This window comes from Manis pentadactyla, chromosome 5 (assembly GCF_030020395.1).
Source record: "Manis pentadactyla isolate mManPen7 chromosome 5, mManPen7.hap1, whole genome shotgun sequence".
Classification (NCBI taxonomy): Eukaryota; Metazoa; Chordata; class Mammalia; order Pholidota; family Manidae; genus Manis; species Manis pentadactyla.
Window position 1 is genome coordinate 131,254,086 of NC_080023.1, and position 487,587 is coordinate 131,741,672.

At 40.6% G+C, this 487,587-nt stretch overlaps 1 protein-coding gene across 5 annotated transcripts; it reads left to right on the forward strand.

The window, feature by feature from the left end:
* Positions 1-77,276: 77,276 nt before the first annotated feature.
* On the forward strand, positions 77,277-486,256 carry RALGAPA2 (Ral GTPase activating protein catalytic subunit alpha 2). Of its 5 annotated transcripts, none has more exons than XM_057502677.1 (40): positions 77,277-77,575; positions 127,512-127,622; positions 133,192-133,244; positions 179,058-179,115; positions 190,400-190,443; positions 192,652-192,829; positions 193,622-193,737; positions 196,819-196,957; positions 198,632-198,831; positions 219,845-220,072; positions 222,087-222,254; positions 223,284-223,421; positions 226,224-226,372; positions 232,158-232,269; positions 238,012-238,249; positions 241,149-241,313; positions 250,753-250,890; positions 252,386-252,483; positions 257,846-257,933; positions 259,279-259,452; positions 276,712-276,905; positions 277,715-277,813; positions 278,048-278,203; positions 313,469-313,597; positions 319,372-319,500; positions 320,293-320,351; positions 325,327-325,435; positions 328,095-328,205; positions 329,553-329,621; positions 329,887-330,024; positions 345,902-346,085; positions 351,172-351,943; positions 352,778-352,849; positions 357,143-357,266; positions 358,739-358,894; positions 365,303-365,461; positions 394,262-394,389; positions 454,327-454,448; positions 476,355-476,394; positions 485,962-486,256. In XM_057502677.1, exons 1-39 carry the CDS (start codon positions 77,470-77,472, stop codon positions 476,357-476,359), a joined length of 5,616 nt encoding a protein of 1,871 aa, XP_057358660.1. In that variant the 5' UTR covers positions 77,277-77,469; the 3' UTR covers positions 476,360-476,394; positions 485,962-486,256. The 5 variants fall into 5 exon arrangements, with proteins under 5 accessions (XP_057358660.1, XP_036748179.2, XP_057358661.1 ...); XM_036892284.2 differs by lacking the exon at positions 485,962-486,256 and adding an exon at positions 479,174-482,528; XM_057502678.1 differs by lacking the exons at positions 454,327-454,448; positions 485,962-486,256 and adding an exon at positions 479,174-482,528 and having other exon boundaries at positions 394,262-394,462.
* Positions 486,257-487,587: the final 1,331 nt, after the last annotated feature.

The window sequence follows — 487,587 nt, forward strand, 5'->3', positions numbered from 1 at the left end:
TGAGGCATTCCTTGTCAGAATGTAAATCAGCACCGATGATACTATCAACCACAGATGGACTGATTCCTGATCACTTTATGTGCATCTCATTTAATCCCCACAACCTTGCCACTTTATGAAGAAATGGACGTGTAGAAAGACACGTTGCCCAAAGTCACACAACTGGCAGGCTCAGGGCTGTCACTCCAGCCTTACTTTAATCAGCAGGCTGTCCTGTGTGTCCTCCTGATCAATTAAGCTGTTGTTAAGATGTCTGCTTGATGCTTGGACACCCACGATCCAGTGACACCAGAGTTGGAGCTTCTTCCTTCCCTCAGCTGTCAGTCATTCAGCAGCAGCCCTGCGATACTTTGTCCCAAGTGTGGTCTGTGAAGAATGAAGTCTCCTTCCCAAGGAGCTGCTCTGGGGTTGGTCAGCATGCTGGGTAGAGCCACCAGGGTCAGGGGCTCTCAGGGTAGAAGGGAGACTTTTGTTCCCTTGGAAAAAAGAAGACTGCAGAAACAGGCAAAAGGGATTTAAAACAAATACCAGGAAGAAGACACAAATAGAAGAAAGGGAAGAATTCACCATTGCTATTCTAGTGTCTTTAGCCTTTTAGGGCTGCCACAACAAAGTGCCAGAGACTGCAGCTCAGAAACAAGCAGCAGCTGAATTCTCGCGGTCTGGAGAATAGAAATCTGAAATCAGGTGCCAGCACAGTCCCAACGAGGGCCGTCTTCCAGGTCTCCCACTTCGCATCCTGTCCTCACATGGTGGAAGGGGGAAGGGAGCTCTCACAGGTTTGTTGTTTCTCAGGGCCCTGAATCCATTCATGAGGTCCCACCCTCATGACGCGGTCATACCCCCCAAAGCCCCACCCCCTAACGGAGGATTAGGTTTCAACACGGAAATAAGTATGTGGGGAGACATTCAGAGCATAGTAACCTCTAGGTCAGTGGATCTTCTCTGGGAGATAATGTTGCCAGCTGGGGGCTGTTCAGCAATGTCCGGGAACATCTGGATCACAAATACAGGGTGAGGGGTGCTGCTCTTGGCACCTAGTGGGTGGAGGCCAGGGACAGCCCCCACGACAAAGATTTACCTGGCTCTAAGTGTTTATAGTGCCGAGGTTGAGAAACTCTGCTGGAGGTGATAGAAGGGGCTTCACAAACACTGGTCAAGCTCAGGATATTTGGGCCAGAACTGCAACTTACTACCATCTCTAGAAAAGCACTCTTCACTTTCACCTGGCCCTGTTTCTCTGTCAAGAAAAGAATGGGGATTCATAAAGGTGCAGATTCTCTTTGTTCCCCATGCCTGAATCTGGACATAAAAGAAAAGTGGGTCCCGATGGTGACGTGACCACTGGCCCCACGTGCCCTGACAATTATTGGTGAGGCCAAGACTCTTTTACTCTTACTTACAGAAGAGAAAAATGTTAACCTGGAAATTGTAGGAAATAAAGGAAAATAAAAGGAAAAAGTCCAGAATGACTTTTTAGGGGCCACCTCACTCTAAGGTACTTAAAGTAAAAGGTACCAATTAAAAAAAGAAAAGTGAAGCAAGCACAGGCCCAGTGGACACAAGTCAGGGGTACTGGTTTCACAGGCTGGGACTTTTGCAACCTGCCCTCACAAGCTGCGAAAGGGCAGTGCCGTGCCAACCCAGTCGCGAGCCCAGAGCAGGGACTGCCAGTGAGAAAAGCCCCACCCTGGAGGGAGGGCTGGGCCCTACATCCCCACCTTGTTCAGCCTTTGGCCAGGGGCCAGCTCAGAGTAGCGCATCGCCAGCCAGCCACACTCCTGGGCAGCATCTTCTTCCCTAAGTCAGGGAGGTGTTGTGTCTCGGGCTGGGTCCCCAGAAGCATACCCTGAGACAGGGATTTGTGTGAAAGGGATTATGAGGAAATGTTTCCTGATTTTTCCTGGCTCTGGCACAGTGGACCAGAGAAGGGGGGAGGTTAAGCAGGAGAGATCTCAGGCAAAATCCCACTGAGGGGATTGGGCCCAGCCTGGGGATGGGCACGCTGGAATTGATCAGTCAGGGTGCTCAGCGGCAGTCTATACCCATGCACCACCTGCGCCCACAACCAGGTGAGTGATGGGTCAAGGCTTCCCAGGAGGGGCACCTCATCCCCTGGCACTTCTGCTCTGTAGGTTAAATACAGCCCTGACCTGGTAGGTGGTGCTAACATCCCAGGGGTAGGTGTGCTTGAAAATGTGAAGGGCCTGAGGCCACATGGGCGCGCTCTGACAGCCCCTTCCTCTCAGGGATTTTGAGGGTTTAAATGTTCAATATGTCCAACATCCTCAGAAAAGATCACAGAACCTAAAAAATACTTTATGAATGCCCCTGTTATTATCACCATAAGTGTTTCGAGGAAGAGCTCTGTGGTATGACTAACATCTTAAATGATAATTTTGGAAGCTGAAGGCAGGAGATTGTTATAAAGTTTACCGTAGAAATTCAAGTGAGGGTGGGGGGCAGGGGGCAGGCAGGAGAGAGGAGCTAAGCAGCCAGTGGACATGATGGGATGTGAGAAGGGAAAAGGAAAGTTGAGAGTAACACCTCACTTTGTCCTGACCAACCGAACTCCAGGACAGTGGTGCCCTTTACCAAGGGTAGAAGACTAGGGGATTTGCTTGGATTAATCCTGAAAGCAGAGCCCGCAACAAGGACTTGGGGTGCCCAGAGTTTCTTTGAAAGGTGGTCCCAGGAGGCTGGAGTGAGGGATAGTGATCTGAAGGAGAAAAGCCAGTGAAGCGCGTGTCACTGGACAGGTCATTAGGGTCACTGGACTCAGTCCCTCTTGGACCCTCTGTGTAGGACATGCCTGAAAGTTGTTCCTCTGAAGGGTAGAGGTTGGAATGTTGCCCACCAGCCCCCCCTCCCTCCAGTGGAGGAGTGCCTCTGGAGGCATGAGCCCCCCATCCCCGCAAATGCCTGAGGTCCCAGCCCTTGCTATAGACTGTGTGGGCCTCCAGGGCCATGGGACACAGGTGGGATGCTCCCGGTGTGCCCTGCTGCTGCGAGCACAACAGTGGTGGACAGAGGTGCCCCAAGGCAGCCATACCAAGATGGATCAGATTTTCAGGGGAGGGGCAGAATATGAATCAAGGTCTTTTCATTTTCAATTTAATAATTATTTATTGAGGGTATATTATACATAGTGTATTCTGCCTGGGTGCATGGGAGATAGATATGGGATAGGTAGCAAAAGGGGTAAACACATGTTCCCTTCTCTAAGGGAATTACATCTAGAAAAGTCATGTCATATCATGGCATGTAATAGAGCCCTAGTTTTTGGAGTCACACACATCAGGTTTCAGTCTTCCAGTTTCTACCTAGATAGATTGAGGACATATTTTCAACCTTTCTGAGATTGTTTCTTCATTTGTAAAATGGGATAACATTAGTTCCTCCCTCAGAAGTTTATTACTTTAGAGTAGTTCCATGAAATAATCCACACGAGGTGTCTAACACAGGGCCTGGTGAAGGAAACACTATTAGCTTCGATCGTTGCTGTTGTTAAGCAGAGAGATAAGATATTTGCCATAATCATCATAAGGCAAAATGTTTTCATAAGAAGGCAAAAGCATTATCTCTCAACCCTTTCCTAGTTACTTCTAGAATTTTGAGGAAGACAAACAAAAATAGGCCTAATACATGGGTATCTAATAAATTATTTATGGCTACAGAATGGTCACCCCAAAGGAATCATTTAGAACTATTTCACACTGTTCAGTCTTATCTCTTTCCAACTTCAGAATTTAGTCACTATAACTTTAGAATCACACATTTATATAAAAAAGTGGACCATAACACAATTTTTTTTCACAAAACTGTAACCAATACTACCATTATTTAATTGCCCTGATGTCCTCATAGGTTGTCTCTATCATTTTTAGTTTTGCCTCTATAGATTGAAATCAGTGACTCTTAATTTGGAGAATGTATGTCTATGTGTATGTGTGTGTGTTTAAATGGGTGTGTGTAAATGTGTGTGAGACAGAAAGGGACAAAGAGAGGAGCTTTATCAGTTGTCTACTGTCATGCTAATGCTGCATAACAAACCATCACAAAACTTAGTGCCTTAAAACAGAAAGCTATTATTTAGCTCATGTGCCTGTGGGTCAGTGATTAAGGCTTGGTTAGGCTGGACACTTCTGATTCAGTGGGACCCACTCACAAGTCTGGGAGACAGTTGGTGCTAGCTGCTCAGAATGGACATGAACTTGGCTGGGTTGTCTGGGGAAGTTGACTGGGCTTCACACTCAACCTCCAGCAGGCTAGCTCAGGCATCTTTTCTTGGAGAAGGCAGAGGAGCAGGGCAGGAAGAGCAAATGGAAAAGGGCCATCTCACACCTCCATATGCATCGTATCTGCTGACATCCCTTGGCCAGAGCCAAATCAAAGGATGAGACTTACCTCTTTAGTGAAAGAACTGAAAAGCCACACAGCAGAGGGCCTAGAGAAGGGTGGAGAATTGAGGTCATTCATTCCATCTGTCACGGAATAGGTATCAGAGCTACTTTGGGAATGTGTTCTAATTCCGCACACACATGCTCTCTCTGCCACAGACTTTGACACGCTCTGGTCCCCCCATTACCCACGGTGAGAACCACTTCCTCACCAGCCCTATACAAACAGACCTGTCTCCCATGTAGGTCATGGACTTCCATTAATACAGGAATGTTCAACTATAATTTTAAAAAAGCACTTACTGCACAATCTGCTAATTCTGGGGATCCAGAAATAAGTAAGACACTGTCACTGTCCCCAGGGCTCCTGACTGGTGAGAGGAACAGTGTGACATTAACCCTGAAGCAACAAAGCAGGAGATAAAACAAAGGAAAAGGCCAAGTTCTGTAGTGGCTGCAGACCTGGGAGACTTTTATTCATTCATCTGTGTGTTCTGCTGCTAATTCAGAATGCAATTTTAAAAAATTAACTTCAGTTTCTTCAACTGAATCAATGAAAAAAAAAAGAGAGAGATGGAGGGAAAAATCTATAGATTAAAAGAAATTTGGGAGACTCAGAATAGCAACCTGACCACTGTGTGAACCATGCCTGGACTTGAGATTCTGGGCACAAACACAGGCATTTTCAGGAGGCAAGAGGGGACTGCCTGGGAGTAAAGTGTCCACTGCAATGTATTTCATATCAAGGAAGCACAGACTCTTGTTTCTAAAACAGCCACGGATTCTCTCATTTTTCTTGAAACACATGGCTTTCTGTATCTATCATTTTCCCTCAAGACGTGGGCATAAACATTACTTTCTTCCCTTCTTCCCTGCATGTGAAATAACAGAGCAAGTGAATTGATAACTGACACCTTTTACTCAGCCTAGACACAAGGAAGGGGGTGGGGTGGGGTGGGGACTGAGCAAACTGGGAATGTTGTATTACATGTTGTCAATGATAAACAAAGCCAGACACTGGTTAAGGATAAGGACAGATTTTAATCACTAATAACTACTGCAACAGGAAGAAAAACTCGAGTGTAAACAGAACTCAGCTTTGATTAGTATGGAGATGGCTGGAACTTTTAAAGGACTAGAGAGGGTGATGTAAGTAGGTCCTGGTAGAGTTAGGGAAGTGAAAAATCCAAACAGTGGGATGCAAAGGGGTTGGCCCATGTAAAACTATCTTGGTTTGCTAGCTGGTGCTTAGTGAAGCTAGCTAGGCTCCTGCCTTCCCACAGAGGCTGGGACACGGGGCCCTGTCCTCAGCTGTTGGCTGGAGCAAACAGGAAGTTCCTTGCGCAGCTTGAGCTTTCCCAGGCAGGCACTTTCAGGGAGGAAAGGGTCATCCTAGGGATGTGACTTTGAGCTGTTAGAAACTGTTGGTGTTGTTCAAGTCTTTTAGGCCAAGGTGAGGCCGAGTTGCAAAGAGGGCTCAGAGGAGGCTGGCTGGTGGTGGGCCCAGGGGCAGTGTCTGTCCGGCTCAAAGGTATGTCCATGCTCAGTTCAAACAGGTCATTGTCCCTGGGCACCCAGCATTGCCAGCCTTCCAGTCGCTGAAGGACAGCCAGAAATGCAGACATTTGCATGAAATCTTCCAATTTTTAAGTGATGGTAACTTATTCCAATACAGATACATATTTTTAATATGGGACAGACAAAAGCTGCCCCTAGATGAGCTCTGGCCCTTGGGCCCTGGTTGGCAGTCTCTGCCTTAACCAGTGGGAGAGGGGAGGAGGATTACCCTTGGTCTTCATTCTTTCCTCATAAAAATGCCACTCTTTGGCAATAGCACGTTCCCAAATCTTTATTTTGTGTTTGATTTATTTGTGAGGCATAAATAAAAATGCTCTCTGACCTGTGGATGTTCATTTCCCAGGCAAAGTAGACAGGAACATTTTCCTATTTCATTGGCTTATTTCTATGGCTAATGAATTCTTGTCCTTTAAGAACTTGCCTTTATCTCATTCTTTTGGGCAACAAGCCTTCTTTGCTGAGAAAATTTGGCCAAAGAACAGAACATATTCAGAAAAGTGTAGAGCCAAGCCAGTTCCCCTCTCAGCTGCTCTGAAACCTATGCCCCACAGAAGCAGGAGCCTCATCCTGCCATTCTGCCTGCCCTCCCGAGGACTTCTTATTAAACACATAATTGGGTACTTCAAGCTTGTATGCCTGAGAGAAGTTTATAAGCACAAGTTTAAAAGGACATAATAAATGCCTTTTTGTAGTAATTGGAATGGCCCAGTTTTATTGTTACCCTAGATACCAGAACATTAAAAAGAAAGGATTTTATGAGGAGGAGAAGGAAGAGTTTGGCTCCTTTTCTCCAACCTCATCTGGGCAAACAGTTCATTGCTTATCCCGATCTCCTTGCATCTACCTACTTGTGAGCAGACAATATATGCTGTCATTCAAAGTGCTTTATACTTTTAGCTTCAAGGAAAGCTCCTTGGCCGGACTGTCCCCAAGTGACAAGGGTTCACTCCTGGGCAATACGAGGAACAAGGGCAATGGGGATCTCTGGGGCTCACAGACAGCTCTGCACAGCCAGGGACTCACAGGCACAGAAATGTAGGGATTGTGTCTGGACCCAGTCCCATTGGCAGGGCACTTGACCCCCAGCCCTCAGGAGCGGTTCACCTGTTCCTCACTTCATAGGCACCACTGACTTGTGCCCCCACCCTGCATTCATATGCCAGTCTTAACCTCCAGCACCTCAGGACAGGACCTTATGGGAGGCAGGGCTTTTAATTACAGTAATGTGAGGCCATTAGGGTGTGTTCTAATCCAATATGACTGGTGTCCTTTTTAGAAGAGACAGACACAGGACACAGACACAGATACACATGGAGGGAAGACCACGGAGAGACACAGAGAGGACGGCCATCTGCAAGCCAAGAAGAGGGACTTCAGAAGAAACCCACCCTGCTGACACCTTGTTCTTGGGCTTGCAGACCTACGGGAAAATACACATCTATTGTTTAAGCCCCTCAGTCTGCAGATCTTTGTGACAGTGGCCTGAGCAAACTCACATATGGGGCTCAGCCTCAGCCACTCTGCCCCTTGTTATTGTCCTCACTCATCACGTAACCCTCAAGTATCTCTAGAGCATTGTGCTGACCCACAGCTTCTGCTTAGGGATAGCAGCTGTGTCCTCACATCTCCTGCCAGGCAGAGAACTCAAACTAGTGCTCCTACAGGCTGCTGGGTCAGGCCCCCTGCCCTCTTGCAACGCTGTGGCCAGGAGGTCACAGGATGTGCTGCGAAGCTATAATGCTATTCACCTTGGTGTGAGCTGCAGGAGGAGTCCCCTGAGAGTGTGTGGACTTGTGCACTTGCGTGCACATACCTGTACATGCCCATGTGTGCACATGTGCATGTGTTCAGGCATGTGTGCACACATGAGTGAAACACGTTTAGATTTGGCCCCTTGGCACATTCATTTTTTTCAAAACCTGTTATTTTAGAAAATACAAACTAGTCTGTAGTGACAATAAAGTCAGAGGAGAGGGATGACTGCAATGTGGTCTGAAACTTTGTAAATGTAGAAAATGTTTTGTGTTTTGATTATGGCCATGATTTCATGGATGTATTTATCTTTCAAAAACTCATTAAATCCTATTCTTTGCAACATGGATGATGTAATAAATTAAACCTAAATAATTAAACTTCAAAAAAAAGTTGTTGTTTTTAAAAAAAGCCATTTTAAGAGGTTAGTTTCCAGCTATTTGGCACCTTTGGATATGACTAAGAAGCCTGAAGGCTTAGGCCAAGCTTAGCTCTACAGAAACCTCTGTCTGTGATGTGGAAGTATGATTTTTTTCCCTTCCCTGGCCTGACACACAGTGAAGTCAACAGCCAGGGACTGGCTGTGTTGGAAAATGAGTGAAGATGCAGGGTCACATGGAGGTCTTGAGTTACCTGAATAAGGAAGTCTCCACTGATTACAGTGATTATTTTTTTCACAGTGTTCCAGAAACCTCTGATTCAGGGAGCCTAAAAAATACCTGCTGGTCTGAGTCCTACTTTTGTTTAGCCCCCACTTGGTTCAGGAACCATTTTCTCAAAATTCTAACATTTCTAATCCAAACATGGTTCAGTTTCTACTTGGGTGTGCAGCCTTTGACATCTCCTCCAGCACAAGCATTAATGCAGTACTGTTCCAACACAGCCTGAATGGATCCTGCTACAGCCTTAAGAAGGGAAGGGATGTGCCCAGACCACGTCCAAGGCCTTGCCTTGCTCTTGCTGGCTCTACTGTAGGCTGAGGTGTGCAAGGATAGAGGGAACCACTACCTCCCTGCTAATTCAAAAACAATAGAGTCCAAAGTCACGATCAAATTTTAAGAAAAACATTTAAAAACAGAGAGATTATGGGCAGAGGAGCTGAAAAGACAGTTCTCCAAAGAAGAAATTCAGATGGCCAACGGACACATGAAAAGATGCTCCACATCACTTGTCATCAGAGAAATGCAAATTAAAACCACAATGAGATATCACCTCATACCAGTAAGGATCGCCACCATCCAAAAGACAAACAATAACAAATGTTGGCGAGGTTGCAGAGAAAGGGGAACCCTCCTACACTGCTGGTGGGAATGCAAATTAGTTCAACCATTGTGGAAAGCAGTATGGCGGTTTCTCAAAAAGCTCAAAATAGAAATACCATTTGACCCAGGAATTCCACTTGTAGGAATTTACCCTATGAATGCAGCACTCCAGTTTGAAAAAGACATATGCACCCCTGTGTTTATCGCAGCACTATTTACAATAGCTGAGAAATGGAAGCAACTTAAATGTCCATCGTAGATGAATGGATAAAGAAGATGTGGTACATATACACAATGGAATTTTACTCAGCCATAAGAAAAAAACAGATCCTACCATTTGAAACAACATGGATGGAGCTAGATGGTATTATGCTCAGTGAAATAAGCCAGGCAGAGAAAGACAAGTACCAAATGATTTCACTCATATGTGGAGTATAAGAACAAAGAAAAACTGAAGGAACAAAACAGCAGCAGAATCACAGAACCCAAGAATGGACTAACAGTTATCAAAGAGAAAGGGACTAGGCAGGAGGGGTGGGAAGGGAGGGATAAGGGCAGGGAAAAAGAAAGGGGGCCTTACGATTAGCATGTATAGTGTGTGGCGGGGCATTGGGAGGGATGTGTAACACAGAGAAGACAAGTAGTGAGTCTACAGCATCTTACTATGCTGATTTACAGTGACTGTAATGGGGTTTGTGGGGGGGGACTTGGTGAAGGGGGGAGTCTAGTAACCATAATGTTCTTCATGTAATTGTAGATTAATGATAATAAAGTGAATATAAAAAAAACAGAGAGATTTTCATGAGATACTACTTTTTAATACACCTTGTATTGAGATACAGCATATACAGAGAAAATGCACCAATTTACAGAACAGATGGATGAATTGTCACAAACGATATACACCTAGGTGAGCATCCAGATGAAGAAAGAGAACATTACCACCATCCCAGAAGTCCCCTTACACCCCCTCCCAGTCACTGTCCACTCCCCCAACCACACACAAAGATAACCACTATCTAGACGTCTAACAGCATTAAATAATTTTACCTCTCCTTGGCTTACATATAAATGGACTTACACAAGATGAATTCCTTTGTGTCTGCCTTAGTTTGTTCAGAATTGTTTGCAAGACTCATCTGTATTTTTATTTACAGCTGTAGATGTTTAATCCCATTGCTGTATAATAAGTACTCTGTGATTATACTGTGATTTATTTATACACCAACTGTTGCATTTGGAATGTTCCAAGTTTGGTGCTGATAAGAATAATGCTGCTACAAACATTTTAGTACATTGCTTTAGATAAATACATGTCCATAATTCTGCTGAGTGTTCCAGTACTCAACTGAAGCTGAATTGTTGGCTCAGATGTTCAGTTTTCATAGAGCTGCCAAATAATTTTCTAAGATGCCTATAGCAATGCTTCCTTCAACCACGGGTGTGAGAGGCCTGTTGGTCCTCCTCATTGCCAGCACTGAGTTTTTAGTCTTTTTCATTGTTGCCATTCCAGTGGGTCAGAAATTGTTTTAAGAAGAACAAAAATTATAAGCTGGGAAGCAATAGTCACCATAATATGATCTCAGCATTAGGCCAGTTTTGTTCCTTACAGATTTAAGTATGTAGAAAAGTTCTCTGGCCTCATAAAATCAACTGTGTATTTAATATCAGACTTCCAAATGTAATTACACTACAGTCTCAAATGTGTTGTGTGAATAATTTTGTGATATGGTGGGAGGAATGCAAATGGTTGCAGCCATTTGTGGGGGTAATTTGGAACATCCACCAGTTTTAAATGTGCTCTGATGTAGCAATTCTCCCTCAGGAATAATAATACAGAAATTCCTAAGTATACAAAAGTTTTTATACAGATATGTTCCTTTGCTATTGTCTGTGATAGCAAAACATTTGAAACCTCCTAAATGTCAGCATAGAAGGGGTTTAATATATTAAGGTGTGTTCATAATATGGAATATTGTGCAGTCATTAAAAGTAATGACATAGATACTGTATACTCCCACGGAAAAATGTCCATAATGTATTGTTAAGTGGAAAAATTACATGGTATGACTTCATGCTTGCCTGAAAATAACCACCATTGAAAATAGTCTAGAAGAAGACATTAAAAACAGTTAACAGGGATTTACCTTTTGCAAGTAGGATCAGAAAATTGGGAGAAAGAGAGATGTACAACTTTAATCTTTTGTATTTTTGCTCTTTTTGAAGTTTTCACTATGAGAAAATACTATTTTACAATTTTTAAAAAGTGTAGTCCTTCCTGTATAAGACAATACTAATGGGGGGCATGGCTTTGATATGCCCTCTTCCTTAAGGTGATGGATCTTATAAACCAGCCAACCACAGGAGAGTGTGAGATGCTTGTTTATTGTCGTATGCCACCAAATTTGTTTTGTTTTGCAGTAGTACTGTGTTGACAACTGAGACATTCACTAACAATTTTCTTGATTTTTGCCCCATTGTCATAATTTTTTTAAGTGGGTTCACTTTTTAACACTTAATTTCCTATTTTAGCTCATATTTTTAATTATGAAATCATAGGTTTTATGTACTGGTTATATATTAAATACACTCTATATATACATAACTATTAAAATTTTCATGGTTGATATTTCAGATTTATTGACACCTAGAATTATTCATTCTACTGCCAGTAGTATCAATACTATAGTTTCAGAAATATTGACATAATCCACAGATACATTTGCTCTCTTCTCTTATTTAGTAGTTATAGGGATGTGTATGATGACAGTAGAGTCTATGATTCTGGAAGGAAGCATTTTTGACTATCAAAAGTGGAGACAAGCCTCAGTGTTTAGTATTTTTGACTATCAAAAGTGGAGAAAAACTTTAATGTTTCTAGCATTCTGTGGGGAATTCCTGGGTTTACCAACCCTAGCTGTGGGCAGTGCAATACACTGTAATGGGAGCCATTAGTTAATGGTCAATGTGCGGTGTGCACTCCATGTTTCCTTACGCAAATAAGTCAGTCACATATACTGTATTTAAACTCAAGGTTTTGTTCTGTGCCTGGTAGCAGCATACAGTCACCCTGAAAAGAATGGAAACAGCAAAACTTAGCCAACCCAAAAGCAGAACTATCTGAGCAAGCAGCCAAGTGTCAATATGTGGTAAATGATGGCTGGGAAGCAGTTGAGGATCCCAAAGAGGCCTCTAATTGTTCAGCTGAGCAAGCCATCACTGAGCCACTGTTCCTGTTCAGATTTACTCTTGTAGTTTGACATCTAGAATTATCTTGCCCATTATCAGTAGTATAAACACCACACTTTCACAAATACTGTTCATAAGTAATGTCTTCTTAGCATCTTGAATTCTTTGATATAGTTACTCAAGGATAGCTTGCTACTGCTGGCATTCTCAGTAATGGCAAAATTCATGAACTCAGACTTTTACTTAGCTCATGTTCAGTCTTGGCTGGGAATTCCTGAGGTCTAAGATAGATGCCATGCTTCTCACTTCATTCCAGTCTTCTGTGAATGTATTCAAATATTAGGCAAAGTTCCTGTTCTATTTGCCCCCTAAAGAAATACTATTCCATACTTAGAACAAAATGCTTTCATGATAAATTCATAAATGAGGCCCTTTCCTAACTGTGGGTTCCACTGGAAAACAACCACTGACACTTTCTCATGAGCATACCACTAGAACATGGAAGAATTCCTCAGGAGGTCATAGTTTTCAGTCTCTTTTCCTCCAAATCTGCAGGCAACCTTGGAGAATACTCTCTTTCCTCTAAATCAGAGCTGGCTGACCATAGGCTCTTTGTAATCCTGGGCTTCCCAAAAGAATTCAAGGACAGGATTACAGTGCTTGAGCTCTTCAGTACATGTCTGATTTCCCATATGCAGGAAGCTTTCAGATACCAAATGATATGTGAATTGCCTGTATTTTGCAAAAAAATTAAAAATACATCCTGGGAGCTTTCTCAATTTGATAAAGGGCACCAGCAACTAACATCATACTTACTGGTGAAAGATTGAAGCTTTCCCCATTGGGTCAGGAAAAGATGGGGATATTTTCTCTTGCCCCTTCTACTCAACATTGTAGTGGAGGTTCTAGCCAGGGACATTCATAAAGAAAAAAAATGAATTAATGGTATTTCAGACTGGAAAGGAAGGAGTAAAACTATCTCTCTGTGTAGGTGACACAATCTTGTATACAGTAAATTCTAAGGAATACACACACACAAACACATCTACTAGAGCTAATAAACAAGTCATTGTACACTAAAAGCTATAAAATGTTATTGAAAGAAATTAAAGAAGACATAAATAAATGGAAAGACATTCCATGTTTGTGAGTGAGAAGGCAATAGGTTCCCATGTCCAAATGTTTCTTCCCAGCTTAATGGACTCAGGTGAGGCCATGGAGGAGGCTGATGGAAGAAGGTGAGACCAAAAGCTGTCAAAGCACTTGAGATCTAGGATTGGAACTTGCAGGTAACTTCTGCCACATTCTATGGTCAAAGCAAGTCATAAGGCCAGCTAAGAATCAAGGGGAGGGGAAACAGACTCTAGCTCTTGATAGATAGATGGTAGATAGATGATAGATAGATAGATAGATAGATAGATAGATGATAGATAGACAGTAGATGATAGATATAGATGATAGATAGATAGATAGTAGATGATAGGTAGATAGATAGATAGATAGATAGATAGATAGATAGATAGATAGATAGATAGATAGATAGATAGATAGATAGACATTTAACCTAGATAGATGCTGTGGCACTTCTTTGGAGTTCTGTGATTAGGGGGTGTGGGGAACAAGGTCAGGCTGCATTTAGGTGCCATACCTGCTGTGGCCCCTACTCTGGTGGGTGGACTGAGGCTCTCATGAAGGTTTCACTAAGGGGGCACTGAAATAACCAGCAGTATTAGACCAGGGAACAGTATTTGCAGCCAGACCTCCCATGTTTCAAAGGTGGGGAATGAAAGTCTGAGGAGATTCATACATTACATCTTGTCCACAGGCACGGATGGTAAATGTTGATTAAGTTGGAAGGAGTGTTGAGAAGCCCCAGAGTATGATTTAGGAACTGGAGAGAGGGGTCTAGGAAGGGAGGAGGGCACCAGGTAGGGCACTCAGTACAGCCTGAGATGCGGACGCTGGAAGCCTGGCTCATTACAAGGAGGACAAGGACTCCTGTAAATCAATGTTTCCTGCCACCTCATGTTTTTGCCTGATGCTGCCCCAGAACAGCATACATCTGAGCTCAGCCAAAGTATCAGTTAACACATTCTTTAATTCATTTCATCATTAGTCTTTCCGTTTTTATCATAATTGCCATGTTAAACAGACTTTCAGGTTTTGCGTTAATCTTAGCCTCAGCTCCTCCAGAAGAGACCCTAAGACAAGGATGAGTGGGTGACATTTATTTTTGAGGTGACATTAGGAAACACTGGTAGGAGAGAAGGGAAGAGAGACAGGGAAGGAAAACAGCTAATCGAGGCTGTGTTGTTGAGCAGATTAGTGAAGCCTGCCCTGGGGCTCACTCTGCCTGGGAACTTCGGGAGACCTCATGGGGGCACACCTCAGAGGTACCTGAACCAGTGGCCAAGGTTGCCAGAGCATTTCTTTAATTGAAATTAAATTTAATTATACTGGTTTCAGGTGTACAACATAGTGATTTGACAATTATATACATTACTGAACGCTCACCATGATAAGTGTGGTTACTATCTGTCAACATACAAAGGCATTACACTATTATTGTCTGTATTCCCTATGCTCCTTTATTTTATAATTGGAAGTCTGTACCTCTTTATGCCCCCACTTATTTTGCCCATTCCCTCCTCCCCCTCTGCAGTGGCAATCAATCACTAGTCTGTTCTCTGTGTTTGTGAGTCTATAGTATCTATTAATCAATTTCCACCATCCATAGGTGGAGGGCTCAAGACGCCCCAGGAGGTCGTCGGTAGCTTACAGCTGGAGGCTTTTGGGTTGGCATTCCCAGAGATGGGGGACACTGAGGGAATATAGGGTGTTGGGAAGGGGAGACACCAACATTGTGAGCTCTAGTGGCCATCTATGTCTTTAGAAACATACGGTCTATGAAAGACCAAATCTGTACTTTTGCAAAACACTACTACCTGCATAACTTCTTTCCATACATTTCCATCCTTCCCAAACCTGAATCTCCAGAAACACAAATTACCAAAAAGTAACTCTAAAACCATAGCTCCTGTAGTGCCATGAACTGAAGCAACACATAATGGGGATAGGTAATATTTTGCTCTAGGCTGAAATACTAAATTCTTGTTCAATAACAGAGAGTTCATATAGCAGTTGGTTCATAATCTCTCCTTATATCATCAAACATCCACAGAGCTTTCTGGCTTGGCAATCCTAGCTTAGATGTCATGAGAAGATGCAAACTGAGGCCCCCAGGGCAGGGACGGCCTAAGCTCACCAACAACAGTCAGCAAACACGAACAGGACTCACAGACACAGCCTTGCCCTTGGCTTACTGACTTCTCGCTGAGCTGCCTTTCGCTCTGCCTTTCCAGCACTGCCCCTTTGTCTGAAAGGCAGCTGTGCCAGTTTCTGGAGGCTGCTCTGGCATGGTTGTCAGTAAGCTGAGGCTCCCACAGGCAAGGAGATCACATTTTACCTTGTCTGATTATGTGAATAATGTCCCAGCCCCTCTACGGCCTCCCAATGGCTTGAGGTGCAATTCTGTAAAAATAATCACTTGGTTTTTGCCAACACACCATTTGCAATCATCTAGGTGAGCTGTCATTTCAGAGCAGGAAAGAAAAGGGACAGGGAAGGGAGAGAAGAGAAGAATGTTAGGGTTTAGAAACCAGGATAAAAGAAGGAAAAGGGAGAGAGGGAAAACGAATTGAAATTGGTAGGAACAGAGGTTTACATGAAAGTGTACCTTGGAGCCACTAGGCTGGCACAGATAGATAACCTTTTTGAAATGGAAATGGATATTGTCTCTGTCTGGATTCCCTCAGAAGGTGATCCTAGAATAAACATTGGAGTGCAAAGAATTCATGTGAGAATTGAAGGTAAGGGAACAGCAAAGTGATACAGGATGGCAAGGCTGCCGATCAAAGTTGTCACAGAGAGCCAACCTCCAGGGTGGGCAGTGGGGCTTAGCCCTCATGTGAAAGACCCATCTCAGAGTTATTCCCACCCAAGGACAAACGAATTGATCTATTTATACACCAATTTATGGAAACCATTGTTTGAGGGTGCTCCTGAGGGGTCTTAATTCCCCTGTGCTTCTGGTCTGTTGCAAAGAAGTGCTTAGTGGAAATGCAGTGGCTGCCAATTGGCAATGAAACCAGTGGGCATGGAGTAGGAAAACTGAGAGGATGGTGCGCAGGGCACCCAGTGTAGCCTACAGGTATCTGTCCCACTTTCCTTTTAGCCTCTTCCTCTTATAAACCTCTGTTACTGGCATTTCAAGGGAAAATGATGACTTAAATTTGACTCCACCTCTTTTTTATAACCAGTTCCCAAGCCAGGGTGACCTGCTGAATCCTCTCACTGGGAGCTACTCTCCCACTGGGAGAGCAAAGTTGGGGCTGCCCACCTGTGGGGATGTAGCCGTGGTCTCCTAACTTTTGGTAAACTGGCCTCAGTTTCAGTTCTCCTAGAGAAAAAAAAAGTAGCTATATGGATTTCATATGAATGTCAGAAAAAGTTCTCATAGCTTAAAGTGACTCACTGCAGACAGATTCTGCTGTACTAGGCAAATAAAAGCAAAGAATGGAAGCTTTAAAAAATTCTTTTTCTTAAAGAATAGGCTGTGGATTACTGGTTGTATTTTGGGCCATGGCCAATGAAGTTCCATTGCTGAAATGATCATAGCATCTTGTACAGTGGTCTCACTTAAAAGATGGTTCAATGGCGTGGATTTTGAGGGTAAGTTCAGTGTTTTTCAAAGTAAGATATGACCCAGTGGCAGTAAAAAAATGTTGACTAAATCACTTGTTTAAAATATTTGTTCACTTAACACATACTTGTTGAGAATCTCTGTGGTCCATGCTGGGAATATAACCATGAGCCACACCCACAAAGACCCCCTACTGTGGTGAAGCTTGTCATCTAGTTATGCAAAACAGACAATAAATGAGCAAGATACAGAAGGTGTTATATGATGATAAGTGCATTGGAAAAGGACAAAGCAGAGCAAAAAGTGAGGTGGAGTAGTGTTGCAGCTGCAATTTTAATCGGGTGGACAGAAGAGGCAACACTTGAACTGAGTCTGAAGAGAGGAGGCTGGGAGTCAATTTCACCTCCTGGGAAAAGACTTCCAGGCAGAAGGAACAGTATATGTTAAAGTCCTGAGGTGAGAGTGTGCTTGATCTGTTAGAGCTGCAGGTAGGTGCTGGGTTGGCTCCCAATAGGTCATTGCAGAGATTTGATAGAGGAGGGTGTAATACAAATTCTTTTCAACATTGTCATTAGGCTGGGGTTGGAGAGGGGAGTAGTAAGGGTGGGGCAAAGGCAGGAATAATTTAATCGCCATCCTTGAGGTGAATCCTTAGTGTGCTCATAACAGAAGGAACAGCTGGCTACAGGTGTAATTCAGAAAGAGCCAAGGACTCCTTCACCTCAGGAACACATCCCACAAATGCTCCTTTGTGTTTGGTGATTCTAGTCAACAATCATGGCCAAAGAGAGGAAGACATTAACTTTGAAAGGCTGAGTCTGATTTAAAAATGAGCCCAAGACTTTAACAGAAACCTCACCAGAGAAGATATACAGATGGTAAGTAAGTATATGAAAATATGTTCCACATTATATGTCAACAGAGAAAGGCAAATTGAAACAATAGTGAGGTACCACTTCACACTTTTTAGAGTGGCTAAAATCTAGAACACTGACAATACCAAATGCTGATGAGGATGTGAAGCAATAGGATTTCTCATTGGTGGGAATGCAAAATGCACAGCCATTTGAAAGGCAGTTTGGTGGTTTGTTATAAAACTAAATGTACAATTCAGAAATCATGCTCCTTGGTATCTACACAAAGGAGCTGAAAATGTATGTCTACATAAAACCCTGCATATCAGATTTTACAGAAGTCTTATTTATAGTTGCTGAAATTTGGAAACAACCAAGATGTCTTTTAGTAGGTGAATGGGCAAATAAACTGTGGTACACTCACACAATGGAATATTACTCAGTACTAAAAAGAAATGAGATATCAAGCCATGAAAAGTCACAGAAAAACCTTAAATGCATATTACTAGCGACAGAAGCCAAACTGAAAAGGCTACATCTGTGATTCCAGAACTGTGGTGGCAGTAAAAAGATCAGTGGTTGCTAGAGCTTAGGGGAAAGGAAGGGATGAATAGGGAAGCACAGAGAAAACTTAGGGAAGTGAAACTACTCTGTATGATAGTATAACAATGTGTACTTGTCGTCATTCATTTGGCTATACATATAGAAGGTACAACACTGAGAGTGAACCCTATTGTAAACAATGGACTCTGCGTAATCATGATGTATTAATGAGGTTCATTAATTTTAACAAACATACCACATCAGTGGGGATGTTGGTAATGGGGGTTGCTATACATATGGGAAATCTCTGTACCTTCTGATCAATTTTGCTGTGAACTTATAACTGTTCTTAAAAATGGTCTATAAAATAAATAAGAAAATAGAAGTAGGCTGACTTGCATATGTCAAACCTCACTAAAAATGGAGTTGGGAAGCCCTGAAGGGGAGCTCTTGTGCATTATCACTCACCATAAGAAGCATACCTCTCTATCTCCAACTTTACCTACCACTTCAGGGAAAGGAAGAATTCTTTTTCCCCAGCAGCAGCCAAGGCAATGAGAAACTGCCACACTCAGCCTATGAGAAGCCACTACAGCCCTTCCCCTCTTCCTCTTTTCCCCTATAAAAGTAAGCTCCTGTGGGGAAGTTGGGGTTCCTATGGTCAGGATCCTCACTGAACTTAAACCACCTGATGATGTAACTGGCATGTTGCTAGGCTACTGCTTCCACACCTTTAGGCAATAAGCTATTATTGCACTATATAGAGAGGTCGGCCCAGTGCTCTGGGCAGAGGCAGAGATGCTAGTGCTCAACCTACCACCGGGAGAACGAGCCGGGTAATAAACCCTTTCACCCCAAGAAAGTTTCGCTGTCAATTTCTTTGGTCACACTGAATCCATAGCAAACTTGCCCGGGGCTGAAACCCATCGGCAAGACAGCTCCTCTCCTGTTTTCTAGACTTGACTGTGATTGGCCATAGTTTGCTTGTCTTGAGCATCAATTCTCTGCTATTCCTGAATGAACTCATTTTACTGGTAAAAGCCTGGCTCTTTTATTATTTAAGATCATGTCTTACAGGAGGCTTCAGTCCCTGGCAAGTTCACACTGGGCTCACTGAGATGGAATCACAAAAAGGTACATTGGGGGTAAAAGGGTTTATATCAACCTTTACCCTCATGGTGGTAAGTCAAGCACTAGAATCCCTTCTGCCATCAGGGCAGTCTGCATACAGCAAGACAGTCTCTACCTCCAGGCCTCTCTGCCCCCACAGCCATCTCAGTCTCTGTTCTCATAGCTGCCACTATTACAGCCTCTGCTCTCCTACAGTCTTGCAGCCCAGAGCAATGGGCAGAGCTCTTTATATAGAGAGTCAATAATAATTCATTGCCCACACTTGTGCAAGCCTGTGCTTGTGAACATTGCACATGAGCAGTGGGAAAGCAGACCAGGGACAGGTGAGAATACTGGCCTTAGAAACTTTTCATTTTTTCTACAAGTCGACATATACAAAATGTCCCCATTAATTAGCATGAAGGGGGAAATTGGCATTGTGCCACTCTGTTCCATTCACTGGTGTCTGGTTGCCATCAAAGCCCTTTGGGGGGTAAACAGCTATTGATACTCTGACTCATTTTCCACCCAGCCCACCCACAATTCACCAGTCATTGGGTGGGAGGTAGATCCAGCTGGTTGCAATGGAACTCTTTTTTAGACTTCCACCAGCCTGGCTCCTTCTGGCCGACTACAGTAAAGTTCTGTGCTTGAGACTGGGGCAGATGGAAAGGTATGCACTGAATGGATCATCTGTGTAATAAATTCTGTGAACCCACTCAGTGGAGTTTTTTTTTTGTATCATTAATCTACAGTTACATGAGGAACATTATGTTTACTGGACTCCACCCATCACCAAGTACCCCCCACAAACCCCATTACAGTAACTGTCCATCAGTGTGGTAAGATGTTGTAGAATCACTACTTGTCTTCTCTGTGTTGTACAGCCCTTCCTGTGAACCCCTGCATTATACATGCTAATCACAATGCCCCCTTTCTTTTGTCAGCCCTTATCCCTCCCTTCCCACCCATACTCCCCAGTCCCTTTCCCTTTGGTAACTGTTAGTCCATTCTTGGGTTCTGTGAGTCTGCTGCTGTTTTGCGTCTTCAGTTTTTTCTTTGTTCTTATACTCCACAAATGAGTGAAATCAAATGATATTTGTCTCCGCCTGGCTTATTTCACTGAGCATAATACCCTCTAGCTCCATCCATGTTGTTCAAATGGTAGGATTTGTTTTCTTTTTATGTTTGAATAATATTCCATTGCGTATATGTACCACATCTTCTTTATCCATTCATTTACTGATGGACATTTAGGTTGCTTCCATTTCTTGGCTATTGCAAATAGTGCTGTGATAGACATAGGGGTGCATATGCCTTTTTCAAACTGGGCTGCTGTATTCTTTGGGTAAATTCATAGGAGTGGAATTTCTGGGTCAAATGCTATTTCTATTTTGAGTTTTTTGAGGAACCTCCATACCACTTTCCACAATGGTTGAACTAATTTACATTCCCACCAGGGGAATGGAGGGTTCCCCTTTCTCCACATCCTCATCAACATTTGTTGTTGTTTGTCTTTTGGATGGTGGCCATCCTTACTGGTGTGAGGTGATATCTCATTGTGGTTTTAATTTGCATTTCTCTGATGACTAGCGACATGAAGCATCTTTTCATGTGTCTGCTGGCCATCTGAATTTCTTCTTTGGAGAAGTGTCTGTTCAGCTCCTCTGACCATTTTTTTATTGGATTATTTGCTTTTTGTTTGTTGAGGTGCATGAGCTCTTTATATATTTTGGTGTCAACCCTTTATTGGATCTGACATTTATGAGTATATTCTCCCATACTGTAGAATGGCTTTCTGTTCTATTGGTGGTGTCCTTTGCTGTACAGAAGCTTTTCAGTTTGATGTAGTCCCACTTTTTCATTTTTGCTTTTGTTTCCCTTGCCCATGGTGATATGTTCATGAAGAAGTTGCTCATGTTTATGTCCAAGAGATTTTTGTCTATGTTTTTTTCTAAGAGTTTTATGGTTTCATGACTTACATTCAGGTCTTTGATCCATTTCAAATTTACTTTTGTGTATGGGGTTAGACAATGATTCAGTTTCATTCTGTTAAGTGTAGCTTATTCTCTTACATCCAGTTTTGCCAACTGTTGAAGAAGCTGTCATTTCCCCATTGTATGTCCATGGCTCCGTTACCATATATTAATTGACCATATACATTTGGGTTAATATCTGGACTCTCTATCCTGTTCCAGTGGTCTATGGGTCTGTTCTTGTGCCAGTACCAAATTGTCTTGATTATTGTGGCTTTGTAGTACAGCTTGAAGTTGGGTAGCGAGATCCCCCCTGCTTTATTCTTCCTTCTCAGGATTGCTTTGGCTATTCAGGGTCTTTTGTGGTTCCATATGAATTTTAAAACTATTTGTTCCAGTTCATTGAAGAATGCTGTTGGTATTTTGATAGGCATTGCATTGAATCTATAGATTGCTTTAGGTAGGATGGCCATTTTGACAATATTAATTCTTCCTAGCCAGGAGCATGGGATGAATTTCCATTTATTAGTGTCCTCTTTAATTTCTCTTTAAGAGTGCCCTGTAGTTTTCAGGGTATAGGTCTTTCACTTCCTTGGTTAGGTTTATTCCTAGGTATTTTATTCTTTTTGATGCAATTGTGAATGGAATTGTTTTCCTGATTTCTCTTTCTGCTAGTTCATTGTTCGTGTATAGGAAAGCAACAGATTTCTGTGTATTAATTTTGCATCCTGCAACTTTGCTGAATTCAGATATTAGTTCAAGTAGTTTTGGAGTGGAGTCTTTAGGGTTTTTTATGTACAATATCATGTCATCCACTCAGTGGAGTATTCAGAACCACTTAAAATAATGGCTATGATGATTATGCAGCAATATAGGAAATACTTTTGGGAAAAAGAAAACAAAATAGAAAATTGAATGCATGCCACAGTTACCCATATACATTTTAAGAAAATAGATGAGGGGCAAACTAATCAGGAAGAGGAGCATAATGAAAACGGGGAATAGGGATCGTATTTCAAAAGTGTAATAGGGTTGCTATCACTGTGAGTATATTTTTTTCCTCAATTTTTTTGACTTAGCTTCCTGATTTCTTCTTTGCTACCAAAAAAGTCCAGTTTCAGAGAACTGAAAGTTTTAGAGACTTTGAATGTCAGGACAGCTGAGTGGGCCTACTTTCTCCTCCTCTGTGCCTGGAACCAAGACTAAAGTCTCATTTCAAAGGCTCCTCAGTCCCACGTGGGAGGCCAACCTTTGAGTCACTCTATCCCTTTGAAAGTTCCTGAGAACAATATAACAATTTCCTGGCAGTAATCACCAGCCATCAGCAAATTAAACTAACAAAGATACACGATATTGTCTTTCCTCCTTCCTTCTCGCCCTTCATAAATTTAGGCAAACCGGAATTTAGAAGGTCACCTCTCTTCCCACGTGATTGTAATACCCTTCTCTCAACCTCAGACACTTTTTGCAAATTTAATGAATGAACAATCCCTGCTATCAAATATCAGTGGAGGAAATTGAAGTTTTGTGTTTTAGCTAGAAAGGGGTGAGTAAAAAATATGATTTATAAAGAAGTCTGAGTTAATATTCAGAATAGAAGATTGAACATACTTAAGAAGACCACATGTTTATGCCTATGCAAACAGCTGCCATCTACTTCCAAATATTTCAATGTATATTTTTTGGTAAAGTAATATAAACAGTCATTCAGGAACTTAATGTTTCTTTCTATAAGAATTTTTAAAATCTCGCTAGTCCAAAAAGACTGCTCTAGTGGTGCAACAGGAACTGTGGGTGTAGTCAGAGTAGGGTGAGGGCCTCCGGAAAAAGCAAGGCAGGATATTTGCAGTCAGAGCAATGTAACTACATGCAAGGAAACCCCCTACTAAAACTCTGTGTTAAACATTCAGCTCTAGAGTCATTCTTCAGTGAGATCAGTTAATATACCCCAAATAAAGAAGAGTAGACAGGTTTTTATTACACTAATCATCTATAATCATGTGTAAGATTCACTTTAACATGCTAAAAGGCCCAGGCATATGTGCTGTCTTTCCTCCTTCAGATCTGATGAAGTGATTTTGCAAACAGGGCAAACTAATTTAGCAACTAAGCCCAGGCATAAACAACACAATAAAAGGCAAGAAGGATTCCACCTTAAAGGTAAGATTGCATTTTAATACCCAAGAAGTTAAGATGTTAGAAATTCTTAACTTACTTTAGCAAACAATACCTCAGCCCACCTTGGGGGCTGAGCAGGTGGCCTTGTTTCGTATGCCCCCAGACCAAGGATGCTGGTATCTCAGGGAGAAATCATCAGAGCAGGAAGTTGCTTGTGTTAAATTAATTCTAAATATTCTGGGACCACTTAATAAATCCACACCACTAAGCTTTTTTACATGTTCTCAAAAATCCTCAACTGCCTATAAAACCCCCTAGACAACTCACCACCCGGGACTCTCTTGTCCCCTCCTGGCATGAGCCAGGAGCTCTGTCTTCTCACTTTATCTCTAAATAAAAGCCTCTACCTTGCTCTCCTACCTTCAGTGTTTGTGATGCTCATTCTTCGGCTTCTCGAACAAGAACCCTGGCATCAGTAGCATGACAATGATAGTTGTTGAGTATTCACAATACCAAAAGATTTTTGATCCACTAAACAAGTTCCCACAGTGTCCCAAATGCATGTAAAGGATTGGATTTATGAAATTTTTATTTTCTACATAAATATCTAGAATGCTCCCACATAACAATTGTGGATTTTTATAGCTGTTTTCTCTTTCCTCCCTACCTCCCTCCTTCCATGCTTCCCTCTCTCCCTTCCTAACTAAAGATTAAAATAATCATTACTCACTTAGGCTCATACTACTACTATATTTTTCATAACACCTAAATTCTTGAGAGTATTTAACTGGCAAAGCTTTTTCTTAATTTTTAATAGATAAAAATACAATTAATTATACTCTCCAATTTAGTTCCCCCTGGCCTCCCTCTGCTGCCTTGTTTTTCTTACTTTGCCTTTGTCTTCTTGCAAATGGAAATGTGGGAAAACTACACCAAGATCTGGGGGAAAGTATAATGAGACTCCATCACTAATTAATGCTCTAATTAAAGTGGACTTTCGAAGTGTTCTCCTAATGAATGCTGTGACCTCACTCATTGATGTAGCTGTTGTATGGCTTTGCTTCCATCCTTAGCTGTGCAAATCAGACCTCAACATAAGCTGGCATATGAAGCTTCCTATAGAAGCTTCACAGTTCTTACTCTTCTCTGAGCCTAGTTAGATTGTCTTTCCTTCTCTGGTTCTTCTTTCTTCATTCCCTGGTTCTGAAGTTGGACATGTCTGGCATGTAGATGGCAGTGATTAAACATTTCTAAGAACTGTCTTCTACAAGATTTGGTGTCTCAGTTGCTACCCCAGCTTCACTGTCATAGGAAACCTTATCATTGCACCATGAATTTTTCCTTCTTTAAGAATTTTTTAAAACCTGCTATCCAAAAAGTTCTGAGTGCCTGCCTCTCACTCTGAGCCTGAACACAATTTCTTTCAGACTTCCTCCTGTCCAGTGGTGATTTCAACTCTGTGGCAGAGATACTTTAGCTCTTAATACTTCTTCTAAAAGAAGATATCTGAGCCCACCCACATCTTCACCACCTCGTATACAATAAATACAGCAGGAATTGTATAGGCACATCCAATGAGCAAACCAATTTTCACTGGCAATGGACATCCAGAATTTCTAAATAGTGCAAATATGTTGTAACTGGATTCATTCCCAATAATGTACTGGTTTCAATATAGCCATGTACTTGCAACAACGCTTACCATAAGATTTGAAACACACAGATGTTTGTGAGAGTAAAAACATGGTGCCTCTGTTCTTGAGAAAGCAGCCGGTGCAGGACATCACTGTGTCAAACAGTGTGTATATATCAACCCTCTTAGGGTCCCCAGCTGGGTCTGAAAATTAAATTAACAAATATCAACAGGACAAAAAGCATATAAGTTTGTTTAATATAAGTTTTATGTGGCATAGGAGACTTTATATGGAAATGAAGCTCCCAAGGAACAGTTATGGGTAGGTTTCTGCTAGGTTTGCTGAGGAGTAGAGGGTCATGGAGATGATCCAGCTAAGTAAGGAGATAGGTTAAAGTAAACGTAGTGAACGGTGGGAAACTTACAAGGCCTGTTAGGATTCTTTTTGTTGTCTTTTTGTCTCTGGAGATAAGCGTGCTCCTTTCCTCTGGGTATAGGAAGGGCACCCCTGACATAAGGGCTTATCAGGGAAGAAGGACTACTAGGAAGAGGTCAGAGTGACTTTGCTTCTGCCATTTCTTCATACTCCTTCAGCTTAATATATTCAATATGCTAAAATGCTATATTTTGGAGTAACATGCCCTGATCATGTTAATCCCATTAAAGCCCCATGCTGATCTTTTTTTTTTTGGTATAAGTAATCTACAATTACATGAGGAACATTATGTTTACTAGACTCCCCCCATCACCAAGTCCTCCCACAGACCCCATTGCAGCCACTGTCCATCAGTATAGTAAGATGCTGTAGAATCACTACTTGTCTTCTCTGTATTGCACAGCCCTCCCTGTGCCCCCCCCACATTATACATGCTAATCATAATGCCCCCTTTCTTCCCCCCCACCCTTATCCCTCCCTTCCCACCCATACTCCACAGTCCCTTTCCCTTTGGTAACTGTTAGACCATTCTTGGGTTCAGTGTTTCTGTTGTTGTTTTGTCCTTCAGTTTTTTCTTTGTTCTTATACTCCACATATGAGTGAAATCATTTGGTACTTCTCTTTACCTGCCTCGCTTATTTCACTGAGCATAACACCCTCTAGCTCCATCCATGTTGCTGCAAATGGTAGGATTTGTTTTCTTCTTATGGCTGAATAATATTCCATTGTATATGTATCACATCTTCTTTATCCATTCATCTACTGATGGACATTTAGGTTGCTTCCATTTCTTGGCTATTTTGAATAGTGCTGCGATAAACACAGGGGTGCATCTGTCTTTTTCAAACTGGGCTGCTGTATTCTTTGGGTAAATTCCTAGAAGTGGAATTCCTGGGTCAAATGGCATTTCTATTTTGAGCTTTTTGAGGAACCTCCATACTGCTTTCCACAATGGTTGAACTAATTTACATTCCCACCAGGGGAATGGAGGGTTCCCCTTTCTCCACATCCTCATCAACATTTGTTGTTGTTTGTCTTTTGGATGGTAGCGATCCTTACTGGTGTGAGGTGATATCTCATTGTGGTTTTAATTTGTATTTCTCTGATGACTAGCGATGTGAAGCATCTTTTCATGTGTCGGTTGGCCACCTGAATTTCATCTTTGGAGAGCAGTCTGTCCAGCTCCTCTGCCCATTTTTAATTGGAATTTTGCTTTTTGTTTGTTGAGGTATGTGAGCTCTTTATATATTTTGGATGTCAAGCCTTTATTGGATCTGTCATTTATGAATATATTCTCCCATACTGTAGAATGCCTTTCTGTTCTATTGGTGGTGTCCTTTGCTGTACAGAAGCTTTTCAGCTTGATATACTCCCACTTGTTCATTTTTTGCTTTTGTTTCCCTTGTCCAGGGAGATATATTCATGGAGAAGTCACTCATGTTTATGTCCAAGAGATTTTTGCCTATGTTTTTTTTCTAAGAGTTTTATGGTTTCATGACTTACATTCAGATCTTTGATCCATTTCGAATTTACTTTTGTGTATAGGGTTAGACAATGATCCAGTTTCATTCTCTTACATGTAGTTGTCCAGTTTTACCAACACCAACTGTTGAAGAGGCTGTCATTTCCCCATTGTATGTTCATGGCTCCTTTATCATATATTAATTAACCATATATGTTTGGGTTAATATCTGGACTCCCTATTCTGTTCCACTCATCTGTGGCTCTGTTCTTGTGCCAGTACCAAATTGCCTGATTACTGTGGCTTTGTAGTACAGCTTGAAGTTGGAAAGCAAGATGCCCCCTGCTTTATTCTTCCTTCTCATGATTGCTTTGGCTATTTGGGGTCTTTTGTAGTTCCATATGAATTTTAAAACTATTTGTTCCAGTTTGTTGAAGAATGTTGTTGGTATTTTGATAGGCATTGCATTGAACCTGTAGATTGCTTTAGGTAGGCTGGCCATTTTGACAATATTAATTCTTCCTAGCCAAGAGCATGGAATGAGTTTCCATTTGTTAGTGTCCTCTTTAATTTCTCTTAAGAGTGTCTTGTAGTTTTCAGGGTATAGGTCTTTCACTTCCTTGGTTAGGTTTATTCCTAGGTATTTTATTCTTTTTGATGCAATTGTGAATGGAATTGTTTTCCTGATTTCTCTTTCTGCTAGTTCATCATTCGTGTATAGGAAAGCAACAGATTTCTGTGTATTAATTTTGCATCCTGCAACTTTGCTGAATTCTGATATTAGTTCATGTAGTTTTGGAGTGGAGTCTTTAGGGCATTTTATGTACAATATCATGTCATCTGCAAATAGTGACAGTTTGACTTCCTCTTTACCAGTCTGGATGCCTTGTATTTCTTTGCCATGGCTAGGACTTCCAGTACTATATTGAACAAGAGTGGGGAGAGTGGGCATCCCTGTCTTGTTCCCGATCTTAGAGGAAAAGCTTTCAGCTTCTCAGTGTTAAGTATGATGTTGGCTGTGGTTTTGTAATATATGGCCTTTATTATGTTGAGGTTCTTGCCCTGTATACCCATTTTGTTGAGAGTTCTTATCATGAATGGATGTTGAATTTTGTCAAATGCTTTTCAGCATATATGGAAATGATGATGTGGTTTCTGTCCTTCTTTTTGTTGATGTGGTAGATGATCGATGGGTTTTTTAGTGTTGTACCATCCTTGCATCCCTGAGATCAATCCCAGTAGATCATAGTGTATTATCTTGATGTATTTTCGAATTCGGTTTGCTAATATTTTATTGAATAGTTTTGCATCTATGTGCATCAGGGATATTGGTCTGTAATTTCTTTTTTCATGGGGTCTTTGCCTGGTTTTGGTATTAGAGTGATGCTGGCTTCATAGAATGAGTTTGGAAGTATTTCCTCCTCTTCTATTTTTTGGAAAACTTTAAGGAGAATGGGTATTATGTCTTCTCTATATGTCTGATAAAATCCAGCAGTGAATCCATCTGGCCCAGGGGTTTGTTCTTGGGTAGTTTTTTGATTACCAATTCAATTTCTTTGCTGGTAATTGGTCTGTTTAGATTTTGTGTTTCTTCCTTGGTCAGTCTTGGAAGGTTGTATTTTTCTAGAAAGTTGTCCATTTCTTCTAGGCTTTCCAGTTTGTTAGCATATAGATTCTCATAGTATTCTCTAATAATTCTTTGTATTGTCGTGGGGGCCATCGTGATTTTTCCTTTCTCATATCTGATTCTGTTTATGTGTGCAGATTCTCTTTTTCTCTTAATAAGTCTGGCTAGTGGCTTATCTATTTTGCTTACTTTTTTTCAAAGAACCAGCTCTTGGTTTCATAGATTTTTTCTATTATTTTATTGTTCTCAATTTTATTTATTCTCTGATCTTTATTATGTCCTTTCTTCTGTTGACTTTAGGCCTCATTTGTTCTTCTTTTTCCAGTTTCAATAATTGTTACTTTAGACTATTCATTTGCGGATGTTCTTCCTTCCTTAGGTAGGCCTGGATTGCTATATACTTTCCTCTTAGAACTGCCTTCACTGTGTCCCACAGAATTTGGGGCTTCATGCTGTTGGTGTCATTTGTCTTCATATATTGCTTGATCTCTGTTTTTATTTGGTCATTGATCCATTGATTATTTAGGAGCATGTTGTTAAGTCTCCATGTGTTTGTGTGCCTTTCTGTTTTCTTTGTACAATTTATTTCTAGTTTTATGCCTTTGTGGTCTGAGAAGTTGGTTGGTAGAATTTCAATCTTTTTGAATTTACTGAGGCTCTTCTGTGGCCTAATATGTGGTCTATTCTGGAGAATGTTCCATGTGTACTTGAGAAGAATGCATATCCTCCTGCTTTTGGGTGTAGAGTACTGTAGATGTCTGTTAAGTCCATCTGTTGTAGTGTGTTGTTCAGTGCCTCTGTGTCCTTATTTATTTTCTGTCTGGTGGGTCTGTCCTTTGGAGTGACTGGTGTGTTGAAGTCTCCTAGAACGAATGCATTGCATTCTGTTTCCTCTTTTAATTCTGTTAGTATTTGTTTCACTTATGCTGGTGCTCCTGTATTGGGTGCATATATATTTATAAGGGATATATCCTCTTGTTGGACTGACCCCTTTATCATTATGTAATGCCCTTCTTTATCTCTTGTTACTTTCTTTGTTTTGAAGTCTATTTTGTCTGATACCAGTACTGCTACACCTTCTTTTTTCTCCCTATTGTTTGCATGAAATATCTTTTTCCATCCCTTGACTTTTAGTCTGTGTATGTCTATGGGTTTGAGGTGAGTTTCTTGTAAGCAGCATATAGATGGGTCTTGCTTATTTATCCATTCTATTACTCTGTGTCTTTTGTTTGGTGCATTCAGTCCATTTACATTTAGGGTGATTATTGAAAGATATGTACTTATTGCCATTATAGGCTTCAAATTTGTGGTTACCACAGATTCAAAGTTAGCTTCTTTGGTATATAACTTTCTAACTTGCTTATTAAGCTATTATATGCACAGTCTGATGATTCTTTATTTCTCTCCCTTCTTAGTCCTCCTCCTCTGTTCTTTATATGTTAGGTGTTTTATTCTGTGTTCTTTTGAGTTTCCTTTGCCTGCTTTTGTGAGTAGTTGATTTTAGTTTTTGCCTTTAGTTAGTATTTGGTTGGTCTACTTTCTTTCCTGTGATTTTATTTTCTCTGGTGACATCTATTTAGCCTTAGGAGTGCTTCCATCTAGAGCATCCCTCTAAAATACCCTGTATAGGTGGTTTTTGGGAGGCAAATTCCCTCAACTTTTGCTTGTGTGGGAATTGTTTAATTCCATCTTCATATTTAAATGATAATCGTGCTGGATACAGTATTATTGGTTTCAAGGCCCTTCTGTTTCATTGCATTAAATATATCATGCCATTCTCTTCTGGCCTGTAAGGTTTCTATTGAGAAGTCTGATGACAGCCTAATGGGTTTTCCTTTGTAGGTGACCCTTTTTCTCTTTCTGGCTGCCTTAATACTCTGTCCTTGTCTTTGATATTTGCCATTTTAATTATTATATGTCTTGGTGTTGTCCTCCTTGGGTCTCTTGTGTTGGGAGTTCTGTGGGCCACAGGCTCACATGGGCCCCTCCCAGGCCTCTTGGCCGCCACCGCTGCTGGCTAGTGCAGGCAGCTCCTGGGCCCCTCTGGCACCGCTGCCACTGCCTGTGTGTGTGGGCCACTCCCAGACTGCTCAGCCGCTGCTGCCACTGGCTTGCTCAGGCTGCTCCCAGGCCAGTCGTCCACCGCCGCCACCAGTGCACGTGGCCGCTCTCCTGCTACTGGGCCAGTGTGTCGGGGTCTGCACCAGCCAGGGTAATGACTGGCAGACTGCCTATCACCATGAGGGGCTTCAGAGCTGTGCTGTCGCACAGGGAGTTAGGTCGCCTAGAGTTCCCCAGTATTCCCAGCTGCTGGGCTTAGTGTGCCGGGACAATTTCGTCCAGCTCTGAAGTCCCTGTCCCTTTAAGACTTTCAAAAAGCACTTGGTTTTCTTTTGTCCCAGGGGAGCTGGTTGCGGGGTCCTGCTCACTGGTTTTGCTTTTTTGTTTCTCTAATATCCAGCACACCATGCACCGTGTGTCTGCACTCCTGGTGTGAATTACTAGAGTTGGTTGTTTAGCAGTCCCAGGCTTTCACTCCCTCCACTCTCTGACTCCTTTCTTCCCACTGGGCCTTGGGGGTGCGGTGCACACTTGGGTCCTGCTGGGCCATGGCTTGTATCTTACCCCCTTCGTGTGATGCTAAGTTATCACAGATGTAGATGTAACCTGGCTGTTGTACTGTATCCACTGGTCCCCCTTTTAAGAATAGTTGTATTTGTTGTATTTTCAAAAATATATATGTTTTTTTTTCTTTTTTCTTTTTTTTTTTTTTTATTGAAGGGTTGTTGACAACAGTATTACATTACATTAGTTTCAGGTGTACAACACAGTGATTCAACATTTATATACATGATAATTCTAGGTACCAGCTATCACCATACCAAGTTGTTACAATATTTTGACTATATTCCTTATGCTAAAAATTATATATGTTTTTAGGAGGAGATTTCCACTGCCCTACTCATGTCTCCATCTTTGCTTCTCCCCCATGATGATCTTTTGAATATCAGCTATTGACATTGCATTTTGCTTAAAACCATTTAAGGTGACATTTCTATAGGACTTAGATGCCATCATTGCTAGAACTAACATGTTATGTCCTTTTAGGTGGTTGCTAGAGTATAGATTTTAGGGGGAAAAGAAGGTTTTGTTGACATATAAAAGCATTTATTGAAGTATATTTAAAAAGAGTACATATGACAAAAATAAAAAGTTTGCTGAATTTCTCAAACTGAACGCATTCTTGTAACCAGCACCCAGAACAAGAATCAGAATATTCCTAGGCCCCCCAAATTACCAAACTCCCTCCTAGACACTACTCTCCAGCAAGGGTAACCACATCCTCCTGGCTTCTAATGGAATACATTAATTTTTCTATTTTTGCATTTTTTGAGTATTACTTCTTTCACTCAACATCCTATTTGTGATATTGATATGGTTGCATGTACTTGTAGGTCATTTACTTTTATTGCTGTAGAGATTTGCATTTCCATAATGTAAATAGACCACAATTCATTCCACTATTGCTGGGAATTTGGTTGTTTTGTTTTAGTGGTTACAAATAGTTCTTCTGTGAATGAACATTCTGGTCTATGTCTTTTGGTGCACACATGTGCTCATTTCTAATGAGTATACACTTCAACCAACAGTTTGTAAGATTTTTACATCCTCACAAACACTTGGTATTATCTATGCTTTTCATTTTAGCCATTCTGATGGTGACTGTAATTTGCATTTCCCTGATGACCAGTCAAACTGAGCATGTCTCACATATTCACTGGCTATTTGGATATACTTTGGAGAATAGGTTTTAATATTTCTAAGGAGTGTTTGCTTGTGCAATATAAAATAAATTAGAAGAAACCTTCTCCATTAAAAAATATAAGTATGCCTTTTGGCCTGTCTTTTGGTGCACATATGTACTCATTTCTAATGAGTATACACTTCAACCAACAGTTTGTAAGATTTTTACATCCTCACCAACATTTGCTGTTAAGAATCAACCTAATTTAAATAGGGAGCTCTGCCACTCACTAGTTCTGTGTCTTTGAGAAGAGAAATAACCTGAGCCTCACTACCCTCATCTGCAAAACTAACTTTTCATTCTCACATAATTTTTCATCCAGGTGTACAAATACAGGGTTACATCAGTTTACAGTTAAGAATCAACCTAATTTAAATAGATCAATGAAAGGACTTCCAGAGTGGGGCAGGCAGGACTACCAGGGGACCAAGAAGCACCCAGGGGTCCACAGCAGTGGGAAGGCACAATCACTGAGAGGCAAGGAGAAAGTACAGCATCCTCAGAGCCCAATGGGACCTGCTCCTGGAAGCAGGCCCTCCTGGCAGAAACCCTGGTTGTGGAGAGATCCATCCACTGCCAGAGAACAGTGCCCAGAGCAGAGACGATATGAGGAGTAGATACCTCAACCTTTCTCTGCCCCTGCCTTCCCCTCCCCTGGTGGTCCAGCCATTGGCTGAATCCAACCCAAGTCCAGAGGAGAAGGGAGCCCTGATGAGGCAGCCCAGGGTGCAGAGCAGGGACACAAGGAGCATGGAAGGGATCTGTGAGGGCTGGAGGGTAGCAGACAGATTAAGCAGCACACAAAGGGCCACAGTGTGGTGGGAAGAGTGCAGTGCCAGAAGCTGGGGGCTCTGCCACTCACTAGTTCTGTGTCCTTGAGAAGAGAAATAACCTGAGCCTTACTACACTCATCTGCAAAGGGAGGCTCTGCCTAACCAGTCTGTAAGGTTCCTTTCAGTCCTGAGACTGGGTTTTGTGAAAATTGTTACTCATTGAGTAGCTTCTGCTATCTTCATCAAGATGGGCTAGACTGGTCCCCATAGGTCCCCACCACTTCCTATTGTGTTCTACAGCCAGGGCCTAAGATTTCTAGGAAGAATAAAATCTCAATGAAAACCCTCTCCTGGGTAGACTTATCCTTTTAGCAACTGTATAAGAGAAATAGCTGTTCAAGCATGCTATGCTCTCTGATCCAGCAATTTCACTTCTAGATATGTCTCCTAAAGAATGTTTTGCTTAAGCTAACATGAATTAAGTGTGATTTTTATACTTATTACCTATTCTGTGTGATCAGCATTACTTAGTTGATCAATGATTTATTTTGACACTGTATATTTGGATATTTTTCTTGAACTTCAGAGGTGGGCTTGATTTCTGCAGTCTGTTTGAATGTTTTCATTAAGAGTTGTGCCTTCCAGAGAAATTCAATTCGAGGAAGTGTTGCCTGATAGATAGAGGGCCAAAGGGAAACCCAGAGGGCCAACTACCTCAGCCAAGTCCTCTACAGATTGCTGACAGACCTCGGGTAACATTGCTAACTGCTCTTGTTTCTCTTATCTGTGCCTGCAGCCTTTCACCCCAGATCTTGAGGTCACTTTTGTTTATAAAGAACCTCAGAAAGACCTTAGGTCTTTCTTTGCTTCACAACAGATGAATACCTTTGCACCATCTAAAGTGAATGACATATCCTTTTATTAACTGCATTTGAATTACTGGTGTAAGAGAAATAACGCTTCAGACATCAACCCATGGAAACTGTTAAATGAAGCTGAAGTTAAATTGGCATTTGCAGCCTCAGGCAAGCCAATGAATTTATGTAATGAAAACATTATTTAGCCATATAGCTTTTCATCTGTCTTCTGGTTTGGAAGTGGAAATACAGTCAGACTTAATAATTGACAAATAGAGAATGCAACTGAAATTACAAGTTCAGTTTTTCAAAATTATTATAGTCTTACAAAACATTACATTTCCTGTGACAACTTGAGGTGATGGGATTTTTAGAGCAAGTAAATCAAGGTATGGAGTTTTAGCTTAGTTTCAAGTTTCCAATTTTGTCTAATGCAAATGATGAGACTTAATTACCAACGTGTTTTGAGGTCTTTAAGAAGAAACTGTATAGGTAAGTGAGAAACACAGATTACACAAACACAATATTAAGCAAGAGAAATAAAACACAGAAGGCTATACACTGTAGGATTCCACCTGCATGAAGTTCAAACAGACAAAACTGATCTATGCTGATAGAAGTCAGACTAGTGGCTACTTCTGGGAGTTACAGAAGTACATGAGATGGCCATCTGGCTTTTTGAAATATTCTACATTTTGTTTGTTTGATGGTTATAGACATGTGCAAAATTTATCAAGCTGTATACTGGTTACTTTTGCCCCGTGCTATATATAAATAAAAAATAAATAAAGTAAAATTTTTATGAATTGAGCAAAAATGCACCTGGCTCACAGTGGAAGTTTAGGACTACTATTTTACAAATAATCTATCTTTAATTTAGAATTATTCTTTACTATTTAAGAGACCATAAAAACAAAAAAAGACAATCTACAAATAGTTCAATCTGTATTCAGAAAACAATTGATTTAGGTAATTGATAAGTTAATTCTGTATATAAATCTCTCAGAATGAACAATAATGAAGAGATATAATCTTTACTAAACCTGATTTATTTCCCAGCCATATGGATAGTAATCTCGGTGTCAAAGTTGTTTGATTTCAATGATTTGGATCATACAGAATGTTCTATGATGTAATATATTTTAATTACCTTATTGTCCACATTGTCTGCACATAATTACAAATAATTATCCTGTAATATTTGTTTGTATGTATTTGTTCAGACACTATTTGGTGAGGAACAGGTTGAATAACATTTTTCTTTCAATGTGTTTTCTAAGGTTTTTACACAGTTTTCCTCAAAACATCAGCTGTGTTGCTAAAAATGAATCTCTTGGTTATGTTCTGCTGGTCATTGGATAGAAAAAAATGCTGACAAATTATTAAATTAATCTTAAAGCTGTAATTATTATGATTTCCTTTGCAGCATCCATTTGAAAAGAAAGCAGTGTCAAGTCCCTAAATCACTAGCAAACTAAGAACACTTGTCAATAAATCCTATATACAGAGCATACTGACAGTTTTATGTTTATTTTCAATTGCATGCACAATTACAGATCCAGTTTATTTTTTTAACTTCTGCACTAGAGACCTGACACTAGATAAAGCTCAAACACACAAGAAAACAAGAAAGTGACCCATAAAAATCATGTCATAGACTCCAGAGCTAAGCAGTTTATGCTGTCCATAGAGATCATACAAATTCTTACTCATGGTCATTTGCACATGAATTCCATCACATGGATGGGACAAGCCCCCATCTGCCTAAGCCACAAAGTTAGGCTCCTAGAAGCTGAAGTGACCTAGGAGACACTCTTGGTACTCTGCCCACATACCCTTGCATGCCTTTCGTGTGTTATATGCCAGCCTCAGCACCCCGCACCAGCCCCTCAGACTTTGATGTGCTTTTCCTCCAATAACCTGACTTACAGTTCTTCTTTGGAGGCATGTTCTTTAGCTTTTGGAAACATTTTGCCCGAATGTGCAGATAGTCTGGATTCTTGGGAAGTCACCTCCCTCCAGTAACTGTCGGGTGTGGGACTATGAAAGACCAGCTCTCTAGTCTCAGGTTGGAATAAATCTAAGTGTAACTTGCCATCCAGCGCTCCCTGCACTGTCAGGCTGAAACCACTGTCTGTGGGACTGCCAAATTCTGCGTCCTTGCCTGGTTTCCTCCCTTCCCCTTTCTGCTCCCAGCACTGCTTTCTCCTCTTCCTTAGAGTCTGCAATGGGGATGTGTGTAGGGGGAGGGTACTTTCTTAATCAAACACTTTCACATAAATCTTCACTTTAGGGTTTTCTTCTGGGGAGCCTAAACTAAGGCATGACTCAAACCCTCTGTCACCCGCAGCTCGGATTTCACAAATGCTGCATCGTTATTGAGATTTGAAGGGGCTCAGGAGCTGAAGTCTGCTCACCATTACTGCTTTTTCTCCACTCTTTCCAGTTTTGCAAGCATTCAGTTCTGACTCCTACATATGCCCTTCTACACATTCAGCACTTTTGGGTGGTCAACTTAACATTAGCACCAAAACATATAGAATTGCACATTAAGTTGTGTGTAACTTCAAGAAAGTTTTTAGTGCAAAACTGATCGGGCTACAAGCTACTTACCTAATTTGCTTCTGGCAGGTTTGGGGTATAAACAATCCTTCCAATCAAGGTCTTAGAAGTCCAGTGTTATAAGAAAGTATTGTTATTACAAAACAGCATAGCTAGTTGAAATATAAGGCAATCCTTAAACCCATGCATTTAAAATATATGCAATAAAGAAACAAATGAGATCTATAGCCTATTTTTCATTCCATGTGCATAATTGCAAAGGTAAGAGCAAAAAATACTTCAACCATTTTGGAGAACCATGGTCCAACATTTACTCATATGAAGTGATCCTAACTTCACAATATTCCTTAATATATAGATGATCAGCTACCAAGTTGAGCTTTATTAAGCCCAGGAGACCTTATCCAAAAATCTTGTTTGTAATTTCTAAGATCAAATATAATTCTTACCTTTATAATTACTTTTAAAATTTCCCTGGAATAATGGAAAGGAATAGCTGGAAGAGTATTAATGTAAATAATTAAACTTCTATTTTTGTCAATATGTTTTAAAATAGTCAACCAATCAAGTAATAGGTAAGTCCCTAGGATTATAGCAGATGTAGCATGCCTAAAAATAGGATGTGAAAACAGAGCCATTCTCCTCAACATAATACTATTTTTCTCACAATTCAAGGATTAATGCAGAACTAGTTAGTTGGCTTATTAGTCACTGCTACAAACTGTTTTTTTGAAAAGTGAGTACTCAATAATTTAAGGGCAGTTCTAGTCCCTATTCCTCAACACTGGCCATGAAAATAGGGTAACTGTGATGTCAAAGCATGGAAATGACTGGCCCAATAAGCGGTCCCTGGTTCTTGGCCTTTATGGCACCTTGTTTTTACCCAAGAGCTTTGGACATTGGAATTCAGGAATGGATGGCAGAGTTCTACCACAGATGTCCTCAAGTTTCTTTCTATATTGTACATGTCTTCTTTGAGAAGGGTGTCTGTGGCTTTTACCAGATTCTCAAATGGCTTCATGCTCAAAGTTTAGTTTAATATCCATGCAGTAGAATGTCCTAGTTTTGCTCACATAAGATACAAACTTCGATCCACCCCCTCCACTCCCATCCTGACCTAGCCTCTTGCCATGCCAGCCTCAATACACCAGATGAGGGATGCTATTGTTCACCTTGCTACAAGGCATTAGAGGCAGCTTAGGGACTGGAAAGGAAATGGCAGTAGTTCTGAAATACATATACCATGCAGTCGTGTTTTCCAGGTTGTTCTCAACTTGACTGTTGCAATTATGGCAGAATGAACAGCAGCAACAAAGACAGAGTTCTAGCATCAAGTCAAAGAAAATTAGTAATTGTAAGAGGCTGGACCAGGACAATAGAAGGAAGACGCAAAAAGTGGTCAGATCCTGAAAGTATTTTGAAGGAAAGCCAACAAAGTCTGCTAATGAGTTGGTGGAGGTTTTGACAGAGAAAGGGAAGTCAAAGACCAGGTTTGAGCATTGTCAACTGGCAAGATGGAGTTGCAATCAACTGTGTAGGGAAAACTAAGAATGAAGCATATTTGAGTGGGAAGATCTGGAGTTCTGTTTTTGATACTTTAAGTTTGAAATGCCTTAGACAATCAAGAAGTGATACCATGTAGGCAGTTTGTGGGAGAGGTCCAGTCAGACCTAAATAGGAATCATTAGAATAAGGTGATATGTAAAGCCATGGCGCTCTTTGAGATCACCAAGAGGGAGAAAAAATAAAAAAGAGAAGTTCAAAGACAGAGAACTCTGTGGATTCCAAGTTTAAGGAGTAGAGAAGATGAAGAGGACTCAGGAATCATGGTGAGAAGGAACTTCTAGCAAGATAGGGAGAAGCCAAGGACAATGTAGTGTCCTGGAAGCCAACTGTGGTGGGTTACCTATTCTAAAGATGACCTCAGTGCTGTCTCCTCTGCAATGTGATGTTAATACGGCTCCACTGAGAGCTGAGCTGTGACTATGTCAAAAGTGAAACTGTATGATTTCCAAGGTTAGATAGTAAAAGGCAAGGATATACAGTTTTTATCTGGCCTTCTCTCTCTCAGGACATGTGCCTTCCGAGGCCTGAGAAGGAAAGAAATACGGGTACTCTGAGGTTGAAGCTACCATGCCAAGGAGACCACAGAGAGAAACAAGGACAGAGAAATGCCCAAGGAGCCTAAGGGTTCCAGATTTGGTCTTCCCAGCCCAGGTACCAGGCTTGTGAGTAAATGAACCTCATATGGTTCCAGCCCGTGGACTGTGAGTCTACCCATCTGACCCAGAGAGAAAAAGAAATGAGTTATACCTACCAAATCCTATCCAGTTTGCAGATTCCTGAGCTAGATAAATGTGGTCATTGTTTTAATTCAGTAAATTTTGTCATAATTTGTTATGCTGCCCTAGTAACAGGAGCTCCAAGGGAAGATGCAAGTTCTCACTGTGTCAAAGGTAGCATAACAGTGGATGAGAACTGATGGCAGGATGAACAATGGAAAAGACACAGGACACTGAGAAGTCATGAGGGCAGAGCTGGAATGGAGTGGGTTTAAGGAAGAATGGGAACTGAATTATAGTCAGTAATAATAACTCTTTCAAGGACTTTTGCTAGCAAGTGGATTTGAGAAATAGGGTAGTGCCGGAGAGGAAGGCAAGGTCAGGAGAGAGGCTTTGGTGGATGTAGGAGACAGGACAGTATGTGTGTTGATGGGAAAATTCTGGTAAAGAGGGAAAAATGGATGATACAAAAGAGGAAGGAGTGAATTGCTGGACTAGTTCTAGGAGAGTTAAGAGGGTTCTATGACTCTGTGACATAGGTGGAGGGAGCTAATGTTTATTCACAGTTTATTCATGGTTATTCATAGTAGATTCTTTGTGTCTACAGCACAGCTGCAGGGATGCGGGGTGTGCGTGTGGGTGGAGACAAGTATCTTCTTATCTGTTTGCTTCCATTTTCTGAGTGGGAGAGCAAATGGGCCGCCCTATCAGGGGGGTAAGGGGCTTGTCCAGCAGCTGCGGGGGCCCAGGTGGGGTTCATAATCACAAACTTAAAGGGAGACCAGGTGGTGTGGTTCTCCAGCTTCCCTAGCAGTGAGAACACCTCCTTTCACTGCCCAACTTCTGGTCAGAAAGAAAGAAAAGGAAAAAGCAATCAGTGTAGATAATCACCATGAACTCCAAACACCAGATCTGGGAAAATCTCAGGAACCCTTGTATCCTGAAGCTTGGCTCTAATTCCTGTGTGAAATTACGTTATGTGCTTTTTGAAGATTCAGGGTTGTTGTTATTTTTTTTTTGAAGGGGGGAACCAGTACTTTATTAAGTTCTCTTTAGAATAGGGATGTATACAGGTGTCGAAACAAAAGCTGGAAGTTTCAGCCTATCTTTTGTGACAGGTGGTACATGCATCCTTCCCTGCAGAGGTGTTTCCTGCAGCCCATGGAAGATTTCGTCAGAGGAAGTCTGTGCTGTACTAACATCACAGACCCAATTGTTTAAAGTTTCTATTACAGCCAATTAATTATATTGAGAACCAGGGGCCTCTCTGTTTCAGTCCTGATGAGATGCTTTGACCAATGGCATCATGCCCCAGTTATGAGAGGATGTTTGTAAGAGGAAGTTTTGTAAGAGGAATTTGACAAGGCTCTCATGTGTATTATGCCCTCAATTGTATTTGCAATATCATTTCCTATTGTGTGTCCTGTAATTCTGGTTGTGCAGCAACTCTGGCGTTGGTAATGTGCTTATTTCCAGAGGAGGCAGTTTGGGTGGGGAAGGAGATAGCTTAGAGGTTGTTCATTATGAGTGTAAAAGGATCCGGTTAGCCTGAACATAATTATCTCTTTCTTTTTGCTGGAGAGAGAAAAAAAAATGCATAAGTTCTATGATCTAGGAGATGAGCAATTTAAAATAATTTGAAGAAAATTAGGTCACTCAAAACCAAAATAAGGTTGTAAGGGAAAGAGAACTTTCTATAAACCATTGCTCAGGCCATATTTCTTCCACCTTGCCCCATAACTCCACCCCCACCTCCACCCCCTGCCAATACTTTATAAATACTGACCCATAGCACAGAAGAAAGCATAGTTTTAACCTCAAAAAGGCCTGAGTTTTTATCTAAGTTCTAACTAATGAGTAACCTTGAGCCAGATCAGGTTCTCTCAGCCTCAGTTTTGTCCTCCATAAAATGGGGATGCTAATGCTTACCTCACAGGGTGGCCTATGGGGCATAAATGAGGTAAAGTATGAAAAGCATCTGGTTGCTCACCATTAGCACATTCTGTTGCCTTCTGTTCCTTACCCTGTTTCTTCTGAGTCTGAAGAATCTTCTGATTCTTCCCACCACATCGTCCTTATCTTTGTAAAGAGTGCTTGGAATGTCTCTACAGTCCACCTAATTTGATGTGGCCTCCTTCCTGTCCTTCCTTCCTTCCTTCCTTCCTTCCTTTATAGGCCCCCAAGTTCCAATTCCCCAGTAAAGCCTTCCAACTATTTGAAAATACAGTTTACATATCCAGTTTCCCTTGAATCCATGACTCATCAAACACTTACCATATCAATCACACGTTTTTCATTCATTTATTCATCCAATCATTTGATTCCTGTGTGGTTTCAACATTTCTCTTTTTGTTTGTGCCTCTCTCTATGTTGGTGTTGTATTTTCAGTTGGTATTGATGAAATCTTATATTTTTATAGTGTTTCATAATTTGTTTCCAGTGAATTTATCATGTTATCTCAGCTATGAGATACATCATATGTTATGAGCTCTATGACATCCTGTGTGGTAAGCAGGACAGATACTGTCATGATTTTCTATGTTTATAAATGTGAAAGCAGGTTCAGCAGAGTAGGTGGCTTGCCTACCCACTCAAAGTCACCATGCTGGTTTCTGAGCCTGTCGTAGGCATCCTGAGAAAAAGCATGCTCACGCCCTTAATGAGCCACCTCCTGCCTTGCCCTATCTGTCCTGTGCTGTGCATGACCCTAATTCCATCGGTGGGATTCTCTGGCAGCAGAACCTCAGGAACAGCAGTATCTGTGTCTCTACCTGCTTTTTCCCAACTACACGAGGGCCTGTTTGAGGTGCCCTCAATGTCACATAAATCGCCATTTTGCTTTAATCTGAAATTTTCTGAAGTGCTGAGGAACCATAGATATTGACTTTGATTTTCCAACAGTTTGGAGCCATCAGGAATGATACTTAAGGTGAGGAAAGAAGATCCCCAGCAAAGCATTAGGTTTCAGCTTCAAGAATTAGCAAGAATTCGGGCTAGTTCTTTTACCAAACACATTCGACCCTCCCTAATTATAATTTGTAAGCTCAAAGGTATGCTGATTTTTACTGCAGCAGAACCTGCTTGTCCCTTACCTTATACACAGCTGCAGTGTGTGTACATTAAGTTGATCATTGTTCTTTGAACTATGTCTCAATCCTTATCATGCCTAGTCACTGAATCACATCCCCATGAACCAAAAATTCCGATGCTTCTATATCTCCAGTATAATAACCATCCAATTATATTTGGATTCCAGGAGATTTGAATGGCCTCAGATAAATCTGTGGAACGTTGATGACCTTGTTTGTGTTGTATATGGCCCCACATCAACCTTGAACCTCACCATGAGGCACATGTACAAAGAAAACAAATGCAATACTGAAACTACATTCAGTGTGTGAAGATTTTATTTGTTAATAGGTATGCTGGCATAAATAAGTCCAAGATTCCTTTCTGAACCAGTTTTTGACTCATATGTCATGGGCCATTATCTATTTTCACTGAATAAAAGTGATCTTGTTTTCTTTCAAATGATTTTGACAAATTTTAAATATTTTGTATATCTATTTGTGGTTTTGTTTTTTTATCTCCCATGGATGTTTTAATTGTTAACCTATTACACATAAGGCTGACTGAAGGTGGATATTATCTCTTGGTCACTTGAGTTAGATTTCAAAGACAATCCCACATGGATGAAGGAATATTTGGAAATGAACTTTCAGCTCAGCAATATGTGTTGTATGTTTACCTTGCAATAGCAATGGGAAAGAAAAAAAGATATAAATATGGGCTTGTTTTTAGAGTTTTTTAGAGATTATGAAATGTGCTGATAAAAACAAAGAAATATTAAATTTAATTCAAAATAAATGCTAAATGGAATATAACCAACTAATAGATGAGATGATCTATGCTACACCTAGAAGGAAAGACAATTATTAATATAATACCAAGCCACTGAGAAATTGGTGCCCCAAAGGGGCATGCCAGGCACCTTACCTTCTGGATTCCCAGTACACCAGATGTCATGAATGATGGCTAAGGAAAGTTCTTATCAGGAGCCAAGAAATTTACTGAAACTGTTTTAGTTATATATTGCAGAAAAGCCACTTCAAAACTTAGTATCTTAGAAGCAGCCATCATTTTATTATCTTTCCAGTTCTGTGAGTTGACTTGGCTCAGCTGGGTGGTTCTTCTGCTCCGTATGATGTCTGCTGGGACTCTAGTTGATTCTGTGGGGACTTGCCTGAACTGGGTGCTGGGTGTTGGCTGGGAGCTAAGCCTGAGCCCTAGAATGAGCATCGTGGCTCTCCACCATGTGGTTTGGGCTCCTCACAGCATGGTGACTGCATTCCAAGAAGAAGGAGGTGGAAGCTTCTGGGGTTCTTAAGGCTTAGGCTCAGAAGTCCCCAAACATTACTTTCCTTTATATTATGTTGACCAAAGCAGACACAAGGCTAGCCCAGAGGCAAGCGGAGGAGGAATGAACACCACCTTTCAGTGGCAGAGTGACATGTGCATAAAGATGAGGGAAGGAATTTAGAGTGGCCATTGTTGGAGACTAGCTACCACAGAGATCAAGCAAATGCACAAGGCGTGCAGGGCAACGTAAGACCTTTGTGTTGGTCAACCTGCCAGAGCTGTTGCGCCAGCTCTGTTATAGTCTTCTGTCTTCATCTTCTTCCCTCCTGTTTTTCCCTTGTGTTAACTGGATGTCTTCCAAGCTCAGGAGGCCTGCATCTTTCTAGGAATTAAAAGTCTGTCATAGACTTATATCCCAAGCTTGCCTCTCTCCTGCATGCCAGTCCCAGAGAACTAGTCTTAGTGTAATGGACTATCTCAGGCCTGTGTTAGGGCCTTGATGCCCAGTTGCCTCTGTGGGAATTCATGGACTTTTAGTCCCAGCTAGCTGACCATTTGGAATGTGATCTGCTCCCAACACTCTGGTTCTACTACTGACAGAGCATGGGATGGAATGGAAGTAGCCATGAAAGATCCATAGATCTGAACAAATCAAACAGATTTTGACTGAACAGAGGATAAGAGTCTGAACAAAGCTGTAAAATTAAGGCTGAGCAGAGGATGTGGAGGGAACAGAAGAGGAAGAGGGAAAGAAACTTGGCTTGGAAGAGGAAAAGGGAGGATGAGGAGGGTGGAACTGAGGTGTAGGGCCAGATGAAGTTTATATTTGATGTGATAAGAAGTGGTAAGCCACTATGCATTCCTAAGCAGAGGTGTGGCCTGGTGAAAGATGTTTAAGAAAGATTAGTGCCATGGTAGAATGTAGGATAGAGTATAGAGCCTAAAATCAAGGAATCTACTAGTTAACAAGTGCTAGGAATAAGGGGGCTACAATGGAAATGATGACAAAAGAATGGATATGGGACACTCTGAAGGAAACAAACCTACAGGGCAGTGGCTGCTTGGGTAGATGGGAAGTTAAACTAAAGACAACCAAGAAGTGAGTTCATGAGATGGACAATGGCTTCTGTGAGCTCTGGTGTGGGGTGAGAAGAGTTGGAATGATTGACTGCCATGTGCAGAAAGCAATGGACAAGGCAAGGCCAGAGTAAGAAAAAGATCAGGTAAACAGTAACAATGTCCTGTCCTCATCTAGGCTGTTGGATGCTGAATGAAGAGGGCCGACTCAGAGGAAATTTCAGAGGCAGAAGAGATGATCTTTAATTAACATTGCAATTGAGAAGAAAAGGAGAAAGGATAAAGTAGAAGTGATTTATTTGGGAAAATTTTGGAGTCATTGGCAGAAGGAAGGATGTGGTGAAGGAAGGTCAGCTGGGGAGGAAAGCTGAATATCATACAGACTGAGTGTAGTGTACCACTTGGCTCTCTGGTAGGAATATCTAGAATGGCCAAGAGGTGGGGTGAGAAGTTAGGTCAGATAACATTAAAAAGTAAGTCCCTTGCTCAGAGTTGAAATCTTCTGCCAGGGCAGATGTGGTACCATCTATATTCTTGGACAACTTGGGTTTGCTCTTCCCCATCATGAGATATGGGTAAAATGGCAGCAAAGAAAGGCAGGTGGTACAGGGATGGTATGGGGAGCCCTGAGATTTCAGCTCTTGCCCTTATTCTGAGTTTTACAGTGGACCCCCTTACTGCATGCCTGACCTATATCATCAAGGATGAGCTGTTCTGGTCATTAAGTCTGAGGAAATGTGGTTACATTACTGAGGTACCTTTCAAGTATGATTCACATTGCTCAGCCCCAAGTGAATGTGAAGCCATGGATCCCAGCCATGTCACAGGTGGAAGGTACAGGCTGACAGCTTTGCTACCCTTTATGCACACACCTTTTGGTAACTCTGGACCCGAGTCCTGAGGGGGGAGTTCAGACTGATTCATTCCCCTACTTCCTTCCTTTTCACATGAGCCTGTTGCATCCCAAAGATGTCTTAGGAGGAGCAAGGCTGTCCTGCTCTCATCTCTCTTCTCCTTAGGACTTTTCAATGTAGATACAACTCCCAGTTTGTCTATTTTCCTGTTCCATGGGATTTGGGTATCTGCTTTTTTCAGCCCTGTTCTTTCAACTTGCAGACTGTATCTAGAAGGTTCCTTCCTTTCCTCTTCAGCTGATGACAGGATTTTCCAATCTATTTTTCCTTTCCTCTCTCACCCTCTCTCTCTTCTAAACCTTCTGAAGGTAAATTATATATTTCATAGCCTTTCACTACTAATGGCTCACTACATATTGTCTAAGAATAGATATTCTCTTAATAACCAGTGCAATTATCAACTTCAATACTGCCTTTATAAATAGAATATTTCATTATACATGTTCAGACAGAAATTCACTATTTAAAAAAATAACAGATGTAAACATAAAGCTTCAACCATCCCCTTCTCCAGCACTGGCTTCCTCCAGCTTCCCAGAGCTCACCATTACTGTGAGTGTGGTTTCCATGTTCCCAAAATTTCATTTTATTTCTTAAAACAATGGTACATACATAACAGCCCAATAAAAATCTAGGCAAAATATTTTAACAATAAAAAGGAACTATGGTTATGACAAAGCCATAGTATCAAGATAATTTGGTACTGGCACAAGAACAGAGCCACAGACCAGTGGAACAGATTAGAGACTCCAGACATTAACCAAAACATATATGTCTAATTAACATACGATAAAGGGGCCATAGACATACAATGGGGAAATGACAGTCTCTTCAACAGATTGTGCTGGCAAAACTGGACAGCTACATGTAAGAGAATGAAACTGGATCACTGTCTAACCCCATACACAAAAGTAAATTCAAAATGGATCAAAGACCTGAATGTAAGTCATGAAACCATAAAACTCTTAGAAAAAACATAGGCAAAAATCTCATGGACATAAACATGAGTGACATCTTCATGAACATATCTCCCCGGGCAAGGGAAAGAAAAGCAAAAATGAACAAGTGGGACTACATCAAGCTGAAAAGCTTCTGTACAGCAAAAGACACCATCAATAGAACAAAAAGGTACCCTACAGTATGGGAGAATATTTTCATAAATGACAGATCCGATAAAGGGTTGACATCCAAAATATATAAAGAGCTCATGCACCTCAACAAACAAAAAGCAAATAATCCAATAAAAAAAAATGGTCAGAGGAGCTGAGCAGACAGTTCTCCAAAGAAGAAATTCAGATGGCCAACAGACACATGAAAAGATGCTCCACATCGCTAGTTATCAGAGAAATGCAAATTAAAACCACAATGAGATATCACCTCACACCAATAAGGATGGCTACCATCCAAAAGACAAACAACAACAAATGTTGGCGAGGTTGTGGAGAAAGGGGAACCTTCCTACACTGCTGGTGGGAATGTAAATTCAACCATTGTGGAAAGCAGTATGGAAGTTCCTCAAAATGCTCAAAATAGACATACCATTTGACCCAGGAATTCCACTTCTAGGAATTTACCCTAAGAATGCAGCAGCCCAGTTTGAAAAAGACAGATGTACCCCTATGTTTATCGCAGCACTGTTTACAATAGCCAAGAAATGGAAGCAACCTAAATGTCCATCAGTAGATGAATGGATAAAGAAGATGTGGTACATATACACAATGGAATATTATTCAGCCATAAGAAGAAAACAAATCCTACCATTTGCAACAACATGGATGGAGCTAGAGGGTATGCTCAGTGAAATAAGCCAAGCGGAGAAAGACAAATACCAAATGATTTCACTCATATGTGGAGTATAAGAACAAAGAAAAACTGAAGGAACAAAACAGCAGCAGAATCACAAAACCCAAGAATGGACTAACAGTTACCAAAGGGAAAGGGACTGGGGAGAATGGGTGGCAAGGGAGGACTAAGGGTGGGGAAGAAGAAAGGGGGTATTACAGTTAGCATGTATAATGTTGGGAGGGAATGAGGAAGGCTGTGCAATACAGAGAAGACAAGTAGTGATTCTACAACATCTTACTGTGCTGATGGATAGTGACTGTGGTGGGGTTTGTAAGGGGGTCTTGGTGGGGGTGGGGACCCTAGTAGACATAGAGTTCTTCATGTAATTGTAGATTAATGATAACAAAAAAAAAAGGAACTATGGATACCTGAAACAATATGAGTGAATCTCAAATACAGTAAGATAAGAGAAAGAAGCCAGATTCAAAAGACTATATATGGTGTTATTTAATTCATACAACATTTTGGAAAAGGCAAAACTTTAAGGTCAAAAAACATATTGGTGGTTATAGTTGCCTTTTCTTTCAACTATTTATTTTAGATCTCTCCAGGTTGATATGTAGGGTTGTAGCTCATTCAAACAACCCAACTGTCCACCAGTAGGGGACTAGAAAAATGAAAAATCACACACACACACACACACACACACACACACACACACACACACACACACATACAGCTCATTCCTTTTTCACTAATGTATAGTTTTATTTATAAATAAATAATATATATATTATATAAATAAATCAATTTATAAATAAATACTATACAAACTACATAGCAGAGAACAAGGAATGAGCTAGATATAAATATATACATATATGTCATTTTTCATTTATCTAGTCCCCTACTGATGGACATTTAGGTTGTTTCCAAGTTTTTGCTAATATAACAAATAGCAATGAATATCATTATGAACATCTGAGTGAGTTTATCTCTGATGGATATGCAAAATCAGAGTTGATGGGTGGTAAAAAGTCTGCATTTTCAGTTTGAATAGTTACTATCAAGATGCCCTTTAAAGAGGTCTTATAAATTTGGACTCCCACCAAAATGCTATTAGAATGCTCATATCCCCACCATACCTTATAAATAGTCATCCATTTGCTACTATTATACTTTCTAAAACATTTAAAATGACAAAGTTTTATTTTCGCACAGACTGCTTCAGTGCCCTGGCTGGGGTGAGATGGAACCTGTACAACCAGGGGGATCTCTATGTATCAGAGTTTGAGAGCCTTAAGGGTTTTGTGCTATTAACTTTGCATATGGATGAATTCACTTAGCACGAAAAGACTGGAAAGCTTAAGCTGGATTTTGGGAAATAACTACTTTCAGTTCTGGGAGTAAAAATAAAAGTGGGTGAGAAACAGAAGAAGTGATCAAAGACATAAGAAAAAAAACAAAGAGCCAAAGAAGCCATAGAAAGAACTGGCAAGCAGGAGTTTGTGGGCAGGCGGATCATATGGGGGAGCCTGGTGGGCTTATGTCTATTGAGCCCTTTTTCTGTGCTGGATTCTGCACTAATTGCTTTGCATGCATATTCCATGTAATCTTTAATTAACTTTATGAGTTACTAACATGGACATAACTCTGAGGCATGTTCTACACTGTTCGTCAGTGTTCCTAAAGTGGGAGGATTAAGGCCCAGCTGCCCACAGAAACACAGAAGCAATTTTCTTGAAAATGCAAGCTTTAATGGCTTCTCCTTTCCCTCTATACTTCTGTACTCCCTACCAGCACCACCTTCCAGATAAACTATTTGCCCTCACAGCCTTGGGTCAGGATGCCTGCTAAATGGGAAGAAGTAATGACCACTCAGAGGCTGGGGTGAGTGCTCGGGCAGCAGGCTGCTGGAGGATTTAACAGGGCTTGTCAGACAGGCAAAGGGGATGCAGACCAGCCAGAAGAAGGTGGTTGGCATTCCCGTGGGCATGAGACAGACCCGAGTCCTCCAGCCACAGTCTGCGGCCCCAAAGGCCAGCAGAGTGCTCAAGAACCAGGGCCACAAAGGTCCCTCATCCCACCAAGGAGCAAGAGGAAACCATAGCCACGGGCCCCAGCTCTCCCTCCCAAACCTCAGAAGCTATCTTGCAAAGGATTCTGAGAAAGAAGTGGAAGAGAAAGAGAAATCTGAAAGACTGAGTCTTGCTTCATCAGAACAGGAAAATGCTCAGATTGGCAGAATTAAATTTAATTGTTTTCTCTCACTCACAGGTGGAAGGAGTCTCAGCATCAAGGTCAGATAATAAGAGGAGCTCCTGCTGAACTGTGTCATGCATTAATGTGCAGTTTCACTGAAGCAGCCTGTGCGGCTGGTTTGTGAGTGTTCAGCTGGAGAGCAGGTACCCTTAGGATTCAAACACCTTGGAGGAGTATCATGCCACCGCTGGTGGGTAGAGACAGGAAACAATTCACAACATCTTCTGAAGCCATTGGATTTGAATTGATCTCCTTTCAACCCTCACACACTTTTAGGGATGCTCTTTTTTGTTTTAAAGTACCTCTCCTCCCATGAATTCGGTCCCTCCAGGAAGAGGATGTTACACAATTAGGCCAAGCTATCCAAGGGGCTCTCCTTCCAGGAGGGTATCAATTAATATGCAAAAGGCACAGGTAGTCCCTTATGTTTTGTTTTTGCTGGATGGCTCTTTCTGCAATCAACTAAGACAATGGCTGGCCTTACTCGGCTCACTGGGACCCACTCCAGCCCCTCTCAGCCAGGTTTGTGGAGGCGCAGGTTCCCCTGCAAGGCTGACACACAATTGCTACTGGGGAGCTGCCCACGAGGTAAAGGACAGCACTTAAGCCCTAAAAAACTCGAGCTTTTGGCTAAATAACACAGATATGATTATGTCATTATAGAGAAAATAGGAGGATGCTCTAAGGAATTTACATGGCATTTTGTGTTGGCAGGAGTTTGATTATTCATTCCCAGCCAGCCAGATCACAAATGTTCAGCTGACAAAGATTCAGCCCTTCTTCGTGACCATTAGAGGAAGCAGTTTGAACCGTGTTCCCTGAGTAAACACACAGTAAGTACTCTTCCCTATCCAGAAAAACATACGAGAACAGGGCTTCAGGCCATTTCCTTTGCTGGCAGAATAGTGACTTTTTCAGAGAGATAAACTCAACATGTAAGTCTTCAGCCAACATGCAGCATTGGGGGACAACTGTACTGCAAACCAGAACACCACCAATAGGAGGGATTATGGGTTGAGCCCCTCGGACATGCCAGGCCACATGGAGCATCCTCCCTGCCCCCAGAACAACCCTTCTTTATCACTGTTCCTATGTTACCTTTGGAGGGAACTTGCCTCAGACTTTAATCCTACAACCACGAAGTGACTGAGCCAGGAAACCAGAATTCCAGTCCAGGTCTGCTCACTAAACTGCCTATATTCTCGGTCATTCTCTCTCTCTCTCATCTTTCTCCATGGAACTATTTTCAAAACCCAAATCAACAACCAAGACACATGGTGGACGTATTTTTTCTCCTATGGTTTAAAGTCAAATTACTTCATTCATGACTTTAAAAATAAAAGGATATTCCCAAATTCTTTATTGGCTCAGAAAACTGGGTGTTGTCACCTGTCATGAGTTTGGTTTCCTTCTTGACACAAGGTAGGCAGAGTATGTGGGCCAAAGCTTTCCACCTTTATGTAAATGATCTTTTGCAGTAGAATCTTTGTCCACTTTCCCCTCACGTTGGCAAACAAGCATGGTGACCTTCCTTAGAAGTCTCTAGGGTGCTGAATCTTCCTTTACAGAACAATTCCTCTTAACCTCCTAATATGACTCTTGCACCAGTTACAGAAATACAGCTGAGAAACAAGGAGGTCTTTAGAGGTGTTCCATTGAGTATATTTTCCTCTGTCAACATCCCAGACAAGGTTAATGAATGTTAAGTTGTCTGTATCATTTTTAAGTTAGTGAATTCAAATATGCCTCATATCCTACAAGTTGTACCTGTGGTTTGGCTTCAGTCATATCAGTTTTATCTCACATGGCAATCGTATTGCAAATATATGCACATTCCATACCAAGGAGTGGAAAAGATGGTGACAAGGTGACTGAATGTGAATTTATTTTCTGTGGTCCATTACTCACTGAATGTCTCTGAGGATGGTTGCTTCATACATCTTTTTGCTAAGCATCCACTATTACCACCCCGGACCACCTCCCAAAATGGTTCTAAGTGATTCAGTTGATGTAACAAGGTATTATTAAACTGTTTGTATATTTTAGGGAGCAAAGCCATGCCATTGCTTGATGGGTTTCTGCTACATTTTTCACCACTCCAGAGTAAGAATATAGACAAAATGCCTCTAAGATATTTGTTAAAAGGTAAATTTTAATCATCTCATATGGGCCTTTCTCATATGATTCTGTAATATCACCGTTCAGGTTCCCAGTCCAGGACAAACTGTGTTTGCACTAGTTGCTCTCGACTCAATGCCTGGAGTGCCAGCATAGCACTCCCTCCAATATCCACTTTAATCCTGCAGAGCTCGGTTTTTGAGATCCTATGTTTCAGCCCCATTTACAGCAGGATGCTCCAGAGCCCCACCCTCCCTCACTGCCTCAGAAAGCAACTCTGCCTTTGCCACCAGCCAGTGAAGTGAACAGATGCTGTTGGAAAAATGTTGATGATAGATGTGCATGATGCAAAGTTGCCACAAACTATGTTTTATAAAAAATACAGTATCTGTGATGTGCCATGAAGTGGAGCACAATAAAGGGAGGTGTGCCTGTCCTCTGAATTGGGTCAGAACTCAGGTGTCCAAGGCAATTATGGGAGGAAATGAGAGTTCCTATGGACCTTTTGCCTTATTACTGCCAAATGGTACTTTTGAGTTTGGAAGGCTATAGCCACCCTGCCTGGGAGCTTACATTGTCTCAACGATCCCAGTGCCTTTTTACTTCAGCCTTATGGGGACTCACTTTCTGTAAACCACAAGAAACCTGGGAAGATGTCACACAGCTTTTTGTGGCAAATATGCTTTAAAATCCTGGTTCCTAGGTCTGGGATATTTTGACTGACAAAATAAATACTGATAATAATGTATCATAACCCATAGAATACAATAACTACCTATGAGGTCCATACTGATATAAATAAATAAAATAATTGAATAAATATGTAAATAGGGAAAAAGGGAAAGCTTTTCATGACAGCAGAATTCCAACGAATAAATGTAGATGAAATTATGGAATTAGAAAAATCACCACTTGGAAAACACCACAGACAAGATTGTCATAATCATTGTTCCAGACAAGAAACATCAACAGAAAACAAAAATGATGCCAATAATACGAAAGCAAATTATTTGCATGGTCTCAACTGGCCTTCCTACAAGATGACTTTTATTTCCCTAGGGCAAAAATAGTAACTTTCCACTGTTTTTGTCTATTCTCTACATGATCAGTCTCTTCATTCCTGTTTGCTCTATGGAAGTAGATTTCACCACTATTTGCATGACAATACCTTGAAGACTCTCCCTCTCTGCTTCTCAGAGATAATGCCCTGTGTTGTTTTTTCCTTTCCCATACCTTTCCCATCCTTCCCAATCAAAATAGTTGGATGCATGGGTAGATGGATGGACAGACAGATAGAACTAAAGACCCATTGACAGTTGGCTCTTGGGGCAGAGCTGAGGCCCAGACAGAGGAAACTAGGCCAGGGGAAAGGAGCTGTTTGGGAGGAAGATTCCAGGAGCCCAAGAGGAAAGCTGATGAGGATCCATTGCCAGCTCCCAATCTCCTGCAAGGGGCTCTCATTTGGAAGCAAAGCAAGGCCATCTCAAAGAGCTTAGTATATATGGTGTAGCTCTTGAGGGCAGAAACTAGGGGCACAGGTGCCAGTGGGATCACTGCAAGGTGGCTGAGGTGCGGTCTGTCATGGAGATGTGTGCATCTCCTCTGGGTCACCTGCAGGTAGCTCCTGCCCTACTTCCTGCATCTTGGTGGCCAGGAGGGTGACTAACCAGCACATGGCAGTTTTCAAGTACGAGGGATTTGGAGTTAATGCCCAAGGCCCAGGCTTCACCCACTGAGGGATGGGAGTCCCAGCTTCCTGCCCCTCAGTCAGACCACAGAAAGTTGGGCACCACACATTTCCTCAGAGGGTCTCTAGTGGGATTGAAGGCTGATGCACCTTCTGTGGTGGGTCCTCCCTTCCCTGATCATGTTCCCATTCCTTCACTGAGCTTCTGGGGATCACTGTCCAAACCAACTGCTTGCATCTAATCCTTGTCTCTGAGCCTGCCTTCAGGGAGAACCCCAGCTAAGACTCTGGAAAGGAGATGCTCCATCAATTGCAGTAAACAAATGCCTTGGACTCTCTCTCTGTCTCTGGTGGACTGGGCTGCGTGTAAATCTATAGTTTCTCTCAGGCTTCTGCACACAGCCCTCTGCGGTCGGCTCATGGCACTTGATCTTGTTTACTTCCACCACTCCTTAAATTTGAGAAACAGGCCATTGGATCCTCCCTGAGTCTGGCACCCCCTAGCTCATCTGTCACAGGTCCACACAGCTCAGATGCCAGATAGGTGTTCACGTCACCAAACATGTTGAGGGAGGCCTGACAAGCCACCCTGGACAGCCTTTGTGATGGCGACTCCTCAACTCCCCAGAGAGTGAACCCTAGAATACAAGCCCAGCCAGCCCAGCCTAGATTTCAGGGGCAATTACCACAGAGGAGGAGACTAATTACCCTTTCAGAAGTTAATCATGACACCTCCTGTCAGCAGCGATTAATATAAATCTTTTAACATCCATTTAATTTCTCCATTCAGCTGTTGGAAATGTTTAGTTTACTTCATGGACCTGTATAGGCTTGAAAGTGAAAATATTTTAACAAAGAAGTTGAATAATACTGGGAGAAAGTTGCCAAGTTTACTCTTATAATAATTTTGTTTCCTTGAGAGAATGCCACTGAAGTTCTCATCTGTTTTATTTTAAATGACATTTTCCTGGTTGTCAAAAGTAATATATGCTTAGGTAATGAATCTGGGAAAGCACAGTGTTGAAAAGAAAAGTCATTGTATAAAATCCAGTTTAACATGTTGGGGGTCTTGTGATTTCTTTTTCCTATTATATAGAATTGTAGATGCACACATGTGTTTACATACAGCTATACAATCTGTAATTATATTGCATATACAATTTTTATTCTTTCTTTTTTTATCTAGCATTATAATATTCACATGGTACCTTGTCATGTAAGCAATCTGAGTGGCTATCTACAAGACATTCCACTGATGAATATACTATCACCTCTTATTTTCCCACTGCACTCTTAGCTACCTATAGTTTTGGGTGTTATTAAACAAGGGTATGATATGTGTAGAAAAATGGTGCTGTGATGGGTATCTATGTGCATATTTTAATTTTTCTATTATTTCCTTAGGATGCTTCTTACACGGGGAATTATAGGGCCAAAGAATGTCCATGTATTTAAGGCCAAATCTCTTATTACAAAGGCTCTTCCCATTTATACCCACACCAGTTATGTCTTATGTGCTCATTTGCTCATTTAAAAGCCACTTTGCTGACATAGGAGAAATATGACATCCCATCATTATTAAAATTGTCCCAAAATTAAAATTTTTAAAAATTTTTAGTGCTTTATTTAGTAGTAAGATTCATATGTTCTTCTGTGAGTTTTTTGTTTATATTCTTTGCCCATTTTTCTATTGCAATTTTGGTGATTTTCTTATCAAGTAGTAGGAGGTCTTTATGTGCTAAAATAGAAACATTTGGTATCTCAAATTTATTGCAAATATTTTTCTAACTTGTCATCAGACTTTAAACTTACTGTGCTTTTTAGTCATTTGCCCATGTGTATTTCTAGTTTTTGAAAATGACTTCAGTGTGTACATTTAATTCTTTACCATCTCCAGGATTTATTGTGATATAAATGGTCTATTTGTATTTTACAAATAAATTAAGTTTAACAACCATTTAGTTAAGTATTTTCGGTCAAGAGTACTAGAGGTTTTTTTCTTTTAACTAGTAGCTAAAGTTGTACCTTGTTCAAACTGAAAACAAAGAATCTGCCCATGTGCTTGGTTTTCAAAAAACTGTATATGCAGAGTTTGGAAAATGAATGACCACAAGGTATTTCAGAAGGTTAATCATTTCTTAAAAACTTTCATGGGATGTGTAAAGGTGTGCTTGCCTCTTCAGGTAAGTAGAGACACTCTAACGCCCTGGTCTGGGGATTTTCCAGCAGCCTGTGGAAGCTTTTAGGCTGCCTGCAAATGCCACTTCGGAGCATCCTTTCCATAGGTCTTGGCTGGGGTATAATCTGGGAGGTTAGGGACTGGAGGAGGCCCCTTTCCACCAGGCAGTTGTCAGTCCAGACTGTTTGCACTCCCTGGAATGAAGTGATGATCTGCCTGTGGGAAAGGGGAAGCATGAGGCATGATGAGCTTGTTTGCTACTTCTCTGTGGCAGGTTTTAGATATTCCAAAAGGAAATGAAATTTAAAACATTCCTCACACCAAAAGGGCCTCAGCCCACCAATTTGGAGGTAGTTAGTTGCTATCAATAAATATATTTTCTTGGCACACAGTAGAGTGAATGGTGGCATTTAATCAGCCCCTAGGAGCTGGACTTCGGTCGATCATTTTGTTCTAATACAGTGGCCTTTGGGGGAATTTTGTTCCCCTTCCTGGTCACTCACTATGGTTCTCATGACAGCCCCTGATTTTCTTTTGGGGATCTCTGATCCTTCACGCTCTCACATGTGGCTAGGTTTTCCTCCATCTACCAGCTGCAGTGATTGGTGGGGGCCTAACAAGGGCCAGTCCAGGCCTTTTGCTTGAGCCCTGATCCTCCTTGGCCATCCTGCTATGGGAAGGGCTCATGAACAAGCCAACAGAGAGGAAGCAGAAATGGAGCAGAGAGCTGGGGAGGCCCAGTCATAGGTCACCCTTGAACCCTGAAGCCAACTCCATGCCTGGACTTCTCAGCTGCATGAAATCATTAATTCCCTTTTCTTTCTTTCACTAGCCTGAACTGGGCTGATTCAGAGTTTCATCAGAAAAAGGTCACTCCAATCATGTTGTGCTGTTTTATCCAATTACACTCTGGCAGTTCTAATTTCTCCTTACAATTAAACATATGTATGGCTTTATTTCATTGTTTTACCTTGGGATTGTTGAGAATGGGCTTGTTAAAATAACTTTTTTTCTACAGACAAAAAAATGCACAGTTCTTAAATATCCAGTTCACTGACGTTTGACAAATGTATACACCTGTGTAGCAACTGCCCAAAATAAGAGAAAATGTTTCCCTCTCATCCAGAGATTTCTCTCCTCTTTCTGGTCACTCCACACCCTACATGAAGAACCACTTTCTGATTCTTATAACTGAGATTAGCATTCCCTGTTCTAGAACTTGACAGAAATGAAACCATACAGCATGTGCTTTTTGTGTCTGGCTTCTGTCATGCAACAAATTTTCGAGGTTCACTATTCTCAGGGGTCCTTTTCTCTTCACTGCTGAGTGGTGTTCTGGGGTTTCCATGGGCGGTTTGCAACTCCTTTTTTCCTCTTGGACATTTGCGTTGTTTCAGAGACCAAATTTCATTTTATATTCATGTTACACAATACTCAGGAGAGCAGTGTGACCCCTATAACATCATAGACGTGAAAACTCCTGTGCCTGGATCTGGTGTCTCCAAAGATGTACATTGGAGGGGGTGGACCCAATAAATATACCACAGGGGAGCGTGCACTAATTGGAAAAATGACAACCTTCTGTGCCTGAAACAGATGGAGTTAATTCAACACACATTTATTTAGTGCCCACTACGTGCCAGGCACCCTTGACAGCATTAAGGAAAAGGAGACCCCAGCCACCACCGGACTTGGATTTTGAGGGAGCGCTTCCCTTACACAGATCCGCGTATACTTGAACGAGATCATTTCAGATGGCAGTTGATGGTAAGGGCATGCAGGAGGGCGAGGCATTCCTTTACTCCAGGGGCCCTGGGAAGGCCCTGGGCTGGTGTGTTGGAGTGGAGGTGGGGAGAGCAGGACTCATCCACATGTACAGCTGGGGCCAGTTTCCAGGCAAGGTGACAGCAAATGTAAAACCATGAGGTGAGAACCTTCAAGGGAAAGAATGGTATGGACTTAGTGGGAACAGTTGAGGGAGAGAGTGTAGGAAAAGAGGCCTGAGAGGTCAGGGCACTCCACACAAGCAGGATTTTTCAAGCCCTAGAGTGGTGCTTACTGCTTAGAAGTTCCTCGTGAGCAGAGGCAAGACATCCCAGGATGTGCAGCCCACCTGGTGGCCCCTGCATCCACCTGCCCTCACCTGGCTTCCTTCTCACAGGCCCATTTGGGAAGAACAGGAGACTCCAGCTCTGCCCCCACAGGGCTCCCTCCAGACCCTGGCTCTGCTCCAGCTCTGGCTCTGTACTATCTACCCTCCAGAGACCTCAGGCAGAGGACTTTAGGGAACCTGCCCTTTACTTGCATTCAAGAGTCTGACTTGGAAAAGTTCTACAACTGTTTCAAGGCCCTGAGGGTAAGTCCTTGCTAAATCTGGTGCCAGAGGCACCTCCCACAGGCTGATTTCCTATCTGCTGCCCACACTGGGATTTTACCCAGCACTCCTCCTCTGCTACAAGTCACACTTGCTCATGTTAAGAGAGCTGGTGATTGTGCTGGAGAAAAGTATCATTAGAACTTAGATTCTTCAAGTATGTTATTTACAGCATCCACTCCAGTGGCTCACTTAACTTTTATTGTCTTTTTGCTCTAAAGACTCTGGACTCTTTCTAACTCCAAACCACTCAAGAGCAGCTGATAATTTTTTATTTCTGGGAGCATAAGGGCATGTCTTACCTCTTTCTTCTAACTTACTAGATCTTTAGATGGCTCTTACTGCTGCTTCAGGTCAGAGCCTTTATGTACATAGAATTTATGCCCTATAATTTTATTATTTTAAACTGTTGGCTAGTACCTCAGAGGCAGCCTAGTAATTGGGAAAACTGGGATTCTTTATGAATTGCTAATAATTTAAAGAACGACCTTGAGTAAGGACTTAAGACTGCTATTTTGTTTCTAGAAGTGTAGTAATTAACATCTAAGACTTCACAAGAAGATGACCTGGATTAAAGCCTTGGTCCCACCATCCGACAGCTGTGTGACCATTTGTGAGTTGCCTCTCTTGGCCTCAGCAGAGCAAAGGAGTCAAGAATATGAAGTGAAGAGCCAGACTGCCTGGATTCAAATCCTGGTTCTTGTACGAGCTAGAACTAAGGTTCATTCCCTAACCTCTCTGTGCCTCAGCCCTCTCATGTGAACAATTGGAGTAATAGTAGTATAATGGGAATAACATATTGTGTGGATTAAATGAGATCATGTAAAAACAACCATTCATTAACCATGCCTCATACATATTATATGTTTTATGAATCTTAGCTATTAGTATTTTACAGTATTATTTCTACTGAGCAGTTAAGATACACTATTGATGGCCTGATACTTGCTAGCACAGAAGTGCCTTGAGGTTTCATTAATATCTTAAAACACTTTGAGATCCCTAAACTAAAGGAGACACTCAAAAAGAGAAAGATTTCATTATTTAGGATATCATCTCTAAATAGCAGCAAAGTCGTGGCTGCCCTGATTAGATAATCAGTGCCCGCAAAAGAGCTGAATCATAGCCCGAGTTCCTTCTAATGGAAACTCACATCATCATTGTGCTCACTTTCTATTTTTGAAATATACCTTCATGGATAGAAGTTTTGGTGAGGAAGTGAGAAAAAAACAGGGCTCTCTAATTCAGAAATCTTGTGTGCAATCACATCAATTTGTTGAAAATAATTTTTTGCTCAGTTAATTGATTTGATGTGCGAAAGGAATGCTAGTTATTTTATCTAATTTCTAGCAAAAATAAAGAGGTAAAAAGAAATGAAATAAGTGAAATCAACCTGCTATTATTTTAATCAAGTAAGACAGAGCAAGCCAAATCCTGAGTCACCTTCCTGGCCAACTATTTTTATTGACTTGAAATAACAAAGAATGAAAGCCTGAAATGACCTAGATCACTTTTCTCACAGAGCTGCTTGGTTTCAGTGCCCAGTGGATAAAGCACATCCTGGAATTCCCCAAAGGTGAGGACTATTTATGTAAATCAACATCTGAAAGTGGATTTTTTGTTAAAAGTGGGGGACAAAGGAAAAACTAAAGTCAGAGAAAAACTTCCTGTTAGGCACAGATTAAATAATTCTCTTATTTCTATTTATAGATTTGCCAACTTGGCACAGACTGATTCCATATGTTTTTAGTACATACTTCTTGTATGGATCAGTAATTTTTGTGCTTCAGAGAGGTTTTTAACAAGGCAACAAAGACAAAAAGCCTATCTAAAGCCACGTAGGTTCATGTATTTTCAAATTATGAAGTGCATTTCAGACATAAAAGACATGCAGGCATGATGAGATCGACACCCATTGAACTATAATACTCCTTCCAAGGACTCCACTCTCACTGTGCCTACCACAGAGGTGACTACTGTTGTGGAGTTGGTGTTTCCATCCAGCAAGCCTGACCCCATCCAAAGCCTCATGCACATGTGCAGACACACACATGTGCGGACACATGCACGCACACAGGCAGGAATGTTTGTCACAGCATGAGCTGCAATCCTGAAGCATTAAAAACAGTCTGAAAATCTACTGATAGGAGAATAAACCAGTGAATTGTGCTATATTCATAAGCATGGACTACTATGAGGCCATCAAAAAGAGTGCTTATATCAATATTGAAAAAAACTCAGAAATATGATCTTGAGCAAGAAAAGCAAGTTGTGAGAGGAGCCATGGAGAATTCTGTTGTTCTTTATATAAGGCTTTGTGTAGCTTCACACAGATAGGTGGTAGAGGCTGAAGACTACCTTTCCTCAAGTGTGCAGTTTGCCAGCCTCTGGCCCCCAGGCTAAGGCCTAGATGGATAGGCCACACTTTCCTCTGTTTGTCTGTCTACCTGTCACCCACCTAGGAGCCCTGGGATTTGCCTTGCTTGAATCTCATAAACTCAGTTTTTTTTCATTTAGCTTATAATACTGGTTTCTACCTTGCTGAACTCAACATTGGCAAAGAACAACAGCGAGAATCTTAGGTACTATCTTGCTAACACCCTCAGCTTATTATTTTGACTGTGTTCCCTTGTGAGCCTTGGTACTGTTTTGTGTTGAAATTCAGATTTTAGAGCAAGTAGTTGATTTGGGAGGCAATCCCAGGAAACCCTGGAAGGGGAGTGGGGGGGGGTGCGACAGGGCAGGGAAAGAGGCCCAGTGGGGTTCATTATCAAGAAGGTAGCCACTACCTTCTTCAGAGCTATTCCACTCTAAAAGTGAGGGAGGTAGGATCTTTATCCATCAATTAGAATTAGCTGAGGGCTACTTCTGAGACTCTCTGGTATGTTCAGCTTGCCCTGTGCATGGACCAAATATGCTCCCACAATGATTTTAAAAAGACTTGAGGCAGAGAGTCAGTTTTCCATAATAAGTGGCCTTCAGGTGCAGAAGGGGTTGGGTGGGACAACAAGAACATCTGTTCAGGCCTCTGGAGTGGGAATTACTGGGGAAGTTTTACATCTGTCAATATTTTCCAATCAAGTTCCAACTTATCATGTGGTCAACCAGAGCCATTTAAATACTGTTTCTGTTTGCTAGGATTTCACTCTCCAAAGCAAGAATCATATAAACAGAATTTATATTGCATTGAATGCCACAGTTTTTACTGGAAAAATTCCTTTGTGTCAGGACATTGTACACTTCTGGGGATCAGAGCTTCTAGAAGGTGAGGGCCCTATGGCTATAGACTCATCTAATGTAGTGTGTTCTGTGGCTAAAGAAATGTCAACTGGGGAGGAGGGTTGCTGTGCCAGAGGGCCTCACAAAGTCCCAATTTATTGGCAGGATCAGCATGAGTCTAGGGTCTGGAGTTTGGTTATGCACGTCCGTGTTATCATGTCTGCCTGTGGTTTTCAAGCTCTGGGTAACTAGTTCATGCCAAACAACCCAATTCATCAAAGACTTTATGAACTCAGACAGCCTCAGAGGAACAGGAATTGGCAGTTCTTGAATGGTTACTCCCATCTTCGAGCAGATTTCCTCTCAGTAACCATTAGTTATGACTGACAGGTGCTCAGTTTATCTCCATTGGGAGTCCTAGATCAACAGGGGCAATGTCTTACTATCTAATTTGCATTCTGATCCATCATCCAGGTCACCTTTATTTTGTAATAGATAAATAGTGCAATATAATTAAATCTGTTGCATCATTCTCATTTCAACAGTTCCTTCCTGGGAATACACCTGGGTCTCTTGACAGAGATTTGGAAAACCACCAGTATTGCAATTAGTGCGTTTATTTCCTATCTGTCAGGACCACGCCCTTTCTCAGACTCCAAAGTCCAATGGTTCCTATGTGCCTTCAAAAAAGAAGGTGATCTTGAAAGATGGTCATAAAAGGATAGTCATATGAATGACCAGGCAGAAATATGAGTTCCTTTAATGCCAGTAAAGGACTGAGGGTCACCCAGAGCAGCAGGAACTCTTTCTTGAAGGGGCAAGTGTCCTTTGCTTTAAGTCACCAGAGGCTAATAATAACACTGCCTAATCAGATACATGGTCCTGATAAAGCCTTTGAAAAGCTCCCTTTGTCCATTTTTAAAGCTGATTTTTACAAAATAACATCCATGGTAGATTGGTTAATGGTCATAATTTTTAACCCCACTTTACAACCATTCCCTTTGCAATCCTCCTCTGATTGTCAGCTCAGCCATGTGAGATGCTTTGACCAATAGGAAAATAGTAAACACATCACAATGAGAAACTTAAAACTGCTTGTGCAGTTGGGTTTACTCACTCCTGCATTTTGTCACTGCCATGAGAAGGACATGACCAGGTGAGTCCACTGGTCTCAGGACGAGGAAGAGAAAACTAGAGACCAGAGCCAAGTAATTCTGGCCAAGGCCACCATAGACCAGCCAATAGCTAGTGAACTTCTAGAGATGTTGGCAGTCTCAGCCAAGATCAGCCAAGCACAACCCCCATCAGAGGAACCCATAGACTTGTGAGCTGAATAAATGCCTACTGGTATATAAATGCCCACTGGTATATGCCACAGAAATTTTGTATACCCTATTCCCAACTCTTCTGGAGATTCCATTCACCTTCCTATCTGTTCATCATCTGCAAGTAACTAGTTACAAGCCCAGCAAATTTGTAAGCACTTCCTGCAATACTAGATTGAACAAAAATCAATTTCTCAAGTCAATTTCTGTTGATCTGCCTGCTTCAGGAATGCCTGGTGCTTTTCCTATGAATGTTTTGTTAATTAGTCTATCAATCCCCCCAGTGTCCTCTATGGAGTCAAACTTTTCATTTTCTTTCCTTGTTGTCAGCATCCAAACTCTTGGAGCTTCTTTTTTGGTCTGCCTTTACCTCTGGGAGACCATTCTCCCTCCCTTCTTATAACCTACATTCCTACTCCTTTGTGGGAAAAGCAATTCCTGTCAGGCCAGACACGTTCTGGAGACAAAAATCTTTTTGTCATGTAGACACCAGGCTTGTTTGAGGCTATAGGAATGAACCAGGAAAGAGTCACAGCTCAAAGAATTTTAGGACCAGAGGAGTGAGAGATAAGCCATTGATTGGGCACAGTGTTTGGCTTTGTCCAGATGAGGAGATGAGTCCTTGAGATTTGTTAGTAGATCCTTGGGGCCATGAGCAGATACCCTGTTTCAGCTACTTACTACTATGTAAAAAGCCATCTCTAAGCTTAGTGGCTGACTACAGTGACCATTTTGATTTTTTGGGGTGAGGCTTGGTTGGGACAGTCTGCTCTACATGGCTGAGAGGTTTGACTGGGTGGAGGGTGCACTTTCAGGATGAATTCATTCCCATGGCTGGCAAGTTGGTGTTAGTTGTTGGCTTGAAGTTCAGCTGAGTCTGCCAGCCAGAGGCCTCAGCTCTCTTCTGCATGGCCTTTCCACATGGCTAGATTAGACTTCTCAAAGGGTAGCAGGCTCCACATAGTCAACCTTTTTACATAGGGTGGTTGGCTTCTTCCAGAGTACAAAAATGAAAAATGCCAGGCCTTTTTAAGACTTGGAATTGGCATCCTATCACTACCTCTATGTTCTATTGGTTAAGGTCACAGAATCAGCCCATATTCAAGGGGAAAGAGAAAACCCTTTTATTTTTATAAGGGTATGAATACTGGGAAGTATGGTTCATTGAGAACCACCATTGTAAAAGATCAGCCCCATATCCTTCCAGCTTTTACTAAAAATTGAGCTTGCACTGATCTTCCCAACCAGTAAATTATGTGGTTAAGTGAACACTGGCCTAGGAGTTAGGAGTCCTGAACTTTTTACCCAGTTTGACTATTAATTAGCTTTAGAGACTTGGAGAAGTCACCTGACTGAGGTTTCTTGTCTGGCTGAAGTTGAAAATAGCCCCTGGATCTAAATGAGGAGTCCTAGGTCTTGCTAGGTTTCCAGTTCCTAAGTGAGGCTTTTTATTGTCTTTCAAGAGCCTCTCTTACTCTCTCTGAACTGGTATATTTGATTTCCATCTACCAGGGTTTGAACCAAATCATTTGTTTACTTCTTGTGGTCTGCTTTTCTAAGCCCTCCTGATTTGTCTTTTGACCTGCTTCTTGTGAGCCAGATAACCTTGAGCCAGTCATAAAACTTCTCTGAGTCTAGATGACATGGGGATAAAGACCCTAGCTTCTTAGCTGTGGCAAGGATTATGTTGGAGAAGGTGCATGAAGCTGATTTATGAAATGGTACACAGCTGTGACGGCTTTGTCCAGCCCTGGTAATGGCTGCAGAAGCACTATGTCAGAGTCAGTGTTTTGGTAAAAACCAATCATTAACCAATTTCAGTTCTTACTTTTCCTCTTTATAATGAATGAATACATCTACTTGTCACATTTTACTCCCAAATTTTTCTGATTCCAGGATTTCCTTGCTAATAGCTCTTGACAGTTATTTAACCTATATTTACAGATGGCAGTATGTTGACCAACACTGGGATGGCGTGAGGCAGAATCATACAAAGGCAAAGCAAATGATGGAAATTGAGGCTGGCAGAACTGAGTCATCTGCTTAAGATTACACATCCAGTGAGCGGGAAGGACTGCGAATCAGAGCTTTTGTTTTTGTCATACTAATCCTGCCTTCCACGGATTCAAAAGAAGTTTACTTGTTTCTTCCCACTTTGGCATCATCACCTTTTACTATCATTTGATCCCACTGTTTTTACAAAGTTACAAGAACATACATACATTTCTGCAACCCCTACTGTATGCTGAATACAACCGTAAGCCCGCAGCAGACTGCTTCCTATGATCTTCATACAACCCATGCATCTACTTCCTTTCCTTGCCTGGGGTGCGTTCAACTACTTGCCCCAGTTCAGGTGTCACTTCCTCCAGGAAGTCATCTCTGAGCCCATCGTCATCTCTACTGCCCAGTCCTTCCACATATCTCCCATAATGCCCTACATGTAACTGTCATTAATCACTGATTTCTAGTTATATATCTGTCTCCTATATTAGACAGTGAGTTCTCCAAGGTCAGGGCCACATCTGTCTCCTCTGCTAGGCTATGACTTCTCTGGGGGTTGAGGCTATATCATCATTATATTTGTAATTTCATTGCTGTGCATAAATTAGCACAGAGTAGTCAGTTACGTCCCCTGACTAGATGAAAAAGATTACCAAGAAGGACAATAAAATGAGATAAACATTCATGTGGCTCATAGAAGTGTACTTCAATTCAGAGAGAAGAAGAAAAATAAGAACATATACAAAGAAGGATAATATAAAGGGAGGCTCTTAGCAATGTTCTCTGTGGCATTTGAATTCTTATTTTTGGTTAAGCAGAAACAACAATATGATTCAGTTCTTTCCAATTATTAATTATGATTATTTTAATAATTGCGTAATTCATATGCTCCCTTTATCTAAGTGACATCAAAGGTTTCCTAGTTCAAATTTAGGAAAAAACTATCAAATTAATTCTTCCTTAAAAGATTTACTGAAAGCAGTAAATTATGTCTTAATCACCTTACTAAAGTTTAATTATAAATCAACCCTATAGGAGGTTTCTGGTGCATACACTAATTTATGTCAAGTGAATCATAAATAATGATGATTCTATTCCCTTTATTGCTCTGTGGAACACGTACTGACTTATTATGGTTGTTGTTTTAGCTATTCAGTATCCAATATCCTCTCTCCAACAAAGCACTCTATTGTTTTTGGGGGTAGATATCCTATCCTGGATAGTCTTGGTAGGAGGTAGTGTCCACCTCCTACTTAAAAAGAGAGCTAACACCTCAGACTTTATGACCCAGGGCAGCCAGGGGGTGGACACAGAAACTGGGCATCAAAGGCTTAGCCAATTGGATGTTCATGAGGATTTGAACTTGAAAATATGAGGGATGACGGAAGGTTCTTTGTTGTCACAGAAGCTATAGCAGGCTCTAGGACATGTCCAGCCTCCTAGAGCTGCCTTGGTATCTAATTCTCTAGTTATTTTCCAAGTCTGGTTCTCTAACCTTCCACTGAGTTTTGTGAGCCTATCATTCTTTGAATCTTTGAATGACTTGTCTTTCATTGAAATAGCCAGTACATTTCTGTTGCTTATAGCTGAGAATCCTAGTCTGAAATACCAGATAACAACAGTCTCAACTTAAGACATATATTCATATGTTGATTAGTAAAAGAATTTGTGTTCTTGTATTATGTTCTCCAAGAATTATTTTAAGATTTGTTTTTCTAGAAAATTACAGGAATTTGTAAGTAAAACAAACCATACGATGAATTCCTTTATCTCAAATGAATAGTTTTTGTTTGTATTCTATAATATGTATTTGTTTTTAGAAACTCGAGCACCCAGTTCTAAATTAGGTAGTAAATCTGGTCTATTATTAAAGATAACGGTGGCATTTGGTACTGGGGGCAGCTGGGAGGTAATGAACACATTTTCACAGGCTTATCACCTTATGTAACTTCATCTTTAGCTTTCTGCAACATCTTCTATTCAAGTTTTATTTGCTATCTAGTTTCCATGATTTGTGATTTTTACATTATCATTCAAAGATGTGCTTTCTTGAATCATAGAAGTTCCATGGTACTTATTTATGGGCTTATATTTTTCTAATGTTGATGTGCATCCTTTATTCAATACTGAAATAATACTGTTTTGATGATTTTAAAAAATGCAAATATATCTACAGCAGATGACATCATGGTTGAAAAGCACAGCTGTGAAAACACTGGCTTGAATAAGTTTAGAAAAACAATTAGATTTCTTTCCCTTAAGGCATTACTTTCTTATCAGACATCCATCAGACATATCAAAATGGCTAGTACATTTTCAAAAACTTTTTCAAGTCTGTCCTGGAGTGAAATTCTCATATAAAATGATTTATAGTCAAGTTTAAAGTTAGCATTAAATCTCCTTACTTGACAGATATTTGGAAAGAAAAGAAACTAATAGTTTCCTACTAGAAAAGAAACTAATAGGAAATATTTTTTGAGGAGAAAAAATATATATATTCAGTATATATCATAATATATCATCTGGAAAACAGAGATTGGATTTCTTAAGCATTGAGTGTGGCATTTATTCTTATGAAGGGTCATCAGATCTTTCTTAGGAATCATAGGTAAGTGTAGATTTTCAGGGGCAATTCACACACTGAACGAATGTTAAATCAACATTTTAGGGCGAAAGTTGACACAAGAAAGAAACTTGAACTTAGTATATTGTAGCTTTTTTTTAAAGAAAATCAGAATACAAAGTGTTCTGTGATTGATAAAAACAGCCTTTGTATCACAGGGGTCAGCCAGTAGTTGGCTTTTTGGGCATCCGAATAGTGGTTCACAGGATGTCTGACATACTAGAAGAACTTACTTCCTAGGACAGGCACAATGAATCTAATAGGAAAATTTGTGGCTAAAAGTCATATTTCTTTTTTACAATAAAATTTTTACATTTCCTAAAATGAACAGAATATTCATGAGAATTAGGGTTAATGTACAGGTGCAAGACATTATAGTCAATGTTAGAAAAACAAATCCTTCCAAACTGAAAAACTCTGATGAATGAAACATTAGGAAAATAATATATTAACATTCAGGTTCTCTGGAAATTACACACTGGCAGGTCTGAGCATCTAGAATGATTTCAACCATGAAAGTTAAAAAGGCAAACAAATTGTCTCTGATAGCAATGACTCGTTTTGGGGCAAGACTAAATTAAATGGGGAAGGCCTAGCAGGCATTTCTCCTTCGTTGCTAGTAGCAACGAAGTTCCTGCAGTTCAGGAGTAGATGAAGGAGGCCAGAGCTGGCAGAGTGGGAGGGTGATAGATTTTGGTTTCATAAATGATGAATAATCTGGTTAAGAAGACAGGGACGACTGAAAGATTTCTGAGAAAAGACTAGAATTGTAAAATCTCAGTGCATAGTACATTAGTTAAATCGAAAACATCATACTAAACAACACTCCCTAATTATATGGAGTAAGATATTAATGAAGGAATGAATGCATGTGTTCATTCAATTGACTGACTGCTGACCCTGGCCTTCTGTTGGACACAGCCTGGCAACGATGGATTGTAGGACTGTTTGATTAAATATTTAACATTGATGATGACAGGAGTGGTAGTTTTCATGCAGGCTCTTCGAAGACCAGTTTTCAGTACAATGGAAACAAATGGGAAAGTGCAAAACTGTGGTCACCACAATTTAGATATAGTAATTGTTTAATAAATATTTGTGGGTTTGAATTTATATAAATGAATACAAAAACAAAGAAATCTAAAATTTTACTCCAGACAACATCGGGAATTGCTGAGTGCTGCTCTTTATTCCTTGGGCCTTCTTGGTCCCTCATCTCATTTTTCTTAGTTTGTGGTGGTCACTTGGTCACTGTCCTCCTGATCAACAGAATCCAATTTGGTATCATCAGGACAACAAGATGCTTTTCTGGAAAGCAATGAAGGAAGGGAATTAGGAAGCTCTGAAGCCCTTCACTCTCCCTGGTAAGGATCTTGAAACACACACCCACTTCGTATTGAGTCCCCTGTTTGTTAACTAAGGAAAGGTCTTAATCATTTGAGGGCTCTTGAATTGTTTTTGTAAGCATGCCCCAAATCATCAAAGGTGCAAGAAATTTCTTCTACTTGAAATGTTCACATACTACCATACCTTGAAAAAAATTCTTTTGAATATCGTTGTGGAATCCTGCACTTTTAGTTATTCAAAGTTTTATAATCAATAATAGTCATTAGTCTTTTGGATGATCAAGTTTCCCACATTTGGCCATAAGAAGCCTCTTCAATCTGGCTGTTAGGTTTTAGAGAATTTTCACTGAGCTTTGAGCACAGTCTTATATCCATGCTGTATTTTCCAGGCCCAGACCTGGAATTAGCCATTTCTCTAATGATCCCTGATTACTCTGGGTAGGGAATGAGATTTGGAAACCAGGATCCAGGTGCGAGGTGTGTTTGCTGCCAAGGGGTGCCACTGCTTCTATGTACTTTCCAAGATTAGAAGAATTAGGAATAAAGCAGATTTAAAAAAATAAATACATAAGTTGATTCTAAAATTTATATGGAACTGGAAAAGATGTAAATAGACAAAATAATCTTGAACAAATAGAATATACACTATTTGAAATGAAGACTTACAATAAAACTGCAGTAGTCAGGACAGAGGGACAGTGGTTTACGGTTAAAAAACCAGATCAATGGAACAGAACAGAGAATCCAGAAATAGATACATACATATGCTTGACTGATAATTGATCAAGATACTAAGTTAATTCATTGGGTGGGAAAGGAAGGTCTTTTTATAAATATTGCAGGAACAACTACATATAGTATGGAAAAGAATGAACTGTGACCCATGCATGTATTCTTAAATCATGAGTTCAAATTGGTATCTCAGGGTAAAATTTGGCTTTACAGAGTTTTTACTTCCTTACTTTGATTTTGATATTTGAATGTCTCCTTTTCTTTCTATGGAAAATCTTAGTCCTAATAACAGTTACTATTTCTTTGCAGATCTTTTTGCCCTAAGATTACATCCTTATTTTCTCTATATAGTTATATTGCCAATTAGATATATGGTTGGGTTCATTTATTTCTGTCTGTTTATTTTCAATTATCAGGTTTGTATTTTTCTTTTTCTTTTGGTTATTAAGAATATATAAAACATTGAAATCGTTCAAAAGTTAAAACTATATAAACAGGAGGACTCAGAGAGGACCCTTTTGCCACCTCTTATCTGTCCCACCCCATCCTCCATCCCAGTTAGGTAGGCATTGTTAGTTTTTGAATTATCCTTCTAATGTTTCCTTTTGAAAAAACATAAGCAAATAAATATGTATTTTATGTTCTTTCCATTGTTTTTAATACATAACAATATATTTGAGAGATAGGTCAAATGAATACATAGGAAATTTTCTCATTTCTTGCGATCATGGAGTACTTGCATAGCACTACATCATGTGGATGTTCTGGATTCAATCAGCCATCTTAGATGTGTATATACACACCATATCTAATCAGATCCTGATAGACAATCACACTGAATTCTCTCCAGTATCTGGCAGTATTCATTTCCTAGGGCTACTGTAACAAATTACCACCAAATAGGTGACTTAAAACAACAGAAATTAATTTTCTCACAGCTTTGGAGTTCAGAAATCAAGGTATTGACAGGGTTGGGCTCTCTCTGGAAGACCCCTGGGGAGAATCCTTCCTTATTTCTTCCACTTTCTGATAGCTCCAAAAGGTTATTGGTTCGTGGCTACATGACTCCAACCTCTGCCTGTTTTCACAGGGCCTTGTCTGCTTGTCCATTTTTTTCTCTTCTGTCTCTTATAAGAACTCATCAGATTTAGGGCCCACCCAGGTAATCCAAGATGATTTCACCTAGAGATCTTTAATTACATCTGCAAAGATCCTTTTCTCCAAAAAGGTCACAATCACAGTTACCGGAGAATAGGGCATGGATATTATCTGTTCAACCACCACATTGGCCACTATAAATAATGCTGGAAGGAAAAACCTCCATATGTGGCTTTTTATTTATGGAGTTATATCTTCAGAGTAGATTTTTAGAAGTAGAATTTCTGTGTCAAAGGGCAAATAATATGTAATTTTGCCGAATTCCCCTCCATTGACATTATACTATTTTACAGTCTGATCAGCTGTTTTTCTCTAGGTTTGGTATCAGAATGTGTTATCAGACCTTGGTTGTTTTTTGTTGGTGGTGGTTTTCTGTTTTTTTCTAATTGGAAATGGTATTTCAGGGTAGTTTTAATTTGCACTGTAAATCTTTAACTCTTGATTTCATTTTCTTTATTTATTGATGCAAGTGGGGCCTTTACTCAATAACATTTAAGTGTCTGCAAAATTCTTGGCACTCTGAACCTCTCGGGATAAAGAATTAGTGACAAAGAAGGTGATGTCCTCAGGGAGTTCACAGTCCAGCAGGAATGATTTTGGAGAGCAACAGACAGTGAAAAGGATTTTTATTTTTACTTATTTTTATTTCATGTGGAGCATATATTTGGATGAAAAAGCATCAAAATAATAATTTATGTTTCTTGTTTTTTTAGAGAAGACTGAAAGTTCTACATTTTCATCAGTAAGTAAAAGCTAGATATGATGAATGAGATAAATGTATAAGCATGGATGCCTGTTTCTAGTATTAGCTAGTTTAACAGTGTTATGTGTTCACTGTTCACCATTGTTTATCTCTTCATTTATCCAGTTGATCTGCCCCTCAACTAGATGGGAAGCTTTGGAAGTCAGGAGAATGCATCTTATTCATCTTCTTATCCCCAAGGTTTAGACTCATGCTCTGCACATAGCAGGTGCTCAACAGATGATTGACAATGATGACAGTTGCTTTGCAATAGAAAAATGGAATTCCCTAAGATGAGTACATGCTATTTTTTCAACCAATGTAATATAAGGTATCTTCTTCTAAAGGAATGGGGAAGCAAAAATTGTGACTATGTTTAACCAAGGCTAAATTGCTGTAACAAACATGTCTTGAATTAAGAAAATTATTCTCTCCTGTAACAGTTTTGGAGGGTTTGTGGCCCCAATTGACATGTCATCTGGGACCTAGGCTGGTGGACAGTTCTACCATCATCTTGAGTGTGGGGCTTTCATCTCTGGGCCTAAGATTTCATCCATGTTATTGGGTTTATAAGTAGTCCATTCCTTTCTGTAGCTGAATAATAACTCTTTTTATGAATATATACTAGTTCTATCAATGGGATTTTGACAACTTTAAAAATAGGGGCTCTAAAAACTGTGAGATATTTTTTTGTATGCCTGGATGAAATAAGTAGGACTATTTTAGTTTTTTATTCCATTTTACTTAATGAACTTTTATTGAATGTTTCTATAGGCCAAATAGTGTGCTGAGTGGTAAGTGTAAGGTTGGAGGCACCAGAGGGAGGGGTGAGCACGTTGGACACTGATGACGTGCCAAAGTCCCCGGCTGCTGCCCCCTCCCAACCTGAAAAATATGCTTTAGGCTAGCCAATCCTTGTGCCTCTGTAAATCTAAGCTCTGCCTCCCCCTTCCTTCTTTAAAAACTCCCCACTTGTCTGGTTGCGTGTGACTTCTCCAGCCTGTATTTACGCAAACTGGTGAACCTTGCCCAGGATTGCACTCAAATAAACTGCCTGGCCCTTTATTGCCTCTCGTTGCCTGCTTATTTCAGTTAGAATTTATCTTACATTTGGCGCTGAAAATACCTGGGAAGGAGCATGAGCGCTGGGCCCCAACTGGCCATCGGCGGCCCTGCTCCCTCCTTCCCTGACCTGGGACCTTAGTCTGCTCTCTGCTGCGTGGACTATTTTCCGGTGAGTCCCTCAGTTTCCCCTGGTCTGTTTCCCTTCCTAACCTGTTTTCACCTGGTCCATTCGAAATCGTAGCTATGTCCAGGTTGGGGCATCTGGCCCCTTGGGCATCTGGTACATCCACTGTGGGCATCCAGCTCTGCCCTGGCCCTGTGGTGTAGGAGACGTCCCTCACCCAGGCTCCCAGGACGTCTCCCCTGACTTGGGGCACTTGGGATGCTGGGTGCTCCTCTCAGCGGGATTAGTTGGGGAGTGGCGCAGACATGGGGAACCAGCCCTAGAAAGCAGAGGCTCAGACCCCGCTGCAGTGTCTCATTTCTAATTTGGCTACTCTATATTTGTCCCAGGAAGTTCGCAGATGGAAGCTGGTCTTCCTTTGCTCTCAGGCCGGGCCTCAGTATCCCTTGGACAACCAATCTCACTGGCCCCCTGAGGGAACTTTCAATTTTGGCCTCCTCACCAACTTGACTAATTATTGCCACCAGAGCAGAAAGTAGGGTGAAATCCCATATGTGCAGGCTTTTTGGACATTGCGCTCCCACCCAGACCTTTATGTTAAGTGTTCAATGACCCAGGTTCTCCTGGCCTTTTCTCCAGTTAAAGATTGTCAGCCTCTTACTCTGCCTAGTCCTTCTTCCTTTTCAGATCCGCCGGAGAACCTTGGTCTCCCACCTCTCTCAGCTCACTACCCCCACCCCTCTCTGCCACCATCTTTAAGTTCTTTCTCCTCCCCCGTGTGGCTGACATCTTAAAGTCCTGCATTCTCAACCATGCCGTCTTCCTGCTCCTCTCCTCTTCCGGTGGCTGCACTACCCCCTCCCCCTCTCCTTCCACCTTCACCGCCCTCTTCCCCCACCGGAACACGCTCCTCCTGCCCTCTGGTTCCAGAAGCCACAGACAAGACTCCTCACAGCACAGACCTGCCTCCTTTCTCTCCCGACCCTACACCCCTCCCCACATCCGCCATTTTGTAAGTGGTCTGGCGTGGTTGTTGGGAGTGGGTGAGCTGGGCATAGCAAGTAAACATCTTAGTGATTGTGTATTGCAGTGTGTGTGCCTGCCTGCAGCCTGAAAATTTTTGTAGTGACCTAGAATCTTAAAGTTTTGCCAAGTTAAGTAGACATATTTTGTGCTTAGAGATTATGCTATAAAGCACATGGTGTCAGGAATTATAAAGTGTGTTCATGAATTTGTTAACCTAAAGAATGCTAGTGCAATAGTTTGCAATAGCCCACTTCTCAGTGTTCACTGAAAATTAAAGTTCCTAATGGTTTTGAGGTCTAATTAAAGCTATTTAAAGAAGAGAACATCTCTACTTGCTAAAAAGATATGTGTTTTAATAAGAGAAAGTATAAAGAATGGTAATTTGTTTTGTTGAGGGTAAAAGAAAGTAATTGTTCTAAAGTACAGCTATTTATTTAAAGAGAGAGAACACAATGTAAAAGGAAGTTGTAGAAAGTTTGTGGAAGAATTGATATGGTCATGCTATATAAAATTAAAGCAAGTGAATCTCAGTATCAAGTACACAGCAAAATTAGATTTTGTTTTCAGTTAAAAAGACAAAGTTTTCTTAACTGTTAGTCTGCTCTCAGTGTTGAAAGATTGCAAAGAGTTCTCTATTTGTTTTATCGAAACAGTTTCTCATGCTTAAAGTCTCAATGAGTTGTCTGAATATTTAAGATAATAAGATCTTAATATGAAAAGACTAAAAGATAAGCCTTGCTAATAACTGTGCAACCTTCTGTATTTGCCTTTAAAATCTTTTATTGTCATTCTAGTTAAATAGATAAGTATTGTTTCATAGTAACTTATGAATCTATTTAGACAAATGCCTTAAAAAAAAAACTTTAACAGCTTCCCAAAATCAAATTCAAAAAGGTGCTTTTACCTCTAGTTAACTCTGATATTTTCCAGAGGGCCCCTGGAACATGTCAGAGGAATTTTTTCTCATTAGAGAAAGTATTTGGCCAATTTGGCTTTTTTTTCTCATTAGAAAAAGTATTTAGCCAATTTGGCTTATTTATCTGATATAAAATTACCTGCTGAATAAGCACTGTCAAAGAGAATAATGCTAAACTTTGTTACTGAATGTTTTGTGTTAGAAAAATATCCAAATTTCCTTATGTCAACTGTCTTACAGTAAGCCCTCATCAGATCTTTTACCATTGTCATTTGTAAGTCTTTTGTCATTTATAGTCACTGTTTTATTACTCCTAAACTAGTAAAGAACTAGATTTCACCAGAACAAGTATTAGTTACATAAGACGTAAATTAAAAAGGCAAAAGAGAGACCCCAGACTCCACTCCGTGACCTGGTAACCATGGCCTTTAAAGTTTTTAATACCTGTGATAAAGAACATGAGAGGAGGACAGTGTCCCAAACCCGAGCCTCCGTGGTGGCCCTGTGGCCGGCAGAACAGGGGTCTCATCACACCAAAGACCGGCCCAGAGCTCATGAGCCTCCAGGATCCTGCTTCCGGTGTGGCCAAGAAGACCACTGGGCAAAGAGATGCCCCAACCCGACCAGCAAGCCGACTAAACCCTGCCCAGTTTGCGGTAAGAGAGGTCATTGGAAAGTATAGTGCACAGTTGGGAAAAGTCATCCCCCCACGACAGAGTCTCGTGGGAGGCAGGCCACCCACCCCTGAGGGACTCCCCTCTGGACCTGCTGAGCCTACTCAAAGACTGAAGATGCCTAAACTCGAACACCCCTATCACCCTTGCAGAACCAGGGCCACACTGTGGGTAGCGGGTAAGTCCATCTCCTTTTTAGTAGTCATGGAGGCTTCCTACTCTGTTTTACCTTCCTTTCATGAGTGTTTACATCCTTCCCAGGTCTCGGTCATGGGTGTCATGGAAACCCCCTCTAAGCCTCTAGAGACAGGTCCGGTAGCCTACACGTTTGAGAGCCATCCTCTTACCCACACATTTCTAGTCATCCTGTCCTGTCCCATCCCTTTGTTAAGGAGAGATCTCCTCTCCAAGCTTGGTGCCTCTATCTCCCTGCCTCTTAGTCATCCGCAACCGAGCTCACTCATCATCTTAGCCAATATAAGTTGTAGCCCTGAGCCCTCCACAGACCCTCCTGTACCATTGACTGGTGTTAACCTAATAGACTGAGACACCTCTACTCCTGTAGTGTCGAGCCATCACGCTCCAGTCCTCATCTGCCTCAAAGACCCATCCTCCTCTCCTTCTAGACCCCAATTTTCTATTTCCCAAGCCCATCACAAGGGCATCCTACCTATCATTAACCATCTTCTTTCCCAAAGGCTTCTGGTACCAACTAATTATCCCTGTAACACTCCAATCCTTCCAGTCAAGAAGCCATCGGGAGCCTACCAGCTTTTTCAAGACCTGCAGATAATCAACAAAGCTGTAGTCCCTCTTCACCTGGTCATCCCTAACCCTTATACTTTCTTATCTCAAGTTCCCCTGGACACCTCTCCTACCTACCTTACTTCTCACTCCTAAGAAACATACCCCCTTGTCCCGCTCAATGCTCATCTTTCCATTCTTTCGTCCAAGCTGCCTGCTACAAACAAGCCTCAGTCTGTGTCTCATGGTCCGGACTACAGTACTAGATGGGGCAAAGCCTGGGTGATCATGCTAGACCTATCTGTCCTGAGAGAGGAAGACAACATATCTGCTAAAACCTCCAGCCACCGATAGAGAGGTCAGACAGTAGAAGTGCACAAGACCATGTGGGTACATCAGTACTCGCCCCTTCCCTCCAAGCCGCCTCTGGCCTCCCACCAGCCTCAACGCGACCCATGCCGCCCCTCCTCAGCTAGAAGTAGCCAGATCGAGTCGGCTCCCATTATAACCAAAAGGCTGGAATGTAAGTTTGGAGGCACCAGAGGGAGGGGTGAGCACGTGGGACACTGATGACATGCCAAAGTTCCCGGCTGCTTCCCCCTCCCAACCTGAAAAATATGCCTTAGGCTAGCCAATCCTTGCGCCGCTGTAAATCTAAGCTCTGCTCCCCGCTACCTTCTTTAAAAACTCCCCGCCTGTCTGGTTGTGCGCGACTTCTCCAGCCTGTATTTACGCAGACTGGTGAACCTTGCCTGGGATTGCGCTCAAATAAACTGCCTGACCGTTTGTTGCCTCTCATCGCCTGCTTATTTCAGTTAGAATTTATTTTACAGTAAGGATACAAAGCTGTGTAAATGTCTAGTTCTTTCCCAAAGTTACAGTTCAGCTGAATGAGAAAAAGACAGCTGCATAGTCCCAATTTAATGAAAACCACAATTTTAAACAACCTATGTTGTCAAAATTTGAAGCATCAAAGGATCTAGATGCCAGTAAACAGTCCTACAAATCTCTTGCAATAAACTTCCAGACCATCTTCCATCTCATTCTTGCCCCAGATTACAGGTTCTTAGCCTGAAAAAGCACACCGACCTGAGAACCAGGCTCCTCAGGTTCTATTTCTGGTTCTGTTGCTGGATCCCTATGTAGCCTTGCATAACTACAGAGATCTTGCACTTCCTACAAAGCAAGTGGCAAGATCCTACGGAGCCCTCTGAGCAAGGGGCTTCATATCCCAAGAGTTTGGGTCCCAGGAAGTCTCAGGAACCAAGGGTCCGGCTGGACTCCCCACCAGAGCCTAGGCATGACCTTCCCTGCTGCCAAAGCCATTCATTTTTGGAGCTCCGATTTTGGAATAGTCAAAAGACTTTAACTCGCTTTCTGGTGTGAATCCAGAAGCCGAAGCTGAGAAAGGTTTGCTTTTAAAAGCCTTGAAACTTTTGTGGTTCGCGATGCATCAGAGGGAACTGGGGTGGACACACAGACGATAGAGAGAAGGCTCGGGAGCCCTGGGCCGCCGGCTGCAGGGGGTTGGCAGATGGTGGCCGACAGCCCGGGGACTCCGGAAGGGTTGCCTCAGCTCCCCCTCCCGGAGAACTACATTTCCCTGGAGCACTTGCGGCCACGGCGCGTGTGCGCCCAGGACGTGATCAGGTCGGCCCAGTGACTCACAGCATGCCCAAGGCACGCCCGCCTGATTGGACAGCTCTGTCGCGGTTCATCCCGGGACTTGTAGTACAGCGTGTGTGTGTTGGGGAGCAAGCTTCTTTGTGGTTTGCGGCGTCCGCTCGGCGCTCCGGGCGCGTCCCCGCTCGGCGGGTCCGGGCCACGCACGCGTGCGCCGCGCCTGAGGGCCGGCCGGCACCTCCCGCTGGGCGGGGCCGTCCGTTCCGCGTAGATACCGCCTTCTTGCCCCGCCTTTCCCCGTTCCCGGCCCGCCCCTCCTTCCTGGAGCCACAGCTGAGGCGGCAGCGGCGGCGGCCCGGCTGGGGGCGGTGAGTGGCCCGCGCGACGCGCACCGGCCTGAACCCTATGCGGTGACTCGCGCGGCGCAGGCGCCTCCTGCCCTGCCGGCGGGGCCCGGGTTTCCCGCGGCCTGATGTTCTCCCGCAGGAGCCACGGGGATGTGAGGAAGTCCACCCAGAAGGTGCTGGACCCCAAGAAGGACGTGCTGACCCGCCTGAAGCACCTGCGGGCGCTGCTGGGTGAGGCGCGCGCCGAGCGCCAGGGTTGGGGCACCTGCCAGGGCGCTGGCCGGGGAGGGTCGAGGCTGGGATGCAGAGGGTGTCGCTGGGCAGGGTCGCGCGAGACCCTACTCTCCGCTCCGGGCGTTGTTCCCGAGGAGCCGGCAACCTGGCTCTCGGGCGCCTACTGCCAGGTCGCTCTCGAGTGTAAACTTACTCCAGATTCTCACCGGGTAACCCGGAGGCCGGCAGAGCCGTGACAGTTCCCTTCCCAGCAAATACTGGTCTCTGAGTGCACTCGTCATCGCACACTTGTCATCGCCTCTCCCGTTTTTTAATTTTAATTTTTGACTCTCAGACCCTAAGCACAGATTTAAATGAACTGTCATCTCTTTTGCGCACCTCCCCCACTTTAATTTTATTTTTGCTTTTGAGTCTGAGTCCCCAAATAGCCTGAGACTCCAAGTGGTTCCAGGGTAAAAGTAACTCCTCCCATGGCCCACTTCTAAATTTTATTTTTATTTTGGGTCTGGCTGCTTCAGTTTCTTTGTGTCCTTGGTTGAAGGAGACTCCTCGCGTCTGCTCGTGTCTCCCCCCAAGAGAGGTGGCTTTCCTGGGTTCAAGGAGGCCACTTCTCCTTTATTGCCAGCATGACAGTGACGGTTATTTGCTGCTTTCTGTTTTTGTGGAGATTCTGCAGAGCCCACAAGGGCCTGCAGTTGACTTGTGATGAAGTTCATCCCTGTGGGTGCGAGCTGTCCACAAGTCTTCCTGTCACCTGCTGCCTGTGATCTGTAGCTGGTTTGCTACCCTATACTTTGTTTTCTATTTTCTTACCTACCTAGTAGTAACTTTTGTTTAGGACCAGAACTCCTTTGTCTATAGACAGACTTGTCTTTGTGTATTTGGGGGCTGAGAAAAGGACAGCTTGTGTTTCTTGTAGCTTGTTCATGAGATTAAAAGTTGCTAAAAATTTCTATTTCTACTCTGTGAAATATTTCTAAGGGAAACACACACACACCGACCTAGTTTTGCTGAGTGAAGTTAACTCAAAAACTTGGTTCCTTGTACTTGGAGATTGTACTGTTTTGTTCAGTTTGGGGTGAAATGTAGATTAGCTACTGTTAGACGGATTTGTTTTCAAGCATTTGAGAGTGAATGTGGTATTCTTGGTAAACTGAATTTTCTGCTTCCTGTAGTAAAATACCACGCACACACAGGTTGCATTGTGTGGAGTTCTTAGTAGTGACTGGTTAACACCTATTGCAGGGATATTTTTTATAAAGGACTGTTGAGCAGTATTTTAAGGCATTTGATACTTTGGGACTTATTCTGTGGTAGAAACTTGAACTTTTGTTGTGTCCAAGTGTACAGAATTAAGTTGGCTACATTTTGTAAAGGCAAAATCAGTTAAACCCAGATCACTTTGGTTTCTTAGAGAGACACAGTACCTTGTTACCATTCTGAGAAAGTAGTTTTCAAGGCTGAATAGTTGTGGTTTCACTTTAAGGTGTGTGTCTTATTTTGAGGAACTTTCTTTTATCATATCTTTAAGCTCATTGTGACCTCAGTTTTGTAACATAGAGAGCTTCTTTGGTATTTCTTTAGGTGTATGTTGTTTTTTATTCATGCACTTGTTTGTGGAATGACCCAGTTTACTTTATTGCTGTAACATTTATCCGTAGGGACTAGATTTTTGTAAATATGTTTGAGGAATTCTTGTCATAATGTTTAATGTAGATTTTCACTTAGAACTGTGAAATAGTTCATAAATGCACTCGTTCCTATGGGATCATGTGCCCTATGTGTTTGCTACTTTTAAGAAAAAGTCTCCTTAGAAAAAAGGCCTCTTGATCTAAAAGAAGAATTAGCCCAGATCAAGAAAACTATTTGAAGGAAATGAACAGAATTACTGTCTTTTTATTTGTGCATTTATATAATACTCTTGCTTTTCACATATTTTATTTTTGTGATAATAAAGATGTTATTTTTTACATACAAGGATGATAACCACTGACCTGGATTTGTAGTCTGTAGCTGCATGTCTTTGGGCTACCTAGCCTGTCTTTTGAACCTCAGTTTCTTTACTCTGTAAAGTGGGTATGGTAATATCTGCCTTGTAAACGTTATTGTGAGTGTGATGTATGAACAGTTTCAGCCTGGAGTAGGCATTTAGCAGTATCTTCTCCTATTACCTGCTTGTTTTCTATTGTTAATAGGATAGGATAAGTATTTTGATAGGTGATTCCCCACTTTCTTATTTTGATATTTTGATAGATTTGGTCTCTCTTCATAAAAATTAGTCTGTATTTAAGAAACCTGGCTGAGAAACACACAATTAGCTGTGAAAAACAGTATAGTATTTCCTGGTCTCAAGGTAATGACTCCAATCAGAACTTGCTCAACTGCTTTGATCTGGAAATATATTGTAGATTGGCCTGATATTATTAACTTTATTTTACAAGGGGCATACTGAGGCCCAGGCAGGTGTTACAAGGGGCTAAGCCATGTACTAAATGGTCTATATGTATTATGTTAATTAGAGAGAGAACAAACAGCTGTTAGGTCCCCTGACTTCCAGTTCTCCCTACGTTGTTGAAATCATCATTGGCAAAGCAAATGAGTAACTCAAGGCAAAAACAAACAAAAAACCCCCATACCTTGTGTTGCTATTTTGCTCCAGCAAAGATTCCATATCTAATTAAAAGTGAGTCCCAAAACAGCATATAGAAATGGTACTGGTATAGGAAGAAGAATAGAGATAAAATAATAGTAAATATTTAGTAAAATACATAATTGGTGGCTTGTATGGTAGACTCCATTATAGGATTTCAAGGGGGTAAAAAAGATAATTAAGAATGTCACAAAGATAGGGGCACCTCGAAAGAAGTCTTACTCATGCTGAGGTCTGCAGAATGGTTAGACTAGCTCTGTTCAACAGAAATATAATGTGAGTCACATGTGTAACTTTGAATTTTTTAGTAGTCACATTTTAAACAGTAAAAGGAAACAGTTGAATTTAATTTTAATAATATATTTTATTTAACCGCATAGATCTAATATATATTATATCAATAGGTTATGCATATATATCAGTCTAAAATATTAATTTTCTTACATTTGTTTTCATAGCAAGTCTTTGAAATCCATTGTATATTGTATACTTACAGCACATCTCAGCTCAGACTACCTGCATTTCAAGTGCTCAGTAGCCATATGTGGTTAGTGGCTCACACACTAGACAGAGCAGGATTAGAATTTGAAAAAGTAGAGGGGAAGGAGGAAATTCTGACAAGAGGAAAATGGAAGAACAAGCTGGGGGTGGACATATACGTGGCAATGATGTAAGAGAGTGAGGAACGCCAGCTTGCCTGTTCCTCTGTTCAGTGGAAGCAGGGAGCGTAATGTTTGGCATGAGGATAGGATGCTAGAACCCTTGCCATCGGGGCATTCACAGTGTCACGTATGTGACTAGAGCACTGTGTGGGCCAGGGGTAGAGGCAGGACCGGGAGCTTTTGGGGGAGGATAGGACAGGTGGGCTGACCTGCAGAAGCTGAGGCCGATTGGGGGTCAGATCAGAAAGGTCCTTGTTATACTGAGTTAGAAGCTTAGATCTCTTACTGGAATAAGAGGCTCCTCCTTAGAGAATTCTTAGTAGGTCAGATGGTAAGCTGTGAGAAGTGCCTTTCTGTCCTCAGGCCCAGGAAAAATGGATTCAGGGTGATGCAAGAGGAGGCACTGAAGACAGGAGGACCGGCAACGATGGAGCTGGAGCGATGAGGAGGGCCTGAATAAGCTGCTCAGGGAATGGAGAGGAGGGGCAGGACTAGACAGGACCAGTGCAACAGGCACTTGTGGGTCTCGGAAGGAAGTTAGGAAAATGAGGTTTGCAGAAGCTAGGCGAGGAGTGAATAGAATGAGAAGAGGCCACAGACAATTCAAATCAAGTGAAGCCAGGGTTTGGACCAAGTATGTGGAACCAGAGAGGAGTTAATAGTCTCTCACAAATGCTTTATACAGAACATTGTGGTATATTTTCCTTAATGCATCTGTTGCTTTAAGGAGGGACAAGTTCACTTAAAATTTTTTAAATGTTTCCTTTTAAACTTGCTTTATTATTAGCATTTCCCTATATTTTGTTCCTCCCATTTTTTAAACTACAAATATTAGTTGAGACTTTGTACCATAATTTAGTTCTTACCATTTCCTGGATGGTTTTGTTTCCTTCCTTCCTCTTTTGCTTTCTCTCTCTTTCTCAGATATAAATAATACTGCTGTAAACATCTCGGGAAGCAGCTTTTTCTATATTTTGCATTATTTTCTTTGAATAGATTCCATTGAAGTCAAATTCAAATGTATTTATGACTCAATGCACATGCTTTCGTGTTACTCTCATGGGCCCTGCCAGCAGCAAGGAGTCAGACTACCATTTCCACTGTAGTCTGACTAGCAATAAACACATTGTTGTAATTTGATAATTGGCAATAGGCATTTAGGAGAATGGAGTGTCAGAGACAGAGGCAGAGAGTTGGGAGGAGATCTGGCTAATGACAGGGGAAGATGAGCTTGATGTTGTATGTGTTGAGTTAGAAAATAGGGCAAGATCGTACTGAAAATGTCTCGGAATGATTGGACATGAGGTCTGGAGCTTAATAAGAGGATAGAAAGCTATGATATGTTTATTACTGTCATGAATTCACTGAATCTTCCCATGACCTATGATGAAGGTAGTGTTCCTATCCCCAACCTACAGATGAGGAAACTGAGCCCAGTGAGGTTAACTACTTGTCTACCAGCTCCCAGCCAATAAAGTGGCAGAGCTGGGATTCATGATCATAAAGCCCATGTTGTGCCTCTGCTAGTTACCTGACTCAAAAGCATATTTACATACCAGAAAATATATTTACTCACAACAATGAATATTAACATATACACAAAAGCCCAACAGGTTTTGCATTACTCTAAAAACTAGCTTTGACCTGCGCTGCTCGCTTCCTGGTCTTTTACCATATTCTAGGGAGACTTGAGGCTCTGTTTGATTTCAGCATGGCAGAAGATCACAAGACTCCCCTATATTTTCATGTTCATTGGCCTCTCTGTGCCCTTTGGAGGCTAGCAGGTGGTACAATACTTGCAGGGACGTTAGTGCCACGTGGACATTCTATAGCCAGAACAAACCTGGGCGGGGTAAGTTCAGGCTCTTAGGCAGTCTTCGTATGGCCTTTTTCCCTTGACCTTGTTTGAAGCAAAGTGATTTTGCTATAATGCTCCCTTGGCTCATTTTTCATCAGTTACTAATATTTTATGTCTGTAACCTCTGGAAGGTAAAATGAACATTGGACATGTATGTGTAACACAAATACATCATCCCTGCTTCCAGGGCTTGAGAATGTCTAGGCTTCTGGTGTGAGCAGGGTGAACCTAAGCATAAAAGTCTGATTGAGCTCAGATGTTCAGTTGGAGATAACTGATAAAAGTTGGCTTCCACCTATCTGGGAAGAGAGAAAATTGGTAGGTCAAGAATACTTTGATGTAAATTTTTATAATTTGTATTTTTATTTTGTTTGAAAGTGCTTTATTTGTGGATGGGCATACATACTTTTACAAGCCATTTAAAGTACTGATCTTTGGTCTCCAAACTGTCTACCATAAATAAAACTGTATAGAATTGTTCATTATTTTTTTTAAACGTTGACTTTCAAAATAGCAAGTTGATACAATTTAAATTTTACAACTACTTATAAAAGAAGGAATATAAGTCACAGTACTGTAAAATTAAGACTACTATGTAAATGTAGTAAACAACTATCTTTTCCTAGAATTTTTTTAAAAGTTCAGTTTCACATACATTTTTCAAGAGAATGTGTGTTTGTGTCTGTGTGTGTCTGTATGTGTGTGTGTGTCTGCTCAGTAGGTCTGGATGCTCAGAGATTAATAAGGCACAAGCCCAGGACCTATGCTTTGGTAGATGAGACAGATAAGTAAACCACTCTGTTTGCCGCAAGGGTCTCAGTTCCTCAGTGGAGTGGGATGAAACTGTAGAGGTGGCTGCAAGGTGCAGAGGCGCGGTGCAGAAGGCCTCTTGGGGAGGTCACTCACCAGTGCATCCCAAGGGAGGTCAGGTCTGAGGTGGGTTCAGAATAACGAATAGGGGAATTTCCCAGGTGTACAGCTTGAGGACAAGAAGATTGCAGAGAGAGGAATTTGTGCAAAGGTAATGATGGTGTGCCCACCATGGAGATAAGCGTACAGTGGCTTTTGTCTTGTGGTGTGGGTAGCTGTTGGAATCTCGGGAAGAGTTTTAAGCAAAGGAGGAGCCAAATCTGGTGTCTTTCCTTGGTGAATGGTCCAGGAGTCCCAGTCTCCCTGAGACTTGACACATAGATATTGGGAGAATGAGAGCTTCCATTCTTTTGAATTGCAAACCATGAAGATGTAGCCCAGGCTGGCAGTGTTCATCTTTCCCGTATTGTGGAGAGCACCTGCCTCAGATTGAATTCACACTCAGAGGGAAACAGGGCAGAGAGATGAAGGGTGAGAAGGCCAAGGGTTCAGCCACATCCATGCCATCTCCACCCCCTCACTCCACCCCGAGCTTCCCACTTGCAGGAGCCAATAACACCCTGTTTTTATTTTAGCTAGCTTGAGTCATATTTCTGGGTCTTGAAATGGAAGGAATACAGATTAATATGCCAAGAAGAGAGGTGGAATTCCCAGACCAAGGATATGTGTGTGTGTACAGATAGGATTTTAATGTTTTTTAAGACCTAGGAGAATGCGAATTTATATATATTTAGGAGAAGGAACTAATAAAAGGGCAAAATTGAAGAGAGAGTACAGAGAAAGGAAATAAAAATGGAGAAAGTTGTCTGCAGTAGGATGGGGCAGAAGATCAGGCTTATCAAGAGAGACACCTTTTCCCCTAAGGCCACTGGGAGGAAGCAGGAATGAGGTGCTGGACATAGAGGGGGCTCTGGCACTGGCTTCGTTTTCTCCGAGAAGGGAAGAGGTGCAGTCAGCTGCTGAGCCAGTTTCTTGCTAGTGTAGTGCTGAGCATGTCTTGCTCTTTCTTCTGTGTCATGTATATCTTTAAAATAAAGGAAATAGATCTGTAAGACTTGTGGTTGCTCTTACGTGGAATGATCTCACAAATGTATTTAACTTACTTGCTTGGCCAGAAGGGGAGAAATAAGTATATATGTCAAATGAGGATGGTTTAAGTGGTGCAGATGTTGCCTGCCCTTCCACTCAGAGACTGTGTGTCCCAGAGTGGCATGAGGTGGGACAGGAGAGATTGCTGTGTTCTCAGTGGCCTTCATTCCTTCAGGCCTCTCACTGTGGGAGCATCTCCACAGCTGGGTGTGGTTCTTGTGTTTAAGAGTAATTTTAATTTCTCCATCTTTGCCTTTAATGTGACTTAAGCTCACATAAGATGTAGCTCAACTGTATTGATATCTCATATCCAAATAGCAGTTTAAATTTTTGCAGAATGTGTTCTCATATTCTCATTTGATTAATTTGTCACCTTCAGCAGCCAGTTCATAAAAGGTACCTTCTAAATTCTTGGTAGAGCTTTGTTTCTGAGTTAGTTCTGAATCCTCATTTCAGGGTTTTAGCTTTGATTTTTAGAAAAGAGATGTTTCATAACCATTTTTATGTCTTTTATATTGTTTTAGAAACTGAAAACAAATCTGGAAAATAGTGTAATTTAAAAGTAGTTGTAATCCTTAATAGTAAATATGTAATCTCACAGTTTAGTTTAAAAAAACCATTTTTGTGAAAGGTAAGGAGCTCATTGGTGTTGACTTAAGTAATGGTACATACTCACTGAACTCAACCATGCTTTCAAGGACACATAGAGTACTAGTGACGTTGTTTGTGTCCAACCGATCTACTGTGGAGAGCAGGATTGACTGATGGGCCCAGCTGCTACCCTCTGGATTCACCACCATTTTCTAACCAAGGCTGAGCTTATCTTGGACTACTTCCAGCCAGTTACTGAGCAAGCAGAAGTATCAGCGAGGCTCATTCCTGCACACTCCTGATGCCTCTGAAGGGTGACTTTGGCTTGAGGACTCTCCGTTGGCCTGGCCAAGTCCATCTCAGAACCGTGTTGAAGACTGAGACTCTTCCTCCTGGGCCTTCTTCCTTCCCCCACTTCTTCACAGGGGTCAGACCTGCATTGTAGTCTGAGGCCTCTCCCTCTCTTCTCAAGTCTTTCCCCTTTATACTCACAGACACATCCTGGCATCTAAAATTCATCCAGGATGCAGCATAAGCATGTTACATCTTAAACATAAACTTCCTTCATCCCTCTGCCCTGAATGATCTTCCCTCAGAATTTTCATAGCATTTTGTACCTCTCATTTAGCATTTATAGCCTTTGGCTTTATAGTCTACTTATTCTTGTTCTGCCTGACCTCCCCCACTAAATAAGTATATTGAGAACATGAACAGTGTCTTGTTCATCTTGATCTCTCTTGGTAGCATACTTCCTTATTTGTAATAATAATAATAATAATGATCAGCATTTAATCAGTACTTTCCACTTGCCAGGCACTGCTAAAAATACTTTTGTACACATGAACTCATTTAATCCTCCCAAGTGGGAGAGGTAATATCATTATCCCCATTTTACATACGAGACACAGAAAAGTTAAGAACCTTGTCCAGGGTTACACAGCTAATAAGTGACAGAGTCAGGATTGGAACCCAGGCAGCAGGCTCCAGAGTCCTCTTATTTATTTAAGCTATTTTTTACCCAATACCAACCATGTGCCAGGCATTATACACAACATTGGGGATGCCAGAGCTTGCAATCCAAGTCTGGAATAAACAAGTATTTAAAAAAATACCAAAAATATGATTTCCAAATAGGTGCATCTAAGGCTGTAGAGAAGTAGCATTCACCTGTGTGGATGTTTTGAAAAATTTCTAAAAGTCTTCCGGTCCCAAAGATTGTTTTCATCAGCCAGCAGTTCCCATCACTAAAACAATGATTCAAGACCATGATTTAATGTCTCCAGAAAGAGTTCACTAACCTTCTCCCGGACCCATGCCTTGCATCGCAAAGGGAATAGCTATAAGAAAGGACTATTTCTGGGGCAAACAATGTAGGATTTTATGTCTGATAAGATGAGGATATGTTTGCATCAGGCTTAATGTGATAGAGCTTATGCTGAAGTCCTGGAGTGAAAGTAAAAGATCACCTAGTCTTTCGGTGTGTGCATATTATATTTCAGATAAATTTTTGAGAGAATGGTTCCATTCCTCTTTTCCTGCTTCTAAAATAAATGAATATACCACTAGACATGTTGCCTTTAACTGAAGTAAAAAGAAAATAATGAACTGGAAAAATATTTGAAACTTAAAGGAAATAGTTATATACATCCTCAATACATAAAGAATTCCTGCATATTAACAGAGAAATTATAATAAACAAATGCTCAAAATACATACAAAGTCACAAATAAAGAAATGACAAAGCCTGATGTTCTAAATGTAACTCTTCGCTAATAATCTAAGATACATAAACTTGGAGGTTAAAATGCATTTACCTGTTAGCAAAATTGTTGGTTTTCTAATGATAATACACTGTTAGCTTTTCAACACACCTTTGATGGAACTATAATTTGGTAAGATTATTCTGGAAAGTAATTTGCTAATATGTATCAATAGTCTTCAAAATGTAATTACCTTTGATCCGATTTCCTCTTCCATGAAATTATGGTAGATATATCTAAAGACTATTAAGAAATGCACTGCAGCATTGTTTAATATGTTTAAAAATTATTTTACTGCAGTTAACTTTACATAATGTAAGATGAACCATTTTATAGTGAACAATTCAGCATCATATAGTGCATTTACAGTGTTTTGCAGCCACCATCATCTAATACTAAGAAATGTTCATCACCCTCAAGAAAACCCTGTAGCCATTCAGCAGTCACTCCTCTCCTTGCCAGCTCCCAGCAGCCACCTGTGTGTGTGTTTAACCAGCCTGGATGTTTTCTGCTTTTGTTAATTATTCTGCTCCACTAGGATGGTCCTGCATGTTGAGCATACTTGTACTAGTCAGGACTTTCGCTTGTAAATGGCAGACAACCAGCTCAAACTAAGTTAAAAAGGGATTTAATGACACATGCAACAAGTCTAAGGGAACACTGGACAGTAGGTAAGCTTCAGGTAATGATTATAGAACCACGACGTTTATAGGAATGTGTGTATTCTGATCTAGATAGCAGGGCCAGGGAAGGCCTCTCTGAAGAGAGGTTGAGAGCCAAGACCCGGGTTAAGGAGAGAGTGGCTTTGTGGTTGTTTTGGTAATAGTGTTCCAAGCAGAGGGAACAGTAAGTGCAAAGATTCTGAGGTGTAAACTGGCTTGGGATTCCCATGGGAGTCAACAAAGTTGGAAAGAAGCAAGGTGAGAGGAGGTAGGGTAAGACAGGTGGGGCTTGTAGATCTCAATGAGGACTTGGGGTTTTTCTCTAAGTATGATAAGATGTGGAGCTCAAGCAGGGCTAAGAGCCAGGAGTGACCTGACTTGACCTTTAGGTCTGCTCTTTAGGTATAAAGGAATCACTGTGGTTCCCACCTGGAGAATAGACCTGCTTGGTTAGACTACCAGAGATTGGTTTTTTTGACCACAAGCTTTCATTGTAAAGAAAGATGTCTTTGGCTTACTTTATAAAAAGTCAGATCCTTTGCCCCACAACTGAACAGTGACTGGAGACAGAAAAGAGAAGAGGGAAGAGAAAGAAGTGGTGCTAGAAAAGTGAGTGTTTGTGGAAGCCATGGTAGGCACCTGTTTTGAGGAAGCAGCAGTGAGTGTGTGAGAAGACAGGCTAGGGATGCTGTGCTCCTGGGACAGGAAAGCTAGTGTGCAGCAGGCTACTTACTGGGGCCCTCACTGCAGCCTTAGCTGGTAATAATATGGAGGTGGGCTTGCTGTGTTGTCCCAAATCCCAGTAAGAGGCAAAGAGCAGGTATATTAGAAAGTGCTCGTGATGTTGACAAAAAATGGAGATATGCCAGGGGATGAAAAAGAATGGGCACAGGAAAATGATGGGTCAGTACAGTGCTAATCTGTCTAACCGTAGAAATGTCTGCAAAAGGCAGTCAGCTCTGCAGACTGGCTCGTTTCAGGTACACAGCTAAATTAGGACCCCATTTCTACTTTGTATTGTGTTTCTCAATGGAGAGGCCTGAGGGAGTCTTGATCTTTGCCTCAGTGTTAATTGAAAAGACATGATTTTTATGAACCACTGTTGCTAACTCCACTGAAGGAGATTCTGTTCTGGCCGTTCATAGTCAGTGCCAGGTTTAAGCAGAACAAGGAGAAGTTGGTTTAACATGTGCTAAGGCTGCCAGATCTTGTACATGAATCCTATCATGAGTGGAATTTTTATCACCCTTTTGTCTTCAAAGGGTGTCACACATTTGCTTTGTTCCTACTCAGTGCACGTTATTAATGGCTGGACAGAGTCAATTTCTTCCTGCTTGGCTCTGTTATTTTTCTACACTTAACAGCAAACAACAGTTAGGGAAACAGCTTTCCCTAAAGACAGCAAAAGTCCTCTATAACTAGACCATGACAAGGCTTTATATATAATATATGTGTCATATATTGTATAGGAGACGTTTAATTACAATGTTGGATAGAGGAAATTTAAGTTATTTGCTATTTTTAGGACATTTTAGTCTTGGTAAAGATACTATTTTGTTGAAAAGTACAAGTTTGGAGATTATGGCCTGGTGTCATGTCTGTTGAGTTGTTTTATTTTGTTTGGTGAATCGTCAGGCTTTGAAAGAAATCCCCTGCCAAAACACTTCGGCGGTTTTTTTTTTTTTTCTGTAATGAAAAATAGCTTTATAGTTTTTTTTCTTTTCTTTCTTCAAACACTCCTCAGCCCCCTCAATAAGCCTGAATCTTATCTCTTTTTCTATGAGTTTTTCTTGTCTTTTTTTTTTTCATTCCCCATGTGAGATCATACAGCATTTGTTTTTCTCTCTCATTTCACTTTGCATAATGCCTTTAAGGTCCATCCATGTTATCACATAGAGTTTTTTTGGTTATAAAATTTTAATTACTAATTATAAACATTTGAATAGTACAAATAAGCAAAAAATAATTTAAGTATGAAAAGGCTTATTAAATTCTGCACATGCTGTCTATGCTTGCTCTTGCTTCTGTGTTCTCTTTTCTTTCTCTGTCTTGCATGTGTATACACATAAAGACAGTTTTACATGAACAGTCATTATATCTGGTTTGACAGTATATTTTTGACTTAACATGCTTTGGACACTTTTCCACATCATTAAATGCAGACTTACATAATACTTAAATGGCTGTATTATGTCTCACTGGACTCATGGTAAATTACCTGCCCCCCATTTTTCAGGTTGTGAGTTTTAGGACTTCCAAGGCTGTCAGCAGGTTGTGGCCTGGGAGTGGAAAGAGTGACTGCCCAGGGACCAGAGGGCCTTAAGTTTCCTATGTAAGGGATATAGTAGATGTGGCCCTGTTTGCAGCTGTTGACAGGTCAGGGGACAGTGTAATTTGCTGGAGGTAAAGAGAGCGCTTGTAGGAGGAGGCCATTTCAGGCGTTCCTAGGTTCTTTTCACAGAAAGGCCACCCTTTAAACCTGTCCAGGAGGAAGGTCATTTCATTTTCAGGCTGACTGTGGTGCTTTAAATATACCAACTTCTGGGTCTTCTTATTTTTTTTTAATTTAATTAATTAATTAATTAATTTTGTTGTCATTAATCTACAATTACATGAAGAGTATTATGTGTTTTTTTGTGTGTTTTTTTGTTTTTTTTTATTGAAGGGTAGTTGACACACAGTATTACATTAGTTTCAGGTGTACAACACAGTGATTCAACATTTATATACATGATAATTCTAGGTACCAGCTATCACCATACCAAGTTGTTACAATATTTTGACTATATTCCTTATGCTATACATTACATCCTGGTTACTTATTTATTTTACAATTGGAAGTGCGTGTATATATATATATATATATATATATATATATATATATATATATATATATTTTGTGAGGGCATCTCTCATATTTATTGATCAAATAGTTGTTGACAACAATAAAATTCTGTATAGGGGGATCAATGCTCAATGCACAATCATTAATCCACCCCAAGCCTAATTTTCGTTAGTCTCCAATCTTTTGAAGCTTAACGAACAAGTTCTTACATGGAGTACAAATTCTTACATAGTGAATAAGTTACATGGTGAACATTACAGGGGCAGTCATCACAGAAGCTTTCGGTTTTGCTCATGCATTATGAACTATAAACAGTTCAAATATGAATATTCATTTGATTTTTATACTTGATTTATATGTGGATACCACATTTCTGTCTTTATTATTATTATTTTTAATAAAATGCTGAAGTGGTAGGTAGATACAAGATAAAGGTAGAAAACATAGTTTAGTGTTGTAAGAGAGCAAATGTAGATGATCAGGTGTGTGCCTGTAGCCTATGCGTTAATCCACGCTAGACACGGGCAATAAAACATCCACGTATGCAGAAGATTTCTCTCAGAACAGGGGGGGTGAGGTTCTAAGCCTCACCTCTGTTGATCCCCAATTTCTCACCTGATGGCCCCCCTGCGACTGTGCCTGTCTTAGGTTGTTCCTCCCTTGAGGAATCTTACCCGTCTCTGGCTAACCAGTCATCTTCCGGGGCCATACAGGGAAATATAAAGTTGGTAAGTGAGAGAGAAGCCTTATTGTTTGAAAAGGTTAGCTTTTTACTTCTTTGCATATTTATGCCCTGTGGCTTCTATGCCCAGTATTTGTCTTGAGGTGCCTTTACCACTTGGAAGAATTATGATACTGGGTAAATTCGATATATAGCACGAATTCTATTTAAGGGTTGTAATTAGGAAGGAAGAAGAAAAGCTATAGAAGTAGCAGGCGGAAGAAAACCTGGGGAGATTGATTATTTCTTTGACATATCTTCTTGTAGAGTAACTTCAGCATGTATACTTTTTAAACTACTAAGTAAATTATGCACACACATTAACATAATAGGAGTATAGTTACGTAACCAAAGCATATCTGTAATTACCAGCCATCTCCAGTGAAACCAAGAAAACCAGTTAGGCACCTTAGGCATTTGTGAAAACTTATCTATGATATGGTGGATATGTCCAACTGAACTTGAACAGTCTGAGAGAATTCAGATAAATTAAAACAGCCCATTCCTGGGGACTGTTCACATCCCATATGTTCTTTTAACAGTAAATAGTCTGTAGTTGTAAGATTTTGGAGTGCTACAATTTGCACTTCTCCTAATTCTTGGTTGAGTTCCAACCGTATAGATCCAGTCAAATTTGTTGTTTTACTGTATGCACAGGCCAGCTTAGATATCTCCTTCTTCATTCCCATGGCAAGTCCAGGAATTGGTGGGATGAGTGCATCTACACCAGTAGCAGTGCGTGGATCTTTGTTGGGGTTTTTTTGATGATCATCTTCTGGCATGAATCCTCCCGAGAGTGCTGATGTTGAAAGTTCTTTTTCATATTGTATCTTAGTTCATTTTCGGGGTAGCCAAATTAGGCTTTGATCCTCTGTATAAACACAAACAGACCCTTTGCCTACACTTTTATAAGCCCTTTATATCATTGTGTAGAGCTCATTGGAGGTCACCACACAGGAACTGCTTTTTTTATTTTTTATTTTTTAAACATTAATCTACACTTACATGACGAATACTTTGTTTACTAGGCTCACCCCTATACCAGGTCCCCCCTATATATCCCTTTACAGTCACTGTCCATCAGCGTAGCAAAATGTTGTAGAATCACTACTTTTCTTCTCTGTGTTGTACAGCCCTCCCCTTTCTCCCATCCCCCTATGGATGCTAATCTTAATACCCCCGTTTTTCTCCCCCCCCCTTATCCCTCCCTACCCACCTATCCTCCCCAGTCCCTTTCCCTTTGGTACCTGTTAGTCCATTCTTGAGTTCTGTGATTCTGCTGCTGTTTTGTTCCTTCAGTTTTTCTTTTGTTCTTATACTCCACAGATGAGTGAGATCCTTTGGTATTTCTTTTTCTCCGTGTGGCTTGTTTCACTGAGCATAATACCCTACAGCTCCATCCATGTTGCTGCAAATGGTAGGATTTGCCCTTTTCTTATGGCTGAGTAGTATTCCATTGTGTGTATGTACCACATCTTCTTTATTCATTCATCTATCAATGGACATTTAGGTTGCTTCCAATTCTTAGCTATTGTAAATAGTGCTGCGATAAACATAGGGTTCTTTCTCATACTTGATTGCTGCATTCTTAGGGTAAATTCCTAGGAGTGCAATTCCTGGGTCAAATGGTATGTTTGTTTTGAGCATTTTGATGTACCTTCATACTGCTTTCCACAATGGTTGAACTAATTTACATTCCCACCAGCAGTGTAGGAGGGTTCCTCTTTCTCCACAGCCTCGCCAACATTTGTTGTTGTTTGTCTTTTGGATGGCAGCCATCCTTACTGGTGTGAGGTGATACCTCATTGTAGTTTTAATTTGCATTTCTCTGATAATTAGCGATGTGGAGCATCTTTTCATGTGTCTGTTGGCCATCTGTATTTCTTTTTTGGAGAACCATCTGTTCAGTTCCTCTGCCCATTTTTTAATTGGGTTATTTGTTTTTTGTTTGTTGAGGCGTGTGAGCTCTTTATATATTCTGGACGTCAAGCCTTTATCGGATGTGTCATTTCCAAATATATTCTCCCATACTGTAGGGTTCCTTTTTGTTCTATTGATGGTGTCTTTTGCTGTACAGAAGCTTTTCAGCTTAATATAGTTCCACTTGTTCATTTTTGCTGTTGTTTTCCTTGCCCGGGGAGATATGTTCAAGAAGAGGTCACTCCTGTTTATGTCTAAGAGGTTTTTGCCTATGTTTTCTTCCAAGAGTTTAATGGTTTTGTAACTTACATTCAGGTCTTTGATCCATTTTGAGTTTACTTTTGTATATGGGGTTAGACAATGGTCCAGTTTCATTCTCCTACATGTAGCTGTCCAGTTTTGCCAGCACCATCTGTTGAAGAGACTGTCATTTCGCCATTGTATGTCCATGGTTCCTTTGTCAAATATTAATTGACCATATATGTCTGGGTTAATGTCTGGATTCTCTAGTCTGTTCCATTGGTCTGTGGCTCTGTTCTTGTGCCAGTACCAAATTGTCTTGATTACTATGGCTTTATAATAGAGCTTGAAGTTGGGGAGTGAGATCCCCGCTACTTTATTCTTCTTTCTCAGGATTGCTTTGGCTATTCGGGGTCTTTGGTGGTTCCATATGAATTTTTGAATTATTTGTTCCAGTTCTTTGAAGAATGTTGCTGGTAGTTTCATAGGGATTGCATCAAATCTGTATATTGCTTTGGGCAGGATGGCCATTTTGACGATATTAATTCTTCCTAGCCACGAGCATGGGATGCGTTTCCATTTGTGAGTGTCCCCTTTAGTTTCTCTTAAGAGTGACTTGTAGTTTTTAGAGTATAAGTCTTTCACTTCTTTGGTTAGGTTTATTCCTAGGTATTTTATTTTTTTTTGATGCAATTGTGAATGGAGTTGTTTTCCTGATTTCTCTTTCTGTTTGTTCATTGTTAGTATATAGGAAAGCCACAGATTTCTGTGTGTTGATTTTGTATCCTGCAACTTTGCTGTATTCCGATATCAGTTCTAGTCATTTTGGGGTGGAGTCTTTAGGGTTTTTTACGGACAGTATCATGTCATCTGCAAATAGTGACAGTTTAACTTCTTCTTTACCAATCTGGATTCCTTGTTTTTCTTGGTTTTGTCAAATTGCCGTGGCTAGGACCTCCAGTACTATGTTAAATAACAGTGGAGAGAGTGGGCATCCCTGTCTAGTTCCCAATCTCAGAGGAAAAGCTTTCGGCTTCTCGCTGTTCAATATAATGTTGGCTGTGGGTTTTTCATAGATGGCCTTTATTATGTTGAGGTACTTGCCCTCTATTCCCATTTTGCTGAGAGTTTTTATCATGAATGGATGTTGAACTTTGTCAAATGCTTTTTCAGCATCTATGGAGATGATCATGTGGTTTTTGTCTTTCTTTTTGTTGATGTGGTGGATGATGTTGATGACCTTTCGAATGTTGTGCCATCCTTGCATCCCTGGGATGAATCCCACTTGGTCATGGTGTACGATCCTTTTGATGTATTTTTGAATTCGGTTTGCTAAAATTTTGTTGAGTATTTTTGCATCTACGTTCTTCAGGGATATTGGTCTGTAGTTTTCTTTTTTGGTGGGGTCTTTGCCTGGTTTTGGTATTAGGGTGATGTTGGCTTCATAGAATGAGTTTGGGAGTATCCCCTCCTCTTCTATTTTTTGGAAAACTTTAAGGAGAATGGGTATTATGTCTTCCCTGTATATCTGATAAAATTCCGAGGTAAATCCATCTGGCCCGGGGGTTTTGTTCTTTGGTAGTTTTTTGATTACCGCTTCAATTTCGTTGCCGTTAATTGGTCTGTTTAGATTTTCTGTTTCTTTCTGGGTCAGTCTTGGAAGGTTGTATTTTTCTAGGAAGTTGTCCATTTCTCCTAGGTTTCCCAGCTTGTTAGCATATAGGTTTTCATAGTACTCTCTAATAATTCTTTGTATTTCTGTGGGGTCCGTCGTGATTTTTTCTTTCTCGTTTCTGATACTGTTGATTTGTGTTGACTCTCTTTTCCTCTTAATAAGTCTGGCTAGAGGCTTATCTATTCTGTTTATTTTCTCGAAGAACCAGCTCTTGGTTTCATTGATTTTTGCTATTGTTTTATTCTTCTCAATTTTATTTATTTCTTCTCTTATCTTTATTATGTCCATCCTTCTGCTGACCTTAGGCCTCATTTGTTCTTCTTTTTCCAATTTCGATAATTGTGACATTAGACCATTCATTTGGGCTTGTTCTTCCTTTTTTAAATATGCTTAGATTGCTATATACTTTCCTCTTAAGACTGCTTTTGCTGTGTTCCACAGAAGTTGGGGCTTAGTGTTGTTGTTGTCATTTGTTTGCATATATTGCTGGATCTCCATTTTGATTTGGTCGTTGATCCATTGATTATTTAGGAGCGTGTTGTTTAGCCTCCATGTGTTTGTGATCCTTTTTGCTTTTCACAGTTTATTTCTAATTTTATGCCTTTGTGATCTGAAAAGTTGGTTGGTATGATTTCAATCTTTTGGAATTTTCTGAGACTCTTTTTGTGGCCTAGTATGTGGTCTATTCTGGAGAATGTTCCATGTGCACTTGAGAAGAATGTGTATCCTGTTGCTTTTGGATGTAGAGTTCTGTAGATGTCTATTAGGCCCATCTGTTCTAATGTGTTGTTCTGTGCCTCTGTGTTCTTAGTTATTTTCTGTCTGGTGGATCTGTCCTTTGGCGTGAGTGGTGTGTTGAAGTCTCCTAGAATGAATGCATTGCATTCTATTTCCTCCTTTAGTTCTGTTAATATTTGTTTCACATATGTTGGTGCTACTGTATTGGGTGCATGTATATTTATAATGATTATATCCTCTTGATGGTCTGAGCCCTTTATCATTATGTAATGTCCTTCTTTGTCTTTTGTTACTTTCTTTATTTTGAAGTCTGTTTTGTCTGATACCACAGTTGCAACACCTGCTTTCTTCTCTTTGTTGTTTGCATGAAATATCTTTTTCTATCCCTTGACTTTAAGTCTGTGCATGTCTTTGGGTTTGAGGTGACTCTCTTGTAAGCAGCATATGGATGGATCTTGCTTTTTTATCCATTCTATTACTCTTTATCTTTTGATTGATGCATTCAGTCCATTTACATTTAGGGTGATTATTGAAAGGTATGAATTTATTGCCATTGCAGGCTTTAAGTTTGTGGTTACCAAAGGTTCAGGGTTAGCTTCTTTACTATCTACTGTCTAACTTAACTCGCTTGTTGCGCTATTATAAACGTGGTCTGATGATTCTTTATTTCTCTCCCTTCTTATTCCTCCTCCTCCCTTCTTCATATGTTGGCTGTTCTGTGCTCTTTTTAGGGGTGCTCCAATCTAGAGCAGTCCCTGTAGGATGCCCTGAAGAGGTGGTTTGTGGGAGGCAAATTCCCTCAATTTTTGTTTGTCTGGGAATTGTTTAATCCCTCCTTCATATTTAAATGATATTCGTGCTGGATACAGTAGTCTTGGTTCGAGGCCCTTCTGTTTCATTGCATTAAGTATATTATGCCATTCTCTTCTGGCCTGTAGGGTTTCTGTTGAGAAGTCTGATGATAGCCTGATGGGTTTTTCCTTTGTAGGTGACCTTTTTTTTCTCTCTGGCTCCCTTTAATATTTTTTTCCTTGTCTTTGATCTTTGCCATTTTAATTATTATGTGTCTTGGTGTTGCGCTCCTTGGATCCCTTGTCATGGGAGTTCTGTGTACGTCTGTGGTCTGAGAGTCCATTTCTTCCCCTAGTTTGGGGAAGTTTTCGGCAATTATTTCTTCAAAGACACTTTCTATCCCTTTTTCTGTCTCTTCTCCTTCTGGTATTCTGATGATGCATGTATTATTCCTTTTTGATTGGTCACCCAGCTCTCTTAAAATTATTTCATTCCTGGAGATCCTTTTATCTCTCTCTGCATCAGCTTCTCTGCATTCCTGTTCTCTGTTTTCTAGTCCATTAATGGTCTCTTGCATCTCGTCCATTCTGTTTTGAAGTCCTTCCAGAGCTTGCATTCTATTTCCTCCTTTAGTTCTGTTAATATTTGTTTCACATATGTTGGTGCTATGTATTTTATTTCTGTATTCTCCTTCCTTAGTTCTTGCATATTTCTCTGCAAGTCCATCAGCTTGGTTTTGACTTTTGTTTTGAATTCTTTTTCAGGAAGACTGGTTAAATCTATCTCCCCAGGTTACTTCTCAGGGGAAGATGTAGCAGATGCCGAAGCTGTCTGGATTAGTCTTGTCTGGATCATATTTTTTTGCCTTTTCATGTTGACAGGTGCTATTGACTGTCGGCTGGGAGGGCCAAACTTTTCACTTGCTACTGGCCTTTCTTTACTGGGCCAACTGCGACCTCTAGTGGCTTCTGTTGGGTAATTGCGAGTAGGCTGGGTCTTTGTGTCTTGCCCGGCCGATATGGATGGATCTCCCCTTCTGTGGGCGGGGTTTGCCTTAGGCTGTTTGTCTGCTTTCTCAGCACCCGGTGGGGTAATGGACGGGGGGGTGGGGGGGTGCTGTTTGGCTGTTTACCTCTGTGAGGGGTCTCAGAGCTGTTGCCCAGGCGGTTAGTGCGCCCAGTTTTCCCTGTAATTTCCTGCCACTGGGCTGTGACCTATGCTGTTTCCATCCAGCTGTTAAATCCCTGTCCCTTTAAGACTTTCAAAAAGCCTCTGCTTTTCTTTGTCACAGGGCCTTCAGCTTTGGCACCCGCTCAGAGGTCTTGTTGCCCTATTTCATTAGTTACCAGCCCTCCACGCATGCACTGTTCCTGCGCTCTGGTGCGGGTGGCTGGGGCTGGGTGTTTAGCAGTCCTGGGCTCTCTCTCCCTCCCGCTGGGAGCTGGGGGGAGGTGTGCTCGGGTCCCGCCGGGCCGGGTCTTGTATCTTACCCCTTTCACCAGGCGCTGGGTTCTCGCTGGTGTAGTTGTATTCTGTCTGTTGTCCTGTGTCTTCTGGTCTCTCCTTTAGGATTAGTTGTGTTTTCAAAAATATATATGTTTTTGGGAGGAGATTCCCACTGTCCTACTCACGCCGCCATGTTGGCTCCACCTCTTCAAGAGTATTATGTTTACTAGGGTTCCCCCTTCACCAAATCCCCCCCACAAACCCCATTACAGTACTATCCATCAGCGTAGTAAGATGCTGTAGAATCACTACTTGTCTTCTCTGTGTTGCACAGCCCTCCCCGTGCCCCACCCCCACATGCTAATCGTGATCTCTCCTTTCTTTTTCCCCACCCTTATCCCTTCTTTCCCTTCCTTTCTCCCCAGTCCCTTTCCCTTTGGTCACTGTTAGTCCATTCTTAGGTTCTATGATTCTGCTGCTGTTTTGTTCCTTCAGTCTTTCTTTGTTCCTACAGACTTTGGGTTTGAGGTGAATCTCTTGTAAGCAACATAGAGATGGGTCATGCTTTTTAATCCATTCTATTATTCTGTGTCTTTTGATTGGTGCATTCAGTCCATTTACATTTAGTGTGATTATTGAAAGATATGTACTTATTGCCATTGCAGGCTTTAGATTCGTGGTTGCCAAAGGTTCAAGGTTAGCTTCTTTAGTGTCTTACTGTCTAACTTAACTCACTTATTGAGCTGTTTTAAACAGTGTCTGGTCATTCTTTATTTTTCTCCCTTCTTATTCCTCCTCCTGCGTTCTTTATAAGTTGGTTGTTTTATTCTGTGCTCTTTTGTGCTTCCTTTAACTGCTTTTGTGGGTAGTTGATTTTATTTTTTGCCTTTATTTAGTATTTGGTTGGTCTGCTTTCTTTGCTGTGATTTTTTCTCTGATGATATCTATTTAGCCTTACGAGTGCTTCCATCTAGAGCAGTCCCTGTAAAATACCCTGTAGAGGTGGTTTGTGGGAGGCAAATTCCCTCAACTTTTGCTTGTCTGGGAATTGTTTAATCCCTCCTTCATATTTAAATGATAATCATGCTGGATATAGTATTCTTCGTTCAAGGCCCTTCTGTTTCATTGCATTAAATATATCATGCCATTCTCTTCTGGCCTGTAAGGTTTCTGCTGAGAAGTCTGATGTTAGCCTGATGGGTTTTCCTTTGTAGGTGACCTTTTTCTCTGGCTATCTTAAAACTAAAGACCTCTGGCTGCCTTTAAAACTCTGTCCTTGTCCTTGATCTTTGCCATTTTAATTATTATGTGTCTTGGTGTTTTCCTCCTTGGGTCTTTTCTGTTGGGAGTTCTGTACACTTCCATGGTCTGATCGATTATTTCCTCCCCCAGTTTGGGAAAGTTTTCAGCAATTATTTCTTCAAGTACACTTTCTATCCCTTTCTCTCTCTTCTTCTTCTTCTGGTACTCCTATAATGCGGATATTGTTCCTTTTGGATTGGTCACATAGTTCTCTTAATATTGTTTCATTCCTGGAGATACTTTTATCTCTGCGTCAGCTTCTATGTGTTCCTGTTCTCTGGTTTCTATTCCATAAATGGCCTCTTGCATCCTATCCATTCTGTTTATAAATCCTTCCAGAGATTGTTTCATTTCTGTAATCTCCCTCCCGACGTCTGTAATCTCCCTCCAGACTTCATCCCTTAGCTCTTGCATATTTCTTTGCAGCTCCATCAGCATGGTTATGAGCTTTATTTTTAATTATTTTTCAGGAAGACTGGTTAGGTATATCTCCTTCTCAGGGTTTGCCTCTGTGATCTTTGTCTGTATCAATTTCTTTTGCCTTTTCATGGCGATAGATATATTTGTGGGGAGCTGGTGCATGTGTTGGGTAAGAGAAAGTCCCTTCTTTCCAGTTTATGGCTTTCCTTTCCTGGGAGAACAGCGGCCTCTAGCAGCTTGTGCTGGGCAGCTGCATGCAGATGGGGCTTCTGATCTTGCCCGGCCACTATGGAGTTTACTTAGCTCAGCGGTTGCGGGCGTGGCCGGACTCAGGCTGCTTCTCCAATATGGCAGAGCTGCGTTGGAGGGGAAATGGCTGGGAGGCTGTTTATCTCCATGAAGGGCCTCCTAGCTGCGCTGCGGGAGTTCGGGCGCCCTGAGTTCCCCCGGATTCACAGCTGCTAGGCTAAGTGTCCCATGACGCTTCCATCCAGCTGTGGGGTCCCTGTCCCTTTAAGACTTCGAAAAAGCCCTCGCTTTTCTTTGTCCCAGGGGTGCCAGCTGCGGTGACCCACTCACAGGTCTTACTTTCCTGTTTCCCTAGTTTCCAGCACCCCACGCACGCACTGTGTCTGTGCTCAGGTATGGATGGCCAGGGCCGGGTGTTTAGCAGTCCTGGGCTCCCTCTCCCTCCCTGCTCCGACTCCTCTCCTCCCACCAGGAGCTGGGGTGAGGGGTGCTCGGGTCCCACTGGGCCATGGCTTGTATCTTACCCCCTTCGTGAGGTGCTGGGTTCTTGAAGGTGTGGATGTAGTCTGGCTGTTGTCCTGTGTCTTCTGGTCTCTCTTAGGGAGAGTTGTATTTGTTGTATTTTCAAAAATATATATGGTTTTGGGAGGAGATTTCCACTGCTCTACTCATGCCGCCATCTTGGTTCTCTTGGGTCCTCTTATTTTGTTTGGTGAATAGTCAGGCTTTGAAAGAAGTCCTGGCATAATAGTTTTATACAATATAATTAGTGTAATTGAAAAATATAGTGGTATAATTGAAAAGGGTGTAAAAGTTTAGATATTTGGAGTATACCTTTACCTTTATGCAGAATTACTTTTACATACAGACTGTGAGTCCTGGGTAACAAAGTATAAATATTTTTCTGACTTCTAAGAATTTTACTTTCTACATCTAGTTTAACTTACAGGTATAAAGAAACATCTTAGGAAAGGAAGTGGGAGCTAGTAAGTATTTAGTTCTGTGACTTCTACCAGATTTCTATATGTACTCTAAAAAAAAAATTGTATTTCCAGATATGCTTCCCTTCAGTTCCTCCATCACTTTCTGTTAATATTAGACTTAGGTGACTAGTGTGGGTGCCTGACTGCCTGGATTTGGGTCCTGACAGTGACCTCACTCTGATACTCCACTGGCAGTAAGGACAGTATCTGCTTTCTAGGGCTGGTGTGCATTTGAGTTAATATATATGAAACTCTTAAAGCTGTTATTATAATTATTCATAGTAATTCTTTGATATAAGATAGCTATCTCCACCCTCATCACCACTTTTCTGTCTCCTTAGTTGTTAGAAATGGAAGGATAGAGGTTACCTTTTAGCTCCTGCTTTATCTGTTTTAATTCTTTCTCCTACTCTTTTCCTAGTGAGTGGTTTTGACTCTACTATAGGCTAGCCCTATATAAGATCAAGAAAAGTACAAGCATTTGTGCACTGAGTTAAAAAGTCTGATGAAACTTGATTCCTCCAAAAGGAACAGATATATTAAAGTGTATATAAAGCACATTAGATTTGCACATTATATTTCATTGGTGTATCTATTGTACATTATTATTTTGGTATTTGATATCTGTCAAAAACAAAGTTTTATAATCCTCTGTTTTAGAAATGTGTGTCAAAAATGTTTAAAATAAAATAGTTCTATTTTTTAAAACTTCAGCACTAGATATTTGGAGTATACCTTTATGCAGAATTACTTTTACACACAGACTCTGAGTCTTGGGTAACAAAGTGTGAACATTTTTCTGACTTCTAAGAATTTTACTTTCTACATCTAGTTTAACTTACAGGTATAAAGAAACATCTTAGGAAAGGAAGTGGGATGAAAATAATTTGTACACCCATTTCAATTATACCACTATACTTTTCAAATATACTAATTATATTGTATAAAACTGTTTTGCCAGGGTTCAATTATTTGTTTCCTTTTCTTCTGACAGATTTTACTTCAGTATTTACCAGAATGTTTCTGGTTGCATGTAACAGAAAATGCAAATATAAATGTAAGTGATAATGAATTTTTTTTTCTTCTATAAAAAGCAGTCCTGAGGCAGGGCACACTGAGAGTAAGATAATTCAGCAGTACTGACACCAGCAGTCCATACTCTCTCCACCTCCCTGCTTTGCTGTCCTTAATGTCCTTAGGGTGGCAAAATGCCTGCAGCTATTGCGGTCATTACATCCAGATAGAACAATGTGTAGAGACAGGAAAAAAAGCAAATACTTCTTTATGTCCCTTTGAGAACATCCAGACATCTCCATCAGATTTCTTCCTATTTCTTACTGACCAGTGTTCATGTGCAGGCTTGAGCCTAAGCATGTCACTGGCAAGGGGGATGTTACCACCATAACTGGCTCAGCAGTACCGGGTCTAGCCTTGGGCTGGGAATAGGCCAGCCTCCCTGAGGGCACAGCTTTGTAGGGGAGGAGGGTCCCTGAACAAATGGGGCTCTGTTAGAAAGAGGAAACCTCTGTTTGTGAGACTGGGTGGGTTGAGCGGACTGGAGGGAAACCCATAGTACTGTTCCAGGCTGCTCTCACTTATCAGTTTAAATGCTGTAGAGAATACCTATGGGAGTAAATATTCGATTGCGATATAATTTTGTATGTATGTATATTTTTAGGGAAAAATTAAAAAAAGTATAACTGGTATACAACATGGCTATAAGGTATATAAGGAACAAACTATCAGTGAAGCTAAAAGATGAGTTTGTTTCATTTTCTGCACACAGGGCTATGTAGTTTAGGCCCCAACATGTTTCTAAAAGTGGCAGGGTTCTTGTCTTCTTTTCCTTCTTTTGAGCCAGGCTGGTGGTGCCTGGGTGCAGGGCCGTGTGTGTATCAGAGGTGTGTTGGCCCTGGAGAAGAATTGGATCAACAGTGTGGAACTTTAGAGATGGGGGGCAGAAGCCTGACTGGCCTGGATGGGTTTACAGTGTTTGTTTCATTATTACACATCATAAGTCACATCTACGCAAAACTTATTCTTTCATACATATTCAGTATTGAAAACAATTTAAAAAATCTTTTGTATTTTGCACATGGCCTGTCCTCAAATAAATACTTTTAACTGAATCAAGGTTGAAATTGAGAGTGAAGAGCCAGAGCAATCTTGAGAAAGAAGAACAAAGCTGGGATTATTACACTCCCTGATTTCAAGCTATTCTACAAGATATAGTAATCAAAACAGTATGGTACTGGCACAGAAATAGATACATTGATCAGTGTAACAGAATAGAGAGCCCATAAATAAATGTACATTTATAATGTCAATTATGACAAAGGAGGCAAGAATATACAATGGGGAAGAGAGAATCTTTTCAATAAATGGTGTTGAAAAAAACTAGATACCTACATGCAAAAGAATGAAACTGGATCACTATATTACACCATATACAAGAATAAATTCAAAATGGATTAAAGACCTAAATACAAGACTTGAAACCATGAAACTTCTAAATGAAAATATAGGCAGTAAACTCTTGGACATTGGTCTTAGCAGTATTTTTTTGGATCTGTCTCCTCAGGCAGGGGCAACAAAAGCAAAAATAAACAATTGAGACTATATCAAACTAAAAAGGCTTTAGCACAGCAAAGGAAATCATCAGCAAAATGAACAGACAGCCTGCTGATTGGGAGACTATATATGTGTAAAAGATGTATCATTTAGGGGCTAATATCCAAAATATATAAAGCACTCGTATATAACTCAGCACCCAAAGAAAGAAATAGTCTGATTTAAAAAATGGGCAGAGGACCTGAATAGATATTTTTCCAAAGAAGATGAACAGATGGCCAACAGACACATGAAAGGATGTTCATGATCACTAATCATCAGGCAAATGCAAATCAAAACCACGATGAGATATTGCCTCACACCAGTCAGAGTGGCTACTATCAACAAGACAACATGTCGATGAGGATGTGGAGCAATGGGAACCCTTGTATAGTGTTGGTAGAAATGTAAATTGGTGCACCCACTGTGGAAAAGCAGTATGGAGATTTCTCAAAACACCAACCGTAGAAATACCAAATGAACCAGCAATTCTACTGGGAGTTTACCTGGAGAAAATAAAATCATTAATTAAAAAAGATATATGCACTCCTGTGTTTATCATACCATTATGTATAATAGCCAAAATACAGAAGCAACCTAAATGTGCATTGATAGATGCATGGATAAAGAAGATGTGGTACATATATATAATAGAATATTACTCATCCATAAAAAAGAATGAACTCCTGCCATTTGACAACATGGATGAACCTAGAGGGTATTATGCTAAGTAAAACATGTTAAAGGAAGACAAATACCATATGGTTTCACTTATATGTGGAAACTAGAAGCCAAAACAAATGAACAAACAAAATAGAAATATACTCATTAACATAGAACAGACTGGTGGTTGCAATAGGGTTGAGGGGTGGGGGTAGGCAAGGGTGAAATAGGTGAAGGGGGAAATATTAATAGAATATTTGATATCTTGATCTGTGTGTTGGTTCTGTGAGTGTATATACATGTTGCAGTTCATTGAGCTGCATGCTAAGATTTGTGCTTTTAATGTATGTACCACAATATATTAAAAAAGAAACTGAGATTGGATTTTATTGAATATGGGGCAGGGGAAAGGATAGGATTGAGGGATAATGAAAAGGCTGATTGAAAAGGTGGACTAGGGAATCCAAATTAGGAGAAAAAGACACTAAAGACATGAGGGGGATCATAGATGACAGGATGGTGGGTCCTGGGTTCAAGGATCTGTTAGTTGGAGAGTTGTTGGAATTAGGTTTCCAGAAGGAGGGATCAGGAAAGATGAGAAATAGCAGGTGGCAGGAAAGTGTGTTGAAACTGAAACTTTGAAGGTAGGGAGGCTGTAAGGAATGACTGGGTCTAAGGATGGCAGAGGTGGACAACCTCATCAGAAATAAGGAAGTTAGACATCTTCTGTGTAATTGTTGACATCAGTGCTAGTTATGGAGAGAAAGACAGTGAGCCAGGCCCTGAAATCTTCTGGAGAGCTTGCTGGGCTGAATGACAGAATGTGCATCTTGGTTAGGGGGTGGGAGACTAGTTGGTATATACTGATGATTTGAGCAGCAGATAAGCATTTCTTTGTGTGAAAGGAAGCATCACAATGCCCGGGTATTGCAGTGGGGAGCAGGGAGGACACCGACCTTCTCTTAGGCCAAGTGCTTTGTGGGCATAGGAGAAAAACAAAAGGTTTACCTGACAGTCTCAAAAAGCCGTGCCCTCAGGGACTCCAGGCTCCAGGCAGAGCCTGAAATGGAAGGGAACTTGAAGAGAAGTGGTGGAGGAGAGGGGATTGGTAAACTTTATTTGTAGCGGGTGGGAGGCCAGTGATTAGGAAGTGAGGAAGAGATTAGGTGCTGCCCAGAGCTGTATGGAGGTGATAGCCAGAGATGGAGGTCGTGTAGAAAGCTTGGATTTCTAGGGAGATGGGTGGAAACCAGGGTGTCCAGAGGTTTGCTCCTTGTGTCCCTAGGGTATGGCCCACAATCTCTTCTAATTATGGTCTGTTTATTGAGTCTGGTCTCAGGCAGCTTGTGGTGGGAAGGTAAGGAAAAGGGGCTGGGTGTCTTGAAAGGAGCAAAGGAGGCTCTCCTGTCATTCTGGTGGTGGGGGTGGTAGAGTAAAGGTCATCTTCAGTAAATTATTACTGAACTTCTGGATAACTCCAGGAGTAATGCCATATCAAATATGTCCCATTATATTTATACCTAAAAGTGGATGTGAATTGAAAAAATGGCATTTAAGAGAGTTTTTTCAGAAATTTGAAATCTATCTGGCATTAGAAAACATGCTTTGCAGTACATGAACTTTGATTTTTGTAGTTCTTAAAGCTTTGCAGAAACTGTAAAGTAATTGTCTTGCCAGTAGGGTTCAGCCCTGGGCAAGTTCATCATGGATTCAATGAGACCAAAAAATGACAATGGAACGTTCTTGGGGTGAAAGGGTTTATATCCAGCTTTATTCCCATGGTTGCAGGTCAATCACTAGAATCCCATCCACTCAGAGAGAGTCTGCATGCAGCAAGCCAGTCTTTGCCTCTGAGCCTCTCTACCCACACAGCCGTCTCAGTCTCTGTCTTTGGTGCTACCACCACTCCAGTCTCATCTCTGCTCCCCTGTAGCCTTGCAGCTGTGCCACTGTGTCTCCCAGAGCACTGGGTGGAGCTCTTTATATAGAGTCAATGACAACATATTGCCCATGCGTGTGTAGTGAGCAAGCTGACCAGGGCCAGGTGAGAATCCCGGCCATAGGAACCTTCACTTTATCCACACTCCACCCCTCCAGGATACCTGCCTCTCAATCTGTGTGCCCTCAATCCTCTGCAATGGTCCCTGTGTGAGGAAGCTGGAACATTGTAACCAAATTCCATAATAACAAAATACAATATTGAAAATAACAAATTATAATAACCCTCCAGCCTGAGGAGATCCATGCCATCCTGGTTGTATTCAAACCAGGTCTACTCAAAGAGTTAACCAAAAAGGACCATGGGTGGGCCTTACTTACAATACCCACCTTCTCCAGCCTCTCCAGCAGAAAGTCTTGCAAACATACAGACCCATCTTGTTGCTTTGTCTCTGGCTTCTGCTTTGTCTTCAGCAGCCGGAACTGCTGCTCCAGTTTCAGTTGTTGCCACAGCTCCAGTAAGATTCTATTTGACTTTCCATCCAATTTCCTTCTGTTTGATCCTGCCTTTATCAAATCAACCCACATCTGGGACACTGTGATCTTTACAGGGCCCTTTAAATTCTTCCTTTGAATAGCAGATGGTATTTTCTTTTGTACTTTCATTGCTTGAGCCTGAGGGTAGATGCGGAGCCTACAGTGCTCCATGACCTGGGGAGGGGGCTGCACCTCTCCTGGAGGAACCCGTTTGCCAAGTCTTTATTTTCTTTCTGGCTGTCCACCAACTTTCAGCAGGGTGGGGTTTCAACCGAGGAGAGGCTGATGCCTCCAGCACCTGCAGGGCCTCCACCCCCACCTGTTCATCAAACCTCTGCTCCTCCATTTCTGGGGCTGATGGCTCCACTACACCCTTCACCTGCCCCATGGCGCCTGTCAGCCTGACTCTTGGGCTGCTCCTAGTGCCGCTGCTCCTTCTCAGGATACCAGGACATCCTTTACCATTTCCACAGCACCTCAGTAGTGACGTCATTTTAGTCACCAACAAATTTTTTACCTCCTCAACGGCACTTCGCAGCTCACATTCTCGTGCTGCCTCTTCTCATGCTTTCTGCAGGAGGTTGTCTTTCTCCCTTACGGCCTTTCTCAATATTGTGAGAAGAAAACTCCCCCATTCCCACTGCCTCATGGGCACTCTGTTTCTCTAAATGTGGATAAAGTGAAGGTTCCTACTATGACCAGGATTCTCATGTGGTCCTGGTCGGCTAGCTCACTACATATGAGTGAACAATATGTTGCTATTGACTCTATATAAAGAGCTTAATCCAGTGCTCTGGGTGACACGGTGTCACAGCTGCTGAATAGCTGCAAGGCTGCAGGAGAGCAGAGGCTGGAGTGGTGGCAGCATCTAGGACAGGGACTGAAATGGCTGCAGGGGCAGAGAGGCCCAGAGGCAGAGACTGGCTTGCTGCATTCAGACTCACTCTGAGTGGATGGGATTCTCGTGATTGATCTGCCACCATGGGAATAAAGTTGGGTATAAACCCTTTCACCACAAGAACGTTCCATTGTCACTTTTTGGTCTCATTGAAACCATAGTGAACTTGTCCAGGGCTGAATCCCTTTGGCAAAACACTAAGGGATTCCTTATTTTGCTGAGGGCCAACTTTACTGCTTCAGGTGTTGTTTCTACCCCTTCCCAGTCTTGGGGTGGGCCCCAGTTCTCTCATGGAGGCAAGCCATGTCAGACCACATGTCCGCTGGGGGACACTCGAAGGTCTCCCCATTCACAGGTGCAGAGTACAGAAACACTCCTCCCATGAGGGCAGCTTGTGCTTCTCCACAGTCAACAGTGAACCCTGCTGACATTGCCAATTGTCTTGCTAATGGTTTCAGCCCCAGGCAAATTCACTATAGATTCAATCTCAGTCTCTGTCCTCGGCTCTGCTCTTCTGCAGCCTTGCAGCCATGCCAAAGTGTCATCCAGAGCACTGGGTGGAGCTCTTTATATAGAGTCAGTAACAACGTATTGCCCACCTGTGTGTAGTGAGCAAGCCAACCAGGGCCAGGTGAGAATCCTGGCCATAGGAACCTTCACTTTAAACACAGTAATCTTGCATGGTGGGGTGGACCAGGTGGGGTGTCAGGCGAGGTGTCCTTACCTGTGAGCTGACTTGGCCCACCTCCCAATTTATCCTCTTCCCCTAGACCTCTCACACTTTTGACTAGATCTCAAAAGACCATACGTTTGACCAGATCTCATGCTTCAGAGACCTGGTGCACAGGGCTGGAGCCTTTCATCCGCTGTGTGTTAGTATTTTCATCCACACCAAGATTTTGTATTGGCATATAAGGAGTATGGGGACATTTCTAGGTCTGTATATAGATGCATTTTTCAGATGTGAATTTTTATTTAATAATGATTATGATGATTAAAGTGTTGATTTACCTTTGAAGCACAATCAGCATGCCTACCCTCTTATGACCTGATTACCTGCTGAGTTTTGAAAGGGCTTCACTGTGTGGATTTTACCACCACATCAGGTGAGCTCCTGGTTGTTTATTTGTCCTTGGCAGGAAGTTCACCTTCGGGTGGTGTCAAGAAAAGCAGTCCTTGCTGCACCCTGGTTAGCATGTGTCACTGTTGATGGGAAGTTTGTATCCATTCTTTCTGCTTTTCTTTCTTTAACAGAGGCAATGATGTATTGTACTTGGGGACACCTCTTCATGGGCTTGCTGACCCTTATGGCCAGTGAAGCCACTTGGTGATGAGTTTCTCCTTCTTCTCCACCAATGTTCCCACAATAATGTTGTGTAATAATCCATCTCAAACCTCACACCTTACATAGACCTTCCAGCAACAAGCATCCCTTTTTCTCCCTTCCCAGTCTGCCTTGGCTGAGTGGTTCTGCCCTTGGCTGCAGGTTGCCTGGGCTTGGCTCCACTGCAGGCTGGGTCCAGCTGTGCTCCATGAATTTCCCCATTTCCCTTGGACCAAGAGACAAAGCTCTCTAGCAACCTCTGGGTCATATTTCTAAGGACTGGTTGGCCACCGCAAGTAAGATCAGCCCCAGATCAGTGTGGGTGGACATTATCCAAAGGTGTGGATGGAAGGAAGGAATAATTTGTGAAGTTTTTACAAACTAACACAAGAGGAAGGAGGTCAAGGACCTTGACAGGTATTAAAAGGTGAAACCACCAGAATCATATTAGCCTTAAGTAATGATGCATTACTAATGACATTCACCCTTGTCAGTGTTTTCTGTCTTGTGTCTGACTAGTTTATTTTTCTGTTCTTGCTGTTTCTAAATTATGTTTTATTTAAGTTATCAAGTTCACCTTGGATTTTTCAGTTATCGCCTTTCCCTATTGCCAGCCTGTGATCTTTAGTGTCATTCCTTCACTGCCAGTATTTAGGGAATTTGAGTGAAACAGTAAATGCGACCATCTTGGTCTACTCACAGTTGTGTGGACAGAGCAGGGAAGGCTCTTAGCTCTGGGGTGGTGGAGTAGATAGAACCGGTGGCCATTCCCTGCTAGGGAGGAGCTGAACTGAGCACTTCTTCCTCTTGATGGGTTCCAGTGGAGCTCCTGAGTGGGGAAAGAAAAAAGCACCTTTCCTTTGGTCATTCCCAAGGGTCTGCTGCAGGAGGTTTTAGTGAGGTTCTATTACAATCCTTTTAACTAAAAAGGAATAGAATTGTTATTGGAAAGGAATGTATGTGGAAGGAAGTGGAGGGATAACCCCCCTAGTTTCATAAGTCTGTTTATTGGTAGTGTTTACTGCCTATTGGGATTAAGTGCCATTTAATAACAGAGGTCTCATTAAGTGTATAAACTTCATGAGTCATTGAGTTTTATGGCCTCATAGGTAAGTGAAGTAGGGTTATTCCCACCTAGTGAGATGGCTTTTGCCAGGAGCTAGGTAATTACAAAGCAACTAACATGTACATCCTGTTGACTGACACTCTTATGAGTACTTTGCATATGCTCATTTTGTCATCACAGCAGTCCTGTGATGTAGGATCATTATTAGCCCCATTTCTCAGGTTGAGGCAGTGCCTACCCATAGTTTCTGGTCTTTACCCAGACAGTCTGCTCCAAAGGTTTTGTTCTGAACATTTTCTGTTGCCTTTCAACTAGATGTGGAGAGATAAGTGACAACAAGCAGTTTAGCTGGGCATAGGAGTGGGAAACTTTTAGTAGCTTTTGGTGTGGAATAGAGATTATTTTTGAATATGAGAAAATCAGATAAACAGTTTATTGGCCTTTGGTTGCTGGTGAAGGAGAATGAGAAATTAATGGATATTTCTTTAAAAATTCAGGAATGATCCTTAGCTCTGTAAAGCTGTCTGCTGGTTGCTTCTCTATGGTTAGTTTGAGCATACTTGCCCAAGTTTTGTGATTATAGTAAGGCAACATGCTGGTGTCTCTTCCAAATGCATTGAAACCATCACCTCAAAGCAGTTTACAATCTGCTGGCCCTGCAAGGCTGTAGGGAGATTACCATGATCTTCTCCGGGAAACCGGCAGGTCCCATCTTCAGTGCCGCTCACTCCCTTTTGTTTCTTACCTGTCTTCTTAACTGCCTGTTCTTTTTCGTCTGGCTCTCCTGTGTATCCCCAAGGTGGCAACTTATTTTTTCATCCCTGACCAAATTTCTAGCTCAGATTTAGTCCCACTTGTCTCTGAGATCTTTGTATAACTAGGTTTGAGTTGGAAGTCTTACCCATGTTACTGGCTGTCTGTGTTTCCGTGGGCAGGTCATGTAAGATACGGAACCTGAGGATTTCTTTATATTGATCACACCTGCCCCATCTGCCTCTCAGGATTCTGGTGAGAGGGTCAAATAAAATAATTCATGGAAATGTGTTTTAAAGCATAAATGTATAGCATTACTAATATTCACAACCTCCTCAGGTGACCTTGTCCACTCCCTGCTTTGATGCCCTGCATAAGCTTTAGTCAAAGTGCATTTTCTGTTACTTGCTTGTTCACCTGTGTACCCTTGAGGGCCCTGCATCTTATTCTCTTTAAATATCCTAGGACTTAGCACAGGGATAGTTGGCATGGGTAGGGACCCAGTGATGTTTAAATGAATGGGTGAAGAATGTCTGTTTAAAGGAAGTGTGAGGTCATAGTCTTTTTCTTTAACAAAGTCTTCCTATTATGTCTCTATGCATCATGAAGTTAGCCTTGTTAAAAAGCTGCACAGCCTCCCGCCCATTCCCCCTCCAATGCAGCTCCGCCATAGCGGAGCAGCAGCCTGAGAATGGCCACGCCCACAGCAACCATGGAGCTTACTCCACAGTGGCCAGGCAAGAATCAGAGACCCTATCTGCATGCAGCTGCCCAGCACAAGCTGCTAGGGGTTGCAGTTCTCCCAGGAGAGGAAGGCCACAAACTAGCAAGAAGGGACTTTATCCCAGCTGACACATGCGCCAGCTCCCCACAACAACCTTTATCACCATGAAAAGGCAGAAGAATTTGATCCAGATCAAAATCACAGAGACAACCCCTGAGAAGGAGCTTGGAGAGATAGACCTAACCAATCTCCCTGAAAAAGAATTCAAAATAAAAGTCATAACCATGCTGATGGAGCTGCAGAGAAAAGTGCAAAAGCTAATGGACAAAGTAGGCAGGGAGACTACAGAAATAAAACAATCTCTGGAAGGATTTAAAAGCAGAATGAATGAGATGTAAGAGGCCATTGATGGAATAGAAATCAGAGAACAGGAACGCATAGAAGCTGACGCAGAGAGAGATAAAAGGATCTCCAGGAATGAAACAATATTAAGACAACTGTGTGACCAATCCAAAAGGAACAATATCTGCATTATAGGGGTACCAGAAGAAGAAGAGGGAGAAAAAGGGATAGAAAGTGTACTTGAAGAAATAATTGCTGAAAACTTCCCCAAACTGGGGGAAGAAATAGTCGCTCAGACCACAGAAGGACACAGAACTCCGAACAGAAGGGACCCAAGGAGGACAACACCAAGACACATAATAATTAAAATGGCAAAGATCAAGGACAAGGACAGAGTTTTAAAGGCAGCTAGAGAGAGGGAAAAGGTCACCTACAAAGGAAAACCCATAAGGCTATTATCAGACTTCTCAGCAGAAACCTCACAGGCCAGAAGAGAATGGCATGATATATTTAATGCAATGAAACAGAAGGACCTTGAACCAAGAATACTGTATCCAGCACGATTACCATTTAAATATGAAGGAGGGATTAAACAATTCCCAGACAAGCAAAAGTTGAGGGAATTTGCCTCCCACAAACCACCTCTACAGGGTATTTTACAGGGACTGCTCTAGATGGAAGCACTCGTAAGGCTAAATAGATATCATCAGAGAACATAAAATCACAGCAAAGAAAGCAGACCAACCAAATACTAAATAAAGGCAAAAAATAAAATCAACTACCCACAAAAGCAATCAAAGGAAACACAAAAGAGCACAGAATAAAACACCCAACATATAAAGAACGGAGGAGGAAGAATAAGAAGGGAGAGAAATAAAGAATCATCAGACAGTGTTAATAATAGCTCAATAAGTGAGTTAAGTTAGACAGTAAGATACTAAAGAAGCTAACCTTGAACCTTTGGTAACCAAGAATCTAAAGCTTGCAGTGGCAATGAGTACATATCTTTCAATAATCACCCTAAATGTAAATTGACTGAATGCACCAATCAAAAGACACAGAGTAATAGAACGGATAAAAAAGCAAGACCCATCTCTGTGCTGCTTACAAGAGACTCACCTCAAACCCAAAGACATGCACAGACTAAAAGTAAAGGGATGGAAAAAGATATTTCATGCAAACAAGAAGAAGAAAAAAGCAGGTGTTGCAGTACTAGTATCAGACAAAATAGACTTCAAAACAAAGAAAGTAACAAGAGATAAAGAAGGACACTACATAACGATAAAGGGCTCAGTCCAACAAGAGGACATAACCATTCTAAATATATATGCACCCAACACAGGAGCAGCAGCATATGTGAAACAAATACTAACAGAATTAAAGGAGGAAATAGAATGCAATACACTCATTTTAGGACACTTCAGCACACCACTCACTCCAAAGGACAGATCCACCAGACAGAAAATAAGTAAGGACACAGAGGCACTGAACAACACAATAGAACAGATGGACCTAATAGATATCTATAGAACTCTACATCCAAAAGCAGCAGGATATACATTTTTCTCAAGTGCACATGGAACATTCTCCAAAATAGACCACATACTAGGCCACAAAAAGAGTGTCAATAAATTAAAAAAGATTGAAATTCTACCAAACAACTTTTCAGACCACAAAGGTATAAAACTAGAAATAAATTGTACAAGAAAAGTAAAAAGGCTCACAAACACATGGAGGCTAAACAACATGCTCCTAAATAATCAATGGATCAACAACCAAATTAAAATAGAGATCAAGCAATATATGGAAACAAATGACAACAACAACACAAAGCCCCAACTTCTGTGGGACACAGTGAAAGCAGTCATAAGAGGAAAGTATATGGCAATCCAGGCATATTTAAAGAAGGAAGAACAATCCCAAATGAATAGTCTAATGTCACAATTATCAAAATTGGAAAAAGAAGAACAAAAGAGGCCTAAAGTCAGCAGAAGGAGGGACATAATAAAGATCAGAGAAGAAATAAAATTGAGAAGAATAAAACAATAGAAAAAAATCAATGAAACCAATAGCTGCTTTGAGAAAATAAACAAAATAGATAAGCCTCTAGCCAGACTTATTAAGAGAAAAAGAGAATCAACACACATCAACAAAATCAGAAACGAGAAAGGAAAAATCACGCAGACCCTACAGAAATACAAAGAATTATTAGAGAATACTATGAAAACCTATATGCTAACAAGCTGGAAAACCTAGGAGAAATGGACAACTTCCTAAGAACATACAACTTTCCAAGACTGACCAAGGAAGAAACATAAAACCTAAACAGACCAATTACCAGCAACGAATTTGAAGCAGTAATCAAAAAACTACCCAAGAACAAAACCCACGGGACAGCTGTATTTACCTCGGAATTTTATCAGATACACAGGGAAGACATAATACCCATTCTCCTTAAAGTTTTCCAAAAAATAGAAGAGGAGGGGATACTCCCAAACTCATTCTATGAAGCTAACATCACCCTAATACCAAAACCAGGCAAAGACCCCACCAAAAAAGAAAACTACAGACCAATATCCCTGACGAACGTAGATGCAAAAATACTCAACAAAATATTAGCAAACAGAATTCAAAAATACATCAAAAGGATCGTACACCATGACCAAGTGGGATTTATCCCAGGGATGCAAGGATGGTACAATCTTCAAAAATCCATCAACATCATCTACCACATAAATAAAAAGGAGGACAAAAACCACATGATCATCTCCATAGATGCTGAAAAAGCGTTCAACAAAATTCAGCATCCATTCATGATAAAAACTCTCAGCAAAATGGGCATAGAGGGCAAGTACATCAACATAATAAAGGCTGTATATGATAAACCCACAGCCAACATCATACTGAACAGCAAGAAGCTGAAAGCTTTTTCTCTGAGTTTGGGTACAAGACAGGGATGCCCACTCTCCCGACTGTTATTCAACATAGTACTGGAGGTCCTAGCCATGGCAATTAGACAAAACCAAGAAATACAAGGAATCCAGATTGGTAAAGAAGAAGTTAAACTGTCACTATTTGCAGATGACATGATATTGTACATAAAAAACCCTAAAGACTCCATTCCAAAACTACTAGAACTAATATCAGAATTCAGCAAAGTTGCAGGATACAAAATTAACACACAGAAATCTTTGGCTTTCTTATACACTAACAATGAACTAATAGAAGGGAAATCAGGAAAACAATTCCATTCACAATTACATCAAAAAGAATAAAATACCTAGGAATAAACCTAACCAAAGAAGTGAAAGACCTATACTCTGAAAACTATAGGAGACTCTTAAGAGAAATTAAAGAGGACACTAACAAATGAAATACATCCCATGCTCTTGGCTAGGAAGAATGAATATTGTCAAAATGGCCACCCGGGCCCAAAGCAATATACAGATTTGATGCAATCCCTATCAAATTACCAACAGCATTCTTCAACGAACTGAAACAAATAGTTCAAAAATTCATATGGAAACAACGAAAGACCCTGAATAGTCAAAGCAATCCTGAGAAGGAAGAATAAAGTAGGGGGGTTCTCGCTCCCCAACTTCAAGCTTTATTACAAAGCCACATTAATCAAGAAAATTTGGTAGTGGCACAAGAAGAGAGCCACAGACCAGTGTAACAGAATAGAGACTCCAGATATTAACCCAAACATATATGGTCATTTAATATACAATAAAGGAACCATGGACATACAATGGGGAAATGACAGCCTCTTCAACACCTGGTGTAGGCAAAACTGGACAGGTACATGTAAGAGAATGAAAGTGGATCACTGTGTAACCCCATACACAAAAGTAAATTCGAAATGGATCAAAGACCTGAATGTAAGTCATGAAACCATAAAACTCTTAGAAAAAAACATAGGCAAAAATCTCTTGGGCACAAACATGAGTGACTTCTTCATGAACATCTCCCCCAGTAAGGGATACAAAAGCAAAAATGAACAAGTGGGACTATATCAAGCTGAAAAGTTTCTGTACAGCAAAGGACACCATCAATAGAACTAAAAAGGTACCCTACAGTATGGGAGAATATATTCATAAATGACAGATCCGATAAAGGGTTGACATCCAAAATATATAAAGAGCTCATGCACCTCAACAAACAAAAGGCAAATAATCCAATAAAAAAATGGTCAGAGGAGCTGAACAGACAGTTCTCCAAAGAAAAAATTCAGATGGCCAACAGACACATGAAAAGATGCTCCACATCGCTAGTCATCAGAGAAATGCAAATTAAAACCGCAATGAGATATCACCTCACGCCAGTAAGGATCGCCACCATCCAAAAGAAAAACAACAACAAATGTTGGCGAGGTTGTGGAGAAAGGGGAACCCTCCTACACTGCCGGCGGGAATGTAAATTAGTTCAACCATTGTGGAAAGCAGTATGGAGGTTCCTCAAAATGCTCAAAATAGAAATACCATTTGACCCAGGAATTCCACTTCTAGGAATTTACCCTAAGAATGCAGCAGCCCAGTTTGAAAAAGACATATGCACCCCTATTTTTGTCACAGCACTATTTACAATAGCCAAGAAATGGAAGCAACCTAAGTGTGCATCAGTAGATGAATGAATAAAGAACATATACACAATGGAATATTTTTCAGCCATAAGAAGAAAACAAATCCTACCATTTTCAAGAACATGGATGAAGCTAGATGGTGTTACGCTCAGTGAAATAAGCCAGGCGGAGAAAGACAAGTACCAAATAATTTCACTCATATGTGGAGTATAAGAACAAAGAAAAACTGAAGGAACAAAACAGCAGCAGACTCACAGAACCCAAGAATGGACTAACAGTTACCAAAGGGAAAGGGACTGGGGAGGATGGGTGGGAAGGGAAGGATAAGGGCAGCGAAAAAGAAAGGGGGCATTACGATTAGCATGTATAATGTTGGGGGGGTGGGTATGGGTAGGGCTATGCAACAGAGAGGAGACAAGTAGTGATTCTAGTGCATCTTACTATGCTGATGGACAGTGACTGTAATGGGGTTTGTGGTTGGGACTTGGTGAAGGGGGGAGCCTAGTAAACATAATGTTCTTCATGTAATGTTGATTAATGATAACAAAATAAAAAAGTAAATAAAAAGCTTCCCAGCCCTTTGATACCTTCTTGTGTTCCCTCTTGCAGGATGCTAAATTTCAGTGCCTGGGGTTTCTTTCTGCAAGATCTATCTATAAATATTCATCTAATGAGTCTTTTTAAAAGTAAAACCAAGGAATACTTCTAGATTTCAAATTAGAGGCATAAAGTATTTTAAACTTGTATTTGTTTATTTAACAAATATGATTTGATTTCCTTTTGAGTTCTGAGCTCTGAGTCTGTTCCTCAGACTGGAAATACAGCAGTAAACAAGTCAGGTGAGATTCCTGCCCTTATCAGGTTGCATTGTAGTGGAGTGCCAATCGGTGAAGAAGTAAATGAGATAACTTCCACTAATTTTGAGTGCTGTGGGGGAAGTCATGTGGAGTGGATGCCCAAACTGATGAGGAGCCATCACATGTGTTAAGGAACTGAGTGTGTTACAGATGTTATGCTGTTAGTTTCCCTTGGATTTGGTCACCTTGAAGGTGTCTGATTGTCTTGTTGGCTGAAAGTATCTAATTATCTTTAAGCTCAGCACCATCCATGCCTCATCCACAGGAAAGATAGTGAATGGCTGAGGAAAAAGGTGGCTGTTACCTGGACTTTTGGCTTCTTGGACTCTCTTTGTTCAGGTTGTTGATATTTGAGTATCTCTGAGGGACCAAGGGAAGCCTGGGGAAGATGGGGTAGTTACTGACTTCCCAGCAACCTTTCTCTGCCGTCTTGCTGCATCAGTGCACCCATATCCTTGACCCTAGGGAGATTATTTGCTCACTGATGGCATTCTGTGTCTAAGTCCCATTCACTGGTGAGCAGTCAGGCATCTATTAGTCACAGAGTCTGTGAAGGAAGAAGGCAAGGGATAGGGTGAATTTTGAAGAGTGATAGACAGGGGCACTTTTACATTTCTTTGAGGAAGTAATGTGTGATCCCAGATCTGAAGGATGAGAAGGAATGGACTGTATGAAGATCTGGAAGTGTGTGCAACATACAAGAGGTGACCCAGGTAGGGAATATGTTTGGGAGTTTGGGGAATGGAGAGAAGCCACAGTAACTAGAGTGCAGGGTATGAAATGAAGTAGGCGTTAAATGGAGGAAATCATACAGGACCTTGCAGGCTATGAGTTTGCAGGCTATGAGAGTTTGGATTTTATTTTAAGTACTACTGGATGCCATTGGAAGGTTTTGAGTAAAGGAATGATCTGATTCAGTTTACATTATTAGATTTTCCTGTGTCTGCAATGTGGAGAATGGACTGCTGAGCAGAAGAGCGGAGGCAGGTAGCCCATGCTGAGGGTATGGTTGCAGTGGGGTGAAGGTTCATGGCAGTATATGCCAGGCAGGGTGGTACAGGGCTGTAACTTGCTGGAAATGGATCTGACACCCTGCAGAAGGACTGTGCAGGAGCAAAAGAGCTGGGATGATGAGCAGGTTTGAGCTTGAGAAGCTGGGTGGGGGTTAGTGGTGCCTGAGGGAAGAACATAGTTTGAGGTGAAAAACAGTGTTTTCCTTTGGACATGATTAATTTGAGAAACCTTTTTTAAAATTTATTTTATTTTATTTTATTTTTTTTCTGAGAGGGCATTCTCATATTTATTGATCAAATGGTTATTAACAACCATAGAATTCTGTATAGTGGAGTCAATGCTCAATGCACAATCATTAATCCACCCCAAGCCTAATTCTCATCAGTCTCCAATCTTCTGAAGCATAACGAACAAGTTCTTACATGGTGAACAAATTCTTACATAGTGAATAAGTTCTTACATGGTGAACAGTACAGAAACTTTCAGTTTTGATCACGCATTATGAACTATAAACAATCAGGTCAAATATGAATATTCATTTGATTTTTATACTTGATTTATATCATTGTGATCATATATCAGATGATCAGGTGTGTGCCTGTAGACTAACTGTTAATCCAAGCTAGACACGGGCAATAAAGCATCCATGGATGCAGAAGATTTCTCTCAAAACAGGGGGGGTGAGGTTCTAAGCCTCACCTCTGTTGATCCCCAATTTCTCACCTGATGGCCCCCCTGTGACTGTGCCTGTCTTAAGTTATTCCTCCCTTGAGGAATCTTACCCGTCTCTGGCTAACCAGTCATCTTCCGGGGCCATATAGGGAAATGTAAAGTTGGTAAGTGAGAGAGAAGCCATATTGTTTGAAAAGGTTAGCTTTTTACTTCTTTGCAGATTTATGCCCTGTGGCTTCTATGCCCAGCATTTATCTTGAGGTATCTTTACCACTTGGAGGAATTATGATACTCGGTAAATTCAATATAAGGCACGAATTCTATTTAAGGGTTGTAATTAGGAAGGTATAGAAGTAGCAGATGGAAGAAAACATGGGAAGATTGATTATTTCTTTGACATATCTTCTTGTAGAGTAACTTAAGCATGTATAGGTTTTAAACTACTAATTAAATTGTGCACACACATTAACATAATAGGAATACAGTTACATAACCAAAGCAGATCTATAATTACCAGCCATCTCCAGTGAAGCCAAGAAAACCAGTTAGGCACCCTAGGCATTTGTGAAAGTTTGTCTATGATGTGATGGATATTGTCCAACTGTACTTGAACAGTCTGAGAGAAATCAGACAAATTAAAACAGCCCATTCCTGGGAACTGTTCACATCCCATATGTTTTTTAAACAGTAGATAGTCTGTAGTTGTAAGATTTTGGAGTGCTACAATTTGCACTTCTCCTAATTCTTGGTTGAGTTCCAACAGTGTAGATCCATTCAAATTTCTTGTTTTACTGTATGCACAGGCCAGCTTAGATATCTCCTTCTTCATTCCAATGGCTAGTCCAGGAACCGGTGGGATGAATGCAGCTACAACTGCAGCATCGCCTGGATCTTTGTTGAGGTTTTTTGATGATCATCTTCTGGTATGACTCTTCCAGAGAGTGCTGATGTTGGAAGTTCTTTTTCATATCGTATCTTAGTTCATTTTCTAGGTAGCCAATTTAGGCTTTGATCCTCTGTATAAACACAAACAGACCCTTTGCCCACACTTTGATCTGCCCTTTATACCACTGTGTAGAACTCATTGGAGATCACCACAGAGGAACTGCTTTTTTTTTTTGTTTGTTTTGTTTTGTTTTTTAAGAGAAAGGAATATTATCAGAAAAGTGTACCTCCATAGCCGATCATCTGACACCCTTTAAGTGATCAAAATTAAAGATATTTAAAGCATGCATTAATCGTTGATTTACAGTTAGTTTTATCCTATCATGGAGTAATCCCCCTTTTCTTTCTTTCTTTTTTTTTTGTTATCTTTCATCTACACTTAAATGAAGAATATTATGTTTACTAGGCTCTCCCCTATACCAGTTCCCCACTATAAACCCCTTTACAGTCACTGTCCATCAGCATAGCTAAATGTTGTAGAATCACTACTTGTCTTCTCTGTGTTGTACAGCCCTCCCCTTTCTCCCACCCCTCCCTTTGCATGCTGATCTTAATACTCCACTTCTTCCTCCCCCCTCTTATCCCTCCCTACCCACCCATCCTCCCCAGTCCCTTTCCCTTTGGTACCTGTTAGTCCATTCTTGAGTTCTGTGATTCCACTGCTGTTTTGTTCCTTCAGTTTTTCCTTTGTTCTTATACTCCACAGATGAGTGAGATCATTTGGTATTTCTCTTTCTCCGCTTGGCTTATTTCACTGAGCATAATACCCTACAGCTCCATCCATGTTGCTGCAAATGATAGGATTTGCCTTCTTCTTATGGCTGAGTAGTATTCCATTGTGTATATGTACCACATCTTCTTTATCCATTCATCTACGGATGGACATTTAGGTTGCTTCCAATTCTTGGCTATTGTAAATAGTGCTGCGATAAACATAGGGTTCTTTCTCATACTTGATTGCTGCATTCTTAGGGTAAATTCCTAGGAGTGCAATTCCTGGGTCAAATGGTATGTTTGTTTTGAGCATTTTGATGTACCTTCATACTGCTTTCCACAATGGTTGAACTAATTTACATTCCCACCAGCAGTGTAGGAGGGTTCCTCTTTCTCCACAGCCTCGCCAACATTTGTTGTTGTTTGTCTTTTGGATGGCAGCCATCCTTACTGGTGTGAGGTGATACCTCATTGTAGTTTTAATTTGCATTTCTCTGATAATTAGCGATGTGGAGCATCTTTTCATGTGTCTGTTGGCCATCTGTATTTCTTTTTTGGAGAACCGTCTGTTCAGTTCCTCTGCCCATTTTTTAATTGGGTTATTTGTTTTTTGTTTGTTGAGGCGTGTGAGCTCTTTATATATTCTGGACGTCAAGCCTTTATCGGATGTGTCATTTCCAAATATATTCTCCCATACTGTAGGGTTCCTTTTTGTTCTATTGATGGTGTCTTTTGCTGTACAGAAGCTTTTCAGCTTAATATAGTCCCACTTGTTCATTTTTGCTGTTGTTTTCCTTGCCCGGGGAGATATGTACAAGAAGAGGTCACTCCTGTTTATGTCTAAGAGGTTTTTGTCTATGTTTTCTTCCAAGAGTTTAATGGTTTCATGACTTACATTCAGGTCTTTGATCCATTTTGAGTTTACTTTTGTGTATGGGGTTAGACAATGGTCCAGTTTCATTCTCCTACATGTAGCTGTCCAGTTTTGCCAGCACCGTCTGTTGAAGAGACTGTCATTTCCCCATTGAATGTCCATGGCTGCTTTATCAAATATTAATTGACCATATATGTTTGGGTTAATGTCTGGAGTCTCTAGTCTGTTCCACTGGTCTGTGGCTCTGTTCTTGTGCCATTACCAAATTGTCTTGATTACTATGGCTTTATAATAGAGCTTGAAGTTGGGGAGTGAGATCCCCGCTACTTTATTCTTCTTTCTCAGGATTGCTTTGGCTATTCGGGGTCTTTGGTGGTTCCATATGAATTTTTGAATTATTTGTTCCAGTTCATTGAAGAATGTTGCTGGTAGTTTCATAGGGATTGCATCAAATCTGTATATTGCTTTGGGCAGGATGGCCATTTTGACGATATTAATTCTTCCTAGCCATGAGCATGGGATGAGTTTCCATTTGTTAGTGTCCCCTTTAATTTCTCTTAAGAGTGACTTGTAGTTTTCAGAGTATAGGTCATTCACTTCCTTGGTTAGGTTTATTCCTAGGTATTTTATTCTTTTTGATGCAATTGTGAATGGAATTGTTTTCCTGATTTCTCTTTCTAGTAGTTCATTGTTAGTGTAAAAGAAAGCTACAGATTTCTGTGTGTTAATTTTGTATCCTGCAACTTTGCCGTATTCCGATATCAGTTCTAGTAGTTTTGGGGTGGAGTCTTTAGGGGTTTTTTTGTACAATATCATGTCATCTGCAAATAGTGACAGTTTAACTTCTTCTTTACCAATCTGGATTTCTTGTATTTCTTTGTTTTGTCTGATTGCCATGGCTAGGACCTCCAGTACTATCTTAAATAGCAGTGGGGAGAGTGGGCATCCCTGTCTAGTTCCTGATCTCAGAGGAAAAGCTTTCAGCTTCTCACTGTTCAGTATAATGTTGGCTGTGGGTTTATGATATATGGCCTTTATTATGTTGAGGCACTTGCCCTCTATTCCCTTTTTGCTGAGAGTTTTTATCATGAATGGATGTTGAATTTTGTCGAATGCTTTTTCAGCATCTATGGAGATGATCATGTGGTTTTTGTCTTTCTTTTTATTCATGTGGTGGATGATGTTGATGGATTTTCAAATGTTCTTCCATCCTGGCATACCTGGGATGAATCCCACTTGGTCATGGTGTATGATCCTTTTGATATAGTTTTGTATTCGGTTTGCTAATATTTTATTAAGTATTTTTGCATCTACATTCATCAGGGATATTGGTCTGTAATTTTCTTTTTTGGCAGGGTCTTTCCCTGGTTTGGGTATTAGGGTGATGTTGGCTTCATAGAATGAGTTTGGGAGTATTCCGTCCTCTTCTATTTTTTGGAAAACTTTAAGGAGAATGGGTATTATGTCGTCTCTGTGTGTCTGATAAAATTCCAAGGTAAATCCATCCTTCCCGGGGGTTTTGTTCTTGGGTAATTTTTTGATTACTGTTTCAATTTCTTTGCTCGTAATTGGTTTGTTTAACTTTTGTGTTTCTTCCTTGGTCAGTCTTGGAAGGTTGTATTTTTCTAGGAAGTTGTCCATTTTTTCTAGGTTTTCCAGCTTGTTGGCATATAGGTTTTCATAGTAGTCTTTAATAATTCTTTGTATTTCTGTGGAGTCTGTCATGATTTTTCCGTTCTCATTTCTGATTCTGTTGATTTGTGTTGATTCTCTTTTTCTCTTAATAAGTTTGACTAGAGGCTTATCTATTTTGTTTATTTTCTCAAAGAACCAGCTTTGGTTTCATTGATTTTTGCTATTGTTTTATTCTTCTCAATTTTGTTTATTTCTTCTCTGATCTTTATTATGTCCCTCCTTCTGCTGACTTTAGGCCTCATTTGTTCTTCTTTTTCCAATTTTGATAATTGTGATGTTAGACTATTCATCTGGGATTGTTCTTGCTTCTTTAAGTGTGCCTGGATCGCTATATACTTTCCTCTTAAGACTGCTTTCGCTGCGTCCCACAGAAGTTGGGGCTTTGTGTTATTGTTGTCATTTGTTTCTATATATTCATTGATCTCTATTTTAATTTGTTCATTGATCTATTGATTATTTAAGAGGATGTTGTTAAGCCTACATGTGTTTGTGAGCCTTTTTGTTTTCTTTGTAGAATTTATTTCTAGTTTTATACCATTGTGGTCTGAAATATTGGTTGGTAGAATTTTAGTATTTTGGATTTTGCTCTGGCTCATTTTGTGGGCTAGTATGTGGTCTATTCTGGAGAATGTTCCATGTGTACTTGAGAAGAATGTATATCCTGTTGCTTTTGGATGTAGAGTTCTGTAGATGTCTACTAGGTCCATCTGCTCTACTTTGTTGTTCAGTGCTTCTGTGTCCTTACTTATTTTCTGCCCAGTGGATCTATCCTTTGGGTTGAGTGGTGTGTTGAAGTCTCCTAGAATGAATGCATTGCAGTCTATTTTCCCCTTTAGTTCTGTTAGTATTTGTTTCACATATGCTGGTGCTCCTGTGTTGGGTGCATATATATTTAGAATGGTTATGTCCTCTTGTTGGACTGAGCCCTTTATCGTTATGTAGTGTCCTTCTTTATCTCTTGTTACTTTCTTTGTTTTGAAGTCTATTTTGTCTGATATTAGTACTGCAACCCCAGCTTTCTTCTCGCTGTTGTTTGCCTGAAATATGTTTTTCCATCCCTTGACTTTTAGTCTGTACATGTCTTTGGGTTTGAGGTGAGTTTCTTGTAAGCAGCATATAGATGGGTCTTGCATTTTTATCCATTCTATTACTCTGTGTCTTTTGATTGGTGCTTTAAGTCTATTTACATTTATGGTGACTATTGAGAGATATGTACTTATTGCCATTGCAGGCTTTAAATTCATGGTTACCAAAGATTCAAGGTTAGCCTCTTTAGTATCTTACTGCCTAACTTAGCTAGCTTATTGAGCTGTTATTATACACTGTCTGGAGATTCTTTTCTTGTCTCCCTTCTTATTCCTCCTCCTCCATTCTTCATATGTTGGGTGTTTTGTTCTGTGCTCTTTCTAGGAGTGCTCCCATCTAGAGCAGTCCCTGTAAGATGTCCTGTAGAGGTGGTTTGTGGGAAGCAAATTCCCTCAGCTTTTGCTTGTCTGGGAATTGTTTAATCCCACCATCATATTTAAATGATAGTCGTGCTGGATACAGTATCCTTGGTTCAAGGCCCTTCTATTTCATTGCATTAAATATATCACGCCATTCTCTTCTGGCCTGTAGGGTTTCTGTCGAGACGTCTGATGTTAGCCTGATGGGTTTTCCTTTATAGGTGACCTTTTTCTCTCTAGCTGCCTTTAAAACTCTTTCCTTGTCCTTGATCTTTGCCATTTTAATTATTATGTGTCTTGGTATTGTCCTCCTTGGATCCTTTCTGATGGGGGTTCTGTGTATATCCGTGGTCTGTTCAATTATTTCCTCCCCCAGTTTGGGGAAGTTTTCAGCAATTATTTCTTCAAAGACACTTTCCATCCTTTTTCCTCTCTCTTCTTCTTCTGGTACCCCTATAATACGGATATTGTTCCTTTTGGATTGGTCACACATTTCTCTTAATATTGTTTCATTCCTGGAGATCCTTTTATCTCTCTCTATGTCAGCTTCTATGTGTTGCTGTTCTCTGGTTTCAGTTCCATCAATGGCCTCTTGCATCTTATCCATTCTGCTTATAAACCCTTCCAGAGTTTGTTTCATTTCTGTAATCTCCTTTCTGGCATCTGTGATCTCCCTCCGGACTTCATCCCATATCTCTTGCGTATTTCTCTGCATCTCTGTCAGCATGTTTATGATTTTTATTTTGAATTATTTGTGAGGAAGACTGGTTAGGTCTGTCTCCTTCTCTGGTGTCTCTGTGATCTTGGTTTGCCTGTAATTTTGTCTTTTCATGGCGATAGCAATAGTTTGCAGAGCTGGGACGAGTGACGGCTGGAATAACTTCCCTTCTTGTTGGTTTGTGGCCCTCCTCTCCTGGGAGAATAGTGACCTCTAGTGGCTTGTGCTGGGTAGCTGTGCGCAGACAGGGCTTCTGCTTCCTGCCCAGCTGCTATGAAGTTTATCTCCGTTGTTGCTGTGGGCGTGGCCTGGCTCAGGCCTCTGCTCCAAAGTGGTGGAGTCGCGTTGGAGGGGGAGCCGCAGGGAGGCTATTTATCTCTGTAAGGGGCCTCCGTGCTCCCTGCAGCCCAGGGGATTAGAGTGCCCAGAGATCCCTGTATTCCCTACCTCTGGATTAAGTGTCCCGCCCTGCCCCTTTAAGACTTCCAAAAAAGCACCCGCTAAAACAAAACAACGACCACAAAAAATAAAAAATAAAAAAAAAAAGTAAAAAATAGAAAAATTTAAACATATTAAAAAAATTAACTAATATAAAAAAAAAATGGCCGCTCGTTTTTCTTTATTCTCCGGTGCCAGCCTCAGGCACCCGCTAACCGGTCTTGCTGCCCTGTTTCCCTGGTATTGGGGTCCCTGTCCCTTTAAGACTTCCAAAAAGCGCTCGCCAAAACAAAACAAAACAACAACAACGAAATGGCTGCTTGCTTTTCTTTTGTTCTCCAGCGCCGGCCTCCAATACCCGCTCGCCAGTCTTGCTGCCCTGTTTCTCTAGTATTGGGTTCCCTGTTCCTTTAAGACTTCCAAAAAGCACTCACCTCAACAAAACAACAACAACAACAAAATGGCCGCTCGCTTTTCTTATGTCCTCCAGCGCCAGGCCTCCGGTACCCACTCACCGTTCTTGCTGCCCTGTTTCCCTAGTATCTAGGGCCCCGCGCATGCACTGTGTCTGTGCTGTGGTCCGGATGGCTGGGGCTGGGTGTTCAGCAGGCCTGGGCTCCCTCTCCCTCCTGCTCTGCCTCCTCTTCTCCCGCTGGTATCTGGGGGGTGGGGCGCTCGAGTCCCGCCCGGCCGGAGCTTGTATTTTACCCCCTTCAATAGGCGCTGGGTTCTCGCAGGTGTGGATGTGGTCTGGATGTTGTCCTGTGTCCTCTGGTCTTTATTCTAGGAAGAGTTGTCTTTGTTATATTTTCATAGATATATGTGGTTTTGGGAGGAGATTTCCGCTGCTCTACTCATGCCGCCATCTTGGCTCCGCCCCCCGAGAAACCTTTTATTTTAATCCCTCATGTGGAGAAGTCCAGCCGATGCAGGTTATAGGCATAGAGCTCTCAAAGGGCAAGGGATCATCAGTGTTGCAGATAGAAATCAGGACTCCTCAGCAGAGAGATGCAGTTCCTCTCTTAATAGCCCCAGAAGATGAAGGAGAGTTAGGCCATTTCTTTCCTGTAGGCTTATGAGCTAATAATGGTTTACAAGTTGTGGTCATTATCCTATTACTGTATGTTGCAGGCTGTTTCTTTTATTCAACTCATTCAAGAAAATACTGAACTAAAATACTGTGGTAGATGCAGGGGACATAATGATACGTGAGATAGACTGTGGCTTTGTGAGGTACGGAGGATCTCTAACTGAGCAGGCAGGTCATTCTGTCAGAGTTAAGTCAGGAATTTAAGTCAGGAATTCCATCAGGGTTTCATCAGGATTTAAGTATGGCACGTCCTATGACAGGGGAAGAACAGAGCAGTGGGGCACACAGCAGAGGCACTGACCTAGTCTCAGGCAGATTGGGGATTCTCTGCGGTGAGTAGGGCCAACCAGGAGGAGTGAGCTGCAGAGGGTGGGGTGCCAAGGGGAGGCTAATTTGGAACTCTTAGGTGAAGAATAAATGGATGGCAGTACTATTTTCTTTGTTTGGTTTTGTCTTACAAGGAAGTGAAAGCTATTTTTAAGTTCCTTCATTTCTGAAAAGGTTATGAATTCTGATCATTGTATAATGTTACTACTATAAATGGAAATTTTTTCTTTTCAGATAATGTGGATGCAAGTTATCTTAAGCAGTTTTTTGAGACCAACTATTCTCAGATATATTTCATCTTCTATGAAAATTTTATAACACTGGAAAATAATTTGAAACTAAAAGGTAAGTACTTCTATAAAAATGTTTTTTTATATGCAGAGTTTTTTTTAAAACATTCAGGGGATTATTAGAGGTTGTATGTGTCATGAACGGCAAATTATATGCTTTTATACTTTCTTTCTTGTCAAGTCCTTAGCAAAACTGAGAGGTCACAGTGGTTACACCTTTATTTCCCTATAGTGTTCTCTTACATGGGTGCCAATTGAACAGCAAATGGCTAAAGGGGAAATAGAAGAAGAACCCACAGAAGGCAGGAGTTACCAAGGAGTAATGTACTTAGAAAGAAAAGTAAATATGCACATTATGAAAAAGTTCAGACCCACTAAAGAGTTTAAGATGAAATCTAAAGTGTCTGTTTTGCCTGGAGATGCCCAGTCCTGATCTGCAGAGATAATCACTATTAAAAGTTTTCTGTATTTCTTCTCTAAGTGTTATTAATACATTATGTTTAGATATGTTTATGGTTATGCCCATATATACTTAATATAAAATATTATTTGAAATTCAAGCCTGTTCTCCTCTGTATTTAGGTGGCAGGATTGTGTAGGCTGAGGATCCAGACTGAGTTTGGATCCTGACCCACCCTTCTCTTGAGCAAATTACTTAGCCTTTCTGTTTCTCTTGGGCAATTTACTTAGCCTTTCTCTGATTCAGCTCTAAATCAGCATAAAATGGATTAACATATATCCTGGGATTTCAGGACAGACTATGGCACATAGAATGTGATCTGTCAGTGTTAGCTGCTATCATCATCTTTCATTTTCATGTAATCTGGTTTGAAAATCCTTACATGTTAGCACATTTGTTTCCACCACAGTTTTAAACAGTTACATAGCACTGCATTGAAGAGAAATGCCATAATTCTATAACTGACTTCTGAGTGACTGAGTCAGAATCACTTAGTTTTAAGGTTGGAAGGGGCTCAAGAGAATGTGTTGTCCATAGTCCTCATTTTAGAGTTGAGAAAACCATGGTCACAGGGGTTATATTCCTGGCCTAAGATCACACATATTATTTAATTGCATAACTGAAACTGCACCCGTTTTCTGACACTAACTTCAAAGCTTCTTTTCTGTGTAAGTGGTTCCCAAGTGTGGTTTGGGGGCTAACAGCATGGCTGTCACCTGGCCACTTGTTAAGCCTCGTAGGCTTAGAATCAGGAACTTTGCAGGCAGAACTCAGCAACTTATGTTTTAACAAGCCCTCCGATGATACTGATGTGTTTTCAAGTTTGAGAATCACCATTCTATTCATGTCTCTTCCATTAAAAAAACAACACTGATGATGTCAACAGATGGGATGGGAGTATGTCATACCTGTGGCATAGATCTTATGTGCTTCAGCATCCCAGAGCATGCCTCTCAGGGCCTCTGTACCTCTCCTGTGTTTAATCCTTCATTTATTTACCCATCCAGTACTTGCATCATAACAGCATGCAAGACATTGTGCTAAATGCCTGTGAGGAATCCAGAGATGTATTAGATGCTGACCATGCTTCATGCAGGGGTAGGGGTGGGGGGTGGTAGACTGGTTTGGGAGGAGAGATATAGACTAAGTGCTGTGGTTGTTGGGAGAGAGATGACTTTGTTTTCAGTGTGTGAGTGAGGCTTTGGGGACAAGATGGCCTTGGGGGTAGACCTTGAAGGAGATGGAAGATATTAGTTGAAAATGGGTGAGAGCATGGAGGCTGCTATTAGGGCGTGTGTGGAAAGGCATTTCTTTTTTCTTTTAACCAAGATATATGAAAGAGGTCTGCAGGAAATCACATAATGTTAGACTTGCAAAGAGCCTTGAATTCTAGGCTAAGGAGTTTGGATTTTGTCTTTTTAGGTGGTTAGAGCCCTTGAAAATACTTGCTACTAAGGCAGTGTCTTACAATGTGGTAAGTGAATACAGACGGAGGAAGGCCAAATAGGCAGATGATATTGTCCACATAAAAGCTGGTGGTGCCTGATCCAGGGAGATGTCAGTTAAGGGAAGTGTGTGTCTCATGGGTATACCATCCATGAGACTTGGATATCAAGGGACACATGGGGGAGAAGTCAAAGATGCCTTCAGGATGTGGAGTCTGGTTCATAAGCTCCATTACCTCAGTGGGAACCCTGGAGGGGAGCCAGGTTTGGGAGGATGAAGTCAGCTTTGGGCAGTCTGAGTTTGAGGTGCCTGTGGGACACCCAAGTGTAGGTTTTAGCTGGGCAATAAAAATTAAGGTACTGGAGTTTGGAAGGTACAGTCATGCTATTGCCAAGGGAGAACATATATGTAGAGAAACAGTGACAGTCAGGATTTGGGATAATTCCTTCTTTTATTGGGAGATAAAGGGGAACGATAAAGGAATGGTGGAGGAAGGGTGCCAGGGAGGTGCTTTGTCACAAAAGCCTGGAGAAGAGAGACTTTGAAGGAATGAAAGATCAGCAGTGCCTGATGACACAAGGTTGAGGAGTAGCAGGACTAGGAAATGATGTCACATAAAGGAAGTTGTCACTGTGGTTTAGGGGAGCAGTGGGATTGGAAGCCAGACAAAGAGAAATGGAGCAACTGGGTGGTGGGACAGTGAAGGCTGCTTGTGAGACTATCCTTTAGAAAGTTGAATAAAGACAGAGGATTGTACCTCAAGCAGTCACTTGGTCATGGGAGGGTTTTTAAGGATGCATTTGCTTGCTTGCAGGCTGATGGTGCAAGGATTTGGGGGAGTTGGGTTGAGACAGGGTCAAGTATAAGAAAGATGACATGGAAAGGAGTGTACAGATGCCCTGGTTGCTTCTGTAAAGCCCACAGTGAGGAACCAATAAAAATAGAGTGAGAGTTTGAAGTTTTGCGCTTTTGGCACAGTCTGTGTTATGATTGGAGTTCAGGGAAGAAAGTGTACCAAAACAAAAGAATAAAGGAAAATGTTTACTAAGAGTAATAAAATCATCTTGTGATAACTTCAGCCTTCAGGCAGATGTCCTATGTGGAGAGGAAGGAATTTGGGTGAGGCGCTGTGGGGGTCTCTGACATAGAGCACATGGCTTGGCATCTTACGGACAGAAGGCCCCAGGCTCTGGTATGTCATTAAGTCATAGATGGGCATGTGCCCAAGGAGTCCAACAAGTTTTTTTTAATGAATGGCTTATTTTTTCCCACTGTGATTTATAAATTTATATAAATCCTGAACTCAAATTTTTTTTGCCAGATTTGTAGATATTACAAATATGAAATGGTCTTATTTTTATCTTTCTTGCTAGCTTTGCTCCACTTCACTTTTTTTCACAGGTGTGTGTGGAGAAAAGTGTGATATGTACAATCAAAAGCAAAGAAAAAAATTAAAATTCCATATCTAAAAACCCCCTACAACCTAAAAGCCCTTTTCTTAAAGCATCTTCCCTCCCTCCCTCTTCCTCCTTTTGCTCCCACTTTACTTTTAGAAAAGTGCAGCTGTTCAAGGCTGTATCACTTAGTTTGTGCTGCATAACAAACTGCCTCACAAACCATTGCTAACCTGAGAACCATGAAATAAGCACTGGTCATTCGGCCTATGACTTTCTGGGTCTGTTGGGCAGTTCCTCTGGTTTAGGTTGGCTCCTGCTTCTGACTTAAGTTGGTGGCAGTGGCCCCACTCACATTTCTTTTGGTTGGCAAGCTATTGTCAGGGCATCTCAATTCTTCTCCATGTGTCCAGAAGAAAGCTATGTTGGGCTTCTTCACATTGGCCATAGGGTTCCAAGCTCAGCAAGTGCATGAGGCTTTTCAAACTTCACATTTGTTAATGTCACATTGGCCAGAGCAAATCACATGGTATGTCTGATTCAAGGGATGGAGAAGCAGAAATCTCTGGGAAGGAGGAGAATACCTCTTTTCATATTTGAAATCTATTCTAAAGAATCACAGTGAGGAACCAATAAAAATAGAGTGAGAGTTTGAAGTTTCGCGCTTTTGGCACAGTCTGTGTTATGATTGGAGTTCAGGGAAGAAAGTGTACCAAAACAAAAGAATAAAGGAAGATGTTTACTAAGAGTAATAAAATCATCTTGTGATAACTTCAGCCTTCTAGTTACTTAAGTCAAAACCTGACTTGGCTCTACCTTCAAAATACAACCAGCATCATTGGCCTCTTCTCATTGCCTCTACTGGTAAAACTGAAGCGCCCATTATTCTCATCTGGATTACTGCATTAGCCTCAGAAATGTTCCTCCCCTTCCACAGTTATGCATTGCCCTCCCCTGGGTGCCACCCTCATCCCTGCCCTTGCCAAAGTCTCTTCAAAAGAGCAGCTGGAGTGATTTAAAAGTTTTTAAATGTGAGTCAAATCATGACTCTTCGCATTCCAAACCGTCAAATGGCTTCCCACTCCTGAAGTCATTACAGTGGCGTCAGACCCTTCCTGCACCTGACCTGCTCTCTAACCTCATCGGCTGCAGCTCTCCCACTTTGCTGCAGATACGGGCCTGCTCACTGTTCCCTGACCATGCCAGACTGGCTCAAGCATGGAAACTTTGCACTGTCCATTCCCTCTGCTTGTAACACATCTACCCAAATTTCCATATGGCTTATTTCCTTATCTCTTTTAGATCTTTTCTCAGATGTCACCTTATCAACAAGGTGCTCTCTGGAGTCCCTAGTCACAACTGTGTACACCCTTTTTGGCATTCCCCATCTACCTTCTCACTTACTCACATCCTTCCAGAATGTAAGCTTCCCCAGGGCAGAGATTGTTGTGTTCGCTTCTGTATCCTCAGGTCCTGGAATAATCCCTGACATAGAGACATTGTTTAGTATTTGTTCAAAGAATGAATGATGTCTACTTCATAGACCTGTGGGGATTCAGTTAAATTACAGATCCACAACTTACAGCTTGCTGTCTGTTTTGATAAATAAATATTTATTAGACACAGCCATATCCAGTTATTTACCATGTATTGTCTGTGGCTGCTTTTGCATATAACAGCAGAGTTGAGTGGTTGCAAGAGAGCTTGTAAAGCCTCAGATATTTACTATCTAGCCCTTAGTGGAAAATTTTGCTTATTTCTAACCAGATGTATGCCAAGCTTAGCACAGTGCTTGGTACACAGAGACGAGAGGAAGTGGTCACTGCTGCTGTAGGTGTCGTCATTTTATTATTGTTATTATCAAAAGGACAGTGTGCAGTCACCTGAAGCAATTACAGTTCTATACAGTTACTGTTGCTCTGTACCTCTTTGAAGCTCAAAGTGAGAACTCTGTCTTTGTAGCCTGTGCAATCATAATCTGAGCTCGTGAGTAACTCATTGAGAAACAAGTAAATTACCTGCTACCAGATGATGACAACTTGGAAAGCACAAAAGCTGTTTAAACAGCTAGCAAGGAGCAACTCTGGGCTTTCTGGGTTTGTGGGATTAAATAGACATGGACACCTCCAGCCTAGATGTGGGCCAAGACGCTCTGGTTTGGTTGTCCATCAGCATTCCTAATGCAGGCACCGCACTATCTCTGGCATTTTTGACTAAATGAATGTGTGTTGAGGCTTATATGTCTTAAGATACCTTTTAACATATTTTTAAAATGTAAAAATTTGGACATTGTCATAACAAGTTTTTTTTTTTATGTATTCCAGGGAATAATAAGTCACAAAGGGAGGAGCTGGACTCCATCCTCTTTCTTTTTGAAGTAAGTTTTTGTTAATTCACTTAGCTTTTAAGATTCTTGTAGAAAATATGGTACTTTAGATTTTTAATTTCACTTGAAGACAGATAAAAATGATGGACATGTGTGTTTCCTTCCTTCCACTTTTACATTCAGTGCTGCAAAGAATGTTCGTGTGTGTGTTTGCAAATATGTGGGAGGAGTTTTCCTTTATGAGTACCTGGATGTGAAATTATTAGATGGAAATGTTGTACATTTTATATACTTATATTGACAGTTGTTCTTTCACAAGGTCATATAAACTTATGTGTGAGTCTTACATATGTAACTTTCCTTAACTGTGCTGTAGCTGATTTGTCTCTTCATTGTATGCAAACTGACATGTAAAAACTCATTGTTTTTCATACAGATTTTTCTGGCTACTTATGAGGTTATAATTTTTAATTTTTCCATGTGTCCATCAGTGTTGATTATATATTCTTTTCCAAGTTGGAACAATGGTTAGGTGTGGTTTTTTATCTATTAAGCTTGAAGTCTTCCTTGTCCAAATGTATTAGACAAGTGGCCAGATTACTGACACTTTGAGAATTACACTAGGACCAAATTACAGGTTCTGAAAGTTAATTGTTGGTTATCTAGAAATTTTTCATGGTTTAAAGAGGCATGTGATCAGGTTGGGGTGAGATCAACTTTATGACTGAAAGGGAAGGCCTAATGAGTGCTTGCAGCAGAGCTGACCTGAGAGGGAGGCTTGGGGAGGAAGATGCTCCATGGGCTTTCTGGGTTTGTAGAATTAAAAAGATATGGAAACTTCCAGCCCAGGACTTGGTTCATGGCTGGGGTTCAATAACTGTGGCTCCCCTTTCTTGCCTTTGAAAGCTGTACTCCTTCCCAGAGTAATAACATTGATTCAGTACACATTTTATAGTGGTTATTGTGATTCCTGTGGTAACCCTCCTATGAATGAAACCTGTGCAGAGGAGTGGTTTTTAATAGAAGCCTTAATTAAGCCTATTAGTTCAGTATGTATCTACTGACCAATTTGTTTGCACTATTCCATTAACTTAAATTATTTTATTTATGTATTAGTTGATGTATTTACTAAAGTATCTGTAACATAAATGCAGGTTTGAAGCATGATGATGAAGCCCATACTGTTGACACCCTCCCACCCTCCTCCTCTCTCATTTTAAGAATAGAAGCTACTTAGATGCTCCTCCTTCATCCCCTTCCTTTCTCTCCTCTGAAGGCAGCCACTCCCCTGCATTTTATCATTCCCTTTCTTTTAATAAATAGTTTTACTACAGGTGATTGTATCCCTGAGCAATGCATTGTGTTGGTTTGTTTGGTTTTGATTGTAATAAAATGTTCTCATATGATACATAACCATCTATGGCCTGTCTTCCACTCAACACTATACCTGAAATTTGTCATGTTCTTGAATTTAGCTCTAGTTCATTCATTCCATTCCCACTGCTGGACTAAGTGTATATGATTTATTTAATTCCAACATTTTTTCTACAAATTTTTTTGCTTTTCTTCATAGATGGTCGGGTCACCTGTGAATAATGACAAGCATGCCAGTTAGTCTGTTTTCCTGTCTTACTGCACTAGATCAGCCCTCCAGTGCACTGGCAAATAGAAATGACAAAAATGGTCTTGCTGTTTCTGATTTAAAGAGAGTTTTGTTAATGTCTCATCATTAAGAATAATGTTTTCTGTAAATTTTTGGTAGTTATTATCAGTTTGTTTCTACTCTTAGTTTGGTAAGACTTATACAAATTATAGATGGGTTTTGAAGTTCCTGAATTTTTTTCTCCATTGACTAACTATATGATGATTCTTTGTGAATGTTAATGTGGTGAATTACAGTTCTAAATTTTCAGGAAGCTAATATTTTGTTTGTGTTTTGGGATCTGTGTTCACAGCTGAAGTTGGCCTAAATTTCCTTTCCTCACATTGTTTTTTGAATGATCCTGTTAAAAAGGTTATAGAACCTGTCAAGTGTTTCTCCTTTTTTTATTATATAAAATACTTTGTTTAAGATTGGAATGATCTGTTCCTGGGATGCTTTTTAGCCCTTCCTATGAAAATCATCTGAAAGTGGTGCTTTTTTGTCTTTGTTTTCTTAATGGGAAGACTTTAATCACTCTTTCAGTTTCTTTAATGGTTTTAGAATTATTTTAGGATTATTCCTGTTTCCTTTTTTTCTTGATTTGGGTTTGATAAATTATATATTTTTCTAAGAATTTGAGGAATTCTAAGAATTTCTTGTGACCAAAATTTTAAAACTTATTGACATGATCCTTCTTTTAAGGGTCATAATCCCTTCAGTTTTATCTGCTCTAGATTAATCTTCATTATCTTCAAACAGTCATTTCATTATTTATATTAGACACACTAACAGTAAAAGTATAGATTTGTATCACACTGTACAGATATTATTTTACTATCTTCTAGTTGCAATTGTAGCAGTTCTAAACTGTTCATAGTCTAATTGTTGTTCCTTTAGTGTCTTTTTTCTCTGCCTCTCTTAAAATCCCTCCTTAGTCTTTGGTGCCCTGCAGCCCCACCACACACACAGAATTTCTAGTAGAAGATTTCTTACCTTGCTTGGTAGATACGTGTTTCCTGTATTTCTGGATTCAAATCTTTTATTGTTTCTATAAAATTACCAGCTGTTCTCTTCTTAAATATTGTCTCTTTTCTATTCTTTCTGGCCATGCTTCCTAGGATTCTTATTTAAACTTCTTTATCCTCTGTCTCTTACGCTTGCTTTTACTCTGTCTTCTCTTATCTCCATGTGTTGTGTTCTGGGAAATTTCTTGAGCTCTTGTTGACTCACTCTCTGCATTTGGGTCTTATCTGCTGCTTTACCATTCTGTTGAATTTTAAATTTCAGTGATTTTTTTTTTCGTGTTTTAACTTCTTTTGGCTTGGTGTTCGTATGTGGCTAGTTGCTTTTGATAGTCTCTTGATTCTTGTTCATTTTTAGGTATCTTCTATATTAAACATTAAACATACAGTACTTCATACTCTATATTTGATCATTCTTATATCTGAAGTCTCTGGTTGGCTCAGTCTGTTGGTTTTTTCTGCTCTCACAGTGGCTTCTTTTCTTGCATGTTTTGTTATATGATTTTTGAGATCAGATTTAACTGCACACAAATTTAATCTCTTAGTCCTGTCTTTTTTCTGGAGGTTTGTCTTAGCTTCTGCCAGGAGTCTGGGAGTGGTCCTGATTAGAATCACTCTCACTGTATTGGAGGGTCCTGGTTTATAATTGGAATCTCAGGGTCAGTTCCTGAGAACTGAACCATGTGGTGGGAAGTGGGGGGAGGGCATAGACGTCTATGGATCCTACAGTGGAATTGGCATTAGCTCTCTGGCACCCTGCATTGTTTGCCTTGAGCTTGCTGCTCACAGTCAGGTTCCCGCTTCCTTCTTCTCTCTCCTCCCTCCTCTCCTACCATTTTTTAAGTCTGTCTGTAGTTCCCCTATGTCCTCCAAAGCCCAAACATGTTTTGAGAATTGCATTTGCTGTCACTGATCTCAGGTCTAGTTGTCCTGCAACAGGAAAGCCCATCAGAGACCATAGTCCTAAAACCTCCTACATCAGAGGTTTTAATACCTTCCCTTCATGTCCAGAAATTCTAGAAATACAGATATATTACCATCAACACAGTTCATTGCCTATGTAGTAGAACAAATATATGTTATTCAAAGCTTCATAAAACTTTCATTTTGCATAGTAAATATGAATGAATAATGAACTTACTTTTGTTTATGTATGTTCTCTCTCTGTCTGGCTTAGAAAGCAGGTTGTAATTTGTATGGTTCATTCTGAGAATTAAGTAACTTCCTTGCTACTTTCTACAAGTTAGTGCCATATAAAAAGATGGTTTATGAGGCTTTGTAGGTAAACACTTATCAACGTGTAAATAATTTGGAAAGGCTTCCTTCAGAAGAGGTTGAATTTTTAAGACCTATTAAATCACAGAAGGGACACTGTGTAAAGATAGTCTATAAACAGAAGGACTGGAAGAAAGCACAGTGTTAAGGAAATAAGAAGGCATGGAAGGAGACTGCTGCTTGCCTCTGTGAGTCAGGTAATCTGGAAGGGTGCCTTTGAGAAAGAAGACAGGACTTCTCAGATGCAGAGAGCTACTGGACACAGCAAGTGATGTGCAATCAGGGCTGCCAGCCCAGTCCAGGTTATGGTTGCACGCAGTGAGCAGACCTTTCCATCTGCCTTTATCTCCAGAAGGAGCATGTGTTCCCTTTAGAAGTTGACCTCCAGACACCTTTGCCTGTGGCTTTAAATCTGTGTACCACTTAGAATTCCTGTTGTTGCTGGTCATGGAGATATTTGTTAGCCTTTTTTATTGAGGTTATGACCTTACTCTTCTTCTTAAAACTTATTTCATCTATCATTGCTTATGTGTTCCAAATGGGCATGTAGAAATGAGGGTGAGACCACATAAAATAAACCTATATTATCATCTTGACCAGAATGTCAAGGTTTTTCCATGGGCCATCCTATTCAATCCTTTCCTCCTGAAGTCCATTCTGTCTTCTCAGTTTTTTTTTCTTTTCTATGCTTTCATTTATTTATTTTTAAATATTTTATTCAGGTATTATTGATATACACTTTCATGGAGGTTTCACATGAAAAAACAATGTGGTTACTACATTTACCCATATTATCAAGTCCCCACACATACCCCAATGCAGTCACTGTCCATCAGTGTAGTAAGATGCCACAGATTCACTATTTGCCTTCTCTGTGCTACACTGTTTCCCTGTGATCCCCCACACCTTGTGTACTAAACATAATACCCCTAAATACCCTTCTCCCTCCCTCATCACCCACCCTCCCACACCCCTCCCCTTTGGTAACCACTAGTCCCTTCTTGGAGTCTCTGAGTCTGCTGCTATTTTGTTCCTTCAGTTTTGCTTCGTTGTTATACTCCACAAATGAGGGAAATCATTTGGCACTTGTCTTTCTGTGCCTGGCTTATGTCACTGACCATAATATCCTCCAGCTCTATCCATGTTGTTGCAAATGGTAGGATTTGTTTCTTATGGCTGAATAGTATTCCACTGTGTATATGTACCACATCTTCTTTATCCATTCATCTGATGGACACTTAGGTTGCTTCCATATCTTGGCTATTGTAAATAGTTTTGTGATAAACATAGGGGTGCATCTGTCTTTTTGAATCTGAGAAGTTGTTTTCTTTGGGTAAATTCCAAGGAGTGGGATTCCCAGGCCAAATGATATTTCTGTCTTTAGTTATTTGCAGAATCCCCATATTTCTTTCCACAATGGTTGAACTAGCTTACATTCCCAACAGCAGTATAGGAGGGTTCCCCTTTCTCCGCATCCTCACTAGCATTTGTTGTTCTTAGTCTTTTCTATGCTGGCCATCCTTACTGGTGAGGTGATATCTCATTTTGGTTTTAGTTTGCATTTCCCTGATGATTAGTGATGTGGAGCATCTTTTTATGTGTCTGTTTGCCATCTGAACTTCTTCTTTGGAGAACTGTCTTTTCAGCTCCTCTGCCCATTTTTTAATTGGGTTATTTGCTTTTTGGGTGTTGAGGCATGTGAGTTCTTTATATATTTTGGATGTTAACCCCTTGTTGGATATATCATTTACAAATATATTCTCCCATACTGTAGGATGCCTTTTTGTTCTGTTGATGGTGTCCTTTGCCATACAGAAACTTTTTAGTTTGATGTAGTCCCATGAGTTGATTTTTGCTTTTGTTTCGCTTGCTTGAGGAGATGCGTTTAGGTAGAAATTGCTCATGCTTATATTCAGGAAATGTTTGCCTATGTTGTCTTCTAAGAGTTTTATGGTTTCATGACTTACATTCAGGTCTTTGATCCATTTTGAGTTTACTTTTGTGTATGGGGTTATACAATAATCCAGTTTCATTCTCTTGCATGTAGCTGTCCAGTTTTGCCAACACCAGCTGTTGAAGAGGCTGTCATTTCCCCATTGTATGTCCATGGCTCCTTTAACATATATTAATTGACCATATATGGTTGGGTTTGTATTAGGGCTCTCTAGTCTGTTCCATTGGTCTATGGGTCTATTCTTGTGCCAGTACCAAATTGTCTTGATTACTGTGGCTTTGTAGTAGAGCTTGAAGTTGGGGAGTGTAATTCCCCCTGCTATATTCTTCCTTCTCAGGATTGCTTTGGCCATTCAAGGTCTTTTGTGGTTCCATATGAATTTTAGGGTGATTTTCTCTAGTTCGTTGAAGAATGCTGTTGGTATTTTGGTAGGAATTACATTGAATCTGTAGATTGCTTTACACAGGATGGCCATTTTGACAATATTAATTCTTCCTATCCATGAGCACAGGATGTGTTTCCATTTATTGGTGTCTTCTTTAATTTCTCTCATGAGTGTCTTGTAGTTTTCAGAGTATAGGTCTTTTACTTCCATGGTGAGGTTTATTCCTAGGTATTTTATTCTTTTGATGCAATTGTGAATGGAATTGTTTTCCTGATTTGTCTTCTGTTGGTTCATTGTTAGTGTATAGGAAAGCCTCAGATTTCTGTGTATTAATTTTGTGTCCTGCAGCTTTGCTGAATTCAGATATTAGATCTAGTAGTTTTGGAGTGGATTCTTTAGAGTTTTTAATGTACAATATCATGTCATCTGCAAACAGGGACAGTTTAACTTCTTCCTTGCCAATCTGGATGCCTTTTGTTTCTTTGTGTTGTCTGATTGCCGTGGCTAGGACCTCTAGTACTATGTTGAATAGTAGTGGGGAGAGTGGGCATACTTGTCTTGTTCCCAATCTTAAAGGGAAAGCTTTCAGCTTCTCACTGTTAAGTATAATGTTGGCTGTGGGTTTGTCATAAATGGCCTTATTATGCTTAGGTACTTGCCCTCTATGCCCATTTTGTTGAGAGTTTTTATCATGAATGGATGTTGAATTTTGTCAAATGCTTTTTCAGCATCTATGGAGATGATCATGTGGTTTTGTCCTTTTTTTGTTGATGTGGATGATGTTGATGGATTTTCGAATGTTGTACCATCCTTGCATCCCTGGCATAAATCCTACTTGATCATGATAGATGATCTTTTTGATGTATTTTGAATTTAGTTTGCTAATAATTTTGTTGAGTATTTTTGCATCTACATTCATCAGGGATATTGGTCTGTACTTTTCTTTTTTTGGGTGTCTTAGCCTGGTTTTGGTATTCGAGTGTTGCTGTCCTCATAGAATGAGTTTGGAAGTATTCCCTCTTCTTCTACTCTTTGGAAAACGTTAAGGAGGATGGGTATTAGGTCTTCACTAAATGTTTGATAAAATTCAGTGGTGAAGGCATCTGGACCAGGAGTTTTGTTCTTATGTAGTTTTTGGATTACGAGTTAAATTTCATTGCTGGTAATTGTTCATTTCAGATTTTCTGTTTCTTCCTGGGTCAGCCTTGGAAGGTTGTGCTTTTCTAGAAAGTTGTACATTTCTTCTAGGTTATCCAGTTTGTTAGCATATAGATTCTCATAGTATTCTCTAATAATTCTTTGTATTTCTCTGGTGTCCGTAGTGATTTTTCCTTTCTCATTTCTGATTGTGTTTGTGTGAGTAGACTCTCTTTTTTTCTTTATAAATCTGGCTTGGGGTTTATTGTTTATGTTCTCGAAGAACCAGCTCTTGCTTTCATTGATCCTTCCTATTGTTTTTTTTGTTTTGTTTTGTTTTATTCTTCTTGATTTTATTTATTTCTGCCCTAATCTTTATTATGTCCCTCCTTCTGCTGACTATCAGTCTCATTTGTTCTTCTTTTCCTAGTTTCATTCATTGTGAGTTTAGACTGCTCATGTGGGATTGTTCTTCTTTCCTGAGGTAGGCCTGGAAAAAATATACTTTCCTCTTAGCATGGCCTTGGCTGCATCCCACAGATTTTGTGGTGTTGAGTTATTGTCAGTTGTCTCCATATATTGCTTGACCTCTGTTTTTATTTGGTCATTGATCCATTGGTTATTTAGGAGCATGTTGTGAAGCCTCCATGTGTTTGTGGGATTTTTCATTTTCTTTGTGTAATTTATTTCTAGTTACATACCTTTGTGGTCTGAGAAACTGGTTGGTACAATTTCAATCTTTTTTAATTGACTGAGGCTCTTTTTGTGGCCTACTATATGATCTATTCTTGAAAATGTTCCATGTGCAGTTGAGAAGAATGTATCTTCTGCTCCTTTTGGGTGTAGAGTTCTGTAGATGTCTGATAGGTCCATCTGTTCTGATGTGTTGTTCAGTGCCTCTGTGTCCTTACTTATTTTCTGTCTGGTTGATCTGTCCTTCAGAGTGAGTGGAGTGTTAGAGTTGCCTAGAATGAATGCATTGCATCCTATTTCCCCTTTTATTTCAGTTATTATTTGTTTCACATCTGTAGGGCCTCCTGTGTTGGGTGCATAGATATTTATAATGGTCATACCATCTTGTTGGATTGACCCCTTTATCTTATGTAATATCCTTCTTTGTCTCTTGTTACTTTCTGTGTTTGGAAGTCTATTTTGTCTGCTACAAGTACTGCAACTCCTGCTTTTTTCTCCCTGTTAGTTGCATGAAATATCTTTTTCTATCCCTTCACTTTTAGTCTGTGTATGTCTTTGGGTTTAAAGTGAGTATCTTGTAGGCAGCATGTTGATGGGTCTTGCTTTTTTATCCATTCAGTGATTCTGTGTCTTCAAATTCGTTCAGTCCATTTACACTTAGGGTGATTATCGATAGTTATGTACTTATTGCCATTGCAGGCTTCAGATTCGTGGTTACAAAGGTTCAAGGTTAACTTCCTTACTAAAAGTCTAACTTAACTCACTTAATATTCTATGTCAAACGCAATCTAAAGGTTCTTTTTTCTTCCTCCTTTTTCTTCCTCCTCCATTCTTTATCTAGTAGGTATCATATTCTGTACTCTTTGTCTATCCCTTGTTTGACTTTGGGGAGAGTTAAGTTAATTTTGCATTTGATTAGTAATTAGCTGTGCTACATTCTTTACAGTGGTTTTATTACCTCTGGTGACAGCTGATAAACCTTAGGAACACTTCCATCTATAGCAGTCCCTCCAAAATAGACTGTAGAGATGGTTTGTGGGAGGTAAATTCTCTCAGCTTTTGCTTATCTGAAAATTGTTTAATCCCTCCTTCAAATTTAAATGATTATCTTGCCAGATAAAGTAATCTTGGTTTGAGACCCTTCTGCTTCATGGCATTAAATACATCATGCCACTCCCTTCTGGCCTGTAAGGTTTCTGCTGAGAAGTCTGATGATAGCCTGATCGGCTTTCCTTTGTGATCTTATTTCTCTCTCTGGCTGTTTTTAATAGTCTGTCCTTATCCTTGATCTTTGCCATTTTAATTACTATATGTCTTAGTGTTGTCTTCCTTGGGTCCCTTATGTTGAGAGATCTGTGCACCTCCATTGCATGAGAGACTATCTCCTTCCCCAGATTGGGGAAATTTTCAGCAATTACCTCATCAAAGATACTTTATATCCCTTTTCCTCTCTTCTTCTTCTGCTGGTACCCCTATAATGCGAATATTGTTCCATTTAGATTGGTTACACAGTTCTCTCAATATTCTTTCATTCTTAGAGATCCTTTTTTCTCTCTGTGCCTCAGCTTCTTTGTATTCCTTTTCTCTATTTTCTGTTTCATTTATTGTCTCTCCACCTTTTCTAATCTGCAATTTTTTTGCTATCATTAATCTACAATTACATGAAGAACACTATGTTTACCAGACTCCCCCATCACCAAGTCCCCCCACACACCTCACTACAGTCATTGTCCATAAGCATAGCAAGATGCTGTGTAATTACCACCTGTCTTCTCTGTGTTGTACAGCCCTCCCCATACCCCCCCACAACACTATACATGCTAATCATAATGCCCCCTTTCTTTTTCTCTGTCCTTATCACTCCCTTCCCACCAATCATCCCCAGTCCTTTTCCCTTTAGTAACTGTTAGTCCATTCTTGGGTTCTGTGATTCTACTGATGTTTTGTTCCTTCAGTTTTCCTTTGTTCTTATACTCCATATATGAGTGAAATCATTTGGTATTTGTCTTTCTCCGCCCGGTTTATTTCACTGAGCATAATACCGTCTAGCTCCATCCATGTTGTTGCAAATGGTAGGATTTGTTTTCTTCTTATGGCTGAATAATATTCCATTGTGTATATGTACCACATCTTCTTTATCCATTCATCTACTGATGGACACTTAGGTTGCTTCCATTGCTTGGCTATTGTAAATAGTGCTGTGATAAACATAGGGGTGCATCTTTCTTTTTCAAACTGGGCTGCTGCATTCTTAGGGTAAATTCCTAGAAGTGGAATTCCTGGGTCAAATGGTATTTCTATTTTGAGCATTTTGAGGAACCTCCATACTGCTTTCCATAATGGTTGAACTAATTTACATTCCCAGCAGCAGTGTAGGAGTGTTCCCCTTTCTCTACAACCGCACCAACATTTATTGTTGTTTGTCTTTTGGATGGTAGCCATCCTTACTGGTGTGAGGTGATATCTCATTGTGGTTTTAATTTGCTTTTCACTGATGACAAACGATGTGAAGCATCTTTTCATGTGTCTGTTGGCCATCTGATTTTCTTCTTTAGAGAACTGTCTACTCAGCTTCTCTTCCCATTTTTTAATTGGATTATATGCTTTTTGTTTGTTGAGGTATGTGAGCTCTTTATATATTTTGGATGTCAACCCTTTATTGGATCTGTCATTTATGAATATATTCTCCCATACTGTAGGATACCTTTTTGTTCTATTGATGGTGTCTTTTGCTGTACAGAAGCTTTTCAGCTTGATATACTCCCACTTGTTCATTTTTGCTTTTGTTTCCCTTGCCCGGGGAGATATGTTCAAGAAGAGGTCACTCATGTTTATGTCTAAGATATTTTTGCCTATTTTTTTTCTAAGAGTTTTATGGTTTCATGACTTACATTCAGGTCTTTGATCCATTTTGAATTTACTTTTGTGTATGGGGTTAGACAGTGATCCAGTTTAATTCTCTTACATGTAGCTGTCTAGTTTTGCCAGCACCATCTGTTGAAGAGACTGTCATTTCCCCATTGTATGTCCATGGCTCCTTTATCATATATTAATTGACCATATATGTTTGGGTTAATGTTTGGAATCTCTATTCTGTTCCATTGGTCTGTGGCTCTGTTCTTGTGCCAGTACCAAATTGTCTTGATTACTGTGGCCTTATAGTAGAGCTTGAAGTTTTGGAGTGAGATCCTCACCAACTTTATTCTTCCTTCTCAGGATTGCTTTAGGTATTTGGGGTATTTGGTGTTTCCATATGAATTTTTGAACTATTTGTTCCAGTTCATTGAAGAATGCTGTTGGTAATTTGATAGGGATTGCATCAAATCTGTGTATTGTTTTGGGCAGGATGACCATTTTGTCAATATTAATTCTTCCTAGCCAGGAGTATGGGATGAGTTTCCATTTGTTAGTGACCTCTTTAATTTCTCTTAAGAGTGTCTTATATTTTTCGGGGTATAGGTCTTTCACTTCCTTGGTTAGGTTTATTCCTAGGTATCTTATTCTTTTTAATATTATTGTGAATGGAATTCTTTTCCTGATTTCTCTTTCTATTAGTTCATTGTTAGTGTATAGGAAAGCCACAGATTTCTGTGTGTTAATTTTGTATCCTGCAACTTTGCTGTATTCTGATATCTGTTCTAGTAGTTTTGGAGTGGATTCTTTAGGGTTTTTTATGTACAATATCATGTCATCTGCAAACAGTGACAGTTTAACTTCTTCTTTACCAATCTGGATTCCTTGTTTTTCTTGGTTTTGTCTAATTGCCGTGGCTAGGACATCCAGTACTATGTTGAATAACAGTGAGGAGAGTGGGCATCCCTGTCTTGTTCCCGATCTCAGAGGAAAAGCTTTCAGCTTCTTGCTGTTCAGTATGATGTTGGCTGTGGGCTTATCATATATGGCCTTTATTATGTTGAGGTACTTGCCCTCTATACCCATTTTGTTGAGAGTTTTTATCGTGAATGGATGTTGAATTTTGTTGAATGCTTTTTCAGCATCTATGGAGATGATCATGTGGTTTTTGTCCTTTTTGTTGATGTGGTGGTTGATGTTGATGGATTTTCGAATATTGTACCATCCTTGCATCCCTGGGATGAATCCCACTTGGTTATGGTGTATGATCCTTTTGATGTGTTTTTGAATTCAGTTTGCTAATATTTTGTTGAGTATTTTTGCATCTACATTCATCAGGGATATTGGTCTGTAGTTTTCTTTTTTGGTGGGGTCTTTGCCTGGTTTTGGTATTAGGGTGATGTTGGCTTCATAGAATGAGCTTGGGTGTATTCTCTCCTCTTCTATTTTTTGGAAAACTTTAAGGAGAATGGGTATTATGTCTTCTCTGTATGTCTGATAAAATTCCGAGGTAAATCCATCTGGCCCGGGGGTTTTGTTCTTGGGTAGTTTTTTGATTACCGCTTCAATTTCGTTGCTGTTAATTGGTCTGTTTAGATTTTCTGTTTCTTCCTTGGTCAGTCTTGGAAGGTTGTGTTTTTCTAGGAAGTTGTCCATTTCTCCTAAGTTTACCAGCTTGTTAGCATATAGGTTTTCATAGTATTATCTAATAATTCTTTGTATTTCTGTGGGGTCTGTCATGATTTTTCCTTTCTCATTTCTGATCCTATTTATGTGTGTTGAGTCTCTTTTTCTCTTAATAAGTCTGGCTAAAGGCTTATCTATTTTGTTTATTCTCTCAAAGAACCAGCTCTTGGTTTCATTGATTTTTGCTATTGTTTTATTCTTCTCAATTTTATTTATTTCTTCTCTGATCTTTATTATGTCCCTCCTTCTGCTGACCTTAGGCCTCATTTGTTCTTCTTTTTCGAATTTCGATAATTGTGACATTAGACTATTCATTTGGGATTGTTCTTCCTTCTTTAAATATGCCTGGATTGCTATATACTTTCCTCTAAAGACTGCTTTTGCTGCGTCCCACAGAAGTTGGGGCTTTGTGTTGTTGTTGTCATTTGTTCCCATATATTGCTGTATCTCCATTTTAATTTGGTCATTGATCCATTGATTATTTAGGAGCTTGTTGTTTAGCCTCCATGTGTTTGTGAGCCTTTTTGCTTTCTTTGTACAATTTATTTCTAGTTTTATACCTTTGTGGTCTGAAAAGTTAGTTGGTAGGATTTCAGTCTTTTGGAATTTACTGAGGCTCTTTTTGTTGCCTAGTATGTGGTCAATTCTGGAGAATGTTCCCTGTGCACTTGAGAAGAATGTGTACGCTGTTGCTTTTGGATGTAGAGTTCTATAGATGTCTATTAGGTCCATCTGTTCTAGTGTGTTGTTCAGTGCCTCTGTGTCCTTACTTATTTTCTGTCTTGTGGTCTGTCCTTTGGAGTGAGTGGTGTGTTGACGTCTCCTAGAATGAATGCATTGTATTCTATTTCCTCCTTTAATTCTGTTAGTGTTTTTTTCACATATGTTAGTGCTCCTGTATTGGGTGCATATATATTTATAATGGTTGTATCCTCTTGTTGGACTGAGCCCTTTATCATTATGTAATATCCTTCTTTATCTTTTGTTACTTTCTTTATTTTGAAACCTATTTTGTCTGATACTAGTATTGCAACACCTGCTTTTTCTCCCTGTTATTTGCATGAAAAATCTTTTTCCACCCCTTGTCTTTTAATCTGTGCATGTCTTTGGGTTTGAGGTGATTCTGTTGTAAGCAGTGTATAGATGGGTCTTGCTTTTTTATCCATTCTATTACTCTGTGCCTTTTGATTGCTGCATTCAGTCTATTTACATTTAGGGTGATTACTTAAAGATATGTACTTATTGCCATTGCAGGCTTTAAGTTTGTGGTTACCTAGGGGTCAAGTTTAGCTTCTTTACTATCTTACTGTGTAACTTAACTCACTTATTGAGCTATTATAAACACTGTCTGATGATTCTTTATTTCTCTCCCTTCTTATTCCTCCTTCTCCATTCTTCATATGTTAGGTGTTTTGTTCTGTGTTCTTTTTAGGAGTGCTCCCATCTAGAACAGTCCCTCTAAGATACCCAAGTTTGTGTGAGGCAAATTCCCTCAACTTTTGCTTGTCTGGGAATTGTTTAATCCCTCCTTCAAATTTAAACGATAATCGTGCTGGATGCAGTATTCTTGGTTGAAGGCCCTTCTGTTTCATTGCATTAAATATATCATGCCATTCTCTTCTGGCCTGTATGGTTTCTGTTGAGAAGTCTGATGATAGCCTGATGAGTTTTCCTTTGTAGGTGAACTTTTTTTTTTCTCTCTGGCTGCCTTGAATACTCTGTCCTTGTCTTTGATCTTTACCATTTTAATTATTATATATCTTGGTGTTGCCCTCCTTGGGTCCCTTGTGATGGGAGTTCTGTGTGCTTCTGTGGTCTGAGAGGCTATTCCCCCACCCCCCCAGTTTGGGGAAGTTTTCAGCAATTATTTCTTCAAATACACTTCCTATCCCTTTCTCTCCCTCTTCTTCTTCTGGTACTTCTATAATGCGAATATTGTTGTGTTTGGATTGGTCACACAGTTCTCTTAATATTCTTTCATTCCTGGTGATCCTTTTATGTCTCTCTGCATCAGCTTCTCTGTGTTCCTGTTCTCTGATTTCTAGTCCATTATTGGTCTCTTGCATCTTGTCCCTTCTTCTTTGAAGTCCTCTAGAGATTGTTTTATTTCTGTATTCTTCCTCCTTAGCTCTTGCATATTTCTCTGCAAGTTCATCAGCATGTTTATGACTTTTAGTTTGAATTCTTTCTCAGGAAGATTCTTTAATCTATCTCCCCAGATTCCTTCTCAGGGGAGGATGTGTAGGATGTCTGGGTTAGTCTGGTCTGTATCAAATTTTTCTGCCTTTTCATGTTGATAGATGCAGTGGTATGCTGTTTTCTCGTCTGTCAGGTGGGAGAACTAAGATCCTTTGTACTTGCTCCTGGCCTTTCTTTACTGGGACAACGGCGACCCTTATCTGCTTGTGTTGGGTAGTTGCACGTAGACTGGGTCTTTATTTCTTGCCCGGTGGCTATGGAGGAAGTTCGCTTGCTGTGGGTGTGGCCAGCCTCAGGCTGCTGCTCTCCTATGGCGGGACCCCGCCGGATGGGGAACAGGCAGGGGCCTGTTTATCACCGTGAGGGGTCTCAGAGCTGCGCTGCTGTCCTGGGGGTTAGGGCGCTTGGAGTTTCCCGGGATTCCCAGTTGCTTTTCTAGGTGTCCCAGGACACTTCTGTCCACCAGTGGGGTCCCTGTCCCTTTAAGACTTTCACAAAGCACTCACTTTTCTTTCTCCCAGGGGTGCCAGCTGCAGGGACCCACTCGCAGGTTTTACTGTCCCTTTTCGCTAGTTTCCTGCAGTCCTCTCCCTGTGTCTCTGCGCTCTGGGTGTAGATGGCTAGGGCTGGCTATTTAGCAGTCCTGGGCTCCCTCTCCCTCTCTGCTCCAAATCCTCTCCTCCAGCCAGGAGCTGGGGTGAGGGGTGCTCGGATCCTGCTGGGCCAGGGCTTGTATCTTACCCCCTTCACGAGGTGCTGGGTTCTCACAGGTGTGGACGTAGTCTGGCTGTTGTCCTGTATCTTCTGGTCTCTCTTTTAGGGATATTTGTATTTGTTGTATTTTCAAAAATATGTATGTTTTTGGGAGGAGATTCCCACTCTCCTATTCATGTGGCCATCTTGGCTCCACCTCTCCCTCTAATCTGCTTTTAATACCCTCCCTTGTGCTCTTCAACAATTGAATCTCTGACTGGAATTCCTTCCTGAGTTCTTGAATATTTTCCTTTACCTCCATGAGCATGTTAATTATTTTTGTTTTGAAATCCCTTTCAGGAAGATTCATGAGGTCAGTGTCATTTAAATCTTTTTCAGGAGTTGTATTAATAATTTTACTTTGAACCAGGTTCCTTTGGCATTTCATATTTGTATATGACTCCCTCTAGTGCCCAGAAGCTCTGCTCTCTGGTGCTTCTCAGCCCCTGAAGCAATGTTGAGGGTCGCAGTGGAGTGGTATTGGTGCCTGGGAGTAGGAAAGAGCTGTTTCCTGCTTCCCGGCTGGTATGCCTGTCTCCACTGCGTGAACCAGTGGGCCGAGCACACAGGTATGAGGCTCTATGCTTTGCATTTGTAGTTGCTGTAGATCGTGTTTTCCTCTGGGTAGCCTAATGCCAGGTTAGGGTTTGCTGGTTTGTGATCCAGGTGGGGCTGGCCAGGAGAAAGGTGCGGTAGGCTGTGTGTCACAGAGGGGGTCCTTGGAGCTGTGTTGCCTGGCCAAGGAGCTCTAGCACCTGAAGATCATGAAAGCTCCCAACCTGCTGGGCAGAGTGCACCCAGACAATTTTGTCTACCTGTCCTTTCTCCTGAGCAGCAAGCTCTATGCAATCCTTGCCCCTTTCGTAGCCCTCTTGCTATTAGGAAGTCTCTCAGACTGCCCTCCTTTATTTTGTCCCAGAGCACCTGAATATGGATCCCTGCTTTCCACAAGGAGCTGGAATCTCAGTCTCTCCAGGAATTCTGCCTGTCTTAGCTTTCTAACCCTGTAATCATGAGAATACCATGCACGACCATGAATTGTAGGTTTGTGCTCCCAGAGCAGATCTCCAGAGTTAAGTATTCAGCAGTCCCAGGCCTCCACTTCCTCCCCGCTCCGTTTCTTCCACCTCGCCAGTGAGCTGGGGTAGGGGAAGGGCTTGGGTCCCACTGGGCCATGGCTTTGATACATTACCCTGTTTCATGAAGTTTATTTTCTCCAGGTGTATGAAGTTTGGCACAGTCCTCTTTCCTGTTGCTCTTTCAGGATTAGTTGTATTAATTATATTTTCGTATTATATGTGGTTTTAGGAGGAAACCTCTGTCTCACCTCTCATGCCGCCATCTTTAATCCAAAATTTTATCCTCTATTCTTTGATTTTTTTTTTTGTCTTCCCTGTTTTTGTCAGTGGAAGAATAAGTACTTTGTCATGTTAGGAGAGTTGTTCAAGATTGCACATCTATAGAGATTTATCTGGTCTGACTCTAGAACCCGTTTCCTTAACTCAGTTCCACGCTGCCTACTATTTTGGGGTCTCCATATTCTGTTTACCAAGTTGTATTCCACAGCCCATCTATTCAATATATCCCTACACTTGTAAACAATTCATTCATTTATTAGACACATTTTTGGCTAACTACTATGTGCCAGGCACATATGTAGGTGCTGGAGATATGGCAGTGGAACCCACGTCCTCTTGAAGCGTAAGTCACATTTCATGGTAAACCAAAGAGTCCACTGGTAAGAATGGACTTATGTCAGAGCTCTGGTAATCACCTTCTGTGTCACAGGAAATTCTGAATGGCCCTTTCCAGAAGTGATGCTTTGGTGGTGGCCCTTGACTTGATTTGACTACCTGCATAAGGGAAAAGGAAAGTTGACATTGAAATGGAAAGCACCTGGTGAATGGGTTTTAAGGTCAAATAATTCACCTGACCTTAATGATCTTCTGGATTCAGCAGTCGAGAGGGTTCTAATGGCACCTGGGATTTGTTTTAATCAGGTATGGTAAGATATACAGACCTGAAAATGACTGTCATGAGGGAAGAAGTTTTTATTGTTTTTACAGTCCCTAGAAACAGGAGGCATGGCATGCCACATAGGACTAAACAGAGAAGCACCAAGGTGAAGTGAATGGACAGAGAGAGAGGGATGGGGGTGGGAATCTTTATTGTAGCTTTGCTGCTAGAAATGGGCAAGGAATATGAGCAAGCTAAGCAGGTTTAGGATTGGATAGTTTGAATAATTTTGGTGGACTCTGGGCTGTAGCAGTGGTCCGTAGTTGTCCAGTTCCTGGTCTTTGGGTGATTCAGGAAGGGGGTGGTGTCCTGGAGTGTGACAGTGCATAAAAGGATGTGTTTGGGGGTATGAATTTGGGATTGCTTGGTTTATACATCAAAGGCATGCTGACAGGTACTACCTCCAGAAATTAGCTAATCATGGGATGGGTATAGTCTTGCCAGGTCAATAAGGCCCCAGATGTCAGAGCATCAAGAATACAGAAAACAAAATATAGTTAATTACAGAGATGCTGTTTCAGGCTGTGTGCCATGTTGTTATATATTTATTGGACTTATTCATATGTGATTAAGAAATCTAGAATTTAATAGCAAGGTGTTTCTTTATACTCCCACATCCCAATTAAAATGTACATTGACAGGTTTAATTTCAAAATGTACGCATGTTCTGGTCTCAGAATGCCACTCATTCATCTGTGTTTCAAACATCACAGAATTAGAAATCACAGATACATAGGACTTTGATTTCTAGGTTCCTTATTTTTAAAGTTATCCAAATTGATTAGTAAGCCCTGTCTTTTCCCTCCTAGAGACCAGTACTGGTCTTCATACCTGTAAGATGGGGTCCAGGCTGTTCCCACACACAGAGCCCTCCAGGGCTTGTGGCTGTTGCATCTCTGCATGCCGCCCCAGCTCATGCTAGGCCACACACCCTGCTGTGTTTAGTGCCCCTTCACTCCTGTATATAGTTTCACTTCTGTTCTCTTCGCAGCGTCTGCCCTTTGCTCTCTGCCCTATCTGGCCCACTCAGGCTGTGTTGAGACCCATTAATTTCTTCTGCCAGCTCCAGCTAGAGGTGCCCATTCTTTCTGTGAACTCCTGTAATACACTCCCACTTGTAATCATTTGGTCATAGCTGGAGGTTCTTAGTTTTCCCTTTAGGTGACTGTGTCTTGCTAATGAGACTACAGAGTTTCTGAGTCTAGCGACCATTACTTAGAAACCTTTGGATCCTCCACAGTGATTTGCATCTGTTAATACTTACTATTGGATTAAAACCTCTTGAATTCTCAGTTTATCTCCCATGGGGGTATTTGATATTTTCACGTTAAAAACATTTACTTTTCTCACCTAAAACTCTTTAAAAGAGGAAAAAGGTAGCAGAATAACTGTCTGGGTCTAGATCTACCTGTGACACTAGAAGCTCTGTGGCCTTGATCAAGGCTCTCACCTTGCCCTGGCTTCCATGCCCACAAAGTGAGGGACCAGGGCTAGATGAGTGCCAGGGTCTGTTCCCACACTGCCAACGTGTGATACTGCAAATGTAGCCTTGTTGGAAGTCTCCAGACAAGGTGTTTTTACAAGAAGTTCATGGGAAACGTCCTTTTGCATGAAATTTAGTTTTGTGCTTTCATTTAAATACTAATTCAATTTGACGCTGATTAGCCTTTGTATATCTAAACATCTCAGTTACTTTTTTTTCTAGAGCAGCTCTGTCCAGTAGAACTTTCTGTGATGATGGGAATATTCTGTACGTGTGCTATCCAGTTAGGTAACCACTAGCCACATGAGCTATGTAATGCTTGAAATGTAGCTAGTGTGACAGCGTGACTGAACTTTTAATTTTAAGTGCTTATTCTATTTAAATTTTGAAGTTAACTAGTCAGATGTGGCTAGTGGCTACCAATTAGACAGAGAAGCTCCATGATCTTCCAACAGAACCTTATTACCTCACTTGAAAGATGTATTCCTCTTTGTTAAACACCTGGTTAAATTGTCAGCATGTTGCACTCACGGGGCAGGGGCTTAACTTAAAGTTAGGGTTTTACTGAAATGGTTTCCTTGGACTTTCCCTAGGCTGCGGTGAATGAGCATTTACCACCCCGGGTTGGGAAAGCACAGCTCCAAAGTGACCTTCTGCAAACACAAAATTGAAAAGCCACACACAGTTTAATTGTACTCTTTTCATGCTTGTTTTAAGATGAAAATAATATTTTAAATAATGGCCAATTAGTACTTCATCTCCCCACCACACCTTCCATCTGCCTGCACTCCTTCAAGTGAAAGAAAGCGCTTTCAGGGTCATTTCAGGATGACACACACTGTTTCTCTTTCTCCCCTCCTTTGTGGGGGCGGGGGGCAGATTCCAGATGGAGAGGCATGGACGTAAGAGATAGACCCTAGCAGTGAACTGCCCAGACGGTGCAGATACTAAAGGGGCTTCTTCAAGAGCAGACAGAGGATGGAGGATACTGTGCTCACTAGGTTTTGTTTTTCCTTTACTATTGACAATGACAGCTTGGTGGTTTGAAATTTACTGTAGACCTTTTCTGTACCATTTCCCTCCTCCCCCTGAAGTGTGGAGTTGATGCTGAATTGCAGGTGGGACTCATGTGTGCATGGAGTCTTGCTGGGTGTAGTTATGTTTGGAAATCATAATGACCAGTGGTGAATCCAGGGCTGTAGTGGAATCTCTGTCTTTAATGGAATTCAACGTGGGTCTCTGTTCTTCATTGTTCCAAGTAAGCTTACATAGATAGTGAGTTTAGCCTCTAATTTTTTTCTTTAAAATAGGGGGAAAGGACTTTTAATAGCTTTCTGATGATAATAACACTGCTGGATCCAGCAGAGTGCTTGGAGTTGTGTAAAAGAAGGTGAAATGAATGGCTGGCTTCTACTCTCCATACAGTTGCTTTCTATATGGCATCCAATAATTTGGGTGTTGATTGTATTTGTACAATAAATGTACAAATGTGTTTGTTTATAGCTTTTCACACTCAATAGCACCATTCTACTTCAGATCTTGATAATGAAGAAAAACTAGAAGTAGGAATTCTATAGTTGACCCTTGAACAACATGGGTTTGAACTGCATGGGTCTACTTATATGCAGACTTTTTCAATAAGTATTTTGGAAAAATTTTGGAGATTTGTGACAGTTTGAAAAACTTTTTTTTTCCTGTAGCTTACTTTAATGTAAGAATATGGCATATAATTAATATACAAAATATGTGTTAATTGACATTTATGTTATCAGTAAGGCTTCTGAGAACAATTTTACGCTATTAGTAGTTAAGGTTTTGAGGTGTCAGAAGTTGTATGTGGATTTTTGACTGCACAGGAGGTTAGCTCCCCTAATCCTTGCATTGCTCAAGGGTCAACTAATAGGATTACAAACAATTCTGAGATGTTTGTTTCCATCCCTGCTCCTTAACTTCTTCCCCATTCCCCACCTTCTTCCTTCTTCTTTTGGTGAAACTGTATATTTTGTATAACTCTTTGAAAATGAAAACAAATTAGAAGCTCCTGCAAAGGTCACTGGAAATGTTTAGACTGAATCACACACAAATCAACATGTTCTGAGGATTAAATCTACAGGAGTAAGCCTACAGGATTAAGTCACAAACCCTTTTCTTTCTTTATACAATGGTTAATGCCTTCTCTTATGAGCATATAATACATAGCCACAGAACTGTATTTTTATAATTAACTGATTTCATAGCCCCTGCTTTGCTTTGTCATTACTTATTCCAGATTGTCCAGTGTGCAAAAATATATCCATGCTGTTCTTTCCTCCCCATACTGAAGTGAATGACTTCCTTCTACAAATCTCACAGTGTTACTGCTTTTTCTTTTTCCCATAAGGACCACTTCACTGTTATTGAGTGGAGGAGGGACAAGAACAAATAAAATGGACAAGAAAAACATTCTTCTTATATCCTTGGAATTTAACTTCTTATTGAGGACTTCAAATATTTGGAAACTTTAATGGATTTTTTCTTTTAAAAGAATGATTCCAGAGAGAGAGAGGGGAAGATGGCGGCTTGAGTAGGGCAGTGGAAATCTCCCAAAACCATATATATTTTTGAAAACACAACAAATAAAACTATGCCTAACAGAGAGACCAGAAGATACAGTACAACAGCCAGGCTACATCTACACCTGCGAGAACTCAGCACCTCAAGGGGGTAAGATATAAGCCGCGGCCCGGTGGGACCTGAGCGCTCCCCCAACCCCAGCTCACCGGTGGGAGGAGAGGAGTCGGAGCAGGAAGGGAGTGGAAGCACAGGACTGCTAAACAACCAGCCCTAGTAATCCACACCAGGAGCGCATACACACATTGCATGGTGTGCTGGAAATTAGGGAAACAGAAAAGTAAAATCTGCAAGCGGGTCCCCGCAGCTGGCTCCCCTGGGACAAAAGAAAAGTGAGTGCTTTTTGAAAGTCCTAAAGGGAAAGGGGTCTCACAGCTGGACGGAAGTGCCCAGCACGCTCAGTCCAGCAGCTGGGAATCCCGGGGAACTTCAGGCACTCTAACCCCTGGGTGGCAATGCAGCTCTGAAGCCCCTCACAGTGATAAACAGCCTGCCGTTCATTCCCCCTCCTGCACAGCCCCAGCAGAGCAGCCTGGGAGTGGCCGTGCCCACAGCAGCCACCCAGAGCTTCCTCCCAGCGTGCAGCCACCTGGGCCAGACCTGGGGCTGTCGCCGGCGAGCAGCTGCCCGGCGCAGGCAGAGGCACGAAGGGGCACCGTTCTCACAGGAGAGCACACCTGGCATGCCTGCCTCTCCCCGCAGGGCTCTGGGCTGCCCCACCCACCGCAGCTCAGAAAATTAAACTGTAGCCTGCTCCTGGTGTGCAGGTAATCAGCACAGGCAGCGGAGAAGGGCAAGGCAACTAGCAAGCATGAAGGGACTTTGTTCACCCAGCTAACACACATGCTACCTGCCTACAACTACCTCTATTGCCATGAAAAGGCAGAAGAATTTGGTCCAGTCCAGAATCACTCAGACAACTACTGAGAGAGGACGAGGGTAGATAGATTTAACCAATTTTCCTGAAAAAGAATTCAAAATAAAGGTCATAACCATGCTGATAGACCTGCAGAGAGATATGCAAGAGTTAAAGGATCAAGTTGGGAGGGAGAATACAGAAACAAAACAATCTCTGGAAGGACTTAAGAGCAGACTGGATGAGGTGCAAGAGGCCATTAATGGAATAGAAATCAGAGAACAGGAATACAGAGAAGCTGAGGCAGAGAGAGATAAAAAGAACTCCAGGAATGAAAGAATGTTAAGAGAACTGTGTGACCAGTCAAAATGGAACAATATTCGCATTATAGGGGTACCAGAAGAAGAAGAGAGAGAAAAAAGGGATAGAAAGTGTCTTTGAAGAAATAATTGCTGAAAACTTCCCCAAACTGGAGGAGGAAATAGTCCCTCAGACCATGGAAGCCCACACACAGATCTCCCAACACAAGGGACCCAAGGAGGACAACAGCAAGACATATAATAATTTAAATGGCAAAGATAAAAGACACAGAGAGAATTAAAGCAGCCAGAGAGAGAAAAAAGGTCACCTACAAAGGAAAACCCATCAGGCTATCATCAGACTTCTCAACAGAAACCTTACAGGCCAGAGGAGAATGGCATGATATAATTGATATAATGAAACAGAAGGGCCTTGAACCAAGAATACTATATCCAGCATGATTATCATTTAAATATGAAGGAGGGATTAAACAATTCCAAGACAAGCAAAAGTTAAGGGGATTTGCCTCCCACAAACCACCTCTACAGGATATTTTAAAGAGACTGCTCTAGATGGAAGCACTCCTAAGGCTAAATAGATGTCACCAGAGAATATAAAATCACACCAAAGAAAGCAGACCAACCAAATACTAAATAAAGGCAAAAAATAAAATCAACTATGCACAAAAGAGTATAAATTAAAACACCCAACATATAAAGAATGGAGGAGGAGGAATAACAAGGGAGAGGAATAAAGAATCATCAGACAGTGTTTATAAGAGCTTAATAAGTGAGTTAAGTTAGATGATTAGATAGTAAAGAAGCTACCCTTGAACCTTTGGTAACCATGAATCTAAAGCCTACCATGGCAATAAGTACATATCTTTAAGTAATCACCCTAAATGTAAATGGACTGAATGCACCAATCAAAAGACACAGAGTAATAGAGTGGATAAAAAAGCAAGACCCATATATATGCTGCTTACAGGAGACTCACCTCAAACCCAAAGACACACAGAGACTAAAAGTGAAGGGATGGAAAAAGATATTTCATGCAAACAATAAGGATAAAAAAGCAGGTGTTGCAGTACTAGTATCAGACAAAATAGACTTCAAAACAAAGAAAGTAATGAGATAAAGAAGGACATTACAAAATGATAAAGTGGTCTGTCCAACAAGAGGATATAACCATTATAAATATATATGCACCCAATACAGGAGTACCAACATATGTGAAAAAAATGCTAACAGAATTCAAGGTGGAATTAGAATGCAATGCATTCATTCTAGGAGACTTCAACACACCACTCACTTCAAAGGACAGATACACCAGACAGAAAATAAGTAAGGACACAGAGGCACTGAACAACACAATAGAACAGATGGACCTAATAAATATCTATAGAACTCTACATCCAAAAGCAGCAGGATACACATTTTTCTCAAGTGCACATGGAACATTTTCCAGAATAGACCACATACTAGGCCACAAAAAGAGCATCAGTAAATTCAAAAAGATTGAAATCCTACCAACCAACTTCTCAGACCACAAAGTTATAAAACTAGAAATAAATTGTACAAAGAAAACAAAAAGGCCCACAAACACATGGAGGGTTAACAACGTGCTCCTAAATAATCAATGGATCAATGACCAAATTAAGAGATCAAGCAATATATGGAGACAAATGACAACAACAGCACAAAGCCCCAACTTCTGTGGGATGCAGTGAAGGCAGTTCTAAGAGGAGAGTAAATAGCAATCCAGGCCTATTTAAAGAAGGAAGAACAATCCCAAATGAATAGTCTAAAGTCACAATTATTGAGATTGGAAAAAGAAGAAAAAATGAGGCCCAAAGTCAACAGAAGGAGGGACATAATAAAGATCAGAGAAGAAATAAATAAAATAGAGAAGAATAAAACAATAGAAAAAAAATCAATGAAACCAAGAGCTGGTTCTTTGAGAAAATGAACAAAATAGATAAGTCCTAGCCAAGCTTATTAAGAGAAAAACAGAATCTACACACATAAACAGAATCAGAAATCAGAAAAGAAAAATCACCACGGACCCCATAGAAATACAAAGAATTATTAGAGAACACTATAAGAATCTATATGCCAACAAACTGGAAAACCTAGAAGAAATGGACAATTTTCTAGAAAAATACAACCTTCCAAGACTGACCAAGGAAGAAACAAAAAATCTAAACAGACCTATTACCAGCAACGAAATTGAATTGGTAATCAAAAAACTACCCAAGAACAAAACCCCTGGCTCAGATGGATTTACTGCTGAATTTTATCGGACATATAGAGAAGACATAATACCCATTTTCCTTTAAGTTTTCCAAAAAATAGAAGAGGAGGGAATACTTCCAAACTCATTCTTTGAAGCCAGCATCACTGTAATACCAAAACCAGGCAAAGACACAACAAAAAAAGAAAATTACAGAGCAATATCCCTGATGAACATAGATGCAAAAATACTCAACAAAATATTAGCAAACTGAATTCAAAAATACATCAAGAAGATCATACACCATGATCAAGTGGGATTCATCTCAGGGATGCTAGGATGTTAATCATTCGAAAATCCATCAACATCATCCACCACATCAACAAAAAGAAGGACAAAAACCACATGATCATCTCCATAGATGCTGAAAAAGCATTCAACAAAATTCAACGTCCATTCATGATAAAAACTCTCAAGAAAATGAGTATAGAGGGCAAGTACCTCCACATAATAAAGGCCATATATGACAGACCCACAGCCAACATCATACTTAACAGCGAGAAGCTGAAAGCCTTTCCTGTAAGATTGGGAACAAGACAGGGATGCCCACTCTCCCCACTGCTGTTCAGTATAGTACTGGAGGTCCTAGCCATGGCAATCAGACAAAACAAAAAATACAAGGCATCCAGATTGGTAAAGAGGAAGTCAAACTTTCACTATTTGCAGATGACATGATATTGTACATAAAAAACCCTAAAGACTCCACTCCAAAACTACTAGAACTAATATCTGAGTTCAGCAAAGTTGCAGGATACAAAATTAATACACAGAAATCTGTTGCTTTCCTATACACCAACGATGAACTGGCAGAAAGAGAAATCAGGAAAACAATTCCATTCACAATTGCATCAAAAAGAATAAAATACCTAGGAGTAAACCTAACCAATGAAGTGAAAGACCTATACCCTGAAAATTACAAGACACTCTTAAGAGAAATTAAAGAGGACACTAACAAATGGAAACCCATCCCATGCTCTTGGCTAGGAAGAATTAATATTGTCAAAATGGCCCCCTGCCTAAAGCAATCTACAGATTCAATGCAATCCCTATCAAAATACCAACAGCATTCTTCAATGAACTGGAACAAATAGTTTTAAAATTCATATGGAATCACAAAAGACCCCGAATAGCCAAAGCAATCCTGAGAAGGAAGAATAAAGCAGGGGGGATCTCGCTTCCCCACTTCAAACTCTACTACAAAGCCATAGTAATCAAGACAATTTGGTACTGGCACAAGAACAGGCCCACAGACCAGTGGAACAGGATAGAGAGTCCAGATATTAACCCAAATATATGTGGTCAATTAATATACAATAAAGGAGCCATGACATACAATGGGGAAATGATAGCCTCTTCAACAGTTGGTGTTGGCAAAACTGGACAGCTACATGTAAGAGAATGAAACTGGATCATTGTCTAACCCCATACACAAAAGTAAATTCAAAATGGATCAAAGACCTGAATGTAAGTCATGAAACCATAAATCTCATAGAAAAAAGCATAGGCAAAAATCTCTTGGACATAAACATGAGTGACTTCTTCATGAACATATCTCCCCAGGCAAGGGAAAGAAAAGCAAAAATGAACAAGTGAGACTATATCAAGCTGAAAAGCTTCTGTACGGCAAAAGACACCACCAATAGAACAAAAAGGCATCCTACAATATGGGAGAATATATTCATAAATGGTAGATCCAGTAAAGTGTTAACATCCAAAGTATATAAAGAGCTCACACACCTCAACAAACTTTAAGCAAATAATCCAATAAAAAAATGGTCAGAGGACCTGAACAGACAGTTCTCCAAAGAATAAATTTAGATGGCCAACAGACACATGAAAAGATGCTCCACATCGCTAGTCATCAGAGAAATGCAAATTGAAACCACAATGAGATATCACATCACACCAGTAAGGATCATCCCCATCCAAAAGACAAACAACAAATGTTGGCGAGGTTGTGGAGAAAGGGGAACCCTCCTACACTGCTAGTGGGGATGTAGATTAGTTCAGCCATTGTGGAAAGCAGTATGGAGGTTCCTCAAAACGCTCAAAATAGAAATACCATTTGACCCAGGAATTCCACGTATAGGAATTTACCCTAAGAATGCAGCAGCCCAGTTTGAAAAAGACATATGCACCCCTATTTTTGTCACAGCACTATTTACAATAGCCATGAAATGGAAGCAACCTAAGTGTCCATCAGTAGATGAATGGATAAAGAAGATGTGGTACATATACACAATGGAATATTATTCAGGCATAAGAAGAAAACAAATCCTACCATTTGCAAGAACATGAATGGAGCTAGAAGGTATTATGCTCAGTGAAATAAGCGAGGCAGGTAAAGAGAAGTACCAAATGATTTCACTCATATGTGGAGTATAAAAACAAAGAAAAAACTGAGGGAGCCAAACAGCAGCAGACTTACAAAACCCAAGAATGGTCTAACAGTTAACAGAGAGGAAGGGCCTGGGGAGTATGGGTGGGAAGGGAGGGAAAAGGTGGGGAGAAAAAGAAAGTGTGTATTATGATCAGCATGTATAATTAGGGGGAGGGCACGGGGAGGGCTGTACAACACAGAGAAGACAAGTAGTGACTCTATAGTATCTTACTATGCTGATGGACAGAGACTGTAATGGGGCATGTTTGGGGGCTTGGTCATGAGGGGTGTCTAGTGAACATAATGTTCCTCATGTAATTGCCAATTAATGATGCCAAAAAAAAAAAAGAAGAAGAAGAATGATTCCAATTGTGAATGCAGCTTCTGGGTCACTGCCATAATTGTAAATCAATGACTGACTGCACTGAGGGAAATCCAATGTTAGTTCAAATTTCCTGGAAAACGTTTTAAAAAGAACTGAGCAGAGAGAGACACCCGTCTCCCATCCCCAACGTCAGCCTGAGTTCCGGTTCGCAAGTAAAGTCACTGCCACTGGTGATCATTATCAGAACATTGGGTCACCTGTTTGACAAGAGGGAAATTTTTAATTATGTTGTTCATATTTTAAGTGATAATAGAATTGTGTGATTGTCTGGCTTTCTTTATAACAGTCATTCTTGTTTTTATTGATGCTGAGCCCTTGGTTGGGAACAACTCAAGACTGTGACAACTGTGATCTGCTGTAATATCCCCTGAAACTCATTTTGTGGGGATCAACAGAGGGCTCGGTGGCCAGTCAGGCCCCTTCACTTGCCTCGCATGTTAGCTTAGTAATCACACCGTGGTGCTGTGCCCTATGCTGGAAACTGGGGAAATGAAACACAGGACCCAGGACTTTATTCTAGAGCACGTGGCTTTTTTGGTGTCCGTCTGTGATCATGAAATGTGTATGATCTGTAAACAGGAAGATGGAAACAGAATATAAACATCTAGTCCTTTCTGGAGGTTCTTTGAGGATAGTGTTTGTGGTTAAAATTTGGTCATCTTATTACAGCCCATTAAGAATTTGAATTAGACTATAAGTGAGTTGAAAAGAGCCATTTTCAAGTTTAATATTTAAGGCTATAGTTTTCCTTATGTCTGTAGACTTAAAGGTGAGAAACTTGCAATTGAACCAACAGGATATACTGAAGTACTCGGTTTACCTTGGGGAAGGGAAACTTTAGATAAGGTGTTTGTGGAAGTCTGAAATTACATTCTTGTGATTATCTGTCACAGCTCAGGTGCCCTGAGCTTCCTGGCCTGCTGGCCCGTCTCATGTAGTGCGCCCCACGACTCACGGGTAACTGACACCTTGGGAGCAGGTCCTCTGGAAGGCAGCGCTACCAAAGGCTTCCAAGAACACTTGGAGAGCAGATGCAGGGCTAAATATATGGAAAATTGACAGTGAAACTTGAGTATATTATATTTATTGTTAGAACAGCAGAAATTATGTAGAGCCTTTTCTCGTTCTTTAAATTGATTGGAATTAATGTGTTAACACAATTTGGATGAGTTGGTGTTTTTTTTTTTAGCCAATTTAGGAAATAGTTTTACAAGTATTGCTATGTTGTAAACTTTCTATGGCTTTTGTTTGGCTGTGTAGTGAGGTAGCTGTTGCAGAGTGACACCTAGTGTTTTATGTGCTTGTGACACCGGACCGGTTAGAGGGGAGGATTCTGGCTTGAAACGTTTTTTTAGGTATACCAGCTGCTCCAGGGCTGACTTAGGCTTCAGAGAGAGAATTTGGCCAGTGGCTCATACTGAGCTGATTGCAGGTCTGTGATATTTTCTAATTGTGCTGAGGCAAGCAGTAAAATCCTCCAAGTTTCTGGGATGGTGGGAACCACATGGCAGCATCTTATTGGGGCTTTGTTATTTCTGTACTCATCACTTACCTGGAAACTCCCTGGAAATGTTGTTATGTTTTGTTTTGTGAAAAATGGCACAGAAAAGACAGCCAACTGGTTGTGCTGGTACCCAAACTGAAGAGATCTGAAAAATGCAGTTTTTCGCCAGAAAAGACAAGTTTGCATGCAATGAAGAAGAGCGTGGCAGATTCGGTTGTGACTAATCTCCCATGTCAGATTCCTTGCATGAAAAGTCTCCTCTGGGATCTGTATCAGTGAGTGCTTTATTCAGGGCAAAACCACATTGAGTCAGGAGAATTATAGGCTACTAATTTGGGGATTTGTGAAGGCCTCTCATTAAAAGTGAAGAGTCTAGTGCAATTTTCTTTAAAAAAGAGATTGGACCTTTGCAAAGTGAAAAAATAACCACTTACAATCTGTCAAGTGCTTAGGCTTCCCAGTTTTTGAATATTGCATTGTAAGTGCTGAATAAAAATGGTTTCCTGTCTGTATATATTTTGATCAGTATTGATAGTGCTTTTCTTCATGCCATGGTCTATATATCTCATGCTGGTGCTCTTGGATACCTTTTCTGCCTACCACCTCACCCTTTGTCCAGAGCCCCACTGGAATATCCTGCTAACTAGTCTTTTGGTCTCTGATATTCAGCCCCTCTATCTCCCTTACCCACCTGGCATGCTATGTAAAGTGATGCTGATTTCCTTGACCTTTAGGACAAAGGTTGAACTCCTCTGCAAGGTGTTCAAGGCCATTCCTGATCCAGCCTCTGCCTCCCTTTCCATCCCATGTCACCCATCTTACTTCTGCTCCTGCTGGCAGCCTTTGGAAGGCCCCAGACGAAGCAGCAGGGCTCTGTGTTGCTGTCTGGCTACTGCGTAACCTGCCTAAAACGTTTTCCCTGCCAGGCTCATTTCTATGTGTCCTTCAGGATTCATTTCAAAGCTGGTCTCCCTTTGGAAGTGTGCCTTGTCTGTGCTAACGTCCGTGTGCAGTACTGACATTCCTGATGCTCCTACTTTCCTGCCTTGTGCTGCAGCTTTTAGAGTAGGAACAGTGTCCTGTTCCTTTTTTTCTCTGATCCCTCACATGGCATCTGCCCCCAAAGGGACACCTGATAACAATATTTATTAATGAATCAGATACATGGTTGGGTCAGAGGATATTTAATTACCTACACTGTTACCGATCAAATCCCTATCTATAGCTTAGTGATTTGCAATACTTGAAGATGATTTCATTGTTATAAAAATTTCTTTGCTTTTATTTTTATTGATTTCTTTATTTAAAATCACCTTTTTTCAACTTTTTGAATTTATAACTTAGTGTTGTTTAATTTTTGTATTTTAGGAAACTGAAGTCTATACTATTGCTTTGACCAATATTTGTTATACAGCATTCACACTGTTGATAATTTTTCATCTGTAATTGTAGTTTTGTTTTGTTTTTTCAACTTGAGTTGGCTCACAAGAGTTTTTAAATCTCCCAAGTAGTTGAGCATTGTTTAGTTTAAACTTTCAGTGGTGGACTTCAGTTAAGTTTGCTTGTGACCTGTGTAACTCCTACTTTGAGAGTTGTTATTCACATGGCTTAATGTTCCATGAATGTTAGAATCTGTGAAGTGAAATTTTCTCTCTCTACATATTTTTATTAACCAGTCTTAATATATTCAAATGTGCTGTTTTGTACTATGTGGCCTGTTTTTTCTGTCAAGGATAGAGTGAGTTAAAACCTGCCATTATAAATGTATTTCCCCCTTAGTTTCTGTATTTACTTTATTTTCATATTTTTGTTTTTGTTTTGTTTTCCTGCTCTTATTGATTGTCCATGAGTTTTGCAGGTAAATGATAAATTACATTTTTAATCTATTTGAAATGATTCCTGTTTCTTCCTTAAGACCTTTTCTCTTGATACTAACATTGCTTTGCCATGTGTCTGTGCCCATGCACACCCAATACATCATTTTCTGTATTTCATTGTTAATCCTTCTGTATTTGAAAGCCTGACTGACTTGATCTTGGTAGGGGAATTTACCCTATTTGCATTTATTACTTCTTTTTTTCATGATAATCAACATTTTTGGGTTTTCTACTTTTGTTTTTTGGGGGAGAGTACACTGACTTTCATTTTGTGGACTATGATTTGTGATTTGGAAGATATACTTCATATTTCCTATCTTTCCAAAGTTATCTTTAAATTAACAAAATACTATTTGAACTTTTTTTCTTCTTATCCATATCAAGAATAAAGCAGTATTTAATGATAGCCTATGCTTTTACTTTAACCCCAGGTATGTTTTTATACTTCTCACTTTTCAGCTAGTTTAAGCATTTTATATTCAGATTATTTTATTATAATATATTTTACAATGTTATTTCTCTTTTGTTAATCATTTTGATGATTGACTCCATTTTTTATAATCATATTAACTCCAGTTATATAAATAACTCATTGTCACAGTGTTCATACCTTTGTACCCTTGTTTTTGAATTGTTTAATTAATCTGTTTTTGATTGTTTAATTAATTTGTTTGTTAACTTTTACCCAGAAGTGATGATGATAGGCCTGGATGATGAATTTGCTGGAATATGAATCACCTAGTATTTTGAGGAAGAGAAGAATGTGGCTGCTATATTTCCAGCTGTAAAATACCTTTTAACTTCAAACATGTATAGCTGGCTGTTTAATTTTCAAGTCATAATTTTTTTCCCCAAAACTCTGAAATTTGTTTGCTTTTCAGAGCAGCTATTGTTTACTCTAGCTTCTCTTATCACATACTCGATTCTTATGTAGACAGCCAGGTCCAGTTTGGGACTTCCGTTCTGCATGTGTGTTTGTATTCTGGTGCCCAGTCTACTTGCCTTGGTCTCTGACAAGCTGTTGACACACGGTCTTCTGGAGCTTAATGTTGCAGGAAGATTGAGTTTCAGCCTGATTTGTGTTCCTTTGTGGATAGCCTACTTTCTCTTTTTAGATTTGTGTAGAATTTAAATTACATAATGAATTTACAGTTTCAAACATGCTATGTATCAGTGTTCAATTTATTTCTTCTATGAAAGCCTTGTGATGTGTAGTGTCCCAATGCAGGGTTACAGTGGGGCTCTGTGGTCAAACTCCCTAAGGCTTTCTGTGTTTTTCATCTCCATGTAATAGGTTCTGATTTCAGAATGTTATGTATTTGTGCGTCTGCATCCTTTATTTTCCCAGATCTTAAAAAAAGATTCATTGTTTTCTTGGATCTTTTAAGAATATGAATCAGAAATTCTAAAAATTGACACTATTCTTTCAGCAAATGTATTTCAGAAGGAGGAATTTCTGTTTCTCCTTTGGATGGTCTCTGCCTTTGCTGCGTATCTAGGTATGTTTTGCTTCATGGTGGGGGTCCATCTAATGGTGGAGTGGGCCTGTGCCTGTCTCACTGAGAAACATGCTGGTGAACGGTGTGGTAAGAGGCATGGTTGAAGTGGGCCGTTCTCAAGAGGTGATGTTTTAAGAGCTGATGTTTGAGTTTGGTCATATAGACTGAAAAGGATGTGAGAAGATGGAGCTGTGCTCTCCTGCTCAATAATGGTGTGACTGGTGAGTAGACAGACAGTGTATTGTACTGGAAGGGATTGTCAGTATAAGAAGAAAAGCATCACTTTTTCAGCTAAAAATGTAGTCATCTTATTTTTAAGATTATGTAGTTCCTTACTTTAGCTCTATTTCTCTCACATCTTAAGGTTCCAAACAAGTGTTGATACTCAGAGTTCAATGACAATATTTTGTCCATGTCAGAAAGTCAAGTCAGGTGAAGAACAAGGTGCCCTCTTTTTAAGCCTCCTGGGCAGCATCCATGCTACAGGCTCCTACTTACATGGGTCCTTCTGGAATCCAGCTGTCTTTGTGGCACAGGCATTCATGGGATGTCTCCTTTAAACCTAACCAGCTCTCATCGTAAGTGTTCTGAACATTTATTACTCAAAGGTCAAGTAACTAGGACTTCTGTTCTTTTAAGCGACTTTCTATTTTGTTCCTTTCTATTTCCTTTACCAGCACCCTTGTGTCCTGAAGCTGGTTTCGAGGAGGGGTGCTTCCCATGTTCTGTGCTTTTGGACATAACAGGCTTAGTTGGTCATTGTTTTATTAGGTTAACTTAACGTGAGTCAGTATGTAGTATTTTCCTCATTCTTCACTGCCCTACCATTCGAAGTGGAATTGCAATCAAGTGTGATCTACTGGGATATGTTAAAATCACCGGGTAATAATTTGAAAAAAATAAAAAGGTTTCCCATACAAATTAAATGAAGATCAGCAGTTTTAAAGTACACTACAGCATCTTGTATAAACTCTGGCTTACATTTCATATTATTCGTGGTCATGCAGTAGGTTCTAAAGAAGAAAGAGCTATGGATAATCAGTTTAAAGAATGACAGACTCCCTGATGTGCTGATCAGTAGTAATACCTAATTTTGATTTTGAGTGTGCTGTAATGGATTATCATATAGATGCAGCTGAGCACTGAGCATTAAACAGAGCCATGTGTTTTTTTAGAGAAGTAAAATTTATTCACTCTGTGTGGCTTTCCTGAAATTTTTTTAATTTTACTCTCCAGTGAAACCACAAACAAGATATCAATAGTTTATGTGGCAGTCACAGTAGTGTAGCTTAGAATATCGGCTGCAGTAGAAATGCCATACTGTATTTGTGACCTTAAAGGTAGGTTTCACCTGGGACTTTTGGAGGGACAGGCTTAGCATTTAGACACAGATGGTTGTATGGGGCTTTACTTTTATTGACTTCATAGACGTTTTAATGTATAAAATTGGCCCTTGCAGCATCTGGATGCAAAAAAAGTGTCAGTGTGGGTGAGCCTTTGAGTTTTTATATAAGATTGTGTCCATTTGGAATAGTCTTAGTAGCTCAGACATTGGGCATGGTGTTTCATATCCAAACCTTATTTAGTTTATTTTTGAGGGCCTTTAAGACCTTCCATTTTGTAACCTGAAAACTTTTATACAGAAGTGATGATGATGACAGGCAGGCCTGAACTCAGAACAAGCTTGGAGACTATTTGTGGCCAACTGACAATATCCAGCAACTAGATACACATCATCTTACTTATTCTTTATTTTTCTTAATATTTAAAAACATCTTTCTCTGTTGCATACTAAGAAAAGAAACCTAAATCAAGAAGACTGATAAATGTTTTGGAAAGCTGAAAAGCATGATTCAGTGCCAAATTGATTTCCTGACTAAACATCAGAAGAACAGTGGGCATGCCAGGCATTCATCTAGTCAAAGATAAGATCTATCCTGTCTTCAGAGTAATTGTCTTAGTATCTTCTATATGACATTTTAAAATTATGTGGCAAAATGGGGTCAGATGATGATCCTGGAATGTAGCTAGTGTGCCAGGTCCCTTGGAGGAGAATGCATGAGAAAGTAGGACACCGAGGCAGTGCTGTGCCTTTTGCTCATGAAAAGGGAACTGTGTGGAAGAAGACAGAGGAAGTATGGGAAGGACTCAGTGGGCCCGGGCTTCCATCAACATGAGGCAGCAGCCAACTGATGAGAAACAGGGCCAGTAGAAACTGAATTAGGATGCACATCTCCTAGCACTTTAGCCTCTTAATATGATGAGAATTCTAATTAATAATGTGAAGATTATTGTGGCAGACAGAGATGTGCTGCTCACACACCCCTTCAAGAAATAAATTGCTGCCAGGTTGCAAGGAGTGGGGTTAGCTGGCAGCCTCCTGCTGTTAATGCCTTCATCTTGCCACCTGTGGTCACCCTCTTCTCATTGAGGTCCCCAGGCACTGGCTGAGTGAGGCAGTATTACAGGGGCCTAGCCCCTCCCAGTCACCAGAGCTCCTCTAACAGGTGTGGGGCTCTGCTGCACTGATGAAGATTTATCAGCCTGTGTGGTGTTCTGAGGTTCCCTGCCCAGTCCTTCTCCTCATTTCTCTTTCACAGGTGTTACTCCCCAAAAACCCTTGACACTCCTAACTCCATCACAGTGCCCGTTCCCCAGAGAACTCCACTGGCGATGGTGCTTAGGTGTTTGTTACCACACATAGTGAACTAGCCTCTACAGTAACTTTTCCATGGACAAAGTATGAGTTAAAGTATCACAAAACCTAGATGCAAAGGGAGGCCGTCTTTCTCTCTTCAGTCTGGAGACCCCTAGCCCTTCTCCACATCACACAGTCTGGAGACCCCTAGCCCTTCTCCACATCACACTTATTCCGGGCTCCCTAGTTCCCCTTCTGGCTTGGCAGTGGCCTGACTGCTGAGTGCCTCACCTTTATTCTTAGTTCCAGAGCACTGGGCATTCTTGCACTAATCCCTTTGCTTGTGATGTTCTCTGTGATCTGAAGATGGCCCTCTGGGCTCTCACTCCTATCTGTGTTGTCTTCTACTGCTCATGGGGATATTCAGGCTTATATTCTGTTGGTGGGACAATGCTTGTATGGATTCTTATTAAAATATTCTTTAGAGAACTACCTTATTTTTTAATGTCTTCTAATTCCTTTTTGATGTAATGGAACTTAAAACATAACTCAAATTTTACACTTAGCTCCTTTTGTGTGTCATCTTTCTACAATTCATGTTGGTATATGTTGCAAGGTGAAAATTTAATTGTGTTACCTCAAGAGTTTCTTGCCTCTACACAATTTACTGATGGATCCGTCCTGCCTAGCATGTCATGTCTGACTGACAAAGCCTGAGGGTTCTCCAGACAACAGAACACACTGACCTCACTTGATTCAATACCAAAGTCACTTTGTTACATGGCATCAACTTTCCCATATTTCCCTGCATCTTTAACTTTTTCTAACTAGCTGTGCATATAAATAGTCAAAAGTATTTCACATCATTAAAACAAAGTTTCTCCTTTGACCTGTACACAATTGTCTCTAGTTCTGCTCTACCTTCTTCATCCTTACCTCTTAGAATAGCTTCAGTGCACTGATATTTCTAGGGTTTTACTTCATCTCTCATTTTAAACTCTCTCCCAGAGGGATCTCATATGTGCACATACTCAGCTGCTGCCTATATCCTGTTCCCACCCAAATCCTACTTGTGCCATATATCCAATCGCCTAGAACACTCCACTAAGAAGTACATTGACACCTCAGATTCCAGGATATCCAGAACCAAACTTGACATGCTTCGGTTGGGATTCCTTCTGGATCTGATATCTTAGATAAAAGTATTGCCATCTACTAAGCATTGGAGAGTAATTCTTGAGCCTTCCATTTACCACAGCTTGGTAATGCTACCTTCCCACTTGACAATTTTACCTGCTGTTGTATGCTTCTCCTCTTTACCGTGCTGACCTTGGGCTAGGCCCATTTTATTCCTCATCCAGAATACTACCATTGCCTCTCCATTGATATCTCTGCCTCTCTTCTCAGCCATCTTAAATTCATCTCCAGCTGGAACATGGTCAGGGACACCAGACTCCTCCTAGACACCACATAACCCCTGGCCTCACCTGCCTCTGTGGTCCCATCTCCTCCCCTCCACCCCCACCTGCCAGCCAACTGGACTGACCCTCTTGCTTCTGCTCTTCCTTTAAGGCACCAAACCGCCTTTGCCCCTTGGCCTTAACATATGCCCTTCCTTCTGTTTATGTTCTCCACTAGGCTAATTTAATTAGTCCTGTAAGTCTCAGCTCAAGCACCCTCTTTTCCAGGAAGCAGTGCATGAAGCCCCTGCTTAGATGAGGTGTTTTCTCCCTCACCTCTGTAGCACTTTGTGCTTTTTTTTCTCCTGAATGATGTTCTCTTTACTGTCTCTCTTGCCCACTAATTATGAAGTCCTGGGCAATAAGAACTAAATATTTTATTCATACTTATTTTTATTTCTGCATTTCAAATCCAGGCTTAGTAGCTGGTATGTAGATATTTTTCAGTAAATGGGATTTGATGTGCATGCTTATATTTTGTCTGTGTGTGTGTGTGAACGTGAGTATATGTCAGCATTATCATGTAGTATAACAAGATATAAGATACCCTTTAGAGTTATGGGCTTAAAAGATAACACACCATCACGGGAAGATGGCAACATGAGTAGTTTAGTGGAAATCTCCTCCCCAAAACATATATATTTATGATAATACAATAAATACAACTATTCCTAAAAGAGACACCAGTGGATGCGGTACAACAGCCAGGATACATCTACATCTGTGAGAACTCATCATCACATGAAGGGGGTAAGATATAAGCCGTGGCCAGGCGGGACCTGAACATTCCCCCACCCCAAAACCCGGCGGGAAGAAAGGAGTCAGAATGGGGAGGGAGTGAAAGCCCAGGACTGCTAAAAAACCAGCTCTAGAAATCCGCACCCGGAATGCAGACACAAGGTGCACAGGGATATTAGAGAAATGGAAAAGCAAAACCTGTGGGCAGGTCCCTGCAACCGGCACCCCAAGACAAAAGAAAAGCGAGTGCTTTCTGCAAGTCTTAAAGAAACAGGGACCCCATAGCTGGACGAAGTTGTTGCGGCACACATAGCCAGCAGCTGGGAAACGTGGGGAAAATTAGGCACCCTAAACCCCGGGGAGGCAGTGCAGCTCTGAAGCCCCTCACAGCACTAAGCAGCCTGCCAGTCATTCCTCCAACTGGCTCGGACCCCGACACACCGGCCCAGTAGCGGGAGAGTGGCAGCGCGTGCCGGGAACGGCAGCACCAGAAGGGACCGGGAGCAGATCCGTGCGCCAGCGGCACCAGACGGGACCAAGAGAGGCTTGTGCGAGCCTGCAGTGGCACAACCGAAGAGCCTGGGCATGGCTCGTGCACACCGATGGCAGTGAAACCAGAGGAGCCCAGTAGAGGCCCGCATGAGAGAGCCCCGCGCACACCTGCAGCAGAGCCAGAGGGAGCAGGCACGCTACCAGCTGCTGACCCGAATCCCAGCCCAATGTACAGCCGCCTGGGCCAGCCCCAAAGGCCACTGCTGCCACAAAGCTGCCTGGCAGGGGTGCTCCTAGCACAGAGGAGCACAGCTGGCGTGCCAGCCACTCCCCACAGGGCTCCGTGCTGCTCTGACGGAGACCCCGCCCACAGCAGCTTAGAGGACTAATCCGGTGGCTGCTCCAGGAGTGCAGGTAACCATCGCAGGCAGTGGAGAAGGGCAAGGCATCCAGCAAGCAGGAAAGGAATTTCTTCTCCCAGATGACACACCCGCAAACTGCCTACAGCCACCACTATCACCATGAAAAGGCAAAAAAATTTAGTCCAGTCCAAGATAGTTCAAACAACACCTGAGAAAGGATCTGCAGAGGCAGACCTAACCAGTCTCCCTGAAAAACAATTCAAAATAAAACTCGTAAACATTCTGACGGAGATGCACAGAAATATGCAAGAGCTAAGGGATGAAGTCCGGTGGAAGAGTACAGATGTCCAGAGGGAGATTACAGACGTCCGGAAGGAGATTACAGAGGTGAAACAAACTCTGGAAGGACTTATAAGCAGAATGGATAAGGTGCAAGAGGCCATTGATGGAATAGAAACCAGAGAACAGCAACACATAGAAGCTGACGCAGAGAGAAATAAAAGGATATCCAGGAATGAAACAATATTAAGAGAACTGTGTGACCAATCCAAAAGGAACAATATCTGCATTATAGGGGTACCAGAGGAAGAAGAGAGAGAAAAAGGGACAGAAAGTGCCTTTGAAGAAATAATTGCTGATAACTTCCCCAAACTGGAGGAGGAAATAGTTGCTCAGACTACAGAGGCACACAGAACTCCCAAGAGATGGGACCCAAAGAGGACAACACCAAGACACATAATAATTAAAATGGCAAAGATCAAGGGCAAGGACAGAGGATTAAAGGCAGCCAGAGAGAGAAAAAAGGTCACCTACAAAGGAAACCCCATCAGGCTATCATCAGACTTCTCAACAGAAACATTACAGGCCAGAAGAGAATGGCATGATATATTTAATGCAAAGAAACAGAAGGCCTTGAACCAAGGATACTGTATCCAGCACGATTATCATTTAAATATGAAGGAGGGATTAAACAATTCCCAGACAAGCAAAAGTTGAGGGAATTTGCCTCCCACCAAACCACCTCTACAGGGTATCTTAGAGGGACTGCTCTAGATGGGAGCACTCCTAAAAAGAGCACAGAACAAAACACCCAACATATGAAGAATGGAGGAGGAGGAATAACAAGGGAAAGAAATAATCATCAGACTGTGTTTATAACAGCTCAACAAGCGAGTTAAGTCAGACAGTAAGGTAGTAAACAAGCTAACCTTGAACCTTTGGTAACCACGAATCTAAAGCCTACAATGGCAATAAGTACATACCTTTCAATAATCACCCTAAATGTAAATGGACTGAATGCACCAATCAAAAGACACAGAGTAATAGAATGGATAAAAAAGCAAGACCCATCTATATGCAGCTTACAAGAGACTCATCTCAAACCCAAAGACATGCACAGACTAAAAGTAAAGGGATGGAGAAAGATATTTCATGCAAACAACAGAGAGAAAAAAGCAGGTGTTGCAATACTAGTATCAGACAAAACAGACTTCAAAATAAAGAAAGTAACAAGAGATAAAGAAGGCCATTACATAATGATAAAGGGCTCAGTCCAACAAGAGGATATAACCATTATAAAAATATATGCACCCAATACAGGAGCACCAATATATGTGAAACAAACACTAACAGAATTAAAGGAGGAAATAGAATGCAATGCATTTATTTTGGGAGACTTTAACACACCACTCACTCCAAAGGACAGATCCACCAGACAGAAAATAAGTAAGGACACAGAGGCACTGAACAACACACTAGAACAGATGGACCTAATAGACATCTATAGAACTCCACATCCAAAAGCAACAGGATACACATTCTTCTTAAGTGCACATGGAACATTCTCCAGAATAGACCACATACTAGGCCACAGAAAGAGCCTCAGTTAATTCAAAAAGATTGATATCCTACCAACCAACTTTTCAGACCACAAAGGTATAAAACTAGAAATAAATTGTACAAAGAAAGCAAAAAGGCTCACAAACACATGGAGGCTAAACAACAAGCTCCTAAATAATCAATGGATCAACGACCAAATTAAAATGGAGATCCAGCAATATATGGAAACAAATGACAACAACAACACAAAGCCCCAACTTCTGTGGGACGCAGCAAAAGCAGTCTTTAGAGGAAAGTATATAGCAATCCAGGCATATTTAAAGAAGGAAGAACAATCCCAAATGAATAGTCTAATGTCACAATTATAGAAATTGGAAAAAGAAGAACAAATGAGGCCTAAGGTCAGCAGACGGAGGGACATAATAAAGATCAGAGAAGAAATAAATAAAATTGAGAAGAATAAAACAATAGCAAAAATCAATGAAACCAAGAGCTGGTTCTTCGAGAAAATAAACAGAATAGATAAGCCTCTAGCCAGACTTACTAAGGGAAAAAGAGAGTCAACACACATCAACAGAATCAGAAATGAGAAAGGAAAAATCGTGATGGACCCCACAGAAATACAAAGAATTATTAGAGAATACTATGAAAACCTATATGCTAACAAGCTGGAAAACCTAAGAGAAATGGACAACTTCCTAGAAAAACACAACCTTCCAAGACTGACCAAGGAAGAAACAGAAAATCTAAACAGACCAATTACCAGCAACGAAATGAATTGGTAATCAAAAAACTACTCAAGAACAAAACCCTTGAGCCAGATTGATTTACCTCGGAATTTTATCAGACATACAGAGAAGACATAATACCCATTCTCCTTAAAGTTTACCAAAAATAGAAGAGGAGGGAATACTCCCAAACTCATTCTATGAAGCCAACATCACCCTAATACCAAAACCAGGCAAAGACCCCACCAAAAAAGAAAACTACAGACCAATATCCCTGATGAACATAGGTGCAAAAATACTTAACAAAATATTAGCAAACCGAATTCAAAAATACATCAAGAGGATCATGCACCATGACCAAGTGGGATTCATCCCAGGGATGCAAGGATGGTACAACATTCGAAAATCCATCAACATCATCCACCACATCAACAAAAAGAAGGACAAAAACCACATGATCATCTCCATAGATGCTGAAAAAGCATTCGACAAAATTCAACATCCGTTCATGATAAAAACTCTCAACAAAATGGATATAGAGGGGGAAGTACCTCAACATAATAAAGACCATATATGATAAACCCACAGCTAACATCATACTGAACAGTGAGAGGCTGAAAGCTATTCCTCTGAGATCGGGAACAGGACAGGGATGCCCACTCTCCCCACTGTTATTCAACGTAGTACTGGAGGTCCTTGCCATGGCAATCAGACAAAACAAGGAAATACAAAGAATCCAGATTGGTAAAGAAGAACTCAAACTGTCACTATTTGCAGATGACATGATATTGTACATAAAAAACTGGAACGACTCCACTGCAAAACTACTATCGGAATTCAGCAAAGTTTCAGGATACAAAATTAACACACAGAAATCTGTAGCTTTCCTATACACTAACAATGAACTAATAGAAAGAGAAATCCGGAAAAGAATTCCATTCACAATAGCATCAAAAAGAATAAAATACCTAGGAATAAACCTAACCAAGGAAGTGAAAGACCTATACCCTGAAAACTACAAGACACTCTTAAGAGAAATTAAAGAGGACACTAACAAATGGATACTCATCTCATGCTCCTGGGTGGGAAGAATCAATATCGTCAATATGGCCATCCTGCCCAAAGCAATATACAGATTCGATGCAATCCCTATCACATTACCAAGAGCATTCTTTAATGAACTGGAACAAATAGTTCAAAAATTGATATGGAAACACCAAAGACTCCGAATAACCAAAGCAATTCTGAGAAGGAAGAATAAAGTAGGGGGGATCTCGCTCCCCAACTTCAAGTTCTACTACAAAGCAACAGCAATCAAGACAATTTGGTACTGGCACAAGAACAGAGCCACAGACCAGTGGAACAGAATAGAGACTCCAGACATTAACCCAAACATATGTGGACAATTAATATATGATAAAGGAGCCATGGACTTACAATGGGGAAAGGACAGTCTCTTCAACAGATGGTGCTGGCAAAACTGGACAGCTACATGTAAGAGAATGATACTGGATCACTGTCTAACCCCATACACAAAAGTAAATTCGAAATGGATCAAAGACCTGAATGTAAGTCCTGAAACCATAAAACTCTTAGAAAAAAAACATAGGCAAAAATCTCATGGACATAAACATGAGTGACTTCTTCATGAACATATCTCCCTGGGCAAGGGAAACAAAGGCAAAAATGAACAAGTAGGACTATATCAAGCTAAAAGGCTTCTGTACAGCAAAGGACACCATCAATAGAACAAAAAGGTATCCTACAGTATGGGAGAATATATTCATAAATGACAGATCCAATAAAGGATTGACATCCAAAATATATAAAGAGCTCACACACCTCAACAAACAAAAAGCAAATAATCCATTAAAAAATGGGCAGAGGAACTAAATAGACAGTTCTCTAAAGAAGAAATCCAGATGGCCAACAGGCACATGAAAAGATGCTCCACATCGCTAATCATTAGAGAAATGCAAATTAAAACCACAATGAGATATCACCTCACACCAGTAAGGATCGCCATCATCGAAAAGACAGAGAACAACAAATGTTGATGAGGTTGTGGAGAAAGGGGAACCCTCCTACACTGCTGGTGGGAATGTAAATTATTTCAACCATTGTGGAAAGCAGTATGGATGTTCCTCAGAATGCTCAAAATAAAAATACCATTTGACCCAGGAATTCCACTTCTAGGAATTTACCCTAAGAATGCAGCACTCCAGTTTGAAAAAGACAGATGCACCCCTATGTTTATCACTGCACTATTTACAATAGCCAAGATATGGAAGCAACCTAAATGTCCATCAGTAGATGATTGGATAAAGAAGAAGTGGTACATATACACAATGGAATATTACTCAGCCATAAGAAGAAAACAAATCCTACCATTCACAACAACATGGATGGAGCTAGAGGATATTATGCTCAGTGAAATAAGCCAGGCAGAGAAAGACAAGTACCAAATGATTTCACTCATATGTGGAGTATAAGAACAAAGAAAAACTGAAGGAACCAAACAGCAGCAGAATCACAGAACCCAAGAATGAACTAACAGTTACCAAAGGGAAAGGGACTGGGGACGATGGGTGGGAAGGGAGGGATAAGGGTGAGGAAAAAGAAAGGGGGCATTACGATTAGCATGTATAGTGCGTAGGGGGCACGGGGAGGGCTTTGCAACACAGAGAAGACAAGTAGTGATTTTACAGCATCGTACTATGCAGATGGACAGTGACTGTGAAGGGATCTGTGGGGGGGACTTGGTGAAGGGGGGAACCTAGTAAACAATGTTCTTTCTGTAATTGTAGATTAATGATACCAAAAGAAAAAAAAGAAAAAAGAAAACACACCAACATATTCTGGGGAAGTCTGAAGTGGAAATATGGGAGAGAATTTACTTTAGTGATTGTCAGCACATCATCTCTGTGTACTGCTTTTCATATATATAATCAGGAATAATCTTTGAGTGTATCACATTTTCATCTGAGTAGATGTGTGTATGAAGAATTTATAACAAATATTATAACTAAGTATACTTATATTTTCCGTTCATAAGACCTTGGGAAGTTCTTCTAAATTATACAGCTCTTATTTTTTATTTGGGTGTTGTTTACTAAGTTCAAGGTTAAAAAAGTGCCCACACATTTGGATGTGTTTTAATGTAAACATCATTGTTAAGACAATGACATTTAAGGAAAGAGAAAGTACATTTTATATTAATATGAGTGTGGGACCATAGCAAACATCAGGATTACCTATAAAATCTGTAACTTGACAAGTATGAATCATTCCAGATTCTTTTACTCAGTGTTTACTGAGCACATACTGTGTGCCAAGTATGCTCTAGGTGCTGGGGATCCTTCAGTGGACAAGGCAGAGGTGTTTCTGCTCTCATGGGCCTTGTAGTCTGGGGAAGGAATATTGTCTTGAAATGAGTAAACGACAAGGTCCTTTCAACCAGTGATGAGGGCTATGAAGATGACAGAACTAGTGCCAGAGAAAGCATCTGAGGCATGAGGGGAGAGCCAGCTCCTCTAGATGGAATGCACAGAAAGGCTTCTTGAGGAGGTGATGTTTGCAGTGAGACCCAAACGTTGAGGTGGCACTATCTGTGCTAGGCTGTGGGTGGAAGTGCATCCAAGCTCAGGGAAAGCCTGCTCCCTCTAGAGACCCCTGTGATTGGTTGAAGCTGACCTGGGGCACCTTTTTCCAGGAGACATTCTTACACATTGCTCTTTGGCCAAGTGAGAACAAGTGAAATAATTACATGTGTTACTGACCCAGTTGGAAAGTTAAGAAAACCCCAGGCTGGCTTGGAAGGAGGAGGCAGTTTACTTGCAGTTTGAAAATACACTTATTCAGGAGATCTCAATATACATTTTTACCTTCATCTTTCAAAGTGTTAGAATATTACGCTAGATAAACCAAGAGTGAGGATTTTCAAGTAAAATAGGAACATACTATATTTCAAGAAATGTATTTTGACCAGTTTTTGGACCTCTGCATTTTTAAAAAAGGTGGTTGCAGGTAAAGTACAAGCAATCTTATTACCCAGAAATAGCTTGCCAAAACTTGTTCTAGAGTGAAAGAAAAAAGTCATTCTCATTGGTTTGGAGGTTTTTTGGGGAAAAGCTGCTTTGTTAGCCAAACTCTCTTGTATATCATAAATTGTTCTTTAGTGTATCTACTAATTGGGGTGGGGTGATGGTTCATAACTATAATCCTAAAACATATTTTTGTCTGTTAGTTTCAAGAAATTCTTGCCACCAGCTTCCTTTTGTTACTGTACTGATTTGCTTACAGTCTCCTCCTGTCTGCTGTTTGTCTTTCTTCCCAACCAGAGCTCAGTGGTTGTGATGAAAATGGGAGTGGAAAGTAGAAAGGAAGACACCTGGGGAATCTTGCATTTGAGGAGTTATTCTAATACTCAAGCAATGGCTGTGATATAATTAAGACAAAATGATTTTAGCTTTTTTTTTTTCTTTTTTTCTTTTGGGGGAATGAAACTTAGGAAAGTAATCTAAAACATTTAGGGAAGATAGCTTGCCTGGGGCAAGCAAAGAAACCTATCCCATAATGGTACAGGATATAGTGCAGGATTTATGTTACTACAAGTGGTTTTTGTTATTTTCTTTTCTGAAACATATATACACATATGTGTGTGTGTGTGTGTGTGTGTGTGTGTGTGTGTGTGTGTGTGTGTGTGTGTATGGCAAATAGTCTTAGCCTATAATGCAAGCAAATGTGTATTTTCATTTATAATTTATTTTCTCTTTATATCTTACTAATTTTTTGTTCATTTTATAGAAAATACTGCAGTTTCTACCTGAGCGAATTTTCTTTCGATGGCATTACCAGAGTATAGGTAAGAACAATGAAAATTTTTTTAAGTACTTCGGATTTCTTCCAGTTGAATTTTCACTAATGTTTTATATAATTAACACTATCAAGGCAGGTTATAGAAGAAATATTAACAAGGATATGATAATTAAAACCAAGACAAATCCAACCTGGACTTTGGAGGAATACATATATTATTTATTTCTTGCTCTAAAAGTGCTACCTGAAGTGTAGGTCCTGGACCAGCCACATCAGCCTCACCTGAGAACTGGTTAGAAAAGGCAGAATCCCAGGTCCCAGCCAGACCTACAGAAGAATCACAGTGTGAATTTTTAACAGGAGCCTCAGGGGATTCCTGTACACAAAAAATTTGAGAAACATTCCAAAGTATTTTTAAGTAATTTTACATTTTTTCCTTACAAAAATATCTCGAGCTTCAAGCCTTTCTCACTGACTCAGAGTTACTCTGTTTGAAGGCTTTAGTGTGTGGCAGTAAGAAGGAACTTGAAATAAAACAAGTTACCTTGGCTGCCCTCTGTCCAGCTCTTGATGTTGAATAGCATCTTATCTCAATTTAGTATTTACATGGAGTAATTTGTGGTATTGATTGTGAATTCTTCCTTCCGTTTAAAGAGTATCTGGTTTAGTCCTTTTGCCTTAGAAGACTCTGCAGTTCCTGTAATTTTTCTTCCTTACCAGATGATCCTGTTTGAGGAGAGCATAACCTTATAATGGAATCTTAACAATTTGATCATTCATTCATTCAAATATTTATTAAGGGAGAGACCTTTTTGTGCAAAGTTTTGGGGTAAAAACAAAGAAATCTTACCATCCTTGTGTAAGCTGATTGCCTAGAGGGGATTAGATGAGATAATTTCAGTATAATTGTCACTATGAAAGAACTGTAATGGTAACAAAAAAGAAAAGTTAAGTAATACTATTCAGAGGAATTGAGAAAGCCTTTGAGAGAGGTAATTTTGATCTGAGCCTTTGAAAGATGAATGCAGAAAGTGTGGAAAGGGCTTTTTAAGTGGGAAATCAGTCAATATGTAAAAGACATGGAACCAGAAAGAATAGGGCACATTCAGTGGATATTCCAAAATTCAGAATCTTTAATTTAATTTAAAATTATTTATGTGAAAAATGTAACTTACCCTTACATGAGCTGAATTAAAGTTATATGTTATAAATTTAAGATAGTAAAGAATATATAGTAAATATATCTACTGACCTGAATGCATAGTTATTTTGAGATAGTGCCTTGGTCTTTAAATCTTTCAAACTCACAAAGTTTTCCTTTAATTTTAGTGTGTTGTCAGTAGCATTTCTGCTTAATTGATGCTTTAATCTTGTGTATTTAAATTAAAGTGAAAATTTAAAAATCAAGTTCTAAGTGTAATCTAAAGAGACACCATGGGGATTTGTGATGCTCCTTGGCATAGCAGGAATGCATGGTAATGAATAATAACTGTATGCAGTATTTTTTATCTATGCTAGGTTTAATCCTTCAATTTTGTTTATGTCATTTGTATGAAAACCATACTCACATTCTTCAGATAGTGCTTTAAAACGTCTGAAATCTAGTAGGTCCCCCTCAGCATGAATAAGCTTATTAGAACTATTTGTGAAAATTAATTGGCCATCTGAGTTGTGAAACTTTATGCATCAAGTAGGCAGTATATGGTATTACTTTAATTCTGCCTAGTGCCGCATGAGCAGGTTAAAATTGCTTTTTACCCAGTTTAATAGAATTTTACTGAGAACATGCCTCCTGGATTGGACTGCAGAGTACTAGGTCTCCTGATCCACCACACGGACAGGGTTTGTTGGTCTAGTTTATCTAGTGTGTAGAATAAGCTGGCTCTTTAACATGGTCAGAAATAGGCATGTTTCAGGATGCTGAAGTATGAGCATTTGCATATGAAATCATCCTTATTATTGATGCTTAACATCATGTTTAAAAACAAACAGGCTCTTTTCAGATAAGTATGTGTTTGCATGTTTATTGTACAGAGCAGGAATGGGTGTTTACATGGGTCCACATACCTGTTGTGATGATCTTCAGGCTACATGAACTTTGGAATTAGAATTTATCAGGTTTTAGAATGGCAGTGTGGAGCATTGGTGTACAATGTTAAGGTCCATGTGTGACCTCTCCAGGGGACTGGACAGCACCCTGTCACTAAGAGTTATTATTTTTGTAGCCTGAGAGGGGAGTATTCCTCAGCAGTGGAATAACTAAACCCAGAATAGCCTCAGGTCAGTCAGCTGTTGCCTGCCCTCGTATGAGTTCAGATCAGGTCAGGTACTGTCCACCAAAGAATGACACCAAAAAGCTTCAGTTTTCATAGCTTTTTGGATTTTGAAATTGCCAGTAAAGGATTGTGGATTTGTATTCTACACACTCCTTTACTTACCTCACTGTGCCTCTTGCATTCCTCCCAGTTTATTTGGATTTGTTAAAACTGTTACCATTTGTCACTCAAGGTCTTGTCCATATTAGTTGTAGAAACTAAAAAACCATAAAGAAACATCAGATTTCAAAGGAAAGAAATATGCCTTAAGTATCTCCTTATAGGCCTCGACTTCTTTAGAACCTCTAAGGCTAGGCAGGAAACTTTTAACTGGTCAGTGCCTGATTTTCTAGGCATCTCATACTCTCATACTCCTTATTTTAGGTTTTTTAAAATTCTAGATATATAGTATTCATCACACAATAGGAAGAATACTGTTGTATAACCTTCTTAGTTAAATGTATCTGCAGCTGGTAGTGGCCAAGGTACTCAGAAATATTGGGTTAGAACCTTGAAATTTGGTTTACATACCACTGATTTAGTATGCTTCCTGCCCCACACTGCAGATGATGATATTACTAAGCATACAAACCTACAATAGAGCAACTCCTATATTCTACAAGTCTTAAAAGCCCTCAAACCTACTAGATAGCCTTGCCATGTTTTATCCTGAGGAAGAAAAAAATATTTGAAAGATCAACTCCCACATTGATACCTGTTTCTTATCCCATCATCTTGTTTTTTCTGTAGCAAAGAGAGACATTCTATTTCTCTTAAAACTTTTTAGAAGGAAAAAATAGTCTGTAATTTTTTCTTTAAGGCTTTTAAGGCTGGTTCCTTGCTGAAGTAAATGGAGAAGCACTTCAACTGTTAAAGTTTGCAGTGTTAAATGAACAGTGATTCATTATTCCAAGCATCTAGAGATACTGCTTCAAGTCATGTTTAGAGAGTAAGATTAGTAAAGTGGTTGACACAACACTAATGAACTCTGTGATGTATGCTAACCTGTGACTCAACAACTTACAAATTTCTATTACTGATTACAAATGGAAAAAAGTTATTGATCATATTTTTCCTGGAATTATTTTTAGGCTAGTAAATCAATAGTTGATAAAGATAGGCCCTTGAAGCCTGATCTCTTTGTAATAATGAGAACTGACAGGGAGTGAGGAAGTGACAAAGAATGACACATCAGCAAACCAGGGATAGTTGGTGCAAGGCCAGGCTCTCAAACCCCTTAATGTGCCCATGTGTTGTCAGTACAGGACTCAAGTTATACATGTGTTCACTTTAAGAGAGTTTACTGCTCATGAGCCTCTAGAAAGCAGATTTCCTGCCCCATTCAGTATGCAGTGCTGTACCTGTACTCAATAAATGTTTTCTGAGTGAGTGAAAGGATGTATTTTGTACTAGAGATGTTTTATATAAAAAATGTTAAAAATAACCCTTTGGCTTAAAGAAGTGGCCTAAATCAGTGGAAAATTCACACATGTAGAATACCTCACTTTTATTTATATATGGATGAGTCATTATTGAATCTAGTTTGCTCAGGAAGGTTTTTCTTATACATAGTACACAAACCAAGTCCATAATTAAACTGAAGATTTGTTTGTGACTTTTTATGAGTGTCCCTGGCTTTATACCTTGGGCTGTCTAGTGGCCTCACAACCTCCGAGCAGCCTCATTTCTCCATATTTCTACTGTTTGCTAAGCTCACCCCTCTCCTCGGTAGTCCTCCTTGTGTCCCTCACAGTCAGGACACACCATAGCCCACTTTTCCTGAGGGAACTGGGTCTCCCCATGAACTTCACACTAGGGCTTCCTAGATACATTTCAGCCAGGTGAGCTAAATCTGGGGACCCTGTATGCTTCTGTGTCCACTAGGGGATGGCTGGGCCTACTGCCCCTTTAGCTCTCTTGGCATCATCCTGGGGTCTTCTTTAAGGGGCTTTGAACATCATTGCTCTGCACTTCTTCTTACCCTCTTTCCTTCTTTATGCTTTGCCCTCTGAAATCCTCTTCTTGGGTTACACAACAGCCCTATAGCCTCAGCCTCTTGCATTTACCTCTTTGGCTTTTCTCTGAGGTTCCTGTGTCTCCCTCAGGAGTGTGGGGGTGAAATCATGATCTTTCTTTTCTCTGAGGCCAATTCCAGACATTACCCTCCACCTGTCTGTGGAAACGTCTCTTGACTATGCTACCTGTCCCTTCTTGTTACTGCTTTGTCTTTGGATCTCTAGCTCACTTTACTTTTTAAAAAATGACTTTTCTCTCTCCTAGTCCTTTTCCCTCATGTCAAGTTACCCATCAGCCCCTTGACCCCCTCATCTTCTGTGGCTCCCTGGCTTTATCTTCTGGACACTTGCTTGTCATCATGCAGACCTCCATATGACCACAACCTCCATCCTCCTGATCTTTCAGTCATTCACTTCCAGACTACCTGATCTGTTTTTGTCTTTTTAAAAAAATTATAACTGACATACAACAAACTGTACTTATTTAAATGTACATTTGATGGTTCAACATAGGTACATTCCTGTGTGATCACTATTAAAATCAAGGTTATGAATATAGCCATCACTCCCAAAAGTTTCCTCATGCCTCTTTCCCACCCTTCCCCACCTCACCCATCAGTCCCCAAGCAACCACTGGTCTGCTTTTTGTCACTATAGTTTGACTTTCTTATTTCTTGCAGGAATAGAATCATGCAGTGTGTACTCTTTTTTGTTATGGTTTATTTATTTGAGATTCATCTGTGTTGGTGCATATATAAATAATTCATTCCTTTTTATTTCTGAGTAATACGTATTCTGTTGTATGTTTGTACCATGGTTTGTTTTTCCATTTGCTTGTTGATGGGCATCTAGGTTGTTTCCAGTATGTGACTGCAGACAAAGCTACTATAAACATTTATGTCTAAGTCTTTGTGTGGTTCTGTTTTTCTGTTTCTTGAGAATGGAATGGTGGAATCACATAAAGTTATGAGTTATAAAATTAACTCCCAAATGTTTTTCAGAGTGGTTCTGCCATTTTACATTCGCGCCAGCAGTGTAACAGTTTGGCATTTTCATCAACACTTATATAATCAGTCTTTTTATTTTAGTGGTAGTGATATTTTATTATGGTTTTAATTTCTCTAATGATCTTGATGAATGATCTTGAGCATCTTTTCATGTGCTGTTTTCCATCTGTCTTTGGTAAAGTGTATGTTTGAATCTGTTTTTAATATTTGAGTATTTTTTAAATAGTCGTTTGTTTTCTTAATGTTGAATTTTGAAAATTCTTTACATATTCTAGATTTAAGTGCTTTATCAAATATATGACTTGGAGATATTTTCTCCTCAGTTCTGGCTTAATAGTGTCCTTCAAAGAGCAGTAGTTTTTAATTTTGATAAAATCCAATTCATCAAATTTTCTTTCATGGCTTGTATTTTTGGTGTCACACCTAAAGAATCTTTGTCTAACCCAAGATCACAAAGATCTATGTTTTCTTCTAGAAGTTCTATAATTATATGTTTCACATTTAGGTCTGATTAATTTTGAATTAATGTTTGTTAATTTCAGGTTCTTCCAGTGGACAGCTGTTCCTTGTGCTTATTGTAGATATTTTAGTGCCAGAAAGTTCTGTTTTCTGTGCTCCACTGGTAACTTTCAGCAGACCTTGTGCCCCAGCACACCAGAGGGTATTTCTCTATTTTATTTTTTCTCTTCATTCTTGCCCTATCCCTGGTGTGATACTGGTATCACTTATTAATTGGTTTGAGACATGATATACAGAAGGAGTTTTAAAAAAATTAAATCTAAGAAAGGATTTTTTAATGTTGAAGTTAGATTAGGAATATCTTTGTGAACTTGTGACCTTAAAAGATTGTCACTTCATTAAGAGAAATTAAACATGATAATTCTTGCATTTGAAAGATGGGGATAAGCAAATGTAAATTCCTTCCTCCGACACCAAATGCTATGGTGTCTTTTTTTACATATATGTGTAACAATAACAATGTTATATTATATATAGTAGTATAACTCCATTCGGAGTTCCCAGACCCAATTTCAATGTGTAAAAGTATGTGGGAGGGGGTCTTCCCACACATACTAACACCAAGCAATTCTTAAACACCAGCAGGGTGTCTAAGAACTCAACTCAATTCTGACTCTATCTGCCCGGAGATAGCACCAGATTCCCAGGTTAAGGGCTCCGTCCTACAAGACTGCCCTTCAACCACCCACTCCGGATGCCAATCTCAAGCCCCAGGCAGTTCCTTGTGCTTCTGACCTACCTACCTACCTGCTACAGATTGGAGGTTCCCACAACCTCCCCATTAGGTTTGATTAATTTGCCAGAGTAGCACATAGAACTCAGGAAAACATGTTTATGAATTTAATAAAGGATACTGGTTAAGGATACAAGTTAACAGCCAGATGAAGAGATACATAGGGCAAGGTCCCAAGTAAAGGAGCTTCTATCCTTGTGGGGCTTAGGACCTGCTTGGTGGCATGTGGAGGCGTGCTGGTTTCCAAGCATAGAAGATCTCCCTAACTGAGAAGCAGGATCCAACTGAGCACAGCAGGGCAGAGCACAGAGAAGAGAGCAGAGCTCTTCTCAGGGGTTTTGTGGCTTTATTGTATAGTCATATTGACTCAATTTTTGGCCATTGGCTGATTCAGCCTTCAGCCCTTGCCCTTGGGTGAAGTCCAAAAGTCTCTCATTAACATGACAAGACACCCATTTCACCTTTAAGACTGTGCAGTTGTTTTTAGGAACTGTGGATGTGGACCAAATATACCTGGGAAAAAAATACTTGGTCATGTGAATGACCAAATATGTATTTCGTATTCACAGTGATTATATCACATTATATCACAGCAAAGAAATAGATTTTTAAAATATTGATGAATTTGATTCCATTAAAGCCAGGAAAGTAAAATCATTATACATTTTGTGTTATAAATAGACTATTTAAACTAATGTGTTTTAATACTTTTTGATTTTTCAATATTGAGTTTTTTTATTTTTTAATGCTTTAATGTTCCAGAAGAATTAATCATTAAGAATACATAAAAACATATAGAGTGGTGCACATTTTTCCTTTTACCTCAGGCTCCAGTATGGCTCAAATCAACATTGGTACTTAATTTAAATTTTTAGTATTGTTCATCAGTGTTTTTTGGTATTCATTTTGATTTTTAAAACTATTGCATTAAAATATTTCATTTGATTATTGAGTGTTTTGTGCCTCCATAGATTTTGTGTAGAACCCTCACTCTTCTCATCCTAGTCCCAGCTCTGGTATCCTTACTGTCTCTTCAAAACTAGTAAGAATTACATTCAAAGAATATTTATAAGATACAATGAAAGTTATCCAGTAGAAGTTAGAAGTTCATAGAGCCATTTCAATTAATTATATTTTATTTTCTCATTCATTTGTTCTTTTTCCACATGAATCAATATAGTATCAACGTAAAGGGTTGAAGAGGCACCTAACAGAGATGGAGGAGGGTATAATCATAGTTTGGATAAGGAGTTTAAAAATCCAAACAAGTATAATATATAGAGAGAAACTTTTTGAAATTAAAATGGAAAGGATTTTGTAATGGTAAACTTAGAGTAGAAATATCTTTGTCAATTTAGGGTCTTAAGAAATAACTAAAGGGCTAGGCAAAGCTTTCAGGTACTTATCACCAGTTCTCATGTTGAAACCTTATTCTGTGTGCCCCCACTGCACAAGTTTTTCCTTTTTAAATGTTGTTCTTATTTAAAAACAGTTCCTTAGAGAATAGCAGATGCCCTGTCTTGTGGGAAAAATGTGCTTTCCATGTACTGGACACTGTTCTAAGCATTTATATATATTGGCTCATTTATACTTCATTAATAATTCTCCATGTTAGACATTGTTATTATCCCATTTTACAGATGAGAAAACTCAGGTATGGTGAGATTAAATGACTGACCTAGGTTTTACAGTAAGTGCAGAACCTAGATTTGAATCCTAGCAGCCTGGCTCCAAGTCTGGCTTGTAACTGCGAAGCTCTACTGCCTAACACGTACAAGAGTTTCTGAATACAGCAGGATAGAACGGATCAAATTTATATATACTACATTTCTGTTGCTGGTGTAATGATTTACCAGATTAATTCCCAAAAGCCAGGAATGGTTGGCAGATACAGGTCAGATGCTCTGTATGTCTCTTTGTAAGGTCTGTCTTTTATATAACTATTTTTCTTCTCCCAGTGTAGAGAAGAGTGGATACAGGCACCATGGGTAGGCCAGAAGTTAAAAATAAGACTTTTGGACCCCTTCCAAGAAGGGAAAGGGCTGATAAGCCCCAGCAGTCATGCTCAATGATGACCAAGAGAAAGGTTTCTGAGAATGTGTTGCAAGATAATGGATTTGGCAGATGTCTGGGAAGAGAATGGTCTGTGCAGAGTTTATCCCAAGTCTTCTGGGAGGTGGAGTGTCTGTTGGTCCTCATAGGCATAATGGTGCACATTAAACTGAGGTGGACCAGACTTTGTCTGAGAATGGATGAGCTTGAAAGCAAGGGACAAAGTCCCAGGTTGAGGAAAGATGTGGGATAAAACAGTCCCATGAGCACAGGCATGTGACCTTCGCTGCAGAAGAGCCCTGCCCAGGGAATGTTGGCTGCACACCAGAAGTCACTGGACGTGGTTCCGTGACAGAAGTGTACGGAAGACAGCACTTTAACTTCCTTTACTCAATCACAAACCTTTAGTGATTTAGTGCCTAACCTAGTCATCACAACAGTAGTTTCCACAGAGCCCCACGTTAGTTGTTGTAAATGGTACAGCAGTTATAAAAGGGCCCTTCAGAATGCCAGTGCTTTTGTTCTGGCTAATGAGTTCCTAAAGTGTATGCATTTAACTAACACGGTTGTATCTATTCACACAAATGTGAATTGTAGCAGTTGTTGAACCTCCGTCTCTATTTTTTGGCAGAACATCTCTTTGAAATACATTGGTGAAGTAAATGTGATTTGATAACCAGTTATTAATTGTTACATAAAGCTTTGCATCAGGAAATCTAAATAATCTTTTTTCCCAAAAAAGTTGATTGGGAAAAAAGGTTCTCTTGCTTAAGACTTCCAATATATTTTATTTCAAAAGATTACTTCCATTTTTCTGTTTAAGAGTTAGAGGCTTTATTAATATAAACCTGAGCAGCTTTTTCCTGAACACATCTCTTCAGGCAAGGGAAATAAAATAAAAAATGAACAAGAAGAACTACATACTCTGAAAATCTGTACAGCAAAGGACACCATCAGCAGAACAAAAAGGTATCCTACAGTATGGGAGAATATATTTGTAAATGATTTATCTGATAAGGGGTTAACATCCAAATATATAAAGAACTTGTATGCCTCAACACCCCAAAAACAAATAACATGATTAAAAAATGGCAGAGGACCTGAACAGACACTTCTCCAAAGAAGAAATACAGATGGCCAACAGGCACATGAAAAGATGCTCCTCATTGCTAATCATCAGAGAAACGCAAATCAAAACCACAGTGAGATATTACTTCATACCAGTTAGGATGGCCACTATCCAAAAGACAAAAAATAACAAATGCTGGCAAGGTTGCAGAGAAATGGGAACCCGCCTACACTATTGGTGGGAATGTAAATTGGTGCAGCCATTGTGGAAAGCAGTATGGAGCTTCCTCAAAAAACTAAAAATAGAAATACCATGACCCAGAAATTCCACTCTAGAAATTTACCCAAAGAAAACAAGATCACAGATTCAAAAAGACATATGCACCCCTATGTTTATCGCAGCACTGTTTACAATAACAAAGACATGGAAGCAACCTAAGTGCCCATCAGTAGATGAATGGGTAAAGAGGAAGTGGTACATATACACAATGCAATATTATTCAGCCATAAGTAGAAAACAAATCCTACCATTTGCAACAACATGGATGGATCTAGAGGGCATTATGCACAGTGAAGTAAGCCAGGCAGAGAAAGACAAAAACCAAATGATCTCATTTATTCATGCAGTATAAAAACAAAGCAAAACAGAAGGAACAAAATAGCAGTGGACTCATAGACACTGAGAAGTGACTAGTGGTTACCAAGGGGGAGGGGTTGGGAGGATGGGGAGGGAGAAGGAAATTAAGGGGCACAATAATTCACAAGTACAATATATGTTGGTCACTGAGATGGTAGTACAGCACAGAAAATATAGTTAATGCTTCTGTAATTCTTACTACATTGCTGGACAGTGACTACACTGGAGGGGTAAGGACTTGATAATATGGTGAATGTCAAACCACTGTGGTGTATATTTGAAACCATCATAAGATTGTATGTCAGTGATACTTTAATTAAAAAAAAAGGTTTAGAGACTATCCATGGTATTTAGGTGGGGCTCCCCCTTGCCATCTGCATACCAAAGCACGAATACATTATGGAATAAAAGGTGATAGTACCCATCCACGGAGGAGAGACTTGGAATTGCATGGGCTGCAGCATCAGTTTTTGCAGTTGACTGGTGTTGTTCTGCGTGGCCTTCATTCCCTCTTCTTGACAGTGACCAAGAAATTCTGCTAGAGGATTTATTGGCGGAAACCATAAATGTGGTTGTCACGGCAAGGAGAGAAATATGCTATCCTGAATATTTGTAAAGTGTTGTTGTAAAAATGTTTTCTGAGCAGCAGTTTCATATTATTTTTACCTTTAGAGATTTAAAAAAATCATTCATTTTATGTATGACAAGAAATATTTGCACATGATCCACTGTGGGCATTTGTGTTACTTTAATATCAATTATTTTGGCTCTTTTAAAAGAATTTTGAAGCAGTTCAGACTTAAAGTACTTTTATTTTAAAAACATCTCTCCTGTGACTTTGCATTGCTTCTGAAGGTCATCCCTCTTTTATTTTCTTAAAAAATCACCTTTTGTCATAACTGCATTTTTTCTTTCAAAAACTGATCTTTTAAAAATAGATCTTAAATTCATACACTTCACTTCTAATTTATTTTAAATTTTCAGGCTCAACTTTAAAGAAGCTTCTACACACTGGAAATTCTATTAAGGTATTTATTTTAGATGAATGTGCAGTGGCATTTTTCATTACTCAAATTTAATATTGCTATAAAGTGACAAAATTAGGCCTTTTTAGGGAAAAGAAAAAATTTTTAAAAACTGCTTGACTTAGTTTTTATTTTCAGTTGAAAAATTATATGACATGTTTGTTAGAGTTTTTGTTCTTATATCAGAACTTTAATTGTAATAGGCATTTTAAATATTAGGAGAAAGGCTCAGGATTTGTAGTTTGGAGTTCCAGTTTTGATTGTGCACTGAAGAAGTAGGGAACCATTCAAAACACTAACCGCTCCAGTTCTATTATCAGAAAAGGGAAGGGATTGACCAGACTTCTCTAGGCCTCAGAGCTTACATGCCCAGTTCTCTGAACCCCAGCAACTTGTTAATGTTACAGTTGTCTCTGAATTATTGTTGTTTTTGAGAACCATTGTAGAAAAGAGCAGCAGAACCTTACTCTTGAATGTTTATTTGCAGCAGATTTATATTGTAATTTAAGTTAAAATTGGCTTATTTTAAAACAAATATGTCTCTTAATGACATTACCATTTGATGCTGAGATAAAGTGACCCTAAAACATAAGTAGCAAAAGAAGACAGCCTGGGATATATATATTATGGAAGATAAATTCACAAGTAGCTAATTAAGTCATGTGTATGCCTTTAATGTGATGATACATTTTTGTTTTTTTTGCCAGTTGAAACAATCATAGCCACTTAATAGGATATGTTAACTACTTCTTGTTGAAAAAAAGAGGTGAGCTATTCCTAGCTTCACAACAGATTCTGTATTTTGTCCCTCCTAATTTATTTAATAGTCTTACAGTTAAAACTTCTCAGGTTGTTATCTCATGTTTATTATCAGCCTTATTTGTATTTCATTATCTTAAATACAGTTAATGTAAAAAATGGGGAACTGTAATAGAATTTTATAGAGACTTTTTCCTCAAGTTAAATTTAATATGATTTGGTTCGATACACATTGAGCTATGTCATTTTCTGTCTGGCATTGAGTAGCATTATGTGTTCAGCAGTGTCACCGCTTACTGGATGCCTGGGGGGAGGAGGCTGGTGTGAGCAGGCAGGGAGGTTTGTGCGGAGCATGGTCAGTCCACCAGCAGGTCTGCAAGTGCACCAGGGAAGCCCGTTAGTGGGGGTAGCACTGTCCCAGACAGTCTGTCTGTCTTCGTGTATTTGACTTCTGTGGGAGTCAGCCAAGCTTTTTTCTTTCTCTTTCCTTTAATTTTTTGCTCTTCTCCTTTTGGCTTTCCTGCAGAGTCTCTTGTTTGGCATGAACACTTGCTCTGGAGGAGTCAGAAACACCTGTGTATTGAAAGGGTATCAGGCAGTGGCTCCGTTGCCTACATTGTAGCTCACTGCATCTTTCAGCTGTGTCTGGCATTTTTTTCCACATCTTTTGCTTGTTTAACTTCTTTTATTGAGATCATCTTTTCAGCCACTTAGGAGTATGGAAATGGAGGTACCTGTGTTTGTGAATCCTAAGAATGGAATGAAGTTCAAAGTAAGTGTAGGGAAGGAAAAAGGACACCTCTGCCTACCCAGTGATGTGGACCATTCAGAGCACCGTAAAGGAGCCGGAGAGAGTAGAATAGAAGCACAAGGCAGGGAAGCTGGAGAGCTGCCCCTTCCCATTGAGCCAAGGTCTTCAAGGGCTTACTTAGCTCTATGTGTTCTTATATTCAAGAACATTGTGACAAAAATTCTATCCAAAGCACAGTGTAAATTTGGAGGCAGATTATCTTTGCATTGTCATCATGGGTGATCAAGCATTGATGTGTGCGCACTATTGCCTTTATGGAATGAAGTCCTACTAATAAGAAATAGATAGCGCTTGCTGGGAGCCAGGCACCATTCTGATTTATATAATCCCACAGTACTTCGTGGTAAATCCCAGTTTCAAAATCCTGTTTTGCAGATAGGGAGACTGAGGCCTAGAGAAGATACATGGTCTCCCTGGGTCACAGCTGAGCTGGAAAGGGGCAGAGCCTGCACTGGAACCCAGGCGGTCTGACTGCAGACCCCACTCTCCACCCCAGGGTTCTACCATAGCATCCTGACCCACTTGTCACCAAGAGCAGAACCTGGTATAGCGCTTTAGTGGCTGGCTTTTCTTTGTCAGAACTGATGCTACATTGCAGTGCATTTCTGCAAGTACATGTAAGTGTTTGATTTTGTTTTTAGATTAGATGTGAAGGAATCAGGCTGTTTCTCTTATGGCTTCAAGCACTTCAGACAAACTGTGCAGAAGAGCAGGTGCTGATTTTTGCTTGCCTTGTGCCTGGTTTCCCAGCGATCATGTCATCCAGAGGGCCCTGTACACTGGAGACACTCATCAGTCCTAGCCCAAGTGTAGCTGACGGTGAGTAATGTTAGCAGAGTTTACAGGTGGAAATGACTCTTGAAGTTACAAAGAGGAATTCTTCAGTTCGTCATTTTCCTGAATGCGAGTCTTGGTGTCACAGATGGGTTCCGAATAGGAATTATTCCCTACTCATATTCATAGTAGAATCTTACAAACATTAGAATTGAAAGACTTGGAGCCCATTTTGTAGGAAATGATGACTGGAGAAACTGAAGTGGTGGAAACAAGAATGAAAGGGAGGGGACAGATGTTGTCAATAGGAGAAAGTAGAGACACATGGAGTGCTTTTGTGGCTGCTAATGAGTTTTAAATCAGCCCTCCAAAACTACTGTCTGTTGTCCTCATCACTGTTGTTTTGTAAGTGCAATTCATTTGCTCACTCAGCCTCTTTTTTGCCAGCTGTGTATTTTCATGCAGCATTCATGGAAGGACAGAAGTGGCTTCCTGGGACTACTAATGGAAGCCATTTGTGTCCCATGAGTTTTCAAGGAACTTGACTGTCAGAGCCCTTGGTTTATTAATGAATATCACTTTATTGCCCAGTGACAGGTGTTTTGATCTTACTTTGACCAAGCAGACTTTTAAAAGGAAAGGAAAGGTCCAGTGGGAGAGGTGGTGGCTTCGTGGGCATCTATACCATGTCCCCAACCCCTTCGTGCATACTGCCTTGGAGTTCAGTGTGAACAATTCCAATGGACAGACAGATGAATTTTAACAGAGGCTATTTTAAAAAACTCTGTTTAAAATTTTACTTTGGTGAAAGAGCTCTTGACATTTTTTACTCTGCAGCAAAGATATATCCAGAAGAAATCACTCCACTTCTGCCAGCTTTATCAGGGGAAAAGATCGCTGAGGACCAAACATGCTTTTTTCTTCAAATATTGTTGAAATTTATGGTTATTCAGGTAAGAGCTGAATTGTACATAATTCATTGATGGTCTTTTTCTCAGTAGGAAACAGAAAGACTTTGCCTCTTTTCTCCGTTTGTCTATATTTGTATTTTTGCTTTTTCTTTGAGGTGATTTTATATGCTATTTCACTAAACTGTAAGGTGTGTCTGGTCACTTCAACAAAGACCAAGCATACATATTATTTTGTGTGAGTGGATGTGAGAAGAGAAAAATTCAGTTCTCCATCTGTGTGTCTCCTTTATGTTCATATTACCACATTCACACAGAACATTTCTCTACTGACACTTCAGGTCCCCAAATGTGTGGGTCCCCCCACCCCGAGCAGTTCTCTGTGACACCAGCTGTGTGTCCTACATTGTAACTCAATTCTGCCTGGAGAAAGCATCACATCCAACAGGTGAAGGTCTTAGTCCCAGAAGACTTAGTCCTACGCCATCCAGATGTCCATTGTAAATAGTAGGTCCCCAGCATACCCACTTCTGTCCCATTTAGCTATAAATCAGAGGTTCCCATGACCATCTCCTCAGGTTTGATTGGTTTGCTAGAATGTCTCACAGAATTCAGAGAAATGTTTATTTTTATTTACCAGTTTATTAAAGTACATGATAAAGCATACAGATGAACAGCCAAGATACACAGGGCAAGGTCTGGAGGGTCCCACGGGCAGGGATTCTGTCCCTGTGGAGGTGGAGGGAGTCACCCTCCCAGTATATGGGTGTGTTCACCCACCTGAAAACTTCCTGAAACCCCTGCTTTGGGGAATTTATGGAGGCTTCCTCAGGCAGACATGATCAATTATTAACTTATTTCCAGCCTCTCTTCCCTCTCTGGAGAAATGGGGGGAGGGACTGAAAAATCCCAAATTCTAATCATGTCTTGGTCTTTCTGGTGACCTGCCCCCTTCCAGGAGCCACTCAGAGTCGCCTCAGAACAAAAGATGCTCCTAGTGCTCTTGTCACCTAGGGATTTACAGGGGCTTGGGGTGCCCTGTGTTAGGAATGGGGTTCAGGGCCACATAGTAGAACAAGAGATGCTTCCAGTGCTCTTGTCACCTAGGAAATGACAAGACTTTTGGAAGCCCTATGTTAGGAACTGGGGATGGAAATGAATATATATATTTTTTATTATCTCATAGGGTATTAAACTATTTTTGTCTCTTTACTCCTTCCCTAACCCTGATCTCTGTGCCAGAAGACAGGATGGAGGAGGAGGCAGGCCCAGGGGCTGAATGGGTGAATCTGGAGTAGGCAGAGCAGGCAGGGAGCTTTGAACGAAAGTATATGTAATTATCTCTGCATGCCATTGGAAGAGGCCTGCTTTATTCCTTCTCTTCTATTTACACCTGAATATAGAATGGAAATCATTAGTTTATGATTTCAGTAGGTGATTTGTCTCAGTCTGTATTTCTGAGCTTTTGATATAATTGGAAAAAAATCAACTGAATTATTTTCTCAGCAAACACCTGTCATCCCGAAGTTCCTCCTGGGTATAGTCCAGTCTCTGGCCTTTTCTTCACAACTGAGTTTGTTGACAACAATCTTTACCAAGTCCACTTCCTCACCTGTGTTCCTTTGATACTCACTGTTACCTGCCTCTGCCCTGTCCCTGCTAAGACAGAGGCCCAACACAGGAAGGGTTCTGGCAGTCAACTCCAGAGGAAGGACACTCATCAATTTTTGCCATACTTAATTTTTCAGGGGATTTGACAGCAATGGCCCCTTCTTCATGAGATTCTCTCCTTCCCTGATGTTTTCTACTGGCTTTCTTCCCTTTCTTTTACTTCTTTATAGTTTTCTTAGGGGACTGTGTTTCTTTTTGCTGTCACTCAAGATCAAGTCCTTGGCTGCCCTTTCCGACTACTCTATTCTGCTGGGCACTCTTGTCTGTATCCTCTCCCCTGTTTCCTTTAGTAGCACCAGAAACACAAGGATTATTCCAAAATCCTGAGGGCCTTTCTGGGGTGTTTTGTCATTTTTCTGGAAACTCACATTTTAACTGTACTGGTCTATTCTGCATGCATCTCAGTCTCCATCTGTTCAGAGGTGGTGGGGTACTCCATCTGTCCTAGAAGATGAGCATGGAGTATCTAGAACTTGGATGTATTGGGGAGCCTGGGATTTCATTCTAATTGTGTCACTAATGAGCTATGTGACATGGACATAATTCCAGACTCCCAGTAGAGGAAGGATGCCAGTGACTGCGTGGAGGATTTATACCGACTGAACCCCCTATACTGTGTGCTGCATTGGATGTGAATGTCCATCCTCTCCTTCCCTCCCTCTGTCTGCTGGGGGAAGTCTGAAGAGCAGAGTTTCTCCCTTGGCTCACTTCAGAGAACTTGGGACAGGTTACACAAACTGAGTCCCTCTTCCCTGGGGGCAGCCAAAGCCCAACATCCCTTTACCTCAGGGGCTGCACAAATAGTATCATTTTCTAAGTGGGCTGCATCATGAAGGAAGTTGGGAAGCTTTGCTTTAGAGCACTCTGGTTTACCAAGTATAGGAACCACTGATAGTTATAGCTGGACTGGCAGGCTGGCCTGGTGTATTTTAGCCTATTGATGGCTTTTAATACAGAGAATTCACTCTCCAAGATTCCATAGCTTTGCCTTTTCATGTTGATTTTTCATGTAGGTAACATTGGATGAATCCCTTACAAGGGATTATTTCCTTAATTCCTGTTTACTCTGAGTGGCCTTTTTTGAGTTAAAAAAAAACACCTGATTATATCTGATCAGATGTTTTAAGGGCACAAGGGATGTTAAGTCATTACAAAGAACATGTGGAAAAATATACAAGCTTGGTGTAGTAGAGCACATTTTAAAAAATACGGTATTGTTGGGTGATTTTTAATATTCAGTAATAATGTTTTTAACATAGTTGCCATTTTGTTTTGAAGTATTCATTCTTGTCATCTTCTGAGTTTGAAGATATTATTTCAATACATGATTATCAATATTATTTGCCAATATTATTTTTAGTATAGAAATTTTAATAATATAGCAACATTTCAGTTTAGTATACATTAATTTGAAATGTAAATATACATATGTTCTTTTCCATATATTATCCAAAGGCTGCAAGCTTGGAGTGGAAGAATAAGGAGAATCAAGATACTGGTTTTAAATTTCTTTTTACATTGTTTCGAAAGTATTATCTTCCTCATTTATTTCCATCATTTACTAAATTAACAAACATCTACAAACCTGTACTTGGTAAGTACTGATAGAATTGTCTATGGAGGATGTCCACAGGGAAGCTGTACAGTCTCTTTCCAAGTGACATTTGATTATTTTAAGTAAAATAGCCATTTTGTTCTTATATTTAATGGTTACTTCATTGTAAGTGGTTTGAAGTTACTTAATAAATGATTTTAGCTTTTTGTACAAACTAAGATTTAACTTGACTCACAGCAGTAATGGAGAACTGTGGTTCCTATACTCAGTAATTGAAATGTATCATGACCTTTTTTGGTATAATTATATTTAAGATCCTTTAATGTTTGAAAAAAAGCTTGCATTTCCTTAAGTCTCTCTTACGGGTGGTATGGACTGGTGGCCCCAGACCTGCTTAGTGTCAGGGCTTGCCAGCCTAGGCCACTCAGCTACCCATGTATGCCTGTTATTTTATATTGGCTCTTTCATCAGGTGTTTGGGCAACTGGGTGACACAGGGACAGCAAGCCCCAGAGGGGAAGGAAATGTAAGGGAATTTCTGATTTAGCTCCTAAAGTTTTTCTTCTGTAAGAAACAAGACAGAAGCATTCCATAGAGTGTGGAGGTGGGGCAAGTCTTCCTCTATTATTTTAAAACATGTGAAATTAGTTAAAATGAATAATCAAGAACAATTTTGGAGGGGAAATGGTCACAACAGACAATCCATCTGGAGAATGTTGGAAAACTAACTCAGTTGTCTGCAGGTATTTATTTGTACACATGCACACACATACTTGGGCAAGGGGAAGACAGTGGAGACTTGGTGAATTTTGAGAGACATAGAAGTACTGACTTTTAGGGATACTAGAATTTGTTTTGTGTCAGCTATTTGAATATGGGTATTTTTTTCCAAAACTTGTTTCTGATTTTATAACTTGCCTATATTCATTGTAGAAAATATATTGTTAGTATTCCAAGACTTAAAGTTATTTGCTGAGAATTTTTCTGCCTCATGCAGGTACTGCCAGGTGTTAAAAAAAAATCAGTAAGAGAGATTGAGTAAAAAAAATTAGTAAAAAAATTAGTTGAGATACTTAGAACAAGTATCTCAAACCCAATACCATGTAATTTCATCTTGACACAGAATTTGAAGCATGAGAAGTGGGCCTCTTGTTAATTATTTGGCAATGCTGGTATCTGATACCTCAAAGATAAAACATGACTTTCAGACATAAAGTAGATTTTACTAATTCTGTTTCTTTGGAATCATCTAAAGGAAAAAGCATATAAACATAAAATTCAGTGGATTTGACTAGTGTAATATTGGGTGTTAAATTAGCTAAATGAAGAAAAAAGAGGTATACATGCTTGTACATTTGTTCTAGTCATAAAATTAAATTAATTATTATATATGTGAAAAGATTGTCACTATTATAATCTTATGTAATTTCTCAAATTTATTAAAAAGAGTTATTAGCTTAGTTTTCTGGCAGCTCTATATAACCTTACAGTTGTAAGTAAATAAAAACAACTACCACCTTGTTCAGATCTCAAGGAAGAATCAGAAACAAGCCTACCAAAGATGCCATTTTTAATAAATTCTCGTTCTTTAATTTTAGTTGCTGTTCAGACAACCAAATATATGTCTGTTTATTTGGAAACTGAAACATTTGTAGGGGGTCACATAATGTTCAGGTTCACTAATCTAATCATGTGGTGTTTTTTTTTCTTCCAGACATCCCTCATTTGAGACCAAAGCCAGTGTACATTACTACAACTAGAGACAATGAAAACATTTATAGTACAAAAATTCCATACATAGCAGCTCGTGTTGTTTTTATTAAGTGGATTGTAACTTTCTTTTTGGAAAAAAAGTATCTAACTACAACACAAAACACTAAAAATGGAGTTGATGTATTGCCTAAAATCATACAAGTAAGTCATTCATCATCTTTTTATCTCTTAGCACTTATGTGATAACACACATTAACACACACCATAGTAATTGATTATTAGAGTTACTGGTTCTTAAAGGGATGTGGTTTGATTGGCACCCCCCAATGCAGAGGTTCAGAGGAAGCTGTGAGTGAGGCACTTCCTATGCTCTGTTGGCATTGCCATATGAAGCACTCTTAGGGGCAAGGGAGGCATTCTGGGATGGCTGTTGTGTGCACACTCTTATCTCCTTCTCATTTTCCCTCCTTCACTCAAGTACCAGTGACCGCTGAGCATAAATTCAGGGGCCTTTCTTGCCTTTGACTATCCTCAGCACCTGCAGAACCCTTGAGATCATGTGGGTAGGCTATAGAGAGGACCTCTGAGACTGCCAGGTGCCCTCAGAGACCTCAGGAGAAGGAGCAGATCAGCGCTCAAGATTCGGGGGTGGGTTATTGAACCATGATGGGTCCCTGGAAGAGAAGACCAACTCTCCCCCAGCCATCTGTGAAAGCCCCTTCTTGTATGGAGCCTGCAGTGCCTCCTCTCTCTTGTTGGCCTTGTTCTGACAGAGATGGGTTCTGCAGGCTGGGCTGCTGAGGGACTTTGCACTAGGTAGAGCAGTGGAAAGTCAGAAAGCAGCCACTTCACAGAAGGGTATGGTTTGGGTTCCTTTTTGTTTCCAAAAACAGGGACAGGGAGTGTGGTCCACTTAGTAAGGTTTGGTGCCATGGAGTTACCAGAAGTGTGACCTGGCCTGTGCTGGGGAGGTGCACACCTGGGAGTAGTTTGTACCTCAATGGATGAACACCAGCCTGAGGTCCAGACCCCATGGCACATGGACAGGAATTGAAGAACCAGGGGAGCTTATTCTCAAAGTCTTCTGAGAGGTGATCACAACAAAAACAACAAAAGACTTGCTGAAAGAAAGTTTCAAAATCTCACATTTCTTAACTTAAAAATTTAATAAATCAACAAAAATGGGTAATGATCACTGCTGAGAACAAAATTGGTTTTCTGGAGAAATATTCCCATCACACTGAGCAAAAATTCAAAGAGGTGGAAATCAGGAGTTAATAAATAAGATCTGGGGACAGGTCCAGACCTACCTTGCAGATATTGTGAGGGCAGGAGGAGAAAAGAAGGAGAAGTAATACTGGAACTAATAAAAAGAAAAGTTCACCTGAGCAGAAACCAGTAATGCTTTAGACTGAAAAGACCTTTGAGTCCCAGGAAGAAGTAGCCATTTAACTCTCAGGGATTATGAAAAAATTATGCAGAATTCCAGGCAGAAACCAGAGTTTCCTTTAAGGGAATGAGACTTAGATTAGCACTGAATATCTAATCTAATCTGCAGCTCTGAAAGAACCCCTCTGTCTCTCTCTTTCTCAGAACTGTGCTTCATATCACATGCATAAGCAAATGTCAGATTGATTTAAGGTCTAAGTTGAGTTAAGGTCTAAATATAAAAACAAAATGGAAAAGTATGTAGGAGAAAATCTAAAGAATGTATAAATTGGGAGGTGGTAGACTTCCACCACCTTCAATGGTAGGTAGAGATAAGAGTCACATGCCATGGAAGAAATTTGGTTTTAGTTTATTTAGAAAAATAGGAAAAGATGTGTATGTCAAAGATTATATAAAGCCACATCCATGGAATAGACTGAAAAGCATTTGTAATGTCATGGCTATTAAAGAATTTATCTCTCTACTAAATAAAGAGTGCCTACAAATTGAAAAAAAGAAAAGCAACCCAACTGAAAAATTGACAAAGGAGATGAAGGGAAGTTCACAGAAGAGGAAATAAAAATGGCCCTGGATTTCAGTAGAAGCAGGGAGACCAGTTATGAACCATGACAGAGCCCTTTATTCACCTGCAGGTAGACAAAAATGAAAAACCATCAAGTAGACAAAAACTTGTGTGGAAATATATATAAGAAACTTAGTCACACTCCAATAAATTTTACATTGCAACTTGTGTGGTTGTTCAGTCAATTCAAAAAATTCCATTCAAAGGATAAAACTTTTACCTATTTCAAAATTTCAGAAACCCATCACCTGTGTTTATTGAAAAGAAGTTCCTTATTCTTGAAAAATACAATTGGATGATGAGAAGTAGCAAGAATAGCAAATTAACCACTGCTTCAAGGTTCTAATGTTTTCGTAGTTAACTCTTCATACTTGACAGTCATCTACCTTTATAATAGTTTCCTAAGTGTCTGAACTCCTGAATCTATTAGAATGGTTCTGTCATCCAAACAGAAAAAAAGACACCAGAACTCAAACTGTCTTAAAGACAAAAAGAAATATTTTAATCTCATGGAAAAGAAGCTCATATACTTGAAACCAATATACTATTGTGTATCAACTATACTTCAGTTGAAAAGAAAAAAAAAAGGCAGTTCATGGTGAGGCTGGCTAAGAATAACACTCATGTTCTCTCTGATTCTCTACAGTTTGTTCTGCTCTGTCCTTTACCCTCTGGCAGGTTTGTCTTCAGCTTCCCCGATGGCAGCAAGATGGCTTCCAGCAGCAGGGACAGTGCTTTCCTTGTTCATGCTCAGAGACGTGATGAGTGGCCATGAGCTAAGGAATGCAGGCAGCCATTCCTTGGCTTAAAGCTGGGTGTGCTAATGGCCCAGGAGGGCCATGATTGGCTTCCACAGAGCAGCTCACTCCACTGATATGGGAAATGGGGTCACCTTCCTTTGAGCCATGTGGGCTGCATGGAGGAGGCATGCAGAGCATGGAGGGTCTGCTGGGGAGGATAAGTGGATGCTGGGTAGGCAACTGTCATGCCTGGTGCCTCCATGCTCCTCAGATGGCTGTGCCTAGAAATGCCCACTGCCATTGTAGAAATGGTTAATGTACTTCACAATATTATATTAGTTTCAGATTGTCAAGGTAGCAAGTTACCACAAACTCAGTGGCTTGAAACAACACAGGTTTATTATCTTGTTGTTCTGGGAGTCAGAAGTCCAAAGTCAGTCTCCTTGGGGTAAAATCAAAGTGTGGTGGGTCTGAGTTCCTTTTGGGGGCTCTAGAGGAGAATCTGTTTCCTTGTCTGATTTCTAGATGCTGCCTGCATTCCTTGGCTCATGGCCACTCATCACATTACCTTTTCTCCCTGTTTCCATCTTCGCATTGCCTTCTCTGTGTCTGATCCTTCTGCATCTTTATGCATCCTGTGATTACATTGGGACCACTCCAGATAATCCAGGATAAACTCCTCTCAGCATCCTTAATTTAACCACATCTGCTACGTCTCTTTTGCCACATCAGGTAACACATTCAAAGGTTCTGGGGTTTAGGGTGTGGACATCTTTGGGGGGCGGTTCATTGTTCAGCTGACATTGCTGTATTCCCTGCTGTGCTTTACATCTCTGTGTTTCCCTCATCTCACATCTATCTGCTCTGTTCTGCTCTTCATTTACATTGTACCTAAGAAAAAGCAATTTAAGCAATTGAATATTTCATTTTACAAATAGAATTGCATCTATAAAAGCACATATAATTGTGTTTGTCCCCTGAAAGTTTTTATTTAAAATTTCAAATTTAATACAGTTTTACCCACATAAAGTTTGAACATCACTGTCTAAGTCAGGTTATCCAAAAACCTCTTTTCAAAAAATATGCAGCTCTTATAAAAGCCCTTTAAAACAATATTTTAAGTGTTGCTTCCAAATAGTGGTCATACTTTTGCCACTATTATACTATATTAAAAGTCATGTGTAAGTTTTTTGTGTGTTTTTTTCCAAAGTGAATATTCACTTCCTCTTGATATAGAACTAATATCTTTGGCAGTATTTTTCACCGGGAAGGAAAGGGATTAGTGCATCTTCTAGACTTACCTTATACTTACCACTCAGAGAATCTGGTTTAACAAATATTTAGTGGCACCATTCATGGGAGGATGAAAACGCAGGTGTTTGTACCTTCCATTATATGTTGGGAATGTTCTTGGTACGTCATGTAGGCTGAAAATATTTTCAATGACGTATTATTTATTCCTTAGTAATTCATTTTTTATCAGAAATACTTCAACATGCATTAGAGAAAGCAGGGAGGTGATTTAAAATTTCAGCAGCTACTTTTTTGCCAGTTCTGTATACATATTAATTGAACTTTACAACCCGAAGAAGCCCATTAGGGAATTAAAAAGAACGTTTGAGATACTAAGACAGTTGATCACATTTCTCTGTGTGATAACTCTTTTTTTTGCATTTCACTTTTTTATTTTTATTTTTATTTTTTATTAAGGTATGACTGATATACACTTTTATGAAGGTTTCACATGAAAAAACAATGTGGTTACTACATTTACCCATATTATCAAGTCCCCACCCATACCCCAATGCAGTCACTGTCCATCAGTGCAGCAAGTTGCCAGAGATCCACTATGTCCCTTCTCTGTGATACACTGTTTTCCCCGTGATCCCCCACACTATGTGTACTAAACATAATATCCCTCAGTCCCCTTCTCCCTCCCTCCCCACCTACCCTCCCACATCCCTCCCCTTTGGTAACCACTAGTTCATTCTTGGAGTCTCTGAGTCTACTGCCTTATTGTTCCTTCAGTTTTGCTTCATTGTTATACTCCACAAATGAGGGAAATCATTGGCATTTGTCTTTCCCTGCTTGGCTTATTTCACTAAGCATAATGTCCTCCAGCTCCATCCATGTTGTTGCAAATGGTAGGATTTGTTTCTTTCTTATGGCTGAATAGTATTCCATTGTATATATGTACCACATCTTCTTTATCCATTCATCTACAGATGGACACTTAGGTTGCTTCCATATCTTAGCTATTCTGAAAAGTGCTGCAATAAACATAGGGGTGCATATGTCTTTTTGAATCTGAGAAGTTGTACTCTTTGGGTATATTCCAAGGAGTGGGATTCTGGGGTCAAATGGTATTTCTATTTTTAGTTTTTTGAGGAACCTCCATATTGCTTTCCACAATGGTTGAATTAGCTTACATTCCCACCAGCAGGGTAGGAGGGTTCCCCTTTCTCCGCATCCTCACCAGCATTTGCAGTTGTCGGTCTTTTGGATGGTGGTGATCCTTACTGGTGTGAGGTGATATCTCATTGTCGTTTTAATTTGCATTTCCCTGATGATTAGTGATGTGGAGCATCTCCTCATGTGTCTGTTGGCCATCTGAACTTCTTCTTTGGAGAACTGTCTGTTCAGCTCCTCTGCCCATTTTTTAATCGGGTTATTTGCTTTTTGGGTGTTGAGGTCTGTAAGTTCTTTGTATAATTTGGATGTTAACCCTTGTCAGATATGTCATTTAAAAATATATTCTCCCATATTGTAGGATGCCTTTTTGTTTTGTTGACGATGTCCTTTGCCGTACAAAAACTTTTTGGTTTGATGTAGTCCCATGAGTTCATTTTTGCTTTTGTTTCCCTTTCTCTAGGAGATGGGTTCAGGAAGAAGTTGCTCATGCTTATATTCAGGAGATGTTTGCCTATGTTGTCGTCTAAGAGTTTTATGGTTTCATGACTTACATTCAAGTCTTTAATCCATTTCGAGTTTACTTTTGTGTATGGGTTAAACAATAATCCAGTTTCATTCTCTTGCATGTAGCTGTCCAGTTTTGCCAACACCAGCTGTTGAAGAGGCTGTCATTTTCCCATTATATGCCCATGGCTCCTTTATCATGTATTAGTTGACCATATGTGGTTGGGTTTATATCAGGACTCTCTAGTTTGTTCCATTGGTCTATGGGTCTATTCTTGTGCCAGTACCAAATTGTCTTGATTACTGTGGCTTTGTAGTAGAGCTTGAAGTTGGGGAGTGTAATTCCCCCTGCTATATTCTTCCTTCTCAGGATTTCTTTGGCTACTCGAGGTCTTTTGTGGTTCCATATGAATTTTAAGACGATTTTCTCTAGTTCTTTGAAGAATGCTATTGATATTTTGATAGAAATTGCATTGAATCTATAGATTGCTTTAGGCAGGATGGCCTTTTTGACAATATTAATTCTTCCTATCCATGAGCACAGGATGTGTTTCCATTTATTGGTATCTTATTTAATTTCTCTCATGAGTGTCTTGTAGTTTTCAGAGTATAGGTCTTTCACTTCCTTGGTTAGGTTTATTCCTAGATATTTTATTCTTTTTGATGCAATTGTGAATGGAATTGTTTTCCTGATTTCTCTCTCTGCTAGTTCATTGTTAGTGAATAGGAATGCCACAGATTTCTGTGTATTAATTTTGTATCCTGCAACTTTGCTGAATTCAGATATTAGATCTAGTAGTTTTGGAGTGGATTCCTTAGGTGGATTCCTTAGTGGATTCCTTAGCATGTCATCTGCAAACAGGGACAGTTTAACTTCTTCCTTGCCAATCTGGATGCCTTTTATTTCTTTGTGTTGTCTGATTGCTGTGGCCAGGACCTCCAGTACTATGTTGAATAGAAGTGGGGAGAGTGGGCATTCTTGTCTTGTTCCCGATCTTAAAGGAAAAGCTTTCAGCTTCTCACTGTTAAGTATAATGTTGGCTGTGGGTTTGTCATATATAGCCTTTGTTATGTTGAGGTACTTGCCCTCTATACCCATTTTATTAAGAGTTTTTATCATGAATGGATGTTGAATTTTGTCAAATGCTTTTTCAGCATCTATGGAGATGATCATGTGGTTTTTGTCCTTCTTTTTGTTGATGTGGTGGATAATGTTGATGGATTTTCAAATGTTGTACCATCCTGCATCCCTGGAATAAATCCTACTTGATCTTGAAGGATGATCTTTTTCATGTATTTTTGAATTTTATTTGCTATTATTTTGTTGAGTATTTTTGCATCTATGTTAATCAGGGATATTGGTCTGTAATTTTCTTTTTTTGTGGTGTCTTTGCCTGGTTTTGGTATTAGAGTGATGCTAGCCTCATAGAATGAGTTTGGAAGTATTCCCTCCTCTTCTATTTTTTGGAAAAATTTAAGGAGAATGGGTATTAAGTCTTCACTAAATGCTTGGTAAAATTCAGTGGTGAAGCCATCTGGTCCAGGAGTTTTGTTCTTAGGTAGGTTTTTGATTACCAGTTCAATTTCGTTGCTGGTGATTGGTCTGATCAGATTTTTCTGTTTCTTCCTTGGTCAGCCTTGGAAGGTTGTATTTTTCTAGAAAGTTGTCCATTTCTTCTAGGTAGTCCAGTTTGTTAGCATATAATTTTTCATAATATTCTCTAATAATTCTTTGTATTTCTGTGGTGTCTGTAGTGATTTTTCCTTTCTCATTTCTGATTCTGTTTATGTGTGTAGACTCTTTTTTTCTTGATAAGTCTGACTAGGGGTTTATCTGTTTTTTTTTATTTTCTCGAAGAATCAGCTCTTGCTTTCATTGATTCTTTCTATTGTTTTATTCTTGTCAATTTTATTTATTTATGCTCCAATCTTTATTATGTCCCTCCTTCTACTGACTTTGGGCCTCATTTGTTCTTCCTTTTTTAGTTTCATTAATTGTGAGTTTAGACTGCTTATATGGAATCGTTCTTCTTTCTTGAGGTAGGCCTGTTTTGCAATATACTTTCATCTTAGCACAGCCTTGGCTGCATCCCACAGATTTTGTGGTGTTGAATTATTGTTGTAATTTGTCTCCATATATTGCTTGATCTCTGTTTTTATTTGGTCATTGATGCATTGGTTATTTAGCAGCATGTTGTGAAGCCTCCGTGTGTTTGTGGGATTTTTCATTTTCTTTGCATAATTTATTTCTAGTTTCATACCTTTGTGGTCTGAGAAACTGGTTGGTACAATTTCAATCTTTTTCAATTTACTGAGGCTCTTTTTGTGGCCTAGTATATGATCTATTCTTGAAAATATTCCATGTGCACTTGAGAAGAATGTGTGTTCTGCTTCTTTGGGGTGTAGAGTTCTGTAGATATCTGTTAGGTCCATCTGTTCTATTGTGTTGTTCAGTGCCTCTGTGTCCTTAGTTTATCTTCTGTCTAGTTGATCTGTCCTTCAGAGTGATTGGAGTGTTGAAGTCTCCTAGAATGATTGCATTGCATTCTATTTCTCCTTTTAATTCTGTTAGTATTTGTTTCACATATGTGGGTCCTCCTGTGTTGGGAGCATAGATATTTATAATGGTTATATCTTCTTGTTGGATTGACCCCTTTATCATTATGTAATGTCCTTCTTTGTCTCTTGTTACTTTCTGTGTTTTGAAGTCTATTTTGTCTGATACAAGTACTGCAACTCCTGTTTTTTTCTCTCAGTTGCATGAAATATCTTTTTCCATCCCTTCACTTTTAGTCTGTGTATGTCTTTGGTTTAAATTGAGTCTCTTTTAGGCAGCATATAGATGGGTCTTGTTTTTTTATTCATTCTGTGACTATGTCTTTTGATTGGTGCATTCAGTCCATTTACACTTAGGGTGATTATCGATAGGTATGTACTTATTGCCATTGCAGGCTTTAGATTTGTGGTTACCAAAGGTTCAAGTTAATTTCCTTACTATCTAAGATTCTAACTTAACTCACTTAATATGCTATTGCAAGCACAATCTAAAGGTTCTTTTCTTTTTCTCCTCCTTTTTCTTCCTCCTCCATTCTTTATATGTTAGGTATCATATTCTGTATTCTTTGTCTTTCCCTTGGTTGACTTTGGGGAGAGTTAAGTTAATTTTGCATTTGCTTAGTAATTAGCTGTTCCGCTTTCTTAACGTTGTTTTTATCTCCTCTGGTGACAGCTATTCAACCTTAGGAACACTTCCATGTATAGGAGTTCCTCCAAAATACACTGTAGAGATGGTTTGTGGGAGGTAAATACACTCAGCTTTTGCTAATCTCAAAATTGTTTAATCCCTCCTTCAAATTTAAGTGATAATCTTGCCAGATAAAGTAATCTTGGTTTGAGGCCCTTCTGCTTCATGGCATTAAATACATCATGCCACTCCCTTCTGGCCTGTAAGGTTTCTGCTGAGAAGTCTGATGTTAGCCTGATAGGCTTTCCTTTGTATGTGATCTTATTTCTCTCTCTGGCTACTTTTAATAGTCTGTCCTTATCCTTGATCTTTGCCAGTTTTATTACTATATGTCTTAGTGTTGTCTTCCTTGGGTCCCTTGTATTGGGAGATCTGTGGATCTCCATGGCCTGAGAGACTATCTCTTTCCCCAGTTTGGGGAAGTTTTCAGCAACTGCCTCCTCAAAGACACTTTCTATCCCTTTTTCTCACTCTTCTTCTTCTGGTATCCTTATAATGCGAATATTGTTCCGTTTGGATTGGTCACACAGTTCTCTCAATATTCTTTCATTCTTAGAGATCCTTTTTTCTCTCTGTGCCTCAGCTTCTTTGTATTTCTCTTCTCTAGTTTCTGTTTCATTTATTGTCTCCTCCACCGTATCCAGCCTGCTTTTAATACCCTCCATCATGCTCTTCAACAATTGGATCTCTGACCTGAATTAATTCCTGTGTTCTTGGATGTCTTTCCATACCTCCATTACATGTTGATGATTTTTATTTTGAACTCCCTTTCAGGAAGAGTCATAAGGTCCATGTCATTTAAATCTTTCTCCGGAGTTATATTAATTTTACTCTGGACCAGGTTCCTTTGGCGTTTCATATTTTTATATGGTGCCCCTTAGTGTCCAGAAGCTCTACTCTGGAGCTGCTCAGCCCCTGAAGCAATGTTGGGGGTCACAGGGGAGCGGTATTGGTGCCTGTGGGGAGGAAAGAGCTGTTTCCTGCTTCCCAGCTGCTGTGCCTGTCTCTACTGCCTGAACCAGTGGGCCGAGCACACAGGTATAAGCTTTTGTCCCAGAGCAGCCAGATATGGATCCCTGCTTTCCACAAGTGGCTGGAATCTCAGTCTCTCCAGGAGTTCTGCCTTTATTAGCTTTCCAACCCCATAATCATGCGAGTATCATGAAAGCACCATGAAATGTTGGTTTGTGCTCCCAGAGCAGATCTCTGGAGCTAGGTATTCAGCAGTCCCAGGCCTTCCACTCCCTCCCTGTTCCTTTTCTCTTCCTTCTGCTGGTGAGCTGTGTCGGGGAAGGGCTTGGGTTCCACCTGGCCACAGCTTTGGTACGTTACCCTGTTCCGTGAGGTCTGCTCTTTTCTCCAGGTGTATGCAGTCTGGTGCCATCCGCTTTCTTTGTTGCTCTTTCAGGATTAGTTGCACCAAGTATATTTTCTAAATGTATATGGTTTTAGGAGGAAGCCTTTGTCTCTCCTCTCACACAGCCCTCTTTAATCCTCTCTGTGAGCCTGTGTGATAACTCTTTAGTTACATTAAGGTACCAGTTTTACTAATTCTGATTCAGCCCTTCAATGGTGATTCATGATTCATAGGCTCTGGGTTTCCTGAAATTGTTGTAGTTCATGGGATCAACAGTTAGAAGAAGTAAATCACTCAAATTGACAAGCCTGCAGGAGTTTGTATATTGCACAAACTCATTTGTTTGTTGCTAACACTTGAGTATTCTCTGTGTTCGTAAGTTTTCCAAGGCAAATGTAGGCTGCCCCAACCATGTCGTCAAATCCAGACAGGGAAATTGAGTGACATCAGGCATCACCAACAGAGTAGCAGTTGCATCCTCTTGTTGCACGCCTGCTTTGTGGATGTCCTCTTTTAGCCTGACCCTGAGGGTGAGCAAGTCTCAGTATGAGCTGTGGGTTTAGGGGAATCCAGGAGGGTTGGGAGTGCCCAAGGAAAGGACTGTGGCTGCCTGTATCAAGCAGTTTCCTGAACCCTGGGCAGTGCAGGCCTGTTCCAAGATGGGTCCATTCCATTGACTAAGGCTTCAACATGTGTCAAAGAAGTAAAATTCATGTCTGTGTTTGCCCCCAGAATCAACTAATGCTAAACAACAGTTGAGAATTCCAGCTTGATTATAGTGGGTAGAAAATGGACCTCTCTTTGTGGTTAGTTCTTCTTGCTCTCACTGCTCATCTATGTAAAAGAGGCAAGAAGTGAGCAAGCTTGGGTGATCAGTGTGTTTTCACTGTTTTCACTTGCTGTGATTATAAAGGTCTGTCAAAACGTGTAGATGTTGGAAAGCAGACTTTTGCAGAGGGAGTGTGGACTAGAGGACAGTAAGAAAAGTATCATTTTATCAAGAAAAGTGGTTTTCAATTTATAGCATGATGGGAAATATACCTATGCTACCATTATGTTCTATTTGGGTAACAGAGTTCATTTTTTAAATAACGTGGCATTTTTTTTTTTTTAATAATTATTTTTTATTGAAGGGTAGTTGACACACACTATTACATTACATGAGTTTCAAGTGTACAACACAGTGGTAGAACATTTATATACATAATTCTAGGTTCCAGCTATCACCCTACCAGGCTGTTACAATATCTTGACTATATTCCTTATGCTATACCTTACATCCCGGTTACTAATTTATTTTACCATTGGAAGTCTGTCCTTTTTTTTTTTTTTTTTTTTTGTGAGGGCATCTCTCATATTTATTGATCAAATGGTTGTTAACGACAATAAAATTCTGTATAGGGGAGTCAATGCTCAATGCACAATCATTATTCCACCCCAAGCCTAATTTTTGTCAGTCTCCAATCTTCTGAGGCATAACAAACAAGTTTTTACATGTAGAACAAATTCTTACATAATGAATAAGTTACATAGTGAACAGTACAAGGGCAGTCATCACAGAAACTTTCGGTTTTGCTCATGCATTATGAACTATAAACAGTCAGTTCAAATATGAATACTCATTTGGTTTTTATACTTGATTTATATGTGGATACCACATTTCTCTCTTTATTATTATTATTTTTAATAAAATGCTGAAGTGGTAGGTAGATACAAGATAAAGGTAGAAAACATAGTTTAGTGTTGTAAGAGAGCACATGTAGATGATCAGGTGTGTGCCTGTAGACTATGTGTTAATCCAAGCTAGACCAGGGCAATAAAACATCCACGTATGCAGAAGATTTCTCTCAGAACGGGGGGGTGAGGTTCTAAGCCTCACCTCTGTTGATCCCCAATTTCTCACCTGATGGCCCCCCTGCGACTGTGCCTGTCTTAGGTTGTTCCTCCCTTGAGGAATCTTACCCATCTCTGGCTAACCAGTCATCTTCCGGGGCCATACAGGGAAATGTGAAGTTGGTAAGTGAGAGAGAAGCCTTATTGTTTGAAAAAGTTAACTTTTTACTTCTTTGCATATTTATGCCCTGTGGCTTCTATGCCCAGCATTTGTCTTGAGGTATCTTTACCACTTGGAAGAATTATGATACTCGGTAAATTTGATATGAGGCACGAATTCTATTTAAGGGTTGTAATTAGGAAGGAAGAAGAAAAGCTATAGAAGTAGCAGGCGGAAGAAAACATGGGAAGATTGATTATTTCTTTGATATATCTTCTTGTAGAGTAACTTAAGCATGTATAGGTTTTAAGCTACTACTTAAATTGCACACACACATTAACATAATAGGAGTATAGTTACATAACCAAAGCATATCTGTAATTACCAGCCATCTGCAGTGAAACCAAGAAAACCAGTTAGGCACCTTAGGCATTTGTGAAAACTTATCTATGATATGGTGGATATTGTCCAAATGAACTTGAACAGTCTGAGAGAAATCAGACAAATTAAAACAACCCATTCCTGGGGACTGTTCACATGCCATATGTTCTTTTAACAATAAATAGTTTGTAGTTGTAAGACTTTGGAGCGCTACAATTTGCACTTCTCCAAATTCTTGGTTGAGTTCCAACAGTATAGATCCAGTCCAATTTTGTTGTTTTACTGTATGCACAGGCCAGCTTAGATATCTCCTTCCTCATTCCCATGGCAAGTCCAGGAACTGGTGGGATGAGTGCATCTACAGCTGTAGCAGTGCGTGGATCTTTGTTGGGGTTTTTTGATGATCATCTTCTGGCATGAGTCTTCCAGAGGGTGCAGATGTTGGAAGTTCTTTTTCATATCGCATCTTAGTTCATTTTCGGGGTAGCCCAACTAGGCTTTGATCCTCTGTATAAACACAAACAGACCCTTAGCCTACACTTTTATATGCCCTTTATACCCTTGTGTAGAACTCGTTGGAGGTTACCACACAGGAACTGCCCTTTTTTTTTTTTTGCTATCACTAATCTACACTTACATGACGAATATTATGTTTACTAGGCTCTCCCCTATACCAGGTCTCCCCTATAAACCATTTTACAGTCACTGTCCATCAGCATAGCAAAATGTTGTAGAATCACTACTTGCCTTCTCTGTGTTGTATAGCCCTCCCTTTTCTCCTACCCCCCATGCATGTTAATCTTAATACCCCCCTACTTCTCCCCCCCTTATCCCTCCCTACCCACCCATCCTCCCCAGTCCCTTTCCCTTTGGTACCTGTTAGTCCATTCTTGAGTTCTGTGATTCTGCTGCTGTTTTGTTCCTTCAGTTTTTCCTTTGTTCTTATATTCCACAGATAAGTGAAATCATTTGGTATTTCTCTTTCTCCGCTTGGCTTGTTTCACTGAGCATAATACCCTCCAGCTCCATCCATGTTGCTGCAAATGATTGGATTTGCCCTTTTCTTATAGCTGAGTAGTATTCCATTGTGTATATGTACCACATCTTCTTTATCCATTCATCTACTGATGGACATTTAGGTTGCTTCCAATTCTTGGCTACTGTAAATAGTGCTACGATAAACATAGGGGTGCATCTGTCTTTCTCAAACTTGATTGCTGCATTCTTAGGGTAAATTCCTAGGAGTGCAATTCCTGGGTCAAATGGTAAGTCTGTTTTGAGCATTTTGATGTACCTCCATACTGCTTTCCACAATGGTTGAACTAACTTACATTCCCACCAGCAGTGTAGGAGGGTTCCCCTTTCTCCACAGCCTCGCCAACATTTGTTGTTGTTTGTCTTTTGGATGGCAGCCATCCTTACTGGTGTGAGGTGATACCTCATTGTAGTTTTAATTTGCATTTCTCTGATAATTAGCGATGTGGAGCATCTTTTCATGTGTCTGTTGGCCATCTGTATTTCTTTTTTGGAGAACTGTCTGTTCAGTTCCTCTGCCCATTTTTTAATTGGGTTATTTGTTTTTTGTTTGTTGAGGCGTGAGAGCTCCTTATATATTCTGGACGTCAAGCCTTTATCGGATGTGTCATTTTCAAATATATTCTCCCATACTGTAGGGATCCTTCTTGTTCTATTGATGGTGTCTTTTGCTGTACAGAAGCTTTTCAGCTTAATATAGTCCCACTTACTCATTTTTGCTGTTGTTTTCCTTGCCCGGGGAGATATGTTCAAGAAGAGGTCACTCATGTTTATGTCTAACAGGTTTTCGCCTATGTTTTCTTCCAAGAGTTTAATGGTTTCATGGCTTACATTCAGGTCTTTGATCCATTTTGAGTTTACTTTTGTATATGGGGTTAGACAATGGTCCAGTTTCATTCTCCTACATGTAGCTGTCCAGTTTTCCCAGCACCATCTGTTGAAGAGACTGTCATTTCGCCATTGTATGTCCATGGCTCCTTTATCAAATATTAATTGACCATATATGTCTGGGTTAATGTCTGGATTCTCTAGTCTGTTCCATTGGTCTGTGGCTCTGCTCTTGTGCCAGTACCAAATTGTCTTGATTACTATGGCTTTATAGTAGAGCTTGAAGTTGGGGAGTGAGATCCCCCCTACTTTATTCTTCTTTCTCAGGATTGCTTTGGCTATTCGGGGTCTTTGGTGTTTCCATATGAATTTTTGAATTATTTGTTCCAGTTCATTGAAGAATGTTGCTGGTAGTTTCATAGGGATTGCATCAAATCTGTATATTGCTTTGGGCAGGATGGCCATTTTAACGATATTAATTCTTCCTAGCCACGAGCATGGGATGAGTTTCCATCTGTTAGTGTCCCCTTTAATTTCTCTTAAGAGTGACTTGTAGTTTTCAGAGTATAAGTCTTTCATTTCTTTGGTTAGGTTTATTCCTAGGTATTTTATTTTTTTTGATGCAATTGTGAATGGAGTTGTTTTCCTGATTTCTCTTTCTGTTTGTTCATTGTTAGTATATAGGAAAGCCACAGATTTCTGTGTGTTGATTTTGTATCCTGCAACTTTGCTGTATTCCGATATCAGTTCTAGTAGTTTTGGGGTGGAGTCTTTAGGGTTTTTTATGTACAGTATCATGTCATCTGCAAATAGTGACAGTTTAACTTCTTCTTTACCAATCTGGATTCCTTGTATTTCTTTATTTTGTCTGATTGCCGTGGCTAGGACCTCCAGTACTATGTTAAATAACAGTGGAGAGAGTGGGCATCCCTGTCTAGTTCCCGATCTCAGCGGAAATGCTTTCAGCTTCTCGCTGTTCAATATAATGTTGGCTGTGAGTTTATCATAGATTGCCTTTATTATGTTGAGGTACTTGCCCTCTATTCCCATTTTGCTGAGAGTTTTTAACATGAATGGATGTTGAACTTTGTCAAATGCTTTTTCAGCATCTATGGAGATGATCATGTGGTTTTTGTCTTTCTTTTTGTTGATGTGGTGGATGATGTTGATGGACTTTCGAATGTTGTACCATCCTTGCATCCCTGGAATGAATCCCACTTGGTCATGGTGTATGATCCTTTTGATGTATTTTTCAATTTGGTTTGCTAATATTTTGTTGAGTATTTTTGCATCTACGTTCATCAGGGATATTGGTCTGTAGTTTTCTTTTTTGGTGGGGTCTTTGCCTGGTTTTGGTATTAGGGTGATGTTAGCTTCATAGAATGAGTTTGGGAGTATCCCCTCCTCCTCTATTTTTTGGAAAACTTTAAGGAGAATGGGTATTATGTCTTCCCTGTATGTCTGATAAAATTCCGAGGTAAATCCATCTGGCCCGGGGGTTTTGTTCTTTGGTAGTTTTTTGATTACCTCTTCAATTTCGTTGCTGGTAATTGGTCTGTTTAGATTTTCTGTTTCTTCCTGGGTCAATCTTGGAAGGTTATATTTTTCTAGGAAGTTGTCCATTTCTCCTAGGTTTCCCAGCTTGTTAGCATATAGGTTTTCATAGTATTCTCCAATAATTCTTTGCATTTCCATGGGGTCCGTCGTGATTTTTCCTTTCTCGTTTCTGATACTGTTGATTTGTGTAGACTCTCTTTTCTTCTTAATAAGTCTGGCTAGAGGCTTATCTATTTTGTTTATTTTCTCGAAGAACCAGCTCTTGGTTTCATTGATTTTTGCTATTGTTTTATTCTTCTCAATTTTATTTATTTCTTCTCTGATCTTTATTATGTCCCTCCTTCTGCTGACCTTAGGCCTCATCTGTTCTTCTTTTTCCAATTTCGATAATTGTGACATTAGACCATTCATTTGGGATTGCTCTTCCTTTTTTAAATATGCTTGGATTGCTATATACTTTCCTCTTAAGACTGCTTTTGCTGTGTCCCACAGAAGTTGGGGCTTAGTGTTGTTGTTGTCATTTGTTTCCATATATTGCTGGATCTCCATTTTGATTTGGTCATTGATCCATTGATTATTTAGGAGCGTGTTGTTAAGCCTCCATGTGTTCGTGAGCCTCTTTGCTTTCTTTGTACAGTTTATTTCTAGTTTTATGCCTTTGTGGTCTGAAAAGTTGGTTGGTAGGATTTCAATCTTTTGGAATTTTCTGAGGCTCTTTTTGTGGCCTAGTATGTGGTCTATTCTGGAGAATGTTCCATGTGCACTTGAGAAGAATGTATATCCCGCTGCTTTTGGATGTAGAGTTCTATAGATGTCTATTAGGTCCATCTGCTCTACTGTGTTGTTCAGTGCTTCCGTGTCCTTACTTATTTTCTGCCCAGTGGATCTATCCTTTGGGGTGAGTGGTGTGTTGAAGTCTCCTAGAATGAATGCATTGCAGTCTATATCCCCCTTTAGTTCTGTTAGTATTTGTTTCACATATGCTGGTGCTCCTGTGTTGGGTGCATATATATTTAGAATGGTTATATCCTCTTGTTTGACTGAGCCCTTTATCATTATGTAGTGTCCTTCTTTATCTCTTGTTACTTTCTTTGTTTTGAAGTCTATTTTGTCTGATATTAGTACTGCAACCCCTGCTTTCTTCTCACTGTTGTTTGCTTGAAATATGTTTTTCCATCCCTTGACTTTTAGTCTGTACATGTCTTTGGGTTTGAGGTGAGTTTCTTGTAAGCAGCATATAGATGGGTCTTGCTTTTTTATCCATTCTGTTACTCTGTGTCTTTTGATTGGTGCATTCAACCCATTAACATTTAGGGTGACTATTGAAAGATATGTACTTATTGCCATTGCAGGCTTTAAATTCGTGGTTACCAAAGGTTCAAGGTTAGCCTCTTTAGTATCTTACTGCCTAACTTAGCTCGCTTATTGAGCTGTTATATACACTGTCTGGAGATTCTTTTCTTCTCTCCCTTCTTGTTCCTCCTCCTCGATTCTTCATATGTTGGGTGTTTTGTGCTGTGCTCTTTCTAGGAGTGCTCCCATCTAGAGCAGTCCCTGTAAGATGTTCTGTAGAGGTGGTTTGTGGAAAGCAAATTCCCTCAGCTTTTGTTTGTCTGGGAATTGTTTAATCCCACCGTCATATTTGAATGATAGTCGTGCTGGATACAGTATCCTTGGTTCAAGGCCCTTCTGTTTCATTGTATTAAATATATCATGCCATTCTCTTCTGGCCTGTAGGGTTTCTGTTGAGAAATCTGACGTTAGCCTGATGGGTTTCCCTTTATAGGTGACCTTTTTCTCTCTAGCTGCCTTTAACACTCTTTCCTTGTCCTTGATCTTTGCCATTTTAATTATTATGTGTCTTGGTGTTGCCCTTCTTGGATCCTTTCTGTTGGGGGTTCTGTGTATTTCCGTGGTCTGTTTGATTACTTCCTCCCCCAGTGTGGGGAAGTTTTCAGCAATTATTTCTTCTAAGATACTTTCCATCTCTTTTCCTCTCTCTTCTTCTTCGGGGACCCCTATAATACGGATATTGCTCCTTTTAGATTGGTCACACAGTTCTCTTAATATTGTTTCATTCCTGGAGATCCTTTTGTCTCTCTCTATGTCAGCTTCTATGCGTTCCTGTTCTCTGATTTCAATTCCATCAATGGCCTCTTGCATTCTATCCATTCTGCTTATAAACCCTTCCAGAGTTTGTTTCATTTCTGCGATCTCCTTTCTGGCATCTGTGATCTCTTTCCGGACTTCATCCCATTTTTCTTGCGTATTTCTCTGCATCTCTGTCAGCATGTTTATGATTCTTATTTTGAATTCTTTGTCAGGAAGACTGGTTAGGTCTGTCTCCTTCTCTGGTGTTGTCTCTGTGATCTTTGTCTGCCTGTAGCTTTGACTTTTCATGGTGATAGGAATAGTCTGCAGAACTGGGACGAGTGACGGCTGGAAGGACTTCCTTTCTTGTTGGTTTGTGGCCCTCCTCTCCTGGGAGAACAGCGGCCTCTAGTGGCTTGTGCTGCGCAGCTGCGCGCAGACAGGGTTTCTGCTTCCTGCCCGGCTGCTATGGAGTTAATCTCCGCTGTTGCTGTGGGCGTGGCCTGGCTCGGGCAGCTACTCCAAAATGGTGGAGTCGCGTTGGAGCAGGAGCTGGTGGGAGGCTATTTATCTCCGTAAGGGGCCTCCCTGCTCCCTGCAGCCCAGGGGTTAGGGTGCCCAGAGATCCCGGATTCCCTACCTCTGGATTAAGTGGCCCGCCCTGCCCCTTTAAGACTTCCAAAAAGCACCCGCCAAAACAAAACAACGACCACAAAAAAAACAAGAAAAAAAATTTTTTTAATTAAAAAAAAAAAAAAAAATTTTTTTAATTAAAAAAAAAAAAAAGGTGGTCGTTCGTTTTTCTTTATTCTCCGGTGCCAGCCTCAGGCCTCTGCTCACCGGTCTTTCTGCCCTGTTTCCCTAATATTGGGGTCCCTGTCCCTTTAAGACTTCCAAAAAGCGCTCGCCAAAACAAAGCAGCAAAAAAGCAAAAAAAAAAAAAATGGTCGGGCGCTTTTCTTATGTCCTCTGTCGCCCAGCCTCCAGTGCCTGCTCACTGTTCTTGCTGCCCTGTTTTCCCAGTATCGAGGGCCCTGCACTCTGGCCCGGATGGCTGGGGCTGGGTGTTCGGCAGCCCTGGGCTCCGTCTCCCTCCCGCTCTGCCTGCTCTTCTCCCGCTGGGAGCTGGGGGGAGGGGCGCTCGGCTCCCGCGGGGCCGGGGCTTGTATCTTACCCCCTTCGCGAGGCGCTGGGTTCTCTCAGGTGTGGATGTGGTCTGGATATTGTCCTGTGTCCTCTGGTCTTTATTCTAGGAAGGGTTGTCTTTGTTATATTTTCATAGATATATGCTGTTTTGGGAGGAGATTTCCTCTGCTCTACTCACGCCGCCATCTTCCGCCCCCTAACGTGGCATTTTTAAACAATTCTTTATGTACATTATTTATCTTACTGCTCTGTTATCTAATTAGTTATCTAATGACCTCAAAACTTAATGACAAAACCACAACCCTTTTGTCATGTTACCTATTTCACTTTTTGGGTCAGGAGTTTGGCAGGACTTGGTTGGGCAGTTCATGTGCTTCTTGTAACATTCATGATGGTCACTGGGTAGTGGTCTTCAGCTGGTGGCTGGTCAGTCTGAAGGGTCCAAGATGATATCGTTCACACACCATGCTTGGTGGGTGCAGTTGGAAGGCCAGACAGCTGGGCCTTCCCTTCCATGTAGTCTCTCTACTGGGGTAGTTGGACTTCTTCCCTGGCTGCTCAGGGCTCCAAGAGCAAATGTTCCCAGAGAAGGGACGCAGCAACTGTCAGTCTTTCGGGGCTGCCCCTGAAATGGGCTCAGGTCTCTTCCACTCTGTTCTACTAGTTCACTGGTCACAGTCCATGTGGATCAAAGGGAGGGACAGAGACCCCACCCCTTTACAAAAGGAATGTCAGAGAATTTATGACCATTTAAAATTTTCTGCACATGTACATTTTTTTTCTCTTTTTACCTTTGGGGAAAATGGGAGTTACTGATCAAAAGCACAGGTTCCTAGTGACAGGCGACATTAGACTTTATTCAATCCCCATGCTTTACAGCTTTCAAAAAAAAAACATGTATCAGTAAAATTGGGTGAAATTTTACTTTTCTATGGATGATAGTTGATCCGTCAAAAAGATATACATAATTTCTATAGGGTAGCTCATCTTGCAATGTGACAGTAGTTTGATAAGCCATACAGGCTTAATAGCTAAGGTATGAAGTGAAAAATTATTATAAATATAATTTCCCATTAGTTTTTCCTAGAGATTACTGTTTGGATATCTGATTTGCTTTCAAACTGTCCTTAGTAGTTATTAAAATTTCTATTTTACACTACTCATGTCTTATCACTTCTTATAAAAAATATTTACAGTGGGTAGAATTTGAGTGGTAGTTGGGTTTTATATTTTTGGTACTTAAAAGAATAAAAGAAGCAAATTTATACATATGTTTGGAGGAAATCTTTAATTCTCTTGGGAAATGAGAGTAGAAATCAGTGTTAAGTTTTGTGAGATATGGCATGAATTATTTTATTTCTTTGTGCTCTTAAAATCTTCTAAATACTTAAAGCTTTATAAATATTTCAGTTAAGTTTGGTCTGAGATTCTGAGTATAAAACTCAGGTCAACATTCTTCACATAAAATATCCTTTAAAGATCTTGACACTTTTCCATCAAGGTGTCAGTCTTATGGGTCAAATGATGCTTCCCAACACTGTGGCTACAAGTCCACCAAATTTTCAAAACTCTGACATTTAGAAACCAAAGGTGATGGTAATATAAACCCATGCATTATTTTACTCAGGTTTTACAAATAAAAAGTAAACTTTTTAGTTTCACAGTTGAGCTTCCCTCCCTGCAGTGGTTTAGTAGGTTTCCTGTTAGAATAACTGAGTTGGAGATGGGTTAGTTGGTAAACTGGAAAATTGGTAAGTACAGATCCTGGAACTCCTTGTGCTTCGAGTAGTGTTGGTTTCCAACTTGCCATCAAGTTGATGGTAAGCAGAGTTCTTTAAAAGAAAACAATCTTCAGTTTTGCTAGTTCTTGAATGTTGAAGAGGGTTACTCAGAAGTGGTAATGACTTTCCTCCAGACTGTTGGTGGTGCCATGACACAAGAGAAGGTGACAGAGCTGGATGGTGGCGGGCCCACAGAACAGGACAAAAACCATTCGAACAGCAGCACCTTGTCAGAGCGAAGACTCAGCAACTCTAGCCTTTGTAGCATTGAGGAAGAGTACCGGACTGTGTATGAAATGGTGCAGCGGATTCTCTTGTCAACACGAGGCTATGTCAATTTCGTGAATGAAGTATTTCGCCAGGTTAGTGTGTGTGCATGTGTGTGTGTGTGTGTGTGTGTGACAAAAATTCATGAAATTGAAGATATTTTTGTTCTTGTTCTTTTATTCTAAGAAATACTATCAATATTTGGGCTAAATTACAGGACTGAATAATGATCCCTCTAATCCTGCATTTAATTTGTCATGTGGAATGTTGTGATTTTGTTTCTTACTCAATTTTTAAAATTTTGTTTTAGTAAAATTCCTACATGGGGAAGGAAAATTCTGTGTTTGAACAAAATTATTCCACAAATACCCACACATTTCCATAATAAAACTTAAATCCAGAGGTAGGTGGGAAGAAAGCCATTCCTGAACAGAGAGAAGAAGAGCCCAAGGCTGGTATAGCCCAAGAGCCCAAGACATCAGGGAGCTTGCAGAGGAGCAGGCAGTTTCTGCAGACAGTTGCCCTGCCCATGGGAATACACATGGCATGCACATATGATGGAAGTATTTATGGCATAAAAGGGGGAAATAATAGGAAAGAAAGGAGCTTAGGCCAAGACATTGGAATAATAGTCTGAGAGTGGAAACTGGTGGGTGAAAAGTACTAAGAAGAGCAAAAGTGCCAACCCGAGACAGTGCTAGCAGGGGAAGAAGGCAGAAGAGATAAGAGGCTGGAGCAACCATGAGTGACCCTGAGTGATGATGGGGGCTGATTCTGCAAAGCAAATACAGCAGATGCTAGTGGTGGAGTCTAGGGGATAGGTGTATGGGCATTCACTGTAGAAGTGTTTTAACTTTTTTGTATGTGTGAAAATATTTGTAATGAAAGTTTGGAACAAAATCAGAATGGGACACCATTGTTGATCTTTCTTGATGTACAACTCAGGATATTTGATACATTAATATGTTACAGTCTTATTATAACAAGCTCCTCTCTTCTGGAATTTAATGCAATATGACCACTATCTATAGACATTTATATATTGCATGAACCTTGTTATGTTGAAATCTGCCTGTAACTGGGTCCTGTGGCATGAACCTCAAGGACAGTAGTAAAATAAATCTCTGAAACTTGAGGTCAAAACCTGGATTCATCACTAACTTTGTAACTTTGGGAAAGTATCTAGGTGTTCTGAGCCTCATCTTAATTGCTCATCTGTAGAATTAGAGCATTTGTTGGGGTGTTGAGTACATCTCCTTCATGTTTACCCCTCATACAGAAATATTCCGTAAAGGTGATACTCAAAAGACAAATGGATTTCGCCTTTACATTTTTCTTTATATTTTTAGAATCTTACCACATTAAATCAGAGTTCTCATGTGCAGATGTGTAAGGGGATTCTTAAAAAGTTCACATAAACACGCACAATATTACAGCTGGCCAATGGCTCTCATTAACATTGGTATCTGTGCTCACTGGTGTGCTGGCAAATGTTAAACAGTGCACTCTCAAAAAAAGAAGAAAGGCTGAGAGGGAGGAAGGAAGGAAAGAAAGAAGGAAGGGAAAGTAAGAAAGAGAAAGACAAGGAAAGAAAAAGGCCAAAAAGGAAAAGCATTGATTGGTGGCATTTGCCAACTTCTGTGGGGTAAGTACCCCTTACATGGCCAGTTCATGCTACCAAGACGACATCACTGAACTTGGGGCTGGAGAGAGACAACAGTCAGGTGCAACTGGCTGTACTAGTAAGTTATCTTACAATCCACTTCTCATTCTTGGGAACAGTTTCCAGTTGTACAACTATTACTGTTTATATAGTCAATTAAATTATCTGTATAGGTATGCATTTTGGTTATTTTTCTGGAAAAATTATATGGACTATAGAAGTTATTTTTTAATTGCATTATATTTTCTGTCCCAATTAGGAAAATGTCTTTTTTCTTCAGATAAGGTTTGCTGTGCACAAAAATATGTGGCCCTGTACATTACATGACTAGCTGTGTTTCAGAGGAAAGACTGAAATTGGTGGTGGTGGTTAGAAATGTCTGTTTTGTGGTTCTGTCATTAGCTGAGCTTGTATGGAGGTAAAGAGTGTTTCTCTTTTCATTTTAGGCCTTTTTGTTGCCTTCCTGTGACATAACTATAACAAGGAAAGTCGTTCAAGTGTATAGAAAGTGGATCCTCCAGGACAAACCTGTGTTCATGGAGGAGCCAGATATAAAAGAACTTGCTCAAGAAGATGCTGAGAAATTAGGGTTTTCAGAGACTGACAGCAAAGAGGTAATATTTTATCACTTGTTGCACTTAGGAGTATATATATTTCAGCAAAATGTACCATCAAGAATCCCAGTCGGGGACACAGGGAGGAGGATCTTGTTATCCTATCTGATGCTTTCATGTTGCCTCAGTGAGGCTGCTTCTGTGCCTTCCTCAACATCACTGGTCATCTCATAACCCTCAGGCGAGGTCCACATGTGCATTGCAACTTCATTATTCACCATCCCATGAGAGTTGTTTAATAAACTATTGTAGGTACACTGTATGCCTCTGTATGAGACTGAAAATGTCACTGCCTTATCACTGACATGTTAGATAAAGTGTTGGAGAAACTGAATTTGGAATGCTTCAGCAGCCCTTTCTTGTACAGTGGCATATCATGGAAACACTTGGGATGTCACATGCTTGAGAGGACTAACCCAGTAACAAGTGTTACCTCCGCCATAGAGAAGCCTCCTTGCGGTGCTGGGTGCTGTCCTCAGAGAATGGTCCACGTCCCATAAACCTAGAGGCTGGGTAATCTAAAACAGCAGAGTAGGACCCCTTACTGAAACAGGAACTGAAAGGAAACTTATGTCATGTTTCTATTTCCTGCATGCTCTTTTGAAATCAAGTTTGAGAAATTATTTCTAAAAGTAGGTGTTTGTCAGAGCATTAACAACAAACATTTAAAAATATTTGTAACCAGTGGCATATCACTTTTAAATATGTGTATTAATTCCATGATTTTGATGTTTTAAAATTGGTGAAATCATTTAATAACTAGTTATGAGGTCAAAATGAATAGATAAGCCGATGGAATTCATCACACATTTTTAAGGCTATATATTACATGTTCATTCTGTCATTGGACGTTTATTTCTTTGGCACATACTGTACACAAGGGACTGTTTTAGGTGCTAGAGATAGAGTGGTGAACAGAATGGGAAAAAGACTTGCCCTCCTAGAATCTACATTTCGAAGAGTATAAGAAATTAAATATGCGAACACGTACTTCTTCCCCCTCTGCTGACTGATTGTTATTTTCTTAAGACCTCATCCGAAAGCTCTGGTCATAAGCGATCTTCCAGTTGGGGACGAACATACTCCTTTACGAGTGCAGTGAGCAGAGGGTGTGTGACAGAAGAGGAAAATAAGAACGTGAAAGCTGGGGCCCAGGCTACTCTGCAGGTAGGTGGCCAGCCAGAGACTTGAAGGCCCCTAGTTGGAGTCAGTTTGAACATTTTGTTTATTGGAATAACATCATATAAATTATGGTGATATTTTTAGCCATCTGTTAGTTAATAGCTCTTAGGTTCTCATTTTAGGTTTTCTTCCTGATTTCTTACCTTCAATTTGTAAAGATTTTTTTCTACTCAAAGGAGACAGAACAACTGGTTGCAGTTTTCTGAGAGGAGTTATTATACAGTGAATGTGAAATGACTGAGATTTAAATCTTAAAAGTATCTTCTGAGTACATATGGGTAGTCAGTCACCTGGATTCTAATTTGCAAGTTAAGCATGGTGTTTATATAATCTGATAGGCAGTATTGCTCTGAAGACTAGCCAGTGTTTATGAAAAATGATGATTAATGCAGTAATTTAAAAGTATTTACCTAAATGTGAATATATGAAGTAGAAGCAATACCATTTGGGAACATCAGTGTTACCAGACCTTAAGACGTTATCTCAAAAATGGAGATTGGGAGATTACCTGCCATCCAACTTGAAGGTTGTTAGGAGTTTAAGTGAAAACACAAGGCCTCTATTTCCCCTGCTTCCAGTGCCCCACCCTCTAGCCTGTGTCCATGTGTGTAGCTGTGTACGGTTACATCTGCCACATAGAGGCCAGCATAGAGTCTGGAGATGGCATGGGCATGGCAGGAATGTTACCCAGTTCAGTGACACTGTGTTTTTATCATCTGTCTCTTGATAGGGTATCTTATCATGGTATCCTTTTTGTTTTCAAGGTAATTAATTGTTTAATACCCTATAACTAATGCACTTTCTCATTTTTCATTGAAAATGAGAAAATAATTTGAAATTAACTTTAAAAACTTCCAAGAACTTTGGTGCAGCTCATAAATATAACCCACATCCCTGCCAGAGAAATGCTTGTAGGCAACCCTGCCGTGCATCCCTCAGTAGTCCTGTCCCCTTCAAATGGATTGCCAGATTAATATCAGCCATCCGACTGTCAGCTGGTGGGGGTTCTGGGTGCCAGTTATCTCCCTGGGTTCAGAAGAGTGTTATTTTCTGAAAGGGTAAGTTGCATCTGCTTGGATGAACTAAGAAAAATTTTCTACTTGGTTAGAGCACTACAGTTTAAAAAATGTTCAGTTTGGATTTAAATAACTGTTTTTGTTTCATTGTATGGAGTACCTTCGTTCTTGAATCATTGGGAAAAAGTGGCCAAATGTAGGTTTGATAAGATAGTGTTCTTCTGTAGTTGCTTTTGATGAGTACTTTTTGGGCATATTAATTTTGTTTTCTTATTTTTACCTTGACCAATACTAACATGGTATGAAAAATATTCATGGAGTTGGCACTTTGATTTTTTTTTTAAGTAAAATGAAAGGAGTACAATATATATGAAGACTCCTCACTTTTACTTGGGAACATGTAAAAGTTTCATATTCAAAACAAGAAGCCAAGTACATCTAATTAAAATACATTTGACCTGTATTTTAATGTATAACCTACAGCAATACATCTTTAAATATTAACAAACTGCTGTAGTTTGTTAGTCAAAAGTTCTTTGTTTTCTCTTGTTCATAGTTAAAGGCTAGTAGATTCTTCATTCACAGATGACTGCTGTTATCTGTTTCAACTATTATAGCTCTTAGTAATTTTTTCTAGCTTTTGGGACATACCTTTTTAATCTTGCATAAGATAATCTTAGAAGCTGTCAACATTTTAGTTCACCTATTTAACTTTTGAATATGTTCATTTTAATTTCTCTGGTCAGTTCATACATCTACTTTGAGATGTTGTGTCAGTGGATTTCATCCACGGATGGGCCAGAGAAGCTCTGTTCCCAGATCCTTTGGGTTCATACTGTTGAACACAAAGGAGACCTAAGACGGGCTGGAGAAGAACTCTAGGTAGATGACACAGATCCATTCCCATCACCAGTTTTGGTAGCTCAGAATCTCCTAAGTTGAGGGGTCACTATTGTCAATCTGTGTAAATGGTAACATATTGTTATTTTACTGTAGTGCCTATAAACAGTAACTTACTACATGGAAGCCTGGATCAGTGCTTCTGACAAGTTTCTACTGTAATACCCCTGATGATTGAGGACAGTGAGCAGTATCCTAAAGGTCTGAGGCAGAGCATAGAGTGGTTGACTGATTATCTCAGTTTTCTTTGAAATCTGTTTTCACCCTAAGAATTCACTTAGGTTTTATATTCTACTGCATAATATAGTTTTCATTGTAAAAATACATGCTCCTGGGAGACATACAGTGTCTGGCATGTGGCGTTGGCTATTTCCTGGCATGCCACTGTTCTTAGAGGTCCACACCCTTGTGGGGCAGTTCTGGCTATGCTTCCTGTCAGCAAGGTTCATGTGCTGGAAGATTCAGCGTAATCAGATGGTTCCTTCTGGCCACTGTCTGACCACAGCTTCTCTTTCTGTGCTGCTCTCACCCCAAAATTTCTTACCCATACTTAGTGATCCTATCTTATCTTTTTTCTTTCTTTTCCTTTGAGAGGATATCAAAAAGAAGTCTTCAAAAGCTTTTCTAGTCCATACCATTTCTAAAGTTGCAGTGTTAGTATATAATAGTAATTTTTTCCTAGGAAAGGTCTTCCGGGTATGTATTTCAGTATTTAAGTGGTGAATGATAAAACTTGTGTGTGTTGGTACCATTTGCCTTAATTGAAGTAATTCAAATGTGGTAAGGCAAAATTAATATCATAGTTAAGCAGAACTTGCTCAGATTTATCTGTTTAAAGGTATTTTCTAATGTAACATTTGTTGATTTTAAGGTATTTTTGACAAATGCTGCAAACGTCTTTTTGCTGGAACCATGTGCTGAAGTTCCCATGCTCTTGAAAGAACAAGTTGATGCTTGTAAAGCTGTTTTGATTATTTTTAGGCGCATGATAATGGAGCTTACAATGAATAAAAAGACATGGTATGTTTATTTCCGATTAATATTATAAAACAGATGTTTTGTCTTACTATGCTGATGGACAGTGACTGTAGTGGGGTATGTGGGGGGGGGCTTGATAATAGGGGGAGTCTAGTAACCATAATGTTGTTCAAGTAAAGGTATATTAATGATGCCAAAATAAAAAAAGAACACAGATGTTTCTGTTTTTCAACATAATTAAAATGTTAAGGCCTCCATTTATTAATTGGCTTTATAAAGTTAATGAGATGATTATCACTCTTTTGTAACAGTTTCTCTGAATTATGAAAAAGGTAAGTATCCAGTACTTTGATTCATTGTGAGAGAGGACATGGGGACAAACTAATGCATTGTTTACCTGTAAGGATATTATAACACAAACACCAAGCAAAAAAGAAGGATGCTTGAGTAGCTTTTTCCTGGGTACATTTCCCCAGGTAAGGGAAACAAAATAAAAAATGAACAAGGGGGACTACATCAAACTAAAAAGCTTCTATACAGCAGAGTATACCATCAGCAGAACAAAAAGGCATCCTACAGTATGGGAGAATATTTTCGTAAATGACATATCTGATAAGGGATTGACATCCAAAATATATAAAGAACTCATACAACTCAAAACCAGAAAAACAAATGACTGGATTAAAAAATGGGCAGGAGGCCTAAACAGACATTTTTCCAAAGAAATACAGATGGCCAACAGGCACATGAAAAGATGCGCCACATTGCTAATCATCAGGAAAATGCAAATCAAAACCACAATGAGATATCACCTCCCAGCAGTTAGAATGGCCACTATCCAAAAGAAAAGAAATAACAAGTGTTGGCAAGGGTGTGGAGAGATGGAAACCCTTGTACACTGTTTTTGGGAATGTGAATTGGTGCAGCCACTGTGGAAAGCAGTATGAAGGTTGCTCAAGAAAATAAAAATAGAAATATCATTTGATCCAGTAATTTTACCCCTAGGAATTTACCTGAAGAAAACAAAATCCCTGATTTGAAAATATATATGCACCCCTATGTTTATTGCTGCATTATTTACAATACCCAAGATGTGGAAGCAACCAAAGCATCCATCAGTAGATGAATGGATAAAGAAGATGTGGTACCATATGCACAATGGAATATTATTTAGCCATAAAAAAAGAAATCCTGCCATTTGCAACAATATGGATAGACTTAGAGGGCATTATGCTAAGTGAAATAAGCCAGGTGGAGAACGACAAGTACCATATGATTTCACTTATTTGTGAAATCTAAAAACAAAACAAAATGAACAAAATAGCAACAGACTCATAGACACTGACAAGTGACTGGTGGTTACCATGGGGGAGTGGTTAAGGTCTGATGGGTGGGGAGGGGGATAAAGGGGCACAAAAAATTCTTAATCATAATGTAAGTTGGTCACAGGGATGGTAGTACAACATGGAGAATATAGCCAATGATTGTGTTACATCTTTCTGTGTTTACAGATAGTAGCTGGACTAGTTGAGAGTGAGGATTAATAATGTGGGTAACTTGTGAACCACTGTGTTATATGCTTGAAGCCAATATAAGATTATATATCAGCTATACTTCAATTAAAAAATAAATAAAATGAAGGATGCAAATGAAATCACTTTGCATAAGTATATTTTATCCAGTAATTTAATCTAGTTAATTTATTTTCATTATTCAAAAAATGTTCTTGAATTAAGAGTAAATAGTTATATTACTTAATAGTAATTGTTTTCCCATTTTAAACTTTCATCAGTTTTGTGGAAAAGCATTGTAACTGGGGTTTTATAGTATCATTCCTCATAAGCCCAGGAGAGATTTTTAATTGCTCTGAAATGCTATTACTGTTAAATGTTACAAACTCGAAGTTTTATATTCAGTTTTAAGTTTTAAATTAGAAAAATGTTATTTTAAATGAGAAATTATTAGTAGCTAAATAAGTAGTACAGTCAAATATAGAGTGGCTTCACTAAGATATGCTTATGCAAAGTGTTTTCACTTGCATCCTTCATTTTTATTTACTGTTTGTGTTTATTATTACCTAATCTCTGAAGGTAAGCAGTGCATTAGATTTGTTCCCATGCCCTCCCATAGTGAATATCTTCCTGTCACTCCAGCTTAGGAGGCATTTGTGGAGGTTCTCAGTAACAGACCAGAGCCTCAAAGCCACTTTCCACTCCTTTTCCTTCATGCATCGGAAGGCAGCCTCTGGGTTCTGCACTGAGAATGCCTCTCCAGTCCTTCCTTTGCACGTACCTCGCCACCATCACCACCCTCCAGCAGACAAACTACCTTCGGAGCAGAAAAGTAGCCCCAGTTGCTCACCTGGCTATGGTCAGCACTTCTCTCAGTGATCTTTGGCCTCCACTAGGTCCACTGAGGCTGCTGCAGACCAGTGCTGGTGGCACACCCCCTCCTGGAAATCCTCAGGGGTCCCTGTTCCCAGGCCCGTGTTCTGGATGCCCTTTCTGGACATCCAAGTCCACACTAACAGTGCTTTGGGCGCATCTGTCTGCAGTTGGTGGAAGCCACAGAAGTGAGGCAGGACTGAACTGGCAGGGACATCTGGAGCCTTTTCTCTCTCAGATGAGGGATGGGTGGGCCTGTAATGCAGAAAGTTCACTAATAGAGAAACCACATGTAATATAGAAACCACAGGTATCAAAATGATTATTTTGAGATGTGAATTCCAATGTCATCTTCAGATTTTTAAACTGAGCACTGTTTGCCAAAAGCAGTTGTTGGAGCTGGAACTATCACACTGATGAACAGTATGATTTAAACAGAGTGAAGTGTGTCAGTAATACTGAAAGTGGCGGGAAACACTAACGTGTTCTCAGCTGAAAAACCTGCTCCTCAGTGTCACAGTTACCATAGCATTTGTGATGCTTTCTTCTTTGAAAACTGAATTCAGTGTGCCATTGTATCAGTAGTATTGTGATATTTTAAGTCTTTTTTAGATGAAAATTCTAGGAAATGAAATTAAGCAATTCTTCCATGTTCTTTAATAACTGAGAAATTTCTAGGTAAAAGTATAAAAAACCAAATTTTAGAAATAGATGAAAATGCCAAAAAAATCACCAAAAAATAGTGAGTAGAGCATAGAAAGGGATTTTATCTGTTTTTCTTACATATTGTACCAGACAATCCCTGAATTCTTTTCCTTCCTTTCCTCCCTCCCTTCTTTCATCCAGTAAATAATTTTGGAGCTTCTGCCTTGAGGATATAGGGTGAGTTCAAGAGACAAGGTTCCTGCCCTCATGAGGCTTCCATCCTCACAGACTGAGAGACACAGTGAACACAGAAGCAACTCCAGTCAAATTAAGTACTCAGAACAATGTAGCCAGGGAATGGGGCAGTAAGGAGGAGGGGAGTTTTTTCATCAGGTATCAGGGAAGGCCTTTCTGAGCAGAGTTCTGCAGGAAGGGAGAGAGGAGCCATGGCAGAGTCTGAGGGGAGAGCATTTCCTGGAGAAGGAACAGCAGTAACAAGCATTGTGTGTTCCAGGCTGTGTGGTAGAACAGATGGAGGGGATGAGGCAGGCAGCAAGCCAGAGCCAGGTGTGAGGCTTTCAGGTCACTGGAAGGGTACTGGCTACCTCTCCATGCATGCACAAGAGTGTAACCGAATCTGACTTACATCTCCAAGAGATCTCTGTGCCATGTAGAGTAGAAACAATGTAGTTGAGCACAAAGTGTGTAGCTTAGACCTGGGCTATGGCCAAGAAAGTACTAGGATATGGTCCCCAAGTAGTGAGTAACTGGTGTGTGAATGAGTAACAGTCCCATCTGTGTGAAGAGATGAGGACAGCACCACTAATAGAGTGCAGGGAAAGCCGATTCCTGTGTCAGCCCAAGGATAGCACATATGCACACTGTCCTGTGCTCCCATAGCAGTTTGTCTCGCCCTTTGTGCAGTTCTTTCAGGAGGAGTGACCCAAAGTCAGTGTGCCACTAACGAGAAAGGAATAAGCTGAGGTCAGAACTGTAGGAAAGAGTTTTTTTAACCTGGAGACAATTTTTTCACCCTCATTTTCCTCCAGGAGACTGCCTGGGAATTTCAAGGCTTTTCATGCTTTCATAGATTCAGAAATTAAATTATCCCAGTGTGTTTGTCAGCCATTGCATGAATCAGGTTTGCACTTCTTGATAGCAGTTCTCACGACTGAGGTTTTAGTTGAAAATTATTACACCTCATTGTGTTCTCAGGATGGGTGCATAACCATTCCTGTGGAAGGGATCATTTTAGTTGTCTTAAGCATCATCTAATGTGAGCAGGCAGAGGTGATACTGGGGGCTTCCCCTCTCTCCACCTGTAATGAGCCTGGGGACCCTGACTGTGGTGAGTGACAGTGTTGTCAGTTCTGCACCATTTCATTTCTTCCCTCATCCTGCTCTTCCAAGTCGCTGTCTGTTCCATGCACATATGCCCAGATCTCCCGTGACATTACAGCTCTTATTCCCTGCTTGCACTGTCCACAGGCAGTGCACAGGGTGAGCAAACAAGCAGAACAGAGTGAATGTATGCCCACAAAAATCAGCAGGGTCAGCCACAGATAGGACAGGAAGTCCCTACAGGTCATTATACCATGAGAAGTTTAAGGAGATTCAACATCATGTTGAGAGCAAATACTGTCCTAATATGCAGAAATGTGAAAAGGGCATAAAGGAACTATGATTTAGAGATCTCATTATCTGAGCTGGATTAGATTACTTTGTCCAATTGTTGATTTTATCACTAAAGAGCAGTAAAACCAGGGGAAATTGTAAAGGTGAACAAATGGTTAGTGTATCAGACCTCAAAGGAGAAGTTAGGAGGAACCAGATGACTTCCCTCAGAGAACAAATGGATGCTCTTAATACAAACGATAAATGTGTTCTCAGTTTCCATGGGATTCAGGAAGAGAGAAAGTGAGCAGACAATGATAAGAAGAACGTATGTTAGATCTAAGAAGGAAAAGTGTGCTTTGGCATTCTGAGGAACTTAATACTGTCATTGTGATTAACAGTGTTATTTCATCTTTTTAGGGCTTTGTTCTCTCGCAGGCCTTGTCCATAAAAACTCCCTTCTGCAAGGAACACCATGACAGAGACACCACGATTGCAGTTGTTCTGCTGTGTGCTGTGGTGCAGAGTCAGGGTCTCCCTGGCACAAAGCTCTGTGCCTCCAAGTGGCCAGTGGTGACCTTCTCAAACCCTCTACCTGTGGGGTTTGGTGGTCCTGTGGTGCTGACTGCATATCTTCCAGAATTAAGACTGTAAAGTCAATGTTATTTTCTATCACAAAGATAGAGAGGGAGACCTCCCAGGCTAAGTAAACTAGTGGTATGAAAATTAAAGGGTGCTGCATAAGTCCCATATAAAACTACATTAAGCTTAAATTTCTAGATATTGTTAGAAGTTTTCCTTTTTAGCTTTGTCCTGAGGGCTGTAATCTGTTCTTCCCAGTAGTGCTGGACTTCTTTTAGTTGCTGAGTGCCTGTAAGGGACTGACACAGTGGGAGAAACTATGTTGCCTTCCTTTTTGCAGTTGAGAAAAAGCAGGCCAGGATGATACCTGTTTTACTGTGCCTGTTGTTGTGGGCATAGGAGGTACATTTTTAGAACAGGTGTAACATAAGGTACTTATTTTGATAAAATATGGTATGTATTATGTAATTGGTAGATTTTTAATACTTTGAATAACATGATTATCAATGTTGCTGAATTCTTAAGAGAATTTCTCATACCTATAAATTTAAGTGATTTGGAGATGTGATTAATAATATGAGCTTTTATTTTGGGTGGCCCAGGGAACAGATGTTGCAAATACTACTCAGGATAACAGAAGCTGTCATGCAGAAGCCAAAGGATAAACAAATAAAGGACTTGTTTGCCCAGAGCTTGGCAGGGTTACTGTTTAGGGTAAGTCTTTTTTATTAAAACATTTCAAATGCAAGAAATGAATCCGGTTTTATGGAAAATTAGCTTTAATCATTGAGAATTTTTATTAAAAACTACATCAAGCTTAAATTTCTAGATATTGTTATAAGTTTTCCTTTTTAGCTTTGTCCTGAGGGCTGTAATCTGTTCTTCCCAGTAGTGCTGGACTTCTTTTAGGCCTTCCTACCTCTGCTGTCTAATTCATCGTTTGCTTTGCCTGAGGTTGGTAGAAATTAGGAAGATGACAAGTGCTGCAGCCTTGGTGGAAGGCCAGGCAGACTTGAGGAGGTAAAGAATGAATGGAACATGAGAGTAGAAATAGGGAGCAGTGCTGGCTAAAAGTAAAAATGGGAGAGCCATTCATGTGTTGGGCAATTGTGTTGAAAGTCACAGGACTGGATGTAATCACCAAGGGAGAGAGTATGTGTCCCAGAGAAAAGAGGGCCATCTCCATAATGGGTGGAGGAGAAGAGCCAGCCGAAGATGCTGAGGGAGGGTGACAGGGAGCTAGGAGGGAAACTAGAGGAGCATATGTCCTGGATGCCTGGGGAAGAGGATTGAGTATGAGGAGGATGGCCAGTTGACCACTGGCTTTGATAGAGTGTATATGGTTGAGAGTATTCTAGGGGAATGAGGCCCACTTGGACTAGATGGAGGAGAAAAATGAAAGGTGGGCATTGAGGTAGCAAGTATCATCAAGACCTTGGAGAGGTATTGATGTGGAAGAGAGGGAGAGAAAGAAAGCTGAGGTGGGCAGCATGCATGGTAAGGATTCAGGTGTATGGTGTTAAAATGTGTTTGCCTGATTGCAGTGAGGTATGAGGGGGGCATGATAATATGGGTGACTGTAGTAACCACATTGTTTTTTCATGTGAAACCTTCATAAGAGTGTATATCAGTAATACCTTAATTAAAAAAATGTGTTTGCCTACCAGGGGGCTGGTCCACGAAGGGGGCAGGCAGTCTGGGGAAGACAGGGCTGTAGAAAAGAAGTCCTAGATAAGGTGAGGGGGCTGGGCTGGCTTCAGGTAGGAAGAGAGAGACAAGGAGGTGGCTGTGTTTCTTGGCTCTCATGTGCTGAGCAGGGTCAAGAACATGAGTAGCCTACCGTCACCCTGGGCAGGAGAGAAGACAGATAATGGACTACCTGCATGGGAAGTGAAAGTATTACAGCCCTTCAAGGGAGGTAGTCTGTTACAACATTGTCTAGAAAGCGCTAATAATTACAGGATGCATAGAATTTATGAAGCATTGCTGAAAAGAGAAGAGTGTAAAATAACTCAAAATATGTGACATTCTACACAAATAAAGGCATTAGTACAATGGATGGGCCTGACTTTGACTAGTTTGATAGGAGAAAGCATGGTGGGTCTTGGGCTGGAAGTGACAGTGAAGGGAGAAGTGAACATCCCTCCTCAGTTGACTTGAAGGTAGTTTTAGAGGGTATATATATATATATATATATATATATATATATATATATATATACACACACATATATAAAGAGCGTATCTACAATATAGGTAGGATATATAGATGAAGGTGACAAAAAGAGAAATTAAGTTAAGGCAAAATATTCCCATTTTAACACAAGAGAACCCAACTATTTACATGAATTTTTAATGATTTAATATGATTGAATGTCTTGCCTTAATGAAAAATGTATGAGAGACTGCAGAAATGATTGGCATGTACTCGTTTGCTTCCTTAATGGTATAATCACTTTTACTCTGATTGCCTTGCCTAGTTATTAGATATATGAAGTGGTCTGCATATCCTTTTGTGTGTCCAGCTTTGCTGCGTTCTGGCCTTGTGGGTGGTCCTGGCCACTGGCTTTGCTGCCTGCCTGGACATACTCTGCTCAGTTTGCTCTGACTCTCATGGGGCATAACTGTCTCACCTTACTGATCTCCCGGTCCTGATGGGACTGGGCTTCCAGGTGACATGGACTGAAGCCAGGCTCAGGCTTGCAGTGCTTGGCGGTCATTCCTCATCCATTGCCTGTTCCTGCATCTGTTGTGTATGTTGGAATTACAGTGAGAACTTGTCACTGAATTAAGCAAGAATCTATTATAGAGTTGTGTTTTTTGTTTGCTTGGTTTTGGTTTCAAGGAAAAAAAGTCCTGATTAATGGAGAAATCTTGTCAGATCTTACTTGAAGATTAGTTTTGAGTCCATGATTATGAATTATTTTGATGTCATTATTGTTATTATTTTGGCAATGGTTAGATGGAGTGGGAAGAATTGCTTAAGTTAAGAACTAACCATAAAATAGTGAAGAGAATATAAGGTTTTTGGAATCAGACATGTTCTGGGTTCTGATCCAGCATTTGTACTTCCTGGCTATGTGGTCATGAGCAAATCACTTTACCTTACAATCACTTTCCTGATTGTCTCAATCATGAAAAAAAGGTTCCTTCCTACCTTGCAGCGTTGTCCTAAGAATCAGAGCAGATTCATTTGGGATTTATGACCATCTGTTGACCTCCCAAGTCCTTTTGTGAAATCCAAGGGGAAGAAGAATGCAAAAGGTCTGGACAGATCTGCCAAGCAATCAAGTGGGCATCATCTTAGTTCTGTACTGAAATTAAAATGTACCATCTAATTATTATTCATTCGGTCATGTAGACTGTCTACGATTGACAGACACTTAATTTTTAAAAAATTTGGAGTAAGGAGACTGTTAAAGGGAACAAGAAACTTTAAGTTGCCATATTATCCTTTTATCTCTTCCTTATTTTTCCTTTAGGACTTAGTCTTTTCTCTGTCAGTAGATAACTTAATTGGCAAATTTTCTTCAAAATTATAGTGGGGTTTTACTTAGTTTTAAGTATCTACCAAATAATGGTGATTACCATAAATGATGTTGTAATCTTTTGTCAGTGCTAAATAGGACCTTTTGCTTGAAGTTCTGAAGGTATATCAGGAAATTGGGCTCCGGTCCTCCTACTTATAATATAAGCCATTACTTTAAAATTCTGTAATCCCCTAAAGGTGGTGAGTAGAGAGAAGAAGAAATGGTTGGTTAGGAAATGTATGTAAGAAAAGGAGTGATTTATACATGAGGGTGTTTTTTCTTGTGTGCCACAATATATTTGATAAAATATTAATTTAGTGCTGAGGAACCTTGAAGATTTTCTCATTCAGATTTTATTTTTTAATGAGAAATAAGACTGCAAAAAAGCCAAGTAAACTGCCTAGATCACAGACCCACTTAGTGGCAGAAACAAGGCTCTGGGACTCTCTCTTTCCCTCTTCCTCTCACAAGACTAACTTACTAAAAGGATGTCCTGGCCTTCATGTCCAAAGGTCACCCTCTCCTGCTGACTGTATATTATGGTTTTTCTCTGTGTGGAAGTGTTATTAGTTGTGAATTATGATGATTCAACAGATCTGTGTACATGTTTGTGAGATTTGCTGAGAAGAATTTTATAAGCTGTGGCATGTCATTGTTCTATCCTTGTTTTATAATTAGTCAATAAAGTGAAGCCAATGCAAGGTTCCCAATAGAGGCATCTTACCACACCGAAGTATCCGCTTTTAAACCTGGGACTAGTACTGCACCAAATGCGAGCCTGAGACCTGGTAACATTGCCAGACTCTGCTTTCTCTTCTTATCTCTGCTAAGATTACGCTTTTGATCCCTATTCATTTTATTATATAGGTACACTTTATAGTAATGGCTTCAAATTCATGTTGAAACAGGAATATAAAAGTGAATAAACAAGCTGGTATTTCAGTCATAACACAAATATAGAATAAAATATTAATGATAGCAAATGATAAATTATTTTAATTTTTTCTTTTGCAGTGTCCTCGATTTTTTAAAAATTCATTCATCTTAGTATCAGATTTTAAGCATGAGTGTTTGAAACCTTGTTTCCAATATACCGAACTATTTTACCTCAATTTTAACACTTTTACCTCTCTAAATACATAGTAAACATGAATTGAAACATAGAGAATGAGGTACACTGCATAAGGGTTACTTTAAATAAGATTTTTCAAATGATCAGAGCAGACCTGCCTCATTACAGACTTTTTATTCTCAAGTTTTCCCATGTCTATGTTAAACAAAAATTTCTCTTTTAATTATAAAGCAAACTCATCCCTATTTCATCCACAGTACAACTCTTGATGACAGTGAGAGCCTGTTTGCATTTGGGTTGAGCAGAAGTATTTGCAAATTAGCACCTTAACAAGTACATTTTGCTCTGACAGCATGTCAAGGAAGTTAGACTGGATATAAAGCTTCACTCCATTAAGATCAGGGAGCTGGAACTTTGCACTTCTTTCAAGAGAGATACATTTTTATTTGAATTTTAAATTATGTGGAATATTTTGGCAGAGTTAAGGCACTGGGCAATTTCACTGTAAAGAAATAGGCAGAATATATGCATAATTGTCTTGGTTTGACCATGTGACCAGCTGTAGTGGTGTGGACCATAAAACCAGAGGAGGAACAGAGAGGAAGGCATAGACTCTTAAGGAAAGGAGCCATAAGAACTGTGGGAGCTGGAGGCTACTTGGCAGGGGGTGGCATGACAGTCAGGGACACCTTGGAGAACATGATGTCCAAGTTATGACCTGAAGAGTGAGTGGAAATTAAAAAGGAGGGAAGAGAAGGCAGGAGGAGTATGTGCAAAGGGCAGGAGCAGGGGAGACCAGGTCAAGGGACTGGAAGAACCTCAGGGAAGAAATTGAATTCTTCTTACTATTATGCTATATTACAGGTGTCTGCAAAACATGCAAACAAGGTTATCTAGTAAGTGGATAGATAGGTCAGGAAACCAGCAAAGAGGTCTGGCTGACCATGGAGATTCAGCAGTCAGCAGAATACAGATGATACCTGGAGCCACAAGATTGGAGACCGAAGTGCAAGCAGAAGGTCCAGTGGCACAGGGAGGGGCAAAGCCAGAGCGCTCGGCCGAATGGGTGATGAGCAGGTGAAGATGGAGTGAGTGTGGAACATTCATTCAAGAAATTTGACTTTGAAAGGGGAAGGAAAGGAGCTCTAGCCAGAGGATGAGTCTGGGTTTCAGGGAACTTTCTTGGTTTTGTTTTTGAGAGGAAACAGAATTGGAGCATGTTCTAATGCCAATGGAGCAGAGCTGAAGATGTAGGATAGATTGGAGATAAAGGAGAAGTGGGGTTAATAGAGACATAGAGACTCTGAAAAAGAGTTCCAGAGTGGAGGCAGAGACAAGAATAGGAGAGCAGGAGCACCTCTTGGCTTATAGAGCCTGCAGGTGGAGAAGCAGCTGGGTAGATGCATGGGTCTCAGGTACAGAGGTTGAGGGCATTCTTGCTGAATGGGTTGTTCTCCCTGAAGTCTGCAGTGAGTTCATCTGCCAAAATCAGGGGGAAGTTAGTGGGGCTGGAGGTTTACATATAGAAGACAAGGTTTGAATTAGGCATTGTTGGGAGTGAGGGAGCCATCTCAGCAAACAGAACAGTTGTATGAGAGCTTTGCCCTCCCCAGTTATATCTATGACCAGCTGCAGACACTAGAGTAACTTTAAATCAGCACTTTGTTTATAACTAATTTCACAGTAGCTCACCTTCTGACTACAATTGATCAAATGAGTTTGGAAATTAGAAATATCTAAAAGTACTTTTTATTTTAAAATTTATTTTATTAATAGTAATTTAAAATATTTTGTTAAGGGTTATACTTCTTCCAGTGAAGATAATTGAATTCTCTTGTTGATTGGTTGGTTTTAGACACTCATTGTGGCTTGGATCCGAGCAAACCTCTGTGTGTACATTTCTCGGGAGCTCTGGGATGACTTCCTTGGAGTTCTGTCCTCCCTCACAGAATGGGAAGAGCTCATAAACGAGTGGGCCAACATCATGGATTCCTTGACAGCAGTGCTTGCAAGAACTGTGTACGGAGTTGAGATGACAAACCTACCTCTGGACAAATTAAGTGAACAAAAGGAAAAGAAGCAACGGGGCAAAGGTATTTCCTCTCAGACAGGTTAACATCTCACAGATACCTGCAGCTGGGGAGGAGGGTGTATTACACATCTAGGCAGTTAATGCAGAAATTTCACAGTAAACTGAAGCAGCCTCCCAGATGGTGTCTTTGTAATGGTGGACTTTAGATTGTCTCATAGCACTCTGTCCCTTTAATGAGGATGGTGAATTAGGAAGAAGCTGGAGGAGAAGGTAGATGAAGTGGGGAGGAGGAGTAACAGTAATAGTAATGGCTTGTGCTTGGTACACACTCTCTCTCTTCACCCTCCTGGCAAACTGTGAATTAGATACTATCTCCATATCACAGACAAAGTAACTGAGGTATGGAGTCCACAGGGATGGACTCACTCAAGGTCACATAGCTAAGAAGGGTAAAGCCAGAAATCAAAGCCAGGCAAGTCCAACTCAAGACATCACACAATTAAGATGTATTCTACTGCCTCCCTAGGAATGGTAGAAAAACTCTAAATGCTTCAGATGGGAGTCAGTTTGGTTTTGTTATGTTTCTGTGTAAAAACTGTTTCGAGACCTGGGTCAAATCAAAATGGAAGACATCAGTAGTGGTTTCTATTAGGACAGCAATTTGTCAGCCCCTGTCTTCATTACTATTTTTAAGTCTGTGACAGTTTTTGGTTTAGTTCACTTGTACTTCCACTTATTGTGTAAACATTTGAGGCAGCTGATAGAAGTACGTGTGGCACAATAGGTAAAATACAGAAGAACACTGGGCAAAAAGAAAGTGGGGAACTACAGTCATTATTAAGATTCTAAAGCACACACGGGGAGCCCCACCTGCTTGCTGGCTAAGTGGGGAGGAGACAAGCACAGATATGACTCTGATCTTCACAGGTTACATCAGAAAGTCACAGAGTACAAATGGTAAAAACAACCCATTTGCTTAGGTGATACATAGCTTTTTCTGGTCCTAAGACCTGAGAGAAATTTCTCCTCCAGAGACATAAAGGGTGCATAGCTTGGTGTGGTAGGCCATAACCTCAAATAGCCTCATCATAGATTGTGTCAGTTTCTGCTGTATGACAAATCACCCCAAAACATAGTGGCTTGAATGACAGCCATTTAGTTAGGTCATGGTTTTATGAGTTGGTGATCTGGGTTGGACTCAGTTGGGCAGTTGTTCTGCTGGACTCTCTCCTGTATTTGCAGTCAGCTGGGCTATGAAGGGGTCAGCTAGGCAGCTCTCCTTCTGGGAGTTGGCCAGCTGTCAGCTAGGGCAGTGATGGTGACCGGGTCATGGATTTTTCATCACCCAGAAGGCTAACTAAGGCTGTTTGCATAATGGTTTAAGGTTCTAGGAGCAGCAAGAGGGCAAGCCCAGATTTTTACAGGCATTTCAAATTTTTGTTTGCTCAGTGTTGCTATCAAAGTAAGTCACCTGACGAAGCCCAGAGTCAGTGTGGGAAATGACACCAAGGATGTGGATACAGAGAGGCATGAATCAATTACAATGATTGATTAACCATAGAAACATGTAATTAATGCTACTGATTCTTAACCTTCACTACAATCTGTGAGTGGCTTGCCAAAGCACCAGTTAGTAAAAGCAAGTTAGTAAGAAGCCAAAGTGTAGTCATTTAAGTATGTGGCATTCAAGTGGAACAGTTTAATTCCAGCTTAGATTCAGACTTTTTAATGCAGTGATTTTCTAACATATTTTAGCAGCAGATCCTTTCTTTTCCCCAGTTGAAGCTGTATGGAGCCCCTTCCTAAAAAAATAGGTGACTGCAGATTTGGGATTGAAGCAAAGCCTGGGCCCTTGTCCCCTGTCTTGTCCTCTGTAGAAGCTCTGGGGTCCGCTGTGTAAACCCAGAGCCTAAGAGGACCAAGGTGCTTCCAGCCAGGAACTTGGCTTATGGTTCTCAGCCCAGAAAGGAGTCTACCTGACTGCGGGTGCCTTTCAGGATGGAGGTGACTTGCTGAGACAAGAAGGGAAGGGCCTTCTCAGACTAAGCACATTTCCTGCCTCCTGAATTCTTGTAATTCACCTTTCCTCTCAGTCCCCACAATATTCTCTTTACCCACACTGTGCAAACAGAGATTCAGGGGAGGAGACAGGTTTGCCTTAGGAAGGTAAACAACTCCAAGAACACTATCTTCTGAATGATGCAGAACAAATTTAAGTATTTAATGACCATAGTAAATTTTTCTGATTTATTATACTACTTTATTCTAAAAACATATTTAAGTGTTCATTGCAGAACACTTGCCTCCTAAGCACTTGACTTATGGAAATAAAATACACACTAAAAGGAATCGAGGTGTGAAAAACCACAGGTGGCAGCTACCATGCAGAAATCTCTAAGGGTCTCTTCTCTTTTCTCCTGGAAATTCCTTGACCACTCATTTGAAATATTTGAACAGATCAGTGTGAAAGGAGAGAAGAGAAGTTGAATCTCAGAACTGCAATATTGTATTGTTTTGGAGCTTTGCTAAAATAGGATTTTGTATCATTTGTATATTTTTATTATCCTTGCTCATTTGACTGACTCTAATTATAAAGTTTATAGGTATCAATTTCTCCTGGGATTTGTGAAGAGGTTGACATCTACAGGATAAACTCAGGATCTCTTATTTTCAGGTTTATAAATGTGGTTTTTTGAGTGTACTCAGAGCAGTGGTGTAACTTCACTTGACATTTTTCTTATATTGAGAAAGGTTTATTATTTATTATTTTAGATTACTGACGTATGAGTAAGTCCCAAAGTTGCAGTATAAGGGACTGGTACCTAATTTGCAACTTGCAACAAGAGAATCTGCTGATTATATATAATTGTATGTGTGAAACTTGTTGAGCACCACAGGCTATGAAATGAAGAATAATGAATTCAGCCTTCAGGTTCTTTTTATTGTCTTGTCCTTAACAGGCTATGTTCTAGATCCTCAGAAAGGAACCACTGTGGGGAGATCCTTTTCTCTCAGCTGGCGGAGCCACCCAGATGTGACTGAGCCGATGCGGTTTAGGAGTGCCACCACATCTGGGGCACCAGGGGTTGAGAAAGCAAGAAATATCGTTCGCCAAAAAGCAACCGGTAAACATTTATTTAAGTTTCTTAAAGGTCTAGTTGCTATCTGAAATGAATTTTAGGTACAGAATCCTTTAAAAGTTTTAAAATTCTGCTCAGAACTTAAATAAGGTCCTTTTATTAAATAAGATATCGCTATATCTTTTAACTTTCTCTTCGGGTTACTTTTCAAATCCCAGTTGTTTATATTTATTTCTAAATCCCTGATTGGGGAAAAGACTTGAGATGTTAATATTGAGTGAGACATTTGTGTAAAAGAGAAAATAGATGTTTTGTTTGACTCTTGAGGAAAATTGATTCTTAATAATCACACAATTAGTTGCATTATTATTGTTGAATAATGAATCTGAAGAGTGTGGCAACTCATTCCGGTAAAGAAAAGAGAATAATGCACTTAATTTTCAGGACTGGATAGAGACATTTAAAGTTTTTGCTTTGGAAAACTTAGCTTTACGTGCTCATAGGTGTCATCCTTACAGCTAGTTAGAATTATCAAGAACTTGACCAAGAAATCTCAGTTAATCAGACTCCTTTGCTACACTTTACTCTTAAAACAAAAATAGAAATATTTAAAAAGTAAGCTTATATCCAGTAAATAATAAGAAAAAAGAACCCTACCCACCCACCTGCTGCAGTGACTTTGAGGCCATAACTTAAGTTGAAAACAAATTTATCCCAGTTTCCTATAGTTTTTCACATAAGTAATACCATGCAATTATAATTGATATTCAGCATATTGACTGCAAAAGTGACAATATCCTCTGGTCATAAATCAGAATCACTGACACTCACTGTATTTTGCAATACTTAGTAAAGGCTTGATACAGGTGGCTTAGAATCCTATTGGAGTTTTTATGAAAACATATCACACCTTAACTCTAACTGTCACCTCTAGAACATTTGTTGGTAAGTGTCACCTTGTTTTCATTCACCTCCCATTCTACTTCTGCTTTCCTTCATCCTTTCCCCTGAGGAGAGACCCAGTTCCCAGTAACACACAACTTTTAGGGAGGCTTATTCACTGATTCCCTTTCTCATCCCAATTCCTAAAAGCTCCGTTCTTCCATCACTGGATGCTTAAAAGAAAGGGATCAAAACAGAAGTTTGTGAAAATGGTGGCATCATGCCTAAGCTTCCCAGACTTCCACTGTCCCTCACAACACTTGAATTACAACTTTGAAGTTTCAAAACACTTTTTAAAATTTCATTGTCACATTTTAAGAAGCAGCAAATTACTGTATATTGCATAAACCATATGCCACTACTTGGCCAAAACACAGCCATAGAAAAGATTGCATCTTAGTTTTTCAACTGTATTTCTGTCTGAAATACCGAAAATACAGTAGAGGCACCAGTGTATTTTAGAAAGTCCTTAGTACATTTATGCCAGTGAGGTTCTGTTTATCAGTGTTCTCAGGTGTCTGAGAAGCTGTGATATGGCAAAAAAAAAAACACAAAATAAGACTTTTACAAAGTCATATAAAGGTATTTGTAAAGTATGTCACTTAAAAACCATAAACCTGGTTTTATTAAAAACACTTGGGACCATAACCTTTAAAGATAATGCAGATGAGAGCTATTAAGTTGGACAGATCTGTCATCCATGTATTTTGCACATACATGTATATTTCCTATTATTTTACTTTTTAAAAAATTAGAAAATATTATGAATCTTTTTTATTTTGCCTGTGAAATCAGTGTTCTTTGAAGATTTTATTATATCATGCTGTTTAAAAATTTATAAAGACTAAAGTGGTTTCACTCAGTTCTGCTGTTCTTATTATGTGTAATAATTCACCTTTTCATCTTTTAAAAAGGCTCAGAATATTTTCACCATAGATTTTGATTTGCATAGTGGCCATCTTTTAATAAGAAAAAAGCAGCTCATGATGTTTTGTAATTTTAGCATTAAGATATTTATTATGGGAGACCCATTTGAAAGTGACTTTTTTTTCCTAATCCCATTAGGAGAACAATTTGAGATTATTATAATTTCCTCTACAGACTACACTTAGGTTGAAAATGTCAGTGATGATGGCAAGAGGGAAATAAAAATAAGCAATTGTAGAGTAGAAACACAACAATTAATTTAACAGAGAATGTACTAGTTTTTAATTTAAGAGGCTATCATGGAGAGTCTTAAAGAATTATAAAGTAACATTGTTCTTGAATGTGAATGATGTTGAAATCTCATATGTCTAAAATGAGTGATTAAAGCAAGTCAATTAATTTCCACAAAAAATAATCATTCTACATTTTATTATTTCCCAAATGTCTGGTAATGAATTTTGTAAAGACACGCAATTGTTTGACTTGTAAAAGGAAAACTTTTTAAAATAACACTCAAATGAAATATCTCTGACAATGAGAGATGAACAAGTCTTTCAGGGAATTTGAAGTCAGTTTGATATTCACATGAACGTTCTTTTCACTTAAATATTACCTTACACATTTGTGAATTATACTGTAATCACAGTGGGGATAGTCCTTTGTAACTGGGACTTAACACTGGGTGTTGTGATAGCCAAAGGATGGGAAAAAAGACAGAAAGTAAAAAATGTGTTTCAATTCTTGCAAATGTGTTACTACCATTCATAGTTCTATTTCACTAATGTTAAATAAAATTATGTAAAAATATAGAACAAGTAAACCTTTATTTATTTTTTTTAAGGATAAAACTGATGTTACTGATGGTGGTTTCCTGTGGTACATGTTCTCTGTCCATCCCTTTTTCTTAAATGGTCATTTAACCAGCAATATATAGAAAACTTAGTGTCATTAAGTCCCTACTAAGAAATTATGCTTTAGTAAGCACAAAATGTGATATAAAAGGACTGGTTTCATGGAGATTTTTACCTTTATTCCAAATTTTTTAATGTTTAACTTTTATGTGTTTTTGAGCTTTTAGGATATTTAATTTACTAAATAACTTACTTTTGAATACAGTCAGCTCTCAGTAAACCGATTTTTAAATTATTTATTACTTATATAACAGTTTTAATCTTAGCCTAGATTTTTTCCCCATCCTCACCGTGGTCTTTTTGCTTGTGTCCTTTAGGAAGGAAAAATTGATTATATTGTCTGCTCAAATAACCCAAATGAGAATCTGATACACAGCAAACCAAAAAAAAGGGAAAGGCTAACCATATAAAGCATTCTAGAATAAGATAGACTGAGATTATCTGTAAATTCTCTATTCTCCCCTGTCATCAGAATGACTGAAAGTTGGCTGTATTTAGAGACTATGATTAAATACTGTGCTTTATACTGACTGCTTTAAATGTTATAAAGACCTCCTTTAAATATTTAAAGAGAACCCAGGAAAATGATAGTAATAACGAAGAAGTGAAAGGTACTGATATTCTGACATAATTATTACTTTATCTCTCCTGGAAGCTAAGCGCAGCCAGTCTATCAGCAACTGTGTCCACCTTTCTGAGGCTTTGCCTGCCACTAAAAGCCTTCCGCTCCTCCTTCACACCGTGAGCTCTCTCTTACCTGGTTTCTCTTACTCCTCTTGCTCTCACAGGCTGTCAGGTACTGTACTGATGTCTTCTGGGTCCCTAAGTGTTCCTGGGCTTCTCCCGCTTGCGTCTGGGCCTCCTTTGTTAATATCCCCACACCAAGCATGTGTGCCTGGCCATTGCACTTGGCATTTATTTTCCATGAATTGTTTTTATGTAGTAAGGCCTTCAGTAGCAATTAGATGGTCAAGAAAAATGTCTGTAACACTTGTTGGGTCTTGTCATTCCCAGTTAAGAAGGATAGGCCGTCAAATCACTGTTATATTCTTGAAACCAGTATTGTATATTAACTATACTTCAGTTAAAAAATAAAAGACCAAAAGTGTTTTGGCCCATAGTTGTTACTAGGGGAAAACAGTGATGCCTGCCTCACTGTGCCTTTTTATGTAGTGCCTGTAGAACAGAAGGGAATTTTCATAAAATTTTATGACAGTTTTGAGAATATCAGTGTTAGAATGGTTGCTATGTCTCCCCAAAATGAAAATGAAAAAAGCTGGAAAAATTATGCAGTTAAGACTTCCTTGGAGTTAATAAATCATAATCATGTATATATAAAGTAATGATCAGTTTATACAGATTCACAATGATTATTGAGATTTGAATTTTAAAAAATGCTAGTTTCAAAACACAGGAACATTGTTCCTGGGCTTCAGCTAATTAAAATTGAGTTTAGTTACATTTTGATTGCACACAGTGTATTTTCCAGTTTATTAAGATGTTATAGCACCGTAAGTGATTTTTTGGCATAGATACCTTACAGAAGGATTTACTTTGCTCCACAGTGAGTAATTAGGTCTGTGTCTACTTATTTTTTCCGTGATTCTAAGATGAATGGAAAATCTTACCAAAGAGGGAAATATTTTCATGTTTTTCTTATTTTCAGGAAGATGACATTATAGATTAGTATGTATTTAATATTGAGCATAGCCTAATTATGGCTTCCTGTAGCACTAAAGCGTGTTGTACTTTATAGCAAAGCAGAATTAAAGCTTGATTCCCCTGTTGAATATGTAAAATAGCATATTATTTAATTTACAAAATATAAGGGAAAAAGTTAGTTTTATTGAGACTAAAGACTACATTTCTTAGAAAACTCTTTCTCTCTATTAAACACCAAAGGTGAAAAACGATAAGAAAGGTGCATGGAAAGATGCTTGCCAGTCAGAGTACTGTTGAGCATAACTGTTTAATTTGGTTTTCAAAAAAATACTACTGCCTAGAGATAATAAAGTAGTTAAAATAGTTTTGCTTTCTATATGGCTGGTATATACCCAACAGGAATTTTTTCATGGTTTAAAGTTTTCTTTTCTCACAGTTCATTTTTTCCCCATATTGTTCCATTTTACTGGTTTGTCCAGAATATGTTCTTACAAGAAATCTCTGCCTGTTAGTAATCTAATTATGGAAACTTGTCTGTTATTCAGTGGTATGTTTTAATTTACTCAGATTCTTGATTGCTATGAATACATATACAGTTCTGACATAAGTTGAGTGTGATTTAGAGCTGTGGCTCTGGGGACAGTTTGGCCCCCAGGAAGCACCTGGCAATACCTGGAGACATTTTTGGTTGTCACAACAGGGGCAGTGCCACTGGCATTCCAGTGGATAGGGGCCAGAGACGCTCCTAAACACCCTATAATGTGTAGGGCAGCCCCTCCATGACGGGTTACTTGATCCAAGCCATGTGTAGGGCTGAATCTGAAAGTCCTTGATTTAAAGTGAAATGGAGCAGGCTAGGGAGGTCTCTGTTTTCCTGCCTTTATCACCCTTATTCCTGGTTTTATAGCACAGAAGGTAAATGGAAGGTCACCACAGAAGGTTAGTGAGGTTAGTGATGTGGTGACTTTTAAGAACAACCTGCTGTTCTCTCGGTTTTATCTGACAACTGCAGGAGCTCCTTCTTGTCTGATGCACTTGTACTGTGAAGAGTCTGGGCCGAGAGCAATACATGCTGGTCCTCAGTCTTAACATTGTATCTTCTCCATGGGTAGCACACTAGAGTGTCATTAAATCTGTGCTCTAATTTAAATCCTGGTGTTTGGCCTATTTTGCTAACCTATTGCTAAATATAGAGATAAAGGTGTACATCCACCTCTATGTGATATGTAGACACATTTAATGTTGATTTTTCTGACCCCAAGTTCTTTACTATAAAAATGATTGCTAATTTTGTTTTCACTGAGCGTTTCTTGTTTGTGGTGTGTATGAGTATTCAGTACACCAAAAGTGTAATAATACAAATAATAGAGAAGTACTTACCTCCAGCCACTATTCTGTCCTATTCTGATTTCTTCAGGACTCTATATGCGCCACACTTGGGAAAGTCACAACCAGCTGTATTCCAGTATGAATGACTGCACAAACATGTGGGAGGTAGACTGCAAGTCTCAGTGATTTCCCTTTTTCTCCTTTGCAGAATTAGTTCTTTCCTGCTGTTTTTCAGTTCTATGTTGGGACATTTATCAGTCTGTAGTACTTATAGGCCATGCACATTCCACTTTTCTTTTAGGAACATTGTATTAGTAGTAATAAGAGGATCAATGATCTTCCTTCATTCTAAAAGAGACTTAATGGTCCTAACTGAAAGCCCCACTTAGCTGCTTCTGCGTCTGATTGTCCAGCTTCCAGAGAGTACCTGATTGTCAGAAAGTGCTTGTTGCCAGGGTCTGGACTGATTCACCTTTGGACCTTGTGGGAAACCTCAGCATGTTGAGTTGATTTACATCGCTTGTGCTTTTTATAGAGTCAAGTTGTATTGTAAATAATGCTTTGAAAGTTAGGAAATTACACTATTAATGTGCTTATGCAACCTTGCATTAGGGGTAAATGGAACCCAGAATTTTGGTAATTGAAGAATGAGTCTCATTCCATTTAGTAAGAAAAGCAGTCAGCTGCCTGGAATAAATAGAAGTTTCTGAAGAATTTACACAGTTAATTTAATCATGCTGATTCTTCCCTCAGTGGGAAAAAAATGAAATTAACTAATCCTTATTTGATCACTTTCCTGGTTTTTTGAATGGAGCATTTAGAAAGCAATAATTTAGTAATCATATTGTCTAATTTACGTTACCAAGAAGCTGGAAAGTTAGTGCTTTAGAATTGTGATTATTGGATTAGCTGTGCTTCAGAGAATGCAGTTTATGTGGTGGGTCTGAGGCAGAACTCAGCTCTTTGAAGTGATTCAAACAAATTGTGTGATACTCAAACATTACTTACTCTTAAATAAAATGCCAGCAGAGGGAGCTCAAGAACTGTTTAAAAAAAAGGAAGGAGGAGAATGTTTTTGGCATTCATTTATTCACTTAATACAACACATACATTGAGTATATACTTAATAGAAAGCATGAGAAAAGGCTAAGGAATGTACACTTACAAATCAGGAAATGGGGTTTCAGTTGTGGGATAAGAAGAATTTAAAATCCTTTTTTCTGCACTGCATCACTTCACTTCAGGATTAGCTCAGGGTGCCTATGGCACAGCAGCCCTAAATTCTCCCCTTCCTTTCCACCCTCAGCCTGGATGCTCCGCTCTCACCACTTCCAGTGATTCCTACAGGCTTGAACTTTCTCCATCTGAGAAGTCTCTACCAACAGGTTTACAGAAACAAAGCCTTAAAGCTGCATTAGGCCTGTTGAGAAGGCAGACCAGCTGGTGAACAAGCCTCTCCGTCTGTCTGTTGTTTTGAGAACCAGTGGGGACACTTGATTTTGGAAGCCATGGTGCTGTGGCTCTATTGCATCCTACCAGATGGTGATGTTCTTTATCTTTAAAAAGATGCTGCCAGTGTTGGCCTAGCTCTTATTTGTTTCTGCTCATGGCCCAGAAACCAACATCTACCAGATTTGGCATCAAGTTTAAGTGAATAAAGCCACTCTTGATACTACCCATGAAAACCGGCTCTTGCCAATTCTTTTTGATAATTGGGAAGCTCTTGGGCTCCCTCTATTGGTACTGGATTACCAAGCACGTTCATTAACAAATACATACTCTTCCCGGGTTTCAGTGTCTTGCATAGTTAAAATAAGCAGTGAAGGAAGACACTGGAAGGGGTTGACCGCATGTAATTATCTGGCTTCCATTGTCTAATTCTGAAGAGTCTAGAAGCTGACCTGTGGAAAGGGCCTAGTCTGTGCTTTGGGATATGCAGGTAGATCCTATGTATGTACGTACGTCTTGTGTTTGTGGGAAAATGAAGAGTTCAAGAGGACGGGCTATTCAAGAGAAGATAGGAGCAAAGACAACTGGGAAAGACGAGACTTTATTAAACTGTCTTCTCTTGCCACCTTGGCCTTGCTGTTGCGTGTGCCCCTAAGTTCAGCTTCCTGTCAGTCTCTAAATTTAGACTGTGGCCCAGTAATCTGAATTGTAAGTTAAGGGTCACACAAATTTCATAGTTGTGACATCTTATAGCTTATATCAGTATACTTTAAAAGGAAATTTTTATTTGGATAATAAAAATAAAGCAGCTACCCTTTGTGGAAATCCTATATATTATACTTAGAGTCTAACTATGTAAACTTTTCGGTTAGGGTGAGCCAGCACTTTGACTCATGGCTCAGGTTACAGGGTTATACAGAGAGTGGCACATCGGCAACGAGTCTCATTTCAGGTTAGGAATTGGATGACACTGCCAGGTAAGACAGCACAGCTGGATTTTGATCTGTCTTTGCTTAGAAGGAGTGAAACTTTAATTAAAATTATTGGAAAGTATGATGTTATATGGATGTAAAATTTCATGACTATGTGAGGGTGAAATCTGGTGCAGGTTGCAGTGGTGGGGTTCATACAAAGAACCACATGGCAAGTCCTGTAGGAGAGAGATGTCCAGGCAGCATGGAAGAGGGGGCAGGTCTGAGGTTAGCATAGAGGAGTGAGCAGCAGGTGCCACATGGACTAAGGCTGCCTGAGACTGAAGTGGCAACAGCTCCTTGGAGGGGAGTCAAGTCTGTGGGGCGAGATTATGAAGGGTTCTGTCTTCATAGTAAGTGTCATGGCCTTGACCATCCCATGATGGAAGGCCTCAGCTGGAGAGGAACCATGCAGTCCAGTCTTTATTTGACAGGAACCTCTCTGGGGCCACATAGAGGATAGATTTGAGGGTGGCAAGAAAAGGGGAGCAGTGACCAGTTAGGAGGCTATTAAAATAACCAGGCAAAAGATGATGCAACCCTGAAACTGTGATTCTAGAGGGGGCTGGGGGGGTAAGATGGTTCTTCCAGTGCATAGGGTCATCCTGGGAAATTTAGAAATGAGCTAGGAAGGAACTCATTCTTGAAGAGAATTTGTAATAATGCAAGCTGAGATTGTCCAGTGGTGAGTACTCAGCTGTAGTTTTCTGTTTTATGACATATATGTATTTATTCTCTAAAAATACCAGTGAATCATTTTTGTACTTTAGTGACTAATTCAAGATTGTATTTGGTGATGTAAGCCATTAAATAATCAAAGTATTTTATTTTGGACAGTTGTGCCTTCATCAGTTAAAAGGAATAGTAGAATTGAAATTCCCATTTCCTTTTATCTTCCTTTAGGGTGTGTGTCTGTGTGACTTTCTCCCTCCTCAGATGTAAATTACCTATTTCATGTGTCTCCAGTCTCTCCTGGCATGCCTGTCCCTGAGATTCTAAATGACTTTTACAGTTCTCAACCAAGTATGCAGCTTTTTCTCTTTTTTCCCCCTTCACTTTGATTGAAAAATAAAATATTCTGTAGAACTGAAAAAGAAAATGTACTCTTGGAGTGGAATATTAACCTTTGACAAGTGTAGGAAACCGTATGAGGTAAATGCAGATTATCTCTCCACACAGTTTTTGAAGGAAAAAGTATCTAAAACTACATTTAGAATCGGTTGTTCTAAGTGGTGATGTTATTTCTAAAAATTTTGAAATGCATCCCTGCATGTTTTGTGTTACCGCCCACAGAAGTGGAAGAATGTCCACAGTCAGAAGGCACACCTGCAACTGAGCCTGAGCACCTAGTGACAGAGCAGCTGCTGCAGGCCTCTCGGAGCAGCAGCATGCCTGAGGTCTCTGAACCACTGTGCTCAGACTGCCCACCAGGTACGTACAAGCAGCTTCAGTTCTTAACATGGAACTGTGATTCTGGCAGGGAACAAGCTGCACATCGTATTTCTTTCTACATTCATTCTAATAGTGCTACTTGTATTTATTTCGAGGGAGTTTTCTTTGTAAGTTGATTACAAGGATTTATTTCTGGCAATGAAATATTTTCACTATTTGTCTGTACGGTGTATATGTGTGTACTTTTTTCAAGTGTGGCATGTTTGGGGAACAGGAAGGTGCAGAGGAGCTGGAGTGGGCAGGAAGCAGAGAACGTCACACCACGAGGTCAGGGAGAGCAGCAAGTTAGGTAGAAGGCAGAGAGGTAGGATAAGGGCATGTGGGAAAGGGCTCTGAGGAGAGCCATGAAAGTTGACAATGACAATGGAGAACCAGCCAGACTCGTGAAAAATTTGTTAGCAGCTTATAGACTCTGCTGAGGTTGAAAATAGTAATTTGTAATAACATTAATCTATACCATTTCTCAAAATAAGTTTCAGCAATAACAGGACATGGAAAACAAAGAGGTGGACCTATAAACCGTAAATAGTACATTTTGCAGTAAAAGCATATGTTTAAATTGTGTCTGATGTCAGTGAACATACTGGTCGCTTAGTTTCATGAATTCAGTAAGAAATAAACAAATCTTATTTATTAACATATTCTCATAGTTCTTCATGTCCAGTTCATACTAGGCTCATCAAATGATTTTTAGAAATCTTAAAATAAGAAAATACAATAAAAATAATTTGAGAAACATCTGATTTTCTGTTCTACAAAACATTTTGTGTTAGATTATTGTGATTTTTTTCCCTTAAATATTTGGTAGAATCCACCCAGTTGCTTGGAGTTTTCTTACAGGAAGATTTTTCAATGCCATTTAAATTTTAAAATTATTAAAAGACTATTCAGATTTTCCTTTTCCTGTTTGATTTGGATAAATTGTGTTTTTCTAGCAATTTGTTCAATTCATGTCTTTTTAAAAATATTTATTGGCCCTAGATTATTTATAAAATCTTCTATCATATTTTTAATGTTTGCAGGCTTTGTGATGATATTACCTTTCTTATTACTGAAAATAGTTATTTGTGCTGACTCTTATCAGTCTGTTTCAAGCAATACTGAGCCACCTTACTGATCTCTTTTCCTGTCAGCTCACCTGGCTAAGTCGGGCAGCTTTTTTAGAGATCCCTTCCCCACGTCCCCCAGGAGAGGTCTTTTCGCCCTCCCCTGTGCTAACATCATGTGCTAAGTGGACTGCTTGGCTGTAGTGAATAGCATTCAATCTGCTCTCTTAAAAGATCTCTGTGGGGAAAAGGCACCAGGTCTACAGAGTAGACTTGACCCATAGGCTACCAGTTTGCCAGATCCAGAACTTCTGTTTTTACATATCTTAGGAAACCTAAGTTTAATAATTAACTAAATATAAAAATATTTTTCCAATTTAATCATCTAAAATACTCTTTCTGTCAATTTTTTCCCCCTAAATCTCTAGGTCAACAGGTCGAAAATGCACAGAATTTGAGTTCTTTAGAAGCCAAACCAATTCAGGAGAACAAAGGACATGTGAAGAAAGAACATGAAGGAATAACAGTAAGATATTTTCAAACTATATCATTTTGTCATTAAAATAAACATATCAATTTATCACAGCACTATTTACAATAGCCAAGATATGGAAGCAACCTAAGTGTCCATCAGTAGATGAATGGATAAAGAAGATGTGGTACATATACACAAGAGAATACTATTCAGCCATAAGAAAGAAACAAATCCTACTATTTGCAACTTTATGGATGGAGCTAGAGGGTATTATACTCAGTGAAATAAGTCAAGCAGAGAAAAACAAATACCAAATGATTTCCCTCATTTGTGGAGTACAACAACAAAGCAAAACTGAAGGAACAAAATGGCAGCAGTCTCACAGACTTCAAGAAGAGACTAGTGGTTACCAAAGGGGAAGAGTGGGGGAGGGTGGATAGGGAGGGAGGGAGAAGGAGATTGTGGGGTATCATGATTGGTGCACATGGTGTGTGTGTGTGTGGTCACGGGGAAGACAGTGTTGCTCAGAGAGGACAAATAGGGACTCTGAGGCATCTTACTACACTGATGGACAGTGACTGCAATGGGGGTATGGGGGAATACTCGATAATAAGGGTGAATGTAATAATCACATTGTTTTTCTTGTGAAACCTTCATAAGAGTGTATATCAATGATACCTATTTAATAAAAAAAACATAAATTATTGGTAAAATAAGTAAATATATCAGTGAAGTGATACTTTCTTTTTAAAAATTTATCCATTTAGACAGGTTATAGGCCCAAGTGACTTTGACAACTCTTAAAGTCTTGCTCGCTTTCTATGTAAAACTACAGTCATGTTACAAAAGTAGAAAAACGGGCATGAGTGTGCACTTTATCACCCAGCCTATATCCTCACCTGCCAAATGTGTATTCAAATCCCTTGTTCCTGACACCTCTTTGATATTAGCCACTACCTGGCATGAGTTGATAGATAAGCAAGTTTTTGCAAAGTTCTGTATGTTTACTTTTTTTTAAAAATACAAAATAATTTTTTTAGACCATATAGAAAAAATTAAAAAGTAGCCCATAACTCATTCATGCAGATAACTCCTATTTATTCATTAAAAACATGTATATAGTATATATTAGTAGAAAACTCATATATCATAGGAAGGTGCAAAATAAACAGAAAAAGCTTCTCTCTACTCTCCCTTCCTGAAAGATAACCTGTGTTGTTTCATCTATATTTTTTTTAAAGGGCATATACATATATATTCTGTATATATACATATATATGTATATTATGTATGTATATTTCAACAATCAAGCAAACACCCACAAACCCACCACCCACCTCAAGAAGTAGGATATTTGCAGTTTTGTTCTTTGGCCTATGAATTCCTTCCATATCCCCTCAGGCAGCAGCTTTACGCTGGCTTCGGTTTATCATGTCCTTGCGTCACTCTATAGTTTTGACCTTTATGTATGCATCTCCAAACAATATGTCCTTTAGTTTTCTTTATTTTTAAACTTTATGAAAATGATACTATTGTTTTGTTCACTCAGTTATGTATTTCTAAGAGTACATTGTGGCATGTAGCTGTAGTTGAGTAAGTTTTTTCTGCTGTATGATACTCCACTGTGAGCATAACACAATTTATTTTTCTATTCTCTTGTGGATTAGCATTTAGATTGTTCCAAGTTTTTTTTTTTAAACGAAAAATACATCTTGTATGTGTTTCCAGATCTACATGTTTAAGCCTTTCTATGTGTTGGCTGTCTAGGAGTGGAATTAATGAGTCATGGAGTAGAAGCATGTTCTTCTTTACAAGAGAATGTGTGTTTTCCAAAGTGGTTGCAATGTATAAAGACTTCCCATTCATCCACTTCCATAACACTTAATATTGTCAGATTAAAAAATTTGTATGAGTCAAGTGGGTGAAAATGGGATCTCATTTTATTTTGTGCTTCTCAGATTATTAATAAAGTTTAAAATCTTTTCCTATATTCATTTACTATGTGTATTTCATCTGTGAAATGCTTACTGATGTCTTTGCCATTTTCCTATTGATTTGTCTTTTTCTCTTTTATTTGTACTAATTCTTTAGATAGTCTGAATACAGATCCTAGTTTGGTTCTGCTTCTGGCACATACCTTCTTTCAGTGAGGGGCTTACATTTCACTTTCTCTGGTGTCTTGATGAACCCAAGTTCTTAATTTTGATATTTTTGATTAGCAGTGATTTTTATGGTTAGCTTTAAGAAAATTTTTTAAATACAAGCTCCACAAGGATAAAAATACTACTTATATTTATAAATGTTTCAGTTTTGCTCTATGTATTTAAGTCATCCATCTGGAATTGATTCTTGTTCATGGAGTGATGGAGTGCTGTAGGGATCCATCCAATTTCATTTTTTTCCCACATGATCACTTATCCTAAGGGGTCCCTTTTATTGAATCTAGTTTTCCTTCATTGATCTGAAATGCTCCCTTTCTCTTAAATATACTGTTTCCCAGGTGTGTCGGGCTTTATTTTGGTGCTTCTTTTCTTAATTCTTTGGTTACTTTTTCTCTCTGGACAGTACTAGTATGTCTTTATTACTATAGTTCTCCTCCCCCTTCTAATGGAAGCTGTTGCTGAGAAGTCTTCTGTCCATCCTGTTTGTTGTTCTTTGCTCTTTGTTCCTTTTCCTTCAGTTTCATATTATATTAATGTGCATTTTCTTTTGGTTTGTACATTTGTCCTGTTTGTATATGCTCTGTGCCATGTATCTGTGAATGCTTATTCTTCTGTTGTTTCTGGAATATTCTTGGTAATCATTTCTTCAAATATGGCCTATTTTTTGTTTTTTCTGCTCTTGTCTTCTGGAATTCTTGGAAAAGTATATTTAGACAGTCTTCCTTTTGTCTTCCATGTCTTAAGCCTCCTTTCTTATTTTCCATGTCCTTTCCCACTGGGTACATTCTGTGTAATTCATCAGATCTCTCATTCAGTTCAGTAATTTTCTGTTTATTCATATGTAGCCTGCTGTGTAATGTTTTTTCCATTGAGTTTTTTAGTTTTTTAGTTACATCTTTTCCTTCTGAAAGTTCAGTACTTTTTTTCAAGTACATCATAATTTTTAATCTGTTTTTGCTTGCTCATTTTTGTGATTAACATATCTTATTTGTTTAAAATAGTCACAAGGTTTGGTTCTGAATTTTTCATTTGATTATCTGAAATACTTGTGAGGAAGGGCGTCTAAATCTGATATTTGTTGTTTTTGAGACTCTTGTGTTTGGTGATTTATTTCCACTGGTGTTTGGTGACTTTCAGTTTTGAATTCCTGCCTGGCTGATCTTAATCTACAGAAAACCTGAAGGTCTGAAGTGATGGGGTTTGACCAGGACAACATTTGCATTTGTTCCTTCCGGGAACCAGGGAGTGCTCCTTTAATTCTGGAGTCTTGGTCCTTTTGCCACTTGTTGTGGTAATACTAGATTTACCATTATAGTAGCTCCATTTCAGTGCCCTGGGTCCTGCTCCCTTTGAAGTTGGGGAGCAAATCGCTTGGAGTTTTATTTAACTTCCTGTGAGCTCAAAACATTTATGTAAGATCTAGTTCTGTAGTTAGGAGATATTTTGTCTGGTATTTTATTAGAGGCAGAGGAGCCCACATTCTGCTTTTCAATTAAGGAAATATCCTGGGTATAGTTCCATTATCATATTAGATATATATCATCTTTATTTAAGGCTGGGTAATATTTTTTCATATACTATTAGTTTCCTAAATATTTTATTCATGGCCTACTTCTGTATTTTAGCTTAATAACCTGTCTTTTAATTATACATCTTGGTCTCCACCACCACCTTTTCATTAGTTTAATTGTATACTATTCACTCCTTTTGTTAGCTCATTAAACTCTAGGTTTTTTATACATTCTGCAGTGGAGGACCTTAAATTTGCTATTTTATTCCTAACTTTATCCTCTGTCTCCTCTATCTTCTATCTCTAAATCCAGTCCTGCATTTTTGTTGCCCATTTATAGTATATTCTCTTTAGATATTCATCCCAAAAATGAAAATTAAAATATCAGAGGTTCCTTCCTCCCTCCCTCCCTCCCTCTCTTCCTCCCTCCCTTCCTTCCTTCCTTCCTTCTTTCCTTTCTTCCTTCCTTCCTTCCTTCCTTCCTTCCTTCCTTCCTTCCTTCCTTCCTTCCTTCCTTCCTTCCTTCCTTCACCATCATTTTCATGGCCTTCTAGATTCATATCCTTTTATAATTTAATTTTCTTTCACTCCCATATGTAGCTCTTATATATGCCCTCATATAAGCTCTTGTCTGTCATTTTGTTGCATTTTCTTATTTATCTTTTCTCCTTTTCAGTCATCAAAAGCCTTATCTGCTCATTCCTAAACGACTGTAACAGTTGCATAGCAGTTTTACTCTTTAATCCATCTCACAGATAGCTACTGGACTTATATTTCTAGTTATGTTTTTAATTTCAGTAAGCTATTGTCTGGAACATAGAGTTGCTCATTTTGTCAAAATTGGGTTGAAATATGTAAGCCTGATGTTAAAGGCCCATTGGCAGCTGCCTCTTTTAAAAGGTGGTCTGCATTTTCTTCTTAGCATTTCCCTTCTTCACCAATTGCCCTGCATGGCCTGCTATAATCAGCTTCTTTTCCTGCACATAGAAGTTGCTGATTACCACTCAGTGCCTCCTGCCTTGAGTCCCCTCCTGCCTTGTCTTTACCACTTCATGTCTGTTGCCCTCTTGAACAGCGCTCCTGTAACTGTGAGACAGTTAAGGTAACACTTTATTCTGCATACCTTTTAGACAGTTTACTCGCATATTTTGCTTATGTACATTGTAATCATTTTGTGTAATATGTGTGTTTTCTCTCTCCAAGCAAGTTACAAGTTTTGGAGGATGCAGATTGCCTCCACATGTCTTGGTCCTCTGTATGTAATAAAAGGTTCTGTTCTGAGCAATGGTCAGGAAAGTCTGTTGCTTATTTAACGGAAGGCACTAAGTGACCTTTAGACATCTGGGTAGAGTTGACACCGTCCCTTCCAGCACACTCACCATTCATGGGTAACTTAAGTCTTTTGGAGAACTGCATTCACTATAAATGTGTGCTCAAGCAGAGGTACGAATAGAACTTTAAAATAAATTATTTCCATACCATTTAGCATAGCTTCTCAGTAGATCAATTTAATTAGATGTCAGTTGACAAAATAGAAGCCATACATTTTAGCCCTTGAGTAATTTATAATTCAGTTTTGATAATTTGTGAACCCATAGCCTTCAAATGGAAAACATCATTCAATTTTTTGTTGCTGTTATTGTTTGTTTCTTTTTCTTAAGAAATGTGGACTAGAAACTTAATGGTCTTATAAAAATTAAAACTTTACTGTAACAAATTCAATCATTCTTTTTGTCTGAAGGTCTTAGTTGGAAGAAGCAGTGGCCCTGCTGAACTGGATTTAGATGATGATCTTCAGACGCAAGGACAATGTAGGGGAAGACAGAAAAGTAAGTTCCAGGAAATGTGGTCTGCATTCATCCTCTTCAGACTTGACATACTTTGTTTTTTTACTTTCTAGCTCTAGTGATACCTTATCACAATAAGAAACCTGGTTGTAAAATGCGACATTTTCATTCCTGGACTCCCAGGAATTGATGATAAAATAGTCCTAGTCAGTACCTATACCTTAGAGGCCAGCCTATCTTTCCACTTTTGGGCCTTTTTTCAGGCAAGAGGCACAAGGCTGATCTGGGTGAGCAGACAGATCCAGAAGGAAAAATGATCTTCCCTAGAAAGTTCCCATAGGCTGTGAACAAAAAGCCTCAGAAGGACACTGAAGTCAATAGTATAAGTACTTAAAAAATAAAATTTGATTGGAATCCTGAGACATAGTATCACAGAGTGTAAAATATAGCCCTTATATGGGGTTCCCCAAAGTCAGGAGCTCAGTGTGCTCTTCTCAGAGGAGCATGGGAATAAAGACCTGCAGATCTTGGACAGTATACAATGGAGCACAGAGGAGCTCTGCTGAGGCTCTCCCTCCTGCCCTGTAGCTTAGAGTTCTGTGGCAGGTGAGATTAGGGACCTAACAGGTTGGTGACTGGAATAACTTCCAGTTTTTTGCAAGTGAAGAGAGAACAGTAGATTTGAAGCAGCAAGGCTATGGGACTGTCAGCAGGAGATACAAAGAGCATCTGGAAGAGTGAGCAGAGAAGGTAGACAAAGAAAATTATTATGGAGTAGAAAGGAGACTTTGAGGAGCAGATTGTCTGGGTCTGTTTAGTGTTAGACTAAATAGTCCATATAAGGCTAAGTAGCCTTTGAAAGCATCATTGTATTTTGACAAGTTAGAACTTTTTAGTGTTTAAAAGGGAGAATTCCTATTGGAGAAAATCTTTTGCAGTGGGACACCTCACCCTGCAGGGATCCTGGGTACTTTACTCTGGGTTTAGTTCTGGACATTGAACATGAGGTATAAAACATCTTTAGGTTCTTTTAGCTGGCAGAATAAACTTGCATTTGTAATGAAATCAATTCCACCCTCTTTCTCTACCCACCCCCATTTTGTAGTTGAATAAGTCACAGTAGAAAACTTAAGGACTTGGTGTGATATTTCGGGTCTATGGAGTAACTGAGTTGAAAACCCTCTGAAAAGAATGCCACTTGAGTTATATGTCTTAGTGCATGTAATGACTCTTCATGCCATGTCCGGGGAAGCTTTTTGTCATTGGCCAGGAACCCCACACGGGCCTTGATTCCCTGAACAATTTCTGCTGTGTCGGCTGCATTGATACCTGTGAACAGTCTGTTCCTAGGTGTTTGTTATCTCAGACTGGTTCTTTGTTACACCAGGTGAAAGCATCAGCAGTGACACAGCTCTGGGCTGTAACAATGAGGCAGAGCTGTCCATGGGCCTGTGGCATACCTGTGAGGATGACCCAGAACTGAACACTCCCACAGATGGGACTGGCTCCGATGCCCGCCACTGGCTACAGCTGAGTCCCACCGATGCCTCAAATTTAACAGGTAACTATTGTTTAAAGAGATACTAGTGTTAACAGTGGAGAGACCCCAGAGTTTCCTAGCTGTAAGAACTCTAGGGATCCTTCAGCACAGAGATGATGGAGTGCCAGCCCTACCACCTGGTCAGTTGTGAATTCTGAGTCCTGTGTGGAGAGAGGTCTACAACAGTGGCCAGCTATGGGAGGAAGAATGCCATGCTGATGATCACTGCCCAGCACAGGAGGAAGAGGTGGTATTCATGCCAAGTCTTTGCCACCCCTAACTAAATTTGCTTTGCTGTGGAAACAGAAGAGTGACTTATCCAGCTCACATGTGCCATAAATCCAGGATAAAAGAGTTTGAATACCTTGGTAACTAATATTTTCTTTAATTTTGGCTGTAAAATATTTGTTACATAAAAGATATATTATGATATTATGTAAATTATGGGCCATAATACTAAAATGAGCACAGTAAGCCTACTACCCAACTTAGAATCACTCCTAAAAATGTGAGGGTCTCCGGTGCCCTCCTCAAGTCCCTTCTTCCTCCTGTCATCCCATGTCACTCCCCCAATTTTATGTGTAATTTCCTTAATTTCTTTATAGTTTTACCACATATAACTGCATCCTCAAACAATATATAATTTAATTTTGGCTTTAAGCTTTTAAAAAATGATATCATATTCTATATTTTTTGCACCATTTTTCCTTGCATATTTTATTTCCGAGACTCATAAATGGACTACAGAGCAACTTACTGTTTCTGCATCCGGACACTGCCGAGGAATCGCTAGGGGACTTTGAGCAAGTTAATCTCTGTGTCCTTCACGTTCTTCTTTGTAAACTGGGGATGATACTAACAGTCCCTATTACAGGGCTATTGGAATAATAAATGAGGGAACATACAGGTCAAGCAGAGCAGTGCCTGTGGAAGTGCCCTGCAGCTTTAGCTGTTCACATGCACACGCACATGGGTGACCCTGGGTAGGTGGACCTCTCAAAGCCCCAGAGGTCCACCTACCCAGGGTCACCCATGTGCATCACCATCATTTCAGGCTGATGAAAACGGGGACACCAGAGACGAGTTGATTTTTGGTTTGCTTTGTTTCGGTAAGTGTCAGAAGAGATGAGTGTTCTAAGGAGCTCAGCATGGGCTGTGTTGGCCCATAGCCACATCCTCCCTGGGCACTGTATTCTTGCGCTGCATCAGGTACCTTTTATGAGGTATCATTAGCATACATGCAGGTATTTCTATGAAAACAACAACAAACTAGAAAGCACATATAAAGTAAAAAGTTATTAAAATGCTCAAAATCATTTAAAAATTATAAAGGCTCAAATTTTACCTTAGTTATTTTAACGAAGCAAACATCATTAATATGATATAAAGTTTAACTAGTTTCTGATGATTTTGGAAATTCCTGATGGAGTAACACTAAAATTTTATTTTTTATAAAATTTACATAGAAAAATTACGGTAGATAAAAGATTTTTATCTATGAGATAGATAAGACCAAGTAGTGTGATCTTAATGTGTAGTGTTTATGTATTTCAATTTAGAATAGGTTAGTAAACGAAAACAAAACAAAGAAAAGAAAACAGTTGGCTCTAAGTGAATACTGTAATGCTGTCCTTAAAAGAGAGTGGATGTTTTTGGTTTGTTTATTCAAATCTGCCAGTGGTAGAAGCCTTACAAAGTCATTGAGAAATGACTGGCAAAGTCATGTGTTTAGTTTTATAAATCATTGGGTAGCATTTTGTGCTTCACAAACTTTTGGTTCTGTAAAAATGATTTAAAATTATATGTGTATGTGTGTATATAAAATCATATATGCATATGACTTTGAATAATTATACTATAAATTTATAAGGGATTTAACAGTTTACAAAGAACTTTGAGGCATCCTATTTAGTTCTGTATGGTAAGTAGTCTGAGTCTTACAAAGTCTGCTTTAGAAATAGACTGAGACCTGGAGAAATCATGTTGTCTAGACAGAAAGTACATGCTTGGAACTGGCTTCCAAATGTTTTGATTCTAAATGCAGTGATATGTCTACTCCTTTCTACTACATTGCTTTTAAAATTACAACTGAAAACCCCTTTAAAGTAAGAATCATTAATACATTTATGGGATAAATGGCTTCTTTGGGTCCAATATACAGATTATCCAAGGGAAATCGTTGTGGCAATACTGAATTTTCAGTATGTTGAATTTACTTAAACAAGAACTAACTTTAATTACTTTTATTGAAAAGAAAGAAAATTGGGTGATTACTTCTTTTGTCTGTCCTTTTGAAAGATTAGTTTGATCCCATTTCAGAGTATGCATAGGACAGCTCAATTTAATAAACTTGTGTGAGGTAATTTTATATGGTGCACTCTATGTTGTGATTAACTCCTCCAAATTCTTACTTCTACTTTGCAATACTAATATAGAGAAGCAGTACACTCAGTTCAATAGTTCATCTTGTCATCTGTGAAAAGGACAAACTGTAATGTGATACGGTTTAAGGATTATCACGGTTCTGCTTTTAACTTTCTGTTCTTAAGAGAACAATTTCTTCATGTACAAAATAAAACTCATATTGGCTTGATATTTAAGTCATGCAAAGAGAGCAATCAAACAATTTGAGTGTAATCATTTGTTTGAATGATCCTATCAAAACTATTAATAAAATGCTCAGAATAATGAGCTGCTTCTAAAATCTTAACTTCCTTCATCATGGCAAGCTAACAGTTTAGTTTTATATTTGCTTTCTCATTTACATCATTTCAAATTTGCTAAAAATAACAGCTAAATTTATTGTGCATTGTTTTAAAATGTACCTAAAATTGTTTTAATTGGGTATGGCAAGACACACAGTCATGGACATGGTTGTCATGAAGTAAGAAGTTTATGTTCACAGGCCCATGGCTAGAAATAGTTGTGTGAAATAGATACATGGCATGCCACGTAGAGGGGGTCACATAGGGAAGCACCAGGGTTGGTTGGATGCAGAGGGAGAGAGGGGAAAACATGGACAGCAGCCTTTATTATCATTTTCAAGGGAAAGGCACAGCAAGGCAGGCCAAGCAGAGTTAGGATCGGCCAGTTTGAATAATTTCATCTGACTCTGGAGCTTAGATGCTGTACCTAGTTGCCTGGTATCTGACCGTGGGGTTATTGGGTTGCTATGTAAGAGCTAGATAAAGGAGGTAGTTGGGAGGTAGGGGCTCTGGCTTGGTGGGTTTGCATATGAAAAGCACACACCCTGCTGCGTTGTTTGTCATCTCTAGGTATTAGCTCACCCTGGGAGGGACAGTCCCTTCCTGGCCAGGGAGGCCCTGGATGCCAGAGCATCAAGAATATAGGAAATATAACAATTTACTACATGCATAAATTGTGTTTCCTTGAGGTAAAGATTTTGGAGGGATAAATATTTATGACTCTATAGCTAAGAATCAGTATTGCTACTGACCTCATCTCTTAGCAAATAAGCTTACAATCTAGAAATAATGATTTCGATAGTATAAGAAATAAAATGAGTAAATCATAGCCACAATTGACTTAAAAGCTTACGAAGAAAACAGATTAGACATTTATCCCCACAAATAATGTGAGAAGTGCTATAAGATTTATTGAAGTTTTAATGATGGTGATAAATAGGCTAATGAAATGGAATATAAAATACATACTAAATCCCCACAAGCATGGAATCATGACATAAGAAAGAGGTGGCACTCCAGATCTGATAAGGAAAGAATGTTCTTGTTCAACAAATGCCTGTGGGGCGAGTAGTTAGTGAAAGGAAAGGAGCGACACACAGCAGCAATTCACCGGAGAATTCCGCTTTATTAGGGAAAGGTGCTGGGTTGTATAGGAAGGGGCATGGGGTGATTGTGGTGTTACTTCTATGGGGCTAGGTGCTGGGATTAGGGGGGCAAGGGGTGATTGGGGTTCAGATGGTGCCGGCGGGAATCGAGGACCCGGAAGAGAAGCAGGAATTTCGCCATCTTGTGGGTGGGGGCCCTTCATTCCCCCCTTTCTCCTCTATGGGGTTGTGGACATTGCTTTCTCTCTGACTGCTTCTTGCTGAACGGGGGCAGAGAAGGGAGTGAGGGCTTGAGGACTGGGAGGAAAGGGTTGATAGGACTCCCCACAGTAAGGACGAGTAGATGTGGACTTCTTCAGGTTGGAAATCAGTGAAGGTTCCCTGTAACCATAGGTCGAGGACTTGTTGATTCTAATGGTGCCAAGAGGATACGGGTGCCAGAAGCCAGGTGTCTGTGGCCATTGTTTCCAGGAACAGTTTCCAGCGGAGAGAGGGGTCCATCTCAGTGTGTGGTGAGGAGGTTATGTGAGGGTGAGGGATCTTCTGTGGCTAAAAGCTGGTAGTTTCTGAGTAAAAGCTGGTTGAAAGTTTGATTAGAGATTTTACCGACTTGGGATTTGATAAACTTTACTATACAGGGTAAGAAGAGACAGGCGAGAAGAATGATTATTACGGGGCCTGCAATGGGCCACAGCCAGGTGAGGAAGGGGTTTGTTAGTATTGAAGAGAATGGGTTGGAGGTACTGTGGGTACCGGGAGTTACCCATGTAGTGAATGGCACAAGACCAGTAGAGACATCCCCGTAGGTGTCTGGCCATCGCCTGCAACAGGCTTGTTTTTGGTCATAGAAGAATCAGAGGTAGGGAGAATACTAGTGAACACTTTGGTAGAGGGAGGAAAGTGGAGGTATAAAGGCTTGAAGCAGCCTTTCAGAGGGCAGTCTGATGTGGCAATGAGGGCAGTAATTTTTGTTTGATGCTGTGTGTAAGTCTGTCTGACTGAATCGCCATACAAAGGAGGCTGGGGTGACGGGAAGACAATAGGAATGAGGAAAAAAAGCGAGAGAGAGCGAGGGAGCAGTAAAGGAGGAAAAAGTCATGATTCGGGTATGGATGGCAAAGGGGGTGAACGGGATTTTGGAGGAAAGAGGACAGTAAGGTCAGGAGTCTGGAGGGACGGAGAGTGTGTAAACTTTTGTAGGTTAAGAGATCTTTTAGGTGATGTGGGGACAGAATGGTAAGGGGCGCCCTGAATGTCAGTTTATGAGCTTCCTTCTGCAAGAGCTGTCCAGCGGCTAATGCCCGTAGGCAGGGGGCCCATCCCCGAATTGTGGGGTCTAATTGCTTGGAAAGGTAAGCTACTGGGGCAAAGGATGGGCCATAATATTGGCTTAGGACTCCTAGAGCTTGACTGGACTTCTCATGAATGTATAATGAGAAGGACTTCGACAAATCAGGAAGATGGAGAGCTGGGGCTTCCACAAGGGCTCGACGGAGCTTAATGAAGGAGTGTCGGGGTGAGGAGGGTAATGGTTCTTCAAGGGGGCCCTTGCTGAGGTCGTATAGGGGTCTTGCCAACAGGGAGAAGTTAGGGATCCACGCTCTAAAATACCCAGCCAGGCCTAGAAAGGAAAGGATTTCTGTCTTGGTTTTGGGAACGGGCAGGTCAGAGAGGAGCTGTTTTCTGTCTAAGGTAATGGACTTTCTTTGTTGAGATAGAAGAAATCCAAGGTAAGTGACAGAAGGGGAAGAAGTTTGAGGTTTGACAGGGGATACCCGGTAACCTCTGGAAGCTAGAAGGTTAAGTAGGGAGGCAGTGTCAAGTTGAGACTGTTCCCACGAGGGACTGCAGAGTAGAAGATCATCCACGTATTGTAATAAGGTGGACTCAGAAGCCTTGTGGCAAAACTGTCTAAGTGAGTTGTTCAGAATGTCTTGTGTATGGTCCATCCAGGTGAAGACGAAAAAATCTTGGGAGGAGGGGTCCAGAGGGATAGAAAAAAAATGCGTCCTTGAGATCTAGAACTGAGAAGTGGGAGGCCGAGGCAGGGATCTGCGATAAAAGGGTGTATGGATTTGGGACTAAGGAATGGATAGGGAAGATGGCCATGTTGATGAGGCGAAGGTCTTGGACGAGGCGGAAAGATCTGTTGGTTTTTTTAACAGCTAATATGGGGGTATTAAATGGGGAGTGAGTGGGTCTGAGGTAATTTTTGTTTAAAAGATCTTGAATGATGGGTTGGAGGCCTATGAGGGCTGAAGTGGTTAGGGGGTATTGGGCCTGACAGATATACTAAGAGGGGTCACGTAAGTTGATAGAGGCAGGAGGACACAGAGCCACGGAGGGGCTTGTAATGTCCCAAACTTTGGGATTTACAGGGTGTATGAAGGCGGAACTGGAGCTTTCATTGGGTAGAGGGGGGTCATTGGCTATGAGGGCCATCAGAAAGGGAGTACTGGGGGCTGTGGGAGTGGATATAGTTATGGAAACATGGAGGAGAGAAAGGATGCCCCGTCCTAGTAAAGGGATGGGACACTGGGGCATAACCAGGAAAGAGTGGGAGAAAGGTATGGGATTGTCTTGGATTGTGCATAAAGGGGGGGGTGTTTAATGGGAAAATCTGTTTACCTCCTACCCCAACTATAGGAGTAATGACAGGCGTGGTAGGGCCCCTGTATTCTTGCAAGACTGAGAAGGTGGCTCCTGTATCTAGGAGGAAGGAGATGGGGCGACCGTCTACTATTAAAGTGACCCTGGGCTCCTGTTTGGTGATGGAAATGATCAGGCGAGAAGCCCCCAGGCTCCATCAATCTTCTTCTGCCAGCCCCACTACGGCGGGCTTAGGATGGGGGTTGTTTGTCCAGCCTCCCCTTTGGGTGGCTGGGCAATCAGACCCCCAGTGGCCCTTTTTATGGCATCTGGGGCATGGGGTGGTAGGAGATCTGGGGGAGGGGCACGCCCTTGACCAATGTCCTTCTTGTCTGCACTTGAAACAAGCTCCTGTGGGGGGCTTGTTTGTAGAAGGGCGCCCAGGTTGTGGTTTTATCAGCTGGGCCAACATTTGGAAATTGGCCTGATCAGCGTTTTGTTTACGGTGTTCTTTCTCCTCCTCCCGGTTATGGAGGACTTTAAAGGCCACTGTTAGGATCTCAGTCTGTGGAGTAGCGGGGCCCTGTTCTAACTTTTTGAGTTTAGCTTTAATGTCGGGGTAGCTTTGAGCTAGGAAGTATGTCATAAGGACATGTCTCCCGTCAGGCGTTTCTGGGTCTAGGCTGGTATACTGTAATAGGGCTTGAGTGAGTCTAAGAACTTGGAGTGAGTTTCCTCTTTCCTTTGAATTATGTCTTGGAGCTTTTGAAAATGGACTACTTTACGAGCTGCGTTTTTCAGACCTGCTATTAAGCAGCAGGCGAAGACATCTCGAGAGCGGAGACTCACAGCGGTGTTATAATCCCAGTGTGGGTCTTGTTCGGGGACAGCGGTGGGGCCAGGGGGATAGGTGGGGTCAGTCCTGTGGGTTTCGGTGGCGTGCGTTTGGGCAAAGTCCCAAACTCATCTATGCTCTTCAGGAAGGAGGGTATTGGCTAGGAGCATGAAAATGTCATGATGTGTGAGGCTGTATGACTGGAGGGTCTATTGAAACTCCCTGATATATGTCGTGGGATCAGTGGAAAAGGAACCTAGGCGTTTCTCAAGTTGGGCTAAATCTCCTAAGGAGAAAGGGACGTGAACGTGCACGATGCCTTGGGATCCTGCTACCTCCCGGAGGGGGGCGATAATTTTGGGAGGCCCTCGGGACCGAGTCTGAGGGGGACTGAAGGGTTCAGGCTCAGTCTGTGGAGGAGAAACAGGTGATGGGGGCAAAGACAGAGGAGGCTCCTGGAACTTAGTTAGAGGGGGGCTGGGCTGAAAGGCTCAGGCTTGAACTGCAAGGGGGGTGAGGCGGGGGAGGAGATGGTGGTGGAGGAAGGGGGAGGGGTTGTTGTAGGAGAGGAGGGGAAAGGGAGTGAATGGGGCTTCTGCGGGGGAGAGACAGCTTGCAGGCTAGGAGAACTTGGGGTGGGGAGGGAGGAGGAGGCGGCGGCGGCGAGGGAGGCAGGAGGAGGAGGGGGAAGGGAGTGAGAGGGAGGCTTTTGCGGAGGAGACGGCTTGCAGGCTAGGAGAACTTGGGGGGAGGCGACGGCGGCGGCGGCGGCGAGGGAGGCGGGAGGAGGAGGCGGAAAGCTTCGATATAGGGAATCTCCTTCCATTTTTTCAGGCGCTGGCAGTAGTTAAAAGATCGCAAGTGATGTTAGGATCAAGAGTTCCCCCTGCGGGCCATTGGTTGTTATTGTCTAGGGGGTATGTCGGCCAATCTTGGGAGCAGTATTTGCGGAGAAGTTTTGGTTTTATATCAGGCGTCAGGGAGAGGGTGGCTAGATACTTGAGCAGGCATTCAAGAGGTGAACTTTCAGGGAGGGATGAGGAGGCTCCCATGGCTAAAGGACAGAGAAGGAGACAAACAGGGGAAGACGAACGGAGACCCTCGGACTGGGAGCAGACGGCAAGGAGACAGAGGGCGTCCCCGATGGTCCTTGGTGGTCTGCGGAAACTCGTATACGAGTCGGTTTCTTAGGAAGTGTGGGTCGTCACCCAGACTCCTCTAAGAAGGCAGAGTGCCGGAGTCCGAGGTACCTAGTACTAGGAATTTTCGGCGGAAGGAATTTTCGGCAGAAGGAACAGAAGGAGGAGGGGGGGAAAGGAGCGTTCTCATCCGCAAAGGAGTCACCTCGTTTATGGCTGTTGGAGGAGGGGCCTGAGGGTCCACCGCAGCCGTGAAGGCCTGAGGCGGGGAGAGTTCCCTCCTCATCCCGAGTGTCAGGGCCTTGCCGGACGATCACGGTCAATGGCACTGCGATAGCTCGGGGAAGAGTGGCCCACTCTGGGGGAAAACTTACCCAAAGGCCAAAGAGGAGTGGTGAGTGTGATGAGCCAGCGTGGAAAAAGAGGACGAGGGCAAGCTGCTGCTGGTGTCAGGGGAAGATGGGGCCCAGTTGGGGTGTCCCGTCTCCCGGGTTTCGGCACCAATGAAAGGAAAAGAGCGACACACAGCAGCAATTCACTGGAGAATTCCGCTTTATTAGGGAAAGGTGCTGGGTTATATAGGAAGGGGCATGGGGTGATTGTGGTATTACTTCTACGGGGCTGGTGGCTATTGGCTAGGTGCTGGGATTAGGGGGGCAAGGGGTGATTGGGGTTCAGATGGCGCCGGCGGGAATCGAGGACCCGGAAGAGAAGCAGGAATTTCGCCATCTTATGGGCGGGGGCCCTTCAGTTAGTCCCTAGGAAAAAAATGAAATAGAATCCCTACCTCCTACCATGCCCACAGTTACTTACTTCCAGATGGATTAAATACTTAAATATGAAAAGGAAAAACTTTTAGAAGAAAATATAAAAATATTTCCAAGACCTTGTAGTTGGGAAGGTTTTCTTACATAAGATTCACCAAAAAAAAAAAAAAAATGCTAGCCGTTAATTCACTTCAGCATAATCAAAACTTAACTTTTCATGATCAGTGAAGCTTTAAGAATTCCATGGCTTAGCAGAACCGTTAAAGGCTAAAGCCAGCTTTGGTGCTCTTTCTTTACAAGTTTCCAGTCAACTCAGTGATACATTCTAGGATAAGGTTTAGTAAGAAATGGTATCCAGTATTTTGGTTTAGATGGAGATGGTCAGTGGTGTTCGCTCCCAATATGAGCTTCAGGAGTGTGGGGTTGTTGTAGGTTGTGCTCACACCTGATTTTTAGCTTCTAGAACAGTGCACATCAGGAAAAAAGCATTGATTTCCTCCTGAATACATGAGTAAATGAATGAATAAGCTTTAAGTTACAAAGTATTGTGCTTCTTAACTAAAAACAGCAATTACATTTTAACCTTTTTTTAATAAAAAATATATGATTGGTTTGAAATCTCTTTATCACAGCACTGCCTGCAAATGTTTTTAGAGAAATCCTTTTACCACTTCTGCTTGTAATTATAGCCATGCATGTGAATTACATGAAAAACCGCCACCAGAACTGTTCTTGCAGGAATAGTTTGTAAGCATTCTCTGCCCCATGCACATTTTTAGCATTTTCACCAGCCTTAGATTTGCTTTGAAAACATAAAATATTAAAAAGAAAAATAGCAATGACAGCTACTATGGGATTGATTGCTCACCTTCTGAAATCTTTAAAGTTAACAACATTATGTCCCTGGAAAGCAGATGAGGAAGGAGAGGAGAGTCAGGCTGCAGTGATGTCAATAAAACTCCAACCCGCTGCTTCTCCACTTTTGATCGTCTAAGTCCAGGCCTGATTTTCCTGGTCCCATAATTAAGGTTTTCAATTGAGCCTTTGTGTTTGTGCCTTTTGCTTAGTTTTCAGATCAAGAGGGGAAGTTCATTTCCAAAGTGCCAGCTGTTTCTTCAACATTCTACCAAACCTACATAAAATTACAGCCCTATGAAATCGCCATTTGGTCATCAGTGCCTGCCTATCTTACCTATTACAAGACTTATTTTGTGGCTAAAATCCGTAGTATATTTGCAAAGTTCTAAACTTTAAATTGCTCTGTGAAAATCATGTATGTGTTTGGAGAATGCTTATGTAATTTTATTAGTTTGAAGACAACCCACTTTAATAGAAAATATTTAAATGCCTTTATAGCATTTAATAATGGAACAAAAAGGTGCTAGGCTAGCATACTAGTCTTGCTCATGAAAAAGAAAATAAGTTAAATATTTGATATTTAGGGTGAACATGAAATTTTCTGAAATCTCTTAAATCCCATTTTTTAATTAAGTGCTGCTTTTCTGAGGAACCATCTATGTGTAAAATGTCAGCATCTGTTCTATTACTTATGCCATGAGTGGAATAATTTTGGGCAAAAGCATTCTAATTCATTAAAAAAAATTCACAGTAATATTGAGCATGCAATCATTCCAACTACTTCTGAAGGACTCAACATATTTTGATAGTGTGATGGGGGAATGTTATTGAGTGTTTTATCATTTATGTGTAAACTTTTCTGAGAGCAAAGCAGTATTGAAACATTTTCTGCATGGGATGCTTTCATAACGGAGAATGTATTAGTTGGTAGGTACCAAGGAAGTGCAGGTAATGAGGTGTACCTGGCCTACGTCTAGTTGCAGTTGTTACTCAAGAAGAGTCCCTGTGTGATTGGATTGCTGGGGGCTAACCTCTGTTTTGTATGCCTACATTTGGGGATTGTGGCAGGGGGTGAAACAAAGTTGTAAATCATCTTATCCCCTTACTTTTTAAAAAATCTCTTAAGGAGTTAAAGATATCATGGCATTCTTTTTGAGAAAAATAACTGCCATATTATGCTGTTTGTTCACTTGGATGCTTATGTTGATTTATATGCATTCATTAGAGCTTCAGCATACCTTGTCAAACTGATAGATGCCTGATTTTACTTATTTCACAGATTAAACATTAGGAGGATGAGACTCTCCTGAGGCTTTATAAAAGTCAGTCAGTGAACTCAAAAGGCCCCATAATTGGGCTTTTGCTCTCTGTACCTCCTGTCTTTTAGGCGCAGTGTGCAGAAATTCCAGCTTGAATTATATGTGCACATTTTAATGTGTTTCCTCAATTGGTTCTGTGATACTTACGTGGGAAATTCATATGTGTTTTCCTCCAAGTAAGAGCAGTCCTTCTATGCTTTGGACAGCCTTTCCATGAAACCGTGTGCCATCCTTATTAAATCCTTTGTTTCAGTATCTTAGGATCTTTCCATAACTAATATAAAAAGGTATTAGCCACTGCCATGGCTGCAGTGGGGGAAGGATACAGAACCATTCTTGGATCTGGCTGTTGTTGGCTTCTGTCATTCCTCTACTTGAATCCCTCACATCCACAGATTGTGCTTCAGCTTCTTTGATTTAGGCCTTAAAAACACCAACAACATAGGTACTCAAAATGGCACTTAGTGGGGGCTGATAATTTCCTAGAAATCAGTTTATCTTTAATTGTATGGGTTAAGGAGTTGAACTTTGGTTGGGAGTGAATATGTTAATAACAAATGGTATCAAACAGTAGAGAAAGGAGATTAGCGAGGAAGGTGGGACACAACTCTTTAAATTTACTCCAAAGATTAAAAAGAGCAGCAAAGCAAAAGTGACTTAAATAAAAAGCCTAAAGCAAGATGTTAGAAATCAAATCAATAAATAAAATAATAGACTAAAATCAAACAGGTACACCTCATTTTATTGCACTTGCTTCAGGAAGCTTTGCAGATACTGCATCTTACAAATTGAAGGTTCAAGACTTAAGTGGAGGAAGTAACTTCATATCTGGTGGAAATAGCAAGAGAACTAGAATTAGAAGTGGAGCCTGAAGGTATAACTAAGTTGCTGCGTCTGATAAAACTTCAATGGCTGACAGAGTTGCCATTACATTGCTTCTTACGGATAAGCAAAGCAAGTGATGTCTTGCGAGGAACCGTACCCCTGGAAAGATGCTGTGAAGACTGTTGAAATGACAACAGAGGACTTAGAATACTATATAAACTTAGGTAACACAGCATCAGGATTTGAGAGGATTGACTCCAGCTTTGAAAGAGTTCTGCTGTGGGTAAAATGTTGTCAAGCAGCATCGCATGCTACAAATAAATTGAAATCGTTCATGGAAGGGAGAGTCAGTCAATGTGGCAAACTTCCCTCTTATTTTAAGAAACTTCCAATCATCCCAGCCTTCATCAAGCACCACCGTGATCAGTCAGCAACCATTAGCATCAAGGGGAGACCCTCCACCTGCAAAATGATCATAACTCAATGAAAGCTCAGATGATGGTCAGCATTTTTAGCAATAAAGTATTTTAAAGTTAAGATATGTACATTTTTTAAACATAATACGGTTGCATACTTAATGGACTATAGTATAGTGTAAACATAACTTTTATAACTTTTAAACATAAATGTAACTGGGAAACCAAAAAATTCATTTTACTTTCTATACTTCTTATTGCCGTGGTCTGGAACTGAATTCACAGTATCTCCAAGGTGTGCCTGTAAATTGGCAACTACAATAAATCATTTTAACTTGCATTTAGAATAAAAAACTCCTGGGTTAGATTGAAGACATAAAGTCTAACCGTATGATTTTACAAGAGACACCCCTAATACGTAGTGTACAGGGAAATCCTAAGTAAGTAAATAAATACATTGATAGGGAGAAAAAAAGATCAACCACTGATCTAGCTGTATGTATATCATTCACATAAACTTTAAAGCAGAAATCATTAGTGACAGCAATAATTCTGAGTTTATATGAACTTCTTAGCCTCCAGATATATGAAGCACAATTTCACAGAATTGCAAGGAACTATTGATAAAACCATAATCATAGTAGAAAATTTTAATGTCAACTCTCATTAATTGGTGAGTTAAACAGAAAAATATATTAGAGAGGACTTACACAATACAATTAATCTAATCTTGATTGAATGTGTATATATATATATGTATATACATGTGTGTTTATGTTATGTATGTATACACACACATATATATAAAATTTTGAAAACTTAATTTAAAAATGCATGTGATTTTTAAAAGCATATAGAACATTTATACGTATTGATGAGTTAGATCTTCAAGCAAGTCTCAACAAATGTCCATGATTTGAAACTATGCTACATTCTGTGAGTGTGATGAAATAAGAACAAAAAGATAAGAAAAATACATTAAGAAACTAAAAATGAAACTTCAAATAGAGTAAGTCCACAAAGAAGTCCAACTGTGAATGAGAAAATGTTTCAAACTGGACTACAGTGAAAACTACATATCAAAAGCTTTAGAATGTAGCTGATGACTTACATGAAGGAAAATTTATCACATTAGGTGTGTATATTAGCAGAGAAAAATACTCATCTGTGTATCCTGCTCAAAAAATTAGGAAAAGAATAGCAGTATATAAAAGTTAATAAAAAAGGAGCTAATGAGCCAAAAAACATACACATATATTCTAGAAAGCAATAGAGATTATCAAAAATGACCTTTTAAAAACAATAAAATAGACAAATAGGTAATATTGATCAAGGTAAAAATGGCTTAAGAAGGTAACAGAACCACAAAAATATAAATTTCTAAAATAATACAGTAAATTTGAATATACTTATAAAAATAGGGGACAATTCCTAGTTTACTAAAGCTTCAAGTAGGAGAGAAACTCTATTTCAACCTGTTCTAGACATAGAAAGAAGGAAAGCTCCTCCTATTATTTACATTGTAATAACTTGATAATAAAACCAGACAAGGCGAGTATTTAAAAAGGAACATTAGAGTCCAACTCCCTTAAAAGCTTATAAGCAGAAATCCTAAATAAGGCATTGGTAAATTAAATCTAAGAATACTGGGAAAAGATCATACATTGGAACTAAGAGAAGTTCATTTCGGAAATGGAAATGCAAAAGCATAAGAGAATAATCTATTATGAGAAAACATCAGACTAATCCTAATTGGAGAACATTCTATAAAATACCTGATTGATAATCCTTAAGACTGTCAAGGTCATTAAAAACAAGAAAAGTCTGAGAAACTATCATGGCCAAGAGGAGGCTAAGGAAACATGACAAATATAATGTGATATCCTGGATAGAATCTTGAAACAGAAAAGACATTAGATTAAAAACTAAAGAAATCTATGAAGTATGGACTTTATAATAATGTTTCAATATTGGTTCATTAGTTGTAACAAATGTACCATACTTATGTAAGATGTTAGCAATAGGGAAAACTGGGTGTGGAGTACATGGGAACTCTATACTGTCTTTGCAATTTTTTATAAATCTAAAACCGTTCTAAAAAAAACTTATTTTTACAAAAGTAATTCAGAAAAAAATTGTCAAATGGAAGGCAAATGCATTAAAACTAAACAAAAATGGAAGGTAAATGCATTAAAGCTAAACAAAAATGGTCAAATAAAAAAATGAAAGAAGTGACTTAAAAATAAGCTGAAGAAATGAGTAACAAAAACATTAAAATGTTAATTCATATCCAGTCAAAGATAGTAGAACAGACAGACATAAATAACCCCACTTTTTCCCCAAACCCCACCTACTCCACATTAAAAGATTTATATTTAGTTAGACATACACCCACAGGGGCAAAAATGCAAGGACAAAAGACAGTGGTAATCAACTGTGGGAAGTTGTGAACCGGTGACTTGTGGAGAAATTGGCAGACCCTAGAACACAGAATCCTCTGTCAATGGTGCAGAAAGCCAAGAAGCAACCTGAGTACTAATTATTACAGGCTCCTTAAAAGGGTTAGAAAATTGCCCATATGAAGTAGCTTTGGAAGTAGGAGGTAATGGTTGGGCTAAACACAAGAAGGCTGTAAGTTTATTTAAGAAGTAGCTGAAACTTCATACCAGAAGATGGAGAGAGTAAGTTAGAAGATTTCTGGCCTGGAGTCACCAACACACAGCTCAATTTAGAGGTACTGTTTTGAGACAAAAGCACTGAATAGGAGTTTGTATATGCTCTGAGCAGGAGAGTCTTTTTCCTGGAATTTTTTCCAGGGTTCTAGGGAAAAAAAACTCTAAAGATGTGTGTATCTGAGGTTCTCCAAGTCCATGGGGGAAACTCACAAAAACCATGCCTGTGCATTAAGCTTCCATTCAGCCCTTGCGGACCATTCCTAAATATGAACACATAGCCAAGGATCTCCAGCTATTTGAAGAAAACACCTAATATGAAACACATGAGACAAATGTAGGACTACAGCAGTGAAATAGGGTGGAGCACATCTTAAGAGCCTGGAAATAAATAAAATTTAGGAAGTTATTAATGTTTTTAGAGAGAAAAGTATAAATTGTCTCCATGAAAAAAAGTCCAAGAGTATAAAAATGGATTGGAAGAACAAAAAAGAGCTTTTTTGGCTATTAGAAATACACAGAAATACAATAAATTTACAGAGGAGTTGGAAGATAAAGTTGGAGATGTCTGCTGTGCATCTACAAAGTAGAACAAAAACCAAAAAGATAAGAAATAGAAGTGAGAAGATAAGAATATGAGGACCTGTGTGAGAAGTTGAAGCTTAAATAGGAAGTTGAGAAAGAAATAACAGGAAAAAGAGAAGAGAGGAAATCATCAATGAAATAATTTTTTAAAGTTTCACAGAACTGAAGAGCATGAGTATTATACTTGAAAAGACCTAATGAATGCCAAACACAGTGGCTGAAAATAGATAATACCAAAGCAAATCATGAGAATTTAGATTACTAGGTGCAAAAAGAGGATACTAAAATTTCCCAGAATTAATAATTTTTCACTAAAAAATTTTAAGCATCAGAATGCTGTTGACTTTAAAATTACAAAGGGAACTGCGGGAAAGAAAAAACTACAGGGAAAAAAATTCTTAACATAGAATTCTATACCCAATCAAACTATGAACTACAAGTCACGGGAGCAAACACTTTCAGATATGTAAGGACATGCCCCTTTCTCAGGTAGCCAATAGAAGGTATGTTTTACTAAATGGAAAGAGTAACCACAGAATCAGTGTGTGCCATGTTGTGATTCTTGTCTTCAAAAAGAGAAATGTAAACATATGTTCACACAGAAACCTGAACATGACTCTTTATAGTAGCTTTATTTATAATCGTCAAAAACAGGAGACTATTCAAATGTCTTTCAGTAGGTGAATGGATAAAAAAACTATGATATATCCAGAAAATGGAAAATTAACCTGCAATGAGAAGAAAGAGACTGATATGGGCAACCATGTGGATGAATCTCAGATACACTATGCTAAATGAAAGAAACCAGACTGAAAGGATACATACTGTAGGATTCCATTTATATGACATTCTGGAAAAGGCAAAACTATAGGGATAGAAAACAGCTCTGCTTCCCAGGGCAGAAAATAGGGGACAGGATTCACTGTAAAAGGGCACTTTTAGAGGGGTGAGGCTTTTCGTATCCCAATTATGGTGGCAGTTTATGGTGACAGTTACATGACTGTATACATTTCTTAAAACTCCTTGAACCTCAAAAGGATAAAATTTTATTGTAAGTAAATAATACCCCAATAAACCTGAGTTAACAATAATAGCCACCATAAATGTCACTCTGGCATTGAGGCATTCTGTGACCACCCATTTTTCATGGCCCTGTTCCCTATCCATGCTGCCCAAGGTTTCCCTCCTTCCCCGCCCTTGCTTTATAAATCCCTTCTCAGGGTCTCCAAGAACTGTTAGTCATCTCTAGGTTGTTGCCCTTGTAGTTAGAAGAATCAAAATCATTTGACCTTTCTTTATTGATTCTGCTTTTCTAGCCTTTCAAATTGTCAGCCATTTCACACTTTTCATCTTAATTATTCTACTCTGAATACATAAATTGTCAAGCACTGGTAATTTGCATTAAAGAAAAAAGGCTGTAATGATGAAATCAAGATTGTGTTTACAGTGTGTTTTTCTCCATAGACAGCAGTGAATGCATCACAGATGACTGTAGTATAATCGCAGGAGGGAACCTCACTGGTTGGCACCCAGACTCTGCTGCTGTGTTATGGCGAAGAGTCTTGGGAATTCTCGGAGATGTAAATAATATCCAGTCACCCAAGATCCATGCCAAAGTTTTTGGCTATCTCTATGAACTCTGGTACAAACTAGCAAAGGTACATCCTGCTATATATTACCTTTTATTCTTAATGGGAAAGTTTACCTGTCATTTAACAAAAAAACTGTGTTGCAATTAACTACTGAACATATCTGATATTCTGAAACACGGATGAGGTGTTTAGACAAAGTACATTTGGTAATCAAAGAATAAATAATGACACAGTTGGTATTTTATAAATGTGGAAGAGTTATTTGGTGCACAAGTAGAATATTACTATAGGGTACTAAAGAAGAGGATATTGAGTAGTTTTAGTTATTCTCTTTAAAAAAGTGTTAATGGCTTTATTGTAGAAAATTTGGAAAATGTAGAAAAATATCCAAGAAAAAGGTTAACATCACTATCCCACAGAGATAACCAGTGTTATCACATAGTCTTATTTCTGTCGATAAATGCTTTTTTATAAAGGTAGAATCTTAGAGCACATGCAATTTTCATTCTGGTTTTTGTTCATAACATACACTTTCCCGATGTTATTAAATATTTTTTCAAAAGCATGATTCATGTTTATACAGTAAAACTTGTTAAACCATTCCTTATCATTTGGAGTTTAGACTGCTCCAGGCATTAACATTCAAGGAAAAACAGTGCCCTAGTTTTGTATTAAATCTAAAACCATATCTAGTAAGTCAGACACACAATTCAAGAATATTAGTAGATCTCACAATAAAAGAAAAATTTGTAAATATAGTTTTTCACTCAACTTACATAAACGTAATTGGACGCAGTTATTTGTCTATGGAACACAATATTGAAATGTTGGGATAAACTGAGTGTTGTCTTCCCTAAATTCTCTTTGTGAACTAGATACGGGATAATCTAGCAATAAGCCCGGATAACCAGTCTTCTCCATCTCCACCAGTCTTGATCCCACCACTCAGAATGTTTGCATCATGGCTATTTAAGGCAAGTGGTTATGTGTTTATTCCTTTATTGCAATTTCCTCTTCCTTTCTGAAATTGAGTTTAAAAAATGTAATTGCCCAAGACCACATGTTTTGAAGACAGGCTGGGTCTAACTAAAGCCACTGTATCCCACATCTCTGTAAACAACTCTTATGGAAAACTGACAAGTAAATGAAATGTCGAAATGCTGTGCATCTGGACTTGATTAAATCTTTTAACCTCATCTCCTTGGTAGGCGACGATGTTGCCAAATGAATACAAGGAAGGCAAACTACAAGCCTACAGACTAATCTGTGCCATGATGACCAGACGCCAGGACGTTCTGCCAAACTCAGATTTTCTGGTGCATTTTTACCTCGTGATGCACCTGGGATTAACCAGCGAGGATCAGGTATTCTGTGACTCCTTTATCATGGTAGCCCATTAATTGGAAGTGCATATCACCTTTGCAGAGTAAATTAAGGTTTATAAAAATACTTACGATATGTTGAAATTCTCAGTAATTTCAAGACTTGTACACACAGTGGCCACCTTGGTCATTCAAAAATGTAAATCAGATTTTTTCACATCCCCTTCTTCTTCCCACTGACTTTGCATTGCACCAACTAAATTTAAACTTTATTCTATGGCCTACACAGTTCTATATGATCTAACTTCTGTCTGTGTTGTCAACCTCAAAAATACCATTTCAACCACATTTTGTTGGGGTTCTGCATTAGGTACTTTCTGATGAAAATGATTCTATTTATTTAAAAATGTTTGAAAACTATTGTCTTAGTAGTTAGGATGTTTTTGTGAAAGACCTCACCCATAAATTAGTGACATTTCTCTATGTGGAGTTATTTTAATTTCTTTCAATGAAATATGACTGATAGTTAAGTTGAAAGAGAAAGGCCAAAGGATCCACTGGTGAGATGGCCCCTCCTTGTAACCCTGGGTGTGGGGTACAGGATGTGATCAGGCCCTGGCTTTTCCCCCTTTTGGAAGAGGGCAGAGGACAGTGAGAGAGTCAGGAACACTCTGACTCTTGACTTGCTGTCTGAATAATGATATGATTGGTTTGTACTTCATAGTTTTTATTCTTTCTGGAGGATGTGATAGTGGTAGGATAGGGTAGGAGGTTAGGCCTAGAGATACATTAATTAGGAAGTGGTTAAATGAATAAAGATTTTAAAAAATAATGAGAACTGAGATGATTGCATTGGAAAGAGAAGAAGGAATAGGAAGATTCATGAAATTGTTAAGTCATTTAATTTTATTACTAGGTCTTCTTGACCAATTAGAGGTGTGAAGAGTATTTTAGAATTTATCCTTTAAATTGTAGGTAGTTATCAATGAACTTGAATCATTCATGAACTACCAAGTAGGCATCCTTTTTGGATTTTATTCTTTGAATGTATGATGCAGACACATAGGCCTTTTGATATCCTTAGGGTACACATAAGAGGTCATTCTGATTAGCCAGCTTTTCTCTATTGCTTCAGTATGTACTTTTTGAACCTTCCCAACCCTTGGGCCCTATTTAAAATCTCCTGCAATATCTTCCCTGATAAACACTTTGAGGTTTAATCACTGAGCTTTTATCTGAAATAATAACCGAAGTGTCCTTCTGAGTTGTCTTTGTCATATTTGCTCCAATTTCAGCAGTGTTAGAGGATATCTATATAGCACACTGAACTTAGACCCCACATCTCATGTATTTCCTAAATAAATGTAGAATAGAGACATGAAAGTGGAACTGTTTGTACTCCATGCTCAGATATTTTGCAGCCATTGTCGCAGGTATAAGCATCTTTTACAGAATGATGCAACTCAGGCCACATGAAACATTAAGGGGTATAAATAGGGAGGAGAATTAACTTTCACGCGTAATAATGAACTCCCTCAGTGACAGAGCCAAGAGAGGAAGGTATAATTAACAAGGCTGTACTTTAAAACAATGTTTTGCTTAGATTTTACAGGAAAAACATTTACTTGGAAATAATAATCAACTGTAGAGCCTTCTCATTTAATAAAAACTAATTTGAAGTCAGCAATAAACAATGTTCCTAGAATGAGTTTTTGAGAAAATCACATAAGTAGGTGTGCGTTTAAAATCATCTTTCTCTTTTAAAGTATGCTGAAGTGAAAATAAAACAATAAAATGAGATGAAATAAAAGAATATTATAAATTTGAGAACCCAAAACATTATTTAGAAAAATAAGATTTTACAGTATGGAAAAAAGGAGTTTTCAAATTTTATACTTCAAATCATTTTCACATTTTAATGTATGCCATGTTTTTGGTTAAGATTAATTTTTTGTAGTTCATTGTGAAATACTTAGATTATAAATAGTGGCCCATTGCTAACAGTAATCCCTACATCCAGATTTCTAAGACAAAACAGGGATATCATAAATCTCTGTTTTATAATCAGCTTATTGTTTAGGCCATTAGAGGCTTGAATTTTTATGTGTGTTTAATAGAACTGACTGTTTTGCTTTAACCTCAGCAATTATTGGTATATGTTTAGAAGCTGTGACTGTCTGCCCAACAGAATTATTCTAGATAAACTTTATTCCTTTGCCAGAAGAAAATTACACCGAGGACCTTATTATGGAAGAAACTTTTCTCATTTGAGTAAAATGTCTTTCTGCTAATTAGGTTAGTTTTTGGTCCACATGCCTAAATAGATAATGGTGGTTGTTTCAGAACTTACGTGTACTTCTGAAAACACATGTTACATTAAGTATGAAAAGAAAAGAAAGCATTTACTATAGAAGATGCAGTTAAATTCAGTGTTCTAATTGGTGACTGTGCACCTGTGACTAGTACCAACTCAGGACTGGTTTCCACCTTGTGAGAGTTCTCAGAGTCACTAGGAAGGCACTAAAAGACTTTGTTCCTGCAGAGAGAACGTTATAGGAAATTTCCTCATTTCTTAGTAAATTACATAATAGCAAATTACTAAAAACTTTAAAACATTTATTAGTTTTGTTTTAAAATCCAAGGTGAACTTCCACCTTTTTACCTCTGGGTGGCACACTTGTCTGCACGACTCTGCTGTGGGGCTAATGGGCCACAATGCAGCTTTAAAGCTGCTGTGAAACCCAGGTCCCTGGGAGCATTATGGCGCGCGTGGTGATTTTACAAATGCAAATTTTACTAAATCTGAGAGTACCAAAATTATATTGGTAGTGACTAATAAAGTGTTGATTGAGAGAAGCTCTAAAATATTAAAAATCTTTTGACCAAATGTAAGGGTACTTATGGGAATTGAAGACTTTTTATTTAAAGAAAAAAACTATTTGTAAAATAGATGACTCACAGATTGTGTTCTGTGATACAGCTGTGTAAATCATAGTTTCATCTAATGCAGTAGAAAATCCATTGTGTAAACAAATATAATCATTTCTGTATTAAAAAAAATAATAATACATATACTGAACTGCCAGAATTTAAAATGCAGCACATTCCAAACCAAATGTTTTTAATATTGTTTGGACCAGTTTTAGATATTCCAATAACTTAATAATTTAATAGCTGAAACAATAACCTTATCGAGCATTATTTCCCACAATACATTTGCAGTGTGAAAATTATGGTTTATTAGTATGATTAAGAAAATGCTTTGAAATAGTTTTATTTTTCCTTGACTCTGAATTTTTAAAAAATTGATCCTTTCACTGGTTTAGAAAATAATCGGGATCATGAAGACTTTCAAATTAACTTTAAGGTATGAGTAAAATTTGGGGTGACTTGTGGGACTCTCCACCCTGCCTAAGAAGGGGTCTCCTAGTTGGCTTCCCTCTGCCCTGCTGCTTTGCGTCTGGTGGGCTGCTGGCGGTGAAAGCTCTTTGTTTCCCCTGCATCCACAGTGCCTGACTCTGTGCTGGGAACTGGATGATGTTGTCCCATTGGTTCTTATCTGCAGGTCAGTTGTGAATATCCTGACCAATTGTGTAAATAACTAACATTCAGCAAATACTTAGAACTTTTGCCTAATGCTACATGTTTAAAAAGTCTGTTAGAATTCACAGGCAAGCTTTGCTTATCCTACAAGGCATCTTTCCCAGCTATTTCACAGCTACAGTCCTTGGTTGTATCCCCCTTCCATCCAGTTTACCTGAGCTCTGGCCTTAGGCTCCCCTACTTCAGAATCCTCCTTCCTGGAGTGCCTCCACCCCAACCCTGCAAGTACCTTTCTGTAGTTGCCCTTCCAGCTCTTCACCATCTTTTTTCTCTTCTGAAGCTGTTCCTGGTTGTTCTTAGTTTTTCCTAATGCTTAAGCAGCTTTTTCACCTCAGTCTTCCCCAAAATATTTAGACATGAAAGGAGCTATGACTTGGATTTATTAAAAACAGTTCATATTAATTTTGTCATTATTTAAAACATATGAAAAGATCAATATGTGTGAAATGGAAAAGGACAGTTGAAGAAAGGAATTATATTTTCATGTTTCTAAGAACATATATCAAAGACTGGAAAGTTGTCTTTGGTTTAAATAAATGTTTTTAAGAATGACAGATTTAGTGTCTTAATGCAATTTGTCTGTTTTACATCAAAGTGAAATTCTCTTTTAAATGCAAAGCTTACATTAATGCAAAATCATTGGTGAAAATTTGGATATAGAAATTTTGGGAAACATAGGCCCATGTCATTTTCATCTGCAGTGTTATGTTACCATGTTTTGTGATGCACCCAAAAAACTTAAGACTTCTCTCAGGTGGAGAAATATGTATTATTCTGCCCTGAGGTAATCATCCAGCTGCAAATTTGAACCATAACAGTATGAAGTTATGATTTAGTGCAGCAATGTGATACAGTATCACAACAGTTAAGAGCATGGGCCTCAAGATAGCCTGTCTTTCCTTTGATCTTAGCTATACCTCTTATCATTGAAGTTGCTTGGACTTGCTGTGCCTTGGTTTCCTTATATGTAAAATGCAGGTAACTATAGTGCCTACCTTAGAGGGTTGTTCAAAGACTTTGAGGAAGTCAGACACGTCATGCACTCAGTTTGGAGGCTGGACACAAAGTCCTGAGTAAGAGTTAGCCCTTGTAATGATGCTGCAGAGAGTGAGGAGAGGGGCTGCAAATTCTTGAGTAACCAAGTGGATTTTATTTTTCTGATATCTGAAAATGTTGATTTTTTTCCTCCCATTTTTTTATTTTTGAACATAATGATTTGACTAAAAAATATAACTAGGCATTGTGGAATTTCAGAGCATGTGGAGAAATCTCAACACCCATGCTGTGGGTCGGACTAAGTAACATGTTTTTTTAACCCTTCTGTGATTCAGAAATGTTTTCTTGTGTGAACTTGAACTTAGCCATTGGCTAACTTTCCACCTATTCCTCACTCCACCCAGCGAGTCTGCTGTGTGATGGAAGCCGGAAAGCTGAACTCCACATGTTCCCAACTCCCTGCAGCTGGGTTGACATCTCCCCAGGTTCTCTGAGCATAGGCACCTATGTGGCACCAGAAAGCAGTGAAGGGTGGACTGCAGCTGTCATGGAGGTTCTGCTCAGGCAACTGCACCCTGGCCTTGGGAGCAGGCCCAGGTGTTCTGCTGGACCCACGCTGTGGCCTGGCAGGGTGTTCCAGCTTGCCGCCTTGTTTCTGCCTCTGGAGGGTTCGTGCTTGGTTCCCTAGCACTTCTGGAAGCTACCTAGCCATCTAATGCCCTGCCGTAAATCCCTCTCCTTTAATCTCAGCGGAGGGATTCTATTGTCTGCAAGTAAGAGCCTGGCTTAGACAGCAGCCCCTCTGCATGACACTCTGCTAGCACAGGCCACATGACCCACACTGGTTCATCTTTCAGCTGCAGAATGCACTTATAGCACTTCTTTTTTATCCCCTTCATTTTAGCTGCTTGTTTTGTAGCCAAGAACATTTAACTTGTTTCAGGAACATTTTGCTTTCATTTAACTTTCACCACACCAGTGTTGAAGAAAACATAATAGATAAATACCATGTATATTCTATCACAGAAGTCGGCTCAATAGTTCATGATTTTCTTAACAGATGTTACAACCTCCTCTCATGAGGTATATGATGGAATAATATAATAATAAACAGTCGTTTGTAAAAAGATCCCAAGGGGCCCCTCAGGAAGCATAAGACCCAGCAGTGAGCTATGAAGCAAGGTGCAGGGGTGATACTTGTAAATTGGCCATACCTAACTCTTTTAATAACCCCAGACAGCCTGTATCATGCAGTGATATGTAATAATTGCATCACCTTTTCTCAGACAAAGAATTATTCTTTGCTGAAAATTTGGACTTAAAACTAGAACCATTTGTGTTAGATACACATAAATTTATGAATATATTTAAGGCTAAGTGTGAAATATTCAATTTCAGAAAAAGTGAAGAATTAAGATTGGCAAATTAGGAACATTGTTTATCTCATATCCAAGGAAATGATTTTAATACATCTCAAAAGTGCTTATTCCTTACCTCAAGTTGATTTTTACCAAGTCTGAATTCATGGGATTTTAATGCAGTGCTGCCCAGATAAAGTACTTATTTATGAGTTAATAGGTCTAACTGATGTTTAAAGGATTAAATAATAACGTTGATATATATCAGTGGAGGAACTGTAGAAGGCTAACGTAAAAACTTCATTTAAAAACAATTTAAAGGAAACTATAGGGTTGTACAGTGAGCAAAAATCAGACTAATTCCAGGCCTTATTCGTAAGGTTTTTTAGAAAGGGGAAATGTATCTTCCAAGCATCAGGATATAAGATGGCTTCAAAGTGTATTGACATTTGATTTTTATGGATGACAGCCTCATGTCAGTAGCCGAAAGACCTGGGAGCTAGGCTCAGCTTTGTCACCTGCTGACTGTGGGGCCACTGACAGAGTTCAATGAATGAGTTGGACTAGAGGACCTGTTAGACCCTCTCCTATTGAGCATTCTTGGATCCTCTGGCTTATTTTTAGTACATTTTACAACTAGAGTCACATGGTTCTTTCCCAAATATAGCAAAGCGTTTAATAATCTTTTCATGCTGAGTATTTTTTTCCCCACCACAATAAAGACTACATCATGTTCTGAGGGTATATACAATGGTATGGTACACATCAATGAGTATCTGTAATATCCTCAGCTTGTGCAAGGGACCAAACAAGTGATACACACATTATAGGAATTGAACAATGTTGAATACCCTTCTAGCTAAGTTGGTTTGAAAGCAGCTCACAGAGCAGGTAGGATTTCAGCAGAACTTTCAAGGATGAATAAGATTTACTAGTAGGACAAGAAGCAGGATGGAATTTCCCATGGCAGAAATACAGACCTTCTGAGGCCATGTTCAAGGAACAATGACCAGAGTAGTTTTGATTTAGTGCCAGACATGTGTATGGGAATAATGTATGGAAATGAACCCTGCAGCACTGGACAGAACTTTGATTCAGGATCGTTTTTATCCCATGGATAATGGGGAGCCATTGAATATTTTGGACCACAACACTTAACATTACCAAGAAGCATTTTAAGAAGCTTAAAGCACAGTGGTTTATGTGGGATGCATTATAATCAGGAGAGAGTGATGACAAGTACAGAATGAAAACTAATAACCCAGGGGCGATATTAACGAGGGCTAACAAGGACTGAGCCACAAATGGGGTTTGTGTGTGTAAATTGATTTGTTTATATGTGCATATATGTTTTGTGTATTTTGTGCATATATTTGTGTGTGTGTGAAGTATTTTGGGCATAGGATTTGGCGCTGAGTGGTAGGTATGTGCCACTTAGAGGTAGAAGCCTCCTGGCACTATTCCCATTATCTCGCAAAGCAAAAGTGAAGACAGAAAAGCAAGATGACTTGAGAAAAGGTGGCTCTCTTTACTAGGGACATCATAGAACAAGGCCAAGCTAAGCAGGTATATGGAAGCTACACCAAGGGGTGTCCCCAGAGAATTCTTGCCCATTAAGAAGTAGAAATGTGTGGGAAAGATTTCCAGGCACATTTTCTCTCCACTTAAGAGAATGTATTTTCAGACCCTGATGGAATTCTAACAGTTGATGTGCACGTTTATTATCTGCAGTCACTAAACTTCTAAAGTTCTCTGTCATTTTGTGTCTTTTGTTAGCCAGTTTTGTACTATTTGTTTCTGAAAGTAATTTTCCCCTTAAAAAACTTCTATTTTTGTAAAAATTTAATTGGTTTGAATTTACTTTATTCAAATCAGTGAAATTTTATTGACTGCAAGGGTTTACTACACTAATAAACAAAACTTTTAAGTTTGACTTAGGTTTGATGGAAAAATAAAACTTTATAAGGACAGGTGGTATATGTTCATCCTCTTCTGACATGTATTGTTAAGTTAATAGTAATTCTTATGTGCTTATTGTACAAATTCAGCAATGAAATGTTTATCATATAGTTAGTGTTATGCCATTATAACACTAATGATGTTATGGACATCATCACATGTCCAGTGGTTTCTGAATGTTTCCCATAAAGTTCCATGAAAATGTATAAGCCATTGATAAGTATTATCGAAGAAAATTATATTGTAACTTGTTCAGCTCTCAGTGGACATGGAGACTTTAGATGACCATGCCAAAATACTAAACTGGTGGTTTTTTTCTTTTCTTTTATAGCTGTAAAACCAATAATTATTTTCATTAAGCTATAGACCAAGCTCCCTCACACCTAAATAAGAAAAGTAGAAATATGTAGAAGGTAACAGATGGTGGAGGTTTCAGTTATGAGGTTTAACATGTGTGCAGTGAACTTGTTTCACAGCTTGAAAAAGTGTAAGATGATAGCACAGAAGGCTGATCCAGAGAGGAGAAAGTTTACCTGAGAGCCAGAAACTAGAATTTTGTTTATTTTCGTTTTTGGAATTAAAGGTAGGAAAGTTTTCTTTCAGGTAAATACTATCAGTGAAGAATATGATTATGTATATTTAGCTAAAGTGTTTAATAAACACATGCTACATGAAATAAATGAAAGCATAAAAATGCATAAAATAGTAATTCATATGTGAAAAGTTGAAAGATTTTGTTCTTACTAAACTGTTATCATATGATAAAGTATATAAGCTGACCTATATTTTTCAGTAGAAAAAATACTTTTTTGCCCTGAGGTATCTATCAGGAAGGAGATTCTTTTACGGCCTCTTACAGGCCCAAGTTACCAAAAATCTTCCTTAGGGGACTCAACTGGAGTGTATCTTATCTTTACCCAGACAGAGTAGGTACTCAATAAATGTATTAATTGATAGAAAATAGAAAAAATATAGAAGACTTCCTTAAATCCACATGACATCATAGGGAAGAATGGTGAGCCGAACCATTCTAGTTGAGACATCGGCTCCAATGATCAATCTCAAGGCAGGTGTTAGCTTGCCACAGGGGTGAGCTAGCGAACATTCGCCTCACACAGTGACTCTCAGGCCACTGGGGGATTTTGCCACCCCCTCCTCTGGGCACATTTTGGTTCACAGGTGGAGGTTGGGGGGCACTGTGTGTAGAGGCCAGCGATGTTGTTAAACATCGATAATGCATGGGACCAGAACAAAGAATTAACAGTCTACAGTGTCATTAGGTTGAAGTTGAGAAACCCTGTCCTAGAAGAGTACCTGTGCAGGTGACACCAACCCAGAAGAGCCAGGCAATGTAAATTACAGAACAAAACTCAGTAATCAAGAAAGTGTAAAAGACTACCTCTCTCAAGATAACCAAGAAAATCAAAGCATACAAAAATTTAACCAAGGAGATTAAAAAGAGGTAAATGTTTTAGGTTGAGCTATATGAAAATTGCCAACATTGGACTCTTGTTCAAAAATGGTGTGGGGCAGGGGTGCAGTTTCATATGGTTCAACTTACTTTTTTTTTTTTTCCATTTTAAATACTGCATTTTATAGGTTTTGGTGAGTGAGAAACTTTGTCATACTGTTGTACCAAACGAAACTTCCAAATTTGAGGAAAACATTTATACAGTAGTATGATTTCAAAAAGCTTACAAATTCAGCTACTATATTTGCCAGAATAAAAGGAACTGAAGGACAGATTTGAAGTAAACAATAAATGGTAATTGAATATAGCATTTGAGTATTATGTAACTGGTTCTGTAGAGTTATAAAACTAAAAAGGGAAACTTCATTTCTTCCCATGTCACATGAAATTTATATTTGTATATTAATATACTTGTAGTAATTGTTCATTTTCTTGGTTATACACAATTGACTTATGTAGAAAACCACATTTTATATTCTTAAAATGTATAATTTCAATTTTTAAAGAAATACAGTTGCCATGTTTATTATATGTATCATTTTTTTTTTGCTGTAAAATACCGTCACCTTTAATTATATCTGACCATTGAGCACCTAAAATGTGGCTCTATTATTTATGTGTGTGTGTATAATATATACAATATACATATATATATACAATATAATATATATGTATATATATATATAGTCTTATATAGAAAGTCTGCCTTCCATATTTTTCCTGCAGAAATTTAGAGCTGATATACTAAGTCTGTGTTCTCTCAACCTCTTTTTTTTTTTTTTTTTTTTGAGAGGGCATCTCTCATATTTATTGATCAAATGGTTGTTAACAACAATGAAATTCTGTATAGGGGACTCAATGCACAATCATTAATCAACCCCAAGCCTAGTTCTCAACAGTTTCCAATCTTCTGAAGCATAACGAACAAGTTCTTACATGGTGAACAAATTCTTACATAGTGAATAAGTTCTTACATGGTGAACAGTGCGAGGGCAGTCATCACAGAAACTTTCGGTTTTGATCATGCATTATGAACTATAAACAATCAGGTCAAATATGAGTATTCTTTTGATTTTTATACTTGATTTATATGTGAATCCCACATTTCCCCCTTATTATTATTATTATTTTTTTTTTTTTAATAAAATGCTGAAGTGGTAGGTAGATGCAAGATAAAGGTAGAAAACATAGTTTAGTGCTGTAAGAGAGCAAATGTAGATGATCAGGTGTGTGCCTATAGACTAAGTATTAATGCAAGCTAGACAAGGGCAACAAAACATCCACGGATGCAGAGGATTTCTCTAAAAAAACAGAGGGGGTGGGGTTCTAAGCCTCACCTCTGTTGATCCCCAATTTCTCACCTGATGGCCCCCCTGCGACTGTGCCTGTCTTAGGTTGTTCCTCCCTTGAGGAGTCTTACCCGTCTCTGGCTAACCAGTCATCTTCCGGGGCCATACAGGGAAATGTAAAGTTGGTAAGTGAGAGTGAAGCAATATTGTTTGAAAAGGTTAGCTTTTTACTTCTTTGCAGATTTATGCCCTGTGGCTTTTATGCCCAGCATTTGTATTGAGGTATCTTTACCACTTGGAAGAATTATGATACTCGGTAATTTCGTTATGAGGCACAAATTTTACTTAAGGGTTGTAGTTAGGAAGGAAGAAGTAAAGCTATAGAAGTAGCAGACGGAAGAAAACATGGGAAGATTGATTATTTCTTTGACATATCTTCTTGTAGAGTAACATAAGCATGTATAGGTTTTAAACTACTAATTAAATTGTGTACACACATTAACATAATAGGAGTATAGTTACATAACCAAAGCATATCTGTAATTACCAGCCATCTCCAGTGAAACCAAGAAAACCAGTTAGGCTCCCTAGGCATTTGTGAAAACTTACTAATGATATGATGGATATTGTCTAACTGAATTTGAATAGTTTGAGAAAAATCAGACAAATTAAAATAACACATCCCTGGGAACTGTTCACATCCCATTTGTTCTTTTAACAGTAGGTAGTCTGTAGTCGTAAGATTTTGGAGCGCTGCAACTTGCACTTCTCCTAATTCTTGGTTGAGTTCCAACAGTATAGATCCAGTCAAATTTGTTATTTTACTGTATGCACAGGCCAGCTTAGATATCTCCTACTTCATTCCCATGGCAAGTCCAGGAACCGGTGGGATGAATGCCGCTACAACTGCAACAGCGCCAGGATCTTTGTTGAAGTTTTTTGATGTCCGTCTTCTGGAATGACTCTTCCAGAGAATGTTGATGTTGGAAGTTCTTCTTCTTATCGTATCTTAATTTGTTTTCTGGGTAGCCAAATTAGGCTTTGATCCTCTGTATAAACACAAACAAACCCTTTGCCCACACTTTGATATGCCCTTTATATCATTGTGAACAACTTATTGGAGATCACCACACAGGAACTGCTTTTTTTTTTTTTAAGAGAAAGGAATATTATCAGAAAAATGTACTTCCATATCTGATCATCTGACACCCTTTAAATGATCAAAATTAAGGATATTTAAAGCATGCTTTAATTTTTGATTTACAGTTAGTTTTATCCTATCAGGGAGTAATCCCCCTTTTCTTTCCTTTTTTTTGTTGTCCTTAATCTACAATTACATGAAGAATATTATGTTTACTAGGCTCTCCCCTATACCAGGTCCCCCCAACAAACCCTTTAAGGTCACTGTCCATCAGCATAGCAAAATGTTGTAGAATCACTACTTGCCTTCTCTGTGTTGTACAGCCCTCCCCTTTCTCCCACCCCCACATTATGCATGCTAATCATAATACCCCCTTTCTTCTTCCCCCCCTTATCCCTCCCTACCCACCCATCCTCCCCAGTCCCTTTCCCTTTGGTACCTGTTAGTCCATTCTTCAGTTCTGTGATTCTGCTGCTGTTTTGTTCCTTCAGTTTTTCCTTTGTTCTTATACTCCACAGATGAGTGAAATCATTTGGTATTTCTCTTTCTCCGCTTGGCTTATTTCACTGAGCATAATACCCTCTAGCTCCATCCATGTTGTTGCAAATGGTAGGACTTGTTATGGCTGAGTAATATCCCATATTGTATATGTACCACATTTTCTTTATCCATTCATCTACTGATGGACACTTAGGTTGCTTCCAATTCTTGGCTATTGTAAATAGTGCTACGATAAACATAGGGGTGCATCTGTCTTTTTCAAACTGGGCTGCTGGATTCTTAGGGTAAATTCCTAGGAGTGGTATTCCTGGGTCAAATGGTAAGTCTATTTTGAGCATTTTGAGGAACCTCCATCCTGCTTTCCACAATGGTTGAACTAATTTACATTCCCACCAGCAGTGTAGGATGGTTCCCCTTTCTCCACAACCTCGCCAACATTTGTTGTTGTTTGTCTTTTGGATGGCAGCCATCCTTACTGGTGTGAGGTGATACCTCATTGTGGTTTTAATTTGCATTTCTCTGGTAATTAGCAATGTGGAGCATCTTTTCATGTGTCTGTTGGCCATCTGTATTTCTTTTTTGGAGAACTGTCTGTTCAGTTCCTCTGCTCATTTTTTAATTGGATTATTTGTTTTTTGTTTGTTGAGGTGTGTGAGCTCTTTATATATTTTGGACGTCAAGCCTTAAATATATTCTCCCATACTGTCGGGTACCTTTTTGTTCTATTGATGGTGACTTTTGCTGTACAGAAGCTTTTCAGCTTAATATAGTCCCACTTGTTCATTTTTGCTGTTGCTTTCCTTGCCCGGGGAGATATGTTCAAGAAGAGGTCACTCATGTTTATGTCTAAGAGGTTTTTGCCTATGTTTTTTTCCACGAGTTTAATGGTTTCATAACTTACATTCAGGTCTTTGATCCATTTTGAATTTACTTTTGTATATGGGGTTAGACAATGGTCCAGTTTCATTCTCCTACATGTAGCTGTCCAGTTTTGCCAGCACCATCTGTTGAAGAGACTGTCATTTCGTCATTGTATGTCCATGGCTCCTTTATCAAATATTAATTGACCATATTGAAAGATATGTACTTATTGCCATTGCAGGCTTTAAATTCGTGGTTACCAAAGGTTCAAGGTTAGCCTCTTTAGTATCTTACTGCCTAACTTAGCTCGCTTATTGAGTTGTTGTATACACTGTCTGGAGATTCTTTTCTTCTCTCCCTTCTTATTCCTCCTCCTCCATTCTTCATATGTTGGGTGTTTTGTTCTGTGCTCTTTCTAGGAGAGCTCCCATCTAGAGCAGTCCCTGTAAGATGCCCTGTAGAGGTGGTTTGTGGGAAGCAAATTCCCTCAGCTTTTGCTTGTCTGGGAATTGTTTAATCCCACCATCATACTTAAATGATAGTCGTGCTGGATACAGTATCCTTGGTTCAAGGCCCTTCTGTTTCATTGCATTAAATATAGCATGCCATTCTCTTCTGGCCTGTAGGGTTTCTGTCGAGAAGTCTGATGTTAGCCTGATGGGTTTTCCTTTATAGGTGACCTTTTTCTCTCTAGCTGCCTTTAAAACTCTTTCCTTGTCCTTGATCTTTGCCATTTTAATTATTATGTGTCTTGGTGTTCTCCTCCTTGGGTCCCTTCTGTTGGGAGTTCTGTGTATTTCTGTGGTCTGTTCGATTATTTCCTCCCCCAGTTTGGGGAAGTTTTCAGCAATTATTTCTTCCAAGATACTTTCTGTCCCTTTTCCTCTCTCTTCTTCTTCTGGTACCCCTATAATACGGATATTGTTCCTTTTGGATTGGTCACACAGTTCTCTTAATATTGTTTCATTCCTGGAGATCCTTTTATCTCTCTCTATGTCAGCTTCTATGCGTTCCTGTTCTCTGGTTTCAGTTGCATCAATGGCCTCTTGCATCTTATCCATTCTGCTTATAAATCCTTCCAGAGTTTGTTTCATTTCTGTAATCTCCTTTCTGGCATCTGTGATCTCCCTCCGGACTTCATCCCATTTCTCTTGCGTATTTCTCTGCATCTCTGTCAGCATGTTCATGATTTTTATTTTGAATTCTTTGTCAGGAAGGCTGGTTAGGTCTGTCTCCTTCTCTGGTGTCTCTGTGATCTTGGTTTGCCTGTAATTTTGTCTTTTCATGGTGATAGGAATAGTTTGCAGAGCTGGGATGAGTGAAGGCTGGAAGAACTTCCCTTCTTGTTGGTTTGTGGCCTTCCTCTCCTGGGAGAATAGCGACCTCTAGTGGCTCGTGCTGGGTAGCTGCGAACAGACAAGGCTTGTGCTTCCTGACCAGCTGCTATGGAGTTTATCTCCGCTGTTGCTGTGGGCGAGGCCTGGCTCGGGCTGCTGCTCCAAAGTGGTGGAGTTGTGTTGAAGGGGGAGTGGCTGGAGGCTATTTATCTCCGTAAGAGGCCTCCATTCTCTCTGCAGCCCAGGGGATTAGAGTGCCCAGAGATCCCCGGATTCCCTACCTCTGGACTAAGTGTCCCGCCCTGCCCCTTTAAGACTACCAAAAAGCACCCGCCAAAACAAAACAACGACCACAAAACAAAAAAAAAAGGCCGCTCATTTTTCTTTATTCTCCGGCGCCAGCCTTGGGCACCCGCTCACCAGTCTTGCTGCCCTGTTTCCCTAGTATTGGGGTCCCTATCCCTTTAAGACTTCCAAAAGCGCTCGCCAAAACAAAACAACAACAAAAAAAAAAGATGGCCGCTCGCTTTTCTTTTGTCCTCCGGCGCCAGCCTCCGGTACCCGCTCACTGTTCTTGCTGCCCTGTTTCCCTAGTAACCAGGACCCCACGCGTGCACTGTGTCTGCGCTCTGGTCCGGATGGCTGGGGCTGGGTGTTCAACAGTCCTGGGCTCCTTCTCCCTCCTGCTCTGCCTCCTCTCCTCCCCCTGGGAGCTGGAGGGAGAGGCACTCGGGACCCGCAGGGCCGGGGTTTGTGTCTTACCCCCTTCACGCGGCACTGGGTTCTCGCAGGTGTGAATGTGGTCTGGATATTTTCCTGTGTCCTCTGGTCTTTATTATAGGAAGAGTTGTCTTTGTTATATTTTCATAGATATATGTGGTTTTGGAAGATTTCTGCTGCTCTACTCACGCCACCATCTTGGCTCCCTCTCTCCAACTTTTTTTTTAAATCATTTAAGAAGTACAGCATGGATTGATCAGACTAATTCAGAGTTAATATGAAAAATACCTGAGCTGTATTTTATCCAGAAGCCCAATCGGAATGAGGGGTGTGACCTGCAGCCGCAGAGCCCGAGTCATGGCAAGTGAGAATGGAAGCATGGAGGGTTCACAGTGGTTCTGCTCCCCAGTGCACACTGCCCAAGTGGCTGAGAGGAAGCAGGATGGTGAGAGAGCAGTTTGCATGGTGACAAGTTGGTACATGGGCACAGAGAATTGCTTTCTCAATTGTCTGGAGCCACACCTATGGGGCCAGAAAGATCAAACTGTCTTACCTGCAGACTGATGGTGGAGGAATCCAGCTCACCACCAGATGCTTTCTAACCCAGTGTCCTGTTGAGACATGTCAGGTGATTGGTTTGGGTTTCATGAGCGTCTCAAGCCCAGAAACACCCTTTCAAGGCTATCTGGCCTGGCTGTCTGCTGGGGAAAAGGGACACCCATTTTTGTGCTTGATCCCTGGCCTTGCACTTAAGTTGTTACATCTGTGAGTCAGTGACCACACCTTTCTGTATTGAGCTTCTTGTTCCATCCTTGGAAAGGTGAGCATTTCAGGCCTTTGTTGGCACTGGTATGATCACTGCAGAAGGGACTCCCTTGTTTGCAATATGGCTTTTTGACCTATAAGATCATCTTTTTCCATTTACAATTCTATGAAGATTTTAAGAAAATTCGTATTTTATTTTAGGCAGAGAACTGGAGAGAGAGAGAGATGGCTTCTATAGGCATTTCAAGAACTAAATTGTTTTGGGGAGGGGGATGCTTTAGTTTTCATTTGGAAAGAAGTGATTTTTTAAATCATAACTGTGGCTTATAATTCTTAAAGGATAAATTAGGATATAAGGAAATAACATCAAGAAAAGTGTTTCAAATTGCAAGTTTTGTTTCTGTGAGAAAGATGCTTATTTTTGCCTGTTGATTTCTTTTTAATACATAACAATAAGTGGTAGTGTGGTGATTGTAGATTGTTCAGCTATTAATGCTATTTACTGGAACACATTTTAGAGAGAACTTTATTTTCTGAAGAAACAGTAAACAGCAGGGGTTTTTTTTTCATTCTCCCATGGAAAAATATTCTTTGGTAGGTGTTTGTAGACTAGAGAAATTTTAGAAGAGAACCTTTTAGTAAGATGACATTAAAATAAAATGCCTACCTTTTTTTTTCTGTGCTAGAGTCTTTCGCTAAACATGTACAGCTTGGTCCTTTTGCCAAGACCCAATGCCTTATGTGACCTGTTTGCTTCCCTCTACTGAATCCCTGTGGAGTACTGGGCTGTCCCCTACACGAACCCTATGCTCTTGACCTGGCCTTTCTCTGAGCTATACATAGCTATTTCCTGCCCCCAAGAGGTCATTGCTAGAAAGCAGGGGCCATGTGCTTTATTCTGTCAGTCCCCTCACAGTGGCTTACATGGTACCTTCAACTCAGTCAGTGCTCAAAACACTTGCCAACTTGCTGTTAAATGTTTTTGTATGAAATTATCAGAATGACTTGGCTTTTATTTCAGATTCCTTTTAATGAGTGGATTTTTAAATCAAATCTGTTTAAAGTCTTACTTTTCAGTGTTCTTAAAAAATTAATATTTTAATAATATCATAATTTAAAATGCTATAATATAATAAAAGCAACGATATATGAGGCTTTAGAATTTACAAAATGCATTCAGATCTGTCTCCTTTGCCCTATGTAAGGACACTGTGGGGTAGGTTGCATTTTCATTCCCATCTTACAGATGATGACATTGCTGCTCAGGAGACAATTATCTGCCCAAGATCAGACAGCAAATTAGTGATGTCTTTTGGAGTGTTATATCCAAATCCTACCTCTTCCCACTTCTTCATTTTCTCTGCCATCTGCCTGAAGGCAACTTTGTTTAAAGTAAAAAAGAAAGTACTCTTTAAGCACCCTCAATGAATTTCAGCATATGTAAATTAAAAATCAAAGCATTAAATAGGCATTCCTAGAATTTGAAGCAGAGAGTCATTTGTCAATTCTTTAGAGACTGATTAATTATCCTAGATGGTCTAATTCCTTACCTTTACCTCTTTCTTTCCTGCTTTGGTGGGATCTGATGCACTCTCCCTCATAGGATGGGCAGGCCTGGGGACATTCCAAGTCTGTTGAAACTGCTGCTTTGTTAGTTGTTCTGGCCTGAGGTTTCTCTAGAAGTGTGCTGACAGAGCTGACTCCCTTTGGGAATTTTCTCTCAAATTTCACCATTCTTGGGAGCTTATTGTCCAAACAGAAATTAAATTACAAAGAGAAGAAGATGTTATAATTCTGTTGCCCAAGTAGAAACGAAAAACATTCCATGTTGCGCCTGCTCTACATGCTGCATCCGGACCTCTGTCCTACATTAGTGAAATAATCTGGAGGCTCCCTGAATTGAATGACCAATGGAATGCCTTTTCTTCTTTTTTTATCAGAACACAAACTGTTGAGAGCTTCTCTGGTTTGCTCCTAAGTACAGGTGGAATAATTTTACATATAAGGAAACAAACTAGAGAGCAAGCATTTTGTGTTATCCTAGAATGACATGAATGAATGATACTCATATTCCGAAGTTTATTTCTTTTCCAGTGTGAGAACATGCCAGAAGACAAAGGAAGTCCCAACAGCAATAGTTTTTCCCAACTTATTCCTGATTATAGACTGGGAAACAGTTCAGCAAGGTGGCAGCTCAGTGCCACCAAGCAGGCTCACTTCCTCCAAACCTGATGACCAAGTCTCCCAGTTTCAGCAAGTGAGGAGGAAACACTGTCAAATGTGCTGGACACTAGGCTTTAACACCATCAGAAGCTCTAAGTCTTTCAGTAGAATTGAGGGTACAAGTAAATGAACACAGAAGCCACAACTGATGTGGGTTCTCTGACATTCATTTTGAGGGAAAAATAGGAATCTTAATTTTTTGGAACCCTGGGAGATTTCTTGATGTTTTTCCATAGAATCCTTCTCACCACCACCAACACCACACACACACACACACACACACACACACAACATACACACACAGTTTCTGTCCAGCAGTTTCCTAAAAAAATACTTTGGGAGAATTTCCTGGAGCCAAGATGGCGGCATGAGTAGAGCAGCAGAAATCTCCTCCCAAAACCATATATATTTTTGAAGATTCAATCCCCAAATACAACTATCCCTAAAAGAGAGACCAGAAGATACAGGACAACAGCCAGGCTACATCTACACCTGCGAGAACCCAGCACCTCATGAAGGGGGCAAGATACAAGCCATGGCCCGGCGGGACCCAAGCGCCCCTCACCCCAGCTCCTGGCGGGAGGAGAGGAGTCAGAGTGGGGAGGGAGAGGGAGCCCAGGACTGCTAAACACCCAGCCCTAGCCATCCACACTGGAGCGCAGACACACAGTGAATGAGGTGCTGGATACTAGAGAAACAGGACAGTAAGACCTGTGAGTGGGTCCCTGCAGCTGGCAACCCTGTGACAAAGAAAAGCAAGTGCTTTTTGAAAGTCTTAAAGGGACAGGGACCCCACAGCTGGACAGAAACGTCCTGAGAAACTTAGCCCAGCAGCTGGGAATCCCAGCGAACTCCGGGAGCCCTAACCCCCTGGGCGGCAGCGCAGCTCGGAGGCCCCTCACAGAGATAAACAGCCTCCCACCCATTTCCCCTCCAACACCCCTCCACCATAGTGGAGCAGCAGCCTGAGGCAGCAGAGCAGAGCTTCTTCCACAGCTGCGGGGCAAGAATTAGAAACCCCATCCTCATGCAGCTGCCCAGCAAAAGGGGTCGCTGTTCTCCCAGGAGAGGAAGGCCACAAACCAGCAATAAGGGTCATTCTCCCAGCCGATACACACACCAGCTTCCCACAACTAGCTCTATCGCCATGAAAAGCCAGAAGAATTTGATACAGACCAGACTGACCCAGACATCCTCCCTGAAAAGGAATCTGGGGAAATTGACCTAACCAATCTCCCTGAAAAATAATTCAAAATAAAGGTCATAACCCTGCTGATGGAGCTGCAGAGAAATATGCAAGAGCTAAGGGATGACGTCCAGAAGGAGATTACAGAAATGAAACAATCTCTAGAAGGATTTATAAGCAGAATGGATAGGATGCAAGAGGCCATTGATGGAATAGAAACCAGAGAACAGGAATGCATAGAAGCTGATGCAGAGAGAGATAAAAGGATCTCCAGGAATGAATCAATATTAAGAGAACTGTGTGACCAATCCAAACGGAAAAATATTTGCATTATAGGGGTACCAGAAGAAGAAGAGAGAGAAAAACGGATAGAAAGTGCCTTTAAAGAGATAATTGCTGAAAACTTCCCCAAACTGGGGGAGGAAATAGTCTCTCAGACCATGGAACCCCACAGATCTCCCAACACAAGGGACCCAAGGAGGCCAACACCAAGGCATATAATAATTAAAATGGCAAAGATCAAGGACAAGGAAAGAGTTTTAAAGGCAGCTAGAAAGAGGATAAAGGTCACCTACAAAGGAAAACCCATCAGGTTATCATCAAATTTCTCAAAAGAAACCTTACAGGCCAGAAGAGAATGGCATGATATATTTAATGCAATGAAACAGAAGGGCCTTGAACCAAGAATACTGTATCCAGCACGATTATCATTTAAATATGAAGGAGGGATTAAACAATTCCCAGACAAGCAAAAGTTGAGGGAATTTACCTCCCACAAACCACCTCTACAAAGTATTTTAGAGGGACTGCTCTAGATGGGAGCACTCCTAAGGCTAAACAGATGTCACCAGAGCAAATAAAATCACAGCAAAGAAAGCAGACCCACAAAATACTAACTAAAGGCAAAAAATAAAATCAACTACCCAAAAAGGCAGTTAAAGGAAACACAAAAGAGGACAGAATAAAACAACCAACATATAAAGAATGGACGAGGAGGAATAAGAAGAGAGAGAAATAAAGAATCACCAGACAGTGTCTATAATAGCTCAATAAGTAAGTTATGTTAGGCAGGTAGATACTAAAGAAGCTAACCTTGAACCTTTGGTAACCATGAATCTAAAGCCTGCAATGACAATAAGTACATATCTTTCAATAATCACCCTAAAAGTAAATGGACTGAATGCACCAATCAAAAGACACAGAGTAATAGAATGGATCTATATGCTGCTTACAAGAGACCCACTTCAAACCCAAAGACATGCACAGACTAAAAGTCAGGGGATGGAAAAAGATATTCCATGCAAACAACAGGGAGAAAAAAGCAGGTGTTGCAGTAGTAGTATCATACAATACAGACTTCAAAACAAAGAAAGTAACAAGAGGTAAAGAAGGTCATTACATAATGATAAAGGGGTCAGTACAACAAGAGGATATAACCTTTGTAAATATATATGCATCCAACCAGGAGCACCAAGCATATGGAAACAAATACTAATAGAACTAAAGGAGGAAATAGGATGCAATGCATTCATTTTAGGAGACTTGAACACACCACTCACTCCAAAGGAGAGATCCACCAGACAGAAAGTAAGTAAGGACACAGAGGCACAGAACAACACACTAGAACAGATGGACCTAATAGACATCTATAGAACTCTACATCCAAAAGCAACAGGATACACTTCTCAAGTGCACATGGAACATTCTCCAGAGTAGACCACACACAAGGCCACAAAAAGAGCCTCAATAAATTAAAAAAGATTGAAATCCTACCAACCAACTTTTCAGACCACAAAGGTATAAAACAAGACAAATTGTACAAATTGTACAAAGAGAGCAAAAAGGCTCACAAACACATGGAGGCTTAACAGCATGCTCCTAAATAATCAATGAATCAATGACCAAATTAAAATGTAGATCCAGCAATATATAAAAACAAATGACAACAACAACACAAAGCCCCAACTTCTGTGGGACGCAGCAAAAGCAGTCTTAAGAGGAAAGTATATAGCAATCCAGACATATATAAAGAAGGAAGAACAATCCCAAATGAATAGTCTAATGTCACAATTATTGAAATTGGTAAAAGAAGAACAAATGAGGCCTAAAATCAGCAGAAGGAGGGACATAATAAAGATCAGAGAAGAAATAAATAAAATTGAGAAGAATAAAACAGTAGAAAAAATCAATGAAACCAAGAGCTGGTTCTTTGAGAAAATAAAATAGACAAGCCTCTAGACAGACTTATTAAGAGAAAAAAAAGAATCAATGCACATAAACAGAATCAGAAACGAGAAAGGAAAAATCACAACGGACCCCATAGAAATACAAAGAATTACTAGAGAATACTATGAAAACCTATATGCCAACAAGCTGGAAAACCTAGAAGAAATGGACAGCTTCTTAGAAAAATACAACCTTCCAAGACTGACCAAGAAAGAAACACAAAATCTTAACAAACCAATTACCAGCAAAGAAATTGAAGCAGTAATCAAAAAACTACCCAGGAACAAAACCCCCAGGCCAGATGGATTTACCTCAGAATTTTATCAGACACACAGAGAAGACATAATACCCATTCTCCTTAAAGTTTTCCAAAAAATAGAAGAGGAGGGAATACTCCCAAACTCATTCTATGAAGCCAACATCACCCTAATACCAAAACCAGGCAAAGACCCCACCAAAAAAGATAATTACAGACCAATATCCCTGATGAATGTAGATGCAAAAATACTCAACAAAATATTAGCAAACTGAATTCAAAATATATCAAAAGGATCATACACCATGACCAAGTGGGATTCATCCCAGGGATGCAAGGATGGTACAACATTTGAAAATCCATCAACATCAACCGCTACATGAACAAAAAGAAAGAGAAAAACCACATGATCATCTCCATAGATGCTGAAAAAGCATTTGACAAAATTCAACATCCATTCATGATAAAAACTCTCAGCAAAATGGATATACAGGGCAAGTACCTCAATGTAATAAAGGCCGTATATGATAAACCCACAGCACATCATACTTAACAGCGAGAAGCTGAAAGCATTTCCTCTGAGATCGGGAACAAGACAGGGATGTCCACTCTCCACACTGTTATTCAACATAGTACTGGAGGTCCTAGCCACGACGACAGACAAAACAAAGAAATACAAGGAATCCAAATTGGTAAAGAAGACATTAAACTGCCACTATTTGCAGATGACATGATACTGTACATAAAAAACCCTAAAGACTCCACTCCAAAACTACTAGAACTGATATTGGAATACAGCAGAGTTGCAGGATACAAAATTAACACACAGAAATCTGTGGCTTTCCTATACACTAACAATGAACTTGAAAGAGAAATCAGGAAAACAATTCCATTCACAATTGCATCAAAAAGAATAAAATACCTAGGAATAAACCTAACCAAGGAAGTGAAAGACCTATACCCTGAAAACTATAAGACACTCTTAAGAGAAATTAAAGAGGACACTAACAAATGGAAACTCATCCCATGCTCTTGGCTAGGAAGAACTAATATTGTCAAAATGACCATCCTGCCCAAAGCAATATACAGATTCAATGCAATCCCTATCAAGTAACCAACAGCATTCTTCAACAAACTGGAACAAATAGTTCAAAAATTCATATGGAACCACTAAAGACCCCGAATAACCAAAGCAATCCTGAGAAGGAAGAATAAAGTGGGGGGGATCTCACTCCCCAACTTGAAGCTCTACTACAAAGCCTCAGTAATCAAGACAATTTGGTACTGGCACAAGAACAGAGCCACAGACCAGTGGAACAGAATAGAGACTCCAGACATTAACCCAAACATAGATGGTCAATTAATATACGATAAAGGAGCCATGTACATACAATGGAGAAATGACAGTCTCTTCAACAGAAGGTGCTGGCAAAACTGGACAGCTACATGTAAGAGAATGAATCTGGATCACTGTCTAACCCCATACACAAAAGTAAATTCGAAATGGATCAAAGACCTGAATGTAAGTCATGAAACCATAAAAATCCTAGAGAATAACATAGACAAAAATCTCTTGGACATAAACATGAGCGACTTCTTCATGAACATATCTTCCCGGGCAAGGAAAACAAAAGCAAAAATGAATAAGTTGGACTACATCAAGCTGAAAAGCTTCTGTACAGCAAAGGGCACCATCAATAGAACAAAAGGTACCCTACAGTATAGGAGAATATATTCATAAATGACAGATCCGATAAAGGGTTGACATCCAAAATATAGAAAGAGCTCACACACCTCAACAAACAAAAAGCAAATAATCCAATAAAAAAATGGGCAGAGGAGCTGAACAGGCAGTTCTCCAAAGAAGAAATTCAGATGGCCAACAGACACATGAAAAGATGCTCCACATTGCTAGTCATCAGAGAAATGGAAATTAAAACCACAATTGAATATCACCTCACACCAGGAAGGATCACCACCATCCAAAAGACAAACAACAACACATGTTGGCAAGGTTGTGGAAAAAGGGGAACCGTCCTACACTACTGGTGGGAATGTAAACTTGTTCAACCATTGTGGAAAACAGTATGGAGGTTCCTCAAAAAGCTCAAAATAGAAATACCATTTGGCCCAGGAATTCCACTTCTAGGAATTTACCCTAAGAATGCAGCAGCCCAGTTTGAAAAAGACAGATGCATCCCTATGTTTTTCGCAGCACTATTTACAATAGCCATGAAATGGAAGCAACCTCAGTGTCCATCAGTAGATGAATGGATAAAGAAAATGTGGTACATATACACAATGGAATATTATTCAGCCATAAGAAGAAAACAAATCCTACCATTTGCAACAACATGGATGGAGCTAGAGGGTATTATACTCAGTGAAATAAGCCAGGCAGAGAAAGACAAGTACCAAATGATTTCACTCATATTTGGAGTATAAGAATAAAGAAAAACTGAAGGAACAGAATAGCAGCAGAATCACAGAACCCAAGAATGGCCTAACAGTTACCTAACGGAAAGGGACTAGGGAGGATGGGTGGGAAGGGAGGGATAAGGGCGGGGAAAAAGAAAGGGTTTATTATGATTAGCATCTATAATTAGCATGTGGGGTGGACAAGGGGACGGCTGTGCAACACAGTGAAGACAAGTAGTGATTCTACACCATCTTACTATGCTGATGAACAGTGACTGTAATGGGGTGTGCTGGGGGTACTTGGTGAAGGGGGGAGCCTAATAAACATAATGTTCTTCATGTAATTGTAGATTAATGTTAACAAAATAAAAAAATTCTTTGGTGGAAGGATCATTTTAATTTTGAAGATTTTATGACTTAGTTCCCTTGTATGATATTATATCTATTAATAGAATTTATATGTATATTTTGAAAGCACATTTTTAAGCTACAGCAGTCATTAATTGACTTTACTTGAAAGTTTAGCTTTAGAAAGTCTGCATTTATAAATGATTATTAGCAAAGTGAATGAGATGCAAGAATGATTAGTACTTCAGAGCTAAGTAATGTCCTCAGAATGCTGCTGTCTGTGGCTCTCTATGTGAGGCCCTTTTCATGAACGTCAGATGTGCTTCTCTGACTGCGTTAACATTTTCTCTTCCGGTAAGAAGAGGAGCACGCTTGGGTTTATGCCCAAAGCTTGGGGCAATTTCTGACTTTGATTGATCTCTTCCTCCATGTCTGTAAAACAAAAGGATTGAATGATGCTCTCTTAGATCTTTCTTTAAGTTTTCATGAAAAGAAAATTAAATAACAAATTAAATAATTCTTGTTATCCAAATTCAGTAGAGTATGTTTTCCCTTCTAAATTTACTCTACCTCATTAAGGCAACTGAATTGTGCAGCAGAATCCTAATCTGGGTTTCCGCATGAGTGACATAATTGTTCTGTTGGCATCTTTGGTGATGTTGATAAGACCTTTACTACACCTTGCAGCCATGGTGTTAGCTGCACCTGAGTGTGTTAAGTCTTTGATTTCATCCAAGAATTTCTTCTTAATATTCTAAGGAAAATTTATTTCTAGTTTACACATTCTTGAGACAGGATGAACAGTAAACCTGGGAACAGCATGGCTGCCTTGTGGTAATCCCTACCTTAATGATACTTCTTGAGTGGCTTTGCCTCGTAAGTGTCTTTCTAACTATCCTGTTATCTGTGATGGCCGGGACTCTTTGCTTGTGCTTCTGCTTCCACAGCACTGGAAGCTGCAGAGGATGGGGCTATAGAGCATGGTGGAGAGTCAGTTTAGCCTCTTCTGAAACTAGCAGCTGGTTGCCTTAGGAAGAGCAGATTTTAGTATCCTTTAATCCCACCCCATCCATCCTGCTTCCCAGCCCCCTGTAAATTCCTGGGATTTACCTAGACCTTTCTGTGTAGCCTTGTCCATCAGGTTTGGTCCCTCTCAGAGTGCAGCATTGAGGTCCAGCACTCCAAGAGCAGTTTTGCATGCATGAGTGAGAAGCAGCCTTGATATTCCCATGTCATCACTTGCCAACAGCAACTCTTTGAAGCCCTCATTTGCTAAAGTCTCATTCTGAGGAGTTAATATGTGCTCTTGACATCTGCATCAATCTCATTAAGCCAGCCTGTTGTACAAACTGTAATGTTGTGGATTTGAGGCTTATCAGGGTCATGACTAAGACCGTCATTACATAGTCAGGCTGTGGTGTCTTCAAGGCATGGTTGGTGCAGCTGGTAAGTCAGTTCTATTACCCTCCAACAGTTTCCCTTATCTAATGGAATCATAAATGTGCCAGAATTTCCTGATAGGCTTGCCATCTCCCTGTTAAGTTTCCCCAGTGAGCCAGGAAATGCCCATTACATAAAGCACACATGAAAGCATCCCTTCCTGATCTGGGGGCTACAAGTAGTGTTGTGTTGGTCAGAGTAGAAGGGGCTTTATGTTCCATTCACAATGCTTGGGTTGAGGGAATGACCCAATTCATATGATGGAAGATAAGTTCTTTCTCAGAGACTCTGATCTCCAAGTATCCTGAGCATCCTTGCAATTAATTCTCTAATCTCTGCAAATATTTTGAGGAAAGGTTGCTCTAGATTTGAATGCTACATCATGGGTTCTGACCTATTCCCAACAAAAAAGCAACATGCATTTCCATTTTAAACTTCTACATTGTCTTAAGATCAGGAACAACATAAGGATGTCCATTCTTGCTTCTGTACCACTGCTTCCATTCGGGGTATACTGGAAATTCAAGCCAGGGCAGTTAGGTAAGAAAATGACATAAAAGGCATCCAGACTGGAAAGGAAAAAGGAAAGCTATCTGTATTTAGAGATGACATGATCTTATGTATAGAAAACCTAAAGGAATTCACACACACACACATATACACACACACAGACCCTAAAAGAAAGAATAATTCAGCAAGGTTATAGGATACAAGATCTATATATAAAAATCAACTGTATTTCCATACCACAGTGGACAATTTGAAGATAAAATTAGGAAGAGTTCCATTTACAGTACCATCAAATATAACAAAATATTTAGGAAGAAATATAACCAAGGAAATGTAAGACATATACACTAAAAACTACAAAAAAATTGCTATAAAAATTAAAGAAGACCTAAATGAGAAAGTATCCCTTATTTCTTGATTGGAATACTTAATGTTGTTACGATGGCAGTACTCCCCAAGTTGATCTACATATTTAACACAGACCCTATCAAAATCTTCAGGGCCTTTTTTGCAAAAATGGAAAAACTGATCCTAAAATTCATACGCATTTTCAAGGGACCTCAAATAGCCCTCAGAAAGCAATCTTGAAAAAGAATAATGAAGTTATAGGACTCACAGATCCCAATTTCAAAACTTAACTACAAAGCTACAGTATTCTAAATAATATGTTACTTATACAAGTTTAGACATACAGATCAATGAAATAGAACTGAGAGTCCAGAAATAAACCCATACATCTATGCTCAGCTGATTTGTGACAAGGGTAACAAGACAATTCAGTGGGGGAAAGAATAGTCTCTTCAGTAAGTGGTGCTAGGGAACTGGATATCCACTTGCAAAAGAATGAAGTGGGGTTTCTCCCTTACCCCATATACACAAATGAACTCAAAATGAATCAGAAACCTAAATGTAAGAGTTAAAACTATAAAACTCTTGATGAACAGATAGGAATAAATTGATGTGATTGATGTGACCTATGTTTTGCAATGGATTCTTAGATGTGACATCACAACCACAGCAACTAAAGAAAAAATAAATTGTACTTCATCAAAATTAAAATCTTGTGTTCATTAAATGATACTGTTAAGCAAACGAAAAGACAACCTATTAAAAGATAGAAAATATTTGCAAATCATGTATCTGATAAGGGTCTAGCGCCCAGAATACATAAAGTTTTATGACTTAACAACAAAGAAACAAAAAGCCCAATTTAAAAATGGGTGAAGGACTAGACATTTCTCCAAAGAAGATATAATAGTGGCCAATAAGCACTTGAAAAGATGTTCAACATCATTAGTCATCAGGGAAATGCAAAAAAAAAGACTTCAGTGAGATGCCACTTCACACTTACTAGGATGTCTGTAGTAATAATTTTTGATATTTCTTATGTAATTGTATTTTAGCTTCCATATGAAATTGACATAATTTTTTTGACTAACACATTCATTTTTATGACTGACTTTGAGATGCAAAGTTCGCAAACTATAATGGATAGAACTAAAATAGAGACAAAATCAATATTAGTATGATCTTATATATATGAACCTAAGTGTTGGCTCTTTTTTTTTTAACATAGATGAAGTACAATAGCATGTTGGTTTCAGGTATACAATATAGTGATTCAGCAACTGTATACACGTTATGCAGTAGTCACCACAATAAGTGTAATTACTGTCTGTCACCATACAGGTATTAAAATGAAAACTTGTATATGGATTTTCATACTGGCACAGTTCACAATCACTAAAAGGTGGAAACAGCCCAAATGTCCATCAGCTGATGAAAGGACAAACAAAGATGGCATATCAATACAATGGAATATTTCTTGGTCATAAATAGGAATAAAGTATTGCTACATACTTCAACAAGGATATACCTTGAACACATGCTAAGTGAAAAAGATCAAAAAAACACCACATACTGTATGGTTCTGTATGGATAGGCATAGAAACAAAAGTAGATTAGTAGTTGCCTGGTGGAGGATAGAGAAAGACTGCTAATGTGTAGAGGGTTTTATTTTGGGGTAATGAAGATATTCTCAAATTAATGATGATAGTACACAATTCTATATATATGCTAAAAACTAATGAGTTGTACACTTTAAAGGGTGAATTATATTTTATGTAAATTATATCAATAAAGCTCATACAACAAAAAGCAGTTAAGGCCACCTGGTTCAACTCCAGTATAAAATAAAATTCATATAGTGTTTATCTTAAGGTCGGTCAATTCATCTCCCACTTTTCCTGAAGCAGTCAGACAGTTGTCATCAGTTTAAAGGGTAGCAGAGTTTTTCTTCACAGATGAGGGATTAATTGTAAAGCAATCATAAAAAATATTCAAAGCTTTCCTTCAGGGCTTGAAGGTTGCAGTGACTTTCTGGGCCATCTGCCTGTTTGTTCCGTTATTCTCAAAATCCTGATTCCATGCAAAAGGTCAGAGTAGCTCCCATGGCTGTCAGGAGTTCATGGCATGCTTCCTCATTCTCTTTTGAATGCTGCTGTCAGGGAAACTCAGGGTCTTCTTATAGCATTGTTCATGGTAAAAAGTACTAGGCAATTTTGTTTCTCCAGCCACAGAACCCAATTATGTCTGTCCTGTCATATTTCTCCTGCCCTTGGCAACATGTTACACCTAGAGAAGTCACGTCTGTCCAGCAGTTTGAAAAATCTTTGCTTTTTCTCCAAGTAGATTTTACCATACTTGGCCATTTTAACAAATAAATGGATATAGTACAGACCACGTGTTTCTTGGCTCAGATCTTTAAAGTAATGTTTAGCTTTGTCCTGCTGTTTTTGTTCCCAGTGGCTCTTCTGGAAGCACAATGCTTGTGACATGATCTCAGGTACTTTTTTAAAAGGCCATAATCATAAAGATTTTATTTTTATCAGCCAAAAAATCCTACCTGAAAAAATGAAGAGGCCACAGAGCAGCTTGTAGTGTGTAATGGATGTCTGTGTGTGGAGCTGAAGGAGGAAAGACGCACTAGTAGAGTGAGAGTACCAGGCCTTGTCTTCTTCTGTAACTAAAACGTTTCTGTCACTCAACATGTCTTAGCTTTGCCAGTAGGTGATAATTAATACTTAAAAATATGTCCTCGAATTACTGCAGGATTGTGGCTACCTTTTTTGTTGTTAAAGAAAGCTTTAATTATTCAGGTTTATTGTTTAAAGTATCCTTTTGCGTTCAAACTTTTTTGTAATTAGTAATTCCATTTGGGTGTAGAATGAATCTACCTTTTTACTAACCAGATTAATGGTATAACCAGACCTGAACATTCCCCATTTTGCCTAACAAAAGATCTTCCTGTAGAATTTTTTAAGTAAAAGACAGGTATCATCTCTGAAAAACAGTGAAGTCATTAATTGTACAGCATTTTTATTTTCTTAAAGTAAGAAGTGAAAGGAATTTAGTGATTTTGTGTATTAGACTTTATTTCTTAACAATTTTGCATGGCCTCCTGGAAGGTCTGAGTGACTTTAGGTGGGATAACTGGCTCTGTTTGCTCCTGAAAGCAGGCACAAGTCCGCTAAGGAGAGGCAGGGAGCCAGATGGCCAGCTATTGTGTTACAACCATCATCTGCTGAGCCGTGAGCAAATATTAAGTGAATAATATATATGTAATTGGTGTGAAAATACAGTTGCAACATTTCTAATTCTGTTTGAAGGATGGCTACTCCTTGAACACTTGTATTTTGTAGAATACTATATTGAAATGTTTTTGTTTACAGGGTTAATCCATTTTAAATTGCTTTAAAGTGAATATTTTCCCCCATTTTTGACACCACTGTGCAATATTTTGGATTGAAATGGCCTGTAATGGCCCTTTTTTTATTTTCCATAACAACACGAGCACTAAATTATAGATGTGCAATTATGTAAACAATGGAAATGCTTCCAGAATGAATCCTTCCTTTTAAATTTTCATTTTGTGTAATTATTGGAAGGTTTGGAGCCATAATAAACAAAATTATTTTACACATTTATCGTTCTAAAGGTCAATTATGAGAGAACTAAAGAAACAACACTATGCAAAATGAATAAACCAATTTCTGTTGCCATCACCATATGTTTTTCTTATCACTATGGTTTTTCCAGTTACTGTGTACATAGCATTCAATTAAAGCGATTCATTTACCAGACTGAATGTGGTTTGTGTTTATAGAACTGTGCTTTGGAGGAGAGGAAACAACACACCTCTATTTGAATTACCTGATTTTTTTGTAAGATCAGTGATAAGAGACAGATGTTCTCACCAGTAACTTTCTCATAAACCTGAATCTTTTGATAAGCTACAAATTTACTATTACCATCTCACAGTCCAATTTTCACATTCAGTATGTAGCATGTGTGTAGAGTTTTAACTAAAAACAGGATAAAATTATAGTTTGGTGGTCTGTTCACTGTGTTACATTTTGCAGAATGAATTTTATTTCTTTGAACAAAAGCATGTGGGAAAGTTTTGTCTCTGCTTCACCCTGGCCAATTTAAAAACATAAACTGAATTTCTATCTTAGAGTCCATTTTTCATTGAGCCTTTATTATTTTGCTTATTGTTTTTAGTCTGTTTAGAGTGTGGAAAAGAAACTAATTTTTGTTTTCAAACTCACTAGTTTGGGGTAAATTCTAGAACTCCTTAGAAGAATGGAAGGAACCCAGAAAACCTAAAAAGATCATTTTCCTATTTTTATTTCATTATTTTCCTTATAAATTATATGCACTATGGCTAATTGCTATAATGCTTTGCTAAGGATGTTATTTGAGAGCATTAATTTCTAGAGTTTTTTTAAGATCTGGGATAATGTAATCTAAGAGACTTATTTGTGCCACCTAAAATGTCTTAAAATGCTCTTTCTGAATATCAGCAAAATAACAGTTCACTGAATTCTTCAAAGTAAACCTGAAAAGTAAATTCTAGAAGGTAAAAATCCTTCAGAGTCCTTCTCTTTTTCTTAACTTGCCATTTGTTTACTTCTGTAGGCCCTTTTCAGTTTATAAAGGCATGTGTTCATATCTACTGTGCCATTAGATATATTTCTGTAAGAGGGGATCATCTCATTTTATGGATGAGAAACCTGAAATTCTAGACATGACACCTGCCTACAACCACATACGCTAGGTTTTGAACCTAAGCCTTTGGACCCAACTCTAGGGGTCTTTCCTGTGTTTGAGGAAAGGGAATTTTCCACTGGGGGTCACAATGGAGGTAGCACCAAATAGCATAAATCACACCATGAGAGTGATGGCCCTTTCCTCATCTCTGCCAGTCCTTGTGACTCTCAACTAGGCCAGTTGGAGCAAGTTCAGAACTTCTCTGCCACCTCCAGTAGGATGCAAACCACCCTTTCTACCAGGGGAGCCTCCATCAGGCATAGTCAGCAAAAATTCAGCAGCCCTGGGTTACCATTATTGTATTGCCTTAAAGGTTATTTTCTATTTGTGACACAGAATACTCGTTTTCCAGAATAGTCTTATTTAAGTTTTTAAAAAGTGAATACTTTGAAAAATTATGTTCCCTTTGGACATTGCTGTGACAAAATGTGTGAGGGTTTTGCATGAATAATTGCCATTTGGGAAGTGCCATCCTGTCCCATCTATATGTAAAGCCCTAGAGACAGGGAAAGAAGTAGCAGAGTCTCAAGATTTTTACTTTTCCAGTGGTTCCAACTGCAGCTGTGATCATAATGTATCTAGGGGAAGGGGAAGGAAGGACTGTACTGGAAATGAGTGGAGTGTTCCTCGGATGCCCTACTATCAGGAATATGCTGCTGCTCTCTTTTGAGCACCCCACACTTCCAATTTTAAGATGTTATCACAAAGATATAATCTTCGGGCTGTTCCATTTCAGTGTGGAGAAGCAAAACAACCAAGCCTGTGGCTATAATTTGACTGGCCATGTATTTCCTCTTAACCCCGGCATTAACCCTACCCCAGGGCTGTCTTTAACTGGCAACAGTGGGACAGGCCGGCTTCCCCTCAGGGCTCTGCCTTACGTGGGTGGCAGGGTAGGGCAGGCTAGCCATCTGTTATTTTGCCCTCTCTTTCCAGTCTTCTTACCCATAGAAACAGGTTCCCTTGAAGTGACTGGCCGAGGTCCAGGGGGCAGGGAGCCATGTGACTTTAACTCAGCAACACGCATATCTGCTGTCTTTAGCATCAATGGCAACTTAGTAATTTTTTGTGACTGCCCCATTTACAGATCGTTGCCTTTACACATGAATCTTCTGGAGCAAAATGGATTTCACTGAAAAAATCCAGTTTCAGCTTGATAAGGATTTAGTTCATAATAACCATCAGGTTATCCCCCAAAAAACAATCTTTTAAATTGAAACTCCAAATTCTAGTGGTGAAAATGGCTTATTTGATTTAAATATGTGCTAAAGATTTTTAAAATCTACAGGGTTCAGGGCTTAGTTCCCCATCTCAACAGATGGAATTAGCACAAACAGAACAAAGTTAACATCATGGTTGTTTGCATTATTAATCTTCAGATGCATGGCATTCTGCTACCTTGCTAGCCAGGTTTGCACGAATCCTTTCATTGCAGCATATGTCAATAGAAATGTGCTTCCATCTGCTGCTGGATAGCTTGATGCCTGATATTCCGAGACAAGGCCCTGCACAATGCGTACCTCTGTGAGTAATTACAGGTGTGTGGTGAGGAGTCCAGGGCATTAATCAGAGGCTTAATTATGAAAAAGGTGGATCTTTTGTTCCACTCTTAGAGCATGAGTTTACCACACACTTTCTAAACTGCAACATCCATCTGCTCAGCCCCTTAGAGTGTTTGCCGTGGCTGATAGGGACCCTAAAGTGTATCAGAGGGTGTGATTAAAGCAGGTTTAAACATTAACTTGAAGTGTGATTCAGGTTTTTCCTTCCTTCCTTTCTTCCTTCCTTCCTTCCTTCCTTTCTTCCTTCCTTCCTTCCTTCCTTCCTTCCTTCCTTCCTTCCTTCCTTCCTTCCTTCCTTCCTTTCTTCCTTCCTTCCTTCCTTCCTTCCTTCCTTCCTTCCTTCCTTCCTTCCTTCCTTCCTTCCTTCCTTCCTTCCTTCCTTCCTTCCTTCCTTCCTTCCTTCCTTCCTTCCTTCCTTCCTTCCTTCCTTCCTTCCTTCCTTCCTTCCTTCCTTCCTTCCTTCCTTCCTTCCTTCCTTCCTTCCTTCCTTCCTTCCTTCCTTCCTTCCTTCCTTCCTTCCTTCCTTCCTTCCTTCCTTCCTTCCTTCCTTCCTTCCTTCCTTCCTTCCTTCCTTCCTTCCTTCCTTCCTTCCTTCCTTCCTTCCTTCCTTCCTTCCTTCCTTCCTTCCTTCCTTCCTTCCTTCCTTCCTTCCTTCCTTCCTTCCTTCCTTCCTTCCTTCCATCAATCTGTTTATCTGTTTATTTTTTGTATAGAAAAAAGTCTGCTAAAATGCTAGAACTTTAAATTAGCACTTGAGAAACAACTGTATATGAGCTCTGATAGTGTTAAGCACTGTATAGTCATTTTAAGGATATAAACAGCACGATATGTAGAAACTAAATGAGTCCACTATGTAAGAAAAAAAATGTCTTTACTTGGAAAAAATGTTTTGCAAACACATAAAAATTCTCTTTTAAAATTACAAGTTGTTAAATGAGGTTATTTTTGTTACAAAAGACTCAACATGTTAGAATTTAGCATGTTGCCACTACTTTGTTCAAACTTAACCAAATTAAATCAGATTAATTTGAAGAATTTTTCAAATAGCCATGCTGAAATCTGAAAAAAGAAACCAGATTTTATTTGTATTTTGCTTTATTATAGGTAGTACAACTACAAGTCACGTAACTATAGTACTTCAGTATGTTTGATTAATGTGCCCAGTCTAGAACTGCACGAAAGAAGGCTGTGGTTTTCTTACTAATCCCACCTCAGGCACACACACACACACACACACACACACACACACGTGCTCAGATGGCTGCAGAGATGTGGCCTGGCTGAGGATGGCAGTAGTGGAGCCCCGGTCTGCCACAGGCTGAAACGGAGTGACTGCCTCAGAACAGAGCTGGTGGGCAGGGGCCAGCTGGCCACCCACCAGTGAGAGGCCCCGGACACAGGACCAGCAGGTATTTGGGCAGTTGATGATCTTCATGTGCAAGTGCCAAAGGCAGCTGCTGCACCTTGCACTTGCACTTTGCTGTCACACTCACTCAGCTGCACCGACAGCCTGACCTTAGAGTATAGTGGACCACAGCATTACCATAGCACCTCATATGTTCCCATTGTTTAACACAGGGCATTACCCAAAGCGGGAACATGTCCATCTCTTTTCCTACTTCAAGATTTTTTAATATGACAGTGTGTTTTAACTCTTGAAAACTGAAGAATGTTGAAAATGATAGACTTTATTTATGTATATACATATGGTTTTAGTTACATAGCTACCTCAACATTCCTGTAGCTCATCCTAAAGGAGTCTACCTTTAAGTACAGGATGGAAGAAATGTCTAACCCAGTGCCATAATTTAGATTTTGGATATTATCTTGCAGCTTAGTGCCTCCATTCTCTTACCTATAAAATGGGTGTAATAACCTTTGGACTAACTTATCTCCTAGTACCCCCTTCACTGAAAAATTTTTGTTTTTGTGTTTTCTTAGGTTATCAACCATTGGTCATGTATACAGACTAACTGGTTTGGAACTTTATTGAAAATCACAGTTGTGTTTTATCTCCCCTTTTAGGATGTTTTAAATACCATTATAAGGCACTGCCCACCCCGCTTTTTCTCTCTGGGTTTGCCTGGCTTCTCAATGCTGGTGGGGGACTTCATCACGGCCGCTGCCAGGGTCCTCAGTACAGACATGCTGGCGGTGAGTATGACAATGCTTGGTGTCCAAACTCCCAGGAGGCTTTGCAATCACTAACAAGGTTCAGATTTCTCCACTCTTAACAGGTGTTGACTCATTAGTGCAATGTGAAACTGGGCTCTCGGGTAGATGCCCTGGCAGCTGAAGTGTGAAATTGTAGGATAGGATGACACACTGGTATTGGAAAGGCATTTTATCTCAAGGCCAGAGTGTGAGAAATCATATCCTCACTAATATTTCAGCACATTTACAGTCTGAAGCAAGACTTGTCTCTTAGAATCTTATTAGCATTTTCCAGTAAATGGTGGCCCAGACATGGATGTCTATAGTAAAGAAAGAATTATATGTGTACATTGTCAATAGTTTTATTATTATTGCTATTATTATTATTAAGGCTTGGTTATTATAAGTCTAGTAGAAAGTATTTTCTTAAAATATTAGAACATTAATATCTTAACCAGAAAATAAATATGTATTTTCTTATTAATGTGCCATAAAACTCTGGCAAAATTCTTGAACTAAAGAATTAGAAGTAAGTGAAAGAATGAGCATTCAGGGTTACAAAAAGAACTTATTTGCGGTCTCCACATTTACCTCAACTATTAGGGCAATGTCTTAATGCCTTTTGAGAGAATACTTTTTTTTTTTTTTTAGAGTAACAGTGAAATTTATTAACCATGTTTTACAATGTCCACAATAAAATGCTAAAATTTAGACAACTCAGAAAAATAAGCAGATTATCTTCCTTTCTGCATGACAATTATGAATGCTACAAATCTGAAAAAAAATTACTGAAAAACACATTGTGTATAAACTAATGATAGCATTGTTAAAATCAGAAGTATGAGATTGTTAATGTAGCCCTGATCAGATCAATATACAGAGTTTGTACAAAACTGGCTGGAGCACTGGGCATAGTTTCTCTACCACAGCATGTTTAGGGCCAGAGAGAATACTCTTATACCTTTAAATTTAAACTAGTTATCTACCCTTGGGCCATATTCTTATGAGCACAGGCCTCATTTTTCTGAGTGTAAATTAGGACTCACCATAGACTTGATACTTAGGCCAAAAATTTTATCTAGATTTACTATATTCTTTGAAAAAAGCTATGCAGCAACTCTTTATCTCACATTTTTACTCTGTACAACTGTTATCTGTACACACTCATTTTCTTCCTCTTCAAATGATATAACTAAAATTAGCTTTACTGTTTGTCAGGAACTTGTATTGAAATCAGTGTGAGTACTAGCCACCTAAATTTTGTTGGACACACTGTTTACTTAATTCTTCTGTGCAAGGTCAACTCAAACTCTAACATTATTGTTCAGTACTTAGTATCACTGTTGTTTCATGCTGGTATTTTAATGTGCTAACTTTTTCTTAATAGGATAAATTAAGAAAAGCAATGGGATAAAAGGAGCAAAATAAAAAGATGAGGTAAGAAAAGAAAGGTAGAAGGGAAAAAGGAAAGAAGAAAAAGGCCAAATTTGCTCAATAGTCATTTTGTAAAAAATAAAACAACTTTTCATACTTCATTATTTCTGAAAAAGATTTTAGGGTAATCATTCTCAAAGAACCTTCTATTTTATTTTTGACCATTCAATCAACATTGTAAAGGATACAGAAGGGAAAAGTCATACTTCCATATTGAAATTTTCCTTATTTACTGTGAGAGTTTCCTATAAAAATGCTGGTGCCTTACCTAGAGAGGGTATCACACATGATGGTTATTCTTTATAAAAATTTATCTTTTGGCTAGATGAGCTGTTAAAGTGGCCTTCTGAAACATGTTTTAACAAGAGAGAAAAAAAATGAGAATATGAATGTAAGAGTTACATAAAGGAACAGTTACTCTTTGAATTACTCTTAGTTTAACCTTAAGGTTTAAAATTGTGGGTAACTGGTGAGATGTGTTTGAATGGGGCACACCTGCTGAGCCAAAATTTTTGGTTAACACAAGTTAGTTATAAGTTTGAAGTACCCCTGTTTACAGATTTGTCTGCTGAGGCAACAAAGGAAGAAAGAAATCTATGCACAAGTCACCAAAAGATGGGTAGAAGCTTGAGCTCAGCAAGCACAATTTGTGTTAGTCAAAACCTAGGACCAATCCAAATATCCATCAACAATAGGAGAGATGTGGTATGTACCTGAGATGGAACACCACACATAATTCCCTTTCTATTCTTGACCCTGGAGTGCTCTACAGTCAGACCTGGGCTCAGTCCCGGTATCTCCTTATACAGTTATTGCCCTGTCTTTGGACAATGTACTTAAGCACCCGGACAGCATTTTTCTGTGTGTAAATTGGGGAACATTATGGCTCAGTTAGGCAAAAAAAAATTATCTAGATTTACTACATTCATTGAATAAAGTTGGTAACAACTCTATTTTAAGAGCTAATATTTCGTGTCCATTTGTCATATGTCTGGCATTGAGTCTAAACATCCACAGCGTAAGCCAGGCTCACACGCTATACAATAGTTAAGGCTGCTCAGGGAAAATAATCAACTTCGACAAAATCTAAACCAAGACTGGCTAGTGGATAAAGGGCAGCAGTTAATTAGGGCTGGTGAAGCAAGTCTGTTCAAGAAACATTTACCGTGGACCTACTATGTGCCAGGACCTGGCCTGTGTGAATATGACACTGTCCCTACCCTCAAGGAATCAGATAGGTAGAGTTCATGTGAATATTTGTACATAGGTTTCTAGCATCCACAGGAGTATCACGTCCAGAGCCCAGAAGGGCACCACTATATATGCACAGTTAATTCTGCTTGGTGCGAGGAGGAGGAGGGGAAGACATTAGAAACGTCTCCATGGAAGTAGCGATGCTGAAACAGAGGCCTGGAAGCTCATCAGTATTCATCCAGGAGAAGGGAGAGCAGCTGCCATTCCTCATCCCAAGGTGTCTACTAAGCATCTCCTGGAGGAGAGAAGTGCTGAGGATTAGCCCCTGCCTTCATGGGGTACAAACATTAAATGAATGTATGACGTGTCAGGAAGGAACAAATCCAAAGAAAAAACCCAGAGCAGGGATGCTGGAGAACAGAGAGCCAGGATGAGACAATGTCTCGAATTTTCCTTCAAATATTGAAAATAGAAAATTTTAAATGAATTTTAAATACTGAAATGAAAAAAAGGAGATAGATGAAGCAAGGTGGTAAAATCCTGAATCTAGGTGTTGGGTATATGCTATAACATTCTCTCTACTTCTATGTTTGAGGATTTTCTTATAGAAATCAAGGAAAGTAAAGGCAGCAGAGAAGAGCACAGAGGGATGGAGTAGGGGTAACATCACACAGAATTACTGACCTCTGTGGTACAGTAGGGCTTGGAGTGCAGGTGTCAGGCAAGCTGTCAGGTCTGCAAATCTGAACTTGAGGAAGGAAGTCTGTGCTAGAGAGGTACGTCAGGGAGTCAGCAACAGGGAGAAGGCATTTAAATCGATGGGTCTGCATATATCCCTTGGGAGTGAGTGTGGCTCTAAGAGAGAAGAGGGCAAAAACTACATTCAGCATCCAAGTTTAGATCCTGAGGAAATGAGACAGATGGTCCAGCACAGAGACTGTCATCTCCTTGGGAACCAAGAAAGGTGTCTGAGATGCCAAATAAAGAAAGTGTTTGCAGGTGCAAGGCCATTACCACCTACATCCAGTGCCATGAGGGCTCGATGAGATAAGGCTGGATAGTGGCCAATTGGGTTTCACATTGTGGAGGTCCTATAACAAGAAGCTCTGCTCACTCACTGACTGTGAGAAATCTTAATATTTTGCTATAATAGTTTCAAATCTTTGCATTAAAAAAAAATATGAAATAAAACATTACAGACACCTTACCTTCTCCCTGGTGCCATTGCCCCATCTGGGGCTGCCATCACTCTTGTTGTGCACCTGACCATGGCATCCATTCACACCACACCACTGTCGAGCTCAGGAGTCTGATGGCACCCTCCAGGGCAAGGAGATGGGTCACTTCCAGACCACCTGGTACCTTTCTGGCTCCCCCAGCTGTAGCCCCCTAGTCCCTATCACATACATGTTTTCTGGGCTCTGTGCATGGGGACCTTTCAGGCCAGGATGCCCTGGGTGCCTGGCCTTTACAGTGTGCCTCTTGCCTCCTCGGTATGAGGCAAGCCCTCATCCCCTCACTCTCTACCTGCCTGGCTCACTCCTGCTCCATGAGAGCAGCGTGCATAAGTATTTCCAATCACCCTGAGCAGAGCAAGTCATTGCCACTTCTCGGTTCCCATGGCACGTCTCTCTCTGTTCTGTATTGTCTGTGTGCTGACCAGACTAGGTGAAAAGTGAGTGCGCTGGGCCTCAGATATGCCAGTATGTGGCCCTCATAGTGCATGATTCGCTGCCCCACACTCCACATTGTCATCTCTCTGACTGAGGGAGGCTCTTTCATTTCATACCCCAAATATTTACCAGTATGCGCCTGGTGTGGATCCTGGAGTTAGGTGGCCTCAGTTCAATCAGGGCCTGTCACTTGAAAAGGTACTTAATTTCTCTGAGTCTGTTTTCTCTCCTGTGACATGGAATGGATGCTGGTTCAGTTACCCACAGTGAGCCACAGTCTGGAAGCAGATGATCCTCCTCCTGACATGTCCTCACGTCAGAGTAGCCTAACTCTGTCAACAGAGGCCTCTGTCATTCACCTCACTTCATCTCATCACATAGGCATTTTCACAAGGAGGGGAGAATGTAGGGTGGTGAGATATTGTGAGAGAGTGATGTCCCATTCACATAACTTTTATTATAATTGTTTTATGTTATTACTGGTTACTGTTATTAATCTCTTACTGTGTCTAATTTATAAATTAAACTTTATCTCAGATATGTATGTATAGGAGAAAATAAAGCATATGTAAGGTTCAGTATATCCACAGTTAGGCAACCACGGGGGGTCTTGGGAGGCATTGTCTGCAGGCGAGGGGTTACTGCATCCACTTGGTGGGGTTGTTGCTACCGTCCATGAGGAAATACTCGTGTAGCACTTAGGACAGGACAGTGCTGGCACAGAGTGAGAGCTCCCTCAGCATCAGCTTCACTGTTATAGCCACTAGATGATAGCAGAGAGAGGGAAGGATAGGACAGAGAGGAGGGTGGGCGGGTGACGTGCTTTTGCAGCCTAGTGCCTGCCCTCATTCTTGGCAAATTGTAACTGCTAGTAAGTGTTGGCTGAATTGAAATCTAGTGAGATGTTTCCTTTAATAGATACCTGATTCCAGTAATGGCCAGACAAGGAACTTTGTGTCTCACTAGCTGACAGACACTGGTTAATTCACAGAGTGGTTCTTGATGAAACTGGAAATTAATAGGTGGCATCTTCTGTCTTTCTCCACCTTCTGATAGTCCCAACCCCTCTTCCTTATGAATTTTCATTAACTGTCTTCCCAGGAAAAATAATACTAAATTCACATCATTTACCTTGCTCTGTCAAGAATATTACAACTGAAAAAAATTAGTAAAACAATCATGATGGAGCCATTTGCTCTTTTCATTGAATGAATCTAATCTACACACCAATTCTGGTTTATGTCCAAGTATAGTGGTATTTTCCATTCCTTGGAAATTTGCTTTGTCATTTAGGTGTATCTTTAGCTTAAATATTCACTGGGAAGGAAATAACCAGGTATAGTTGGATATTTCTTACCTAGGATAAAATAATTATAAAGATCCCTTCTCAAGATCATGAAAAAGTAAAACATGTCATTTACCTAAAGTTTCTAACTTATGAAAAGAAAATGGTTTTCGCTTTTCTGTGTACAGGTACCTCGTTCAGAAGCACTCACCATTCTCGGTTCTCTTGTCTGCTTTCCAAACACCTACCAGGAGATCCCTTTACTGCAGTCAGTGCCCGAAGCCAATGAAGTCATCACAGGCACCAAAGATGTCAAGGTACAGTGCATTGACTGCGTCTCAAGTTTAGCATTTTATAACTCTAGCTATGTGGTTATCTCTTCCATTATACACTGATCTACTTACTCTGGAAGTTTTGCTATATTGTTTAAATGTTTCAATAGTTGTTTTTCTTAGAAGGCTGTTTTGGGGGATTAAATGTATTAGAGCATATTGCAGTTATAACTGACAGGGGTTTCTCAGGGGTTTTTTTATTGGATTTGTTTATCCTTCCTATGGATCACAATTATGCAATGAATAATTCTTTGTAATAACTTTATTAGTTTAATTATGGTACATTTTAGTGTATCAAATCAATTTATAACTGAAAGTCCCATTGTTTGCCTGATTAAATACTACTAATGATTTGAAATTCCAAATTATTCTTTGGAGATGATCTTGGGCAAAAGAAAATGCCTTTCAAATCCCAAAATCAATCATCTATCTATCTATAGTACATGATTATGATACAGAGCTCAGTATACAATATATGATCCAAGAAAGAATAGAGATTTTCCTATCTGGAAGTCTCATATGCTCTACTAAGATTTTACTGTATACCAGAAACACTCTTCTCTAGACTGGCTTAATTGCCTAGGGAGGCCCAGGCTGAGACCACCATTACGCTGTTCTCGCAAGCCTCATGTCTCCTTCCCACCAGGTTCTCCCTGATGGGAACCTCTCCACCACTCCCTGGGCCTTCAGTAGCTCCTAACTGCCTGAACACGGTCAGAACATGTGGGAAACCAACTACTAAACAAGTTTTTATTTTACTTAATTTTGTGCTTTTAGCATTACCTCATAAATATTTTACTGAAGAATGCCACAGAGGAACCAAATGAATGTGCAAGGTAAATGTTGAATGAAAGGTAAACTATTTTATGATTTTAAGACACATATTTTTGTATAAACAGTCAATATTAAAAACACTCTTCTACATTACTCTTTCACAAATGAAATAGAATTAAGTCAGGAAAATGCTTTACTTAATTGTTTTTAAAGGCACAGGTATTAACTGAAAATAATAAGATGCAGAATTTTATATATCAGATGCTACCGTTTGTGTAAGAAAATGCAAGATTACAAATTATACATGTATTCCATGATACTTTTAATATGGAAGAAAATAAGATAAACCAAAAACTTGCAAAAATGATGTACATATAGGTTAGTGATTCTCAGCCATAGGTGATTTTGTACCCCAGGAGATATTTGGCAAAGACTGGAAACATTTTGGTTCCTTCTGCCACGCATCTGAGTTGCTAGCCATTGTAACCAAGATAAGGGGTTTTCTGGGCCACCTAAATAATGAAAAGTTCTACCTGTCTTCCTAAGCTAATGCTCAAAGCTAGGAACATTGATGGGGGAAACACCGGTTTCTGAACCTCAACCTCCAGTCCCATAAGGTCCCCAGAATCCCACCTCAGCCTCTTACTGCCCACTAGGAACTGGCTTGTGCCCTGTTTCCTCTCCAGGCTCATCCTAGGATAGCTGCCCAGCTATCTTCACTGTCTCATCCATGCTCTGGTTATTTTATGGGACTTCCTCTTTGTATGTTGTCTAACTTCAGATACCTTTAGTGGATTTAGTTCGGTCCAGATTTTCTAGTCTGCCATTACCAAAAGCTATAAATTCATGATCAGCTTTGCTAATATTAAAGTAACCTTGCATTTTGGGATAAATTCAACTTGGTTTCTACTGTACTGGATCTAACTTGACTGTTTATATTCATGGCCTGTCATTTTCCAATCCTGTCCTTCTTAGGCTTGCTGACAAGGTTATATGGTCTCACAAGATAGGTGAGGTACTGTTTCATTTTCTTGAGTCAGCAAGAGTTTTTATAAATTAGAATTAATATTCTTGTATATTTAGTAGACCTTGGTAATAAAACTATCTAGGTCTGGTATTTTCTTTATGGGGAGATTAACCACTGACTCATTTTCTTCAGTAATTCTTGGAATTTTAATGTTTACTTCTTTTTTTTTTTTGACAGTTTAGATAAACTAACATCTAGTTTAGAAATCTGTCCATTCTAAGTTTTGAAATATGTTGGCATACATCATGTCCCATTATCCTCTTGTTATTTTTTTTATCTCTTTCATGTATATAGCTATATGAGCTTTTTAATTGCTGATACTTTTTATGTAGTCTTTGATTTTTATTACCAGTCATGCCAAAGATATATCAACTTTATTAGTTTTTTAAAGAATAGACTTCTGTGTTTGTTCAACCTCTCTTCTATATTTGTTTGTATTTCTTAATTTCTGCTCTTTTTTGGGTTCTTTCCTTTTCTTACTTTTTAAGTTATATACTCTGAGACTTTACACATATAAACATTTAAGCCTATATGTTAATTTCTAGGTGCTACGTTATCTGAGTTCTGTAAATTTTAATATGTAAAATTTTTCCATTACAGATTTTTTTCAACTTCAATTTATGATTCTTTCATTGAGTCATGATTTATTTATAAATATATTTCTTTTCAACCATATAGTTATTTCTCTTTTTCTTTTTGCTACTGATGTCTTCATTAATTGCATTATGGATCAGAAATGTTGTCTGCCTGACAGCAGTCTCAGAAATTGATAAAATTCAGTTTATGGCCCAATATGTAATCAGTTTTTGCAAATGTCCTATATATGCTTGAAAAGAATGTATACTCTGCTTTTCAGTCATCAGATACAGTGTTGTAGATGTGTCCATTAGGTTAATTTTTTTAGTCATGTGCTTCAAATATTCCATGTCCTTTCTAATTTTTTTCATTATCTTGATCATTTACTGAGAAAGATATGTTAAAATCTCCCTCCATTAGGTGCATTTATCTATTTCTTCTTATGTATCTGTCAACTTTTTTTTCAATAATTTTATGAAGTATGATATTAGCTGCATAGAAATTTAGAATGATCATATCTCTATTTGAATCAAATCTTTTATATTTATGTGGTGACTCTCCTCATCTCTAAGGGTAATTTTTGTTATCTTTGAGACTACTTGTCTGATACTGATTTGGCTATTTTTTAAAATAATATCTTCTATAATTTTTAATTTAACCTTTCTATGTTCTCTTTCAAATGTCTTTGCAAAAACCATACATACTTGGTTTTATACATTTATCTTGTCTGATATTTATCTTTTAACTGAAGCTTTTGTTCATTTTCATTTATATTTTTACTATTACTGACATATTTGGATGTGGTTCCTTCAACTTATTTTATACTTTATTATTGCACCTTCTCAATATTTCCTTCATTTCTTCCCCTTTCTTGCCTTCATTTTACTCTCCTTCTTTTCTTTTGGATTATTTTTTTCACATTTCATTTATTACCTCTACTTTTTTTATACATGATAGACTCCAGTTCTTTGAGAAGCTACCTTAGAATTCTTAATATGCATGACTATCTTACTAATTCTAAGGTTAATGTATATTTGCCTTCTTCCTGAACAATCCCATCTCCTCAGAACATAATCCTCTGATTTTGCTGCTCTATCACTATACCTGCTCCTTTCCTGTCTACCTTCTTTACCTAACCTCTGAATGGTAAAGTGACTCAAGGCTTATGGCTGGTCCTCCTCTCTCATGACTTTCCTAGGTGCTTTTATTCATTTTATCCAGATCTTAAATACCACCTACCTGCTGATGATACTGAATTTATTTACCTGACCCCTTCTGTGAACCTCATATATATTTAAGCTTGTATATAAAATTTATATATAACTGCCAACTTGACATCTCAGCCTAGGTGTCTTAACACATACATGCTTAACACAACCGTAACTGATCTCTTGAGTCTGCTGTCTGTCCCCCAGAGTCTATCTCTCAGACTTCATTTCAGTAAAAGGTGCCATCATCTACCCGAATTTTCAGTCCAGAAACTTAGGAAAAAATCCTTGATTACTTCTCCCATGTCCATGTCATTCCAACCTTCAACAAGTCTTGGCAATGCCTTTCCCCACCTTTTCTTTAGTCTAGAAAGCCGTATTTCCTTGGAGTTTAAAATGGAAGAGAAATATGTGTGATATGGTCTGTCTGTCTTAGTTGTATATAAAAGGAGTTGGACAATGGAATTAAGGTCATAGAATATAGAATGAAACTGAGGGTAGTATTGCCATTAGCTAAAAAAGAGTCTTGATAAATAAAGCTCATTTGGGATCACAAAAGACATACTTGAGATACCAAGAAGCCAAATGATAGGAACTCCTAGGCATGAGGAATTACTGAGAGTATTAGGATAAGAAGATGATAAATGGGAATTTTAAATGATAAATTCCAAAGAAAGGCAAGAGCAGAAAAGAGCTACTATAAGCTAGTGTATCTTAAAGCTCAAGGCAGCTGAGAGCAGTTTAGATTATAAAACATTTTATGGTCACAAATGTTCTCCATAATGCAAGGCTAATAGTTACAGAGTAATGCAGGTGTTCCTAGAAATGAAAGATCTTTGTTCTTCACAAATTACATTTAACAAATAGGTTAATGGGTTGTAAAAAAAAGTGTTTGTATTCATATATATACACACACACACACTCATGCATGCAAAGGAAGCAAGGCTCTTAAAATGGTGAAAATATGACTCTGGATATAATTCCAAGTTGTATAGGTTTTAGAGGGTTGAACAGAGTCTGAGTTAAGCTGAGCGAAAACAGGCTTTTTGAAACAATGTACATGGGAATGACTGCAAACTAAGAATGCAAAGTGCAATTCTAGGTTGAGAATAAGCATAGCAATTAGGCAAGAGGAGAGAGAGTTTTAGACAGTTCTGTACAGTAAGGAAAGGCAAGAGGGTTAGAATCATGTGGAACTCCTATATGATTGATGTTGTAGAAATAGCAAGGTGTGGCATGCCTTATAAACTGAGTTGCACTGCTTTTACCAAGTGAATTTTGGTGGAAGGTAACAGTCTCCAAAGGGTTTTTAATAAACTGGTTCTGAAGCACATAATCTATCCTGATTTAAGGGGATGTGAATCCAATGAAATACGGCAATTTTAAAACCCCAAAATATAATGATTTTGTTGAACTATATTGAATACAAAGGAACTTTCAGTGTGGAGAGCTGAGCAGAATATCCATTTGATTGGCACTGGATGTGACCTCTTATTACAAAGAACTACATATCACAGCTCAGGTCTGATTCCAAGCAGTGTTTTGTTCTAAAAGTGAGCAGGTTTGGTAGGAGCATTTTAAGTTAATGGGCATTCAGAAAAAAATAACAGGAATATGACTTTTTGATCATTGCAAAAGATACTGGACTATTTCAGTTCCAAGGGAATTACCATTTAAAATTGATTTATAACTGAGAAAGGTAATTTTTAAAGGACTGTACAACTTACAGAATATTTTGTATTAACACATTGTTTAAAGGAAATAATGGTGAAAATTATTTTGCAAGTTGTAGTCAAATATTCTTTACAGTTAAATACAGGATTCATCTTCTATAGGTTTGGGTTTGTAGGTATATATTTTATTGTGAAGAAAATAATTACAAACTCAATTTCTAACAGTTTTCCAAGGTTCATGTTTCTGATTCTTCCTCAAAAATATCTTGAAGCAATAAAATGTAATAAAAAATTAATTTCAGAAAAAATGTGACATATGGGCCATAATAATTAATAGAAAGTATACCATTTATTTATTTAAATATTTAATTACTAATCATTATCAATATCTCTGTCCTGAAAACTGGACTATTCAGGGTACCTTATCTTTTCTCTCAAAAAGATGTTCTGTTAATATATGTATAATTTTTCCTACCTTGTTTAAAAAAATTTTTTAATACTTTGCCACTTGAAAACACAAAGAAAATTTTCTCCTTTTCCTTCTTTTCAAAAGATGCATTGCCATTTGCTCCCTTGGGGTCTGGATATGTGAAGAACTTGCACAGTGTACAAGCCATCCTCAGCTGAAAGAGGCTGTCAATTTGATAGGTGTCACTTTGAAGGTATTACCAATTTGTGGTGTGTATCTGACAATAAGTTATATCCCTGGTATTCAACCAGTTTTAGTTTGAATTAAGTTCGTCGTTAATTTCCCCCACATCACAGAGAGGTTCTGATTCAAAAATTCTCTCTGAGATCCATGTTGAATGTTCTGTGAGGTTCCCAGGAGAGACCACCATGGCTCCTTCCCCACTGGTGGCTGCACCCTGGCCATTCCTGAGCATTCCTGGACCAAGCCCTGAGGCCAAATGGCATTCCTCTGGTGGCTGGGCAGCACCGAGGGCAAGCAGAACATCTGCCACGTGCTGGTGGGGGTGACAAGAAAGTTGGATTTCATGCCCTGGCCTCTTGAGCGGACTGGGAGAGACCTGACGGCTACCAGTTAGCGGCCCTCAGTGCCCACCATCTGGCTGGGCCTTGGGCATTTTGTTTTGTTCATGAGAAGAGCTGGGCAGTCACTGTGCCAGATTCATGGTAAAGTCCCTAAATACTGCTGTTGACCTTTATGACAGCTCTGCAAGGTAGATGCTGTGATCCCTGTGTCACACCAGAGAAAAGAAAGGCCCAGAGAAATTGGGTTGTGAGCCTACAGCTATGCAGGTATACATGATGGACCAGCACTGAGAACAGACCCATGTGGTATTAAAGACAAAACTGAACCTTTATACATGTTGGTAGGCCACTTCCTGAACCAGATCTCAAATCCTGACAGGTCCTATCCAGGTTCCTGCTTAGAAATGTTACCAGTAATTAGCATTTCTGTCACTACACCTCTGGAGCCAGTGAGTGCCCAGTTCTTGCCAGGCATTATGCTGATGGTTTGTAGATGTTCTCAGTTGCAAGGTATATTGTCCTAAGCAGAGCTAGGGAGTTTCGTCCAGGCTAGAGGAGCAGCCCAACCAGGCTGAAGTTAATCCCCTGAACCATCCATCTGACAACAGCATCCAGGCTCTTATGTGCCCTTCTGTGCTGCCTGCCATGTCTGCTCTAATAGTGACAGCCATTTGCAGCTGATGCTTGGGATAGTTCTCACCAGACCAGCAATAGTCCCTGGGCCACCCTTGGGCTTCAGCCAGCAGGATAACCAGCCAGGGCATCCCCTGCCCATGGTGTGGCATCTGGCCCCTGCCAGCCTGTGCAGCCTGACTGGATGGCAGCCTCCTCACCCACCCCTCTATCTGGCCAGACTTGATATCTCTTGTTCCCTAGGTGTGCTCTCTGGCCACCCCCCTTCTGCCACCCTGCCCTTCCCCACTGCACCTGGGGTGTCCGTTATATGATGAGAGCTGGAGAAACACTTGCTGGTGATCCTGTGGTAAGAAATAGATTTATCAAACCAAGATATCGCTTAGGGGTGACCCCCTGACCTGGCAGGGGGCTGACCTCTGGCCTTTGTCACTGTGTTGAATCCTTAAACTGCCCTGGTAGGTGAAAGGTTATTGCCACCTCTGCTTCACAGATGAGGAAGACAAGCTGACTGGGAGCTAAGGAGCTTGCAGGGTCAAGCCCAGGACATTCTGGCTCCATGTCTGAGTTTACACACAACTGCATAAAATGAAAGGTTGTTTGAGGCCTGGATGCCAAAGAAGGCTGTGAAGAACCCTTGAATGCAGACACTGTCACCCGAGGTGTACCTTGCACCTTTCAGAAAGGTGACTATTTATTCTATATAATTAAAATTAATCATCTTTCCCTTACCTTCCTCCTTATCCTGTGCATCTGTCACTGAGGTGCTAAATGTTAACTTTTCTGTGTTGTTTATGCTGTGCCCAGGTCAGCTGGTGCCTACGAATGTGACTTGTAGCTCCTCCTGACATGAAAATAACTTCGTATGCAGAAGTTCCCTGAGACGGGCACAGAACAATGGCAAACCCTTCTGCTGTAGACAGTGAGACAGGGATAGCAGGGTAGCCCCAGGTTCTGTCCAGGGCAAGAAGCACAGGGCACCCTCACCTCCCTCACGTATCCCCAGCCACAGATCCTTGCAGGTAACTGACCCTTTGACATGCCATCTGCCAAGAAATGGAAACATTCAGAGGACCCTGAACACACACCAGACTCAGAAAACATACTCAGAGTAATTGAATATACTATAGCTTATGAATGATGTTCCCATAGTTCCAAATTTTTCATATTTCTTAGTATGTTCTATATGCGAGTTGTTTAATTTCATTAGATGGAATGTTATTTGATCAAGCCCTGTTCCTCCATGTGTAAAATGCAGATAACATCTACCTTGCAAAGCTGTTAATGAAGATTTATCATTGCAAAAATGAGTAAACTTCTTGTAAAAGGTTTACCCACACAGGATACTGAGTAATGAGTAATGTACTACATTTTAATTTCCTCCAATTGTCAGAACTGTGATTTATGTGATCTGAATAAGGCATTTGAAATTATTTTAATTTCCAAACGATTAAATGACAACTACTTCTTTCTATAGAATGTTATAGGAATTACTGTAGCTAGTTTAAAAGAGGCAGTTATAGAACAGTCATCGTGGGTAAGCTATCTGGCAATGGACACATTTTTCATAAATTTAATGTGAAACAAGAAGATGTACCCCTAAAAGGAGCTGCAGAGAACTGCTTTGCTCTCCCTTAGGAATAACATGTATGTCTAGTCCAGTTGCTTAGTCTGGGGCTTTATTTCCTTTCATAGCTTCCTAACAAACCCGTGGCTCAGGTAGCTTGTGACGTTCTCCAACTGCTGGTTTCCTACTGGGAAAAGCTTCAGACATTTGAAACCTCTCTGCCTCGGAAAATTATAGAAGTAAGTCTTTTTCTTGTAATGCTAAAATATACCCATTTCCTTTTTATTATATTTGATATTAATTAATTATAGATACTCAAATAATTGTTAGAGAACTGACTATTAAATTGGCATATGAGTCATTCATTTTCAGATTGAATTGCACTGGTTTTTCTCCGCTGTGATTTCAGGCGCTTTTAAAGAGCCCACCAGTGTTCCAGGGCAGAGTCTTACACTTGGGGAGTTTGGAAGGCAGACAGACCACACAAAGGGACCTTTTGTAGATTGAGCTTCATTCATCGAAAGTAGTTTGCATGGTGCCAACAAGGAGTGGGCAGCTGGTTATGATGCCCTGTGTGGGGCGGAGGGCTAGGGGGACTGTTGTGTAAAACAGGAGTCTGTCCCAGGCTGAAGCTCCAGACCATGCTTTCTGCCACAGCCTGATTACATGGCTGTGCTGAGATTTCCCCTGTGGTGCCCTCTGTGGGGGTAACTGGTGGAAGAGTGAGACAGAAGGAACAGGAAGAATCATCTTAATGGTAACATCCTGCAGGCCAGTTACAGCCCTGGGTGTGTGCTTGTACAGGAGCAACTGCCCTCACCCTATAGTGTCTGCTGATAAGGCACATCTGTTCCTGCCATTTTTAGAGCTACACTTTCGAAAACATGCTCTGTTCTTTACACATCCAGTAGTTGCTCTTCAAGGAAATTTTGTTTGTGTCCATGTGGTATTATAGGGGAGAGAAGAACTGACACTGGTTTATTTTCTCTCAGCCCCAGATTAATTTCACCAATGAGATCACTTTGTTCTCTCAGAGATACATCAAAAATCACAAGTGATTTTCAACCTTAAGTGACCTAGAATGAATAGAGCTTTGGACATAGGAAATGAAGATTCTGCAAAATGTGAAGTTGGGTTTTGGGGCAACCATATAATTTGTCATCTAAAGGGGGTAACTTTGCAATGAAAGGGGTGCCATTTTACCAGTACAACAGGTAGAGAACTGAGGTAATTTAAAAGGAAATTAAATGGGAGCATTTTCACAATTATTTTGTAAGTATTAACTTACATTGTGAAAAATTTAGAGACTGATGGTGGAAATCATGTGACTGCAGAGAGAAATATTCATTTCTCTGGGGCCCCCAATTTCACCACCAGTAGAGTGGTGGTGGAAACCAGGAATGGCCCCATAACCTCCTAATGTTCAAAAACACTTACATATCCAAACTGGCTCCTTTGTTTTTTCTCACCTTCCTCTAGTGAGTTGGCACCAAGATGGATTATATGCAAGGCCATCTTGGGACTCATCATATGGCTTCCAAAACTGTTACTGTGGTCTGTTTGATTGTGGTTTGTCTTTTACGCAGATCCTTGTGGCTACAATTGCTTTTCTTTTACCAAGTGCGGAGTACTCCTCAGTGGAAACAGATAAGAAGGTCAGTGGCACCATTAGCTAAGTTTTTTTTAAATGTAAGACAGAATAACAAATAATATGACATGTGGGGATATCCTTTATAATGTCCTTCTGTGTTGGCCCTAACAGTATCACCTGGGAGAACCTTATTCATTCATTCATTCATTTTGCATTTGTGTGTCCATTGAATAATTACTATTATGCAGGGACACTTCTGTTGTTTGTTATTACATGTAGTGAAGTTTAAAAGACTGAAGTTTATGTGGCTGGGCCTGTTCCTCTTCCAGTTTATTGTGTCCTTGCTGCTCTGCCTCTTGGACTGGTGCATGGCATTGCCTGTGAACACCCTTCTCTACCCAGTGTCCACGGTGGCCCTGGAGGAGCACCACTTGACCAGAGCCCCTTTGCTGGATTATATCTACAGGGTGAGTATCCAACTGGACCTCAGGGGCATAGAGCATGCACTTAAGCATCAGAGAATTACCAGAGTATGTTTTATGCATGTACTTATCTATCTATGCCCTTTTGAAAAGGATTTACTGACATTTAACCATTTTAAAAGAAATGAATTACTTAAGATGTGAAAACAGAACAGATGTAACTGTAGAGAAGCCATGGTTACAAAGTGAAAGATGCATACATTTTTACATGACTGTCATCTTTAAACAGCTACAATTTGATCAGAATCCCCCAATTTTCATGCAGCACAGTCCATATCTACTTTATTTTAAAAAGAACCATTTATATTGTAGGATTATCCACAGCCCTAGTTTGACAAAATCTGTTTATCAAAGGAAGAAAATGGTGTAATGATCCCAGTAGTCTCTTTGCTTTAAAATATCTTAAGAAATAAACTAAGTAAATATATCATATTGAAGCAATTGCCTCATTGTTTTTATAGTACTTAAAATATTTGAATTTCACCCACTACTGATGACTAGGTGTGGTGTTCACTCTGGATCCTTTATACTATCTTTCTATATTGACCTTATGGTCCCTCCTGTGTAAGTCTTATTTATAAATTTATTTAGCATTTATGTGTCCATTGAGTAATTATTTTGTAGGGATAATTCTGCTGTTTATTTTTTCAGTAGCAAAACTTTAATAGAAGTTAAAGATTCCAACTCATTAACTGAGTACTTTTTTTTGCCTTCTTTTAAAATGTATTAAATTTAAAAAAGAAAAAAACACTGAACCATGGTTGAAATTCTACTAAAAAGTATTGTGTACTTTTAAATGATTTTTTCAGTGACCAGAGATTTTAGTGAACATGTTAGGATTAAATAATTCTGTCACCCTTGTGGCTTGTAAATCTATATGAGGCTTGGTTTGACCAACTAGAATAGCCACAATCATTTAAGTGCCTCTCTTTTCTAATATATTTCTTTTCCTAAATGATTTCTCTTAAAATTGCTCTACCAATGTAAATTCACCTCATAGTTACCATGATTGATAAATTTATTGAGTAACTCTTTATTGTATTTTATTTTTTATTCATTTTATCATTAATCTACAATTACATGAAGAACATTATGTTTACTAGACTCCCTCTTCACCAAGTCCCTCCCACAAACCCCATTACAGTCACTGTCCATCGGCGTAGTAAGATGCTGTAGAATCACTACTTGTCTTCTCTGTGTTGTACATCCCTCCCTATGCCCCCCCCCCCACATTATACATGCTAATTGTAAGGCCCGCTTTCTTTTTCACTGCCCTTATCCCTCCCTTCCCACCCATCCTCCCGAGTCCCTTTCCCTTTGGTAACTGTTAGTCCTTTCTTGGGTTCTGTGATTCTGCTGCTGTTTTGTCCCTTCAGTTTTTCTTTTTTCTTATACTCCACATATGAGTGAAATCATTTGGTACTTTTCTTTCTCCACCTGGCTTATTTCCCTGAGCATAATACCCTCTAGCGCCATCCATGTTGTTGCAAATGGTAGGATTTGTTTTCTTCTTATGGCTGAATAATATTCCACTGTATATGTACCACATCTTCTTTATCCATTCATCTACTGATGGACACTTAGGTTGCTTCCATTTCTTGATTACTGTGAATAGTGCTGAGATAAACATAGGGGTGCATATATCTTTTTCAAACTGGGATGCTGCATTCTTTGGGTAAATTCCTAGAAGTGGAATTTCTGGGTCAAATGGTATTTCTATTTTGAGCTTTTTGAGGAACCTCCATACTGCTTCCCACAATGATTGAACTAATTTACATTCCCACCAGCAGTGTAGGAGGGTTCCCCTTTCTCCACAACCTCACCAACATTTGTTGTTGTTTGTCTTTTGGATGGTAGCCATCCTTACTGGTGTGAGGTGATATCTCATTGTGGTTTTAATTTGCATTTCTCTGATAACTAGCGATGTGGAGCATCTTTTCATGTGTCTGTTGGCCATCTGAATTTCTTCTTTGGAGAACTGTCTGTTCAGCTCCTCTGCCCATTTTTTATTGGATTATTTGCTTTTTGTTTGTTGAGGTATGTGAGCTCTTTATATATTTTGGATGTCAACCCTTTATCAGATCTGTCATTTATGAATATATTCTCCCATACTGTAGGGTACTTTTTTGTTCTATTGATGGTATCCTTTGCTGTACAGAAGCTTTTCAGCTTGATATAGTCCCACTTGTTCATTTTTGCTTTTGTTTCCCTTGCCCGGGGAGATATGTTCATGAAGAAGTCACTCATATTTATGTCCAAGAGATTTTTTCCATATGTTTTTTTCTAAGAGTTTTATGGTGTCATGACTTACATTCAGGTCTTTGATCCATTTCGAATTTACTTTTGTGTATAGGGTTAGACTGTGATCCAGTTTCATTCTCTTACATGTACCTATCTAGTTTTACGAACACCAGCTGTTGAAGAGGCTGTCATTTCCCCATTGTATGTCCATGGCTCCTTTATTGTATATTAATTGACCATATATGTTTCGATTAATGTCTGGAGTCTCTATTCTGAGTCTGTATTTCCACTGGTCTGTGGCTCTGTTCTCGTGCTAGTACCAAATTGTCTTCATTACTATGGCTTTGTAGTAGAGCTTGAAGTTGGGGAGCAAGATCCCCCCACTTTATTCTTCCTTCTCAGGATTGCTTTGGCTATTCAGGGTCTTTGGTGTTTCCATATGAATTTTTGAACTATTTCTTCCAGTTTGTTGAAGAATGTTGTTGGTAATTTGATAGGGATTGCATCAAATCTGTATATTGCTTTGGGCAGGATGGCCATTTTGACGATATTAATTCTTCCTAGCCAAGAGCATGGGATGAATTTCCATTTGTTAGTATCCTCTTTAATTTATCTTAAGGCTGTCTTATAGATTTCAGGATATAGGTCTTTCACTTACTTGGTTAGGTTTATTTCTAAGTATTTTATTCTTTTTGATGCAATTGTGAATGAAATTGTTTTCCTGATTCCTCTTTCTATTAGTTCATTGTTAGTGTATAGGAAAGCCACAGATCTCTGTGTGTTAATTTTGTATCCTGCAACTTTGCTGTATTCCAATATCAGTTCTAGTAGTTTTTGAGTGGAGTCTTTTGGGTTTTTTACGTACAATATCATGTCATCTGCAAATAGTGACAGTTTAACTTCTTCTTTGCCAATTTGGACTCGTTGTATTTCTTTGTTTTGTCTAATTGTCATGGCTAGGACCTCCAGCACTATGTTGAATAACATCGGGAAGAGTGGGCATCCCTGTCTTGTTCCCGATCTCAGAGGAAAATCTTTCAGCTTCTCGCTGTTCAGTATGATGTTGGCTGTGGGTTTCTCATATATGGCCTTTATTATGTTGAGGTACTTGCTGTGTGCACCCATTTTGTTGAGAGTTTTTATCATGAATGGATGTTGAATTTTGTTGAATGCTTTTTCAGCATCTACGGAGTTGTTCATGTAGTTTTTGTCCTTCTTTTTGTTTATGTAGTGGATGATGTTGATGGATTTTCTAATGTTGTACCATCCTTGCATCCCTGGGATGAATTCCACTTGGTCATGATGTATGATCCTTTTGATGTATTTTTGTATTCAGTTTGCTAATATTTTGTTGAGTGTTTTTGCGTCTATGTTTATCAGGGATATTGGTCTGTGATTTTCTGTTTTGGTGGGGTCTTTGCCTGGTTTTGATATTAGGGTGACGTTGGCTTCATAGAATGAGTTTGGGAATGTTCTCTCCTCTTCTCTAGTTTGGAAAACTCTAAAGAGAATGAGTATTATATATCTTCTCTGTATGTCTAATAAAATTCCAAGGTAAATCCATCTGGCCTGGGGGTTTTGTTCTTGGGTAGTATTTTGATTACTGCTTCAATTTCTTTGCTGGTTATTGGTTTGTTTAGATTTTGTGTTTTTTCCTTGGTCAGTCTTGGAAGGTTGTATTTTTCTATGAAGTACATTTCTTCTAGGTTTTCCACCTTGTTAGCATATAGGTTTTCATAGTAGTCTCTACAAATTCTTTGTATTTCTGTAGGGTCCGTCGTGATGTTTCCTTTCTCGTTTCTGATTCTGTTGATGTGTATTGATTCTCTTTTTCTCTTAAAGAGAGAGGCTTATCTATTTTGTTTATTTTCTCAAAGAACCAGCTCTGGGTTTCATTGATTTTTTTCTATTTTTTTATTCTTCTCAATTTTATTTATTTCTTCTCTGATCTTTATTATGTGCCTCCTTCTGCTGACCTTAGGCCTCATTTGTTCTTCATTTTCCAATTTCGATAATTGTGACGTTAGACTATTCATTTGGGTTTGTTCTTCCTTCTTTAAGTATGCCTGGATTGCTATATACTTTCCTCTTAAGACTGCTTTCGCTGCATCCCACTGAAGTTGGGGCTTGGTGTTTTTGTTGTCATTTGTTTCCATATATTGCTGGATCTCTATTTTAATTTGGTCATTGATCCATTGATTATTTAGGAGCATGTTGTTAAGCCCCCATGTGTCTGTGGGCCTTTTTGCTTTCTTTTACAATTTAGTTCTAGTTTTATACCTTTGTGGTCTGAAAAGTTGGTTGGTAGAGTTTCAGTCTTTTTGAATTTACTGAGGCTATTTTAGTGGCCTGGTATGTGGTCTATTCTGGAGAATGTTCTATATGCACTTGATAAGAATGTATACCCTGTTGCTTTTGGATGTAGAGTTCTATAGATGTCTATTAGGTGCATCTGTTCTAGTGTATTGTACAGTGCCTCTGTGTCCTTACTTATTTTCTGTCTGGTGGATCTGTCCTTTGGAGTGAATGGTGTGTTGAAGTCTCCTAAAATGAATGCATTGCATTCCATTTCCTCCTTTATTTCTGTTACTATTTGTTTCACATATGCTCATGTTCCTGTGTTGGGTGCATATATATTTATAATGGTTATATCCTCTTTTAGGACTGACCCCTGTATCATTATGTAATGTCCTTCTTTATCTCTTGTTACTTTCTTTGTTTTGAAGTCTATTTTGTCTGATACTAGTACTGCAACACCTGCTTTTTTCTCCCAGCTGTTTGCATGAGATATCTTTTTCTATCCCTTGACTTTTAGTCTGTGCATGTCTTTGGGTTTGAGTTGAGTCTCTTGTAAGCAGCATATAGATGGGTCTTGTTTTTTAATCCATTCAGTGACTCTGTGTCTTTTGATTGGTGCATTCAGTCCATTTACATTTAGTGTGATTATAGATAGTATGTACTTACTGCCATTGCATGCTTTAGATTCGTAGTTACCAAAGGTTCAAGGTTAATTTCCTTACTGTCTAAGACTCTAACTTAACTCACTTAGTATGCTCTTACAAACATAATCTAAAGGTTCTTTTCTGTTTCTCCTCCTTTTCTTCCTCCTCCATTCTTTATATATTAGGTATCATATTCTGTATTTTTCTCTATCCCTTGATTGACTTTGTGGGTAGTTAATTTAATTTTGCATTTGCTTAGTAATTAGCTGTTCTAGTTTTTTTACTGTGGTTTTATTACCTCTGGTGACAGCTATTCAACCTTAGGGACACTTCCATCTATAGAAGTCCCTCCAAAATAGACTGTAGAGATGGTTTGTGAGAGGTAAATTCTCCTAGCTTTTGCTTATCTGGAAATTGTTTAATCCCTCCTTCAAATTTAAATGATAATCTTGCCAGATAAAGTGATCTTGATTCCAGGCCCTTCTGCTTCATGGCATTAAATACATCATGCCACTCACTTCTGGCCTATAAAGTTTCTGCCGAGAAATCTGATGTTAGCCTTATGGTCTTTCCTTTGTATGTGATCTTATTTCTATCTCTGGCTGCTTTTAACAGTCTGTCCTTATCCTTGATCTTTTCCATTTTAATTACTATGTGTCTTGGTGTTGTCTTCCTTGGGTCCCTTGTGTTGGGAGATCTGTGGATCTCTATGGCCTGAGAGACTATCTCCTTCTCCAAATTGGGGAAGTTTTCAGCAACTGCCTCCTCAAAAACACTTTCTATCCCTTTCTCTCTCTCTTCTTCTCCTGGTATCCCTATAATGCAAATATTGTTCCATTTGGATTGGTCACACAGTTCTCTGAATATTCTTTCATTCTTAGAGATCCTTTTTTCTCTCTGTGCCTAAGCTTTTTTGTATTCCTCTTCTCTAGTTTCTATTTCATTTATCGTCTCCTCCACCATAACCAACCTGCTTTTAATACCATCCATCGTGCCCTTCAACGATTGGATCTCCGATCTGAATTCATTCCTGAGGTCTTGGATATCTTTCTGTACCTCCATTAGCATGTTGATGATTTTTATTTTGAACTCCCTTTCAGGAAGAGTCATGAGGTCCACGTCATCTTTCTCAAGGCTTATATTAATTTTACTCTAGACCAGGGTCCTTTGGCGTTTCAGATTTGTATATGGCGCCCTCTAGTGTCCAGAAGCTCTATTCTGGAGCTGCTCAGCCCCTGAAGCAATGTTGGGAGTCTCAGGGGAGTGGTACTGGTGCCTGGGTGGAGGAAAGAGCTGTTCCCCGATTCCCGGCTGCTGTGCCTGTCTCCACTGCCTGAGCCAGTGGGCCAAGTACACAAATATAAGCTTTTGTCCCAGAGCAGCTGAATATGGATCCCTGCTTTCCACAAGCGGCCGGAATCTCAGACTCCCCAGGAACTCTGCCTGTTCCAGCTTTCTAACCCCGTAATCAGAAGAGTATGATGAAAGCACCATGAAATGTAGGTTTGTGCTCCCAGCGCAGATATCCGGAGCTAGTTATTCAGCAGTCCCAAGCCTCCCTGCTCAGTTTCTCTTCCTCCTGCCAGTGAGCTGGGGTGGGGGAAGGGCTTGGGTCCTGCAGAGCCATAGCTCTAGTATGTTACCCCGTTCTCTGAGGTCTGCTCTTTTCTCCAGGTGTGTGCATTCTGGCGCCGACCTCTTTCCTGTTGCTCTGTCAGGATTAGTTGCGCCAACTATATTTTCTAATTGTATCCAGTTTTAGGAGGAAACCTCTGTCTCTCCTCTCACGCCACCAACTTTAATCCTTGTGATCTCTTTATTTTATTTTTAAAGGAAAGTTTGTGGAAGTGTAATACACATCCAGAAAACTGCGTCAGTCATAAGTGAGAGCTGGGTGAACTTTCACAAAACGAGCACACCAGGATTAAGAGAGCCCAGCTCTTGTAAAGGAGCATTCCCAGCATCCCAGAGCCCACATTGTGCCTCCTCCTAGACATTGTCCCCATACACATACCCAGCAGTAACCACTATCCTAGCAATGTAGGTTGGTTTTGCCAGTTTTTGAACATTGTATACATAGGATTATGCAGCATGTGCTTTTGTGTCTGACATCTTTCACTCAGCATCATTTTTGAAGGATTCATTCATACTCTTGTGAATAGTTGTACTTTTTCACTCTCACTGCTGTTTAGTATTACACAGTGAAACTAAGCCACTATTTATCTATTCTACTATTGATGGAAATTTAGGTTGGTCACAGTTTGGGACCATAAAAAATGTTTTATAAACATTTTATTTTAGTATTTTTTTGGTGCACATATGTATGCACTTCTGTTGGGGAAATGTAGGAGTGGAGATGCTGGAATACATGTGTTATGCTTTAGTAGTGACCAATAAATAATTTTCCAGAGTGATTGTGCTAATTTACATTGTGGCCAACAGTGTCTGAGAATTGCAGCTGCTCCACATTCTTGCTAAAACTTTGCTACCTGATAGGTATGCAGTAGTATTGAATTGTGGTGTTACTTTTTTTTTTTAAGGTATCATTGGTAAACAATCTTAAGAAGGTTTCACATGAGCAACATTGTGGTTTCAACATTCAACCATATTATCAAGTCCTCCCCCACCCCTTTGCAGTCACTGTCCATCAGCATAGTAAGATACTATAGACTCATTACTTATCTTCTCCCTGCTATACTGCCTTCTCTGTGACCTACCTGTAGTGTGTGTGCTAATCGTAATGCCCCTTATTCCCCTTCTCCCTTCCCAATCCCTTCCCTTTGGTAACCACTAGTCTCTTCTTGGAGTCTGTGAGTCTCTGCTGTTTTATTCCTTCAGTTTTCCTTTGTTGTTATACTCCACAAATGAGGGAAATCATTTGGTACTTGTCTTTCTCCACCTCGCTTATTTCACTGAACATAATACCCTCTAGCTCCATCCATGTTGTTGCAAATGGTAGGATTTGTTTTCTTCTTATGGCTGAATAATACTCCATTGTATATATGTATCACATCTTTATCCATTTATCTACTGATAGACACTTAGGGTGCTTCCACATCTTGACTATTGTAAATAGTGCTGCAATAAACATAGGGATGCAATATGTCTTTTTGAATCTGGGGTCTTTTTTTCTTTGGGTAAATTCCTAGGAATGGAATTCCCAGGTCAAATGGTATTTCTATTTTTAGTTTTTTGAGGAACCTCTATATGGCATTCCACAATGGTTAAACGAATTTACATTCCCACCAACAGTGTAGGAGGGTTCCCCTTTCTCTGCATCCTTGCCAGCATTTGTTGTTCCTAGTCTTTTCAAAGTTGGCCATCCTAACTGGTGTGATGTGATATCTCATTGTGGTTTTAATTTCCATTTCCCTGACAATTATCAATGTGGAGCATCTTTTCATGTGCAAGTTGGCCATCTGAATTTCTTCTTAGGAGAAGTATCTGTTCAGATCATCCACCCATTTTTTAATCAGGTTATTTGCTTTTTGGATGTTGAGCCATGTGAGCTCTTTATATATTTTGAATGTTAATTCCTTGTTGGATATGTCATTTACAAATATACTCTCCCATACTGTAGGATGCCTGTTTGTTCGCTGATGGTGCCTTTGCTATACAGAAGCTTTTTAGTTTGATGTCGTCCTGTCTGCTCATTTTTGCTTTTGCTTCCCTTGCCCAAGGAGATGTGTTCAGGAAAAAGTTGCTCGTGTTTATATTCAAGATATTTTTGCCTATTTTTTCTTCTAAGATGTACACTCAGGTCTTTGATCCATTTTGAGTTTACTTCTGTGTATGGAGTTAGGCAATAATCCAGTTTCATTCTCTTACATGTAGCTGTCCAGTTTTGCCAACACCAGTTGTTGAGGAGGCTGTCATTTCCCCATTGTATGTCCATGGCTCCTTTATCATATATTGATTGGCCATATATGTGTGGGTTTATATCTGGGCCCTCTATTCTGTTCCATTTATCTATCAGTCTGTTCTTGTGCCAGTACCAAATTGTTTTGATTACTGTGGTTTTGTAGTAGAGCTTGAAATTGGGAAATGTAATCTCCCCCCACCTTTATTCTTCTTTCTTGGGAGTGCTTTGGCTATTCGGGGTCTTTTGTGGTTCCATATGAATTTTAGAACAATTTGTTCTAGTTCATTGAAGTTTGCTGTTGGTATTTTGATAGGGATTGCATTGAATCTATAGATTGCTTTAGGCAGAATGGCCATTTTGACAATATCAATTCTTCCTATCCATGAGCCCATGAACATGAGATATATTTCCATTTATTGGTGTCTTCTTTAATTTCTCTCATGAGTGTCTTGTAGTTTTCAGGGTATAGGTCTTTCATCTCCTTGGTTAGATTTATTCTTAGGTATTTTATTCTTTTTGATGCAATTATAAATTGAATTGTTTTCCTGATTTCTCTTTCTGCTAGTTCATCATCAGTAGATAGGAATGCAACAGATTTCTGTGTATTAATTTTGTATCCTGCAACTTTGTTCAATTCAGTTACTGGTTCTAGTAGTTTTGGAGTGATTCTTTAGGATTTTTTATGTACAATATCCTGGCATCTGCAAACAATGACAATTATACTTCTTCCTTACCAATCTGATGCCTTTTATTTCTCTGTGTTGTCTGATTATCGTGGCTAGGACCTGCAGTACTATGTTGAATAGAAGTGGGGAAAGTGGGCATCCTTGTCTTGTTTCTGATCTTAGAAAAAAGGCTTTCAGCTTCTCACTGTTAAGTACAATGTTGGCTGTGGATTGTCATATATGGCCTTTATTTTGTTGAGGTACTTGCCCTCTATATCCATTTTGTTGAGTTTTTATCATGAATGGATGTAGAATTTTGTGAAATGCTTCTACAGCATCTATGGGATGATCATGTGGTTTCTGTCCTTTTTGTTGATGTGGTGGATGATGTTGATGGATTTTTGAATGCTGTACCATCCTTGCATCCCTGGAATAAATCCTACTTGATCATGAAGGATGATCTTTTTGATGTATTTTTAAATTCAGCTTGCTAATATTTTGTTGAGTATTTTTGCATCTATGTTCATAGGGATTTTCGTTTGTGATTTTCTTTTTTTGTGGTATCTTTGCCTGGTTTTGGTATTAGAGTGCTGTGGCCTCATAGAATGAGTTTGGGAGTATTCTCTTCTCTTCTGCTTTTTGGAAAACTTTAAGGAGGATGGATATTAGGTCTTCACTAAATGTTTGATAAAATTCAGCAGTGAGCCCATCTGGTAGAGGTTTTGTTCCTATGTAGTTTTTTGATTACCAATTCAGTTTCATTGCTGTTAAATGGCAGATCTTCTGTTTCTTGTTGGGTCAGCCTTGGAAGGTTGTATTTTTCTAGGAAGTTGTCCATTTCTTCTAGGTTATCCAATTTGTTTGCATATAATTTTTCATGTATTCTCTAATAATTCTTTGTGTTTCTGTTATGTCCATAATGATATTTTCTTTCTCATTTCTGATTATGTTTATGTGTGTACGCTCTCTTTTTTTCTTGATAAGTCTGGCTAGGGGTTTATTGATTTTGTTCTTTTTTTTTGAAGAACCATCTCCTCGTTTCAAGGATTCTATTTTATTCTTCTCGATTTTATTTATTTCTCCTTTGATCTTTATTATGTCCCTCCATTTACTGACTTTGGGCCTGTTCTTCTTTTTCTAGTTTCATTAATTGTGAGTTTAGACTGTTCTTTTGGGATTGTTCTTCTTTCTTCAGATAAGCCTATATTGCAATATACTTTCCTCTTAGAACTGCCTTTGCTGCATCCCACAGAGGTTGGGGTGTAGGGCTGCTGTTTTCATTTGTCTCCATATATTGCTTGATCTCTGTTTTTATTTGATCATCAATCCATTGATTATTCAAAAGCAATTGTTAAGCCTCCATGTGTTTCTGGGCTATTTTGTTTTCTTTGCATAATTTATTTCTCGTTTCATACCTTTGTGGTCTGAGAAGCTGGTTGGTACTATTTCAATTTTTTGAATTTGCTGAGGCTCTCTTTGTGGCCTAGTATGTGATCTATTCTGGAAAGTGTTCCTTGTGCACTTGAGAAGAATGTGTGTCCTACTGCTTTTGGGTGGAGTGTTCTGTAGATGTCTGTTAGGGCCATCTGTTCTAATGCATTGCTCAGTGTCTCTGTCTTCTTACTTATATTCTATCTGGTTGATCTGTCCTTTGGAGTGAGTGATGTGTTGAAGTTTCCAAAAATGAATGCATTGGATTCTGTTTCCCCCTTTAATTCTGTTAGTATTTGTTTCACATATGTAGGTGCTCCTATATTGGGTACATAGATATTTATAATGGTTATGTCCTCTTGTTGGACTGGCCTCTTTATGATTATGTAATGTCCTTCTTTGTCTCTTTTTACTTTCTTTATTATGAAGTATATTTTGTCTGATACAAGTACTACAACACCTGCTTTTTTCTCCCTATTGTTTGCATGAAATATCTTTTTCCATCCCTTCACTTTTAGTCTGTGTTTATCTTTGGGTTTGAAGTAAGTCTCTTGTAGGCAGAATATAGATGCATCTTGTTTTTTATCCATTCTGTCACTCTCTGTCTTTTGATTAATGCATTCAGTCCATTTACTTGTAGAGTGATTATTGATAGATATGTACTTATTGCCATTGTAGGCTTTAGATTTGGGGTTACCAAAGGTTCAAGTGCAGCTTCTTTACTATCTAACAGTCTAACTTAACTCACTTATTTTGCTATTTAAAACACAATCTAAAGGTTTTTTTTTCCCCTTCCTTCTTTTTCTTCCTCCTCTGCTCTTTATATATTAGGTGTCATCTACTGTATACTTTGTGTATCCTTTGACTGACTTTCAGGGTAGTTGATTTAATTTTGCATTTCTTAGTAATGAATTGGTCTATTTCCTGTCTTTTTATTATTTCTGGTGGCAGCTATTTAGACTTAGGAGCACTTCCATCTATAGCAGTCCCTTTAAAATACCCTGTAGAGAAAATTTGTGGGAGGTAAATACCCTCAACTTTTGCTTATCTGGAATTGTTTAATCCCTGCTTCAAATTTAAGTGATAATCTTTCCAGATAGAGTATTCTTGGTTGGAGTCCCTTCTGTTTCATTGCATTAAATATATCATCCTACTCCCTTCTGGCCTGTAAGATATCTGATGAAAAGTCTGATGATAGCCTGATAGGATTTCCTTTGTACATGATCTTTTTTCTCTTTCTGGCTCCTTTTAATACTCTCTGCTTGTCCTTGATCTTTGCCATTTTAATTAATATATGTCTTGGTGTTGTCTTCCTTAGGTCCTTTCTGTTGGGAGATCTGTGCACTTCCGTGACCTGAGAGACTTTTTCCTTCCCAGAATGGGGAAATTTTCAGCAATTATTTCCTCAAAGACACTGTCTATCCCTTTTTCTCTCTTCTTCCTCTGGTTCCCTTATAATGCAAATATTATTCCATTTAGATTGGTCACACAGTTCTCTTATTCTTTCCTTCCTAGAGATCCTTTTTTCTCTCTGTGCCTCAGCTTCTTTGTTTTCCTGTTCTCTAATTTCTGTTTCATTTACCATCTCCTCTACCTCATCTAGTTTATTTTTAAATCCCTCCATTGTATGTTTCATTTCAGATACTGTATTTTCAATGTTTCTATCTCTCTTAAAGTCCTCCCTGAGATATTGAATATTTTTCTACAGCTCCATGAGTAGTTTTATTATTTTTATTTTGAAATCTTTATCAGGAAGATTGGTGATTTCAGTTTCACTTGGTCTGCTTTCTGGTGCTTGTGGGATTTTGGTTTGTACCAGATTCCTTTGCCGTTTCATATTTGTATTGATTCCTATGGACTAATAACTGTGTAGGCATTTCCCTCCAGTGCCCAGAAGCTCTATTCTCCAGAGCTGCTCAGCACCTGGAGCGATGGCAGGGTTCACAGGTGCATGTCACCAGCACTTTCCTGCTTCCCTGCTGCAGTGCCTGCCTCCACTGCCGGGGCCAGTCAGTCAAGCGTGTAGGGAACAGACTCTGTGTTATGCCCCTGTAGCTGCTGTAGGTGGAGCCACCCTCTGGATGGCCTGGTGTGAGGGCAGCCATTGTGCAGATCAGTGCTGGCCAGGAGGAAGGAGCTGCAGTCTGTGTATCACAGTGTGGTGGCCTCAGCACCATGTTGCCAGCCAGGGGGATGGAGCTTCCGAAGCTCCTGAAAGTTCCCAACCTGTTGGGCTAAGTGTGTCGGGATGATCTTTTCAACATGTCTTTTCTCCTGAGCAGCAAGCTCTGTGCAATCCTTGCCCCTTTAGCAGGCCTCTCACTGTTGGGAAGTCTCTCAGAGTGCCCACCTTTATTTGGTCCTTGAGCGGCTGGTTGTGGGTACCTGTTCTCCACAAGCAGCTGGAATCTCAGTCTCTCTGAATATTCTTCCTGTCTTAGCTTTCCAATCCCACTAGTCTCCAGAGCACCATGTAATGTGTGTTCCTGCTCCCGGAGCAGATCTTCAGAGGTGGGTGTTTAGCAGTCCTGGGCTTCTACTCCCTCTGTGCTCCTTTTCTCTTCCTTCCACCTGTGACCTGGAGTCAGGGGAGAGCTTGGGTCTCACCAAATCACAGCTTTACTACCTTACCCTATTCTGTGAAGTCTTCTCTTTTCTCCAGGTTTAGGCAGTCTGTTCTGCAGTCTTCGGGTTGCTCTCTCAGGATTAGTTGTATTTGCTGTATTTTCATGTTATATGTGGATTTAGGAGGAGGTTTCTGCCTCACTTCTCACACTGCCGTCTTTTTCCCGCTCCTTGGTTTTGTCTAATTTAGTTTTTAATTGTGGTTTTCTTACATTTATTGCATTTGACTAAAAAAATACTCAATGACAGAAGTTCAACATGTATTTTAATAAGAAATCCATCATAAAGATTTTCCTCTACTCCTTTTTTTGCTAGGAAGAGGACATATACAGATGGCTCTCCCCTAATGACTACAATTCTTAGTACTTCTTAGCCTTGTGCAAAGGTTGCACATAGCTAAATCTTCCTCCAGTTCCCATGAGAATACAAATAGAAGGAACTAAATGGCAAAACATCCAACATAATCACAAGTCCTCCTGCCATGTGGGCAAATCAAAGCTAGTGGTCTAAAACTGAACTTGCTTTGTGTAAATATATTTAACTGAAAGATACTTCCTTAATACAATATTGCAATGATTTTGTAAAAGTCCGTTTTTTTAATTTATGATCTTGAATTTATGATCAAAAAATAAAATTTAGTAGAATTAGTAACTCATTTGAAAGGGGAACCCTCCTACACTGTTGGTGGGAATGTAAATTAGTTTAACCATTGTGGAAAGCAATATAGAGGTTCCTCAAAAAAATAAAAATAGAAATACCATTTGACCCAGGAATTCCATTCCTAGTAATTTACCCAAAAAACAAGACCCCAGATTCAAAAACACATATGCATCCCTGTGTTTATCACAACACTATTTACAATAGCCAAGATGTGGAAGCAACCTAAGTGACCATCAGTAGATGAATGGATAAAGAAGAGGTGGTACATATATACAATGGAATATTATTCAGCCATAAGAAGAAAACAAATCCTACCATTTGCAACAACATGGATGGAGCTAGAGGGTACTATGCTCAGTGAAATAAGCCAGGCAGAGAAAGACAGGTACCAAATGATTTCCCTCATTTGTGGAGTATAAGAACAAAGAAAAACTGAAGGAACAAAACAGCAGACTCACAGACTCCAAGAAGAGACTGGGGGTTACCAAAGAGAAGGAGTAGGGGAGGGTGGTTTGGAAGGGAGGGAGAGAGAAAGGGATTAAGGGGCATTAGGATTAGCACTCACAGTATAAATATGTCATGGGAAAGGTAGTACAGCAAGGAGAAGACAAGTAGTGACACTATAGCATCTTACTATGCTGATAGACAGTGACTGCAATGGCGGAGGTGAAGACTTAATAATATGGTTGAATGTTGAAACCACAATGTTGCTCATGTGAAACCTTTATAAGGTTGTATATCAATGATACATTAATTTTAAAAGTTAGCTCATTTTACATTTTTGCCTCCTCAGTATGGTTTGTGTGTTCCTCGCTTATGTGTGCACAAAAGTGCAAAGAAGAATGGAGGTTCAGTCAGTTGCAATTGGTACATAATGACTTTTTAGGAAATTAATCTTATGAAAATAAAATTTTCAAAATTTGTATTAAATTTACTTTCATTAATTGTACTTTTAAAATTGCATTAAATTATCCCTTCCAATTTATAGGATTATTCTAATTCAGTGAATTATATTCAAATTCATATTGAAGTATACTAATGGTCTCTGCCTGTTTCTCTCAGCCCTCCCTCCACCACGGGTAGTGGTTGTGTGTGTGGCTGCTCTCATCATTCTTCATCTCCTGATTTACTCCCTCTGTTGTGTATCCTCTAGTGCAGCGGAGCAGGACTGAGGTACACACAGCCACACGAATGTGAAATAAGCACGTTTTACTTCTGCTTTCCTTTGGCCTTGAGAATGTATCAGCATTGATGTGAAAGAAGAAAGATACACTTGCTAATAGCAAAAAAGATATTTTAAAATGGGATGGGCTCGATGTCTTCAAGTATCACCAGTCAGGAGTCTTACCTCCTGCGTGCTGTTGTCACCTGACAGATTGTTAGGGGACTGGAGGTTAGTTACATCCATGGGACACACTCCCTTTTGTTTTTCTCAGGTTCTGCACTGCTGTGTTTGTGGCTCAAGCACACATACCCAACAGAGTCACTACACACTGACCCTGGCTGACCTGTCATCCCCAGATTATGACCCTTTCCTGCCATTGGCAAATGTGAAGAATTCTGAGCCAGTCCAATATCACTCATCAGCAGAAATGGGCAACCTGCTTACTGTTGAAGAAGGTGAGATTCTTCAGAACAGTGATTCTTATGGGCAGGGAAAGGAAAGATTATAGCCTTTGTCCATGCCTGCTGTGTTATTTTTTTAAAATCTAATTGTTGAAATTTTGGTTTCTAGAGTCCTCTGTGACAGCAAATTCTGCCTTTCTTGTTTCTTTTATTCTCTGTTTCTTTTCCCATCTTATTTGAATTTTGGATTATTGAGGACCTATATGTCTCTGACCCATGGGACCCACAAAAAAGTCACTTTCTATCCCCAAGAGGCTTTACAGGATTGAATGTAGAAGGTCTCATTTGTGGAATAGTAGGACATGTGGTCTTCCCATGGAGAAGGACTTAATTCAGACTTAGAAGGCTGGGCAGCCTGAAAGGAGCTGGAAGAGTGTTGCCAATGAGGAGAGCATCATGAAGGCAGAGATGGAAATTTATGTGCCACAGTCTGATGATTGCTTTGCTCTCAGCAGAGGGTCCATTTTAGAGTTTGTGGGTATGTCAGGACATAGGGGCCACTGTATTTCCTCCTCAACCACCCTCCTCACTAGAACAAGGGCCCACCTCTTAAAACATGAGTCAAACTGTGGGTGTGTCATCTGCACATGTGAAACAATTGCATAGAACCAAACATACACACGCACACACAAGTGCATGTAAAACTAGTGAACTCTGAATATTGATGAGTTGTATCAATGTCAATTTCCTGATTATGATATTGTTCTGTAGCTATGCAAGATGTTACCATTGTGCTGAAGGATATTTGAGATCTCTCTGTACTAGTTGTTACAAGTATATATGAATCTTCAGTTGTTTCAAAATTTTTCTAAAAGTGGGTATGCAGTATTAGGTCATGTATGAAAATTTTATGGACTTTGCAAGTTAAAAATGTAGGCCCAAGAATGGAATCTTGGGTGTAAAACATCCTTAAAGGAAGAATGAGGGAATATCATCAGAAAACCAAAGTCAGAGAAATGAAAGAAGAACCAAAGAGAGTCATTTCTAGGAAGTTGAGGGAAGAAAGCAGGTAAGGGGCCAAGTAAAGTCATCAGTGCTTCCAAAAGCCAGGGAGTGTGAGACCAAAATAGGAGCCGTTTGGTTTCCCAGCGGAGCACTTGGTGGTGGGTTTTGTTGCGTACTCTGGACGCTAAAGTTTGTCTGTAGCCTTAATAGCATGATAAGGAGCCTGGGGACAACTGTCCAGGACCCCAAGAGAGACTCTGTTGTGGGCCTTTGGTGAAGAGAGGAAGGACCTGGCAGGCAGTAGGTAGGTGAGGGCACGGGGCCAGTGAGGTGCTGGCAGTACTGCTGAGTCTGTATGCTTCTGGCTGAGAGGAGGACGGAAGGGATGGGAGACGGGGGCCAGTCAGGAGTTAGGCCTCTGCAATCAACCCATCCTGATTTTAGGTCTGTTTTCTAGACTAAGAGAAAACTGGTGAAGGATTTTTCCCAAGTACAAGTCAGAAGTAATGGTGGCAGAATTTGAGTTTAATGTTAACGACCAGGTCCCTGAAACGTTACTTACCTTGGTTGCTGCCATAGAGGAGACCAAAGCCTGCTGGCTGGAGTGTTGCTGGTGGGCAGGCTGTGGCACCGTGTCACATGGTCTCTCAGCTGGCCTCCCTGTGCTTAATCACCTACTTGTCCCTTTCTGGAGTTCCACTGTTCTTTTAAACTGCACCATTTCCTTGACTTTTTCCCATAGTTACAAATTCAAACCATATTTTTAAAAAATAAAATAATCCTTGATCTGTTTTCTTTTGTTGGTTCCTTCCTTGTAGTTCATGTCTTAGAATAAAATTAAACTCACTTTTCCTTAAGGGTGCAGCACCCTTTCACTGGAATATTCATTCTCCAGAAAACCTTGGGACCTTATGCAAACTTGTCCTAACAGGTTCAATGGTACTAAAAATAATTAAAATTTCTATGGCAAAGGAATTTTAAAATTCACTAACATTTTTACTAAATAAAAAAAGCAAAGAAACTTAAAAACATAATATACTCTTCCTGAGTGGGTATATCCTGTTAGGAGTGAGGAGGAAAAATAAAGATGACCGCTTAGGTATTTTAGGTTAGACAAAATGTGCTCATGGTTGAGGTTCTTTTTTTATTCAATGTCATAATTCATGATTCATAACCATACTTTTCTACTCAGGTAATGTTGCTGAAAAGCAGTATAATGTTTTACCTATTATTTTCAAATGATTTTTTCATAGACTATTACCTACTGTTTGGTATAATTACTACTTCCAAATAGAGTTACAAAAAAGAGATACTGTTAACTACCTACAGCTGAGGTGGCTGCTAGCCTAGCTCAAAGAAAACCATTAATGGTGTGCACATGTGCGCGGATTTCTCGTCGTTAATATTTAATTGCTTAAAAAGGAAAAGGGCAGAGCTTTAAAAAATGAAAGCTAAAGTACAACCTAAAATTATACTGGTCATACACTTCATCTCTAAATTTTGGAAAAAAATAAGTACTGTTAATATATTTTTTCATAGTGGAAGTCATGAACTGTTTTTTCATTAATGGAGTCTAGATTTTCTCCTTGTTTCTGTCTTGCCAATGGGTTTCCGCCTGGGGCAAGTTCACTATGGATTCAGTGTGATTGAGGAATGACAATGGAACGTTCTTGAGGTGAAAGGGTTTATTACCCAGCTTGTTCTCCCAGGCGATAGGTTGAACACTAGAATTATGTCTGCATCCAACTGTCTGCAGGTCCATAATCCTCCTTCTGTCTCTGACTCCACGCCGTCTAAGTTTCTGGCCTTGGCGCTGCCACCACTCTAGTCTCGTCTCTGCTGCCTTGCAGCCTTGCACCCATGCCACCATGTGGCGCAGAGCACTGGGTGGAGCTCTCCACACAGTCAATAACAATGCATTGCCCACATGTGTGCAGTGAACTAGCCAACCAAGGCCAGGTGAGAATCCTGGCCACAGGAACCTTAACTTTATTCAGTTTCTCAAGAAACCCACAGGCAGTTGACTCAGTGTAAGTCTGCCAGGGAAGAACGATTCTTATTTCACAAATACTCCCTTTCCTAACTTTCAGTATCAAAGATATTTTGGGATTTTATTGGGTATGTCATGGTTTATGACTTAGTGTGACTCCAGGTTAATTTCCCATTGTAGAATTCACACATATTCATTAAGATGCAAATTTATATGTATCTCAAATGGGAAGCACAGACTGTGTAAGTAAAAAACAGGAAAATTGCCTTTCCAGTGGTTATTTTCTGCCTTGGGCTTTATCAAACTGGACCTCTCATCACCTGCCTTACCATGACATCACCACACGGTGTCCTGCATTAAAGACTCCTGAGCTCCCAGCTGGCTGCACTTTGTTCAGAGCACTGTTTCTGATGGAGAAAATATTGATATGGAATGATATGCATAGATGAAAAGCATCTGTAACTTTTGAAAAAGTTAATATGGGCACAAAAGCAAAGTCATCCATAACTGCAATTTCAAGGGAATTAGTTGAGGTATTTTAAATTTCTCAACTGTGGAAATCATACATACTTCTACGATGGTCAGGAAAAATAGTTCATTTTCAGAGAAGGATGTAGATTATCTTTGCTTCTAAATAAGTTTTTTATATGAAAATTTAGTTTGAAATTTGATATGAAACTTTATAAAAAATAAAGGAATCCAAGAAATGAAGACAGTCTTGTTCTCAGGAATCAAAATTGCTTACCTTCTCAGATTTGATTGTTTCTTTTCTAGGATTTGAACATCATACAACTGACAGTTCATAATTAAGTCAATTGGATTTTTAATATCTGAGAGGGAGGGTGTTTAGCATGAAAAAGCATATTTATAGTTACTTATATTTTAATTATTATTTGATTTTTCATGTTCTGAATTTAGAGACCAAGTATTTTCTAGACCTTTAAGCTCAAATTATAAATCTGTTTATTTAAACATTTGGTGATTTTTTTTTTGTTCTTGAATATAAAAGGTTTCATTTTCACTTGTTCTTAGTTTAATACACAATTCTTTTATAAAGTGGGCAGATTAAAATTTCCCTAACTACTCACAAGCTTAAGTAGTCATTTCTGTTCATACCTATGGATTTACTTTATCTGCTTCTTCTTTATACCTCAAATATTTAACAATTCCCACTTTCACATGTGTCTTGCCTGAGGGTTTCAGCCCCATACAAGTTCACTATGAACTCAGTGAGACCAAGAAATGACAATGGAACATTCTTGGGGTAAAAGGGTTTATACCTGGCTTTATTCTCACTGCAGTAGGCTGAGCACTAGAATCACATCTGCATTCCAGCGGTCTGCAGGGCTCTAATCCACCCTTGTCTCTATCAGAGCACTGGACAGAGCTCTTTATATAGTGACTCAGTCAGTAATAGCTCACTGCCTTACTGGTGTGGAAGCAGTAGCCCAGCAGCAGGCCAGTTACATCATCAAGTAGTTTAGATTCAGATGAGGATCCTGGCCCTAGGAACTTCGATTTTCCACACAACATGCCATTGTCAAAGTCTTCCTAAACATTTGTAGACTTAAAAATTTTGTAAATTAGTTGATATTGGGCATTTAATCATCAACTGTAAATTTAGTTAAAGCCTTCTAGGTATTCACATGAATTGTTAATATATCAGACTCTGTTAAATATTTTAAATGCCCTAACAAGAAAACATAAATTGTCACAATGATCTTACAATAAATTGCTTCAAGTATATTTAAGCAGTCACAGGCCTGATCCATTTCCTTATCATTGTCTACCTTTACCCCACTGAGGGGAGCAAGGTACCCTCTCTAGCCCACTCCCTTGCTGGCCCTGCCAATTTCTCCAACTACAAATTTTGACCTCCCAGAGCTCCCAGAACCAATACTTTTTAAGGACAGGGACTTTTCCCTTTTGTTTATTGCTGTTATCTACAGATTTTTTCAGAATGAAATCTTCATGTAAGTTGGTTCTTTTAGTAGTCTGTTGTGCTTTTAAATTCAAACAGAATTAGGTTAAAAAAAAAACAGGTGAAGAAAAAAAATCCTAGACTAAAAACATCAAACATTGTAAGTACAAATTTTAATCTTCATTTTCCACTGTGTGTGTGTATTTCTTTGCTGCTTTTCACAGAGAGAAAGAGGAGGAGTTTGGAGCTGATCCCTCTGACCGCCAGAATGGTGATGGCCCACCTGGTGAACCATCTGGGGCATTTCCCCCTCTGTGGGGGCCCGGCGGTGCTGCACAGCCTGGTCAGCGAGAACCACGACAATGCTCATGCGGAAGCCGCTGAACTCTCCTCCGAGGTGTTCAGAAGCCCAAATCTGCAGCTGTTTGTATTTAATGACAGCACCCTCATCTCCTACCTTCAGACACCCACGGAGGGATCGGCAGGCGGGCCACCAGGGGGAGCCCTCTCCGACGTGAGGGTAATCGTGAGGGACATCTCAGGGAAGTACTCTTGGGATGGGAAGGTTTTATACGGCCCTTTGGAAGGCTGCTTAGCACCCACCAGCAGAAATCCTGCATTTCTGTTCTCAAGCTGCCATCATTACACATTTGGATCTCAAAACAATTTTTCTCAAACTGAGGAAGGAGAGGATGTCCTCGACAAATTACTGGAAAACATTGGGCACACAAGCCCTGAATGCCTTTTACCATCACAGCTAAAACTAAATGAACCTTCCCCACCCCCACGTGGAATGAACTGTGACCAAGAAAAGGAAATCATGGAGGTCATTTTGCACCAGAGCACACAGGAAGAGGACTACATTCAGAGGTGTAACTCTGATTTAGGCATGAAAGTCAGCACCCAGGAGCAGCCCTCGCCCACGGAGCCTCGAGGACCATTTTACTTCTGCCGGTTGCTGCTCGATGACTTGGGAATGAATTCTTGGGACAGAAGGTGACAGCCCACTCTCGACCTTCAGTTTTTATCGTCACTTCTGTGTGATTGTTTTTATCTGTTAGGGGTTTGGGAGACAGAAAACAGATGGAAATTTTTCTCAATTTCAGCATTTACCACTTATATTCTGCTGCTAAATTAAAGCTAGAAATGAAGCTAATAATGCTGTATTGATGCACAGACTGAATTCCAAACATCTGTCATATTTTAAAGGGTATCAGACATTTTATCTGCATGTTAAAGTGTGTGTGTGTGTGTGTGTGTGTGTGTGTGTGTGTGTGTTTTAATGATTGCTCTGTCCATTATTCTACCTTCTTGAAAAGTAAATGGACTGCAAAGAAGAGTAATCCACAGCTTCACCTTAGCGCTGGTGCAAGAGCTGGACTTGACAACTCGAGCATGACCCGGGAGTTTAAGAGAAATGGTTAATCCAGTGGGAATTGGGGGGCCATGGAGAAGAAGAAGGGTGGGTTTGAGCTGGGCCCTGACAGTGGAGTAGAATTTTTAAGGACAGCAGTGGAAAAAAAGAGATTCATGACAGAGCTGATGGTGGAAACAGGCACCAGCACATGTACATGAGCCACACACTCACTGATCACGGGGCCATCCACTGTCACTAGGCAGTAATGTGGTACAGGGGGATTTGGTGCCTTTGAGTATCTGAAGGACAATGGAGTTCATTCCATAGGCTCCCATCACAAATCTTTTGTGAATGAGGTGGGTTACGAATGGGTAGATGGATAGATGGATGAATATAGATAGGTTCATTAACTGATTTGAAAGGTGAAAGTTGGTCTGTGATTACATGACTTTTCTTCCAACCCTTCTTTATAGGAAGAATTTTCATCTGTTGAAGAAAAATTCAAAATTATTGAGAGAGCTAAAGAATCTGGACTCCCGTCAGTGGTAGGTGAAAAATCTATCAAATCACCTGATGCTCGTCTCTCTTTGTGTGTGGATAACAGATACAGCTGCAGGAATGAATGCAACTCCAGAGACACCCAAGGGCAGTTCTGTAACCTAGAATCTGGTGACACTGGCACATGCCATACCTTTGGTATTTCTTTTGCCTTTGAGGAATAAACTCACATGTTCGCTATACCTTTAAGAAGAGATAATTGCTTCCATATAATCTGTGTGTTTGGTTGATAGCAGCTGGTGGACGTCCATTCTTATTTAATCTCTGCAGCCACCTCTTTTTCTGATGAGGAACAGAGGCTAACCTAGACCAAGCAGCCTGCCCTTGCTCACACATTCTGTGTTGCTTGAAGCAAGTGAGTCTGACTTCGTAACCCATGCTGGGTGTCAATGTGCTGGCATTTTGTAGTCTGCTGTACAATGTTCGCAAGGTTAAAACCAGTGTGTGGTAATTAGTAACTCCCTAGTAATAAGTGTCCTTATCCAAAGCTAGTCAAATCTCAGATCTACCTCTTTTCCTGGACAATCTTAGAAGCAATTCTAAAGATGAACTCACAGTTGTTTTTTGATTTAGGGAAATGTCTGCTTCCAAAAACATCTCAGTCAAGAGTAAGTGTAGTGCTTAGTACATAACAGGTGCTTAAAATCCTTAAATAGACTGCTTCCTTATTCTTTAGTTTTTTTTAAACTCATTTTTTCAAAATAGCTTCTTGTTCCTCTTTTATTCCTTAGGAAATATCATTAGCTATCTCATTAGAGATCAAAAACCTGACGCCATTTTTCCTCACGCTGCCCTTCATCATATTCAGTTTCCCAATTGTTGTTGTGCTTCCGTTTTCTCTAGAGGAAGAGAGACCGAGTTCTCTGTGGAAATTCTATGAGGGATTTCCTCTGAAGGACTCAGGGATTCACTTCTCTCTCCCTCTTGTCCTCCAATATTAAATAAGCAGTCACTTGGATTCCAAACTCAGCTTTTCAAGTATGTGTTGAATTGTTCCATGCTTCTTAGTATTAGTGAATACATTGGTATCTTGTAATTGTGGCCAGTTTGTTCAGTGTTAATGCACTTCGGTTGTGTAAGATACAATTGAATTAGCTCCCTGGGGTGCTGTTGCAGTAAAATATGGCTTTGGAGAGCTTATTGGCAAATCCTCTGCCTCTTGATTAACCTTCACTTAAAACCCCAACTCCTGGATTTTGTGTCTTGACATCTTTTTTATGGTAAAGGATGTTTTCAAGGTTCTTTTTGAAAAAATGGAAATAACTGGGGATTCTTTAGCTATGAGAAATCGAGAGTGTCCCGTGTGTTGGTCAGTAAGCAAGTAAGAACAGGCCTTATCCCTCAACTTCAATTAAATGTTTGTATTTATTTCTGATATCAGTTATCTCCTGCTGTCAAGATATAGTTCCTGCTTAGCATGTTCTTAGGAGAAGTAGAGAGTACCTTGCAACTATCATCTATATATTGTGAGGTTAGCAAAAATGTAAATAGTATGATAAATGTACATACAAATTACAGTGGGCTCCCCTTTTAAATATTAATGCCTCTTGCCACATGGTAAGGTGAAAGTTAAAATCATGTTTTTTCTTTGTTTTGCTTTTTGATGTAACAGCACAAGGAAAGTGAGCTATCTGGTCTATTCTTAATAAGAAAGAAAAATGCATTCTAATGAGGAAGAGTAAATTGTTGATTTTATGTATGTGTGTTCATGAATTACCTGCTCCTTCATGCATTGGTTGGAGCTTATGGATATGAAATGCTGTGATGTTGCTAATTATCATTTCAAAAGCCTGGCTCTAATAAGGCCAGACACAGCGTCTGCATGCAAGCAGGCTCTTTGCAGTGCTAACATTTTAGAGGATGTGAAATTTGATGAATGTTTACAGCTAAAGGTCACCTTTCCTCACACCTACATCAGTCAGGCAGTCATTGGGGCTTAGCTGTCTTGTGCTCCTGCATTGAGTTAATGAGGACTCAGGACCTGTGATTAGCTACGATGTAAAAACTTGGACTTTGGGGAGAACAAACAAAAATATTTCAGATAGACCTGAGATTATTCTTATGTATGTTAAGTGTATAGAATAGAGGAAGATTAAATGCCAAAGACTCTTAAATATATAAAGAGAGCTGTGGAAATTAAGTAATTATGCTTTTTTTCTCCTTTTTTTGAGATGGTCTTTTAGGTCATAGGCTATGATCTCTTAGATCTTTTAGGTCATGGGTCACAGTTCTTAGAATAAGCTGGCTAGACTAGATCTAGACTGCTGTGTTCCCTGCCTATCTTGCAAGGAGTAAATGGTGTCCCAATTTCAGGGGTCCACACCAGGATGACAGGCTTTCTGACAGTTTGAGAGCACAAGGTCTCTACTAGAGCATCAGTCCCCAAAACTCCCCTCTCCTCATAACTGTTCCCATTAAGAAGGGCACTCCTATGAGTGTGCTCATGCCACACCTGTTGGTGTGCAGGTTGTCCACCTTCTCCAGGTGGCAGCATGACAGTGCACATCAAAAGCCTTAAAAATAGGCATGACAGAGATTACATTTCCAAGAATTTATATTAAGGACATATCAATGATAATGTGAAAATGTCCTTAAAAATGGAAGCAACCTAAATATCAAATAGCAAGGATTTGCGATATGGCATATTAATAAAATGAATGCTACACAACCATTAATAAATGTCGTAAGAGCACATGATATAAAAGTGTTCACATTAAAAAATGGTTTAAATGGTGACCTTTATGTATATTTTACACAATTTAAAAAGTGTTCATAAATATTTTAAGTGAAAAAATGAGTCGCAAAACAGGATATAGTAGCTTCTCATTTTTGTATGCAAAATGCATCCTCAAATGGTAATGGTTGTGATGAGCAAAGAACTTGTCATTTATTTACTCTTCTCTTTCCTTTCTATTTTGTCTATTTTTTCTTCTCCACTTATTTATTCCATGTAAGTGAGGTGGGGGGATGAATAAGCTATCTAAATAAATAGAAGGAGGATACTCCTCTCTTCGATTTACTTTCATGACTTTATGGTTGGGTTTAACTCATTATGCTTGTTAAAGAGAAAAATAAACTCTGCAGAAGGAAATATTTGAGAATATGTTAAAATGTAGAGCCCAAATCCCACTAATACAGATTATGTCAAGACATTGAACAATTGAATAGTAGAAACATGCCCATATTGTTTAAGTGCTCAATAGTATTCCTATGAGATTTTTCAGAATATAATGCAAAAATAAGAAGAATGGGATTGCTCTGGAAGTAGAAATTCAAAATTTTGTAAAATAGAGAGTAGAGTAAAACTCCTGGATGATGGGGCTGTGGAATGTGCTTAATTAAAGCTGTGAACTGGAACACTGTCTTCACCTCTAAACTATCACTAAATTGCTTGGTATAAGTCTAGTTATTTTGACACTTTATTCCAAGGTATAATTTGTAGAAATTGGTTATTAACATATTCAAATATATCATTGTATATCTCTGGACAAGCAACAGAAATTTAACTGAGTACCTGCCATGTACCAAGGACTATGCTAGATGTACAGAGGTGAAAAGGCAGGGCTCCTTCCTCAAAGTACATTACCATGTTTACTTGACTTAACAGTAGAGTGGCCAAAAGTGGATGAAAGGTACTTCATCATGGGAAAAGTAGATGAAAGATTTATATGGCCAAAGAAGTTTTCCTGGAGAGCTGTTAGTCCAAGGCACCCTCAGATTAGTCAGAGCACAGGGCGGGTACACACCCTCACAAAGTATATGTGTTGTGCTTAAAAGTTTCTTGTAAAGTCTTGGTATGTTTTACAGTTCCAGTTAGGGAGCTACACACTATCCATATCTCAAAGTAAGGAAAGTGAAATATAGGTGGTCACATAGATGTATTCACAGTTGATATATACTTGAAATGCTTTCAAATATACGTTTTACTAAAACCAGAGAGAATTTGTCAAATAGTGTGCTCACATGGTAAGTATTTATGTCTGAAAGTGGTTTCAAGAACCCAACTGCCCTGCTTCAACTCCCCATCTCCGGCTTACTAGGTATGCTTTTTGTTTAACTCTCTGTGCCTCTTTTCAATCATCTCTACAAGGGAGATGACAATACTTGTTTTGTTAGGGTAGCTGTGAAGAGTAAATGCGGTCATTTACTTCTCAAACAGCGACTGACCCCTAGTGAGTTCTCAGTAAATGTAAGCTGTATAGTAAGTCATTCTGGTGGTAGTAGTAAAATAAAATTACATATATAAGAATCCTAACTCCTTTAAATTTAAAAATTTATAGCCGTGAAACACACAAAATTGCAGTGTTTTACATTGCTGAAGGTCAAGAAGACAAGTGTTCAATCCTCTCCAATGAAAGAGGAAGCCAAGCATATGAAGACTTTGTTGCTGGACTTGGATGGGAGGTAATTCATTTCCTTTAGGAGGTGGTTTATTGACTGGCACTTATTTAAGGATGCACATAAACTAGACATTTACTGTTTAAGGTTTTACAAATGTTTTTATGTTCAAATACAGCATGGGTAGAGCTCTGGAGTTGAAGAGTGTATGGAATTTAGCATCTGTTAATTGCTTTTCAGAACTTTTACATGAACTTTTTTTTCCCCTTAGCTTTCTTAAAATTACTTCATTTGCTTTTTATCAGAACTTAATAGTCAGATCAGCTCACCCAGCCATAGGCAGTTTGTAGTAAGAGAAGAGAAGACGAACATGAGCAGAGAAGCAATAGCTTTGGCACAATATGGAGATGGAGAAGAAAGCAGTAACCTGATTAGTGAAAACATGAAAAAAGAATTGGATGAAGTGAAAACTTGGAATGAAAACAGAATATAGTAGCCATGATGGCTTAGCTTAGCTGTCAATCTGTTTCCCTAAGGTAGATCCAGGATGATTGATATTGAAAGAACTTGTTTTTCCTTTACTAAATGATACTCTGACAGACTTACACACTTATATACATGCACACATGCACATGCATGCTTACATATCTGTCTCCAGGAATGTAAATCTGAAGAAAAATACATTCCTCGATTCTAAAATAGAGTCATTCAACTGGAAATCAGCATATCTGTAACAATTTCCTTACCTTTTTCTTACTTTTGTTGTGTTATCTATGCCATGAAAAACTCTCTGGGTGTATAAGTACAGTTCATCCCTGTAAGTTGAGAGTTAGCAAGGGGACTAAAGTGGAGATAGGGATAGGATAAGGGCACATCACGGTCAAGGCCATATGCTTTCTAAAATGTCTACCAGGTTTTAGTCTTTTTAGAGTTTTTGTCCTTCCAATAGATGGTTCCTCTTACTAATAAGGTGACTTCCTATTATCATAGAACATACTGATTATTTTTAACTAGTATATTTTTAAGTCAGATATTCTTAACTAGAGTCTTAAGAAAAGACTAGAATATTAATTCAGAGTAATTATTGAGTGTATTTAGCACAGAAGATTTTGAAACATCTGTACACCTTGATGCAACATGCTACTGTAACATGCTTTTGAATGTTCCTACTAGTTTGATGCCAGCACTGTTTGAGAAACAAAAAACCCCATAGATCTATCAATAGGGAAACCCTGTGTGTGTGTATACATGCACACACACATACACACACACTCAGGTATAGGAGAGAAAAAAGTTAAGAGAAATAATGCACCAAACTTTTGACAGTGGCTCTTAAGTTGGTAAGATTTTGGAGCACTTTCATTGCTCATGTTTCTTTAATATTTTGGTTTTGCCTACCTTTGTATTATATTTGTTTATAATCAGAAAGCTGTTCAAATGTAAATAATCACATTTTAAAAAAATCTGCATTCTTGCAGAGAAAATAAAAACAACTCATGTTTGACCCTCACTGTTTTTCTTTTTGTGACCTACGTCAGGTGGACCTCTCAACCCACTGTGGGTTCATGGGTGGCCTTCAGCGCAATGGCAGCACTGGACAAACAGCCCCTTACTATGCTACCTCAACCGTGGAAGTGATATTCCATGTTTCAACTCGGATGCCATCAGACTCAGATGATTCCCTCACCAAAAAGGTAGGTCCCCTTTCTGGGGACCATTTGCAGCTGCCCCAGTTGTTGAGGCTCTCCTAAAACGGAAAGGCTGCCATGTAATAGCTACCGAGACCGATTCCCTCTGGATGCAACCTCAGGGTAACTGTTCTCCAGCTTCAGTTGCAGTTAATCTGAAAAATCCACCTTGACACAAACCAGATAAAGAAATATACGAAAAGAAATCATTTGAGTCTTAAATCATGAAATTAAGATTTAAGAAAATGTTACTTTTGAACCTTCCTTGTCATGACCATTAACTGACAAAATTTATGTTGGTGATCTCTCAGGCTGGCAGAGGTCATGGGAGGTAATGACCATGTATTGATGGGGATCTGAGAAGACACCTCTCAGGCTTACTGTGGGGGGACTTGGCAGCACCCATCAAAACAACACGTGTAGGGGTGCAGCTGCCCAGCAGTCCCACATTGGCACTTGTGTTCTCCTTCAGCTTGGGCTCTGCCAGCAATTTTTTCTAGAATTCAAAGGAAACCTCTACCTCTGAGGAAACATGGCCCTTACTTTCCAACCTGCAAGCTCTTCACCTCAGGTGACTCTCTGTTAGAAGTGGGACCAGCCTCATAGAAGAGAACTTTAATACAGGAAGGAAGCCTAGAAATTGGATCTCCTTTTTTGAGTTTCCAGAACGACTGCAGCTTGCCTGCTAGTGGGAGGCAGAGCCTGGAATGCCCACTGCACACCCTCTGCCCCGCCACAAGGATGCAGGGATTGAAGACAGCACTCGGGTGGGTTGGAGCATAGGTCACTCAGATGCTGACCAAAGCTACTGTTGCCGGGTGGGAGCAATGGGAGTGGTTATAGCTGGGGTCTGTAGACAGACAGACCTGGACTCAGGTATGTATCCAATTACCTCACCAGCTTGTGCATCAGTTTCCCCAACTATTAAATGAGATTAAAAATACAGCCTGTATCGCAGGGCTGTCATGAAGGAGCCCTGCTTAGCACAGTGCGTGGTCAGATCTCTAATGGTCAGCCCTCATCATTGCCCATCAGTCCAACTGATGGGTTTTTCCCCTCTCCCATTAGGCAGATGATTGATACTGGCCATTGAGCCTCACTGTACCTGGCTCACTTCTCTGCAGTTTTGCTTTTTCATCTCAGTAGCCGCAGGCATCTGGACCACACACGTGGGGCAGCAGTGCTCATGAAACCTCAGAACTTGGGTCACAGCAGTCCCAGACAGTTCACAGGGACCAAGTATCTCACCTGAGCACACAGAGTTGGCTTTCCCTTGGGCTGGCCTGGCCTCCACCGGCCTCGTGCTGGCTCCTACAGCCGTGTAGGAGCTGCCTCCATGTCTTAGGTTTTGGTGGCAGCCCTGGTGGTGGCTCTGTTAGTGAAAGGGACCCAGCCCTCCGAGAATCTGTTTCAGATGACTGGGATCCTAGACGAGTCTCACACAGCCCTTTTTATTTGCAGTACCTTGAAAATTCCTGCTACTCTGCAAATATGACTGAAAACTATTTTGTTAAAAGATTTTGTTTACTTTCCTAAGTAGAGTTGTCTTTCTTTCCTTTCTTTGAGAAAAGACTGTGTTTTCTTAATAAAACACCATGTTGTAAATAATGTTCCAAGGCTTGGCCCAGTTTAAAGATTCCCTACTGTAATAATCAAGATTCAGCTGATACCTTTTGCAGCTCCAAGATTTAGCATCATTAGTTACAAGCTGTCTCTATGAGGATGTCTCACAGCCAGACTAAAAATCAGTCACGGTCACAGCAGCCTCCAGTTCCTTGTCTTAGTTTAACTAAATTGTCTCTAACAGTTTCAAAAAGAGCTGCAAAATTCTAAAGTGATTCATGCTCTCTTCTGCCCCTGACACAGGGGCACTTTTTTGATTCTGCCACCCAATTGCAACCCCATCCTGAACTCTTGATCCTTCACTGCAGAAATTTGTTAGCTCTAGCTAGATTAGATTTTTCACAGCTAATCTCACTGCTGTAGGGGTTTCCAGAGTGGGGACAGAGCTGTGCTATTGGATTTGTCCAATTCATTTGACTCCAGGACTGTAATTGCACTTATGTCTTACAAGGCTTTTATAGCCTCAGGCTGGCCAGCCACATAAAAAACAAATTGGCAGTGATACAGTATGAGTGAAAAGGGATGAAAGGCCCACATTATCAGTCTCCAGGCAGCACTGTTCTGGCAGGAAGTTTCTTGGTTAATTTACAAATAAAACTTAGATTTTGGGATGGGCACACTGTCAGCTGAACAATGGGGATGTCAGGCCTGACTGTTACTTAGTAAAAGTAGCAGCCAGGCTCACTGAGGAACAGAAATTCTTCAGTCAAACAGACGACTCCTTCTGGAGCCAGCTGGCGATGTAATGCAATTAGTCGGGAAAGGAGGTCAGCCTGTTAGGTGTGTACCATGACCAGTGTCGCCAGTGCGTGCCGCCTGGCAGCAGCAGGCAGAATAGCCCAGGCAGAGGAACTTCAAAACTGTCAGGATGAGAAGTGGCAGGACATGGGGTTGATTTCTTAAGACTTAAGAACGGAGCATTTGTTCTGAACCTGTTAAGCATCCATGCATTCTGGAGCCTGTTGTGTGGTTAAAACAGGATCTGTGGCTGGCATAAATGACAGCTCCATTCCAGGCTGAGACGCATTTTGCCTTCTCCCAGATTACACGCAGGTCAGATTGACTTGCCCATGTGTACGAAGTAAACTCACTGGTGGATTTCTAATTGAGGGCCTCTAATCAGAATTCCTCAAAACTCACTGAATAATGTCCTGATAACGAAATCCCCTTTTAAATTGAGTAACACTTTGAAGTTTCCAGAGTATTCCCTTATGTTCTGACATGGTTGGTCATTTGGCCAGGTTAATTTTATTTGTTTTACCTACTTGTGTTCTTGTTGTAAGCAGAAGAGGGTATGCCTCTTTGCTCCAGATTTATCAGCCAATTGTTGCTGTGGCTTTAGCTCTTAGTTTTATGAGTAAGCTAATTAAACTCTGACTTGTCCAGAAGTCTATGGTCCATGACATTGAACAGCTTTGATATGATAAATATTGTAATATCACCACAGAGAAATAGCTCTTCCTTAATTATACAATTGCCACACTGGGAGAATGGGTCTGTTAGTGTGACACTGTTCTCTCTTGCTATAATTCTGAGACTACAGTTGCAAGCAAAATTAAGACTTACTTGGTTATATAATTGAGTGACCTAATTTAGAAAAGGGAGAGTAACTGCAGAATTTCTGTAATCACTGTATCACATCAGAGCTAATGCCTTGCAACTTTTACTTCTGGATCAAAAGGAGCTTTCACAAATTGTAGGGTGTTGGTATTAGGTGGAAGCCCCACATTTGAAGGATGACAAATGGGCGCGTTGTTCCCATTCAGACATTTGTGCCAGCATTGTATCAAGAGGCACAAAGTCACCCTGAGGGTTGGCCGTCTGTGCAGATGTGGGCTCGGGGACAGCCCTGCTCTCAGCTCCTTTCCACTGGTCTAAATCCTCCCAAGTGTCATTTTGATACTATTCCTATTTCCCTTGAAAATGTACCTTTGTTGTGTTGCTGGGGATGCTGGCCACCATGTTTTCAGTCCAAAAGGATTGAATTTCAGGAGTGTGTTGTGAGGGCCTTACATGTTTTTTAAAAAGGAAAAAAAAAAAAGAGATGGAAAAAGAGAAATAAGGGAGATGTTCAATATGACTATCAGAATCCAGTGTCTTTTTTTTTTTTAACTATTTATATAATGGGTTGACTACACCTTTTACCTGCTACCCTTTTAGCCTTTATATGTGAGAGCAGGGGGAGAAGAAAAAAAATGTCCTGGGTAATTTTACATTTAGGAAGTTGGAGACACCATTAAATTATTCTGGATCTTCATGACTTGTGCTCAGCACCCATGGTTGCATTTGGCCCAGAGCCCACATTCAGACACAGGTGAATTGTGTGCCCCTCACAATAGGGGATACCTGGACCTGCACCTGTACCTCACTGTAGGTTCAAAGGTACATTGTAAGTCTCTTTTTTAAAAATTGTGTGAGAAACCCTTAAATAGAATTCGTGCCTCATATCGAATTTACCGAGTATCATAATTCCTCCAAGTGCTAAGGATACCTCAAGACAAATGCTGGGCATAGAAGCCACAGGGCATAAATCTGCAAAGAAGTAAAAAGCTAACCTTTTCAAACAATATGGCTTCTTTCTCACTTACCAACTTTACATCTCCCTGTATGGCCCCGGAAGTTGACTGGTTAGCCAGAGATGGGTAAGACTCCTCAAGGGAGGAATAACCTAAGACAGGCACAGTCGCAGGGGGGCCATCAGGTGAGAACTTGGGGATCAACAGAGGTAAGGTTTAGAACCTCTCCCCCACTGTTTTGAGAGAAATCTTCTGCATCCGTGGATGTTTTATTGCCCTTGTCTAGCTTGGATTAGCACATAGTCTACAGGCACACACCTGATCATCTACATTTGCTCTCTTACAACACTAAACTAAGTTTCCTACCTTTATCTTACATCTACCTACCACTTCAGCATTTTATTAAAAATAATAATAATAATAATAAAGGGAAAAATGTGGGATCCACATATAAATCAAGTATAAAAATCAAACAAATATTCATATTTGACCTGATTGTTTAAAGTTCATAATGCGTGATCAAAACCGAAAGTTTCTGTGATGACTGCCCTTGCACTGTTCACCATGTAAGAACTTGTTCGTTATACTTCAGAAGATTGGAGACTGTTGAGAATTAGGTTTGGGGTTGATTAATGATTGTGCATTGAGTCCCCTATACAGAATTTTATTGTTGTTAACAACCATTTGATCAATAAATATAAGATATGCCCTCTCAAAAAAAAAAAAAATTGTGTGAGAAGACTACATGAGAGAGGCAGACTAAGAAGGCATTTGTAGCAGACAAACTTCCTTTGTAACCTTGTAAATGGGAAGGAGGCCATGTTGGGTCACCTCCAATTTTCCCTTTGTGGTCAAATAGTCTATAAAGGAAATTATATTTACACTAACATAGTTTCAAATGCATAGCATTCCAGAGCATCCTTTTTTTTATTTTAAAACATAAGCTTTGACATAACATCTCCGTTTTATCAAAGTGCTTCAGAATTAACCATTTTTAGGATTCATTTGTTAAACAAGTGAGGAAGCAACATTTGGTTTTTCATGGTGGTAGATAATGTCTTCAACATGTGAGACGACAGCCTCAGATTCTCAGTAGGTGTCAAAGTGCCTTCACCAGTTAGCCTTCATGGTCTCAGGGCTTCAATTTTGGCCAGCACTCTAATCTTTATAATCTAGTTTTTTTTAGCCATACTTTCAGGCTTTTTCAGATGAATCATATGCAGCTTTCTCCAGCCCAGAATGTGGGCATTATGTGGGAGCTTTACCAAGGGTGTTCTTGGCCCTGGAACAATTCCAGTTTTTGGCCCTGGAAGAATTCAAAATGTCACTTCCTTGGAGGCATGCTAAGCCCTCCTCAGAGAAGCCAGGAGTCTCTACATGTTTTTGAACCTGATGGCCTCTTTGTGTATAAAATGATAAACAAGTAAGCTGAACCATTTCAGCCATGACAGTATAGTTACTTTCCTCGATAGCTATGAACAGGAAAAATGGCACTGAATTAGAAGTCCCAGCCCAGTGCCCAGGCCTGCTGTGCCACTCACTGCTCATGCACCTTAGGTGACCTTGCCCCATTGAGCCCCATTTCTTCCTTATTATACAACATAAAGATGTTGTGGTTTACCTCAAAGAGTTAGTGGAACGATTAAACAGAACAATATGTATAATCATATTTTCTATACAGAAAGGCACTCTAAATGCTAAGTACTACTCTTCTTACTAAGTTTAACTAATATTAGTTTCTTAAACAAAGGTAATTTTATACATTTTCTTAAAGATTTGTCAAATATAGATTTTTTAATTTTTTTTTATATTACCAAATTTTTATATGGTAACAATTATGTTATAATGGCTTATATTCATTTTTTTTCTTAATAACCATTGAATTAGGAGTCTTATGAAGCTCTACTATAACATGGAATAAAAAACTCATGTTGTTAATTGTTTAAAAGCATGCTCAGGAGTATAAAGCATAAGGCTTTGATGCAGGAGTAAAACACAATTTTTGAAAAATCCTCAAAATGCTCTTGTCCCCATCCAGCTCTAATACACCTGAGATGTTTGCGTGCATCGTCTTTTAGTACCAATGAGTTTTATGGAAGAAAACTGTTCTCATGCTGCTGTGCTTTTTTAAATCTTATAGAAGACATTTGTGTTGTAGCTTTCCTAGAAGTGAAATATTTTTACCTTTGAGTATTATAATTCAATTTGTAAGCCACGACCCCTCATAAACTGCTGTTATCACTCTGATTAATAAAGAGCCAATTTGCCATTGCAGCTCCGTCACTTGGGGAATGACGAGGTCCACATCGTCTGGTCCGAACACTCCAGAGACTACCGCAGGGGAATTATCCCAACTGCCTTTGGAGATGTTTCAATCATTATTTACCCAATGAAGAATCATATGTTCTTTATTGCGATAACGAAGAAACCTGAGGTACATTTTCACTGCATTATTTCTCTGACTCATACTGCATTTGCTATGTGATTCACTGTTACTGAAGAACAGTGATATAAATATGTTCAAAGGGACTTTTATGCCTTACATGTATCTGAATTACATGGGCCATAGAGGAATTAAATATGAATTGGGGTTTTCAAAAATGTTTCATCATGAGCACAGAGTTCTGTATTTTATTTCTTAGACTCTGAAAATTATAATGTGAAGACGTGATTTTTTAAATGTTCTAGGTTTTGAAACTTCTGTAATTTAAAACAATCCTAATTTTGAATTTGGGGCACATTGATTAATGAGAGTTGAAAGAACCCCATGTTCCATCTAGCATTGTGTAGATGGCTATGGATATAGAGTCCTATCTTGCCTGACAGATGGGCACTGCTCACTGAGTCTCTGACTGCTGCTAGTGGGGGTTCAGTCCTGAGGAGTTGCGGGCATGTCTGTAAAGAGTCTAAGCCTCTGTAGCACAGCCCCAGTGATGATGTTTAACAATTGAAGCATCTTGCCACAGAATCAATGCAGCCATGTCAATTGGTATTGATCATGGGAATGGCTGGAACAATCTTATGGTTATGTCCATATACTGAATCAGCTGTAGTTTCCATCTTCACCTATAGTGGTATTTTAGCAGCACTTATTTTTGTCCTGGAATTATTAATAAAGGGGTTTTTAGAAATTCTTACAATTCAGCATAATTTATAACATTCAGCATATTAAGTCACTCTTCCTCAAGAAAATGACTTCATGTGTTTGATAATAAATATAATTTTCATTTTCATTCCAAATTGTTCTCCTGAAGGAGCTAAAATTACCATTCTAAATACTGTCTCTTTTTAAGCTGTAAAATAATAGGTAACTGAGATTTACTGGGATTTATAAGCTAGTCTAAAGTGTTAAAGTTGTGAGGTTTAAGTGAGCTAAGAAATGAAAGGTGCTTCAAACAGCGCCTGGCCCAGAGGAATGGCTATTGAAGTATGAGCTTTGGTTGCTCTTATCTTTTGTTATAATTACTACCATGAAAATAGAATAAATAATGAACCCCAAGGTCAGCATGCTTATTATTTCTCAGACTAGATACCGTGTGAGTCAGCTCCTGAATTCAGAAAAGTCCCATTCTGCATGGTGAGCACCCTAACGTAACAGGAACCTTTCTGCTACTATGAAGTGCCAACAGTTCTTCATATTAAATATTTGTATTATCTTTTATTCAGAGCTCTATGTGAAGTTTTCACTTTTGTGCAAGAAAATGGCTCTTAGTGCTAATAACCCTTGTGTTTGTCCATAAAGAACACTCCCTTTATTTTAAGAATTAAGCTGAAAATTTTAATATTAGATAAATAGTAAATGTAGTGTTCTATAGCTTTCAAAAATGGAAAGCGTTTCTCTAATATTTAGTATGGATTAATTGGCTTTATTAATTCATTTTCAGCATGGCCCTCTAAAATGTTGTTTAATGCCCTAAAAATGTCACCTTTATTTTTACAGTAAAGAACATAAAACGTATTTCAGTTCACTTGTTAGTGATTTTTAGAAAGGCCCGACACTTATAATACATGAAAACAAGTATTAACATGCATTTTTAAATTTCTTTAGAAAATATGTATAAGTTTCATAAATTTGGTCATAACTTCTGGGAAGATGAATTGAGCAGATCACTTTCTTAATATTTCAATTCAAAAAGCCTAAAGGGAAAAAGAAAATAATGGCCACTGGAAATTTAGTGTTATCCCCACATTTAAAGTACAAACCATTACAATGTAATAAAATTAATCCAGACATTTCCAGGGCAAGTGTGGCTGACCTTTTGTTCACCAACCACTGACCTCAGGGTGAATACAAGAGGCTTGTGGAGGGAAAGTCTGTTTGTTTGGCTTCAGTCCCTGGTATTTAAATTGCATTCCCTAATCAAATGAAAAGGCTGTCTTCTCTATCAGGTTACAGAATCCATGGCAACATTTGGCCTTTTATATCCATAATGTTAGCCTTTTTGTTTGCATCTAAGTAGAGACACCTGGAGCAATGTTAACATTAACCGATTTAGCATTAATAGCTTCATTATATAAGAATTTCTGATCAGATAGCTGTTACTTTTGTTATATTGCTTCAGCTTGTATTGTTGTCATTTTTTATCTCCCTGCTTGGCAACCAGGCAATGATTTGCAAATTTTTTTTGTCTTGATTAATTAAGCAATATAATTATCAGTAACCGTGATGCAGTCTTTGCTCAACAAAGCTTCTGAGAGAAAACAATGGTAAGTCTGTTAGTATGAATGCATTCCACGCGTCCCAGATGCATGAGGATATTATGGACAATGAAGGGAAAGGCCGCCTGTGAGCGAGGACAAAGGGTGCCACGCAGACTCGACACACTGCACATACCGCGAGGGACATGCTGCGGGCTCCCTGGGACACAGACGCCTCGTTAGATTACAGCTAGTCAGCAGAGATTAATTCTCAGCCATTTGGTGCAATAATTTACCCATACCCGCATCTTTTAACTAGTGCTCTTTACTGTGGAAATGAAGGCTTTGTACTCAAAAGGTTTCTTTAACCTTGCCCACTTTTAGGGATCTTCACCAAAATCCTTCTTTTGGCTTAGAAGTTGTAATGACACAGCTGCTTGAAGTTGAGGAATATTCCTTTTGGGAGGATGGAATACACACAAGTTTCAAAAATTGTAGGTAAAGTCAAAGGCATTCTTTTAGCACCTGTATATGTCATCTAAATATAGTGTGAGTGTAGTCTAAGTATATTTATTTTACTGGTCTCTGGGCAGCCATACTTCTCTAAGAATAATTTTAATCCTTTTTATTGGGTAAAAAAAAAACCTCATCAGTACACAAAAGTCTTGCTCATTGGATAGAGTCATGCATATTCAGATTTACTCTCATTCATTCGGCCTCATTAATAGCGTATGCAATAATGTAGGGCTGTTTGTGATACAAGCTCAAAGGCAGCATGGTCTCCAAGGCCTTTGATATTTAACATATTTTGCTTTTTCATTCCATACACCTCCCTTAAATATACAAATTACGTGCCTGGAAGAATCTGCCTCCTCTTCATACACAGCATTTGTGAAATGGTATGTTGAAGAGGTGTGGGTGTGCTTACATGAACACTAAAACCCTTCATCTGAGAGGTCCTGATCACTTCCTGAGCTTTTCATTGAACTTTTAAAAAATAAATAGATAGATATGAGTATACTTATTAGCAACATGATTTCATTGTTAAATTACTTTCAAAATAAGTCCATCTTCATAAAGAGAAACATGCTATTGTCAGAATCTGGTTTTTTCCTACTTTTATTACTAAGTCAGCAGTCAGGGAAGACTTGCATATAGAGCAGAACATGAGTGATTCACAAAGCCTCCATAATGGAGTGAGGGCCTGTGTTGCTCTCCTTTCAATAACTGAAAATAATATTGCTGTTCAAATATCTGCTTTTATGAATTTATGAAGGTAAAGTTTGTATTTTTGTCGTGTTTCTCTCCAGGCACAATAGTGACTCGGCAGTGACATGCTGAAGCTTTGGTGAAGGGTCCTGCTTGTCACCCCAGTCAGCGTCAGTTCTGTAAATGAAAAACACTTTAATCTCCTCCAAACCTTACATACTTGGCCCTGGTAGAGATGGGCATGGGAGAAAAAAAATAGATGATGATTCAATCATTTCTGATCAGTGTCAGCAGGAAAGAGGGATAGGATAGGAGATGAGACTCTAAAGTTCCAGTTCACATGTTGCCACATGTGGGAGGATGGCTGACTGGGCAGCCTCTCTGTTTCTTTCTACCTTAGCTTCCTCAACTATACCATTCAGGTTGGGAACCAAGTTCTCTCCACAGTCCTTTCAGGGATTCTAAGGTTCCCCTTAAAGACAATGGGCCCTCATTGGATCCTTCCATTCCTAGATGCTCATCCTTTCTCTCAGTTGCCCCAACTCACCAGACTGCTGTTGAGATGGTATCTGGCCCCCTTGCAGGCTCAGCAGCATGTGTGTGTGTGCATGTGTGTGCATGTGCGTGCCCAGGAACGCAGGCTAACACTGATGCATCAGAGTATGCACTAGAGTATTTGCACATGTGAGGTTGAGAGTACTGGCACCTATGTTTGAAAGGCACCCTTTCACTAGTGTGGCGTCATTACAGAGGGAGTGTGTTGATTGCGACATGGTTATGTAAATTTCCTTCTTTCTATTTCAGATGGGTAATATTCTTAAATATTTACCTCAGTGCTAACAAAATAACTTTTTTGAGATTAAGTCATACACTTTAAAATGCTTGGGGAAATTCTCAAGGAAAGTAAGTTATCTTTTGAATATGTAAACAATCATTTATTTTGAAAAGGTAATTGAAAATACTTAATAACTAGAATTTACTAAAATACATTATTCAAAGGATTACTGCAATATATTCTGTTTTGGTAATTTTTTTAACTAAAGAAATGACATTGAGAGCTTGGTGAAAAGGCAGCTGTCATTTGCAGTTGTTACATCAATATCAAATTTTTTCTCTAATTCATTGACACTCCTCATTAGAGGAATTCCCTGAATACAAGAGATTTCTATTATTCCTTTTGCCCAGATTTTTAAAGACTGAATCACCAACAAGCAGTTGCCAAAGAATAATAAAGAATATTGATGTATAAGCTAAGCCTCAATATATATGGAAACAATCCATAGCCTGCTATTAACTCCTAGCTCCTATTTTATCCTTCACATTTTGGTTATTGAGTATTCCTTTTCAATTGATTTTCCTCAAAAGTTGGCATCATTTTCCCTTTTTGTAGTGTGTCTTTGCTATAGACATCTTCCTCCCTTTGCCTTATCCTCTTTTCTTTGGCCAGCCAGAGCCAGCCTGTGTATAAGTGCACACAGTGTGTCAAGTAGTAGAGCCCACTTTGTACCAGAAAGTGAGGCCATTGTCATCCTCTGCCTCTGCACTGCCTCAGGGGGAAGGGCCTCCATCCTGACCCTTCGGCACACGCGAATGCACCTTCCTAAGTTCCTGCACACAGTTGCTCACACACCAGCTGAGCCAGGTAAGGAAGGCTGGGGTATCAGGACCACAAGGAACTCCTCTGTGGGAAGAAAATAAGACCTACTACTCCCAAATTAGATACTATATCCTTTCAAATACATTTCTTCTTCTGTACTTGAAATTCATTGGCTTTTTATTTGTTATTGTTCTGTTTTGTTTTCCTCATGAATACATTCATCACAACTGCATCTCGCTGATTATTGGACTAATTTCAGTATAAGACATAGGAGGAAGTGCACTTATTTTTCAAGAAGTGTATTTTAATTAAACTTTTTAAAGTGTGCTTTAATGGGAAAGGACTATTCTTTCTCATTTTTTCATTAGTTGTCATTATTGGCTGGACTAGGCAACACTGAGTGATTTTCAATTATGAGTAGCTCCATGATTTCCCCTGAATTCAGATGCCACAGCCCACCCCTAATACTATCATAATGGGAAACACTCATTTGTCATCACTAGTAGAATGAACGTTACAACTTTCTTTGCTGCCATTTGAGTTTCCTCAGTTCTGACTGCTTCCTCTATGCTATAGATGCTGTTCTCAAAATAGCACTAGCCAGGCTTTGCAGTTTTCATATCTGCATTTTAACTGTGGAACCCTTTTCTCAAATCCACCAAACAGAAGGAGTCTGGCAGTAAGAGCTTGCTAAGACCCCAGGACCGCCCTGTCACCCTTTCACTCTGGCTATTGAGGCATCTCCAGAAATCAAAAGGTAGATAGCCACTATCGATCTTGATCTAGAGATATAAAGAGGTACAACAGGTTGGGTAATGTCCAGCAGTCAGAGCCTGGGGGCCTTCCACACAGTCATTCAGGTAATATAGCTCTATTGAGACTACTTCATACTGTCAAGGGAGATGGCCAACAAGTAACTAAGTAAATGGTTGAACTACAAACTTCCAGGTAAAAGCCTGTGTGTTCTAAAAAAGATAAAGCAGAGGGAAATGGATTAAAGATGACGGCATGAGAGGTGAGACAGAAGCTTCCTCCTAAAACTGCATATAATACGAAAATATAATTAATACAACTAATCCTGAAAGAGCCACAGGAAAGAGGACTGCGCCAAACTGCATACACCTGGAGAAAAGAATAAGCCTCACAGAACAGGGTAACATACGAAAGCCGTGGCCCAGCAGGACCCAAGCCCTTCCCCAACCCAGCTCACCAGAGGGAGGAAGACAAACGGAGTGGGGAGGGAGTGGAGGCCTGGGACGGCTGAATACCTAACTCCAGAGATCTGATCTGGGAGCAAAAACCTACATTTCATGGTGCTTGCATGCTACTCTTGTGATTAGGGGGTTGGAAAGCTAACACAGACAAAATTCCTGGAGAGACTGAAATTCCATCTGCTCGTGGAAAGCAGGGATTTATATCTGGCTGCTCTGGGACAAAAGAAAAGCGGGCAGTCTGAGAGACTTCCTTTCTGCAAGAGGGCTGCTAAAGGGGCAAGGATTGCACAGAGCTTACTGCTCAAGAGAAAGGACAAGTAGACAAAATAGTCCGGGTGCACACTGCCCAGCAGGTTGGGAGCTTTCATGATCTTCAGGCACTCCAGCTCCCTGGATGGCTACACAGCTCCAAGGGACCCCCTCCATGATATGCAGCCTACTGCGCCTTTCTCCCAGCCAGCCCCACCTGGCTCACAAACCGGCAAACCCTACCCTGATGTTAGGTAAGCCAGAGGGAACACCTGTCTACAGCAACTACCAACACAAAGCAGAGAGGCTTATACCTGTGTGCTCGGCCCACTGGCTCAAGCAGGGGAGACAGACATAGCAGCCGGGAAGTAGGAAACATCTCTTTCCTACCCCCAGGCACCAATACCACTCCCCGTCGAAACCCCAACATTGCTTCAGGGGCTGAGCAGCTCCAGAGAGTAGAGCTTCTGGGCACTAGAGGGCGCTTTATAAAAATATGAAATACCAAAGGAACCTGGTTCAAAGTAAAACTATAAATAGAACTCCTGAGAAAGATTTAAATGACACTGATGTCATGAATCTTCCTGAAAGGAATTTCAAAATAAAAATCATTAACATGTTCATGGAGGTACAGAAAAATATTCAAGAACTCAGGAAGGAATTCTGGTTGGAAATCCAATAATTGAAGAGCACAATGGAGGTGATTAAAAGCAGATTACATATGGTGGAGGAGATGATAAATGAAATAGAAACTAGAGAAGAGGAATACAAAGAAGCTGAGGTAAAGAGAGAAAAAAGGATCTCTAAGAATGAAAGAATATTGAGAGAACTGTGTGACCAATCCAAACAGAACAATATTCACACTATAGGGGTATGAGAAGAAGAAGAGAGAGAAAAAGGGATAGAAAGTGTCTTTGAGGAGATAATTGCTGAAAACTTCCCCAATCTGGGGAAGGAGATAGCCTCTCAAGCCATGGCAGAGCACAGATCACCCAACACAAGGGACCCAAGGAAGACAACACTAAGACATATAGTAAATAAAATGGCAAAGATCAAGGATAAGTACAGACTATTAAAAGCAGCCAGAGACAGAAATAAGATCACATACAAAGGAAAGCCCATCAGGCTATCAGACTTCTCAGCAGAAACCTTGCAGGCCAGAAGGGAGTGGCATGATGTATTTAATGCAAAGAAGCAGAAGGGCCTCAAACCAAGGAAACATTGTCATTTAAATTTGAAGGAAGGGATAAACAATTTCCAGATAAGCAAAACCTGAGAGAATTTACCTCCCACAAACCTACAGTGTACTTTGCAAGGACTGCTATAGATGGAAGTCTTCCTAAGGTTTAATAGCTGTCACCAAAGGTAATAAAACCCCACAGTAAAGAAAGTACAGCAGCTAATTACTAAGAAAATACAAAATTAAATTAACCATCCCCAAAGTCAATCAAAGGATAGACAAAGAGTAGAGTATATGATACCTAATATATAAAGAATGTAGGAGGAAGAAAAAGGAGGGGGAAAAAAAACAACCTTTAGAATGTGTTTGTAATAGCATATTAAGTGAGATAAGTTAGACACTTAGATAGTAAAGAACTTAACCTTGAACCTTTGGTAACCACAAATCTAAAGCCTGCAATGGCAATAAGTACATATCTATCGATAATCACCCTAAATGTAAATGGTATCAATGCACCAATCAAAAAACATAGAATCACTGAATAGATTAAAAAACAAATCCCATCTATATGCTGCCAACAAGAGACTCACATTAAACACAAAGACATGCAAAGACTAAAAGTAAAGGGATGGCAAAAGATACTTCATGCAACTAATAGGGAGAAAAAAGCAGGAGTTGCAGTAATTGTATCAGACAAAATAGAGTTCAAAACGAAGAAAGTCACAAAAGACAAAGAAGGACATAACATAGTGATAAAGGGGTCAATTCAACAAGAAGCTATGACCATAATAGATATCTATGCACCCAATACAGGAGCACCTACATATGTGAAACAAATACTAACAGAATTAAAAGGGGAAATTGAATGCAATGCATTCATTCTAGGAGACTTCAACACTCCAATCATTCTGAAGGACAGATCAACCAGACAGAAAATAAGTAAGGACACAGAGGCACTGAACAACACATTAGAACAGATGGGCCTAACAGGCATCTACAGAACTCTATACCCAAAAGCAGCAGAAGACCCAGTCTTCTCAAGTGCACATGGAACATTTTCAAGAATAGATCATATACTAGGCCACAAAAAGAGCCTTGGTAAATTCAAAAATATTGAAATTGTACCAACCAGTTTCTCAGACCACAAAGGTATGAAACTAGAAATAAATTATGCAAAGAAATTGAAAAATCCCACAAACACATGGAGGCTTCACAATCTGCTCCTAAAGAACCAATGGATCAATGACCAAATAAAAACAGAGATCAAGCAATATATGGAGACAAATGACAACAATGATTCAACAATGCAAATCTGTGGGACACAGTGAAGTCCATGCTAAGAGGAAAGTATATTGCAATACAGACTTACTTCAGGAAAGAAGAACAATCCCATATGAACAGTCTAAACTCACAATTAACAAAACTAGAAAAAGAAGAATGAATGAGGCCCAAAGTCAGGAGAAGGAGGGACATAATAAAGATTAGAGCAGAAATAAATAAATTCGAGAAGAATAAAACAATAGAAAGAATCAATGAAAGCAAGAGCTGGTTCTTTGAAAAAATAAACAAAATAGATAAGCCCCCAGCCAGATTTATCAAGAAAAAAAGGGTGTCTGCTCACATAAACAGAGTCAGAAATGAGAAAGGAAAAATCACTAGGACACCACAAAAATACAAGTAATTATTAGAGAATACTATAAAAAATTATATGCTAACAAACTAGATAACCTAGAAGAAATGGACAACTTTCTTGAAAAATACAACCTTCCAAGGCTGACCAAGGAAGAAACAGAAAAACTGAACAGACCAATTACCAGCAACGAAATTGAACTCATAATCCAAAACTACCTAAAAACAAAATGCATGGACCAGATGGCTTCTCTGCTGAATTTTATGAAACATTTACTGAATGCCTAATGCCCATCCTCCTTAAAGTTTACCAAAGAGTAGAAGAATAGGGAATGCTTCGAAACTCATACTATGAAGCCAGCATCACACCAATACCAAAACCAGGCAAAGACACCACAAAAAAAGAAAATTACAGACCAATATCCCTGATGAAAACAGAAGCAAAAGTACTAAACAAAATACCAGTAAATCAAATTCAAAAATACATCACAAAGATCATCCATCATGATCAAGTAGGATTTATTCCAGGGATGCAAGGATGGTACAACATTAGAAAATTCATCAACATCATCCACCACATCAACAAAAAGAAGAACAGAAACCACATGATCATCCCATAGATGCTGAAAAAGCATTTCACAAAATTCTACATCCATTCATCATAAAAAGTCTGAACAAAATGGGTATAAAGCACAAGTACCTCAACATAATAGAGGCCATATATGACAAACCCACAGCCAACATTATACTTAACAGCGAGAAGCTGAAAGCTATTTTTCTAAGGTGAGGAACAAAACAAGGATGCCCACTCTCCCCACTTCTATTCAACATAGTACTAGAGGTCCTAGCCATGGCAATCAGACAACACAAAGAAATAAAAGGCATCCAGATTGGCAAGGAAGAAGTTAAACTGTCCCTGTTTGCAGATGACATGATATTGTATGTAAAATATCCTAAAGAATCCACTCCAAAACTACTCGACTTATATCTGAAACAGAAAATGTGAAGAGACCAATTTCCAAAGAGTAGACGATAAAAATCACAGGATACAAAATTAGTATGCAAAAATATGTGGCATTCCTATATACTAACAATGAACTAGCAGAAAGAAAAATCAGGAAAACAGTTCCATTCACAATTTCATCAAAAAGCGTAAAATACCTAGGATAAACCTAACCAAGAAAGTGAAAGACCTAAACTCTGAAAACTAAAGTCACTCATAAGAGAAAGTAAAGAAGATACCAATAAAAGGAAACAAATCCCATGCTCATGGATAGGAAGAATTAATATAGTCAAAATCCTGTCAAAGCAATCTACAGATTCAATGCAATTTCTATCAAAATACAGCATTCTTCAACGAACTAGAGAAAATCATTCTAAAATTCGTATCGGACCACAAAAGACCCGGAATAGCCAAAGCAATCCTGAGAAGGAAGAATAAAGCTGGGGGGATTATGCTCTCCAACTTTAAGGTCCACTACAAAGCCACAGTAATCAAGACAATTTGGTACTGGCACAAGAACAGAACAGTAGACCAATGGAACAGACTAGAGAGCACTGATATAAACCCAACCATATATGGTCAATTAATATATAATAAAGAAGACAAGGACATACAGTGAGGAAATGACAGCCTCTTCAACAGCTGGTGTAGGCAACACTGGAGAGTTACATGCAAGAGAATGAAACTGGATTATTGTTTAACCCCATACACAAAAGTAAATTTGAAATGGATCAAAGACCAGAATGTAAGTCATGAAACTATAAAACTCTTAGAAGATGATCTCCAAGATCGCAGTGTGAGTAGAGCAGCAGAAATCTCCTCCCAAAACCATATATATTTTTGAAAATAAAACAAATACAACTCTTCCTAAAAAAGAGACCAGAAGACACAGGACAACAGCCAGACTACATCCACACCTGCAAGAACCCAGTGCCTTGCAAAGGGGGAGAGGAAAGCGACAAACCAGCAAGAAGGGAGGTACTCCCACCCATAACTTGCACCAGCTCCGCAAACTATCTCTATCACCATGAAAAGGCAGAAGAATTTGATACACACCAAAATCACAGAGTCAACCCCTGAGAAGAAGATAGACCTAACCAGTCTTCCTGAAAAAGAATTCAAAATAAAGATCATAACCATGCTGACAGAGCTGCAGAGAAATATACAAGAGCTAAGGGATGACGTCCGGAGGGAGATTACAGAAATGAATCAATCTCTGGAAGGATTTATAAGCAGAATGGAAAAGATGCAAGAGGCCATTGATGGAATAGAAACCAAAGAACAGGAACACATAGAAGCTGACACAGAGAGAGATAAAAGGATCTCCAGGAATGAAACAATATTAAGAGAACTGTGCAGCCAATCAAAAAGGAACAATATCCACATTATATGGGTACCAGAAGAAGAAGAGAAAAAGGGATAGAAAGTGTCTTTGGGGGGCGTGAGTTGGACAGTGGGAATCTCCTCCCAAAAACATATATATTTTTGAAAATACAACAAATACAACTAATCCTAAAAGAGAGACCAGAAGACACAGGACAACAGCCAGACTACATCCACACGTGCGAGAGCCCAGCGCCTGGTGAAAGGGGTAAGATACAAGCCCCGGCCTGGCGGGACCCGAGCACACCTCCCCCCAGCTCCCGGCGGGAGGGAGAGGGAGCCCAGGACTGTTAAACACCCAGCCCCAGCCACCCGCACCAGAGTGCAGACACAGTGCATGCGTGGAGGGCTGGAAACTAGGGAAATAGGGCAGCAAGACCTCTGAGCAGGTTCCGAAGCTGATGCCCCTGTGACAAAGAAAAGCGAGTGCTTTTTGAAAGTCTTAAAGGGACAGGGACTTAACAGCTAGACGGAAACAACACAGGTCACAGAGCAGTGGCTGAAAATTAGAGGGAAATCCGGATGCACTAACCCCCTGGCAACAGCTCTGAGATCCCTCACGGAGGTAAACAGCCAAACAGCCCCCACGTCCATTACCTCTCCGGGCGCTGCGAAGCAGAGAAACAGCCTAAGGCAAACCACGCCCACAGAAAGGGAGATCCATCCATATCGGCCAAGCAAGACACAAAGAACCAGCCTCCATGCGATTACCCAACACAGGCCACTAGGGGTCGCAGTTGTCCCAGGAAAGAAAGGCCAGTAGCAAGTGAAAAGTTTGGCCCTCCCAGCTGACAGTCAATAGCACCTGTCAACATGAAAAGGCAAAAAAAAATGATCCAGACAAGACTACCCCAGACAGCTTCGGCATCTGCTACATCTTCCCCTGAGAATGAACCTGGGGAGATAGATTTAACCAGTCTTCCTGAAAAAGAATTCAAAACAAAAGTCATAACCATGCTGATGGACTTGCAGAGAAATATGCAAGAACTAAGGAAGGAGAATACAGAAATAAAACAAGCTCTGGAAGGACTTCAAAACAGAATGGACGAGATGCAAAAGACCATTAATGGAATAGAAAACAGAGAACAGGAACGCAGAGAATCTGATGCAGAGAGAGATAAAAGGATCCTCTAGGAATGAAAGAATTTTAAGAGAGCTGAGTGACCAATCGAAACGGAACAATATCCACATTATAGGGGTACCAGAAGAAGTAGAGAGAGAAAAAGGGATAGAAAGTGTCTTTGAAGAAATAATTGCTGAAAACTTCCCCAAACTAGGGGAAGAAATAGCCTCTCAGACCACAGAGGTACACAGAACTCCCATGATGAGGGGTCAAGGAGGGCAACAGCAAGACACATAATAATTAAAATGGCAAAGATCAAAGACAAGGACAAAGTATTAAAGGCAGCCAGAGAGAAAAAAAAAGGTCACCTACAAAGGATAACCCATCAGGCAATCATCAGGCTTCTCAACAGAAACCCTACAGGCCAGAAGAGAATGGCATGATATACTTAATGCAATGAAACAGAAGGGCCTCGAAACAAGACTACTGTATCCAGCACGAATATCATTTAAATATGGAGGAGGGATTAAACAATTCCCAGACAAGCAAAAGTTGAGGGAATTTGCCTCCCACAAACCACCTCTACAGGGCATCCTACAGGGACTGCTCTAGATGGGAGCACTCCTAAAAAGAGCACAGAACAAAACACCCAACATATGAAGAAGGGAGGAGGAGGAATAAGAAGGGAGAGAAATAAAGAATCATCAGACCCCGTTTATAACAACTCAACAAGCGAGTTAAGTTAGACAGTAAGATAGGAAAGAAGCTAACCCTGAACCTTTGGTAACCACAAACTTAAAGCCTGCAATGGCAATAAGTGCATACCTTTCAATAATCACCCTAAATGTAAATGGACTGAATGCACCAATCAAAAGACACAGAGTAATAGAATGGATAAAAAAGCAAGATCCATCCATATGCTGCTCACAAGAGACTCACCTCAAACCCAAAGACATGCACAGACTTAAAGTCAAGGAATGGAAAAAGATATTTCAAGCAAACAACAGAGAGAAGAAAGCAGGTGTTGCAATTCTGGTATCAGACAAAACAGACTTCAAAATAAAGAAAGTAACAAAAGACAAAGAAGGACATTACATAATGATAAAGGGCTCAGTCCAACAAGAGAATATAACCATTATAAATATATATGCACCCAATACAGGAGCACCAACATACCTGAAACAAATACTAACAGAACTAAAGGAGGAAATAGAATGCAATGTATTCATTCTAGGAGACTTCAACACTCCACTCACTCCAAAGGACAGATCCACCAGACAGAAAATAAGTAAGGACACAGAGGCACTGAAGAACACACTAGAACAGATGGACCTGATAGACATCTACAGAACTCTACATCCAAAAGCAACAGGATACACATTCTTCTCAAGTGCACATGGAACATTTTCCAGAATAGACCACATACTAGGCCACAAAAAGAGCCTCAGTAAATTCCAAAAGATTGAAATCCTACCAAACAACTTTTCAGACCACAAAGGCATAAAACTAGAAATAAACTATACAAAGAAAGCAAAAAGGCTCACAAACACATGGAGGCTTAACAACATGCTCCTAAATAATCAATGGATCAATGACCATATCAAAATGGAGATCCAGCAATATATGCAAACAAACGACGACAACAACACTAAGCCCCAACTACTGTGGTACACAGCAAAAGCAGTCTTAAGAGGAAAGTATATAGCAATCTAAGCATATTTAAAAAAGGAAGAACAATCCCAAATGAATGGTCTAATGTCACAATTATCAAAATTGGAAAAAGAAGAACAAATGAGGCCTAAGGCCAGCAGAAGGAGGGACATAATAAAGATCAGAGAAGAAATAAATAAAATTGAGAAGAATAAAACAATAGCAAAAATCAATGAAACCAAGAGCTGCTTCTTTGAGTAAATAAACAAAATAGATAAGCCTCTAACCAGACTTATTAAGAGGAAAAGAGAGTCAACACAAATCAACAGTATCAGAAAAAAGAAAGGAAAAATCACGACAGACCCCACAGAAATACAAAGAATTATTAGAGAATACTATGAAAACCTATATGCTAACAAGCTGGGATACCTAGGAGAAATGGACTACTTCCTAGAAAAATATAACCTTCCAAGACTGACCCAGAAAGAAACAGAAAATCTAAACAGACCAATTACCAGCAACAAAATTGAAGCCGTAATCAAAAAACTACCAAAGAACAAAACCCCCGGGCCAGATGGATTTACCTTGGAATTTTATCAGACATACAGGGAAGACATAATACCCATTCTCCTTAAAGTTTTCCAAAAAATAGAAGAGGAGGGGATACTCCCATACTCATTCTATGAAGCTAACATCACCCTAATACCAAAACCAGGCAAAGACCCCACCAAAAAAGAAAACTATAGACCAATATCCCTGATAAACGTAGATGCAAAAACACTGAACAAAACATTAGCAAACCGAATTCAAAAATACATCAAAAGGATCGTACACTATGACCAAGTGGGATTCATCCCAGGGATGCAAGGATGGTACAACATTCGAAAGTCCATCAACATCATCCACCACATCAACAAAAAGAAAGACAAAAACCACATGATCATCTCCATAGATGCTGAAAAAGCATTTGACAAAGTTCAACATCCATTCATGATAAAAACTCTCAGCAAAATGGGAATAGAGGGCGAGTACCTCAACATAATAAAGGCCATCTATGAAAAACCCACAGCCAACATTATGTTGAACAGCGAGAAGCTGAAAGCTTTTCCTCTGAGATCGGGAACTGGACAGGGATGCCCACTCTCCCCACTGTTATTTAACATAGTACTGGAGGTCCTAGCCACGGCAATCAGACAAAACAAAAAAATACAAGGAATCCAGATTGGTAAAGAAGAAGTTCTGTCACTATTTGCAGATGACATGATATTGTACAAAAAAAACCCTAAAGACTCCACCCCAAAACTACTAGAACTGATATCGGAATACAGCAAAGTTGCAGGATACAAAATCAACACACAGAAATCTGTGGCTTTCCTATACACTAACAATGAACCAACAGAAAGAGAAATCAGGAAAACAACTCCATTCACAATTGCATCAAAAAAAATAAAATACCTAGGAATAAACCTAACCAAAGAAGTGAAAGACTTATACTCTGAAAATTACAAGTCACTCTTAAGAGAAATTAAAGGGGACACTAACAGATGGAAACTCATCCCATGCTCATGGCTAGGAAGAATTAATATCGTCAAAATGGCCATCCTGCCAAAAGGAATATACAGATTTGATGCAATCCCTATGAAACTACCAGCAACATTCTTCAATGAACTGGAACAAATAATTCAAAAATTCATATGGAAACACCAAAGACCCCGAATAGCCAAAGCAATCCTGAGAAAGAAGAATAAAGTAGGGGGGATCTCACTCCTCAACTTCAAGCTCTACTATAAAGCCATAGTACTCAAGACAATTTGGTACTGGCACAAGAACAGAGCCACAGACCAATGGAACAGACTAGAGAATCCAGACATTAACCCAGACATATATGGTCAATTAATATTTGATAAAGGAGCCATGGACATACAACGGGGAAATGACAGTCTCTTCAACAGATGGTGCTGGCAAAACTGGACAGCTACATGTAAGAGAATGAAACTGGTTCACTGTCTAACCCCATACACAAAAGTAAATTTGAAGTGCATCAAAGATCTGAATGTAAGTCATGAAACCATAAAACTCCTAGAAAAAAACATAGGCAAAAATCTCTTGGACATAAACATTAGCGACTTTTTCATGAACATATCTCCCTGAGCAAGGAAAACAAAAGCAAAAATGAACAAGTGTGACTACATCAAGCTGAAAAGCTTCTGTACAGCAAAGGACACCATCAATAGAACAAAAAGGTGCCCTACAGTATGGGAGAATATATTTGAAAATGACAGATCCAATAAAGGCTTGACATCCAAAAAATATAAGGAGCTCACACACCCCAACAAACAAAAAGCAAATAATCCAATTAAAAAATGGGCAGAGGAGCTGAATAGACAGTTCTCCAATGAAGAAATTCAGATGGCCAACAGACACATGAAAAGATGCTCCACATTGCTAATCATCAGAGAAATGCAAATTAAAACCACAATGACATTATCACCTCACACCAGTAAGGATGGCCATCATCCAAAAGAGAAACAACAACAAATGTTGGCGAGGGTGTGGACAAAGGGGAACCCTCCTACACTGCTGGTGGGAATGTAAATTAGTTCAACCACTGTGGAAAGCAGTACGGAGGTTCCTCAAAATGCTCAAAATAGACTTACCATTTGACCCAGGAATTCCACTTCTAGGAATTTACCCTAAGAATGCAGCCCAGCTTGAAAATGACAGATGCACCCTTGTGTTTATCACAGCACTATTTACAATAGCCAAGATATGGAAGCAACCTAAATGTCCATCAGTAGATGAATGGATAAAGAAGATGTGGTACATATACACAATGGAATATTATTCAGCTATAAAAAGAAAACAAATCCTACAATTTGCAATAACATGGATGAAGCTAGAGTGTACTATGCTCAGTGAAATAAGCCAAGCGGGGAAAGACAAATGCCAAATGATTTCACTCATATGTAGATATAAGAACAAAGAAAAACTTAAGGAACAAAACAGCAACAGAATCACAGAACCCAAGAATGGACTAACAGTTACCAAAGGGAAAGGGACCGGGGAGAATGGGAGGGTAGGGAGGGATAAGGGTGCGGAAGAAGAAAAGCGGTATTATGATAAGCATTTATAATGTTGGGGGGTGGGGGAAAGGGGACGGCTGTGCAACACAGAGAAGTCAAGTAGTGATTCTACAACTCTTACTATGCTGATGGACAGTGACTGATGGGGTTTGTGGGGGGGACTTGGTGAAGGGGAGAGCCTAGTAAACATAATGTTCTTCCTGTAATTGTTGATTAATGATAACAAAATAAAATAGATAGATAGATAGATAGAGAGAGAGAGAGAGAGAGAGAGAGAGAGAGAGAGAGAGAGAGATAAAGACTCCTAGAAGACAGCGTAGGCAAAAATCTCCTGAAAATAAGCATGAGCAATTTCTTTCTGAATGCATCTCCTCGCGCAAAGGTAACAAAAGCAAAAATGAACTCATGGGACTTCATCCAACTAAAAAGTTTCTGTACAGCAAAGGACATCATCAGCAGAACAAAAAGGCGTCCTACAGTATGGGAGAATATATTTGTAAATGATATATCCAACAAGGGGTTAACATCCAAAATATATAAAGAACTCACATGCCCCAATACCCAAAAGGCAAATAACCCAATTAAAAAATGGGCAGAGGATATGAAGAGACAGTTCTCCAAAGAAGAAATTCAGATGGCCAACAGACACATGAAAAGATGCTCCACATCACTAATCATCAGGGAAATGCAAATTAAAACCACAGTGAGATATCACCTCACACCAGTAAGGATGGCCAGCATCAAAAAGACTAAGAATAACAAATGCTTGCAAGGATGCGGAGAAAGGAGAACCCTCCTACACTGCTGGTGGGAATGTAAGCTACTTCAACCACTGTGTAAGCAATATGGAGGTTCCCCTAAACACTAAGAATAGAAATACCATTTGAACCAGGAATCCCACTCCTTGGAATTTACCAAAAGAATACAACTTCTCAGGTTCAAAAAAGCATATGTATCCCTATGTTTATCGCAGCAGTATTTACAGTAGCCAAGATATGGAAACAACCTAAGTGTCCATCAGTAGATGAATGTATAAAGAAAATGTAGTACATATACACAATGGAATACTATTCAGCCATAAGAAAGAAAGAAATCCTACCATTTGCAACAACATGGATGGAGCTGGAGGCTATTATTCTCAGTGAAATAAGCCAGGCAGAGAAAGACAAGTGCCAAATTCTTTCCTTTATTTGTGGAGTATAACAATGAAGCAAAGCTGAACAAACAAAATAGCAGCTGACTCAGGGACTCCAAGAAGGGACTAGTGATTACCAAAAGGGAGGGGTGTGGGAGAACAGGTGAGGAGGGAGCGAGAAGGGGTTCAAGGGATATTATGTTTAGTACACATGGTGTGGGGGATCACAAGGAAAACAGTGTAGCACAAAGAAGGCAAATAGTGAATCTGTGGCATCTTACTACCCTGATGGACAGTGACTGCATTGGGGTATGGGTGGGGACTTGATAATATGCGTAAATGTAGTAACCACATTGTTTTTTCATGTGAAACCTCCATAAGAGTGTATATCAATAATACCTTAATGAAAAATTTAAAAAGAGAAAGTAAAGGGACTGGAGGTAGCTTTTGCAGGCAGTAGCTATGTCCATTGTGACTGTGGTGGTGTTTTCATGCTGTATACAAATGTCACAACTTATCAAATTGTATGCCTTAAATATGTGCAATTTTTACCTGCCAATTACAGCTCAATAAATCTTTTTAGAAATAAAATAATAAAATACTAAGATTAAAGAAAAAAAGAAAAGAAAGCAGTCATAGGATGGGCAGTAGGAAAGCAGCTTTAATTCAGGTTTGAGCACTTCTGGTTTCCAGCCCAGCATGTTAGGGAGTTTGCAAGTAATCAGTCCCATCCTCACAGCAAGAAAAAGGCTGAACAAACAGATCATCAGCACCTCTTTGATCCGTCAGAGAATTGAAGTCAAAGGGCAAGCTACTGCCCCAAAACTGAACAGAGAGACAGTAGGATACAGAGAATTACTACTTGCCAGATCAAGCCAGGAGCAGAAACCTCTGGGCAAACCAATACCAGGGTAGGAGATTGGCTGATGGCTGGAGGCTCAGTGTGCACATGTTTGCGAGCTAGATTCAGGAGGGGTCTGGTGAGACTCCCACATGTTTGTCAGTTTTCCCTCTAGGGGCCCTACCAGTTTCTCACAGTTAAGATTGGGAGAGTGGAAACCTTCTTGCTTCAGTAGGGAGAGGAGAAAGTAGACACTTTGAAATAGACCCAGAGTCTTATGTTCTTAACAAGGACTGCCTTCAAGAGAAACTGTTTTAACAGGGTTTTACCTTCTGGAGCTTTACCAGAACCTAGCCAATCTGGGGAAAGGAAATGCACATCTTGAGCTCCCTCTAGCCTTACTGTCTCATCTAAGGTACAAAAAAAAAAAAAAAACTGAGAAGTGCTTGTGAAGGTCACAGCCCAGGGCCACAGGCTCACTAAAAGACTGAAACCTAATTATAGGTCCATAGAGCACTTCTCCCCCATACCTTACAACATCAATAGGGCTTTTGTATAGTAGTAGGGGATACAACTCAAAGAGCTGCACATCTAAGACATTATTTAAGAAGCCACTAGGGAAACCCAAAGACAACAGGATTTAAAAACAAGGGCATCCAAGGAAATTTTAGCCTGACACCATGATCTACAGCTTTAGCAAACAGTAAACACAGCCTAACTCCTAGCCAAACAAACATAAGGCCTCACATGAAAGGCATATTTGCTTCAACTCCAACCTTTATCTGACATATCACATCCAGTTTTCAACAAAAAACTACAAGGCATACTAAAAGACAAAAAATAAGTTTACAGAAAGAGCAAATATAGAATCAGACTCCGATATGGCAGAGATTTTGGAATGATCAAGCCAGGAATTATAACATAACTATGATTTATATATGATAAAGGCTATAATAGAAAAAGTGGACAACATGCAAGAAGAGATGAAAATGTAAGCAGAGAGATGCAAACTCTAAGGAGAACTGAAGAAAATGCTAGAAATAAAAAACACTGTAGCATAAATGAAGGATGCCTTTGATGGGCTCGTCAGTAAACTGAATGGCTGAGGTAAGGAGCTGTGAACTTGCATATATGTCACTAGAAACCTTGAAACTGAAGTGCAAAGGGGAAAACCTGATCAGAGCATACAAGACCTATAGGACAATTAAAGGTTTAAATTACATCAAATGGGAATGCCAGAAGGAAGAGAAAGAGAAAGGAACAGAAGATATATTTGAAATTATATTTCATTAAATGTATTTTACATTATATATTTTAATATATAATTTTAATGTGTGAGATTTTCCAAATTAATGACACATACCTAACCACAGATCCAGGAAGCACAAAGAATACCAAAAGGATTAATACCAGTATATCTACACCTAAACATATTCCATCTGCATGTTATAGACTGAATGTTTATGCCTCCAGAGTTCATATTTTGAAATCTAAACCTCCAGGTGATGGTATTTAGAAGTTGGTCCTTTGAGAGGTGATCAGATCATAAGAGTAGAGCCCTCAGGAATGGGATTAGCGCCTTATAAAAGAGGCCCCAGAGAGCTCCCTTACCACTTCTGCCATGTGAAGACACAGAAAGAAAACAGCCATCTATGAACCAGGAAGAAGGCTCTCACCAGACTGAATTTCCTAACATCTTGATCTTGGGCTTCCCAGCCTCCAGAACTGTGAGAAATAAATTTCTCCTCCCAGAGTGGAACAGGAGAGCCAGCCCTAATTTATAAGCCAGCAATTATAAGCCACCTGGTCTATGATACTTTGTTATAGCAGCTCAGATGGACTGGGACACTATCAAAAATAAAAAACAAAGAAGCCAGAGGCAAAAAATAGCAAGTATTATAGTAGACCTCTCTTTAGAAATCTTGCAAGCAAAAGCAAGTGGAGTAAAATATTTGAAGTCTTGAAAGAAAAAAAAACCCATCAACTTAGAACTCTGTATCCTTCAAAAGTGAAAAAAATAAAACCTTTTTCAGACAAACAAAACTTGGGAAATCTGTGACCAGTAGACCTGCCTTGCAAGAAATGTTAAAATAAATAAAATAAAATAAAATAAATAAATAAATAAAAGAAAGAAAAGAAAGAAAAAAATACGTATCAGAAACACAGATCTACATAAAAAGGAAGAGCCTTAGAAAATAAATGAAGTTAAAGTGAAATCTTTTATTTTTCTTATTCTTAATTGATCTAGAAGATAACAGTTTGTTCCAGGTAATAACAACAAATATTTAATGATTATAACTTTTGGATAAGTAATGAGTGATAGCAATGTTGTAAGGATGGGAGGGAAGAGTTGGGAATACTCTGTTGCATACCTGTGAAGTGGTGTACAGTTAAACAGCATGGGTTTGAACTGAATATGGGTTTTTTTTTCAATGAACATACTGGGAAAATTTTTGGAGATCTGTGATAATTTGAAAAGATAATTTTATTTCCTCTAGCTTGCTTTATTGATAAGAATACAGTATATAATACATACAACATATAAAAGATGTGCTAGTTAGCTGTTTATGTTATTGGTAAAGCTTCCAGTCAACAGTAGGCTATTAGTAGTCAAGTTTGGGGGAGCCAGAAGTTATACACAAGTTTTTGACTGCATGGAGGTTTGGTTCCCCTAGCCCCCATGTTGTTCAAGGGTAAATCATAGTGTTATTTGGAAGAAGATTTGGATTTATAACTCTATATGTCAAACACAAAGACAACCACTAGTTAAAATTATTATTGATATGCTAAGAAAAGAGAAAAAAATGAGATCATATAAAATGCTCAGTTAAAATCAGGGAAGACAAAAAGGAAACAAGAAACATGTGAAATATAGTAGCAAATATGATAGATATTAATCTAACTATATCCATAATCACTTTACATGTCAATTGTCCAAGTATAGCATTAAAATACAGACTGTCAGAAAGAAAAGAAAAATAAGACATAGCTAAATGTCTACCAGAAAGCCACTTGAGATATAAAGATGCAGATTGAAAGTAAAGGGATGGAGAAAGATATACCATGCTAACACTAATCAGTAGATCACTGGAGTAACTATTAACTAGACAAAGCCAACTTCAGAGCAGGGAACACTGTCAGGAATGAAGAGGAGCATTACAGGTGGGCAGATAAAGCTCCCTGAGGAGGCGATGTTTAAGCTGATCAGATTGGAGCAGGAGAGCCAGCCCTCAGCAAGCATCAAGCAGAGAGGAGAGCGAGGGCAAAGTCCCCCTGGAGGGCACAAGCTTCATGAGCCTGAAGAAAGAAAGACTGCTGCTGTGGCCAGAGTTGGTGAGCACAGAGGAGCTGTGGGTGGCAAGGCTGGCAGGACTGGTCATATAGAGTCTCTGAGGCCACGATGAGGAGTCTGGGCCTGAGTCCTGACCATGATGAGCTTAAAAAAGGCAGTTAGCCAGTCTGACACCTTCCCCTTTTTCTCTGTAAATTAGGACTAAAGTGTCCGCTTTGTGGGATTATTGTGACAGTTACATACTGTACATTGAGCTGAGAACCTGGTCCAGCATGGGGAGCTTATAACAGTCATAACAGTAGCTAATCCACTGGTCAGGCTCATCATCAAAAATCTGGTATTTCTGGGTTTTTTAACCCCTTGTTCTATGGTTCATTTGTTGCTCTGTCTTAATATACCCTCTTAATTAAAAAGTAGATCAACTAATTATGTATATCACTTTCATCTCCAGTTACTAAGAATCATAGACTCCAAAGGCATCGAAGAAGGCCCAATTAATTGATGAGCCTACTTTAAAATTAGACAGTCATGGAAATGCCATAATTGTTCCACAGTGGGGCTTTCTCACTATTTGGATTTTTTTTTTTTTCTGTATCTAGCCCAGGCTCTGCACAACAGAATTTAAATCTGTTTTTGCTCATTTTTCAAGAAACTAGCCCAAGTCCAATGAGCCATTCCCAGCTGGCCCCTCCTCAGGGCCACCCTGCTGTGCCCTTGTGGAATTGGTGTGCTGCTGGAGCACAGCCTCATATCTCCCCATTTTCATATCCCACTCTGAACTGCAGAGCATATAAGAAGTGCTTCGAATTTAACATATTTTATTTTCTATAACGTTTTTATAAAATGTTCAGCCTGTGGACCCCTCAGGCTTTCTGGCAAATAACATAACTGCCATGGTTTTTCCAGGGAGAAAGTTACTGTACTTCAGTGAAAATTTTTACCTCATTTATGTCACCCACTTGGCTCAGGCATAACTGTACAGACCCAGACACACCTCAGTTCATAGTTCAGACTGTGGGATTGTGAACTTCCCAGAGGGGGAAAGTGTGGCACATCACAGAGGGGGAAGAGCCCTTACAGATCATCTGTTCTGACCATCCCCAGGCACAGATGCCCCTGACAGGGTCCCCACCCTTTCTGTGCACCTAGCATCATGGAGCACATAGTCCTGTGAATAACCACAGTAGAAATCACTTCTTTCCCTTTTGGCTTTTCATTTGACCCTCCCTTTATCTCCAGTCTGACCCTGATTCTTTCATAGTTCATTATAACTTTTTGACATGTATAGCTTTTTGGGGATGTGGTTATAAATATGGGGAACTGTATAGTCTGTGGTTTCAGTGAATGCCCCCATGAAGTTCTGCTTGCCTGAGTTCATGATTTAGGGTGATGCCTGTGGCTGCTCTGGCTGTGGGGCTGCCTCTCCCTCATGCCCCCATGCATTTTTGTTCCTAAGTTCAGAGGAAGGATTTAGGGCAATGCCCGTGGCTGCTCTGGCTGTGGGGCTGTCTCTCCCTCATGCCTCCATGCATATTTGTTGGCAGATAGGAAGCCCCAACTTCTGTAAAAGACCAGGCAGTAAATATTTCAGGCTTTGTGACAGTATTTGTCACCACCACATAGCTGTGCCGTTGCTGCGCAAAAGCAAGCATAAGCAATACTTCAGTGAAGGAGGTGTGGCTGTGTTCTAGTAAAACTTTCTTTTTGGACTGATACTAAATTCCATATAATTATCACATCACAAAATTTCTGTTCAACCATTTCAAAAAGTAAAAGCCATTCTCAGCTTGCAGTCCATACAAAAAAGAGACGAGGCTGGAATTAGGCCCCACAAGCTATATTTATGGATCCTTGGTCTTGAATATGCTCAATTTTTAAAAAATATTCTGTGCACACTTAAAAAGAATGTGTCTTCTGCAATTGTTGGGTGAAGTAGTTCATATGTATTCATTAGGATGAGTTTGTTAGTTCAAATCGACATTTTTGCTTGTTTTTTTAAAAAACTTTTCTTTGAAATATTCCATTAATAAAGAAAAGGACACAAATTATAAGTGTACAACTTGAACATTTTCAAAGTGAACAAACCAGATCTATACATAGGTTATTGGCAGCCCCCAGGAGACCCCTTGTGCCCCTGCCCAATCATTAATGCCCCAAAAAGTTGGCCACTATTCAGACTTCTGTCACCATTGATGGTTTTATGATTTCATTATATTAAAAAGAGTATAAATCTCTTTGTGTCTCTTTTCCCAGCATTATATTCGACTCATTCTTGTGTTACCTGTACTTGAGGTTTGTTCATTTCATAAGTGTGGAATATTCTATTGGGTGAATATACCACAAATTTTTTATTCATTCTCTCATGGATAGACATTTAGGATATGTTCACTTTGGTGAATATGTGTGACTTGCTTTTATATTTCCATGATAAGAATTTTTTATATTTTAAATTAAGTCCAGTTTATTTTTCTTTCTTTTATGATTGGTGCCTTTTGTACCCTAAGAAATCCTTGCCTAACCCAGGGTTGTGAAAATTTTTCTCATGTGTTAACTTCTGGAAGCTTTGCCATTTTAGCTTTAATATTTTTATATGTAATTCATCTATGAGGTAGAGGTCAAGGTTCACTTTTCAATATGGCTATCCAATTGTTTCAGTGTCTTTATTGAAACAGACTTTCCTTTTCCCATAAAATCGATGTGTTGCAATTATTGCAAACCAATTATCATATATGTGTGGTTCTATTCTTGGTCTCTATACTCTGTTCTATTGATATGTTCTATTGATATATCCTGGTGTCAGTATTACCTTATTTTATAGTATGACTTGAAATCAGGTAATATAAATCTTATTATTGTCTTGGCTAATTTGTGTGTTTTCATTTCAATATAAATTTAGAATTAGCTTGTCCATATCTATAAAGGCAACTTGCTAGAATTACGATTTGGTTTGTGCTCAATTCCAGAAGACATGACATCTTAACAATACGGAAGCTTCCAATCCATGAACATTGTACATCTTTTTATTATTTATTTCAGCTGTCTTTAATTTATCTCAGCAATGTTTGGTAGTTTTAAGTATAGATGTCTTGCATATCTTTTATCAAATTTATTTCTAGGCATTTGATATTTTTGATGCGATTATAAACAATATTTTTTAATGTCATTTCCCAACTATTGGTTGCCCACATTTAGGAATATAAGTCTGACTAGGAGAGTATATTATATCCTGTGACCTCTCAAAGTTCACTTATCTTAGTTAAATTTCCTTGAATTCTCATGTACATAACCATGTTATCTGTGATTAAAATAACTTTACTTCTTTCTAATCTTTATGCCCCTTTCTTTTTTCTTCCTTTCTTTCTCATAAATTTTTATATTGTAATGACTAGGATAAAATATTGAATATAATAAGATGGGTGAAGAAAATTAAGAGTTACAAATTTCTAGTTATAAAATAGATAATAATGGAGATAAAAAGTACACCATAGGTCATGTTGTCAATAATATTATAATACCTTTGTATGGTGACAGATGCTACACTTAATCATGGTGAGCATTTCATAATGTATGTAATCGTCAAATTACTACATCATACACCTAAAATTAATATAATATTACATGTCAACTATAATTTTTAAAAAAATTTTTTAAGTAAAAAAGATGTTGAATAGGAGTGAGCATAGACACCCTTGCCTTAGGTAGAAAACATTTAACATTTCACCATTAATTAGGATGCCATAATATTTTTTTTGTTTAAAATTTCATCATATTGAGGAAGTCCTTTTCTACTCCTGGCTTTGGGAATTTTTTTTTAAATCATGAATGAGAGTTGAATTTTACCTATGCTTTTTATGTATCTAATAAAAGGGTCATATGGTTTTTCTTCTTTATTCTGTTAATGTAGTAAATTACATTGATGGATTTATAAATGTTATACCAACCTTGTTTTTTTATGGAAAATACCCCTTGGTCAAGATACAGTGTCCTTTTTATATACTGCTGGGTTTAATTTGCTAAAAATTTGTAAACGATTTTTGCATCTTTGTTGAGGGATGTTAGTCTGTAGATTTCTTATGTCAGCTGCTCTGGGCAAAGAGATTCTTTCATTCACCATTATATGCTCAGCCTCTCTCCAGTGCCAGTTACAGAAAAGGTGTTCTACAAATAAATAGACTTTACACAAGTCAAAAGTCATAGGCTTAATTAATTTAAATTGTTTTACAAATTAATTTTACGCATTCAGCAGGTATTTGCTTTCCAACCTCATGCCAGGTACAGTGCTGCTCACTGGAAGTTTTCTTCCTCCATCTCTAGCCACTCCTTAGTTGTCTTTGCTAGTTCTTCCTCATGTCTCCAACATCTGAACATCAGAGGGCCACAAGGTAAAGTCCTTGAGCCTCTTTCCTTACTCATCTGGTCATGTGATCTCATGGCTGTAAATAAATAACTATTCTAAATCTCCAACCTGAGCTTCTCCCTTGACTTCCATCCTGATGGTGTTCACTGCCACCTCCATGCCTCACCATTGGCTATCCAATAGGCTTCTCAAACAGCATGTCTAAAGTTGAGCTTGACGACCCTCCTTTTCAGTCTTCCCATTTCAAGAAGAGATGGCTCCAGCCTAAACAATGGCATCAGCCTTGACACCTTTTCTCTCCTGCGTCATTACTAATCCTTAGCAAGTCCTGTCAGCTCCACCATCAAACTATGTCTTGAAACCTGCCATGTCTCCCCACTTCAGCTACCATTTGAACCCAAGCCATCATCATCTCCTTCCCGGAGTACATGATTCCCTAACTGGTCTCCATAATGCTAAATGACCCTTTTCAATTTTGCCAAAATAGCAGCCAGAACAATACCTTTAAAATATAGGTTAAATCATATCCCCCACATCCGTAAACTCTCCAGAAGTCTTTCATCTTACTCAGAGCCGAGATCCAGGATCCTTGAAATTTCGTACATGGTCCCTTTATTACTTGTCCCACTTTATCACCTGTTCTCTGTCTTACTCACCTGGCTCCAGACACTTTGGCTTCATTGCTGTTGCTTACACATACTGATTCCTCCCCTACCACAGGGCCATTGTATTTGCTGTTCCTGAGCAAATGCTCTGCCATCAGATGTCCTCATAGCTTGATGTTCATTCCTTAATGTCAAGTCTTTCCTGAAATGTGATCTCCTTGAAGCCATCTCTGGTTTCTGTCTAAAACTGGAGAATTTTCCCCCTCAAAAGAAGGCATGTTGCTCATCACTGCTTTATTTCTCACCTTGACACTTTTTCCTACCTAATACATCTTTTGTGTATTTATACTCTGTATTCTCTGAAACCTCTAATAAATTCTAAGCTCAATGACATCAGGAATTTTTTTTAATCGCTGTACACGCAGTGAAGAGAACAGTACCTGTTGCATAATAGATATTTTTTAAGTAAATAAAGAAATAAGTGAAAGAATGAATAAATACAAGAGTTGCAAGGCAGACCCAGTCCTTGGCCATATGGAGCCGACAGTCTCCATATTAGTGAATGGAGTCGAAATTATACTGGAAAATAAAAAAAAAGAAAGAAAGAAAAGAAGAAAGTAGAATGAAGACTGTAAGTAGGACCTTTAGTTACTTAAACTCTCCTGTAAGAGTTAATCTGCATCAGGATCCAAACAGAAATATTGCCAGTTCCAAAACTGGTTTCAGAAGGATGCAAGACTAGAATTGTGCAGTGAGGCAGTGAGGCAGGGATGTCTACTGTGTATAACCCATACCACATAGGCACTTGGAAAGAATAATGCCATTCCTGTAAATGATAACAGAAGAAAAAAAAGAATAACCTGGTGATAATTTGTCATTAGAAGTTTTGCTAAAGAGTTCATAGTAGAGGAACATTATAGGTCGCTACTGTTTGCTGTGTTTGCAAGCCCTTGACCTGTGTCCTGTTACACGTTCTGCATTGCTTCTGTGAGTGACAGCATGAATGGCCACGACAGGCCTGGGACATCAATCAGCTGTTCTCATGTCTTTGCTCTGACTTCTACTGTTTTTTGAAAATGAAGTCTTTTTCTGTTTTGAATCAACAGGTTCCATTTTTTGGGCCTCTGTTTGATGGAGCCATAGTGAGTGGGAAGCTCCTGCCAACCCTTATATGTGCCACGTGCATCAATGCCAGCAGGGCTGTGAAGTGCCTCATCCCCCTCTACCAGAGCTTGTATCTTTTTTGCTTTAAATATGTAACTTTTAAGCACCCCAGAATCCAGATTCCTCGAAGTTTTTCATGAGAGGTAAGTATTAACAATTCGGTGAAGAGGGAAGAGAGAATTTTTTTCAATCTGTGTTGAAAAAAACTTAGTGTGATTTTCATATCATTCATTAATTCATAGTATAATGATTTCATGCTCCATCAAACTTTGGGAGAGTTTACTTTCATAATTTAGTCACGCATATTTATGCCGGGAAGCTGTGACATCCAAGAGATGCGTGTATCCCCTCAGGTCTTTCCCAAGCTCAGTCTCCTCTGTCCATCCCTGTTTGTTGCAGGATGTTGTGTGTGTGATATCAGATGGAGGGCTGAGGAAGATGTTACAGGGTCGCTCAGAGTGCCTACCAGTAACAGCAAATGAAATGACTCTAATAAATCAAAGAATGTGGCAGGTGCCACTGGAGAAGCACACATAGTGTCCCAGGGGTCAGAGGAGGGGTGATGGAGTCTGGCTGGGAGGACAGGGAAAAGGGTCCCTGACAAAGTTGCATTTGAACTTGGTCAGCAAGATTGGCTAGAGATTCTTCTGGAATTTTCACAAATCATTCATATTTCCTTCTCTCACTCCTGATCTTCTCTCTCTAAAACAGAAGAAACTTCACTTTATTATTTTCCCTAAATATTAGTTAGTATTCAAACCCAGGCATAATCTCTGGTTATAAGAAAAAATTAAAGTGACTTCATAAAATTGCTGCAAAAGGCATCTCCTAATAAAACTTAGACTCTCTTTGTTTCTAATTGTCACTGTTAATGATTATAAACATACTGTATTTGACCCCTCTCCCTATGCCTCTCCCAATCTAAACGTAAGTGACGTGTTGCTTGGGGGTGAGCATGAAGGGTGGGTGAGAAATACCATGTGTGAATAGATACAGTTCATAAAAAATACCTTTCATTAAAATCCTGGTCACTTCATTGACTGTATTCTGTCATCAGATTTTTAAAAAAATACATATGCCATGTGGCAACTTGGAATTATCATAGAAATTAGTGGTAGAAAAGAGCTATTAGGTCCCATCTGGTCCTTCCCTGGGGGCCGAGCAGCATTATTCCCGTCAGTGTGCTCCCTGGTGCTTTGTCCAAGCTGGGGTGTGTATGTTGGAGACAGCATTCTTTGCAGCGATTTCCACAGCACTCTAGACTTAATATTAACGCTGGTGTTGATTCTGCCTTCAGCATGGAGTTCTTATTTTACATGCTGTGAAAAAGAAGTTCTTGGCAGAAATGAGAAAGAGCTATTCAGCAATGGGCTCGTCATTTTGCATGTCAACTAGGGTGAGCTGGACACTTCATCAGTCAAGTGTGTTGGATGGACTAAGGCAAGAAAAATCATTTGCAAACAAGAAAATTCCATTTTATGTAAGTCCATTATGGTTTTTGTCACATCACTGTTTCCACTTACTGAAGTTCTTACAAAATGCATGTTTTGTTATTAAACAGTGCTTTCTCAAATAAGAATTAATATGGCATCAGAATAATCAGGTTTAAGAAAAACATTTTAAAAGTTCAAAGGATAAGATTCAGCATCACTTTGAAAACTTTTCAAGCAATCACATTGGTCTAATGTGGGTGCCACCTAGGGCTGCTGATGACAATGTGGGTTAGTAAATTGCATATTTTAAAATAACTCCTAAGATAGGCAAGTTGACATCTCAGGACAGCTTAGTATAAAAATTAGGAAAGAGAAAGTAACAAAACCTAGTATGTTGGTCATTATAAAAATTTTAAATAATTTTATTTGACACCTTGAGAAGATACAATTGGTGCTACTCAAATTAATTATCTAAAACAAGAAATAAAATATTATATATAATCTTCATAGAGATGCAACCAATGGGGAAAACTATACAGTCACTTAACTACTCTATTGTTTAATTTCCATATGCAAAGTGGCTAATATCCAGGCAGAAACCAAAGATATAAGAAAAAAAGTTGGGAAAAGTGGAAAAAAGGGGGGGTCTTTTGTATTTTTGCTCTTTAAAAAGTTACTAATTACTAATTTTTAAATTTGTTAAATACTTTTAGATATCTGCCTGAGCTTTTAATAATAGATTGCTCCCTTAACATTTGTTAAAGCATCCTGGTCCTCATTATGCTTTGGCAAAAGTCTAAACTAGTTAGTGTCATGGCTAATGTCTGGAATTTGCTGCCTTGTTGAGATAAATCTTAGGTTTGATTTTTGAACAGCACTGAATGACCTCCCAGTCATGGTGTCTCCTTATGTTGGCTCATTTGCCAGTCAGTGCAGACTTACAGCCTGTGAGCCCAGTGCTGGGTGTTTGGGATACATGAGGAGCAAGGCAGGTGAGGTTCTTGCACTGTGCTTTGTAGAGAAGACAAACTAATGCAGTTCTGTAAAGCAATGAAACAGAGAGAAGGACCTGAACCAGGATCAGGGAGAGGTCTTCCCATGGAGGGCATTCCCGCTAAGACTGGAGGGGTGGAAAGGAGCTGTCCCTACACGCAGCAGCAGCATTCCAGGCAGAGGGCACAAGATCAAGGGCAAGAACTCAGTGTTCTTGAATGGTGAATGTGGGTTTTGTCAGATTTTATGCATAGTCAAGCCCATCAGGTGCCTGTGACAGAAGCACAAGCAAGCTTGCAGCAGAGTCCATTTTCCAGGCGGTACTGAGGAAGATGGCTCCCCTAACCTCTCACCTCATGGCCCACCTTGCAAATTCTATCTTAGCACAGGATTAAGGCTGCCTGATGTCAGGGCAACAGTCAGGGAGGGGATGTAGGCTCCCTGCAAGCCCCCTAACAGGGCTGAGAAGATCAGTCATACTTTAGACATACCTGAAGCCAGGACCAGATATATAACCTATGGGTCCCAGTGCAGAGTGAAAATGTCGGCCCCTTGTTTCCAAAAGCAGGAGAAAGTGCCTCTAAAAGATGCTAAAATATAAAACTTTTTACATTCTTCTGTGGTTTTTCCTCGACTTACTGTGGTTTTTGTTTTTTACTACTTAATGTCATTTTAAGTAAAGAAATATTTAAATTTTTTAATTATTAGTATTAATTTTATCATCCTTCTTTATATTGTGCAGTGCCAGTTCAACATGCAAATTAACAAAAGCATTTAACTCATACATGGAATAACCAAAACCTCACAGTTCTATCCCATAACTCGTGCTTGGATACATTTTGTCCTGACTAGAACAGTGGGAACACTGTGCACACTAACTCACCTGCCTCCATTTTACTGTACACCCACACCCTGTACTGGCACTGCACCTGCAGCTCACCTATGAGGACGGAGGGACTGACAGGAAAGGAACCCCTGGGCGCATGGTTTTCCTTTTCCTTCTGTGGCATCATTTTCAGAGTAAGTTGTTGGCTAATACAGAGAATAACACAACTAAGGATAAAGAGGGTTCCTTGGGTATTCACACTCCCTAGGACACCATGGTCTTGTTCCTGTGTTCAGAGCAAGTTCTGGTGGAGTAGCCAGCCCCCTTCCTTATAGAGTGACACCCTCCCGTGTGCTCCCTTTGAGTTTCTCCGAAGTTCCTGGTGTTGTGGATCATCCAGAACTCTGGGCTCCTGATGCTGCCAAGGCTGTGTGCAAATGGGGCAGGTAGCAAGGGACTGGCAGGCACGTGCTGTATGTAGGTCCTCTGCCCACTTGCATGCTCCAGTGTCTCATCAGACTACAGGTGCAAAACACAACAACAAAGATAAGATTCTTAAGAATTTCAAGAACAGCAGCAGAGCATTAAACCGTATGTTTAATAACATAAGGTCCTGTGCAGCTGCTACTCAGGTCACATGCCCATGAAGCCCTCCTTGGAACCATTCTGAAACCTCCCCACCCCAGTGTGAGTTGGGGAACTCTGTTCTTGGATGCTTATTAGATTTGATTCCCTTCCTAAAGCCTGAAAGTATATTCCCTCCACAAAATTTCATTGGTATATGAACCAAGACCCATTAAGGAAGGAAGCTGCTTATATGCATGACTCTAGAAGACATGGTTCATTTAAGAGACCAGAGATCAGATAAAAAACTATTACCTGTTCCCCTGAGATACTCGATTCAATAGTAATGCTGATGAAGAAGGGGAAATTTCTTTGTCTACACAGGCCATTTGATTTGAGCAATCCTGTGTTCCCATTTTGTTTCTAATACTGAGATTACAATTGTTAAGTAGAACATAGCCAAATTGCTATTTTATCAAAATGTCACTTTCTAGGTGTCAGAATGACTATTTTATGAACAAAGGACATGTGCAGTTCAGAGCTTCTATAAGTCCTTTAGAGAGGGAGCAGTTGCTTTTTTGTATTGACCATAGATAGCCAAACATTGAGCCTACAGACAGATAAAGACAAGAGCCTGTGGATTTAGCTTGCAGTAAGTTATTCTTATCTGTTGTCCTCTCTCTAACTGATGATTGATACTTAACTGCCTTAAAATAGTGTCAGTTGGGATTCAGTTTTATATAACACTTAACTGGAAATAGAAATGTGGGCAATTTTATATCAGTTTTGTTCAGTAATTTCACTTGTTACTGAGCTGAGGACTGGGGGCATTGCTGGAATGGATTTGCCTCTTTGGGATCTTTCTGAGCAGCAAATGCAGCTTAGAGTCAATATCAGAGGAGTTCTTGTTTGGGGTCCCCTTGGCTAAATGATCAAACGTTGAAATTGTTGAAGCCTCAGAAAAGACTGAAAAATACCATTGTCTTACATGATCAAAAAAAAAAATGTGAGCCCTGCAGGGATGTATTTCGAAAGCACCCTCAGCAGCGCTTCAGCTTTGCCCCTGTTCTTCCTCAGTTACTGGTAACCTCCCCAGAAGGCTGGATCAGACCTGTCACATGGAGCCTTTATCCCATGACCACTGCTCTTCTGAGGGATGCGGGCCAACTCACCTGCCATCTGTGTGGTCCATCCCCTGTGGGCAATCACAAGTCCCATTTCTGTACCTAGAGTGTTGTAATGGGAAGCTTGCCACATGTTCTGTTTAGAGTTCCCAAACCAACTAAAGATTCCAAAATCAAACCATGGTCAGCTGGTAGAAGTTTCCAAAACCATTTGAGTTAGGGCTTTCATTCTCCTCCTTAGATAACTTGTTTCGGGGGAAAAGATTGCTGCACAATACGCAGTGTGCCCAGTAGGAGGAGTTTGCCCTGAATCAAACAGATGGTGGCTTTTTAAAATAAATGTCTACTTCAATGGAACAATAGTCTCAATGGCATTCACCATCTCTCCTCTCTGAAACTATCAGCATTTGATGGAGAGAAGGGGACTGCCTAAGAAAAAGTAATTATGTGCCTTATTCTTTCACAAGTGAAATTTAGTTTCATTTTCAATTAGCAAACATATTTGATAACATCAGAGCTCCTCTCTTAGATGCACGACTTCCTAGTATCATTGCTAAATTTTGTTCTCAATTCACATGCCTTCAAAAATTGCTCCTCTAAGCTGTATCAATCCTGTTTCTTTCCGGTGAGATCTGTTGTTATTTTTCCTGAGAAGATCTTTAATTTCCTCAATTTGTCTCCATACACTTGAAGAAAAAGTATAGGAAAGGAGTCAAACGGTACCATGTGGTGCACTTTGCCAGGCAGAATATGTTAGGCATCTGTCAGCATTTACCTTATCCCTGCCTTGTACCAGGCACTGTCCTAGCCACTAGGAACAGAAATATGAATAAGACAGTCCAAGTGCGGGGACAGTATTTGCTTATGGGCCAGGCTCTGAAAGAGCACATCGTGTTTGAGAACCACAGATGCCTCCATACTGCAGAGTGTGGGAGACACAGGCACACACACCCACAACCAGTGGGAGGATGGAGGTGATGGAAGTACTCAGGAGCAGTGGAAGGCACTCTAAGGGGAAGTCAGGACCCGAACCAGGGTGGACAGGATGAGGGGATGAATGCCCAAGCAAAGCAGGTAGACTAATGCAGCTTGGGACCCACTGGCCTTGCATGTCTGCGGAGGGTGGTGAGAAGGGAATCAAGGATGGAACTCTTCTAGAGCATCACATTTGAAGAGGAGTCTTGAGAAGAGGTGGAGATAGGTGGAGGTGAAGGAGAGAATAGTTTCACAGAAAAACAAGGCAGGCAGAGGTGAAGGGTCACTTTCAGCGGAATGGTCAAGCAAGGGACGTCCTCCTGAGGGCCTTTACCCAGCCCTGGTTCTGGCAATCTCAAGTCTTCACTTGGAGAACTGGGTGTAATGGGACTGAGAACTGGACTGCTTCAAGGAGAGAAGCAAGTACATATCAGGTAATAGCCACACTGAAAAGAAAGGCAACACTCCTGGATGGTACAGAAGTGCCTGAGGACAGAAAATGCAGGGAAGAGGGCTGCGTTTCAGAGCAGCAGCCAGAAGGAGTCATATTCCACATGGGGGGCGTGGCCTATGCTTTTCTAATCCTTGTTGCTAAACAGACCCAAAGGCAAAATAAAGTTGTACTAGGGATTTGCACTACTAGATATTAGCTCCAAGGGACATTCTACTAAAGGCAGTGAGCATTTGAGAAATTCTTGGCTGGCAAACAATCACAGCTCTCAGAAGATAGCCAAAGCAGATGGGGGGAGCTACTATTTTGAATCCTTTCCTTAACAATTTATGAGATTGGATTTATGACTCTTAATGTTGCAGAAAGTAATGAGTTTGTACTGGAGTTTGTATAAGAATGGGAGAAAAACCCCCCTGTGCTCTGACACCCGGGAAGCACATTTCAAAGAGTTCAGAAATGGCATATTCCCATGGGTGGGTTGAGACTGTAAAAGAAATAAGAAATGAGAGATTTTTTATCATAAAATTAAAACTTTCTCTGAGAGAGGAAAAAGAGAGGCATAGAAGAGCAGCCAGGATCCTTGCCTGTGTGGAGTCTGATGAGTTCATACTTTAAAATACATGTATCAGGTTTAAAGGAGGCATCCTGCAGTGCTGACCGTCATCACTGTTAACCCAAACTCCAGGTGTCGTTATATATGGGAAGGGCCAGTAAAGTCTGTAAGTGTAAGAATTAAAACTCAAACCACTGAGAACACACAAAAAGATTGGCCTCCCTAAGTAAGGTCCAGCCTTCAGAGCCACATATGTCTGGTTGTAGAACAAATTTACAGTGGTCTCAGCACCATGAGAACTGTTTTTTCTAGAATCATGTAAAATGAAAGATGTACCCTGAACTGAAAACAGGAAAATATTTTCCTCTTTTTCAAATAGGATTAAAGAATGAATTCTGGCATGTTGCATGGATCCCTTACAGAAGTGTTAGACTACATTATTAAGTAGCTGTGAGTCTTCAGAAAAGAATGAGTCCACAAGAATAAATTATCCCAAACACACTCACTGTGTTTGATAAGATTACTATTTTCAGAGATTAGAGAAAGCTTCTAAATGTAAGTGTTAATTTTGGTAAAACACAAAGTATAATTATCTAGCTGATAGGAGAGAGAAATACGGGCCTGTAGTTTCTGGGTGACTTCCCTGTGGCCGGAGCTGAAATGCATCCATTACAGGCCACCAGCCAAGCAGCCAGACCCACAGGGGCCTTTGCACCTCTGGGACAGTGTGCCACAGCTTCGCTCAGCCACTCTGCCACTCAGTAACTTTTTTAACCAGCCACTTTCACCAAGATCTGGAACACATGCTTATCAAAATATGTCTGTAAGAAAGCTGAGAGGGTTAAGTAGTTTAACACAAGGCAAAATCAAGAAATTAGGATTATCTCAACAGATGAGCCTTCCAGGTCTAAACAAACCAGATGAGATTTAGGAGGGTCAAAGGTAAGGCCACACACTTGGGTGTAGATAACCAGACCCCTAAGGACAGATGAGGTGACAGAGCATGGTGGCAGTCACCACAAAGACTTCTGAGAGTTTGGTTGAGCTCAGATTTGGGAAGAGATGAGGGGGTGGTACCACAGAGGGTCTGCCTGTGTTCTCAGACTGCAGCACTAGGAGCAGGCCACAGGTCCCACGAATACAGGCATGGTCCCTCTGATCCTTGGCCGTCGGGTATAGTGTGTTCTGTGCCTCTCTGGGTGCCACATCGTAAGAGAGACCTCCGCCAACCTGCAGCAAGTCCAGAGAAATCCAGCCACTGCACCTTAGGTCTCAGGGAGCCATTAAACCCATAAAGGGGCTGCTCAGGAGACTGGGGTTTTAAATGGAAGACAGGGCTGCACAACTGGGACTAGGGAGCAGAAGCAGCCTGGGAGCAGCTTTTCACTCCATGTCAGAGCAAACATTCAGAAACCAGGCTGGCAGGCCAGCTGCCTGTAGGCCAAATTCAGCCCCCAGATGGGCTCTGTTTGAATTGCACTTGGCCTCCAGCATTACTCATAAAAATTGAATTGGTCAGCCCCGTTGAAAAATTGGGAGGTTTTGCATTTAAAAAAGCTAGATTTCTGGCTTTTCTTGATGAACCAGAGCCTCTGACCCTATTAGGCCTTCTCTGCCAGTAGCAATTAGCATCCTTACAGGCTCTGTGCTCCTGTTCACCATAGCCACAATGCCTAGTGTCTCTCCAGCGCCATCCCACACAGCATCCCCCAGGTGTCCCTTTGGGGGCTGGTGACAGGGTTCATGTGCCAGCAGGTCCTACAGTGCCTGGTCCTTGGGGAGAGCCCAGTAAGGGTCACCATGGTTCTTACTGTCACATTATCTGCCTGACCCCATAAATAACAGTTTTAAACCTGTGTTATAAAAACTGGGACCACCAAATTGTGAAATTAGGTCTCAGAAAGTATTTAGTTTTTACCGTCGCGGGTATTAAAGGCTGGGAACTGCTGTTCCCTCAGTGACCTGTGGAAGGTCCTCCTTAGTTGGAAAGGTCAGGCCCTGGACTCAGAGCTGCCCTCCACCATTGGAGCATGGAAATGAGGCCTGTGAGAAGCCCACAGTGGGGCAAGGTAAATCTTCAGGGAGGAGAAGCTACTCTGCTATTTTTGCTGTAAAGTAGCTTATCACTGTTGGTTAGACAAAAGACCATCGCCTCAGGAAAAGTTATTTCAAATTTAACAATCTGTGCAGAAACAAGGCTGATGCCACCATGCTTAGGGAAACAGCAGAAACAGGCCAGCTTTCCTTTTTTCCCACTCTCAGATCTGTGGTGGTTGGGTCACCCACCTCATGGCCAGTCCTTTCCCCAGGAGGCCCTTGCGAATGGTGACACACCTCTCCCAGGATTCCCCCCTCCACCGCTCTGCTGCCACCCCCCAAAGGCTCCCCTCAGATCTCTCCTGCAACACAGACTCCTCGCTCCCCAGCCATCCAGTCCTCACACTTTCGCCCAGACAGGGCCTCCCCCTATCCTCTTCTGTCTCCTAATTATACTGTGAGTTGCCCAGCGGGGACTTGCCTCCATTCTGTTGGTGTCCTGCTCACATATACCTCCTTATACATTATAAATATGTGTATATGTAATGGGAGGGAGAGATTAATTTGATTTAAAAAATTGAAAAACAGAAGACAAAAGCAAGTCATATTTTATAAAATTGCATTTTTTCAAAATTGAAAACCTAAATTATCCAAGAAATGTATCACAAGTAGAATGTGATTCTGTGTACATATTCAGATATCTTTTTTTTAACATCCATTTTATTCCATGTTTGAATGTTTAAAGTTTCCAGCTGGATCCCCAGCACTTAGAACAGCACCTAGCACGTGACAGGTAAATAGTTCTTGAGTGAACTCTGTTGACAAAAGTACGTATTGGTATTCAAGAGAAAAAAAAGAATTTTTACTGAAAAATTGGCTTTTGTGTGTATTTTTCTTCATGTTGAACAATACAGTGTTTTGTGCATATTACTTTTCTATTGCATTCTAAATAATAATCCTTCCATCACCAGAGTTATTAAGAATTAACAAAATTTATTTGGAAATTTATGTGGAAATTCTGACTATCAGAATGGTGACTTCATATTGATTTTGAAATTAATGGAATCCTTATTGAGAGCCATGAAAAGTCAGGGGAGTCTATTCATTTTCTTAGAGTGATAAATTTAGTTTTTGAGAGACAGATTGAATTCAAACTTAATTTTGTAACTTAAGTTTACTGAATTCAGAAAACTTACAGCTAATAAGGAGGTGGGAAGGAAATAGGAGATTGCGTTGAAAGCGATGGCCCCCCAGGAGCAGGTAAGAAAGAAGTGTCTGGAAAGGCCTTAAGTAATGCTGGTGTCAAAGTCTATTTCTAAATTGTAGGGACATGGTTGTAACATTTTTTGTTAATTCTTAATTGTATGTAAATTTTATACACGTAAATAAAACGCCTTCAATGTCTAGGGGAAGCTCTCCGCATGTCTGAGGCCTGGTGTGGGCTGGGTCTCGGCTGCACATGCAAATACTGACAGCTGAAGTCACTTGTTGGAAAGTCCGCAAACTCTGGTTACAGCTGCATTTGTCAGTAGCTTTAAGGGAAGTGTAATCAGCCAGAGAAATTAATTTGCATCTCAATTAGAAAAGAGTCGGGAGGAAGCACTAAGGTCTGGTGCAGGAAGGTTGTAGAAGAAATCTCACCAAGCACAAAAGCCTCCCTCTCTCGGTCCTCCAGCTGAGTGGAGGACAATATCTGAGGTTTCGTTTCCATAGGGACCAGAAGCCTGCTGGGCCCCAGGAGAATCTCGGGTTTGCACCGTAATCATTTGGTCATGATGACACAAATTCCACTGTTGTTCCCAAATACATTTTGCTATTAGGAAGCCATTAGAAAAGTGGAAATAGTCATTACGTCAAAAGCATGCAGGAGGTTATTTGCTGACCCTACTTTTTTCATAGAACTGCTAGAATTTCTAGGCAGTTAACATTCATTAATGTCTGAATATTCAGAGAGCAAAAGGCCATTCCATAAATGACAATATTTCTTTAGCATTCAGGTGGTTACTTTGGGAATAGCACAGCTTCAAAGGGAGCCATTATTCCTCATTCTCCCACACATTTCAGCAGTAGGCAAACAAGATTATGAACGTAAAAACACAAATGAAGAATCTTTTGGCTGTGGAGCATGGAAAAACCTGTGGTCATTACAGCCCTTTTTACAATCCTAAGGAAACTAAAAGAGGCATCCCTAACCTTGAATTTAAAAAGCACAAGATAGTAATAACTTCAAAATTTTCCTTCAAATAGTATCTAGTGGTTATTTTCACAGACTTTGGTATTTTTAGAAGATAGGTCCTCTGTTTGAAGAGAAGTTCTTCATATTCTCAAAATTCTGTGCTTGAGCCGAGTGAGAGCTGAAACTGTCTGAACTGTTTATACATGCCAAGTTGCTCTGCTATAACCAGGAAGGGCTCACCTTTGGCACCCTTGGACTTTTACTTCTAGTTTATTTTGTTCTCTCTCAAATAGTTAATTCATTGACTCCAGCTTCAAAGTCGGAAAAGAAACAAAAAAAAAAAAAAGAGTGAGAAAAAACGGAATTGAACATTACAAACTTTTGCATAAAATTGATTTATCTTTTTTAAAAAATCAAGTTTTTAAATTCATCTTCCCATTCTGGAAAGGGGGAAAAACAAGTTTCTTGAGGACAGTATCTTCCAGTGCCACAGACTGAAGTAACACATTGCAGGGAGACGTCAGAACCTCTTAATCCAACATTAATCAAATTTCAGTTTACTAATTATCAGTCCCATTTTGAAAGGCACATAATGCCATAAACAGCATCCACAGAACATTTAGTAGACTCTGGGATTATAAGCAATATATTTGAAAGTGAGAGTTTCTGTTATTCAAATCTCCAAAAAGGATAATACATGCCTTATTGTAATCAGAGACTGTGCAAAGCCAAAGAAGGACAAAGCGGGCAAGTCCAAATGGTGGTCCCTTCTGTGCCCGTCTGCCTTAGCGTATGCAGGGAGCTCCCAGCAGGTTTTGGAGATGGAATAATTTGCAACACACTCAAGCAAATTTTTTAATCAAAGCAGAATACCTTTTGATTATCTGTGGGTGAGTGCAGCCCAAATGCCATCATGTTAGCCTTGCAAGGGGGTCCTTTCAAGTTTACTACTGTGGCATTTTACCGAACTCCAAAATTGCTGCTGTTGCATTTTAAATGTTTCTGGGGTCCTGTGCTTTGAAAGCATTTGATTTTTTCCCCTGGGACTTGATAGAGACCGCTGGGGCCAGTGAGAGAAGATGGGAGCTCTGAGCATCAGTGCGTGCCCCCTTTTCTCCTCCCTTCCCCTCAGGCCCCATGATCAGATGTCCAGTGTGCAAGCCATTAGGGAGTCCAGACGCACTTTCATGTTTATGTTGTATTTTTCACATGCATGTAGCACAGCCAGCTTGCACAGCTGCTTTAGTTTCCAACAGAGTGGCATGTTTCCAAAGTGCCACAATATTTTAAACAGCCACCTCTTTGGACATTGCTCATTATTACTTACAGACCCACATCTGATATTATATATATGCAAATGATCTGGTCACTTTTATCAGAATCAGAAAAATGAAACAATACAGTATGTAGTGGCTTCTGATGTTTATCTTTCTTCAGCTTACTCCTTCAAACACTTCATGTCAGTCCTCAATTTTCCCAATTTGGTCCTAAGATGTATAAGAGTACAGAATATGTGCCCTGCCATGACCACTCATTTAAACTCTCCAGTACAAAGCTTTAGTGTTTAATCCATCAATGATCAATAACAGGACTGCCTCCTAAAACCCGGGGTCTGCTTGTCATTGAACAAGCTGGCCCTTAGATGCCAAGTCCCTTTGGCTCTCCCTTCATTTGCCTATGAAGCGGGATGTAAGTGTATCGGCGCATCTCGGCTTTGAGGCAGATGTGTGCCTGGAAGTGCAGTCTCATACCTCCACAAAGGGTCGGCAGGCTTGCTTGCTGATGGGATTCTGAATTTATAAGCAGAGCTCCAGAATTCCCCCAGGGCCTACTTTTCAAAGGCAAATTAGTATGTTTGCAACTTGATCCCTGGGCAACTTTTGACAGTTGTTCTAAGAATAATAAAACAGATGGACAGAATAGATTTTGGGGTCTCCATCCAAACTGCCATCCTCAGTGGAATTTAAAGAAGGCATATAGAGTTGATGGGCAGGGCTGCCGTTATTTACCATTATGTTCTGCCTCTAACATCCAAGAACCATAACTTTCTCCCAGGAAAGATGACAGTTGTCATGACATTATGTTTTCCTGATGAGAGCTCAGTTTAGCTGTGGGAAAATAAATAGGATGTGTGTTTTCATCACATTTAAAATTGAATGGATTGAATTTAGTTGAATTTATACTCCCAAGAAACTGATTTTAATACAAATATGAGGAAGAAATAGAGTTTTAAGTTTAAGTAGTATTTTCATAGCATTTTTTACCCCTTTAATAAAAGACAGTCTAAAATGTCTTAAGTCTCCTATCATTCTTTTGGGAAAACAGAATATATGCCCCTCTAACAGGACATTCTTTGCACAAAAGTACATATATACACATCAGAAGTGTAAATCAGAAAGCAGCATTTAAATTATCTAAATGAAGAAAACATTATTTCTGTATGTGCTGTAATTTTGTCCAACAAATGCCTGTATATTTGTGTATACACATATACCACTCTGAGTTTTGTAGAATTTCAGACTTCTCTAGCTTAGTTTTACCTCATCTCAGATCAGGATGGGATGTACTTTCCCCTTAACTTATTGGCTTCCTCTGAAGTAAATTTCCAAACTCTTTAATTGCTCTTTTCTCTGAATCATCTGCCCGAGTCATCCCACTTCAGGCCATAAATATCAAGTTAGGCCTAGTAGGTGAGCTGTGCTTTGGGGCTCCCAAGCTGCCTGAGCAACTGTTGAGGTTCATCATACAGACCAATTGCTTAACTGAAATTCTGATGATAATGCAGTAGGGAAATGCACTTTTGTTTTGGAGAAGACACATGAAAGCAATTTGAAACCTTTTTCTTGATCTCACATTGGCAGTTCACTGACAGCAGTAACTGGGACCTTCCTGGTCAGGTCTGGTTCTCACTGAGAAGCGTTCAGAAACATTCTCTTTCCTCCCCAGCAGCAATTTTCCTACAAGTGCCAGATGAATTGTAAGGTGTGTCTCTGTTGTAGTGCTCAAATTAGCAGGTGATGTCTGACAGCTGGCCTCAGACCTCGGGTTTCAATTTTAGTTTAAATCATAACTAGTTCTTTGGCTTTTAATAAAGACCTTTATCTCTGTCAGTTTCCTCATCTGTAAAATGAGGATACTAATTCCCCATAGAGTGACTGTTGCAAAGATTTAGGGAATAGAGGTATATATATAAAATTAAGTGACCCACAAAACATAACTGCAATCCAGTCACTTCTCACTGCCCCTCAGCCTCCTGGTCTAGGTGGCCTTGTCACTCCCTGGGCTGGTGCCTGTTCCAGTCTCCCTGCTTCTCCTGCTTTCCCTGGGAAACACCAGCAGAGTTCTCCTTCAAAAATAGAAATCAGAACATGCCCTAGCTCAAAACCCTCCAATTACTCCCCATTCTCACCCACAGAAAATCCAGAACCCTTATAAGGATCCACGAACATATTCCGGCCTCAGGAACTGCATATTCTGCTAGGAATCCCCCCTAACATCTGCCTCACTCACTCCTTCCTCTGTGTCTCTACTCAGAAGTCACTATCCAGAAAGCTTCCTAAAACAACAGGCTCTCCAGGCAGTCTCAGCCATGCTGTCCTTGGCACTGATCATTTATGTAATGTCGCTACTCCCCTAGCACGTAAACCACATGAAAAGAGAAACTTCATTTTGTTCACTGCTGAATCCCTGACACCTGGAGTCCAGGATAAGCCCTGACAGGGAGATGCTCTCCATAAGAATAGATTGGGAACTGAATGAATGATGCATGAACACACTGATGGGTGCATGTAAAGTGTAGGGGAGGTCCTGGCATCCTGCAAATCTCTATAACCCAAAGCAGCTGCCCAGGCCCCCAGCCTGGGAGAGCAAGTCAGGTACCAGACTTTGGGTCATGTAAGCCCAACGGAAAAGATTATTGCTAGTTGCATCTTTAATTTGTTCACATATTTCTGTATTTTAAGATAAATTTTAACCGAAATGAGCAGGCGACAAGAGGCAGCAAAAGGCCAGGCAGTTTATTTGGGCGCAATGCAGGGTGAGGTTCACCAGTGTGCACAGACACAGGCCGGAGAAGTCACGCCCAACCAGACAGGTCGGGAGTTTTATAAGCACAAGGAAGGGAGGGGGAAGGGGCCGCACCAGGGGTATGTGGGGAATCTTTATTGGCTCAGGGTCGGGTGATGGACAGCCAGAGGTCTCCTTCCGGATGGAGGGGGTCTGCATCCGGGGTTTGTCGGCCCCTAACGGGACTGGAATCCAGGAAGAGCTGTCCGTTCCTTCCTTATATGGCACAGAGCTATTTGGTGCTGTCTTTGTTCCGCTTGCATTGTCCTCGCTTTCCTCCCTCCGGTACCTCCAGCCTTACATGTATATTTCTGATTAGTTTTCATATGTATGCCATTTATATCTCAATAGGCTAGAAATGTTACAATTTTGTTCATTTTGTTTAACGAAAAAGTAGCAGCAAACTAATTACAACTGAATACATAAACGCCCACAGCCTATTCCACAGTCCTGAGGCATCTTTTCACTGAACGAAGTTCCTGGTGAGCAGCCTTCTATTGTTGGACGTGTAGCTGCTCCTCGGGCCATTCCAGAGGAAGGCTTGGAGGTCCTCAGTGCAGCAGGTACCAACACTGTCTCAAACCCACCCCCAGTCTTTTTCTTACTGCATATCCCATTGAAAGACCAAAAAAAGAAAACTCTTAAGCATGCCATTCAGATGTGGGATTTTGATTTACTTTAAAATATACACACATTCTACTATATTTTGACACAAAACAATGAGAATTCAAAAGGATGTGGTAAATATGAAATAAACAATAATTTAAGTATTTTATATTCAATACTATAAAATGTTTTGCTTAGACTAGGATATTAATATTTTAGTGAGTGCAATGAGATAAAATGTGCTACTTTATTTTTAAAATCTTCATTTAATAGTTCTGTGACTCATTGATTCTAAGGAGTCCCTCTAAACTCAGTTTATTTTGATACTTGGTTTCATAGCTGCAAACAAAATCTTGCAAAGATACACAGACCTATGGGAGAAGGTCACTGCCCTAGCCTGCTGAATAGTGACACTCTTTATTCTTAGCCACCAGTTCTAGAAAGGGTCTAATTGACACTGGACTGGAAATTTCCATCTTCCCTGATGCCAACCAGGTGTTGCATTGTTATATGTTTTAACAAACAAATTGAAAATGTAGTAAAGTCTTCATTGGGAATGTTAGAAACAGCTTACAAAATTCTGTTTACTAGTGTTTCGGTGGCACAGATCTGAGCTTTCTGAAAACCATCTTCAAAAATAAATTCCACACTGAAAGCAGCCTTTTCCAACATTTATGTTGGAGATCTTTCCTCCCTGACATGTTTCTTTCAAATAGCAGTTACTCCTTCACTCAGTGTCAGAATGTCCCTTTGAGGAAATAGTAGGTGTCCTTTTCCCTAGGATTATGGCTGAGGGTGTCCAGCTGACCACCACCTCCTGACTTGTCTGTCTCCTGCTCCTGCCCAACCTCTGCTCCAATCTTCATTCCACACAGAAGCCAGAGCCAACCTATGAGATGTGAGGGGCCACAGGGTTGTGCTGCTTACTCTCCAGGGACCCACTCCTCACTCAGAGACAGAGCCAGAGCATCACAGGGAGACCCAAATAGTTCAGTGCCGTCTGCCTCAAGTGCTGTCTCCAGATGTCCCCCTGGCTCATTTCCTCACCTCCTCCTAGGCTCTCCCCAGCCTCCCTGGGGAGCAGCTCTTCCACATCTGCACAGGTGCACACACACCTCCCACAGCACACCCACACTATCTTCTCACACACCTTATCACCCTGTAACTTACCATATAATTCACTTACTCACATTACTCATGTCATGCCCCCTCTGGGAGGGCAGCGATTTTTGCCTGTTCTGTTCACTGGTGCCTCCAAGGGTGAAAGTCGAAATGTTTAAGATCAAGTACCCAAGGGCACCAGCCAGACTCTGGCCAGGATGCCGCCCATGCTGGTGTTCTCTGGGCAAATACCAACCCTGGATGCAGCCTCAGCACCTGCCAGAGGGTAAACACTTGTTCAATAAATACTTTTTGAATGAATGAATATATTTGTCCCTTGTCATCACAGGAAAGGTCACCAAGTTTAGAACATTTGTCTGTCTATAAAAAAGAGAGATGAGTAATTCATCTTTTATGTTCCAAAGCTTTTAGAACAACTTTCCTTTGACGTAAAGAGCAAAGCTTTAAGTGATCCAGAAGAATTTCACCATCATAACCTGCCTCCTTACAGTGTATTGGAAAGATAACACTATTTATAAGATAATAAAATACAGAATTTCAGCATGAAGGATCTTGTAAATCACAATGCATCACAGTGTGGAGCATATGATTAGGGGGCTACTGTCAGCCCCCCAAACCGATCTCACCCTCAGGACTGATGCTGACCCAACACAGGACCTGTGGTGTCCTTGTAGAGGACCGACAAGTCCCAGACTATGTGGAAATCTCAGTAAAGCTTAGGTTCCTTCTTAATTTTAGGTAAAAAGATAAATATTAATAGAATTCCTACCATTGTCCTCTCCCATCCCACTTTGGAGACCTGCAGGATAAAAAGTCTGAAGACTTTTGCAGAGGTTCCTGAAGGAGAGGTGCTGAAGGGAGGCTCTCACATGGTTCTGTGGCTGGCCAGGCACCTCTCACCGTTTGACAGCCTCCCCACTGGGCTAGCTGGAGTCTTCTCACAGCACTTGGATTTCATACATGGCTTCTCAGGGCTCCAAGAGACCCAGGTGGGCTCCAAGAGACCCAGGTGGAAGGGTTTTTAATAGGCTAACCTTGCAAGTCCCAGAGCTGTTGGCCAAGGCAGGTCCCAAAGCCAGCCAAGATTCAAGGGAGAAGAATCAGCCTGTTGAGGTGAGCAGCAGCCTGCCTGTGCAGGGAGGGCAGGAAAAAGGCAGATGCTCCGCCTGTCCTCCACAGACAGCGAGGTGCTGATCCACCTGCCTTCGCCATTGGACAGCGAGCTCCTTGGAGGCAAAGGCCATGTCTGTGTCACCTTTCAGAGGCCCACATCCAACATAATAAGAACTCAGTAGGTGTTACTTCAATTAAAATCTGAAATACAAACATTTTAAGGAATTTCTCATTAGCAGAAAGTAGACTCTAGTACTGTTTCTTTAACTGCACCAAAATATGTCTTTATTCATGCATAGGAGGAAGTAACTTATAATGGATAATTTAAAAAGAGAGAACTGATTTTAGATAATGACATCTTAGCCCTAAGAATTTAATCATAAAAGCAATAAAATAGAGTTCACTCTGGCTCCATGTCCACAGAAACACACATTTAATGGATGGATTTGTTCTTAGCTTGATTTCTTGGGTTCCTTATTTTTATTTTAATCTGCTTTCATTTATTTCGTTTTCTATTGCCTTCAAGAACCACGAATTGTGATGTACCTTATAATTTTATCTGACTTTTTAGGTAAGTTTGTTTTGCGCCTGTGGAAGTTTGTCACCATGAAAATCTTTTGAAAGTTATTTATACTGAGATTTCCTTAAGGAAAACGTCAGTTTGAGCCAATTTTTTAAATGCTCAGCTTTAAATTGAGGAGGGGGTCAATTTTTAGTGGGGAAAAGGTTTTGTCTTTTATAATAGGAGTTACCTTGGCTTTGGGAAACCTCTCAGATGTTCGTGGCACATTCTCCAAGATGGATGCATATTGGCTTTGACAGTTTCTGAAGTGGCCTCTGGCAGTCTCTGTGGCAGTGGTCTGTCTGCCTTGGAGGAATGCACAAACGCCCATCCCAGTCTTCCCAGCTGTGATTTTTGAAAAGCCCAGGATTTCTCACAGCATCCTTGGCTTCTCCGAGATGTATTGTGCCCAGCTAACAGGAGAGGAGGTGGCCTCACTCAAGACTCCAGCATTTGGCCTGGCTTGCCCATCTTTCTGTGCCTAGATGCACATCACAGAGACTGTCTGAGGTGGTGTGAAGGAGTGCTGACCCTCATTTGGAGGCACAGCCCCCTGCTGGAGCTGATCGATACTTGAGCTGTCTGTCTCCAATGCTTACCTTCCTTGTGCACAGCACAGCGAGACCCTTCTGCAGGGCACGATCGATGGCTCTAATCTGCGGCAGCCTGCAGAAGTCATGCAAGGCAGAGTGCTTAGGTGACATTACACGGGCCTGTGGAGGTAGCAGCTCTGTGGCTCAGATTCATAGCATCCTTCCTAGGGGCGCATTCCCTTTGTAATGCATGCTTCTTATAATCTCTTCCATGGATCACCAGTCCTCTGAAACTTGATTCAGGGAAATGGACTGCTGGGGCACATATGTGTGAATCTCAGATGCATATTTCTCTCGCTCCCGAACTCTGCCAGCTCTCTGTTTCATGCTGCTCCTGATCATACTGCATTGTGGGCAGTTTTGTCCAGTCTTGAGCCTTATGCTATAATCATTTCTACTCTATATTTTTGAAATGTTAATTTTTTTTCAACCTTAGAAACCCGAGTGGCTAAACAGCATTCTTATTCTAGCAACTACTTTCCCACAAAAGACTGTTAGAGTATAATGTATATCTTTGAATGGCTGTCACAAGAGACTCAGGGATGAAGCTCTGGCTCTTCCAGGACCACCAAGGCCTCAGGAGCCTCCACCTGGGGATCAGTTCCTAAACTTGCCCTGAGGGTCCTCTGTAAGCAGGGTGAGATGAGAATCAGAAAAAGCCACTTCCAGTTCTTTACCTGGCCTTCCAATCCTCCTTTCCATATCTAGTTATCCTGATTTTGTGTGTGGAATTTTGGATACAACAGGAAGTTAAGGGCTGGGTGTAAAGAATGTAATACACAAAGGAGACAACAAATTCCAACCAGGGTCAGAACTGACTGTGGTGCAAGCTCACCCTGGGGGAGCAGCCGGCCAGAGGTAGGCAGAGCCGAGGGCCTGATGATGCTGCATGTGGGAGCCCCAGCATCTGCCAGTCACCGAGGACTGAGCTCCTCCACAAACACAGTTTTCCTAATTAAAACATGTTTGAATTCATCAGTAAATTCTGCACTGTATTTTACATGGAGTTCTGTAGGATATTTATCGTACTTCTTCAAATGCAAGTTTAACTCACACGGTATGGAATTTTACTTCAGTCCTTACATCCTTTTAAACTCTGCAGTGGGCCACCTCACCGACCTGCACTCCACAGGCAACTGTGTGCTTTCTATTTTCCAGAAAGCACAGCCATCAGTTTGGGAGACCCCTGCGTTGAACTTAGCTTGCAGGGAGACTTGGAGGAGGCAGGTTTCCCCATATGCACCGGCTGGTTCTCTCATCCTGCGCACCCACACCTCACCCTGGCAAAGAGAGACGGATCTCTTTGCTGCTGCAATGAGCTTCAAATATAGTCTTTAACTTAAGAGCTTCTAAAGAAATCTTGGTGAAAAGGTGATCAGCAGATTCTGATAATCTCATTCGTACTGCCAAACACCACTGCTGAAAATAACTAGTGTAAAGCAATTTTTCCCATTACTGTACCCATTCAACAAAATACCTGCTGGCCACTTTTATGCCAGGACCTTGCTGCTCCTGAGGGTACATGGTGCCCATCCTCAAGGGCTCTTTACTGAGTATGGAAAACATTAAGGGCCAGCAGGGTTTCATAATGACTGTGATGGAGGGTTCAGCCTAGGGCCTGGACAAAGGTGTTTCAGGCAAGGGCCCTTGATCTGTCATTTGGAGGGTGATGGGGATTCACAGGGACTTGATCAAAGAAAGGAGCTTTCAGAGAAGGCAAACGCCTTTCAGCAGAACAGAGCCCTCAGTAAACCTGGAATCATTAAGGAAATTAGTGGTCCGGGAGCCCCAGATACCACTGGGAGCCCACACCCGGGGCCGTCTCCTGGGCGTAATGTGTCTGCCAGTCCCCCCACCACGTGGTAGACCCTCTTAGGGAGATGCGCTACTGCCTTCTTAGTGAGAAAAACAAGGCTAGAAGGTAAAGCTGCTTGGTTCCAGGAAGAGTGACCAACTGGAGAGACAGCAGTCAGCTTAGCTTTGCCACTGATTGCCCTGTCCTGGGCACTCTGAGCATCCCACTCCTGTTCAGTCATTTGGTCCTCACAAAGGACCTTATGAGAAGGTACCGTTATTCTCCTATTTTGGTGTATGATGCACAGTACAATATCTTATATAGTACAACTTATGTATTTAATTATATTTGAAAAATACAGTTCAAGACATAGCAGCCCAGAGAGGTTAAACAAGCCACCCGAGGCCACTCAGTTTTTAGTGGTAAGCCAGGACCTGGCCCCAGCAGCAGCTGCTCCACCCTTGTTGTTACCCCACTGCCCCTACCCCCTGCAGCACCTAAAGACGCCTGTGGACATTGTCCATACACCTCAGTGCAACTTCTTAAAGCCAGTTGGAACTGTTGGGTGGCTTTATAAGTTGTGACTTAACGACAGATTTTGATAAACCGCAAGTGCCAGTATTATGTTTTAATGAGACTGAAGGCATGAATGAACAGATCCTACTCTTGAGGCTGTTGTGGGGACACGCGGGCGTTGCAGTCGTCCCTCTGAAGGCCAGCATTGTCGACAGGCTCATTAGCATCCGCGCTCCTTGCTCGGCTGGCCGTTGCCGCTCGCTAGCTTACCAGCTGTTCCTGCTGCTTCTTACAATGTCGGATGTGTTCAGCTCACTGGGTTCCTGTCCTCGCCGCCGGGAGGAGACAGCCCTTCCGCTGGGGATACCCACGTGGCTGCCTGTCAGCGGTGGCACCGAATAAAGTAATAGGCCTTCGCATGGCATATGGTGTCTGGAATGGCACAAGATGCAAAACTCTTCTGCTAATGCGTGATGACTCATAGCATTGCTAATTTTTCAAACAAAAGCTGACTTCCACACCCACGCTTTTAACCCCTCAGGCTAAAAAGTCTTTGGTTGCAGGGCTCTAGAAAGGTGGCTTCTGGATTGCTACATAAAACGTGTTAGACTTATTGAAAGCATATGAAATGCCTTGCTTTGCTTTAGGCCGAGGTTATTTTAAATTTCTGGACTTTTTTTTTTTCCTCCAAAGAAGGGGAGTTTTTAAGCTTAACCTTTGTTCCTTTCTCATAATAGAAGAGTCTAACAGTTTAGTAGATTGATTCTTTTAACCAGTCAGAAAGCACTATATTAGTAGAACACTAGAAACTGTTTATAAATTAACTTTCTCTTTTAAAAGTTCTGTAGGAATGACTGCCTGGTACTGTATCAACTGAATTGTGGAGCATTTCAAGCTCTTCACATTATAAGATAATGTTACTCTTCTGTGGAATATGAACTTGCATAGTCTTTCCAGCATATATATGCATATAGCTCATCTAAATACTCAGAGTCTACCAAAACTAATTTAGATTATAAATTTACATTAGAATGGACATTTTTCAAACTATTAAATACATACATGGGAATCTTCTAAAAAAAGTTCTTGCTAAATTATTTAGGATCAGTTGTGCTAATAAATGTCTAACTTTAATCTGAGGTTTCATGTACTACAATAAGGCAATTATTTGCATTTATACAATCAGGCCTGCCCTTGAATTAATGATCAAAATATTGGTTCTTTTATAAATAATCCATTATTGAACATTTTATCTAAACATTTCAGAGTCAAGGATTGCCAACATAAAATGCTTAGATAGTTTCTAATTATGAACCTAATCACTAAGTGTTTTGATAGTCAGTCTGGCACATGAGAGCTTTTGCAATCATACTTTGGCAAATGCATGAATTTTTAAAGAAACTTCAACCTAAGAGGATGATAAAGATTTTATTTTATAAATTACTTTATGCAACCCCAGGATAATACAGATTTTTTAAAACAAATTACTTTATGCAACCCCAAAAGGTTTCTTTGGGGAAGGGGACTAGAGACTCATATTCTCAATATTGCTATCTCATTTTGGTTACATTTGCAAATCCGAAGTTTTTGCTTCCTTATCTACAGATATAAATTTAAATGTATAACTTATTATAAAGGGCATTTTGTTTTCAGAAAATGAAACAAAATATGTTAAATTCCTAAATGTGCCTCTCCTTCTAGATCTTAGTGTCTGATGCTGTTTTTCCAGCGTGTTCCCCCATGTTATTGCCCTTTGCCATTGGAAACAAGCTGGTATAAATTCAGTGAACCTAAAAATTCATTAGACCCTTAAAATTCACCATGGCAGTTAAAATTAAATTAAGCAGATACAGAAATGTTGAAAGTATTTTACTTGAGTTTACCAAGTGAAGGATTTCCAGTTTTGCTTCCACTGCCTTGAGTTTGAGAGCTGTGTTTGTTAGTAGTGACACAACTTTTGTTTTATCCTATTTCCACTCAATTTTATGAAACATGGGTGAAATGCCATGGAATATCCAAATAGTTGCCTAAGGATAGAAGTGGGGGCACTGGTGAGGCTGAACTCTTGGTTAGCAGTTAGTGTCTGCATGTGACCATCAGCTGATGGAACAGAGGCCAAACTCAGCATCCAAAAGGCGGTTTGGGACAGCGGCAGATAATGTGCAGAAGCACAGGCTGATCAAAGGCACACATTAGTCCATTATTTCCACTCTTCATGACAGCTCTGCAGGGTCGGGCCATGTTACTCCAGCCTCACAGATGGAGAGAGTGAAGTTCAAGGAAGGGAGGGGTCATGGTCACGGGCCCACAGCCAGGGCAGGGCCAGGATGGGCGCCAAGGCCAAACCTGACTGTGAGGCCCCCCTGCTGTTTCTCACTGGTCTGCACTTTTGGCCTAAGAACAGAATGCCATCAAACATATACACCTCTGAGAAAGTGAAGCAATTCTACTTAATTTTAGCCAATTCTATCATTATTATTACCAGGAGGATCTTAGCACTTGAACCTTGATTTTATGGAGTAAAGATAAAAACCAAACTATTGTAAATTAGAATGGAAAATATTCTCATTTTGAGATCCTGTGTACATCCCTTATACCTACCTGTACATGTAACTTTCAGATCAAAAAGCAATGAAAACATTAGATGTAAAAATTCTCAGTGACATCTCAGAAGAGTCTAGCTCAAAAAAAGGACCTAATTGGTGTGACTCACACCTTCTTTGCCTCGATAAATAGTTGAGAACACTGTTCCATCATGGTAATGTTTCTGGTCTTGCAAGCATGGCGTTTATGGAATCTATTTATAGTCTCCTTCCTTCAAAAATAGATTTGAAGAAACTTACTGCAAAGGATATGTATTCTGAGAAAGAGAACATCAAAGCCATTGGCATAATAACATAGGGCATCCCAGTGGGGGCTACAGTGACAGAAGCAGGGGGTCCCTGTTTCTACTATGACCTCTGCACCAGCACTATTACACATAGCTACCCTCTGTTCCCTGGATGCCCTTGTTCCAATGTTTTCAATTACTGTTAATGAGGTTACATTGTATCTAGATTGGAAAACATAAAAAATCATTCTAAAGAAATACATTCTTAATTTCAGAGTTTTATGTTCCACACAACAAATATTTATAACAAATTTTTAACATATCAAAATAAGTTTCTATTTTACTGATAAGTCCAAAAAACATTTTTTGAGTTGATACATAAGTCCATGTGCAGCAAAGGCTAAGTAGGACCCCACCAAAAAAAGTTAAGAGTTTGACAAAGCTGAAAAAAGCGGAGTTAATTAGGATTGGGAAAAAAATAATCATTAAAAAATTATCTTAATGCCCACATTTTCTGGATACCTGCTTTTGCCAAGCCTATTAGTTTAAAAAGCCCAAGTACCTGACATTTTGCATCTCTTTTTCAGTAAAGACTAAAGGAAACTTGAGTGTCTTATTCTCAATAATGCACTTAATATGTGACAAAAAGGTTTGTGTTCAGTTCATTTCCATGGCCAGGCATTTTTATATTATTGCGCCACCAACTCTTACTTCATGCTTAACCCTCTTTAGACTCCTAGCACTTTCCTCAGCCCCCAGATGGTCTGGGATTGAATGACCTCAAAGGCATTTTGTGTATTAGATACTTCCACTCAGGTTGGTCTTCTTGTTACCATGTTGCAGGACTTGTTGCCCTGATAATCCACCTCTTCTCACAGTCTTGTTTACTTGTGATCACTATGTAATCATTCATTTTATGGAGCCTCATTAAGGACTGCAAACCTCTGTCCCAATTTAGCGTCATTCGACCGTAGGTAGCATCCATCTGCTCCACCCGCACTGTTTAATTAATGAACTTCATCATGTGTTCTTTGCCTGTGAAAAGCTCTCTGTCTTCTCAGGTGGTTGAATGAGACTTGCATTCCAGGTTTTTCCATGTTGAGATTTTGGAAAACCTGCCATGGTAGGTGCTAATTACAGACTCACCAAACTTCTGTTAAGTCTTAACTTGAAATAAATTTTACTTTTTCTTTCATTATGTATTCATAAGCCCAAAGCCAGATCACTTTTTAAGTAAAATATTATTAATTTTAAATAATAAGATTATTATTTAAGTAAATTATAATTTCCCATAGGTAAAAGATTCACTGAAGAAAAACCTGTATTTCCTTTCAATTAAGTAAAAATATACCTGTTATTATGAGACTTTCCCTTCTGAAGTTGAAGTTTATAGAAATTCTCGAATGTCAAAAATGTCATTACTGCTTTCTATTATCTCTGTTTTGTGGAATTGCCTCAGAACTTTGTAGGGTAGATTTTATTAAAAGCAGTGAATTAACAACTGAGTTTGTTTCTTCTGGAAAAATGGTAAGACTCAAGTGAAATATTTTTAAAATTTCAGCATCTGTTTAATTTTTAGTGTGTTAAAAAGTTCTGTTTGGATTTAGAGTTGTTCGTTAGCATCTAGTCAAAGACCTGATAAATTTGATATTATATGACAAATGGTATAAAACTAGACATGTTCATTTATTTAAAACATCTATTCCAAACTAAGACCAGGTATTTAATCCTGATTTTTAAAAACCATGTCTATGGCTCATGTGCCTTTTCTTAAAGACTATTTAATACTGCGATTAACCTTCACTCGATTCTGTCAAGTACTCTCAGGTCCTAGAATTTCTTTCTACTCTGAAATAAGAAAGTCCCCCATTCATATTGTATTCAGTGTTTTTATCACAATAGTGACTGCTTAGCCCTATTATGGTAAAAAAAAAAAAAAAAGTCTGAATATTCACTTCATCATAAAGCATTTTTACTAGCCCCCATCAGAGTTGGAGGGGAAACTATAATTGTGTTCTCATTTAACTGTCATAAACATCAGTAAATTTGAAAATCAGTATTAAAGTTGTTTCAGACTAAGTACCACATGTGCAGTGGGCATAAAGGCAAAAGGGATTAAGAGCTGGAAGAATATTTGGAGCAAAAGGCAGCTGGAATGATACTCCAAGATTCTCCCATGTGGATAAATGGGACTATTACTTATAGAAAAGCACCACCTCTTTGCTCTCCCTTCTGACATTTTAGAGGCAGAATGTAGCAGGGACAGGGCATCCTCCCTGGTAACGTCACTGATAAGGGACAGGGATCTTCAGACGCTATTGATATAGCCTGATGGGAACTGTCCCACCGAACCCCCTGTAAAGGTGCTCAGATAGCTTCATAGTGACAAAAAGTTAGAGACAGATTGCAGAATGAGTTCCACACCTTGTTTTAAATTGGGTTGAAGTAATTGAAATTGCTTACATTTGACTGTTTTTCATGTGAAAAAGGCATTTTCATATAATTGAACCTAATTTTTTGGATTCCAAAAATGTTCATTGTAAGTGAACATCAACTCCATAAACTGTGCAGAAAAATCCATGTGTGGGGTCTGTGAGGAGGGTGTGACTGCCTGACAGGACATCTGCCAGAGCGCAGGGCTGTGTCTGTGAACTTCTCATTCCAGAGAACCCCTGACTGTTGAATGGCCACCTCTTGAACTGTGTCTGGGACTATCCTTTCACTTTAGCCTGGTATTTGTGTAGCTGGTTTCTCTGGGCATTGTGTCCAATGAATGTTACTTTATTATTGTCATTATATGCAGTGTCTCCAACCCTGTTTTGTGATAAGGGCTTTTAAAATCAATCAACAAATGAAACACATCTTTACCTGGGAAACTTTCGGATTGCCTGCCAAATTGGCAAATTCTAAAGGCTGATACAGACCCCAACAGCTTGACCTTCAGGTGCTGGGCAATAGAAAGTCCTCCTTCAGTTACCAACACATAAAAATGGGATGCAAACCACTTATATTATTGCAACAAAAACAGGAAAGGTATCTTTGTCTTACATGCAATTTTTATTTAAATCTACAAGCAAGATAATTACAGTTCTATCCCTGCCAATCATCTGAGAGACCAATTTAAGTAGGTTTTGAATCTGAAACTTAGCAAAACCATGGCAGCCAGAGAGTTCAGGGCAAGATTTGGCCTTAGAGCACCTCTCCATGTGTATTTGGGCCCAGCCAGCCAAAGCACATCAGCGACCTGGCACTCCAGACAATTTATCCAGTGTTCCCACACATCTTGACCCCAGACACATTTTGAAATGCAGGACCTTGTTTGGTCCAATAAGTTACGTTATCATTTATGTAAAACCACTGGGCCCAATGGAATCTTTGGCCTCTCTGCAGAATACCTGAGGCAGCCCAAGTCAGCTAGCTTTGTTCTTCAACACCCAGGGACAGTGCCCTCTCTTCCCTGCATTAGCTAATGGAGTCCTGTGAGGTGAAGGCACTGTAAGCGCTGTGCTCACTGCTTCTCCTCCTCCTCCTTCCCTCTTCTCTCTCCCCTTCCTCCTCCTCCTCTTCTCCTCCTCATTGATTTCAAAACAAGGTTTGAAATTTTACATCTCTTACTGAAGAAGATATGGTTCTTTCCAGAAAAAGATTTCAAACCTGCCACCATATGTGTTTAACTAATTATAATTAGTTTACAATTGTCTTTTTATTTCCCTAAATGGTTTTCACTTGTTTTTAAGTGAAACCCTCAAAATGGAGACATTGACAGGAAAAAAATTGCCAATTATTCTGCTTTACAACTTTCAACTTTTAACTTTATGCACTTACTAGCTAAAAACATTCAATAATGCAAGAAGGTCACAGTTTTTATTTCTTTAAAGAATATGTAGTTAAAGGAAAATAAAATTTTATCAACCACAGCTTCTGTTAAAGGGGAGGAAAGATCCTTTAGCAGGAGAATTTTGCTTTTGCCTCTGAGAATAGACTATGCTTGAAATTCAGTCACTAAAAATTTTTTTTCAAAACATACATTGTTCAGTGCTAGTAGACTACATTAATTTTGTCTGTCATGATTTCAGCTATCAGAAGACTCTTACAAATTCCAATCTTCTTATTAGTGTCTTTCAAAGCAGTTGCTAGATTTTGCCAAATTTTCTTTTTAAGAGTGTACGTCTTTACAGGCTGGTTCTAAGAATGATAATAGCATTGGACAAACTGATAAAAATCTATTTATAATTAAAATCACAGTGAAATGTGGGTTCTTAAAGGCCCTGTTTAACTGTTCAAGGCAATGAAAGTGTTTTGGTGCTGTAGGGGAGGCCCTTATGAGTCCCTGCCAAGTGGCCATGGGGAAGATAACCGTGGAGGGAGAGGGGGGTGTTGGGCATGGGGGTGGGGGACGGCCGGGGGAATTGGTCTTCTTGCTCTTGGTTTGTTTTTAAAACAAGATTTTGCAGGAGATGCAAACTAGTCACGGTCATGAACTGAGCCAGAGCCAGGATTAGCTGAGAGGTTCTGAGCCTCCAATTCCGGCAGCAGAGAAATGTCACTCAGTGGCCCTCATACCCAGAGCCACCCTCTGACCAATACCTTTGTCCTGTCATCTGCCCTCCCACCCTCCAGACTTCAGCCTTTTGGGTGTAACAGGCTTCTCTGTCTTTGTGCATTTCCTTTCAAAACTCAGACACTCCTGGGATGGCTAGACATTACATTAGAGCTTCTCAAATTGGGAAATGAGGCAATAAGCCAGGGTTTGGGTAAGTCACATGGGAAGCATAATGTAGCTTTGAAGATCATCAGCAGTACTCGGTGGTTAATCATTTACAACATTTTTTATTAAAGTAAATACAAGCCAGGAATTTGCATTTTTAAGATAAGAAAGAACAAATTTCTCACTCTCAGCCCTCTCAGTCTTAGCCGCCATTCTGTGCTCTGTGCAGGGGAAGGTAGTGGGGCAGTCAGGGATAAATGTTTGTGTCGCCGTGCCTTCAGCTCTAGTTCCCAACGCTAGAATCCCATGGGGAATCACAATGCAGACTGACACCCAGGACCCACACCATGGACTTGGTTAACTTGCTGTGGAGTGGGGATGAATCAATACTGATTAATTACCAGGTGATTCTGATGTGCAGCCAGGAATAAGAGCTGCTACCCTACATCATTAGGCAGCCACCTCGGCAGGGATTCATGGATGCTCAAGGAGTAGGAAGAAAGGACGGCTTCTGCTCTGTGAGCGATGGAGTCAGGAACCTTCCGGACTCCGCCGAGCTGTGGGTGGTAGAGTGCAGCCAGCATCTGTCTAGGGCTTAGCTGCTTTGGGCACTGTACTGAGCATACTTCATGTAGGACCACCATTTTCACCTTTCACCCATGAGGAACTGAAGCCCAAGAGATGGCCTGACTTCCTCAGGTGCACACAGCTAAATGATCAGTGATGATGGGCTGCGAGCACCGGCAGCCTGACCGAGAGCCTGGGCTGCGCAGCACTAGAATGTCATGTGGTGACACTTGGACTTGCAGGCTGGCAGGCAGGCCACACTGGGATGTTACCTGGAACCTAAGGAGCTCAAACAGCACCAGCTTCACAATTAGGGCATCTGTTCTGGTACACCCAAAGCTCGAGAGGGACCCAGAGATACAAGAGAAGGAAGGTGGAGGTCAGGAGGCAGCTGGAGACACCATTTCATAGGCCCCAAAGTATCCCTGTGTCAGAAGACTCGCTGCCTGGATTATCTCAATTCCAAGGCATCTTTTGGCTGGAGAACCATCTCCCCTGTGGCTGCCCAAAAAGGCATTTATTCTGCTTCCTTCCTCATCCAGGAAATTAGTATGATCCCCTTGGAATCTCATCCCAGTGGCCCTTTAATTTTATAAACCTTTGTGATATTACCATTTTTACCTTTTTAGACCTCTGTTAATTGATCAAAGGGTTAAAAGTATAAGAACTACACAGCTTTAAGGAAAATGTATCATTAATGCCTTTCTTTAATCTATAATAATGACTGGTTTTAGTCAGAATGCTTTAAATGAAGCTATTGTAAAATCTCTGCCCTTGTATCACAACCCATTGATATAGCTTTAAAAAGTTCAAAGGCTATGCTAGCATATCTTTGTCTCCTCATATTTTAACTGAAAAGGAAAAGATGTCCTTGTATCAAACCATAGCATTTATGTGAAAAATAAAATTGGATTCAGTTTGTGCATAGATTTTCAGAGAGATTGAAGTGGACATCACACAATTTTTCTCTATAAAAGGCTGCCTTTGATGTGCTTTCTGTCTATTCATACAGAAGTGTCAACCATTGTTTCGGAGCTGCAAAAGAGCGTCCTGCTTGTCATCGGCACATCCTAATAGCCTTGTGTTGGAGCCTTGTTCAGTCAAGGTGGATCTTATAATTCACAGATAATGTTACTAGAACTGTACATTGTGACCAGACACCGGCTTGCCTCAGGAAGATAAATGCCAAGGCAAAGCCAAAGCATTTATCGAAAGTGATCAGGGAGCAAAACTAAAACATTTATTTCTGAATGTCCAATTGTAATCTGTGCTCTTCATCAGTCATGTGAGGTACACTTTGGGGCTTGCCTTGTCCTGGCACCCGGGCTTGCTTTGGCTTTGGCGGTTTTACTGCAAAGGAAGCTATTGACGTGGTGACATTTCAGGGCCAAGAGTGTCTGAGTGTGAGCTCCTACTTAGACAGGCTGAGTGGTGGCCAGCTGGCTGGAGTGAGTTGGAAGTTGAGAACGTTCTCACAAAATGTCTCCTGGGCTCCTGGGGTACAGACAGGGCACTGTTTTATGTGCACATAATCGTGACTGGAAGTGGGGCTGTTGCCCCGTGCTAAGAGAGGAAACAGGCCTAGAGAGAAGAAAAGCACCTGAAGAGACTTGCCCTAGCCCCTCTGGCCAGCAGGCAGAGAGGCATCACCTAGCCCCGTGCTCACACCTCAGCCTCTGGGCTCTAGAATGTCTTCCAGCTTCCCTACTGCATGCCACTAATTGCTAAAGATACTCTCACACTGTACTTTGAATTTGTATATCAACTAAAACACATTTCTCCCTAAATTTATTCAGGCACTCTTTAAAAACAGCAAGAATTTTTCTCCTTAAATGAAAATGAAAGCCAATAGAAATTTCTTCTTTGCTTGGCTTATGTTCTTTTTGGTAGCTAATTTGTACTTCAGGATAATGTCACTTTTTGTTTAAAAAAAAAAGAAGAAATCCTGTTTTGAAATGACCTCCCAAACACCAGAGGCTAAGCCTGAGGACATTATTTAAATGACTGTTTGATGTCTCCTACCTTGTTTTCCTTACATCTCTTCTAGTTGAGACTTAATCAATGAATCCAAACTGCTGCAGGCTTAGGCACCCAACTATAGGAAACCTCACACATCTGCCAGAGGGAGAAAGGAGGGCTCCTCCAGTGAACCCCTCTCACTGTCTGGGGGAGAAAGGGAAGGAGGAGGGCAGAAGGGAGCTGCTTTCTGCCACTGTCCTGCCTCTGCCCCATTGAGGCTTGTAGAGAGCAGCTCTCTGATGGGTCCGCTGTGTGTCCACAGGTCCACCCAACCTACCTCAGGACCGCCTTCCACCTAAACTTCTGCAGCAGGTCCCCAGCTTAGAGATTAGGGACCTTTCCCACTTCCCACCCTTGTTGCCTTCTCTTTCATTTCATTTTCTATTATGAAAATGGGGATCATATGAAACGTCCAAAATAAGCATCTTACGTAAATTCATGCTAATATATTTGAAAGTCCTCCCGCAAAAGAAAATTGGACTGTGAATTGAGTTAAAAGGAGATAGTTCTCCACCACTCAATTAAATTCTGCTTCTGTTTGTTTTTTATTTGCAAGGGAGGGTTAACGCATATTAAAATGAAGCCAAAGCTGCCCTGCTCCATCCTGAGAAAGCATTTGGCCACTCACTGCGTGAAAAAAACAGGATCCATGTATAAATTATTCAGAAATTTGGTAAATAAACGTGCAGACTTCTAGCTGGGGCTATCACTTTTTCATTATTCAGTCCAATAAAGAGAATTTAATTTAATGGATTTTCAGCAACATTGTTCAGTGATCAACAAAAGGCGTACTGTCCTTTATGAATAACTGATTTTCCCAGGGCGTTCTGAAGAAAGTGAGTCCTCGTTAACCCTAGAATGGCTAGCTAATGTAATTGAAGCGTGACCACCTGGCAGCGAGGTTGCCCGTCAGCTGCCAAGGAAGGCCGGGGCCGGGAGGACCAGGTGCTCTGCTTGCACTGTCTGATTGTTACAGTGGAATAAACAGCATGATTGCACAGTATGGCCGGGGGCGAGAATCCAAGACTGTTGCCAGCCAGAGAGCCTGCTTTCTTCCCTAGTCTTTGACAAGGGAGACCAAAAGTGCTTCTATTCAGAGCAGGTAACACTGACAAAGGTGTGATGCTGTCTGCTGCAATTAGGATGAAAAACATCAGCCTGGCCTGAGAATGAAACAGCAGTGAGCCTCAAGTACCTCTTTCCGCATCACACGAAGGCTCAGCTTCGTATCACACAGACTGACGTTTAAGCATAAAAATGTTAAAGAAACTCAGAAAAAGGAACTTCAGTCTGAGTGGCCATCACTTCTGAGAGCACATCGGCTTTTTTGTGCCGCCTGTTTTGCAGCATAGCGCCAAGTTGTCAGCACAGAATAAACTATTTAGGCCTGAATTCCATGGCAACCCAAATCCCCAGGTTCTTTGGTCATACTTAGTAAAATGCTGGGCCAGGTCATTTCTCTTTCTCTATCTTCTTTATAAAGCCCTACAAGCATCCATATTTAACTAACTGAAATAGTCCTCACTCTATGCTGTTGTTTATTCTCAGTAATTTGTTTAAAGCGCTGCCCCCCATGTGGAGATACAAAAGCAAATTAGCATTATTTGACTTAAAAAAATTTAATTATGAAATAGGCATTACGACCTTTCTAAGGGGTTTTGAATGTGAAATGGTTCATTAAGTTCATGTTAATAGAAAAGCAAAGAGCAGTTCCCGCAAACAGCAAGAAAAAAAACACTGTCTCTTAACACATTGATTTATTTCATTTGCTAAGCACGGGAACCATGAAATGTTTCATCACTGTTAACACATTAAATATGTACAGAAGTAAAATTATAGCTGAACAGTACCTTGTACTTTTGTACTCAGTGATGTGTACATTTCAAAGAGCTGGGAGGTAAAAAACAAACTGAAGAAAGATCCTTTTATGAAATGAAATTACCTGCTTTGTATTGCTCTGAAGCTGCTCTGTGGCTGTTGGTTCAGAGGAACTGTTGCCTGTGGCTCCTCTGCTGGTTAATCCCATCCACCCCCAGGTCAGTATCTATCATTAGAAAATAGAAAGGAGAAAAATGTTTCCAGTTGGGTATTTATTCGTCCAGTGATTCCTAATTGTAAAGAGTTAGTTACCAGGATTAATCAGAGGGATGACTGCTGCGTCTGCAGTGTTTCTCAGCATATTACCAGGTGGCATTCAGGCCCCTCAGCTATAAATCGGGAGAGTGAGTTGTGGCAAGTTAGGTCATGTCTCCTAGCCTCAGTTTTCACATATGTGAAAAGAGATGGTAAATAAAAGCGGTACATAAAAGCTATTAGTGCAGTGGACCTGCTACAAAAGACAGTAGCTTAATAAATGTAACTCCCTTCCTCTTTCCCACACACTGGGTCTTTTCCAGTGGAAAATAACCCCACATCATGCCTCTTTTTCCTAAAGGATTTCTTTTTCAGGTTCCATTTTACATAAGCAATCTGCAAGGACAAGATATATACATGTGAATTTAGTTGTGAAAATAAAGAAGTATATGTATGTGTGTGTGTGTGTGTGTGTGTGTGTGTGTGTGTGTGTGTGTGTGTGTGTATCCCCCTTTTAGTCTCCGGACTTGGAATTGCATTTTGTTTTGCTCAGGCTGACAAATCTGCTGGCCACCCCTCCTTGACACCATCTCAGGATTTAGAACTGGAAACCTCAATTTGATTCCTCCCAGTCAGGCCTCAGCAGTGCCCCAGTCTCTGTGGCTATTTCCCCAGCAGTAAGATGGGCTGAAGGCAGTGCCAGTCAGAGGCGGTCAGGCAGACTGGCAGTCACAGCTTTTGCAGCACTGAGCCCCGTACTGTCATGGTCCCTCCAGGCTTTGACCCTTACCACTGCCTCTGAAGCCTTCACCTAGGATGTCTCCTAGAACCCAACAGGGACACAAAAGGCAGTTCCACAGGAGGGTGTCTCAACCTTCTTTGTGTCATGGACCTCTGATCCTTCTCAAAATGTTTATAAATGCAGGATATAAAGCATATTGGATTACAAAGTAAATTGGTCATAGAGAAATAATTAATTCAAATGCATATGTAGTAATATGTGAACATCTTTATTCATGCAATAAATATGAAGCTTAGTGGTGGATGTTAGAACTACTGTAACTTTGAAGTACTGATAAGCAAGATCAGTATTTTGAGATATCAGCAACAATGTAGTGTGACATGAAAATATCTGTGATTTCTACTGATGACAAGGACATATAGGTAGTACCACCGTAGTTTGCCGTACATGTTCATAACAGAAAGAACTGTTTACATTCAGGTAGAGGACAGTGAAAATAAAGATGTAGTTTGAACCATCGAAGTTCATGGACCCCTTGAATGTTGTCACCTGAAAGAGGCACTGGGGTCCATAGGCCCAGATAAGACCTCCTCCTAGGGGAATTAACAAGAACCAGAGCAGGATTCCCCTTCGCCTGGCCTCATTTGGGTGCTGTGAGCTCGGATGAACAGCCAGAGTCAGTCCCTGCACCGTCCCCTCAACCAACCAGCCCCCCGAGAGAATTACCTCTGACACCTGCAGGAGGCCCAGTGTAGGCCCTGGGCAAAGTCCTGACGAAGGCCCACCACGGTGCCTCCCCTCATGAAGCTTCCTTTCAGGGGGTCCAGGAGGGGACAGCAAGCAGGGTGAGTGACTAAGACACAGAGCACATTGGAGTGGGTGTGTGGAGGAGAGCAAGGGGCTGGGTCACATGCCTCCCAAGAAGGTGGCATCTCAGCAGAGACCTGAAGGAGGTGAGGGAGAGATCTTGGAAGAAAATTCAGGCAGGGGACACAGAGAGGGCCCCAGGGCATGCCTGGAGTGTTGAGAGGTGACTGAGGTCAGAGATGATTGATGGGGGGACCTGATCAGGCAGGCCTCACGGGCCACTCTGAGAACTCTGCTTTTACTGTGAGATGGGTGCCACTGGGGGACACGTCCAGGAAGACTCCTGCTGCTGGGTGAGGCTGGCAGGCCAGGTAGGGACAAGATGATGATAGCTTGGCCCAGGTGTGGTATGCAGTGGTGAAAAGTGGTCACATTCTGGAGAGATTTGTATCTGCCACCTAACAATGGGATGGACATGTGAGAGGGAGTGGAGTTGTGGGCATCCTAAATCACCAGATCTTCAGGACATTCAAGGTGGTTTGTGGTCACTAGTCCGACTTAATTTCCCCATTTACAGAAAGTAAATGTCTATTTAAATTAATAATAATAACCAGCATTTATTTAGCTAGCATTATATTGTACAAATTACATATGTATTAATGGATGGGTTCAGTATATGCCCATTTTACAGAGGAGGCCACGGTGTCCAGAAGGCAGGGAACCTGCCACAGCCCTGCAGGCAGCATTCAGGACTTCGCGCCTCCTGGTTGTCTGGAGCATGATCTCCAGCCTGCATTGGGGCCTGCACAGCTCCTAACTGCTGTGCAGACTCGCAGGCCATGGGCCAGCAACAGGACTGGGTGGGGCATGACTTCTGTCAAGCCAGTAAATCTGCTCCCACTCCAGGGGACTGGGCACCATGCATCGCCTACCCTACCAAGGCCGGGGCATTATTCCTTCAGTTTCGATGACTTCCCCTACTCCAGTTTTAAGGCAGCAGAGCCAACCACGTGTACCCATTGTCATCTTTGAGGGCCACCCCAGTGTTTGCCTCCCAGGGGGAGGTAGGCAGCTGCCCTCAGCTCCCACGCTGCTCTTTCTGCCCCTCTAGCCCTGAACTGAGCCAGGCAGAGACACTTGCCTCCCTACTCATTTATTGCCGCAGCACTTCAACACACCTTTTCTATCAGCCACCCACTATTCTTCCTTCTTCTTAGGAAATGCACTGAAGAGGGAAAAGATAAATAACACCTCGGAGGAAGGAAAGATCTACCTTTATTTGTTTGGCTTAGTAGGAGTGCTATTTACAAATAGACTGAGGTCTTTTTGGAAAACTCATGCAAACTCATTTGGAAAGGTCTTGAATTGATTTGGTGGGCATGGGGGTGCCAAGGATTTCAGTGGCTCTGTAGTCCGTCATGGGGTTTGTCTGAAAGGTTCTGAAAGCACTGTGTACTGGTGGCCTGATGAGTGTGGGCTGTGGCCCAGGCCCACTCAGGGGAAATGTCCAAAACCTGTGGACCTCTAGCTCCAAAGAGGTCAATGACTCTGTGAATCAGATCAGACCACATGAAATTGCCACTTTTGTAGGTCAAAAGTCAGCAACTTGGTGTGATTCAACCTAATATGTAATTCACCCCATTTTCAAATTGCAGGCAGCTACAGTATTTCTGGGATTTTTCACTTAGAATTTAGAGCAAGAAATCTCCAAAACCTTTTAGTAATCCTACCCAAAGACTTAATCCTGATTCTTGTCCATGTGAGAGATCTCAGCTCTGTACCAACAGTCTGTATAGTAAGGAGATGTCCCCTGTTCCTTAAACTTCTCCCCCAGATATAATGTAGTGAGCTTACATTTGATTAAAGAGTTTATTCTTTACTGTGCTTTCTTCTTTGCTCTGCAAGCTGCATTTGTGTGTTTTCCTCCCTGAAAGGTAGAGCCACTGCAAGCATGAGCTGTTGTGACCCTGTGCCTCCCCCATCCCCTTGCAAACACATTACATTTACAGAGTCTTCCCTCTGCTTCTCCAGCATGCAGTCTAGTCTCCTGTTCTTGTACAGTTCATCTCCCCCTCCTGCTACCACCCAGGGCCAGTTCCCTCCTCCGGGGCTGAGTGCCAGGAGTCTCTAGCATCAGTAAGAGTCCGTCATCAACACACAGCACCCTGGTGCCAGCCTCCAGGCTGCTTTGCACAAGGACACGGGGCTGTAGGGTTCACTGCTCTGGGGTGTCAAGCGGGTCCCCTTGCACCAAGTGTTGGGACAGATTGAATTCTGGAACTATAGATGAAGAGTCCACATCAGAGCCATCTCCCTGTGATGTTATGTCTGATTTCAGAGCATAAGGTAGAATGCATAAGAATGACTTGTGGAGTTTAACTTTGAATGCCTCTCTCTAGAAGGAATTTAAAATACAGCACTCGAAATTCAAAGAGATAAAAGATGAAGCCACATTGCTGTAAAGCCTGCACACACCATCAAGGAGAGGGCCTTCCCCGTCTTGTCTTTGATTCTCTGAGTTCTAGTGTTGGGATGTCCACGACTCGCCCTCAGTGATTTCTGGGTGTAGCTGAAACAGGCCTCTGCAGAACTCAGAGGGGGCAGAAAGCATCTCCACTTGTGTTTAAGATGATTTTACCCTTTCCAACTACTGTGCCTTTGAACTTCCTGATTTAAAAGCCCAGTCCTGCTACTGTCGGGTTCAGTGCCTTGCCTTCCCCAGGACCCTCACTAAGAGAAGCTGCTGGGCTTCTCATGAATCCCCCAGGAGGGGCCAGTGTGTGGGCATTTGAGTGACCTGTTTCGGGGAGGCTAAGTGTGTTATTAAAGTTTGCTTCACTTTTTGCCTTCATTTTGCTGCTGTACACTTCATTCCTCACAGCCAGACCTGTGGAGCTGCCGAAGTTGCTTCTCAAGGTCTTTCTCAGACACCAAGTCATGGGCCCCCTGCCTGCCCCCATTATGTCACTGTTTCTTCCCTTTCTTCCCTCTCCCTCCCCACTGCAGAGACTCTGCAACTGCAAGCCATGCCTGAGAAGCTATGAAGAACTGAGTGCCATTTTTTGGCACAAAATGTATAATCAAAACTTATGTCCCATTTTTCTTAAGTGTTTTTCTCTTTCCTATATAAAATATGTGCTATGGAATATTAGATTTCTTATTTGATCTACATTCTGCTTTGAAAAGTTTTTAGAATCTCATCAGTGTTGACTGTTTCTAAACTATTTTAGCCCAAGGTTCCAGTCCTAGTTCTTCATGAATCTTGTCTGCATAGAAGTGAACACAGGCTTCATTCTCAAGAAAACATCCTGACTATGTAACGTAGCAAGTGACCTCATCTCTGTCATACTTTGGGTGCCTGATGCCAGCTAGATTTAAGTAAGAACATATTAATTATGAAAGTAATTATTAAGACTTAACTTTAAATGGGCTGTGAGTAGGTTCATCCATGAATATTTTCAGCTAGACCTCATCTAAGAAATACTTCAACCTTAGGTGGTACAGCATGTACAGAAATGTAGTTTGCTCTAAAACTGGATTTCTATTTAATTGCTTGTATCAAAGAGCTTACTCCCTATTTCTCACAGACCAGCAATCAGTGGAGGTGGTCTCCTATGCAGGCCCTACTTCTCCAAATGCACTCAACTTCTCCAAGCCCCTCGTTTCTCCCATCTCTTCCAAAATATTTTGTAAGAAGAATGCAGTCAGTCAGTCAGTCTGTCTGTCTGTCTCTCTCTCTCCAGCTCTGGGCAAATAGGTTGAACCATGAAACTGCCAATATTGGCCTAATTTAATTTCTCTAAGCCTCAGTTTCTTCTGGTTTAAAGTGAATGTATAATGCCTTCTTCGTAGTATTTTCTGAGAATTACTCTAAATAATCTTGGTGCATGATTGGCATATAATAGGGTTAATAACTGTGTTTGTTAATGGAGAAATGGATGGATGGATAGATAGAAATGTTTGTCTTCGTGGCGTGACATGAAAATGGCCCAGTGGGTTATTGCTAAATTTGAATGGTCTTTCTTCAACTACAGGCTCTTTTAGGAAGGGCAGAGTTCACTTAAGAAATGGTAGGGGCACAGCAGCAGTCAGTTGTGGGCCTCTGGACAGACAGAGCAAAGGTTCTGACCCTGCCTCAAGAGAGATACCCAGGCAGAGAGCAGCTGCTTCTAACCCAGACAACTCCAGGGTGGCAATTCCAGGAATTCATTCACGTATCAGTGATAATGATTCTCCTGGCAAAAAGGGGAGGCCAGCTAGCTTAGAACAATAGCAACCACATGGAGAAGCCCAGAGACAAGGCTACAGGTATCCCCACTTTTCTAAGGTTCTAAAGCATTGCGCCACTTCACTCTTATGAAAGACCTACATTAGTAACTGTTTTCTCTAACCAAAAGAAATCCAAAGAGGATTTTCACTTTTGTGAAAATACCATCCAGGATTTGTTTTGCAGTGCGCAGCCCACAGCCCAAGCAGAGAGAGGGGCCCCACCAAGCAAGTTCCTTCCCCGGAACCACACTCGGCATCTCAGCCCCAAGTAGTCAGAGCTCTGAGCTGTGTCTGTGAGCATCTGTGCTTTATTTTAATTTATTTTGTGCATTGGTTAGCAAGATGTGTCCTAAGGTATCAGAAAGCCTAAAGGAGACTTATCTTTTGGGTCTGGGAACATTCAACAATTTTTTTCACTTAAATTAATGTTAATCGCTTCTTTGCTTTATGCCATTTCAGTTTACAAAAAGTTTCATAGGAGCTCTCTTTCAGATGGCAAGGGAAACCTGTACTTGAAAAGAGATCAAATTCTGTTCTTTCAAAATAAATCATTCTACATAAATAATTCTTTGCTTTCCCATGTACATATAATGGGGCAGAATCTATTTTCCCAATGACGCTGAATTAGTCTGCTGTTTAGTCTCCCTTAAATCATTAACTTTACTTCACTGTGTTCTAAGGAAATGCTCTGGCTTTTATTTTTAATCCTGTCCTAATCACAGGAACTGAATGTCACTACTAAGTGCTAAAACAGTCCAGGTATTTCCCTTTAATTTGTCCTACAAGAAGTTCAAAAGTAAAAGCTGACTAGGTGACTTATTGCTCACCTTTAATAAGTTTGCATTATCACGAAGCTCGGAGGAACCTCCACTTGTGCACTTTTGACTTCTTCCCCAGTTTTGTCCCATAGGGATCAACTGGCTTGTGGCACCAGGCAGCTTACTGTAATCACAAAGGAGAGCCCAGGCAGTCCAGCGACTGGCAGGTTCAATAAGACAGTCACGGCTTGGACCCAGCACTGTGGAGAGGGACCCAGGTATTTCATTCCACGGCAGTGAGACCAGCAAGGGGAAAAATGGCTTGCTCTCATGAGTTCTGACAGTGACGAGCAATCGCTAACCTTGAGCAGCAATGGTCCCTTTTTCAGAGCCCTTAGATTTTCTCACCAAGTGCTTTTTCAAAAAGATAATATGATTTCAGTGACCTAAATATAAATTATTAGTTAACCCATTTATCTCTCTTACAAAATCTGTGCAGGTGAGGTATTCCTCATTAAAGAGCACCTACGTGACTGCATGAAGAGGGAAAACAAAGACACAAGCCTGTCCCAGGGATTTCTGCTCTTCGCAAAGGTGCACCTGTTCTGTACAGGGACATTATGATAGAGTGACATGCACTTACTTTGAGATTCTTGGAAATGAAAATGCTTAAAATTGTTACACATGTTTCTGCTATCCCTTCAATCTCCAGAATAACTTTAGGGTGGTCTATTGCCAGTTTGCAAATATTCCTGCAACTTCAATCAAAAATAGATTACCAAGTGCAGGTAATGATTAAGTTTTAATTTTCTCTGCACCATCCTTATACCTGTCTGCTCTTTGAAATGTCTTCTACCTGCCTGGAATCCTCTCCCCTCACCTTTATAATTCTGTACTTGCTATCTTAAAAATGTGACCAGAAATAAGAACATTAAGATCAATTTTGCTTAAACGGGCTCATTTAAATTTCCCAGTCCCTGATGCATAATGAAAGAATTGAATTGATATAGTTCATTACTCTAAATTCCAGCTTCTTATGTCAATCATATGGGTAATAATTCAGATAGTTACCATTTATGCCAGATTAGCTATAAAGATTGCCAATTTATATTGTGCTATTCTTGGTTCTGGAGGGAGAGAAAAGAATCTAAATTGTCTAGTCTCATCTTTCCGGTCAGCATCACACAACAGTATTTGGAAATTAAGTTAGTATGAACATTTCAAATTCTTAGCTAAAATAATAGATTAAACTGAGATAGTCTAAGAGTGTAGAAGGGCCAGCATTTGGCCGGGGCCTGAGTTCAAGGCCTGCTCATTACTAGTCGGGCAGTCTCAGACGGGTCATTTCCCTCCCTGTCTCTGTGGTTTGAGGTTTCCAGGAGCATCCATGGGTTTATGGCTACAAAGGGGTAGAGCATTATACTGTCACTGGATAGGTGGTAGTTCTTATTTATTAAATAAAGATTGTGGAGCGTTGCCCCAACAGAACTCAGGATAATTATAATATAACGTCACTATGATGTGTCTTAGACTCTCCTCAAAATAGTATGACATTCAGTGTGATGGTGGAACATTGTAGAAGCCATGACTTAGAATTGAGGAAATACTCTTTTTTTACATCTTTGGATGATGTAAAAGATGGATACCAAGGAGGCACTCAGTAAATATCAGCAGATTGGGTGACTGCATGGATGAAGGGACAAGAGCAAGGATAGGGGGAAGGATGGGTGGATGCGTGGGTGGGTGGATGGTTGGAAAGGTTGGAGCATGGGTGGATGGCTGGGTGGATTGGATGGGTTGATGGATGTCAGGCACAGTAACTGGAAGAAATAAGAATTGAGGGAAGAGGAACCTGGGCTCTGGTGTGGATGGGCCACCTCATACAGATCATATCTAACCTCTGGGTCTGGGGACCTGCGATCAATTCTGCTTCACATTTGAATTGTGAGGAACAGCTCCAGCTCTCTCTAAACAAAATACAAAATGGTTACAAAGGACATTTTCCTCATCTGTGCCATGTCTCATGCCATTAATATAACTGTTGACTTAATGGAGCTGCTTTTGATCTATGAAGAAAAGACACACCTAATTCAATTTGGCTATTTTTCCAAGAGTAAGTATCTTAATTTGCCAAAGAATGATTTGATTATAATTTTAAGTAATACTGCAGTTATATTCCTGGTCATGAAAGTGATATCGAGTGACTGTATAAGGCTCAAATGTGGAAAGTCCCAGAGAATTGTGTGAGTTGGGAATTTTATATTTAACAGCACTCAGGGTTCTTTCTGTTCGTAATGTAGCAAATATGTTTTAGTCAGAATGGACTCCCAGACAGGGAATTTTGCATATAAAATATAAAAGCAAGCAATTTTCATTGAAATATAAAGCTATAAACACCCATCATTTTTCACTGTACAATTTCTTTTTAAATCATATGTTACCATGAGAGACTATTCTGATCTTTGTTCCCACATAGTCAGCCCTGTTCTTTATTTCCATCTGCATTACTTGTAAACATCGAAAATTTCTAGATACTCAAAGGTACCTACTGAAATGTAGTGTAGATGTTCAATCTGTTGTCCAAATGTCAGACTCAAATAGGACTGAATATCCACTCTGCACCTGAATATGTATGTTCTCCAAGTACAAAGGAAGACCCTCCAGAATCCCATTTCTTCCCTCCCACAGTCCACCCTGAGCCAGAGTTAGTCATATCTCATAGAGAAAATTGCTTTCCTGTAACTTGTCTTTCCTGTAACCTGTGAAATCACTGGCATGGCACTGCCTGGGGTCAGGCTGACAGCCGTGGAGGGCACTGCGGCAGGTGAATGGTAACAATACTAGAAGCACAAGGACAAAAGGACACACAAAGCCACCCCCACTGTGTGCCAGAAGATACAGGGTGCCTGGCCCTTGGGGATGGGGGCGCCAACAGATGGATGAGATGGGAAGGGCAGTTTTAATTAAGGAAGGCATGACAGAGGGAAAGAGACATGTACAGAGTAAGCACAAGGTTGAAAGAACCCGTTGTGCCCATGCTGCAGGAGTCCTCTGCCAACAGGGGAGTACCGCCACATGGGATTTAGTAAGTGTCCCCCCACTCCCCACCCCATCTCTGCTCTGACCCGCAGGAGTTTCTGTCACTGATGTGTGATGGCCGTAAATACTTGCTATCCAAGCATTGAGATTCATTTGATTGGCAGAAGTCTTTCCAAATACAGTGTTTCTTTTCTCCCAAATTTGTCAGATAGTAGGGTCTGAAGTATGGGGGAGTAGGAGAAGAGCTTCCATAAAAATGCCAATGAGTGACTGGACCTGGCCTTCTGGTAGTTTTGTCTACACCAGTCTCTTCTCTTTAGGGGAGAATTCTGATGTCAAGAGGCAGGGCCATGGCTGGGAGTGGGGGCTCCGAAGTCAGGCTACTGAGCTTGAGTCCATGCATTTACCATCTGAGGGGCCTTGAGCAGTACACTTACACTCTCTACTCTTCGGTTTCCTCCTCTAATAAAAAGAATACTAGTACAAACCATATGAGGTGGTTGTGAGGGTTGTGACATAGAGCCTATACAACGCCTAGCGCAGCACCCATGGAAAGCACATGATCATCTTGGTGTCACTCGCTAAATATAACGAGTGACTGATGCCACATCAGTGGACATACCCCTTTCCTGGGGCTAGCTTACACTGAGGAGACAGGTTGATTTGTGTGCCACAGACTCTCACCTGAAGGGCCTTCAAGACAAGGATCTTTTCTCCCTGTGGGGTACATTCTTAACAAGGCCACCCTGCACACCACAGGGCGCTGAATGTCTCTGCAAGGATGCAGCGAGCTGCCTGCACCTCACCCTGGACTGTCTCCTCAGGCCTCCTCTGGTTTCATTATAGGGGGTTTCCCTTGCTGGCAGGAAGCAGGAGTGGAAAGTGGGCCTCTGCCCATACACTCAGCTGGGGCTGCATAAGGCACGGCTGTTCCTTTATCTTTTGTTGGAAGGCACTGCTAGGATACCTCCTGGTCCACTCCAGCAGACCTTCATCCGGACAAATGATGTTTAACAGAGCTATGCATATGTATTTTTTCTTTGCACAGCCTAGAACTAAGCAGAGGTGGTAGAACCACAAGGTTAAGTCCCCTATGAAATCTGAGTCATTCCAGTAGCCCCTGGAAATTCTTATGACCAACCTTGAAAGCGAACCATGAAAGTTCCCCACTATGTTACTTAAGTAACTTACTTTATCATCCTTTTTTTATCTAACATGGACTCAAATGCTGGGACAAATGTAAAAGGAGTAAGAGAGGCACTTTTGCTCTCCAGCTGCTAAAAACCACTTTCCCAACCACAACATTAATGAAACTAATGTTCTCTGTGCCCGTCTGGCCATTTTGAGCTTGCAGAGACCCATAGCTATTGACAGGCCTAGCTGTGCTCATCTCCACCCAGGGCCTCTCATCGTGACGGCTCCAGTCTTGCGTTACCTACTGCAGCTTCTGCCGAAGTGAGCTGTTTGCATCAACCACTGTTCTTCACTGCCAGAAATCAGTTGCTCTAATATGAAGTGGCAAATATGGTTTTGCTACTTTTGAGCAGGGAGAAATTCTGTGTTACTAGAATTCCCCCAAATTTCCAGTTAGGTTTTGGTAATTGTGTCAGTAGTTTTTCACTCTAAATAATAAGTCTGTGGGTGTATTGAGTTTCAGGTGTGGATCCGCAGTGATAGTTATCACTCAGGTGTGCTATGATGCCCTATTTTACCCTCTAGAGCAGAGTCTGAATAGGCCAGAGGAGGCCACTTGGCACCTTTCACGTGAGCCGCCTTCCTTGGTTTCTCGGTTGTTTGCATTTTGGTAAACCCCTAACTTTTCTTGGAGTTTCTTCTTGTCATCTGATAATCATTATTGAGATGAGTATCTTCCTGGAAAAAAGCTGCCATTGAGTCATTATAATTATTTTTATAGAAATGTAATTTTCAGATTGATTTGTGTTGCTTTTAAATGCACAAAAGGAAATGCAAATATAGCTCATACTTATGAACATCATGAAAAGGAAGATCTCCCCAAAATTGTTGGCAGAAATTAAAAATCAAGAAAACCTGGGCAGAGCTCTGTGCAAATACTTTGGGCCGCCAAATGTAATTCTGCCATGCCTGAGCCCAGGCTAATTTCATCTGTGCTCACTAGTTTGTGGATTGGCAGTAGTTGAGAACATTCCAAAACAATGATAGCCAGAATACCTGCCACAGAAGGATTTGTCCATACTGATTTTATTCTCTTACTACCTATCATATATCATCATGAATCTATTTAATTTTCAGAATTAACCTAGATGTAAACTAATCTGGAGGTCACATGGAATTGGCTTTTGCCTCCAAAATGAGAGTGGTTGAAGAATAAATACACAGTGATTCAGTTCAAATCGTACTGCACTAAAAAATACCTGTAATGTGTTGAAATAACCTTTCCCTCATAGTCAATGATGACAAGAGTTTATATGCCACAGGTGCTGCTTTTAATTGTGTACCATTTTACTACCTTGCCACAAAGAGGATTCAAGACACTTAGAAACAGTTCTACATTTCTAATTGTTTTCCATTTAGTTGTAACTTTATGGATATTAAATGCCAAGAAATGTCAGCAATGACCATTTCTATAGCTGAGGTTGAGAGCCCATTTTTAGTTCTCACTAAACCATATCTTTAGGATGAATGACAACCTGTGAAAGAGAAACAGCTCAAGTGCCACTGACCCCCTTCCTTCCAGAAATCAAGTTATTGGCTTAAGGATAACAGGCTTTCCATATTGATCCCTCACTTCTTCAGTCGTTTTCATCAGCGAAGCAGCCTGTGGGATCTTCGCCCACTCATTTGACAGCGCACTCTCTGGACGTGAAATAGGCTGAATGACTGACTTTCTTGTCACTTATGGTTTTAGTGATGTGAAAGTTGGAGTGACAGCATCTTGGGGCCCTTCTCGCTTGGTGATTTACAGAAGGTGATGTGCACCAGGAGAGCTAGGGAAGGCAGTGGGAAATGCAGCAATGATGGGTGTGTACCCTCCCAAGCCAGTCCCTGGGAAGAACTGATGTGAATGTAGGTCAAATCCATTGCACCCGTGGGGCACCTCAGATTCTGAGAGACCTTCCGTGCCCCGCACTGGCAGGATGTGGGACTATGAGGCAGAGCTTCTCCAAAAGTCTGTAACTTCATAAAATGAAGAAAATCCACATCTCTCCTTATGCCATTTACTCTCATCATTTCCTCAGAATCATTTCTACACTCGGGTGTATGGTCGTTTTCTTCTTTCTTAGCAGCAGGGGACTGTTTTCTCTCCAGGAGTGTATCATCAGTGTTTGAAACCTAATCTAATGTTTTATTCCTCCTAGTGCCTCCATGTGTTTAATTTCATTTTCACAAACATCCATTTTATTTGGTTACATTGTTTAGTAAAGTCATACTCTTTATCTGTTACCAGGCGGTGACATTTACTTTGAATGATTCATTTATTTGGGGTCTTAAACAGTCCTAGAATTTAAATTTACATCATATTGAAAGACAAACAAAATCTTTGTAAAAATGATGTATGTCGTTAGGCTGTAATTGACCCCTGTTCCTGTATGGAGCATTACGGACTCCCATCACTTATTTCACAGTATGGAATGCCAGCCCAGCCCACCCACGGAGCATCCCTCTGGGTCACAGGACCAGGCAGGATGTTAAGGGTGTAGAAGTGCCCTGGAGCGGACACTTCTCTTTCCAGAACTGCCATCCCAGGGCCCTGGGCCTGGCTCTCCTGACCGCCGCCACCTCCCTCTCCTGCGTGTTCGCTTGGGTGCCCCCTCAGGAGCCAGAGGGAGTTCCCAGTGCTGTGCTCTCTCCTCCTCTTCCCAAAGCTCTTTATCTCCAGCCAGGCCTCTCTGCAGAGAAGTCATCTGCTCCCCTGTGTTTCTCCCCTGACACCCTTTAGGCCCCTCAGACTCTGTTCAACCCTGCTCCCCTCCTTGGGCCCCTCTATGACAACACCAGTGCCATTTGCCTAGTCACCGAAGCCCTGCTACCCAGAGTTCTGCCCTGCCTTCTCCCACTCTCCCAAGAGTGAGCCACCCTCCTCAGCCAGGTCTGTCCTCCCCCCCGAGCTACCTGATGCCTCCTCTCCCTTCCCTCCCCAGGGCTTTCTTGAGACCCATGTCACCTTTCTTTCTGACTAGTTTCTCTTCCTTCTAGACGCTTCCACAACATTCCCTTCCTCCCCTGCCATTATCTCTCAAGTACAGGTCAGATCTTGCTGTTCATCAGTTTGAAAACCATCAGTGATTCCCAGGTGCTGTAGACCATTGTTTCTTCTCCTACCATGACAGGCCTTTTGCAGTCTGACCTGGACCCTCTCCCCCTACAGGGGGTCGGCCACCCTCTGGGTCCATTTGATGCACCGGGTACTCACCACCTTGCACATGCTTTCTTGTGTCTGCCTTGCAGGTACGTTGTGGATGCTGTGAGGACCATGCTGTCTGCTTTATCTTGCTCCCTCCAGCTCTCAGAACTGTCTGTGGCACAGGGCCTGCTCCTCTTCAGGTGTCTTCTGTGAATAAATCACCCAGAAGCAGCACTGAAGGGCTTTATCCTCTGCCCGGCCACCTTCCCTCTTGTTTTGGAGGGAGGTCAGTGAGAAGACCTCCCAAAAGATACAGTGTATATTGCATACCATCAGGCATTTGGGGGAAGAGTTTTTCATTGAGATAAATTCATATACCACAACATTCACCCTTTTCAATTGTGTAATACAGTGGTTTTTAATATATTCACCAGATTGTGCAACCATTGCAGTCATCTGACCCAGAACATTTCACACCCCTATAAAAGGATCCCTATACCCATAGTGGTCACCCCCTTCTCCCCATTGCCCCAGCAGTTTTTTCTGTCTCTATGGATTTTCTTATACTGGACATTTATATAAGTGGAGTCCCACAATATGTGGCTTTTCTGTCTGGCCTCTCTCACATAACATGGTGTCTTCAGGGCTCATCCATATCATATCCTGTTCAGTATTTCATTCCTTTTTGTGGCCAAGTAATATTCCATGCTATGGATGTGCCATGTTTGTTTATCTACTCTCCAGCTGATGGACATTTGTGTTATGTCCACTGTTTGGCTTTTGTGAACAAAACTGTTTTCCACAGCAGCTGCTCCTTTTTACATTGCCAGAGGCAAAGTGTGAGAATTCCAGTTTCTCCACCTCCTCACTGACAATGGCTCACCTTCATCCTTTTGACCATAGCCATCCTAGTGGGTGTGAAGTAGTGTCTCACTGCAGTTTTGATCTCCATTTCCCTAATGACTAATGATGTTGAACATCTTTCTTGTGTTTGTTGGTTGTGTATATCCCTTCTTTGGAGAAATGTTTATTAAATCATTTGCCCATTTTTTAAGTGGAATTTTTTTTATTACTATTGAGTTATAAGAGTTCTTTATATATTTTGGGTGTGGAGCTCTTATCAAATAAATTATTTGCAAACATCTTCCTTCATTCTGTGGGTCGTTGCTTCACTTTCTTGACAGAATCCTTTAAAGCAGAAAAGTTTTCTACTTTAATGAAGTCTCACTTTCCTGTTTCCTCTTTGGTTTCTTGTGTTTGGGTGTCATATCTAACACTAGGAAGCACTTTAAAGGTTTATGCTTTGATTGTTCAAAACATTGCACATGAAGTGAAAATGTGTTCAAAACTCAAAACTCAAGGGCACTCTAGCCCTTCCTTAGTGGCGGCAGCCCTTCTAAGGGTGACCTGAAACCCAACATGGGGTCATATTGCTCCCTTGCCTCAAACCATGGGGCCTCCCAGGACCCAGACGCAGCCAGTTTTGCATCTCCTCCCCCTCTTGCTGCCCTGTGTCTCCAGTCTTCTGCCACCTCCTGAAACACTCCTCACTCCTTCCAGCCTCTGCCTCTCTGAGCCTGAAATGCTCTTATGACTGCTCACCCCAGTGCCCTCAGGGCCAACCCCTTCCTTGCCACCTCTTCAGAGACTTCCCTGTCCTTCTTGTACCCTCCCTCCTCCCGTCACTAATGTGAGGACATTTGGCTTTATCCCATGGACTTGTCCCTGATAGAACACAGACTTGACACAGGCAAGGGCAGCATCTGTCTGGGTTCCCAGGTGCTGCATGCCCGTCACCAAGCACAGGTGGGCACTCGGCACAGAGCTCTTGAATGGATGAATCCTGGAGTGAAGGTGGACTTGCTCTTTGAAAATGGCACAGTCACTTGAGATCAAGTTTTCTGAGAAGAGTAGAAGAAGGTACAGAAATCATACACATAGACCCATGAACACATATAGTATTTTCACCATTCTCTAGTTCAGACCATTTTGTCATTATTAATGCATGGTAATTCTAACAAAAACATTTTTGCAGAAAAACATTTTTGGGGGAGCAATACCCCATCCCCATGATTGGCATTCGTGTCTGTGTTTGGTTTTTCAGCTTGTTAGCATATAGATTTTCATAGTATTCTCTAATAATTCTTTGTATTTCTGTGGGGTCCATTGTGATTTTTCTTTTCTCATTTCTGATTCTGTTTATGTGTGTAGATTCTCTTTTTCTCTTAATAAGTCTGGCTAGGGGTTTATCTATTTTGTTTGTTTTCTCAAAGAACCAGCTCTTGGTTTCACTGATTTTTTTCTATTGTTTTATTCTTCTCAATTTTATTTATTTCTTCTCTGATCTTTATTATGTCCCTCCTTCTGCTGACTTTGGGCCTCATTTGTTCTTTTTCTAGTTTCAATAATTGTGACTTTAGATGATTCATTTGGGATTGTTCTTCCTTCTTTAAATAGGCCTGGGTAGCTATATACTTTCCTCTTAGAACTGCCTGCGCTGTATCCCACAGAAGTTGGGGCTTTGTGCTGTTGTTGTCATTTTGTCTCCATATATTGCTTGATCTCTGTTTTAATTTGGTCATTGATCCATTGATTATTTAGGAGCATGTTGTTAAGCTTACATGTGTTTGTGGGCCTTTTTGTTTTCTTTGTACAATTTATTTCTAGTTTTATACCTTTGTGGTCTGAGAAGTTGGTTGGTAGAATTTCAGTCTTTTTGAATGTACTGAGGCTCTTTTTGTGGCCTAGTATGTGGTCTATTCTGGAAAATGTTCCCTGTGCACTTGAGAATAATGTGTATCCTGCTGCTCTTGGGTGTAGAGTTCTGTAGATGTTTAGTAGGTCCATCAGTTCTAGTGTGTTGTTCAGTGCCTCTGTGTCCTTATTTTTTGTCTGGTGGATGTGTCCTTCAGAGTGAGTGGTATGTTGAAGTCTCCTAGAATGAATGCATTGCATTCTATTTCTTCCTTTAATTCTGTTAGTATTTCTTCCACATATGTTGGTGCTCCTGTATTGGGTACATATATATTTATAATGGTTATATTCTCTTGTTGAACTGACCCCTTTATCATTATGTAATGTCCTTCTTTATCTCTTGTTACTTTCTTTGTTTTGAAGTCTATTTTGTCTGATACAAGTACTGCGACACCTGCTTTCTTCTCCCTATTGTTTGCTTGAAATATATTTTTCCATCCTTCACTTTTAGTCTGTGTATGTCTTTGGGTTTGAGGTGAGTTTCTTGTAAGCAGCATATAGATGGGTCTTGTCTTTTTATCCATTCTATTACTCTGTGTCTTTTGATTGGTGCATTCAGTCCATTTACATTTAGGGTGATTATTGAAAAATATGTACTTATTGCCATTGCACTCTTTAGATTCATGGTTACCAAAGGTTCAAGGGTAGCTTCTTTACTATCTAACCATCTAACTTAACTCTCTTATTAAGCTGTTATAAACACAGTGTGATGATTCTTTATTTCTCTCCCTTCTTATTCTTCCTCCTCCATTCTTTATATGTTAGGTGTTTTATTCTGTACTCTTTTGTGTTTCCTTTGACTGCTATAGTGAATAGTTGATTTTGTTTTTTGCCTTTAGTTAGTATTTGGTTGGTCTGCTTTCTTTGCTATGATTTTATTTTCTCTGGTGACGTCTATTTAGCCTTAGTGCTTCCATCTACAGCATTCCCTTTAAAATATCCTGTAGAGGTGCTTTGTGGGAGGCAAATTCCCTCAACTTTTGCTTGTCTGGGAATTGTTTAATCCCTCCTTCATATTTAAATGATAATCGTGCTGGATACAGTATTCTTGGTTCAAGGCCCTTCTGTTTCATTGCATTAAATATATCATGCTATTCTCTTCTGGCCTGTAAGGTTTCTGCTGAGAAGTCTGATGATAGCCTGATTCCTTTGTAGGTGATATTTTTTCTCTCTCTGGCTGCCTTTAATACTCTGTCCTTGTCTTTGATCTTTGCCATTTTAATTATTATATGCCTTGGTGTTGTCTTCCTTGGGTCCCTTGTGTTGGGAGATCTGTGGGCTTCCACGGTTTGAGAAACTATTTCCTCCCCAAGTTTGGGGAAGTTTTCAGCAATTATTTCTTCAAAGGCACTTTCTGTCCCTTTTTCTCTCTCTCTTCTTCTTCTGATACCTCTATAATGCAAATATTATTCCAAATATTGTTCCATTTCAATTGGTCACACAGTTGTCTTAATATTGTTTCATTCCTGGAGATCTTTTTATCTCTCTCTGCCTCAGCTTCTCTGTATTCCTGTTCTCTGATTTCTATTCCATTAACAGTCTCTTGCACCTCATCCAGTCTACTCTTAAGTCCTTCCAGAGATTCTTTCATTTCTGTAATCTCCTTCTGGATGTCATCCCTTAGCTCTTGCATATTTCTCTGCAGGTCCATCAGCATGGTTATGACCTTCATTTTGAATTCTTTTTCAGGAAGATTGGTTATATCTAACTCCCTAGGCCCCCTCTCTGGCATTGTCTGGGTGATTCTTGACTGGACCAGATTCTTCTGCCTTTTCATGGCAAAAGAGGTGGCCATAGGCAGGTGGTGTATGTGTCAGCTGGGAGAACAAAATCCCTTCCTGCTTGCTGGTCGCCTTGGCCTTCTCTGCTGCCTTTGTCAGTTACCCGCACACTGGGAGCAGCCTCTAGATTAATCCCCTGAGCTGCCATGAGTGGGGCAGCCCTTGGAGTAGCCCAGAGCCCTGTGGGAAGTGGCAGGAGCACCAGGTGTGTTCTCTTGCAATAACGGCACCCCTTCGTGCCTTGCCCCAGCCTCCTCTGTCTGTGCCAGACAGCACACCGGCAGCAGCCTCTGGGTCAGCCCCAGGTTAACTGCATGCTGGGAGGAGACTCTGTATGGTTGCTGTGGGCAGGGCCACTCTCCGGCTGCTCCACCGCTCTGGCGGATCAGCCGGTTTGCTTGTAGCACTGGCCAGGGGGAATAAATGGCAGACTGCTTATCACCGTGAGGGGCTTCAAATCTGCGTTGCCACCCAAGGGGTTAGGGCACCTCAAGTTCCTTAGGATTCCCAGCCTGCTGGGCTGAGTCTGCCAGAACAATTCTGTCCAGCTGTGAAGCCCCTGTCCCTTTAAGACTTTCAAAAAGCACCTGCTTTTCTTTTGTCCTAGGGCAGCCGGCTGTGGGGACCCACTCACAGATTTTACTTTTCTGTTTCTCTAATATCCAGTACACCATGCAATGTGTTTCTGCGCTCCCAGTGTGGATTACTAGAGCTGGTTATTTAACAGTCCTGTGCTTCCACTCTCTCCCCACTCTGACTCCTTTCTTCCTGCCGGTGAGCTGGAGTGGGGTGAGTGCTTGGGTCCTGCCTGGTCGCAGCTTTGTATCTTACCCTTTTCATCTAATGCTGAGTTCTTGCAGATGTAGATGTAGCCTGGCTGTTGTACTGTATCTTCTGGTCTCTCTGTTAGATGTAGTTGTATTTGTTGTATTTTCAAAAGTCTGTATGGTTTTGGGAGGAGATTTCCGCTGCCCTCCTCATGCCACCATCTTGAGCCTCCTTCATGTCTGTGTTTGGCTTGAGTTCTTTAAGTCCATCTGTCAAAGTTTGTAACTTTCTGAAGTTTTGAGCTCTAATAGTTTGATCTGTTTGTAGGCTCTGAAAATAGCACTGCATCTTTTCTGCTTTCTCTGTGTCTGAATCCAGTGGACTTTTCTGTCATTATCTGTAATAACCAACCTGTCTTTTATATCCACCTTTGTCCTGAAGGCCTTCCAGTGGGTGAGAAAAGATCCACCGTATGAGTGCTATGTTCTATTTTACCAAATTGCTTATCTTTATTCTGAAATATATATACATAGTAGCAGTATGTAACAGTTCTAAAGAATAAGAACACTTGTCCCTGTGCCCCCTGCCATGTGTACCAATGAGTCTGTTGGAGACCCTCCCATGTGCCACCTCCTCTCCCATCCCAGAGATAGTACAGGTCATAGTTTCACTGCATAGGAGTATATCCCTAAACAATATGTTTCACTTTGCCCATTTTTAAAATTTATGTAAACAGAATTTCACTGTGTGTGCTTGAGTGACTTGATTTTTTCTCTGAACTAATAATACTAATTTCATCCATACTAGTACAAATACATATCATTTATTTATTTTCACTGCTGCATACTATTCCACTGTGTGACTGCATTTATCAGTAAAAGTTAAATATGATTTCTTCCTCTTTTTTCTTTTTGCGGTTGTCTATAGAATATTATGTAAATGTTCTCATATGTGGAATTGTTGGCCCATGGAGTATGTGCATCTGCCTTTTTTGTATAATGTCAGATTGCTGTCCCAAGAAGTTGGGCCAGTTACCTCCCACCAGTGGGCTCTGAGACTTCCTGTGCCCCACTGTGTCCTCTCTGACATTTGGCATTATTAGTTTTTTTTGTTTCACCAATCTAGTATATAGAAAATGGTATCTCATATGGTTCTAATAACCCCTGGTTATTAATGGTGTTGAATAGCTTAATTTCCATTCATACTTTACATTCTGGAAATGGTTATGTCTTTTACCCATTTTTTAGTAGATTGTCTGAGGGTTTTTTTTAACTGATTTGTTCTTTTGAAGGAACTTTTTCTATATTCTAGACCTTAACCCTTTGTCAGTTATGTAGTGCAGATGACTTCTCCCACTTTGTGCCTTGTAGCTTTACTTGCTTTATGGTATTATAGTGAATAGTGACTCTTAATTTGAATGTGCCCAGAGGTACCATTCTTCTCCTTTATGGCTCATGTTTTTTGTTTCTTGTTGAATAAATCATTCCACATCCCAAGATCATAAAGAGTTTGCACCATACTTTCTTCTAGAAGTTTCATATCATTTAATTTTTTAATCCTTGCAGAATTTTACTTCAAATTGAAAATTCTCCAGGCTCTCCTTACAAACTGCTTTGCCTGGAATATATTGAGCAGTATCATATCCCAGAGCAGTGGGCACAAGGACTATGTGTTCATATATCCATTCAATAAATACTGTGTCAAGCATGTATAAACTATGTAGTATGAGTGATGTAAGGACTCATACAGTGTCCTCATGAAGTACAGCAGGCTAAATTGATGGCCCCCAGGAAAGATCTGTCTGTATTCTAGTCCCAGAATGTGTGACTGATGACTTATTTGAGTAAGGGTCTTTACAAATGCAAGTAAGTTAAGGATCTTGAAATGAGATCATAATGGGTTGTTCAGGCAAGCCCCAATCAGTGGTAAGTGTCCATCTGAGTGAGGTCCAGAGACGAGAAGGAGGCAGTATAACAAGGAGACAGGGGCAGCTCTGATGAGCCACACGCTCAGGAATACAAACATCCAACAGGAACTGAACGAAGCAAGAACAGACTCCCCTAGACTCTCTGGAAAACTGATACATTCGTTTTGAACTTCTGGCCTCTCAGAACTGTAAAAGAATAAATTTCTATTATTTTAAGTCACCCAGTTTGTAATCATTAACAGCAGCCACAGGAAACTAATGCAAGGATGTTTAAGATGAGATGATTATAGGTGGTAACTAACCAGAGCTTCTCTTTTCTCCATCCTTATATACTCAAGGAATGGACCAACAATGGCAGCAAAACTGGGAGCACCACACTTCTCAGGGGTGCGGGCTCAGCTGAGCCCCCCAGGTAGCCCTAAAACACAGCTTCTTCTCCTTGCAGATCACTGCTGTGGGAGAGAGTCAGCTGAGTCATAAGATGACTAGCCCTGGGCTGGCTTGTGTCAGTGATAAGGGGCTGCACAAGCTAAGAAGGAAAATCAGGAGATATATGTAAACTGTTACAGAAGACACATGTGCTAATGTCAGGAGGCAGCCACCTCCAAGGCCACTTTGTCTGAGTATGGTTTCCACACTTAGGAAATTTAGAGAAGATCCAGGTCAGCAGGCTCTCAAGGGTTAAAAAAAAAATCTGCAATGTTGATGCTATCAAACAGTTTTCTGTTTCTCTTGAAAAGAAAAAAAAAGAGTTATTCCAAGATAGACATCTGAACATACTGAATCACAGTCAACAAATGTGTAGCCTGAATAAGTAAGAAGACATTCAAATGAAGTAATTGTTTATTTTATGGATGTATAAAGTCAGCATGGTCTGTGGGTATAGATGCAGCTTAAATCTCTTTACTCAGGTTTGTGTTGCAGGTTGGTTTTTATAGGCACATATATTTAAGTCAGTTGAATTATCCTCATTTGGAGTTTATCTCCCAACCTTGCACTAGATCTTGCACTTAACCCCATGTATTCTAAAATTCAAGATATTAAGGTGAAAGGTTAGAAGACCTGGATTCTAGTCCCAGTTGCACCACTGAGTAATTGTGACTCCTGAAAATCCTGATCAGTAATGTGGAGACAGTGGGATCTGCCCCCAGCTCATGAGAGCCTGCCATAAGGGAGGCTTGCTTGTCCACCGCATTATTTCTGGAAGGCAAACCCATAAGGCCACATTAAGGAGGCTGGAGGGAGCTGGGAATCCATATTACTGTGTGCTGGGATGTAGGTCGGTGCTTCATCACTATTCCATTTAATCCTCCCTTCAGCCTGGAGAGCATATGTCAACATCCCCACATCACTCCTAAGATGACTCTAGCTGGGGGTTGGAGCAGCTTGCCCGGGTACCCCAGCTGGTGGGCTAGTGGGCTGGAATTCAAATCCAGGTCCGTCTCCCTCCAAATAGCAAGCTCTTCCTCATCCTGCTGCTGCCATTTCTAAAAAGTAAAACAAACAATGATCAGAATAAAGTTGGGTGGTTGGGTTCGTTGTGTCAGGCTCCTGCAACCCAGCAAAGTGTATCTTGAGGGTTTTGGAAAGTTCTCTTGGAAGTTTTTGATAAAACCAGTGAAGACATAGGGCCTCTTTATTCAAGTAGAGGAATATTGGTAATTGATCAAATTCTTAGGTGACAATGTAATCAGATTGGGTCACTAAAGAAACTCAAAAATACCCAGAAGCAAAGATGGGTTTCTAGTTAGTAATTTGAATGTTCTCTGAATTGAGTAACCAGAGGAAAACTGCTCTTTAAAAAATTTTCTTTCCTGTCTGTGGTTTTTAATGAGATAGTAATGCCAAACAATTTAAGCTTCACTTTTGTTAGTGGAGTCCTCGAGGGAACAAAAGGGCAAAGGCTGGTACTGAAATAGGCATTGGATTTGTGACCAGCTGCCTCCTTAGCCACCTGGTTTCAGTCAGAGGCACTGACCATCCATCCACTGTCCGGCATATTTCAGCAGTCAGTTTGTAACTTAACATGTCTTATATGTGAGCGGAAGAATGTGATAACTGTTTTGATGTCTAAATTATATATGCCTTTTTTTTTGTAGAAAGCAACTAGCATTGAGGCCCTAAGGATGTTGTTGGTAATGAAATGTTTGACGACACTGCTCTTAATTGCCATTGCTGACAGTCCTACTAATAAACCCAGTTAAGATCCCAGAACTATGTTTTTTAAATCTACTAAAAAAGATGTTTGGCCCCTGTGAGCAGCGTGGCCATTCGTGAATGCTGCCAGAGTTGAGGTGGTGCGTGTTCCCTCCCTGACATGGTGTTTGCATGCCCTGGCCTGGGCCAGGAGTGAAAATGCATGTGATGATCTCTTGGTCTCATCCCAGTCCCTAATGGATGTTTGTCTAAATGACAACACCCAGTTTAGTGCTGTCGGCAACAGCGCAGGCCAGCCTGCAGTGGGGAGTGTGTGCTGTGTGAGACATTTGGGAGCGTGAATGGCGAGATTGGGAGCCCTCCAGCAAGTGAATGCTTCCTGCTTTAGCATCCAGTTCTGTAAGCATCTTTCTGTGCTGTCTCCCATGGTGCCTCAATTTAGGAATCAAACTATAAATAATCATTGAATCAGAGAACCTCCAAATTTGATTATTACCCCCTGAAACTCCAATGCTGGTCTTGCTCTTAGGAGCCCAGATCTCTCATCCTTGACAAGGACAAGCCTATGACAGTCAGATAGTGTCATCCAGGATGAGGGTGCCAGGCTGCTGTCTGGGTCAATTTATATGGTATTACACGGCATCCCTTTGTAGATTTGATTGTGATTAACATAGCAGCCACTTTTCCAGATACATGGGTTCCTTGGCGTATTTAGCAAAATGCATCCGCGTTTCTGTTTTGTTCACCATTGTCCCAAGCACTGTATGTGGATGTGTCGGACGCAGTGGGGCCTTTCAGGAAACAGCAGGGTGATTCTAGGCAGAGCATGACAGGTCTTTAGAGAGGCGCTCCTGCTCTAACCCAGGCCCACAAACAGACTGTGGCCTGAAAGGGGGAGCTATGAATTGCGTGTTGACAGTGGGCCACGGCTGTCCAAAGGCTCAGGTGGTTGTCAGCCGTAAGTTTAGCTCAGCTCTTTGAGTAATTTGTCACGCCTGGCTTGGCCCCTGCTGGGGCAGCACGTGCCAGCTTAGTGTCAGAGTGCCTGTTTGCCAGACGGCCACTCAGGCCTAACGTCCTGCTGTTCCCCGGACCAGCGGCTTGCTGGGGCCTTGCACAGAGGGCCGGGCCATGGCAGCAGCCAAGTGCTGTGCAGAATAAGTGTGTTCATAATGAGACGTGAATGGCATTAGCTGGTCCCTCTAGAATTGGGTCTGAGCGGATGCCTCTTGCTGAGGAAGTTTGGCAGCCTGTTTGTTAAAGAGAGTCACCAGTTCAGTCCGCATTTGAGAAGCCAGTTCAGGTGCACACTGCCCAGGCCTTAGGCTGTTGTGACCTTCTATATAAAAGTTCATAAATCATCAGAGGGGCCACTTTTGAAATCTCCAAACTCAGTTTCCTTTTTTTTTAAAGTTGCATAGAGCAAGCCTAGACAGAAATTCTGGAATAGCTCCATAGTTCTTTCCATGGCAACGGGCAGATTCTATATCTGTGCAATCCAGGATGGTAACCCCTATCCACATGTGGCTGTTGGCTGTTGGATGAAATATGGCTAGTGGGACAAAGAAACTGATTTCTATTTTATTTATTTTAATTAACTTAAATTTAAATTTTGACAGTCACGTGTGGCTGTTGGCTACCTTTGGATGGACAGCACCACCCTAGAAGGCCTGTGGTCTCGTGGTGTGAAAATCTTTCTCTGAATATGATTAAAGGAGGAGGAAGAGGAAGAGTCTGCATTGAGAAATCTGTTACATACTTTGCCAAAAGAAAATAGAAAAATATTCTCCTATTTTAAAACACATGCTCTTTGAGACCTGATTGGAAGGGCATAATTTTTACCAACTTTTTTTAAAGAGATCATTTTGAGAAAGTGGAGTGAGAAATGCTAGAATTACTTTTGCCCTTCTGGAGTTGCAAATAATAAGCTGATGGTGATCCACATTCCCTGTGTTCTTGGAGAATTAGCATGATTTTCAGAACAATTAAGAAGTCTTTTAACTTTTGCACTGGTGATGGGAAAGAGGAAAGTAAGACGTCATGCCAACTGCCCCAAGTTTAATTCATAAAGTCACAACATGCAGTGCCTCCATCCGCTGTCGAATTGTTCTGACGTTATCCTGTTATTGGAAGTGCATGATTCACCTTCTGAGGAAACAGAAGCCACACACAAAGGGGAAAGATTTGCTTTCTGCCCTGTGAAAGGCCGCCACACGCAGGGGTCCTATTAAGACAGCTGGAAAGTTGCTTCTGCATGTTACGCTTGTAAGTTTTATTGGTGACTCGTTTTTGATTACACGTTTGAATGCGTGTGTTCCAGACTGCAGTTTTAATTAAAAGGCAATAGTCTTTTTTTTTTTATTGCATTGTGCGGTCTCTGCTAGATTCTCCCACTTATGAGCCCTTATTTTCTAATGCTCAGAGCCTATCTTGGTTTGAGGCTCTGAGACCCCTTCAAAGGATACTTTCCTGGCCTTCCCTCTTCCCAGTGATGTGCATGTCTTACCTTTTTTTAAGTGTGTGTACCGTCCTATCACCAATTCCTATTTGAAGTATCAATTCATTTTATCAGGAGATGGAGAAGAATGTCTTATCCACTGAACCAGGAGGAGAAGATCCAGCACAGTCCCATAGCTGTCAGTGAGGAGAGATGCCCTTACAGGCAGTGCCCCTGTTGTTGTTTGTTTCGATCAGTTTTGGTGATCTTTTACAGAAGTTCTGTAACTATCTGTGTATATATTTTTTAGTGACACTAGTGTTCGATGAAATTGGAGTCTAAGAGAAACTTAGGTCTGAAAAATCCAAATTGGTCATTAATTATAACTAATAGTTAATTCTCCGATAGGATGTTAAGGGACTTGCAGGGTACTTTTCTTTGCCGCGCAAATGTAAAAGTTGCATAGCTGTATTTAAAACAGAGTGAACTTTGTCATACATGTCATTCTGCTTGTGCACTTGTTTCCTTAATGGATTATTGAAGCTATGAAGAGCGAGCTCTGTATCTCGAAGCAATAATTCAGCACCACCGTGAAGTAATGACATTTGAGGATTTTGCAGCCCAAGTCTTTTCACCCTCTTCCAACTACTCCCTCAGTGGAATGGGTGAGTGTCTACATTATTCTTCCCTCCCACGCTTAAGATGCACTCAAGCAGCAGATGTACACCTGTTTTTTACAGATAAATGCTTGCAAATTTAAGAAGAGCATTCTCCCTCTGAATCAACTAATGAATATCAAAAGGAATGATGACATTCATTTTAATTTGTTTTGTATCGAGCTGTTCACTGAGTTCTTTTCTTCAGCTATCCCGTTAACCTCCGAATCTAGCAAGGTTAATGAACTTTTTCTCAGTAATGTGCTGCAGTTCATTCAGGAGTGTGGGGTTCTTGCTGAGCTGGGAATATGGTGTTTAAAAGCGCTGCCTGAATCAGTGCCTACTTATCAAAAAGGAGTTCCTCACAGTTGAAGCCGTTGATACTAATGCTAAATGGGGATTATCCTCCCAAGATACTTGGGTCAGGGATTAATGCAGGGGAGATGGAAGGACAGTGTCCCCTGGTCCATCGTTCTAGCGGCACCTCGTGCACCCTTTCTCTCTGGAGTGGTCTGTGTCACAGGGACAGGCTGCCAGCCAGGGCAGCACCTGGTGTGGAACCTGTTTAGAAACTGGCTCACAATCATTTTCATTTATTAGACCAATGGAAAATTTCAAAAATTTCCATGACCTTGTCTTTGGGTTTCACCCTTTCTATATTTCCAGTTTGGAAAAAAAAAAGTATGTACTGTCACTTAAGCTGATTATATGATTACTGTGGGTTTTTTTTTTTCAAAGAATAGAATTACTTGTAAATTTCTGCATGTAATTACAGATTAATTGCCTTTCAGAGAGTAAATGGGATATTTAGTCAATGCATGTTGAAATTCTCAATGAGGGGCTTCCTTCTTCCACCAGTGTAGACACAACTCTTAGAGTGCTTAACAGATTTCTAACCTGTGTCAGTTGTCTCTGAACACCGCCTTACTTCTCCTATCCTCACTTGTTAACAAATATCTTACACACACAAAGTGAAAAAAATTAAATTCAGTGAAATAAATCACTTACAAATAAAATCAGCCCTGCATCATTGTTTAACATCGCTGGCTTCAGTCCTGGCCTCTCCGCGCTTTGTTGGGAGATAAGAGGGAGAGGCTTGTGCTTGTACAGGGAGCCAGGAGCAGCAGGCAGAAGGCCTGGGAGATAAGCAAGCTGGCCCGGGTGCAGAGCCATGATTTACATAATCACGCCTCTGCTTCCTGGTGAGGCGTCAAGAAACACGGGGATGGCCTCTATTGATCTTTGTTGAACTAGAATACTAAACAACATGAGAAAGCTTATAACTTAAAGCTTTGATTAATATTTCTCACATTAAAAAAGTAGAACAGCTGTGAATTGAATTCTGTTATACACTCTGCCAACACTCTATCTAAACCAAACAACAAAAAAATCAGTTTCAAAGGAAAGGAAGATTTCATACCCAGGCTGGCTAGAGGTTTAAAATTATTTCTAGTTTATAGGCAAAAGAACATGACGAACCCATAACAAAGCTGTTTCTTTAAGATTTCATTCAGCTTCTTCCCATCCTCATGAGGTATTGGGACTTAATTTTTCAGTGCAGGATTTTTTGTTAGCTCTGGAGAATAGTTTATGTTTACTAAATTTAGAAGAAATTACATAATAACCAAATATTTACGTTCCCTGTTACATTCTTAAGGCTCTTAAGATGTTATTGAAATAGATATAGATGAACTGTATTTTCTATGTGTATTTTAGCCTCTGTATAAATTAATTTGATCTTTTCTAAAAGTTCATAATTCTTTAAACCAATTCAAATGAATCAGTGTGTAGGTAACACCTTATGTGAGACTCCAGGAGTAATTTGGGTTTTTAAGACCTGCTATTTGAAGATGATTGCTGACAGAATACTTCAAGAACATCACATTTGCCAAAGTCACTTAACAGATAAGGATTCTGGTGGCTCAGAAGAGTGAGCACTGGACCCTGTACAGAAGAAACATGAAGCGAAGGTGGGCCATCAGGACAAAAGCTGGTTCTTCCTACTTTCACATTGTTAACATCAGTATTACATTTCATAATGTTCAGAGTTTGCGGGATTCAGCACTGAGTAACAGGATTTTTCGTACTCATATCACAACAATCCATGAAAGCAGTTTTAAGTCTGGGCATAATGTTCTCTTTTAACACTTTGCGCATCTGCCCATAACAATGACTAGGAAGGAACTAGATTTGAACTGTTTGGGAACAGTGCCATGAGGGAGGGGCATTTATAGCATATTAGGCACATTTTCAGAACCACACCCTCTTCTCATTTACATGTCAGTTTTGCTTTTGAGGAATCCCTATCCCTGTCTGTCACCACTTTTACAGATGAAAACATTTTTCATTTATTCACAATGTTTTTTATTTTCTTGGGACAAGTACAGTCAAACCCAGAGGAGCCGGCAGCTTAAACTAAGAAATGGAGGTGAAGTCTTTTCCAAGCAGCAAGCCGACTGGAAAAATTGACCCTGAGAGGCTTAAGCCCCCACAGTGCACACAGGACCCAATCAGCCCATCTCGGCCAACCACAGTGTCGTCAAAGCAGGGCCTTGACTCTGGCTCGTACACACATGCACAGTCTGCAGAATTAGGGCCCCAGGTTTTCTTTGTAGCCTTACCACAAGGGGCTTTGCTGCAAATGCAGAGGGAGAGTACTCTGTACCCTGTGTTCATTCCACACTGTCTTTATGGCAGCAAATAGCCCCCACTTCCAGAGGGAAGGCTCTAAAATCAGCTGTTAGTCCTCAGTGTGAGTAGGAGATGTGCTAGGGGCGGGAGGGGGGTTGCCAAAAGATGCCACTGGTGGAAGATGCCATCTCCGCAGACTCTCCCTGCCCCAGTGCTGTTGCCTGTTACCCAGGGCAACCAGTGAGGGCCGTATTGGCCAAGTAAGTGTGCTGTTCCTCAGAACCCCTGCCAGCCACAGGTGAGGGTGCAGTTTTTGTTGTTACATGGGGGGGTGCTCAGCTTTTTTAAAAGAGGTTTTATAAAACAAAACTATTTTCCCAGTCAGAAAATGTTATTTTAAAACATCTACTTCATATCTTTTCTGCCCATTGCTAGTATTGATAATGCACAGTGTATAATATGTATTTGAGCTGCCTTGTTAGCTAGCCCTGTAGTTTGTGTTCCTTTTGATTCCTTCCTCATTGACCAACAGCTTCTAAAACGTAGTCAGTGTTAAAATATGAGCTTCAGTGAACACACACATACGTGTGTATATGTATTTGTGTGTGTGTGTTTTGTGCATATATGTATATGCATTTAACATACACACATACACATACACATTTGGGTGAGGGACTAAGTCTGCGTTTCCAAGCCTGTTTCCAGGGAAGGGGGCCCAGCAGGGAGGCCCTTAAAGGGTTAACTGGAATGGGCGCCCTTGACTGCTGGGAGGGGCTGATATAACCCCTGCAGCTCACAGCCAAGTGCATCTGTTCGCCATGAGGTCATTCTTCTGCATGCTAATGATTTGGAAAATCAAGTCTAATGTTTGACATTATCAGAAAGGATACAAATAGTATAAATCTTTACTTTTTGGAAACTACGCTGCTAAAACAAAAGGAGAAAAAAGGAACTTTAGTTTGGCCTTGAGGTTTTTTTTTCCAGAACTGCTTTAAAGATTGTGCCTTGACCTTGAAACCTTGGAGAAATCCACTTGTGTCTGGTGATAAATGAATAACCAAATCACATTACAGTCACAGCTAGAAATTTGATAGTTGAGGACTATAGGTATGTCTAATTTAATGTCTACTTATAAGAATTTCCAAATGCCTTGGTCAGAAGCCAACGAAGAGGGATTCCCCTCAAAGAATCTCTAAAACCAAGTCTGCAACGAGTGGTTCCTCTCAGAACACGCAAGTTGACTGCGTTTGTTGGCTGCAGGTGCCGGCACTGCTTCCGGCTCCTTCCTCCTTTGATTCTGCGGCAGGAGCCAGCAGAGGGAGCACAGATCTTTGTTTGTTCGCTCGCCCTACATAAACACAACATTTGACTCTCCAAGTCAAGAAGCTCTTCCTCCTTTATGATGGGCTAGATGGTAATGGCTCCAGGATTTAGAACAAGTGGGAGAAAATTCCTTGCTGGGCTCCAGGAGATCTGCCACTTTTAATGTAGGTCATATTTGGAGCTTAAACCACATTCATCTGAGTCCCAGGATGTTGATGCCACTGACTCTATTGTGCAAACTCAAGTTTTCATCTTCCACCCTCAGGAAATGCTTGGGTACCCTCTTGGAAAGAATTATTATGCTCACCTACATAATAAAAGACTTCAGTAATTTTTTTCTACGACAAGATCATTATATTAATTTAACAAACTATCAGAAGACACTGCCTGGTGTCACTGGATTATTCTGGTGACCAATAAAAATCTCATAAGACTGGAGATCATGGGAAGATGGTGGCGTGAGTAGTTCAGAGGAAATCTTCTCCCTAAACATATGTATTTATGAAAATACAATAAATACAACTATTCCTAAAAGAGACACCAGTGCATGCAGTACAACAGCCGGGATACATCTACATCTGTGAGAACTCAACATCACACGAAGGGGGTAAGATACAAGCCACGGCCAGGCGAGACCCGAATGCTCCCCCACCCCAGAACACAGCAGGAAGAAAGGAGTCGGAAAAGGGAGGGAGTGAAAGCCCAGGACTGCAACACAACCAGCTCTAGAAATCCACACCCAGAGCACAGACACAAGGTGCACGGGGTGCTGGATATTAGAGAAACGGGAAAGCAAAACCTGTGGGCAGTCCCCGCTACCAGCGCCCCTGAGACAAAAGAAAAGTGAGTGCTTTCTGCAAGTCTTAAAGAGACAGGGACGCCATAGCTGGACGAAGTTATCCTGGCAGCTGGGAATACTGGGGAAACTTAGGCGCCCTAAACCCTGGGTAGGCAGTGCAGCTCGGAAGCCCCTCACAGCACTAAGCAGCCTGCCAGTCGTTCCTCCAACTGGCGCAGACCCCGACACACCGGCCCAGTAGCGGGAGAGTGGCAGCACGTGCCGGGGACAGCAGTGCCAGAAGGGACCGGGAGCAGATCTGTGCGCAGCAGGAGAGGCTTGTGCTAGCCTGCAGTGGCATGACCGAAAAGCCTGGGTGCGGCTCACGCACACTGGCGGCAGTGAAGCCAGAGGAGCCCGGTAGAGGCCTGCATGGAAGAGCCCCACGCACACCTGCAGCAGAGCCAGAGGGAGCAGGCCCTCTCGTAGCAGCTGACCGGAATCCCAGCCCAACACACAGACGCCCGAGCCAGACCCAAAGGCCACTGCTGCCACACAGCTGCCTGGCAGGGGTGCTGCTAGCACGGAGGAGTGCACCTGGCATGCCTGCCACTCCCCGCAGGGCTCCGTGTTGCTCTGACGGAGACTGTGCCCACAGCAGCTTAGGGGAATAACCCGGTGGCTGCTCCAGGAGTGCGGGTAACCATCACAAGTAGCGGAGAAGGGCAAGGCATCCAGCAATCAGGAAAGGAGTTTCTTCTCCCAGCTGACACACCCGCAACCTGCCTACAGCCACCGCTATCATCATGAAAAGGCAAAAAAATTTAGTCCAGTCCAAGATAGTTCAAACAACACCTGAGAAAGGATCTGCAGAGGCAGACCTAACCAGTCTCCCTGAAAAAGAATTCAAAATAAAAATCATAAACATGCTGACAGAGCCACAGAGAAATATGCAAGAGCTAAGGGATGAAGTCCGGAGGGAGATTAAACACATCCAGAGGGAGAAATACAGATATCCGGAGGGAGATTACAGAAGTGAAACAAACTCTGGAAGGATTTATAAGCAGAATGGATAAGATGCAGGAGGCCATTGATGGAATAGAAACCAGAGAAAAGGAATGCATAGAAGCTGACACAGAGAGAGATAAAAGGATATCCAGGAATGAAACAATATTAAGAGAACTGTGTGACCAATCCAAAAGGAAACAATATCCACATTATGGGGGTACCAGAGGAAGAAGAGAGAGAAAAAGGGACAAAAAGTGCCTTTGAAGAAATAATTGCTGATAACTTCCCCAAACTGGGGGAGGAAATAGTTGCTCAGACTACAGAGGCACACAGAACTCCCAAGAGACAGGACCCAAAGAGGACAACACCAAGACACATAATAATTAAAATGGCAAAGATCAAGGGCAAGGACAGGATTAAAGGCAGCCAGAGAGAGAAAAAAGGTCACCTACAAAGGAAAACCCATCAGGCTATCATCAGACTTCTCAACAGAAACCTTACAGGCCAGAAGAGAATGGCATGATATATTTAATGCAAAGAAACAGAAGGGCCTTGAACCAAGGATACTGTATCCAGCATGATTATCATTTAAATATGAAGGAGGGATTAAACAATTCCCAGACAAGCAAAAGTTGAGGGAATTTGCCTCCCACCAAACCACCTCTACAGGATATCTTAGAGGGATTGCTCTAGATGGGAGCACTCCTAAAAAGAGCACAGAACAAAACACCCAACATATGAAGAATGGAGGAGGAGGAAAACAAGGGAAAGAAATAATCATCAGACTGTGTTTATAACAGCTCAACAAGCGAGTTAAGTCAGACAGTAAGGTAGTAAACAAGCTAACCTTGAACCTTTGGTAACCATGAATCAAAAGCCTGCAATGGCAATAAGTGCATATCTTTCAATAATCACCCTAAATGTAAATGGACTGAATGCACCAATCAAAAGACACAGAGTAATAGAATGGGTAAAAAAGCAAGACCCATCTATTTGCTGCTTACAAGAGACTCACCTCAAACCCAAAGACATGCACAGATTAAAAGTAAAGGGATGGAGAAAGCTATTTCTTGCAAACAACAGAGAGAAAAAAGCAGGTCTTGCAATACTAGTAATCAGACAAAATAGACTTCAAAATAAAGAAAGTAACAAGAGATAAAGATGGCCATTACATAATGATAAAGGGCTCAGTCCAACAAGAGGATATAACTATTATAAACATATATGCACCCAATACAGGAGCACCAATATATGTGAAACAAACACTAACAGAATTAAAGGAGGAAATAGAATGCAATGCATTCATTTTGGGAGACTTTAACACACCACTCACTCCAAAGGACAGATCCACCAGACAGAAAATAAGTAAGGACACAGAGGCACTGAACAACACACTAGAACAGATAGACCTAATAGACATCTACAGTACTCTACATCCAAAAGCAACAGGATATACATTCTTCTCAAGTGCACATGGAACATTCTCCAGAATAGACCACATACTAGGCCACAAAAAGAGCCTCAGTAAATTCAAAAAGATTGAAATCCTACCAACCAACTTTTCAGACCACAAAGGCATAAAACTAGAAATAAACTATACAAAGAAAGCAAAAAGGCTCACAAACACATGGAGGCTTAACAACATGTTCGTAAATAATCAATGGATCAGCGACCAAATTAAAATGGAGATCCAGCAATATATGGAAACAAATGACAACAACAACACAAAGCCCCAACTTCTGTGGGACGCAGCAAAAGCAGTCTTTAGAGGAAAGTATATAGCAATCCAGGCATATTTAAAGAAGGAAGAACAATCCCAAATGAATAGTCTAATGTCACAATTATAGAAATTGGAAAAAGAAGAACAAATGAGGCCTAAGGTCAGCAGACGGAGGGACATAATAAAGATCAGAGAAGAAATAAATAAAATTGAGAAGAATAAAACAATAGCAAAAATCAATGAAACCAAGAGCTGGTTCTTCGAGAAAATAAACAAAATAGATAAACCTCTAGCCAGACTTATTAAGAGAAAAAGAGAGTCAACACACATCAACAGAATCAGAAACAAGAAAAGAAAAATCACAACGGACCCCACAGAAATACAAAGTATTATTAGAGAATACTATGAAAACCTATATGCTAACAAGCTGGAAAGCCTAGGAGAAATGGACAACTTTCTAGAAAAGTACAACCTTCCAAGACTGACCAAGGAAGAAACACAAAATCGAAACAGACCAATTACCAGCAACAAAATTGAAGTAGTAATCAAAAAACTACCCAAGAACAAAACCCCCAGGCCACATGGATTTACCCCGGAATTTTATCAGACATACAGAGTTTTCCAAAAAATAGAAGAGGAGGGAATACTCCCAAACTCATTCTATGAAGCCAACATCACCCTAATACCAAAACCAGGCAAAGACCCCACCAAAAAAGAAAACTACAGACCAATATCCCTGATGAACGTAGATGCAAAAATACTCAACAAAATATTAGAAAACCGAATTCAAACATACATCAAGAGGATCATACACCATGACAAAGTGGGATTCATCCCAGGGATGCAAGGATGGTACAACATTCGAAAATCCATCAACATCATCCACCACATCAACAAAAAGAAGGACAAAAACCACATGATCATCTCCATAGATGCTGAAAAAGCATTCGACAAAATTCAACATCCATTCATGATAAAAACTCTCAACAAAATGGGTATAGAGGGGAAGTACCTCAACATAATAAAGGCCATATATGATAAATCCACAGCTAACATCGTACTGAACAGTGAGAGGCTGAAAGCTTCTCCTCTGAAACCGGGAACAAGACAGGGATGCCCACTCTCACCACTGTTATTCAACGTAGTACTGGAGGTCCTAGACACGGCAATCAGACAAAACAAAGAAATACAAGGAATCCAGATTGGTAAAGAAGAAGTCAAACTGTCACTATTTGCAGATGACATGATATTGTACATAAAAAACACTAACGACTCCACTGCAAAACTACTAGAACTAATATCAGAATTCAGCAAAGTTGCAGGATACAAAATTAACACACAGAAATCTGTGGCTTTCCTATACACTAACAATGAACTAATAGAAAGAGAAATCAGGAATAGAATTCCATTCTCAATAGCATCAAAAAGAATAAAATACCTAGGAATAAACCTAACCAAGGAAGTGAAAGACCTATACCCTGAAAACTACAAGACACTCTTAATAGAAATTAAAGAGGTCACTAACAAATGGAAACTTATCCCATGCTCCTGGCTGGGAAGAATTAATATCGTCAAAATGGCCATCCTGCCCAAAGCAATATACAGATTCGATGCAATCCCTATCAAGTAACCAACAGCATTCTTCAATGAACTGGAACAAATAGTTCAAAAATTCATATAGAACCACCAAAGACCCTGAATAGCCAAAGCAATCCTGAGAAGGAAGAATAAAGTGGGGGGGATCTCGCTCCCCAACTTCAAGCTCTACTACAAAGCCACAGTAATCAAGATAATTAGGTACTGGCACAAGAACAGAGCCACAGACCAGTGGAACAGAATAGAGACTCCAGACATTAACCCAAACATATATGGCCAATTAATATATGATAAAGGAGCCATGGACTTACAATGGGGAAATGACAGTCTCTTCAACAGATGGTGCTGGCAAAACTGGACAGCTACATGTAAGAGAATGAAACTGGATCACTGTCTAATCCCATACACAAAAGTAAACTCCAAATGGGTCAAAGATCTGAATGTAAGTCATGAAACCACAAAACTCTTAGAAGAAAACATAGGCAAAAATCTCTTGGACATAAACATGAGTGACTTCTTCATGAACATATCTCCCTGGGCAAGGGAAACAAAGGCAAAAATGAACAAGTTGGGACTACATCAAGCTGAAAAGCTTCTGTACAGCAAAGGACACCATCAATAGAACAGAAAAGTATCCTACAGTATGGGAGAATATTTTCATAAGTGACAGATCCGATAAAGGATTGACATCCAAAACATATAAAGAGCTCACACGCCTCAACAAACAAAAAGCAAATAATCCAATTAAAAAATGGGCAGAGGAGCTGAACAGACAGTTCTCTAAAGAAGAAATCCAGATGGCCAACAGGCACATGAAAAGTTGCTCCACATCGCTAATGATCAGAGAAATGCAAATTAAAACCACAATGAGATATCATCTCACACCAGTCAGGATCGCCATCGTCAAAAAGACAGACAACAACAAATGTTGGCGAGGTTGTGGAGAAAGGGGAACCCTCCCACACTGCTGGTGGGAATGCAAATTAGTTCAACCATTGTGGAAAGCAGTATGGAGGTTCCTCAGAATGCTCAAAATAGAAATACCATTTGACCCAGGAATTCCACTTCTAGGAATTTACCCTAAGAATGCAGCACTCCTGTTTGAAAAAGACAGATGCACCTCTATGTTTATCGCTGCACTATTCACAGTAGCCAAGAAATGGAAGCAATCTAAGTGTCCATCAGTAGATGAATGGATAAAGAAGATGTGGTACATAGACACAATGGAATATTATTCAGCCATAAGAAAAAAACAGATCCTACTATTTGCAACAACATGGATGGAGCTAGAGGGTATTGTGCTCAGTGAAATAAGTCAGGCGGAGAAAGACAAGTACCAAATGATTTCACTCATATGTGGAGTATAAGAACAAAGAAAAACTGAAGGAACAAAACAGCAGCAGAATCACAGAACCCAAGAATGGACTAATAGTTACCAAAGGGAAAGGGACTGGGGATGATGGGTTGGAAGAGAGGGATAAGGGCGGGGAAAAAGAAAGAGGGCATTACAATTAGCATGTATAGTGTGTGGGAGGGCACGGTGAGGGCTGTGCAACACAGAGAAGACAAGTAGTGATTTTACAGCACCTTACTACGCAGATGGACAGTGACTGTGAAGGGCTATGTGGGGGGGACTTGGTGAAGAGGGGAACCTAGTAAACATAATGTTCTTCATGTAATTGTAGATTAATGATACCAAAATAAAAAATAAAAATAAATAAAAAATAAAAATCTCATAAGACTGCAGACATGTTACACATCAGTCCCAAAGGGAATCTGGCATACAGACACCACACAAACTACTTTTCTAATTCACCAGCCTTTGCCTGGAGGAATAAAGCTACACCTGACTTTCATTTGCTAAGACCCCTGAACTGCAAAGTGGTTACATGTGCCAAGATATTATAGGCTTGTCATTCCACATGCAGTTCCCAACATGGCCATTTCACTGAGCAGTTAGCAATGAAGGTGATCCCCAGAAATAACACAAGAGAGACCTGAAATCTAACCGCCAAAAGGTGAAAGATTTCCCGCATTCCCTGAGGGTGGTCAGTACACATTTGTTCAGTGTCTTCCTCTTCTTCTTCCTGTCTTCCTCCCTCCCTCCCCCTTTTTCTCTCCTTCCCTTCGTCCCTCCTTGTTAAAGTGTCTTGACAAGGTTTTGACTGATTAATAGCACTTCTTATGTATTTATCTTCCTCATAAATGTGCTAAAGCCAGTAAAGAGCATCATCGAATGGAGAATTAGAAGGGACTTTGGTAGATAGCAGGTCTAACCCCTAGTAACTAACCATGCCAGTTTCGAGTGAGCTGAGAACCACGCCAGCAAGGGGTAGCAGAGCGAAGGCCAGGGGGTTGCACACTGTCTCCTCCCCGACGTGGGATCTGGGCAGGGTCCCTGGTGTTGTCCAAGACCCAGATGGCCGCCAGCTTCCCCTACTGGGTAAGCTGTCCCCAAACACTGGTTGTTAGTCACGTTGGTCAGAGTCCCTAACCAGCCAGTTATAAAAGAGCTTTTGAATCTACACAAACCATGTTGCCCCTGTGAGAGGAGGAGGAGAGAAGTCTCATCCGTCTTTTCAAGCAGGGCTACTCACCAAAGCCATGCCTGCCTCATTCTTCAAAATGTCTTCTTGAGGTAAGACTGAAGTTTGGGAAAGACATTAAATTACCTGACAAGTTGACAGCAGAAGCTCCTGACATGTGATGATGTGGTTATTGGTCACTCCTGTCCAGGTGACAGCTCACAAATGTGACAGCCAGCACACTGTGGTGGTCTCTGGGGTCATCTCACAGTTGTGGCTACAACGTCCTTTAAGGAGCCCTCTCCTCTCCTCTTCTAAGCAGCCTCCTGGAGCCGAGGAGGGAGCTGGAGCCCAGCACAGTACTGGCTTCCCCAGTCAGCAGACATGCCGCACGTGCACACGCTGCTGGTGGGTCAAGCCCCTGGGTTCAGGCAGGTGTCCCAAGACCTAGACGGGCTTCTAATTTCTGGGGGTGCTGGCAACACAGCCAGGATCCAGGCCCAGAGCCCATGCACCCCCACACCACTGCCAGTCGCTGGCGAGGGCAGAAGGAGGTGCCCGTGAGCAAAGTGCTGACCCTGCTTATCCCCCTACCAGGGTTTGCACGTTTTTCCGCCCTTAGAACTGACCACGGCCCAGGCTTGCCTTCCCTTGCTCTCCTTCCTCATCTCTATTCCACTACCTTCTGGTCCTTCCTTGCTCAAGACTCTGGAAACTTCCACCAGGAGCTGTCCTTCCCAGCTGCCTTGGCTCCTTGCAGGGCAGTGAGCCGGGTTCTGCAGCCAGGCAGCTCCAGCATGTAGTCTCAGCCAAGCGGCCCGTCACTCTGCTCCTCAGAGTATTATTCTGTAAACTGGATCCATAATAGAGCCTTCTTAAAGGGCATTCTGAAGGATGTGGTAAGTTAATGTGTGTAAGGAGATGACAGCAGTGCCCAGCACGTAGAGAGCCCTGAGCAGCCATTCATTGGACTACCATTCTCACCACCCTGCCTCTCTGGGTTTTTCTCCACTCTGTCCTGTGCAGCCTCTGCCTCCATCCTGGAACATACTGCTGCCTGCCCGTCACCCTGTCTCCTAGAAGGGGACATGCAAGCCGGGGACCAGGACACCTGGAAAGGCCAGCCTGGCACTCACCCTATGGGGACAAACCCATAAATCAGAGCCACTGATGCTGGGTTTTTTTTAATATTAAAAACTAGGATTAGAGTTCAGAACACCATTCAGATCATCCAGAAGTTCCCTTTAAATACAAGTTCTCTTAGGTCTCTGTGTAGTCAAGAACTCAGGCCTGCCCCACTCCACACCCTCAGCTATCTTGGCTGCAGCTGAGCCATGTGTGGCCACATACAAACAGCTAACCACCTGCCTGGATGGTTCCTCCATCCCAACAATCCCTTCCAGACCCAGCCCAAATCTTCCTTTCCACATACCAGCTCAGTTCTGACCCCCTCTGCATAGTATCTGTGTTTTTGAAACTTCAGATGTATCCTCCTGGAAAAGATGATAAAACTTCCATAGGAATTTTTTAAACCACCCAGAATCAGTGGTGCTGGCCCCGGCTGTGCACTGGATTACCAGGGAAGCCAGAGCATCCCGATGCTGCATGCCTCCACCAGACACTTGGATTTACTGGTCTGGGGCGTGGCCTGAGCAAGGGAACTTGAACTTTTAAATTTTCCAAGGGTGCTGTAATATGTAGGCAGGACCAAGAAGTGCTGTCCTAAATCAAGATATCTCTATAATGCTTAGGTCCTCATTTAGGGTCATCTAACTTGTCATTACTCATATCTTGACTTTTCTTAGGATAGCTAAGTCTTTATCCTGTGTGTGTCTTCTTCAAAGATTGTATCTTTACAGAATGATGCATGTAATTTCTTTCCTATGCCATCCATATCCAACAGGAGTAAAATAGAAATGTGGACAGGAAGGACTCAGGCTATTGCTTTAAGTAGTACAGGTGTGTATCCAGACCACAGATGTGTGTTGGGCCTGATGCAAGATGTGGAACAAACACCTGTCATTGTGTGTAATCTGTCCCTCTCCCTTCCTGGTCTCTTAGTGAAAGTGGCCAGTGATAAACAACATGGCAAAAGTGGGTGTAGAGAAAGGCGGGGGAAGCTAGAATCAATCCACAGACTGGATAATGCAGTTTGAACAACTGAAACTTGATTCGAGATGCTTTTGTAAATGGCACTGAGGGTTCTAAAGAGAATTCTCAACTGCCCTGTTTGCAACCACATTTTGCCTCATGCTTATTCATCTCTTGTTCCTCTTTAACGTGCCTCAGTGTCAGCTCTGGGAGGTGGAAGAAAGTGATGAAGCAAACATATGTGCATTCAATTGGCAAGAAAAGACAGTGCTACCTGTCAGATGTTACCATCTCTGAATTGGCCTCCTTCCTCCGGCAGCTGCTGCCAAGCAGGACCATACTGAGCATTTTAAGGCTCTGGAGACTTTGTGCTCTATGTCTCCCCTTCCCTTCAGGAGCTTGCAGTCTGAGTACAGAAAAGCAGATACTCGTGAACCTCCAAAATATGGCTATTTACTAATAAGCCTGGTTTAGTTACCTACAAACTATAACTATGTATCAAAAAGATACAGTTCAAAAGAAAAGATGCTGTCAGCCAATAGTCTGGGTCATTTGGGTTGAGATTTCCGTGCAGTCTGCCTTGTGAGTCTGAGAGAGAATGAAAACTTGCCTAATATGTATTAGCTATTCTATTAATATCCTACCAGTCAATTTCTAACTTTCCCACATTGGTGAAGAAGCAGGACTTCTGAGACCTGGAAGGCCTGCAGAAAGGAACAAGATGAAGGACAGTCCATGTGAAAGAGCAGAGAAGAAGAAACAGCTCCTTTCAGAGCCAGCATGGGGACACTCCTGCCCTGTGGAGTTGGTGTGGAGCTAGGGGTGTTCACAGGTTCCCAGAAGAAGGAGGGACCCAAGATCCTTCCTTCTAAAGTGTTGACATTACATTTAATTTGTCCCTTTGGAAGAACGTGAGGGTGCTGTCTTTTCTGTGAAATGCTGCATTTAGGTTAGTCTGATTTCTCAGTCCTTACAGGGTTTGAAGTATAAGTGGAACCTTCCTCCCCACTCACTGCTAATTACGGCCCCAGGGACACTTGAGCAGTTGCCAAGAGATGGCCGGCAAGTACCAATAATTTTTCTCAGAGACAATTTTTGGAAATGACTCTTAATTAAAGCTTATTTGAAATAACCTTGAGAATTGTTTCAGAAGCACCTGGAGCTTCTGGCACCCCAGCTTCGCATTCCTTGTGAACCGTGGCTTCAGCCCTGCTGTCCTGGCTCTAGCAGGTGGAACATGTAGCTGCCGCAATGGGGTGGGGGTTCCTGGAGTACTCAGTGGTTTTGCTTGAATTTCTAGTTAGCAGTGAGCACACCACAACAGAGGCCAAATGGAACACCTCTTGCTAGCATTTAAGTCTGTCGTCAGAGAACAGAAAGACCATTTTATACTCTCATTTTCCCAAAGGATACATGATGATAACCAGGAAATAAACCTCTAAGTGGCATAATAAAGAGAAAAGCCATTCCTTTTCTCCCATTAACCTTTAAAGTCCTTCAAAAGGTGAAAAAAACCACTTGAAAATGGGAAAGATGCCAGTCAACTTCGTAAAAAAAAAGAAAAAAATCCATAAAGTTTTACAGCACTGACATGGCCAAACTTATTTCTCAGGACACAGGGAACCTGGCAGCATCACTGGCCACCGTAAAGGGGGCCGTGACGGAGGCAAACCCTACTTTTGGACTTTTCAAGAATATGAGAAATAAAATCCCAGCCCCACAGAGGATATGCTCCAGCCCTTGTGCCCCAGCCAGCTCCCTCCTGCCTCCTGCAGTGCTCAGCCTACCTGTGGTGGGATCAGCGGCCTGCGCAGGCCAGCACCCAGCCTCCAGCCTCTCTTTCCTCACTGGCGGGATCCTCTGGCCTTGAGATGGCCTCAGGGTGAGGTGAGCCGCTGAAGGGCCTCCAGGACTCCCCTCTGATCTCAGGCAAAAGCAAACATACCCACTCCCTCGCCCTTGCTGCTGAAGTGTGTTTGGGCAGACCCTGGAGCCCGTGCGCGGTAGTTAGGGAAACCCTGCCTCCTAGCTACATCCCCAGGGCTCAGAGAAGCAGCTTAGAGAAACAGCCTGCCTCCGGTTAATGAGGGAGCCCTCTATAACCTGGGTGCACAGCTCTCTGAGGCCAGGTGTTTCCGACCAGGAGAACACTGGAGGGACCCAAGAGAGTCAAGGATGGGGGCCGCAGAGAAGAGGGATTGGCACAGAGAAGAAAGGAAGAAGCCAGAAGTGGGCCTCTACGGGCCACCAGCACTCTGCTCTTTATCCCAGTTACCCAAAGTTGGTGACTTCTGGAGGCCCTATTCAGAGAGTAAAATGTGGTCCTGGGGACACACATGCATCGCTTAAGTTGGTTACAGTTCATAGATTGTTCTGAAGATTATGACAAAGACTATTATAAAGATAGGGGTCTTATAAGGGAGGGGGATGTATGACTGCAGGTCAAACTCTTCCCATGCCCTTTCACCTTCTTCCTCCCCCTACAAAGGGGATCCTCCTCAGGTCACCATACAGACAACACGAGGGTCAAGCCTTCACACATCCCTTCCCTCAGTACTTACTGAGTGCTCAGTACGGAAGATACAAAAGGGGCAAAGCAGCAGCAGCCCCACCCTGTCAGGAGCTGAGAGCTGCAAAGAAGAAAAAGAGCAGGGAAGGAGGCCCAGGAGTCCTGAGAAGGGTGGGGTGCACTATAAAACGGGGCTGAAGAGGCCTCACTGAGAAGGTGACATCTGGGGAAAGACTTGAAGGAGGTGAGGGATCAAGCCATTTAGAATTTGGTGGGAAGCATTGCAGACAGGGAGCAGCAGGTGCATAGGCTGTGAGACAGGAGCTTTCCAGGCACATTCAAGGTCCACAGGAACCCAGCATGGTTAAGGCCGAACAGCCTCTCACCTGGACTGCACAGGTGAAGGGAGCAGAGTGATGCCCCCTGTAGGGGAAGGAAGGAGGTGAAAAGGAGATGAGCAGAGACCTGCAGTCACACATCCCCCATCCCCACACAGCCTCCAGACTCTCACCAGAATTTAGTGGTTGCCAACCCGTGGGCTGGCCTGAAGAATCGTGATTGATAACTATCATGGGTACACTGACCATTGTTTGAAGGGACGTCAAGTCACTCCTGGTGATCCATAAAAGCTAGGCTATGAGGGTAAGCTTCCTTGACATTGCTTCACTTTAATAAAAATAGTCTTGAAAACAATTATGAATTGTGCAACTTACTGCACTCCCTGCCCGCAATCTGCCTTCCATAGAGCACAATTTCTCTCAGTCAGTTTTGGAAGTTATTTCATGGTCAGGTGGCTGAGTGTGTCGAGATCAGGCTCAAATGGTGAGGTCTTTGTGTTCCCAGACAGGACCCACTGTCCCCCACTGAGAGACTCCCTGCCTTTGGGTACCTGATTGTGGAGAGGAGGGGAGGGGCCCTTGTGTGGCAAAGGCAGAAAGGACTGTGTAATAGGATTTATTCTGACCTTACAATTTGCACACCCACTTTGGCACAGATAACTGAGAAATTTAACTGAAAGTTAGAGTATTTCCTACATTAGAGTGCAAGTAGAGCACCACAGAAAGAACTCACATGTAGAAACTATCTTAATAATGGGCAGAAATGGCTTCCTTAATATGTGAAGACAACAGGAAGTTTGTGGCAGTGGAACTACCAGATGGTTCCATTGCTTCTTGAACATTTCCTCAGACACCTTGGGGAAACCCTGGGATTCCCTGTCCTCCCAAAGTTATCAGAGCTGCTGCCTTTTCCTGGGCTGCTGATTACTGGAGATTCAAAGAACAGTCTTGAGCTGCACACAAGAGCCCTGCTGTGTCCTCGGAAAAATCATACTGTCATCCCCACCTCGCCACCCAAGGCCACTCCTGGGCTTTTATAAGACAGACGAATTCAAGTGAGAACAAACCTGAGAGTCAGCCTTAAAGGGAAGAGCCGTGTGGCACCTGAGGAGCGGCCACGTTGTCCTTGCTGTGAGGAGGTTGAGCATGTGTGGCAAGGCACAAGAGCAGCACTGCTGGTGGCGTCCTACCAGCCCCGGTGCCCATGGGGAGCTTCCTTCTTCCCTGGAACCTGGAGCCACCTAGCATGTCCCTGTTGGAGAAGCATTAGCTATCATGCTTCCCAGACCACCTTCTCTTCTATTTGGTCATTTTTAAAAACAGCACTATTGAAATATAGTTCACATACCATAAAATTCACCCATTTAAAGTGTACAATTCAACAGTCTTAGTATATTCAGAGGGGTTTGCAACCATCACCACAATCTAACTTTAGAACATTTTTTTCCCTCCTGAAAGACAAACAAACAAATCCCACATAAGCCCACTGGCAGTCACTCCCCATTCCCCCACCACACCTCCAGCCCTAAGCAGACACCAGTCTGCATTCTGTCTGTGAATCTGCCTGCTCTGGTCATTTTTATAAATTAATCATACACAGTGTGGTCTTTGATGACTGGCTTCTTTCACCCAGCACATTGTCAGTGCTCACCATGTTGTAAGCCTATATCAGTACTTCATTCCCTTCTACTGCCCAGTAATATTCCGCTGTAAGGGTAGACCACCGGTTGTTTGCCCATTCATCATTTGGTGGACACTGGGGCTGTTAACACTTTTTGGCTAGTGTGAATATTGTTGCTACAAACATTTACGTACTGTTTTGCCATTTTGAGATGTGAACTCAGTCTGGTAAAATGAACCACCTGCCATGGCCAAGACATAGCTGAAATCTTAGTGTTCGAGTTTTGTGAGGTAGTGAGAAGATCTGGAATCCTCTTTCTCCATGAGGGAGACAAGAACATTGACACCAAAACACTAATCTTAAACTTATAATTTAGTGAAATTTAGTCAGAGATGCATAAAAGTACATTATAGTCCTGGAAGGGGAAGAGATGACCAGAAAACTTTCTCCATGAGTGCCCCACCTGCTGGCCTGGCCCCTGCACAGGGCACATGGCCGTGCGGGCACACAGTGTGCAGCCTCCCCGCCTGCTACATCATGGTCCAGCTGCCCTGGCTTTCTGCTTCAGAACCAAAGTGGATGGGCAAGACCAACAGCCCCAAAGGGGAAGGCCAGCCCAGCCCAGGGCCAGGGCCAGGACACAGCCACTGCTGCCGGGATGGAAACACTGGAAGCCATCCTTGGGCCATTTGGAAATGTTAATTAGTCTGGCTAATTCCCACTAGTTTTGGGTTGCCAATGTAGAGTTGAGTGTGTAGCCCTACCCTATCCAGGCTGCACCTGTTCCCTTCCTTAGAGCTATTCCAAGGGGTCTGAATAGCCCAGACAGCTCTCTGATCTCCCACTCTGTCCGCATTCCTGCTGGGAGGATATTTAGCACTTGCCTAAAGCTGGAACCCAAGTCTGCTGTTTCTCTCCCCTCATCCATGCCAGCCCTCAAAATCATTCCCTTCCCTAATTATCTTGAACCAGTTAATCATTTTCCACACTGACTGTTCAGTAACAAGACCCTGGGAGAGGCAGCCGCTTTTCTTGTCTGACCCTGCCCAGCGTTATCCCAGGTGGCAGTCCTGGAAGGCAGCCTTTCCTTGGAGATAAGCTCGGTTCAAATCCTGGCTCTTTTGCTGTCCTAGTGAGTACAGCCAGAGAAAATATGCCACAAAAAGACCTACAAGTTCTTGAAAAGCATCCTCTAGGCAGAGCTCTGTAGAACACAGCAAATCTCCAACCAAACTATTGTTCCCCGCATTTTTTGTAATCCTCTGTGCTATGTGGAGTATCAGAGAAGTCACATGAGGCCAGAGAAGTAAGACATGGTTCTCTAAAAGTGACACCCGGATTCTCCAGGCTCCGGCTGTGTTGCTGAGCCGCTGAGTGGCTGCAGTCAGGCCCGTTGGCATCTGAGTTGCATTCAAAGGGCTGTCTCCAGAGGGGTCTCACTCAGCTGCTGTGAGATGTGAGCAGGACCTACTCCCAACTGCCAGCACCTCTAATGTGTAAGGAGGACTTTGAACTTGATACACATGTTAGGCCAGTGTTTCCCAGCCTTTTTATTCACCCCACCATGATTGTTCCTCAGACATTTTTATTTCCAAATTTGTGCCCTCCCCTCCCAGATACCACAGAAATAGTGTATATCGGTTTATTTACCATACTTATAGCAGGCTTTATACATATAAAGAATAAGGCTTTTTGCCCTTCCTGGGGTGACATTGCCCCCAAGAAGGCATGCCATAACTCCCGCGCACCAAAGCCCCACAGGCGAGGTTTCATCTGCCTTGTTCGCTGCTGTAACCCAGAGCTGAGGACAGCACCTGGCACGTATCCACTGCCCAGTTGATGCAAGGATGAAATAATTATGCTTTGTGTTTCTCCCTGACACTCCCAAGCATCACACACACCCTGTCCTCCTCAACCCTCATTTCCAAGCACAGTGCTATCTTCTGGAGCTTTCCAGCACTGCCCAGGTTAGTTGGTACCTCACGTTTACCCCCAGGGATGGATCAGGAAGCTGACAGCCTACTCCTGTGTCCCAAGAAGGGGACCCGCACCCTTTGGTAGCACTGCCTGTGTGTCAAGGGCAAGTGACATTTGAGCCCCATGGAATAATTAAGGCAGCCCCCACCTGTCTTTGTCTTTGCATCTCCTTAACTCACCCATGGATTGGCAGTTATTGAGACATTCTGTTTGGTCCAGCACACCACACCAGGCTGCATCTGGGGACACACTGGGGAGAAGGGCAAGCGGTCCTTATCAGCAATTACAAACAAGCCCTCCATTGTCAGCTGCGCCATCTGTTTTCTGGGCTTCTACCAATCAGGTGCTGTAACCCAGCATAACCAGGGCTGAGGGGCTGCAGGGGATGAGACCAAGGATACCCTCATGAAGGGACCCTTTGCTCACTCCGGAGAAGGGCAGTAGCATGGCGCCCTGACATGCTGACCCCCCTCAACTCAAGGAAGACCCATGGAGGGAGGCCCTATGTTTGCCGTCTTCCCTGAGAGGAAGTGGGCCCCACATAACAGGTAATCCATATTCTCACATTACCTAGAGGGTCCACGGAAAACATTCTAGTCTGCTACCTATAGCCAAAGCACCCAGTAAATTCTGGTGCCCCTAGAGCACAATCATCTTGCAGAGAAGGAGCAGTTCCAACAGTGGTCACAGATCATGTACGGGAATGCTCCTGAGTCTTCCATAGGCAGTTTGTTACCCTGAGATCCCTGACCCCAGTAATTTGGAGGAATGGATTATCATCAGTACATTGGAAAATATGGCTTCATAGAAGTCCACCTTTCATGGAGCCTCACCCATAAGTATGTCTGTGGTTTTTCTTCCAATAGCATTTGAACCACCGTCTTAGAGACGCCCTGGTCGCTGTGCCCACCTTGGCAGCAGGGCCAGCAGACAATCCAAGTTAACAACTGTGGCCAAGCAGACAACAGTCTGTGTCACTGATAAATGTCCGTTGTCCAGATTGGATGGTGGTCTAGTAAAGCTGAATTCAAGAGGGCTGGGGGTGGGGGAGAGGAGCTATTGCCTGATATATTTGCTATGGAAAACCCCCACAGGAAACAGGATGGCAGTGGGGGAATTGACAAAAGACATCACAGAGCAGGGAAAGCTCAATCCTCCCTCCAGTGCAGCGTGACTGCTAAGATCCGACTGCTCTGTGCTTGTGCGGGAGGGTGAGCCTGCAGTACAATTTGTACACTGCAGGGTCCACTTTCCAAGCCTCCCCGTGCACCTCACACTTCATGGGTCCACCTGAGGACTGTCACACCACAGGTGACACTAGTATGAATAAGCACACTCTGTGCAAACCTGCGACCTGTAAGATGAAACCTAGAGGCATGCAAACTTGCATACCTGGAGGGTATCAACTGTGTTTTCAGTTCATCCATTGAATAACAAATTCTGGTCTTGAAAATGTTTATCATTGACTATATTTTAGACCAAACAGGGAATATTGGGTAGCAGAAAAAGGATACAGTTGGTCAGTGTGCCCAGTGTCCGCAGGGCGCCTGACAGTGTCTGCATTATACATCGTACAATGCAGTACCTCCTTCATTTTGTATTTATAAATGTGACGGCAGCTGAAGTCTGCCCTGCCAAGGAGAATTTTAAGTGGATTTTCAGTTCGTGCTCATCTCCAGAGCTGCGACAACTCAAGCAGCACAGAGACACACGTGTCGACAGCACTGTGTTCATCATCAAGCTGGACTGCGGGTGTGCTGGGCTCATATTCATCCACTTGTATGTTCTTTTCCTCCAGATTAAAACACGTAAGGGTCTCATGGCAATATCTGAGCAAGGTAAGACCGACGCGTCTGCGGATTGGCCCACCACCCTGCTCTTGGGAAGGGGTGCGCGCTCACTAACAGGCCTCCCTCTGCGGCTAACCCTGTGCTGATCCGCCACTGGGTCCCTGCTGCCGCCCCTTCCTCCTGAGGTCCTGCCACACCCCTGCCCTGCAGGTCTGAGCTGCCCAGGAAGCCCAGCTTCGCCCAGCTGCCCGCTCACTCCGGGCGGAGTCCCACACCAGCACCTGCCAAGCCGGAAAATGTCTTTGTCGCCTGCTCTTTTGTATGCAAGGCCGCGGGAGCCAGGGGACCAGGACTGCCCCCTTTTTTGTTGGCCAAGCTGGGGGTGGGGAGAGAGTAGAATCTTAGGATGCACCAATAAGACGCGGCACGTGTTGGGCCAGCCTTTGACCACTGGCCTAATGGGGGGGCCTGCAAGGCCATGGCGCAGGGAGCAGGCTGTTGAATGGAGCAGCTGGGGAGGAAGAGCAGACAAAAGGTGGGGAGCCCAGAGGGTGGAGAACCTGGGGATCTGGGGGTCAGCTATGGTTTAGGACCCAGAGGATGGCCTGGGGTCCACCCTTACAGTGCACTGAAGGACGACAGCGCTGGGGGTGGCCCAGGCTGAGTGGACTCATGGGCTCACAGGTAGAAGAGAGACAGGATGATGAGGATGATGATAAAAGTAATAATGAAGACGTCAGCGAGTGAGCTGCCACTCACCAACCATCACCCACAGGGAATGCAAGGCATGCTTGCCAGCCCATCAGTCCATCTGGAAGTGGGGTGTGAGGGTCTAGATGTTTTGGTTTATCCAGAACAGCACCCTCCTCCACCAGGCAGAGGCTATTACACCTGCAGGCGGGAGGAGCAGCCATTGCTGCAGCCAGCTGACCTTCAGCCTGCTGGGCCCAGTCCCGGGTTATTGCCTATGGCTCACTCTGCCCTAGAGGCGTCCCAGGCTCCAAAGCCCAGGTGCTGGTGTCAGGTAGGCAGAGGAGGGCCAGACAAGCCCCTCCCTCATGGGACTGCGTGCAGAAGTCTTTATTTGCTGGGATCCCGTCCATGTGCATCCTCCTGCCCCAGCCACAGAAGTGGTGAAGTGGGGCTCAAGCGCCCTTCGAACAGACCCCCAGCTTCCAGCAGGAGGAAGGGGCCAGGTGAGCAGAGCGGAGGCCACCTCCCATCAGTCACCAGCTGCAGTGGGCATGGAGCCACCACAGGCTGAGGACGTGCCAGGGGAAAGATGGGGACTGGAGGAACGCAGGACCCTGTGTGCAACTCCAGCTCAGGGTGGCCTCCTGTTGGGCCCCAATGGCTGGGGCCACTGCGTTCGAACATGGGGAGGGCATTGAGCTGCGGAGCTTCTCCCAGCTCGTCTGAACTGGCATCACTCTGTCCACCTGCCGTGCCGCATAGCTGCAGGGGTGCAAAGTGCTCCTTGGCCACCCTGGGAGGGTGGGTGGCCGTGGAGGGGTTAAATATCTTCCCTTCTAACCCAGAATTACTCTTTCACTTACTGTATCTTTGAGGGGCACTTAACCTTTTCACCAACTTGCTTATTTTTTTGCTTCCCTCTCCTAATAGATCTGATAATAGTGGGTGGGGTGGTTCCTAGTTGATAATGTGATATCTTAGACAATTTGAAGTGAAGGTATTTCAGATGGAGTATCATCCGGGATTAAATCAGGTTGACCCCTGAATTGAATGCTGTCACCCATGTCCAGCTACACGGGGACAGAGAGATGCCTTTTCCCAGGGCTGTCTCTCGCTGCATGATCTTACTGGGATCGAGGAAGGAGACAGTGAAGCCCCAGCCCTGGGGGTCTGAAGGTGCTGGATTTCAGAGTCCCCTGGGGAAGCTGATCATCCCCTGGGGCCCCAGCATGTTGTCAGGTATAGATTTCAGAGACTCTTCCTAGAAACAATAAGGTAAGGCCAGAAAATGAAAAAAGATGCTGTCTGGATGGAGTAAGATAACTTACATAAATAAATTTCAAATGGCAACAATAATAAATATTTCAAAGGCCAAATGCCTGGAATGGAAATCTGTCAGGAGGATAGAAAGCCTGCTTTTGAGGTTTGTTCCAAGCTTGGGGTATAATACAACAGGTTTAAAGGTAGATTACAAGGGGAAGCAGGGTGATGAAATGAGCCTCTCCCTCACAGAGCTGCCCCGGGGAGACCGGCTGCACCGCAACACGGGCCAGGTGTTGCAGCAGCCATTCCTGAATCATCAGAGCACTGGGAACAGCCCGGGGAGGCCAGGGCACAGCCGTGTGTGCAGGCTTTAATTCTTCTCCTGCCTCCAGTGCTGAAGAGCCGTGTGCTCCCCCGGCTCATTCAGACAAGCGATTGACTTCTGACTTCTTGTCTCAGACCCTTTGGGGAATAATCTAGTTACGCAAACTATCCATAACTAAACGTGTAAATAATCACACCAACAGGGACCCAAAATGCCACCCCTGAAGTCTGACTTGCCTTTCCATTGACTCTGGCTGGTGCCTTGTTGGTGCCTCCTCCCTTTACTGTAATCAGATGTCTTTTCTCTTCATTCTTTACCTGTGGATTGGACGGTAAGGCCGAGTTAATTAAAAAAAAAAATCATAACTTCCTTTATGCTACAGGGAAGTCCAGAGCAAAGACTGAGAGGAAAGACATTCATTTATTGATTCACTGAGCACAGGGAAGTCATTCCAACCCCCTTGCTGGGGAGGTGGTTCCATTTCCTCCAAGTGCCACAAATCCTCACCTGGCCCCATGACTCGGCCTTTCTCTGCTTCCTTTTCAGGGCTCCGGCTGCCATCCTGAGTGCCTACCTCATGGTGCCCCTGGATGAGGAGAAGGATGAGATGCTCCCACTGCCCCACCCTGAACCCCCAAACCCAGAGACCCCAGGAAACGCCACTCTGCTCTTCTAGTGCCCTCAGCAAGTCTTCCTGTTAATGGACTTCTGAATTTAAAGATGAATCCCCCAAAATGGTGTGGTTCTGACTTTCAGACTGGGCGGTATAATTGTGCCCTGAAACCTCGTGATCTTTGGGCTTTAAAAGAAGAAAAGAAAAATGAGACAGACCTGCTCTCCTGTGTGGTTGCTGTGCCTGCTCCTGGGACAGCAGGAGATCCAGGGCTTCCAAGGAAGGGAAGGGGGCAGCTGGTATCTGTACCCCAGGTTGTTTCCTCTCATTCATAAATGCCAGCACAATTCACAGGGGGGCTGCCAAACAACTGTCATATTGTTTGAGGAATTTTCTCGGCATTGATTTTGCTAGTTCTTATGTTAGGATTTGTGGTTTACTCAAAAATTTCATCATCACGGAAATTGGCTATCCCTAGGGTCTTTTGCCCAGGAGAAGTTTTACCTCAGTTGTACTGAGTGTTTTTCCACTTGGTACCTGGTGCCCACTAACTGGGGAGAGGTTTTCCTGACCATCCTGGGGCCTGCAGGTCGTGACAGTGATGGTGCTGTCACAGAATACTCAGATGGTTCCAAAAATGCAGGGTCCCATCCCTGCGAAAGCTCCTGTAGGTCAGGAAGCCTTCCAGCGCCTGGCTCAGCCCAGGGCCTGGCTCAGCACAACACCCTGTCAGCACGCAAGGAGCACACCAGCTCCAGCACCAGACAAACAGGCACCCCCAGGATGTCCACCTGCCTCCAGAAGCTTCACCCTGCCATTGTGCCCTCCAGACAAGCAGAGAGAGGGCCAGGCAGGGTCTGAGAAATACTTTCCACTGCACAGAGTTGGAGGGGAGCAGAGTCCAGACGAGGGATTTGATCTGTACTTTTTATACATTTGGCTCCAAGGAAGGCATGTTGAGTCTGTTTCAAAAAATAATGATAAATAAGTAAATAGCCCCACCTTCTATTCTGTGCTTACCCAGCACCCTTTTTGGGGGTCTGTGGGTGTCAGCTACAGAGAAATCAATCAACAAGGAGGAGCTCTTTGTCATGGGCCCTCTGCTCTTCACCAAGGCCCTTGGCCTGTCTCCAGGGTGAGCCCTGGCTCAAAACAGGGAGCAGCATGTAAACTGTGGCTGCCAACTAAGGGTCAGAGAAAGGCAGCCCTGCCAGGATGCTCTGTCACCTTCCTGCTGACCCGCTAAGCCCACTTGCCCCATCAGAGATTTTATGACCAGTCAGGCCTTCCCACCCACCGTCAAGGTAGTCTGGCTGGTTCCTGAGCTTTGCAGGAGAGGCAAGCAGACCCAGATGCCAGACTCACTTTTCGGATAAGTGAGAAAGGATTGAGAAAATCATTCCTATTACAAGGATGGCCCATCACATCTAAAGAGAACTAATTTTTCTGCTTTATGGAGGATTGCAGCAGGTACAGCTTGAGGCCAGGCCCACAGACAGCAGGTCAAGCCCTGTCTGGACACGAGTGCGTGGGGTGTCTGGATAGAGTAAGCCTGCCCTGCACACAGGCCCACTTTGCTTGCTTCCAGGGGCTTAATGGCAGCATAATGGGTGGCTGGGAATCACAGTATTTTCTGTTGTGTCAGCAAGTGTCATGAAGCTTACCCCCAACCCCACCACCTGTTTAATGATTGGGGCTCTGGGCAGCGTGGTGTGAGGCCCATTCCACTCAGACTCGAGACTCCTGTTGAGCTGCTTCATTTGGTATCTACGAAGTACCCAGACCTCATTCCTGCAGGGAAGGGAATTGCCCATCCTGGGCCCCAGAGTCCTGTGTAGGCTCTGAAAGCAAGTAGCTTCTAGGAGAACATCTCCCCATCAGGCTCCAGAAACCCCCTGCTGCAGAATTCTCGGACTTGGTTGAAGTGTCAGAACTTGGACATCTGGACCTCTACTCCATCATTCTATTTTACCAGTCCTCCTGAGCCTGGAGTGGAGAATTCAGTGGTAGGTAGCAAATAACTAGACCTCCCTGTAATCCCTGATGATTTCATCAACCCCGTGACCCCAGATTATAGCCAGTGGTTCTGTGACCAGAGCTTTTTCTGAGCCCACTATTCTCGGCACACCTTTGCTTCAGAGATTCGGAATCGGGGAGCAGGGGACTTGGCAACCAGGCTTCCTTGTAATCATGCAAACTTGAATCATTTTGTTATTTGGGGTGGAAAATTGAAATGATCAAGATTTTTTTTTTTCACTTAGATAAGCAAATATTGTGCTTTTGTAACAAATGCCTCTCAGCAGAATTGCAGAGGGTCACTCATCTGGTGGTAACCCACCTGAGTCACAGCTGACCCATCACAGTAAGTCAACCATCTGTAAACAGAAGTGACCCTAATTGGCCCAAAGTGGATCACACTTGCTGGCTTGCAGGCAGGCCCAGAGCAGTTCCCTCGCTACTCCACAAGCTGACATTCTGCAATCTCACTGAGTAGGTTCTTGTACTTAAAAAAAAAAAAAAAAAATAGTAATTCCCCAAATGGTGACTTTTTAAAAATAATAAAACCCTAAGTAGACAGAAGAGGGGAAATTTAGCAGGGTAAGTGACTGTCTCAGCATCTTCATGCAGTGGAGGCCGCAGTGCCTAAGAGCCACAGGGAAGGAGGAAGCGAAGCCTCAGCTGTGAGGGGCTGACCGATCAGCCCTGAGCCTTACAAACGAGATCACATGAATCCAGGACAACACAAATCACGTCTGCCTAACCTTCCCCGGGTGTGACCACCGGCACTTCATCCACTGTTATATTTGTATCATCTGGAGCTTTAAGGGGTCCTCAGACTTACGGTGATGTCTTTTGTGTAACTGTTATGTTTTTATCGCACCTGAAGGGAAACCCAACGGGAAACAACCATCCTTCCCATTGCACGCAGCACCTGTGTCTTACATATACAGAAAGTGAATGTTCTCTTATGTTTTCAGGTCGATAATATTTAGTACATGTAAATAAGGAAAAATTTTGATAAATATGATAAATTATAGTATGTCATTTGATTTTTATTTTGCTATCTCTCATTTTTAATTTTCCAAATGCTGCACATCTAGGTTTAGGCCCAGGTGGTACAGACGCTTACATTTCCCCACCTTTGCAGGCACGTGTGTGTGTCTGGATGCACTGCAGCAAAGGCAAGCCAGGGCCAGGAAAGTGCACAGCTCCACAGCTGCCCACAACCACCATTTTTTTCTCTTTAATTCTGATTTATTGTGATGATTTAATAAAGTAGAAACAGCACTTATGTGTATATGTTTCTTTTGTTTTCATTAGACTTTGTAGGAAAGTAAAATTTATCCTGGCATCTAACAAAAGATAGCTTGCATTTTTATGAGATGAAGGTGTTCAAAAGCTTTTCTTAATCAAAGCCTAAATACCTAGTACCCAGAGGATCTCAGTCCAGGTATCACTGATGTCACCTGTTTAAGTCCATCCTCTCTCCATGAGGACATAGTTGGTCCGAATCTCCTGCTATTTGTGTCTCAAGGGGCGGGTCCTAGCTCCTGTCTCTCCAGGGCAGTTGTGTTGATGGCTTTGCCTCAGGACTCCAACCATCACAGTCCAACAGCCCAGCCAGGTGGCCGCTATCGGAGTCCCCAGTTACTCCCATGCTCTGGATGTCAGGGGACATTCAAGACATCAGTCAAGCTGTCTGAAAATCACCAATCTGTCCACTTAGCAAATATTTGTTGAGTACCATTGCTTATAAGACAAATCAGTGACCTCAGGAAGTGTCCAGATACTTTCCTGGGAACTAAGCAGAGCTTGAATTGTTCAGGCTTTTTTAGCTTTTGACTGGTATCAAGAGCTTCTTAGAGGTATTTTGTGCTTTCTAATACTTGCTTTTTCATAGAATAAAATTTGATTGAGAGTTTTAGAACTTTGTTGCCTAGAAGCTGTGATTCCCAGCCTCGTCTTGCATCAGAATTATTTAGGGAGCTTTGTAAGATGCAGGCTCCTGCCCCATCCTCACCTAGATTCTGACCCACCAGGTCTGGGTAGCATGTCAGTGACTATATTTTTTCAAGTCTCCCTCATCCACAAGGAGTCTGGCCTGCAGGTAGGTCTGGGCTGAGGCACTGGGACCAACCCCGTTGTGTGGCTGGGGTCAGCCCCTCCTGACCTGCTCCACATTCTGGAGCACAGAGAACACCGGCCACAACCCCCTCAGAGGCCCCTCCTCACTGTTCCACCTACAGATGGCACCCCCTTTCCCTCGAGGATAATATATGGGTTCTCCTCAGATCTGGAAATAGTCACCTGAACTTCAAAGATATTGTTAGGACAGTCTCATAAAGCAGTTTATTCTTACGGATAACAAAAAATGGAGGGAGGGGTCCAGTTATCTTTGAAAAATACTCTCAAATCTGAGGCCAAATCATGCAAGACCTGCAGCAGATGCCAAAAAAAAAAAAGAAAACCCAACTTCTGGTAGTTCCAAAAGACCATTGCTACAAATAAGCTCTCTTCAGCCTTTCTGGCTTTTTTAGGTGCCAGAATTTAAAGAAAAAAAAATCTTAAAAGCGCACCCTGATCATAGTGAAAGTCTATGAGTATTCCTGGAAAAATGCCAGGGGTTTTTGTATTTGCTGCAGGAGAGTATCTCTCAGCAATAAGATGCAGGTGTTGTGTAGACTTTTGTATATTGTGGTAGCTTTACGGTCCTTGTATGTGTATAGACTAAATTGAGGCCACTTTGATTTATTAAACAGTTGATGTCAAGGGGAACTGTTACCATTTGCTCTTCTTCTGCAAATGGAAATGGTTTTTATTGCATTTCATTTTTCAAGTCAGAAAACTAAGGTCATGGAAATTGAACCCACAGTAAACTTCATCCCTCGTATCTGGTTCACTGAAGACACAAATCTCCAGTTGGGAAGACAGTCCACACTCCAACCGCCTCCTTCCACAGAGACCAAACCTGAAGCCTAAAGATGCTGGCTAATGGGTTCACACAGCTTGAAAGTAAAGCTCCAGGCTGGAGCTGAGTCTCCCAGGCCCCATCTGAACAACACCCCTATTTAGCAGCAGTCACTGTTCTTGACCCATGCATGGGCTGTTAGTTGAAAATATAGTTTCCATGTTCCTTTTGGCCCCTGTGAAGGTTTCTCTGGGGCCCAGTCTGAAGCTATGAACCAGGCACAGTACTGCCAGGGGCTTCCCACCGGAAGAACCTTGCCCTCCCCTACTACTCTGAAACCACTGGGTAATACATCCTTGGAGAGAAAAATTGCTCATGTCTTCAGATCTGAAAAGTAAACACAAGAGCGGGAAGTGCATGGCTGTGGGTGGCAGGCACGCAGCCCTCCGGAAGGCCCTCTGCTCTGTGCACACAGATTGGCAGAGGGACTCAGCGCTCACCACAGCTGGGCCAAAATTTTCTCTTCCTTGTCTCCTGAGAAAAGTTTTGTTTCTGGAGCTTACAAGAAAGAAAACAAGGCACATCAATGTAGTTCTGTGCGCCAGGGGCCAGGCTGAGTGGAAGGAGACTGGCTCCAAAACCAAGGGCAGGGGCTCCACACTGCTACTGCAGCTTGAACTGCATCTTTGCCCAGATGACAGACAAGACCAGGGGCATCGCAGGGGGCCAGGGACACCTTAAATGATCAGGATGTTCTCTCTCTGCCCCGAACATGCTCTCAGTGTGCCTTTCGAAACAAAGCACAGTGACAAAAGAGCAGGGACTCTAAAATGATACCATTTGTGAGTAACACATGGATTGGCTGGAATTGGAGACTGCTTTTTTATTGCTAATATTTTAAATTAAAAGTACTTTTAACATCTAAGTCTCCACTATTTTAAGGTAAATTGGATAAGATGAAGGATGTGAGATTTTATAGTAAACTTTCATGTTAAGAAATATTCGTCAGGATCTGCCTCTTACTAAACAAAGGAGAAATTAGAACATTCCTGTTAGCATCCTCCCTTCTGTACCACATCAGGTATGGAAAAAACACCAACTAGAGATTTATTTTCCACATTCACACCAAGGTATTCCTGCCTCAGATATCAGAGGATTTGTGTATGTAATCAAAACTTCCATTTAAAACGTTATTTTAGGAAATAAAGAAAGAATACATGAATGCATTCTCTCTGGGACACAAGTAACCTTTCCTTCGTGTTCAGGTGTAATTTTTAATCCTCCCCTTATACGTACCACATCTTCTTCTAGCAAAATGCCTGTTGAGTTTGAAAGAGAATATTTTATATAAAGAGGTCACACTTGTCAGCTTCCACCTTTACGTGGGATCCTAGGGGTCTGAAAATTGGACTGTGCCTCTCACCAAGGGTGTGAAGTGGGCAGAGCCTTGCTATTACAGCTCCTGAAAGGATCTCTTTGACTTCAGAAAATAGCCTGGCAAAGAAAAGCTTTTTCTCCATGAATACTCAGGGACTGCATTATGCTCTCAGATGGTAGAGGTGAGTACTTTTGATCAATATTCCCTAAGAAATGGCCGCTGGGCTAAGAGAAGGCGGAGGGCCTCACTAAGAGATGTCCCTTCCCCCAAACCTGCCGGACACTTTCAGCAAATCTCTTGTGAACAGTTTGAACCAGTGAGGGCTGCACATTAATGGCACCATCTCCCTCTAAAAAATGTCACCCCATTTTGTCCTCCATGCTGATGGCTGATTATGGACTCACTAGAAACAGTTATTTCTATTTCTTCTTCAGGGAAACCTGGGCGTCTTCATTTTAGGCATCAGAAAAAGAAGCCCTGCAACTGTTCTCACCTGAAGAAGAGGGAAGAATGCCACTAAGAAGGCACAAAACTGTAGCTTCTCTAAAGGAACATTAAGGATCTCTTTGATAGCTGTGGGACAGAGTCCTCCTGGCATCCTCCAGCCCAACCAAGCCTTCCCTTGACTGCAGCTCCAGTTGGCATCAAACTGCAGCTTCATGAGGGAATTCAAGCCAGAACCACCTGGTCAGGCTGCTTCTGAATTCCTGACCCTCAGAAACAATGGAATATCATAAATGACTACTGCTGTTCTTAGCCACTAAGTTTAGGGGTGATTTGATGTTACATGGTGGTACCAGAACACTGACCTAAAGGTTGTTTGCAGATGAGATGAAGACAGCATTCAGAAGGCGTTTATAAACAACAGCACAGTCTAATAGTGCTTTGCGTGGCATGATGAGCAAGAAGATTACAAACCTATTCCTCTGGACCCTGACCACATCACTTTATAGAAAGAATTTTGTGCCACCAAGCCAGAGACATGGGCTCTGATCCCTCCACGTCTCAGACAAAAAGCCTTGGGATGTAGGGCAAGGTGTTCAACATTCACAGACATTTTCCTTATACCCAGATTAGTGAGTTACAATAACTTCCATATAGGGTTGATATGAAGACCAAATAGAAGAATCTACATTCAAGCATTCTGAAAACTGAGCAATGTTCTAAAAATACGTTATTACCATTTTTCTATTATCTTTCAGGGCTCTGGGGTGAGAGGGCCCAGCCAGGCTGCCCTTCGAGTCCTGCCCATGTAGATGTTCTGAGACAGTGGAAGGGGTGGGCTTGACCTTGGGGGCTGAACTGTTTCCTCATGCATCAGGTCAACTTCCACTGTTGACTGAGATCTCATCTCGGGCTGTCAGCAGAACACCCACGTGTGGCCTCTGTGTGTAGCTTGGGCTTCCCCACAGCAAGCTCAGGAGCCCCAGGAGAGACCCAAGCAGAAACCACATGGCCTTTGCTAACCTGGGCTCAAAAGTCACACAGTGTCACTTCCAGGAAGAGTCACAAAGGTCGCTCGTTTCAAGGGGGGGCATAGATGCCAACTCTCAATGGAAGGCATGTCAAAGAGCATGGAGAAATGCTTTAAAACCTGCACCAGGTGGCAGTAACATTTTCTAGCATTTAGAATCAGTATAACCTCATATCCTATGGATGGATATGATGAGCACCAACTCAAAGTAACAATGATAATGAATTCTCACCAGCACTTGACCCAAAAAGCTCCATCCCAACCACAGCCCTGGGTGCCACTTACTGGCAGACAGGTGAACGTGCCTTAGCTGGCTGAAGTAAACAAATAATTTATTAAAGGCTTGCCCATTTCACAGGCTGTCCGTGAGGGCACACATCAAGCTTTGGGGCTAAAAAATCCAGGAACAGCGCCCCACAGCACTGCCATCTCTGAGAGCCCAGGGCCCCTGGGCTCCCCTGTGGGCTGGCTGCACTGACTCCACCTCCTGGCCTCGCTTGGATCCACATCTCGTGGGTGCATTTGATTAGAAGCCAGGCTCTGTTAATCCAAGCTGTGAGGGCACCCTGACTGTAGGACACTAATC

Coding starts and splice junctions, on each gene's coding strand:
- RALGAPA2 (XM_057502676.1), top strand. CDS start 77,470: ATGTTCTCCCGCAGGAGCCACGGGGATGTGAGGAAGTCCACCCAGAAG. Junction 252,484..257,845: donor AAGAACATGAAGGAATAACA/GTAAGATATTTT, acceptor TTTTGTCTGAAG/GTCTTAGTTGGAAGAAGCAG. Junction 325,436..328,094: donor TGATAGGTGTCACTTTGAAG/GTATTACCAATT, acceptor TTCCTTTCATAG/CTTCCTAACAAACCCGTGGC.